Source organism: Lagenorhynchus albirostris, chromosome 5, assembly GCF_949774975.1.
Source record: "Lagenorhynchus albirostris chromosome 5, mLagAlb1.1, whole genome shotgun sequence".
NCBI lineage: Eukaryota > Metazoa > Chordata > Mammalia > Artiodactyla > Delphinidae > Lagenorhynchus > Lagenorhynchus albirostris.
The window spans coordinates 33,214,708-33,765,782 of NC_083099.1; the positions used below are offsets into that span (position 1 = coordinate 33,214,708).

The 551,075-nt window shown below is 37.9% G+C and overlaps 6 protein-coding genes, 2 long non-coding RNA genes and 2 pseudogenes across 24 annotated transcripts in view; 3 read left to right on the forward strand and 7 right to left on the reverse strand.

Annotated features, from left to right (window-relative positions):
- The window catches only part of LOC132520440 (uncharacterized), a 7,671-nt gene extending 1,013 nt beyond the window's left edge, over positions 1-6,658 (reverse strand). Inside the window, exons 1-2 of the long non-coding RNA XR_009540548.1 lie at positions 6,260-6,658; positions 1-565 (exon numbers count right to left, since the gene is read on the reverse strand). The exon at positions 1-565 is cut by the window's left edge and continues 1,013 nt beyond it. This is a non-coding gene — a long non-coding RNA (uncharacterized LOC132520440). The remainder of the gene's footprint in view (positions 566-6,259) is intronic.
- Positions 6,659-22,644: 15,986 nt separating this feature from the next.
- Positions 22,645-109,598, reverse strand: LOC132520441 (uncharacterized). Its single transcript, XR_009540549.1, has 3 exons — positions 109,509-109,598; positions 30,061-30,193; positions 22,645-22,689 (listed from the first exon to the last, which is right to left on the reverse strand). It is a non-coding gene; the product is annotated as an uncharacterized LOC132520441 (long non-coding RNA).
- LOC132520439 (calmodulin-like) lies at positions 24,370-24,903 on the forward strand (annotated as a pseudogene).
- Positions 109,599-109,840: 242 nt separating the features above from the next.
- NPHP3 (nephrocystin 3) lies at positions 109,841-167,997 on the forward strand. Of its 3 annotated transcripts, none has more exons than XM_060149829.1 (28): positions 109,841-110,233; positions 112,339-112,464; positions 113,040-113,190; positions 114,907-115,059; positions 116,440-116,573; positions 117,983-118,143; positions 120,385-120,541; positions 123,334-123,408; positions 124,729-124,902; positions 126,845-126,948; positions 127,926-128,040; positions 128,295-128,438; positions 128,917-129,014; positions 130,069-130,171; positions 130,594-130,676; positions 132,098-132,236; positions 134,653-134,817; positions 141,418-141,512; positions 142,093-142,215; positions 150,844-151,033; positions 151,186-151,427; positions 152,434-152,509; positions 153,724-153,851; positions 154,735-154,975; positions 157,802-157,927; positions 158,513-158,628; positions 159,215-159,391; positions 167,805-167,997. In XM_060149829.1, the coding sequence occupies exons 1-28, from the start codon at positions 109,841-109,843 to the stop codon at positions 167,833-167,835; spliced, it is 4,020 nt and encodes a 1,339-aa protein (XP_060005812.1). In that variant the 3' UTR covers positions 167,836-167,997. The 3 variants fall into 3 exon arrangements, with proteins under 3 accessions (XP_060005812.1, XP_060005811.1, XP_060005813.1); XM_060149828.1 differs by lacking the exon at positions 167,805-167,997 and adding an exon at positions 159,584-161,626; XM_060149830.1 differs by lacking the exon at positions 167,805-167,997 and having other exon boundaries at positions 159,215-161,626.
- On the reverse strand, positions 163,017-185,763 carry UBA5 (ubiquitin like modifier activating enzyme 5). 7 transcript variants are annotated; one of them, XM_060149833.1, is made up of 13 exons: positions 185,325-185,763; positions 184,999-185,228; positions 178,745-178,790; positions 178,205-178,294; positions 174,523-174,632; positions 173,589-173,675; positions 172,835-172,919; positions 171,951-172,055; positions 171,634-171,761; positions 167,515-167,650; positions 166,067-166,142; positions 165,595-165,701; positions 163,017-165,074 (listed from the first exon to the last, which is right to left on the reverse strand). In XM_060149833.1, the coding sequence occupies exons 1-13, from the start codon at positions 185,379-185,381 to the stop codon at positions 164,991-164,993; spliced, it is 1,341 nt and encodes a 446-aa protein (XP_060005816.1). In that variant the 5' UTR covers positions 185,382-185,763; the 3' UTR covers positions 163,017-164,990. The 7 variants fall into 7 exon arrangements, with proteins under 7 accessions (XP_060005816.1, XP_060005818.1, XP_060005817.1 ...); XM_060149835.1 differs by lacking the exon at positions 184,999-185,228; XM_060149834.1 differs by lacking the exon at positions 178,205-178,294 and having other exon boundaries at positions 178,760-178,790.
- An 88-nt stretch (positions 185,764-185,851) lies between these two features.
- On the forward strand, positions 185,852-275,032 carry ACAD11 (acyl-CoA dehydrogenase family member 11). 3 transcript variants are annotated; one of them, XR_009540658.1, is made up of 21 exons: positions 185,852-186,101; positions 192,851-192,950; positions 200,858-200,983; positions 201,923-202,084; positions 203,695-203,859; positions 219,071-219,212; positions 219,792-219,913; positions 221,801-221,907; positions 223,236-223,362; positions 229,189-229,266; positions 229,901-230,039; positions 234,240-234,347; positions 236,320-236,418; positions 250,050-250,116; positions 250,744-250,829; positions 253,833-253,904; positions 254,801-254,955; positions 271,066-271,182; positions 272,079-272,188; positions 273,077-273,266; positions 274,421-275,032. XR_009540658.1 is itself a non-coding variant. In XM_060149831.1 (20 exons), exons 1-20 carry the CDS (start codon positions 185,953-185,955, stop codon positions 273,189-273,191), a joined length of 2,346 nt encoding a protein of 781 aa, XP_060005814.1. In that variant the 5' UTR covers positions 185,852-185,952; the 3' UTR covers positions 273,192-273,283. The 3 variants fall into 3 exon arrangements, 2 of the variants coding, with proteins under 2 accessions (XP_060005814.1, XP_060005815.1); XM_060149831.1 differs by lacking the exon at positions 274,421-275,032 and having other exon boundaries at positions 273,077-273,283; XM_060149832.1 differs by lacking the exons at positions 192,851-192,950; positions 274,421-275,032 and having other exon boundaries at positions 185,981-186,101; positions 273,077-273,283.
- ACKR4 (atypical chemokine receptor 4) lies at positions 237,446-241,431 on the reverse strand. The gene is made up of 2 exons (XM_060149842.1): positions 241,262-241,431; positions 237,446-238,858 (listed from the first exon to the last, which is right to left on the reverse strand). Exon 2 carries the CDS (start codon positions 238,847-238,849, stop codon positions 237,797-237,799), a length of 1,053 nt encoding a protein of 350 aa, XP_060005825.1. The 5' UTR covers positions 238,850-238,858; positions 241,262-241,431; the 3' UTR covers positions 237,446-237,796.
- A 19,711-nt stretch (positions 275,033-294,743) lies between the features above and the next one.
- DNAJC13 (DnaJ heat shock protein family (Hsp40) member C13) lies at positions 294,744-418,930 on the reverse strand. Its single transcript, XM_060149843.1, has 56 exons — positions 418,911-418,930; positions 402,241-402,321; positions 388,498-388,573; positions 387,550-387,699; positions 386,769-386,810; positions 383,893-384,093; positions 381,386-381,592; positions 381,199-381,294; positions 380,736-380,827; positions 379,240-379,406; positions 379,052-379,131; positions 378,800-378,969; positions 378,249-378,348; positions 376,017-376,124; positions 375,153-375,308; positions 374,352-374,408; positions 372,177-372,298; positions 369,794-369,869; positions 369,394-369,489; positions 368,483-368,626; positions 363,448-363,530; positions 361,882-362,035; positions 359,102-359,205; positions 358,857-359,016; positions 357,522-357,584; positions 356,346-356,447; positions 354,779-354,883; positions 352,927-353,129; positions 351,748-351,832; positions 348,947-349,101; positions 347,854-347,899; positions 345,787-345,941; positions 344,198-344,399; positions 341,975-342,090; positions 341,294-341,372; positions 339,750-339,885; positions 336,946-337,130; positions 336,439-336,513; positions 335,118-335,237; positions 333,125-333,304; positions 332,037-332,204; positions 329,930-330,043; positions 320,803-320,919; positions 319,487-319,664; positions 318,050-318,141; positions 316,332-316,431; positions 314,086-314,160; positions 313,736-313,848; positions 308,691-308,860; positions 308,486-308,528; positions 307,936-308,109; positions 306,195-306,374; positions 305,620-305,760; positions 303,838-303,981; positions 301,264-301,363; positions 294,744-295,595 (listed from the first exon to the last, which is right to left on the reverse strand). The coding sequence occupies exons 2-56, from the start codon at positions 402,306-402,308 to the stop codon at positions 295,489-295,491; spliced, it is 6,732 nt and encodes a 2,243-aa protein (XP_060005826.1). The 5' UTR covers positions 402,309-402,321; positions 418,911-418,930; the 3' UTR covers positions 294,744-295,488.
- A 53,485-nt stretch (positions 418,931-472,415) lies between these two features.
- Positions 472,416-473,662, reverse strand: LOC132520201 (protein SEC13 homolog; annotated as a pseudogene).
- A 2,758-nt stretch (positions 473,663-476,420) lies between these two features.
- On the reverse strand, positions 476,421-530,481 carry ACP3 (acid phosphatase 3). 7 transcript variants are annotated; one of them, XM_060149849.1, is made up of 13 exons: positions 527,365-527,384; positions 516,589-516,669; positions 514,758-514,802; positions 508,425-508,520; positions 508,019-508,105; positions 507,425-507,577; positions 503,037-503,135; positions 500,322-500,414; positions 498,863-498,996; positions 494,084-494,165; positions 492,026-492,129; positions 488,140-488,306; positions 476,421-477,106 (listed from the first exon to the last, which is right to left on the reverse strand). In XM_060149849.1, exons 5-13 carry the CDS (start codon positions 508,097-508,099, stop codon positions 476,898-476,900), a joined length of 1,122 nt encoding a protein of 373 aa, XP_060005832.1. In that variant the 5' UTR covers positions 508,100-508,105; positions 508,425-508,520; positions 514,758-514,802; positions 516,589-516,669; positions 527,365-527,384; the 3' UTR covers positions 476,421-476,897. The 7 variants fall into 7 exon arrangements, with proteins under 7 accessions (XP_060005832.1, XP_060005827.1, XP_060005833.1 ...); XM_060149844.1 differs by lacking the exons at positions 514,758-514,802; positions 516,589-516,669 and adding an exon at positions 530,451-530,481 and having other exon boundaries at positions 527,365-527,515; XM_060149850.1 differs by lacking the exon at positions 516,589-516,669 and having other exon boundaries at positions 527,365-527,433.
- Positions 530,482-551,075: the final 20,594 nt, after the last annotated feature.

Consider the following 551,075-nt stretch of genomic DNA (forward strand, 5'->3'; position numbering starts at 1 on the left):
ATTTTTCTTCAAAGACCTTATTACTCCTCAACATTAAATAAGTAAATAAACAGACATGTTTGTTCATTCACTTACTGCCCATGTTCCCCATTTAGAATGTAAGTTCCATTAGAGCAAGGTTTTTTTTTTTTAGTCTATTTTGCATATGGCTGAACTTCCAGTGCCCAGAGTAGTTTCTGGCATATAATTGTCACATAAATGGTCAGAATAACATACACCTGTCGATGAATGAATAAACAAACAAAGGAACAATTAGACCATAGTTGATTCACAGCCAAGCACCACCTGTGCTGAAGGCAGAAGACACATGGAGGGCTTTAGAGAATGCCCACATCTGCCTGGCCAGCTCCTGGGTACACAAGTTGCTCTGGAAATTCTCCTGAGTGCAACGTGATGGCAGTTAGACTTGAGGGTCTTGGGTCACTCTTGTCTTCACCCCAGGGGACACAGCATTGCTCCATGAAAAGCATAAGCTTTAGTACCCAGAGACTGGTGTTAAAGCCCACGAACTGTTTGGATGATTCTGGACAAGTTACTTAATCACATTGAGTCTTGGTTTCCTTATCTGTAAAACAAAAACAATATCAGTTATTTTTCATAACAGATGCAATAAAGATTAAATGAGGTAACATATGGAAACAATGATCTGTAAATTATAAAGGGGTAAGGGGTAAATAAAAATAAAGGTTGTAATTATATAAGAAAACAACCTGGATTTGAGCCTACTTAGTAATTAAAGCAGAGTCACATATCCAGTGTAATTGATGGGTACCTGATTAGTCACATAAATGGCCAAAATGACTGGTTGGTTATTGCTGTGAGACTTAACTGGCCTAAAAAGGGAGGCAACTGGGAAATTTTTTAGTACCCACAAGTGGTGGGTACTCTACATTCATTATTTCATTTTATCCTAATAAAAATTCATGAGAGGTAAGTATTACAGAAGTCACATTAAAGTGATAAGTGAGGTTCAGAGAGTTTAAGTAACTTGCCAAAACTCCCTTGGTCAGGTAACTAGGAATTACAAGGCCATTTCCAAATCACCAAGTCATGTTCTTGGACTTTAAAAATTAAAACTCCCTACCAGTGATTTTTAAATGTGTTAAAGACAGGTTGTCCATATAAAATGTAGATGAAAGGGATATTACAGAAGAATATGAAATATTTCATCAAAATTCATAGAAAATGAGAAAAGCCTGATACAAAAGGATACATACTCTTTGATTCCATTGAGATGAAATTCTAGAACAGACAAAAGCTGTGGTGATAAAATCAAAATAGTGATTAATTCATGTGTGTTGGGTGTGGGGGGCAGGGATTGATTGGGAAGGGGCTATGGGAACTTAATAGGGAGACAGAAATCTCTTTCACCTTGATAATGGGTTATATGGTGTATATATTTGTCAAAACTCATCAAACTGTATACTTAAGACCTGTGCATTTCACCGGACATAAATTGTTGTCTTAGTGTGTTCTGGCTTCTTTAATACTGGTAGCTTATAAACTACTGAAATTTATTTCTCACGTTTCTGAAGGCTGGAAGTCCACAGTGCTAGCATAGTCGAGTTCTGATGAAGGTCTGCTTATGGGCGGCCGACTTCTGGTTATGTCCTCACATGGTGGAAGGGGCAAGGGAGCTCTCTCTGGGGTCTCTTTTATAAGGGTATTAATCTCATTCATAAGGGCTCTATGAATTTGAGGGGGGATACAAAATCATTCAGACCATAGCAATTGAATTTTTAAGGTTTAAAGTCATGGAAAATTGATTTTTTTAGGCTTGGAACCCGAGTGAAAGGTAAAGGCACTGTTTTAAGGACTTTTATTAAACCTCAGGAAAATCCAGTGATGTAGTTTGGAAATCTAACTCATCTCCAAGATGAAGAAGTTGAAACAATATACAGTAATTTTTATGGTCCACACAGTCAAGAGGGGTGGAGCTAGGATTCAAACCCTAGTGGGATGTAATTAACCCCCCACTACAGCTGTCTCTGAAGACGGCTTGTTATGACAACAATGAAGCTGGAAAAGGGAAGTTTGGGTTCATTTTTTCCAAATATATACCAAGTCTTTAGCCTCAGCATCATGTGGATAAACAGAATACATGAATACTTAGTAGCCAGTCCAGACCTTATTCAAAGAGGTGCCTTAGTAGGAAATTACAAGGAAAAATGATAATCTGTGACCCATAGGGATAGAAATGATTAGATTGTGTCTCTTATACTACAATACATCTTATTTGTTTCTTCATATTTTACCTTACTTAAAAATTTTAAAAAACATTTAATCCTATCTTCATAGGAATAAATAAGGTAAGCATATGGTTTTGAGTTGTAACAAAGAATGAACATTATATTGAATAGCCACCATAACCAAGATTAAAATCATTTCAAATGAACCCCATTTAAAACTAATGTGGAAGCTTTAGCCACATTGTATCATGTGGCCTATTTTCAATACACCTCCCTTTGTACAATAGCTTTAACGTGGGAGAAGAGGCAAGAATAAAAATGTCTCAGAATAGATAGGAGCCTTATGGAACATTATTCCCCTAAAGTCCCTTCCTTTAATGACTGAATTCACTACATCTTCCTTAGAAAGGCAAAATGGTAGGTAATTTCAATTCAAACAACCATGCAGAACATAGCCAACTTAGCAGTCACAAAAAAGAATTCAGAGGAAGCAGGGAAGATATTAACCACCATAACAAAACAACAGAAGATAAATAATAGAATCTCGCTTACCACACAGGTCTCTCACTATAGGGAATAAAACTTCCTTGATATTTTTCTCAAATGAGACATTAAACAGAAAGGCCTTGGAAGAGAGAAGCATTTATTTGGGTGAAAGAAACATAAAATAGTTACATGATATAAATAATGGTAATACTAAAGAACATAACTGGCTCATGCAAGCAAAAACTTTTGCAAAACCTCTAAACTACAGTGCAGAGGAGTTCAGGTTTGTTACAGGAGGCCTTAAAACAGTGCTGTCCACTAGAACTTTCTGTGATGGTAGAAATGTTCTTTACCTGTTCTGTCCAATGTGGTAGCTGCAAGCCACATGTGGCTAGTTGAGCACTTAAAATGTGGCTAGTGTGACTGAGGAACTGAAGTTTTAATTTTATTTAAGTTTAATTAATTTACATTTAAATAACCAAATGTGGCTAATGGTCATTGTATTGGACAGTATAGCATGGTTTCAAAGAAATAAACATTTGAGACTAAACCCCATCAGGGGTTTCAAAGAAATCCCTGATGACTCTGTCATTTCCCAAACTGACTTTTGAACGTTAATCAGTCTGTATGGTTTAAAGAGTTCAATTTGTTGTAGACACCTGCTGTTCCCAGGGGTGAAACTTATAGCCATGTCTGATGAAGGTTTGCCTCATAGTAATGAAATGGATTGTGACATTCAGAAACACTCTCACTCCTCACCTTGGCCCATGAGATTCCCAGAGTATGGCCTTACACAGAGTTGATGTAGTCCTTTACCTGATTCTTAGATTCTAAACCAAGAAAATAAAAAGGTCTCTGATGGGTTTCTTGGGAAGAAAATAAAATTGGTCTGACAGCCTGGCCTCTCTTCAGCAAGAGCTTGTTGCTGTTCTTAATAGATTTCTTCCATGTGGCCAGCTCTGCCACATGCTATAATGCTATAGCATTATAATCCTCTAACTTTCTATCCTCTACCAAATAAATTTAGTCCTTGGTAGAAACCACCCATGGAGTCTATGTGGTGAAATTCACTTCAACTAACCAAAGCATTAAGCTTTTGTTATGAAGATCACAAATTTAGCTAAAGATGGAATGCAGATTTCATTTAATCAACTGATAATAACTGCCTGGAGCAGTTATTAATAATAAATTAATAATATCCCTAATCTTACATATAGAAAACCCTTAAGACTTCACCAAGAAACTATTAGAACTAATAAATGAAAATCAACATACAGAACATACAGAAGTCAGTTCCATTTCTATACACTAACAAAGAACTATCTGAAAGAGAAATAAGGAAAATCACATTTACAAGAGCATCTAACAATAAAATACTTAAGAATAAATTTAACCAAGGAGGTGAAAACTCTGTACTCCTAAAGTTATAACACACTGATGAAAGAAATTGATGAAGAGGCAAGTAAATGGAAAAATACCCTATGCCCATACATCAGAATAATAATATTATTAAATATTATTATTAATAAAATGTCCACACTACCCAAAGACATCTATAGATTCAATGCAATCCCTATCAAAATTCCAATGACATTTTTCACAGAAATAGATACTTCAATCCTAAAATTTGTGTGGAACCACAAAAGTCCCCCAGTAGCCAAAACAATCATGAGAAAGAAGAACACAGCTGAAGGCATTACATTTTCTGTTTCAAACTATATTACAAAACTATGGTAATAAGAACAGTAAGTTAGTGGCATAAAAACAGACACCCAGACGAATCAAACAGAATCAAGAGTCCAGAAATAAACCCACACATATACCATCAACTAATATTTGACAAACCAAGAATATTCAATGGGGAAATTATATTCATATGGAGAAGAATGAATTTGGATTTGTATCTTACACAAATCAGAAATATTAACTCAAAATGGATTAAAAACTTACATAAACTTACCTGAAACCATAAAACTCCTGGAAGAAAACATAAGAAAAGCCTCCTTGGCATTGGCCCTGGCAATGATTTTTTGGATATGACACAAAAACCACAAGTAACAAAAGCAATAAACAACAAGTGGGACTACATCAAACTATAAAAAGCTTCTGCACAGCAAAGGAAACAATCAACAAATTGAAAGGGCAACCTACAGAATGGGAGAAAATATTTGTAAGCCTCTGAGAAGGGGTTAATATCATAATTACATGAGGAACCCATACAATTCAACAGCAATGAGACAAATAATCTGATTTTAAAATGGACAAAGACTTGAATAGACATTTTTCCAAACAAGACACACTAACGGCTAGCAGGTATATAAAAATGTACTCAACATCACTAATCACAGGGAAATGTAAATCAAAACCACAAAGAGATATCACCTCACAATTGTTAGATTGGTTATCATCAAAAAGCCAAGAGATAACAAGTGCTGTTGAGGATAAGGAGAAATCACTGTGCACTGCTCATAGGAATGTAAACTGGTACAGTTACTACAAAAAAAGTATGAAGTTTCCTCAAAAAATTAAAAATATAACTACTGTATGATCCAGAAATCTGACTTCTGGGTATATATTGGAAGGAAAAGAAATCACTATCTTGAAGAGATATCTTCAATCCTATGTTCATTGCAGCTTTAATTATAGCCAAGAAATGGAAACTACCTGTCTGTCAATGGATAGATAGATGCATAAAGAAAATGTTCTGTGTGTATATATATATGCGATGGAATATTATTCAGTCATAAAAGAAGGAAACCTTGACGTTTGCTGTAATGTGAATAACACTTGAGATCATTATGCTAAATAAAATAAGTCTAACAGAGAAAAACAAATACTGTATGATCCTTATACAGTATCCTTATAAATACTTATATGTGGAATCTAAAAAAGCTGAACTCATAGAAAAAGTAGATTGATGGTTGCTAGGAGTTGGGGGGTGGGGGAAATGGGGGTATATTGGTCAAAAGGTGTAAACTTTCAGTTACATGGTAAATAAGTTCTGGGGGGTTAATGTACAGCATGGTGATTACAGTTAACAATATTGTATACTTGAAAAAAACAATAATGTCCTGAGGTGCCTTGAAGTGCACTTAGGTTTAGTGGAAAATCATGCTGTAATCATTTAGTAATATTTTCCATGGGCTCACAAATGGGGACTTGTGGCTTCTGAGCTATCTGCCACCCCTATGTGAGCCAATGTAGTGATACACAGTTGAGGAAAACATAATCTAAACACATTTGCCACTAAATATCCAACAAGAGAGCATTATAGATATAACAGAGCACAGAGATAATATAGATCAATTGCAACGGGAACAATTGTGGCTGGCATCATGGAAGAGGTGGCATTTGAGCTGGATTTTGAAAGATGCATGGATTGTAGAGTGATAATGTGGAGGCATTACTGACAATAACAGACACAGGGATGCACAGCATGTCAGAGGAAGGGCAGATGTGTGACAAAGGTAGAAGGAGGTACACTGAAAGATACTGCTGAAAAGACAACATGGAGCCAAATCCATAAAGGCTTTGGATGTCATGCTACAGAACTTTTTTAAAAAATAAATTTATTTATTACTTACTTACTTATTTATTTTTGGCTGTGTTGGGTCTTCGTTGCTGTGCACAGGCTTTCTCTAGTTGCGACGAGTGGGGACTACTCTTTATTGCAGTGCGTGGGCTTCTCATTACGGTGGCTTCCCTTGTTGTGGAGCACGGGCTCTAGGCATGCAGACTTCAGCAGTTGCAGCACATGGGCTCAGTAGTTGTGGCTCACAGGCTCTAGAGTGCAGACTCAGTAGTTGTGGGGCACAGGCTTAGTTGCTCTGCAGCATGTGGGATCTTCCCGACCCAGGGCTCAAACCCATGTCACTGCATTAGAAGGTGGATTCTTATCCACTGTTCCACCAGGGAAGTCCCAGAACTTGTTTTGTAGTGATAGGTAACCAGCAAAAAATTTTGAGCAAAGCTGTAGCATGGTCAGATCTGTATTTAAGAAGACAAGTTAGACTGCCATGAGCAGGATGGGTAGGTGAAACAAGACATCAAATGTAGCAGGATATTCTATCAATTTTCTGGTAATATACGCTTCAAAAATTGAGTTCAGAGGCCTTCTTATAACCATGACTGCTGGTTGCCAACCCAACGACCATCTTCTCTTCTTTATTAGTTTATAAAATCTTACTGTTGTTCAGGCAGGAAAATGCACAAAGAAGTTGGGCCTTTCACCTTACTTCAGGAATTGAATCATTGTTGGTCCATAAGATTCATTGCTTTTTGCTAGAGATTTTTTTCAATAGGCACAGAAAAGGCATTCAACAAAATTCAGTGTATGTGCATGATAACTTTTGGAGGTGACGTATATGTTTATTACCTTGATTGTGGTTTCATAGGTGTATGCATATGTTCAAATTCATCAAATTTTATACATTAAACGTGTTTTTTTGTATACCAACTATATTTTAGTAAAGTTGTTTAGAAAAACTCTTGTCAAAGCAGGAATAGAAATGAGTTTCTCCCATCCAATAAAAGCTGTCAACAAAAATGTGTAACTAATGTTTTCCCTAATAGTGAAATACCGAACGCTTCCACCCCAAGATTGGGAGCAAGGCAAAGATGTCTGCTCTCACAACTTTTACTAAACATTGTCCTTAAGGTCTTAGTTGTTCACTAAAGCAAGAAAATAAGTAAAAAGCATAAAGTTTAGAAGGAAGAAGTAAAACTGTCTTTATTCACAGTCAACAGACTATATGTAAGAAATGTTTTAAATAATCTACTAAAAAACTGGTAGAACGAATAAATGAATTAACAAAGTCACAGAAAGAAACCAAGATCAATATACAAAAATCAATTGTATTTCTATATTTTAGAAATAAACATTTGGAAGATAGTCTTAAAAATACCATTTAAAGTATATAGCCAAAAGCATTGAAAGCAGGGATTCAAACAGATATTTGTACATCCATGCTCATGGCAGCGTTATTCACAATAGCCAAAAAGTGGAAGAAACCCAAGTATCCATTCCAATGATAAATGAATAGATAAATAAAATAGGACATATGCATACAATATAATATTATTCAGTCTTAAAAGGAAGGAAATTCTGACACATGTTACAACATGGATGAACCTTGAGGACATTATGCTAAGTGAGATAAGCCACTCACAAAAGGACAGATATTGTATGAGTCCACTTACAGGAGGGACCTAGAGGAGAAGTTACAGGACTCAAATTCATAGAGATAGACAGTACAATGGTGGTTTCCAAGAGCTGGGGGAAGGAGGAACTGGGGATTATTGTGTAAAGGGTACAAAGTTTCAGTTTGGGAAGATGAAAAGAGTTCTGGAGATGGATGGTAGCAATGGATGCACAACAGTGAGAACATACTTAATACCACAGACCTGTACCTTAAAAATAGTTAAAATGAAAAATTTTATGTTATGTATACTTTACCATAATTTTAAACTTCTTTAAAAATATCATTAACAGGTCTAAAGGAGGGCCTCTGGAGGCTGCAGTTCTGGAGTTTGGAGGTATCCAGTGTTCTGCTTATGCCTCTGGACTGTCTCCAGCTCAGCATTGCATCTCCTCATTCAGTTGTCTCACTATCCCCAGTGGTGTTCAAGGATTCACACTGATTTCCACAGTGCAGTGCTAACCATGGCAAGATGTGGCCGAATCGGGTCTGCTAATGACAGCCTGACCTCATGTGTCAAGGTCCTGAATGCTCTTCCTGCTACCTTGTGCGTTTATTGATTCTTTGGAGACACCTCATAGCTGCCATGTGGATGACAGGCTCTTGGTGTTCCAGCCAGGCATCAGGGCTGGGCCCCTGAGGTGGGAGAGCCAAGTAAAGGATATTGATCCACCAGAGACCTCCCAGCTCCACATAATATCAAATGGCGAAAAACTCCCAGAGATCTCCATCTCAACGCCAAGACCCAGCATCACTCAACGACCAGTAAGCTACAGTGCTGGACACCCTATGCCAAACAACTAGCAAGACAGGAACACAACCCCACCCATTAGCAGAGAGGCTGCCCAAAATCGTAATAGGGTGACAGACACCTCAAAACACACCACCTGACGTGGATCTTCACACCAGAAAGGAAAGATCCAGCCTCATCCACCAGAACATAGGCACTAGTCCCCTCCACCAGGAAGCCTATGAAACCCACTAAATCAACCTAAGCCACTGGGGGCAGACACTAAAAACAACGGTAACTATGAACTTGCAACCTGCGAGAAAGAGACCTGAAACACAGGAAGTTAAGCAAAATGAGGAGACAAAGAAAATCAGCAGATGAAGCAGCAAGGTAAAAACCCACCAGACCTAACAAATGAAGAGGAAATAGGCAGTCTACCTGAAAAAGAATTCAGAATAATGATAGTAAAGATGATCCAAAATCCTGGAAATAGAATAGAGAAAATACAAGAAACGTTAAACAAGAACCTAGAAAAACTAAACAGCAAACAAAAAATCATGAACAGCAAATAAACGAAATTAAAAATCCTCTGGAAGGGATCAATAGCAGAATAACTGAGGCAGAAAAACAGATAAGTGACCTGGAAGATAAAAGAGTGGAAATAACTACTGCAGAGCAGAATCAAGAAAAAAGAATGAAAACAATTGAGGACAGTCTCAGAGACTTCTGGGACAATACTAAACACACCAACATTCGAATTATAGGGGTCTCAGAAGAAGAAGAGAAAAAGAAAGGGACTGAGAAAATATTTGAAGAGATTATAGTTGAAAACTTCCCTAATATGGGAACGGAAATATTTAATCAAATCCAGGTAGCACAGAGAGTCCCATACAGGATAAATCTAAGGAGAAACTAACTGACACATATTAATCAAACTATCAAAAATTAAATACAAAAAAAATTTTAAAACAGCAAGGGAAAAACAACAAATAATATACAAGGGAATCCCCATAAGGTTAACAGCTGATCTTTCAGCAGAAACTCTGCAAGCAAGAAGGGAGTGGCAGGACATATTTAAAGTGATGAAAGGGAAAAACCTACAACCAAGATTACTCTATGCAGAAAGGATCTCATTCAGATTTGACAGAGAAATTAAAACCTTTACAGACAGGCAACAACTAAGAGAATTTAGCACCACCAAACCTGCTTTACAACAAATGCTAAGGGAACTTCTCTAGGCAGGAAAACAAGGGAAAGAAAAGCCCTAAAATAATAAACTCAAAACAATTAAGAAAATGATAATAGGAACAGACATATTGAAAATTACCTTCAATGTAAATGGATTAAATGCTCCAACCAAAAGACATAGACTGGCTGAATGGATACAAAACAAGACCCATATATATTCTTTCTACAAGAGACCCACTTCAGACCTAGGGACACATACAGACTGAAAGTGAAGGGATGGAAAAAGATATTCCATGCAAATGGAAAGCAAAAGAAAGCTAGAGTAGCAATTCTCATATCAGAAAAAATAGACTTTAAAACAAAGCCTATTACAAGAGACAAAGTAGGACACTACATAATGATCATAAAATACAAGAAGAAGATATAACAATTGTAAATATTTATGCACCCAACATAGGAGCACCTCAATCCATAAGGCAAATACTAACAGCCATAAAAGAGGAAATCGATAGTACCACAATTATAGTAGAGAACATTAACACACCACTTTCCCCATTGGACAGATCATCCAAAATGAAAATAAATAAGGAAACACAAGCTTTAAATGATACATTAAACAAGATGGACTTAATTGATATTTATAAGACATTCCATCCAAAAACAACAGAATACACATTTTTCTCAAGTGCTCATGGAACATTCTCCAGGATAGATCATATCTTGAGTCACAAATCAAGCATTGGTAAATTTATTAAAATTGAAATCATATCAAGTACCTTTTCTGACCACAATGCTATGAGACTAGATAACAATAACAGGAAAAAATATGTACCAAATACAAGCACATGGAGGATAAACAATACACTACTTAACAACCAAGAGATCACAGAAGAAATCAAAGAGGAAATCAAAAAATACCTTGAAACAAATGACAATGAAAACACGACAACCCAAGACCTATGGCATGCAGCAAAAGCAGTTCTAAGAGGGAAGTATATAGCAAAACAATCATACCTTAAGAAACATCTCAAATAAACAACCTAACCTTACACTTAAAGCAATTAGAGAAAGAACAAAAGAACCCCAAAGTTAGCAGAAGGAAAGAAATCATAAAGATCAGGTCAGAAATAAATGAAAAAGAAACGAGGGAAATGATAGCAAAGATCAATAACACTAAAAGCTGGTTCTTTGAGAAGACAAACAAAATTGAAAAACCATTAGCCAGATTCATCAAGAAAAAAAGGGAGAAGACTCAAATCAATAGAATTAGAAATGAAAAAGATTAAGTAACAACTGAAACTGCAGATATACAAAGGATCATGAGAGATTACTACAAGCAACTCTATGCCAATAAAATGGACAACCTGGAAGAAATGGACAAATTCCTGGAAATGCACAACCTTCTGAGACTGAATCAGGAAGAAATAGAAAATATGAATAGACCATTCACAAGCACTGAATTTGAAACTGTGATTAAAAATCTTCCAACAAATAAAAGCCCAGGACCAGATGGCTTCACAGGTGAATTCTATCAAACATTTAGAGAAGAACTAACACCTATCCTTCTCAAACTCTTCCAAACTATAGCAAAGGGAGGAACACTCCCAAACTCATTCTATGAGGCCACCATCACCCTGATACCAGCAGCAGGCAAAGATGTCACAAAAAAAGAAAACTACAGACCAATACCACTGATAAACATAGATGCAAAAATCCTCAACAAAATACTAGCAAACAGTATCCAACAGCACATTAAAAGGGTCATACACCATGATCAAGTGGGGTTTATCCCAGGAATGCAAGGATTCTTCAATATATGCAAATCAATCAATGTGATACACAATATTAAAAAACTGAAGGAGAAAAACCAAATGATCTTCTCAAGAGATGCAGAAAAAGCTTTTGACAAAATTCAACCCACATTTATGATAAAAACCCTCCAGAAAGTAGGCATAGAGGGAACTTTCCTTAACATAATAAAGGCCATATATGACACCCACAGCCAACATTGTCCTCAGTGGTGAAAAACTGAAACCATTTCCACTAAGATCAGGAACAAGACAAGGTTTCCCATTCTCACCACTATTATTCAACATAGTTTTGGAACTTTTAGCCACAGTAATTAGAGAAGAAAACGAAATACAAATCAGAAAAGAAAAAGTAAAGCTGTCACTGTTTGCATATGACATGATACTATACATAGAGAAACCTAAAGATGCTACCAGAAAACTACTAGAGCTAATCAATGAATTTGGTAAAGTAGCAGAATAAAAACTTAATGCACAGAAATCTCTTGCATTCCTATACACTAATGATGAAAAATCTGAGAGAGAAATTAAGAAAACACTCCCACTTACCATTGCAACTAAAAGAATAAAATATCTAGGAATAAAGCTACCTAAGGAGACAAAAACCTGTATGCAGAAAATTATAAGATACTGATGAAAGAAATTAAAGATGATACAAAGAGATAGAGAGATAATACCATGTTCTTGCATTGGAAGAATCAACATTGTGAAAATGACTCTACTACCCAAAGCAATTGACAGATTCAATGCAATCCCTATCAAACTACCACTGGCATTTTTAACAGAACTAAAACAAAGAACTTCACAATTTGTATGGAAACACAAAAGACCCTGCATAGCCAAAGCAATCTTGAGAAAGAAAAACAGAGCTGGAGGAATCAGGCTCCCTGACTTCAGACTATGCTACAAAGTTACAGTAATCAGGACAGTATGGCACTGGCACAGAAACAGAAATATAGAACAATGGAACAAGATAGAAAGCCCAGAGATAAACCCATGCACATATGGTCACCTTACCTTTGATAAAGGAGGCAAGAATATACAGTGGAGAAAAGACAGCCTCTTCAATAAGTGGTGCTGGGAAAACTGGACAGCTACATGTAAAAGAATGAAATTAGAACACTCCCTAACACCATACACAAAAATAAACTCAAATGGTTTAAAGACCTAAATGTAAGGTGAGAGACCATCAAACTCTTAGAGGAAAACATAGGCAGAACACTCTATGACATAAATCGTAGCAAGATCCTTTTTGAGCCCCCTCTAGAGAAATGGAAATAAAGACAAAAATAAACAAATGGCACCTAATGAAACTTAAAAGCTTTTGCACAGCAAAGGAAATCATAAACAAGACGAAAAGACAACCCTCAGAATGGGAGAAAATATTTGCAAATGAAGAAACTGACAAAGGATTAATCTCCAAAATTTACAAGCAGCCCATGCAGCTCAATATCAAAAAAACAAACAACCCAATCCAAAAATGGGCAGAAGACCTAAATAGATATTTCTCCAAAGAAGATATACAGATTGTCAACAAACACATGAAAGAATGCTCAACATCATTAATCATGAGAGAAATGCAAATCAAAACTACAATGTGATATCATCTCACACTGGTCAGAATGGCCATCATCAAAAAGTCTAGAAACAATTAATGCTGGAAAGGGTGTGGAGAAAAGGGAACCCTCATACACTGTTGGTGGGAATGTAAATTCATATAGCCACTCTGGAGAATAGTATGGAGGTTCCTTAAAAAACTAAAAATAAAACTACCATAGGCCCCAGCAATCCCACCGCTGGGCATATACCCTGAACAAACCGTAATTCATAAAGAGTCATGTACCACAATGTTCATTGCAGCTCTATTTACAATAACCAGAACATGGAATCAACTGAAGTGTCCATCAACATATGAATGGATAAAGAAGATGTGGCACATATATACAATGGAATATTACTCAGCCATAAAAAGAAATGAAGTCGAGTTATTTGTAGGGAGGTGGATGGACCTAGAGTCTGCCATATAGAGTGAAGTAAGTCAGAAAGAGATAAACAAATACCATGTCCTAACACATATACATGGAATCTAAAAAAAAAAAAAAAGGTCACGAAGAACCTAGGGGCAAGATGGGAATAAAGATGCAGACCTACTAGAGAATGGACTTGAGGACATGGGGAGGGGGACGGATAAGCTGGGACAAAGTGAGAGAGTGGTAGTGTATATATGGACATATATACACTATCAAATCTAAAATAGATGGCTAGTGGGAAGCAGTCACATAGCACAGGGAGATCAGCTCAGTGCTTTGCGACCAGCTGGAAGGGTGGGAGGGAGGGAGATGCAAGAGGGAGGAGATATGGGGATATATGTTTATGTATAACTGATTCACTTTGTTATAAAGCAGAAACTAACACACCATTGTAAAGCAATTATACTCCAATAAAAATGTTTAAAAATATCATTAACAGAAGGGCACAAACACACACACACATAATTTAACAAATGACATGCAAGTCCTATACACCAAAGCCCTATATGCAAAACATTGCTGAGCAAAATTATAGAAGGCCTAAGTAAATGGAGCAAAAAAAAAAAATGTTGGAAACTCATCCTACCTGATTTCAAGACTTATTATAAAGGTACCGTACTCAAGACAGTGTGGTATTGGTAAGGATAAATAGATTAGTAGAACAGATTAGAAAGCCCAGAAATGGACCACACATTTATAGTCAATTGATTGGAACAAAAGAGCTAAGGCAATTCAACTGGGAGAAAGAAAGTCTTTTTAATAAAGGGTGCTGGTACAACTGTAAAAGTACACGGAAAAATATTAACATGAGATGAATTATAAACCTAAATACAACAGTTTAAACTATAAAGTTTCTAGGAGACACACATATGGTCTGGGTGGTAGCCCAAGAATTTGCATTTCAGACAAGTTTCCCAGATGATGTGCAGGCTGCTGGCCCAGGGACCACATTTTAACATTGTTTTTTAACAGTGTGGAGCAAGAAAAAAAAGTGATAACATTTTTTTTTCACTCAACTCTTCCCCTTGAATAATTAGAAAGTAAAATAGTAACTTCTTAGGAATAAATTGAAACTATTAATAATTTAGGATTAAGTAGAAATGATAGAAGCTGTGAATAAACATCTTTTTCAGCCATGTTGAATTTAGGACTAGGAAATAACAGTTTTTTGAGAAGCCTAACTGGATACGGTATACCAAGAGAAATTTACTGCCTTAACCCAAAGAAAAATAGTCGTGCATATAATATTTACCCTTGCTTATGTGCCCAACACGAAGATAAGATATTCAAGTACATTTCAGCCTGGCAGCCCATTCTGCTAGGTCATGCTCCATGACGAAATGTCATTGCCATTTCCCTGGATTAGAAAAAAGCCTTCTGTATGGAGACTTCCCTAATGTTCTTCTGCGATTTGCCATTACAATCACTCTCCATGTCATGCTTCTTTTTGCTTTTTTTTTTTTTTTTTTTTTGCGGTACGCGGGCCTCTCACTGCTGTGGCCTCTCCCGCCGCGGAGCACAGGCTCCGGACGCGTAGGCCCAACGGCCATGGCCCACGGGCCCGGCCTCTCTGCGGCACGCGGGATCCTCCCAGACCGGGGCACGAACGCGCGCCACCTACATCGGCAGGCGGACCCTCAACCACTGGGCCACCAGGGAAGCCCTCTTTTTGCTATTTTCTTTGAAGTTTTAGCCAGGCAGTTTGCAGCTAGTACATATTCCTTAGAGCAGTAAACAAGCTTTAAACAAATAGGTAGCATCAAGGAATTTTGGAGCTTTATAAAGGGGACCTTACAGATGACGATCTTACAGAGAGGCAGAGAGAGTGCAAGGCTTTAGAGCATGGGCTATAGAGTTTGGCAGCTCTGAGTTAAAATCCTGCTCTACCATTTAACTAGGAAGGATTTCTAGAGCAGTTTCTTCAACCATTTAAGGTCTCAGTTTTCTCACATGTAAGAAGAGAAAATCTCTTGTGAAGATTAAATGGGACAATATGTAGAAAGTACTCAGCCCCTTGCTTGAGCCTAGTGTGAGTAACTATTGTAAGTATAATTGGTATAGTATCTTAAACCATATAAATGTGCATTTCTCCTTTGTATTTCCATATGAAGCATCTCCTTAGCCAGTATAAAGCATTAATCTGGGGAAGGGGATGGCCAGGGAGTATGGAGTAGAAAGGGAAAGAAAAGACAATTAGGAGATTTATTGCAGAAACATAAAGAAAATAATTAATATTCAGATTCTAGCAGGCAACAAAAATGTTTTTGAGCACAAACTGAGAGAGAGAGAGAGAGAGAGAGAGAGAGAGACGAAAACTGAGGTGCTGAGAATTTTATCTGAGAGACTGAGTGTTGACCTAAAGGGGCCACGTGGTAGGTTTCTTGCCAAACTGATTGCTGTCATGCCTCTCTTTGTATCCAAGCCCTTTGCACCATGACTTTGCATGCCTCCATCAGGTGAATGGTCCAGCAGACTAAACAACAAGTGCAAAGACACTGAGGCAAGAAGGAGCTTGACAGTGTTCAAGAAACACAGAGAAGGCCAGTGTGGTTGGAGTGCAGGAAGAGGGACTGGGGAATGATAGAAAGTGAAGTCAGAGAGAGGACAACACCAGATCATACACAGCCTTTGAGACTAGAAATCTCTGGCAACAGTAGAAGGAAAAGCCCAAATCACTGTGGCCTGCTTATACATGAGTACAGAAGGACCTATGGTTAAAATATCAAAATGCTTTCATTCCAGTTGGTAAATAGCCACTGTGCTGATCCCACCTAAAAGTCCCCTCAGCTCTGGCCAGCCATGCCCCTCCCCGAGGGCCATAAACCTTCCAGGATCCTGTAATTTAAGAATTCAGGGTAACTAAAAGCCTCTAACCCTGATCTAGTGCCATGACTACAGATGCGTAACATTATCCCCAGGCAAAAGGAAGAGCATTTCTTTATATATATCTTTATGAAGTTCAAAATAAACATGTATTCATTCACTTAGTAAATATTTATTAAGTACCAACTATGGGCCAGGAGGTATTAGAGGTGTCAGGGATGAGTGAGAGTAAACAGACCAGTTTCTGCCCTCACAAAGCTTAAAGTTTGTACTTTAGGCAAATTATTGCCTGTAGGGAGTAATTTTTAGGCAGTGGTTCTTAACCTAAACTACACAGCAGAATCACCAGAGGGTTTTTAAAAGTACTGATACCTAGGTCCCACCCCAAGAGGGTCTGATTTAATTCCTCTGAGTAGTGGCCAGGGCATTGGAAATTTCTAAAAGTCCGCCAGCTGATTCAATGTGCTACCAGGGCTGAGAACTTCTCTCCTAGAGATATGAGCCAACGTGGATGACAGAGTGGAACTGTGACATTTTAGTAAAATTTATGGTTGCAAACCTAGAGAGTTAAGTCTTCACTGCATTTTAATGCATAAAGATAAATCAAGATGGAAACATGATTCTTTCAAAGGTGTTTTTCAGAAAGTTCTGGAGGCCGTCTTTGTAGAATGGTGTCCTGACTAATGCTGCCTGGCAGTCTGACCCAATGTTAGGCAGGTCAACTCCACGTATTCTGCCAATACTCAGCAAAACTCTGGGCTTTGTGAAATAGAATTCCTGAGGAGAAGGACCTGTAAATGTGAACACTCCTATCCTTCTCTTCCCCCACCCATGACCTGTCTGCACGTCCCACCCAAAGCCAGCAGTCAGTCTGAGGAATGGGTGAACGCCCAGGACTCCATGCCATAGGTAAGGAATCCAGCCCTTGGGGTCAACAACCAAAACTTGAGATTGCTTTTCACACGGATTTATTACCTCTCCAAACCACTTTCCAGTTGCTTCCTTCAGCTGTCCATCAAGTGACAAATGTTTAGGATGAAACAGAATGAGAAACTCCTTGAAAAGATTTGACCCAAAGGAGAGTCGAGAGGAGCTATGGAAAGGGAAACATGCACCAAACGCTGGGCTGCAGCATAAAGATTTTTCTAGATTCATTAGGTCACAGAGAAGCATCAAAGCACATTCTAGGACAATGAATGTGCTCAGGGCTAGCTCTTGATTATTCTGTCCTAATGAAGGGGGACAATGATGTGAGTTTTCTGAAACAGCAGCTGATTTTAATGAGCGGTTTGGTTTTGACTCTGGAAATCACTACTAGGTAAATAAAAACGTACCCAGCATGTCTGACCATTTTTCAGCTGGGCAGCTTGGAATGTGGCCAAGAATGTAGAAAGAAAATGGCTAGCATTTCAAAATTCATCTGAGAAAACCCACAAAACAGAAGCATCTTAGTGGAAACAACAGAGCTCTGAATTATGATTTAGAAGGCAAGAATTCTTGTCTCTGGTCTATCGTGACCAGGTGTGTGACATGGGTAAGTAACTTCTCTTCTCTCTGTGCCTCAGTTTCCTCACTTTTAAAATAAGGGGACTAGACTTAAGTGATCTCCAGTAGAACAGATGGGTAAAATGGAATTTAATATCTGAGAGAGAGAGAGAAAAAATACTGATGTGTGAAGCATGAAGACCACTGTCAGGGAGTAGCCAAGTTTGTATTTGGAGCCCAAGACACTCGTAGGGGATGAGGGCAGGAGGGGATCAAGACGCTTACACTTTTTCTCAAAAATTATAACTAGTCAGGGCGAACTGGGGATTGCCCTGATCTATTCTTAGAGTCAGGGAAGGGCCACGAGAACCCTAGGTAAACTCACCACCAAGGAGAAAAGACAGGACCACCAGCCCAGCTTCTGCACCAACTTAGGAGTTCAAAAGTGTAGTGCACACTGGGACCAGACCCAACCTAGGATCAGGGAGCAGGCTTGAGTCCTGGGGAAGTGGCCATGTGAGTGAGGAGCTATAATGATGGGAATCCAAGCCAGGTTTGCCTGAAGCCCACCACTGGCTGAACTTACTCCTGAGGGCTGGGACCTTCTCTTTGGTCCTTTAAAGAAGAGCGGTGGCCAAAGCAAGCTACACTAGCGGCTTCCCCTAGAGCCACCAACCTCTGTGGAACGACAAGAGTCCCCAGTCTCAGTTGGGACTCCAGAAGTTGAAACAGAAATGACCAGGAGAGCCCTGGCCTATTAGAGGAAGGGGATCCCAGCAAAGGTCACTGTATTTCCTGTTCACTGGGCATGCGAGAGCTCCCATATTCAACTTTGGGACCCCACCTGAGTGGTGCCTTATTTGTATCCCAAACTATGAATTGGAGCACTCCAGTTATAGATCTGTAAGATCCCTTACAGCTCTAATATGATGTGGTTTTAGTGTACCCACACTAATATCACAAAGACTGACTTTATTTCAGAGTTTAGCATATAACTATCCCCTTAAGTTTGTAGACATTGGGACTCCTGTCTAAAAATAGGGAGAAATGGGTAAATTAGGGATCCATCTGTGACCATTACATAGCTTAAAATAAACACAAAAGGCGTATAACTGCTAATGATCCATGAATTCACTCCATATGCATGCATTAGAGATCATTAAAGTGAAAGCTGGGAATGCAAAAGATAATTATATAGTTTGAATATCTAAAAATTTTTCCTCATAGAGGGCATATTTGTATGTATGTGTAAAATATAAGTGTATTACCCCCAAATGGAAACTGAAACACATGCTTGCTTTAGTGGAAGGTGATCATTATATTAATTTCCTGTTTCAAATGGCCTTAGACAATAACCATCAGCTTTGTAAACATGCGGACCTCTTGATCCAGCAATTTCATATGTAGAAATTTAACCTGATGAAAATTTTCACCAGTATACAAAAACAAATATATATGAATGTTCATTGTCACAACATTGTTAACAACGAAAAAACTGAAAAGAATTGAAATATTCATTAATAAGGGATTAGTTAGATAAATTAGCAGGCATCCATATGCCAGGATACTCTGAAATTATTAAAAATAGTCAAATGTACTTTTATAGCAGAGAAATAATTTTATGTCAACTGAGGGAGCTGACATTTACAGTTTGTATGTTTACCCCATATCCATTCCCTGCCTCAAATCAAATCTACATTGAGGCTGAGGCCTTCCTTGTGTCAGGGAAGTTTGGTTACAAAGAGTGCTGATCACAAAAAGATAATTCCTCACACAGGTCAGAATGGCCATCATCAAAAATTCTACAAACAGTAAATGCTGGGGAGAGTGTGGAGAAAGGGAACCTTCCTGCACTGTTGGTGGGAATGTAAATTGGTGCAGCCACTATGGAGAACAGTATGAAGGTTCTTTAAAAAACTAAAAATAGAGCTACCATATGACCAAGCAATCCCACTCCTGGGCATATATCCAAAAAGATAGATGCAGCCCAATGTTCACTGCAGCACTATTTACAATAGCCAAGACATGGAAACAACCTAAATGTCCATCAACAGATGAATAAATAAAAAAGATGTAGTATATTTATACAATAGAATATTACTCTGCCATAAAAAAGAATGAAATAATGCCATTTTCAGCAACATGAATGGACATAGAGATTATCATACTAAGTGAAGTAAGCCAGACAGAGAAAGACAAATATCATATGGTATCACTTACATGTGGAATCTAAAAAAAAAAAAAACAAATGAACTTATATACAAAACAGAAATAGACTCACAGACATAACAAACTTATGGTTACTAAAGGGGAAAGGGGGGAAGGGAAAAATTAGGAGTTTGGGATTAACATAAGCACACTGTTATACATAAAATAGATAACCAACAAGGACCTACTGTATAGCACAGGGAACTATACTCAATATTTTATAATAACCTATAAGGGAAAAGAATATATATATATTTATATATACATATGTGAACTTGAATCACTTTGCTGTCCACCTGAAACTAACGTTGTAAATCAACTATACTTCAATAAAAAAAAACACAAAAAGATAATTCTTAGTGCTTAGCACCAATGACAAGAGACCCAGAGAAAGGTATTCTCACCATCCCACTGGCACATTTTTGAGAATGAAAGTGAGTGCTATTAATAATGACATGGAAATAACCCAGACTGTTCTGAGGAAACAGGGACACACTACCTGGACCTTTCCCTGAAAGTTAATTCATTTTCTTATAAACCAAAGACAAATGTCATCTTTTAGTAGATAAGGCCCTTGCTCTCATGGAGACTTAGGTGAGGGGAGATGGCAAATAATAAAGAAAACAAAATAATGAACAAGATAATCAGAGACTAATAAAGCTTTGAAGAAAAAAATTTTAATGGGTGAAGTGATGCAGGGTGGGGAGGTAGAGTGGTCAGGAAGACCTGCTTGAGAAGAAAAGATGTGGTGGGAGACCTTAATGTCCAGAGAGGGTTGGGCATGCCAAGATGTGGGCAGAGCACTCCTGATGGAAGACCAATGACCAGTGATGCCCGAGGCCTCTGATGTGTTGAAGGAACGCACCCTGTGAAAGCAGAATTTGTTGGAGGGTTAATCAAGGGGATGACATGATCTATATCACGGTCTAGGGGAAGGAATGAGAAAGAAGGAAACAGAGCCAAAGATACCTGATGGAGGGGGATGGATGATGTGTCTGGGGAGAAAATTAGTAAAGGCAGGAAAAGGGGGGTGGGTGGGAGCACAAGAAAGAACCATCCCAGCAACTGCTCCAGACTAGAGGTAGTATAGCTGGTGCTGATACTGGACAGTGCCAGGACTGGCTCACCTGAGGGGCTCAGGAGTTTTTCTAAAACTCCAGGGAGATCAGAGGGAGATAGCAAGAAAACCTCGGATTGGAGATGTGTAGCCTTGCCAAGAAAAGGCTAGTGCAGAGTTCACTCTTAATCTACAAACAGCAAATGCTGGAAAGGGTGTGGAGAAAAGTGAACCCTCCTGCACTACTGGTGGGAATGTAAATTATACAGCCACTATGGAGAACAGTATGGAGGTTCCTTAAAAAACTAAAAATAGAACTACCATATGATCCGGCAATTCCACTACTGGGCATATACCCAGAGAAAGCCATAATTCAAAAAGACACATGCACCCCAATGTTCATGCAGCACTATTTACAATAGGCAGGACATGGAAGCAACCAAAATGTCCATCGACAGATGAATGGATAAAGAAGATGTGGCACATATATACAATGGAATATTACTCAGCCAGAAAAAGGAACAAAATTGGGTCATTTGTAGAGACGTAGATGGACCTAGAGAAGTCATACAAAGTGAAGTAAGTCAGAAAGAGAAAAACAAATATCGTATATTAACACATATATGTGGAATCTAGAAAAATGGTACAGATGAAACAGTTTGCAAGGCAGAAATAGAGACACAGATGTAGAGAACAAATGTATGGACACCAAGGGGGAAAGTGGTGGTGGTGGTGGTGGGATGAACTGGGAGATTGGGATTGACATATATACACTAATATGTATAAAATGGATAACTAATAAGAACCTGCTGTATAAAAAAGAGAATAAAAAAGAAGAAAAGGAAGAGGGAGGGCGAAATGAGGAGTATGGGATTAACAGACACAAACTACTATATATAAAATAGATGAGCAACAAGGATTTACTGTATAACACAGGGAACAATATTCGATATCTTCTAGTATCCAGTAATGGAAAATAACATGAAAAAAAATATATATATAACTGAATCACTTTGCTGTACACCTGACCCTACACAATATAATACATCAACTATATTTCAATTTAAAAAATCTGTAACAAAGGATATATTAAAAATTTTAAAAACTCACACAACTGTACACCAAAAAGAGAGAATTGTACTGAATGTAAATTTAAAAATAAATTTTAAAAAGCTTTGGAGAAGAACCGTTTCTCACTAGGAATTCTGGTCTGAAGCATCGGTGCAAGGTCTCTGCCCAGAGCAACCTATGAGCAAATGAAACTAGACAGAGCACAAAGGAAAACAAAAGGTACTACAGACCCGCCTCTTTGCCCTGGAAGTGTACTTGCGGCATGTTTCTCCAGGCCTTCAGGCTTGGGTCTTGGACTGGAACTACACCACCAGCTTTCCTGGACCTCCAACTTGCAGAGGTATTTCTCGGCTTCCAAAATCAACTGTGTGGTTGACAGGGTCTTGTTGCTCCGGCCAGGTGTCAGGCCTGAGCCTCTGAGATGGGAGAGCCCAGATAAGGACATTGGACAACCAGAGACGTCTTGGTCCCACATAATATCATTCGGCAAGAGCTCTCCCAGAGATCTCCGTCTCAATGCTAAGACCCAGTCCACGCAATGACCAGCAAGCTCCAGTGTTGGACACCCCATGCCAAACAACTAGCAAGACAGGAACACAACCCCACCCATTAGCAGAGAGGCTCCCTAAAATCATAATAAGGCCACAGAGACCCCAAAACACACACCAGACATGGTCCTGCCCACCAGAAAGACAATATCAAGACTCACCCACGAGAACACAGGCACCAGTCTCCTCCACCAGGAAGCCTAAACAACCCACTGAACCAACCTTACCCACTGGAGGCAGATACCAAAAACAACAGGAACAACAAACCTGCAGCCTGTGAAAAGGAGACCCCAAACACAGTAAGTTAAGCAAAATGAGAAGACAGAGAAATACACAGCAGATGAAGGAGCAAAGTAAAAACACACCAGACCAAACAACTGAAGAGGAAATAGGCAGTCTACCTGAAAAAGAATTCAGAATAATGATAGTAAAAATGATCTAAAATCCTGGAAATAGAATAGAGAAAATACAAGAAACGTTTAACAAGGACCTAGAAGAACTAAAGAGCAAACAAACAATGATGAACAACACAATAAATGAAATAAAAAATTCTCTAGAAGGAATCAATAGCAGAATAACTGAGGCAGAAGAACGGATAAGAGACCTGGAAGATAAAATAGTGGAAATAACTACTGCAGAGCAGAATAAAGAAAAAAGAATGAAAAGAATTGAGGACACTCTCAGAGACCTCTGGGACAACATTAAATGCACCAGCATTTGAATTATAGGGGTCCCAGAAGAAGAAGAGGAAAAGAAAGGGACTGAGAAAATATCTGAAGAGATTATAGTTGAAAACTTCCCTAATATGGGAAAGGGAATAGTCAGTCAAGTCCAGGAAGCACAGAGAGTGCAATACAAGATAAAGCCAAGGAGAAATATGACAAGACACATATTAATTAAACTATCAAAAATTAAATACAAAGAAAAAATATTTAATACAGCAAGGGAAAAGCAACAAATAACATATAGGGGAATCCCCATAAGGTTAACAGCTGATCTTTCAGTAGCAACTCAGCAAGACAGAAGGGAGTGGCAGGATGTGTTTAAAGTGACGAAAGGGAAAGACCTACAACCAAGATTACTCTACCCAGAAAGGATCTCATTCAGATTTGACAGAGAAATTAAAACCTTTACAGACAAGCAAAAACCAAGAGAATACAGCACCACCAAACCAGCTTAACAACAAATGCTACAGGGAGTTCTCTAGGCAGGAAACACAAGAGAAGGAAAAGACCTACAATAACAAACCCAAAACAATTAAGAAAATGGTAATAGGAACATACATATAGATAATTACCTTAAATGTAAATGGATTAAATGCTCCAACCAAAAGACATAGACTGGCTGAATGGATACAAAAACAAGACCCATATATATTTTGGGTACAAGAGACCCACTTCAGATCTAGGGACACATACAGACTGAAAGTGAGGGGATGGAAAAAGATATTCCATGCAAATGGACATCAAAAGAAAGCTGGAGTCCAAGTGAAGCAAGTGAGCTGAGTGGTTGTGTAGTCGCGTCCCGGAGACCAGTAGCGCTTGCAGCATGGCTGAGTGACTGACTGAAGAGCAGATTACAGAATTCAAAGAAGCTTTTTCACTATTTGACAAGGATGGTTATGGAACTATAACAACAAAGGAATTGTGAACTGTAATGAGGTCTCATGGGTAGAATCTCACAGAAGCAGACTTACAGTACATGATTAATGAAGTGGATGCTGATGGTAATGGCACAATTGACTTCCCGGAATTTCTGACAATGATGGCAATAAAAATGAAAGATGCAGACAGTTAGGAAGAAATTAGGGAAGCATTCCATGTATCTGATAAGGATGGTAATATCTATATTAGTGCAGCAGAGCTCCGCCATGTGATGACAAACCTTGGAGAGAAGTTAAGAGGTGAAGAGGTTGATGAAATGATCAGGGAAGCAGATATTGATGGTGATAATCAAGTAAACTATGAAGAGTTTGTACAAATGATGACAGCAAAGTGAAGACATTGTACAGAGTGTGTTAAATTTCTTGTACAAAAACGTTTATTTGCCTTTTCTTTGTTTGTAACTTATCTGTAAAAGGTTTCACCCTACTGTCAAAAAAAATATGCATGTATTAGGACTTCATTCCTCCATGTTTTATTCTCTTATCTTACTGTCATTGTCCTGAAACCTTATATTTTAGAAAAATTAAACAAGTAACACGTTGCATGTGGCTTACTCTGGATATATCTAAGCCCTTCTGCACTTCTAAACTTAGACTGAGTTTGTCAAATGAGGGAACATGTGGGTTATGCCTTTTTTTTTAAGTTGTTTTCTTTAGGAACTGTCATCATGTTGTTCTTGAAGTGTGGAGTTGTAACTCTGTGTGGACTATGAACAGTCAACAGTATGTACTTAAAAGTAGCACTATTGCAAAATTGGTGTTTTATCCAGGACTCATACACTATCTTTTTGTACTGCTGGTCCTTTACCAGAAACAATTTCTTTTATTGTTACTTGCTTGTTGTTTTAGCCACTTAAAGAAAATCTGCTTATGGCACAATTTGCCTCAAATCGACTCCAAGATGTATATTTGTTTTCCAATAAAAATTACAATTTACCTACCAAAAAAAGAAAGAGAACTGGAGTCACAATTCTCATATCAGACAAAATAGACTTTAAAATAAAGACTATTAGAAGAGACAAAGAAATACACTACATAATGATCAAGGAATCAATCCAAGAAGAAGATAAAACAATTGCAAATATTTATGCACCCAACATAGGAGCACCTCAATACATAAGGCAAATGCTAAGAGCCATCAAAGGGGAAATCAACAGTAACACAATAATAGTAGGGAACTTTAACACCCCACTTTCACCAATGGAAAGATCATTCAAAGTGAAAATAAGTAAGGAAACACGAGCTTTAAATGACATATTAAACAAGATGGGCTTAATTGATATTTATATAGGACATTCCATCCAAAAACAATAGAATACACTTTGCTCTTAAGTGTCTATGGAGCATTCTCCAGGATAGATCATATCAAGCCTTGGTAAATTTAAGAAAATTGAAATTGTATCAAGTATCTTTTCCAACCACAATGCTATGAGACTGGATATTGATTACAGGGAAAAAACTGTAAAAGATACAAACACATGGAGGCTAGACAATGCACTACTAAATAACCAAGAGATCACTGAAGAAATCAAAAAATACCTAGAAACAAATGATAATGAAAACACGATGACCCAAAACCTATGGGATGCAACAAAAGCAGTTCTAAGAGGGAAGCTTATAGCAATACAATCCTACTTCAAGAAACATGAAAAATCTCAAACAAACCACCTAACCTTACACCTAAAGTAATTAGAGAAAGAAGAACAAAAAACCCCAAAGTTAACAGTAGGAAAGAAATCATAAACATGAGATCAGAAATAAATGAAAAAGAAATGAATGACACAATAGCAAAGATCAATAAAACTAAAAGCTGGTTCTTTGAGAAGATAAACAGTTTTGATAAACCATTAGCCAGAGTCATCAAGAACAAAAGGGAGGAGACTCAAATCAATAGAATTAGAAATGCAAAAAGAGGAGTAACAACTGACACTGCAGAAATACAAATGATCATGAGAGGATCAACTATATGCCAATAAAATGGACAACCTGGAAGAAATGGAACAATTCTTAGAAAAGCACAACCTTCCGAGACTGAACCAGGAAGAAATAGAAAATATAAACAGACCAATCACAAGCACTGAAATTGAAACTGTAATTAAAAATCTTCCAACAAACAAAAGCCCAGGACCAAATGGCTTCACAGGCGAATTCTATCAAACATTTAGAGAAGAGCTAACACATATCCTTCTCAAACACTTCCAAAACATAGCAGAATGAGGAACAATCCCAAACTCATTCAACGAGACCACCATCACCCTGATACCAAAACCAGACACAGATGTCACAAAGAAAGAAAACTACAGGCGAATATCACTGATGAACATAGATGCAAAAATCCTCAACAAAATACTAGCAAGCATGGGATGAAGTGAGACAGTGGCATGGACATATATACACTACCAAGTGTAAGAGAAGATAGCCACTGAGAAGCAGCTGCATAGCACAGGGAGATCAGCTTGGTGCTTTGTGTCCAACTAGAGGGGTGGGATAGGGAGGGTGGGAGGGAGATGAAAGAGGGAGGAGATATGGGGATATATGTATACATACAGCTGAGTCACTTTGTTATACAGCAGAAACTAACACACCATGGTAAAGCAATTATACTCCAATACAGATAGTTTTAAAAATAATACTAGGAAAAAGACTCCAACAGCACATTAAAACTATCATACAACATGATCAACTGGGATTTATCCCGGGAATGCAAGGATTCTTCAATATATGCAAATCAATCAATGTGATAAACCATATTAAAAAACTGAAGGATAAAAAACATATGATCATCTCAATAGATGCAGAAAAAGCTTTCAACAAAATTCAACACCCATTTATGATAAAAACCCTCCAGAAAGAAAGCATAGAGGGAACTTTCCTCAACATAATAAAGGCCATATATGGCAAAACCATAGCCAACATTGTTCTCAATGGTGAAAAAATGAAACCATTTCCACTAACATCAGGAACAAGACAAGGTTGCCCACTCTTACCAATATTATTCAACATAGTTTTGGAAGTTTTAGGCAGAGCAATCAGAGAAGAAAAAGAAATAACAGGAATCCAAATTGGAAAAGAAGATGTAAAGTTGTCACTGTTTGTAGATAACACGATACTATACATAGAGAATCCTAAAGAGGCTACCAGAAAACTACTAGAGCTAATCAATGAATTTGGTAAAGTAGAGGATACAAAATTAATGCACAGAAATCTCTTGCATTCCTATACACTAATGATGAAAAATCTGAAAGAGAAATTAAGGAAACACTCCCATTTATCACTGCAACAAAAAGAATAAAATACCTAGGAATAAACCTACCTAAGGAGACAAAAGACCTGTATGCAGAAAACTATAAGACACTGATGAGAGAAATTAAAGATGATACAAACAGATGGAGAGATATACCATGTTCTTGGATTGGAAGAATGAACTTTGTGAAAATGACTCTACTACCCAAAGCAATCTACAGATTCAATGCAATCCCTATCAAACTAAGGCATTTTTCACAGAACTAGGACAAAAAATTTCACAATTTGTACGGAAACACAAAGGACCCCGAATAGCCAAAGCAATCTTGAGAACAAAAAATGGAGCTGGAGGAATCAGGCTCCCTGACTTCAGACTATACTACAAAGCTACAGTAATCAATACAGTATGGTACTGGCACAGAAATATAGATCAATGGAACATGATAGAAAGCCCACAGATAAACCCATGCACGTATGGTCACCTTGTCATTGATAAAGAGGCAAGACTATATAATGGAGAAAAGACAGCCTCTTCAATAAGTGGTGCTGGGAAAACTGGACAGCTACATGTAAAAGAATGAAATTAGGACACTCCCTTACACCATGCACAAAAAAAAAAAACTCAAAATGGATTAAAGACCTAAATGTAAAGCCAGAAACTATCAAACTCTTAGAGGAAAACATAGAACACTCTATGACATATATCACAGCAAGATCCTTTTTGACCCACCTCCTAGAGAAATGGAAAAAAACCCAGAAATTAACAAATGGGATCTAATGAAACTTAATAGCTTTTGCACAGAAAAGGAAACCATAAACAAGATGAAAAGACAATGCTCAGAATGGGAGAAAATATTTGCAAATGAAGCAACTGACAAATGATTAATCTCCAAAATATACAAGCAGCTCATGCAGCTCAATATCAAAAAAACAAAAAACCCAATCCAAAATGGGCAGAAGACCTAAATAGACATTTGTCCAAAGAAGATATACAGAGCCAACAAACACATGAAAGGATGCTCAACACCACTAATCATTATAGAAATGCAAATGAAAGCTACAATAAGGTATTACCTCACACTGGTCAGAATGGCCATCATCAAAAAATCTACAAACAATAAATGCTGGAGAGGATGTGGGGAAAAGGGAACCCTCTTTGCACTGTTGGTGGGATGTAAACTGATACAGCCACTATGGAGAATAGTATGGAGGTTTCTTAAAAACTAAAAATAGAACTACCATTTGACCCAGCAATCCCCCTACTGGGCATATACCCTGAGAAAATCATAATTCAGAAAGAGTCATGTAGGGCGGAGGGGAAGATGGTGGAAGAGTAAGACGCAGAGATCACCTTCCTCCCCACAGATATACCAGAAATCCATCTACACGTGGAGCAACTCCTACAGAACACCTACTGAATGCTGGCAGAAGACCTCAGACCTCCCAAAAGGCAAGAAACTCCCCACGTACCTGGGTAGGGCAAAAGAAAAAAAGAAAAAACAGAGACATAAGAATAGGGACGGGACCTGCACCAGTGGGAGGGAGCTGTGAACGAGGAAAGGTTTCCACACACTAGGAAGCCCCTTCGCAGGCGGAGACTGCTGGAGGCGGAGGGGGGAGCTTCGGAGCCGCGGGGGTGAGCACAGCAACAGAGGTGCGGAGGGCAAAGCGGGGAGATTCCTGCACAGAGGATCGGTGCCGACCGGCACTCACCAGCCCAAGAGGCTTGTCTGCTCACCCGCTGGGGAGGGCGGGGCTGCAAGCTGAGGCTCGGGCTTTGGTTGGAGTGAAGGGAGAGGACTGGGGTTGGCTCCGTGAACACAGCCTGAAGGGGTTAGTGCACCACGGCTAGCCGGGAGGGAGTCTGGGAAAAGCTCTGGAGCTGCCGAAGAGGCAAGAGACTTTTTCTTCCCTCTTTGTTTCCTGGTGTGCGAGGAGAGGGGTTTAAGAGCGCTGCTTAAAGGAACTCCAGAGACGGGTGCGAGCCGCGGCTAAAAACGCGGACCCCAGAGACGGGCGGGAGATGCTAAGGCTGCTGCTGCCGCCACCAAGGGGCCTCTGTGCGAGCACAGGTCACTATCCACACCCCTCTTCCGGGGAGCCTGTGCAGCCCGCCATTGCCAGATTCCCAGGATCCACGGACAACTCCTCCGGGAGAACGCACGGCAGGCCTCAGGCTGGTGCAATGTCACGCTGGCCTCTGCCGCCGCAGGCTCACCCCGCTCTCCGCGCCCCTCCCTCCCCCCGGTCTGAGTGAGCCAGAGCCCCCGAATCAGCGGCTCCTTTAACCCCGTCCTGTCTGAGCAAAAAACAGACGCCCTCTGGCGACCTACACGCAGAGGCGGGGACAAATCCAAAGCTGAGTCCCTCTGAGCTGTGAGAACAAAGAAGAGAAAGGGAAATCTCTACCAGCAGCCTCAGAAACAGCGGATTAAAGCTCCAAAATCAACTTGATGTACCCTGCATCTGTGGAATACATGAATAGACAATTAATCATCCCAAATTGAGGAGGTGGACTTCGAGAGCAAGATTTATGATATTTTTACCCTTTTCCTCTTTTTGTGAGTGTGTATGTGTATGCTCCTGTGTGAGATTTTGTCTGTATAGCTTTGCTTCCACCATTTGTCCTAGGGTTCCATCTGTCCATTTTTTTAAAAAAATTTTTTCTTAATAAATAATTTTAATAACTTTATTATACTTTACCTTCTTTCTTTCTTTCTTTCTTTCTTTCTTTCTTTCTTTCTTTCTTTCTTACTTTCTTTCTTTCTTTCTTTCTTTCTATCTACTTCTACTAACTCTTTCTCTCTACTTTTTCTCCCTTTCATTCTGAGCCGTGTGGAGTCTCTTGTTGCTGCAGCCAGGAGTCACTGCTGTGCCTCTGAGGTGGGAGAGCCAACTTCAGGACATTGGTCAAAAAGAGAGCACCCAACTCCACATAATATCAAACGGCGAAAATCTCCCAGAGATCTCCATCTCAACACCAACACCCAGCTTCACTCAAAAACCAGCAAGCTACAGTGCTGGAAAACCTATGCCAAACAACTAGCAAAACAGGAACACAACCCCACCCATTAGCAGAGAGGCTGCCTAAAATCATAATAACTCCACAGACACCCCAAAACACAACACCAGACGTGGACCTGCCAACTAGAGAGACAAGATCCACCCTCATCCACCACAACACAGGCACTAGTCCCCTCCACCAGGAAGCCTACACAACCCACTGAACCAACCTTAGCCACTGGAGACAGACATCAAAAACAACGGGAACTATGAACCTGCAGCCTGCAAAAAGGAGACCCCAAACACAGTAAGATAAGCAAAATGAGAAGACAGAAAAACACACAGCAGATGAAGGAGCAAGATAAAAATGCACCAGATCTAACAAATGAAGAGGAAATAGGCAGTCTACCTGAAAAAGAATTCAGAATAATGATAGTCAGGATGATCCAAAATCTTGGAAATAGAAGAGACAAAATGCAAGAAACATTTAACAAGGACCTAGAAGAAGTAAAGATGAAACAAGCAACGATAAACAACACAATAAACGAAATTAAAAGTACTCTAGATAGGATCAATAGCAGAATACCTGAGGCAGAAGAACGGATAAGTGACCTGGAAGATAAAATAGTGGAAATAACTACTGCAGAGCAGAATAAAGAAAAAAGAATGAAAAGAGCTGAGGACAGTCTCAGAGACCTCTGGGACAACATTAAACGCACCAACATTCGGATTATAGGGGTTCCATAAGAAGAAGAGAAAAAGAAAGGGACTGAGAAAATATTTGAAGAGATTATAGTTGAAAACTTCCCTAATATGGGAAAGGAAATAGTTAATCAAATCCAGGAAGCACAGAGAGTCCCATACAGGATAAATCCAAGGAGAAACATGCCAAGACACATATTAATCAAACTGTCAAAAATTAAATACAAAAAAAGCATATTAAAAGCAGCAAGGGAAAAACAACAAATAACACACAAGGGAATCCCCATAAGGTTAACAGCTGATCTCTCAGCAGAAACCCTGCAAGCCAGAAGGGAATGGCAGGACATACTGAAAGTGGTGAAGGAGAAAAACCTGCAACCAAGATTACTTTACCCAGCAAGGATCTCATTCAGATTTGATGGAGAAATTAAAACCTTTACAGACAAGCAAAAGCGGAGAGAGTTCAGCACCACCAAACCAGCTTTACAACAAATGCTAAAGGAACTTCTCTAGACAAGAAACACAAGAGAAGGAAAAGACCTATAAAAACGAACCCAAAACAATTTGGAAAATGGGAATAGGAACATACATATCGATAATTACCTTAAATGTAAACGGACTAAATGCTCCCACCAAAAGACACAGATTGGCTGAATGGATACAAAAACAAGACCCTTATATATGCTGTCTACAAGAGACCCACTTCAGACCTAGAGACACATACAGACTGAAAGTAAGGGGATGGAAAAAGATATTCCATGCAAATGGAAAGCAAAAGAAAGCTGGAGTAGCAATTCTCATATCAGACAAAATAGACTTTAAAATAAAGACTATTAGAAGAGACAAAGAAGGACACTACATAATGATCAAGGGATCGATCCAAGAAGATGATATAACAATTGTAAATATGTATGCACCCAACATAGGAGCACCTCAATACATAAGGCAAATACTAACAGCCATAAAAGGGGAAATCAACAGTAACACATTCATAGTAGGAGACTTTAACACCCCACCTTCACCAATGGACAGATCATCCAAAATGAAAATAAATAAGGAAACACAAGCTTTAAATGATACATTAAACAAGATGGACTTAATAGATATTTATAGGACACTCCATCCAAAAACAACAGAATACACATTTTTCTCAAGTGCGTTTGGAACATTCTCCAGGATAGATCATATCTTGGGTCACAAATCAAGCCTTGTTAAATTTAAGAAAATTGAAATTGTATCAAGTATCTTTTCCAACCACAACGCCATGAGACTAGATATCATTTACAGGAAAAGATCTGTAAAAAATACAAACACATGCAGGATAAACAATACACTACTTAATAACGAAGTGATCACTGAAGAAATCAAAGAGGAAATTAAAAAATACCTAGAAACAAATGACAATGGACACACAACGACCCAAAACCTATGGGATGCAGCAAAAGCAGTTCTAAGGGGGAAGTTTATAGCAATACAAGCCCACCTTAAGAAGCAGGAAACATCTCAAATAAACAACCTAACCTTGCATCTCAAGCAATTAGAGAAAGAAGAACAAAAAAACCCCAAAGCTAGCAGAAGGAAAGAAATCATAAAAATCAGATCAGAAATAAATGAAAAAGAAATGAAGGAAACAACAGCAAAGATCAATAAAACTAAAAGCTGGTTCTTTGAGAAGATAAACAAAATAGATGAACCATTAGCCAGACACATCAAGAAAAAAAGGGAGAAGACTCAAATCAATAGAAATGAAAAAGGAGAAGTAACAACTGACTGCAGAAATAAAAAAGATCATGAGAGATTACTACAAGCAACTCTATGCCAATAAAATGGACAATCTGGAAGAAATGGACAAATTCTTAGAAATGCACAACCTGAAAAGACTGAATCAGGAAGAAATAGAAAATATGAACAGACCAATCACAAGCACTGAAATTGAAACTGTGATTAAAAATCTTCCAACAAACAAAAGCCCAGGACCAGATGGCTTCACAGGCGAATTCTATCAAACATTTAGAGAAGAGCTAACACCTATCCTTCTCAAACTCTTCCAAAATATAGCAGAGGGAGGAACACTCCCAAATTCCTTCTGCGAGGCCACCATCACCTTGATAACAAAACCAGACAAGGATGTCACAAAGAAAGAAAACTACAGGCCAATATCACTGATGAACATAGATGCAAAAATCCTCAACAAAATACTAGCAAACAGAACCCAACAGCACATTAAAAGGATCATACACCATGATCAAGTGGGGTTTATTCCAGGAATGCAAGGATTTTTCAATATACGCAAATCTATCAATGTGATAAACCATATTAACAAATTGAAGGAGAAAAACCATATGATCATCTCAATAGATGCAGAGAAAGCATTTTAAAAAATTCAACACCCATTTATGATAAAAACCCTGCAGAAACTAGGCATAGAGGGAACTTTCCTCAACATAATAAAGGCCATATATGAGAAGCCCACAGCCAACATCATCCTCAATGGTGAAAAACTGAAAGAATTTCCACTAAGATAAGGAACACGACAAGGTTGCCCACTCTCACCACTCTTATTCAACATAGTTTTGGAAGTTTTAGCCATAGCAATCAGAGAGGAAAAGGAATCCAAATTGGAAAAAAGAAGTAAAGCTGTCACTGTTTGCAGATGACATGATACTATACATAGAGAATCCTAAAGGTGCTACCAGAAAACTACTAGAGCCAATCAATGTATTTGGTAAAGTTGCAGGACACAAAATTAATGCACAGAAATCTCTTGCATTCCTATACACTAATGATGAAAAATCTGAACGTGAAAGCAAGAAAACACTCCCATTTACCACTGCAACAAAAAGAATAAAATATCTAGGAATAAACCTACCTAAGGAGACAAAAGACCTGTATGCAGAAAATTATAAGACACTGATGAAAGAAATTAAAGATGATACAAATAGATGGAGAGATATACCATGTTCTTGGATTGGAAGAATCAACGTTGTGAAAATGACTCTACTACCCAGAGCAATCTATAGATTCAATGCAATCCATATCAAACTACCACTGGCATTTTTCACAGAACTAGAGCAAAAAATTTCACAATTTGTATGGAAACACAAAAGACCCCGAATAGTCAAAGCAATTTGGAGAACGAAAAACAGAGCTGGAGGAATCAGGCTCCCTGACTTCAGACTATACTACAACGCTACAGTAATCAAGATAGTATGGTACAGGCACAAAAACAGAAAGGTAGATCAATGGAACAGTATAGAAAGCCCAGAGATAAACCCACGCACATATGGGCACCTTATCTTTGATAAAGGAGGCAGGAATGTACAGTGGAGAAAGGACAGCCTCTTCAATAAGCAGTGCTGGGAAACCTGGACAGGTACAAGTAAAAGTATGAGATTAGATCACTCCCTAACACCATACACAAAAATAAGCTCAAAATGGATTAAAGACCTAAATGTAAGGCCAGAAACTATCAAATTCTTAGAGGAAAACATAGGCAGACACCTCTATGACATAAATCACAGCAAGATCCTTTTGACCCACCTCCTAGAGAAATGGAAATAAAAACAAAAATAAACAAATGGCACCTAATGAAACTTCAAAGCTTTTGCACAGAAAAGGAATCCATAAACAAGACGAAAAGACAACCCTTAGAATGGGAGAAAATACTTGCAAATGAAGCAACTGACAAAGGATTAATTTCCAAAATTTACAAGCAGCACATGCAGCTCAATAACAAAAAAACAAACAACCCAATCCAAAAATGGGAAGAAGACCTAAATAGACATTTCTCCAAAGAAGATATACAGACTGCCAACAAACACATGAAAGAATGCTCAACATCATTAATCATGAGAGAAATGCAAATCAAAACTACAATGAGATATCATCTCACACCAGTCAGAATGGCCATCATCAAAAAATCTAGAAACAATAAATGCTGGAGAGGGTGTGGAGAAAAGGGAACACTGTTGCACTGCTGGTGGGAATGTGAATTGGTTCAGCCACTATGGACAACAGTATGGAGGTTCCTTAAAAAACTACAAATAGAACTACCATATGACCCAGCAATCCCACTACTGAGCATATACCCTGAGAAAACCAAAATTCAAAAAGAGTCATGTACCAAAATGTTCATTGCAGCTCTATTTACAATAGCCCGGAGATGGAAACAACCTAAGTGCCCATCATCAGATGAATGGATAAAGAAGTGGCACATATATACAATGGAATATTACTCAGCCATAAAAAGAAACAAAATTGAGCTATTTGTAATGAGGTGGATAGACCTAGAGTCTGTCATACAGAGTGAAGTTAGTCTGAAAGAGAAAGACAAATACCCTATGCTAACACATATATATGGAATTTAAGGGAAAAAATGTCATGAAGAACCTAGGGGTAAGACAGGAATAAAGACACAGACCTACTGGAGAACGGACTTGAGGTTATGGGGAGGGGGAAGGGTGAGCTGTGACAAAGCGAGAGAGAGGCGTGGACATATATACACTAACAAACGTAAGGTAGATAGCTAGTTGGAAGCAGCCGCATAACACAGGGAGATCAGCTCGGTGCTTTGTTACCACCTGGAGGGGTGGGATAGGGCGGGTGGGACGGAGGGAGACGCAAGAGGGAAGAGATATGGGAACATATGTACATATATAACTGATTCACTTTGTTACAAAGCAGAAAGTAACACACCATTTTAAAGCAATTATACCCGAATAAAGGTGTTAAGAAAAAAAAAGAGTCATGTACCACAATGTTCACTGCAGCACTATTTACAATAGCCAGGACATGGAAGCAACCTAAGTGTCTATCAACAGATGAATGGATAAAGGTGCGGCACATATATACAATGGAATATTACTCAGCCCGAAAAAGGAACGAAATTGCGTTATTTGAAGTGAGGTGGATGGACCGAGAATGTTTCACACACAGTGAATTCAGAAAGAGAAAAACAAATACCGTATCGTAACACATATATATGGAATTTATAAAAAAACAGTTCTGAGGAACCTAGGGGCAGGACAGGAATAAAGATGCAGACATAGATAATGGACTTGAGAACATGGGGAAGGGGAAGGCAAGTTGGGACGAAGTGAGAGAGTGGCACTGACTTATATACACTACCAAATGTAAAATAGATAGCTAGTGGGAAGCAGCCACATAGCACAGGGAGATCAGCTCAGTGCTTCGTGACCACCTAGAGGGGTGGGCTAGGGAGGGTGGGAGGGAGATGCAAGAGGGAGGAGATATGGGGATATATGTATATGTATAGTTGACTCACTTTGTTATACAGTAGAAACTAACACAACATTGTAAAGCAATTATACTCCAATAAAGATGTTAAAAAAATAAAATAAAATAAATAATAAACCATTCTCCCCCCCTAAAAAAAAAAAGGTACTACAAACAAAAGTGAGGTTTTGAAAATAGGGTTTATATCACATATTTACATTTGGATTTCTCTGACTACTCTTCAAGATTTAAATAGTCGTGAAGATGGCCTAGAAAAAGTCTTCCACTTCTGTATTTTTCTGCTACTTCTTTGTATTTCCTGCTATTATTTTTCAAGTAAATGATGATAACTTATTGAGGTAATAAAGTTTCTTTACTATAAAAAAAAGCTTTTGAAGAAAAGAAAAATAATTTACTTTTAATCATATTCATTACAATCACAATTTATCTCAGGCTTAGTCACTGGGAATTGAGCTGACTTGAAGCTCTAGGCAGAAGAGGTAATTTAGGTTGTTGGATTTTTCCTCTGTATGGATATGCTCCACAGTGATGAATACTTTGCAATTTGATCTTTTCTGGACTATGTGTCATGTTCCATTGGTCCATTTTGCCAATAACACACTGTCTTGATTTATAAAGACTTTATAAAAAACTTAGTTTTAGAGTAAGTCTTAAAGTCAGGCAGTGTGAGTTCTCCAACTTTGTTCTTTTTCAAAATTGTTTCACCTATTGTGCAATTTCATATTTTAAAAACTTATTTTAATATTTTGTGGAAACGTTTTTATATTTATTAAATATAGCTGCTTTGTTTACTTTTATCTGGAAAAAAAAGGAAAATAAAAGAATGAAGCGCTGTCAGTAAGGGATACTTTGGGCTGAAAGTGAATCTGTCATTTCTGTGCCTTAAACAAAGAGGGGGTTTATTTTTCCCTCACATAAGAAAAGTCTGAAGATAGGTGTCTGCTAGCATTGGTTCAGTGGCTCAACAGTGTCAGGGCCCACGTCTCTGTGGTTCTCTTGACCTCTCCCTCATGGTCACAAGATGGCAGCTACACCTACTGCCATCTTGTCCATTCACGGTAGAAAAATGTAACTTTTGTCTCCCTGTCCAGAATTCTGTCAAATGCCTCCTTTGGCTTCAAGAGAGGTTGGGTATGGTATTTTTGTCTTTCAGTCTGTGAAATAGACATAGACCAGAAAGAAGGGGTTTGATATGAGAGTCAGGAGTACCAACCTGAGGTGTTGGCCACCAAAGATTGAGGAGAGGTTTTAAAAAAGCTTTTCATTGAATTCTGCACCCCCAAAAAATATTAGCAAATAAAGCAGTGATTTAGAATCCAAATGAAGCCACATCACTTTCCTTCTCAGTGTTGCACAGGAACCACCTCAGAGCCTCCTGATCCTGCCTCTCATGAGCATTAACTCTCCCCCAGCACTCACATAGGCCTTGAGAGTCGGAGACACCAGCTAGAAAAACAAAGCTAGTGTATTGCTGAAGGACAAGAGTGACATTGTGACCAGGCTACAGCATAGCTCTCTTTAATAAACTTTCAACTAAAGAATGTTGGAATTCAATGCATGTCCATGAATTGCCTGTTTCAGTCCCTGAATGGGGAAAACTTGGCATTTCTTCTTTTCTCTCATTCAGTAAATATTTATAGGGCTCCTATGTGCCAGGCACTGGGTGTTTTTTATTCTTCTTCCTTTTATTATTGTTCCCTGTCCTGTTTTCTTGGATTATTATTCTCTCCAAGTGTCTATGGGGATACGTGTAAAAGTATACGACAATATGTCAAACCTGCAGAGTGCAGAGCACTGCTCACACCCCGGAGAAGGAAAGACTGAGAAGGCGTGAAGGAATCAGGATGCAAGAGAATACCTGTGAGGAATGGTGTTTCTTACAATACTCATGTGCTTATTCATGCATTTATTTGTTCACTAAATATTTATTGAGTCCATTTGCTAGATTCTGGAGATATTCTGGTGAATATACAGATAAGGTCTCTACCTTCATTGAGCTTAAACTTGTTGTGGGACAATATTTTTGAAATATGAACCAATGTTATTTCTCCCAATAGTTCACGTTTTCTTTCCCTCCTCCCAATCAAGTAGCTAGGCTATGCTCATTGCCTCAGTGGAGAGATGAAATAAGCAGAAAGCAGAGAATAAAAGGAGATTTCCTATACTTTAGGGGAATAGAAATGACATTAAGCATAAACAGTATGTTAGCATGAATGGACCACACCCATACAGACACCTCACTAGATGGCAAAGATTCATCTGAGCTGAAAGGGGGAAGAGAGATGGAGGGCAAGGGAATTGCCACAGAGGCCAGCAGGGAAAGGAAGGAGCACTCCAGACCTGAAAGGGCTGTGGATGAGCACAGCTGTATCTCAGCCCAGGGCCAGAGTGAGGAGAATTTGTGGGCACCAAGGAACCAGATGGCAACCAGGCTGCATTTACCCAACACAGAGGGAGAACCCACCACCCACACTGGGTCTATACAAACTATCCTTTCCCCAGGCATCCAAACTCCGTGCCCGCCTCTTCTTCCTGGGCACACAGTTATGCTCTATTTCCCAGCCTCCCTTGCAAAAAGATGATGTCATATCATGAAGCAGGGAGTTCTGGCCAATGGTCTTGAGAAGAAGTGATATACGTCATTTCCTATCCTGTCCATAAATACTTCCAATACAATCCCCATGCTCCCTCTTTCCTGTTCTGCCAGGTATAAATGACAGGTTACAAGGCCACAGGAAATGGCAAAGCCAAAAGGTGGAAGGAGCCTGGGTCCCCAAGTCCCTTCTTGGAAGAGTCCCTGAGTTTCTGGTCCCACTCTGACCAGAAACATCTGTGTTATGTGAACTGAAGTTAATTTTTCTTGTTAAGCCACTAAAATGTTGAAGTTTGTTACAGAAATTTTAGCCTACTCTGACAAATATTCCAAGCAACGCCCCCAGCTCAAGTAACACTTTCCTGTCCCTGGACTTAGTTCACTCCTTACCCAAGTTAGTCCATGAGGACAGGTACCTCACTGCAAAATACCAGGACACGGTAAGCACCCTCCCCCAAAAGAAGGTGGGGCCCTCACAATCTACCACGTGGTATGATGATGAGAAAGGGAAAGGTCCTGCTCTTTTACTTGTGAAGCTAAACAGAACCTGCTTAAGATTTTCCCTGAGCTAGAAGAATTATTAAGCACACAAGCATCACAGTGTAGAAGGGGAAAGAAATATGCAACAAGCAAGTGTAGAGTTATATGCTGAGCTCCATGGAAGAAAAATAAAAATAATCTGGAGAGAATAATAGGTGAGGATATAACTTATATTAGGGAGGGGGAATGAGTGAAGACTTCTCTGAAGAAGGAACAGTTGAACAAAAACCTAAAGGGGGAATCACAGCCAAGCAGGTTAACAGCCAAGGGAATAGCATTCCAGGCAAAAGGAACAGAATGTGCAAAGGCCCTGAGAAAGGAAAGAGGTTGGCTTATGTGAGGATCTGAAATATGCTAGTATAGCTGTGACACAGAGAAAAGAGTATGATATGGGGATGGAGAAATAGGCAGAGGCAAATTCATATTGCCCCATGTAGACTTGGCTCTTGATTTTGCATTTTATTACAAGAGCCTGGGAAGGTGTTGAAATATTTTAAGGAGGGATCATGGTCAGGACTGCACTTTTAAAATATCAAACTGGCCAAGATGGAGACTGGTTGGGAGGGAAGTAAAAGAGGAAGGAAAGAGCCAATGTAAGAGGCTATTTCAGCAATCCAGGCAAGAGATTAATGGTGTGTTGAATTAGAGGGATGGCAGCATGTATGTGGAGAGAATTGGATGAGTCTAAGATATACTTGGGAAGCTAAATAGAATGGAGCTCTTGCATTCAATATCTTTAAACTCTAGTGAGAGATGGGAGCAGGAATAAGTGGTACGAGACAGTTCTCAGCTGGGCGCTCTAAGGGTTGAGAGGATGTGGAAAATGACAGTAACAGCAGCTTCTCCCGTCTGAACCACCATAATTTGAGCAGGGTGGTTTGGAGGAGGTGGAGGCTGCAGGGAGAGCTGGGCTTGGAATCAGAAGGTTGTAGCCCAGTTGGGTAGGTGACTGTGTGCTCACTCAGCTGTGCTGTCATGCCAGAGGGATAGAGCCCAAATAGGTAAGCGACTCAGAAACCTAACAAATAAGGCCTCTGCCTGGACATGATCTAAACACTATGGAGGAGGGTGGCACTCAAAAAATTTCACCCTTTACCCATCCTTATTAGCTAATGATAATAATAATAAGAGGAAGAATAGCTAATATTATGGAGCTCTTTGTGCCAGGCCCTGTGCTAAGGAATGTGTTACATTCTCTCATTTCAGCTCACTAGAACTTTAGTAAGATAGCTATAATCATTACCACTGTTTACTAACACTAGTGCCTAGAAATTAGAACCTTGTCCAAGGCCATGTCTTTAGTAACTACAGTAGCAAATATTCAAACCCAGCTCTGTCTTGAATCCAGAGCCAGGCTTCTACCTGTATCATCTAACATGTTGAGAAGGATTCTGAAGATGCATTTGGGTTCAATGGGGCAAAGTCAGGTAGATGCAGTCTGGTCAGTCATGTATTTGCCACCTCTGTACTGAATACTTCCAAAATATATCAATCCTATTTAAATAAAAGTATAATAGGGCTTCCCTGGTGGCGCAGTGGTTGAGAGTCCACCTGCTGATGAAGGGGACGCGGGTTCGTGCCCCGGTCCGGGAAGATCCCACATGCCGCGGAGCAGCTGGGCCCGTGAGCCATGGCCGCTGAGCCTGCGCGTCCAGAGCCTGTGCTCCACAACGCGAGAGGCCACAACAATGAGAGTCCCGTGTACCGCAAAAAAAAAAAAAAAAAAAAAAGTATAATAGATGCTAGGATTAATAAATCTGTCTCTCCTAGCTGTCTTACTATAAAGTGAGTGCCTTATAACCATGCTGCCTTATTCTAAAAGATAAATCAATATGGATTTCATCCAACTTACAGTAACAAAAGAAAATTGTAATTATACTTTCTAACCTTATAGAATATCATATTCTAATATTTCTAATATGTCATTCTAATATGTCTAATGTCTGGTTATATTTTTCAGCCCAACTAACTAGAAAAAATATTGTTTGAAGAATCCAATACACAGAGGCCTCTAGACACCTTAACACAACAATTCTAAAAACATTATGAAATATTAAAAACCTACTTTGAGATCCTCTTCTCTTTAGAGCTCAACTGGAGAGTCACATCAGGCTAGAAAATGGTTCTGGGGCAAAGGCAAGCTTCGAGCTGTCAGGGAAAGGCTGCATTGAAACAGAACTGCATCGTCTCTAGGAACTCAATGTTAACTGATAAAAACCAACATTGTTGTTCCTGAATGCTCTCATGAGAAAAGAGCATTTTAAACTACTAATGTGGTTTTCTTCTCCTCACCCCCTTTCCTACCCCCAGGGGAGAAAATGTTTATTCTTCTAATATAATTTCTTTCTTCTTTATGTCACCAACTGCCTCGTGATAGTATTACACTTGACTTCTCTTATTGAGAAGTTGCCAACAACCAAAAGATAATTAGCTTAGTTTTTCAGACATATAAAAATGCCAGAGAGCAGACCATGCACATTTAATTGTAAATAGTGTCTGACTGCTCATATCTCAATGAAATTTTCTGGGGTTGTAAACAGTTTTGCATCTTAAAGAATGCTTTGTGCAATAGAATGTTTTGCTGAAAGGAGCTTGGTCCCTAACTTTTAGGGAATATAAGTGGGATAGGGCAGGGAATCAGCAGACATTCATGAAATGTCTACTTAGTCAGGCACATTGCTAAACTCTGAGGATACACAGAAGAGAATTGACAGTGTAATAAAGAAGGGAGAGAAGATCTGTACAACACCTCTTAGAGTGAGCAAAAGAGACTAGTATAGATATTAGAGTAGTTCTCGAAGTTGTGATCCCCAGACAAATATCATCAGCGAGGAGCTTGTTAGAAATGCAATTCTCGGGCCCTACATGAACCCTACCGTGAGGGTGGGCCTAGAAATCACCCTCCAGGTGATTTTAATGCACACTAATATCTGGTAACCACTGGTTTAGCAAAAGAGATGACAATAAAGTGTAATTGCTTAGATCTTGTATGGGTTACTAATATCTAACCAAGAAATAATGAACTTAGATGCTGGGGCCTTTCGGAGTGATGTAACCCAGCCCTTATGAGGCAGGTTTGAGGTTTCAGTCATGCCAACATCTAAGGCCATTGGGTGTCCCTCCAGCTTTGATTCTTGATACATTTCTGTATTAGTTTCCTATTGCTGATGTAACAGATTACCACAAATTTAGTGACATAAAACAACAAAATTTATTATCTTTCAGTTCTGGGGGTCAGAAGTCCAAATTCAGTCTCATTGGCCTGAAGTTGAGGTGTAGGCAGATCTGCTTCCTTCTGGAAGCTGGGGGAAAATCCATTTCCTTGTCTTTTCCAGCTTCAAGAGGCCACTTGCATTCCTTGCCTAATGGCCCTGCATCACCTTGACCACTGCTTCCCTCATCACATCTCCTCTGACTCTGTCCTTCCCACCGTCTTCTTTATAAGGACCCTTGTGATTATACTGGGCCACCCACATAATCCGAGATAGTCTCCCCATCTCAAGCTGTTTTACTTTAACCACATCTGCAACAACCCTTTGGCCACATGGGTGGCATACTCACAGGTTCCTGGGATTAGGACATGGACATCTTTGAAGGGCGTTATTCAGTCTCCCACGACTTCCCCTTCAGTGTTGTTGGGAGAGCAGGGAAGAGGGATGGGGCAGGAGGTATTGAGTTAAAGAGTTTATAGGTGGATAGGATTAATAAGTTAGTTCATGTTAAATAAATAAATAAATAAAGTCTGTGGGTTCTGGAAAAAAATAAGTTATTTCAGTTGTTAGGTTGTTTCACTCTGTTGGGTAGCCATTTCTCCAATAAAATCTCAGTCAAGCATGCGTGGCTGGGGGCACCCAAAAAAAGCAGAGTCAGTATGGTCAGCAAGGCCCAGCCCTCCTGAGCAGGCCTGCTTATCCCTGTGTTCACCTGTCTACTGGACATCACTTGGGCAGACCCAGAACTAAACTCTTCATTCCTCGTCCCTGTCCTGCCACACCCAAGCCAACCTGTTTTCCTCCATGAGTCCCCAACCCAGAAACCTACACCATATCTTAGGCTCCTCTTTCTCTTTCACTCCAAAACCCCCACCCCCACCCCAGCCACCCCACATCAAATCAGCCACTGAGTTCTATCAATCCCACCTCCCAGATATCTCTCTTCATCTTCCACCACCCTGACCAGGCTTGTCTCAAGGGGCTCACCATTCCTTACCCCAAGTTTTTGCAAGGGCCTCTTAACTGGTTCCCCTGGTTCTGGGAGTGCCACCTTTATCACCACTGCTGGGAGAGTATTTCCAAAACATAAATCTGTCACCCTTTTTCTCTGCTGCTTAAAACTCCCTAATGCCATCTTAGAATAAAGACCAACCCCTTAACAATGTGGTTAAGGCTCTTCAAGAGCACCCTTAACTTACCTGGTCAGCTTCATGTTAGCCATTCCCTCAACAAATTATTTACAGATCCCAGAATGTACCTTGACCCCTCACACCTCCTACCTTTTGGACAGGCTCTTTTCTTTGCTGGAACATCCTCATTCAATTCTGTACCTGGCTGGAGTGACAACTCTTTAAGCCTTCCTCTAGGCATATTGCCCTGGCCTCTTACATCTAACTTAGCACCCACTACTCACCCTGGAAGCACTTATTACCCTAAATTACAGTTGATGATTTAATTGTAATCATCTCTCAGACCATTAGACTGTGAGCTCCTTAAGTGTAAGGATTATTCCCAGGGCCCAGCACAGTGCAGGGCACACAGTAATTGTTCAATACATTTCTTAGTTGAATTGAGATATTACATTGGGAAATGCTAGCTAAGAAAACAAAAAGGAGTGGGAGTTAGGAGGAGAGTTAGGATAGAGTCCTAAGTGCCTAGTAACTGGAGCAGATCAGAAAATTTTAGGGGACACCCATTGGGACATATACCCATGAGGACATAAAGAATAAAAAGAAAAGACTTTCAACAATCTCAGCTGTTCCTGAGGATCAAATCCAGAGAATAGACAAGTAAGAAAGCCACCCATGCCATTCAACACAGCAGCTTCAAGTGGAATATAGAAGGTACAGAAGAAGGTGAGGGAAGATGGTCCGGCTTACAGGGTGTCAAGTACTTTACTGTGCTTGAACTTTACTGTGCATCACAATGTGGGGAGACCTTATTCAAAATGCATATCCTGGTTCAATCAGTCTGGAGGTGGGGGACCTCAGAATCTGCATTTTTATCAAGCGTTCTGACCAGTCACTTTGAGAAACACTTGAATATGTTGCAGTAAGATACTGACTATAAACTACATTCTAGAGAATGTTGAGATAAAAAAGGAAGAATATGGGCAGTATATAATTTGAGGGTGTTAGGTAAAAATGTCAGGAGGTGTGTATCAGTAACAGCCAACCACTAGGAAATGTGTGTGTGCACACACTTACACACACAGGGATTTGTTATGGGGATTTGACCTTACGGAATTATGGGATGTGCACAAGCAGTTTCTGCGAGGCTGTCTTTGCGTCTGGAGCTGGAGCATGAAGTCCACAGGGTAAATAGAAGGGAAGATGGATGGAAAGTGGAGGAGATCAAGAGCAGGCCAGAGCCCACAAACATGAGCTGGAGCCCCACAAGGATGGACTGAGACCCATGTCATTTCTCGCTGCCTCTGAGTGGTGTGGTATTGTCCCAACTTCACAACTTCAAAAGTTGGAACCTTCCTAATGGAGCTAAATTCATACACCTGGCCTAGGAATGGGAGCACGGAAGGAGGGTCCAGGGGAAGGTAGGGCAGTTGCAGACCAGGCTGCTGCCTCACGGCAACCACGGCAACCATGGCAACTGATAAGTGGCAATGTGTGCAAGCTACAAAATGGCTGCTGCTTCACTTCCACCCACCCAATCTCCCACAAGAATCTCTCTTTGGCCCAGCTAACTAAAAATACACAGGGAGGAGAATTCTGGGAAATGCAGTTCAGCTTAGTCAAGTTAACACATTACAAACCCACCACAAGGGTGTGTGTGTGTGTGTGTGTGTGTGTGTCTGCGTGTGTGTCTCTGTGTGTGTGTGTCTGTGTGTGTGAAGAAAGGACAGGGATCACCAGATGGAAAGGCTGGGGAGTCAATTAAGAGGGATAATTGATTGAGCAATAGCCCAGCAAAATAAGGAAGGCAAGGGGTCTGGGCTTTGATGTTTGAAAGGAGGGACATCCTTCCTCTATCATAAATAGAAAGAAGCAGGGTAACAGGAAAAGGGAGGGCAGGGCTGGAGTGGGGAGGAAGTGGGGTATCTTGCACCAAAGCACACTCGTTAGAAGAAAAGGAAAGGAGGCAGACAACTTGAGACCCCATGTGGGGAGCACGGCCCTTCTCAAAGATAAAGAACAACTTGTGTCACTTTCATTCTGAGGGTCCTCACATAAGAAAACTTTCAAGAGCAACCAACTCAAAGAAAATCTGAAGTCTTCTGGTTGTGGATACAGGATGAACTAATGTTCTTCCAAAACCCAAACTGTGACATAATTTTGAAATATGGTTATTAAGCACATCACTGTGAAGTTAAGGATGGTTACAGAGCTCACATCTTAGCATATGGTCTGCTTCTTCCTCGTTGAAGTTGTTGGCAGCATAGCTGCTCACAGCTTGGTGTGCTGTGCTAGCATCAGCATGAGAATTTAAGGAATGCCATGCCATGTCAGCCAGTCCATCTAAGATTTCTGGCAGAGAGAGGCCCCAAGGGGAACTTCATGGGCAAGGCAGAGCTCTTCTTTAAAACTTAAACCTACAAGTTAAGGATGTACCCAAACGCCAACAAAACTTCCCTAATCTGAGTCTATTGTGAATGAATGGCCTAATTCACCTTCAGCCAATTTATTGTCTTCACTTCTTCTTGGGGTAGTGATTTCTCTTAGTTGACTTTCTATGCAAAATGGAACAGTTCCTCTTTTTATTAACTTTAACTCTTCTGGTTTCAGGCTTCAAAGAAGCCCCCAGCTCTAATAGACAAAATTTGATGAGCAAGACCCATTCAAACCCTCCTTACTTGATTTTATGAACTTCTGGTCATGTCTCCTTGACCTTTTACTTTCTGGACTAGAAAATGTTTGTTTGTTTGTTTTTTTCTCCTGAAAAGAATCCATTTGGAGAAAAGAATTAGACTTGAATATAGATTATCTGGACTTCACTTGCAGTTTTCCTACTTGCTTGGGCAAATTAATCTCTGAATCAGTTTCTTCATCTTTAAATGGAGATATCAACAGGTACCTCACATGTTAATTATAAGGATTAAATGAGAAAATACAGGTGTTAGGGCATAAGCTAAAAAGAACCTAAAATATAGAGGCTTAAGTAAGACAGAAATCTGTTTCTTATGTAGTATTTGGAATTAGTGGCTGGTAGGTGTCTCTACATTCTCAATATACAGCTCTCATTTGTGGATGGGTTATCTCCCAGCCAGCAGTGTGGAGGACAGAGATAGTGGTGGGAAAGAGCTTCCTTTTTAAGGTGTGACCCAGAGACCACACACATCACGGTTATTTATACCCCACTGGCCAGAATGTAGTTATGTGGCCACATCTAACAGCTAGGGAGGCTGGGAAATGTCTCTATCTGGATGGACATATGCCCAGTTAAAATTGTGGGGAAGTGGTTTGTTATTAAAAGGAAGGATAGAATGGATATTGGGGGATAATGAGCAATTTATATCAGCTACCCTGTCACTATTACATAGATTTCTATTATGGTTTAAAAAAATATGACCTCCTATTTCTCATCCCCCTTCCTATGGACAAAGAATCCCATATAGCCTGCAACTTGAAAGAATAGAAGATGAGTTTTTTGGAGGCAGAGAACCATGTCCTACTCATCTCTACATCTTCAGAACCTAACACAGAATTATTCTTAATAAATGGTTATCAAAGTGAACAATCATAATCATTCCTAGAGCCCCCATCTGGGTTAAACCCTTTTTGTAACATGTGGATTGTAGACTTTCCAGCTGTAATGAGCTGTATATATGCCATATATATAACACTATTGGCTTCACCTACCATATGATCCAGTAGTTTGCATAGTGAAGCACTTAATATGTTCTTGGTGTGTTGTATTTTTGAGGAGAAAAGAGTAAAATCTAAAAAAAAAAAAAAAAAGCCTAGCTCCTAAAGCAAGGTCATGTTCTCTCAAGGTGACTATTTAAACCAAACATGAGGCCATTAACTTTAAAAATGTTTACTATTCATTTTCTTGGCAATCAGAGGAAACCTGACACAGAAACAGCCACTGGGAGCCATAGTCTGGTGTACTTAGCTATGTGATAATATCCTGTAAACCCCCTTTCTTCATAACTAGTCCCAGAATGGAATTGTTTTGCCTGAGGTTGGGGAAACCAACTGAAAGTTTTCACAGAATCTCAAATCTTAGATTCTGCCAGTTATGTGTAGTTGCATAAGGTGAGTAGTGTGGGGGAAAATTGACTTAGCTACATAGAGGAAGGAAATATACCTGGAAAACAGAAAAGAACTTAACATTATTGGGCATCTATCCCATATCTGACATTGTGCTAGAACGTTATTTAATTTAGTTCGGATAACAAGTTTAAATGAGATAGGCTTTGTTACATGAAGTTTAAGGTTAAAGAAGTTAAATAACTTATAAAAGATCACTGTTGCACATTGGGTTTCTAGGAAGCAGACACTGAGACAGAGGTTTGTGTTCAGCAAATTTATAGAGCGTATCCTCATGATTAATACCTAGAGAAGAAGGGAAGGAAGCAGGGTTGGACAGAGGGAGGATATGGGCTTCGATGCAGTCTCAGTGAGGCCTCAGCTGATCCCATGGGGAGCCCTAGAGCTGTGATGGCCCTTAAGAGTTGTTCCAAGTTGGGGTGAGGGGGCCAGGATTTTATACTCCATGACAACAAGTTGGATGCAATCTATAGCACTTGCAGCAGCAGGAGAAAATAAATTCTTCAGTCCTAAATAGGGATCCGAGCAACACAACTCAAATTCCGCTATAGTTAAACAGCTTGGAAGTAACAAAGTCAGAATACAAACACAGCTCTGACACCAAAGCCCATACACTTTTCTACTGTGCTTGCCCCGATAGGCAATCAGCTAGTTGGTTAGTTATACATTCTAACATTTTAGAAAATGGTAAACAGGAAAATAATTTGCATTCTGGTTCTGGAAATATGGACTTCGTGTCTTACATCATGAGATTTTTCCAAGTTTTATGTAAATAATTCAACCTTGGATCCACTGTTTTTTATGATTAACACCTTTAATAAGGTTATACACAAAAATTTCCTTACTTCTTAAACTAGATCCAACCAAAACAATAAGTATGCTAAAGACTTAACACATACCCTATCTAGGCTCATTCATTTGATAACTTCCAAATGCTTCATCTTAGAATTCTCTTAGAAATTGGGAATCACTGAGTAGCATAATTTGTGTCAGATGTGTGGCATTTGTTTCTAAATATATTTGATCACCTAAGGCCTAATGTTTAAGTTCAGATATTGGTTCAGAACTCCCAGAGGAAAAAGATGTACAAGGATTCAGAAAGACAGTAAAATGCATATGCCTCTCACCTTGACATGGAAGCCTGAAAAGTATAGCTAAAATTTATCAGCCATGTTCTTCAACTTGAAAGTTATCATGACTGAGCCAAAGTAAAACCCATGGTAGATAAAGCATTCATCCATTCTCTCTGTTTACAGAGAACCTATGCCATACAAGGATCAGTGTTAACTACTCTAAGCACCCTGGCCATGACTTAGCTCTTTCAGAGAAATTTGATCAGCTTTCCAGCTGCATCATAACAATATCTTTTTGCTGTCTTGTTTTAGAACAAACATTCTATGTAACAAGTGAAGCCAAATATCCTTGTCAAATGTTTTCATGTATATACAATTATATATAATGTTTCATATATATATATTACATATGTAATTATGTCTAATGTTTAGATGGTACAAAGTTCTGCAATTTGTGATTACGGAAATCAAAAGAACTGGCATTTTTGTTACAATCTCCCTTTCAAACTAGCATAAGAAAAAGCAAGTCATGTATTTCAAAGTATACACTGAAAAAGATTAAAATTAAGAACATCTGGAAAATTTTTCACTTGTATATGGCATTGTATTATAATTGGGTCCTGCCATCCTCCACAGTATCCCTACCCCAGACACTGAAATGTTTTCTTTCTTCTAGTACAGTGGTTCTCATAGTGAGGTCCCTGGACCTCCAGGCATCAGCATCACCTGGGAACTTTAGAAATGCAAATTATTGGGTCCCTCCACACTCTCCTAAATCTGCAACTTGGGAGGTGGGGCTGAGCAATATGTGTGTTAATAAGCCCTCCAGGTGATTCTGGTACATGCTCATTTCAGAACCATGGTTGTAAGATTACACATTAAACTATGTTTTTCAATTTCCACTCAATATATGTTTATTTGGAGTCATGTAATAAGTGCTATACATTATTCAACCTTTGTCACTGGCACTTGTGCATCATGTCTCATTATTTTAAATACATATTTACGTAACACTGCATATTATGTATGTTGGACACAATTGTGTTTTCACAAGCTCTCCAGGCAATTCTGATGCATGCTCAAGTCTGAGAGGCACTGCTCTAACTCATTATCCTTTAGTCCTGCCCTAAACAGAAACCTGGCATGATCCACAGCAATAAATATAAATGGTGTACTCATCTTTAAAGAACAAGAGGCAAGCAAAGATCTAAGAATTCTTGGCAGCAGAGAGCATAATTTTGCATTTCCAAGCAATGAAATGCATCAGCTAGAGTGGCAAATTCTGCATAAACATTTGGGTTTGAATCTCCATTCTTTAATCTCCTGGCTGTTGCTTCTCAGGAAATCATTTAATCTTTACAATAGTTTGTTTCCTTGGAGGGCTTTGCCTTGGGCATCTTTATGGTACCCTCCAGCTCTTATGTTATGATTCCAAGCACCTCAATCAATATGTATATTATCATTTTCAGAGATACCCATATTTTTCCATTTCATGCTGTTACTCAAAAGCATATCAAAACTCTTAGAACTCATGATAAGAATACAACCCAGTTAAAAAGTGGGCAAAGAATCTGAATAGATATTTATCCAAAGAAGATACACAAATGGCCAATAAGCATATGAAAAGATGCTCAACATTATTAGCCCAGGGAAATGCAACTCAAACCCACAATGAGATACCACTTCACACATGGCTGTTGGGAATGTAAAATGGTGTAGCACCTTTGGAAAACAGTTTAGCAGGTTCTCAAAAGACTAACAGACTTCCCATATGACCCAGCAATTCTAATCCTAGGTACATACCAAGAGAATTGAAAACATATGTCTATGCAAAAAGTTGTATGCAAATGTTTATAGTAGCATTATTCAGAATAGCCAAAAAGTGGAAACAATACAAACATCCATCGATGAATGGATAAATAAAATGTGATGTATCTATACAATGGAATATCCTCCAACAATAAAAAGGAATGAAGTAAGGATACATGTTACAGTATGGATGAAACTCAAAAATATTATATTAATTAAAAGAAGACAGTCACAAAAGACTACATATGATTTCATGCATATGACATTCCAGAATAGGCAAAACCATAAAAATCTGTAGATACAGAAAGAGTCGTGGCTACCTAGGGCTGGCAATGCTGAGGGGAAATGGGGGAGGGAGGTGACTGTTAATAAAAAAAAAAGTTCTGAAACTGATTGTAGTGCTGGTTGCACAGCCCTGTGAATATACTGAAAACCATTGAATTGTACTCTTTAAATGGGCGAGCTGTATGGTAGGTGAATTATATCTCAATAAATCTGTTACCAAAAAATAAAAGAATATTCTCTCCTGGTCAATTTCTCCCCTTGTCATATCAAATGGCCATCAGTGAGACTAAACTAATGTCTTTATGAGTATAATAGTCTGGAATGAAGTACCATCCTACTGTTATTTAAGTCACTATTGGAATACTCAAGCAATGTATTAGATGCAATGTAGATTGGTCAACTCATGATAATTCTATGTAACTTTTAGTCAAACCTAACTCCTAACAAAAGGCATTTACAAAGATAAATGCTAGAAGCCTTTTTTTTTATTATTATACTGTAAATGACCATTGCAAATTAATGGCACACTTTGAACTGGGCATAAACAGGACATCTACAGAATGAGCAAACATTTCTCAACTCTTTCTTTAATCCTTGAATTCATTCAGTGTGAATTCTAAAAGTGGATGTGAGGGGGTTACAAAAAGGAAACTTTCTTTCTTCTGAAGCTCACTGCCTTTTTAAGTTACACACACACAAATGGTGCTTTGAAAACTTCAGCTAAATTATGCACATGAAAATAAACAACAATCTAGAAAGCAAATTCCTAAAAGACTACATTGATGAGGCTAATCACAATAACAAATTGGGCTTACAGAGCATGCTGAATGTCTGTGGACAATTAGCCCTACCTGTTTTATTTGCTCAAGTTTCAGGTAGACCAAAAGACATTCCTTGTGAAAGTCTCCATGACTAATTTTTCCTTAATCAAATCAGGAATGCAAATTTCCTTTCCTAATAAATAACACGGAGCCAGAGGACATAATTTTCACTATCGAAAGGACTCTGGATACATGAGGACATTTCAGAAATCTGGGCCAAATGGTATTTTAAGACTTTAAGAGCTAATAAGAATCTGTGTTATGTTTAACTGCACATTACAGTGAAACAAAATCTTTAAGCTGTGAGAACATAAATAGTTGATTGCTGCTGGTTAATTATGGCCTAGCCTAGCAGACTGACAAAAAATCATATCTTCAGAGACTGCTGTTTGTATAATTGTTAACATTTGAGGGAATGAGGAGCTGCTTTAAAAAGCTGAAATTTATATAGATTCTATCCTTATGAAAATGTAAGCAGGCATACATTTTTGCATATAACTTCATCAACATACCCCAAGAGGGTTCCACGAAACCCCCTTTCGTGAGTTTAAGAACCCACGAAAACTTGAAAAAAGAACTAGAGATAGCACGACACACCCATGGCCATAATAAAAAAAACTTCGACAACACCAAATGTTAGCAAGGAAATGGAAAAACTGGAATTGTCACATACTTTGGGAAACCATTTGGCAGTTTCTTAAAAAGTTAAACATGCAACTACACTGTGATTCAACAATTCCACTCTTAAGTATTTACCCAAAAGAAATGAAAACATGCATCTATACAAAGTCTTATATGAGACTGTCCTTAGCCCATTCTTGATAGCTAAAAACTAGAAACAACCCAATGGCCATTGACAGGAGCATGGATAAATAAATTATGTTATATTCATACAATGGAATCCTATACAGAAAAATATAAAAGAATGTGCTACTTATATCCACAACAATGTGGCTAACTTTCAAAAACATTATCCTGAATGAAAGAAGCCAAGCACAAGAAAGTATGAAGTTCTAGAACAGGCAAAACTAACACACTGCAGTAGAAATCAGAACAATGGTGTTTCTTAAGGGTGTGATGGACTAGAAAGGGGTACATAGGATCTTTATGGGTGTTGGAAATGTTCTATATCTTGATGGAAGTATGGGTTACATAGGTGTATGCATTTGTCAAAATTGATTGAACTGTATATTTAAGATCTATGTGTTTCAATTAATGGAAAGTATACTTTAATAAAATATTTTTTAGAAACAGAGATGAATCAGGGATCTGTAAGTATAAGTAAGAGAATTCAGACTTTTTTACTACATATTTAGGCCAGTATTAGTAAAAGCACTGGAAGAGATAGTACTGGAGAAGCACTGGAGAGACAGTATTGCTTCTTTAAATTGATTGCTCTAGTAGAAATATGACTGTATTTTGTACAGTTTATTTAGCATTTTCCTACATCTTTCATTTGATTCTCATGGCAACTCCATGGGGGAGGTAGTATGATCACCCTCCCCATTGTGCAGATGATAAAATTGAGGTTCAGAGAGGTTGAGGGTTCTGTCCAAGGTCACACAGTCCACTTGCAGCAGAGCTAGGGCCAGAACCCCTATTTTCTAAAGGAGGTTTAGTGCTCATTTTACCTCTACATTTTTAGAGAGAAGAAAGTTATGATAGCCAGAGAAATAACTGAGTTAGATTCTAGAACATGGATATTACTTAGTGAATTAAAAATCCAATGAATTTGACACACATCGTTAAGAGGTTCTAGCCCCTTGTTTTTAGGGTTCAATAATACCTTGTTCACTGAAAAAGCATGGCTGGACCATGCCAACAACTCTCTGGGTTAGTGTGAGTTTCTCTGTTACTCACTATCAAGTTTCACTAATCATTTTAAGGAGACATGTAATTAAGAGGTACAGGTGAAGCAGGGAGGAGTCCAGGATACGGAGGGTGGTTCCCCAGGTCCTCTCTTCCTACATCAGACATGTACTCTTTAGCCCATGGCAGAGATGTGGGGGTTACCTTACACAACAGGGAGACTGTAGGTTATGAATCATCTCTATTTTTACCCAGATCATTATGACTTAAATGGAATCCTCCAGGGAGCCATGATTCATAACTCAAAGACTCTAAATTAGTCTTCCATAAGCAATCCTAATCCAGGATCAATTTTGCTAAAAGCGTTCCATAAATGGGGTGTCTCTTGCTAGTCAGTCTCATTAGTTTATTTACCAGGAGCCCGATTATCAGCATGTTCATAAAGAGATTACATTGGGTCACTTGTTTTCTTTATCTTCCAGGAGTGTCCTCCTAGTTACATGAGATAAAGGATGATAGGCTAGCTGCTTAATTTCTTCCCCCAGGACTGAAATCCAAGTGATACACCACAGACCACAGTCCAGTGCTGCCACCACTTATTTCTCGGAATCTCGTATCATAAGGAGGCTTTTCATGATGAGACTGGAGGGCACAGAGCTGGTGAGGCACATGTGAGCAGAGCCATCCCAAGGACCAGGTAACTAGGCCATGATGCTGGCAGTGATTTAGAGGAGTGAGTGATGGGGGGACTAGTGCTATATAAGTAAAACAATTAAATGTTGGAGCCCACATTTTTTTTAACATCTTTATGGAGTATAATTGCCTTACAATGGTATGTTAGTTTTCTGCTTTATAACAAAGTGAATCAGTTATACATATACATATGTTCCCATATTTCTTCCATCTTGCAACTCCCTCCCTCCCACCCTCCCTTTCCCCCACCCAGGTGGTCACAAAGCACCAAGCTGACCTCCCTGTGCTATGCGGCTGCTTCCCACCAGCTATCTATTTTACGTTTGGTAGTGTATATATGCCCATGCCACCCTCTCACTTTGTCACAGCTTACCCTTCCCCATCCCCATATCCTCAAGTCCATCTTCTAGTAGGTCTGTGCCTTTATTCCCGTCTTGCCCTTACGTTCTTCATGACCTTTTTTTTTTCTTAGATTCCATATATATTTGTTAGAATACGGTAATTGTTTTTCTCTTTCTGACTTACTTCACTCTGTATGACAGACTCTAGGTCCATCCACCTGACTACAAATAACTCAATTTCATTTCTTTTTATGGCTGAGTTATACTCCATTGTATATATGTGCCATATCTTGTTTATCCATTGATCTGTTGATGGACACTTTGGTTGCTTCCATGTCCTGGCTATTGTAAACAGAGCTGCAATGAACATTTTGGTACATGACTCTTTTTCAGTTATGGGTTTCTCAGGGTATATGCCCAGCAGTGGGATTGCTAGGTCGTATGGTAGTTCTATTTTTAGTTTTGTAAGGAACCTCCATACTGTTCTCCATAATGGCTGTATCAATTTACATTCCCACCAACAGTGCAACAGGGTTTCCTTTTGTCCAAACCCTCTCCAGCATTTATTGATTGTAAATTTTTTGATGATGGCCATTCTGACTGGAGTGAGATGATCTCTCATTGTAGTAATGATTTACAATTCTCTAATGATTAATGATGTTGAGCATTCTTTAATGTGTTTGTTGGCAATCTGTATATCTTCTTTGGAGAAATGTCTTTTTAGGTCATCTGCCCATTTTTGGATTGGGTTGTTTGTTTCTTTGATATTGAGCTGCATGAGCTGCTTGTAAATTTTGGAGATTAATCCTTTGTCAGTTGCTTCATTTGCAAGTATTTTCTCCCATTCTAAGGGTTGTCTTTTCGTCTTGTTTATGGATTCCTTTTCTGTGCAAAAGCTTTGAAGTTTCATTAGGCCCCATTTGTTTACTTTTGTTTTTATTTCCATTTCTCTAGGAGGTGGGTCAAAAAGGATCTTGCTGTGATTTATGTCATAGAGTGTTCTGCCTATGTTTTCCTCTAAGAGTATGATAGTGTCTGGCCTTACATTTAGGTCTTTAATCCATTCTGAGGTTTTTTTTGTGTATGGTGTTCGGGAGTGTTCTAATTTCATACGTTTACATGTAGCTGTCCAGTTTTCCCAGCACCACTTATTGAAGAGGCTGTCTTTTCTCCACTGTATATTCTCGTCGCCTTTATCAAAGATAAGGTGACCATATGTGCATGGGTTTATCTCTGGGCTTTCTATCTTGTTACAATGATCTATATTTCTGTTTCTGTGCCAGTGCCATACTGTCCTGATTACTGTAACTTTGTAGTATAGTCTGAAGTCAGGGAGCCTGATTCCTCCAGCTCTGTTTTTCTTTCTCAAGATTGCTATGGCTATGCAGGGTCTTTTGTGTTTCCATACAAATTGTGAAATTTTTTGTTCTAGTTCTGTGAAAAATGCCAGTGGTAGTTTGATAGGGATTGCATTGAATCTATAGATTGCTTTGGGTAGTAGAGTCATTTTCACAATGTTGATTCTTCCAGTCCAAGAACATGGTATATCTCTCCATCTATTTGTATCATCTTTAACTTCTTTCAACAGTGTCTTATAATTTTCTGCATACAGGTCTTTTGTCTCCCTAGGTAGGTTTATTCCTAGATATTTTATTCTTTTTGTTGCAATGGTAAATGGGAGTGTTTCCTTAATTTCTCTCTCAGATTTTTCATCATTAGTGTATAGGAATGCAAGAGATTTCTGTGCATTAATTTTGTATCCTGCTACTTTACCAAATTCACTGATTAGCTCTAGTAGTTTTCTGGTAGCATCTTTAGGATTCTCTATGTATAGGATCCTGTCATCTGCAAACAGTGACAGCTTTACTTCTTTTCCGATTTGGATTCCTTTTATTTCTTTTTCTTCTCTGATTGCTATTGCTAAAGCTTCCAAAACTATGTTGAATAATAGTGGTAAGAGTGGGCAACCTTTTCTTGTTCCTGACCTTAGTGGAACTGTTTAGTTTCTCACCATTGAGAATGATGTTGCTGTGGGCTTGTCATATATGGACTTTATTATGTTGAGGTAAGTTCCCTCTATGCCTACTTTCTGGAGGGTTTTTATCGTAAATCGGTGTTGAATTTTGTTGAAAACTTTTTCTGCATCTATTGAGATGATCATATGGTTTTGGTCCTTCAATCTGTTAATATGGTTTATCACATTGATTTCCGTATATTGAAGAACACTTGCATTCCTGAGACAAACCCCACTTGATCAGGGTGTATGATCCTTTTAATGTGCTGTTGGATTCTGTTTGCTAGTATTTTGTTGAGGATTTTTGCATCTATATTCATCAGTGTTACTGGCCTGTAGTTTTCTTTTCTTGTGACATTTTTGTTTGGTTTTGGTATGAGGGTAATGGTGGTGTCATAGAATGAGTTTGGGAGTGTTCCTCCCTCTGCTATATTTTGGAAGAGTTTGAGAAGGATAGGTTTTAGCTCTTCTCTAAATGTTTGACAGAATTCGCCTGTGAAGCCATCTGGTCCTGGGCTTTTGTTTGTTGGAAGATTTTTAATCACAGCTTAAGTTTCAGTGCTGTGATTGGTCTGTTTATATTTCTTCCTGATTCAGTCTCAGAAGGGTGTGCTTTTCTAAAATTTTGTTCATTTCTTCCAGGTTGTCCATTTTACTGGCATACAGTTGGTTGTAGTAATCTCTCATGATCCTCTGTATTTCTGCAGTGTCAGTTGTTACTTCTCCTTTTTCATTTCTAATTCTGTTGATTTCAGTCTCCTCCCTTTTATTTTTTTTTTGATGAGTCTGTCTAATGGTTTATCAATATTGTTTATCTTCTCAAAGAACCAACTTTTACTTTTATTGATCGTTGCTATCGTTTCCTCCATTTCTTTTTCATTTATTTCTGATCTGATCTTTATAATTTCTTTCCTTCTGCTAACTTTGGGGGCTTTTTTTTTGGCGGTACGTGGGCTTCTCACTGTTGTGGCCTCTCCTGTTGTGGAGCACACGCTCTGGACACGCAGGCTCAGTGGCCATGGCTCCCAGGCCCAGCCGCTCTGCGGCATGTGGGATCTTCCAGGACCGGGTCATGAACCTGTGTCCCCTGCATCGGCAGGCGGACTCTCAACCACTGCACCACCAGGGAAGCCCTCTTTGGGGGATTTTTTGATCTTCTTTCTCTAATTGCTGTAGGTGTAAGGTTAGGTTGTTTATTTGAGATTTTTCTTGTTTCTTAATGTAGGATTGTACTGCTATAAATTTTCCTCTTAGAACTGCTTTTACTGCATCCCATAGGTTTTAGGTTGTCGTGTTTTCATTTTCATTTGTTTCTAGGTATATTTTGATTTCCTCTGATTTCTTCAGTATCTCTTGGATATTAACTAGTGTATTGTTTAGCCTCCATCTGTTTGTATTTTTTACAGTTTTTTTTTCCTGTAATTGATATCTAGTCTCATAGCATTGTGGCTGGAAAAGATACTTGATACAATTTCAATTTTCTTAAATTTATGAAGGCTTGATTTGTGACCCAAGATATGAGCTATCCTGGAGAATGTTCCATGAGCACTTGTGAAGAAAGTGTATTTTTTTTTTGGATGGATTGTCCTATAAATATCAATTAAGTCCATCTTGCTTAATATGTCATTTATATCTCGTATTTCTTTATTTATTTTCATTCTGCATGATCTGCCCATTTGTGAAAGTGGGGTAATAAAGTCCCCTACTATAATTGTGTTACTGTCAATTTCCTCTTTTATGGCTGTTAGCATTTACCTTATGCATTGAGGTGCTCCTATGTTGGGTGCATAAATATTTATAATTGTTATATAATCTTGGATTGAACCCTTGATTATTATGTAGTGTTCTTCTTTGTCTCTTGTAATAGTCTTTATTTTAAAGTCTATTTTTAAAAAAAAATAATAAAGTCTATTTTGTCTGATATGAGATTTGCTACTCCAGCTTTCTTTTGATTTCCATTTTCATGGAATATCTTCTTCCATCCCATCACTTTCAGTCTGTATGTGTCCCTAGGTATGAAATGAGTCTCTTGTAGACAGCTTATATCTGGGTCCTGTTTTTGTATGCATTCAGCCAGTCTATGTCTTTTGGTTGGAGCATCTAATCCATTTACATTTAAGGTAATTATCGATATGTATGTTCTTTTCCCATTTTCTTAATTGTTTTGGATTTGTTATTGTAGGTCTTTTCCTTCTCTTGTGTTTCCTCCCTAGAGAAGTTCCTTTAGCATTTGTTGTAAGGCTGGTTTGGTGGTGCTGAATTCTCTTAGCTTTTGTTTGTCAGTAAAGGTTTTAATTTCTCCGTCGAACCTGAATGAGATCCTTGCTGGGTAATCTTGGTTGTAGGTTTTTTTCCCTTTCATCACTTTAAATATGTCCTGCCACTCCCTTCTGTCTTGCTGAGTTTCTGCTGGAAGATCAGCTGTTAACCTTATGGGGATTCCCTTGTATGTTATTTGTTGCTTTTTCCTTGCTGCTTTTAATACTTTTTATTTGTATTTAATTTTTGATAGTTTGATTAATATCTGTTTTGGCATGTTTCTCCTTGGATGTATCCTGTATGGGACTCTCTGAGCTTCCTGGACTTGATTGACTATTTTCTTTCCCATATCAGGGAAGTTTACAACTATAATCTCTTCAAATATTTTCTCAGCCCCTTTGTTTTTCACTTCTTTTTCTGGGACCCCTATCATTTGAATGTTGGTGCATTTAATGTTGTCCCAGAGGTCTCTGAGAGTGACCTCACTTCTTTTCATTCTTTTTTCTTTATTCTGCTCTGTGGTAGTTATTTCTACTATTTTATCTTCCAGGTCACTTATCCGTTCTTCTGCCTCAGGTATTCTGCTATTGATTCCTTCTAGAGTATTTTAATTTCATTTATTGTTTAATTCATCATTGGTTGTTTGCTCTTTAGTTCTTCTACGTCCTTGGTAATGTTTCTTGTATTTTCTCCATTCTATTTCCAAGATCTTGGGTCATCTTTACTATCATTACTGTGAACTCTTTTTCAGGTAGACTGCCCATTTCCTCTCCACTTGTTTCGTCTGGTGGGTTTTTACCTTGCTCCTTCATCTGCTGTGTGTTTCTGTCTTCCTATTTTGTTTAACTTACTGTGTTTGGAGTCTCCTTTTCACAGGTTGCAGGGTCATAGTTCCCATTGTTTTTGGTGTCTGTCCCCAGTGGCCAAGGTTGGTTCAGTGGGTTGTGTAGGCTTCCTGGTGGAGGGGACCAGTGCCTGTGTTCTGGTGGATGATGCTGGATCTTCTCTTTCTGGTGGGCAGGACCGAGTCCAGTCATGTGTTTTGGGTTGTCTGTGGCCTTATTTTGATTTTAGGCAGCCTCTCTGCTAATGGGTGGGGTTGTGTTTCTGTCTTGCTAGTTGTTTGGCATATGGTGTCCAGCACTGGAGGTTGCTGGTCATTGAGTGGCACTTGGTCTCAGCATTGAGACAGAGATCTCTGGGAGAGCTTTCGCCATTTGATATTATATGTGGCTGGGAGGTCTCTAGTGGACCAATGTCCTGAACTCGGCTGTCCCACCTCAGAGGCTCAGGCCTGACACTCGGCCAGAGCACTAACACCCTGTCAGCCATACGGCTCAGAAAGAAAGGGAGAAAGAACGAAAGAAAAGGAAGGAAGGAAGGAAGGAAGGAAGGAAGGAAGGAAGGAAGGATGGAAGGAAAGGAAGGAAGGAAGGAAGAAAGAAAGAAAGAAAGAAAGAAAGAAAGAAAGAAAGAAAGAAAGAAAGAAAGAAAGAAAGAAAGAAAGAAAGGAGGGAGGAAAGAAAGAAAGAGAAAGAAAGGAAGGAAGGAAGGAAAGAAAGATAGAAAGAAAAAAGATAACGTTATTAAAATATAAATTAAAAAAATTATTAAAAGTAAAAAAACTAAAAAATAATTTAAAAAAGAAAAAAAGGAAGAAGAGAGAACTAAACCAAAAAACCAATCCACCAATGATAACAAGCGCTAAAAACTATACTAAAAAACAAACAAACATAAACAGACAGAACCCTAGGACAAATGGTAAAAGCAAAGCTATACAGACAAAATCACACAAAGCAGCATACACATACACATTCACAAAAAGAGGAGAAGGAAATATATATATATATATTTTTTTTTTAAAAAGTAAGAGAGCAACCAAATCAATAAACTAATCTACCAATGATAATAAGCTCTAAATACTGAACTAAGATAAACATAAAACCAGAAACAAATCAGATGCAGAAAGCAAACCCCAAGTCTACAGTTGTTCCCAAAGTCCACCGCCTCAATTATGGGATGATTTGTTGTCTATTCAGGTATTCCACAGATGCAGGGTACATCAAGTTAACTGTGGAGATTTAATCCACTGCTCCTGAGGCTTCTGAGAGAAATTTCCCTTTCTCTTCTTTGTTCACAGAGCTCCTGGGGTTCAGCTTTGGATTTGGCCTTGCCTCTGCATGTAGGTCACCTGAGGGTGTCTGTTCCCTGCCCAGACAGGATGGAGTTAAATGAGCGGCTGATTAGGGGGCTCTGACTCACTCAGGCTTGGGGAAGGGAAGGGTACAGAATGTGGGGTGAGCCTGCAGCAGCAGAGGCCAGTGTGATGTTGCAACAGCCTGAGGTGTGCCGTGTGTTCTCCCAGGGAAGTTGTCTGTGGATCACGGGATCCTGGCAGTGGCGGGCTGCACAGGTGTGAATAGTGACCTGTGCTCGCACACAGGCTTCTTGGTGGCTGCAGCAGCAGCCTTAGCATCTCAATCCCATCTCTGGGGTCCGTGCTGATAGCCGTGGCTCGTGCCCATCTCTGGAGCTTGTTTAGGCAGCGCTCTGAATCCCCTCTCCTCGCACACCCCAAAACAATGGTCTCTTGCTTCTTTGGCAGCTCCAGACTTTTTCCTGGACTCCCTCCCAATTAGCTGTGGCACACTAGCCCCCTTCAGGCTGTGTTCGTGCAGCCAACCCCAGTTCTCTCTCTGGGGTCTGATCTCCGAAGCCTGTGCCTCAGCTCCCAGCCCCCACCCATCCTGGCGGGTAAGCAGACAAGCCTCTCAGGCTGGTGAGTGCTGCTTGGCACTGATCCTCTGTGTGGGAATCTCTCTGCTTTGCCCTCTGCTCCCCTGTTGCTGTGCTCTCCTCTGTGGTCCGAAGCTTCCCCCCCCACCCCCCATCTCTGCCAGTGAAGGGGCTTCTAGTGTGTGGAAACTTTTCCTCCTTTACAGCTCCCTCCCAGAGGTGCAGGTCCCATCCCTATTCTTTTGTCTCTGTTTTTTCTTTTTTCTTTGGCCCTACACAGGTACTTGGGGAGTTTCTTGCCTTTTGGGAAGTCTGAGGTCTTCTGCCAGCGTTCAGTAGGTGTTCTGTAGGAGTTGTTCCACATGTGGATGTATTTTTGCTGTATTTGTGGGGAGGAAGGTGATCTCCACGTCTTACTCCTCTGCCACCTTGAAGGTCCCCAGAGGCTCTTTAAATAAAAGATGATGCTGTTGAAAAGTGGGCATCCATGAAGTGGAGTGGAAAGTAGCACATTTAGATCTTTATCATACCACTTCCCTCTTGAGTCTGTCCTTTGAATCACAGACAACTTCTCAGCCAATCCACATTAACTCTGATCTTCATGAATGGGATGCAATACTTGATAGCCAAGTTCTTTTGGGGAGGAGGCAACACTACCAGCAAAAGCTTCTGCCCCTGTGAAGTGTGACCTGACCCAACCGGAAGAATGCTGCTACCAACAAAACATGCCCAATCAGTGTAACCTGGAGTCCACTTATTGAAGACTCACTACCACAAACTTATAACATTACCTTCATTTTACTGATGTGGAACTGAGGCTCAGAGAGGTTAAGTAACCTGCCCAAGTTCACAAAACAAGTGAGGAAAAGCCAAGATTTAAATACAAAATTGCTTGAGGCCTAATCTCAACTTCACCATTCCGCAACCCCTATATTCACCATGCTTATAAGGCTGGAGCTTGGACTCTGCAAACCAACATTTCAGTTTTTCCACGTGCTCACTTTGAGGCAATGCCAATTGGGGGCACTAGAGGGAGACTGCAAAGTTGGTGGAGGGAGAAAGGATGTGCTTTCTCCTGTTTGCTTCCTGTTACTCTAAGTGTCACCCCAGAAATGCCTCTTCACCCCAACATTAGCAGATTCTTCCTGTGGCAATAGCTGAATCTAGTTTGTAGTTTCTTTGACATGTAAAACTAGCCTCAGGAACACTTGCGCCAGCCATCCTGGGCCACCTCCTCAGAGGTCTAGGTCCCAGCCCCCAGGACCATCCTCTGAGTTTCCAAGTTTTAATAATTCTAACCTCTTCCATCTGTTTCCCCCAAACCTGGGGGGAGAGTGGCTGCATCCTGCAATTATTGTCTCTGATACCTCAGTGTTCTCTTTTTTACTTTTTCAATTATGTAGCTAACAATTCTTTAAATTTCACTCCCCACTCACGTCCTCCATTTGCCTCTATAAGGCAGAGTGGGACTGTCCCTTCCCCTTACTCAGATCCTACCAGACTAGCTTTCATTTTATTTAGGGTGTGGGGTCCTAGGAAGGAAATTGAAGTTTATTTAGTAGTGTCTGCTGGAACTTTTTGGTCACTGAGTATTCTTAATTTGATATATATTATTTTTCATCAACTCTATTGAAATATAATTTATGGAAAATAAACTGTATTACTTCAAAGGATACAATCTGATGCATTCTGACATATATATACACGGGAAACCATTGATACAATCAAGATTCACCCCCAGCCAAGGTTTCCTCATGCCCTTTTTCAGTCCCTCCCTCTACCCGGGACCCCAGACAACCAACCACTGATCTGCAATTAGCTTGCATTTTCTAGGATTTTATATAAATGGAATCATACTAGTATGCAGACTTTTGTGTCTGGCTTCTTTCACTCAACATAATGATTTTGAGATTCATTCATGTTGCTGCATTTATCAATCATTCAGTTCTTTTTATTGCTAAGTAATAATCTATTGCACAGATGTACCATAGTTTGTTTATCCATTCAAGTGTTGATTCACATGTGGGTAATTTCCAGTTTGGGGTTACTATAACTAAAGCTGCTACGGATATTTATGTATAAATCTTTGTATGGTAAATACCTAGGCACAAAGATATGTTATTTTTAAATTGAGGTGTAACATACATAAAGTGCACAAATCATAAATATGCAGACTGACAATTTCTTATATTTATATACACCAGTGTAACACCACCCAGATTGATTTAGAACATTTTCAACACACAGAATGTCCCTCTGTTGTCCTTGCAAGTCATCAGACTCCTGCAGAGGTCATCACTATTCTGACTTCTGTCTCCATTGATTGCTTTTTCTTGTTTTGGGACACCATATAAATGGAATTATAGAATATCTACACACCCTTTGTGTCTGGCTTCTCTTGCTCAGCATGTGTGTGAGATTCAGTCATGATGTTAAGCATAATTGAAGTTTATTCTTTTTATTGAAGTGCTGTGTTGCACTGTATGGATATACACTTATTTATTCCCTTGTTGATGGATATAGGGTTGTCCCCAGTTTTATTTCACTTATAAATATAGCTAATATGAACATCCTTGTACACACCCTTGGTGAACATATAATCTCATTTTTCTTGGCCCAGGAATGGAATTGTTGGATAATGGGGTAGGTTAATGTTTAGCTTTCCAAAGTGTTTTTATCAGTTTACACACCTACCACCAATATATGACAATTTCAATTACTCCATATCCTCATCAATATTTGGCATTGAGATCTTTTTAATTTTAGTCATTCTAGTAGATGTGTCATGCAATCTCATTGTGATTCTAATTTATATTTCCCTGATGAAAAATTATGTTGGGAACTTTTTCATGTACATATTGGTCATTTGGAATATACTCTTTTGTGAAGTGTCTATTCAAGGCTTCTTTGTCCATTGTAATTGGGCTATTTATCTTTTTATTATTGATTTATAGGAGTTCTTTACATATTCTGAATATAAAGCCTTTCTTAGATTCATGTACAACAAATACATATATCCTAGTCTGTGGCTTACATTTTCATTCTCTTCAGTGTATTTTGATGAACAGAACTTATTTTAATAGTTTAATGTAACAACTTTTATGACAAGTGCTATTTGTGTCCTCTTTACAAAATCTTTGCCTATCCCAAGGTCACTTAACATCAATTTAAGATCACTTAGCTACATAAAATTTCAGGGTTTCAAAGGCCAGGGCTCATGTACTGTGTGATAAATCTTGGGTCCTACCCCCTAGTAGACAGCCCTGACATCATACATGAGGGGTGAGTGGGAGCAAGAAGAGCAGTTTGGGGCAAGACAATGGAGACAGATCTCAGGAGAGATGGAAAGGTTATGAAGGGAGATGTGGAGATGTGGAAAGACAAGATGGAGAGAAGCAGAGAGAGGAAAAGAGAAAGAGGGTGAGGAGGGAAGGGATGTCTTCCCAGCCTGAGCAAAGTGTGCCTCTGTCTCAGGAATCCCAGCACTCCGGCAAAGCAGGGACCCACCAAGTGGGCAGGACTCGAGTCAGGGAAACATAAACAAGATCAGAAGTTCCTTCCCCAGACCTCCTAACCCTCCCTCCCCTCTCTGTGCTCAGGCTAATAAGCACTTACCCTTGAAAAACACTTTTTAAAACATCGGCTTATTTTGTTATAAGAAATCTTCATTTCCCAAGAATGTGCTGAGACATCATTACATTAAGGTGTATCTGAAGCCACAACTAGGTTTTGACCAATATCCAGAAATTAAACCTGACAAAATGTGTAGTAATCATAAATGTGGACTTTGAAGTTATATAAACCTAGGTGCCTTTATTTACCCACTCCTGTCCTTGGGCAATTTCATAAACTTCTGTGAGTCTCAGTTTCTTCATCTATTAAATAAGCATTTATTTATTCATTCATTAGCAAATATTTATTGAGTGCCTATTATGTGCTAGAGACTATTACTGTCCAATAAAAATTATTTACTCCCATGAAGATTGCCTTCTAAGGGGAAGCAGACAATAAACACGATGAAACAGCATAATGTATAGTACGTTATACAGCGATAAGTAGGGAACAACTGGAAGAATGGATTTGCTGTTACCTAGGATGGAGAAGGCTGCAGGGGGTGCCAGATGAGGGGAAATATCAGGGCCTTTGGGTACATTATGTTTTAGATGGCTAAGGAGATGTCAAGACACTTGGATATATAAGTTCAGGGAAGAAGTGCAGATTAGAGATACACGTTTGGAAGTCACTAATGAATAAGTAGTATTCAGAGCCATAAAACTGGAGGAGATCATCCAAGGAGTGATTGTAAAGAAAGAATATGAAAATGTTGCTCCACTCACAGGGTTGGTGGTGGTGGTAATGTATGTGTGTGTGTGTGTGTGTGTGTGTGTGTGTGTGTGTGTGTGTGTGTGTGTATGAGGTTTAGTTGGATTAATACTAAGTGCTTTATTTATTGAGTGCTTAATATGCACCAGATGCTGTGCCAAGAGTTTTATATCCCTTAAATCATTTAATTTTCTAGGAAGAAAGTGATATTATTTTCTCCATTTTAAAGATGATGTTACTGAGAAAGTTTATATTTGCCCAAAGTCATGGAATTAGTAAGTGATAAAATGGGGATTGGAACCCAGAACGCATGTCCTTAATCCATATACTTCATCTCACATAATCTAATATAAAAATCTAATACCCACTGGTCATTCTAATACGTTATAATCACTTAATTAAATGCCCCCTCCACTATATATCAGTTTGTGCCTTGGATGATAACTTGTCTGACCATTGTTTGAGATCCTCAGTTTCAAATGGGCATATTAATAATAATAATGACTCTTCTGCCCAACTAATAGAGCCACTGTGAGGGCCAAATGAGGTAATGTCTAAAGAATTATATCTCCATACCTGTTACAGAACATAATCGCTATCACTGCAAAATAAGCCTGAGTTTTGCAAATACAGGATCGGATCAAATTAGTTCTGTTCATAAAATATACACTCCAGGTGCACAGAAGCATTACACTTTAGACAAATGCTATTCTTTGCATGATATGTTTGATCTTGACTTGGGACTTCAGCAACTGGCAGCTCATAAACTGGAACATACACTGAAATATGTGCAGAAATAAAAACAGAAAATTTCCACAATGGCAAGAATTTTTTTAAATGGATGTTTTGAATTGTTTTTTTCAGTTACACTATTGGAATGTCTCAACATTAAATTATCTTTTTAAGTTTCTGGACTAATGTAAAAGCACTTTAGTTGGGTAAGAATTATTTGCTTCCCTGTTTCTTGATTTTAATATTAGGAAATATCTCCATACATAATACACATTCCCATAGCTAGAAGGAATTTGACCTAGGACCTCAAATGCCTGCTTCGTGCTTTTTTAAGGAGGTAAAAAATAGGTAGACAAAGTGTGGAATTTGAAGTCAGAAGACGAGCGTTAAGTTCTTTTTTAAAAAATTTATTTATTTTTTGGCTGCTTTGGGTCTTCGTTGCTGCGCATAGGCTTTCTCTAGCTGTGGCGAGTGGGGGCTACTCTTTGTTGCAGTGCGCAGGCTTCTCATTGCAGTGGCTTCTCTTATTGCAGAGCACAGGCTCTAGGTGCGCAGGCTCAGTAGTTGCAGCTCACAGGCTCTAGAGAGCAGGCTCAGTAGTTGTGGTGCACGGGCTTAGTTCCTCCGTGGCATGTGGGATTTTCCCGGACCATGGACTGAACCCATGTCCCCTGCATTGGCAGGCAGATTCTTAACCACTGCCCCACCAGGGAAGTCCCAAGCAATAAGTTCTAATATGCTAGCTAAACCTTTCCATGGCAAGTTTAAAATATTTTTTTCTTCTCTTCACAGTGCCTGCTCACAGATATGGCAGGATGTTAAGACTTGAGCAGAACATCTCCTTGATCTTGGGTTATTTCACTGACCACCAATAAGCAGAGTTTTGTTAGGAACTTTTCACTCAAAACAATATAAGATGGAAAATACAGAACTACAATTGACTAAACATCCACTGGTCCCCCAGTTATATGCTTATCGTTGTACCCCATACACTAAGGAGATAAAAAGAATAAATAAAAGTTGTGGTCCTTGCTCTCTAACAGCCACAATCTATGATCAAAACCACACATAGATGAAAAATAATTTTAAAGATTTATAAGTCAGATTTGAACAAAAATAAACAATATGAGAATGACCATGCTTCTTAGTATGTGGAGGAAACTCAAAATGAGGAAAAATTATTATAAAATCATCAGGAAAGAGTTCATGGAGGTTGATTGGAGATAGCTATATCCATCTGCACCATTTTATTTCCTACCAGACAATTTATTAGTTTCTGCAACCACAGGCCTTGGGTGATTTTGATTGACATTTCATTGCTCTGTGACTTGATTTCTTCATTTAACAAACAGAAAATCAAACTCCTCATTTCTTATATAAATCTCAGGGTGACAGCTGGAGAACATTGGGAAATACCTCATATTATTATTGCAGATATATTTGAGATAAAATGCAGATAAATTAAATTATATGTCATAGACACTTATAACTATGATAATTAAGAGATAGCCCAGTGAGTCAACTTACCTCTGCAGCCTAAACTTAAGATAGGTGAAAATAAAGATCTTATGACAAGGTAGATTCACATAGAATTGTGAATGAAGCTTACAAGTTTTTAAACATTTCAATCAGCATTTTTAATGTACCAGGAGTGGGATGTTGAGAAATAAATCAGTAAAGTGCTTCTAGCAAGGCAATAAGGGCTTTTTTTTTTGAAAATTAAGGTTTTTTTAAAAATCAGGTCAAAATTAATTAACTCGATTGCTGCCAGGAGCATCTGAACCATTTATTTTTCCTGTGTTAATTGGACAGCAGAGATTTCTCTGGTGAATTCCTTAGTGAAAGGTGTAGAAGAAATTCTTCCATCTAATTCAACCTGTGAGAAATGGTCCAGGAAATGTTTGTCAAATAAATAAATCAGTAAATGAATGAATTAATCAATCATTAAAAATAGACATTTATATGCTGAAAATTATCCTGCTCTTTTGAAGGAATGATCTGTAATTAGTACTGTTTTTGTCAAGTATTTTTCTGTTCTAAAATTAAAGTTACAGGGAGTGTGGCCAAGATGGCAGAGCAGGAAGACCCTGAGTTCACCTCTTCCTGCAAGCACACCAAAAATATAACCACTTAAAGAGCAAATATCTATGAGAATGACCTGACGACTAGCAGAAAAGGTTTTCCACAGTTAAAGATATAAAGAAGGAACTACCACAAGATTTGTAGGAGAAGTGAAGATGCAGTAGAGTCAAAACACACACTCCCAGGGAAGCAAATCACAAACAGAAGGATAATCACAATTGCAGGGGTTTTCCCAAAGGAGTGAGGGGTCCAAGCCCCACATTTGGCTCCCCAACTTGAGGGTCCTGCATGGGGAAGAAGAGTCCCTTGAATGGCTGGCTTTGAAGGCCAGTGGGGCTTGTATACATGAGAGCCACAGGGTGTAGAGAACAGAGATTCCACTTAGAAAGGGTGCATGAAAAATCTCATATGCTCCAAGACCCATGGCAGAGGCAGTGATTTGAAAGGAGCCTGAGGCAGACCCACCTGCTGATCTTGGAGAGCCTCCTGGAGAAGCAGGAGGCAATGAGAACTCCCCCTGGGGACACAGGTGCTGGCAGCAGCCATTTTGGGGATCTTGTCTACCATGAAGACACTGATACTGACAAGCACCATTTGGAGTGCTCTTGCTAGCCTAATAGTGCCCGGGGGGCTTACCTGCCCGCCAGCAGGCCAGCACCAGTCCTGGGACCCTCCGAGGCTGAGTAGACAGCTGCACAGGGACCTGGCTCCACGCACCAGCAGATGGCAGCCACTGCATAAGGCAGGGCCTGGCAGCCAATCAGGCCAAGTCAGTCCCACCTATCAGCTCACCCACAGCAGTCATCCCCACTACAACAGAAGGACCCACACCCACACAACTCACAAAGGAAGCACCCCTAGAGCATATAGCTTCTTTTTTTTTTTAAAGAAGATGTTGGGGGTAGAAGTTTATTTATTTATTTATTTTTGCTGTGTTGGGTCTTCGTTTCTGTGCAAGGGCTTTCTCTAGTTGTGGCAAGCGGGGGCCACTCTTCATCGCAGCGCGCAGGCCTCTCACTATCGCGGCCTCTCTTGTTGCTGAGCACAGGCTCCAGACGCGCAGGCTCAGTAGTTGTGGCTCACGGCTCTAGTTGCTCCGTGGCATGTGGGATCCTCCCAGACCAGGGCTCGAACCCGTGTCCCCTGCATTAGCAGGCAGATTCTCAACTGCTGTGCCACCAGGGAAGCCCATAGAGCATATAGCTTTGATGACCAAAGGGGAGTGTGCTGCTGGGCCCCATAAGATGTATCCTACATAAGGTCATTTCTCCAAGATCAGGGAAATGACCTACCTAATACATAGAAATAGGCACAGAGAATTAAGCACAATGAGGACAGAGAGGAACAAGTTCCAAATAGAGGAACAAGTTCCAAATGACGGAACAAGACAAAACCCCAGAAGAAGAACTAAGTGAAGTGGTGATAAGCAATATCTGATAAAGAGTTCAAGGTAATGATCATAAAGATGTTCAACAAACTCAGGAGAAGAATGGATGAACACAGTGAGAAGTTTAACAAAGAGTTCGAAAATATAAAGAAGAACCAAGCAAAACTAAAGGATACATAACTGAAATTTAAAAATACACTAGAATGAATTAATAGTAGTTCAGATAATACAGAGGAATGGATCAGCAGACTACAAGACAGAGAAATGGAAATCACTCAAGCTGAACAGAGAAAAAAGAAAAAAGAATTTTTTAAAATGAGAAGAGTTTAAGAGACCTCTTAGACAACATGAAGCATACTAACATTGCATTATAAGGATCCCAAAAGTAGAAGGAAAGGCAGAAATCTTATTTGAAGAGAAAATTGATGAAAACTTCCCTAGCGTGGAAAAGGAAACAGAAATGCAGGTCCAGGAAACAGAGTCCCAAACAAGATGAGCCCAGACAGGTCCACACCAAGTCATATTGTAATTACAATGGCAAAAATTAGAAATAAAGAGAGAATTTTAAAAGCAGCAAGAGAAAAGCAACTAGTGACATACAAGGGAACTCCCACAGGACTATCAACTAAGTGTTCAGCAGAAACTTTGCAGGCCAGAAGGGGATGGCACAATATTTTCAAAGTGATGAAGAGGAAAACCTACAACCAAGAATAGCCTACCTGGGAAATTTTATATATATATATATAAAATTTATATATATGTATATAATATATATGTAATATGCGTGTGTGTGTATATATACAGGCTGTTATATATGAAACTCATGGTAACCACAAACCAAAAATCTATAATACATACACACAAAAAATAGAGACAGGAATCCAAACATAACACTGAAGATAGGCACAAAATCACAAGAAAAGAGAGAAAAAGAAGAAGAAAGCAACAGAAAGAACTAAAACACAACCAGAAAACAAAATGGCATTAAGTATATACCTGGCAATAGTTACTTTAACTGTAATTGGACTAAATATTTCGATCAAAAGACAAAGAGTGGTGGAATGAATACAAAAGCAAGACCTATATATATGCTGCCTACAAGAGACTCACTTCAGATCTAAAGACACACAGAGACTGAAAGTGAGAGGATAGAAAAATATATTCCATGCAAATGAAAAGAAAGCTAGGGTATCAAACTTATATGAGACAAAATAGCTTTTAAAACAAAGACTGTAATGAGACAAAGAAGGACATTACAAAATGTAAAGGGATCAGTTCAAGAAGAAGATATGACAATTGTAAATATAAATGCACCAACATAGGAGCACCTAAATACAAAATGCAAATATTAACAGACATAAAGGGAGAAATTGACAGTAACACAATAATGGTAGGGGGATTTAACACCCCACTTACATCAATGGATAGATCATCCAGACAGAAAATCAATAAGGAAACAGTGGCCTTAAATGACACATTAGACCAGATGAACTTAATAGATATATACAAAGGCAAAATACACATTCTTTTCAAGTGCACATGGAACATTCTGCAGGATGGATTACATGCTAGTCCACAAAACAGGTCTCGATAAATTTAAGAAGACTGAAATCATATCAAGCATCTTTTCCAATCACAATGGTATGAGACTAGAAATCAACTACAAGGAAAAAAACTGCAAAAAACACAGACGCATGGAGGCTAAACAATGTGCTACTAAACAACCAATGGGTCACTGAAGAAATTAAAAAATACCTAGAGACAAATGAAAATGGAAATGCAGCAATCCAAAATCTATGGGATGCAGCAAAAGCAGTTCTAAGAGAAAAGTTCACAGCAATTCAAACCTACCTCAGGAAATAAGAAAAAAATCTCAAATAAATGATCTAACCTTACACCTAAAGGAAGTAGAAAAAGAAAAACAAACAAAACCCAAAGTTAGTAGAAGGAAAGAGATCATAAAAATCAGAGCAGAAATAAACAAAATAGAGACCAAAAAGAAAAAGACAAAGAAAAGATCAATGAAACTAAGATCTGGTTCTTTGAAAAGAAAAATAAAATTGATAAAACTTTATCCAAACTCATCAAGAAAAAAAGAGGGCCCAAATAAACAAACATAGAAATGAAAGAGAAGTTACAGCCAACATCACAGAAATACAAAGGATCACAAGAGATTACTACAAACCATTATATGCCAATAAAATGGACAACCTAGAAGAAATGGATAAATTCCTAGCAATGTACAATCTCCCAAGACTGAATCAGGAAGAAATAGAAAATCTGAACAGACTGATTACTAGTAAAGAAATTAAATCAATAATTTAAAAAAATCTCCCAACAAACAAAAGTCCAAGACCAGAGAGCTTCACAGGTAAATTAAACCAAATATTTAAGGAAGAGTTAATGACTATACTTTTCAAACTATTCCAAAAAATTGAAGAGGAAGGAATGCTTCCAAACTCATTCTATAAGGCCAACATTCACACTGATAACAAAACCAGGCAAAAACACCACAGAAAAAGAACATTATAGGCCAATATCCCTGATGAACATGGATGTAAAAATCTTCAACAAAATATTAGCAAAAAGGATCAAACACCATAATCAAGTGGAATTTATCCCAGGGATGCAAGGATTATTCAATATCTGCAAATCAATCAATGTGATACACCACATTAACAAACTGAAGAACAAAGATCATATGATCATCTCAATAGATGCAGAAAAAGCTCTTGACAAAATTGCACACCCATTCATGATAAAAGCTCAATAAAGGGAACATACCTCAACACAATAAAGGCCATATATGACAAGTCTACAGCCAACATCATATTCAGTGGTGAAAAGCTGAAAGCATTCCCTCTAAAATAAGGAACAGACAAAGATGCCCACTCATGACACTTTTATTCAACCTAGTATTGGAAATTCTAGCCACAGCAATCAGACAAGAAAAAGAAATTTTAAAAATCCAAATATAGGGACTTCCCTGGTGGAGCAGTGGTTAAGAATCTGCTTGCCAACGCAGGGGACACGGGTTTGAGCCCTGGTCCGGGAAGATCCCACATGCCGTGGAGCAATTAAGCCCATGAGCCACAACTACTGAGCCTGGGCTCTAGAGCCCACATGCCACAACTACTGAAGCCCGTGTGCCTAGAGCTCATGCTCTGCAACAAGAGAAGTCACTGTAATGAGAGGCTTGTGCACCGCAATGAAGAGCAACCCCCACTTGCTGCAACTAGAGAAAGCCTGCACCCAGCAACAAAGACCCAACACACACACACACACAAATAATTTGAACTGTAAAAGAAGTAAAACTGTCACTGTTTGCAGATGACATAATACTATATATAGAAAATCCTAAATACACCACCAAAAAAACTATTAGAACTAATATTATCAAAAAGATAACAAATAACAAGTGTTAGTCAGGATGTGGAAAAAAGGGAACTGTCATGCACTGTTGGTGGAGATGTAAATTGATGCAGCCTCTATGGAGAACAGCATGGAGGTTCCTCCAAAATTAAAAATAGAACTACCGTATGATCCAGCAATGACTCTTCTGGGTATTTTTCTTAAAAAAAAAAACAACAACCAAAAACCTAATTCAAAAAGATATATGCACCTTTATGCTCACTGCAGCATTATTCACAATAGCCAAGGTATGGAAGCAACCAAAGTATTCATCGATAGATGAGTGGACAAAGAAGATGTGGTATATGTATACAATTGAATTACTCAGCCATAAAAAAGAAGGAAATCTTGCCATTTGTGAAAACATGAGTGGATCTAGAGGGTATTATGCTAAGTGAAATTTGTCAGCCAGAGAAAGACAAATTCTGTATAATTTCACTTATATGTGGAATCTAAAAAACAAAACAAATGAACAGTCATAACATACAGAAAGAGAGTCATAAATACAGAGAACAAACTGGTGGTTGCTGGTGAGGGGAATGAATGAAATAGGTGAGGAAGATGAAGAGTTACAAACTTACAGTTGTAAAATAAATACGCCACAGGGATGAAATATACAGCATGCAAAATATAGTCAGTACACAGACCTACTAGAGATTGGACTTGAGGATATGGGGAAGGGGAAGGGTAAGCTGTGACAAAGCGCGAGAGAGGAAATACACAGCATGCAAAATATAGTCAGTACACAGACCTACTAGAGATTGGACTTGAGGATATGGGGAAGGGGAAGGGTAAGCTGTGACAAAGTGCGAGAGAGGCATGGACATATATACACTACCAAACGTAAGGTAGATAGCTAGTGGGAAGCAGCCGCACAGCACAGGGAGATCAGCTCAGTGCTTTGTGACCACCTGGAGGCGTGGGATAGGGAGGGTGGGAGGGAGGGAGACGCAAGAGGGAAGAGATATGGGAACATATGTATATGTATAACTGATTCACTTTGTTATAAAGCAGAAACTAACACACCATTGTAAAGCAATTATACTCCAATAAAGATGTAAAATATATATATATATAGTCAATAATATTGTAATAACTTTGTAAGGTGACAGATTTTGTATGGTAACTAGACTTATCATGGTGATCATTTTGTAATGTATAAAAATATGGATCACTATGTTGTACACCTGAAACTAATATTTTTAAGTCAGTTATACTTTAAAAAATAATTAATTAATAAAAATAAAATTGAAGTTACAGGATTCTAGAAATTCACTTTGAGGTAGTTACCTGAGGGACAAGTCCTCAAACAGAACTTAGGATTATAAGCAAGCTCAAAACCTGTCAATATTCTCAGATCTGCCCATAAGCTGAGAACTTCCTGACATGAAACCGAAATTTACCATGAGGTTTACTAAGTTGCTCTAGCTGAAAAAGAATGAAACAAGAAGTCTGTGCTGGAGGCAGCTGAGAAGCAAAAGAAAACTGAAAGGGCCCTTGGAATAGGGGGTTATCATTAAAGTCCTCTCAATTAGGCTTACACCCATACCTAGTAGATAAATAGAACAGACCTAGACACATGCTGGTGAATACGGCTCAGACAGGTTGGATACGTTGGAAAGAAATGGACCAGAGGTGAGGCTAGGACTTCCAGAAGTCATCTCTCCCTGTAGTAGCTCAAGGAAGAGTAAAGGAGATGATATTCCACCAGTGGGCTGGAGCTCAGGGCAGCTCCGTGTGGGGAGGAATAGATGGTCCTGTTGTAACAAAGGGGCCAGTGGAACTTCAAGGAGGAATTTAGGGCAGCCCAGGGCCAGGGAATGCAACTCTAGGATCTAAATCCAGGGTAAGTTCCTACTGAAAGTTTGTTAAAGATATTAAAATGTTCCCCAAGAGGCCAGATGCAGTAGTAGCCCAGAGTGGGGGAAGCCCTGGATGGACTCCAATACCCAAAATCTTACTTGACAGCTCCTCTCAGGGCCCTCAAATGACCTTCAAACTCAACATATCAGAAACAAAAAACTCATGAAAAACTTGTTTCCTGAAAGCCAGGTCTCAGCCCTGATGCCCCTTCCCTCACCCTCCATATCCAATTCCTTTTGTCTGACCATTTCTCTCCATCTCCATCACGATGCTAGTTCAAGCCACTCCCTTTGTGTGGATTTAGAAGTAACCTCCTAAAGAATATCTCCTGAACCACTTTTGTCTCTATAGTAATCTGTTCTCACCCGCTACCAGAGAGGGCATCTTTTCAAAATGCAGATCTAGTCATGTCATACCGTTGGTCAAAATGCTTTAAAGCATTCTCACTACTTTGAAGATAAAGGAGAAACTCCTTATGACAGTCTACAAAGCCCGGAATGCTCTGGCTTCTACCCACCTCTCTATAGCCTTTCTAGCTCCACACTGCCCTCAGCCATCTGTTCTGGCCATTTTGTCCTTCTTTAAGCCCTCTGCACTCACTAGATTCTGTCTAGCCAAAGGGCCTCTCATCTAGGAAGTCCACCTTATCCTTTCAGACTTTAGCTCAAACAGCTTCTCTCCAGGAAAGCTTTCTTGACCTCCCTGGCCAGGTTAACTCTCTCTTTTCTGGGTGACTTATACTGGGAATTGCTCTACAGTTGCAATTTAACACTGATTCACACAGTTTGTTTTTATTACTATTTCTCTGTAGATTCCCTAAGCTCCATGAGTGCAAGGTGAGGGTCTGTTTATTTCTCACCACTAGACCTCAAGCTCTCAGAAAACAGCAAACGGGCCAAGCATTGTTGAAAAACAAAAATGAATGAATGGCACAGAAATGTAAGCCAGAAAGAGCCAGGGACCACCTGAGTGTCTTTCTTCCTGTTTCTGATCTCCCTTATATGTGACCAGTAATGATTTTAAAACACAGTTTGTCACAAAATGCTCCCCTAGTCCAGGAACTCCTTGGTGAATGTCCTAAGACCTGACTGACGCAGAGCGAGATTCCTGGTTATAACTCCATCAAGGGACAAGGCTTTGGGCACTGTCAAGTCAGCATCTGTAAGTCTTGTTGATGAAATTAGGATTTTTCTTCTTGCAATGTAAGTGTAATTTTAATGGCAGGTCATCTTTGAGATGTATAGAGTATAAAAATTGTGAAACCTAGGACAATGGGAAAATATTCTCATAATAGTGTTTAACATGTTAGGCTAGAAATGAAAGAAAAGTTATTTTTAAAGACCTTATTAATGAGATAATCTAGAAGAATCATTGCTAGAAAAATAATTTTTAATCAAATGTAACATCTACATGTATTTTCTGACAGAGAAGAAACTCTCTTTCAAAGGCTTCCATATTAACAACTCATAAAAGATAGAACAAGTGAGGAATCATACTTTCTGATTGTTTAATTCACTTTTTTAAAAATTATATTAGCACTTTAATATCCATGCTTTTCAAGGTGGAAGTGAAAGGTATTAAATACTTGACATTGTGATTACTTCTTTTTTTTTTATGTTTCAGACCAAGACTCTCTACTTCTTCCATCAAAGTTCTCATATTTAATATATTATTTTCAAATAATCCACAGTAAATATCCATAATATGCTTCCTAGTATGACTCTAGTCATTTAAGAACTTTAGTTCTAAAGTCCACGTGTTTGTTTGTTGAATGAAAAGTCTGCTCTTAAGTGTTTTTAGAAATTCCAAAAGGTTCTGTTTTGAAGCACCAAACCTAATGAAAAATAAACATGCTTTTACAGGCAAAACACACATACTCATGCACATGTGCACATAGATAGATATACCTAACATAAAAGTTTTAGAATATCATCAGTAATACTAACAGAACTCACTTACTGAGTGAGTGTGCCAGCACTGGGTTGAACAATTTATAGATATTATCTCCTCCCACCCACTACAACTTTGTGAAGCAGACTATATTTCTGTTCCCATTTTATCATTTAAAAAATTCTGATAAAATACTAAGGCTATACTAAGAGTTAAAATATACTAAGAGTTAAAATACTAAGGCTATACTAAGAGTTAAACAAATTGCTTGAAGTCATAGCCATTAAAGGTGATAACCTTGGTTAAATAAAACGGTCTGAAATGGAACAATTAATACATAAACAAACTAAATTGTTTATTGTTAATCAATTTTTGGCAGGGTTGCTGAGGGTCTGACTTTCCCATACACACATCAGCATAACCTAAAATACCAAGGACTGAAAGAAGGCAATTACTACAGAACAAACAAGATGCTGATTAGTATATCATCCTTTCCATCCCAAATAAAAATGTCATTCATCTCACTCACATAATTCAAAAGCTAAAAAAATAACCCTGTAGAAAATACCAATTAGTAGTTTGCGGTGAATAAATGTTGACTTTGTCTCTGATTAATGCTCTGGAAATAATGAGAATTGGTTCCAATAAAGTGGTCTTTCCTTGTTGCTAAATTTCAAGGAGTGCAAATCAAAAGTTCAACATAAATAGACAAAATCTTCAGGAAACTGGGTGATAGTCACCATTCTGAATGACTATTGTCATCCTGTTTGTGTTTCTATTTCTCACAGGAGTTTTAGTTAAAATCTTAAACAGTCTCATGCTTGAAAATTTTGTCTTTCCTGATTTAACAAGAAGCCCCATGCAGGGGCAAAATTTGCAAAGTAATTACCATGGAGTGGTCACATTATTTCAATATTCGTCAGGGACCATCTTTATCCCTGTAGAACATATGTGTGCTCATTCTACTCTACTGCTCTGTGCCCCCAAGACCCTCAATGCTGTTCTTGATGCAGTCAACATCATTCTTTTAAGCATTATAAAGCATATTCCTTAAAAATAATTCTGTGGAATCTACTCTACTGAACTGAGACACATATCAAGTTAATGTCAAAGCTACATTGGCAATGCACTAGAATGTTAGAATAGAGTTCATTTCTTCACTCTAATCATTATTTAAGCAATCATATTTCTGATTTTATAATTCTCTTTTGGGAGTTGTGATACATATTTCAAAAATCCCCTGAGAACTGGAATATTTCTCTCTTGACCTAGAAAAGGGAAACTATAATAGGTTTTCAAAATGAAAACACCCAGTATTACCTTTGCCTAGTGTGCTACAAAAGGAACTCATTAGCATTCAGTCACTGAGGGACCTCTGGACCAGGTGTCAGGAACTGAATTCTAGATGCTGAGCACTCCGCCACTCACCTTTTCGACCTGCTAAGGGACTCATAGGTATTCTCCGTCCAGAACCAAGCTTATTCACCTCTGAAATGGGCTCACAGTAAAAACCCTACACCAACTCATTTATATCAGCTGCACAAAGAGTCATTGGTCCAAAAAACAAAAAATAGACACTTGATTCAATAAAATGTAAACTATAACTGCCAGTATTGGCACTGTAGTTTATTCTATGAGAATCTAATTAGAATACTTTAATGTTCTGTAGGAAAGTACAATGGGGGAAAATGGGCAACTTTGCTAAGTTAGCCTCACCGAGTTAAATCTATTGATGGTATTTTAATAATCCTGCATTTAATATCTTATTTCCTAATTAATTTTCAGAAAGATTCTCAAAAAACTTCAGATTTCCCTATTTTCCAATATGTCTATATGGATAGTTATGTGTGGAAGAAAGATGTTTTCAGGGAAAGTAACTAAATTAATAGCCTTTAGTTAGGTCCCTTTTAACTGATAACTAGTAGAACTATATTTTGTCCAAACAACAGTCCATCTAACTTAAAATAAATCTAGATAATAACAAGCTTTCTACACAGACAACAGAAAGGAGTTTACTCCACAAAGGCCAGTGGATTGGTTCCATTTGTCATGCTCTGCAGTGGTTAACAAGAGTGTAGACAGGATGTTTATCATTGTTAACACTAGAATTTTTTTTTTAACGTCATCATTTCAACCACTTACTTAGTTTGCCATAACAAAGCACTAGCTTAGTTTTATTGATCTTTGCTATCGTTTCCTTCATTTATTTCTGATCTGATCTTTATGATTTCTTTCCCTCTGCTAACACTGGGGTATTTTGTTCTTCTTTCTCTAATTGCTTGAGGTGCAAGGTTAGGTTGTTTATTCGAGATGTTTCCTGTTTCTTAAGGTAGGATTGTATTGCTACAAACTTCCCTCTTAGAACTCGTTTTGCTGTATCCCATAGGTTTTGGGTCATCGTGTCTCCACTGTCATTTGTTGCTAGGTATTTTTTGATTTCTTCAGTGATCACTTCATTATTAAGTAGTGTATTGTTTAGCCTCCATGTGTTTGTATATTTTACAGATCTTTTCCTGTAATTGATATCGAGTCTCATAGTGTTGTGGTCGGAAAAGATACTAGATACAATTTCAATTTTCTTAAATTTACCAAGGCTTGATTTGTGACCCAAGATATGATCTATCCTGGAGAATGTTCCAAACGCACTTGAGAAAAATGTGTATTCTGTTGTTTTTGGATGGAAAATGTCCTATAAATATCTATTAAGTCCATCTTGTTTAATGTATCATTTAAAGCTTGTGTTTCCTTACTTTCATTTTGGATGATCTGTCCATTGGTGAAGGTGGGGTGTTAAAGTCCCCTACTATGAATGTGTTACTGTCGATTTCCCCTTTTATGGCTGTTAGTATTTGCCTTATGTATTGAGGGGCTCCTATGTTGGATGCATAAATACTTACAATTGTTATATCTTCTTCTTGGATTGATCCATTGATCATTATGTAGTGTCCTTCTTTGTCTCTTCTAATAGTCTTTATTTTAAAGTCTATTTTGTCTGATATGAGAATTGTTACCCCAGTTTTCTTTTGGTTTCCATTTGCATGGAATATCTTTTTCCATCCCCTCACTTTCAGTCTGTATGTGTCCCTAGGACTGAAGTGGGTCTCTTGTAGACAGCAAATATATGGGTCTTGTTTTTGTATCCATTCAGCCAATCTGTGTCTTTTGGTGGGAGCATTTAATCCATTTACAATTAAGGTAATTATCGATATGTATGTTCCTATTCCCATTTTCTTAATTGTTTTGGATTTGTTATTGTAGGTCTTTTCCTTCTCTTGTGTTTCCTGACTAGAGAAGATCCTTTAGCAATTGTTGCAAAGCTGGTTTGGTGGTTCTGAACTCTTTCAGCTTTTGCTTGTCTGTAAAGGTTTTAATTTCTCCATCAAATCTGAATGAGATCCTTGCTGGGTAGAGTGATCTTGGTTGTAGGTTTCTCTCCTTCATCACTTTAAATATGTCCTGCCACTCCCTTCTGGCTTGCAGAGTTTCTGCTTAAAGATCAGCAGTTAACCTTATGGGGATTCCCTTGTGTGTTATTTGTTGTTTTTCCCTTGCTGCTTTTAATATGTTTTCTTTGTATTTAATTTTTGACAGTTTGATTAATATGTGTCTTGGCATGTTTCTCCTTGGATTTATCCTGTATGGGACTCTCTGTGCTTCCTGGACTTGATTAACTATTTCCTTTCCCATATTAGGGAAGTTTTCAACTATAATCTCTTCAAATATTTTCTCAGTCCCTTTCTTTTTCTCTTCTTCTTATGGAACCCCTATAATTAGAATGTTGGTGCGTTTAATGTTGTCCCAGAGGTCTCTGAGACTGTCCTCAGCTCTTTTCATTCTTTTTTCTTTATTCTGCTCTACAGTAGTTATTTCCACTATTTTATCTTCCAGGTCATTTATCCGTTCTTCTGCCTCAGTTATTCTGCTATTGATCCCATCTAGAGTACTTTTAATTTCGTTTATTGTGTTGTTTATCGTTGCTTGTTTCCTCTTTAGTTCTTCTAGGTCCTTGTTAAATGTTTCTTGCATTTTGTCTCTTCTATTTCTAAGATTTTGGATCATCTTTACTATCATTATTCTGATTTCTTTTTCAGGTAGACTGCCTATTTCCTCTTCATTTGTTAGGTCTGGTGCATTTTTATCTTGCTCCTTCATCTGCTGTGTGTTTTTCTGTCTTCTCATTTTGCTTATCTTACTGTGTTTGGGGTCTCCTTTTTTGCAGGCTGCAGGTTCGTAGTTTCCGTTGTTTTTGGTGTCTGTCTCCAGTGGCTAAAGTTGCTCCAGTGGGTTGTGTAGGCTTCCTGGTGGAGGGGACTAGTGCCTTTGTTCTTGTGGATGAGGCTGGATCTTGTCTTTCTGGTGGGCAGGTCCACGTCTGGTGTTGTGTTTTGGGGTGTCTGTGGACTTACTATGATTTTAGGCAGCCTCTCTGCCAATGGTGGGGTTGTGTTCCTCTCTTGCTTGTTGTTTGGCATAGGGTGTCCAGCACTGTAGCCTGCTGGTCGTTGAGTGAAGCTGGGTGTTGGTGTTGAGATGGAGATCTCTGGGAGATTTTCGCCACTTGATATTACGTGGAGCTGGGAGGTCTCTTGTGGACCAGTGTCCTGAAGTTGGCTCTCCCACCTCAGAGGCACAGCACTGACTCCTGGCTGCAGCGCCAAGAGCCTTTCATCCACACGGCATCTCGGACTGATCCGGTAGCTCCGGTAGCTAGAGATCCGGTAGCTCTCAAAGCACTAGCTTAATATGCAGCAGTGAGCTTTCCTTCTGATTTAAAAGCTGTATGCATCTCTGACAGTTATGAGCAATGCTTTTTATGGCTTTGTTTGCCTTTTTCTAAAATGAAATGACAATTCATTTTCCATAAATAAGCTGAACAGTCTTTGCAGCAGATATTTTTCCTTTGAAGTAAATTTAAAAGAGATTTTCAGATGTGTATATATATTTTTTCTTAAGTTGCAAATGGAAAACACCTCCAAAAGTTTTGCCTTATGACATCTGGTAGAAAGCCTTGTAAAGCTGGATCCACTCTACAGGCAAATGACAAACCCTCTGAAAGTCATAATTTACAATTCTTTTTGAACAGATAATTTTCCACATGTTAAGATTTGGTGGTTTCTTTCCTGTTATATTAGAAACACAATAATAAAGCCATTGCTTTAGAACAAGAAAGCCTGTTGACTCTTGAGCTAACAGATTTTATAAAAAGTACAAATTTTGAAGTGTCCTATTTTTCATTTGGAGGTAGCTATACTTTTTAAAATTTACTTGCTTACTTCCTATACTCAATGTAGAGCTATGGAAAATCTCCAGAGTAGAAGGCAAGAGACTTCAGGTTCTGGTCTGGGCCCTAGCATTAGTTTTTAAGAAACACTAGTTTTTGAGAAAAACAGTGAAACTCTTTGGGCCTCAGTTCTCACAACTATAAAACTAGGCAAGATAGTCTTCAAATCTTCCAGGTCTACAACTCTGTGACTCTATGATTTCATAACCCAAAGGAGGTAATTTGATATAAGTAAGATGGCTTGAGTCCATAAGGAATATTTGTGAATTCTAGTATTAATTACCAAGGGAAGTAACTGCCCATGGTAAGGTTTTAGAAAGCACAGCTGTGTCTGATAGTAAAGGGAATGTTTAGAAAGCATCCTATTAATTAAGGCTTTTCTTTCTTCCTCAATTTTCCTAGGGTATTGTATACATTGACAATTGAATCTGCTTTCAATGACATGTCTTTTCTTTTAAGGAACTGTTTTTATTAGATATAATAGATTTATTTTTATCATAAATATAAAATGATACATGTTATCTCCTACAAATATATAAAAAGAAAGTGGATCTCTAGCCAGCACACAATATGTAAGTTAAAATAGCTTATAGGCATAATACTTTGCATTTAATTATTCTATACTATCATCTAGGAGTCACATAAATTTTTAGTATTTACCATAGGTATGTGGATTATCTGTATTTTATACATAGGGAAACAGGCAGAGGATAAACATGGGACCTACTCTTGAATACATAGTAATCTCTGAGCAGGTCAAAGATGAAAGTCCTTACTCTCCCATCCCAGTGGAAGCTATTATGCTTAGCTCACCATTACTACCTTCCCCCTGCCTCTGGAATTTTATAATTCATACATTTCTAAATATCTTTATAGCACTGACAAAAAAATTGACTAGAACCACGAACAACATAAAAAATCATAAGCAAAAACCACAAGCAAAAACTGGCAATAATATGAGTATAAAATGAAATGAGACTAATACCTTTAATATGTAAATTTGTGGAACAAACAGGAAATAAAGGTAGGATCCCTATTGATAAATCATGGACATGTGAGCATATTATATGATCTGGCTTTCAAAAATGAGGAAAACAAGTTTAATAAATCCAATTTAAAAGTACAAACTCATTAATAATAAAAGAAATACAAATTGACACTATAAGAAATATCTTCTTTAACGTGCCAAAGGAAAAAATATTTACAGAGGGCTAATACTCATTGAGAGGATATGATGAGATCACTATTCTCATATGCTGCTAGAGGGAATTTAAGTTGTCACATTTACTGGAAAGCAATTTGGGGATACAATGTGTATTAAGTGTCTTAAAGATGTTCCATAGTTTTGGCCCAGTGATTCCCATTCTAGGAATGCACCCAAAAGAAATAATCTAAAATGCACATATATATGCAAAAACCCCACCATTTTCACTGCAAATATTATTTATAACAGAAAACAACCTAAATGTCCCAAAATAAAGGAATAGTTAAATAAATTATGGCACATCCATAGCATAGAAAGTTATACAGCACCTAATACCATTCATGAAGTACTTTCAGTGACATGTGAAAAGGTTGATGAAATAGAGGGGGAACAAATTGCAAAGCTATATACACAGTGTATCTAAAGTATGTTAATATTTATGGTAGATCATAGACCTAAACATAAAAATAAAACCATAAAGCCCTTCAAAGAAAAAATATGAGTATATTTTCATAACCTGAGAGTGGGCAAAGATTTCTTAGAATGTAGAAAGTGATAACCATAGAAGAAAAATTTGATAAATTAGATTTCATCAAAATTTAAAACTTGTGCTCATCAAAGGACAACATCAAGAAAAAGAATAGGCAAGCCACATACTTAACAGAAAATATCCACAAATCATGTCTGACAAAGGACTTATATCCAGAACATATAATGAATTACTATAACAACAACAACGACTACAGCATAATAATAATTTAAAAATAAGCATACTCACAGCAGACACTTCACAAAGGAAAATATACAAATGGTCAATAAGCACATAAAAAAAGTGTTCCACATCATTCATCATTACGGAAATACAAGCTAAAATCCCACTACACATCCACTAGAATGGCTAAAATACCAAAGACTAAAAATACCAAATGTTGGCAAGGATGCAAAGCAACCAGACTCTTACACATACCTAGTTGGAATGTAAAATTGATACAATCACTTTAGGAAAAGGTTTGGTAGTTTCTTATGAAATTAAACATACACATATTCTTTGACCCAGCAATTCTACTCCTAAGCATTTATCTGAGAGAAATCAAAACTTATATCCACAAAAAGGCTTGTACAAGAATGTAAATAGCAGCTCTCATCACAACAGCCAAAAACTGAAGTCAACTCAAGTGTCCATCACTATGGGAACAGATAAATTGTGATGTGTTCATGCAACAGAGTCCAATGAAAAGGAATTAACTACTTTTCATACAACAACATCGATGAGTCTCACAGATATAATGCTGAGCAAAAGAAACACAAAGACAACATACTGAGTCATTTCATGTATAGGAATTTCTTAAACAGGTAAAACAAATATAAGGTGTTACCATGTGATACTGCAATCCCAATCCTGGGCGTATATTCAGAGGAAACTCTAATTCGAAATGATACATGCACCCTAATGTTCATGGCAGCACTATTTACAATAGTCAAGAAATGGAAGCAAGTAAAACTCCATTGACAGATGAATGGATAAAGGAGGTGTGGTATATATACACAATGGGACATTAATCAGCCATAGAAAAGAGTGAAATAATGCCCTTTGCAGCAACATGGATGGACCTATAGATTATCATATTAAGTGAAGTAAGACAGAAAGACAAATATCATATGATATCACTTATATGTGGAATCTTAAAAACTGATATAAATGAACTTACTTACAAAACAAATAGACTCACAGACATAGAAAACAAACTTATGGTTACCAAAGCGGATAGCGGGAGCTGGGGGGAGAGATAAATTAGGAGTTTGGGATTAACATATACACACTACTATATATAAAATAGATAAACTACAAGGACCTACTATATAGCATAGGGAACTATATTCAATATCTTACAATGATATATAATGGAAAAGAATCTGAAAAAAATATTTTATATATATATATAATCACTTTGCTGTACACCTGAAACTAACACAACCTTGTAAATTAACTATACTTCAATTAAAAAAATAAATATAAGGTAAAGTAAAAAATATTGTCTCAAGAATGAGAAGAAGAGCAAATAGGGACGGTCTGGAAAGAGACATGAGGGGTTTTCTGGGTAGGTTAAAATGTTCTCTATCATGGTAAGATATGTGTATTGGTCTGATAGGACTGCCATAAGAAAGCACCACAGACTGGGAGGCTTAAACAACAGAAATTTATTTCTCACAATTCTAGGGACTGAAAATTCAAGATCAAGGTGCTGGAAGGTTTAGTTTCATTCTGAAGCCCCTTCCCTTGGCTTGTAGGTGGCCACTATCTCCCTGTGTGCTCACGTGGCCCTCTCTGGGTGCAGAGAGAGATCTCTGGTGTCTCTTCCTCTTCTTATAAGGACAGCAGTCCTATCAGATTAAGGACCCATCCTAATGACCTCACTTAACCTTATTATATGCCCTATCTCCAAATACAGGCACAGTGGGGGTTAGGGCTTAAAATTATGAACTTTAGGGGACATAATTCAGTCCATAAGAGAACAGTTACATGAGTAGATCCACATGCCAACATTGCACAGTTATGATTTGTCTTTTCAATGTTCATAAATTCTACCTCAAAAAAATTATAAATTGAGGGTTGGAGAGTGGATAAAGGAATAGATGAAACAATAATTACATGAAATAATAATTAGAATGTTGAACAATTTTGAACTTTGTTGATATGTACATAAGGATTCAGTATTCTACTTTGTGTAAATCATTCTATTTACTTTGTATATGTTTTACAGTTTTTATAATAAAAAGTCTAATAAACAAAGGAAAATGACGTGTCAATGGAAGATACTTTGTAGAGATGACAACTTTGTGTGACATTCTCCTGAGTTGAGCTCCATCTTAGGTATGTTTGTATTGTGTTTCTTGGGCAGGTCATCTTCTGGGCTTGATTCACTCATCTAGAGAATGCACTCATAATATAGACTTATTGAGTGTTCATTAGGTGCAAGGCACTATGGTGGGCTTACCTGACATTATCACCAAAGTCCTATTCAGTATTTAAATTCTATCACCATTTTATGTCATCAATGCAGATCACCCTCTCTTTTGCTACATATAATTCTCATGACTTTTAACCTTTATATCTTGTGTTTATTTTTCCTTCCTGTAGAGATAAGATTCAATAGGCCAGTGCAGCAGTCATCTTTCAGCAGATTTGTTTTCTACTGCAATCTTTTGGTCTAGTGAGATTTCTGGAAGATACATTCAAGAAAATAGGTGACACCCACAGCCAATATAATACTCAATGGTGAAAAGCTGAAAGCCTTCCCACTAAAATCTGGAACAAGACAAGGATGCCCACTCTCACCACTTCTATTCAACATAGTATTGGAGTCCTAGCCACAGCAATCAGACAAGACAAAGAAATAAAAGGTGTCCAAATTGGAAGGGAAGAGGTAAATGTGTCATTATGTGCAGATGACCTGATACTCTATATAGAAAATCCTAAAGACTCCACACAAAAACTACTAGAACTGATAAAAGAATTCAGCAAAGTAGCAGGATACAAGATTAACATACAGAAATTGGTTGCATTTCTCTACACTAAACAATGAAATATCAGAAAAGGAATGTAAAAAAAGTCCTTTTTAAAAAATTCTATACCATTTATCATATTTTTAATTAATTTTTATTGGAGTAGAGTTGATTTAAAACATTGTGTTAGTTTCTGCTGTACAGCAAAGTGAATCAGTTATATATATACACATATCTACTCTTTTTAAGAATCTATTCCCATATAGAGTATTGAGTAGAGTTCCCTGTTCTATACAGTAAAACAATCCCTTTAAAAATTGCATCCAGAAAATAAAAATATGTAGGAATAAACCTGACCAAGGAGGTGAAAGATTTATATGCTGAGAACTATAAAATATTAATTAAGGAAACTGAAGGTGATCCAAAGAAATGGAAAGATATCTCATGCTCTTGGATTGGAAGAATTAATATCGTTAAAATGGCCATATTACCCAAAGCAATCTACAGATTTAATGCAATCCCTATCAAATTACCCAGGACATTTTTCACAGAACTAGAACAAATAATTCTAAAATTTATATGGAACCATAAAGACCCAGAATTGTCAAAGCAACCCTGAGGGAAAACAACAAAGCAGGAGGCATAATCCTCCCAGATTCAGACAATACTACAAAGCTACAGTAATCAAAACAGCATGGTATTGGCACAGAGACAGACATGTGGATCAATGGAACAGAATAGACAGTGCTTAAATAAACCCACACACCTACTGTCAATTAATCTTTGACAAAGGAGGCAAGAATATACAATGGAGAAAAATTCTCTTTAGCAAATGGTATTGGGAAAGTTGGAAAATGCATATAAATCAATGAAGCTAGAACACATCCTCATGCCATACACAAAAATAAACTTGAAATGGCTTAAAGACTTAAATATAAGACAGGATACCATAAAACTCCTAGAAGAGAACATAGGCAAAATATTCTCTGACATAAATTGTAGCAATACTTTCTCAGGTCAGTCTTCCAAGGCAACAGAAATAAAAGCAATAATAAACAAATGGGACCTAATCAAATTTAGAAGCTTTTCTACAGTTAAAGGAAACCATAAACAAAATGAAAAGACAAATTACAGACTGGGAGAAAACATTTGCAAATGATGAGACTGACAAGGGTTTAATTTCCAAAATATACAAACAGCTCATACAACTCAATAACAAAAAACAACCAACCCAATCAATAAATGGGCAGAAGACTTAGATAGACATTTCTCCATAGAGATGTAGATGTACAGAATGGACATGTGGACACAGAGGGGGAAGGGGAGGGTGGGATGAATTGGGAGATTTGGTTTGACATAGATACACTACCATGTGTAAAATGGATGGCTAGTGGGAACCTGCTGTATAGCACAGAGAGTTCAGCTCGGTGTTCTGTGACAACCTAGATGGGTGGGATGGGGGGGTGGGAGGGAGGTCCAAGAGGGAGGGGATATAGGTATACATATAGCTGATTCACTTCATTGTACAGCAGAAACTAACACAACATTGTAGAGCAATTATACTCCAATAAAAAAAAAGAAGAAGACATACAGATGGCCAAGAGGCACTTTTAAAGATGCTCAAAATTGCTAATTATTATAGAAATGTAAATCAAAACTACAATGAGGTGCCACCTCACACCAGTCAGAATGGCCATCATCAAAAAGTCTATAAATAACAAATGCTGGATTGCGTGTGGAGAAAAGGGAACCCTCCTACACTGTTGGTGGGATGTAAGCTGGGGCAGCCACTATGGAAAACAGTATGGAGGTTCCTAAAAAATAACAACTAAAAATAGAGTTACCATATGATCCAGCAATCCCACTCTTGGGCATATATCCAGACAAAACTATAATTCAAAGAGACACATGCATCTCTATGCTCATTGCAGCCCTGTTTACGACAGTCAAGACATGGAAACAACCTAAATGTCCACCGACAGATGAATGGAAAAAGAAGATGTGGTACATATACCCAATGGAATGTTACTCAGCTAAGAGTGAAATAATGCCATTTGCAACAACATGGATGGAACTAGAGATTATCGTACTAAGTGAAGTCAAAAAGAGAAAGACAAATACCATATGATATCACTTATATGTGGAATCTAAAATATGACACAAAAGAATTTATCTATGAAACAGAAACAGACTCACAGACCTAGAGAACAGACTTGTGTTGACATGGGGGAGGGAAGGCAGGGAAGGGATGGATTGGGAGTTAGGGGTTAGCAGATGCAAACTATTATATATAGAATGGATAAACAACAAGGTCCTACCGTATAGCACAGGGAACTATATTCAATATCCTGTGATAAACCATAATGGAAAAGAATATAGAAAAGAATGTATGTGTATGTGTGTGTACATGTGTATAACTGAGTCACTCTGCTGTACAGCAGAAATTAACACAACATTGTAAATCAACTATACTTCAATTAAAAATATACAAAAAATAAAAATTAAAAAATAGTAGAATAACTAAAAAAGAAAATAGATGACAATATGGAGAATTTTATGAAAGGACTGAACTCTTTTCAAGGAATTAAACTAAAATTCTAATATAAATAAGCAAATATAGCTAAATGAATAAATATGAGAATTAAATAGATGATTCCAAAGGCAGATTAAAGTCAGTATAAGTGAGGATTAGTGAAATTGAAGATAGTTAGTATAAAACATCCAGACTGAAGTATGAGAATAAAATAATAGAAAATGTAGAAAACAGATAGGAGACATATAAGGTAAAGTGAAAATGTCAAACACACATTTAATCAAAGAACCAGAATAGGAAGAGAGAGATTTGGGCAAAAACATTATTTGAGTCAAAGAGATTGGCTAGGATTTGTAAAAATTATCAACCTAAGATATCAAGGCTTCAGCTCAAGAAACTAAAATCCCAACCAGGATGCAAAAATCATAGTCAAACTGCTGAAAATGAAAGATAAAGAAAGGATCAAAAAGCAGGTATGCAAGGCAGTGGTAGGGGGGACACTATCTTCAAGGTCTCAGTAATAAGACTTATAGCTGAATGTGAAACATAGTAATGAAAGCTAGAAATCAGTGGAATGACACATTTAAAATTAAACAAACCTGCCAGTCTAGAATTCTATATTCAGCAAAAACATCCTTCAAAAAAGAAAGTGAAATAAAGATGTTTTAACACAAACAGAAATGGAGAGTGTTTGTCACCAGCAGACTTTTCCTAAAAGAAGATTACTAAGGGAATTTTCAAGTGACCCAGATGGAAGCAGGAGAATGCAGCAAGGAATGAAGAGCAACAGAAAGGGTAAAAAGGGCATAAATATGAATAAGCATCAACTATATAAAAAGAATTGCGTCTTATAGGATTTTAAATATATATGTGAACATAATGCCTGACAACAAAAGCACAAAAGTTAAGGAGAGTACATAGTTTATGTTTTTAAATTCTTGCATTATATGAGAAATGCTAAAAGTTCTAATTCATAATAAACTCTAATAGACCACGGATACATGTTGAAATGTTTATAGCAACCATGAAAAGATTAATACATAAATGTATAACTAGCAAGCAAATACTGAGAGATGGAATAATATTTTTAAATACTTGAATCTAAATGAAGGTAAGATATAATTTTTTTCCTTTTAAATGGAAGTAGAACTCCAGAATCTGTTGGATCTAAGTCTTTGATTTATTTTGAGGAAAAAACTTTTTAAAAGAAGAGGAAAAAATAAAAAATTAAGTCATGAGTATTGACAATAAATATTGTCAATTTATATGTGGCTTCTGTAAGTATCGCATTTAAGTCCATGAAGTTACTAACGAAAAATTACCCAGGACAGGAACTTTGCCACAGAGTTCAATCATATATAGAAATTACTTCTAAGGAAAGAAAAGTAATTTCAAAAACATAGGTAGTTCTGGGGAAGCCAATTTACTCTAAGAAGTTGAAACATTCAAGATAATTTAATGTGGAGAAAACAGTGACAAAAATTACTTTTTAGGAGATGATGAGATGCCTGATATTTTATTTCTTAAGGTAAAGAAGGATATAATTTACTCAAAGGATGTTTGTTCATAATCCAAGGAAATAGTATTTGATAGATGTGGTTTTATCCTCTGAGATCTCACTGCAGCAATGTTCTGTGAAACCATATTAGAATTAAGAATTTTTATTCTTTTAGTAACTGGGTAAATCTCCCAATGTAGAGTTCAAAGAGGATATTTTTACATGAATATATTATCTTTATAGCAAAATCTTTTATTTTTGCTGTACGTGGGCCTCTCACTCTTGTGGTCTCTCCCGTTGCAGAACACAGGCTCCGGACGCGCAGGCCCAGCGGCCACGGCTCACCGGCCCAGCCGCTCCGCGGCACGTGGGATACTCCCAGACAGGGGCACGAACCCAAGTCCCCTGCATCGGCAGGCGGACTCTCAACCACTGCGCCACCAGGGAAGCCCTATAGCAAAATCTTTTAAAAGAATTAATTATATGTGTGTATGTACACGCACACGCACACACAGAGGCATGAGTGGAAGTAACTGACATCCACAGTTATTCTATAAACTGAAATTTCAAGATGACTTAAATTTCTTGATGAAGGGCCGACATCTTTCATAAGGAAATATATTAACTACTTACATATTACATATTACCTACTTTTTAAAAAATGGAAATTAAAAAAGTATTACATACTTTCCAATATACTTAAAACAACTAAAAATAACATATACTTTTATTGACAATTAAGGAATAATTATTATTGACATAAATTATTATACTATCTTACAATGTTCAAAGGGACAACAGGAATGCTAAACTCCTTTTTTAAAAATTCTACACTACCCCCTTTAAAAAAAAAATCCTCCTAATTTTTACAGTTTCCCTGCTTCCTCCTTGACTTCAGACCACAGTTCCTGTTTTCACTGCTGCAGTGTTCCTGCCCTGTAATCCACTGTAAATTTGGGAGCCAATATCTAACATAATAGTTCATAGGACCTTCATGGCAACCTCAGATCCTCTCCTGTGAATTAGGTGAATGTTGGCCACGGAAAGTGCAAGGACTTTTACAGACATCACTTTTCTCCTTTTCCATTTATGGCTTTTGGGTGGAATTTCCCATAGGTGAGGTTTCCCTATAAGTGAACTATATGGAAGTGACAGCTATATGTTCATTGACTTTTATTAATGATGCGTATAATGTCAGACCTACTTCCATCTGAACGTCACCTTTTAACTTATTCAGGAAATTGGTTCTATTTAGTTCCCAGATGCAAGTGGGTAGGGTGGGGTGGGAGGTGAGGGAACAAGGAGCTACCATCGACTGAGAAGGGATCATGTGAAATAAAGCTCAGTCACCCTGTGATACCAAATATAATTCTTATAGCCGGCCTATGACACACCTATTGACAACTCCATTTTACTATTAAGGAAAAAAAAAAGACTTGCAGAAAAAAGGCAAAGGTAAACTGACTTGCCAAAAATCACATTGCTAGAAAATAGCAGAGCTGAGATTAAAACCCTGGTATGTTTCAGTGCCTCCTTTTTTTCCCTTCCACTACACAAAAGCTTTGGAAAATCTCAGGGATTAACTGGAAAGGATGAATGCTGGAGAATGTTCTATGGTGAAAACATAGCTCCAACATTCTGAGCAATATTGTTGTGGCTCTAAAACTGCACAGAGATGAAAAAGATGGCATCAAAATCTAAAATCCTCTAAAGAAAAAGTGAACAATACTTTTTAATTTTTTAAGCATAAATTTCCTTTATTAAAATATAGTAGACATTCAGAAAAATGCAAAAATCATAAGTTTAAATCTCAGTTAATTTTTATAAAGTGAACAACTCATGTTACTACCTCCCAGATCAAAGAGTAGAACGTATGGCACCCTAGAAGGCCCAGGCTCTTTCTCACACACAAAGAAACTACTACTCTGACCTCTATCATCATAAATTATTTGTCTGCTTTGGAACATGCTATGAAATGACATCATGAAACATGAACTCTTTTGTGTCTGCTTATTTCACTCTACATTTGTGAAATGTAATTATGTTGTTGCCTGTTGAAGTAATTTATTCATTTTCATTATTGTGTAGTATTCCTCTGTGACTATACCACCACATATTCATCCACTTTACTGTTGATGAGAACTTGGATAGTTATGATACTACTTTTCACATTCTGGTACATGTCTTTTGGCAAACATATGTATGCATCTCTGCAAGGTTTGTGCCTAGGACCAGAATAGCTGGGATATGCAGCTTTAAGAGATACTAGGTGACAATTTTCCAAAGTGCTCATGTCAATTTACACTCCCTCAGAGTAGAAAAGTTACAGTTGCTCCAAATCCTTGTCCTTGCAGACACTTAAAATTGTCTGTCTTTTTCACATTTTTTCCCAGCTTTTTTGAGATATGATTGAAAATAGCATTGCATAAATTTAAGGTATACAAAGTGATAATTATATATATATATATATATATATATAGTGAAGTGATTACCACAATATGGTTAGTTTACACAACCATGAGCTCATATGTTACCATTCTTTTGTGTGTGTGGTGAGAACATTTAAGATCTACTCTCTTAGCAAATTTCAAGTATACAATATTTTAACTACAGTCATCATGCTATACATTAGATCCCCAGAACTTATTTATCTTATAACTGATATTTTGACCAATATCTCTCCATTTTCTCTACCTCCCCCACCTCTGGTAATCACTATTCTACCCTCTGCTTCTACGAATTCAACTTTTTTAGATTCCACACACAAGTGTAATCTAAAAGTGTCTTTCTGTGTCTGGCTTATTTCACTTAGCATAATGCCCTCCAGGTTCATACACATTACTGCAAATCGCAAAATTTCCTTCTTTCTTCGGGCTGAATAATACTCCATTGTGTATGTATACCACAGTTTATTTATGCATTCATCCATCAATGGACATTTAAGTTGTTCCCATGTCGTGGCTATTGTGAATAATGCTGGAGTGAATATAGGGTGCACATATCTCTTTGAGATAGTGATTTAATTTCCTTTGGATATATACCCAGAAGTGGGATTGCTGGATCATATAATTGTTCCATTTTTAATTTTTTGAGGAAGCTCCAGTGTTTTCTATAATGGTTGTATTGATTTATAGTCCCACCAACAGTGGGGCATAATTGTTCCCTTTTCTTCATACCTTCACCAACAACCATCTTTTGTCTTTTTAATAATAGCAATTCTCATAGGTGTGAGGTAGTATCTCATTGAGGTTTTGATTTGTATTTCCCTAATGATTAGTGATGTTGAATACCTTTTCGTGTACCTGTTGGTCATTTGTATGTCTTCTTCAGAAAAATGTCTATTCAGGTCCTTTGCCCATTTTTTAATTGGATTAATTTTTGCCATTGAGTTGTATGAGTTCTTTATATATTTTGGATATTAACCCTTTATAATTTCTCCCATTCCATAGTTCACCTTTCATCTTGTTGATTGTTTTCTGTTTGTTGTTGCTATACAGAAGCATTTTAACTTGATGTAACCCACTCATTTATTTTTGCTTCTGCTGCCAAGACCAATGTCAAGGAGCTTTTCCTCTATGTTTTCTTTGAGTCTTCTTTCCTTTTTTCTTAGCCCAACTAAAGTTTTATCAGTTATGTTTATGTTTTCAAAAACACAACTCAGTTTTGTTGATCTTTTCTATTGTTTTCCTATTCTCTGTTTCATTTACTTCTATGCTACTCTTTATCATTTCCTTCTGTAGGTGTCCTCTTCATAGTGTTTAACAGGCCACAAACATGAACAGGGGTGATATCTAAGATTTCATAACCTGAGGATGGATATATTCCTAGAAAATCCGAGTTAATATGCTGAGAGCATGGTTCCACAGAATACAAAATACAATGGTATTTGAGTTGTTTTTATTCTGCACTAAGCATAAATAGTATTCTGTGTGCTGAGCTGAAACAATATCACCTTGTCTAACATTGTTTCTTGAGAAAATATGGTTCAAATACTAAATACTATCCATATATTTCTTATGAAGAAATATAGTTCTTTCTTGCAACAACAGATCTCATCTGACTCCCCAGTGTCTGACTTAAGTCAGAAAAGGCATATCCTTTCTCAATTCTACAGAGTAGTGAAGAAGACTACATTGCTTCTCTGTAGGAGCTGGTTAAATCTGGCTCCTTGACTGCTTCCTGCCATGTGGGTCATAAGTGTAGGTAAGAAGTGATGTTACTAATGACAGTCTGAAGTGGACATTGGGTACCAGATTTGGAATGGGGGGTTCCATAAAAGAAATTAAGGTTACATTCAACTCTACAGCTGAATGTGAGTAGGGATGGGAGGAGTGGGGAGAACAGTCCTGAACTTCAGAAACAAAGGGACATGCCTCAGCAAGCAAGAAATAAATGGCTTCTTGCATCTCAGAGGCTGCTTCTTCCCCAGAAAAATAGGCCTATTTTATTTATTAAACAAATGTCCAAAATGTGCAGTATGCTTTAGAACCACAAGTAAATATCTTTGATAGCATATTCTTAACAAGACCCACTGCAGCTCTTTTCAATGCATGGCCTTCTATATACCCATACGTTTCCTTAGTCCAAGGCAAAATGGCCCAGGGCAACCCTATCTTTAGAGAACATACTTCATGAGGAATGGATACTCCATATTTAAAATATTCTTATCCAACTTCCCTTCCACTGCATCTGTGTATGTTGCCTGTGTTTCAGCCTTGTACTCACCTAGGCATTAAACCCCTCGCCTTCACCAATTTCTGCAAAAAAAAATAAAAATAAAAAAAATCAAAAAATCAAAAATCCAATCACAGCAAGTTTTTTGTGAGAGTGGAAGTTTATTGAAGATTTTGGACATTTTGGGGAAGTACTATACAACATTCCACCAACTCTCTACATTCTTCCTTCCCCTTTTTCCATGTCTTCAATCTCTTCCCCTTCCCAGTTCAAAGTAATTCAGTATGGCCCTCTATCAGTCAGGGCAGGCTGGGATGTGCTGTGGTACAAAACAACCCCCAAACCAGTCACTTAATACAAACATTTATATGGGAATGAGACCTTCATTGATGTGCTTTGAAAGTACCCACAGAGATAATCTGAGCCTAAGCTCTACGTTTATATCTTTTGTACCATGGATAGTTACTCGGATACTGAAAATATTACAATATGCCGAGGAGGACGTTATAGTTCCCTAAAAGGGGAACTGTATTTTGGTCTAATGGTTGCTAAATAAGAATTTACTTCAGAATCATGTGGGAACTTTTAAAAATTCAGATGCCTGGGCCCCATCCACAGATATTTTGATTCAGTAGATTTCATGTGCGGTCCAGGACTCTAAATTTTTAACAAGCTCCCCACGTACTTCTGAAAATTATCCAGGTTTGAAAACTACCCCTCTAGTACAGGGGTCATCAAACTACAGCCCTTAAGCTAAAGCAAACCCTGCCATCTGTTTTTGTAAATAAAGCTTAATAGGAATGCAGACATGCCCATTCATTTATATCTTGTGTATGGCTGTTTTGTGCTATAATGGCAGAGTTGAGTAACTGAGACAGAGACCATATGGCCCACAAAATGTAAAATATTTACTATCTGGTCCTTTACAGAAAAAGATTGCAAACCCTTACTCTTGTCTATTTCATGACTAATTTCCAGAGTCATGTGATTACTTGTGATGGGAATTAAGTAAGGCAATGCAGATGATCACTACTGAAAACAATAATACCTGGACTGAATTCTTTACAATCTTTATCTTCATATGAGAAAAATGATTGTTTTTTATATACAAATTACCAGCCAAATTTTTTCCTGAGTTATACTGTCCCCTAATGGTACAAATGTTAAATCACAGATGCTTAATCAGATTAGATGTTCCCCATTGTTAATCAATTCCTGAAATCAGTCACTATAGACTTTGTAGCAAGGGACTTCAGGAATCAGTTCAGGTGGTAGAACTGAGCAGGACTAAACGCGCTCAGAGAAGGTGGGCAATTTTAATGAGAATTAGAATCCCTTCCCTCTGTAAAATTCCTTTCTCTTCAAAGACTATTACTCTTTGCATATGCAATTAGATAGTCATTTATCCCAAGGTGATACATTTCTTGAGGACATTTCAGCCATTTGTGATGCCATGTCCATCTCCAAAATTGAAGCACAATACTATCAATATGGTCAAAATCACATGTGTACTCACTATGATGAACGGTGATGAAAGGAAAGAAAGCTTAAACAGGAATCTGGATGCATACACATAAATGCCAAGATGGTTACCAAGGCGGATTGCACCCATGTTGGCAATAATGAGTCAGCAGAGGATGAAACCACTGGTTTTCTCCTTGACTAATGATTAAAATCCTCTGAGTCGCTTTTAAAACATGATGATGGCCAATTCCTGACCCCCATCAGAATTACTTGGGACATCTCTTAAGGTGATGCTGGACCTTTGTAAGGTGGACCACACTTTGCGTAGGAATGAATTAGATCATCCCTAGCCACTAGCTACCATTTTCATACAAACTCAGTGGTTCTGAGACCTTAAAGTATGTAAGTATCACTTGGAAGCTAACTAAACATGCAAATTTGCAAGCTCCAGTGTCACAAATTAAAACTCAGTGCGGAGACGAGGGGAAGATGGCGGAAGAGTAAGACGCGGAGATCACCTTCCTCCCCACAGATACAACAGAAATACATCTACATGTGGAACAACTCCTACAGAACACCTACTGAACGCTGGCAGAAGACCTCAGACCTCCCAAAAGGCAAGAAAGTCCCCACGCACCTGGGTAGGTCAAAAGAAAAAAGAATAAACAGAGACAAAAAGGATAGGGACGGGACCTGCACCAGTGTGGAGGGAGCTGTGAAGGAGGAAAGGTTTCCACACACTAGGAGGCCCCTTCGCGGGCGGAGACTGTGGGTGGCGGAGGGGGAAGCTTCAGGGCCACGGAGAAGAGCGCAGCAACAGGGGTGTGGAGGGCAAAGTGGGGAGATTCCCGCACAGAGGATCGGTGCCTACTGGCACTCACCAGCCCGAGAGGCTTGTCTGCTCACCCGCCGGGGAGGGCGGGGCTCGGAGCCGAGGCTCGGGGGTTTCGGTCAGAGCGCAGGGAGAGGACTGGGGTTGGCGGCGTGAACACTGCCTGCAGGGGGTTAGTGAGGCACGGCTAGCCGGGAGGGAGTCCGGGAAAAGTCTGGACCTGCCGAAGAGGCAAGAGACTTTTTCTTCCCTCTTTGTTTCCTGTGCGTGAGGAGAAGGGATTAAGAGCGCTGCTTAAAGAAGCTCCAGAGACGGGCACCAGCCGCGGCTATCATCGCGGACCACAGAGACGGGCATAAGACTCTAAGGCTGTTGCGGCCGCCACCAAAGAAGCCTGTGTGCGAGCACAGGTCACTATTCACAACCCCCTTCCAGGGAGCCTGTGCAGCCCGCCACTGCCAGGGTACCGGGATCCAGGGACAACTTCCCCGGGAGAACGCACGGCGCGCCTCAGGCTGGTGGAACGTCACGACGGCCTCTGCCGCCGCAGGCTTGCCCCGCATCCGTGCCCCCCCTTCCCCCCCGCCTGAGTGAGCCAGAGTCCCCGAATCAGCGGCTCCTTTAACCCCGTCCTGTCTGAGCAAAAAACAAACGCCCTCCAGCGACCTACATACAGGCAGAGGCAGGGCCAAATCCAAAGCTGAGCCCCTGTGAGCTGTGAGAACAAAGAAGACAAAGGGAAATCACTCCCAGCAGCCTCAGAAACACCGGATTAAAGCTCCACAATCAACTTGATGTGCCCTGCATCTGTGGAATACATGAATAGACAACGAATCATCCCAAAATGAGGAGGTGGACTTCGAGAGCAAGATCTATGATTTTTTCCCCTTTTCCTCTTTTTGTGAATGTGTATGTGTATGCTTCTGTGTGAGATCTTGTCTGTATAGCTTTGCTTCCACCATTTGTCCTAGGGTTCTATCCGTCCATTGTTTTTTTTAAATTTTTTTTCTTAATAATTAATTTTAATAACTTTATTATACTGTACCTTCTTCCTTCCTTCCTTCCTTCCTTCCTTCCTTCCTTCCTTCCTTCCTTCCTTCCTTCATTCCCTCCCTCCCTCCCTCCCTCCTTTAGACAACGAATCATCCCAAATTGAGGAGGTGGACTTTGAGAGCAAGATTTATGATTTTTTCCCCTTTACCTCTTTTTGTGAGGGTGTATATGTATGCTTCTGTGTAAGATTTTGTCTGTATAGCTTTGCTTCCAACATTTGTCCTAAGATTCTATCCATCCCTTTTTTTCCTAAATAATTATTTTTTAATTCAAAAACTTTATTATATTTTATTTTACTGTATCTTCTTTCTTTGTCATTTTTCCTTCCTTCCCTCCTTCCTTCCTTCCTCCCTCCCTCCCTCCTTTCTTTCCTTCTTGCCTTCTTTCTTTCTTTCTTCCTTCCTTCCTTCCTTCCCTCCTTTCTTTCTTTCTTTCCTTCTTTCTTCCTTCATAGTTCTACTAATTCTCTCTACTTTTCCTCCCTCTTATTCTGAGCCATGTGGATGAAAGGCTCTTGATGCTCCAGCCAGGACTCAGTGATGTGCCTCTGAGGTGGGAGAGCCAACTTCAGGACACTGGTCCACAAGAGACCTCCCAGCTACACATAATATCAAATGGTAATAATCTCCCAGAGATCTCCATCTCAACACCAACACCCAGCTTCACTCAACGACCAGCAAGCTACAGTGCTGGAAAACCTATGCCAAACAACTAGCAAAACAGGAACACAACCCCACCCATTAGCAGAGAGGCTGCCTAAAATCATAATAACTCCACAGACACCCCAAAACACAACACCAGACGTGGACCTGCCAACTAGAGAGACAAGATCCACCCTCATCCACCACAACACAGGCACTAGTCCCCTCCACCAGGAAGCCTACACAACCTTAGCCACTGGAGACAGACATCAAAAACAACGGGAACTACGAACCTGCAGCCTGCAAAAAGGAGACCCCAAACACAGTAAGATAAGCAAAATGAGAAGACAGAAAAACACACAGCAGATGAAGGAGCAAGATAAAAATGCACCAGACCTAACAAATGAAGAGGAAATAGGCAGTCTACCTGAAAAAGAATTCAGAATAATGATAGTCAGGATGATCCAAAATCTTAGAAATAGAAGAGACAAAATGCAAGAAACATTTAACAAGGACCTAGAAGAACTAAAGAGGAAACAAGCAACGATAAACAACACAATAAACGAAATTAAAAGTACTCTAGATGGGATCAATAGCAGAATACCTGAGGCAGAAGAACGGATAAGTGACCTGGAAGATAAAATAGTGGAAATAACTACTGCAGAGCAGAATAAAGAAAAAAGAATGAAAAGAGCTGAGGACAGTCTCAGAGACCTCTGGGACAACATTAAACGCACCAACATTCGGATTATAGGGGTTCCATAAGAAGAAGAGAAAAAGAAAGGGACTGAGAAAATATTTGAAGAGATTATAGTTGAAAACTTCCCTAATATGGGAAAGGAAATAGTTAATCAAGTCCAGGAAGCACAGAGAGTCCCATACAGGATAAATCCAAGGAGAAACATGCCAAGACACATATTAATCAAACTGTCAAAAATTAAATACAAAAAAAGCATATTAAAAGCAGCAAGGGAAAAACAACAAATAACACACAAGGGAATCCCTATAAGGTTAACAGCTGATCTCTCAGCAGAAACCCTGCAAGCCAGAAGGGAATGGCAGGACATACTGAAAGTGGTGAAGGAGAAAAACCTGCAACCAAGATTACTTTACCCAGCAAGGATCTCATTCAGATTTGATGGAGAAATTAAAACCTTTACAGACAAGCAAAAGGTGAGAGAGTTCAGCACCACCAAACCAGCTTTACAACAAATGCTAAAGGAACTTCTCTAGACAAGAAACACAAGAGAAGGAAAAGACCTATAAAAACGAACCCAAAACAATTTGGAAAATGGGAATAGGAACATACATATCGATAATTACCTTAAATGTAAATGGACTAAATGCTCCCACCAAAAGACACAGATTGGCTGAATGGATACAAAAACAAGACCCTTGTATATGCTGTCTACAAGAGACCCACTTCAGACCTAGAGACACATACAGACTGAAAGTAAGGGGATGGAAAAAGATATTCCATGCAAATGGAAAGCAAAAGAAAGCTGGAGTAGCAATTCTCATATCAGACAAAACAGACTTTAAAATAAAGACTATTAGAAGAGACAAAGAAGGACACTATATAATGATCAAGGGATCGATCCAAGAAGAAGATATAACAATTGTAAGTATTTATGCACCCAACATAGGAGCCCCTCAATACATAAGGCAAATACTAACAGCCATAAAAGGGGAAATCGACAGTAACACATTCATAGTAGGGGACTTTAACACCCCACCTTCACCAATGGACAGATCATCCAAAATGAAAATAAATAAGGAAACACAAGCTTTAAATGATACATTAAACAAGATGGACTTAATAGATATTTATAGGACACTCCATCCAAAAACAACAGAATACACATTTTTCTCAAGTGCGTTTGGAACATTCTCCAGGATAGATCATATCTTGGGTCACAAATCAAGCCTTGTTAAATTTAAGAAAAAAGAAATTGTATCAAGTATCTTTTCCGACCACAACGCCATGAGACTAGATATCATTTACAGGAAAAGATCTGTAAAAAATGCAAACACATGCAGGATAAACAATACACTACTTAATAACGAAGTGATCACTGAAGAAATCAAAGAGGAAACTAAAAAATACCTAGAAACAAATGACAATGGACACACAATGACCCAAAACCTATGGGATGCAGCAAAAGCAGTTCTAAGGGGGAAGTTTATAGCAATACAAGCCCACCTTAAGAAGCAGGAAACATCTCGAATAAACAACCTAACCTTGCATCTCAAGCAATTAGAGAAAGAAGAACAAAAAAACCCCAAAGCTAGCAGAAGGAAAGAAATCATAAAAATCAGATCAGAAATAAATGAAAAAGAAATGAAGGAAACAACAGCAAAGATCAATAAAACTAAAAGCTGGTTCTTTGAGAAGATAAACAAAATAGATGAACCATTAGCCAGACACATCAAGAAAAAAAGGAAGAAAACTCAAATCAATAGAAATGAAAAAGGAGAAGTAACAACTGACACTGCAGAAATAAAAAAGATCATAAGAGATTACTACAAGCAACTCTATGCCAATAAAGTGGACAATCTGGAAGAAATGGACAAATTCTTAGAAATGCACAACCTGCCAAGACTGAATCAGGAAGAAATAGAAAATATGAACAGACCAATCACAAGCACTGAAATTGAAACTGTGATTAAAAATCTTCCAACAAACAAAAGCCCAGGACCAGATGGCTTCACAGGCGAATTCTATCAAACATTTAGAGAAGAGCTAACACCTATCCTTCTCAAACTTTTCCAAAATATAGGAGAGGGAGGAACACTCCCAAATTCCTTCTGCGAGGCCACCATCACCTTGATAACAAAACCAGACAAGGATGTTACAAAGAAAGAACTCTACAGGCCAATATCACTGATGAACATAGATGCAAAAATCCTCAACAAAATACTAGCAAACAGAATCCAACAGCACATTAAAAGGATCATACACCATGATCAAGTGGGGTTTATTCCAAGAATGCAAGGATTCTTTAATATACACAAATCTATCAATGTGATAAACCATATTAACAAACTGAAGGAGAAAAACCATATGATCATCTCAATAGATGCAGAGAAAGCTTTCGACAAAATTCAACACCCATTTATGATAAAAACCCTGCAGAAAGTAGGCATAGAGGGAACTTTCCTCAACATAATATAGGCCATATATGACAAGCCCACAGCCAACATCATGCTCAATGGTGAAAAACTGAAAGCATTTCCACTAAGATCAGGAACAAGACAAGGTTGCCCACTCTCACCACTCTTATTCAACATAGCTTTGGGAAGTTTTAGCCACAGCAATCAGAGAAGAAAAGGAAATAAAAGGAATCCAAATCGGAAAAGAAGAAGTAAAGCTGTCACTGTTTGCAGATGACATGATACTATACATAGAGAATCCTAAAGATGCTACCAGAAAACTACTAGAGCTAATCAATGAATTTGGTAAAGTAGCAGGATACAAAATGAACGCACAGAAATCTCTGGCATTCTTATATACTAATGATGAAAAATCTGAACGTGAAAGCAAGAAAACACTCCCATTTACCATTGCAACAAAAAGAATAAAATATCTAGGAATAAACCTACCTAAGAAGACAAAAGGCCAGTATGCAGAAAGTTATAAGACACTGATGAAAGAAATTAAAGATGATACAAATAGATGGAGAGATATACCATGTTCTTGGATTGGAAGAATCAACATTGTGAAAATGACTCTATTACCCAAAGCAATCTATAGATTCAATGCAATCCCTATCAAACTATCACTGGCATTTTTCACAGAACTAGAACAAAAAATTTCACAATTTATATGGAAACACAAAAGACCCCGAATAGCCAAAGCTATATTGAGAACAAAAAACGGAGCTGGAGGAATCAGGCTCCCTGACTTCATACTATACTAACAAGATACAGTAATCAGCACAGTATGGTACTGGCACAAAAACAGAAATATAGATCAATGGAACAGGATAGAAAGCCCAGAGATAAACCCACACACATATGGTCATCTTATCTTTGAAAAAGGAGGCAGGAATGTAAGTAGAGAAAGGACAGCCTCTTCAATAAGTGGTGCTGGGAAAACTGGACAGCTACATGTAAAAGTATGAGATTAGATCACTCCCTAACACCATACACAAAAATAAGCTCAAAATGGATTAAAGACCTAAATGTAAGGCCAGAAACTATCAAACTGTTAGAGGAAAACATAGGCAGAAGACTCTATGACATAAATCACAGCAAGATCCTTTCTGACCCACCTCCTAGAGAAATGGAAATAAAAACAAAAATAAACAAATGGGACCTAATGAAACTTCAAAGCTTTTGCACAGCAAAGGAAACCATAAACAAGACCAAAAGACAGCCCTGAGAATGGGAGAAAATATTTGCACATGAAGCAACTGACAAAGGATTAATCTCCAAAATTTACAAGCAGCTCTTGCAGCTCAATAACAAAAAAACAAACAACCCAATCCAAAAATGGGCAGAAGACCTAAATAGACATTTCTCCAAAGAAGATATACAGACTGCCAACAAACACATGAAAGAATGCTCAACATCATTAATCATTAGAGAAATGCAAATCAAAACTACAATGAGATATCATCTCACACCAGTCAGAATGGCCATCATCAAAAAATCTAGAAACAATAAATGCTGGAGAGGGTGAGGAGAAAAGGGAACACTCTTGCACTGCTGGTGGGAATGTGAACTGGTTCAGCCACTGTGGAGAACATTATGGAGGTTCCTTAAAAAACTACAAATAGAACTACCATATGACCCAGCAATCCCACTACTGGGCATATACCCTGAGAAAACCATAATTCAAAAAGAGGCATGTACCAAAATGTTCATTGCAGCTCTATTTACAATAGCCCGGAGATGGAAACAACCTAAGTGCCCATCATCGGATGAATGGATAAAGAAGATGTGGCACATATATACAATGGAATATTACTCAGCCATAAAAAGAGACGAAATTGAGCTATTTGTAATGAGGTGGATAGACCTAGAGTCTGTCATACAGAGTGAAGTAAGTCAGAAAGAGAAAGACAAATACCGTATGCTAACACATATATATGGAATTTAAGAAAAAAAATGTCATGAAGAACCTAGGGGTAAGACAGGAATAAAGACGCAGACCTACTAGAGAATGGACTTGAGGTTACGGGGAGGGGGAAGGGTGAGCTGTGACAGGGCGAGAGAGAGTCATGGACATATACACACTAACGAACGTAGTAAGGTAGATAGCTAGTGGGAAGCAGACGCATGGCACAGGGATATTGGCTCGGTGCTTTGTGACCCCCTGGAGGGGTGGGATAGGGAGGGTGGGAGGGAGGGAGACGCAAGAGGGAAGACATATGGGAACATATATATATGTATAACTGATTCACTTTGTTATAAAGCAGAAACTAACACACCATTGTAAAGCAATTATACCGCAATAAAGATGTTAAAAAAAAAAAAAAAGAGGCATGTACCAAAATGTTCATTGCAGCTCTATGTACAATAGCCAGGAGATGGAAACAACCTAAGTGCCCATCATTGGATGAATGGATAAAGAAGATGTGGCACATGTATACAATGGAATATTACTCAGCCATAAAAAGAGACGAAATTGAGCTATTTGTAATGAGGTGGATAGACCTAGAGTCTGTCATACAGAGTGAAGTAAGTCAGAAAGAGAAAGACAAATACCGTATGCTAACACATATATATGGAATTTAAGAAAAAAAATGTCATGAAGAACCTAGGGGTAAGACAGGAATAAAGATACAGACCTACTGGAGAACGGACTTGAGGATATGGGGAGAGGGAAGGGTGAGCTGTGACAGGGCGAGAGAGAGGCATGGACATATACGCACTAACAAACGTAAGGTAGATAGCTAGTGGGAAGCAGCTGCATGCACAGGGATATCAGCTCGGTGCTTTGTGACCCCCTGGAGGGGTGGGATAGGGAGGGTTGGAGGGAGGGAGACGCAAGAGTGAAGAGGTATGAGAACATATGTATATGTATAAGTGATTCACTTTGTTATAAAGCAGAAACTGGCACACCATTGTAAAGCAATTATACTCCAATAAAGATGTTAAAAAAAAAAAGTCACTTAGTGGTACCCAGTGAGCAAATAGTTTGGCCTGAGGAGTCCAAGATGGCTTCATTTCACATGCCTTGGCTGGAAGGCTAGGCCAGCTGGGACTGTTGCCTGGAATGCCTACACACAACTTCTCCAGTCTGGCAGCCTTGGCAGTAGGTCTCCTTACATGGCAGCTCAAGGTTCCTAGAGAGAGTGTTCCAAAATACAGAAAGTGGAACAGAGTCATTTCTGCCATAGTCTACTGGTCAAAAAAGTTCCAGTGCCCAACCAGATTCAAGGGGAGGAGCCATAAACAGGCTGAAGTCATGGCTGTGTGACCCTTTGAAAAATCTCAAGTGCAGCTGTATAGAAACCTGAACTCAAAAGGAGTTCATGCTTGGTTTATTGTTGTCTTGAAATTCTTTATAATTTTTGAACAAAGGGCACTACATTTTCATTTTGAACTGGGTCCCACAAATTATGTAGCCTGTCCTCATCATAAACCTCACCTTTCAATGGATAGAGTATTAAAAATTTTGTAGCCATCTTTAACGGGCCATAAGCTGCCTGCCAGAGACTTCATTCCGCACCATAGTTCTGTATTCAAAATTATCCTTTCAAAATGAAGACTGATGTTTGTGGGTTAAATTCACCATAAAGAAGGGAAACAAATTATGAGGTTGGAAACTGGAACAAATTCTGTGATAAGTTTAGGATTAATAAATATGTTGGAAACCAACAACACTGAGTATCTGCTGGCACCCTGTAACTGGTCACCTCTGGGCTCACTCACTCAGTTATGTCACTTAGGCATTAACCAACAGTTATCCAAGATCAGTATGTGTGCTGAATTTATCCATATTGTCCTTGATGAGAAAGACAGCCAGTAATCACTATATAGAAAGGAGTCTCCATGGTCTCAGCAAACCTGGATTTGTTTTGGGGGGGTATCTGCAAAACTATGTAAAGGTTATTAGGGAAGGCAGTGACAACTCCTATGCTTTTTGAGAACCCCAGCCACATCTGACATCTCTTTGGGTCATCAGTCATTTGCACTGCATTATGTTCTCAGCAGGAGATCAATATGATTGCTGGTGATGAATCTAAGCAACAAATGGCATCATAACAATAACAACTACCAAAAACCAAGATGAATAGAATGGGGACACAATTAATGGAGAACAAGGTCAGGAAAAGTTACGTACAGTATTTTGCACAAAGGCAAAGATTATTGAATTGAAAATATTGATATGATAAACTCTTGAAAGGTATTATTATCCAGGGAAAGTTTCTTAGAGAAAGAAGCTAGACTTTGAAAGAAATGAGGGTTGGCAGAGTACTGAAAGGAAATAGAAACTACATTGGTATGAGGACAAGAAGAAAATCAGCCCAACTAGGGTGGAAGAACGTGGGTAGACGGATGTTACTGGATAAATTAGAGGTAAGGAAAGGAGAGTCATTGCTCCAGGGCACTGGTCCTAGGCTTCGGAATCTGAATTTACTCCACAAGTTATGGGAAGTTACTGTAGTTTGCTATTGGTTTGGAGGGAATGAGTGATGGCTTTTTATTTTAGTATGCAAGTATAATAGTGGAAGTCTCCAGCTGATGCACATTCCAAAGGAGGTGGCAGAAACCTAGTGAATGATTCCCTGAACCACTGATCCACATTGAGGGTACAAGTATTAGAAGCTGGTGATCAGAAAGGACTTTAAAAGAGAGGAGTTCTTGAGATACTTGATGGTGGGAATGTTTCCCCTTATCTCAGGAGACTATTTGAAGAAGTTAATATGTATCTCTTGGAGTTTGAAGAACACAGTGGCCTGGTATCTGATTCCCTCCTGAAGAAAATTTATAGGGTAAAAGAAAGGATGACTAGCTACTTTGATGGAGGTAGTGAGAACTGGCCTGCATTCCCAGAATTCTTTGAGGTGAAAATGTGTTTCCTGTTGTGGTAGATGTTGTGATGCCTGAAAGACTTGTTCCTCCAGCCACTGGAAGTGATGCCAGCAGACAGTCCTCAACTGTCAGTCTCCTAGGGGATTGCTTTGGCTGAAGAAAGCTGATGACTGTCTGGTATGGGGGTACAAAGTCCCAGCCCCCCACCCCAATTTAGAACAACTCTGCAGAGCTATCCCAGGATCAGAACTCCCTGTAGATTGGCTAAGGTATCTGTCGAGGCTGCAGCAAAGCTCAGCTTCTCCCGCTAACCAATTTTGCTTCTTTCCCTTCCTTTCTACAGGTGTTGATCCCAAGGACACTCCCAAATAAACATCTTGCATGGTTATCTCCATTTCAGAATCTGTTTCCCAGGAAACCTGACCTGTAACACCTGTAGATCAGATATGGACCCCACCAGTAAGTCAACTAGCATGAATTATCTTGGGTCTGCCCAAGTGGGACCCTGTAGGGAGGAATAAACATCAGTGGACAGGATCCTTAAAGTATCACTGAATTCCTTACAGCTGGAGAAGCAGTGAGCACCAGCTGGAATATAGCTGCACCAGCCCAGGTCAAGAAAACTGAAGATTAAAGATTTCCAGTTATGAGGGGGAGAGAGTCTTTGAAGAACTTGCAAAACTATCTCTGAGAAGAGCCAGTTTTAACCATTTGCCAAGTCCAAAGAGCACAAACATCCAGTTCACAGCAGTGTCAATCAAATAAAGCCTTTCCCTCCCCTCTCCTGTCCTCCTTCCCAGGGCTCCAAACCTGGAGAGGTTAGAAACCCGGCGGAGGGGCAAGAACACAAGGTACCATAAGAGAGAAGACGCCAACCCCACACTTTTCTTGACTTAAAAGTTTAAAACTGTTTTCCCATCTCTCTCCATTTTTCATGATATCCCTCAAATACTGTCATAGTCTATCCTTTCCTTTACTTGGTGAGATGCCCCATATTCCTGTGAAGTGTTGTCTGCAGTGTCCCTTGTTGCAAAAAGTCAAAACCTCACCTTGTCCGTAGGCCCTGACGTAGCGCTGTGGTGGAACTGCGCGACCGCCAAGCTGCTCACTCCGCCCAGCTGCTCACTCCGCCCCGCTGCTCACTCCGCCCACGCGCGCTCCGCTCTCACTCCCAGCCCAGCCCTGCTGCCCCGCCCCATCCGTTCCGCTCCTCTGGCCCCGCCTAGCCACCCTGACCCGCCCCATCCCTGTCATCCGCCCACTAGCCCTCCCCTTCTCGATGCGCTCGCCCCGCCCCTTCCTGCTGTCCCGCCCCGTCTCACTCGTCTGGTCCCGCCCCCTCCTGGTAACCTGGTGGCAAGGAGCGGCGGCCGCCGGCGCCATGGGGACTGCCTCGTCGCTCGTGAGCCCCGCCGGCGGGGAGGTGATCGAGGACACGTACGGGGCGGGCGGCGGCGAGGCCTGCGAGATCCCGGTGGAGGTGAAGCCCAAGGCCCGCCTGCTGCGCAGCTCGTTCCGCCGGGGCGCGGGGGCGGGGGCGGGGGCCGGGCCGGGTTCACTGCCCCGCGGGGCGGGCGGCGGCGGGCTGCTGGGGGCCAGCTTCAAGTCCACTGGCTCGTCGGTGCCCGAGCTGGAGTACGCGGCGGCCGAGTACGAGCGGCTGAAAAAGGAGTACGAGATCTTCCGGGTCAGCAAGAACCAGGAGTTGTTATCCATGGGCCGCCGCGAGGCCAAGCTGGACACGGAGAACAAGCGGCTGCGGGCAGAGCTGCAGGTAACGCTGGGCCCGGGCGCTCACCGGAGACGGCCGCGACACCCGGGAAACTGAGCCCCGGGGCCGCCTGCCCACCTCCCCGCAGCCTCTTGGCCGCATTGCCAGTTGGACCCCTGGACGCCTGACTGCTCTGCATTTTAATTTGAGGGGACGTACTGTCTTGGGGTCTAAACAGATTCCTTAACTAACCGCCCCCCCCCTTTTCTATTTCTGGTCCATTCATTCAGATGCCTTGAAGCAATTAGCCTGAAAGTGTCCTGAAGCAACAAATGCTAATCTCCAGAGAAGTAGGTCCACACGGGGCACACATATACACCAAAGACTTTGGTGACATCTGTTGAGGAAACTCATCAAACCCTTCCTAGGAGTTTTTAACCACGCCTCGCCCTCCCACCCCTCCACCCCCCCCCACAAATTTACATACCTCGGAGGTGGGGCTTCTGTCTCAGTTTCTTTTTTTTTTTAATTTTTTTAAAATTTATTTTTATTTATTCTTTTAAATATATTTTTAAATTTATTTATTCTTGTTTTTTTGGCTGCGTTGGGCCTTTCTTGCTAAGAGCGGGCTTTCTCTAGTCAGAGGCAAGGGTGGGGGCTACTGTTCATCACCGTGCGCAGGCTTCTCACTGCCGTGGCTGCTCTTGTTGTGAAGCACGGGCTCTAGGCACGCGGGCTTCAGTAGTTGTGGCACACGGGCTTCAGTAGTTGTGGCACACGGGCTTAGTTGTTCCGCAGCAGGTGGGATCTTCCTGGACCAGGGCTTGAACCCGTGTCCCCTGCACTGGCAGGTGGATTCTTAACCACTGCACCACCAGGAAGCCCCTATTTTTGTTTCTTTGTGAAGTTCCATAGCTATTGGATTTCAGTGATCTTGAAGTGAATTTTTCTGGCAGCCCCTGATTTTCACCACCTTAACTGCTGTGGTTGAAAATGTTCCCTAGGTATAGTCAAATTTCCTTAATCCACTTGATTAAATTACTCTAAAAACAATTATTACATGCCCTTCCTGTAATAGATCTATTTTAACTGATTATTAGGAAAGTTATTTTTTTGTGAGCAAAGGCGTGAGATTTTGTGTCATCAGTTTGGGGCCCCTCTGAGGGTTGTAGTTTGTTTACTCTATTTTTCTTTACTATGGAAGAGACTTCTGGACAGCCCAAGTGTTCCTGAGCTCATTACAGGAGGAATAGAATAAATACCTCAGACCTGATTTTTCTAGAAGGAAGAAGCCTTCTTCCTTCTAGACTAGTCCTTCTAGTCAATCCCTCTCCACCCCTACCCCACTCCCATTAGCTGTTGTCTAATTAGCACTGTTATCTGAGAATACATAAGCAGTTTTATCTGTTGTCTTACAGATTTTCCTATTGGGCAGTCTTAATGCACTTGCATATATGAAGTGGACTTATGCATTTCAGATATCTGATTTCATGCATCCAAGCCATTGTCTTGGATTCACTGCATATTGCAAAAGACTGAGGTGGAGGTAGAAAAGAAAGCCAGACCAACCAGGGTAGAGTGCACTAAGTGTTGACAAATGTCACAGTCCCAGGTTATTTCCTGTTACCAATCCTGATTCCTTATGTAACCCTTTTGATTCCTTTTTCACATATCTAGACATTTTTTAAAAACCTTCTGTATTTATTTAATCCATTCAGTCAGACATTTACTGGAAGCCTATCGTGTATCAGGCACTGCTAGTGCCTCTTGGGGCTAGCAAGAGGAGTAAGACATGGAGCCAAGGAGTGCACAGTCTCACAGAAGTAATTATCCTTCAGGTTAAGCCTTACAAGTTGTACTTTTTGTTCTCTTAAAGATGGGAAAGCTGAGGTGTAGTGAAGATTAAGAACTAGTGCAGTATTTCAAAGAAAAAGCATTAATTTCCATTGAAAGCTTAATGTCAAATATCTTCATTTATAGTTCAAGCATATTTGCGTTTTTTTTTTTCCATTATGTGTTTGAATAGAATGGCAATATGCAGTTCTTGATAACTGGTGAAAAAGTAAGTAGATTGTTAAAATTCTAAGATATTTAATATGTATATAAGATAATGTAAAATTTGGGAGGCATGCTATTTTTGTTATAAATAATGAGGTAAATTATTCCAGGCACTTCAGAAAACTTACCAGAAGATACTTCGGGAAAAGGAAAGTGCTTTAGAAGCAAAATATCAAGCAATGGAGAGAGCAGCTACATTTGAACATGACAGAGATAAAGTTAAGAGGCAATTTAAGGTAAATTTCATACATCTTTATCCCCAAAGTGATATGGAATAAAAGCAGTATATTTTAAAAGTTCATATAATACTGCGATGAATAGCCAGAAGTAAATGATGTAGGAGCCATGAAAGTTATAAGAACTAAACTAAAGCACTTTTTACATTTTTGAGTTGGACGAGGTAAACTTAAGGTAGTTTCAAAGAAAAGGTATAAAAGTGAACATTTTAATAGGGATATGGGGGGGAGCGGGAAAGGAAAGTGTTTCTATTAGGGGAAAGCATTTAGAATGTTTGGGGATGTTTTCTATGGATAAGCATTACTGGCATTAAATGGGAGGGGGACAAATTTGCTAAACATCAGGTAGCACACAAGGCAGCTCCACACTACAGACACACATCCTGCTGGAATTCCAGTGGGTTCCGGTTACAAAACAGTGATGTAGAGGTACTCAGATTATTCATCCTACAAAAGGGGAGATCAAGGACCAAATGAATATTGATTTTGTGAAAGAAAGAATTTTCTCTTAAAAGTTGCTGATACAATTTTTGATTATGGAAAACGGTTTCAAAATTAAAATCCTTCTTTTAAAGATTTTTAGGGAGACCAAGGAAAATGAAATTCAGGATTTATTGAGGGCCAAGCGAGAGTTGGAGAGTAAACTTCAGAGGCTACAGGTTCAGGGGATCCATGTATTTGATCCTGGAGAGTCTGATTCAGATGACAACTGTACAGATGTTACTGGTAAATTTATTTCCTATATATAATATTTTGAGATTTCAATATAGGTATAATGATTATAGAGCCAACTTTGAATCCTTTTACTTATAAGTAATTGCTGTTACAAATAGAGTTGCACTTTCTCTTTCTCAGTTGTTATGACAGCTCTTTTCTATGAAGTCCATGATGTAGAGGCTGAGGTTCCTTCTCTCTCATTGTTCTACCAACCTTAACCCATAGCTTTTCTCTCTCTGGTCTAAGCCCCTCTAAGTCCCAACATCACATCTACAATTTAGCCAGGGGGAGGGAGGGAATACCTTACTTTCCTTGAAAGCACAATCTGAAAGATATACAGATTACTCCTACTCAAACCCCATTGGCCAGAACTCTACCTAGGAAGATGGGAAAGTGTAATCATTAGCGGGAGAGCCATGTATCCACATAAAATTTGGGGTTGTGTCACTAAAGGAAGAAGGGAAGAATGGATGTTGGAGGACAGTAGTCTATGTCACATTATTTTTCCACATAATTGATATATTCTTTACAACTATCAGAATATCTGCATAATATTTCACTGAGTGGTTTCCAATGCAGTTTTGTGAAATACTTTTAAAGTTTTTGTTTTACAATTAAACATAGAAAGTGTTTTTTCTAGAAATAAAGAAAAACTTGGAATCATAGACTGAAAGGGTCCACTGTGTTCCAAGGAAATAATAATGAAGTGTGATTGATTTTGAGAAATATTCTATTTTAAATGTGGTGGAAAAATGCAGTCACTCTACCATTTATTTAAAAAACTATAATTATATTCTTACAAACTGATGTATTTTGGAGTGAAATATGGCAACTAGCATCCTGGGACTTTTATTACTAACTTTTGAGGAAAAAAAGTGAAGTGATTCTTAATGGCATTAGTCCTCGTGATTATTTCAGTATTGACATATGTTAAAATGTACAGGGTTTCAAAACTATTATATTCTAATTCTCTTAGCAAGTTAATAAAAACGAGTTAATATTTCCTCATAGGTCTTTCTTCCTATTTCGATATAAACATGAAGAAGGAATGCTTGAGGGAATGTCACTCATTATTTGTCACCCACAAATAATAATCTCAGTTTTGCCAGAGATTTAGCCCAAATACCAGTTTACTTATGTTTAGTCAAGGATGCCATGAATTATTATTTATTAAAAAAAAATCAACGTGTTCATAAGTACCTATTGATTCAGACAATGTTTTTTGCTCTGAGAGGTTAAAGAAAATGTGCTCTTTACATCCTTAGCTTACATCCTAATGAATTACCAATATTAATTACTGGTGTGCTAGTAATAGTCTTCCTTTGAAATTCTTTCCTTCACATTTTACACTGATACCTAAATCATATAGTTAGGAATGTTTTTTAGAATTTTTTTGTTGGGGGGTGTTTTTAACTCCTCTCTGTTATTATAATTCTTTTGGTTATTGTATTCCTAATTTCTTTTCATCTTTCTCTTTTTAATCCCCTTTTTAAGTTTGAGGTGATAACCAGAATTATGTTAACCACCACCTTAGAACTTGCCAGAAGTTGGTGGCAAAGTACTTTCAAAATCATTGTTTTGATTTCAAAATCAAACTTTGAATATCTGTTGTATTTATAATATTGTTGTATTTTTTGCATTAGAAATCCATTGAATATATATGATAAGTTTTTGAAATTCCAATATAGTTTGGTTTTCATCAGATGAAATCTCTTGCTTTTACAGCTGCTGGACCCCAGTGCGAGTATTGGACTGGTGGAGCCTTGGGAAGTGAGCCCTCCATAGGGAGTATGATTCAGCTTCAGCAGTCTTTCCGGGGCCCTGAGTTTGCCCTTAGTTCTATAGATATAGAAGGACCCTTTGCTAACGTCAACAGAGGTAACACACGCCATTTGCCAATTACCTTGGTTAATGGTAGTGACTGTTTGTGTACTATAATCTTATGCTGGGAAAACTGCCATCAGCAGAGCATGAGACTTGTGTTCTGGGTGTCTTCCACTGTCAAACCATCATGTACTCGTGCTTGTCACTGACCAGGAATGATGAAGTTACATAATTCACATCAGGATCAGTTGGTGCCTCCCGGCCAGACTGGCCAATAGGTTCTAATAACTGAATTTCTGGTCTGAGTTCTCGGATATTTTAGTTGAGCGGTGGGAGCCTAATGTAGATTAACGGAAAAACAGTAGTGTTTAGTCTTCCCTCTGCATCTTTGATGGTGTTGAAGGTTAGAGAAGTTGTGGAGTAGAGTACAAAACTTCAGTTATATAATACAGTATTCTTATTCATTATCTTTTATATAATTTGGTATCGAAAACAGCTCTTAAGATCTGTTCAGAATTTCAATACCACCTCAGATCTGAAATGTTATAAGTAGCTCCACTCTTTTCTTAAAACTTTGAAATATAGGGACTTCCCTGGTGGCACAGTGGTTGGGAGTCCACCTGCCAATGCAGGGGACACAGGTTTAAGCCCTGGTCCAGGAGGATCCCACCTGCTGTGGAGCAACTAAAGCCAGGGCTGCTGAGCCTGTGCTCTAGAGCCCGTGAGCCACAACTACTGAGCCCACGTGCTACAACTACTGAGGCCCACGCGCCTGGAGCCCATGCTCCATGACAGAGACAGGCCACTGCAGTGAGAAGCCCATGCACCACAACAAGGAGTGGCCCCTGCTCACCGCGACTAGAGAGAGCCTTGCGTAGTGGCCAAGACCCAATGCAGCCAAAGATAAATAAATGAATAAATAAAATTTTTTAAAAACCTGAAATTATTTATCTATTAGCAAAATGAAAATTATTTTTTTAATTATGCATTTTGAATTAGTCAAATATGTCTTAAAATATTCATTCTCACTAACTATCTTTTGGTTATTTTTTGTACCATTCTTGAACTTTCTTTTTGACTCAATGTATTTCAAAAATAATAAGTAGATAAAACTATAGGCCAGCCTGGGAATGTAGGCTCTCCTCAAGTAGCAAACTAATTGAACAGCCCATGTTGCCTAGTTCCCTGACATTTGACTGGAGCCATGGGTACCCCAGCAAAGACCACTGGTGACATTGATTGCTTTATGCCCCAGGATAGAATTTGAGGTTAGAGAACTGATTGCCTTCTGATACCTTATTCTAGAAGCTTTGTCGGTATTACAAGTGAGATCAGATGATGCCTGTTGTTTTCTTTCAGACTTTTGGGGAATCATCTTGTCAAATGTTTTCTAGTAATTATTTTTCGGGAACTTACGAGAAATTTTATTTTCAGATGACTGGGATATTGCTGTAGCTAGTTTATTACAAGTTACCCCCTTGTTTTCACATTCTCTGTGGAGTAACACTGTCAGATGTTACCTCATTTATACAGATGAAACCCAGCCCGAAATGGATCTTTTCCTTAAGGTGAGGGCATTTATAAATTCTGTATTCACTGATTTAAAATAAAGTTAATATTGTGTCCTGGTTATGATACTACTGATTGCCTGAACCAAGTAGTTTACTACTCACTAGATTATGTCTTAAAGAGTAGGAAGCATCTTGGGCTTTTCTTAAGAAAACGTCTTACTCAGTATTATCAGTATATTCAAATTAAGGCCTTAGAACTTTATGCTTTTGAAAACTTCATTACACGTTCTCCACAGTGTTTACGGCCCTTACTGATGGTGCCTGCTATAGTTAATACCTGCCAGCTCTATTCTTGAATCTGTTTCAGATTATGTCAAAATTTAATCCTTGTCATGGTTTTAAATTTTTCAAGGCAGCCATTGGGGTTAATCTAAGGCAGGGGTCAGCAAACTACAGCCTGTGGGCCAAATCTGGCCTGCAGTCTGTCTGTGTATGACCTAGAGCTAAGATTGGTTTTTACAGTTTTAAACGGTTGAAAAAAATCAAAAGAAGAAGAATATTTTGACATGAAAATTATATGAAATTCAAATTTTGGTGTCTTATAAATAAAGTTATATTGGAACACAGCCACGTGCAATGTATTGTCTCAGGTTGCTTCTCACTAATGGCAGAATAAATTATGATGGAGACTAAATGGACCACAAAAACCTCTGCCAGAACAGCCAAGTTCTTAAGCTGTTATTAATTTGCCATCTGGCCCTTTACAGAAAAGTTTACCAACTACTGTTCTAACTGAATTTTAAATAAATATGCATGTCACATGCTATACCTGCTATATTAACATCATCCAGATTGTTGATTAATAAGTTCATTTAGCTTTCCTTTTTGATAATACTCAGTTTTGGTAAAAAGACAAAGTATTTTGAAAACCAAAGCTTCTACTCATTGAGTATAGGCTCTTCCCAAACACATGTTGAGGGAATTACTAACTTATTGCATAATAATCATCATCATACTAAGTGCCTTAATTTGTTATAGACCAACATATTTTTATATCTGTTTGCTTTAGTGTTCTAATATATCACGGCGGACACTTTTTACTATATAAATCTATGGATTTACATTTTTCACCCTATAACAATAAACAAAAGTCATTTATAATAATAATAATAAATAACTACCAAAGCAAAATAGTCTAATACTTTACTCCTGTTGTTTTAGGTTTATTATGAGATAAATCATTTTCTGAGCTAGGAAACAGTAAAGTTGCTAAGCTATTACTATTTTTATTTTATAGAGAAACTTGCCTTTTCTCTTAAAGATTTTCTTTACGATGTGATCATATAATTTTTAAAGTTTTAAATCAGAGAATATACAACATAACCGTTTTGATTTTAAGTAGTATGAAGCTGACTAGATCTTTAGTTAAATAAGCTGTGCTTTCTTATGTTTTAATTTGTTTTTAGGACTATTCACCTAAACTTAAAAGAATGTGTGAGACAATGGGATATTTTTTCCATGCTGTGTATTTTCCAATTGATATTGAAAATCAGTACCTCACTGTAAGAAAATGGGAAATTGAGAAGAGTTCATTAGTTATCTTATTCATTCATTTAACCTTACCAAGGTAAGCTGAAAATTCTATAATTTATTATAGAAGTTAAACTCATAAATAGAAATTGAGATTACCAGATGAACTTGAAAGATAAGTTCTAATTGCATTCTTACAATCAAAAACAATCCATGAAATTCAGTAAATTCTATGACTTTTAATATGTGAATAAAATAAAAAATTAAAAGTTTCACGCTGTTAGGCTTGTTAATAGGTTATAAGATTAACATCGTTAATGTAAAGATCATTTTAATCAGACGTCAGCAACCTATGGCCCTCAGGTCAAATCCAGTCAGCCACCTGTTTTTATAAATAAAGTTTTATTGGAGCCCAAGTATGGTCATTCATTTATGTATTGTCTACAGCTGCTTTCACACTACAACAGCAGAGTTGAGTATTTCAGCAGAGACTGTATGGCCCACAAAGCCTGAAATGTTTACTAGCTGACCCTTTACAGAAGAAGGTGGTGACCCCTGATTTCAATAATCAGCATTAACCTTCATTATTTTCTTTCTTCAGATACAGATTCAGAGGCACTTGAACACTTGCATAGGTGTTAAATCATATTTTTAATTCTCTGAGGAGCTAACTACTTAAATCCAGTAAAGTGAGCAGTTTTCTTATAATGTGAAATATAATCACATCAATGAATCTAGTCTGCAAATGAAGCTTTTTTTTTTGTTACCAGTTAGATATATAGATAGAAGACAAAGTAAGATAGATAGGAGGTTAAATAAGAAGTTAATTTTTCTTTCTATATTTTCTATCTGATTGGATTTAATCCTTCCAAAGCATTTTTCTCTTTTTATTGAGGACCAACTCTGACTTTAACTGTGTTTGGAAGTGTTTGGAGCCCTAAGCTTTATGAGAGTTCCTGCAATATAACCTATCATTGATCCTTAAGACTCTACCCGGAGACCAGGTGGCCAAGGAGCTACGTGGTCAAGGAACCTTTTCCCAAAATAAGTTTAAGGATTCCTTCAACTTGATTTCCTTTAGTTGGAGTCCTTTACCTCCCCTTCCCTCTTTTATTTTCCTGTTTTGTTTTTATATTAAGAATATATCTGGGGCTTCCCTGGTGGTGCAGTGGTTGAGAGTCCGCCTGCTGATGCAGGGGACACAGGTTCGTGCCCCGGTCCGGGAAGATCCCACGTGCCGCGGAGCAGCTAGGCCCGTGAGCCATGGCCGCTGAGCCTGCGTGTCCGGAGCCTGTGCTCCGCAACGGGAGAGGCCACAACAGTGAGAGGCCCGTGTACTGCAAAAAAAAAAAAAAAAAAGAATATATCCTGTTTTATTATTTAATATCTAGGTAGTATTTTATCTTAGGTGATAGTATATCTCACTTGTTGTTTTTCTCTTGTTAATGCTTTAATCCTTAAAACCATGTTGTTTTTTCTTTCTGTTTTCTTCTTTTTGCTTTTTTTCTCTGTTTCGTATTGGGGCTGGTATTTTAGCTTTTTACGCAAATTCTGAATCATATAATGGCTTTCCCCTGTATACACACAGTAATTTGCCTTTCTAGACAAACTTTCATTTAATGCTTTTTAGAAAGGGGAATTGTTTAGTTTTCCTTGTGGTGTAGAAAACACTAGTAGGTTATTTGAAGATTTTTCTGGAATTTAAATAGGAATGGTACAAACTGTAGTTACAGTACATTGAGCATAGTTAGAATTTTTTTTTAACCTTTACCACAGTCAAGATTTTAATAGCTATCTAACCTTCCCCATCTGCCTCTGGATCTTTCTTACAGTGTATCTGGGGTATAAGGATTCAGATCATTTATTGAATGAGTAGAGGCTAAAGGATTAGAGAAGAGAAAAATTTTGAAACCTTGAGGCTGATGATTTTTGTGTTTTAACTTGAAATTATATAATTGTGAATAGAATTAGGTTTTCCATTTATTTGCAAAGTCTCATGAGCATGGACCATTATTTTGAGCAATGTTTAACAGTATTTTTGAGAAGTTTTTTTTAAATTAGATTTTAAAATATTAAAATTATGTATGCTTTAAAATTTAATTTTTTTGTACCTACTCTCATTGTCTGCTAGTGAATATATTATACTTTAATATTGACACTAAGCTAGAACAGAGCTATAAAAACAACCATTTTTGGAAAGTTTCGCTTATTCTGCAGCGGGGCCTTTTCTGGCCACTTGTCATTGTAGTAAATCCCCCTTCTTGGCACTTAGGTTAATTGACTAACTGTGTGCTGCTACAGTGCAGCATAGCACAAGAAATACTGATTTCCAATCTAGCCTGTTATTGGAAGACTGTGAAGAAGCTTTTCTGAAAAACCCTGATGGCAAACCACGATTAATTTATCATCGTTTGGAAGATGGGAAAGTCAGTTCTGACTCTGTCCAGCACCTGATTGATCAAGTTTCTAACCTGAACAAGACCAACAAAGCCAAGGTAAAATTCATAGGTTTTTTTTAAGAACCTATGCTTGGCAGAGAGAGGCGCTGGCGTGTTTGGGGAGAGGAAGGAAGCCAGCGGGGCTGGAGCAGAACGAGTGAGGGGACATAAGTAGGAGCGGTCATCGGGGCCGATGCTGAAGAACCTTGTTTTTTTTACTTAGAGTGAGGTGGGGAGCCATTGAAGGATTTAACCAAAGAGGAAGAATTGACTGTGTTGAGAATCGACTGTGGTTTGGAGGGAAGGTAGTGGGATAGAGCAGAGGTGGAGAGCTGTTGCCGTCATCCAAATGAGAGATGCTGGTGGCTTAGACCAGGGTGGTGGTAGAGGATGTGATAAAAAGCAGTAGGGGGCTTCCCAGGTGGCACACTGGTTGAGAGTCCGCCTGCTGATGCAGGGGACACGGGTTCGTGCCCCAGTCCGGGAAGATCCCACATGCCACGGAGCGGCTGGGCCCGTGAGCCATGGCCGCTGAGCCTGCGCGTCCGGAACCTGTGCTCTGCAACGGGAGAGGCCACAACAGTGAGAGGCCCGCGTACCGCAAAAAAAATAAAAAATAAAGCAGTAGGATTCTGGATAAATTTTGACAGAGCCAATAGATTTCCTAACAGATTAGTTGTGGACTATGAGAGAAAGAGAGGCATCAACAGCAATATGTGCCTCAAAAGTGTATGATCTGTAGTGGATAAATCAGAATCTCTACTGTGCTTTTTTCCCAAGCACAGAGTCCTTCTATCTATTATTGACCAAGGATTAGTGTAAGGAGGAGCCTTTTCATGGTAACCTTTCCTGAAAGCATTGGGAAAAGCCAAAAACTGATGATGAGTAGAAGGATTTGATCATCCCTAGATGCGTGGTAGGATATATTTTAGAATAGAGATTACAGGCTTTGCATTACTAACTTGGTAAATGTTTAATGTAAATGTTTATAGTAAATGTTTATAGTTAGTGTTAAGAATACAATCAAAAACAACCCTAGGATTTTGACGAAGTTTCTGTTTCTCTATGCCTAGCCAGAAAATAAGATCAAATATGAATACAGGCATTTTTCTTGAGGCCAGCATAACATAGTGAAGAGTCTAAGACAAGAGTACATTTTTATTACAGTTAATCTCCAGAGCCATTTCATTCTTTGTTTGAATTATTTTAGTACCAGCCTAGTTCACTAGGTGCCACGACGAAAGATATTAATCTTTATCTTTTTTCTATTTATTCTATAAATATTGCTTTTAAAAATCAGTATACTAGAGGATGAATTTTTTTATATAGGAGTCAAATAAGATCCCTCTACTATGATTATAAATTTAAATGTAGCAAACTTCTTTGCTTTATTGGCATAAAGATGGATTTTGAAGGTTATGTGTATTGAATGGTACAGAATACATAAGATGAAATTAAAGTAGCTGTTTAACTCATGTGTGTGTGTCAATGTGTTGGCATGCATACGTGTGTATACACATGTGTACGTGTGTATATGTGTATATGTGTGTGTGTTTACAAAAAAAAAATGACCTTTATTCAGGACATCAAGAGAAGGGACACTCAGCAGAGTGATTAAAACAATAAAGGCTGGTGTTGGGCTTTTCCCAGCTTTGGAATGTTCATACCCACAAAGGTGAATTGATTAGCAAGGTATCCACAAGTTCTTACCTGAAGCAGAAGTGTGAGAATTCAGCCATTGGAATTTTCCTGAAAAAAGACCATTCCTTTCACCCTGGGCCAAGCCCCCCAGCCAAGCAGGGGAGGAACTGAGAGTGACAGTTGGGGCGGCGGTGGGGGGATTGCCTTGTCCTCTGTACCAGCTCCCCGACCTGTCCCCCAAGTGAAGGTCGTGGAGCTTCCCTCCGCCTTGGCACGTGGCTCCTCCCCCCACCACTCCTCTGGATCATTCCATAAGTAACCCACAGATTTGTTGAGCACCTACTGTGTGCCACGCCCCAGCCCACAGGGGAAAGCAGAGGGGGTCCCATTGTCTCCCACAAATGAAAGGTTGGTTCCCTCTGACCACTACAACCTGGGACCCCAACCCTTCCATATTTCCTCAGGTTACCCTGGTTACCCTTCCGAAACAAACAGGCAGAAAGCAAGCACTATTCAGGGAGGGCTTTTATATGAACCTATGTGTTCAGGTTATAGGACAAGAAGAAAAAAATAAAAACTATTTCCCCCAAGGCTGTGAGCTGAAAAGAATCAAGCCAAACTTAGGAACATTTTCCACACTCTCTGCTCCACATGATAAAGTTTATTTCTGTTTGCGTCCAAGTGCTGGCAGGGACAGAGGCTCCATGGCCTCACTATGCACCGTGGGGTCGCAGACGCTGCTACCAGGGCCCCAGCACACACCATCCACCTATCTGGTTCCTTAACAGGTTCCTGCTGTCACATGTCAAAATGGGCAGGTGTGTGCATCATCCAGACCAAAGTGGACTTTCAGTGGTGACACCAGGTTCTGGACAGAGTTTTGGTATCACCAACTCCAGTCACTTTCTCAGATGGACACATAAGCAAAACAGAAAGCATACTTTTTGTTTTATTTGCAACATTGTTCACACTAAATCCGTTGTGTGACCCTAGACGAGTTTTTTAACTTGCCTCAGTTTCTTCTCTTCTATGAAATGGAGAGAATAACAGTGCCTCCCTCGTAGGGTTGTGAGGGTAAATGAGCTAATATATGCAAAGTACTTAGAACAGTTCCTAACATATAAGCACTCTAAAAGTGTTTACCGCCCCCTCCTCCTCCTGTTAGTCTTGTTTTTTTCTTGTTGTTAAACTTCTTTTTTTCCCCCCAGATCATTGATCACTCAGGAGATCCTGCAGAAGGAGTCTATAAAACCTATATTTACGTAGAAAAGATTATTAAACAGGTAAATGTGCATTCCCTGTAAGATTTCTGCTCAAATATCTTAAGAGTGATTTCAATAAAATTGGGTTTTCCAGAGAAAATCCCGTATTTGGTTTTTTTTGAAAACAATACCGGGGTAAAGTGCCCTCTTTTCTGGCAAGAGTCCATCTGGTGGTATTATTGTGTTATTCCCAGTACCATGTATCTGTATCTCTCAGTTGTCTCACAAACGATTTGATGTTTTAATATCCGTTAAGTATAAAATGGATTACAAAAGTGGTAGGTAAAAAGGAAGTATATGAGGGATAATGTTCACCCTATTCAACAGAGAGTCTCCTTAGATTCTGTGTGCACCTTGAGTTTTTGTATATTAGAAAAATCTGTCTTGAATTTTTCTACCACATTATCCCCCTAGCAATAGAGAGGGGTGAAAACACACCTCTAGGTGTCTGAGATCATGGATCACAGAGGTGTCTCAAACTGAAAGTTTCTATGATGTCTCAGTATTATCTTGAAACTTTATGTGAATTATATATTCTGCTTGATGTTTACCTGTCCTTTTTTACTATTAAAAATCATTTAAAATTATGTATCAGCAAAAATTCTAATAATGATAAGAAAAAGAAAAATAATTCCCTATCTTCAAGTAAAATGGGCACCAGATGTTTAGCTTGTGTTTATCCCTACCTGCTGGCCCCTCCCTCAGGGTACCAGGGACCCTATTTGAGAAGTAAGGGATTAAATTGCTTTTTTAAATTAACTTGTGTTACAAGTATGCAGATTTGTTATCAGAGAAAAAGAGTGAGCCCCAAAATAAGATGAATTGAACAGAGTAAATGACATTAAGTGAAAATGGACATATTGACCAACTTTACCATTTGTAGGACAACATATTTTCAGTGATTAATATAAAGACTAGACATCATAGCAGAGATATTTGATATCAAGAAACCCCATCTTAGTAATTAAATGCTTGTAAAAATGTAAAGCAGCATATTTCTTAGACATTAGCACGGTCTTTAAAATTGTTCACCAGCCAGATATAACCAAAGATACTGTGTAACATTTTTCAGAAACCAGATTGCCTCTAACTTTATTTTTAATGAATGAGAGTGGTGTTTGTTTTTATTATTTTAATATTTCTTTACTTCTTTTCTTTATTTTTAAACTATTGCTTATTTTTATAGTTATAAATTGATCCCTGGAGGTACCATACAAAGGCCATAGGTTTGGGCTTGCCCTCCGAGGTAGGTGAGGGCCACGTTAGGCCTGTGTGCTGACAATACTGTACAAGGTCTTCACTTCCTTTGTTTGCTTTTGTGTGCTTGCTCTTGGTGTTCAGGACATCCTGGGCTTTGAAACTACAGACCTGGAAACTAAGGATTTGGGCAGTGAAGAGTCTATTCCAGAAGAAGATGATTTTGGTGATGTTCTGTGGGACATACATGATGAACAAGAGCAAATGGAAGCTTTTCAGCAGGCTTCAAATTCAGCCCATGAGTTGGGATTTGAGAAAGTAAGCATTTGGAGTATTGTTCCAACAAAGATCAGTTACTGCTTAAAGGCTGTATCATAATTGTGGTTTCACCTAATTATAGTCAAGGTTGAGGATTGTGTTAGTATCTGCCCTCATGGCTTAATTATCCATGTTGAGACATGTGCTTAGGTTTGTATCATATGAAAGATGTGTGAGATTCAAATATACTTACGAATATCAAACATGTTTAGTTACAGATTAGGATTTATCAACTACATGTTTATTATGCTACCATTTGCAATTCACCAGACCAAGTTTAGGATACCTAGGAAACTTGATAAAAATAGGAAGGCTCTCTATTGTTCCAATTCTTGGAGGAATCAAAATATCAAACATTCAGAAAACAAAGCAGAGTAGTTAATGCAGTAGGCAGGTCAGTCCTTCAGCATCCTTAAACATCTAAGCAAATAAACAAAACTAGAAGTGCACAAAGAATCTGTGTTCAAGTTCAAAAATACTTAATAATATTTTAAAATTAATATAAGAACTAATATCTTGAAGAATATTACAGTAGCTGTCACAGCTGTATTTTTATAGGATTTTTAATGACTTTCATAATTTAGACTGTCAATGTTTATGTCCTGGTTCCACCATTTCCTCACTATGGATTTTGATCAAGTTACTTAGCTCTAAACTTTGACTTTCTTGTCTGTAAAATGAGGATAATTAATAACACCTATCTCACATGGTTGTTTGGGGTTCTAAATCAGGTCATGCACATAAAGCACTTGGCACGGTACCTGGCATATGGTAAATGTTAAATTGTTGTCATTTTATAAGAGAGGAATTGCTATCACTATTTTATTATATAAATGAAGGACCTAAGGTCCAGATTATAGTTTGCCTAAGAGCATACAGGGTGTAGATTGCAGATGTGAGATTTTAACCTAGGTCTTCTGGCTCCAAATCCTATGCTTTCTTCTATGGCAAGGGGTCTTAATGTGGGAAACATGGGTCTATAAATGGGCTTTAGTTGGGACCACGAACTAAATTGTTAGGATTTACAAGGTCATAAATCAATTAAGCCCTTTTCTTATTGAGAAGTATCATTTCTATGAGAAATATTTGAATTCCTGGGGAATATGATATGACAAACAGAAAAATTGATAGAAAAACTATACCAAGTAATTATTTATTGTAGTTGCTGGAAATTTCTGCTACCCTAAAGCTCGCATAAACTACTTATTACACATTCTTTTGATTCCTCATCAGCTATCATTTAGACCACTGGTACACTTAATAAACATCCTAACCCCCAAGATGACTTTGGAAACTCCTTTATAACGACTGAGATATTTCAGTTTTCTGAGCATGTCCTTTTCAGCTCTGAACGAGGTTTTCCTATCTGGGGAAAGCCTAGGAAATAGGAGTTCTCAGACTTTGCATGGAACACATGCAGTTTCAGAAAGATCTCAGGTGTCCTAGCTTGGTTATCAGTAGCATGTTGGGAGACTCCAAGGCCCCAGACAAGACCCTCTCTTGTTTCTCTGGAAACTGAGACAGGACAGGTGTTCTTCTGGACAGGCGTTCTGACCAGGAGATGTAGGATGCCTGCTGGTGCCCTCAAGGCCACCTGTGGTACTTTCCATGGTTCAGGAACTTGGGGTAATGCAGTAGTCTCTCTGCAGCATTCTGCAGGACATCTGAATGGTGCAAAGCCCCATGGGGATCTGAAAGGTTGCCCCTCATCCATTAATACTATGGTAGGAGAAATTGGGGCCCATTCTTAGTTTTACTACTTTGGACATATTTAACCAGCCATAAAAATAAGCAGTTATGAGGGTGCTATTGATTAAAAGTAGATTTCATTTTTTCATGCAGCTTTTCTCCACTGATTTCAGAGGATAATCAGAAATTGACTCTATTTAGTGTTCTAAGAGGCATGTTCTTTTTCACAATTTAAATTCATTTTTATTTCTAGTATTACCAGCGCCTTAATGATCTAGTGGCAGCACCAGCACCAATTCCACCCCTTCTTGTATCTGGAGGACCAGGCTCTGGAAAGTCCCTTCTTTTATCAAAGTGGTATGATTCAGTGCAATTAAATTGTTATCGTTGTCATCATTTGAATTACTGAGCTCGTTCAACAAAATGAATTATTGGATGTCTACCTTGCTACAGGGCCTGTACTGAACATTAAAAAAGCAAAAAGAGTAATATAACAGACTCATGCCCTGAGATATATACAATTTGAAAGTTAGAGAGAAGATACAGAATGAGAAAGGAATAGGAAATGTGAGCATTTGTGATTGTGTACATAAATTATGTAGGTCAGAGCTAAGGGAGTGGTCACTGTGGCATGGAGTTAGGTGAATTATAGAGGGCATGTGCCTTTATTTTCAATTACTGGCTTCATCTTAAAAGTTTCATTGGGATTTTAAATATTTGAAACAAGACAAAGACTGACTATTTAGAGTGGAATAAATCATAAAGAATATCAAAATAAAGGATAATCTTTACTATGAATGCAAACTAGTTCTTCAAATTATGGACTAAGGTTCATATAAGCTAATAAACTCTTAGTTTTATTTTAGTTCATCATATTATTGAAAAACAAGGGGTAAGACCATTTCCTTTCACTTATAGTTATTATTTACATTGAGGAGTTGGTGTATGTTGTTTCCTTTTTATTGCCCTGTTATTCAGAGTTATGTTTGGAAATACTATTTTTGTACTTAACAAAGAAACTTCCTTTTTCCTTTAATAAAATACTTGTAATTAAAGGTTAATGCTCATTTTACTAATACTTTAACCTCAAATGTATAGTGTTTTGGTTTACGTTAGTAACACCAATTTGTAATTAAAATGAAGCTATAATTTTTAATGGTTTATTTAAAAGAATCTAAAAGTGGTGTAAAAATGGAAATTTCCCGTATTAATTCAAAATTGACTGACCATGTAATTACTAACAGGTAGCATTTGATGCTTAATGTATTGTGAATTCTTTTTTTGTTGACCGTAAAGGAGCTTCATCAGTCTTATAAAAGGTCTTTTTCTTTCAGGATTCAGTTACAACAGAAGAATTCCCCTAACACACTAATTCTTTCTCATTTTGTGGGGAGGCCCATGTCAACCAGCTCAGAGTCTTCCTTGATTATTAAACGACTGACTCTAAAGGTAGAAAAATATACCATCTTTTGGAGTTATCAGAAATTTTATTTAGATTCAGAAGTTGTCAGGCCTGAGTACCTGATGATAAACCAATTTTCAGTATTACACATTTGTTTTGGTTTTGCATAAGGTTAAAAATTATACTCAATGCAGCTGGGTCCTTTTGGTGACAATTTTGGTTTAAAATGCAGACAGAAATACTTCTCACCAGTTGTGATACAGTGTAGCTACTTTAATTTGCATGTGTTCTCACCTTGTAGTTGATGCAGCATTCTTGGTCAGTATCTGCTCTGACATTGGATCCTGCTAAGCTTCTGGAAGAATTTCCACATTGGCTGGAAAAACTCTCTGCCCGTCATCAAGGCAGCATCATCATCATTATTGATTCTATAGATCAAATTCAGGTATGTTTTCACTTTTTAACCTATTGATATACTCAGAAAGAGACAAAAATATTTGTAGTGACTATAGCAAACATTTAAATCATATGTTTGTGAGAAGAAAATGTTGATGTTGTTTCTTTTATTTCTGCTTAATTTCTAGAGAGGAAGCATGTAGATAAAATATATATATATGCCAGTAGTTGCTAGTATCTTATTGGGAAGGACAAACTGTATTTTCACAATTAGCAAATATTGTTCATTTTGACATGGTTTTAGGGCCTTGACATTTCCTTACATGCCCAGAATTCAGATCAGTGATAGTAGTGTTTTGCCACTTGTTCTTCTAATATTCTGAGATAAATCATCCAAAAAATAAGATTTTATCCTTAATAATAATGAGAAATTTAATGAGAATTTCAGTTTACTTGGGGATCTGTTATTGGGTTGCTTTTGAAATATTTTGAATTAATAGATGGAATTTTGTTTTTATATTTTTAAGCAAGTTGAAAAACACATGAAATGGCTGATAGATCCACTGCCAGTGAATGTAAGAGTAATTGTTTCTGTGAATGTGGAAACATGCCCTCCAGCATGGAGGTAAGTGCTAAATTTAATTCTTTCAGATTACATGAACTTTTTAAAGTATAAACAAAGAAAGGTTTTTGATATGTGTATTTCTCATATTTTTCATATGATGTCAGTGAGGATGGGGAGAAGTGGACAAATTCAAGAAAAGGATGCAATCTATAGGATTTGGTGGGAGGTTAGATCAGAGATGTGAGAAAGAAAGCTAGGATAGCTCCCAGGTTTCTGGCTTGAGAAATTAAGTAAACTATGGTTCCATGAACTGAGATGGGAAACACAAAGGATGGGCAGGTTTATGGAGCAAAGGTCATGACTTTTGTCTTTGGACATGGTTTGTTTGAGTTGCCGATTGTAGCTCCAATTGGTGATGTCTAGTAGGCAGTTAAATTTATGGGTGAGGAAAACGGGGAAGGCCGGGCTAGGAAAAATAGACCAGAGACCTGTGGTCCTGAAATGTAAGCTCACCTTAACAGTCCTCAAAAAGGGATGCAGTGGTTGAGTTCTGTAAGGCAGTGTTTCTTGACCTATTTTTGCCTCTCCACCCTAGGAGCCCGTTAGTGATTTTCTTCCTAATCACCTACCAAGAAGTGTTAATACCATACATATATCATATATCAATTCATGAATATAAATAAATATGTGTGTATATTTCTGCTTTATGCATAAAGAGAGTAAGATTTCCCCTCCCCAACAAACAATTTTCACCACGCCATTGAGAATGGATGTTGTAGGGTGTAAATTCTAATTGGATTACAAGTAATCTGTGGACGAAGACTGTCTGACACTATTCCTCACAGACACTAATACCTGTGTTGTTTTACTGATGGTATAGAACTGGAAATGTTATACACTTCGTGTATAAGCTATTTATAACAGTGTTTGTTGTGATTAATTGCTAAAAAATGAAATACTATTAATATGATTAACAGAGATTAATTTTGTTTATTTTATGAAGGCAGTATAAAAATTTAATTCTTGTAATGGACTTTGATTAGTCTTGTGGGTAGATTACAGCTTTGTTGTATTATTAAAAGAGAATTTCATTTTTCTTTTCTTTAAATAAAAGGTTGTGGCCTACACTTCATCTTGACCCTTTAAATCCTAAAGATGCAAAATCTATTATAATCGCAGAATGCCACTCTGTAGACATTAAACTGAGTAAAGAGCAGGTAAGTATTTTTAATTTTGCTGCTTTCTTTTACTCTCTATAGCTTTCCTTATAAAAACACCTTATATGAGACTTAAAATTCAATTTAGTACTCTATATGGTTCTAAGGAAAATTGGAACTTAGTAATAATTACTTTCTTAAATGCATTTACTCTTAAACTAATAACAGATATAGAAGAAGCAATAAAAAAAACTTTGGTCTTAAAGTTTACTATATTATATTAAGCAGTATTTTAAAAGCAAAAAAGCATTTGCATGTTGATGGCATCTGTGGTCCAGTACCACACGGCAGTGATGCCGCTGATGAGGTGGCAGGAACCGTGTTATTTCTGCAGGGATATTTGTTGATGGCTTGGTTGTAAAGACCGCTTAATTCCAGGGTGGTTTTGTATTTCTGTTTTGTTTTTTGGTAAACTGGTGCAGGAGAAGAAGCTAGAACGACACTGTCGTTCTGCTACAACCTGCAATGCCCTTTATGTCACTCTTTTCGGCAAAATGATTGCGTGGTAAGTGGTGGTTATTTTATGTCATCTTCAGCATGTTTGTGTTTGCTGCAGAACGCTTCTTCACCGTGTGAAACTGAAAACTGATCATTATGACAATCTCTTGGGCCACTAAGATTCTGTGTATTCTAACAGTGATACTAACAACCATGAGAATGTGACTTATGACTGAAGATTGCTGCTAGTCCTTGATTATCAGAACTTGTTGGATATATCTGTCTGGTTTTCATCACAATAACCTTCTCCTGACTGGAGGTTGCAAAAGAAGGCCATCTTTGGCCTCAATTTGGGGCCTACCCAGGAGTGCTCATTGTCGCCTCCTTGAGGCCCATAGCTTTGAGAAAGTGAGGAGACAACTAAGGCATAAAAATGTTATTTCAGGTGTCTTTCACTATCAGTAGGTAGGTATGTAGGTAGGAATTTTTAATTGTCTCTGTTCCCACGTCCTGATAAACCTTTCATCTTACAATTGGTCTTCTATTTTAGAAATCCATTCATAATTTGCCTTTAGATAAGCAGTAGAGAGTTTTACTACTTTTACTTCTTCTTCAGTACAGCCTCACCTACTCTGTCTGTTCGCAACCAGAGGTAAAAAGATCAACACTTGTTTTGGTATTCATCACAGTAGGTTGTAATCCTAGCACAACTCATATTCTAGACACTAAATCTAGTACTCTTGTCTCTTAATTCCACATTCTCACCTGAAGCACCAAATTTGAAACGAAAAAAATCTTCTGAAACTTTGAATTGTCCATGATATTTGATATTTTCGCTGTCCCCAGAGTTGTGGCGGTACATCTGTGAACATCAGTGGCTTGCATAAGTACAGTTCGAGAGTCATGCATTTCCTAATAGTTATTGAAATTATCTCTTTTAAGAGGGACTATGGAACCATTTTTTTGTTTTTTCCCTATTCTTTGCGTATCTTTGTATTTAAAAAGGAAACTACTGGTAAATATTGTGTAATATTTTAAAACAAACCCCATTTACTGATTTTCTTTAGCCTGATGTTTTCCAAATTCTGGTTCTATTTTTTTTAATTTAATTTGCATGGCTAACTAATAATACTTATTTATAATTATTTTCCTGCTTCCTGTATGTAGGCAGCATGCCTCTAGGTGATAAGAACCATGTCTTACTCATTTTTATGTTCCATAATGTATAGTAATTACTTGATACATAGTTAAGTCCCAGCATATGTTTATTGAATTGAATTAAATGGTAATACACTAAAATAACTGTGATGACTCTAGCAGCCCCATAAAACTAATGTTTTCCTGTGTCATGTTTTACTGAATTCCTGTTGTTATCAGTTAAACAGTACAAAACATAGAGTTAAAATAGAGCACTGTTTTTATTTACCCCAAGTTTTTCACAGATGTTGGCAGACTGTAAGAAATTAAATCTGTTCTCAATTCCAACAGTGCTGGGAGAGCAGGCAATTTAGATAAAATCCTTCTTCAGTGTTTCCAGTGTCAAGATACTGTTTCATTATATAGACTTGTTCTTCGATCTATCCAGGAGTCCATGACAAATGATATGGATAAAGAGCTAATGAAACAGGTAAAGTGTAATAAACTTATAAAGTGAAGATTATTTTGCCTTGTTTGTATTTGTGTGTGAATTGAAGTAAACAGTAAATCCGTGTAATGCTAAATATGTTTCGAGCATATACTATACCCACTACCATAGTGTGCTGTGGCCAGAAGTGATATCTCGGGGAATTTGCATTTTCCTGATTATCATGGAGAGTTTTCATCTTTTCATGCTTCTTGGTTATTCTTGTTTCCTCTTAGGTGAATTGCATGTTCAAGTCCTTTACCCATTTTTTAACAGAGTTGACTTTTTCTTGTTGATCTGTTAGGAGTTTTTAAATGTTCTACATATTGAATACAAATCCTTTGTTATAGAGTTTGCAACTCAGTGTCTTTTTCCTGTTCTTGTCTTTTAACTTTATGGCGTCATTATACAAAGTTTTATTTTAATGAAGTCAGATTTATCAACAGTTTCTTTCATGGCTTATGCCTGTTGTATCTTATTTTTTTTAATCCTTTGCTATCATAAAAGTATTCTTATATTTTTTTCCCTTCAAAATATTTTATAATTTTGTTCTTCATGTGTGAGTCCTTAACTCATATGATATATTTTTATTTATTGTGTGAGGTAGGAATCTACTTCTTTTTTTTTTTTTTTTTTTTTAGCTACATGACTTGCGGGATCTTAATTCCCTGACCAGGGATTGAACCTGGGCCATGGCAGGGAATTCCCAGGAACCTACTTCTCAGTCTTTTAAAATACAGCTAGTTAATTGTTCATTGTACTTAATACATCTTTTCTACTGATTTGGAATGCCATCTGTCAAATATCAAGCTCACATATAAACAAGAGTCTGTTTCTAGGCTCTTCTGTTCCAATTTACTATTCCTTGTCAATACCACTGTCTTAACTATTAGAACTTTAAAGTAAGCTTTGATATTTGGTTAGGCAAACCCCCTCTTAATATTTTCCATAGTTGTCTTGGCTAATTTCCCACATGTATTTTTAGAATTGGCTCAGCAAGTGCCATGGAAACTCAATATGCAATTTTTTTTTACATCTTTATTGGAGTATAATTGCTTTACAATGGTGTGTTAGTTTCTGCTTTATAACAAAGTGAATCAGTTATACATATACATATGTTCCCATATCTCTTCCCTCTTACATCTCCCTCCCTCCCACCCTCCCTATCCCATCCCTCTAGGTGGTCACAAAGCACAAAGCTGATCTCCCTGTGCTATACAGCTGCTTCCCACTAGCTATCTGTTTTACGTTTGGTAGTGTATATATGTCCAGGCCACTCTCTCGCTTTGTCACAGCTTACCCTTCCCCCTCCCCATATCGTCAAGTCCATTCTCTAGTAGGTCTGTGTCTTTATTCCTGTCAATATGCAATTTTAATTGTAGTTGGGTTGGATTTAGAGGCTAAGTTGGGGGAAATTATCATATAAGTCTTCTCCTTCATGGAAAGCTAAATAGCCCTCCATTTATTTAGTCATCTTCTTGAATGATGATTATCAATAACATTTTATCTTCTTCCCCATAAAAGTCTTAAACATCTTCTGTTAAAATTTGTTTCTAAGGACTTTATAGTTAAAATAACATTTTAAAATTGTTTGTTTCTGGTTATTCAATTTAATTTTTGGAAATTTACTAGCAACCTTGCAGAACTCTTATAGTTTTAACCTGGATTCATTTTTATGTCTATTTCTCAGGTTGGGGGTTCCCCTGGGTTTGACTTTTCATTCTGCCTCTAAGCCCACAGTCTTCTGTCTGTTCGCTGTTTCCCTCAGGCACTCCATCACTAAGGGGACAGCCTTTGAAAGGTCGCTGTGTTGGCAAGCATTCTATCATAGTTCCAGCTCCTTGCTTCACAGAGCTTAAAGGCTCCCCGTCCATCCTGACGGTGGGTGTGAAAACCCAAGCTAAGTTAAGAGACTGTTGCTTATCCTCTCTCCTCACTTCACCCAGGGACAGCAGCTCCAGCACTTAGCCCTCTAATTTTCAGTTTCCTATTTATTTGGGATACTTGGGGGATTTCCCTTTCTTTTCTGCAGGTTCAGTTGTGCTTTTGGAAATGTTTTGTTACATGTTATCTGACATTAACAGGCATTTGTAGTAGGAGGACTGTTTTCTTCCACCATCTTCCCAGAATCAGAACTCTGTCATTAGTTTTAATAATACATTTCCTGCAGTTTTAATTTTCACTAAACTTTTTCTATATGTGTGTTATCTTTGGTGTGCTAGACTTTATATGTACACTATCTTATTAGTGCCTTTTGGAAAGTGTGTTTTATTTTAAGAAATGTTTCTTAGTTTATTAAATCACTTGAATGATAAATTCAAATAAGTTAAAAAGTTTAAAAGAATTGTGGAAATTTTAATGGCTGTTAGTTACTAATAGAAGTGCTTTATAATCATTGTTAATTCTTTTTTCTCCCTAGATTCTCTGCCTTGTAAATGTTAGTCACAATGGTGTGAGTGAATCAGAATTGATGGAATTCTATCCTGAGCTATCCTGGGCTGTCTTGACCTCCCTTATTCACAGTTTACACAAAATGTGTTTGTTGACTTATGGTTGTGGTTTGCTCAAGTTTCAACATCTACAGGTAAATGTTATCTTAATAAGGTTTTTTCACTTATTGAAATGTCCACATATCATCGCATATGTATTATGCTATATAATACCACATCATTTCAAATATTTCAATTACAAGACAAAATTGAAATCTCAAATTTGGCATTACAAAAATTTTTTCCAGTGATTTTAGGTTAGATACCAAATTTGGCTAATATTATTCCTATGAAGTAAGTACCTTTGTGAAATGGCTATTACTTTAAAAGGTAGTTTTTTCAATTTTATATTTCATTGAATTGCTGGTATATTATATATGTTTTAAGAACTTGGGCTCTGTAAGTCACTCTGCCTCAATACACAGCCCAGCTCTTCACAGCTTAATGTAACCTTGGGCAAGTTCTCTGAGCCTTGGGCAGATGTTTGCAGCTTACCTCAGGGGTTGTAAAGATAATTAATTGAGGTGGTAAATAATTAATTGATCGTGGTAAGGTCCTAGACATGATGTCTAGCACATAGTAAATAATGACTAATATAACTTTTTTTTTTCCATATTCTAGTTTGCATCTGCTGATACCAAACTCCTGATCCTTCCCTCTCCCCACACCCTTCCCTTTGGAAACCACAAATCTGTTTTCTGTGTCTGTGAATCTGTTTCTGTTTCACAGATATGTTCATTTTTGTCATATTTTAGATTCCACATACAGTATTTGTCTTTCTCTTTCTGACTTACTTCACTTAGTATGATAATCACTAGGTCCATCCATGCTGCAAATGGCATTATTTCATTCTTTTTCATGAATGTCCATCTGTCAATGGACATTTAGATTTTTTCCATGTCTTGGCTATTGTAAATAGTGCTATTGTGAACATAGGGGTGTATATATCTTTTTGAATTATAGTTTTGTCTAGAAATATGCCTAGGAGTGAGATTGCTGGATCATATGATAATTCTATTTTCAGTTTTTTAAGGAACCTCCATACTGTTTTCTATAGTAGCTGCACCAACTTACATCCTCACCAACAGTGTAGGAGGGTTCCCTTTTCTCCACACCCTCCCCAGCATTTGTTATTTGTAGACTTTTTAATGACGGCCATCTGACTCGTGTGCGGTGGTACCTCATTGTAGTTTGATTTGCATTTCTCTCATAATTAACGATGATGAGATAATTTCACGTGCCTATTGGCTATCTGTATGTCTTCTTTGGAGAAATGTCTATTTAGGTCTTCCACCCATTTTTTGTTTCTGTTGCTTTTTTGTTATTGAGTTGTATGAGCTGTTTGTATATTTTGGAAATTAAGCCCTTGTTGGTCGCATCATTGGCAAATATTTTCTCCCAGTCTATAGGTTGTCTTTTTGGTTTTTTATGGTTTTCTTTGCTGTACAGAAGCTTGTAAGTTTGATTAGGTCCTGTTTGTGTATTTTTGCTTTTATTTCTATTGCCTTGGGAGACTGACTTAAGAAAACATTGGTACGATTTATGTCAGAGAATGTCTTGCCTATGTTCTCTTCCAGGAGTTTTATGGTACCATGTCTTTTATATTTAAATCTTTAAGCCATTTTGAGTTTATTTTTGTGTATGGTGTGAGGGTGTGTTCTAACTTCACTGACTTACATGTGGCTGTCCAACTTTTACAACACAACTTGCTGAAGAGACTGTCTTTTCCCCATTGTATGTTCTTGCCTCCTTTGTTGAAGATTAATTGACAGTGGGTGTCTGGGTTTATTTCTGGGCTCTCTATTCTGTTCCAATGATCCATATGTCTGTTTTTGTGCCAATACCATGTTTTTGATTGCTATAGCTTTGTAGTATTGTCTGATGTCTGGGAGGGTTTGTTCTTTTTCCTAAGAATTGCTTTGGCAATTCTGGGTCTTTTATGGTTCCATATACATTTTAGGATTACTTGTTCTAGTTCTTTGAAAAATGTCATGGGTAATTTGATTAGGATCACATTAAATCTGTAGATTGCTTTTGGTAGTATGGCCATTTTAACAATATTAATTCTTCCAATCCAAGAGCATGGGATATCTTTCCATTTCTTTGAATCATCTTCAGTTTCCTTTATTAATGTTTTGTAGTTCTCAGCATAAAAGTCTTTCACCTCCTGGGTCAGGGTTATTCCTCCATATTTTTTTTTTTTGGATGTGATTTTAAAAGGGATTGTTTTGTTTTTTTTACATTCCCTTTCTGGTGTTTCATTATTAGTATAAAGAAATGCAATGGATTTCTGTATGTTAATCTTGTATCCTGCTACCTTACTGAATTTGTTCATCAGTTCTAATAGTTTTTGTGTGGAGTCTTTAAGGTTTTCTATATATAGTATCATGTCATCTGCATATAATGACAATTTTAACTCTTCCCTACCAATTTGAATACTTTTACTTTTTTTCTTGTCTGACTTCTGTGGCTAGGACTTCCAATACTATGTTGAAGAGAAGTGGTGAGAGTGGTCACCCTTGTCTTCTTCCAGATTTTAGCGGGAAAGTGTTTATCTTTTCACCATTGAGTATTATATTGGCTGTTGGTTTGTCATAAATAACTTTTATTATGTTGAAATATGTTCCCTCTATACCCACTTTGGTAAGAGTTTTTATCATGATTGGATATTGAATTTTCTCAAATGCTTTTTCTGCATCTATTAAGATGATCATGTGATGTTTGTCTTTTCTTTTGTTGATGTGGTGTATCATATTGATTGATTTGCGTATGTTGAACCATCCTTGTGACCCTGGGATGAATCCAACTTGATTGTGGTATATGATCTTTTTTATGTGTTGTTGGATTCAGTTTGTTAACATTTTTGTTGAGAATTTTTGCATCTATATTCATCAAAGATATTGACCTGTAATTTTCTTTTTTAGTAGTGTCTTTGTCTGGTTTTCGTATCAGGGTGATGGTGGCTTCACAGAGTGTTTTTGGGAGTGTTCCTTCCTCTTCAGTCTTTTAGAAGAGTTTGAGAAGGATTGGTATAAGTTCTTCCTTGTACATTCAGTAGAATTCCCCTGTGAAGCCATCTGACCCAGGACTTTTGTTTGTAGGGAGTTTTTAAATTACGGATTCTATTTCACTTCTAGTTATCAGTCTGGTCAAGTTACCTATTTCTTCTTGATTCAGTTTTAATGGGTTGTATGTTTCTAGAAAGTTGTCCATTTCTTCTAGGTTGTTGAATTTGTGGTAATTGTTCATAGTATTCTCTTACGGCCTTGCACCAAAAAATATTAAACCCACACAGCCTACTCAGGGATGCTGCCATGTAAAAATAGCCCTCCAAGACCACAGTAGAAAATTGTTTCTCCTAAACTCATAGAGCAAGAGAAATATAAGTAAAATGAATCAGAGGAACCACTCCCAATTAAAAGATCAAGAGAATTCCTCTTACAGAACAAACAACGAAACAGACCTCTTCAGTCTAATAGACACTGAGTTCAAAAAAGAGGTAATGAAAATACTGAAGGAATTAAGAAGGACTATTGATAGAAATACAGATTACTGTAAAAAGGAACTAGAAACTATAAGGAAGAGCCAAGAAAAATTAGAAAATTCACTTGCTGAAATCAAAACTGAGCTTACGACAATGAATAGCAGAATGAATAATGCAGAAGAATGAATAAGTGATCTGGAAGATAGAATAATGGAAATCACCCTATCAGAACAGCAGACAGAAAGACAAATGAAAAAAAAATGAAAGCAATATAAGAGACCTATGGGATAATACAAAGCATGCCAATCTATGCATAATAGGGATCCCAGAAGTAGAAGAAAGAGAAAAGGGGATTGAAAATGTATTTGAAGAAATTATGGCTGAAAACTTCCCAAACCTAAAGAAGGAAACAGATACCCAGGTTCAGGAAGCACAGAGGGTCCCAAACAAGATAAACCCAAACAGACCTACACCAAGACATATTATAATAAAAATGGCAAAAGTTAAACATAAAGAGAGGATTCTAAAGGCAGCAAGAGAAAAACAAAGAGTTGATTACAAGGCAACCCCCATAAGGCTATCAGCTGATTTCTCTACAGGAGTGTTGCAAGCCAGAAGGGAGTGACAAGATATATTCAAAGTTCTGAAAGGGAAAAACCTGCAACCTAGGAAATTCCACCCACCAAGATTATCATTTAGAATAGAAGGAGAGATAAAAATTTTTCAGCCAAGCAAAAACTAAACCTATACTAAAGGAAATATTGAAAGATCTTATCTAAATAGAAAAGAAGTAAGAATCTAGGGAAGAGAAAACCACAATTGGAAAGTAAATCACTTAAATAAGCCAGTACACAGATTAAAAAAAACAATTTCACAGAATCACACATGAACCACAACAAACAGCAAAAGGACAAACGTGAAGATGTAAAAAAGGACATCAAAATCATAAAACATGGGAGAAGAGCATAAGAAAATGTAGATTTTTTTTTCTAGAATGTGTTTGAGCCTATGTAACTACCAGTGTAAGGCAAGTAGATATAGGAAGGGGTTAACATACTTGAAAAACAGGGTAACCATAAATCAAAAACATACAGTAGACTCACAAAAACCAAAAAGAAGAGAACTTAAGCATAATACAAAAGAAAATCATCAAACCATGAAAGGAAAAAGAAAAAGAAAGGGACAAAGAAGAAATATAAAATCAATGGGAAAACAAGGTTTAAAATGGCAATAAATACATATCTATCAATAATTACTTCAGCTGTCAATGGACTAGATGCTCCAGTCAAAAGACACAGTGGCAGTTTGGAGAAAAAAACAAGAGCTGACAATATGCTGCCTACAAGAGACCCATTTTAGGGCAAAGGACACACATAGATTGAAAATGAGGGGATGGAAAAAGATATTTCATGCAAATGGAAATGACAAGAAAGTGGGGTTGCAATACTCATATCAGACAAAATAGACTTTAAAACAAAGGCTATAAAGAAAGATAAAGAAGGACACTATATAATGATATAAGGATCAATACAAGGAGAGGATATTACACTCATCAACATATATGCACCCAATATAGGAGCACCCAGATACATAAAATAAATACTAACAGACATAACAGGAGAAATTGATGGGAATACAATAATGGTTGGAGATTTTAATACCCTACTCACATCAATGGACAGATCTTTGAGACAGAAAATCAATAAGGCAACAGAGATCCTAAATGATTCAATAGAACAGTTAGACTTAATTGATATTTTCAAGACATTACATCCCAAATAAAGCAGAATACACATTCTTTTCAAGTGCACATGGAACATTCTCTAGGATTGACCACATACTAGGGCACAAAACAAGTCTCAACAAATTTAAAAGTATAGAAATTATTTCAAGCATCTTTTCTGACCACAAATGTCATGAAACTAGAAATCAACCACAGAAAAATAAATGAGAAAAAAAACAATTACATGGAGACTAAGCAACATACTACTGAAAAACCAGTGGGTCAATGATGAAATCAAAGAAGAAATTTAAAAATACCTTGAGGCAAATGACAATGAAAACACAACCATACAAAATCTATGGGATGCAGCAAAAGCAGTTCTGAGAGGGAAGTTCATAGAGATAAGAAAAATCTCAAATAAACAACCTAACCCACCACATAAAAGAATTAGAAATAGAACAAACAAAACCTAAAGTCAGCAGAAGGAAGGAGATAATAAAGATCAGAGAGGAAATAAATAACATCAAGATTTAAAAAACAATAGAAAAAAATCAATAATACCAAGAACTGGTTCTTTGAAAGGGTAAACAAAATTGACAAACCTCGGGACTTCCCTGGTGGCATAGTGGTTAAGAATCCACCTGCCAATGCAGGGGACACAGGTTCAAGCCCTGGTCTGGGGAGATCCCACATGCCGAAGAGCAACTAAGCCCCTGTGCCACAGTGACTGAGGCTTCACTCTAGAGCCCATGAGCCACAACTACTGAGCCCACGTGCCACAACTACTGAAGCCTGTGCACCTAGAAGCCATGCTCTGCAACAAGAGAAGCCACCGCAGTGAGAAGCCTACACACTGCCACAAAGAGTAGCCCCCACTCACCACAACTAGAGAAAGCCCGCGTGCAGCAACTAACACCCAATGCAGCCAAAAATAAAATTAAAAAAAAAAATTTAAAACATTGGCAAACCTCTGGCCAGAGTCACCAAGAAGAAAAGAGAGAAGACCCAAATGAAACAAGAAATAGGAGAAATCACAACAGATACCACAGAAATACCAATATAATTCTTATCATCTGCAATGCCATGGTTGATTTATACATATAAACAAATGTAAATGAAGTCTTTCACTTGAGTATGCTGTGTTATATATGCAGGTGTGGAATGTTTGTAATTTCACAGGCTTGTCTTTCTCCTTTATCGTATATCACTTAAATATAATTTGCTCTTTTTAGTACTTTTGCAAAACACATTTCAGATTTTTAATGTATTCACCAGAAGTTTGAATTGAATTATATTTTGAGTTCTTACAGGAATTCTCATGTCAGTTTATCACATAAATATATACCAAATTTTAAAGTATTCTAATGCTCTTTCTATTATACAACTATAAAACTGAAATAATTATAAATTTCTTTTTACAAATTCATTGTTAGATTGTACAGTGACTTACAGAAAACAGACTGTAATGTTTTTTCTTTTTCTCCATAGGCTTGGGAAACAGTGAGACTAGAGTACATGGAAGGTCCCACCATTATTTCTTCATATAGGCAAAAGCTAACCAACTATTTCACCATGCAGCTAAGGTATTGTAAATGTCCATGTTGTTTTTCTGTAGCTTCTGCAACACGCTCTACCTCTGTGTCCTTATTTCTCTTTCTTGTGTAACTTAATGTATAAAAATTTCCTTATTATTTTAAAAGGTTAAGTCCTCTCCTATTCTGTTAATGCCAAAAGAACAAAAGATGATTATGTAAGTCAGTCTTTTAATATTATGCTGAAGATTTAAACTTAAGTGGTATCAATGCAGGATCATTTTATTATTTTTATTTTATTCTAGTTAAATAGTTTAAGTAGTTTAAAAATATGTGTGTGTCTGTTTATGCCTGTGTGTGTATATTTGTGTCTATTTATGTTTTTTTTAATAGTTCAATTTTAGGAAAATAAACTTTAGAGTTTGGTCAGTGGTCCTGAATATCACTTTGTTTTCATAGTTAGATTGGTCAAGTTTCTGATTTTGACCTAGTTTTCTCAGCATCAGATTATACTCAGAGTCAGGGATATATCTCAAATGTCTCTCTCCTACTTCAGCATTTGTCTGTAGCCTTTTAAAGTGATCTAATTGTAGCAATGTATTATTGAATGTTGTCCCTTCTCTTCTAATAGTCAGGACCGAGTGACTTGGAGGAGTGCAGATGAACTGCCTTGGCTATTCCAGCAGCAGGGAAGTAAACAGAAGCTGCACGATTGCCTTCTTAACCTCTTTGTGTCTCAAAACCTCTATAAAAGGTAAGAAACTTATTTGTAGGACACCTTTTCCCAGAAAAACAGATTTTAAACAGTTGTTCAGTGTAACAAAGAAAAATGGCATTCTTCATTTAAAAATTAGTCCAGTTTCAGTGGTAACTGAAGTATAAAACAGTGTGGGAGAAATTTTAATACAGTTTGCAAATTGCCACAACATCTACTTTTTCCAAGAGGTAAACAAGAAAGATAGAGTATTGCAGTTTTCATAAAATCAGACCTGGAATACTCTTGAGATAGCTTTGTATCTTAATCTTTCACTGAAGCAGGTTTAAATCCAGACCACCCAGAGAGGCGGTTCATGATGTCTGCCTCTCAGGGTATTCAGATATTTCAAAGTATAGCCTTCAAAACAGACTCTGGGCTCTACAGAGAATCTGACTAGTGTCAGAATTTAAAGAAAGGATTACCCTTTTTCATAAATGTCTTTTTTTTTTTTAATTTTTTATTTTGTCTTTTTGGCTGTGCCCTATGGCATGTGAGATCTTATTTCCCCGACTAGGGATTGAACCCTTGCCCACTGCGGTGGAAGCACTGAGTCTTAACCACTGGACGACCAGGGAAGTCCTTCGTAACTGTCTTATTGTCTCTCCTGGTGTGTTTGAATTTGCCTCCGGCAGAACCACCTTTTTCTGAGACAACCTTCTGATCTCTAAGCCCTACGAGGGGTTTTTTCTGTCTCACCTGGAAATTTACTCACTTTTCATAATTTATTTATTTTATTTTATTTACATCTTTATTGGAGTATAATTGGTTTAAAATGGTGTGTCAGTTTCTGCTTTATAACAAAGTGAATCAGTTATACATATACATATGTTCCCATATCTCTTCCCTCTTGCGTCTCCCTCCCTCCCACCCTCCCTATCCCACCCCTCTAGGTGGTCACAAAGCACCGAGCTGATCTCCCTGTGCTATGCGGCTGCTTCCCACTAGCTATCTATTTTACGTTTGGTAGTGTATATATGTCCATGCCACTCTCTCACTTCGTCACAGCTTACCCTTCCCCCTCCCCATATCCTCAAGTCCATTCTCTAGTAGGTCTGTCTCTTTATTCCTGTCTTACCCCTAGCTTCTTCATGACATTTTTTTTTTCTTAAATTCCATATATATATATTAGCATACGGTATTTGTCTTTCTCCTTCTGACTTACTTCACTCTGTATGACAGACTCTAGGTCCATCCACCTCATTATAAATAGCTCAATTTCGTTTCTTTATATGGCTGAGTAATATTCCATTGTATATATGTGCCACTTCTTCTTTATCCATTCATCTGATGATGGACACTTAGGTTGTTTCCATCTCCTGGCTATTGTAAATAGAACTGCAATGAACATTTTGGTACATGACTCTTTTTGAATTACGGTTTTCTCAGGGTATATGCCCAGTAATGGAATTGCTGGGTCATATGGTAGTTCTATTTGTAGTTTTTTAAGGAACCTCCATACTGTTCTCCATAGTGGCTATACCAATTCACATTCCCACCAGCAGTGCAAGAGTATTCCCTTTTCTCCAAACCTTCTCCAGCACTTATTGTTTCTAGATTTTTTGATGAGAGCCATTCTGACCGGTATGAGATGATATCTCATTGTAGTTTTGATTTGCATTTCTCTAATGATTAATGATGTTGAGCATTCTTTCATGTGTTTGTTGGCAGTCTGTATATCTTCTCTGGAGAAATGTCTATTTAGGTCTTCTGCCCATTTTCGGATTGGTTTGTTTGTTTTTTTGTTATTGAGCCGCATGAGCTGCTTGTAAATTTTGGAGGTTAATCCTTTGTCAGTTGCTTCATTTGCAAATATTTTCTCCCATTCTGAGGGTTGTCTTTTGCTCTTGTTTATGGTTTCCTTTGCTTTGCAAAAGCTTTGAAGTTTCATTAGGTCCCATTTGTTAATTTTTGTTTTTATTTCCATTTTTCTAGGAGGTGGGTCAAAAAGGATCTTGCTGTGATTTATGTCACCGAGTGTTCTGCCTATGTTTTCCTCTAAGAGTTTGATAGTTTCTGGCCTTACATTTAGGTCTTTAATCCATTTTGAGCTTATTTTTGTGTATGGTGTTAGGGAGTGATCTAATCTTATACTTTTACATGTACCTCTCCAGTTTTCCCAGTACCACTTATTGAAGAGACTGTCCTTTCTTCACTGTACATTCCTGCCTCCTTTATCAAAGATAAAGTGACCATATGTGCGTGGGTTTATCTCTGGGCTTTCTATCCTGTTCCATTGATCTGTCTTTCCGTTTTTATGCCAGTACCATACTGTCTTGATTACTGTAGCTTTGTAGTATAGTCTGAAGTCAGGGAGCCTGATTCCTCCAGCTCCGTTTTTCGTTCTCAAGATTGCTTTGGCTATTCGGGGTCTTTTGTGTTTCCATACAAATTGTGAAATTTTTTGTTCTAGTTCTGTGAAAAATGCCAGTGGTAGTTTGATAGGGATTGCATTGAATCTGTAGATTGCTTTCGGTTGTAGAGTCATTTTCATAATGTTGATTCTTCCAATCCAAGAACATGGTATATCTCTCCATCTATTTGTATCATCTTTAATTTCTTTCATCAGTGTCTTATAACTTTCTGCATACAGGTCTTCTGTCTCGTTAGGTAGGTTTATTCCTAGATATTTTATTCTTTTTGTTGCAGTGGTAAATGGGAGTGTTTTCTTGCTTTCACTTTCAGATTTTTCATCATTAGTGTATAGGAATGCAAGAGATTTCTGTGCATTAATTTTGTATTCTGCTACTTTACCAAATTCATTGATTAGCTCTAGTAGTTTTCTGGTAGCATCTTTAGGATTCTCTATGTATAGTGTCATGTCATCTGAAAACAGTGACAGCTTTACTGCTTCTTTTCCGATTTGGATTCCTTTTATTTCCTTTTCTTCTCTGATTGCTGTGGCTAAAACTTTAAAAACTATGTTGAATAAGAGTGGTGAGAGTGGTGAGAGTGGGCAACCTTGTCTTGTTCCTGATCTTAGTGGAAATGCTTTCAGTTTATCACCATTGAAGACGATGTTGGCTGTGGGCTTGTCATATATGGCCTTTATTATGTTGAGGAAAGTTCCCTCTATGCCTACTTTCTGCAGGGTTTTTATCATAAATGGGTGTTGAATTTTGTCGAAAGCTTTCTCTGCATCTATTGAGATGATCATATGGTTTTTCTCCTTCAATTTGTTAATATGGTGTATCACATTGATTGATTTGCATATATTGAAAAATCCTTGCATTCCTGGAATAAACCCCACTTGATCATGGTGTATGATCCTTTTGATGTGCTGTTGGATTCTGTTTGCTAGTATTTTGTTGAGGGTTTTTGCATCTATGTTCATCAGTGATATTAGCCTGTAGTTTTCTTTCTTTGTGACATCCTTGCCTGGTTTTGGTATCAAGGTGATGGTGGCCTCGTAGAATGAGTTTGGGAGTGTTCCTCCCTCTGCTATATTTTGGAAGAGTTTGAGAAGAATAGGTGTTAGCTCTTCTCCAAATGTTTGATAGAATTCGCCTGTGAAGCCATCTGGTCCTGGGCTTTTGTTTGTTGGAAGATTTTTAATCACAGTTTCAATTTCAGTGCTTGTGATTGGTCTGTTCATATTTTCTATTTCTTCCTGGTTCAGTCTCGGAAGGTTGTGCATTTCTACGAATTTGTCCATTTCTTCCAGGTTGTCCACTTTATTGGCATAGAGTTGCTTGTAGTAATCTCTCATGATCTTTTTTATTTCTGCAGTGTCAATTGTTACTTCTCCTTTTTCATTTCTAATTCTATTGATTTGAGTCTTCTCCCTTTTTTTGTTGATGAGTCTGGCTAATGGTTTATCAATTTTGTTTATCTTCTCAAAGAACCAGCTTTGAGTTTTATTGATCTTTGCTATCATTTCCTTCATTTCTTCATTTATTTCTGTTATGATTTCTTTCCTTCTGCTAGCTTTGGGGTTTTTTTGTTCTTCTTTCTCTGATTGCTTTAGGTGCAAGGTTAGGTTGTTTATTCGAGATGTTCCCTGTTTCTTAAGGTAGGATTGTATTGCTATAAACTTCCCTCTTAGAACTCGTTTTGCTGCATCCCATAGATTTTGGGTCGTCGTGTCTCCATTGTCATTTGTTTCTAGGTATTTTTTATTTCCTCTTTATTTCTTCAGTGATCACTTCGTTATTAAGTAGTGTATTGCTTTGCCTCTATGTGTTTGTATTTTTTACAGATCTTTTCCTGTAATTGATATCTAGTCTCATAGTGTTGTGGTCGGAAAAGATACTTGATACAATTTCAATTTTCTTAAATTTACCAAGGCTTGATTTGTGACCCAAGATATGATCTGTCCTGGAGAATGTTCCATGAGTACTTGAGAAAATTGTGCATTCTGTTGTTTTGGGATGGAATGTCCTATAAATATCAATTAAGTCCATCTTGTTTAATGTATCATTTAAAGCTTGTGTTTCCTTATTTATTTTCATTTTGGATGATCTGTCCATTGGTGAAGGTGGGGTGTTAAAGTCCCCTACTATGAATGTGTTACTGTCGATTTCCCCTTTTATGGCTGTTAGTATTTGCCTTATGTATTGAGGTGCTCCTATGTTGGGTGCATACATATTTACAATTGTTATATCTTCTTCTTGGATTGATCCCTTGATCATTATGTAGTGTCCTTCTTTGTCTCTTCTAATAGTCTTTATTTTAAAGTCTATTTTGTCTGATATGAGGACTGCTACTCCAGCTTTCTTTTGGTTTGCATTTGCATGGAATATCTTTTTCCAACCCCTTACTTTCAGTCTGTATGTGTCTCTAGGTCTGAAGTAGGTCTCTTGTAGGCCACATATATATGGGTCTTGTTTTTGTATCCATTCAGCCAATCTGTGTCTTTTGGTGGGAGCATTTAGTCCATTTACATTTAAGGTAATTATCGATATATATGTTCCTATTCCCATTTAATTAATTGTTTTGCGTTCATTATTGTAGGTCTTTTCCTTCTCTTGTGTTTCTTGCCTAGAGAAGTTCCTGTAGCATTTGCTATAAAGCTGGTTTGGTGGTGCTGAACTCTCTCAGCTTTTGCTTGTCTGTAAAGGTTTTAATTTCTCCATCAAATCTGAATGAGATCCTTGCTGGGTAGAGTAATCTTGGTTGCAGGTTTTTCCCCTTCATCACTTTAAATATGTCCTGCCAGTCCCTTCTGGCTTGCAGAGTTTCTGCTGAAACATCAGCTGTTAACCTTATGGGGATTCCCTTTTGTGTTATTTCTTGTTTTTCCCTTGCTGCTTTTAATATGTTTTCTTTGTATTTAATTTTTGACAGTTTCATTAGTATGTGTCTTGGCATATTTCTCCTTGGATTTATCCTGTATGGGACTCTCTGTGCTTCCTGGACTTGATTAACTATTTCCTTTCCCATATTAGGGAAGATTTCAACTATAATCTCTTCAAATATTTTCTCAGTCCCTTTCTTTTTCTCTTCTTCTTCTGGAACCCCTATAATTCGAATGTTGATGCGTTTAGTATTGTCCCAGAAGTCTCTGAGACTGTCCTCAGCTCTTTTCATTCTTTTTTCTTTATTCTGCTCTGCAGTAGTTATTTCCACTATTTTATCTTCCAGGTCACTTATCCGTTCTTCTGCTTCAGTTATTCTGCTGTTGATCCATCTAGAGCATTTTTAATTTCATTTATTGTGTTCATCATTGCTTGTTTCATCTTTAGTTCTCTTAGGTACTGGTTAAATGTTTCTTGCATTTTGTCTATTCTATTTCCAAGATTTTGGATCATCTTTACTATCATTATGCTGAATTCTTTTTCAGGTAGACTGCCTATTTCCTCTTCATTTGTTAGGTTTGGTGTGTTTTTACTTTGCTCCTTCATCTGTTGTGTGTTTTTCTGTCTTCTCATTTTGCTTATCTTACTGTGTTTGGGGTCTTACTGTGTTGGGAACCTGCAGGCTGCAGGTTCGTAGTTCCCGTTGTTTTTGGTGTCTGTCCCCAGTGGCTAAGGTTGGTTCAGTGGGTTGTGTAGGCTTCCTGGTGGAGGGGACTAATGCCTTTGTTCTTGTGGATGAGGCTGGATCTTGTCTTTCTGGTGGGCAGGTCCACATCTTGTGGTGTGTTTTGGGGTGTCTGTGGACTTACTATGATTTTAGGCAGCTTCTCTGCTAATGGGTGGGGTTGTGTTCCTGTTTTGCTAGTTGTTTGGCATAGGTTTTCCAGCACTGTAGCTTGCTGGTCGTTGAGTGAAGCTGGGTGCTGGTGTTCAGATGGAGATATCTGGGAGATTTTCACCGTTTGATATTATGTGGAGCTGGGAGGTCTCTTGTGGACCAGTGTCCTGAAGTTGGCTTTCCCACCTCAGAGGCACAGCACTGACTCCTGGCTGCAGCACCAAGAGCCTTTCATCCACACCACTCAGAATAAAAGGGAGAAAAAGAAGAGCAAAAGAAAGAAAGAGAGAGAGAGAGAGAGGGAGGGAGGGAGGGAGGGAGGGAGAGAGAGAGAGTGAGAGAGAGAAAGAAAGAAGCGAGGGATGGAGGGAGGGAAGGAAAGAAAGAAAGAAAGAAAAGAAAAGAAAGATAAAATAACAAAGTTATTAAAATAAAAAATAATTATTAAGAAAAAAAAATTTTTTAATAAAGAAAAAAACAAAAAAAACGGACGGATAGAACCCTAGGACAAATGGTGGAAGCAAAGCTATACAGACAAAATCTCACACAGAAACATACACATACACACTCACAAAAAGAGGAAAAGGGGAAATAATAATATATCTTGCTCTCAAAGTCCACCTCCTTAATTTGGGAAGATTTGTTGTCTATTCATGTATTCCACAGATGCAGGGTACATCAAGTTGATTGTGGAGCTTTAATCCGCTGCTTCTGAGGCTGCTGGGAGAGATTTCCCTTTCTCTTCTTTGTTCTCACAGCTCCAGGGGCTCAATTTTGGATTTGGCCCCGTCTCTGCGTGTAAGTCGCCGGAGGGCGTCTGTTCTTCGCTCAGACAGGACGGGGTTAAAGGAGCAGCTGCTTCTGGGACTGTGGCTCACTCAGGCCGTGGGGAGGGAGGGGTACGGAGTGCGGGGCTAGCCTGCGGCGGCAGAGGCCATCGTGATGTTGCACCAGTCTGAGGCGCGCCGTGTGTTTTCCCGGGGAAGTTGTCCCTGGATCCCGGGACCCTGGCAGTGGCGGGCTGCACAGGCTCCCCGGAAGGGGGTTATGGATAGTGACCTGTGCTCGCATACAGGCTTCCTGGTTTCGGCAGCAGCAGCCTTAGCGTCTCATGCCCGTCTCTGGGGTCCGTGATGTTAGCCGCGGCTCACACCCGTCTCTGAAGCTCCTTTAAGCAGAGCTCTTAATCCCCTCTCCTCCGCACCAGGAAACATAGAGGGAAGAAAAAGTCTCTTGCCTCTTCGGCAGGTCCAGACTTTTCCCGGACTCCCTCCCCGTGGTGCACTAACCCCCTGCAGGCAGTGTTCACGCCGCCAACCCCAGTCCTCTCCCTGCGCTCCGACCGAAGCCCGAGCCTCAGCTCCCAGCCCTGCCCGCCCCGGCTGGTGAGCAGACAAGCCTCTCGGTCTGGTGAGCGCCGGTCGGCACCGATCCTCTGTGCGGGAATCTCTCCGCTTTGCCCCCCGCACCCCTGTTGCTGTGCTCTCCTCCTTGGCTCCGAAGCTTTCCCCCTCCGCCACCCGCAGTGTCCGCCCGCGATGGGGCTTCCTAGTGTGTGGAACCTTTCCTCCTTCACAGCTCCCTCCCACTGGTGCAGGTCCCGTCCCTATCATTTTGTCTTTGTTTATTCTTTTTTCTTTTGCCCTTTCCAGGTACATGGGGACTTTCTTGCCTTTTGGGACGTCTGAGGACTTCTGCCAGCGTTCAGTAGGTGTTCTGTAGGAGTTGTTCCTCGTGTAGATGTATTTCTTGTGTATCTGTGGGGAGGAAGGTGATCTCCGCGTCTTACTCTTCCGCCATCTTCTCCTCATACCCACTTCTCATAATTTAGATGCATAATTTGTTTTACTTCTTAGTGAACGCTCTCAAATTTCTTTGTTTCACCTTATAGATTATTTCTGATCTCATCCCAGTTTTTCATGATTTCATTTGAAATCAGATTCATCCTTTAGTTTACCATCTCTCCCATCCTTCTTAATACCATCAATAGATGAATAAGCTTACTTTTATCATTCAATTCCTTGATGAAAATACAAAGCAGATATTCTGACAGTTTGCCTGTGTTTCATTAGTCTTCTGTTCTGATTTCTATCATTTAAAATAATTTTGGGGTGAACTCAGCAGTTGACTGCATATCATGAAATGTCTAAACAGGGTTATGATAGGTTTCCATTGGTGAGTAACCACAATGATATTAATGGTAACAGCCAACACTATGGAGTACTTGCTACAGGCCATAATCTCCTTACAGTAACACCTGAGGCAGGTGGTGTCAGTGTGCCTCTTCTGCAGATGAGGATGATGAGGTGTAAGAGAGCACACAGCTAGGCTGCTGTGGACTCAGATGGCAGTTCCAGTCTACACCCTTACTTCACTACACTGGACTAGCCTACTAATAAACTATCGATAGCTTGATATGAATTATGGCATCTTCACTCAATAGTGGGGTTTAAAGTTTCTTTTTCATTAAATTACTGTTATTTGTTGCAACAGAGGACACTTTGCTGAGTTGCTGAGTTACTGGCAGTTTGTTGGTAAAGACAAAAGCGCGATGGCAGCAGAATACTTTGATTCATTGAAGCAGTATGAGAAAAACTGTGAAGGCGAGGAGAGCATGATTTGCTTAGCTGACCTTTATGAAACCCTGGGGCGATTTCTCAAGGATCTAGGCCTTCTCAGTCAGGTAACTTCAACAGGGAGTTAGAGACTGTGTGGGTTTTCATGTTTACTCTTCTCTCCTTCCTAGGAGTTAATGCAGCTTTTATTTGTTGTGCTAATCAGATCTTACAGCATTTCACTCACTTTAATTGGCCTTTAACCTTTTTCTTCCCCCAGGCTGTGGTGCCTTTGCAGAGGTCTCTAGAAATTCGAGAAACAGCTTTAGATCCAGATCACCCACAAGTAGCTCAGTCCCTCCACCAACTAGCAAGTGTGTACGTGCAGTGGAAGAAGTTTGGCAATGCTGAACAACTATATAAACAGGCATTGGAAATCTCAGAAAATGCCTATGGTGCGGACCATCCACATATTGCTCGCGAACTTGAAGCACTTGCAACTTTGTACCAGAAACAAAATAAGTAAGATTTCAATTGGTAATTCTCTGGTTTTATGACAGGGAGTTACAGTTCTTAATGTACTTATGTGGGAGGCTTTGTTTTGTGGCTGTGTATTTTTCCATATCCCATATTTTCCTTATCCTATATTCTTTCGAATCCACCATGTTCAAATATTATTCTTGGTCTGGGGGGTGAACAGAATATTAGAACTACAAGATTCATCTCTATTTCAAGATGTGCAAAGGATAGAGCATGGACTTTGGAGTCATATAGTTAGGTTTGAAACCGGGCTTCTTCGCTAACTCTGTAATATTGAGTGTACTACTAATACAGGGGGCAGCAAACTGTTGCCCACATGCCAAGTCCAGAAGGTCCCCTGTTTGGGACGTAGAGTTGTAGTGTAACACAGCCACATTTTTTTCATTTACATGTTGTCTGTGGTCGCTTCCATGCTTCAACAGCAGTTTTGTATTTGCAACAGAGACCACGGGACCCACAAAGCCTGAAATGTTTACTATCTAGCCTTTTACAGAAGAAGTTTGCTGATCCCTAGTATAATAATCCCTCCGAATGATATCTCTTCCTCTATGTGAAATCATTTGTTTTGCTCAGTCAGAAATGATACATATTGGAATTTTTTCTTTTAACTTCTAGAAGTATTGTTTCACACAGATTTTGTGTGATTTTCACATTTCTATTTGACAAAAAAATAACCTGTGTGGAAGCTGATATAGCAAACTAAAGTTTTGGATTTTCATTTAGTTAGATCACCCTTTAGAGATTCAAAATGAGTTTAATCAGTTAAAAACAGTTAAATGTCAGCTACTTGGAGGACTAGATTTATTTTGTTAGATTTTGTTTTCTGAAAGTTTTTGTTAAAGATTTTTAATTCCATATGACTATCACTTCTAGAAATAATCCTGTATTTAATTAGCCAAAAAAACTTTACACTGGTGGTTTCATTTCACTGAAGTATGACACTTTGGACATATGTTTCTTTCGTTTGACTTTTTTTTTTTTTTTTAAGATATGAACAAGCTGAACATTTTAGAAAAAAATCTTTTAAAATTCGTCAGAAAGCTACAAGGAGAAAAGGCAACTTGGTAATGCAGATTTCTTCTGTGTTGTGTTTTGAACAAAAAGGAATTAGAACATCTCTGAATATCATAATGTAGATGCATAAACCTCACATATTTAAGAACTTTAGATTTTAAAGTGACTTCTACGGAAGTACTGATTAACATTTTCTTATTTATAATACATGTTTAAATATTAGTATCACTGAGAAGTACAAATTAGTAGACTTTTAAAAAGTGGAACTATGTATTGTGGTAATCATTTTACACTACATACATATCATCATGTTTTACACTTTAAACTTACACAATGTTATATGTCAATTATATCAATAAATCTGGGGATTTTTTTTAATTTTTAAAAAGTAGAACTATTCAGTTAATTTAAAGTTAATTAAGATTTTAGAAGATGGACTTAAAAGCTGTATCAATTCTTTAAAGGGTTGGAAAACAGAATAAAAAAAATTTAGTAAACACTTTATGTTAGATTCAAATGCCAAGAAATTATTACCCTTGAGTGCAAAAAATTTTTCATTTATCTAAGCTGCTAGTAAGATCTAAATATAGCATATTTGTTTGTTTTAACTTAAAATGCTATGTGCAATTTTTTAAATTGAAATATATTTGACATCTAACATTGTGTAAATTTAAGATGTACAACATGCTTATCTGATGCATTTATATATTGTAATATGATTATTACCATAGCGTTAGCTAACACCTCTATCACATCACATAATTATCATTTCTTTTTTGTGGTGGGAATAATTAAAATCTAGTCTCTTAGCAAGTTTGATGATTTTAATACAGTATTTTTGCTTGTATTCGCTATGCTGTACATTTGAGCTCCAGGACTTATTTGTCTTCTAGTTGCAAGTGCTATTTGCAATTTTAAGTACCCGATATTTAAATGTTTAGTAATAGGGTTAATAAATATATGCATGTTAATTGTTTCCTAATCTTTTTGAAGCACTTTGGGATTCAGTTCATTTTGCTAAAATAATCTCATAATTATTTTCACAAAATAGTTTTTTAATGAATTTAAGAATGTGATGCTACATGGAAGTATATATATTTTCATAAATCATTAGATTAATTCAGTATGATATTTAAAGTAATTGTAATCTACTTTAAAGGGAAAAAAAAGGAGAAAGGATTTTTTCAGAACCCTAGTATATTGCTTCAGAATCAAAGATTGCACTTACTTGGTGATTGTTGTGAATTTCTTGTGTTTGCTGCAGTATGGATTTGCCCTTTTACGTAGACGGGCCCTACAGTTAGAAGAGCTCACGTTAGGTAAGGATACACCTGACAATGCTCGGACCCTCAATGAACTGGGTGTGCTCTACTATCTTCAGAACAACCTGGAGTGAGTACCTTGGTGTTAATAATGAAAACAGGTATCCATTTTGTCTCTTAGATACAAAGCTGTTTTACATTAATATCAAGCTAAGCTGGAAAAAATTGATAGAAACCATGCCGAATTTCATGTATGGTATGTTATGAACATGGCCACACTTAACAAGGACCATGACATTTTCTCTACTGTTTCCTTTCACATTGTTTCTTTAGTAACTAAAAAGTTATTCTCTAGCTTCCCTAGTATGTTTTATATGTTTATGAAAAGTGAGTTTGTGTAGATATTGTACATAAGATCTCACATAAGAACAAACTTGGGACTAAAGAATGTAGATGGCTGCTAGTTTTATTCTTCAGTTTATTTGAGCATAAAGACTCACAAAGGCATTAATATGTATGACAAAGAGGTGTTTTTGGACTTCTTTGTATGTCAGAAAAATATAACAAATTTGACACTTTGGATACCAGAAAAACACAACAATATTTAGCCCACTTCACAAAGGGTTCTTTAATTAAAAATTATTTAGTACTACAAAGGGAGAAAGAAAGAATACCAAAATGTTTTGAGTTTGGCCTAGTAATTTTTAAAGATAAAAAAATTTGTTTTGGAAACTATTTATGGGTTTGTCTTTTAGAAATGAAGTGGAGAATTGAGACAATCGTCCAGATACTTTAGGCTTTCACACTATCAGGAAAGCATTTTTAGTTTTTGGAAAAGGGCAGGAAGAGATGAGGGGGTGGGAAAGAGGGGGAGAGGATTTTGAGCTGAATCCTTCATTTTAACTATCTTGGATTTAAGAATAAAAGTGCTTCAGTTCTCCACCTAACTATGGCTAGGGATTCTCACTTCTAGAGAATAAATTGTTTAAACCATTTGTGGCTTTTGTTCATAGAACAGCTGACCAGTTTCTGAAGCGTTCCTTGGAGATGAGGGAGCGAGTTCTAGGACCAGATCACCCTGACTGTGCCCAGTCTTTGAATAATCTGGCGGCTCTATGCAATGAAAAGAAACAGTATGATAAAGCAGAAGAACTTTATGAAAGAGCCTTAGACATTCGGAGACGAGCATTAGCTCCTGATCACCCTTCTTTGGCTTATACAGTGAAGCATCTTGCAGTCTTGTATAAGAAAATGGTAAGTAATCCTTGGCATGCCTACATGTGTTTTATAATATACCAATTAAGCCATAATTGCTATTAGCAAAATAATTTATCTTCTGATGGATAGACTATTCCTATGAGCTTTTAAATCATAGTGATTTAATTTTTAAACAAGTAGCTGAGTAGAACATTTAAAATATTACTTCATCAAAGAGACACAAACAGATGGAGAGATAAACCATGTACTTGGATGGGAAGAATCAATATTGTGAAAATGACTATACTATCCAAAGCAATCTACAGATTCAATGCAATCCCTATCAAATTACCAATGGCATTTTTCACAGAATTAGAACAAAAAATTTTACAATTTGTATGGAGACACAAAGGACCCCGAATAACCAAAGCAATCTTGAGAAAGAAAACCAGAGCTGGAGAAATAAGACTCCCTGACTTCAGACTATACTACAAAGCTACAGTAATCAGGACAGTATGATACTGGCACAAAAACAGACATATAGATCAATGGAACAGAATAGAAAACCCAGAGATAAACACACACACCTACGGTCACCTAATCTATGACAAAGGAGGCAAGAATATACAATGGAGAAAAGACAGCCTCTTCAATAAGTGGTGCTGGGAAAACTGGACAGCTACATGCAAAAGAATGAAATTAGAACACTCCCTTACACCATACACAAAAAGAAACTCAAAATAGATTAAACACCTAAATGTAAGGCCAGACACTATCAAACTCTTAGAGGAAAACATAGAACATTCTTTGACATAAATCGCAGCAAGATCTTTTATGATCCACCTCCTAGATTAATGAAAATAAAAACAAAAATAAGCAAATGGGACCTGATTAAACTTAAAAGCTTTTGCACAGCAAAGGAAACCTTAAAAAAACAAAAAGACAACCCTCAGAATGGGAGAAAATATTTGCAAACAAAGCAAATGACAAGGGATTAATCTCCAAAATACACAGATAGCTCATGCAGCTCAATAACAAAAAAACAAACAACCCAATCCAAAAATCGACAGAAGACCTAAATAGACATTTCTCCAAAGACATACAGATGGCCAACAAACACATGAAAAGATGCTCAACATCACTAAGTATTAGAGAAATGCATATCAAAACTACAATGAGGCATCACCTCACACAGGTCAGAATGGCCATCATCAAAAAATCTACAAACAACAAATGCTGGAGAGGGTATGGAGAAAAGGGAACCCTCTTGCACTGTTGGTGGGAATGTAAATTGATACAGCCACTATGGAGAACAGTATGGAGGTTCCTTAAAAAACTAAAAAGACAACTACCATATGACCCAGCAATCCCACTCCTGGGCATATCTCCAGAGCAAACCATAATTCAAAAGGAGGTATGCACCCCGATGTTCATTGCAACACTATACATTGCAGCACTATACTTTACAATAGCCAGGACACAGAAGTAACCTAAATGCCCATCGATAGAAGAATGGTAAAGAAGATGTGGTACATATATACAATGGAATATTACTCAGCCATAAAAAGGAATGAAATAGTGCCATTTGTAGAGATATGGATGGACCTAGAGATTGTCATACAGAGTGAAGTAAGTTGGAAAGAGAAAAATAAATATCGTATACTGCTTTTATGTGGAATCTAGAAAAATGGTACAGATGAACTTACTGGCAAAGCAGAAATAGAGGCACAGATGTAGAGAATAAACTTATGGTTACCAAGCGGGGAAGGGGAGGGTGGGACAAATTGGGAGATTGGGATTGACATATATACACTACTATGTATAAAATAGGTAACTAATGAGAACCTACTGTTTAGCAGCACAAGGAACCCTACTCAGTGATCTGTGGTGACCTAAATGGGAAGGAAGTCTAAAAAAGAGGGGATATATGTATAACTGATTCACTTTGCTGTACAGCAGAAATTAACACAACATTGTAAAGCAATTATACTCCAATAAAAATTAATTTTAAAAAATAAATAAAAATATTATTTCAGACTTAACTGGTTTAGTTTTTAAAAATACATTCTAAATACAAATGCATTTGTCAGCACTCTAATTAGAACTTATTCTTCTGTTACATTTCAGAAGTTCTAAAATTCAACCAGGATTAGGTTTGCTGTGTTAAGCTACCAGAAACATAACGAATCACCCAAATGTTAGGGCTGAAGGAGGAGTCTCTTGTAGCTGGTTAAATGACCATTTTAATTTCATTCTTTCTTTTCTTTGCTTGCAATTAAATGTAACCATTCTTTACCATAGGGTTCTAGCCTGAGTGATATTTGGAGTGTTTATAGCTGTTCTCAAAAAAAAAAAAAAAAAAAAAGAAAGAGAAGCAGAGAAGTCTGCTTTCATTTAGCACAGTTACAGAGTTAGATTGTATTTAGACTTTGTTTGTGGGAAACTTGCTGGTCCTCCTGGTACTGAAGTTGATGTCTTAGTATGAAGGATCCATAGTTGCTATTTCTGCCTAACTTTCAAGTAAAAAGGAAGAATAATCTGGAAAGGATTTGGTGGAAAACAAGTTCTTATTTTGATGCTATCTCTAAATTATGTACAGTAGCAAACATACTTTTTACTTCATCAGAAATAGTAATAATGGATGATCCTAAAGGACTTTCTGAGTTATCAAAGAAAATGTTTTCATATTCAGTGTAGCTGTACTTATATGTTCTATTTGATGTCAGTTGTCTATAAACTTAACCATTAAATTGGGAGGAAATGCTTCTGAACTTTTTTCCTCAAAATTACTTTTTCATAGAAAATTATATTTATGGAACAAGCTCTGATCAGAAAGTATTTATTGCTTTAATATTTTTGTTAGATTTCACTTTTGTTTTTTAGGGGAAACTTGACAAAGCTGTACCTTTGTATGAGCTGGCTGTTGAAATCCGGCAGAAATCCTTTGGCCCAAAGCACCCTAGTGTAGCTACTGCCTTGGTGAACTTAGCTGTTCTTTATAGCCAAATGGTAAGTTCCCACACTGTAATTCTTTATAAGTGAATGGTTTTAACGTATGAAATATAGGTAAACATGTATTAGATCTGGCACAGTAAAAATAATTAAAGGACATTTAGGTTATCTACTAATGTTCCCTTTAATACTTGAGAAATTATTGAAGTTATATTTGTAAGATAGTCCCTTCCTCTTAGTGTAAAACACTGAGTGTTTAGTTCATTGCATAGGCTTAGTTTTTTTAAATTCTGGAGACTCCCTACATCTCTATATCTAATATTGTTCTTAAGCTCTGTCATTTGCCTGTGATGAGTGAAAAACAGGTATGGTACCCTGTGGGCAAAAACAGGTTTGTGCTTATATAATTGGATTAATGTCATTGGCTACCAAGCCGAGTCTAAAACTGAAGTTTCTGACTTTTTATTATACTGCTTCTCCCATTATTATTCCTAAATTAATCTGTTTATCCACATCTTGTAGGAGGATATTAACTTTTTAAAAGTGCTTATTACCCAAGTAGGTCAGCTTAGTCTAGAATACCTTAATAGTAATTTCAGAAACGCAGTGTGTTCAAGTGACCATTGTTTCTTTTTTAATAAGAAAAAACACATTGAGGCCTTGCCGTTATATGAAAGAGCATTAAAGATTTATGAGGACAGCCTGGGTCGGATGCATCCTCGAGTTGGAGAAACATTAAAAAATTTAGCTGTGCTTAGGTAAGAATTTTTCACTTTCCTCATGCAGCCAAAACCCCTTTTAAAACATCTTTGATTCATCATAGAGCACCACAAAATATTTATTGCTGATATGCTTTTTCTTGTAGTGGGAGGGGTTGTTTGGGGTTGATCTATATACTTCAAGAGATACTGAAGTAATATCCAGAGTGGAATGAAGGTGACATGATCTGTTTTGTAGAGGAGTGTATCACGGCAAATAGAGAAGGACGGTTTACATTTGCAGCTAACTGGCTCTAGGGTAATCTGGGCAATTTGCTGTCCTCAAAGCTGATTTACCATTAAGTACATGTTGATTTTTGCATTATGTTTATCTCAGGATGCTAACTTCCCTTAGCAGTTTCACTGCATCCATTACAACATAGTCTTAATGGTGCCCCTATGAGACACTTAACAGCACAAGACAGAAAGGAGAAGAGTTTGGGTATTCTGTTTTATTGGTCTGCCTGAATGAATGCACTGGAAAAAATGAGCAATTATCAACAACTTGTTTTTCTGTATTCTATAATATCATCTAAAATTGTTAAAAGGTTATAATCTCATTTTGAGAATTTTTTTTGTCTCAAAGCTATGAAGAAGGGGATTTCGAAAAAGCTGCTGAACTATACAGAAGGGCAATGGAAATAAAAGAAGCAGAAACGTCTCTTTTGGGTGGAAAAGCTCCTTCCCGACATTCATCAAGTGGAGATACGGTTAGCTTAAAAACAACCCATTCTCCTAATGTTTTCCTTCATCAAGGACAAAGGTAATAGCAGCAACTACAATTCATTGCAAATGCAACTTAGGATAAAATAATTAAGAAACATTTGGAACATTAGAATTTAAAACTTATAAAAATAGTTTTTAAGAAAACTTATTTTTGTGTGATTTAACTGATATTTGTATGAAATTGTATTGGACTACATTGAAGTTTGAGTCATGATTGTTTTGATTTTAGTTCTTTAAAAGAATTAATTTTCCTATTGTGTGGGAACCAAGGATGTAGACACATTAGAATCCTAAGATGACATGAAGAGTTGATCATGGAGAGTAGACTGGTCTCTGTTCTACAAGAGCTGGCAAAGCAGCCAAGACAAGCGGTTCAAGAATTCCGTGATTCTTCTCCTCTCTCAAGTTACTTTAGCCTCATCATTCCTCATCTTGCTTTTCAGCAGCAGTCTGGCCCAGTTCTCTACCTCAAAGAAAAGTTTCAAGGAGTAAAGGGATAATGTTGACGGAAAGTATGAATTGTCTTCTGTAAAACGAACTAGTAATAGGAATCTCTGACTGCTACATTTTTTTTATTCTACCTTTTCATTCAGCAGATTGGGCCAAGCCCTCTGCTTTCCATGCTCTCTACACTGTATATTGTTTTTACTGTGTAGTATGTACCTGCACAATCTGAAGTCATTAATGCAGTAACAGGTCAAGCTCTTTGGCATTCTTTGACCTTTCCCAAAATATGGACATGACCTTCTTTCTTAAATGGCCTAAATCTATGTCTTCATTTATCTTAGACTCAAAGTAGTTGGCCATTTTATACTGAAAATTAAATATTTTTATAGATTTTATAAATATTGCCAATTTGGGATAATGTTTTGTACCATTTATGTATTTATATATAAATAAAATCTTCAATTTTAATACTTGTAAGATTCCAACATGTATTAATTGTAAAGGTGAAAGATGTAATAACCATATTTCACTGTTTTAGAATAAAAGTGGAATTTCAAGTTCTTTTTCCCACTCCAGTGTATATTGGGTTGGCCAAAAGTTTCGTTCGTTTTTTTCCGTAAGATGGATCTAATAGCACTTAGTTGTCTTTAACTTCATTCGTAACAATGTTGTTAAATTGTATGTGACAGCTATCATATCAGTGTGCATTTTAAAAAAGATTTATCAAAATTGGTGAATTTTTGTATAGCCATTTTAATATTGAAGATGGAAGAAAAAAGCAACATTTTCAGCACATTATGCTTTATTATTTCAAGAAAGGTAAAAACGCAACCAAAACGCAAAAAGGATTTGTGCAGTGTATGGAGAAGGTGCTGTGACTGTTTGAACGTGTCAAAGTAATTTGCAAAGTTTCATGCTGGAGATTTCTCGGTGGACTACGCTCCACGGTTGGGTAGACCAGTTGAAGTTGATAGGGATCAAATCGAGACATTAACTGAGAACAATCACATTATACCACGTGGGAGATAGCCGATATACTCAAAATATCCAAGTCAAGCACTGAAAATCATTTGCACCAGCTTGGTTATGTTAATTGCTTTGATGTTTAGGTTCCACATAAGTTAAGTGAAAAAAACCTTCCTGACCGTATTTTCGCATGTGATTCTCTACTTAAACGTAATGAAAACGTTCCATTTTTAAAACAAATTGTGACAAGCGATGAAAAGTGGATACTGTACAATAATGTGGAATGGAAGAGATTGTGGGGCAAGTGAAATGAACCACCACCAACCAAACCAAAGGCCAATTTTCATCCAAAGAAGGTGATGTTGTGTACATGGTGGGATTGGAAGGGAGTTCTCTATTATGAGCTCCTTCCAGAAAACCAAACAATTAATTCCAACAAGTACTGCTCCCAGTTAGACCAACTGAAAGCAGCACTCCATCAAAAGCGTCCAAAATTAGTCAACAGAAAACACATTATCTTCCATCAGAATAACGCAAGACTGCATGTTTCTTTGATGACCAGGCAAAAACTGTTATAGCTTGGCTGGGAAGTTCTGATTCACCCACCGTATTCGCCAGACGTTGCACCTTTGGATTTCCATTTATTTCAGTCTTTACAAAATTCTTGTAATGGAAAAAATTTCAATTCCCTGGAAGACTGTAGAAGGCACCTGGAATAGTTCTTTCCTCAAAAACATAAAAAGTTTTGGGAAGATGGAATTACGAAGTTGCCTGAAAAATGGCAGAAGGTAGTGGAACAAAAGGGTGAATACGTTCAATAAAGTTCTTGTTGAAAATGAAAAATGTGTCTTTTATTTATAATATAATAATACAAGAGGATTATATTTATATAATTAAGAAAAATGTTGAACATTACAAAAAAGACTAGAATGTTGTCAGTATTCACTGAGTAGTTTGCTCAACTTGAGCTTCAGTGACTCCGTAGGATTTTGGTTCATGTTCTCTAAGGCTTGGCTACTCAAGGTGGTCTGTGAACCAGGATCATCAGCGCCACATGAGAGCTAATTAATTCAGACAGCCTCTCCCCAGATTCATATGCACATATGTTTGAGAAACAGTGGTCTAATTCTAAGGCACGAGAGTGGTGACTTAAAAGAAATGAGGTAGGATCTTACAAAATGAGCATCATTCTTCCCCCTTCTGGGAGAAATTCAAGAGGGAAAAAAGAAGATAAATATAACCATAACACATCTTTCTGGTTATGGCCAGCTGTGAAAGGCACAAGTAATTGAATTCACAAATATACTAGCTGTGAAGGGCACAAAGTAATTGAATTCAAATATACCAGACATTGATTTTAGAATTAATCTTTTAGAGTTTAAAATTTGATTATTTAGTGGTATAAGAAATTTAACACACTATAAGTAATATATTAAATTTAAATGGCTTAAACTTTAGGAAATAATCTGAGATTAATATTTTAGAAGAATCCTGAAAAAAAGAAAAAATAGCAAAAGAATAATATGCATTTCTTTCTTTGTTCCTATAAAATTTGGACTTAAAAAATATACAAAAAGTGAAAACTTATATTATTCAAAGTGACTTTATGGTAAGTTTGTTGGGGGATGATGACTACTTCAAAAGGTTTAAGTTTAAATATAATTTAAGACTATATTTTTAAAAAAGGACTATATTTTGGTCTAATTATACTATCAACTCAAATGTTTTCATGTAGAATGCCTACTTAAAAAGATAAAAATAGCTGAGACAGTCATTTCTTTGTATTTGAGGTACTCAAATAGGATAATTATGTGCACATTAATATACACCTTTCACAATGAAAAATATAGCTTTCAGACATTTATAAATTGGAATTGGTAGGCTCCAAACTATGGTAGTTATAATTTTCATTCATTAATACTTTACAGAAAGAAAAATATTAAAAAAAATGTGATGGGGTGGTCAAAGCTTCATTAATATTGTTAAATGTTTATTACCTTTTTGGGTTGGTCAGTGTGTTTATAGGTATTCAGGGAGTAATTTTACATAAAGAAACGCATACTACATTACTTTTTTTTTTACTATTTACATAAAGGATTTGAGTAATACCACAAATTAACTTCCCACTAACAATTAACAAGGGATTAAAGTTGAACATATTGTTTGTTTTACTGTAATTTAGAGCCTTTGTGCTAAGGCAATTTTGGGAGTGTTTCCATCTTTCACACTAGAAACAATAGTGTTATAAATCTGGTCAAGCACTATGGGTTTATTTAGTAATGTAAAATCCAGTGATGATTAATTTTTCATAGCTGCCTACATATATACAAGTTTTCATGGCATACAGATTGTCAAGAGAGCTCTCTAGGTTACAAAAGATACTTGTTACCAGATTTTTTCTGCTAAAATAATAACTTTAATGGAAGATATAAGACAAAAAAATTAGATACGATTTGGTACAGTATAAGACACCAGCAGGGTACAGTGCCAAATTAAGAACAGATAAAAAAAAGGTCTTTAGAAGATAGCAGGTTCTAATATGTATATGTATAACTGTTTCAATTTGTGTACACCTGAAACTAACGCATATTGTAAATCAACTATACTCCAATAAAAATTTTTTTAAAAAAGGATAGTAGATTCTAGCTATTTATCAAACTATATAAACTTATAAGTAAAAGCCTTACCAAATTAGTGTACCAGAGGTACCAAATTAGTATACCAAAGGAATGGGACTTAGAAAGACTGCATTTCTTTTTTGAAATTCAAAGCATCTCTAGAAACTAGAAAAGTTATTTTACAGATGACTACACGAAAAATTTAAACAACAAATGACCTACTAAGGCAACGTAAATATGTTTCAAGGCTAGAAAAACTATCCCCATACTTTCCTGACATCACTCTAAACATAAGAATCGCAGTATGCTAAAATCTCAAAGCTAATATATTAAACATATTTGATATTTGGGGCTTTCTGAAATTATTTTTAGAATTTTACTTTACAAGTGGGAAATGCACTTTTAATTTTTTAATGACATTTTCCTCCTAGACATAGAATTTAGACATTTATATCTTTTCAGAGCAAAAAAGTCATCAAAATAGGAGACTAGCATAGTACCAGCCTACAGATAATGGTTACACATGCAGGTGTCTTTATTAGTCTCCAAACCATTAGGAATTTATTTCAAACAACGTTCTCTAAGTCTTCATTATTTGTATGCAAAATCCAGAGAAAACCAGTTTATCAAATTACGATTTAGTGGTCACAATCAGGGAAAATACACTCTTCCCTGTGAAGAAATACATGTCAGTCATTGCAGAGGCAATTTAGACCTCTTTTATTGTCTGTTAACCAGGACAAACCTTTGCCAATGTCTAATTACCCACGGAATCAAATTCAAATAAAATAAAGTATTAGAAGGTAGCCCATATGATGGGTATAATTTAGATGATCTTAGCCTAAATTTATCTTTTGCTCAATAAAGCACACTGACTCAGATATATGTTCCATAGATGATATGCTTTTTCTTAATCAGTGCAGAAATATAATTTGTACATCCTGAAAATATCTTTATCTGTCTATCCATGAAGAAAGCTTCCTCTTATTTGCCTCTGTCTTGTTTTGAATATATAATTCAGAGGTTTACAAACTTTTCCAATGACTGTATTTCAGCTTGTGTTTCATCAGGAAACATTTGAAAGGATGTTTTTATTTTATAGGTTTACTATTTGAAATTCATTGTTGCTCAAGTTAGTAGTAGTGGGCAGTTTTCCTGTAGAGAGCAATTCCAAACACAATAAGTAGATGCCTGCTGGCTCTTATCAATAGGTTGTACCTCTTGTCCTTTCCCTATATTTGACCACACACTATTCTGTTGTCCATGGCCTCAGGCAAATCAAATTGGTCCTTTCTTCCCACCCCTCCCAAGAGGCCAAAACAGTTCAATGGCTAAGTTTTAAATAAGATTTATAACTGCCTGCAATAATCCTTTGAAGTTTTCTTACTAGAATGAAACATGAGTTTTAGGAGAGTTTCTGATTTAGTTGAAGGTGGGGGGGAGTAACAAGCAATAGTCACAGCATTTTTAAACAGTATAACAATTCAGTGAAGATTATACATCAACTGATGTTGCCCTAAGTTTTCTCAGTTTTAAATGATTTTCTTTTTAATTGCTAGGGAACAGGTTTAGACACAGGAAATACAATACAGGCCAGTCCATTATTTACATGTTCTTCATCTTGGCCATGAGGTCTTCCAAGCTTTCACCAGAATCTTCCACTGTTACTTCAGGTACAGGATCTTCTTGCTATCCATAAATGAGGGAAACATGGTGAAAAAAATAACCAATTAAATAAAGTTCTTAATGCTTAGGAACATATAATCAGTAAGCCTTAACCATGTTCAACAAGTTTACAAAGTACAATTTCTTTAATAAATATGCCTTCTAATTTTTAGGATAGACAAGCAGTAATTTCAATGTTCTTGAGATCTCTACAGAAGTGGTATTTTTAAATGATATTGTGGCTAAAACTTATCAATATACAAAAAAAATGGTACTGTCATTTAATCAAAATCTATTTCACTTGATCCACAAGTGAGTGAGCAAAACTATTTTACATCTATGTTTTCAAACAGTTTAAACTGTGCTGTGCCTGTATTTCCATATTAACACTGAATAACTCTCTCTTTCACAAATCTTAATGCCTATAATGTAAAACACCTAAAATAGGAAATACTGCATTGGCATTATAAAATAGGTTGAAGATGAAAGAAAATAAATAGAAATTTTCTCTTATATTTACTTATGGTAAACATTTTAGATGTACCTTTTGCGGAACTGTATATGCCACTGTAATTCCTTCAGGTAAGTCAGGAATTGGACCTGAAGAATTTTTCAGTTCCTCTTCTGAAACCTCAGATACCAACTCAATACCTGTAAGGTTAAACTTGATCTTAAAACAGTTTTTAAGGAACTTAATGAGCAATAATCATTCAAAACTTGTATATCGGGCTTCCCTGGTGGCGCAGTGGTTGGGAGTCCGCCTGCCGATGCAGGGGACGTGGGTTTGTGCCCCGGTGTGGGAGGATCCCACGTGCCGCGGAGTGGCTGGGCCTGTGAGCCATGGCCACTGAGGCTGCGCGTCCGGAGCCTGTGCTCCGGCAGCGGGAGAGGCCACAACAGTGAGAGGCCCGCATACCGCAAAAAAAAAAAAAACTTGTATATCTTAATTATAATCAGTTTCCCTCCCATAAAAGATTGTTTTATGCTGCCATTTCAATTTATGAAACAATTCTTACCCCACTCATTGTCGTCATGTATTATTTCTTCCTCTTCTTGAACAACCTCCTGTGTGGGCAGTGCTGCTACCTTTTTCTGTAGAAATCAAACAGTATCAGTGGTTTTACTCATTTTCAGTTCTCTGAAACATCAGTCAGAATTGATCAGAACCAAGAATTCAGATAGGCTTTTTTCTAAGGAAGACATACAGATAGTTAGCAGACACATATCACTAATCATCAGGGAAATGCAAATCAAAACCAAAATGAGGTAACACCTGTCAGAATGACTATTATCAAAAAGACAACAAATAACAAGTGTTGGCGAGGATATGGAAAAAAGGGAAACCTTGTGCACTGTTGCTGGGACTGTAAATTGTTGCAGCCACTAAACAGTATGGAGGTGCTTCAAAATATTAAAAATACAACTACCATATGATCCAGCAATTTCACTTCTGGGTATTTTTTTTTAAGAAAACAAAAACACTAACTCAAAAGATATATGCAGGCTTCCCTGGTGGCGCAATGGTTGAGAGTCCACCTGCCGATGCGGGGGACACGGGTTCTTGCCCCGGTCTGGGAAGATCCCACATGCCGCAGAGCAGCTAGGCCCGTGAGCCATGGCCACTGAGCCTGCACATCCGGAGCCCCGCGTACCGCAAAAAACAAAAAAACAAAACAAAACAAAAAAAAGATATATGCACTCCAATGTTCACTGCAGCACTATTTACAACAGCCAAGACATGGAAGCAACCTAAGTGTCCATCAACAGATAAATGGATAAAGAAAATGTGGTACATATATACAATGGAATATTATTCAGCCATAAAAAAGAATCTTTACTATTTGTGACAACATGGATGGAACTAGAAGGTATTATGCTAAATGAAATAAATACCATATAATCTCACTTAAATGTGGGATCTAAAAACAAAACAAAATGAAAAGAGACTCACAGATACAGAAAACAAATGATGTTGCCATAGGGGAGGTGGGGAGTGAAACAGGTGAAGGGGATAAAGAGGTATAAACCTATAATTATATAATAAATAAGTCATGGATAAAATTTACAGCATAAGGAATATGGTCAATAATATTGTAATAACTTTGTATGGGGACTGATGATAACTGGACTTATCATGGTGCTTATTTCATAATGTATGCAAATGTCAAATCACTATGTGGTACACCTGAAACTAACATAATATTGTATCAATACATCAAGTATATTTTAGTTTAAAAAAATTAAAATTAAAAAAAAAATTTTTTTAATGAATTCAGACAGTTTTATCTTACCAAAAGCAAGAAAGGACTTTGAACAGAATTTTCATGTTAAATTATGGTGAATAAATTAAACCTTTAAAAATCCAGAATCCATTTACCTTGTATTCCAAATCTAAATATTTTTTTTTTAAGTTATTGTCCTATGCAATATGATCTCTCATGCATTGTGACACATTGACATATACCTTATATTCTTCCTGTTGCTTCCTACAATTTCTGTCATCACACTGAGGATTTGGCTTCATGGACATAGTAGGGAAAAAATCCTGCATTGCATTGTATCCAAGGTAAAAACTAACAGTACCAAAATTTAACAGAAACCTAGAAAAATAAATCAAAGTAGACTTAACTAAAGAAATAAAACCATAAAAGTATTAGAAAAAAAGTAACTGACTTTTTAAAAAATGACTTTAAAGAAGGTAATGATTTTTGTTAACAAGCAACCCAGAAAACAAATTTCTTATCTTGTTTACAGGGCCTGGCTTATAGTAGATTTTGTTGAATGAATGCAGTGAAGAAAGGCTACTCCATTTCATCAACCATAGAATGCACTATTATTTTTTGAACATGTAATAAAGATAAAATGCTGCCAATTAAACTATGACATGTCAACAACTTTAAGAAGCATATTAATTTCACAGAAGTTATGTGGCAGAAGTGTATCTTAAAAATCTCTGAGATATGGTACTAAATCTAATTTTTTAAAGTTGTTTATATATAACTTGCTGCAAAGTTTACAATCTTAAATTTGTATTAAATCTCAATAAAATGTTACAAAAGTATTCACCCATGTAATATTCACTACCAGATCAAAATATAGTTGGCACTCAGTATCTATGGGAGATTGGTTCCAGAACACCCCCCACCCACAGGATACCAAAATTAAGCCCCTTATATAAAGTGGTATAGTATTTGCATATAAACTGTGCACATCCTCCCATATATTTTAAATCATCTCTAGATTACTTATAATACCTAATACAATGTAAATGCTATGTAAATAGTTGTAAATACAATACAGATGCTATATAAATAGTTGGAAGCTTGTGGCAAATTCAAGTTTTGCTTTTGGAACTTTCTGGAATTTTTTTTTTTTAATATTTTCGATCCACAGTTGGTTGAATCCACAAATGCAGAACCCAAGGAAATGGTGGGCAGACTGTATAGTGCATTTCCAGTATGCCATAAAGCTCCCTGTGCTCCCCTTCCAGTCAAATCTGATTCCTTTTAGAAGCTTATAGAAAAGCTGAAAAATCATGTACAAAAGATAAAGAACAAAAGGAAAAAATCTGCGAATGCATGTTCTTAATATACAACAAGGAAAGACAAAAAAAACTGAGCAAAGGATGTGAGAAGACAATTCACAGAAAAATATAAGTGCTCAACACTTTTCACAACTGGAAATTAAAATGAGATACCCATTTTTCACCTATCAAATTGACAAAGATAAAGGAGTTTGATGAGTCTAACACCACATACAAAACTAAACTCAAAATGGATTAAAGACCTAAATGTAAAACTGGGTACTATAAAACTCCTAGAGAAAAACATAAGCAGAACACTCTTTGACATAAATCACAGAAATATTTTTTTGGATCTGTCTCCTAGAGTGATGGAAATAAAAACAAAAATAAACAAATGGGACCTAATTAAACTTAAAAGCTTTTGCACAGTGAAGGAAACCATAAAAAAAATTAAAAAACAACCTACGGACTAGGAGAAAATATTTGCAAACAATGCTACCAACAAGGGATTAATTTCCAAATATACAAACAGCTCATATAGCTCAATATCAAAAAAACAAACAACCCAATCAAAAAATGGGCAGAAGACCTAAACAGACATTTCTCCAAAGAAGACATGCAGATGGCCAATAGGCACATGAAAAAATGCTCAACATCATTAATCATTAGAGAAATGCAAATCAAAACCACAATAAGGTATCACGTCACACTGGTCAGAATGGCCTTCATCAAAAAGTCTACAAATAATAAATGCTGGAGAGGGTGTGGAGAAAAAGGACCCCTCCTACACTGTTGGTGAGAATGTATATTGGTGCAGCCACTATGCAGAACAGAAGTTCTTTAAAAAACTAAAAACAGAGTTATCATATGATGCAGCAATCCCACTCCTGGGCATCTATCCAGAGAAAACTCTAATTCAAAAAGATACATGCACCCCAATGTTCACAGCAGCACTATTTACAATAGCCAAGACATGGAAGCAACCTTGTCCATCAACAGATGAATGGATAAAGATGTGGTATATATATACAATGGAATATTACTCAGCCATAAAAAAGAATGAAATAATGCCATTTGCAGCAACATGGATGGACCTAGAGATTATCAGACTAAGTGAAGTCAGACAGAGAAAGACAAATATCATATGATATCACTTATATGTGGAATCTAAAAAATTGATACAAATGAACTTATTTACAAAACATAAACAGACTCAGACATAGAAAACAAAGGGGATAGTGGGAGGGGGCCGAGGAGGGAGGAGGATAAGTTAGGAGTTTGGGATATACACACTACTGTATATAAAATAGGTTAACAACAAGGACCTAATGTATAGCACAGGGAACTATACTCAGTATCTTGTAATAACCTATAATGGAAAAGAATCTGAAAAAGAATATATATCACTTTGCTGTACACCTGAAACTAACACAACACTGTAAATTAACTATACTTCAAAAAAAAAAGTTTGATGACACCCAACGTTACCAAAGATATGGCCAAACCAGGTACTCCCACACTGTCATGGAAATGTACCAACCTTTTGAAGGAGAAATTTAGTAATATCTGTCAAAGTAAGTATTGCATAAACTTAGAAATTCAAATTCCACTTCTAAAAATTCACACTGTACAAAAATCTACTCTACAAAGATATATGCAAGATGCTTTTTGCAGCACTGTTAATAATAGCAAAAGAATCTGTAAGTAGCCTAAATGTCCATCAATAGAGGGTTGGCTAGATATGGCACACTGGTAAGAGAATACTTTGTAGCCATGATTTTTTTTTCCCTTCTTCATAACATACTGTAAAATGTTGTGTTTAGATTAAGACCTACTGAAATTTGACAGGCTATTTGTCTCATCTGAAACAGCCCCAGACAGTTGCCTTGAGGGTTCTTATGTATTCTGGTATTTCTTTGCTGATGGCTGATAAATGATATTAGAGTGCCTCCCTGTAACATGTTGCAATTTGTTTTTTTTTTTTTTTTTGCGGTACGCGGGCCTCTTACCGCCGCGGCCTCTCCCGTTGCGGAGCAAGGCTCCGGACGCGCAGGCCCAGCGGCCACGGCCCACGGGCCCAGCCGCTCCACAGCACGTGGGATCCTCCCGGACCGGGACACGAACCCGTGTCCCCTGCATCGGCAGGCGGACCCTCAACCACTGCGCCACCAGGGAAGCCCTGCAGTTTGTTCTTATTATACTGGATGCTTAAGAAACATAACTAAGCTTATTAACATTGTAAAGTGAGGGAAAAAAATGGCCTGAGTCAAGGCACAACTAAAGCAGTTCTGCTTTTCATAAAGTATGAGTTGGTTCAAAAACTCTATGACAGGGCTTCCCTGGTGGCGCAGTGGTTGAGAGTCCTCCTGCTGATGCAGGGGACACAGGTTCGTGCCCCGGTCCGGGAAGATCCCACGTGCCGCGGAGCAGCTGGGCCCGTGAGCCATGGCCGCTGAGCCTGTGCGTCCAGAGCCTGTGCTTCGCAACGGGAGAGGCCACAACAGTGAGAGGCCCTCGTACCGCAAAAAACAAAAAACAAACAAAACAAAAAACCTCTATGACATTAATTTTAGCTTCAAAGAAACGTTTGTCTTTATTAGTTATAGTTCAGATGGTGCGGTTGCTGGGTATCTGTTTACGGATAGCAGAGATATAACCCTAGTTAATGTTTAATCACATTCATATTATTTTTGGAAATGTTAAACCAAGACAGTGGAAGCGAGTGTGTTTATGGGTCTTCACCCTTTGGCCAGATGTGCAGAAATTTAAATCATTTGGTTAATGCTTCATAAATAAATATACAATACCACTGTACCATTGAACAAGAACTATGCCAAATAGAGAGTAACACAAATATATGTGTGTTGATATATGTAATATTAATATATATTTAAATTAAATATATTTATATATAAAAGTATACACATATTATACATAAAATTTTTAAATATGTGTATTTAAAATTAAAAAAACAAATTAAATACTTAGCTAGTCATTCCAATATTTGAAATGTTTGTCAAAAGCAAACAAGACTATTCAGAAAAATTATCCTTCACTCACTTTAACACATTTTGTACCAAGATCCCAGCAACCACTCCCATAGTGGTAGGAAGACTGGCTGCACAAACACCTTCTCGTTTCAGAGTCTTCTCATCAATATTTGCAGCAACTACAAGCGGTGGAGCACACTACATGAAAAAGAATAAACGAAAATATATTTCAAAAGAAAGGGAAAAAAGTATAAGTTACTCCAAATAATATTCCATGAAATTCATTCAAAGTTTGGTCTTTTCTTCGAATTGTAAACATTTTCAATGCCCCTAGGAACTCCAGTACTTAACAGTGAAAAATAATAACCCAAAATGAATCATGCATACCGCAAAACAAGCAGATTCTCCAGGAATTATGAGCTGTATATGCCCTGAAACTGCATTTTCACTGACCCCAGACTCCATCCATGTTTGTCCAAGCTCATTACAAGCCTTAATAGAAATAGGTGAAAACACAAGAAAGAACATAAAAAAGCAAAAAGTAATTTACCATAAGTTCTTTTCATGAAAAACTGGAGTTTAAATGAATTACAAAGAGTTTTTAAAAATTAATTTTCAGAAACAAAGAAGAAAGTTGTAAATAATGGAATTCCTTAGCAATCGCCACTCTCCTTAAAAAAGAAACTGATAGCATTCAGGTAAGCAGTCAATATAAATATCTAATTAAATTGAACCATAGTTTATTGGATTTCTTATTAGATTAATGTAAAACTTCATTTTTCTAAAATAATTTCAGCAACAAAAAAATGCAAAATGTCATTTGCAAAGTTGAAAACACAGTAATTCAAAAGAAAAAGAATTCAGTTTTAGTTTTGAGAAATCATGTGTGTAGGGCAATTTATACACATTTATACATTTACTTAAAATAAATCAACAAAAGTAAAAACCAATGCCGACCAAGAATAAGACAGTATTATAAGATATTCATTCATTTTAAAAATTGTACATCAGAAATATCTGCTGTTTTAGTTTGCTCTATTGGCATAAGAGAGAGTAGGATACTGAAATATATGCCACACCAACAAGGCTAGATAGGTCACATTAGAATAAATTTCAAAAACAGGATGAGAGAACATTAAAAACAAACAAAACACATTATCAAAGGGTTTAAATGCAGAACTATTTTCAGAATGCGGAATATATACTGACAGAATATACAGGAAAATAGATAAATCCATGAATATAACACATTATACAATAGGAATACTCACTGTATTTATTGTCATTCGAGCTTCAAAATTGTCCACACAGCTAAGAACTAGGTCAACAGGTTTTCCTTCTTCTAATCCACCATTACTAGGCAAAGAAAATAAATTTTATTTGAAAAAAATCAGGACACAAAATACACTCTAATTAGACTTTATTTGTTCAGTCAATACATTTAGTCTTTCAGTAAATGTTTGAGTATAATTATAACATAGCATTTAATATTAAAGACCCAGTATACATCGAGTATTCACTATTACGAACATAATATCAATGATATTACAGTATTTCTTATACAAGATGTAAAAGGGTGTGAGAAATATAAAATCTGTTCACAAAAGTTACCATTTCCCTATCAGCTTTCACAGACTTTTACTCATATTTCACTACAAATGTAAATGTAATAAAGTTAACTGAATACAATCGAATATTTCAATGGTGTTAGTCTGCAGAAAACCACTTTCAGATAGAAGTATAATCTATAACACAGAACTCATAATTGAGGCCCCTTGTTATATCATAATAACAGGTTTTTTTAGATTTGTTTTTATTTTGTTGTTACTATAGTTTTTTGGACAATATATGTTTTTTACTGAGCTCCCAATACATAAAAATTACACAAAAAATTTAAAAACTATTTTAAAAACAAAATATATATCAACCTACCAACTCAGTGAATTAATTAATCATTGACAGATTTTCTAATAATACTTAAAATGAGCTGGACATTGTGCAAAATATTCATAAATAAAATTTTACCTTATTCTATTCATGAAATGTTCAAAGTTTTCTACTGTGGTTATATTGTAGTTGTGTACTTCAAAAAGAACATCAGGATTAATGTTCCTAAGAGGGAAAAACGGAATGATTATAAAAACTACTAGTAAAACAGTAAGAGAAAGCAAGATAAAGAACTAAAAGAGCTAAAAATCATTTAACAGATGTTAGAGAAATGGCATTCAAGCCACTCAAAGAAAATCCAAAGTCCTCTTCTACCTCTTTTGCCCCACTTCAAGGACCAGGTTCAAAACACGTAGACTGTCAGAAGGATTACAAAAATATTCCCACAATCTATGTGTTGGGAATTAAGCCTTTATTACCTCTGTTAGCTACAGTTCAGCCTGACAGAAGAGCTTCTTTGTTTCTTATCCAATTCAGTGCAAATATGTTTAGGACCACAAAGAACCGTCCTAGAGTAAGGGTTGGCAAAGTCTGGCTCTTGGGCCAAATCTGACTACCACCCTGCCACCTTTTTTTTTTTTGTAAGTTCTGCAAGCTAAGAATAGTTTCTACATTTTTAAATGGTTGCAAGAAAACAAAAAAGTCAAAAGAAGAACAATATTTCATGATGTGAAATTTTATATGAAATTTAAATTTCAGAGTCCATAAATAAAGTTTTTATTGGAGCAGTCGTGCTCATTCACTTTTATTGATATATTGCCTACAGCTACTACAACTGCATAGTTGAGCAGTTTTGACAAAAACCATATGGCTCTCAAAGCATAAAATATTTACTCTCAAAAAAGAGGCTGCCAACCCAGATCAAAGAGGTAAGAAAATTCTTTTTGTATAAGTGAAACCTGCATTTTTATAAAGGAAAATACAGGTGCATTTATATGTTAGTTTAACTCATACTAAATACACACAGGAAGATTTCACCAATTTCACTGCCTTCAACTGGTATTCCATTTACCTCAAAGTATGTTCTGCTGCTTGAACTTTACTTAATCCTGCTTGATGAGGCTGGAAGAAAAGTCTGTTCATATTGGCCAGTTCCACCTTGTCATAGTCAAAGAGTAGCAACTAAAATGAAAATAGTGGTATTCTGATGAAAAACGTACCAAAAAACAAACTAAAAGTAACAAACTAGTCAGCTTTCCACCTGATGGGTTTAACTGTTTGACAGTAATAATACTAATTCTGAAATACTAGGTGCCATATATTAACTCATTTAGTGACCATACAATATATAGGTACTCTTATCCTCGTTTTAGAAATAAGACAACTAGGGTACATGCCCAAAAGCCACTCAGCTAATATGTAGTAAAAATGGGATTCAAATTCAGGCATTCTCAATCCAGCATCTGTACCCTAAACACAACACTGTACTGCCTCTCTAAATGATTAGCTCAAAAATTAATGTTCATTCCATTTCATTGTAATTTTTACAAACTGCGCCAAAATCCTACTTCATTCCAATGTTTGGCTAAAAACCAAGAACCCATTAGATAAATGAAATTTTTAAATAAGATAAAAACAAATGCTGTAACTTAAAACCATAGTATAACACAATTCCTTTCATGAATAAGGCACTATATATACTCATGCCACGGCTAAAACATTATTCCAAACAGAATTATTAACCAATCAGTTAATTGTTGTTTCCTGCTATATATTTAGGCATGACAGCATTTGTCAAACACACTCACACAACTTTAAAATGGCCGAAAGGTCCATTTCTTATCAGTAAGAACAGGTTGAACCCAAGTATATCCACAGTTCCTTTTTTTTTTTAATTATCTAAAATTAAATTTTTATTGGATGAGACTAAGAGTAGATTAGACATTGCAGGGGAAAAAGAGGATCAATGAACTTGAAAGCAGAGCAATGCAATTTATCTAAAGTGATGGAAAAAAGAACCAAAAAAAACAAGAAACAAAAAACTGAGCCTCTAGACCTATGGAATAATTCAAAGCAGTGTAAAAATGATATACAGTTCCCGAAGTCTCTTCTTTATCTAAAATTCTGTGACTTTGTAATATAATTCTCAGCACCCTAAATCTAACAATAAAAACAAAAATGGGATTTTCTTCTTCTCAATTCAGAAACTAAAAAATGTTTACCCAGCCCATAAAAACAACACATAGGTAACTCTCAGTATTTTGCTAGAAAAGATATCACTTATACTCTCTATGAAACTTTCTAACCCTACCTAGAGTCTCCAAAATTTGGTTTACTTAACCTCAGTCAACAATATTTATTAGGTCAGGCCAAGTTTTAAATTTGAGTTTCGGCCTCATAGCTGGTTTATGAGTAAGTTGTAGGAAATCCTATATTTGGGGACAGGAGGTATGAGTAGTAACCGTGTCACTAACTAGATCTGCTTCTGGGTAAGTCACTTTCACTGTTTAGGACTGTATTCTCATCTGTAAAATAAGGCAGTTGACCTAGATCTGGTGATTCAGTGTGCCCCAGGAACACCAGAACTTTCAGGGATAAGAAGTGGGCTCTGGATCTCCAATCCTCCACTTCCCTACGCAACCCCATGAAACAGCTTCTTGTTTCTCTGTTTTACATATTGAAGAAAGAGTTCTGAAACTTACCTATGTAGATCCTTAGCTTACAAACTTGAGTTTACACTGGAACCACTGTATTTAAAAAATACAAATGTGTAGGTCTCAACCCCAGAGGTTCTAATTAACCTATTATGTGGTGCAGTCCGAACCTAAGAATTTTTTTAAACATACAAGGTGATTCTAATTACAGAAATATTTGCTAACTGTTCTAGACCCTTGTTACTCAAAATGGGGCCTGGGATAACCCCATCAGCATCACCTGAAGCTTGTTAGAAATACTGGAGTACTTCCACAACTTTAATATGCCTACGAATCACCTCGAGTTCTTGTTAAAATATAGATTCTGATTCAGCATGTCTTGGGTGGGGCCTAGGAATCTTCATTTATAACAAGCTCCCAGGTGATGCTGTTCTTAAAGCATGGTCCCCGGAACAACATCATCAGAACCACCTGGGAACCTGTTAGAAATGCACATTCTTAGGTCCACCTGAAACCTATAGAATCAAAACCACTGGGGTAGAGTCTGGCAATCTGTTTTAATAAGCCTTCCAAGTGATTCTAGTGCACACTCAAACCTGCGACCAGCAAATCTCCATGATCTCTACCACCCTTGATCAATCAGCCAAGGCATATATGTCAGGTATAAGCAATTACTGGCTAGCTTTTATAAACTTCTTGAAAGCCTTTAAAATGTTAAACATTTTTAGCATTTTGGTGTTGTCTTTTCTATATTGATAAATAAGTGCCAACTTTGAAACCACTTCCTTTTAAGAATTTGGGGCATGGAGTGGACCAACATATTAAAAAGCATTGATAAAGCAAACATTTTTCCACAAAGTTTAGCAAAATGATATACAATTGTGGAAAACTTATGTATTCAACCACTATCTATCTAACATCATGGACTCTGGCTTTACAAATCTAAGATTGGTAGGCTGATTTCTGGTACAAAGTTAACTTCTCCTTCCTACCCAATCAAATCAATTTTAGAAAATAGTATGGGACTTCCCTGGCAGTCCAGTGGTTAGGACTCAGCACTTTCACTGCCATGGCCCTGGGTGTTCAATCCCTGGTCAGGGAACTAAGATCCTGCAAGCCACACGGTACAGCCAAAAAAAAAAAATTTTAGAAAAAAGTAAAAAAAAAAAAAAAAAAAAAAAAAAAGTATGGGCTAAAAAAAATCTGGAGCATTCACCATTTCAAATTCAAGAGTAAGAAAGGTACATGCTTTCTAGTTTGTCTTATATAAAAACTGTATTTAAAAAAATTTTTTGGATGTTTCAATGTTTCACTACACACTTTATCAATTTAACAGCCTTCTTCCTAAACTTGTATGTCTAAAACACTTAAATCCCAACAGAAAAGTTCCTGAACAAAATCAGATAGTCCTTGTTTAATTAGTAATAATATTAGCTTCCTTTTGGGCGGGTTTATGTCTTAACCCCACCCACTGGGGTAGAAAAAACAACCTGAATAAATACACCACAAATCATGGACCTAGAGTCTGTCATGCAGAGTGAAGTAGGAAAGAGAAAAACAAATATCGTATATTAACGCATATATGTGGCATCTAGAAAAATGGTACAGATGAACCTATCTACAGGGCAGGAATAGAGACACAGACATAGAGAACAGACATGCGGACGCCGCAGGGGGCGTTAGGGAGGTGGGATGAATAGGGAGATTGGGATTGACCTATATACACTACCATGTGGAAAACTGCTAGTAGGAACCTGCTGTATAGCACTGGGAGCTCAGGTTGGTGCTCTGTGGTGATCTAGATGGGTGGGATGCGGGGGGATGGGGGGTAAGGGGGTGGGAGGGAGGTCCAAGAGGGAGGGGATATATGTATACATATACTGATTCACTTTGATGACACCAGAAACTAAAACAACATTGTAAAGCAACTATACCCCAATTTAAAAAACAAAAAAACCTGGGATAGAAAAAAATTAAATAAATAAATACACCACAAATCAATAAGCCATTAGTAAGGAGAAAAGAAATTCTAATTTGTACCTGATTTACTCCAGAAGTGATTGGGTTCCCTAAATGATAGACAAAGAGAGATGTTTTTACCTTACCAATGCCACATCTTGTCAGCATTTCAGCAGTCACACTGCCAACTCCACCAACACCTACTATTGCTACAGCAAAGGTACGGATTTTCTGTAAAATGCAAAATTATATATGTATTGGTTAATATTCTTCATCGGGGCTTCCCTGGTGGCACAGTGGTTAAGAATCTGCCTGCCAATGCAGGGGACACGGGTTCGAGCCCTGGTCCGGGAAGATCCCACATGCCGTGGAGCAACTAAGCCCATGCGCCACAACTACTGAGCTTGCGCTCTAGAGCCCACGAGCCACAACTACTGAAGCCCGCACACCTAGAGCCCGTGCTCTGCAACAAGAGAAGCCACCGCAGTGAGAAGCCTGCACACCGCAACAAAGAGTAGCCCCAGCTCGCCGCAACTAGAGAAAGCCTGCGCGCAGCAACAAAGACCCAATGCAGCCAAAAATAAATAAATAAATAAACAATAATGCTTCATCGGAAATGTCATCGGAAGTTATTTTCATTTACTGAAATCATCTTCAAAAACTTGGAAGGGTTTATCTTACCTCATAGTCACTTACAATTCCCATTCGTTTCAATGCCATCAGGCGGCTTAAAACAAAGGAAAGAAATATTTTAAGGCTTACAAACTTTTAATTAATAGTGATATAGGTAAACATACATCATCACAGAAAATAAACTGTGAGAGAAGAAACAGTGAGTGTGAGAGAGAGAGAAATCTTTCAGCTAATTTTTACCAGATGAAACTAAATTACTTCAGCACTGATGCCTGAATACCCTCCCTCCAAGATGTAGCCTGTGCAACAAGATTTTTTAAAAGTTCCTCATACATTCTAATGTGCAGTCAAGATTGAGACCTATTGACTCAAATGTTTCCAGAGAATGGGTCAAAGTGAAATTTCAACATTTTCCCATGCTTATTAGTATATGTAAATATTTAATGTTTAACTCATATTTAATGTTTAACATCAGAATAATCTCATGGCTGGAATTCCATTCACTTGTTGCCTCTGCCCACAATGGATAATGTCTACTTTCAGTAAGCACCTCTTATACCAAGGACTCTAAGAGGTATTTACCTAGTTACTGCTAGTCTGTTATCTTCTGCAGTATTTTAGGGTTTTTTTAAAATACATATACTTTAAAACTATACACATATACATACAATCCCCATTAGTTTACACTTTAAGAGTCAAATAGTTCTATTAGGCTTGTTAGGAAACTCAGCAGTGTTCTGGCCTGCACCCCCATTTTCCTCTCCTCACTCATTTTTAACTCTGTTACCAGGATATCTCTAAGTAACATGCTAACACTGTTATTTCTTGATTTTCAGGTTTAGGTACTATCTGAAGATTTCACTCTTTATCATTAAACACAAATATTTCCCATCTCACCAGCCTCTTGATATTGTTATATGGTCATTTTGGTTAGATGTTAATACTGTTCACAACTGGACAATGTAGTATATTAGAATTTACCCTTTCCTGTATGATCCCCACCCTTGAAGTTAATAATTGTGTTTGTTCTTATGTTTACTTTTCTATGTATTTTCACAAATTCAACCCCAGTTGTCTAAAATTCCTCTAGATACAGTCATATACATGAGGTGTTCTAGCAATTTCTTCTTAAAGATATACTAGAATCTTCTGACATGTCCCCATGTGCACATTTACTGCACATACAGCTCCCATCCTGCATTCTCCCTTCATCATATTACAAATTCTCTTCAATTCTTCATCCTGTATTAATCTCCTGCTTCTGGTACCTTAGAGCTCAAAGGTTCTAAAGTGTGGCCTATGGATCAGTGGCCTATGGAATTTGCTAGAAATATCATTTCTTGAGTCCCCACCCTATAATCACCAAGCGAATCAAACTTTGGATGTGGGGCCTAAACAATCTGTGTTTGAACAAGCTCCCCAAGTAATTGTGATGCACACTAAAGTTTGAGAGCCTCTGCTGTAGATTATTTCTTAATTTATTCTCTTGCTATGGATGGAAGAACATCTTCTCATAGCTTTGTAAAGGGTACAAGGAAGGTAAATTTTGAGAACATGTGTGTCTGAAAATGTTATTTACCAAACTTCTTAAAAATGTTTTATCAAAATTCTATTTTTAGAAATGTATTATAAAAATGACAAATTGAAGGGTACATAATCGTTGAAAGCTACACCTACACACACACACACACACACACACACACACACACACACTTAGTTGACAGTTTAACTTGGTATAGAATTCTGTTAGAAACATTTTCCTTCAAAATTTCTAAGGTGTTGGGGAGGGGGAAGGGTGAGCTGTGACAGGGCGAGAGAGAGTCATGGACATATACACACTAACAAACGTAAGGTAGATAGCTAGTGGGAAGCAGCCGCATGGCACAGTGATATTGGCTCCGTGCTTTGTGACAGCCTGGAGGGGTGGAATAGGGAGGGTGGGAGGGAGGGAGACGCAAGAGGGAAGACATATGGGAACATATGTTTATGTATGACTGATTCACTTTGTTATAAAGCAGAAACTAACACACCATTGTAAAGCAATTATACCCCAATAAAGATGTTAAAAAAAAAATTTCTAAGGTGTCTTCTAGCTTCTGAAATCTCATGATGTCCCTTAGAGTGAATCTATTCTCATCAATTGTGCTGAGTACTTGTTGGACTCTTTCAAATAGGAAACATGTTTTTTCAGTTCTGGGAAATTTCCTTGAATAACGTGATGATGTCCTTGTTTGGTTGGTTTGTTTTTCCTGGACTTTCTGAAACTTCTATTATTTGGAAGTCGGACCTCTTGGACTAGTCCTCTACTCTTAATTTCTTTCTCCTATTGTCCACCATTTTAGTTTTCTGCTCTGTTCTCTGGATTTCTTTCAACATTATTTTCCAAATCTTCTATTGAGATTTTCACTTTTGTTATCATTCTCCATTTGCAAGAATTCTTTTCAATTATCTGAATGATTTCTTTTTGTAGTAACTTGTCCTGTTTCATTTATATAACATCTTTCCTTTCTGAAGATACTAATAATAATATTTGGGTTGTGTTCCCCTTACATAGTCTATTCAAATAACTAATTTTATTTTCCTTCTTTCACATTAGGAGCTTCTCTCATCCTTTATTCTGCTCATATTTAAAAGCCAGACACTAATAAAGGCAAGGATGTGGGCATTGCTTGTTTGACTTTGGGCTTCACTGTAGGGTGATCAGTTGAGAAACCCACAATGTCAGTGTCTTTCAGTCTCTCTTCTTGGTGCTCTCAGATTCCCCAGAGAAGAACTTTCAATTTCCAGCCTGAAAAGTCTTTATGCCTGTAAGTTTGGGGGTGTTAAATGGAAGAACAAGGTTGGGAGTCCTAGCATTCAGTATGTAAACATTTAGTTAATCCCCTTTCTTCAGGTATGAAGACTTGCTTCAATTATTAATATAAATCCTCTATTTTACTCTCCAATGAGTAAATCTCTAGTCTTCTCTCCTGACAGAGAAGAGGCATTTGCCCAGCTACCCAAAGTGAAGTAGTGAACCTGGGTTGTTTCTTCAACAGATTTTCAGCCATATCTTTCTTAGCCCTACCTTAAGCCCTTCTAGAAATACTATGCCTATTCTTGAGCTTTTGGGGAATTCTGTGGTATAAACTGGGTTGCAGCCTTTAGAGTCAATTTCTTTGGATCCTTTAAATCAGTTATCAGTCATCCATCCCTTTTCTAGATTCTAAAACTGTCTAACTATAATCTTTTAAGTACAGGGACTCACCCATCCCCCAATTACTTATAGAAACCCTCTTTTTCAGTGGGGATTTATTCCTTTTTAAAAACTCCTTTACTTTCATTTTAGTGGGATTGGGTAGACAGTGATAATATATGCCTGTGATCAATCTGCCATCTTTACCTTGATGCTCTCTTTAATCTTTATATATAATGCTGAGAAGAATGCAACCTCCTTTTATGAATGGGGGAAAAGATTCAGGTTAATTAACTTGCCCAAGATTAGCTAAATGGCAAACAATTATTCAGAGCTGGGTTTTTGAGCCAGTATTTAAAACCAGGTTTTCTAATTTCAAAGCCTCTCCTCACCTCTTCATTTAGTCAACATGCTTCTAATTATATTACATACCACACAATTTTACAGTTACTTGTGTTGATCATTATTCTACAACCAGTGAATCTCCCAAACTAAAGCAAAAGGTCTTTGAGAGTCAGGGGCTTTATATTATATTTCTACTGTATCACCTGATGCAATTAAAATGATGTAAGAGACCTACAAATCCCTCTCCTATATTTTTTCTGATAACCATGTATCAATACTTTATCATATTTCTTACCACTCATATTGCAATCCCATGTTTACTTTTCTATCTATCTCACACTCATCTGGTAACCTCTGGAGAGAAATGACCATGTCTACTTTGTATTCCCAGTGTCTATGCATAATAATAAGTGGTAGATAACATTATCCAGCTGGAGATGAAAAGGTGCTCACTAAATATTTGCTGAATGAACAACAATTCAAAAACTTAAGGCTGACCTTTATCAAATTTCCATGTACTAGTGCAGAGCTTTGGGTGACAACTGCCATCTCCTAAGTAGCAGTTTTAATAAAGACAAATGGTGCAAATAATATAGAAAACACTAAATGTTTAAATTTGAGTTCTGAATGTTAGGTTTGTGGTCATTACAATGTCAAGGAATCATCTCACATTAAAATGATATCTGAAAGATGATTCTAAGTATATGATCGGACTTCCCAAATGATGCAGTGGTTAAGAATCCGCCTGCCAATGCAGGGGACATGGGTTCGAGCCCTGGTCTGGGAAGATCCCACATGCCACAGAGCAACTAAGCCCGTGCACCACAACTACTGAGCCTGAGGTCTAGAGCCCGCGAGCCACAACTACTGAGGCCCACGTGCCACAACTACTGAAGCCCACACACCTACAGCTTGTGCTCCACAACAAGAGAAGCCATCACAGCAATAAGAAGCCCGTGCACTGCAACGAAGAGTAGTCCCCGCTCAACTAGAGAAAGCCCGCGCACAGCAACAAAGACCCAACGCAGCCATAAATAAATAAACAAACTTATTTTAAAAAATAAATATATGATCCACATTGCTTTTCTTGGAGGAAATATTTCAAAATTTTCATTTATAAAATTGAAAAATGTTTAAGAATGCCAAATGGAATAGTTCCCACTCATTCTAATTAGAGATGTCAATTCATGCTTATTCAACCTCTAAAAATTTTGGATGGCTAACACCTCATATCTCAAAACTAAAAGAAAAAGAAATTTTTTTTAACATAGTAAGATAGGGCTTCCCAGGTGGCGCAGTGGTTGAGAGTCTGCCTGCCGATGCAGGGGACACGGGTTCGTGCCCCGGTCTGGGAGGATCCCACATGCCGCGCAGCAGCTGGGCCCGTGGGCCCGTGAGCCATGGCCGCTGAGCCTGCGCGTCTGGAGCCTGTGCTCCTGAACGGGAGAGGCCACAACAGTGAGAGGCCCGCGTACCGCCAAAAAAAAAACGTAGTAATATTAATGAGAGAAAAGCAAGAATCTGGCATGATTTCACTTAATTTGAGTTAAAATGAACTCTTTTGTAATTATGGAACAATTATAATTTTGGTCAGGTTTTTCTATTACAAATAAAATTGTAATTAACATCTTTGTGCCTAAATACTGGTCTGCATTTTAGGTTGTAAAAAAAAAAACACGCAAAAAAATAATAATAATAATAAAGGGCTTCTCTGGTGGCGCAGCGGTTGAGAGTCCGCCTGCCAATGCAGGGGACACGGGTTCGTGCCCCGGTCCGGGAAGATCCCACATGCCGCGGAGCGGCTGGGCCCGTGAGCCGTGGCCACAGAGCCTGCGCGTCCGGAGCCTGTGCTCCGCAACGGGAGAGGCCACAGCAGTGAGAGGCCCGCGTACAGCTAAAAAAAAAAAAAACAAAAAACCACGCACCCTAAGACTTCCACTGAGGCTTTATATGTCATAAATAAAACCCTTCTTTAAAATCCAAACTCTCCTGCTCTTCGAAGAGAAAGAGCAACAATATCTTTCCTGTTTCACCTACTCTAAAACTATCCAGTTTTTAGCCACACTACTTAATGGCTTATTTATTTTTACTGGGGAGACAGTTCCATGTGAACTTTGGAGTAAGACAAACCTAATGCCAGTCCAGGCCTTTTTAGCTACTGTTAGCTCTATGACCTGCGGCAGGTCACAGCAGCTCTCTAAGCCTCATTTTTCTCACTTATAAACTAGGGATAAAATAATAGTAGCAATCTCCTAGGGTTGTGGTGAAGAGGAAGAGTGACAGTGCACGCCCGCTGAATTAACAAATCTTAGGAAAAGAAGAAAGGAGAGGAGCAGACAGGCCTGGGGAAGTCCAATGGTTTTAGAGCTAATCCAGCTCTTTCCACCATGCCCCCAATTTAAGAAACACTGAGAAGACTTTATGAAGCTCCCAAGTTTATGCTTAGCGGGTTTTACATCTGGTGTCTTTTGAAAGTTTTTACTCTCAGTTTTACGCTGAGCGAGGAAGACTAATAGAAGCAGGGGCGGTAGTTAACTGAATACGTGTCCTCAGCAAGCACAGGAGCAGCACCATATGGCTGATTCAGTTGGCTTTTTTAAAAAAAGGAAGAACACGTTTCACCAGTACTAAGACTTGGTCTTGCCCGTTTGGTAACAGGACCCCAGAACAAGAAAAGGCAGGTGCGAGGCCGTGTGAGCTGGACAGCAGCGGGGAGCGCCTCACTCCTGACCACCTGAAGACGGTGACCTCGCCCCTCTCCCCGCCCCGCCACGCAGGTCACCTGTAGGGGTTGGAATCCACCACCTCGGGGCTCATCTTTTCGATGCGGGCCCGACCGCCTCCTCCATCGCCGCCCCCCAGGGCCCGGCGACTTCTCTCCTGGGCCAGTTCCCGCTCCAGCTCCTCGACCCGCTGCTGCAGCCGCTCCACAGACTCGGCCATGGCTGGGACCCCGGCCGCCAGCGCTCCCAGCCCCGGCCGTCGACGTCGCCGCCGCCCCACGCTGTTGGCCTGCTGGGCCCGCGAGGGTTATGTGAGGAGGCACCTTGCGGCGGCCTTCCTAGCCCACAACCCTGAGGAAGCCCTCCCAGCGCCTCCCGGACTGACCGTCTCCGCCGTACCCGCGAGCCTCTCAGCGCGCCGCTTCCGGTGCGTTGCAGTCATCGTTCCCCCTCAAGGAAAAACCAGCCCTTTCAGTTTCCCTCTTCGCCCGGGCCGAAGCAGGGTCCGAGTCATCAGTGTCCAGAGCCGGCGGCCTGCGATGTTGCCTTTCCAACCGGGCGGCCAGGAGGATCCCCAGGATCTTTTATTCCTGGGCTCGAGGTCCTGACGGGCCCTTTTCTGAAACGGACCCTATAGGTCTTCCGCCTACCGGTGCATTAAATTTGGAGGCGGAGGAGGCTTCGGCGATCATATTTACCCGTAGTGACTAAAGTGGTTTTGCTTTCTTTAGAATTGAGGCCTCCAACTCTGAGGCTGACTGAAACTTTTAAATCCAAACACACGAGGCCCTTCTGGCATTTCCTGACACAGCCCAAGTCCTGGGCCAGTGCTGCCCAGCGGCGGCACCTGGGTGGGGGGTGGGGGTGTGATTGGCTGGAGCCGCGGGCCCGCCTCCGCGCGGGCGTCTCGGACTAGCCCTAGGCTGTGGAGCGGCGCTCCGGTGCCAGAGGTATCCGAGCCGAGGAGACTTGTGGTTTCTCTGACTCTATGGTCTGAGGCGGCAGCACTGATCATGGAGACCGGTGCCTCCCGCGAGCCCGAGACGGCCGAAGTGCTGCCCCAGCACAAGTTCGACTGCAGGTCTCTGGAGGCCTACCTACACCAGCACTTGCCCGGCTTTGGGGCCGAGCCCGAGGCCAAGCTGACCGTTGCCCAATACAGGTATCGACGCCAGCCTTCTCCGCCAGCAAAAACAGATCTGTGCCTTGTGTTTTTCTTCCTCTGGCCTTGGTGTGTTCCCAGTTTCCCCCATCCTGTTTCTTTTTCCGCAATGACGCACTCTGAAGGCGAGAGCTGCCGTCACCCGTCCCTTGCATTACATTCTGAGTATTTCCAATTCAAGGGCAGTGATGGAAGCACGATAACATTCACGATTCCAACTACAAGAAGGAATCTTTGTTAACAACTATATTCATTGAGGCAATTAAGGTTGGAAGGTCTGTGGGATATAAAGAGGCCTTCGTTCAGCGTTTGTCCTATAACCTTTTTTTCTGAGAAGCGGATGTAATTTCGTTCACATTGGCATATTCTTGGAGGCTGAGTTAATGGTACCAGTTGGGGGGGTCCGAATTCTTATCCTAGATCTTCCATTTAACAAATCACAGCGCCACTTTGGGCTTTAGTTCTTTCTGAAGTAGGGGTATAGAACTGGATGACCGTTCTGAGAGCACTGTTCCCCACCGTGAATCTGGCTCTAGTCTGATCTTGTATAATAGAAAATAATTTTCAAATAGACTTTATTCTAAAGATAGTATTTTGATAAACAGAGCTATAGAAGCAGTCCTGGCTTCCAGAAAACTAGACGTGCCACTTACTGACTGGGAATTTAAATACTATGGTACATGAACTCTCTGAGAACTAGTTTCATAATCTGTAATAAATATCTGCCTGTTCTGCTTGATCCTGATAATTAAATGAAGTAATACAGGTGAAATGGCTTAACACTGTAACAGAACTGTATACCAGTGGCATTTATCACTGACATTTATGCCAAATTAAAAACAAAAAAATAAAAATAAAAGGCACCATGTCACAATAGATATTGTAGGATGAAGGAGAAGGTGGAATAAAATATGGCTGAGGTTTCTAGCCTAGAAGGCTTGTGTTATAAACTAACAGCTCAAAGTTCAAATTTGCTATGGGAATCTGAACAAGTTATTTAACTCTTTTGAGCATTGAATCCTCCTTTGGCAAAATGGGGATAGTCATATTTCTCTCCTAGAGTTGTTGGAGAATTATCTAACTGAGAGTTAATTCTGAATTAAGTTGAATGTTAAATAAACCAGAATTGTGCTTGATAAATGGAATTAGTTGTGGCGTAAATAGTATATATGTGTGGAACTATCTCCACAGAGAATACACATTTATTTCCAAAACACATGAAAAAGTTTATGAAAATTGAAGACATGTTAGGCCACAAAGGAAGTTTCAGAAATTCTAAGGCGTCATTCTTAAAAAAAAAAATTCAGACTATAAATGCCAAAAGTTTAGAAATCAAGAGAAGATAGCTAATAAATACATTTTAGAAACTAATTGAAATACAGATTAAAGAGCCAATAATCTACAGAAAATAATGGAGTTTATTAAAGTTCAGTATGCAAAAATCAATTGCATTTCTTGACTTTAGCAACAAAAATGTAAAATTATAATTTTCAGAAAGATAAAATTAATAAGAGAAACAAATATAAATTTCTCAAATATTAATCGAATAAAGTATGTGCAAGGAAATTTGTAAAGGAAATTATAAAACTGTATTAGGACCTTAAAAAGAACTAAGTAAATTGAGAGATGCCATGTTCACGAATAGGAGAATTCAGAATTGTACGTTTCTCTTTTTTCCCAACTGATCTATAGATTCAGTGCAATGACGATCAAAATCTTAATTTTTTCCCTAACTTGAAAAATTACTCCTAAATTTTATGTACAAGAGCAAAGAGCTAAGAATAAGCAAAAACACTCCTGAAGAAGAACAAAGTGGGAAATTTGAATTAAGATGGCACATTATTAGCACAGAATAGACAAACAGATCAATAAAATAGAGTCCACAAAAAGACCCGCATGTTTATAGAACTTTGACATATGACAGTGCTGGCACAGAGAATCAGTGTGTGTGGGGTTGGAGGGAGAAAAGATTTTTCAGTAAATTATACAGCAATAATTATTATCTGTATGAAAAAATTGAAAGTAGACCTGTCCCTTACTCTACCTCACACAGTTCCAGGTGGACTACAGACTGGAATGGTAAAGGCAAAACTATAAACATTTGGAAGACATATAGGAGAAGATCTTTATGACTTTGGAGTAGAGAATAAAATCTTTAAAAAGACAAAAGCACAAACCATGAAAGAAATGATTGATAAATTTTTAGTGAAAGAATCCTTAAAGTGAAAGAACAAAAGAAAATATTTTCAGTGTATATAATGGATAAAAGATTAATATCCAGAACATATAAAGAACTACAATAGCCCAACAGAAAAATGGGCAAAAGACTTGAAGATACTCAACCTCATTACACTGTAATAATTGGGGAAATGCAAATTAAAATTACAAGATACCATTTCACACCATCATATTCACTTTTTTTTTTTAATCTGACAATATCAAGCAGGATATGAGATAACAGGGACTCATCCACTATTGGTGAGGGTGTGAATTAGTATAACTGCCTTGGAAAACAATTTGGCACAGTCTTGTAAAGATGAAGATAGGAAGACAAAGCCCCATGACAAAGCAATTCTATTCCTAGTTTTATACTCCTGAGGAATTCTTGTACCAGGGTATCAGGAAATAATCTACAAAAATGTTCATTGCACTGTTTGTAATAGCAAAAATACAGGAATAAAACACGATGTTCATCAATAGTAGAATGGATGAATAAATTGTAGTATATTCATGTGATGCAACACCATACAGCAGTGAACATGATTCATCTGCATCTATACACAACAACACAATCAAAAACTGGACAAATAAGCAGTATATTGTTTAAAGAGATAAACTTCAAGGGAATGATATATTTAAAAATCAAGACAGTAGTTACTCTGAAGGGACAGGGAATTCCCTGGTGGTCCAGTGGTTAGGATGCAGCGCTTTCACTGCAGTGGCCAGGGTCAATCCCTGGTGGGGTAACTAAGACCCCTCAAGCAGCACGGCACAGCCAAAAAATTTAAAAATGAAGGGAGGAACACAAAGAGAGCTTCAGAGATACAGTAACTTTTTTCTTTCTTAAACTGGGTAGTGAGAACACTGGTGTTTGTTGTGTTATTCTTTATGCTTTACAAATTTTGTAAATATTTTTAATCTATGCAAAATTTATTTTTAGAATTTGCAAAAGTTAAATCATATTAGAAATAAAAATATTTAGATTTAAACAATAATGAAGACATTGTGTAACTTGATAGAACAAAACTTATGATTTCCAGCTATGTGCATAATATGTGCCTGGCACTGCTCCAACCACTGGGGATATAACAGACAAAAAAATCTTGCCTTTTTGGAACGTCCATTCTATTTGGAGAAGAGAGATGATAAATAAAATCACTTTCTAAATATTACAGTGTAGAAAAAGGTGATGTGTATCATGGTGAGAAACAAAGGAGAATAGGAAATGTTTAGGAGGAGGGAGAAGAAAGGCCTCAGTGAGAAGGTGGCATTCAGCAAAGAGAGATGGGGCTGTGAGCAATGGGGAAAGAGTATTCCAGACAGAGGGAACAGCAAGAGCAAGGGCTCTCCAGTGGGTGGAAAGACTACAGGCTAATGTGCCTGGAGTTGTGTAAGCAAGGGCAACAGGAATTCTGTTGGCTGTTATAAGGGTTTTGGCCTTTACGTTAGTCGAAATGATGAGAGATTAGGGATTTGGGGGCAGAGGAGGGAAGTGATTTGTCTTTTTTTTCTTTTTTTTTTTTTTTTGCAGTACGCGGGCCTCTCACTGTTATGGCCTCTCCCGTTGCGGAACACAGGCTCCGACGCGCAGGCTCAGCAGCCATGGCTCACGGGCCCAGCCGCTCCGCGGCATGTGGGATCTTCCCAGACAGGGGCACGAACCCGTGTCCCCTGCATCGGCAGGCGGACTCTCAACCACTGCGCCACCAGGGAAGCCCTGATTTGTCTTTTTAAACAGAATCTCTTTGCCTATTGTGTTCACTGAAGGAGGCAAATACAGGGAGACCAGTTTGGAGTGTATTGCAATGACCTAGTACAGACCAATTAGTGGTATGGACCAGGGTAGTAGTGTAGGATAGGTGCAAAGTGCTCATATTCTGGATTTATTTTGAAGAATTTACTGACTGATCAGATGTGGGGTGTGAAAGAAAAAGAAGAGGAGACAAATAGTGTTCCATTTTTGTCTTGGCAACTGGAAGGATGGAGTTATCATGAAATGAAGTAGAGATGACTGTAGACAATCAGACTGGAAGGCAAATATCAGGAACTCAGTTTTGCAATCTTAACTTTCAAGATGCCTTTTGGAGTGGATATGTATAGTAAGCAGGCAGGTATATGGGTCCAGAGGTCAGGGCAGAGATCTAAACTAGACATTTACATTTGGGAGTCATTGAGATAGAGAGGGTATTTAAAGCCATGAGATCTTACCTAGATGATGAGTCTACATGAAGATACAGAAGGTCTATGAACTTATTCCCAGGCATCCTAATATAAGAAGTTAAAGAATTAAGGCAGAACCTACAAAGGAGTCTCAGAAGGAGTGGCCAGAGAGATGGGGAGAACCATGGTCTGATACCATAGCAGTATTAGTGACCTTGAAAAAGTAATTTCAGTGGAAAGATAGGAATGAAAGCTTGATTGAAATGGGTTCAAGAGAAAATAGGAGGAGAGGAATTGGAGCAAGGAATATAAACAACTCTTGAATTTTTCTACAAAGGCGGAAATAAATGTCTTTCGTAGAGGGGGAAGTGGGGTCAAGAGAAGTCTTTAAAAAAAAAAAGGCAGCATGTTTATATGCTGATGGCAGTGATCCAGAACAGACAGAAAAATTTGTGTAGGTGAGAGGGCTAGAACGAAGTCCTTGAGTGGACAAGAGTAGGATGGGATCTAATTCACAAGAGAAGGGATTGTCCATAGATAGGAATGTAGACATTCTTCTACAGACTCTGTAGGGAAGAAGAGTATATGGGTACAGGTGCTTCTATGCAGTAGATATGGTAGTGTAAGCTTGTGGAAGTTCTCACCTGATTGCTCCTATTTTCTCTGTGAAATAGGAAACTAGGTAATCAGCTGAGAGTGAAGATGGTGGGAAAAGTGTTGGAGGTTTGAAGAAAGAGGAGGAATTGTAAAATAGTCATCCAAGAGCATGGGAGAATGAACAGGCCAAGGAAGTATATTATGATTGCTGGCAGCATTCACTTTGAGGTTCATAGTCATGAATTTGAAGCAAGAGTAGTTATTTTAGTAGATATTGTTGATACTTTGCCCAGATTCTCTTGGATTCCTTTTTACTGTTTCCATGCACACCCTGGTTTGGTGGCTTCTGCTTCCAGTAGCCAGCACCTATGGCTCTTTTATAGACTGTTCTTGCTTACTGGAGCCTCTTTTGCCCTGAATGTTGTAGTGCCTAAGATGGCTCTGGAATGGAGGTACGAGTGGGAATGAAAGAAAGGAAATTATGATCAGAGATAGAAATGCTTAAAAAATAGGATAATGCAGTGCTTGAGTTGTTGTTATTTATAAGGTATAGGGTGTGTCCCATAGAATGAGTGACAGTTCTCTTGGATATATACCTAGGAGTGAAATTGCTAGATCATATGGCAGCTGTACCTTCAATAAGAAGCTTTTAGTTTTCCTTTTATATTTCACCTGGGTCATTTACCATCATAAAACGCCAGTGCTTCATATATGACTGCCTTATCAAAAATGCATCCAATCAGACATTTGGCATTAAAAAATGTCTTTGTAAGGTTCATTGCAACTTGACTCTTTGGAGCATCACAAATAAATTGTCCCATGTCAAGACAGACAACACAGCTTGAAGTGGTCCCATTTCCTGACCATTGTGGCAATGATCTCCACTTCCCTATGCTAAAAGGCACCCCCCACCCAGGATTAGATGGTGCCAAGATGATTGCTGGGGAGGATGGGTCTGGCTTATCAGAGTTAGAAGTAGACACTGGACATACTGCTGCATTCAATCTGGACTGCTCTTGTTCTTTGCAGATGGAGGCTGGAGGCCTAGGGAGAAACTTCAGAAAAAAAAATGTTTTTAACTTTCCCCATTACCTGTTACCTCGGATTAATTCGTCTGTTTTTTTTAGTTTAAGGCCTCTCTTTCATGCTGTTGAATTATTTAAAAGCTGTGTAAATGAAGGTATAGATTGAATAAGTTTGGTAGCTGGAGTGTATTTCCTTAGTTCACGTGAGAATTTCTGTTCACAGGGCAGAGAAAGCCAGTGCCCTGGTGTCTGAGTCACCTGGGGCACTGTTGCACTTCCTGGCCCAGATATCCACTCTAGGACCTTGCTTATCAGAATTCCCACTTTAGAGAGCTGTACTTGGAGTCCTCTCTCCAATGGCAGATGACAGAATACCAATCCAGCTGTTCCAGCATCCTTTAATTAATTTTCTGACTGATCACCTACAATCTCTTCTCCCAGCCTTTCTTTGCTTAGATCTAGACATTGTTCTAGGTGCACTTCTGATGAAACTCATAATTTGCAAGTAGGAAGTGTGGTCTTCTCTTCTACCTGTGTAGGTTGTAGATTCTCCAGCTGCCACTGTGTTACCATCTGCTGTATATCATCCAAAAGCTCATGTTCTTAGCTGCTGATAGCACCCCTCTTGGCTTTCTAGCATTGAAATGGGTTCATTTTCATTTTGTGTTTTCTTTTGAAATTTCAGCAGGATTTGGGGAAAAGGAAAAATATATCTTTGTTATTGACCTTTTCTCTACTCTTATCTAGATCAGGACAGTCCAATCCAACCTTTTATCTCCAGAAGGGCTTTCAGGCATATGTACTCAGAAAAAAACCACCTGGTTCACTTCTTCCTAAAGCACATAAGGTATGGTATACAAACGCAATGATAAATTCCTTGTTGACTAATAAATGGATTTTATACACACAAAACAATTTAAATTGCTTTTAAAAATAATCTCAATTATTAGATATAGAAAATGCATTTTATTTCTTAGATGAAAATTTCACTTGAATTGTATCCCCCCCCTTTTAGTTTTTATTAAGGATTTGAGTTTGAAATCTGAGGCTGTGTTTAGGCTGTTAATTCTGAGCAATATCCAGTCCTCTTATGGATTTGATTCCTTCCTATACAATTAGCTAGAAATACAGTCACCCAGTAAATATTTTCACTGCTACTCATTTATAGATATTTTGTACTTTGGTTAAATTATGTTTTAAAAAGTACAGTATTATATCTTATAACAATATATACTCACTGAATACTTTAATATATTTGATATGACAATTCCCTGATCTTCTGGTGATAAAAAGAAATATTTAAATAATCATTTTTATAGTATTCTCTAAATTGACAGTGAGAATTATAAAAGATTTTTGTTGAAAACTGACTCTGTTTTCAGAAAAACAGATATCTATGGATTTTTAAAGAAGAGAACATTAAAAGCATAATGCATATTTTGAATATTATTATAATCATGTATAATAGGTGCTTCCTAGGCCCAGCTGACTAGAGATGGGCCATTGAAGCGTGGATTTAATATCACAGTAATGGAAAATGCAGATTCTGACCTTCTTAGTCCCGTATCATATTCCCAGAAAATGAAGTGACTTGGATGCTTAAGATAGAAAAATTTTGCTAACTTTTATTAAGCCTCAACACGGCATGGCTGAAGGAAAATCCCCACTTGTAGGGAGAGATTTATGCCCCAATAAACAACTGGGTTTGTCTCCTCTTGATAACGACCTAGATGTCTGGAAGACATCAGAACATAACATAATGCTTTCAGCCCAAGGATCTGGAGTACTTTTGTTTCAACTTCCTTCATTTTTTCCAAATCTGCATTGGAAAAAAGCAGTGTTCCCACACTGCCATCCACTTTATGACCAGCCTCCACCACTCTACCCCACCCCCCTTTCCCAGCACCAGGTGGTTATAAACACTTCTTTCTATAGCCATTGGCACCACTGGCTGCTCTTACCTTGGTTATGGGTTTAGTCACTTCCCTGCTGTAGTTATTGCAGCAGTAGCTGCTTTATCCCTGTTGTGAGAGTGAGCTGCATGGTTTCTTCTCCTTAGAAGTGGTCAGCTACCACTGCCTGAGTCTGGGGAAGTGGACTTTGCAGGTAGATGAGTTGGCATCAGAATTCTGCAGTAAGCTGTGTCCCTGGGTCCTGAGTGATAAGCCTGTACATCTGTCCTGGTTAAGGAAGCCCTTTTCTTCTCCTGTCTTATTTGGGCTCCTGCTTCAGAACCAGCTTGCTTCTCATTGCCTTCTTACCCAGTAGTTATCTTGAGCTCCATGGCAGCTCTGGGTACCGGGAAGGATCCCCACATCCCTGCCTTGGAAACAAGTTCCTCCATTGATCTCCCGAAGGAGTGGGTGCATTTCCTTTCTACCGGCACCCACTGGCCTTCCCCAGCATTCTGTACTTGACTGTGCCCAGAGTGTTGGAATAGAGAGCCCCCATGGGAAACTGGAGTTGGGGGCGTGGGGGGGCTGGGGAGCAAAAGCAAGAGTGAGCCAGCAAGCAGGGAACTGATAAGAAAAAAAAGGGATGTTTTTATGATGATACATGCGAAATATTGTGGTCAGGAAATGTCACCTTCATATTATCAGAGTTAGGAATAAGCCCCATGCATGTACCTATCCTTTTAGCCTAATTAAATGATCAATTTTTAGTGCTGGCCTAATTTATAATTGTAATAATCATACTAAGACTACTTTATTTTTTTAAAGCAATTATTTTTTTGAATTTTATTTATTTTTTTATACAGCATGTTCTTATTAGTCATCCATTTTATACACACCAGTATATACATATCAATCCCAATCTCCCAATTCATCATACCACCACCACCACCCACCGCTGTTTTCCCCCCTTGGTGTCCATACATTAGTTCTCTATATCTGTGTCTCTATTTCTGCCCTGCAAACCGGTTCATCTGTACCATTTTTCTACGTTCCACATATATGCGTTAATATATGATACTTATTTTTCTCTTTCTCACTTACTTCACTCTGTATGACAGTCTCCAGATTCATCCACATCTCTACAAATGACCCAATTTCATTCCTTTTTATGGCTGAGTAATATTTCATTGCATATATGTACCACATCTTCTTTATCCATTCGTCTGTCGATAGGCATTTAGGTTGCTTCCATGACCTGGCTGTTGTAAATACCACAGCAATGAACATTAGGATGCATGTGTCTTTTTGAATTATGGTTTTCTCCAGGTATATGCCCAGGAGTGGGATTGCTGGGTCATATGGTAATTCTCTTTTTAGTTTTTTAAGGAACCTCCATACTGTTCTCCATAGTGGCTGTATCAATTTACATTCCCACTAACAGTACAAGAGGGTTCCCTTTTCTTCACACCCGCTCCAGAATTTGTTGTTTGTAGATTTTCTGATGATGCCCATTCTAACTGGTGTGAGGTGATACCTCATTGTAGTTTTGATTTGCGTTTCTCTAATAATTAGTGATGTTGAGCAGCTTTTCATGTGCTTCTTGGCCATCTGTATGTCCTCTTTGGAGAAATGTCTATTTAGGTCTTCTGCCCATTTTTTGATTGGGTTGTTTGTTTTTATAATATTGAGCTGCATGAGCTGTTTATATATTTTGGAGATTAATCCTTTGTCCATTGATTCATTTGCAAATATTTTCTCCCATTCTGATGTTTGTCTTTTCGTCTTGTTTGCTTTGCTAAAGCTTTTAAGTTTCATTAGGTTCCATTTGTTTATTTTTGTTTTTATTTCCATTACTCTAGGAGGTGGATCAAAAAAGATCTTGCTGTGATTTATGTCAAAGAATGTTCTTCCTATGTTTTCCCCTAAGAGTTTTATAGTGTCTGGTCTTACATTTAGGTCTCTAATCCATTTTGAGTTTATTTTTGTGTATGGTGTTAGGGAGTGTTCTAATTTCATTCTTTTACACGTAGCTGTCCAGTTTTCCCAGCACCACTTATTGAAGAGATGGTCTTTTCTCCATAGTATATTCTTGCCTCCTTTGTCATAGATTAGTTGACCATAGGTGTATGGGTTTATCTCTGGGCTTTCTATCCTATTCCATTGATCTATATTTCTGTTTTTGTGCAAGTACCATATTGTGTTCATTACTGTAGCTTTGTAGTATAGTATGAAGTCAGGGAGACTGATTCCTCAAGCTCTGTTTCTTTCCCTCAAGACTGCTTTGGCTATTTGGGGTCTTTTGTGTCTCCATACAAATTTTAAGATTTTTTGTTCTAGTTCTGTAAAAAATGCCATTGGTAATTTGATAGGGATTGCACTGAATCTGTAGATTGCTTTGGGTAGTATAGTCATTTTCACAATGTTGATTCTTCCAATCCAAGAACATGGTATATCTCTCCATGGTATATCTGATGGTATCATCTTTAATTTCTTTCACAAGTGTCTTATAGTTTTCTGCCTACAGGTCTTTTGTCTCCCTAGGTAGGTTTATTCCTAGGTATTTTATTCTTTTTGTGCCAGTGGTAAATGGGAGTATTTCCTTAATTTCTCTTTCAGATTTTTCATCATTAGTGTATAGGAATGCAAGAGATTTCTGTGCATTAATTTTGTATCCTGCAACTTTACCAAATTCATTGATTAGCTCTAGTAGTTTTCTGGTGGCATCTTTAGAATTCGCTATGTATAGTATCATGTCATCTGCAAACAGTGACAGTTTAACTTCTTCTTTTGCAATTTGTATTCCTTTTATTTCTTTTTCTTCTCTGATTGCCATGGCTAGGACTTCCAAAACTATGTTGAATAATAGTGGTGAGAGTGAACATCCTTGTCTTTTTCCTGATCTTAGAGGAAATGCTTTCAGTTTCTCACCATTGATGTTTGCTGTCAGTTTCTCATATATGGCCTTTATTATGTTGAGATAGTTTCCCTCTATGCCCACTTTCTGGAGAGTTTTTATCATAAATGGGTGTTGAATTTTGTCAAAAGCTTTTACTGCATCTATTGAGATGATCATATGGTTTTTCTTCTTCTATTTGTTAATATGGTGTATCACATTGATTGATTTGCATATATTGAAGAATCCTTGCAACCCTGGGATAAATCCCTCTTGATCATGGTGTATGTACCTTTTAATGTGTTGTTGGATTCTGTTTGCTAGTATTTTGTTGAGGATTTTTGCATCTATGTTCATCAGTGATATTGGCCTGTAGTTTTCTTTCTTGGTGGCATCTTTGTCTGGTTTTGGTATCAGGGTGATGGTGGCCTCATAGAATGAGTTCCTCCCTCTGCTATAGTTTGGAAGGGTTTGAGAAGGAAAGGTGTTAGCTCTTCTCTAAATGTTTGACAGAATTCACTGTGAAGCCATCTGGTCCTGGACTTTTGTTTGTTGGAAGATTTTTAATCACAGTTTCAATTTCATTACTTGTGATTGGTCTGTTCATATTTTCTGTTTCTTCCTGGTTCAGTCTTGGAAGGTTATACCTTTCTAAGAATTTGTCCATTTCTTCCAGGTTGTCCATTTTATTGGCATAGAGTTGCTTGTAGTAGTCTCTTAGGATGTAGTAGTCTCTTAGTATTTCTGCGGTGTCTGTTGTAACTTCTCCTTTTTCATTTCTAATTTTATTGTTTTGAGTCCTCTCTCTCTTTCTCTTGATGAGTCTGGCTAATGGTTTATCAATTTTGTTTATCTTCTCAAAGAACCAGCTTTTAGTTTTATTGATCTTTGCTATTGTTTTCTTTGTTTCTATTTCATTTATTTCTGCTCTGATCTTTATGATTTCTTTCCTTCAGCTAACTTTGGGTTTTGTTTGTTCTTCTTTCTCTAGTTCCTTTAGGTGTAAGGTTAGATTGTTTACTTGAGTTTTTTCTTGTTTTTTGAGGTAGGCTTCTATTGCTATAAACTTCCCTCTTAGAACTGCTTTTGCTCCATCCCTTAGGTTTTGGATCGTCATGTTTTCATTGTCATTTGTCTCTAGGTACTTTTTGATTTCCTCTTAGATTTCCTTAGTGGTCTCCTAGTTATTTAGTAATGTATTGTTTAGCCTCCATGTGTTTGTGCTTTTTACGTTTTTCTCCCTGTAATTGATTTCTGATCTCATAGTGTTGTGGTCAGAAAAGATGCTTGATATGATTCCAATTTTCTTAAATTTACTGAGGCTTTATTTGTGACCCAAGATGTGATCTATCCTGGAGAATGTTCCGTGTGCACTTGAGAAGAAATTGTAATCTGCTTTTTTGGATGGAATGTTCTATAAATATCAATTAAATCTATCTGGACTGTTGTGTCATTTAAAGCTTGTGTTTCCTTATTAATTTTCTGTTTGGATGATCTGTCCATTGGTGTAAGTGAGGTGCTAAAGTCCCCCACTATTATTGTGTTACTGTCAATTTCCTCTTTTAGAGCTGTTTGCAGTTGCCTTATGTATTGAGGTGCATATATATTTATAATTGTTATATCTTCTTGGACTGATCCCTTAATCATTATGTAGTGTCCTTCCTTGTCTCTTGTAACATTCTTTATTTTAAAGTCTATTTTATCTGATATGAGTATTGTTACTCCAGCTTTCTTTTGATTTCCATTTGCATGGAATATCTTTTTCCATCCCCTCACTTTCAGTCTGTATGTGTCCCTAGGTCTGAAGTGGGTCTCTTGTAGACAGCATATATATGGGTCTTGTTTTTGTATCCATTCAGCAAGCCTGTGTCTTTTGGTTGGAGCATTTAATCTATTCACGTATAAGGAAATTATCGATATGTATGTTCGTATTACCATTTTCTTAAATTGTTTTGGGTTTGTTTTTGTAGGTCCTTTTCTTCTCTTGTGTGTCCCACTTAGAGAAGTTCCCTTAGCATTTGTTGTAGAGCTGGTTTGGTGGTGCAGAATTCTCTTAGCTTTTGCTTGTCTGTAAAGCTTTTGATTTCTCCATCGAATCTGGATGAGATCCTTGCCTGTTAGAATAATCTTGGTTGTAGGTTCTTCCCTTTCATCACTTTAAGTATATCATGCCACTCCCTTCTGTCTTGTAGTAGAGTTTCTGCTGAGAAATCAGCTGTTAACCTTATGGGAGTTCCCTTGTATGTTGTCACATTTCCCTTGCTGCTTTCAGTAATTTTTCTTTGTCTTTAATTTTTGCCAATTTGATTACTATATGTCTCAGTGTGTTTCTCCTTGGGTTTATCCTGTATGGGACTCACTGCGCTTCCTGGACTTGTGTGGCTATTTCCTTTCCCATGTTAGGGAAGTTTTCGACTATAATCTCTTCAAATATTTTCTCTGGTCCTTTCTCTCTCTCTTCTCCTTCTGGGATCCCTATAATGCGAATGTTGTTGCATTTAATGTTGTCTCAGATGTCTCTTAGGCTGTCTTCATTTCTTTTCATCCTCTTTTCTTTATTCTGTTCCACAGCAGTGAATTCCTCCATTCTGTCTTCCAGGTCACTTATCGGTTCTTCTGTCTGAGTTATTCTGCTATCGATTCCTTCTAGTGTATTTTTCATTTCAGTTATTGTGTTGTTCATCTCTCTTTGTTTGTTCATTAATTTTTCTAGATCTTTGTTAAACATTTCTTGCACCTTCTCAATCTTTGCCTCCATTCTTTTTCCGAGGTCCTGGATCATCTTCACTATCATTATTCTGAATTCTTTTTCTGGAGGGTTTCCTATCTCCACTTCATTTAGTTGTTTTTCTGGGGTTTTATCTTGTTCCTTCATCTGGTACATAGCCCTCTGCCTTTTCATCTTGTCTACCTTTCTGTGAATGTGGTTTTTGTTCTACAGGCTGCAGGATTGTAGTTCTTCTCGCTTCTGCTGTCTGCCCTCTGGTGGATGAGGCTATCTAAGAGGGTTGTGCAAGTTTCCTGATTGGAGGAACTGGTGATGGGTAGAGCTGGGTGTTTCTCTGGTGGGCAGAGCTCAGTAAAACTTTAATCCAGTTATCTGCTGATGGGTGGGACTGGGTTCCCTCCCGATTGGTTGTTTGGCCTGAGGCGACCCAACACTGGAGCCTACCCGGGCTCTTTGGTGGGGCTAATGGCAGACTCTGGGGGGACTCACGCCAAAGAATACTTCCCAGAACTTCTGTTGCCAGTGTCCTTGTCCTCACGGTGACACGCAGCCACCCCCCACCTCTGCAGGAGACCCTCTAGCACTATCAGGCTGGTCCAGTTTCCTATGGCGTCACAGCTCCTTCCCCTCGGTCCCAATGAGCACACTACTTTGTGTGTGCCCTTCAAGAGTGGAGTCTCTGTTTCCCCTGGTCCTGTCGAAGTCCTGCAGTCAAATCCCACTAGCCTTCAAAGTCTGATTCTCTAAGAGTTCCTCCTCCCGTTGCCATACCCCCAGATTGGGAAGCCTGACGTGGGGCTTAGAACCTTCACTCCAGTGGGTGGACTTCTGTGGTATAAGTGTTCTCCAGTTTGTGAGTCACCCACCCCACAGTTATGGGATTTGATTTTATCATGATTGCGCCCCTCCTACCATCTCATTGTGGCTTCCCCTTTGTCTTTGGATATGGGGTATCTTTTTTGGTGAGTTCCAGTGTCTTCCTGTCAATGATTGTTCAGCAGTTAGTCGTGATTCTGGTGTTCTTGTAAGAGGGAGTGATAGCACGTCCTTCTACTCTGCCATCTTGAACCAATCTCTCACACTAAGACTACTTTTAAGGAAAATACTAAGGAAATTATTATCCTCTGGGTTATTTGTTGATACTGTTTTAAAATTAATTTCTAACCTTAATGTTAGTTCACAAGTAATTATTAAATTTTCTGTATTTCTGATTTTTAATTATCTATCGTCCTATTTAGATTGATAGAGAATTTAAAGTCCAGAAAACTTTGTTTTCAATTGGATTCCCCGTTCCCAAACCTTTATTGTACTGCAGTGATGCTTGTGTCATTGGAACAGAATTTTATGTGATGGAACATGTACAGGTAAATTAACACTTAATTGTACTTTTTGTTGCTTTTATTTTTAATTGTGATATTAGATGGTAATAAGTGATAGTGTATTAGTCTACATTGTAGGTAGTTTGCTTTGGAAGGGCTTAAACTTTTTTCTTTTTCTTAAAACAACAGAAATTTATTCTCTCAGTTCTGGAGGCTAGAAGTTTGAAATCAAGGTGTCAGCAAGATTGGTTCTCTATGGAAGTTTTGATTTGTTTTTGTTTTTTAAATTTTTTAATTGAGATATAGTTGATGCACAATATTATTTAATTTTTTAATTGAGATATAGTTGATGCACAATATTATATAATTATATAATTGAGATTTTTTAATTGAGATATAGTTGATGCACAATATTATATAAGTTACAGGTGTATTACATAGTGATTCAGAATTTTTACAGTTATTATAAAATACTGGCTCTATTCCCTGTGTTGTATTAAACTTTCATTTTATTTTGAGCACACACAGTTTGAGCGGGTTGAAGTAAACTAGGAACAAATTTAGTAATTAGGGCGTATTGGCTTAGTCTTCCTCTAGGTGTCAGTAAAGAGCTATATGTAATGGCAATAACTAAACCGTCCAAATAGTAGGGGAAAAAACTACTCCAAATAGGACATTAATCCATTAAAAATAAATCCAAATTGTTTTAAGGGGTTTTTTTCGGTAAGATGTTACTTGAGATTAGTTTTTGTCCTTTAAGTTCATCTTGGTGTATCCTTGTATTTTCCCTTTGGCATGTACACTTTTATGTTAAACATGTTTCACAAATGACAGTTCTTCTAGCGCATTCTGCAAAGAATTGGTTTTGGTTGTAAGACTGTATCCTGATCTTTTTTGTAGGCAACAGGGGATGATGACACAGCAAATAATTGGTATGAAAAGATTTATTTTGTTTTATATTATCTGTTGTAATTGCTTCCATAGGGCCGAATCTTTCGTGATTTCACAATTCCTGAAGTTAGCCCAGCAGAACGCTCAGCCATATATGTGGCCATGATAGAAACCTTGGCTCAGTTACATTCCTTGAATATACAGTCACTGCAGCTGGAAGAATATGGTAGAGGTGCTGGGTACTGCAAAAGACAGGTAATGCATCCAAACAAAGTGCTCCTTTTCTCAAGTTGTTGGAAATAATATTAGTTAAAATAAAAACCTATTATTTTATACTTTTCTGAAACTTGGCTATAACTTTTAATATCAGCCATCAGATTGACTTGTTTTAAACATAAAATAATTTTGTATTTTTAGATCAGATTTTGTTCAGCAAAAGCTTCTATAACAGCATGTACATAAATGCAGATTTAAAGCTGTTTCTATCTCTTCACTTAATTTACCAATATATTTTCTATACAATTTTCCCTTTTTAAATTAGTTTAACAGATATTTATTAAGCATGAATGTATGTTTAATATGTGCTGAATACTGTGTTAAATATCAGGAAAATAGAAATAAGTTCTTCCCCTAAAGGAACTTATGGTCATTTTTGAAACATCTATACCTGAATCTCATTTACATGAGACTTGAAAATGGTATAAAAGAGTATGTAATCTGGCAGTAAATTGTTTGGTACTCATCATGAAAACTGTTCCATTCAGAGGATAGATATCAGTATGCCCTTGCTTAGGTTGGGGAAAGCTTCCTGGGAAAGATATGTCTTGTACTGTGTATTTAAGGAAGGATAAAATCTAGAGCAATAGGGAAGAGATGGTGAGCATTTCAAATCAAAGAAACAGCAAGACCAGATATGTATGGGGCTGTTTCCCTTTGTATGTCTTTTTGAGGGGGCAGAAGGGAGAGAAACGGGAACTAAGGTTTAGGGAATACTCATTACGTGCCAGCTCCCATGCTAGGTGAGTTGTTAGACCTAGTGTTTTTTAATCTTTGTAACAACCCTAATACATAGGTATTACTACCCCCATTTTGCAGATGAGGAAACTGAGGCTTGCAGGTATTAAGTAATATACAAATAAGTGGCTTAGACATAATTTCAACCCAACTCTCTGAGATTCCAAAGATGAATATCTTTACTGTACTAAATCGAACAGAGATACCTTAGAAAGTGGGGAGAGAGATATAAGTAGATAAATAATATTATTTCAGTTGATGGAGGACTTTGACAATAGGTTGTCTTATTTGCATTCAATTCTAAGAACAATTAAAAAAATCTTTGCATTTTTCATATCTGTAATATATTTTTGAAGATTCTTTAGAAAATTCTATGGGTAATAAGAAAGGGGATTAAAATGAAAAATAAAGATCTCCTTTCTTTTTCTAGTCCCTATATTACATTTTTCAGGGATTACTTGTTTCTTGTGACCCTTCCAGAAATTTTCTTTGTCTATTTTTTTGGTATGTACGTATGTGTGTTTGTGTGTGTTCTTTTTTTTTTTTCTCCTTCCACAAAATATTTGCTGAATAAAGACTAGAACCCACGTCTCTTGATTCCTAGGCCAGTATTTTTTTTCCTGATAAAAGTCTAGGTAAGTAAAATGAAAATAGATGGAAGAGAAACTTAAATGTTGACGTTTTCAGGCTGATATGAGTGTTTTAGGCTAATATGAGTATCACGGCATTTGTCCTGAGCATTTAACACTAAAACAAAATTTGATATAATTGAATTTTGTTTTAATTTTAGAATTGCTGAATCTTACATTCCACTTTCAGCTCTGTCATTTTTTTAATTTGTATATCTTTAGGTATCAACCTGGACAAAGCAATATCAAGCTGCAGCTCATCAGGACATCCCTGCCATGAACCAACTATCTGACTGGCTAATGAAAAACTTGCCAGATAATGACAATGAAGAAAATTTGATTCATGGAGATTTCAAACTAGATAACATAGTTTTCCACCCTAAAGAGGTATTGGAAGCCCTGTTTATAAAAAATTGAGTATGTCTGATTTGGGATACACGTACTAAGTAGATGTTCCCCCAGAGCACTGAAGGAGCCCACCCCATCCCCATTCCTCCCCTATATTCAAAACTAACATTACCACTCACAACTTTTAGAAATAAGTCCTGCAGATATTCTGGCATAGGTATCTGCCCACCTATAAAAGGCTGGGGTCTAATCACCTGATTTACTACTTTAAAAGGATTTGGGAATTTACATGCATGTTGCTGTTTTCTTCAAAGAAATTTTTCAGCTACTAAATATATTTAGCTTATCCACGTTCTTGCTCTTTCTTCTGGTTCATTTTCATTTTTTTCCCTATCTGATAAAGAATTTTTTATTTGATTATTATAAGCTCAGAGAGGACAGAATTCCAAAAGACTCTTTTGAGGCTTCAAAAGAATTTGTATGAGATTAATGTAACCTTGCCCTGTGTAAATGTACACAGTGTAATCTTTATAAAGAGTACAAACAAATCAGAGCTATAACCCTCCTCCACTGAGCATAGTGAGGCCTAGGATTGGAGGAGTGTGGTGGGAATGAAGAAAGTACTTCAGTTCTCCTCTCTTTACCTGTATGCCTTTGGACAAGACATTTATTTGGCCCTTAGTATTCTGATATTGATGTGAATGATTTACAGTTCCCTGAATCTTCCTTCTCAGGAGAAAATTTTCTGGGTTCATTAGTTTTCTCAGAATGCTAAGATGTTTTAGGGCAGGAAGAGCTGTTCTAAATTCATGTGCTAAGCTTCTGAGTTTCATGTTCTTTTCACACAGGAAGAGGACAGGAGGAAAATAACATTATATATTGCATTGCTGTCATAATTCAAAGTACTACTATATCAATTGAAAGTTCAAATGTAATATAAAGACATACGAGCACATGCACCATCAAGACAGAAAATTTTTCATAGAAAAGTCAGTTTGGGTATTTAAATTATGTATATGTAATTATATGTATGTGTGCGTATGTAACTTTTTGTTAATGGCATGGATGAGTTCTGAATTATAACTTAAATATAGAATAGGAAAATTAAATATTGCTAATTTATAACCTGGAAAAATTAGAAAAGCATATACCTTAAAACAGCAGGATCTGGTCTATATTTTATCTATTTCTTTGGTTCATTAATATTTTTGGAGCCTATCTTTGAATAAGTCAGCGTTCTTTATGTTTTCTATCAATATAACTACAGTACTTTTACATTCATTACTTAAGCAAGGAAGGAAAAATTCAGACCTAAATCTCCTTAGTTATGTGTTGTCTACCAAAATGTTTAAATATGCTGAAATTAAATATTAAATATGCTGAAAGTAACGGCAGGTAAGTTCCAAATAGTTATTCCCTTTTTATATTTAATCTCATGTTAGAAAAACGTTTCTTATAGGATTAAAGTTGCCAAACAGGAATCATCTAACTTAAGTTCTGTGGAGGCAATGCTAATTTGTTACATATATCATTATCTTTTATGTTTTAGGGTTATATAGTAGCTAGTAAAATGTCTTCTACTTTATACCCAGTAATCCCATAATTATTAGTTAAATCAAAGTTAATCAATTTCTGTCTCATATAAATATGTGTAGCTAATTTTTTATGGAAGTAACATACAGTTGACAAAGTACAAGTCAACTGGCATTTATTTATTACCAACTATGTGCTCTGAAACATGGGGTTAGAAGGAAAAACAGCTCTTAATGAGCTCAAAACACAGATGGAGAGAAAAGATACTCGGGTAACAGCAGAGAACAATATATACCCAAATGCTAAAGTATATCATACAATAAAACTAAGAGAGTAGTCAAAGAAGGAAAACGTTCCCACTGTGGACTGGCATTAAAAGCTATGAAACTTTAGAATTTAATTCTAGTCAATAGTTCCATCTCATTTTTTAAATTTCATAAATAAGTAGGAAATTAGACTATGTTTTTTCATGAAGGCACTTCACAAATTGGAAAATCAGTCCCTGGATGTGTATATATATGTGCTCCACTGTATATATTCCTAGGGATATGATTGAAAGCTTTTTATCTTTCCTTTGAGGGTAAGGATTATACCTTTAATTAATTTTTTTCTTACCTTTGTTTCTAGAGTCTATATGGTAGATGCTCAATAAATGAGGGCCTAGACTAAGAGCTCCTATAAAGCAGTAAATGCATCTTATTCATTTCTGCAGGTAGTTACATGTTTCTGAATGAATCTATGTTAAAAGAATTGATTTTAATTAATCACTAAGGTACTATTTCCATCTCATTTATTTATGCTTAATTTTTATTCTCTACCCCTTTCTGTGCCTCAGTTTTTATTGTAACTTTTTATTTGGAAATCATTGAAGACTCACAAGAAGTTGTAAAAATAGTAGAGGGGCCTGTGTATCCATCATCCAGATTCCCCAAAGAGATCTCACACAACTAGAGTATATTATCAAAGCCAGGAAATTGACATTGTGTGACTTGTGTGCCTTTTGGATTGGGAAAAAAAAATTTCAGGGTTCCCAAGGAGCTAAAATGAGGTAATTGATATGGAGCAACTAGCTGGTACCTGGCACAGCTGGTGCTCAACTTATTTCAGTTCTCTTCTTTTCCATTCTTTTCCCCTCTGTTTTTATATTCTGCTTTTCTAAGATTGCCTATCAAGCTCTATTCTTTAGAAAAAATTAGGGTAAAAGTAAATCTTTACTTTTAGTAGATATGTACTAAAACCTAAACAGTAGTTATAGGGGATGAAATTATAGGAGATTTATAAGTTGTACATTTCTGTAAGGTTTGAGGTTTTATTGTTCTTTTTTCCCCAAGACAACAGCATATTTTATTTTTGTTGTCAGAAAGCACAGCAATTAAGAAAGAAAACACGAACAATTTTAAATGATAAACCATCTAGGAATGTGTGTGGTAAGCCAGTAAAGAATTACTAAAGGGAATAACAAAACTAAAATATATCACTCAATTTCACAATCCCTAGTTATTTTCTAGTTACTGATATGTAAAGTATTTGAAGCATGTTTGAGCAAGTGTTTCAGTAGTACAAAATGCTTACTGCAATGTTTAAAAGAAATCCAGTTTTCCTGGAAAATATCGTTAATTTTCCAAATATAAATCTTACCCATCTGGCAGAGAAATGTTTAAGATTTTGGAGTTTAATGTACATATTACCATTTCAACTTGAAAAATAAATAAATAAAAATAAATAAATAAACCCTTAGATATTTTATCTGCATTCATTAATTAGTAGTCAGATGTATTTACGATAAATATAAGGACACTGTTTCTTCTGAAGTCATCTGCGTTGCAGTCTTTTATATGTCGTCTTATGAAAAAAAATTTGTTATGCAAAACAAAACTTGTGTTTTTAATGGATTTTTCTTTTTAATTCCCCCACTATTTCTAAGATGTCAGTGTAGTTAGAGAAAAGCTTAGTTATAAAACTTAATTTTATAGCTAGAAAAGACATGGGGATTAGGTTTTTTTCCAATCTTTTTACTTTTCAGATGTTTTTAAATACCCTTAATATGCTCTTTGGTCATAAAGCCAGGTTTTGAACTCAGACCTACTGACTTCCAATTCCATATGATTCCTTCCACACTGTACTGCTTCTCATCTCTGTTGGAACTGGTCAATGTTGGTAATCTAGAAACTGAAACCCTTGTCTTTGACCATAGCCTCACTACCTTCTACTTCTTTTGTTTCTTTATACCTCACCTGAGAGGCTACAAATTTGATTCCTCTTACTTTAGAATCCATGAACCCCTTATGACTTCATTTGACTTCTCACCTTGCCTGGCCCAGGTGGGCATGATCAATCATTTCAAGAACTACCTTCTTTATTATCAATGAATTAATAATTTTTTGACTGTGGATTTGTGTGCGAGTAATGTAAGAGTTATAGTTTCCTGACCTTATATTGTTATTCCAGAATCTTCTCACCTCTTGACTTTATATATAATCTCCAACCCTGATCTTGGTTCATTGTATTTTTGCTACAGAATGAAGTCGTAAAGTTACATTAACAGGGTCTGGGACATACCTATGCTGCATAATTTCATCTAGGTTGTAACTGCATCTCTTTGTAAAATCTGTGACATTTTTTTAAATGGCTTTTTCAAATCTTTTCTATTCTTCTCGAACTATCAAGTTGCCTTTTACATCTAGACTCCCACTCTCACATTTAGACTTGATTCGTTTTTGTCCTTTTAGTCACTTTTCAGCACAAGCTGCTTTCTAGGGATTACATACCCCTGGAAGTTCTCTTGATGTTGTTGAAGACATTTCAGTCCACTACACAATGTTTCCTTCATGCAGACTGATGGGTGACATTTTTCTTAAGCCATTGCCAAGAAAAATTGTTACTTTTTAAAAATTAAAGTATAGTCGATATATAGTATTATGTAAGTTACAGGTATACAGTATAGTGATTCACAATTTTTAAAGGTTATACTCCATTTATAGTTATTATAAAATATTGGCTATATTCTCTGTGTCCTTATAGCTTATTTTATACATAATAGTTTGTACCTCTTAATCCCCTACCTCTAAATTGCCCCTCCCCCCTTCCCTCTCCCCATTGGTAACCACTAGTTTGTTCTCTAAATCTATAAGTCTGTTTCTTTTTTGTTATATTCACTAGTTTATTTTTTACATTCCACATATAAGTGATATCATGCAGCATTTGTCTTTCTCTGTCCAACTTATTTCACTTAGCATAATACCATCCAAGTCCATGCACGTTGTTGCAAATGGCAAAATTTCCTTCTTTTTTATGCCTGAGTAGCATTCCATTGTGTGTGTGTGTGTGTGTGTGTGTGTGTATATATATATATATATATATATATATATATATATACACACACACACACACACAATTTTTTATATATATATATATATATATATATATATATATATAATGTCTTCTATATCCATTCGTCTGTTGATGGACACTTAGGTTGCTTCCATATCTTGACTATTGTAAATAATGCTGGTATGAACACTGGATACATGTAACTTTTCAAATTAGTGTTTTTGTTTTCTTCAGCTATATACCCAGGAGTGGAATTGCTGAGCCACATTATAGTTCTATTTTTAGTTTTTTGCAAAACCTCCATACTGTTTTGCACAGTGGCTGCACGAATTCACATTCCCACCAACATTGTATGAGGGTTCCCTTTTCTCCACATCCTCACTAGCATTTGCTATTTGTGTTCTGTTTGATGATGGCCATTGTGACAGGTGTGAGGTGATATCTCATTGTGGTTTTGATTTCAGTTCCCTAATGATTAGCGATGTTGAACATCTTTTCATGTGCCTGTTGGCCATCTGCATTTCCTCTTCAGAAAAAAGTCTATTCAGGTCTTATGCCCATTTTTTAATCAGGTTTTTTTTTTAATATTGAGTTGTATGAGCATTTATATATTTGGTATATTAACCCCTTATTGGTCATATCATTTGCAAATATTTTCTCCCATTCAGTAGGTTGTCTTCTTATTTTGTTGATGGTTTCCTTTGCTGTGCAAAAGCTTTTAAGTTTAATTAGGCCCCATTTGTTTATTTTTGCTTTTATTTCCTTTGCTTTAGGAGATAAATCTAAAAACATATGGCTACAATTTATATCAAAGAGTGTGGTCTGTTTTCCTCTAGGAGTTTCGTTTCTAGTCTTACATTTAGGTCTTTAATCCATTTTGAATTTATTTTTGTATGTAGTGTGAGAAAATGTTCTTATTTCATGCTTTTACATGTAGCTGTCCAGTTTTCTCAGCACCAGTTTTTGAAGAGACTATCTTCTCCATTATATATTCTTCCCTCATTTGTCATAGATTAATTGACCATAAGTGTGTGGATTTATTTCTGCATTCTCTGTTATATTCCATTGATCTTTGTGTCTGTTTTTGTGCCAGTACCATACTGTGTTAATGACTGTAGCTTTGTAGTATAGTCTGAAGTCAGGGAGCATGATTCCTCCACTTCTGTTCTTTCTCAAGATTGTTTTGGCTATTCGGGCTCTTTTGTGTTTCCATAAAAATTTAATTTTTTTGGACACACTGCACGGCTTGTGGGATCTTAGTTCCCCTACCAGGCATTGAACTCGGGCCCTTGGCAGTGAAAGCACAGAGTCCTAACCACTGGATCTCCAGGGAATTCCCTCCATATAAATTTAAGAATTATTTATTCTAGTTCTGTGAAAAATGCCATTGATATTTTGATAGGGATTGTATTGACTCTGTAGATTGCCTTGAGTAGTATGGTCATTTTAAGAATATTAATTCTTCCAGTCCAAGAACACAGTATATCTTTCCATCTGTTTGTGTCATCTTCATTTTCTTTTGTCAGTGTCTTATAGTTTTCCAACTGCAGGTCTTTTATCTCCTTAGGTAGGTTTATTCCTAGGTATTTTGTTCTTTTTGATGCAACTGTAAATGGGATTATTTCCTTAATTTCTTTTTCTGATAGTTCATTGTTAATGTATAGAAATGCAACAGATTTCTGTACATTAATTTTGTATCCTGCAACTTTACCAAATTCATTGATGAGCTCTAGAAGTTTTCTGGTGGTGTCTTTAGGATTTTCTATGTATAGTACCATGTGATCTACAGAGTGACAGTTTTACTTTTTCCTTTCAAATTTGGATTCCTTTTATTTCTTTTTCTTGTCTGACTGCTGTGATTAGGACTTCCAATACTATATTGAATAAAAATGGCAAGAGTGGGCATCCCTGTCTTGTACCTGATCTTAGAGGAAATCCTTTCAGCTTTTCACTGTTGAGTATGATGTTAACTGTGGGTTTGTCATGAATGACCTTCATTATGTTGAGATATGTTCCCTACTCTATGCCCACTTTCTTGAGAAAAATATCATAAATGGATGTTGAATTTTGTCAAAAGCTTTTCCTGCATCTATTGAGATGATCATATGATTTTTATTCTTCAGTTTATTAATGTGGTATATCACATTGAATAATTTGAAGATATTGAAAAGTCCTTCCATCCCTGGGGTAAATCCCACTTGATCATGGTATATGATCCTTTTAATGTGTTATTGTATTTGGTTTGCTAGTATTTGGTTGAGGATTTTTGCATCTATGTTCAGCAGTGGTATTGGCCTGTAATTTTCTTTTTCTGTCATATCTTTGTCTGGTTTTGATATCAGGGTGATGCTTGCCTTATAGAATGGGTTCAGAAGTGTTACTTCCTCTGCAACTTTTTGGAATAGTTTTAAAAGGATAGGCATTAACTCTTCTGTAAATGTTTGGTAGAATTCACCCATGAAGCCATCTGGTCCTGGACTTCTGTTTCTTGGGAGTTTTTAAATTACTGATTCAATTTCATTACTGGTAATTGATCTGTTTATATTTTGTATTTCTTCCTGGTTCAGTCTGGGAAGATTGTATCTTTCTAAAAATTTGTCTGTTTCTTCAAGGTTGTTGATTTTATTGGCATAGAGTTGTTCATTGTAGTCTCTCATGATTCTTTATATTTCTGTGATGTCAGTTGTAACTTCTCCTTTTTCATTTCTGATTTTATTGATTTGATCCCTCTCCATTTTTTTCTTGATAAGTCTGACTAAAGGTTTTATCAGTGTTGCTTATCTTCTTAGAGAACCAGCTTTTAGTTTCATTTATCTTTTCTATTGATTTTTTAGTCTCTATTTCATTTATTTCTGCTCTGATCTTTACTATTTCTTTTCTCCTACTGGGAGAAAAGACTTTTCTCCTACTTTTCTCCTACTCCTACTCCTATTGGGTTTTGTTTGTTCTTCTTTTTCTAGTTCCTTTAGGTGTAAGTTTAAGTTGTTTATTTGAGATTTTTCTTTTTTCTGAGGTAAGCTTGTATCACTATAAACTTCCCTCTTAGAACTGCTTTTGCTGCATCTCATAAATTTTGGATCATTGTGTTTTCATTTTCATTTGCCTTTAGGTAAGTTGTTATTTCCTTTTTGACTTCCTCAGTGTTCCATTTGTTGTTTAGTAGCATATTGTTTAGTCTCTTGTGTTTTTTGCAGTTTTTTTCTAGTAGTTTATTTCTAGTCTCATAGCGTTGTGGTCGGAAAAGATGCTTCATATGATTTCAGTTTTCTTAAATTTACTGAGGATTGTTTTGTGGCCTAGTATGTGATCTATCCTGGAGAATGGTCCATGTGCACTTGAAAAGAATGTGTATTCCGCTTTCAGATAGAATATTCTATATATATCAACTAATGTGTCATTTAAGGCTTATTGATTTTCTGTCTGGATGATCTGTCCATTCATGTAAGTGTGGTGTTAAAGTCCCCCACTAGTATTATGTTACTGTCGATATCTCCGTTTATGGCTGTTAATATTTGCTTTATGTATTTAAGTGCTCCTATGTTGCATGCATATGTATTTACAATTGTTATATATTCTTCTTGGATTGATCCCTTGATCATTATGTGTAGTGTCTTTGTCTCTTGTAACAGTCTTTGTTTTAAAGTCTATTTTGTCTGATATAACTTTTGCTACCCCAGCTTTCTTTTGATTTCCATTTGCATGGAATACCTTTTTCCATCCCCTCACTTTTGTCTTTGTGTGTCTTTAGATCTCAAGTGAGTTTCTTGTGTGCAGCATCTATACAGGTCTTATTTTTGTATCCATTCAGCCACTCTGTGTCTTTTGATTGGAGCATTTATTTCACTTACATTTGAGGTAATTAGTGATACCTAAGTTCTTATTGCCATTTTGTTAATTGTTTTGGAATTGTTTTGTGGGTCTTTTTTTTCCCCTTCTTTTGTTCTCTTGTCATGTGATGTGATGAGTATTTTTAGAGTTATGTTTGGATTCCTTTTTCTTTTTTGTATGTATATCTATTGTAGATTTTTGGTTTGTGGTTATGATGAAGTAGGTGGGTATACTTACATATATATATATATGATTGTTTTAAGTTGCTGACTGCTTAATTTCAAATGCATTTTAACAACCCTGCGTTTGTACTCTCTTCCTCTCATGATTACTGTTTTTGATATCATATTTTACATCTAATTGGTTGTGTATTCCTTACCTGCTTATTGTGGATATTAATGATTTTACTACTTTTGTCTTTTAATCTTCCTACTAGCTTTGTGCATGGATAATTTCCTACCTTTACTTATGTTTGCCTTTACCAATGAACTTTTTCATTTCATAATTTCCTTGTGCCTAGTTGTGGCCTTTTCTTTTTTGCTTAGAGAAGTTTCTTTAACATTTCTTGTAAACCTAGTTTGGTGATGCTGAACTCTTTTAGCTTTTGTCTGTCTGTAAAACTTTTGATCTCTTCATCAAATCTGAATAAGAGCCTTGCTGGGTAGAGTATTCCTGGTTGTAGGGTTTCCCTTTCATCACTTTATTCTTTTTTTTTTAATTTATTTCTTTAATTTATTTCTTTTTGGCTGTGTTGGGTCTTCTTTGCTGCGCACTGGCTTTCTCTAGTTGGGGCGAGTGGAAGTTACTCTTTGTTGTCATGTGTGGGCTTCTCATTTCGGTAGCTTCTCTTGTTGCAGAGCACGGGCTCTAGGCGTGTGGGCTTCAATAGTTGTGGCACGCGGGCTCAGTAGTTGTGGCTCGCAGGCTGTAGAGTGCAGGCTCAGTAGCTGTGGTGCACAGGCTTTGTTGCTTCATGGCATGTGGGATCTTCCAGGACCAGGGCTCAAACCTGTGTCCCCTGCATTGGCAGGTGGATTCTTAACCACTGCTCCACTAGGGAAGCCCTCCTTTCACCACTTTAAATGTATTGTACCACTCACTTCTGGCCTGTAGAGTTTCTGCTGAAAAGTCAGCTGATAACCTTATGGGAGTTCCCTTATATGTTATTTTTCGCTTTTCCCTTGTTGCTTTTAATAGTCTCTCTTTATCTTTGCTTTTTGCCATTTTAATTAAAGTGTGTCTTGGCATGTTCCTCTTTGGGTTAATCCTTTATGGGACTCTACACTTATGGGACTTGCATGTCTATTGCCTTTCCCAGGTTAGGGAAGTTTTTAGCTATTAAGTCTTCAAATATGTTCTCATCCCCTTTCTCTCTCTCTTCTCCTTGTAGGACCTCTATAATGCAAATGTTATTGTGCTTGATGTTGTCCCAGAGGTCTCTTAAACTGTCCTCATTTCTTTTCCTTATTTTTTCTTTTTTCTGTTCCACATCAGCAATTTCCACTACTCTGTCTTCCAGCTCACTGATCCATTCCTCTATATCATTTAGTCTACCATTGATTACTTCTAGTATATTTTTTCATGTCATTTATTGTATTCTTCATCTCTGTTCAGTTGTTCTGCATATTTTTTGACTCTTTGTTAAGAACTTCTAACTTCTCACTCTGTGCATCCATTCTTCTCCTGGGTTTTTTCATCATCTTTACCATCACTACCCTGAACTCTTTATTAAGTAGATGTCCTGTCTCCACTTCACTTAGTTCTTTTTCGGGGGTTTTGTCTTATTTCTTCATCTGGAGCATGTTCCTCTGCCACCTCATTTTGCCTAAGTTGCTGTTTGTATTTTTATGTATCTGCTAAGTTAGTTACATTTCCCAACCTTGGAGAAGTGACCTTCTGTAGCAGATGTCCTATGCATCCCAGCAGTGCACTTCTTTCTCATCTCCCAAGCTATATGCTCTAGGGGTTCCCCCTATGAGGGCTACCTGGAACCTTCTCTTGTGGCCAGCTGAATATGTGGGCAGTCTGGTAGGTTTGGTTAGCCTCCAGTCTGGTTGGTTGCTAGGCTCTGCCTTGTGTGGAGGCTGCCGGCTGCTGGTTGGCGGGGCTGGGTCACAAGGCTGCTGACTGAAGAACTAGCCCAGGGGGCCCCAGGGCTAGTGCTGGCTCACTGGTTGGCAGAGTCAGGGTCCAGAAAACTCCATGGTTGTTGCCCACCTTCCTCGTGGGTGAAGCCAGGTCCTGGGGTTACTTCCGGACTACTGGCAGGCAGATAAGGTCCTGGAGTTGGTTGCAGGGTCCAGGGATTCCAGAGATGGTATCAGATTGCTGCTGGTGGGGGGTGGGTTTCTGACACAGGGTCTGGGGTGTCCAGAAGCTTGAATTAGCCTGCTAGTGAGCAGGGCTGGGGCCAGGCTTGTCCCAGGGCCAGGGTCTCTGGCCTGTTGGTAGATGGGCTGTGTCTGCAGGCTGCTGGATTGTGGTTTTCTTGCATCTGGTCCCTGCCCACTGGTGGCTGGAACTAGGTCCTGGGCCCTCTGGTAGACAGGGCCACATCCAGAGGCAGCTGTGGGCTTAGGGGGTCTTAAGGCAGCCTGTCTGCTGATGGGTGGGGCTGTGTCCTTGCCAAGTTAGTTGCTTGGCTTGAGGCACCCCAGCACTGGTGACTGCAGGCTGTTGGGCCAGGGCAGGGCTGGGTCCTGGGGGTAATAAGCCAGAGGGAGGATTCCACAATGGTGCCTGCCAACACCAATGTCCACATGGTAGAAGGAGCTCCCAAGAATGGCTGCCACCAGTGTCTGTGGCCCCAGGGTGAGCTGCAGTTGCCTCCTGCCTCTCTGGGAGACTCTCCAAGATCAACAGGTAGGTCTGTCCCAGGCTCCTATCAAATTATGGCTTTTATTTTGGGTCCTGGAGTGTGTGAGATTTTTTGTGCACCCTTTAAGAGTGAAGTCTCTGTTTCCCCCAATCCTTTGGGACTCCCACAATTAAGCACCACTAGCCTTCAAAGCCAAATGCACTGGGGGCTCATCTTCCTGATGCAGGACCCCCAGAATGGGGAGCCCAACGTGGGGCTCAGACCTCTCACTCCTGTGGGAAAAACCTCTGCAGTGTAATTATTCTCCAGTTTGTGGGTCATCCACCTTGGGTTATGGGCCTTGACTATATTGTGAGTCCACCTGTCCTACCCACCCCATTGTGGTTCCTTCTTTATGTTTTTAGTTGTAGAAGATCTTTTCTGGTTGGTTCTGGTCTTTTTCATTGATGGTTGTTCTGCTTACAGTTGTTATTTTGGTGTGCTCCTGAGAGGAGGTGAACTCATGGTCTTTCTGCTCTGCTGTCTTGACTGATCTCCATGAAAATTGTCACTCTTGAGCAGCTGGGTTTTTTTGCTTTGTTTTGAAGTACAGTTGATTTGTAATATAATGTTAGTTTCAGTTTCGGGTGTAAAGCATTGTCATTCAGGGTTTTTGCAGATTATACTCCATTATAGGTCATTATAAGATAATGGGTATAATTCCCTGTGCAATACAATATATCCTTGTTGCTTATCTGTTTTATATATAGTAGTTTGTATCTGTTAATCCCATACCCCTAATTTGTCCCTGTCCCCTCCCCTTTCACCTTTGTAACCACAAGTTTGTTTTCTATATCTGTGAGTCTGTTTCTGTTTTGCCTATGCATTCATTTGTATTATATTTTAGATTCCACATGTAAATGATATCATACAGTATTTGTCTTTCTCTGTCTGACTTATTTCACTAAGCATAATATTCTCTAGGTCCATCCATGTTGCTGCAAATGGCAATATTTCATTCTTTATTACGGCTGAGTAATATTCCATTGTATATATACCACATCCTCTTAACCCAATCATCTGTTGATGGGCACTTGGAAGCAATCCAGGTGCAGCTGGTTTGTTTTTAATCTACATGCACTATAAACATTGTGACTGATTATGCTTCATACTTTATTTTGTCCATAGAAAACTCAGAGCAAATTCTGCTGTCAACGCTAAAAACTGTATATCAATATGACCTGTGACATTTAATTTTATGTAATGACCTACTCTTAGCTTTATCACTTTATTAAAAATTATTATATTTTTTCCTACCTCCTTCATCTATTGTCAGTCCTACTGTATTGCATGTGTTTCTTTTGTTTTGAAAAGGTAATATACATACATATTAATAAAATTCAAGGGACTTCCCTGGTGGAGCAGTGGTTAAGATTCAGCCTGCCAGTGCAGAGGACATGGGTTTGATCCCTGGTCCAGGAAGATCCCACGTGCCGTGGAGCAACTAAGCCCGTGCACCACAACTACTGAGCCTGTGCTCTAGAGCCTGTGAGCCACAACTACTGAGACTGTGCACCACAACTACTAAAGCCTGTGTGCTCTAGGGCCCGTGTGCCACAACTACTGAGCCCGCATGCCACAACTACTGAAGCCTGTGTGCCTAGAGCCCGCGCTCCACAACAAGAGAAGCCACTGTGATGAGAAGCCCACGCACCACAATGAAGAGTAGCCCCCGCTCACCACAACTAGAGAAAGGCCATGTGCAGAACGAAGACCCAACACAGCCAAAAATAAATTTAAAATTTTTTTAAAAATTCAATACGGCAAAAAGCATACCTAGAAAATAAAACTCAAGGTAGAAGATAATCAACAAAATGAAAAGCTTCAGTTGTGCTGAGGTTTCAAAAAAACTCTCAGAAATCATTTTAAGTTCTTTAGCAGCAAAATGAATTAGTAAATGTTCACCTCATCCACTAGAAGTTATGCTATGCTTTTTATAGCTCTGTACACAAACAGGAATAGACAGGATTCTAATAAAACATGGCTAATTAATTTATACTAATTGATAATTTGATGACCCATCAGCTTTTCTCACTGGCTATTGTTTTATAGCTTTGTGGGTAATTACTTTTAAAATGTTTCAGATTTCTTGAAACTTAACTCCAGGGAAAATGTTCAATTAAAAAAAGCTAAACATTTATAGCATAATTAAGTATATCATCTTCTTTTCTTTGGACGTCAAGAGCACAGAAACAAACAGAATGGTATAGAGAAAAATGCGTCCAATCCCTTTTTTAAGCAAATTTAACAAATCTAGCATATATAGTAACTTATAATTCAATATAACCACAACCATAAAAAGTCTTATGAAGTCAAATCATAGAGGAAGCAGTGATCAATTTTTCCCATAGTCATAATGGTAAATTTTTTATTGCCTGCTATATGCCAGGCTCTGTACTTATTCATTGAATAAATACATTTTGGCCACCTACTGTATGTCAGGTACTTCGCAGCTAGACACTGGTAAACAAAATGGACATGTTACCTGCTCTTATTTCATCTTCACACTAACTCTATGCAAGAGGTGTATGTTATGGCTGCAAAAATTGAGAATCAGAAAGGTTAACTAGCTTGTCCAGAATTACACAGCCAGTAAATGGTGGAGCTAGGACTTGAATACAGGTCTGTGATTCCAAAGACCACATTTTTCCTTTAAGCTACAATAATGTGTTCAAATGTATGAGAGAAGCAAGGGAGTGCAAGCACACACAAAGTTACATAAAGGCATGAAACCCAGTAACTTGCATTGCTTAAGTGAGCTTTGCTGTTTTATCTGGCTTAGATAACCTTCTCTAGATTATTGCAACAGCCTCCTCATTGCCTCCCCTACAGTCTATTCAAAACATAGCAGCTAGAGTGACCTTAAAATACAAATCCTATCATATCACTCCTCCCGTACAGAACCCTCCAATGGAGTGTCTCCTCCCATATTCCATCCCTTCTGCCTCAGTCCCTTGAAGTAACCATAGCCATTGCTATCAGTTTGGTGTATATTCTTTCAACTTTGTGTATTCATTTGTACCCTTTTTATTTAAACAAATAGGATCATACTATGCATATTATTTTACAAATTGCCTTTTCCCCTTGTATTTGCAGTTGAATGTCCTGTGTTCTTAACATAAAGCTATATAGTCCCTTGATACATATTGTTACAAAATAGAATGAGGAAAGCTTTCCGTGTTATTGGTTCCAAATTACACAACTCTTTTATCATGTTGCTATATAATGGTGGATTTTGTATTCATAAAACAAACAGCATCTTTTATAACAATTATAGTTTTATATCTATAGCATGAAATAACTTACTTTAAAAAATTACTATTGTCATAAGAGTGTAATATTTGTTATGTTGTAAGATTCATTACCAGAGAATAGATTCTTAAATTATAAGTAATTGTTAGAATTTCTTCTTTACTATAGTTACTCCCAGTTGAAACTTTTCAACTGCTTTTGCCTCCGTTCATTAGTAGACATGTTAAGGCTGTGTAAAGTAAAATGCAGAGCTGTTGGCCAGCAATGGAACAACGGGACTTGGCTCTATTTGATAAATGAAATGTGCCGCTGTGGGTAAAGACTGCAAACTACAGCCTCACATTTGCTTTTGATGGAAAATATGATTTTCATTATATTCTATTTCATTCATCTCCTTATTTTAGTTGTTTTGGATTTACTATATTAAAACCTTTTTATTTTTAATTACAGTCTCGAGTTGTAGCTGTACTAGATTGGGAGCTTTCAACCATTGGTCATCCTCTGTCAGACTTGGCTCATCTCTCTATGTTCTACTTTTGGCCAAGGACCATTCCATTGTTAAGTCAAAGTCCTCATTTGCAAGAAAACATAGGTATGAAAACAGTGTTGCCTAAACTGCTATTAATATAAAATTATATTCATTTTGCTTCATAATTAATAAAAAGATTATATTGCAATCTTAGATAAATAGCTTTTGTTTCTTGAAATGTTTTTAAATCATTTTATTCTATTGATTTTTTTGAATGTATCATTCCACTTCTAGTAATTTGTTACAAAATATAATCATTTGTATATAATGTTCTTTTGGAAATCAACATTTAGAGCATATTTTGTTATATGGATTATAATTATATGGATAATAATGTTTTAATTATAATATTATATTTTATTATATATAATTAATAATATAATACATTATTTATATTATATAATATAATTTATACTATATATAAGTAATATAAGTAATAATATATTATAAGATTATATTATATTATAGTTAATATTTTAATTATAATATTATAATTATATAGATTATAATGTGTTATATGGATTAATGTTTTGTTATATGGATTAATTTTATGTTCAGTTTTATATTTATATGCAATATGACATTTTAAAATATTCACCATGACATTCTTATTAAAGTTTATAGTATATACTGTTTTTATAGGGGTACCATCAATGGAAGAACTGATTTCAATATATTGCCGCTGCAGGGGAATTAATTCTAATCTTCCTAACTGGAATTTCTTTCTTGCCCTTTCATATTTTAAAATTGCTGGAATAGCACAGGTAATTAATTTTTTAACATGTGTTTCACCATTACTTATTGATGTACTGTTGACAATATTTTTGGTCTTTGGGGGTTTTATATTCCTTTTTTTTTTTTTTTTCTTTTTGGCCACATAATGGCTCAGCTTGTGGGATCTTAGTTCCCCTACCAAGGATTGAACCCGGACCTCTGGCACTGAAAGCACAGAGTCCTAATAACCATTGGACCACCAGGGTATTCTCTTATATTCTTATCTTTAGATCAATTTAGTTTCCATAATAACAAATACCAGACATGGATAAAACAGAAATCCAGAGTTTACAGAATAGGAATTTGGCAAGGGAAAAATTTGAGTAGCAAAATGTGGTATCACTTTTTGGTATAATAAACGAAAAAGATGGAAGAAGGGAGAGAGAAAGACATAATAACAAAAACAGAAAAAGCATGTGAGAATTGGTTATTTCCTGAATATCCAATATAAGAAAGAGTTAAACTTCTTATATGATATCTGATTCAGATTATAAAACCCTATTAATCAGGGCTGATGATGAAGGAATTATCATTGTATTTCCCAAAGCCAGCACAGTACCTAGCATACAGAGCCTCTTAATTATGTGTTTGAGTGAGTAGATAAGCTCACTCAAACACATAATTAATTGTCCATTTTCCATTTTCTAATAATGTGATAGTTATGTGATAAATTTTGAGAGAAAACTGAACATAAATTCAGTTTTTTAAATTTACAGTTTAGACAATTGCATTCTTCATTATACTAACTCAGCTCCCTTATACTTTGAGTCTTAGTTTTTTTAAGAAATTGAGATGCTTCATCTCTGGTAAGGGGTTAGGGCTTGGTGGAAGAACAAGTAAATAAGAGATTTTAGAAACAAAAAAGAATGGGAAAAGAAGGATTAACGAAAATTATGGTTATTTTTCCCTGTCCTCAGAGTTCATGCTGTCCTCCAATAACTGAAATGTCTAGGAAATAGTTGTCTTACATCTCATCCTGTAGTTTAGAATCATATTAATCATATTAGTTAATCATGTTGATTGGATGCATTCCTCAAAATAGGGTTTATGGTATGTTTCTATATCTGTCAATTTCCAAAGTGAGATAACAGATAGGCTTTGAATTTAAAATGTATTTTCATTTCAAATAAAAGCTTGACATGGTTTATGATTGAAATTAATATGTATGTCATAAACTGTGTAGTTAGTAGCCTTAGAGATGATCATGAACATTCCATTCTAACTAGAAATGTGAAATTGGAAATGACGGAAAGACTGCTGCAGTGTTTTATTGTACAAAGAATTATATAAAGAAATAAACTAATGAAATTCAGTTGATTGTGTTTGGGACAGGGAACAGGAGAGTATATTATGTTGGAAACACAGAACATGGAGAATTAACAAAGAAAAACAGATGAGCATTCAGCTAACACTGTTCAACGGAGAATAGTTTCACCTAAATTAGGGGTCCAAAAAATGAGATAAAATATTCTTAGAAGTCTCTCATTGCCTTCTCTTTGGTTTTATAGTTTTTAATTTTATTTTAGTTTCTTTAGATTTTTCTCCACTGTGTAGGGAGAGCAATGATCTTTAGAGGTGATACGACTTGCCAATTTGGTATCTTTAGTAACTGCTAAACTCATTTTAAAGTTTGGTTTGATTTCCAGTTATAATTCTGTTATGATGAGAGTATGTTAACCAAATGATACAAGTGTAAGTCTTTAACTTGGAGTGGTATAATTATGCCTGCATGTAAATTAATAGAACTGATAGTCTGATTTATATCTTAGTACCTTGTAAGTTTAGTGATTCACGTAGCTGGGAAACTGTGGAAAGACTGGATAGTTGAAGAATAGTTTTCCATGAATTTTAATCACTTTGTATTAATTTACTTATAGGGAGTATATAGTAGATATCTTCTGGGAAATAATGCATCTGAAAGTAGCTTTCAGTTTGCCAATATTGTGCAACCTCTGGCAGAAACTGGATTACAACTCTCAAAAAGGTAAGAAAATATAGATTCTGTGGCTAACTCAAATTAGAGCCTTTATTAGCTATGTGAAGGTCATAAACTTTAGGGGGATAGGGATTGTTTTTATTGCTTACAACACCAGAATTGCTGCTGCCAATCATGGTAAAAAATTTTTTAGTAAATCTCTTTTATGCTTGAAAATAAATTGACCTCAGATTTAAAGAAAATACCCATTTAATGATTAAAAGAGGTTTGTGGGGTTTTTTGCAATTTGAATGTATAAACCTTTAAGATATTGATAAAATTCTCAAATGTTTCCTTCTAATATTTAAGTTACTTACATATACCTGTTTAAAGTTATGTATTATATAAGATGATTTATTAAGTTTAGAAATGTTGCTCTCTTCCACCATGACATTGCATGAAACTGTATTCAGACATTTCATAAGAGTCTTTGAAATTCATATCTCCATTAGTGGAGCACTTTTGAGACATCTAATACACTTTCTCCAAACACACTGCCATCTAACAGGTGTGATGGAGGGGAGAAATAAATTAGGGGGTTGAGATTAACATATACACACTACTATATATAAAATAGATAATCAACAAGGACCTACCATATATCACAGGGAACTCTACTCAATACTCTGTAATAACCTATATGGGAAAAGAATCTGAAAAAGAATAGCTATATGTATATGTATAACTGAATCACTTTGCTGTATACCTGAAACATTGTAAATGTTGTAAATCAACTATCCTCCAATATAAAGCAAAATTTAAAAGAAACAAACAGAAAAAAACTGTGTGATATATAGCACTTACTGAATGCACGGATGATGCTGTCCCTGGAAATTCTGCCCAAGCCACAAGTATCCATGGCATATCATTAGGACAGTTGTGTTTTACAGTTCATCTCATACACGAATATTTGTAATCTCCACAACATGACAAATGATGATGCTGCTTTTCATAATGATCTTTAAAGGTCTTGTTTATAATGATATCCAGCAGTTGTATTTGTGAGGCATATACTAAGAGTAATTATTAAATTTGTATTCTATTTCTTTGCCTTCTTGTTTAGAGATTCTGATATGTGGCTTCAATAAAGATTTTAAACTCCCATTGATTGAGGTCATGCCAGGCTTATGTTTTCTCCAAAAAGTGCTTTAAGCACTAAAGTTTAATGTTTAAAATAAAGTGATTCTGCATTCCTTCCATAACATGAAAGACAAAAACTCCAAAATATGGAAACTTCTTCTGAGAGATGTTTTTGGGAAACTGGGGGAAGACATTACATTCTATTCAGAAATCTATAATAATGGTTTTGCACATCTTTGTAACTTTTTTTTATAAAGAACTTTCAGTACTGCACTTCCACAGACTGATACTACCAGACAATTGTTTGTACAGACTAGGACAGGCCACGAAGTTCTTACTAGGGTGAAGCAGTTCATGAAACAACACATCCTCCCAGCTGAAAAGGTAAGTATTCTATAAACAAACAGAATGTATTTGTGCTCCAAGACTATTGAAGAATTACTTCTGTTATCTCTGCTTCTAGGAGTACCATGGTATCATTTCTTTGCAGTCAATCCTTACCTAGATGCCCCTTCTCACCTTAGCACTGAACTGCTGCAGAACCTGATCCTGAGAAATTCCAAGCTTCTAAAATATGCCAAGGGAATGCCACAGATAAATCTGTGGAATTAAAATTAAGTTAGAGGGAATTAGCAGTTTACAAAGTTGAGATCTTTAAATATTTTAGAGTAAAATGCTACTTTGGGGGTCTTTTCCTAAGGCAGTGACTTTCAGCCTTTTTTTTCTTTAATGGGCCCCTTTGAAAATTGAGAACTGTAGGATAAACAAGAGAGGCATACCCAGAAAATTTTGTATATCATTTCAAGCTGTTCACAGATACTACCATCACTCCCCCCACAAGCTACTATTTTAAGGTGTTAAGTTTCAGTAAATTCACTGAGAGTAGACAAGTTATGTGACACATTCATTCATTCAGTTAACAAATAATTATTAGGTACCTAATAATGGGTTAGGCCATTGAAAGTAAAAGGAAGAATAAGAAGACAGGGCTTATGCTTCTACAGAGCTTTTACTTTAGCATGAAAGAAAGACATTAAGTAAGAGATGATAAATGCTGTGAAGAAAAGATAAAAATCATTATAAAAATTTATATATATAAAATATACTATATATAAAATAGATAATCAACAAGGACCTACTGTATAGCACATGGAACTCTACTCAGTACTCTGTAATAACCAATATGGGAAAGGAATCTGAAAAAGAGTATATATATATATGTATAACTGAATCACTTTGCTGCACACCTGAAACTGACACAACATTGTAAATCAACTATACTCCAGTATAAAATTAAAATATTTTTTAAAAACAAAATTCTGAACTTTTGGGTGTTAAAAAGAAAATGCAACACTTTGAGTTCAAGATGGCAGACTGAAATCAGCATTTACCTCCCCTCACACAAATAAAATCCTCTTGAATTAACAATAAAGAAATTTTTTTAAAAATGGAATTGGTAAAAGCACAAAAACAAAAGTACACATCGCAGGACTAAAGGTTTTGAAAAGAGAATGGAAAAGGATTTGGGAAGCAGAGTGGATCATACCAAAGAAAAAACCTTAACACATCTCAGAAGAATTTCTAAGTAAGAGAGGACTGACTGTAACTCAGGTGGTAACTTTTTTTTTTTTTACAATGGAGTCCCCTATGATTGCCTGTTGTGGAGAGCAAGAATGAGAAGAGGAAGAGAAATCAAGATGTTTGATTTAAGAATTAACCTGTAATAGGTGGCCTGCTTGAGTTGGTTTCTAACACTCCTGGGTAGCAATGGTGTTTGCCCCAGGAAAAAGGCTGCCAGAGTACTCTAAAAAAGCATATGATGTGTTTCAAAGAAGCCAGGGTTTCAAATGACAGTTTCTCTCCATTTTTTTTCTTTTTTTTTTTTTTGCTGTATGCGGGCCTCTCACTGTTGTGGCCTCTCCCATTGCGGAGCACAGGCTCCGGATGCGCGGGCTCAGTGGCCATGGCTCACGGGCCCAGCCGCTCCGCGGCATGTGGGATCTTCCCGGACCAGGGCACGAACCCGCGTCGCCTGCATCGGCAGGCGGACTCTCAACCACAGCGCCACCAGGGAAGACCCCTCCATTTTTTTTTTTCCAGTGGTGGGTTTGGTGTAGACCCCAGCTTTCCTATCAGCCTTCCTGATTTATTCAAAGGAGACTCAAATTGGGAGAGGAAACCAAGTAGCCATGTTCTTTCATTCATAAATGTAAATGAGCGATCCAGGGAAGCATGTAGCACAGAAGAGGTGTTACAAATTGGATTGTGATACATCTGAACCTCATATCATGCAGCTACTAAAATATTTACAAAGAATTTGTAATAAAGGAAAATGCTTTATGATAAAAAAAAAGCACTCTAGTTTTAAAGGAAAGATTATCAACATTTTGTGTGACAAGGAAAGCCATAATCATTTTGTGTCTGCAGATCTTTCAAATCTGGAATATATCTACATCTAATAATGTGAGCTTTTTCTTTCTTTAAAAACTTGTGCTAATATCCATAAAAACATTTTATCCTGTATAATGACTCTGGACTGTACTAATCCCTGTTTATGAACATATGCACTTGAAAAGTAATTAGCTTTTTCAAAATAGAAGGGGGGAAAGCCTATAAAATTCTAACCAATATGATTATAACTACATATATAAAAACTAAAACAGTCATATCTAGAAAATAAGATTGTATTATATAATACACTAACATCTTGATAGTACATATCTTTAGCTAGTAAGACTCTTGATGACTTTTTCTTAATACTTTATGTATTTTTCCAATTTTCTATAATGGGAAAAAATAAGGTCCGTTTATGCTATGCTAATGACCTTTTGAAACTCCTTGGATATCATAAAGTAAGAACATCAGAACCATCATCCATTTAAATGTTAAAAGGCAATTCTTCCTCAGGGGAGGAGGGGAAATTGGTTGAAGGTAGTCAAAACTACCTTTAACTTTCAGTTATACTAGGGATGTAATATACAACATGATAAATATAATTAACACTGCTGTATGTTATATATGAAATACGAGTTCTCATCACAAGAAAAATATTTTTTCTATTTCTTTAATTTTGTATCTATATGAGATGATGTATATTCACTAAACTTATTGTGATAATCATTTCATTATGTATGTAAGTCAAATTATTATGCCCTATACCTTAAACATATACAGTGCTATATGTCAATTATATCTTAATAAAACTGGAAGAAAGAAAGAAATTTTTAAAAAAGGGCAATTCTTGCTATTTAAAATGGATGAGGAGTCCTAATAAAATAGCATGTAAAACAGGAACTAGCAACATGACATATCTGAGAACACACTTTTAACATAATGATAACATTAGTCATATTTTCCTACTGAGTTTAATAATATACTAGTGAGGAACTGTTGCTTCTTTTTTTCTAACTGACTAAAGTAAAAAACATATTATATTGCAAAATTATTTGTAGGCTCCGGTTTAAGATTCTGAACCAACATAATACAAAGCAGTATCTCAATCAGTGAATGAGAAAGTTAGATGTTAAAGGTGATATTTGGGGAGAATTGATCAGGCACAAAGCATATTTTCTGCTTTCTTTTTTCATCAGTAAACTCTTGTTCGTACTTAAAGAATTAAAGAAAGCTTCTTTGTAATGAGATATTTTATTTTAATTCTGACTCCTACCATACCACAAATAGATTTTGCAAATCTCCAAATCGATAGACTTTAGAACAGGAAGTATTAAATAATACAAATTTTTAAATAATTATATAAATGGCATAATTTAATTTCTCAGAACTGTAGTGTCATAGAGAAGTAGTCACAGATGGGGAATTTGTACATGTATTACGTAACATATATCTTATCATACACAATTGCATTGACTGTTTCCATAGTAATGTGAGGGATGGAAATAATAAACAACCCTAAACAGGAAATCTTCCAACTTAACTGACTTCCTGACAGAATGACAAGTGCTATTCATCCTGGTGCCTGTGAAAGAGCCATCCTTTGTCTTCTTGAAGTTTTAACTAAATATAACTGTATTCTATAAAGCAGAAACTAACACACCATTGTAAAGCAATTATACTCCAATAAAGATGTAAAAAAAGAAAAAAAAGAAATCTACAAATGCACTATATCATCCATATCATTTTAGTTTATATATTTAAAAAATATATAGTTTATATATTCAATAAAAAAAATTTTAAATAGAAAAAATGTATATAACTGTAATCTAGACTAGCCATGCTTCAATAAAAGGAACATTTTAACATATTACTTATATGACTGTAAATTGGTGGAACAATTTTAGAAAATAATGTTCTAATTTGGAGTTTTGGCCAATGTTCATAGCCTTTAATTCAGTAATTCTACTAGCCTATGTGTAGAAAATAAGTACAGAGATGCTTTAATAGCAAAATATTGGAGAAGGCCCTTATAGTCCAATATTTTCGTTCATCTTGATTTAGTTGCACAAATTAGAGATTATTGTTATTATGTGGCTAGTTTTTAAATATCTATTTACTCATGTATTTATCATCTTATTTACTATTCCTTGTTACAACTCAGATGTTTCTTTTTGGATCAAGCTCCTTTAATGAGAATCTGCTAATAAAATTTACCTTTTTTTTTTCCTTTTATTTTCCTTTTTTTGCCTGAGAATAGGGAAGTAATGATTCTCTCTGTATCATCATATCTTTTAACCACTCATATTTTCCTTCTATTGAATTTCTGTGCTTCATTCAAGAAAGGAATAATTTCTTCAGATCCTTCTTTCAATTTATTATTATTATTTTTTTGGCTGTATCTAATCTACTTTTCAACCTTGCATAGAGCAGTGGGTCTCATTATTTGGATTGTGTCAGAATTGCCTAGAGAGCTAGTTAAGATTACAGAAATAGAAATACAAAAGTAGACTCACTGAAGTAGGATAGGGCCTGGGCTTTTGTGTTTTACCAAGTGATTCTGATGCCACCAAAGTTTGAGAACCACTGCCATTTAATTTTTAAGTTTAATTACTGTGGTTTTACTTTGCTTCAAGTTGCATTCGGTTCTTTTTCAAATTTGTCTGGCCAAGTTTGATAGTCCTTTGTCATCCTTTTAATTCTTTCCTTTATTTTTTAAATCTACTGGACACAAATACTTTATATTCTGTGTTTGATCATTATTCTATCTGTGGCCTTTGCAGGTGTGATTCTGTTTTGTTGAACTATTGTTTTTGTTAATTCTTGCTAATGGTGGCTTGTTACCTTGAGTGTTTAGTATTTTTTCATTCTGCACTCATGTTCTTTGGAATGGAATTTTATCTGCAGGGATTAGTTAAGACTTTTTATAAAAGCTCTTTTCCTCCAGAGTGAATTTGCTTTTGCTTCTGCCAGGTGCTTTCAAGCATTGTCACCAGGAACACTGTAAACTTAATTTTTGACTCAAAATTTTAGGGCCCCATAGGTCTGTGAATTAAGATCTCAAACTTGGGTGAAGACAGGCTCAGGTTAGAAATGTTTCTTTTTTCTCTTCCGTCCTGTGAATGGCCTTTATTCCCTTGGTCTACCACTGAGGGGTGGGTTTTTCGTTTTGCTTTCTATTTTTTTCCAGTTAAGTTTTGCTGATCAGGCATCCTGGCTTTGGTGGAGGGAAGTGGTGAGCTCTGATCCTCCCTCTTGCCTTGTGTGGGGCATTTGGTTTCACCTCCTGACCCCTGCCTATGTGGCCCACTGCAAACTAGGGCCCAGGCGAACATAGATCAGCCTACATCCGCCAGACAAAGTTGGTTCCAGTGCTCACTCACACCTGAAGAGTCAGGCTTTTGTATTCCTGGCCTCTGAGGAATTTCCTTATTTTCTTTCCAGCATAGCTATGTATTATTACTACATGTATTTTTAAAATTATTTTTAATATTTTACCCAGCATTTTTAGTTGTATTATCCTGGGAGGGGATTCTATGACCGTCTAGTATGCCACATTGCTGAAAATGGAACACTCAAATCTTGGTATAGGATTTTGAAAGTTAATCCTCTAATATAGAGGCAGCATAATTTTGTGAGGAGCAAACATCTAGAATTTTTTATACTTCTGTGTCTGGTCTTAGAAAGAAATTTTACTGATTCAGTAGCAGCTGAAAAAGCTTCTTCACCTAAACATGTTTACTTTGGATATTAGCAGTTTATGGCATTATTTACTTTTCTAACTTTAACTAATGAACTTTTTTCCTTTTATACTTTAAGGAGGTAATTGAGTTCTATGTTCAAAATGAAAATTCAGTAGACAAGTGGAAAAAACCTTTAGTGATTGATAAACTCAAGGTAAGAAAAATAAGAGAAACTTAAAAGTGGAGAATTTATATAGAGGCATTTTTTGAGACCTTTGTTTGTTGTTGCTTCTGTTGTTATATATGTAGAGGATAATTATATCAATTATAACTTTTTAAAAAGAAAGTTAAAAATAGAATCTGTAATATACAAATTAGGTTACATAGTGTGTTGTGTATGGTATGTGATGAAGACAGCCTCTTAACAGCTGTTCAAATTAAAAATACAATCAGCACTACTCACTTGAGACTGAAGTTGAGGCAGGGTATTTTTCCCACATGGGCTTAATTCAATTTCATGTTTTCAGATTTTAACACATGTTAGAAATTGAAATGGACAAATAGCATATTTGGCATAATTATGCTCAGATGTAGGAGATTTTATAATCACTGTGATTCAATAAGAAGTACTCAAGTAAGCAAATTTAGTTTTTCAGCCAAATCTAAGGAAGCTTAACTGTTAAGAAATTGTTGATTTATAATGAATTAATAACTACTTGCACTGTAGAATACAATGAAATAAATAATTTCATAAGTTCAAAAGGCATAAATAGCAGTATCTTTTAAAAATAAATAATTTTAGGTCATGATAAATTATGATAACTCTGGCATATTCATCACCTTGACAGGAAATGGCCAAAGCAGAAGGCCTCTGGAACTTGTTTTTGCCAGCTGTAAGCGGTCTCAGCCAAGTAGACTATGCCTTGATTGCTGAAGAAACAGGAAAATGCTTTTTTGCTCCAGATGTCTTTAACTGCCAAGCACCAGGTTACTACATTATTTAAAAACAGAACTTTTCTCAGATATTTTGAGCAGTGTTTAAAATTTCTCTATTTTATGACAAGGAAGTTTTTCTACACAAAGTCATTGATTTATAAATTTGTCTATAATTTTACTTTCAGTTACTTTTATTTAAATATTTTAAAAAATGGACCTAAAGTTCTCATTGGATTATTCTTTTATTAAACATCATTACATTAAGAGTATTAGTGAATAGAAGTCACCACCAAAGGGATTGGCCATATAAGGTTTCCAGTTTTCTAACAGTATTAAACATATCTATGGTTAGTTAGAATGGATAGAGTTTTAAATCTTTTGGTTAGCCTCACTATATCTCCATTTACTCACCAATTATTTATCAGTTGCCTACTATATGCCAAGCACTATTTTAGCAACTATCATGAAATAAAATACACAAAGATTCCTGCCTCATGGAGCTGGCATTCTAATAGAGAGAGACAAAAATAAACAATAGCTAGATTAAATAAGTAATTATATAAGTAAGTTTGAAGATGAAAAGTGCTTTGGGGAAAAAAACCCGGCAAGGTAGGGGAGCTCTGGACTGCTGAGGGACAGGTAATGTGTATAACAATTTAAGATGGAAGGCTCAGAATAGGCCTTGTTAGGAAAATGACATTCAGTAAAGACTTAAAGAAGGTGAGAGAGTTAATCATGCTGAGATCTGGGGGAAGAGTTTTCATAGCATAGAGAACATAAAATGCAAAGGCCCTAAAGCAAGAGTGTGACTGGTATATTTCAAGAATAGCCAAGGAGGTCAGTGTGGCTGGGAAAGAATAGCAAAAGATATCAGAGAGGAAAGGGCCTTATATGTTGGGACTTATAGGGCAGGTGAGTGCTTATACTTTCAGTGAAATGGGGATTTGAGCAGAGGAGTGACAAGATGTCACTTCAGTTTTAAAAGGATCCCTTTGGCTGCTATGTTGAGAATTAACAAAAGGAGAGAAGGAAGTAAGCAGGGAGTCTTGTTGTGATGGTCTTGGTGAGAGATGATGGGGATTTGTTCAAGGGAGTAGCAGTGGAGTGAGAAGTGGAAAGATTCTAAATATATTTTGAGGGCAGAGCCAAGAGGATTTCCTGATTGATTATGAGGTATTAATGGGGGAGTCAAGGATGCCTTCAAGGACTTTGGCATGAAAAATTGGAAGGATGAGGGAAGGAGGCCAACTTTTCTTTAAAAAGGTAATATGGAAGGAATAAACCAGGAATGTAGTCTTTAGAAGGTGTTTTCAAACCCAATTTGCAGAAGGAACCCCCTAAAAAGCTTTGAAAAAATCCGGATTCACAGGCTTCATCCCTGGAGATTCTGACTCAGTAGGTCTAGGGTAGACCCTTGATATGTCTTTTGTCTTTTTTCCCCAAAGTTACTGTGGTTATTTTTGATGCTTCCAGTCAAGGACTGGTATTTGATTTGTAGTGGAAGGATAATTGTATAATATCCTATAGTGTCCCTGCACAAGTTAGTCCTCGTTTTGCCTTTTGTGCTTATTGTATGGCCCTGGTACTGAAGCCTCCCAAAAAGAGTTAGTGAAGCGGGGAAGTGCCCAAAAGAGGTATGTTTGATGTCAGAGAAAACACAATCTAGTTGCTTCTCGAAGTGTTTCCACACTGGACTTTGACTCTCATTTCTCGGGAATTATTAAGATAATCCATAAACCTCTGATAATGGTTGAACTTGTCCCAGATATGGTTTTCTCTCTTCAAAACACTGATTTGTCTATTTACTGATGACTACATTTTAATCCAATAATGAGGCTACTGTAAAAGTAAATAAATCTATTCACAGAGTTTCTAAAGATTTTATCTCTTTATGTGTAGCTATTATATCATGTTACATAGGTAGCATAATTTTGTGGAAAGAGACTGGTAGTCTTTTGCTTAAAACTTTTTTTATTGCCACTCATAGTAAGATATATTTTATATTGTGACCCAATATGTAGTGTATGAAGCTGTATGTGTGTGTTCATGGATTGATTTATGGAAATGAGGAGGGGAGAGACATATATTACTGAAAAAAGGCTTCATGAAACAAGTTTCCCTTACTACATGAATTCATATATTTTCCACTGAGTCTAGTCTAATGTATTCTATTTTGATCTATTTTCATTTCTCAGAGAATGCTAGTCATATTCCATTGAATTAATTTTATGACAAACTAATGGGTCATAATATGAAAAATAATGCTATAGAAGGCATCCATTGCAGATGCAGCTCTGCCGCTATTTTTCCATTTGACCTATGAACTTTTCACTAGATGGTCATAGACTTTTTTCTAGTATTAAAATTTCATTAGTCTATCGGTTATAATATGATACCACCAAACTGCTGAAATTTTAAAATTGGCAAGGGAAATACATTTTCTTTGACCAAAGTATGATAAGCAACTGTCCTCAGCAAACAAGATGTATAAAACCATAGGTAGAAAACTAGGCATTTTCTCTTTGTAGTGGAGATATATTCATGAAGGCCTTTGGGCTATTGTGTTTTAGAGCACTGTGTTTTGCTTTATACAAAGCAGATAAAGAAGGGAATATGATTGATGTTGATTAAATACTTAAGAGTTTTCTTAAGTGTATATGAGATGAATTTCTACTCAAGATACCCAAATTATTTCCCAAATAGTTATAAAATATTATGGGACACATATGTAGTCTTCTGATTTGCCTTTTGTTTTGGTTTGGTTTTCTTGCCCATCAATAAGTCATACAATATTGTATATTGGAATGTTGAAAATAGTCATTTTAATTCTAAAGCCGTTACTAGAAAATTTGGAGGCCTTTAGGCTAATTTGGGGGAAATTTTTTTTTTTGTACAAGTAATTTATCTAGGCTTTTTTTTTTTTAACGAACCTATAAATGATAACTTTGGTTTGTCAGATTCTCAGAATAAACTAATTTTTGGAAAGTTTTTATTCAATATTTACCTCATTCAAACTACAAGAAACACTGGATTTAAAACAAGCAAAGAAAACAATGAACTTCATTAATTATAATTCAAGACTCATTTTCTCCCTCAGTTGAAAAGAATTTTAAGCTTGTGTTAATCTACTATGAATTGTGTGCATTTTAATATAACTTGGGCCCTGTTAGGAGTGCCTGAACAGAGTACAAACATGTTTTGAGAGACTTAACTTAGACTTAGCTCAATTTTCATAGGCATTTCAATAGCTGTCCTTAATATCATTGTAAGAGACGATATTGAAAAATTCTTCCTCAAAATCTTATAAGTAATCAGCATTCAAGAGAAAGGTTTTAGAGAGTATTTTTAGAAATTTGATGGGAATGAAAATCAGAGAAAGGCATCTAGAGCATTTTGCTCCACAGCAGACATGAAGCATTCTTTTTCACCTGAGAGTGATACTGCAGTGTATCATGTATTGCACAATGCCCTCTGAGGGCTGGAGAGGGTCTTTGAAGTTATCTATTGTCATTTTCTATCCAGGGCAGGGATTCCATGTTTAGCATCCTTGAGATATTACCTAGTACTTTTCTAGGTGGTATGGGATCACAAAAGTAAGAGCAGTGTTAGCGGTAAAAAGACAATAATTACTATGTGAGGTCAAAGGAAGGAGATATTTCTGATTGGGTAGCTGGAGAGTCTTCACAATGGAGATGGCTCAGAAGCAGAAGTTTACTTAGGAGTGACAGGTAGAATTTCACCAGAGAGAAGGCCTGGCCCAAGCAAACATGTGGAAGTTAAAAAGCACAAGGTATGTTTGAGGAACAGGAGTCTCAGTAATAAGTAATGTTAATTGTTCTCTAAGAGCATTGCAGTCACTCCAAGCAGAGTATATTTGCAAGATAGCAGGGAAAGGTTAGGCCAGTAAATTATTTCCCTCAGTCCTAATTGAGTTAAAACTCAGAGCCATGCTTCATTGGGATGAAGTAGACAAGTGTCTGTGATTCAGAACAAGTTGAATAAATAGGCACCAAATGCCATGTACTTGTAACTACTTATGACATACCTTCCTTGTAAATTGTATTTACTATTATGTTTAGTCTACGGCCATGCCACCCTGAATGCACCCAATCTCGTCTGTTATGTTTCAAAATATTTTTGTTAGTAAATATTTGCTCTAAAAAGATTCATGTCTGTTTTCTATATATAGTTTGGATTTCACATTGATAAATTTTTAAATGCAAAACAAGTGCTTTTCCTTATTACGTGTAGACACAGGGAACATGGAGGTGCTTCACCTATATGGAAGTGAGAAACAGAAGCAGCAGTGGCTTGAGCCTCTTCTTCAAGGGAGCATTGCCTCTTGCTTCTGTATGACAGGTAAGAGCAATTCAGTCACATTCTCCCATTGGGCAGCCACTCGTCCCAGTTATTATGGAGGAACTGAAGAAATGTGGGACGTGGCTCTGTGTTTCAGGCAAATTTGCCTGTGACCAGAAATGTGAACATGTTTGTTGGAGCCCAATTTTAATTTTTGGCATTTTTAAATGTGCAGAATAAAATTGTCCTCCCCTTTGGGAGGACACCAGATGATGTTTTCTGGTAGCCTGCTTTAGGCATTAGCAGCAGAGTAAACCTAGTTTTATAACCTTTTGACTTGCATCTAAAATTGCCATCTGTGGATGTTTAAGATCTTTTTTACCCTAGTGTATGAAATATTGATCTTTGTGATAATTTTATATTGACACTTAAAAACTACTCAACTCTTCCATAAACCCAGAAAAATAGAACTTTCACCAGTGTTGGTCATATAGCTCAAATTATAATCATGTAGGGTAATTAAACTAGGAGCATGTTAATAAAAATGGGTTTTGGTGCATTTGTACATAGGAAACAGTAATTAAGCACTCTTCAAAGGACAAAATCATTGTTCCATATTTGAGTTTAGAATTAAACTCAATTTCATCTGGCCATGATTTCGGCCAGATTTTATTGTCCTTCTCTAACATTGCATACATTTATAATAGCAAAACTGATCTCCAATTAAACCAGTAAGAGGCCTTTATTGAATACCTGCTGTATGCTGTGTTGTCTACAAAGCTCTAATTAATTACAAAATAGAGTACACACCTCCTTTTCTAAAGAAAGAGGGTCTCTAGTTTTAGAAAGAGAACACATAAAATATCTTAAGGATCCATTCAAAAGAGCAGCACATTAACAAGTGCAGATTACTATGATTGAGAGCTAGCCTCTAAGTTCTAAAATGCAATGCAGTAAAGCAGTCTTGTAAAAGTGTCCTATGGAAAACTTTCTGAAGACATTAAGTGTTGAGCAAGCTTTATAGAATGCAAAATAAATAGATTGGTGAAAGCATTCCTGATGGAATTTGCAGTTAGAAGTTGTTTAAGATACTACAGAAATAGAGTCACAGATGTCAAAAACAAATTTATGGTTACGAAGGGGGAAAGCGGGGGAGGGAGTGGGGAGATAAATAGGGAGATTGGTATTAACATATACACATTACTATGTATAAAACAGATAACTGCTGAGAACCTACTGTATAGCACAGGGAACTCTACTCAATACTCTGTAATGACCTATATGGGAAAAGAATCTGAGAAAGAGTGGATATATGATTCACTTTTCTGTACAGCAGAAACTAACACGACATTGTAAATCAACTACACTCCAATAAAAATTAATTTAAAAAAAAAAAGAAAAAAAAGAAGTTGTTTAAGATACTAAACCTATGGTGGGGAAATCTGGCTTGCAAATATGTAGTACAGATTTTCATTGTGGGAAGTAAAGAACGATTTTTTTTTTTTTCTGTACTTGGGCCTCTCGCTGTTGTGGCCTCTCCCGTTGCGGAGCACAGGCTCCGGACGCGCAGGCTCAGCGGCCATGACTCACGAGCCCAGCCGCTCCGCGGCATGTGAGATCTTCCCGGACCGGGGCACAAACCCGCGTCCCCTGCGTCGGCAGGCGGACTCTCAACCACTGCGCCACCAGGGAAGCCCAAGAACGATATTTTTAATGCACGTTTGATGATTGGAGAAAAGATTGAGTTGTATCCCAAGTCATATATCACTGAGGAGGCCAAGAACACAATTCAGATAGTTGATCTACCTTGAGTTGTTCTAAATACTTCATTTATTCATTTTTCCAATGCACATTTATTGAATACCTACTATGTGTAGGTTGTAAAAGAACCAGGGGGAATGGGGGAAGGGTAGGAAGATGAAAAAGACGAAGATGCCTCTGTCCTCAAAGAGTTCACATTTCTTTAACTAAGGGTCTTTTGTAAACTAATGGTGTCTGCCTGCCTGTAAATTCAGCCTTTGCTTATTTATAGAGCCCGATGTAGCTTCAAGTGATGCCACAAATATTGAATGTAGCATCCAGCAAGATGGAGATAGCTATATAATTAACGGCAAGAAATGGTGGTGCACTGGTGAGTATTCTATTGATTCTTCGTGCTAGATACTGTGCTAGAATAATAAGATACATAGTTATTCATTTCATGACCACAGTTCTTTAAATTCTGTCTTTGAAAGCATTTTCAAATTTAGAAATAGTTGATAAAAAGAAAAGTAATTTTAAAACAATGTCTTGATTGGGCAATGTTTATTTAAGAGCAGAAAACGTCTTTTTTTTTACAGTTTGTGAGAGAAAAAATTTATATTAGTGCACACTATTTTTGACCATTGTCATTTATATCAAAAATTTTAATAGGGGCATATTACATGGACTATAATAATTTATATATAATTGTTTTTAAAGAGATAAGCAGCCCATATTATTAAAAATAATTTATTGTGGTACATATTTTCATTGTTTAAAAATACAAGTATTTAAGTGAAAAATAAGAGTCTTGGGGCTTCCCTGGTGGCGCAGTGGTTGAGAGTCCGCCTGCCGATGCAGGGGACACGGGTTCGTGCCCCGGTCTGGGAAGATCCCACATGCCGCAGAGCGGCTGGGCCCGTGAGCCATGGCCGCTGAGCCTGCGCGTCCGGAGCCTGTGCTCCGCAACGGGAGAGGCCACAACAGTGAGAGGCCCGCATACCGCCAAAAAAAAAGAGTCTTTAGACATAGGAAAATATATTATTTAGTCAACCCTCAGTAATTGACTCACGTAAATGGATGAGCCCTTTAGGCAGTTATAAAAATTGAAACCTAGATAAATGTGATTGTCTGAGGATTGCTTCTAGAGTATAAATGATAAATCTAACAGGATAACCAGCTTATTACTAAAGAAAGTTGACATCATAAAAGCAAATTACATGTTTAGAAACTTACCAGTAATATATTACAATAGCCAGAAAAGCTTTTTGTTTTTGTTTTTGCTTTTTTTTTTTGATTGCCAATTGTTATTCTTTCTGGAGTTTTATGAAATCTCTTACAAATTAAGAAACAAGAAAAAGAAAAAGACATTGAATTTTGCTGCATAGTTATTCAAGTACTAAAATTATGCAGGGAAATTGTTCTTATATTAAAATTTAGATAATTTAAAATAATTATAAATGCCCCTTAATTTAAATTTCTTTAATAATCTGTTTTAGATGACCTAACTTATAGTGTTTTTCTTATGTATGACTGTTACTACTATTTTCCTATATTGTTAATTTTAATTTCCATGTTTTATGCATTTATTTTTTGTTTCCTCTTTTTCTTGGCTTCTACCTCACTCCCCTTCCCCACCCTAACCTCTTCTTCGTTATAAGTTGCCACCACAGTGTTTGAGATTTGAATTTCAGAGAAATGCAGATGTTTGATCTGAGAGAGAAACCTCATTCATGTGTATCAAAGCAAGAGACAGAGCAGTTTTATATTTAAATGCTGAAAGTACTGGTTGGCTCTGTAGCATCTTCAGAATCGAAAGGAATCTCCTCCACATTTTGTCTTTGTCTTCTCCAGGACCCATATTTCTTGGCAACTTTCATGATGTAGATTTTAAAAGAGTTTCCCATAAAAACATACAGGACCGGGTTGAGGCAGCTGTGAAAGAGTGCAATGCTCTCTGTGATTTGGATGGCAACATCCATACGTTTGCTCATGTCGCAGTTGGTGATCAGGGAGTAGATGATATCTATGGCTTGGCAGAACTTGACAATGTTATAAGGCAGCTGAGTGACAAGGAAAACTATGACCACTGTGAGCAGAATTTTGAGGGGCCGAGATTTTGTAGTGTTTGGCATCTTGATGAGCGTCTTTGCCGTGATGAAGTAGCACACTGCCATAATAAGAAAGGGTATTACAAATCCAATGCAGATTTCCAGCATTTGAATTGATGCTTTCATTGATGTTCCTAGGTGGTATGGAAAGATGGGAATGCACCTAGCCTTGTGATTCACTGTATAAAAAACCAGCTGAGGTATACTCAGCAAGATGGCAGCCATCCAGACACAGGAACAGATGAGCCAGCATTGTTTTTGCACTCCCGATTGACTGGGAGCTTTAGTTACTGCCCAATATCTGTCTATGCTGATACAAGCCAGAAACTGCATTCCAGAGACAAAGTTGACCGTGTACAAGGCTGAAGTGACTTTGCACATGATTTTCCCTAAAACCCACCCATGAACTGCATTAACTGCCCAAAAAGGCAGAGTGAATAGAAGGAGTAAATCTGCCACTGCCAAATTCAGGATGTACACATCTGTTTTGGTTCGCCTCTTTTTGTAATGGGCATAAATCGCCACTATTATAGAATTGCCTGCAAGTCCAATGATGAAAGCTATTGTGAAGAAGGCAGGCAGGAAAACTTTTGCAAATTTTCTGACCTCTTCTTTTATACAGATCACTTCATACTGACTATAGTCATGAGTGTCATTCATTTCATTTTCCTCATAATAGTAATCTGTTGACTGGTTGTGTTCCAAAGCCATGGCTCCAATCTAAATGGCAAAAAGAATACAGGATATTTATTTTAATATTTCTTAAGTGGAAACGCTTTTGATCTAGCATATGTTTTATTCTTTTATTAGAGAATAGATTGTTGCCATAACATATGTGAGCCTGAATCTGCCACTCTTTGAAACTCTTTAATGGAAGCCACGTTGGAATATATCCCCAAGAGTAGTTTTTCATCCCTTGTTTTTACAAGTTTGTGTACAGGAGCTGGGATTTACAGAGGGAAGATAAAAATAATACCCTGGGGAATTTTATTAATCATTAAACCCTGTAACTTTTATATATACAACTTTGTGATTCTTACACAGTATATTGACAATAAATTAAATTTTAAAATTAAAATAATTTTATTTATTTAAAATAAATATTATTTTTATATATTTATGAATTTATTTTAAAATAAGTTAAATATATTATCTCAGCATTTTACTTAATTTTACTGGTTGGCTTTTATAAAACAAAGTCTCCTCTAGTTAGCTTCCCTCCAAAACCTGTCACTACATGCTGATTGTAAACTACTATTTGGTAGCACTGTTGTTCCACTAGTCACCTAAGCCTTCAGCCTGTACCATCCTTGATTTATCTCTTATCTTCATCCCTGATCTCCAGTCAGCCCCTAAATTCTGATTTTACCTCCCAAATAGGTCTCAAATCTGTCTCTTCCTTTTAATCTGTGCTCCTTGACACATCCACACAATTCAACCATCATTATTACCTGGCCTATTACAGTATCTTCCCAAGTGGCATCCTACTGTTGTTCTTTTTTTTTTTTTTTTTTCCCGGTACGCTGGCCTCTCACTGTTGTGGCCTCTCCCGTTGCAGAGCACAGGCTCCGGACGCGCAGGCTCAGCGGCCATGGCTCACGGGCCCAGCCGCTCTGCGGCATGTGGGATCTTCCCGGACCGGGGCACAAACCCGTGTCCCCTATATCGGCAGGCGGACTCTCAACCACTGCGCCACCAGGGAAGCCCCGTCCTACTGTTCTTATTCCTCCTTACCACCTCCTTATCAAAACATTTTTCTTACTGCCATCAGAGTGCTCTCTCTCTAAAATGTCAATCCATCACTGCTGCTTATTAGCTCCTCACCTGAAAGACCCATCCCTTCATCTGAAAGATACAATCTAAGCTCCTTACCATGATACCCAAGGCTCCTTCCATAATGTTGTCCTACCCATGGTTCCTGCTACATCTCTCTACTGTGCACCCTGCACGGTAGACAGCAACAATATTGATTTGCCAGCGATTTTCTGGCACACACCATGCTACAGCACATGTCTACATCATTACTCATTCTGTTCTTTTATCTGATGGACTATTTCCTGCCCTTCCCTTGAAGGGCCAGTTCCTACCCAGTTAACTTAGATGTCACCTCTCCAGAAGACTTTCCCGATCCAATAACTGTATCTGCATATCTCTCAGAGAACTGACCCCATCCTATGGAAGACATGTTTCTCAGACTACCTTTTCCCTCTGTGCTCTAAGTTCCCTAAGACTATGACCTGTTGGATTTATGTTTATAATTAATACCCGAAGAGAGTGCCAGGCCCACTCTAGGTGCCCAGCAAATATTTGTCAAACTAAACGTTTTACCAATAGGTTTAAAGCTATTACTCTAGAATGGAAGGATGATACTGCAGGAATCTCATGTCTCTTCATTAAGTTATTCTACTGTACTGGCTATTAACACCCTGTAGTATTAAGATAAGCTTGCACAGAATTCACAAGTTTTAAAATATATATAATAATAACTTTCAGTGTTTTTATTATAGTGCTGAGTTTTGTTATACTTTTTCCTTAGCCCTTCTGTCTCCCTTTATCCTTAAAGTTTTTGAAAAGTTCCAATCTGGAAGACTACTTTAGTCTTCGTTTTCTTATATGTTAATTATTAATACGGTAGGAACTTTGTTCTTTCCTTCTCTTTTATCACACAAATCTTGAACCCAGTGATAAGGTATAATATGGCCAAACAGTATAAGATATTAAGGAAAGATATTTTAAAAGAATTAATCATGCTAAAAATATGAATAAATAAGCGTAGGAATGGAAACTATTTGCAGAAGTGATCCTTCTGGCAGAAACATAGAAACACATTTAAATGCCTTTGTAATTATCATAAGAATAAAAAAATTTAACAATAAAACAAAGCAGGAAAAAATGATATAGCAAAACCTATTATTAACAAAGTTTTATAGGCAAGTAATCGTATTAAAATAATATTTTCTTCTTGCTATGTTCATATTTTTGTTTTAAGGTTAACATGTATAACTTTTCAAATAGCTCTTTTCTGCACATGTAAACTTTTATGCATACATAAATATACCAAACCTTTGGGCTTAAAAAAAAATCATATACAAGTCTGAATGGAAGAAGAAAGAAAAAACCAACCTGTTTCTGTCAGCAGACAGGAGCAGTCTTGAGTGCAGAGAGTAAGATAGAATGACCTCTCTAACTCAGCATACTTTTATTTTCGTTTTATACCCCGCCTTTGTCTTACATCCAGTAAGGCTTTCAGGAAATTTAACCTTGTGAGCACTTGATCTTTTATTTTATGTATAACCATCCTGTGAACTCAAATCCAAGTTCTTAAGTGTCCTAGGTTACAAACTTGAAGGAATTCAATCTCGTTTCAAAAACTACAGACCTTTCGAAGTTTCCACTTAGCCAAAGGGAACAGGAACGTGCCTGCAGCTGAGGTACTGACTGCCAAACCAAAAGAATTCACCAGAGTGCCTCAAGGCAGCTAACAAGTATTTACTTGTAGGTAGCATCTAGAAAAATACTCTCTAAAATTATTTTGTCTAGGAAAGAAAACAAAAAATGATTGTAACCTAGAAAGTTATCTTTGTGAAGACTAAATTATCAAAAACTAAATTTTAAGTAATCATTAGGTATTTATAGTAGAATTTAAATCTTTATACCACATCATTTTGTATTTTTCTTAAACTATGAGACTCCCCTTGGCCTCACTGTACTCCTTATCTGTCCTTGACCCCAGAGTATGACTTTCCCCACAACTTTAAATTCTTGTTCCTTCCTGTAATCTTCTTCAATGGCCAGCTCCAAACTTTCAAAATCCTTCTGTCTGGAAAGGCTATCTCTGGCTATCTCCCCCTCCCCCTACTTCCAAACAAATGAAAGTTAGAGAAAGAAGATAAATGTATGCAGATTTAACCCTTGGCCTTGACTCTCCCTATATTTGCATAACAGTTCCCTTATTTACTTTCTCTAGGCTCAGTCTCCCCCTTCAGAAGTTATTTCAGACCAATGCCATTTTTTCTAAAAGCAACTGATCTAACTTTCCTGTTGATTCACAGAAAAGAGACTCTAGAGCACTGGGGCCTTCATCTTCCCACAGTATGTGTCTGGGGATACAGCCAACTTCTCCTCCTTGTTATCCACCAGTCTTTGAGAAGAGTTATTTGCATGCAGCTAAACCATCTCACCAAGAAAAAAATGCCTGACCAAATGTAATATAGATAGCAAGTGGGAAGCAGCCCCATAGCACAGGAAGATCAGCTCAGTGCTTTGTGACCACCTAGAGGGGTGGGATAGGGAGAGTGGGAGGGAGGGAGACGCAAGAGGGAAGAGATATGGGGATATATGTATATGTATTAGTGATTCACTTTGTTATACAGCAGAAACTAACACACCATTGTAAAGCAATTATACTCCAATAAAGATGTTTAAAAAATAAATAAATAAAATAAAACACTTCCAAATTGAAAAAAAGAAAAAAATGCCTGGATTTGTAGTGTTAGACATTTTCCATGGTGTAAACACTCCCACCATGGCCAATTTCAGCTACCAATGTGAAGTCACTGAGGGCAAAGTTGCTAAGAGATGAGCATATCAGCCTTCCTCAGCAGACTCTAGCACAATTCTTCCAAAAGAGGCGTCTCTTCTCCTTACCATGGCTGATCATTACTCTGATCTCTTGCTGCTTGCTGAGGGATACTGCTCTTAAATTTATCCCTGCCCTCTCTAGACTCTCTGGTCTTTTGCCTTCTCTTACCTCTTATTCTTCTTTATCTTATGTATTTTGGGAGCAGGAGGAAGCAAACAAGCAACCTTCCACTAAATTCTTAGAATGGCCTACCCTCCATCCCTCATTGCCTCTCTGACTTATTTCCTTCTCCTCCTCTTTGCTTGCTTATTCTGCCACACCAACCTCCTTGCTGTTTTGAAATGTGCTAGGCACATTCCTTCTTAGGGCTTTTGTACTGGCTCTTCTATCTGCCTGGACTGTGCTTCCTTTCAGTACTTGCAACGCTCACTCCCTCATGTCTTTCCAGTCTTTGTCCAATCACCACCTTCTCACTGAGGCAACCCCTGATTATTCTATTTAAAATACCCTTCACAAACAAAACAAATGAACAAACATAACAAAACAGAAACAGAGTTATAGATACAGAGAACAAACCGATGGTTGCCGACAGGTGGGAGGGGGATGGGGGAGGAAAGAAATAGGTAAGGGAGATTAAGAGATTACAAACTTTTTTTTTTTTTTTCCCTGTACGCGGGCCTCTCACAGGCTCCGCACGCACTCACGGGGCGCAGCCGCTCCGCGGCACGTGGGATCCTCCCAGACCAGGACACGAACCTGTGCACCCTGCATTGGCAGGCGGACTCTCAACCACTGCACCACCAGGGAAGCCCGAGATTACAAACTCTTAAAAAGAGATTACAGGGCTTCCCTGATGGTGCAGTGGCTAAGAATCTGCCTGCCAATGCAGGGAACACGGGTTCAAGCCCTGGTCTGGGATGATCCCACATGCCTCCGAGCAACTAAGCCCACATGCCACAACTACCGAGCCTGAGCTCTAGAGCCGGAGCTCCGCAACAAGAGAAGCCACAGCAATGAGAAGCCTGTGGGCACCGCAACGAAGAGTAGCCCCTGCTTGCCCGAAGACCCAAGGCAGCCAAAAATAAATAAATGTATAAAAACAAATACATCTTTGTTGATATGTATACATTTAATACATTATTCCATAGCATGCATCAAATTTAAAAAAAAAAAAAAGGATTACAAACTTCCAGTTGCAAAATAAATGAGTCATGGGGATGAAATATATAGTGTGAGGTATATAGCCAATAAGTAAGTAATATCTTTGTATGTTGACATATCATAACTAGATTTATCATAGTGGTCAGTTTAAAATGTTTAGAAATATCCAGTCACTGTGTCGTGTAACAGGAACTAACATAGTGTTGCAGGTCAATTGTACTTCAAAAACAAACAAACATAAAAAAAAGAGATCAGATATGTGGTTGCAAGAGGCAGGTGGAAGGGGAAGGGAATTGGATGAAGGTGGTCAAAAAAGGTACAAACTTCCAGTTATAAGATACACAAGTAGTAGGGATGTAATGTACAACATAATAAATAGAATTAACACTGTTGTATGTTATATATGGAAGGTGTTAAGAGAGTAAACCCTAAGAGTTCTCATCACAAGGAAGAAAATATTTTTCTATTTCTTTCATTTTGTATCTGTGTGAGATGATAGATGTTCACCAAACTTATTGTGATAATCATTTCATGATGTATGTAAGTCAAACTTATACAGAGCTGTATGTCAATTATATCTCAATAAAAGAGAGGGCAAAAATTAAATAAATAAATTAAACTAAATACCCTTCACCTGCCTATACTCCCAATCAACCTTACCCATAGCACTTTTCATGTGCTAATGTACCATATCATTTATATTGTGTTTGGTGTCTAATGTATCTCACCCTGTATTAGAATATAAGCTTCATCAGATTAGGGACTTTTATATAATTTTTCATATATAAATATATAGAATAGTGCCTGGCACATAGTACATACTCAATAAATATTTTGAATTAATAAATAATTCTACTTTCCCTTCTGATTATTGTCCCATTTTACTTGCCCTTGATGCTGTAGTTCTTTAATGACTAATTAAATTTATGAATGAATGAATCAATCAATCAACCAGTCAGTGCTTAAGTAACTTATCTTCCACAGACTTATAAATTTAGCAATGCAGTTGGAATTTTAGATCCAGATCTTTAGCCTTAGACGATTTCTACTTTTTCATACTATCCCTTATGCATATGTATAATTCCATGATGTCATCTATTATAGAATTTTGATACATATTTATAGATATTTAAAAGTATCTGTCCTTTTCCTTCATTTCCTCCCCCATGTACTTTCAACCACATACTTTCTTGTAAATAGGATTCCCTTCTTGTAAATCAGTTATAAAGCTATAATCTTTACATCTTTTCAATTCGGTCATTATTTTTGCTGACTCAAACACATACCCAGCCCTTGGGGCATAAAGGGTCTCAGGATCAAGCTTCCTCTGGTAGTATATAGTGAGTCACACCTGTGTATGAAACATGGTGAAACTAGCTCACTGACTGACCTTTTCCAGTATTTTCCTCCTCAACAGAACTAGAAGAGGTGTTAATAGGGAATACTTGACAACATTTGAAAGTCAATCATAAAGCTTGGAGGATAGGGAAAGGCATCACTTACCTTAGGCAACTTTTCAAAGTATTTACTTGATGCTTCTTTAGCACCTTTTTTTTTTGCACCTCTCTTCCACTTGTCTTCCACCATAAGTTTATTCCAACTGGCTTCTCACCATAAATTGTCTCTCACCCTTCCTCACCGGTCCTAACAGCAATGTCCCTTGTTCCTATAGAATCTCTCTCTCCACACCCATTTCTCATTTTCTTCTTGTAGTGCCATTTTTCTCAGTATTAGGTGCTTGGGAAGCAATCTGACTAAACTATATTTTACATTTTCACTGAAAATGTCTTCGATATTAAGATACAAATTGAGCATTATTTAATAATCTTATGATTACTCTTTAGTGTCCATACTACCTATTGAATTCATATTGTATATGAGTTTTTTATTTAGCATTTTTGCTTAAGCATTTTCATGTTATTCAAACTCACTATAAATGACATTTTTCGTAGCTAAATAATATTTTATGTGGATTACCATAATTTGACTTACCATTCAACTGCTATAGGACTTTGAATGTTTTCAGCATTTTGCTATTACAAATAATGTTATAGAGAGCATCTTTATAGATATGGTAGGAAACTGCACTTAATCTAATCTTACTGAGGGATGTTGAAGAATGGGACTAACCATGTATAACTATCCCTTTTCTTATTACACTAAAGATAGCATTCTGTAGAATAATCTTAGAGTTCTTTCAATTAAGTGCATTGAAAGCTTCCTTATTCTTTTTAGAAGGGTTCCATTATGTGGACATACCATATAATAGTCTCCTATTGATGGATATTGATTTATGCCCAATTCTTTGCAAGTATAAACAATACTACTACAGTTAATAATCTACATCTGTCAGTTCATTCAGAAACAGCTATACCTGTAGGATAAATCCCAGAAGTTGAATTGGTGGATCAAAGGATAAGCGAATCTGTAATTTTGATGGATATTACCAAATTGTACTACATAGGAATGGTATTACTTTGCACTTTCACCAATAATATATGGAAGTGTCTATTTCCCTAGAACGTTGCCAGTTGAATGTGTTATTCCACTACCATCTTGCTGTCTTAAATGACTTGTAACAGATTCAGTACCCTTCCCCTGCCCTTGCCAGCTATGTGTGAGATATTTTCCCTAAATTGTTTTTTGCTTTAATTTTGTTTCTTACTGTACAATAATTTTATACAGGTAAACCAGTCAATCTTTTTCCTTTGATTTCTTTTTTTTTTTTTTTTGGCTGCATGCAGGGATTGAAGCCGGGGCCTTGGCAGTAAGAGCTCAGAGTCCTAACCACTGGACTGCCAGGGAATTCCCACATTTATTTTTGAGGCTGAACATTTCTTTCCCATCCAGAGATTTCATAGATACTAAATTGTTTTTTCTTCTAGTTTTTTTAATGTCTTTTTAAAATAAATTTATTTATTTATTTATTTATTTTTGGTTGCATTGAGTCTTCGTTGCTGTGCACGGGCTTCTCACTGCGGTGGCTTCTCTTTTTATGACACATGGGCTCTAGGCGTGTGGGCTTCAGTAGTTGTGGTGCGTGGGATTCAGTAATTGTAGCTCATGGGCCTTAGAGCACAGGCTCAGTAGTTGTGGCGCACAGGCTTTGTTGCTCCGCAGCATGTGGGATCTTCCCGGACCAGGGTTTGAACCCGTGTACCATGCATTGGCAGGCGGATTCTTAACCACTGCACCAACGGGGAAGCCCTTTAATGTCTTGATTATTTAAATTTTTTTAAAATTTTCAATTCTGATCTATTTGGACCTGATTTTGATCCAACTATATTTTGTAATAGTGACAGCATGTAACATTTATTGAATACTTACTAAATGTAAACCTTCCTAGCAGTAGAGTAAGTGAATTTCAAAGGTTGTTTCCCCTATTAATAATAGCACATATTCCAAAGGCACACATGAGATTGTTTTTTTTTTAACTGAATGATAAATTTTTTCTTTTTTTTAACAAGTGGAAATTTCATTTTAAAATGTTACTTAACTCATATTGGTTTTTTATTCGTATTTGAATTAAAACTAAGTATTAATGCTAAGACCAAATGAAGTTTAAGTATTTCACCTTAGAAGTTCAATGTTGGTAGAAGAAATAACCTTGAGACTTTGTACATAGCTAACTGCACTTCACATTATATTATTGTTTATATCACTTTTTTTTATTGTTACAGACCATATCCATACCCAATAGTCATGTTTTTCTCTACCTGTCATCTTTCCTTGTGTTAGAGAATGATTTTGTTTGATAACCATGTGGTTGTAAGAGCCTGTGAAATTAAAACTCATCAGCAAATATCAGTAAAATGTCCTTTTCAGCCTGACTTAATCCTGGCACTTAAACAGTCTTGAAATACCACAGAGTCTGGATTAAAAACAAAATTATCTTATCTATGCCATCTGTTTTCATTCATGAAGGCCTGTGACACAGCAGATATATTTAGATGTTTTCTGGTCTATTCAGATTTCCTTTAATATATTTAATTTATGACATTTGGTATCCTGTTCATTAACTAAAATAACATGAGAGCAAAAACTCCCTTTAGAAGAAGGACATTTCTGTTGCTGCACCTGCCAAATTATGCTTGTAGCTAAGATGAGATGATATATTTGTGAGAGAGTTTTCCCATTTTCTGAAACATCAAGGTTAAATCAAAATATTTCAAAATTTACAGCTTATATATTCACCCTTACTTCCTCTACTTAATGACCCCAAAAAGGAGAGCCAATTTAGAAGTTTTATCTTTTAAGAATCTGAATTGTTTTCCATATTAGATTGAGCAAAGCAGAATTAAATAATTATTTGCCTTGTTTCTTGAGTTTCTTCAAAATTTACCTGATATCTGAAATCTGTTGGGCACTTACATAAAGCTGTGACAACAATTTTTTATGATAGAAAGAACAAGACAAGAAATACTATTGGGAAATATTAGAGAGAAATATAGAATTGGAAAAAGATGGCTTTTGGTTAGGGTTTGAGGGAATTGTAGAGAAGATTTTACTTTTGAAGGATTCAGCTTCTGTTTATCTAGAATTAAAATCCATGAAACCTTAAAAGATTTACCCAAAATGTTCTTGATTACCAGGATAGAAAGTAGACAAAGAAAAGATCTGTAATGAAAATGAACCCCAAGTCATACCATTATGTCCTAATCTGATTTTCAGAAGTACACCCACCAAGGAGACACTGTGTTATATGGGGCAAGTGGCCTGACTCTTCAGCCTAAGGGCCTCAAGTCTTCCTACGAGTAAAAGCTCAAAAACCCCAAGTAGAAAAATATCCAGTTGAAAAATTAAAAGTAAGCCTTTCTGGAAAAGACTCTTTTCTCAATAATTTCTAGCTAAGAATCAAAGCATGATTACATATTATTGCAGAGCCAGGACGAATCAAGGGTAAAAAAAATTCCCCCAGCCCAGTGTTTTCAGATAAGAAATTTCAGTTAAGATGCACAGTGTAATTTAAGTATTATCATCTACCATTTGAATCATCCTGATGTTCTGAAATCTTCTTTCAGATTTTATCTTTATATGATTTCACATCTCCTAAAACCACTTTTTATAAGAAGTTATGTGTTTAACTTAATCTGACCCAGTTGCTTGCAGTCTTATAATTAGAACACCAGTTAAATGGTAGTTTCCCTGAGGCACTAGGTGCTTAGACTGGTGAAAATGAAACTTACTTTTTGCAAGAAGGCCCCTTTGGGGAATTGCCATAGACCTTAAACTGTAGTTAAATAAAAGTTTACATTAAAATGAAAATAGCTTTATATTTTCAAATTTTAACCCTTAATAAATCAATGAATGAAAACCTAGGCTTACTGAAGGTGGAATCAGAGCCTCATATATGTGGACAGCTCCAAGTAAACCATCTTCAGCTACTCCATAGCATAACTAGGGCAAATGATGTAATCTGGGATGGGTACTGAAATCCTCAAATAGACTCACCCTCACCCAGCCCCATGGCTGGGGAAATTAGGTCTTTCTCAGTCACTGGTTGGGGAGTAAATATCATGAGTTTTAGTACTTCTTGTCCATATGTCAGAAAAGATGGTATCTAAACAGGAGGAAATATGCTAGAAGAAGTTCACAACCTTTCTAGCATGCTGATGTCTGAAATGGTATGAATGGGAGAGCTGTCATTTTGTCTTAAGGGCTGCAGTTCTTTCACGGCTTCTTTATTTATTTATTTTTATTTTCTTTTTGCGGTACACGGGCCTTTCACTGCTGTGGCCTTTCCCGCCGCGGAGCACAGGCTCCGGATGCGCAGGCCCAGCGGCCACGGCCCACAGGCCCAGCTGCTCCACGGCACATGGGATCCTCCCAGACCAGGGCACGAACCCGCGCCCCCTGCATCGGCAGGTGGACTCTCAACCACTGCGCCACCGGGGAAGTCCCTCATGGCTTCTTTGACTTCTGGTTATTTTCATGCAGCAGCTCTCATTGAGAAGTCCATTCTTGGCCTTGGCTAGTGATTTTTCTTGGGTGATATACAGTTTTGTACATAGCATTATTTTTTTTAATGAATTAAGGGTTTTCTTCCTGTATGTTTGTTTGTTTGTTTTCCCAGAGGTAAACTTAGAAAGATTAGAACTTTTACGGTGAAATGTCAGGCTAAAAATTTCTTTTTATGATGTATTGTTCTCATTTTCTCTCTGGTTTTAGGAGCTGGGAATCCAAAGTGCAAAATTGCAATTGTTATGGGAAAAAGTAACAATAACTGTGTAACCAGGTAATAAAACAATAGTGATTGAGAAATCTATGAGGAATAAGAGTAGGTCTTTCTCTGTATCCACTTAATTTACTTAAAACGCACCATTTGGGCTCACAAATCATAATAATATAAAATATATTATGACATTAAATGTCACATGTTTGTATTTCACAATTATTTTGCTAAAACATGTATTTAGAAAACGTTTTAGGGAGTGTTACTGTACATTCTTCACTGTGGAATTTCCTGTATTAAAAGTGTTGCTGAATCCTCAAAGCTGTTTGGATCAGATTATAAGATATATAAAATTTTTCAAAACTGTTTGTAAGTTAGACATTTAGATCCAAGGCAATAGTTTTGAAATGTTTAGTGTATTGAACATCAGTTGCCAGTTACCACTTTGAGCAATGAGAAGCCTCAGTTAAATAACTTTCACATATTTTAAAATCATCATTGTTCCAGATCACAGCCTGCATCTGAATGTACTTAATGTATGTTTTTTACACAGTTCCCATTCCAGACATCATTGCTTACATAATTACATGATAACAACAATGAAAAAATGACAGTTGAGACTCTGCCTAACATCTGTTTTATTTTTCCACTTAGCACACTTTTCCTAACATCTGTTTTTCTTTTGACCAGACACAAACAACACAGCATGATTCTTGTTCCCATCAACACACCTGGAGTAGAAGTAATAAGGCCCTTGTCTGTTTTTGGCTACCTGGGTAAGTACTCAGTCAACCTGTCCTTGTATTTGCAAGCAGGAGGACTAGAATATGCAGTAACACTGAAGGGACTAAATAGCATTTTTTTTAAAATATTTATTTATTTGGCTGCATCAGGTCTTAGTTGTGGCACACAGGATCTTCATTGCGGCATGTGGGATCTTTCGTTGCAGTGGTCAGGCTCTCTAGTTGTGGTGCGCAGGCTCTAGAGAGCGCAGGCTTAGTAGTTGCGGCACGTGGGCTTAGTTGCCCCGCAGCATGTGGGATCTTAGTTCCCTGACCAGGGATCAAACCCATGTCCCCTGCATTGGAAGGTGGATTCTTAACCACTGGACCACCAGGGAAGTCCCCAGATAGCATTTTAATGCACAAGATGGGTTTTTAGAAATTTTTTGACGCTTAATAAAAATACGAGTGGAGTTCAGAATAGAACAAATAAAAAGAGAGGTGGTGCAGCATTCTACCACGTTTTGTTTGCTTTTGGGAAAGGGCAGACTAGTATTCAAGGAATAATGACTCTGTCTGCCAGTCTTCTCTTCATCATCCAGGAGAATAGATTAATGAAATACACCTGGAAAATTAAATCTAGGTAACCCATAGTAACATTCATTTTTGTTTTCAAGTTTAGCTTTCTTAGTCAATCAACCTCAAGAGCTATTAATAAGCAATGGGTTTTGACTGATTTGAATGCAAAACTTTTCCTTCCTTCTGTCCTTGGGTGGAATTTCTAAGAAGCAAGGATACTTTTGCTCAGGCTCACGTTCACTGTTTCCTTGCCAATCAGGTTGCTCACTCAGCAAGTATTTGTTGAGTGCTGAGCACCGTTCCAGGTACTTAAAATACATTAGTGAACACAGTAGACCAAGATCTCTGCCCTTGTGGAGCTTACATGCTGGGGGAAGGAGACAGAGAATAAATACAAACATGTAAATAAGAAGTTATATAGCTGTCAGCCAGTGATAAATGTTATGAAAAAGTTTACTGAACTTCAGGTTTTGTGGTGATGCTGGCTTTCTGTTTATTGTTGAAAGTGGCTAATGAAAATACTCAAGTAGTGGATATAAGACTTGCAGTTTTATGGAACATTTGGCATCATCACTTTCTGTAGGCTGCAGCTGGAGAATGCACCCACAGGTTAAGTGTGTTGGCAAACATGAAAAGATGCCCAACACTGATTATTAGAGAAAAGCAAATCAAAACTACAATGAGGTATCACCTCACACTTGTCAGAATGGCCACCATCAAAATATCTACAAACAGTAAATGCTGGAGAGGGTGTGGAGCAAAGGGAACCCCTCCTGCACTGTCGGTGGGAATGTAAATTGATACAGCCACTATGGAGAACAGTATGGAGGTTGCTTAAAAAACTAAAACTACAACTACCATATGACACAGCAATCCCACTCCTGGGCATATACTCTGAGAAAACCATAATTCAAAAAGACACATGCACCCCAGTGTTCATTGCAGCACTATTTACAATAGCCAGGACATGGAAGCAACCTAAATTTCCATCAACAGATGAATGGATAAAAAAGATGTGGTACATATATACAATGGAATATTACTCAGCCATAAAAAGGAATGAAATTGGGTCATTTGTAGAGATGTGGATGGACCTAGAGAGTGTCATACAGAGTGAAGTAAGTCAGAAAAACAAATATTGTATATTAATGCATATATGTGGAATCTAGAAAAATGGTATAGATGATCTTATTTGCAAAGCAGAAATGGAGACACAGACATAGAGAACAAATGTATGGATACCAAGGGAGGGGGGAGGAGGGAGGGGGGAGGAATTGGGAGATTGGGATTGACACATATACACTATTGATACTATGTATAAAATAGACAACTAATGAGAACATATTGTATAGCCCAGGGAACTCTGCTTAATGCACGTGATAACCTAAGTGGCAAGGAAATCCAAAAAAGAGGGGATATGTGTAGCTGATTAATTTTGCTGTACAGTAGAAACTAATACAACATTGTAAAGCAATTATACTCCAATAAAAATTAACTAAAAAAAAAAGGATTGAATTATAAAGAAAAGAAAAGTGTTGGCAAGATGGGGATAAACAAGCTCACTGGAGCAAACTGTGCATGGGAAGTCACTGGGTTGCAGAGCAACAGCCTGAAAGACCACCAAAATGAGTTTATAATGTTGGTTGGCTACAGATACCCTCCATTGTAGAGCCTATGTTTGAAATTTCAGTATGACAATTTCACCAGCACCTCTCCAACTCCCTGTGCCAAGACCAAAGGAAACAGTGTGGACATAATTGATTATTAATATCTATTCTGACTGGGAAAGGGTGTGGAGTTAGCATGAGATTATCTGAAGAATTTGGCAGGGAGGAGGGGTGATATAAAGACAAAATGTGAATGTGTTCCCAATCTCAGTCACATGCCAGCATTTTCAAGAGGCAAACACACAGTGAACAAGCCTAGACTGGGAGCAAACATACCTGAAGGCCCAGCCTCAGCTTTGTCTCTAATGCTGAACCTGCTCTGTCCCTTCAAACAGGTTCTTCACATCATCAGGCATTGGTTTCCACAATGGTCAAATCAGAAATTTAAATTACTTTATTCACTTTCAATTTTTGAACCATTGGAACTTTTTTTTTCCGAGCAGAATTTTCTTTGGAAGCCCATATATAAAAAATTTCAAAGAAGAAGCAATAATAAAACAATAATAAAATAGTCTGATCGGAGCTGTGGAGCCGTCTTCCTTTTTCATAGCTCTACAACTTCAGAGAATGAGTTCAGAAACCTCTTGATGAAATGATATCTAAAATCTCTTAAAATTTCTAAAACAGTTGATAAGTTTTCTGGCCTACACAGTGCTGGGGGTTCAGGGCTCTGGTCTACCTAGGAATGTATGACATTATGGCCTTTAAATTCCACTATCTTTGAGTAATTATATTTCAATAGATTAATTATCTGTGACTGTTTTATGGTCAATTCATTTTGCTTTTGAAAATTTTATTCTCTATTTTATAGACAATTTCCATGGAGGACATTTTGAGATCCATTTTAATCAAGTGCGAGTTCCTGCCACCAATCTAATACTAGGTGAGATAAGTTTGGAAAAATGATTCTCTATTATTTTGTTTTAAAATATTTTCAGGTCTAAATCTGGAAAAGATACGAAGTATACCATAATTTAGATACTTTCGCCTCTTATTTACTCCATTTATAAAGGAAAATTTTTTCCTTTGGTGGATTTTCTTCATGGAATAATAAGGTTTTATTTAAGTATTTGATGTGGTGTCACATCAGTTGAAAACACAGCTAAATACAAAAATTATACAATTCAGAGCAACACACTTTTTCCTAAAATGTGATCTTCAAGCCTCTACTTGTTTTACTAAAACCTTAGTACTTTCTGAATTCAAGTCATATACACATTAGAAGCATAAATAACTTTGAATACTGTATGCCTAGAATGGCTCCATCCTCTTGCTTGTTGGAATCCTACTCAACCTTCAGGAAACACCTCTGATGCCACCTCTTTCAGGAAGGTTCTTGTATTCCTCATCTCATCCACTCAACAAGCCCCTGATCCTGCCAGGCCCTAAGGTTACCATGATGAAGAGACAGCATCTCCCTCCTTTGCCTTTCTTGTCCCTCTCCATATCCCTTATCCCTAGCATCCTTGCCCCTCTTCTAGGTTCTAAACTCGGGTCTGTGTCTTATCTACATTTGTAACCATTGCAGCACTAACAAAACAACTTATGCAGAGTAGGTACTCAAAAGACAGTTCTTAAATTTGATCCAAGTTTTTCATGATGGTGGTTTAAAATACATAGAAATCAAAGTTCCATAAAGGTATAGTGAACCTTATTACAGAACTGACTTTTTTCCTACTGGAATGCCATTTTTATTGAGGGCATCTCATTAGTTTCTCAGGATTTGTGTAAATAACAAAAGAAATAGGCTGTGGTCATGTTATCCTTTCTTTCTCACAGGTGAAGGTAGGGGATTTGAAATTGCCCAAGGCCGCCTTGGACCTGGCAGAATCCACCACTGTATGAGAACAATAGGTTTGGCTGAACGTGCTTTGCAGATCATGTGTGAACGGGCAAAACAAAGGGTGGCCTTTAAGAAGAAACTGTATTCACATGTAAGGATAATTACTTATTTGAATTTATTGTAGCCCAGTGTACTACACTAACCTTGAACCAAAACAGCATTACTTGGTCAGCAAGAGATTTCCTCTGCATAAACAAGGAGAAAATATGTTTTCCACAAAACATATTTATGTCTGAATTTAAATATAGTCTGACCAGAGGTAGTTATCTTTGTGAACGATTAAATAACTCTTTAAGTGCTTCAACACCTCAGCACACAGAGTGTGGACAATTCCTTCAACTTTCCCAGACTCTCGTTCTCTAGAGAACCTCGTACAGTAGCCTTCTGTACTAGTGTCTAGCCCTCTGTACTAGCCCTCTGTACATGTCCACTACTACTAGCCCTCCAGTAGTAGTGGACATGAGAGGGCTGTTGTAAGGAGGAAGAAAGCCTTGTCCTTTGGCTTTCTGGAAGGAATTAGGACAGATAAGTGGAGAGATATAGGAAAATAGCCTAAAACTCAGTGAAATAAGAGAGAGATAAAAATGGAATGGACTGCTTTAAAAAGAAGTGAGATTCCTGTCAATGGAGAAATGCAAGTAGAAATGGGATCAGCATTTGGTGGGATGTTCATGATATTTTGAATTCTCGTCTCTAAATTATGTACTACTGAGTCTGTTGTTTACAAAGTACAGTAAACAATATAGTTACATCTGGGCACTACAATCCAAATTAGACAATATTTATCAAGAGAAAAAGAGATGGTACTTCCCTGGTAGCGCAGTGGTTAAGAATCTGCATGCCAATGCAGGGGACACAAATTCGAACCCTGGTCCGGGAAGATCCCACATGCCATGGAGCAACTAAGCCCGTGTGCCACAACTACTGAGCCTGCGTTCTAGAGCCCACAAGCCACAGCTACTGAGCCTGTGAGCCACAACTACTGAAGCCCACGCACCTAGAGCCTGTGCTCTAAAACAAGAAAAGCCACTGCAATGAGAAGCCTGTGCGCTACAATGAAGAGTAGCCCCCACTCGCTGCAACTAGAGAAAAATCCGCACACAGCAACAAAGACCCAATGCAACTAAAAATAAATAATTGAATAAATTTATTTTTTTTTAAAAAGAGGAAAAGACGCTATCATTTCAGACTTCCTTCCTTATAAGAAATGTTGAAGGGAGCTTTTAAGCTGAAATAGAAAACTTTTTCAGAGAAATGAGATATCCAAATCATCTCCCCAAAAGCCCTTGTAAATTTTAAGGAGGCAAGAAAAATTATTATTAAATATTTAATACTTATGATTGCTAGCATGTAGTGTTAGGTCAAACTTGTAGTAATAAAATTGTGTTCTAGAGAACCTTGCTAGTCATGTTTGCCGGACATGTGTATTTTAGTACATTTTATAAGATTGTCACAAATGTACTTTACAACCCCTTGTAAGGTACATTTGTGACAATCATAAAAATTTTGCAGTATATTTTTTACCTTGAATTCCTATAGGCCATGTTTGCTTTTTTATGAAATATTATTCAGCATATCTATGATTTAGTTGTAACATTGTTCTTATGGAAAAATAACAGCCTGCTTTATGGCACATACCTAGGAATAATTTGTGGAAGAACCCCTTTAGTTAACTTTGAGAGCAAGTGTTCAGCTGTTAGATGGGCACTATTGGAAGAGGTAAGAAGATGTTAATGTTTGAGGCCATGGACACAACTCCACAATGCTGCTGGAGTAGGAGCTAAAGAGTTGCTCATGGCATCAACTGTCACTTCTTACACTTTTCTCTTTTCAAGATTGCCTGGGAGGAGCTTCAAGACGGCAGAAGAGTAAGACATGGAGGTCACCTTCCTCCCCACAGATATATCAGAAATACATCTACATGTGGAACAACTTCTACAGAACACCTACTAAATGCTGGCAGAAGACCTCAGACCTCCCAAAAGGCCAAAAACTCCCCACGTACCTGGGTAGGGCAAAAGAAAAAAGAAAAACAGAGACAAAAGAATAGGGACGGGACCTGCACCAGTGGGAGGGAGCTGTGAAGGAGGAAAGGTTTTCACACACTAGCAAGCCCCTTCGCGGGTGGAGACTGCAGGTGTCAGAAGAGGAATCTTCGGAGCCACAGAGGAGAGTGCAGCCACAGGGGTGCAGAGGGCAAAGCGGAGAGATTCCCGCACGGAGGATCAGTGCTGATCAGCACTCACCAGCCCGAGAGGTTTGACTGCTCACCCGCCAGGGCGGGCAGGGCTGGGAGCTGAGGCTCGGGCTTCGGAGGTCAGATCCCAGGGAGAGGACTGGGGTTCGCTGCGTGAACACAGCCTGAAGGGGCTAGTGCACCACAGCTAGCCAGGAGGGAGTCCAGGAAAAAGTCTGGAGCTGCCGAAGAGGCAAGAGACATTTTCTTGCCTCTTTGTTTCACGGTGCACGAGGAGAGGGGATTAAGACCACCGACTAAATGAGCTCCAGAAACAGGTGCATCAGCACAGACACCAGGGATGGGCATGAGATGCTAAGGCTGCTGCTGCCACCACCAAGAAGCCTGTGAGCAAGCACAGGTCACCATCCACACCTCCCCTCCCGGGAGCCTGTGCAGCCCGCCACTGCCAGGGTCCCGTAATCCAGGGACAACTTCCCAGGAGAACACATGGCGCACCTCAGGCTGTTGCAACGTCACACCAGCCTCTGCCGCCGCAGGCTCACCCCGTGTTCCGTACCCCTCCCTCCCCCCAGCCTGCGTGAGCCAGAGCCCCCTAATCAGCTGCCCCTTTAACCCCATCCTGTCTAAGCAAAGAACAGATGCCCTCAGGTGACCTACATGCAGAGGCGGGGCAAAATCCAAAGGTGAACCCCAGGAGCTGTGCGAACAAAGAAGAGAAAGGGAAATCTCTCCCAGCAGCCTCAGGAGCAGTGGATTAAATCTCCACAATCAACTTGATGTACCCTGCATCTCTGGAATTCCTGAATAGACAATGAATCATCCCAAAATTGAGGTGGTGGACTTTGGGAGCAATGATATATATATATTTTTTCCCCTTTTCTCTTTTTGGGAGTGTGTATGTATATGTTTCTGTGTGTGATTTTGTCTGTATATCTTTGCTTTTACCATTTGTCCTAGGGTTCTATCTGTCCGGGTTTTGGTTTTTTTTTTTTTTTCACTATAGTTTTTAGTGCTTGTTATCATTGGTGGCTCTGTTTTTAGGTTTGGTTGCTCTCTTCTTTCTTTTTTTTTTTTATTAAATTTTTTTTTATTTTCAATAATTATTTTTTATTTTATTATTTTATTTATTTATTTTCCTTTTTTCTCCCTTTTATTCTGAGCCATGTGGATGACAGGATCTTGCTGCTCCAACCGGGTGTCAGACCTGTGCCTCTGAGGTGGGAGAGCCGAATTCAGGACATTGGTCCACTAGAGACCTCCCAGCTCCATGTAATATCAAATGGTGAAAATCTCCCAGAGATCTCCATCTCAGCGCCAAGACCCAACTCCACTCAACAACCAGCAAGCTACAGTGTTGGACACCCTATGCCAAACAACTAGCAAGACAGGAACAAAACCGTACCAATTAGCAGAGAGGCTGCCTAAAATCATGATAAGGTCACAGACACCACAAAACACACCACCAGAGGCAGACCTGCCCACCAGAAAGACAAGATCCACCCTCATCCACCAGAACACAGCCAGTAGTCCCCTCCAACAGGAGCCTGACACAACCCACTGAACCAACCTTGGCCACTGGGGGCAGACAGCAAAAGCAACAGGAACTACGAACCTGCAGCCTGTGAAAAGGACACCCCCAAACCCAGTAAGTTAAGCAAAATGAGAAGACAGAGAAATACATAGCAGATTAAGGAGCAAGGTAAAAACCCACCAGACCAAACAAATGAAGAGGAAATAGGCAGTCTACCTGAAAAACAATTCAGAATAATGATAGTAAAGATGATCCAAAATCTTGGAAATGGAATGGAGAAAATACAAGAAACATTTAACAAGGATCTAGAAGAACCTAAGAGCAAACAATGATGAACAACACAATAAATGAAATTTAAAATTCTCTAGAAGGACTCAATAGCAGAATAACTGAGGCAAAAGAATGGATAAGTGACCTGGAAGATAATATAATGGAAATAACTACTGCAGAGCCAAATAAAGAAAAAAGAATGAAAAGAATTGAGGTCAGTCTCAGAGACCTCTGGGACAACATTAAACGCACCAACATTTGAATTATAGGGGTCCCAGAAGGAGAAGAGAAAAAGAAAGGGACTGAGAAAATATTTGAAGAGATTATAGTTGAAAATTCCCTAATATGGGAAAGGAAATAGTTAATCAAGTCCAGGAAGCACAGAGAGTCCCATACAGGATAAATCCAAGGAGAAATACGCCAGGACACATATTAATCAAACTGTCAAAAATTAAATACAAAGAAAGCATAATAAAAGCAGCAAGGGAAAAACAACAAATAACATACAATGGAATCCCCATAAGGTTAACAGCTGATACTTCAGCAGAAACTCTGCAAGCCAGAAGGGAGTGGCAGTACATATTTAAAGTGATAAAAGGGAAAAACCTACAACCAAGATTACTCTACCCAGCAAGGATCTCATTCAGATTCAAAGGAGAACCTTTACTGACAAGCAAAAGCTAACATAACTCAGCACCACCAAACCAGCTTTATAACAAATGCTACAGGAACTTCTCTAGGCAGGAAACTCAAGAGAAGGAAAAGACCTACAATAACAAACCCAAAACAATTAAGAAAATGGGAATAGGAACATATATATCAATAATTACTTTAAATGTAAATGGATTAAATGCTCCAACCAAAAGCCCTACACTGGCTGAAAGGATACAAAAACAAAACCCTTATATATGCTGTCTACAAGAGACCCACTTCAGATCTAGGGACACATACAGACTGAAAGTGAGGGGATGGAAAAAGGTATTACATGCAAATGAAAATCAACAGAAAGCTGGAGTAGCAATCCTCATATCAGACAAAATAGACTTTAAAATAAAGACTATTACAAGAGACAAAGAAAGACACTACATAATGATCAAGAGATCAATCCAAGAAGAAGATATAACAATTGTAAATATTTATGCACCCAACATAGGAGCACCTCAATACATAAGGCAAATACTAACAGCCATAAAAGAGGAAATCGACAGTAACACAATCATAGTAGGGGACTTTAACACCCCACTTTCACCAATGGACAGATCATCCAAGATTAAAATAAATAAGGAAACACAAGCTTTAAATGATACATTAAACAAGATGCACTTAATTGATATTTATAGGACATTCCATCCAAAAACAACAGAACACACTTTCTTCTCAGCTTCTCATGGAATTTTCTCCAGGATGGATCATATTTGGGTCACAAATCAAGCCTCAGGTAATTTAAGAAAATTGAAATCATATCAAGTATCTTTTCCTACTACAACATTATGAGACTAGATATCAATTACAGGAAAAAAGCTGTAAAAAATACAACACATGGAGGCTAAACAATACACTACTTAATAACCAAGAGATCACTGAAAAAATCAGACAGGAAATCAAAAAATACCTACAAACAAATGAAAATGAAAACAGATGACCCAAAACCTATGCAATGCAGCAAAAGCAGTTCTAAGAGGGAAGTTTATAGCAATACAATCCTATCTTCAAAAACAAGAAACACCTCAAATAAACAACCTAACCTTACACCTAAAGCAATTAGAGAAAGAAGAACAAAAAAACCCCAAAGTTAGCAGAAGGAAAGAAATCATAAATATCAGATCAGAAATAAATGAAAGAAACGATAGCAAAGATCAATAAAACTCAAAGCTGGTTCTTTGAGAAGATAAACAAAATTGATAAACCATTAGCCAGACTCATCAAGAAAAAGAGGGAGAGGACTCAAATCAATAAAATTAGAAATGAAAAAGGAGAAGTAACTGCTGACACTGCAGAGATACAAAGGATCATAAGCGATTACTACAATCAACTCTATGCCAAAAAATGGACAACCTGGAAGAAATGGACAAATTCTTAGAAAAGCACAACCTTCTGAGATTGAACCAGGAAGAAATAGAAAATATAAATAGAAAAATCACAAGCACTGAAATTTAAACTGTGATTAAAAGTCTTCCAACAAACAAAAACCCAGGATCAGATGGCTTCACAGGCGAATTCTATCAAAAATTTAGAGAAGAGCTAACACCTTTCTTTCTCAAACTCTTCCAAACTATAGCAGAGGGATGAACACTCCCAAACTCATTCTACGAGGCCACCATCACCCTGATACCAAAACCAGACAGATGTCACAAAGAAAGAAAACTACAGGCCAATATCACTGATGAACATAGATGCAAAAACCCTCAACAAAATACTAGCAAACAGACTTCAACAGCACATTAAAAGGATCATACACCATGATCAAGTGGGGTTTATCCCAGGAATGCAAGGATTCTTCAATATATGCAAATCATTCAATGTGATACACCATATTAACAAATTGAAGAAGAAAAACCATATGATAATCTCAATAGATGTAGAAAAAGCTTTTGAAAAAATTCAACACCCATTTATGATAAAAACCCTCCAGGAAGTAGGCATAGAGACAACTTACCTCAGCATAATAAAGGCCATATATAACAAACCCACAGCCGACATCATCCTCAATGGTGAAAAACTGAAACCGTTTACACTAAGATCAGGAACAAGACAAGGTTGCCCACTCTCACCACTATTATTCAACATTGTTTTGGAAGTTTTAGCCACAGCAATCAGAGAAGAAAAGGAAATAGAAGGAATCCAAATCGTAAAAGAAGTAAAGCTGTCACTGTTTGCAGATGACATGATGCTATACATAGAGAATCCTAAAGATGTTACCAGAAAATTACTAGAGCTAATCAATGAATCTGGTAAAGTAGCGGGATACAAAATGAATGCACGGAAATCTCTTGCATTCCTATACACTAATGATGAAAAAATCTGAAAGTGAAATTAAGGAAACACTTCCATTTACCATTGCAACAAAAAGAATAAAATACCTAGGAATAGGGCTTCCCTGGTTGCGCAGTGGTTGAGAATCCACCTGCCGATGCAGGGGACACAGGTTTGTGCCCCGGTCCAGGAAGATCCCACATGCTGCGGAGCAGCTAGGCCCATGAGCCATGGCCACTGAGCCTGCGCGTCCGGAGCCTGTGCTACACAATGGGAGAGGCCACAACAGTGAGAGGCCCATGTACCTAAAAAAAAAAAAAAACCTAGGAATAAACCTACCTAGGAGACAAAAGAGCTGTATGCAGAAAAATATAAGACACTGATGAAAGAAATTAAAGATGATACAAATAGATGGAGAGATATACCATGTTCTTGGATTGGAAGAATCAGCATTGTGAAAATGACTATACTACCCAAAGCAATCTACAGATTCAATGCAATCCCTATCAAACAGGCATTTTTCACAGAACTAGAACAAAAAATTTCACAATTTGTATGGAAACACAAAGGACCCTGAATAGCCAAAGCAATCTTGAGTAAGAAAAACGGAGCTGGAGGAATCAGGCTCCCTGACTTCAGATTATACTACAAAACTACAGTAATCAAGACAGTATGGTCTGGCACAAAAACAGAAACATAGATCAATGGAACAGGATCCAAAGCCCAGAGATAAACCCATGCACATATGGTCACCTTATTTTTGATAAATGAAGCAAGATTATTCAATGGAGAAAAGACAGCCTCTTCAATAAGTGGTGCTGGGAAAACTGGACAGCTACATGTAAAAGAATGAAATTAGGACACTCCTTAACACCACACACAAAGATAAACTCAAAATGGATTAAAGACCTAAATATAAGGCCAGACACTATAAAACTCTTAGAGGAAAACATAGGCAGAACACTCTATGACATAAATCACAGCAAGATCCTTTCTGACCCACCTCCTAGAAAAATGGAAATAAAAACAAAACTAAACAAATGGTACTTAATGAAACTTAAAAGCTTTTGCACAGCAAAGGAAATCGTAAGATGAAAAGACAACCCTCGGAATGGGAGAAAATATTTGGAAATGAAGCAACTGACAAAGGATTAACCTCCAATTTTAGAAGCAGCTCGTGCAACTCAGTATGAAAAAAACAACCCCATCCAAAAATTGGCAGAAGACCTAAATAGACATTTCTCCAAAGAAGACATACAGATGGCCAAGAAGCACGTTAAAAGCTGCTCAACATCACTAATTATTAGAGAAATGCAAATCAAAACTACAGTGAGGTATCACCTCACACCAGTTAGAATGGGCGTCATCAGAAAATCTAGAAACAGCAAATGCTGGAGAGGGTGTGGAGAAAAGGGAACCCTCTGGCCCTGTTGGTGGGAATGTAAATTGATGCAGCCACTATGGAGAACAGTATGGAGGTTCCTCAAAGAACTAAAAATAGAATTATCATATGATCCAGCATTCCCACTACTGGGCATATACCCAGAGGAAACCATAATTCGAAAAGACAGATGCATCCCAATGTTCGTTGCAGTACTGTTTACAGTAGGCAGGTAATGGAAACAACCTAAATGCCCATCGACAGACGAATGGATAAAGAAGATGTGGTACATATATACAATGGAATATTACTCTGCCATAAAAAGGAATGAAATTGGGTCATTTGTTGAGACGTGAATGGATCTAGAGACTGTCACACAGAGTGAAGTAAGTCAGAAAGAGAAAAACAAATATCGTGTATTAACACACATATGTGGAACCTAGAAAAATGGTACAGATGAACTGGTTTTCAGGGCAGAAATTGAGACACAGACGTACAGAACAAATGTATGGACATGAAGGCGGAAAGTGGCAGGGTTTGGGGGTGGAGGGGTGATGAATTTGGTGATTGGGATTGACATGTATACACTGATATGTATAAAATGGATGACTAATAAGAACCTGCTGTATAAAAAAATAAGTAAAATTCAAAAAAAAATAATACAGAGAGAAACCTTGTAACTTTGACCCAGTTTCCCCCAGTTGCAACATCTTATCAAATGTATCTGATAATACATTATCAGAACCAAGATATTGTCATCAATATAGTCAAGATACAGAACATTTCCATTACCACAGAGAGCCCTCATGTTGTCATTTTATAGCTGCACCCATTTCACTCTCACCCCTCCTTCCTCCTTAACTCCTGGCAACCACTAATCTGTTCTTCATCTTTATAATTTTGTCATTTCAGAAAAGAAATTATACAGTATTTAAACTTTTGGGGTTGTTTTCTTTCATTCAGCATAATTCTTTGGAGATTTATCCAGGTTATATGTATATGTATATGTATATGCTGAGTATATGTATATGTATATGTATATGCTGAGTAGTATTCCTTGGTGTGGATTATCACAGTTTAACTATTCACCTGTTGAGGGATATTTGGGTTTTTTTCAGTTTTGAGCTGTTACAAATAAAGCTGCTATAAACATTCAAGTATAGGTTTTAGCATAAACTTAAGTCTTTATTTCTCTGGTATAAATGCCTAAAAATGCAGTTGCTGGGTCATGTGGTAGTTGCATGTTTAGTTTTTTAAGAAACCACCAAACTGTCTTCCAGAATGACTATGCCATTTTTCATTCTCACCAGCTGTGTATGAGTGATCCAGTTTCTTAGTAGAACATTATGTATAATGTTGGCTGCAGATTTTTGGAGATGTTCTTTGTTAAGTTGAATTACCCTCTATAACTAGTTTTCTGAGAGTTTTTATCATGAATGAATGTTGAATTTTGTCAAATGATTTTTCTGCATTAATTTGTATGACCATGTGATTTTTTTTCAGTTTGTTAATATGATGGAGTACATTGATCGATTTTCAATACTAAACTACCTTTGCATCCTTAGAATAAACCCTACTTTGTCATTATGTATAATTCTTTTTATTTTTTTTGAAAGTTTTATTTATTTTTAAAATTTACTATTTATTTATTTATTTTGGCTGCTCCAGGTCTTAGTTGTGGCATGCATGATCTTTAGTTGCAGCATGTGGACTCTCTTAGTTGTGGCACGTGGGTTCTTAGTTGAAGCAGGCAGACTTCTTAGTTGTGGCATGCGAACTCTTAGTTGCTGCATGCATGCATGTGGGATCTAGTTCCCCGACCAGGGATTGATCATGGGCCCCCTGCATTGGGAGCACAGAGTCTAACCCACTGGCCCACCAGGGAAGTCCCGAGAGTTATGTTTTACTTGGTGGAAATTTTTAGGACTTCAAGCCTGAGAGACAGCATCTCAAGTAACCCTGAGAGAACTGTTCCTAGGAGGGAGCCAGGATATATAGGAGTTTTGCAACAAAGGGCAGGTAGTCTGAACATCAAAAGATTATTGTTAATTAAAGAAAACCAGATTGTCTAGATTTATGTTAATTCTTCTTTAGACATTTGGTAGAGTTCTCCAATGAAACCATTTGGGCCTGGAGATTTGGTCTGGGGGTAGTTTTTAATTTACAGTTCAGTTTCCTTAATAGTTATAGGGTTATTCACATTATCTATTTTATATTGAATGAATTGTGGTGGTTTGTATTTTTTGAGGAAGTGATCCATTTTGTCTAAGCTGTCAATTTTATGTGTTTAGAGTTGTTCATAATATTCTCCTGTTATCCTATTGATGTCTGCAGGGTCTTCAGTGATACCCTGTTTCATTACTGAAATTAGTTATTTGTACCTTCCTTTTCCTTTGTCTGTCTTGTTAGAGGTCTGTCAATTTTACTGGTCTTTTCAAAGAATATATATTATTAATATATAAAATTATACAATATAATAATTGATATGACTTAACATTAACAAGTTCTTTGTTTCGTTGATTTTCTCTTTTTTTGTTGTTTTGTTTTCAATTTTATTGATTTCTGCTATTTATCATATCTTTTCTTTTGCTTTCTTCAGAATTATTTTGCTCTTTTTTTCTAGGTTCTTGGTGCGGTAGCAAGGAGTATTGATGTGAGACATTTCCTCTTTTCTAATCTATGTGTTTAGTGCTGTAAATTTTCCTCTCAACACTGCTTTACCTGTATTCCACAAATTTTTATGTATTGTATTTTCATATTAATCCCATCAGTGTATTTTTCAATTTTCCTTGAGATTCTCTTTTTAAAATTTTTTAATTAATTAATTTGTTTATTTTAATGCTATTCTTTAAAAAAAAATTTTTGGTCTGTTTTCTCTCTGTGGTTCAGATTGGGCAATTGCTATTGTCCTGTCTTCCAGTTCATTGATTTGTCCCTTTGTTCCCTCCATTCTGCTGTTGAGCCCATCCACTGAGCTTTTTATTTAAATGGTTATATTTTTCAGTTACAAAATATCCATTTTTTTCTTCTTTATTTCTTCTTAGTAATTTCATTACTAAGACTTAAGTTCCTTTGCTGAGGCTTTCTGTTTTCTCATTAGTTTCAGTTGTGTTTCTATTTACTGATTGAAGCATTTTTATCATAGTTGCTTTAAAATCTTTGTCAGAAATTATAACATTTCTGTTATCTCAGAGTTGTCATCATCATAAATTTTGAGACTTCCTGGGTTTTGGCATGACAAATGATTTTTTTGTTAAAACTTAGACATTTTCATATTATGTTATGAGATTCTGGATCTTATTTAAACTTTCTATTTTAGCTGGGTTTCTCTGACACTGCTCTGTTAGAGGAAGGGGTTGCACCTCATTACTGCCAGGCAGAGGTAGGTAGAAGTACAGCTTCCCACTCAGCCTCCACTGATAGCTGAGGAAAGGGGTGCATTCTCATCACTGAGTGGTCCCCAATGACATCATAGAGGGGAGGGAACTTGTTCCTGGTGTTGCTCCTTACTTGACACTCTCTGTCTGATACCACCCTGGCAAGGGTGTTGAGGTACCTCATCTCAGCACTCACAAGGGTGGAAGTCTGTGCTGGCATGAGTAGGAGTGGGGCCAGTGCTTTTTTTTTTTAGTATTGGCTTGGGTAGAGTGGTTATTCTCTAAGTTTTCTGTCTTTCTAGCTGCCCCTTCCCAATCCTTCAGCTAAAGACAGTATTTGTTGAGGCTGTTCTTCGTTTGATTTTTGTCTGTGCTCCTTGGTATTTCCAGGTTGCTGGCTTCTTCAGCTCCAAGTCTGGGATATATGAGACAAAGAGGAAACGGAGGGAACTTACTACCATGTTGTTCTGTTCCCAAAGTCCCTGGCCAGTCTGGCTTCTTCTCTCTACCTTTCAGAGTCTTCTTGTGTTTGTTCTATGGATGATACCCAAGATTTTAGTTGTACTTTGCAGGAGGAATAGGGAAACATACATCTATTCCATCTTCCTGGAAATAGAAGTCTTTGGAAATACCAATTTCATAATTTGTGCAAGTATTCTATAAACCACAATGTGGAGTTCTCTGGGAAAACCTGAACTGGAGAATAGGGACTGGTGCTGAAGCTGAGGTAGAATCTGCTCCACTCTAGATCTGGGGCTTAGGAAACACACACTCAGGCATGTATACAGAGCACATAAATTTAGCAACTTAGATGAAATGGATCAATTCCTCAAAAGCCACAAAATACCAAAACTCACTGAATGTGAAATAGATAACCTGAATGGTTCTACAACTATTAAAGAAGCTGAATACACAGTTTAAAATATCCTGAGAAAAGAAATCTTCAGGCCCAAGTGGTTTCACTGGTAAATTCTGCTAAACAGTTAAAGAAGAAATAACACAAATTCTACACAATCTCTTCCAGAAAAACGAAGAGGAGGAAGCACGTGCCAACTCATTTATGAGACCAGAATTACACTAATCCAAAACCAGACAAGAACTACAGACCAGTATAGATGCAAAAACCTAGCAAATATAATCCAGCAATATGTAAAAAGGACAACCAAGTGAGGTTTATCCCAGGAATGCAAGGCTGATTCATATTCGAATATCAATCATTAAGAAAATTAATCATTGTAATGTGCCATATTAACAGCCTAGAAAAGAAAAACCACATGATCATATCGATTGATAGAAAAAGGCACTTGACAAAATTCAGCATCTATTCATGATAAAACTCTCAGCATACTAGAGATAGAAAGGAATTTATTTAACCTGAAACAGAGCATCTAAAAATTCTACAGCCAACATCATACTTAATAATGAAAGACTGAATGTTTTCATTCCCAAGATTGGGAACAAAGCAAGGATGTTTACTCTCACCACTGCTCTTTTTTTTTTTAACACTTTTAAAATGTTTATTTATTTATTTATTTATTTTTAGCTGTGTTGGGTCTTCATTGCTGCATGCAGGCTTTCTCTAGTTGGGGCGAGCAGGGGCTACTCTTCATTGCAGTGCACGGACTTCTCATTGCGGTGGCTTCTCTTGTTGTGGAGCATGGGCTCTAGGTGCGCAAGCTTCAGTAGTTGTGGCACATGGGCTCCGTAGTTGTGGCTCACAGGCTCTAGAGCATAAGCTCAGTAGTTTTGGCACACAGACTTAGTTGCTCAGCGTCATGTGGGATCTTCCCAGACCAGGGCTCGAACACATGTCCCCTGCATTGGCAGGTGGATTCTTAACCACTGTGCCGCCAGGGAAGTCCCATCACCACTGCTCTTTATCATCATAGAGGAAGTCTTAGCCATTGTGGTGAGACAAGAAAAAGAAATAAAGTGCATAGTTGGGGGAAAAAATAAATAAAGCTGCCCCTCTTTGTAAACATGATTGTGTAGAAAATCCTTAGAAATCTACCAAACAAATCAAAACAATCCTCCTAGAACTAATAATAAGTGACTTTAGCAAAGTCATAGGATTGAATCAACACATAAAATTAATTTTATTTCTGTATACTAGCAGTGAACAATCAGAAGCTGAAATTTTTTAAATACCATTTACAATAGACTAAGAAAGGAAATAGGTACAAATCTAACCAAACATGTATAGAATCTAGATGCTAAAAATTATAAAAGTGTAAAAGAAACCAAAAGGAGCCTAAATAAATACAGAGAAATACTGTCTTCATGGATTGGAAGGCTAACATAGTAAAGATGTCAGCTATTCTCAAATTGATCTATAGATTTAATGTAATTCCAATCAGAATCCCAGCAGAACATTTTTGTAGATATAAGCAAGTTGATCCTAGAATTTATATGGAAATACAGAGAAACTAAAATAATAAAACAGTTTGAAAAAGAAGAGTAAAGTTGGAGGAATCACAGTATCTGATTGAAGACTTACCATAAGCTACGACAATCAAGACAGTGTGGTATAAGGAGAGACACATAGGTCTTTGGAACAGAATAGCAGGTCTAGAAATAGACTCATAAAAACATGGGTCAATTGACTTTTTTATATAGGTGAAAATATCACGAAGATAAAAGTCTCCTGACCTGGTATTAGGCAAAATGTTCTTAGACATGCACCAAAAACATGACACATAAGGGAAAAATTGACAAATTGTACTTCATTAAAATTGAACACTTTGGCACTATGAAAGTCACTATTAAGAGAATGAAAAAAGCTATGGACTGGGAGAAAGTATTTGCAAATTTCCTATCTAACAAATGACTGAATAATGAACTCTAAGCCCAGCTCTCTAAGCCCACTTTAAAAATGGGCAAATGACTTGGAACAGACTTGCCACCAAACAGAATTTATAAATGGCAAATAAACACATCAAGAGGTGACCAATATCATCAGCAATTAGGGAAATGCAAATTAAAACCACCATGAGATATCTCACATTGTTAAAATGGCTAAAATTTTAAAATACTGATGATAGCAAGTGCTGATGGTTTGAAGAGTAACTGGAACTCATATACTGCTGGTGGGAATGCAAAATGGTACAGTCACTCTGGAAAACTGACGGCTTCTTACAAGTATTTACCACATGACCTAACAATTCCACTCCTGGTATTTGCTTTAAAAAAATAAAAAGGTATGTTCACACAGGAACCCATATACAGATATTTACAGAAGTTCTGTTAATAATTCACCAAAAACTGGAAACAACCCAACTGTCCTTCAACAGGTGAATGGAAAAACAAATCGTGTTACATCCCTACAATGGAATACTACTCAGTGATAAAGAGGAATGGACAGTTGATACACAGAACAATTCGGATGAAATTCAAAGGAATTATGCTGAGTGAAGGAAGCCGGCCTCTAAAGAATACATGCTAAATGATTCCATTTATATGACATTCTGGAAAAGGCAACAGTATAATAACTGAGAACCATTCAGTGGTTGCTAGAGGGCAGAAGTAGTGTTAAAAAGGGGCAGCATGAGGGAGTTTTTTGGGGGAGATGAAACTGTTCTGTATCTTGATTGTGGTTATACCAGTATACACATGTTAAAATTCATAGAACTGTTCACCAAAGAAAAAGTTCATGTTTACTAAATAAATAATAGTAATAACACAACAAAGGATGCTGGACCATTCTAACACTGAAATTATCTTAGGAATTATCTAGATTGTCTATAAGCAGGTCCACCACCTTACATTTAACCAAGTGTCAATGGTAGTGTGCAGTTAGCATTCAGAAGGGCCAGTAAGGAGTGTCTTGGCAATAAGAAAATTGCTCAGTTAGACCATCTTAACTTTAGACACCAGGATATCCAAAATAAATTATTTTTCTTAGCAAATAAAGTTTTTTCTAAAATCCACCAATGTTACCTGCAGCATTCCATGGGTATGTGGCTGGCTGGTTATTTCAAACAAATTAACTCTTCCATTTAAAATTATATAGAGGACTTCCCTGGTGGCGCAGTGGTTAAGAATCTGCCTGCCAATGCAGGGAACATGGGTTCGAGCCCTGGTCCGGGAAGATCCCACATGTCGTGGAGCAACTAATCCCATGTGCCACAACTACTGAGCCTGCGTGCCACAACTACTGAAGCCCGCATGCCTAGAGCCTGTGCTCTGCAACAAGAGAGGCCACCACAATGAGAAGCCCACGCACCACAACGAAGAGTAGCCCCCACTCACCGCAACTAGAGAAAGCCCGCATGCAGCAATTAAGACCCAACGCAGCCAAAGATTAAATAAATATATTTATTTAAAATATATAATAAAAATATATAGAGTAAGGCTTGAGAACAGTCCTTGGTGTAGAGGATGTTTTCACCAAACTACCAGTCTGTGTTACATGTGGACCTCAGACACCAGCTTATCTCCTCCTTCTTCTGCTGCCCTTTGCTCCCCTGCAGGAGGTGGTGGCTCACTGGATCTCTGAAAGCCGCATTGCCATTGAGGAGATCCGCTTGTTGACCTTGAAAGCTGCCCATAGCATTGATACTCTGGGCAGCTCTGGTGCTAAGAAGGAGGTGAGGCCCCTTGGACCACCATCTGCCAAGCCTTCTCCAAGAAGTTTGTCCCACTCTTTGGGCATTCCAGGTTTCATGGTGCCTTGAGGGCACTCAGAATATCAGAAGCTTCCATGTGATTTTGGTTTAAAAATTATAAATGTATAATTTATACATTTATACAATCACCCTTGCTAGTTTTCCTTTCACTGGGCTGCTTTAGGGAATGATTTTCAGGATGCAGAATATCTTCAGCTTTCTTGAGATGCAGCAAGAGAAGGCAGAGAAGGTAGGGAAATACCAAACTTCATACTGACTTGGAATTGTACCCTGTATGTTACTTTCTGCTAACCTCTTGACCTTGGGCAAAGTATGTGACCTGTCTGCCTATGGCCTAGGGTTCTAGCGAAGACTGACCAAGTTGATACAGAATGCAGAGCACTGTGCTGCCACATAGAAATGTTTCATAGAAGACACCTCTCGTCCCCTGCCTTCTTATGTTTCTGGCTTATTTGGAATAAGAACATGATCGTTTAATTATAAAAGCAATGAAATTGCCAAGGGAAAACTGATTATCGAAGACTTTTTAACTCTTTATGATCCCTAAGGTGATGAATGTCACTTATCAGTTGCCTGAAATCCTTTTAGAAACAAGACAATACAAGTAATAAATAAGTTAATAAAATGTGATTTGGAAGAGATATCTCTTTCCAGAAGGTCTGTGTTGACTGAAATATGTCCGTTAGCTGCATTAGTGGATCTTTGTTGGCTTTCATCAAAGATTGTGTTTCAGTGGTGTGTGTATGTGGGAAAGTTCCCTTGTTTCTTTTCACAAAGAAAATACAGATTATATCAAATTCTATCACATTGTGTATTGTCTAAGAAAGGAACATTCTTTTTATATCTTGTTTATGTAGATTGCAATGATTAAAGTGGCTGCTCCTCGGGCCGTCTGCAAAATTATTGACCAGGCCATCCAAGTGTGTGGAGGTGCCGGCGTTTCCCATGAATACCCTCTGGCTAACATGTGAGTAGATGTCATTTAATCACCATCTACATTTGATGGGCTTGGAGTTAAAAAAATCTACAGATGGCTTGATACTAACTGTTTATGAAGAAAATAAAAATAGATAACTTACTTTAAAGCATAATTGAAGGCTAACTGAGGCAATATAGGTATTTTACTATAGAGCTCAGTACCAATAAATAGTTTTATGATTACAATTGTCATTTCACTCATTCATGTTCACTTTTACACTGAGAAGATGCACTGAGGGTTCCTGAGCTGTAAATAACTCATGGGGGTTCACCCTGGAACAGGAAGGAGAGGAGGGGAGCACTTAGGACACTTTACCACCCACACCCAGAGGCCGTGGCCAGATTGCGGCAGTGCATGCCAGCCACCACCTCATGTCCACATGTGCTTTCTGGGATCAAGAAGGAATACTCTCCACTGCCCATCACCACTGGGCATGGTGCCACCTTCTCTCTCACACTGGAGATAAGAGTCTGGTGCCCCATCAGTTTCCCCCATCAATTTTTAATAAGAAAGAACTAAATATATAGTACTATATATTTATAGTATATAAATGTTATATATTCTTCATGGCCTGTGGATTACCTAAGATATCTCCTAGTTCTAGCAAATACTAGTACCTACAGCAAACCAAGACTGAGATTAAGCCCACTGCACTGTGCCATTTAAGATTCCACTCCCAAGGTGAGGACTTGAAAATGGCATTTCACAAGCCCTTGGGCTGACTTTCCTTGATTTTCCCTGTGCAATTTGTCTTATCACTGCCTTGGCGAGATTTCAAACACTAATAATCTTGGCTTAGAATCAGAGTGACTGATGTTAAAGCATCAGGTTCCTCTTTGCTAAGTCCTGCCATCCCTGCTCTTTGTGTTTTTGCAGGTATGCCCTAACGCGAACTTTGCGCTTAGCAGATGGGCCCGATGAAGTTCACCTCTCGGCAGTTGCAAAAATGGAGCTGTGGGACCAAGCCAGAAGCCTGAGGGCCAAGGTGTAGAATTCATCGGCTCCAGCATTTGTATCTCATTCAGCTTTTGCAGCAGTTTAAGCACAGGATTAATTACTCACTTTGGTAAAGTTTTGAGCATCTGTTTTAATCAATGGGTTTTGTCATTTCAAGGGTCACACTTAAAATTTTATAATTTCAAGGGTTTCAGTGAAAAATTTCATAGCTGTTGTCATTCAGTCTAACACCTAAGTGTATAGCATTTATTTTTTAAACACTTCTCTTGTAAAGAAATCATGAAATAAATTGGAGAACTAAAGCATAGCGTAAAAATATTTTCACTTCTTTACTTTCAGGAATTGTTCCACTTAAATAAATATTCAAGGAATATTTAATCACTACTTTGTAAAAAATATTGTGGGATCCCCTTTTTAACATTGGTTTTAGGGGCTGGTTTAACACTTTGTGGTAATGTTTGCACTGGAGAAGGATGGATGACTGATTGGGTCATTTTAGAGTTTGTATTGCTATAAGCCTCTTCATAATTCAACAGGAAGCATTTATACATAAAATCTGATTGTTACTAGAGGACATGGCATCTTATGAGAAAATATAATTAAGAAAAATTTTAATTATGTATAAAATGTTGATGCTAACAGTGGATAGTTTAACCTATAAGAAAGTTATGCAGTTTTGAGAGGAGATTAAAAACAGTGTTCTCTGAACACCATTCTGTTAATAGCAACACCCTAAGCCAACATCCTTGGGGCACTTTAAGTCAGCGCTGCCAAGGACTGCAGCCCAGGCCATGTTGTAAGTCTTGAGCACCTGAACTGTGGTCAGCATAACTGAGGAACTGAATTTTTGATTTTTTTAAATTTTAATTAATCCAAATATAGATTCTCAACTCAGTTACTGGAAAACTTTTAAGTATGCTTGGAATAACTTGGGTATGTGAATTGTCTTTTGCAAATGTAAATTGTATGAAATCTAAATACAGAGCAAGTATTTTGAATGAAAATTTAACATCCAAATTAAGAAAGTATACAATATATACCAGATTTTGAAGACTCAGTATGAAAAAAAAATTAAATGTCTCATTAATACTTTTCTAATATTGATTACATGCTGAAATGGTAATATTTTGGATATATTGAGTTAAATAAAATATATTATTTAAATTAATTTTACCTGTTTCTTGTTACATTTTTAGTTTGTGGAATTGGAATAGTTACTGGCAAATTTTTTTTTTTTTTTTTTTTTTTTTTTGTGGTATGCAGGCCTCTCACTGTTGTGGCCTCCCCCATTGCGGAGCACAGGCTCCGGAGGCACAGGCTCAGTGGCCATGGCTCACAGGCCCAGCCGCTCCACGGCATGTGGGATCCTCCCGGACCGGGGCACGAACCCGCGTCCCCTGAATCGGCAGGCGGACTCTCAACCACTGCGCCACCAGGAAAGCCCGGCAATTTTTTTTAAATTTTCAAATGAAAGTATTTTGAGTTTGGAAAGCTTTAAAACTGTTTTATTAGAAAGCATACACATCACATGAATCTATTGATGCGTAGAGATTATTTCAATCATTATTTAAATGTCATCTTGGAGTGGGGTTGGACCAGACATTTACAAAGCCCATGTCATGTGGGCTTTGTAAACATTTGCCTTTGAGCCTTAACCTCGCTGCACCTTGTATTTCTTTTTGTACGTTGGGATTAACTTTTAAACCTAGAAGACCCATATCTACTGAGGGCTTGTGTGGGAATCACTGAAGCCATATAGAAGCACTTTGATACTTGTGAACCACAATAAAGTACTTTATAAGGCATCCTTATTTAAAGTGGATAAAATCTTATAACCCAAGCTGGTCAACCTTATTATTAGTTTTAAAAGCTGTGACTTAGGAGAAATCAGGATTGTTTCTGAACAATTAGAATTAAAAGTTATATCTGGTAGTTGTAATTTTGTGATAATTTTTTTCCTCTTTGAGAAAAACTGGCTGTGTTGGTGGTTGATTCATTTCAGTTGATCTGTTTTTATCTATGTCTGTCACATCCACAGCCATCCCCCCAATGTGATCCATATTCACCTCTCTCACCTACCTTTAATTTATTCAGATAAAATCATGTTAAAAAAGAGTAGTAAAAGTTGTTGAAACGGAAAATTCCAGTCTCCAAAGGATAAAGTAAGATCAAGGGAACTATGCCTCAGTCACAGAGAGTGAATGACTGTAAACATGGGAGTGGCAGGGCCATTTCTGGGGTCTCCTCAGGTTGTCACTGCGGCTCACTCTGAGCAGTCCACCCAGGACAATCAGCCCGGTTTTGCCAGGAATTTGAACCCACACAGCTGTAAAATGAGAAGTAGCCCTTCAGGGTGACCCCACGCGGGAAGGCAGGAAGAAGGGGAGAGCTCACCAGTCAGGGCTTTACCCCAGATTTGCGGTGTGGGCAGCAGCAGGAGAGGAGGGGCTGTGACTGCCCGACAGGAAGTCACCATAAAGCTCTACACATAAGCAGTCACAGAAGGTGTAGCAGTGCTTATCCAAGGGAGCAGCCAGTTAAGGATCTCTGGGAGTTGACGTTCTAACCTTTTAAGAACACACAAGAGAAATTTCAGCTGATCATGGAAGAGCTGATTTCCTCATCAACCTGTTTACAAGGCTTCCCCCAGGTCCATGTCACTCCAGCTCTTCCCACAACTCTGATCTACTTACATGTTATAGGCATGTGTGCATTTTGTCGAAGAAAATTAAAGTGGGTGACAGCAGCAAAGACCAATAGTAGCATGTAGGTGATTCAATAGATAGGCTGCACAAGGCTTGCAGACAAATACATCTCCCATTTTTCTTGAATTAAGCTACAACAGTTGCTGGGAAATTCAGAACAAGGCACTTCTCACCCAGGCTTCTGAAGGATTTAAATTAGTAAAGTTCTTAAATAAAGGATATTATAAAAATGAAATGTATTTAAGAAAATGACTGCTATGAACAAATGCTTGATTTCAGTCAAGCCAGGTAGCCTCAGCCAGACCTCTCTTTTTCCCAGGCGCCTGATGAACCCTCCCCAACAAGCAGAGTGGAAGGGGTGCAGGCCAAGCAGTGGGCCTCCTGTTAGCACTTGGGACCAATGTTTGTCTGTTGCACCTATTTCCCCACTCTCCCTTTGCCTGGATTACTGTGGTAGTCTTCTAACTGGGCTTCAAATCTGTTCTCATAGCAGCCAGCCTGACCCTCTCAAAATGCTGCAGTGGCTTTCCATCTCACTAGGAATAAAACCCTAACCCTCACCTTGGCTGACAAGGATCCACTTGAGCTTGTCCCCAGTACCTCTCTGCGCTCACCCACCTGCCTCCCTACAAACAGCCTCTGGACTGTGCTTCCAAGAGACCACGACAGACCCCGACAGCTGGGCCTCGGAATCTTGGCTCTCACTCTTTTCTCTGCCTGGGAAGACCTACCCTGAGATTACCAGATGCCTGCTCCTAAGTCACCTTGTCGAAAGGTCCTTTCCTGAGCACTTGTTCTGAACCAGCACCACCTGCTGAAACTCTCCAGCCTCTTTACCTGCCATTCTTTTCACAGCACTTATCACTTGACATATCTACTTATTTATGGTCTGTCTTCTCACTAGAGTCCACTTTTTTTGTGTACTGGAACCATGCCTGGCTGGTATGCACTCAAAAAAAAGTATGAATGAATGAATTCATGTACATGGATGCTCTCCTTGTCCCTGATTTGCAGTTGGCTAGAGGGCAAATCATTTACTTATAGGTCTGCAAACAGAACAGAGCAGAAGCCTGAGCACCAGCCCATGAGCACAGTGGTTGGACAACAGACCAAGAGTGGGTTATGGGTAACTGGAGAAACACTAGGGCTGAAAAGGGATATTAGTGCCCCAGAAGTGGGGTGCGCACAGCAGTTTGGACAGATCAGTTGATGAAATAGGTGTTAATGAGTATTTTAACAATTCAGAGAATGCATGTTTACTTTTTAAAATTTTCTTGATGGGGAATGCAGCCTAAGCAGCCAGAGTGCTGTGATCAGCTCGAGGTACAGAGGGAAGTCAGAGTAACTAAGAAAAACAAAACCACATTCAGTGATTGTTAGAATTTTCCAAATAAACAATATTCTGGGAAGTGTCCTCAATTCAGGACAAAGAGCATTCAGGGTTTATGATCCTGACACAATATTTTTATTTCTTTTTTTGTTATCTCTTTCTCATTGTGATTATGTGATTATCATGAAGAAAATCACAAACATTCTAGTGTAATGTTTTGTGTGGTTGCGATAAGCTCTGTGAATCTGCTTTATCTTCACCCCAAAATATGTGAGGAAACAAAGGGTGAATGTCCTGAGCAGTGCCTCTCTGGGGCCCACCTGACAGGTGGAGAATTGCATGTGGCCAGAAGCTCCTTTGCCCGCTGCATGGATGGTTGTTACCAGCCGGTGGAAAGTCCCGTTTCACTCTTTTAAACAAGTGAAAGTGGAGGCTGCAGATGCCTCCTCGCCCCCCTGCCCTGGCCTCTGTGACTTCCGTTTCTACTGGTTTTTCCTTACTGCATACCAGCCACACCAGCCTTCTGCTATTCCTCGGATACCCCAGATTTTTTTTTAATTAGAAACGATATATATTGTTTCCTGTTAAAATAGGGCACTCTTATGAGAAACAAATGTGCAAAAAGAACATTCCTGTGTTTTCTCACTTATCCCAACAGACCTGGACTATTGATTCCAAACCGTCCTCACTCTGTACAGGGGAAGGCTCTCCACCTACTCCCAGGAAGTTAGGCTACTCTAGTTTTAACTTTGATTACTCGCATGCATGAAAAACATCAAAACCCAACTGTTAACAGGCTACCTGTCCCTAGGCACACAGGCCCAGTCCACTTGGATAGACAGACAGATGTGAGCCTCAAGTCCACAGCCCCCTGTGCAGGCCAGGATTAGAGGTACCCTGGTAGTCAAGTGGGTGCTGCTGGTTAGGGATCGAAGAAGACCCCAGCTCCTGGTCAGCTGGCTGAAAACATGCAGCCTCCAGTGAGAGGCTGAGATCCCTCCTTTTTTTTTTTTTTTAATAACTTTTATGTATTTGTTTATTTTTGGCTGCGTTGGGTCTTTGTTGCTGTGCATGGGCTTTCTCTAGTTGGGGCGAGTGGGGGCTACTCTTTGTTGTGGTGCGTGGGCTTCTCATTTTGGTGGCTTCTCTTGTTGCGGAGCATAGGCTCTAGGCATGTGGGCTTCAGTAGTTGTGGCACGCGGGCTCAGGAGTTGTAGCTCATGGGCTCTAGAGCGCAGGCTCAGTAGTTGTGGTGCACGGGCTTAGTTGCTCCGCGGCATGTGGGATCTTCCTGGACCAGGACTTGAACCCGTGTCCCCTGCATTGGCAGGCAGATTCTTAACCACTGTGCCACCAGGGAAGCCCTGAAGTCCCTTCTTAGCAAGGAATATATGGGTGAAGTAGGGCACCCATCTGGCCACAAAAGGTATCTGGTCTAGAAGCTCCGTAAATTCTCTTGTGATCCCTTAAACCGACAAAAGCGAATTCAAGTTTGAAAATGGCACATCAAGTTATACGAAGTAGAGAATGTCATTAAGGCAAGGGTCTCATCATGTCCTCACACAGACTCTGATCCCCCCCTCCCCCTCAGGACCACTGCTCCTTGCAGGCAACAGCTTCCAGCGTCCAGAAGCCTTGAGCAGCCTTCAGCATAACAAGTTGGGGTGGCCCAACCCCACATTCTCAAGGCTTGCTCCCTTCCTGTAAATGTAACATTCTAGGTGTTCCCTCTGTGATCACCCTATCTAAATGTCTCTGCCCTTCTAACACATACACACACATACGCACACACATGCACACATTCCTTACCCCCTTCCCTGGTTTGGCTTTCTCCTGAGAATGTCTGTCTTGTAACATACTATGTATCTTTCCTTTTTATTTGCCTTATGATCCCCCCATTTCCCAACAAGAAGTATACTTGTGTTTTTGTCTCATTGCTACACACTTAGTATCTAGAACAATGCCCAGGGAGTGATTAATAAGTCCTCACTAAACATCTGTTGACTGCCAGAGTACAGGGATCCCAGGAACTTTGCTTTCCTTCCCATCTGAAGTATGGTAGTATGCTGTTTACTCACTGGCCATGCAGATGCTTAAAAGAAGATGCTCTAAAGCCATGCTTATCAATCCCCTGAGGAGTTTGAGCTGCCCCAGCCCAGCCCCAATCCAGTGCTGGTGATGGTGACCTCAGTGGTAACTGATGCACCAGGGATTCTGGAGAAATGAGGACCTAGAGACTCATTCCTTGCAAATCCTGGTCAGATCTGTTTTAGGGTGTCTGGCTGAAAACCCTGGGAAGAGATTGGCTAACGTGTGCTAAAGGGAATCTGCTAGGTGGGCATGGAAGCAGAAGACCAAGAAAGGCTGGAGGGTCTCACCAGGAAAGGACACAGGGAGGGAGAGCGACCGACAAGCAGGGCTGATCTCCCTTGGCCTCCCCCGCCTTCAGTCTGCGCCTCGCCCGCTGCCTCACCCGATCAAGCTCTGAGGAGCTGCTGGTTGGCCAAGCTCAGCTCACAGGCCACTGGGGCCTGTCCTGGAACAGGGAAAGAAAAGAGAAATATAGTGCCTGCCACATGTGTGATTTTAAATTGTCTAGTGCCACATTTAAAGAAGTACAAAGAAATGTGAGAAATTAATTTTAACAATATATTTTATTTAACCTAATATATCCAAATATTATCAACACGTAATCAATATAAAAAATTACCAGTAAGATATTTTGCACTTTCCCCCCCAAAATCCAGAGTATATTTTACATTTACAACACATCTCAATTTGGAAGCTAACTTTTCAGTGGAAATACTTGAACTGTAAAAAGTTAACTGTCTGTGGGTTTCATATAATTTATAGTTGAAAAAGTAGATCCACATACTTGAATTGTTCCAAACACATTTATAACTTTTCAAAAACTGAATTGAGCATCAGTTTTTAAACTCGAAGAAATTAATTTAAATGAAATTAAAAATTTAGTTTCTCAGATACATTTCAAGTGTCCAGCAGTCACACGTGGCCAGTGGCTACTGTCCTGGCCAGGAGGTTCCTGAGACACCGACCCGCCAATCACACTCAGTGCAGGAAAGGCCTTGAGGCATTAGATATGGAGAACAGATGCTGAGCAGCCAAAACCACTGTTTACTACTGTAGCTAAGGGAAGGTAGTGTTTTTATATCTTCTATGCTTTTGTCTGGTGCAGGAAAAAGTTAACTCCAGTGCATTTCCTGTATTTCGAAAAAAACAAACAAACAAAACAAACTCAAATGACAGGAACTGCTAAGCATCTCTAGTTTACCAAGGGTCCTGTGGTAAACAATTCCTGAAGATCATGTGAGGGAAAATTGCTGTTTGTTGAGGGTAGTTGGGGTTTCCAAGTAGGAAAAAGGCTTGGCTCTAATACACGGAAACAGAAGGGTGTAAACTCAGTCTCTTGAGATCACACAGTTGATTTGTGAGCAGAGTCCTCCCCACTTGGTGGAAATTAATGATGATCTTGTCATGGGAAATGGAGACAATACTTTTTATAAAATTCAAGCTGTGATCATCAATTATTCTCTCCCAACCCATCCTCTGCAAATTGTTTATGATGAGGTTTTTGGCTTGAGGGAAGATCGCTCCCAAATGGATTACTTGCTGCATTTCATTCCATTTAGTCCATCACAACTCCTGTTATCTGTCTCCAAGATGCCAAACAAACTTTCTACTACTCAGGGACTAAGCCATGAATGCAGCTGGAGGGACGGCCCACTCATCAGGTGTGGATGTTCAGTGCCTACAAGGGCAGGCTCCCTTCTCCCAGTGCTGAGAGCACACAAGCCTCCATTCACAGCCAACTCTCACAGGTGACCTGAGGCCAGACCCACCCAGACCTATGGACCCTGGCGGTCTCTTTGACCATTTTGCCTGAAGTTAGATTTAAATTCCAAATCCATTTGAAACCTCTTTGCAAGAAGTCTCCTGCCAACCCATCAAGACAGCTGGACCAAATCCCAAAGGAGTAAATAATTTGACAGGCAAGCGCATAATATGTTGCGACCCTCACGTACTTAGTTAATGATTTTATTTGTTCTTTTTTAACCTCTCTTTTGCTGACAAAGTTTGAAAAGCCATCCAGAAGAAAAGAGAGGCAGAAGCCACCAGTCACAGAAGCTTTGCCATTTGCTCCAAGTGGAGCATGAGTGCTGAGGGAATTAAAATAGTTCCTTCCTATTCAGCGTTGCTGCCTCATGATTCTTTAAAGTATTAAATCAAAAGGACTTTGTATTTATATCTAGATGAAGCAACACGACATTAGACCAACTGGAATTGAGAGAACACCAGATTAACTTTAGAGCCGAGGCGGAGAACATCCTCGTCCCAGGCAATTCCCCCAGTCCTTCCTGAGTGCCCGTGGGGATGCACTTGCCCACAGACCCATGTTGTCCTTGCCCTCAGGAGGTCTTTCAGCCAGCTGACAACTCCCTTAACCTAAAACTCCCACCCATATCTACAAGAAAATGCCAGGTTTTCATCAATCACAATCTTGAGAAAATAAACTGGTACTTACGTGGAAAACGTTGGAAAATATTTTTAGAATTTCTAAGATCCCATTTCCACTGTAGAAAGTTGAGGACAGTGCACAAGATGAGTCTGAAGCAACTTCAGCTGAAGGACCTAGAAGCAGGAAGCAAAAGAGGATCACAGGTGGGATTTCTCCTCATTTGGGACCTCTAGTCCCAGCCCCAAACCTCAGGGGATCAGATTCTGAGCAGCTGGCACTGTTGAAAATATTGGGTTGGCCAAAAAGTTCGTTTGGTTTTTTCTGTAACATCTTATGGAAAAAACCCAAAAAAACTTTTTGGCCAACCCAATACCTAGATGTCAGAGGAGACCGCCCTGGAACAGGAATTTGTAATTTTGTAAACAGCCCACGCAGCACTGGCTCAGACCCAGTCCGGGGCTCTATTAATGCCAATTGGCAAAAGTTGCTGTTTGCTGTTACCATCAATTTTATACCACATGAATTTGGGTTTTTTTAATTGTGAAAAATGGATTTATACAAGCACAGTTCAATTCATTCACCAAGTACTCATTGAATGCTTGTTATGTTCTAGATATAATACTAAATTCTGGGGGATATAAGGTGGACAAGACAGACATAATCCCGGCACACACAAAACTTACTTCTTATGGGGAGATGGTCAGGTAAATACAATGATTTTATTAGTGGAGTCCATGATATCAGGGGGTCACTGGAGGTTCCCAGACCTTAAGAACAAGAGGTGTGGGAGAAATGTTCTGGGTGGAACAGTATACGGGAAGGTTTGGGGGAAAAGGCTGGCAAGCTCTAGAAACTGAGAAGTTCACTATTTTTGGAATGATACAGAGAAAGTAGGAGAGAGGATGCCAGAGAGAGAAGGAGCTGGAGTATGAAGGGCTGCAGGGCCAAAGACGAGCCACTGGACTTGGTCCTGAGAGCAGTGAGGAGTCACGGAAGGGCATTGAACATGGGATCAAAAAGGTCATACCTGGTTTTAGAACTGTTGCTCCATGAAAAATGTACTGGACTCAGACCATGTTAGAAGTCAGACACCAGGTAGGATCCTGTTGCCCTGAACCAAGGCAACTTGTTGGAAGGGTTCACAATGGGGAGACAGACTGGATATAGACCCTAGAGATATTTAAGGTGTAGAAGAAACAAAACGCAGTTAATTGAAAGCGACATGGTGAGAAAGAGGATGAAATCAAGGACAATGTTCATGGCTTGGTGTGGCAACTGGCTAGGATTGAATGTTCACTCTTTTATTTAATGGATTTTATAAGTTTTATTTTTCACTTTAAACGTTTGATGTAGCTGGGATATACGTGCATGTAAGTAAATGAGGTAGGGCCACTCTGTGGATCATTTCTTATACGGGGGTGGAGGGGAGGGTATCTATATGAGGGCTAGCCAGTTGCTTGATTAATCCAATTCTCCTCTCTCACCCCCCCACACACATGTCTAGTGGAAAGGCCATCTTTACCACATGCTGTCTATCATGTACTTGGACTGAGAGTTTGTTTGCTTCTGTTGACCTTTTGTTTACAGTGCCTATGCCACACAGTTTTAATTTTCTGTAGCTTTTTAATATATTTTAAAATCTGGTTGAGCAATTCGTTATCCAATTTCTTTCTTGTAGTTCTATAGTATTCTCACAAGTGAGCCATAAAATCATTTTGTTGGGATTTTGACTGAGATTGCATTGAGTTTACTTTAGGGACAACTGACACCTCTACAATATCGAATCATCCTCCCCAGGAATAAGACCTATTCCTACCTATTCCATAATTCCTCTATGTCCCTCAGTAGAGGGCTAGTCTTCATAGAAATCTTGCACATTTCATGTTAAAGTTATTCCTAAATATCTTGTTCCTTTAGTTGTTGTGGATAATATTTTTTCTATTGTATTTCCCACACTGTTTGAATGTACAAAATCTGCTTTTTTACCTTTTTAAAAAATTGAAGTATAGTTGATTTACAGTGTTGTGTTAGTTTCTGCTGTACAGCAAAGTGACTCAGTTATACATATATATATTCTATTTTCATATTCTTTTCCATTAGTTTATTATAAGATATTGAATATAGTTCCCTGTGCTTTACAGTAGGTCCTTGTTGATTATCTATTTTATAGATAGTAGTGTGTATAAGTTAATCCCAAATTTCTAATTTATACTTCCCCTGCCCCTTTCCCCCTCAGTAACTATAAGTTTGTTTTCTGTTTGTGAGTCTATTTCTCTTTTGCAAATAAGTTCATTTGTATCATATTTTAGATTCCATATATGTGATATTTTTATTTGTAAATAAGTTCATTTGTATCATATTTATGTATTTTAAGATTTTATTTTGATGTGAACCATTTTTAAAGTCTTTATTGAATTTCTTACAATACTGTTTCTGTTTTATGTTTTTGGGTTTTTTTTTTTTGGCTGTGAGGCATGTGGGATCTTAGCTCCCTGAGCAGGGATTGAACCCACACCCCCTGCCCAAATTGGAAGGCAAAGTCATAACCACTGGACCACTAGGGAAGTCCCTATCATATTTTAGGTTCCACATATAAGTGATATCACTTAGTGTGATAATCTCTAGGTCCAGCCATGTTGCTGCAAATGGCACTATTTCATTCTTCTCTATGGCTGAATAGTATGCCATTGTAGGTATAGATGTGTACCATATCTGCTTTATCCATTCACCTGTAGATGGACATTTAGGTTGCTTCTATGTCTTGGCTATTGTAAATAGTGCTGCTATGAACATTGGGGTGCATGTATCATTTTGAATTAGAGTTTTATCCAAATATATGCCTAGGAGTGGGACTGCCATATTGTATGATAGCTCCATTTTTTAGTTTTTTAAGGAATCTCCATACAATTCTCCACAGTGGCTGCACCAATTCACATTCCCACCAACAGTGCAAGAGGGTTCCCTTTTCTCCACACCCTCTCCAGCATGTATTGTTTATAGACTTTTTGATGATGGCCATTCTGACCAGTGTGAGGTGGTACCTCATTGTAGTTTTGATTTGCAATTCTCTAATAATTATCGATGTGGAGCATCTTTTCAAGTGTCTGTTGGCCATCTGTATGTCTTCTTTGGAGAAATGTCTATTTAGGTCTTCTGCCCATTTCTTGATTGGGTCATTTGTTTCTTTGATATTGAGTTGTATGAGCTGTTTTTATATTTTGGAAATTAATCCCTTGTCGGTTGCATCATTTGAAAATATTTTCTCCCAGTCCATAGGTTGTCTTTTCATTTTGTCTATGGTTTCCTTTGCTGTTCAAAAGCTTATAACTTTAAGTTCCATTTGTTTATTTTTGCTTTTATTTCTATTGCCTTAGGAGACTGACCTAAGAAAACATTGGTACAATTTATGTCAGATAATGTTTTGCCTATGAGTTTTATGGTGACATGTCGTATATTTAAGTCTTTCTAGGAGTTTTATGGTGACATGTCGTAAGCCATTTTGAGTTTATTTTTTTGTATGATGTGAGGGAGTGTTCTAACTTCATTGATTTACATAAGACTGTCCAGCTTTCCCAATACCACTTGCTGAAGAGACTGTCTTTTCTCTATTGTACAGTCTTGTCTCCTTTGTCTAAGATTGATTGACAGTAGGTGTGTGGGTTTATTTCTGGGGCTCTCTAGTCTGTTCCATTGATTCATATGTCTGTTTTTTTCCCAATACCACATTGTTTTGATTACTGTAGCTTTGTAACTGTCTGAAGTCTGAGAGTGTTTTGCCTTCAGCTTTGTTCATTTTCCTCAGGGTTGCTTTGCCAATTCTGGGTCTTTCGTGGTTCCATATAAATTTTACGATTATTTGTTCTAGTTCTGTGAAAAATGTCCTGGGTAATTTGATAGGGATTGCATTAAATCTGCAGATTGCATCTGTAGTATGGCCATTTTAACAATATTAATTCTTCCAGTCCAAGAGCATGGGATATCTTTCCATGCTTTCCATAAAAAAGCAGCTTTTTAAAAGTTTTGGTTTTACTGATTTTTAATTTCCCTTTAATATGTATTGAGTTGTTAATTTCGTTTTTATTTTTAATCAAAGGTGTACATGTCTGAGTTCAACAGTCAAATCACTGTTCAAAGCTAGTCATGAAAACATCAGTGGTTCCTCCTTCCCCCCCTTCCAACATGCTAACTTCCTATTCCCGTAGGCAAACACTTTAAAACTTTTAAGTTAATTGATAAACATGGCTATCTACTTCTAAATAATGCAAGTATGCTACTACTCATCTCCCAGTTTTTATTTTGAAAAATTTCAAACCTTCAGAAAAGTTGCAGGAAGAGTAAAATGAACAGCCAAATATCCTTATCTAGATCCACATTCCTTTCTCTTTCTCTCCCCCTCTCTCTCCCTCACTCTGTGCTATTTGACAGTTAGTTGCAGACATCATGTCATTTATCCATAAACAATGACCACACTTGGGGAATTTGATCTGGATAAAATACTATTATTCATATATAGTCTGGTATATTGCTAATCCTTGATTTTTTTCTAGTTTAGCCATTATTCAGTTGTCTTTCATCTTCTCCCCTACCAAACTTACACTCCCTCACACATCCTTCCTGCATTTCCATTCTCCCAATATAATCATGGTGGCATTATAATTATGTGAGTACCAGTCAGAATCTTACAGGTCATATGTACAATGTAATTTTGCTGTCCAATTCTTTTAAACTTTTCCTCAGGTACATCAACCTCCTTCCTCTTACAATGTTCAAACACGTAGGTTTTCTATCAGTTTCATCTTCTTGAAGAATTTGTTCCCTGAGCCTCTGGTCTGCTCTGGCCTGTTCCAGTCTGGTCATGCTCTAAGTCAGCTGCAAGCTGTTGCCTTACTTTAGGATCTCTTTTCACCACCATTTGGAGAATCCCACCTTGCTTTCTTGGCTACCCAACTTTGGTGGAAAACATCCTTCAGGAGCTTCTTACAAAACATTCATGGGAGGTAAATCTGAGACCCTGTGTATTTGGAAATGTCTTAATTTCCCCCCCTTCATTTAATTGGCAGTGTGACTGGATCTAGAATCCTAGGCTGGGAAATCATTTTCCTTTAGGCTTTTGAAGGCATCACCTCCTTGTCTTCTAACATTCAGTGTTATTGAGAAATCCAGGCTATTCTGATTCTTGTTCCTTTCTGAGAAATGTTCTCCCCTTCTCCTGCCACACCCTGGAAGCTTATAGGAACTTCATGTTTCCATATTGTAAAATTTCACAATGACATGAATGTGTCAGGGTTTATTTTCATCCACTGGGCTGGGCACTGGGAAAGTTTGACTTTTTGATTTTGTTCTCTGCTCATTTTAGTTAGCTCAGGATGCTATAACAAAATACCATATACTGAGTGGCTTAAACATACTTTATTTCTCACAGTTATGTAAGCTGGAAGTCCAAGATCAAGGCACGGACAGATTCAGCATCTGTTGAGGGCTGTTTCTGGTTTCCAAATGCTGCATTCTCACTATGTTTTCACTTGGCAGAAAAATCTTGAAAGAGCTCTCTGGGGTCCCTTTTATAACAGCACTAATCCCATTCATGAGGGCTCCACCCTAATTCCATCATCTTGAAGATTAGGATTTCAACATAAGAATTTGGCGGGAGGGGGGGTGGGGGGGGCGGGGGGGGCAGGGAACACATAGATTCAGTCCATAACATCTACTTTAAAAAACTAGTATCTGTTTCTGGATCTAGATTTTTTGGATAATGGGCCTCCTGGGCTGGGCCTCTTGCTTAACTTTTATTCCTGTTTTTCTATCTCCATCTTTTTACTCCGCTTCTTAAGGAAATTTCCTCAACTTTATCTCTCAAAGTCAACTTTGTCTCTCATTGTTTTTCATTTCTGCTATTTTAATTTTTTAAAATGTACAAGACCTGGTTTTAATTCTCTGAATAAAAGTATTTTTTAAGTGGCATCCTGCTGTATTGTGGATGCAATGTTTATCTCTGAGGGTATTAACTAACAACAGCTTACTTTTCCAATGTTTTCTTCTTCCTTCTTTGTTTTCTCCAAATTGCCTTTTTTCCCCCTGTTTTGGCCTCTTCCATGCTTCTACACTCCTGCCTGGAGGTGTGCATTTGTCAGTATTCAATGTAATAAGGTCTGACTGCAAAGGTTTTCTACCATGCCAAGCTGTTCTAGGACAGTCCTGGTCACATGAAGAGTGTGGTATCATCCAGCTCTGAGCAAATGATAAAGTTTTCTGCTCTAAACTCAAGGGGTGCATAAATACCCTGAACTCATCTTGTTTGTTTTAGAGCTAACAAGATTGTCTCTGGCCAATTCTTGCATTTAAAGCCAGAGGATATGCTCCATTTCTTGTCTTGGAATGCTGGGGCTGTTTGGAGTCCTGTACAATATTAGTGTGTTAAGGGTGGGGTTTGAGCTTAAGTATCTAAATTTAGGCACAACCAAATATTTGTAGAATTACTTCCATATGACCTTTTTTTCTGAAGATAAATGACTCATTTCTTCAAGGACTCAAGCCACACAACTTCATAAGCCTTTCCCTGAAATAAAGAGATTGAGGACATGGGGTTCCTCTTCTCCTGCTCACAGACATTGCCACACTTGACAGGGGCCAGGGAATGAGGCAAATATTCCCTCACAGATATTGAATTTTATTATATGCCATTGGAGAGTAACTGAAAATTGTCAAAAATTTATACACAGTAATCACATAACCTTGTTTTTGTTTTTGCGGTACGTGGGCCTCTCACTGTTGTGGCCTCTCCTGTTGCGGAGCACAGGCTCCGGACGTGCAGGCTTAGCGGCCATGGCTCACGGGCCCAGGCGTTCCGTGGCATGTGGGATTTTCCCAGACCAGGGCACGAACCCGTGTCCCCTGCAACGGCAGGTGGACTCTCAACCACTGCGCCACCAGAGAAGCCCCACATAACCTTGTTATGAAAGCCATACACCTTTTCAGTGTTGAAAAATATAGGCATACGGGACTTCCCTGGTGATCCAGTGATAAAGAATCCGTCTTCCAATGCAGGGGACACAGGTTCGATCCCTGGTCAGGGAACTAAGATCCCATATGCCATGCGGCAACTAAGCCCAGGCGCCACAACTACTGAGCTCTCACGCCTCAACTAGAGAGCCTGTGTGATGCAAACTACAGAGCCCTTGCGCCCTGGAACCCACACACCACAACTAGAGAGAGAAAACCCGTGTACCACAACTAGAAAGAAGCCCATGCGCCACAATGAAAGATTCCGTGTGCCACAACTGACCCGACGCAGCCAAAAATAAATAAATTAAATAAGTAATAAAAGAAATCTTTAAAAATATATAGGCATAAACATTAATTCTTTGTATGTATAACTGAGACTTTCCATTAACAGTTCTGAGGCCTTTATCTGCTCTTACAAAGTCATTTCCCTAAGCTGGGGCTTTGTAAAATGATGGAAATGTACACATTTTCTTTTGTAAGCCATATAGAAAAACAAACTTTTTAAACCGGCCACCCTATGTCCTGTATTCGTGGGGACCTGGAGCCCACAGTAACCCAGCCTCACCTTTCACTCCATGAATTTGGAAGTTATGGATGGTCCAGATGTGAAGTTCTTTGCTCTAAATGCTAGATGATATATTAAACAACGTATGCAGTAAACACTAGCAATAGGAAAGTGCTGATGAGCAGGATAGAGTCCTGGGTTCCCATGGTGGAGGATAGAAAGAGTCTGTTTCATGATAAGTCCAGTTATTTGTGAGACAACAGTATCAAAATTCCTAGAAGTCATCTAGCACTGGGGTTAGAGAGGGACTGAGTTCTCTTATATAAAATATGTGCCCTTATACATTTTTGCATAGACTGCTTATCTTTTTTGTTTTCTTTTTAAAATTTTATTTATTTTAATATTTATCTTTATTTATTTATTTGGTTGCACCAGGTCTTAGTTGCGGCTCGCCAGTTGCTTAGTTGTGGCATGCGAACTCTTAGGTGCAGCATGCATGTGGGATATAGTTCCCTGACCAGGGATCGAACCTGGGCCCCCTGCATTGGGAGTGCAGTCTTAACCACTGGGCCACCAGGGAAGTTCCGGCTCATATTATCTTTTATGAGATTCTTAACAGTGAAATATTACCTGACCAGACCAACCTAGGCATTTTATTTTATTATTATTATTTTTTCAACCTAGGCATTTTAGAGAAGAAATCTATGCCCAAGATCAGAATCCCAAGCAGGGCAGATTCTACCTGTTAAGGTAGTGTTTTCTCCCCCTTCACCACCTCACCATCTAGGAGGCTGGCACTGTCTAGGACGCGTTAGGTGTTTGTGTTGATTATCTCTGATCTACAGAACAGAGGGAGGTGTTAATGAGCCCCATTTGAAGACGAGAGGTCACACAGTGAGGGCCAGAACCGCAGCCTGGATGGCCCCAACTCCAGGGCCTATGCTGGTTCCAGGACAAATTGCTGCCTCTCTCTTGCTCTCAATTAAACAGACTGGGTGAGGCAAGACCACAGGGAGACACAGAATTCAACCCAAAGTCCACACAACCACTTGGGGTTGATGTGAATGAGGATGGACTACTTGGGATGAACACCTAGGTCCTTGGGCATCCATTAGTGATTCTGATATAATCTGGATACTCAAAATTTAACACATTAAAAAATCAACAAAACAAGAAACACACATTTGGTCCTAGGAGCCAACCAGTTACCTACTTCTAACCCAGTGCCCATTCCAAACTTCAGTGTGTGCTGTAGACCAGCCTTGGAGGTTTGCCTTCCCAACTTCCGGACAGGCTATCAGTTCTTTACAAAGGTACTGAAGCTGAATTTATACTAAAGTGCAACCAATGCTCAGGTGGCTCTGGTTCTGATCAGCTCTTGTCCTGCTAATCTATGAGCAAACTCTCCTCTCCCTTCTGCTACTGGTCCTCCAGCCAGCACCAGTGTATCAGTCAGCTCAGGCTGCCATAACAAAATACCAGACTTGGTGGCTAAACAACAGACATTTATTTCTCACAGTTCTGGAGGCTGGGGAATCTGAGATCAAGGTTCTGGCAAGGTAGGTTTCATCTGAGGCCTCTCTTTTTGGCTTATAAGCAGCTGCCATCTCAGTGTATGCTCTCATGACTTTTTTCTGTGCACACAAGGAGAGAGAGAGCAAGCTCTCTGGTGTCTCTTCTAATAAGGGCACTAACCCCATCATGAGGGCTGCACCCTCGTGACCTCATCTAACCCTAAACACCTGCCAAAGCCCTTACTTCCAGAGACACTGGGGGTTAGGGATTCAACATATGAGTTTGTGGGGGTGGGGCACAAATATTGTCCATAATGACAGCTTTGCTGAAGTCTTGTCCTCTTCCCTCTCTTCATGAAAGCAGCAGGAGTGCACCTGATGGTGAAACTACCCCATACTGCAACAGCAGTTCAGTCATTTAAAAATACAACTGACTTAATTAACTCATTAGACAGAAAGCACATTCATCCAACTCTGTGTAACCCCTATTTTCGATCTCATTTCAAGAGGACTGAATACCTTTGGGTCAAATCTAATCTGCAGATACTTTTGTATGGCCCACTTGGTTTTAAAAACTTTGAATGGGTTGCCCATGTTTTAAAAGCCAACTTCACATGGAAATCCAGACTTGATACTATCTTCCTGAGCATGGGAGCTTTTAGCACACTGCGACTGCTCTTCCCCCAGAAGGTCCCAGTGGAGCCAAGCAGAGGCTGCTCTCCAATGGGCACAGCTGCCATCCCTGTGCACCCACCCACCGGACCTTTGCAGGTCAAGGTTTTAGCTCTGGTCTCTTCATAGTGGAATGGAAACTGGAGGCTGGTTGCTGTTGTCCAGGCATCCCTGCCTGCTAGAAATCAGCCTTCCAAGGAATTCTGTATTCTCTAGCTTTTTCTAATCCACCAACTCCAAACTCTGAATTCTACATTTCATTTTATAGTGAGACTCATTTGACTGTGTAAACAGTCTGTGTTTTAGTTTTAGTACAGAACTCTTCAATCAACTCAGTTGTTAAGCGTCCTCAGTTTGGGAGTAAATTTAAATCATTCTCTGGGTCTTGCCTCTTGGACCTTATCTGATGGTACACAGGCAACAGCTTAAGGGAAAAGATGTTTTAGTGTGTAGGAAACAGATGGTTTTGCTGACCAAAAATTATGGAATCTCTGATTTTGGAGCCAAGATAATGACTTTTTAGTTAGCAATTACATAACAACATGACTATTTTAAAAACTAACAAAAAATTACAAATCACTTTATTTTGACCTAAAGTGTCCTTGGAATTTGTTTTACCCTATTCCTGATCCCAAGTATGAAGACAATGAGAAAAATTGCTATTGATACAACAGCTCACCATTATTATCACTCTTCTTAGGCCTCACAGTTCCCAACACCCTCTCACAGCCGTATTTAATCCTCACAACAGCCCTGGGAAGGATGGGTTAAGAATGATCATTATTTTATAGATAAGGGAACAAATGCAAGGGAGCCTTTGCATTCCTTGCTCACAGCCCCTCTGGCCACTAAAAGGGAAGTGCTTATACCATATAGGGGGCCATGCATTCCAAGCAGGTAGTTAAATTTCTAGTCAACAGTTTGCCAGAAACAGACTGAGTTTATCTGCAATACTTTTTGCAAATTGCTCTTCCCCAAATCCTAGTAAAGTTTAGGCATTTAGAGACATTTCATCACATAACAGACAATATGCCTTAGGAAAGGGATCACAGAATTTCTGGACTGAAAAGGGTTCTGGAGCTGATTATCTAGTGACAATCCTCGGGCTTACATGACTTCCAAGAGTGGTCTCTTGCCCGTTTCCCGTGTTCGTCCCCTGCGTTGCTCCTTAGATGGGCTGTGTGTTACTAGTGTCTTTCAGTTTTGCCACCTCTCACCACCCTCCCCCACCAACAAACACACCAAATTGATCTCAGCTCACTGCTATTTTAAAACACAGCTCTCATTCCTGAACCACATCTGGGCCTGCATGCCGATGCCTCAGCTTGGCACTCAGGACACTGCCCAACTGGCCCCTCCCTAGGCCTCAGGTTCGGTTCTCTCTGGACCCCTATATGCCACCCACACCATACCGCCCCACCCCTCCAGATATCCTATACTTACTTTCCTGTTACCCTGCTCATGCTGTCTCACTTTTCTCTCTCAGGGCAAATTTCCCCACGCATAAATCTCAGATAAAACCTCCACTCCAAAAGAGGACAGAGGACCAAGCTGAATTACACCAGGACTGTGTGATCAGCAACTTCCAACTGTAGGAAAACCAACAAGTCAAATGGCCACAGGGACTTTGACAGACAAGTGGTGGGGAAAAGAAAGGGATGGAGGGGCAGCCAGATTGAAAGAGACTCAAAGACACATTTAAAAAAGAAAAAAAGCAAGACCAAACTCTGGTGTCTAGCAATGTACATGTGGGTGATGAACTACGAAGTCACACAAGGAAGTGTTGGACAAGTGGTCACTTTTGAAGGGAGGGGCTATGATTCTGATGAGGGCACATGTTGGGGCTTCTGGAGAGGCTGGCAAAGTTCTTGACCTGCCTGGGAGGTCAAGAGTGATTCACTAATTTGTTCAGTGAGATTTTCTATACCTGTTTTAGTTTACAATAAAAAATGTTTAAAAATGAAAAACAGGGGCTTCCCTGGTGGTCCAGTGGTTAAGACTCTGTGCTTCCACTGCACGGGGCATGGGTTTGATCCCTCGTCGGGGAAGTTCCACATGCCGTGAGGTGTGGCCAAAAGAAAAAAAGAAAGTAATAACTCAAATATTAAAAAAAAAAAAGAAAAACAAACTCAGTCTTCCTAGTCACATACACCTATTTGAGATTATCGCTATCTCAGGATAGTGGCTCAGAAAACAGACTATGGTGTCAAGTAAAAGTAGTTTTAATTTCTTACTCTGTTACTTACTAGTTGTGTGACTTTCGGTAAGTTGCTTTGCCTCTCTGAACCTCATGTTCTTCACCTGGAAGATGGGAATTATATCAGCAACAAGCCCATAGGTTTGCTGAGTATTAATTGAAGTCATGCACATACGACACTTTATAAAATGCTTGGCATAATGTTCAATAAAGATGAGTTGGTGGTGGTGTAATGAAATGGGAGATTGGGATTGACATATATACACCAATACGTATAAAATGGATAACTAATAAGAACCTGCTGTATAAAAAATAAATAAAATTCAAATATAAAAAAAAAGATGAACTGTTATTGGTATTCAAACATCAGTGACTTGCAGATTTATTTAAATGGGCCTTTACTGTAAATATTCACAATATTTACATTCTTTTAGTATTTAAAGAAAATATATTGTTGTATTGATTTATGCTCTTCTAAAACACCTACTCCTAAATTAGCTGTTAGAATCTCTTTTAGTGAACATATTTTTATAACTAAATATTGCCTCTTAGAAACTAAAAACCTAGGTATATGTTAAAATACTTACATGGGTACATTACTCCATAATCTTTAAGTTGAGAGATGGATAAATCTGATGGAAAATTTTGAATTAACAATTTATGATATGAATTAAGTGTCCATTCCAGCTCTTCTTACACATCAACTGTGGAATTAACTTGGTTCTTGCTTTCAAAGGCAACTTGGAGGGTTGGATATTTCCTTATTCTTTAAGAAGTGTTTGTATATATTTTACATGTTTATATTTTCTTGTAGTCTGTGATCACACTAGAAGACCTCAGTGCTGAAATCTGTGTTATGTGAAATCTCCTCTCACTCTTTAAATTTCTTTCCCCTTAAAAATATTGGAATTAATGTGTCACATGCATTAAACTATTTATTAACAGCCTGACCCATTCCTGAATATTGTATGGAAAATAAATGAGATGCTGTCTGTGTCTTGAAATTTAGATGTGGTTGAAATACTAATGAAGGGATTTAGGAATGAACATAATATGTCAATGTAGCTGTATGAGATACTAGAAATGTGAGGCAAAGTCTGTTTACTGCTACTACTACAAAATCTGTCTTAGAAATAAAGATATACAAGGTCTTCAAAGGGAAAAATGAAACGAGAACAAATATATCTCATTAACAAAGCAGTCAATTCCCTTTATTTTTAAAATTTTATGTACACATAAGAATGATCTGTATAATGTACATTCAATATAGAAAGCTTTATATATTTGATAATGTATAGAACATTTCACAATTACACTAATCTCTTACATAACATCTTGACATCCATTTTTAAATTTTTTTGCACAACTCCTTTTTCATTCAATTTGGTAAAGCCAGTTATACATACCGACGTATGCTGTGAGCTCTCAGAAGGTTAATAATTGAGGAGAGGATACCAGCGAACAGGTGCAAGGACAAAACCTAATAGGTAGGAGAACAGCCACACTGACTCGATGCAGGAGAGGGAAATGCCCTTCTTAGGGGTGACTTAGATTTCCCAATTTCTGTAGACTGCAGTTCAACCCCACAGTCACACTAGTTCAAAAAAACATTATAAAAACTAGGAAGAAAGTTTTGTCTTTTTGATTCACAGTCTTGTAAACAGATATAAAGGAACAAAATGTGCTTACATACATCAAGAAAAAAAATTCTTATGTACCTGCTTAGGTTGATCCACAGAGTGCTTTCTTATAACGTGATACAATTAGAATCACTGACTTTTTTCCTAAATAAAAATATACTTATAGAAAAAGGAATAACACTGTCATGAAACCAGGAGAAAGGCAGTTAAGAGTTTTCTTCAACGTATCAGCTGGAGGAATGTGGACGGGGCACTGGCCTTTCAGCGTTTATTGTCTCTCAAGAAAGTTTCAAGTCTGATAGCCAAGGTCGCCTGCCTCATGGTCTACGGGAGGCGGCAGGTTAGACATGACTGATGACGATGTCCCTGCAGTAAGGTAGCCAGCAACTCCAGGTCCTGCAAGAGAGAAAGGAAAAATACACACCTTCTAAAGAGCAGAGTCATGTGAGAACACTGACCTTTACAAAAATGTCAGAACCAGGTCAAGCACCCCATCACAAGGAACTGATACAATCTATTAGGATTACCTAAGCATACAACGAAAACTTTAAAACAGCTACACAGCACCATTTTCATGGTTTGCCTTTACTATACGACAAAGTTAAAAATCATTTCAAAATTTATGCTGGACAGTAACAGTGGTGTGGAAATATGGAAAAAAATTTCCCTTCTCACATCTGGGAAGTTCAATCTTTCAAAAAATCCTGGACGCTGAAGGATACAGCTAACGTCAAATGAGAAAAAAATAGGAACAGAGGAAAGAAACTCTGTACTTGGGTCAGTCCATTCGAAAGTCATACGTGATGAATTCCCAACAAAAAACACTTCTATCCACATTCGAGATAACCTGTTTTCATTTGGTGCAAAGAAATGCTACTATAACAAGTAACACCAAATGAACAAGGGTTGCTACACCAAGGTCTCTTAAAAAGAAAACGCAAGCTCTGGACATCGCTCATAGGTAAAAATAAGAGTGCTATGGAAAAGGTATCAATATTTTAGTTTTACATGTCTTGATTCTAACAATCTCTAGTGCACAAAAATGCCATTATCTATGCCAGCATTTATGAAGATGTGGCCTATGAGCATATAATGGCTTTAGCCCTCTAGTTTATCATGAACTGCAGAGACATTTAATTACACCTCAGAATCACTGCACAACTGTACAGAGTACTTGCAAGAGACACCGTACTGTAGCATAATACTGCATATTGAACAATACTTTTAGCTGAGATCATAGGAAACAAGGCAAACAGCTAAGGAACATTGAAGGGTTAGGACTAGAAAAGCAGTGGAAGCGGCATGCATTTAGCAAAATGGTTCTCTACCTGCTTCAGAGAGCTACACAGAAGTTAGCAAGCTGCCTGGCAGAGCGGATCTAAAGCCCGCTCCTGAGGTGAAGGGGACTGCTGCCAGTTAGAAGGGAAGGAGAGACACCTGAGGGGAAAAAAAGAAACATAAGCAGCAAGGGAAGTCATAAGGAAGTGCAAACAGCAGAGCAGTTTGATGAAGGCTAAGGTATAACAGGGACTGAAGCAGGACAAAAGGGGGACAATTCAGATTCATCTTGTTTTTAACCTCATGAGCATTTGTACTGAGGGCGTGAAGAAAGCAGACACTGTGTATGCAGCACGTGGTTACACAGTGGCCAGAGACAACTCAGCTCATGTGAGGTGCCGCTTGCCACCTGGAGTGCCCGGGAACTTAGAAAACCTAGAAAAAGGATTTTCCCTTTTCTAAGGCAAGGTGGGCCTGCATCTATCAACCCCTGCTTTCCACCAATCAGGACACCAGGCCTTCCACAGACTGCTCAGGAAAGAGACCATACCCCCCTGACAGCGGTTCAGAGCAATAGCGCCACACGGTTACATCACTTCCCACCAACCTGCCACTCTGAACTTCAGGCAGCAGCAAGATTGCTAGGGAACACACCAAGGATGCAACCCTTAAGAATAAACCCCTAAACACTCCAGATTGGTACAGTTCCTGAGCACTTCTGATGTGGGCTCAACTTAGTTCACATCAAATGAATAGATTATGAGACCAAATCATGAATGCTACATATAGAGAAAGGACTAAGGATGTGGTTCTCAGACTACACGCTGAGGCACCCAGGGGCAAATTCACATGGGCTATTTTAAATTTGAGAGACAAGTGACATCTGTTGGATACCATACAAACAACTACTTGCAAGTTGTTTGGATATAACTACTTAATAAACTTAATTATTAAGCATTTCTTTTGGCCTAAGGGTAGATCAAGAAAAAAAATGACTAAGATAGGGCTTCCCTGGTGGCGCAGTGGTTGAGAGTCTGCCTGCCGATGCAGGGGACACGGGTTCGTGCCTGGGTCCAGGAAGATCCCACATGCCACGGAGTGGCTGGGCCCGTGAGCCATGGCCGCTGAGCCTGCGTGTCCGGAGCCTGTGCTCCGCAATGGGAGAGGCCACAACAGTGAGAGGCCCGCGTAGCGCAAAAAAAAAAAAAAAAAAGATAGTAAGGCACTGTGAACTGAGAAATTTTGGGAACCTCTGGGCTAAAATCTAAATTGTGAATGATGGGCCTAGAAGGATTATTCAGAAGAGACCAAATTCTAGCCCCACCATTTGCCTCTTTAGGAAAGACAAGTCAATTCCTGGTATTTCTCTAAATGAAGTCTGAGATACTCTCTCCCTCACACTCCTGGCCTCTTCCAGACACGTCTGGTTTCTAGGGGCTGGAAGCTACAGTCTGCTAGGATATGACACTGTGTTCTCCAGAGAAACATGGCAGGAAAGAGTAGGGGCTGCCAGAAACGGGGCACATGGCACACTGTGTAAGGCAGCTGGACTCTTTAAGAGGGATGTGAAAACCAAGAATCCCACAGAACGGAATTGGCTGCCATGATGGAGTAGTGGAAGGAGCACGGCCTTTGGTGAAAATGAACATGGGATTCTCAGTGGGGGGAAGAAAAAAGAAGCCCTGTCTTAGCAGCAATGTCCTACAATAAACCGACACTGACCTTAGGGAATCTTTCTTAACATGGCTCCCACTGTGTAGTCTTGGACATGTGTAAAAAGAAAACCAAAAGGTAATAAAAACCAACTCTGCAAAGAACTAATGGACCAGTTTGATGAGAGGCCCAAGAAATGCACCCTTGCTCCCTTTGATGACCTTAGGAAAACAAGATAACTATTTCACATGCCTCTAATTAAAATAGAAGTAAATAAGTATATAGTACGGAGTTCATCTCCAAGTCTAGCTCCTAAAAGCATCTTTGCCTTGGCCCACTACTCTTTCTTTCCCTGTTGTTCCTTCTTTCTCTATTGATTTTCTAGGTGAGGAAATCTGAGGATTTTCACTGCTGAAATTATTTTTATAGGGCTTTGAGCTTGTTAGCACCAAGCTCTTCTAAAACAAAATAAATGGCTAAGTAACCCAAGGCCCTACACAATGAGCAGTTACAGCTTAACTGCACCATGGGTAAAGTCCCATTGAGGCACTTTTAGATGAACATTTATCATAAAACAAAACAATATGCCAGGCTAGAGGGTCAGTCTCATCCCAATTTATCAACATTGAGTAATCCTACCTAGGACATTTTAATTTTTACCCCAAATCCTGAACATGTGACTGAGTGACATTTGCTCAGCAGCCAAGAAGAAGAAAATTATAAATGTGATTAGTCATTCCCATCTTATTTTGAAATAGTAATTAGCTTTCTCTCATCTCTCCCCATCTCCTAAACAAAATCGACTTATTGGAAGAAAAGGCTGGTGACGACTTATGTTCTCACAGCACCTTATTTCATTTGCAAATTGATTAGACAGAGGCTGGTACAAACTGAATCTTCTCAAGACTGAAGGCAGGGTGGGGTAAATTTAAAATTCCAATTCAACACAACACTGTATACATTCCATGGAGTTCCACATAACAGAATTTTATCATTATTAGAAGTACTAGCCTCTTTTATCAAACAATGACACACAATTCAATGGAAAAGCTCAAACACAAAATAGAAAACATTTGACAACCCAAGAGATAAATATACATCGGTTCAACCGGTAGTACTTTCACAACAAAAGAACATCCCAGACTGATGATGTGCTAAGAACTGGACAATTTGGGGGCCAACACAGCTCATTGTCCAACATCAACTGATGTGCCCTTGGGCTTCAACAATGACCTTCAGAATGGCCACAGTAAAACTCCAGGCCCTTTCCAGGCTGGGATTTATACCACCTACCCCTCGATGGCTTTATATGGAACTTGCTGCCCCCTGAGCCAGACCAAGGCTGTGAAGAAATTTATAAACCCCAGCCTTTTTATTTCCCTAACCTTCTGCAGCCCATCAAAGCTGCTTCTCATAACTCATTCAGAAGCCACGCCAGGGATCCAAGTAAAAGGAAAGGCACAGACAGAAACCTTTTGGCTCCCTGAACTTTTCCTATAGTTATCAGGGAATCTGGGTGGGGGTGAGGACCAAGTGATTTCTAAAGGAACTGTAGGTCTCTGAAGATAAATTCTTCTCTCTTCTGTATTCTAACGACAGACCTTTTGACCCACAGCTGTTAGTACATCAAGGATCACCTGCAGTCTTTTATTCCATCCAGTCAAGTCAGTGAATGCAATGAATGTGAAGTACACTCAAGAACAAAAAGAATTAGAAGAGGGCTTCCTGTCCCTGCTTGTAATCTACATCTTCCTATTCTTCAAGGTAAAATTTTAAATAAGTTTACTCTCAGCCAGAAAAAATACAGCAGATTTTCCAATCATACCATTCTTACATACAAAGTAATGAATATAATACCATGAAAAGGTGGTATTGTGTAAACTTTTTGGGAAAAGAGTCTAAAGAGGTAAAGTTTTTAGTGTGTCTATAAGAACATACTCCTACTTAGAAGCTACAGCTTTACCCCGAATTTGAAAGAGATATGGAAGAGACTAAGACTATATTCTAGGTATTTCTCTCCATAGACATCATAGGGCAGGGGATGGGAAAGGTAGAAGGGAAACCCATGGCACTCTACTCTTAATGTACACACATGTACCACATGTTCATAAACTCTATAAGTCTGATTATAAATTTTAGTGGATTAATATTAAAGAGGTCACAGTGGAGGAAAAAACAGTAATGTCACAACCACGTCTAAAATTAAAACCATGTAAAACTTTCTCCAAAGTCCTCACTTCTGAATATTTAAGATTTGGTCTTCAGGATTTATAAATTTCTATACTAGTGATCAAGATTATTAAAACAGTTACACTGGTGTGAGAAATGCTGGGTAATTAATTTTTTCTCTCAATTTACCTACATCATCTCTGGTTAGAGGAGGACGCAGGGCTGACATTTTTAAAATATTATAATTTCAGGCAGACTGCAAGAACCACTTAATATTCCTAAGGTTAATTTCAAACTAAAAACTTTTATACCAAAAAAAAAAAAAACTTTTATACCAAAGACCATATTTCATTTTCAGACTTACTAAAATAAGTCTGTCAAATGGACAAATGTCCCAAGCTTCTGAAGTGTTTTATCTTCTGATCCCTAGGCAGTAAAACATCCTTTCCTTTATGATACCCACATATTTCCTCCCACGAAAAGATAAACCCTAAATATTTAGTAAAACTTCAGATTAATCACTGGTAACTTTGAAGAAAAAATATTTCACATGTGAGTATGCATATTTGGAATTTCAACCTAGTATTCTGACAGAATGGAACGATGCTGTCATGTTTCTGATACTGATATTTCTGAGTAGATATTTCTCTACTCTTTTGTTACATGTTCAAGATAAACATTTTAATACAGCCATACTCCAAATACAACATATGACACCATGGATTTACTGGATCAAAACTAAGCAGAGTCCGCGTTGCAGTCAGCACACATTCAACACCACAGCAGTTCGCATGCTGTCTGGGCTAGAACCAGAGGTCCACTGCATGCCCACAGCATCTCCAAGACAGGTAGCTAGGAACCTAGGAAAACCCTCTAAATGCCATTTTTAGTCTAGACAGGGCAAAAGAAAGGTCCAAGTGGCTTCTGCCATGTGTCTTAGGGAAGAGAATTGGGTGTGGTTTACCTGTGAGGTATCCTGCTGTTTGTGACTCAGAAATAAACAAGTCATGTTTCTGATCTTTGAAGGCACTCCAGACTGAAGAACGAGACAGGATTTCATTCACCTAGGGAAGTAAAACAAACTCTTTGAATTTAAACAAACTAAGTGCTAGATGTTGGTAGATGAAATTAAAGAGAAAAAGCAAACTTCCAAGACAAAAGGAAGAGGCCAGCTGAGGAAAGAACCAAAGATGAACCAAGACCTCACATTCATCAGACACTCTACACCAGGCACATCTCATTAAGCCAGACGCAAAGAAGTCCCTAAATAAGTCTTCCCTCTAAACTTGGACTCTACTATTTGAACTTACTGACTTGTATGTAATTTTGGCATGAAGATGTTCTTGTGATAGTAACAACGGGCTGACAGTGTGGTGTGGGTTCATGAAGTATTCCCGAGGAAGGGGTTTGGGGAGGAGCTACTGCAAAACTCAAGCTACAACTTTTTTTTTTTTTTTTTAACATCTATTTATTTATTTGGCTGCACCGGGTCTTAGTTGCGACACATGGGATCTTCATTGTGGCATTAAGGCTCTTAGTTGCGGCATTCAGGTTCTCTGACCAGGGATCAAATTCGGGCCCCCTGCACTGGGAGTGTGGAGTCTTAACTGCTGGACCTCCAGGGAAGTCCCTCAAGCTACAATGTAAAGCACTTTTTCAAACTATGGATGTGGCCTGTTAGAAGTTTAAGAAATCTATTAAGACAGTTGTGATCAACATGCTTGAGAAAATAAAATAGATTAATATAGAAAGCATCAGAGTATCACATGTAAAGTGGGCAAAATTGTTCTGTGATATATATACACATATGAGTATAAATAACATGTGTGTAAATGTGTATTGGACTAAGATGGAAGACATGTTTCTTTCTGTGACATAGATTAAAACAAAGTTTAGGAAATTCCAATGTAGAGGATATCTTTTGCATATCAAAGTTCAGATCAAAGTTCAGATCACTGGGTTGCACAGTGGACACAAAGATGAGAAAGACTTTCTCTGTCCCTGAAGTGCCTACAGTTTAGTAGGGGAGACAGACAATGCCAGATAACTTAGTGGTAAGCATTAAAGTAGAGATATACACAGGGACTGTGTGAGTCCAAAAGCCTCTTTGTCCCAATCTTGGGGAGAAGCAATGGTGGAAGTGATTAGTTGTGAAGGTGCTGAAGTTCCTATTTTGGAAACTATCATAATTCTTTCCTTCCCTTGGGAGTGGAAGGTGGGGGTCAAGGTTGCTCTGCTAATTGTCATCAACAGGAATCTGGAGGGGAGGACAATTGCCGGTGCATGGTACACAGGAGTGCCTTTGCTTGGCATTCAGAACGCCCACAGGTAACTTTATTCAACATATAGTTAATGACTCCAGCAGCACATGCTGTCTCTCTTCTTTATTATCACCTTAAATAGTTCAAATGATAATACTGCTAGGAGGGACAACAGCATAAAAAATGTTTCTTTATTTGGAACACACAAACACAGTGGATTCACTAAAGGAGAGCTTTAAGTCAATTTAAACCTACAGAAGAACATTAGTAGGTAGAAATAGTCCAAACATCTATGAACGGATGAATGGGTAAACAAATCGTGGCATATACACACAATGGAACATTATTTAGCCTTAAAAAGGAATGAAGTGTTGAAACACACTATAACGCAGATTAACCTTGAAAACATGCTAAGTGACAGAAGCCAGACACAAAAGGTCACATATTGTATGATTCCATTTATGTGAAATGTCCAGAATTGGTGAATTCCTAGAAAACAGAGTGGTGACTGCCAGAAGCTGAGGGGAAGAAGAAATGGGAAATAACTGCTTAATTGGTACAGAGTTTTGGGAACTAGATAAAGTGGTGGTTATACAACATTGTTAATGCACTAAATACCAGTGAATTGTTCAATTTAAAATGGTTAATTTTGTTATGTAAATTTCACCTCACCTTAAAAAAAGAGAGCGTTACTAGATAGGGCTATATAATAATACTGAATAAGGAACTCCTCAGAAGCAACATTAAGAATAAAACCAATGAGGAAAATTAAATTACTGAACTGGTTTGAACTCAGCATATGCATGCGGCTGAAACACATTAATAGAATCTAAGTTACAACAAAAAGGAAGCCAACACTTTGTAAGTGCTAATAACGGAAGGAGATGAAACTAAAATGATGTTCTGTATCTTTTAAAATGGTATTATGGGATGGTTAATGAATGCGGTTATCACTACTCCACAGTAACTCCTAGAACTGAAAGTTAATCTTAACCGGCAACTAAATGCTCAGTATTCTTCTATGTTGAAGAATGTGCAACATGTTACCACTATCCAGAGAAAGAATCCTTCCAGTGACTATTTGAGTATATAGTTTGTGTTTTATGAGGCAGCTATGCTAGTCCATCCCTGGTTTTGGGATCTGCTCCAGTTACGGTCAAGAACCACACCTGTAGGTGGAACCTGAGCTGAGGTGCATAGATCACCAATGGCCAAGACACCTGGCTTTGAAAATGCCTTGTAATCGGCAGATCAAAGTTACCTCTGTGTAGACTCACCTGTTCTCCATGCTGCAGGCTTCGAGTCATTGCCTTGAGAGCTTTAACAATCTGAGCCTTTGTGGCTGCTGGGCTGTCCAGATTTTCAAGGCCAATGCCTTCAAGTAATTTTAAGAGGTATGGGACCAAATCTGCTTTCAGGGCCTAGAAGAGAATATTAAGTATACATATGTGTGTACATGTGTGTATATATGTGTCTGTGTGTCTATATATATAGAGAGAGACACAAACACAAATATATACGCTTTAAAAAATGTAAGCCATCCACTGAGGAAATAATTTCACCCCCAGAACCATATCTGGAAGAGGACACTCTGCTTTATTTTATTTTAATGCCAGATGCAGAATTTTGGGGGTTAGGGTATCTAATAATAATGACATTTTTACTTAATGAGATTTTATTCTGTTCCATCAACTATTTTAAATGCTATATGCTGATTATTTTACTTAATCCTCCCAACACCTAATGATGTAGGCATAACTATAATATTGCCGATGGAAAAATCAACGCATGGAGGGTAAAACATGTTGACAGTCACAGAGCGAGATAGTAATGGAATCTGTGTCTGGACCTATAAAGTACAGAACCTGAGCTTCAGCGAGTATACTGGTCTGCTTCCTCTAAGGACATGTACTGATGGGCAACAATATTGGCAGTATATTAGTTTTCACATTTTCTTAAAACATCAACCTTTGCATTCACCATACGTTTTCTATCAGCCTAATAAAAGCTAAGTAATACTCTGCTACCACACAATTTTCACTGCCCACTCTGAGATTCAAAGGAAAGAGGTGGAAGTAACTAAGTCAGTCTACCTCTTTTTTACAGATATTATTCTTGGAACAACCCTGTGAGAAGTCATAACTTTATTTTACAGATGAGTAATCTGAGTACTGTAAGGGTAAATATCATGCCTGAGGTCACAGAGCCATCAAGTGGTAGAACTAACTCATGTTCTTTCCAATACAACAACCCTCCTAGCCAATTATAAGTTTGAACCTCAGAGCATCCAATTATTTCCTTGAAATGTACTCAGTACTTCTAACCTGACTGAACAAGGAACAGAGATGGAAGTGGGGGTGGATGGGGAGAGAAGATGTGAGAGGAAAAGGGGCTGGGAAATAGGAGGGCCAGATAATAAGGATGCAAGGGCCTTGTATTCAGGCTAAGGATGTCAAATGTCACTTTGTCATCTGGCAGGTAATGGGAAACCACTGAAGGATTTTTAAGTGAAGAATGAGTTACACTTTTAAGAGTTGTATTTTAGAAAGATCACTTTCTCAATGGCTTCTAAATTTATTATATGTTTTTTTGTTCCCTTGATGTCTGCAACATTGGTACCCACTAAGTCTTCTTTTCATTAGATGGGTAGTCTCTTTGAAAAGGACTATAAAAACATTGGCATGTTTTTTGAACATGACTTAAAAGAAACAAAGGAATGAATAAACAGAATGAATCTTTCCAAAAAGGATAAAATAAATTTTACAAAGCAAGTTAAGGATAAATGCTTAGTAAATAACCAAAATTTAAAATTCAGACATCACAAAAGTACCTTGATATTGGTAGGATTTTGGGTAGCTGGCCCACCTTTTCTGTGTATATATATACATGTGCCTGTGTGTGTGTGTGTGTGTGTGTATAAAATATAAAATTACACATGCACAAATTCACAAGTTACCTCTCTGCCAAGTCAGGGAAACCAAAATCAGTGCTAAGTAAGTGAAAATCTATTTGTTTGGTATGTTGCCTTCCCTAAAATAGAAATCTAGAAAGTCACTTACTTGTGCCACTAATTCACTCTGCTCCTTCTGAAACATTCGGTTAATTGCTTCACAGGCTAGACCAACAGTATCTGGTCTCTTTTTCATTCCATTTATCAGTGGGCCAATCGTCTCCAAAGATGCCATGGCTCGAACACACAGCTAAGTGCCCAAAAAGAGAAGGTTACTTGTAGACTAGCAATATTTTATGTAACAAGGTAAATACCACAATAATATATGAAAAACCTACATTCAGTTCAAGTTTTTTTTTTCTTTTGGGCCGCGCCACGCCAAAAATCCCTTAGTTCCCCGACCAGGGATTGAACCCATGTTCCCTGCAGTGGAAGCGCCAAGTCTTAACCACTGGACCACCAGGGAAGTCCCTTCAGCTCAAGTTTAATAATGAACTAAGTCAAATTCAGTCTCCTATTAATCAGATCATTTAAACCAGTTTAAGAATTGTTACAATACCATGAGGCTCGTATGGATTAAGGCACATGGTAGGAAAGGGATTTATACTTCAATGTACATTAGTCAGGAAGAGGGAGCACAGATAAATTCTAGAACTATAAGCTACTAAATGGATTCATCAATACCTCGTTTTCAGACAGGGCATGAATAACTCGAATGGCACTCTTAGGAATGGCATTGTTCCTATGATTCATCGCCTGGATAACTTTGGGAAGATGGCCCAATGGTGGGACCTGATCAGCCAGCTGAGGCTGTGCATTGAAGAGGCATACTGTTGCCATTGTCAAAGTTTCCAGAGTTTCTCCCTGGAGAGGGTATAAAACAAACAAACAAGCAAACTGTAAAATACTGATGAAGTCCTAAACATCCTTAGTAATTATTTGGTGTTACTAAGGGCCCACAAGTTCTAAGTGCTGATACTTAAAAGTGATCCCTAAATCCTAAAAGAACAACAAACTTCCCCATCTTGACAAAGGCATGAATTTAAAAGACTTTAAGAATGTGATACATTAATCTAAGCAGCCTTTCTCTGGGCATTTCTATTCCACATCTCATTTCTACTGCAGATAAAAGAGATGTCTATTAAGAAATCATCTCTCAAAAGATATTACTAGAAATTTTCAGATAATGTTATAGAAATGCCAATATCAAAGAACATCAATAATTCAGGAGAATGAAGAACTAGCGAAAATGTTTTCCCCAGTTCTATTAAAAATCCTACTAATTAACATGTCTGGCTGCCATAATGCACTTTCTATTGTGGAAAATGGATTGCAAAAACCTGTAGCTTATACCATTATATGCAAACATATATATCCATAACATAACATGTCTTAAATAAACATGGAAGCTGGGATGCACCGAAAAAGAAAGCAATGTAGAAGGAAAATGTTATACGTTTTTCTGTTTCCAAGTTTCTCCTTTCTGAGGATTTCATTTTTTAAGCAAACTATATATGTAGTAAAAATCCTAGTAAAGAGAAAATGTGACTATAGAAAGAGACATATGTAAATATCTAACGTAATGTTAATTTTTTTTTGAACTCTTGCAAAGCTAATGATAGTAACTAATGATTTCTAAGTACTTGACATTATACTAAGTACTCCACATTTATCAAAACTCATGAAAACTTCAGCCTTAGGGGCAGATGCTGTTACCTTTCTATGAGGTAACTGAGGCAGAATCAGGAGGCATTACTCCAGGTCACAGAGCTAGTCACTGGTGGGGCTGGTACTGGGGTCCAGGACCATCTAACACCACAGATCGGGCTCTTAATCACCTCTATAGCCAGCTTGTTTAATTAATTATGTACCTCAATTATTTTCAATATATGAGTTCAAATAACAAAACCTTATATTACATCAGGGTTTATGACTTGCCAAGCCAAGACCAAGTCTACTTTCCTACTCACTCCTGCTTTCCTGCTAGCCTCTGGCTTTGAGCATAGGTACAGGGTTCACCCATGTAGTTAAGACTCCCCTGTCAATTTTTTTAAGTAGGGTCATTCCTGCCATCTATGGCAAGCTAAGTGAAGAACATGCCCTAGCAGGACACACTTCCATTTAGGTTTCTACACTGCACATTTAGGTTTCTCCTTAAAACCATACAATCACTGGAAATGGGACGGAAGAAACCTTTCAGAGCTACTATAATTGTTAGAAATAGCATCCTCTCAATATACATAACTCCAACTTTTACCAAGAAGTTTCACTTTTGACAAGGCATATGTGAATTTAAGGGTGGCTGCTACATTGAAAGAGGTAGCCAATTCTTAATGTATGGTCAATGAGGATGGTGTTTTAACAGAAACACTATCAACATGTTTAGCAAACTATACGAAATGTCTGGCTGACAGCTAAAGCTTACATGAGGATTGTTCTTCTCCAGGAGCTCAGTTAACTTTTCTAGCAGTGCAATAAGAAATTCTCTAGGCTTTCTTAGAACCCAAGCTGGCTGTGCAATAAAGATTCTCAAGAAAACTCCTCCAACAGCAAGTTCACCTTCTGCTTCTGCAAACACCACAGCAAAATCCTCAGGCAACTTTAAATAGAGAAAGAATAGTCAAGTCACTTACTCATCATTAGTTGTACATTAAGCAAGAAATAAAAACCCTATTAAAGAAATCGTTATGAAATTAACTAGTCCTTAAATAGTCATTATATAATCAAATAAAAATTATTGTTTTATTTTCTCTTAACAAAATTCAGAAAAAGTCCTTTGATTAAGTTACTTACTCTGAAAGTGAGTATTCCTACTTTTATGTTTAAAACCTTATTTTCAAGGGGAAGACCTAAGTTTCTTAATGACAAAGTATCTAAAAGGTTGGCATTAAACTCACTCATCAGGAATTTAAAAAAACAACAAAAATTTACAGTAAAATGTAGAATTCCTTCCTCTGAATAAAAGTATACTTTACCTTCCAGTTTACATCAGGGTTGTCTTGCTGATTTTTAAAGTGCCTTGGGAAAAAAAAGGGGGAAAGGACATCAAACTTCAGTCACAAGACACACTTTCATGCACGTAGAGTAAGCCTTAGAGAGGTGACAGACAACGTGAGGCATGCCTGCCTGCCCGGTGACCCCATCTGAAGGCCCTAAGTTACTGCGTGTCTCTTGACTTACTCAAGCACCATTTCTCTAACTGTCATGGACACTTTATCTCTGGAGCTGTCATTCCAAATTAACTCAGGATTTTCATGAGTTCCTTCAAAAATATGGACGGCAGCTTCAGGGTTGTCTCTCATGGCATCCATAAAAACGCTCGGGAGAAATTTCATCAATGTAATTCGAACCTAGATGAGGAGGTTTGAGAAAGAAAAAAGACCTATTGGAAACATCTCAGTATTTGGTCTGCTTTACATTTCTCTAAGATAGAATGTTGCTGTAATTTGTGTTATGGCTGATATGGGCCACAACTATCATCCAAAAATTCTGGATTGAGAGAACAGATAAACCTTGGTTTATGCAAAGGTAACAAGACTCACTACGACCTGCTACTACTTACCTATCCAGGTTCATTTCCTCTCTCCTCCTCAAATTTAAGAAACATTAAGAAATTCAGCACCAGTGGTGTGTGAAGTTCCCAGAGCACACCACTCTGCCAGATCCTGCCCTGCACATGCTGTTCCCTCTTCCCAGAAGGCCCTTAGCTGCCCTGTCCCTCCACCCCTCCCACACCCCACACCCTCACAAATTTTTCTCATGCTACCTTTGTGTCGTACAAGTATTTTTTAGTGCATTTATTTTGCTATATTATGTTTTACATTATACTGTGCCTTTTTCCAGAAAGGATTTAAAAAACAGCTTAAAAAATATATCCAACACACACATACACACAAACTGAAAATTAGTCTGAGGCATAAGGACAAAGGGAAAATGAAGGTTGGAAAGATAAGTTTTTCCCTCAGGTCCTCACATAGTTTTCCCTCCTTTGTGTCATTCAAGTCTGTGTTCAAATCTCATCTCATAGAAAACTTCCCTGGTCAAGTCTGTCTTGCTGTCGCTGTATTTTCAGCCCCTGTCACAAGCACATACTTGAATGAATATCTCATTCAGTGTATACTCTGAGTATACTCATTCAGATTCTTACTTCAATGAATGAGACTAATAGGAAGTCAGTACACAAAGGAAACATCAAAAGCTCTGTAAAATTGCAAGCAATATATTACAAATTTAGCCCTGAACTCCTAGCAGCCAATGAACTAAAGGAAACAGTGTCAGTTACATGATAGAGAGCATCCACAAAACAGGATGTGTGTCACTTTTCTGGGTCAAATGGATCTAAGACATAAATACAAGAGTTAAAACTATAAAACTCTTGGGAAAAAATACAGGCATAGATCTTTGTAAACTTGGATTAGATAATGGCTTCTTATATATGACATTAAAAGCACAAGCTACAACAACAACAAAGATAGTATGGACTTCAGCAAAGTTAAAAAAAGACACCATCAGTAAAGTGGAAAGACATCCACAAAATGGGAGAAAATATTTGAAATCATACATCTGATAAGGGACTGGTATCCAAAATATATAAAGGACAATTACAACTCAATAGTAAAAAGACAACCCAATTTAAAAATGAGCAAAGGATGTGAACAGACATTTCTCTAGAAGAGAGGTACAAATGGCCACTTAAGCACATGAAAAGACATTTAACATCATTAGGCACCAGGAAAATGCAAACGAAAACCCTGAGATAACACTTCATACCCACTAGGATGACTATACTCAACAAAGATATATTGGGTGGGCCAAAAAGTGCCTTCGGTTTTTTAAGTAAAAATAAAAGACACATTTTTCATTTTCACCAAGAACTTTATCGAACAACATATTCACCCTTTTATTCAACTACCTTCTGCCATTTTTCAGGCAACTTCATAATTCCATCTTCCCAAAACTTATCTTTTTGAGCAAATAACTGTTCCAGGTACCTTTTTCAGTCTTCCAGGGAAATGAAATTTTTTCCATTAAGAGAACTTTGTAAAGACTGAAATAAATGGAAATCCTAAGGTGTAATGTCTGGTGCATATGGCAGATAAATCAGAACTTCCCAGCCAAGCTGTAACAGTTTTTGCTGGGTTGTCAAAGACACATGTGGTCTTACGTTATCCTGATGGAAGATTATGTGTTTTCTGTTGACTAATTCTGGACGCTTTTCATGGAGTACTGCTTTCAGTTGGTCTAACTGGGAGCAGTACTTGTTGGAATTAATTGTTTGGTTTTCTGGAAGGAGCTCATAATAGAGAACTCCCTTCCAATTCCACCATATACACAACATCACCTTCTTTGGATGAAGACCGGCCTTTGGTGTGGTTGCTGGTGGTTCATTTTGCTTGCCCCACAATCTCTTCCATTCCACACTGTTGTACAGTATCCACTTTTTGTTGCCCGTCACAACTTGTTTTAAAAACGAAACGTTTTCATTACGTTTCAATAGAGAATTGCATGAGAAAATATGGTAAAGAGGGCTTTTTTTTTTTCTTTCCTTGCGGTACGCGGGCCTCTCACTGCTGTGGCCTCTCCCGCTGTGGAGCACAGGCTCCGGACGCGCAGGCCCAGCAGCCATGGCCCACTGGCCCAGCCGCTCCGCGGCATGTGGGATCTTCCCGGACCGGGGCACGAGCCCACGTCCCCTGCATTGGCAGGCAGACTCTCAACCACTGCGCCACCAGGGAAGCCCCAAGAAGGCTTTTCTTGCTTAACTTAATGTGGAATCCAAGCATCAAAGCAATTCACATAACCAAGCTGGTGCAAATGATTTTCAGTGCTTGATTTGGATATTTTGAGTATGTTGGCTATCTCCTGCGTGGTATAACATTGATTGTTCTCAATTATTGTTTCGATTTGATCGCTATCAACTTCAACTGGTCTACCTGACCGTGGAGCATCGTTCAGCGAGAAATCTCCAGCACAAAACTTCTGAAACCATTTTTGACACATTCCAGCAGTCACAGCACCTTCTCCATACACTGCAAAAATCTTTTTGTGCGTTTCAGTTGCATTTTTACCTTTCTTGAAATAATAAAGCATAATATGCCAAAAATGTTCAATATTAAAATGGCTACACAAAAATTAACCAATATTGATTAAGTCTTTTTTTAAATGCACGTTGATATGACAGCTGTCACATTCAATCTAACAAAATTGTTTTGAATGAAGTTAAAGACAGCTAAGTGCTACTAGAGCCATCTTACGGAAAAAACTGAACGAACCTTTTGGCCCACGCAGTATAACAAGTGTCAGAGAAGAGGTGGAGAAATCAGAATCCTCACACATCACTGGTGGGAATGTAAAATGGTGCAGCCACTGTGGAAAACAGTCTGATAATTCCTTGAAAAGTTTAAAATAGTGTTACCATATGATCCAGAAATTCTACTCTCAGGGAAATAAAATACATATCCACACAAAAACTTGTATACATGTGTTCACAGTAGCCTCACTCAGAATAGCCAAAAAGCAATAATCCACATGTCCATTTTCAAATGATAAATGGAAAAACAAAATGTGGTATATGTATACAATGGAATATTATTTGGCAATAAAAAGGAAGGAAGTACTGACACATGCTACAACATGGAGGAATCTTGAAAACATTATGCTAAGTGACAGAAGCCAGACACAGAAGACACATATGATTCCATTTACGTGAAATGCTCAGAATAGGCAAATCTAGAGACAGAAAGTAGGTTAGTGGTTGCCAGGTGCTAAGGGGAAGGTGAATGGGAAGTGACTGCTAAAGGGAATGGGTTTTTTTCCTGGGTTGATGAAAATGTTTCTAAAATTGATTGTTGTTGCCCAAACCAATGAACTGTATACTTCATATGTGTGACTTGTATGGCATGTCAATTATATCTCAATAAAGTTGTTACCAAAAAGGAAAATAAGTTTACTGACCCCAGTTCTAGAATCTCTTGCTGCAAATTATTCAATTAAGGAGCTGACACTTGTATTTTTCCTATACAGAAAATTTAAGTGTAAATATATTCACCTTGGTAAAATCTGTCCCTCATGTATTTCAAAGGTCAAAAAATTACTGAAGCGCTCAAAAATCAATTCTAGTACATATTTATTTTAAATATCTAAAACATTATTTAAAACATGTAATATTAGACATTATAATTATGTGCTACCCAACTCTAGCTTTAAGAAAACTCAATATTAAATATCAATATTCATGGACTTCCCTGGCAGTCCAGTGGTTAAGATTCTGCCTTCCAATGCAGAGGGCACGGGTTAGATCCCTGGTCGGGGAACTAAGATCCCAAATGCCGCGCATGGTGTGGCCAAAAATTTTTTTTAAAAAATCAGTGTTCATGATTTTATGGACCCTTGCTATAGGTATCCAAATGCAATCGCCCTTATCCCATCAACCCTGTTGATGACAGATTATTAACCATATTCCCAAAGTAAAACTGTTCCAGGTCCTGTGACAGATTCTCAGGAGATCAGACAAGGAAAAAAAAAAAACAACTGAATCTAATGTGTTTTACTGATGTAAAGTAAAACCTAACACTCTGGAAGTGGAGGCTCAGGAGCCTTCATTTCATATCTGGGCTGGCTTCAGTGAGCATTACTTCATGTGAAACTGATTTAATAACAGAAGAAGGGGACTTTGATTACACCTGTGTCTGAATGCAATTCTATTTAGAAGTGCTGTTCTAACAGGTTCCTGCTCTGCAAATTGGACCATGGTTCCAGAGATCATCTTGTTAGCTCCAGATTCTTAATGGGAGATCTCCCTGCAGAGAGGGGAAGCAAAGGTGCCGTTACACTCACGTGCTATATGGCTTTAACTAATACAGGTGTGGGGTGTATCTCCTTCACAAGCTACCTCCACAGGCCAATCCTCGAAGTGTGAAAGTCTAACCTAACGTATCATCCGTCATAACTTAAATATACTTTTGTTCTTCCTTCAAGGGAGATGAACAGTTTTATCACCATAATTCAAATACTCTCTTAAGACTTCTCAATTCTAGTGCAGGCTTTGCCGACTATAATTTTTCTCTAACTAGTAATATATAGGAATAATTTCAGGTATGTCGATCTTCCAACTTTCACATTAAGTTATTTCCTCACCATCTCAGACTTTGGTAACGCTCATGAAATCCGTTATCAAAGTTACAGAGCTTTAGTAATTTCTTTCTAAGAACCCATTTTGTGCTCACCTTTGGACCTATTAGTTTATCTGCTGTCATTTTAGCAAAAAGTTCAGCTGTCTGGGCTCGAACCTGTGGATGTGTTGAATTGCAGAACATGTCTAGTAAATAAATCAAAGCTCCTGTGAAGGAAAGAAAGAATTAGTGTTTATACTCTAAATAAAAAAAATGACTTTTCCAATCATAGAATCATAGTAGAATTCATTTTCAACCTTGTTTCAACTCAATGCAGTTTGTTTTTTTTTTAAACTGTAAGCCTTCCAAAGCATTCTTCTAGTTTATCAGACTATACAAAGCAGCTCAAAATAAGCCTCACCATTACTGAGCATGACTGGATGAGAAAGCACTCCATACATTACCTTTTGCCATTGCTTCTTTGATTATTTTTGTACTTGATGTCAAAGCATAAAGAGTTTCCAGAACAAGCTGACGACCTACAAAGTAAAAGACATTTCAAAGAATGTATCATCACATTAGCTTACATTTACTGGGCACCAGTGCCAGGCACTGAACTAGGTGTTCTACACAGGGTATTATACTTACATCTTCACAATAACCAGCAAGACAGGAATTGTGGCCTCCATGAGTGAGGAAGCTGAGACCCAGTTTGACCAACCCATGGATTCATAGCTAGTGAGAGATATAGCTCACTATACCACTGAGGTATATAGAAGTTTATAGAAGTCTGACTTCCAAAATCCACACTCATAACCACTATGCCATACTGTCTTGCTACCTCACTGTTCACTGTGCAAACAAAATCTTCTCACCTCCTGACACCCTGAGAACACTCTATTCAGGGATCTACAATTTTTATGTGGTGCTAGTATCTTAGAGAAATGAGTAGGAAGTAGCAGTTGCAAGACACTGTTCCAATCTAAGACACAATAGCATCCTTCTGCACATAGTCTGTGCGCTTCTCACCCTTGTCATTGAAGTAGACTCAGCTACTGGACTTTTCTAAAGTCAAAATGGCAACAACAGACAGGTGACCAAAGGAGTAAAGAGTTGGCAAAGAGGGTGAAGGCTGCCAAGTATTAGGCTGAGACTAAAACAACAAAGGATGGTAGCCAGACTGAGCTAAGTTAACAGGCAGGAGAAAAAACACTCAAAAGCAGATTTTTAAGAGAAGCAACAGTACTTCATTGAAAACCTACCACTGTTCTAACCATAGTTTCAAAGGAAAACAAGTCTTTGTAGGGGTTAGAGGAAGTTAACATTTTATGTTTTTAATGTCCCTTAGCAAACAGTTAAAGATAATTTAGTCTAAAATATAAATGATAGCAGAGTAGGCTGAGATATCTAGATGTCAGCTATTTTACCGGTAAGATTAAAATAATGACTGGACTATATAAATCCGATATGAATATAAAATAACTTTCAAGTTATGACTTCTGTAACATTCTTCACTTCATCAATCAGTTTAATTTTGCATTGTTTGAAGCCTCGTAAAGCTGTTAAAAACTAAAAAAAAAGAAAAACCAACTAAGGTTGTAGGGATGATAAAAATAATCTGTGAATGACTTTTAAAAGTTGTCATTTTAAAGAGCTATTTCAAACGTCGTTTATTAAAGAAAACAAAAATATTCAATGGAAACTGAACTCCACTCAACTCACTGACCCTAACACGTGCAAGGCACTGGGGCATAAAATGAATGCGACAGGTTGCTGCTCTCAAGGAGGTGAACAGGTGTGAAGTCAAGATTAACATGACTTCCAAGGGGCTAGCAAAGCCAACTGAGCAATGTCTGCTGACAGTTAAGTGGCAAAGTTGGACTTAGTATCGCCAATTGCCTTTGAAAAGCAATCTCAAGGTTGATCCTAGCACTTATGCTAGAAGACTGTACAGTTTGTAAGGAGTCTATATTATTTCAGGCTGTATTCAAGAAATCAGGTTGGTGTATTTTAAAAAACTGATACCATTTGGTGGTAACAGTCGCTATCAGCATCAAATCAGTAAAGGACAAATAATGCAGGATTGAACTTTAAGCTAACACAAGGTGATTTTTATCTTAAGCATTTTTTCCTATCATCCAAGATCAACTGTGTGTGTGTGTTTTTTTTTAATAAACCATGGAATATTAGTCAATTCTCAATTACTCATGTGTAGCTTATACTCAACAAATTGAAAATCCTAGATTATTTTCCTTTTGCTTTTCGATCTCTCTTACCTCTTTCAACTTTTGATATGAGAAATGCAAAATAATTAGCTTATGTAAAAACATAATTAGAAAGACACATCTAATATAAAGAAGACCACTTAGGGCTTCCCTGGTGGTGCAGTGGTTGAGAGTCCGCCTGCCGATGCAGGGGACACAGGTTCATGCCCCAGTCCGGGAGGATCCCACATGCTGCAGAGTGGCTGGGCCCATGAGCCATGGCCGCTGAGCCTGCGTATCCGGAGCCTGTGCTCCGCAACGGGAGAGGCCACAACGGTGAGAGGCCCACGTACCACAAAAAAAAAAAAAAAAAAGAATACCACTTAAAATATTCCAAAACAAAACACGGATAACACTGTGTCAGAGGTTTTGTATCATCTGTGTAACTGCTCCCCTCAATGGGTTGACTGTACTGTTGTTTCAAAAATTCCAGTGAATATACGTACTTGATGGCAAAGAATGTAGAAGAGCCAATAAATTGGACAAAACCATTGATTCAGCAATATTGTTGACACAGTCTTGGTTAGACGTCACTATATTCACAACCTGAAAATTAATAAATAGGATGTTAAGAGTTCTGGAAATAATTTTGGACCTAAACAAATTAAGTCAAATTAGTCAGACCTAAATAAACTAAAGGCTTTACCAAAGTGAGAAAAATGTTTGGAGGACAATATATTTAATTTTTAGGCAAGGGTTTAATTTTAAAAGATTGGCCTGTTCTTTTGAGAATAAAAACTGTTTATGCTAATGCATATATTATATACATTAGCCTTCTATTAATTTAGAGGTAAGAATTAAATATAATCATCTAAACAAATATTTTAGCACCCATTCACAATCTTGAGGCTTATAAGAAGGCTTCAATTCTACACCAGTTCATGCTCTAGAACTATGGTGTACACTGTAGTGCTTTCCAATTGTAGATTTGGGGTGGCAAGTGATTAGGAAGATAATCATCTTTACTACTGGGACTTTTTCTTTTAGAGGGAGATAGTAAATGTCTTCAGTGCCCAGCACAACAGATTAGGTCTATCTTTCCATTATACAGAAATATGCATGTTTTTCTTTCAAAGAGGATGACCTTTTAAGTCTAACTTATTATATACATTGATCTAAAGATCAATGTCACTTAACTTGAACTATGTGGTCAGCATCTCAAAGCAAAATATCCTAGATTTAATAATGCTTATTTAAAGAGTTACAAGATACTTGAAGGAATTAAGTGGAGAAGCATGCTTTTCAATTTAAAGAACATGCTTGTTAAGGTTTTTGAACAATTTAACATTTATTATTTTATTAAACATCTTTTTTAAACCAAACTGCAATCTAAGAACACTTAATCATTCATAAAGTACTCATTAACCTGTTACCACAGTGTTGAATTTGGTGTTCTTCATAATAAATCGTGTGTTATAATAGGCAGGATCATCTGAAAAAATACCCTGGGAGCTCACTCTGGGTTGCCTGGACAAGGAGCCCCCTGTGACCAGGGTCTTCCTGCTTCTCCCAGAGGAAAAGGCTCCACCCAAACAGCTTCCTGTGGGACCAATGATTTCATTCTCCTGAAGGAGGGGCCTCCAACCACTCTTGGACCGTCAAGGCCCACAGGTTCTGGGCAGCTGCCTTTCCTAGACAGCTCCTGTAAACAGCGTAACATACCAGGTGTCTGCCTGTCACCCTCACTGGAAAGGTTGCTTTTGTACCAGACCATAAGAAGGGAGAGCAACTTAGGGGGAGGGAACACAAACCCACAGTGTGCAGCCAGCACAGTGCCCTGGTCTCAACATGTCTCTCTGTGGGGACACTGAGAGATCTGGGAAATCCTGCCTCCTTTTCTTGTTGATCTGTGGCTTCCAAGCTTCCCAAGTAAAGCCCATTCTTTAACTCACGCCACATGACACTGTACAAATGCATCCCAAGTTCTAATGCATGACAGACGATGACCACAGAGGGAAAGTACCTTGAACACTGTACAATACTTGCTCTTCAAAATGAGCATATTAATTCAAATTTTAAAAACATATTCACTTGGCTTAATAGGAAAAATGAAAAAAACCATATGCAAACTTCCATTCAACTTTAGATGATGATTAATCAAGGATCAAACCATGTATAGTAAGTTGTAGGAAAGACAACATGCTTTAGTACAAAATTCTTTTACCTCTAAAGCCAACTGCTGGACTTGACCAGCTCCATGGACTCGAAGAAGAGAAAATATTAACTTAAAGTGCCCAATGCATTCACTTTCAGAGCCTAGGAAGTAAAAATAAAATGTTTAATTTTTATTTCCAAGAGATGTTCTAAATTATCCACCTTTAGGAAACTGATATACATTTTGTTTACTGTCAATTATAAGTCTCTGGTAAACTTTTCTTAACATTTGTGACACAAAGTGAGTGAAGTATCACAAGGAGCAGTAAATCTTAAGAAGTTAAATGATATTAGACTATCTTAGGTTTCTTTTGTCGTCTTTTCCATCCCCACCCCTAGTTAACCCACAGGCTAAAAACAAGAAATTTATCAAACACACAATCCAAATACAACTCAAAAATTAAGTGTAAGGTGGTATTTTTACTCTTTACCTCAAGACCGTAGAGCTACAGTAATTAGAGTCAGCCTAATTACATTTGGGGAGAGTGTGACATCATCTGGCTTTTAATTAAGACTGAGTTAGAACCCTGCCACTTGAGAACTACATTATAAACAAGAAGGTGCCAAATCAATAGCCAGCTTTACTGCAATTCCTTTGTATCTAATATGTCAACTCCAAACAATAAGAAATGAAGTTTTCTTCAGATTTTATAATACTGCCTTTAAAAACATCCCCATGTATATATACCATGGGAATGACTTATTTTCTTAAATATTTAATTATTGTTGGTTATTTTATTTGAATAATGTATTACTGTAATAGATAGTGAAAAGAGCAAAGAACTACATGAAAGATAATATTAAGTGTTAATAAAAAAGATTTGAGGTCTTCATGTAACTTAAACTGAATATATATTGTTTTAGGTTTTATATTCTATACTTGTTATCAAAGTTAGAATTGGAAGAAGCTTTCAGATTTTCACCCATCCATCTCCCTGAAGTCAGGCAAGAGTGATAATGTTCTTGGAAATGTCCTTCTTAAAGATGTTTTAAAAATGACAATTCTCACTTTACTATTTCAGTTTTTATACACCAAAAACTTCAGGCAGTTTTTCAAAAACATGGCATTGTGTTAGGGACCAGAAGACACAAAAATGAGATCACCTAATAAATAAATCTAATTTAAGCCCTTATATTGATACTTAGTATGTCAATTTATGTCATCAATGTGATATTTTACACTAGCAAGCTACTCTGCCTTTTCAACTCATTGAAAGTCATATGCTCTTAAAGATACGAATTATTCTAAGCATGGTGACCTGACCTCTCTTTCCAGACTATTATTTAGAGGTAAAAATATTATGGGGTCAATTCCTCTTAATGTTATACAAAGTATAACATTATAACCAAGTACAATTTTTCCTGCATTTCCCTGGTAAAATTGAGAACTGGAATTTTTGGGCTCTTCCATTGTAGGATCTTATTCATCAAGGGTATAGTCACACACCTGGATTATATTTTATAACATTTCTCAGAGCCTCCAAAGCCATTTCCACTCTTGGCAAGCGGTCTCCATGTTGCTCTGACTCCACTTTTGCAGAATGAGTGATAGCCATGAATGTGTGGAGGTACTGGGCTTGGGAGCCTATATAATCCAAGAGACTTGCAGCAAATGTTTTTGGAACCTAAGTTGAGTGGAAAAATATTTAAAAACGAGTGTGCCCTTAGAAATAACCTATAACAAAGACTCCACAGCAGAGAAAACAACAACAAAATACTTCAAGCCATGAAAGTGATTAAATTATACATACACATGAATATACCTATGGATTAAGTGGGGAAAGGGGGAGAAAGGGGACAAAACCCAATTGCATTAGGAAGTGTTTAACATTTTTGTCCAAATCCATTAGAGATTTGATATACTCCCATCAGTATCTCAGTATAATAATTCTGAGATGCGTATGTCTTCCCTTTACCAAGGTATTGATAGTATGATATGTAACTTCTACAATTTGGTTATAGTTTTATATTTAAAAATTATATATATTTAGATTATAAATTCAAAAGACAGTTTTCAAAGACATTTCACAAATCACTGAACTCATTCTGCTTAGCAGCTATTTATAGATATTATTCTGTGATAAATAGTAAATGTTACAGTTTAGTAAATTCTTTTTTTTCCAAGAGCAAACTCTTTGCTTTAGAGAAATAGCCTCACTTCTTTCTTCCTTACAAACCAATCAACCAACAAATTCTCTTTGCCACCCCTCCAAAATAACTGCAACAAAAATTTCCTACATGATTTCCAAGCACTACGGAAGGAAAAGAAGATCATTTGCTTCCAGAAGTGATTTGGGATCATCACAAGAGATGACCTGGTGTGACCCCAGTCATCTTCTAAAACTTCTCTTTGCTTTCCACCTCTATTTTCTTATTTTCTTCTAAAAATGGGACAGAGACAGACTACTGTCTGGTGGTCTGATATTCAACATGATGGAATGAGTAAGTAAATGGCCTTACACTTCCATGAGAGAACAGTAAAGCTGAAGGCATATATACATGGTACAGTGGGGTAGCATTATGCATATAATATCAGAAACAGCTGGGAAAGGAATAAATTCTTATTCATGAATCCACAAAATTAAATTCTTTAACATTCAAAATAAAGAGGATCATAAGTTATCAATGGTCACATACCCAAGTTAGTATAAAGCATTTGGCAAAAAACAGGTATTATTTCAATATATTCAGTGTGAATAAACTAGTAGCTTTCAATAACAAATGATCAAAGGTGTCAGACAAAATTTAAAATAGAGAGCTTACCTCGAGTGGGAAAGTAGGGACTTCATTATAGACCCTAACAAAAATCTCCCCTACAATAAGTTCTTTGGCATGATCACTGTAGACAAATTCTGATCCATAGGTTTTGTCACAGTCACCCTTTTTAAAAAAGAAAACAGATTGTGAGAGGTAAATTGGAATCATTAGTGTCTGGTTTATTAATCTATCCATATTCAGAGTTTAATAACTTAGCAGATAAATAACTTGAAAGATCCATTCATTTTCCAGAGGGAAAAATGTGGTGGGATACACATCACAGCACTCAATGCAATTTTAACGTTTGTAATCAGTAATATAGACTCTGGAAAAGGCATAGAATTACGTTATTTCTTAATCCAAAGATCAATATTGTAACTCATTTTAATATTTCAAAAGATCACTGAGGTCAGCCAATGAAGTGTTCATAAGCAAGTATGACACGTGGCTCTTCTCTATCCGCTCAGCAAACATTTGGCCCAGTCAGATATAGGGTGATAGAGCTAAGAAATGAACACATTTGGACTGGTTTTAAAAAGTAATACATTAAGTGAAAAGTGCTGGAAAACAGGGTCTCTGAATAAAAAGGCAAGGTAATAGTAGAGGGGTTGACAAATCAAGAAGAATTTCCATTTAAGGACAAAGAAAAAGATAGGAAAGAGGAATGGGAAAAAAATAGCCCCAAGAAGATTTAGGTGGAAATCACTCAAAATTTAGGTTGGACTAAAATAATATGTAAAAGTGTATAGTAAGTTGTAAAGGGCTAATAAATGAAGAAAGAATGATGTTCTCTCCTGGTAAAAGAATAGATGAGGCCCCCACGGTGAGCCACAGCCACCCCCACCTCTGCAGCAGACCCTCCAACACTAGCAGGCTGTCAGACATGGCAAAGATGTGGAGGTCATCCCACTGCAGGTCTTTGAGGGTGACAAGATTAAGTCTGTGGTTTCCCTGGTGACTCAGGGAGACAACACTTTACAGGATCCCGACTTATGCTGCTCCATGCGAAGCTGCCTTAGAATCGCCTTCAAAGACCCCTTGTCTCCATCTGTGGGCTCGAGGGTTATCATTCCATTTTGCGTGGATCTGTCTTTGTGAAGAGAAGATTGCAAGAAAGCACTACAGGAGCTGCACTGGTGACCCAGGACCTCCCCCTGCTTTGCTTGTGCCTCATGATTATTTGTATCCTTGAAATTATTAGAAAACCTTGAAACTAGATACATCAGAAATACATTTACACATAGAACTGCTCCTATAGAACACCTACTGAACGCTGGCAGAAGACCTCAGACCTCCCAAAAGGCAAGACTCCCCACGTACCTGGGTAGGGCAAAAGAAAAAAGAATAAACAGAGACAAAAGAATAGGGATGGGACCTGCACCCGTGGGAGAGAGCTGTGAAGGAGGAAAGGTTTCCACACACTAGCAAGCCCCTTCGCGGGTGGGGAGTGCGGGTGGCGGGGGCGGGGGGAGCTTCGGAAACGCAGAGGAGAGCACAGCAAGAAGGGTGCGGAGGGCAAAGCGGAAAGATTCCCGCACAGAGGATCGGTGCCGACCGGCACTCACCAGCCCAAGAGGCTTGTCTGCTCACCCGCCGGGGAAGGCAGGGCTGCGAGCTGAGGCTCGGGCTTTGGTCAGAGCACAGGGAGAGGACTGGGGTTGGCAGCGTGAACACAGCCTGAAGGGGTTAGTGCACCACGACTAGCCGGGAAGGGAGTTCGGGAAAAAGTCTGGAGCTGCCGAAGAGGCAAGAGACTTTTCCTTCCCTCTTTGTTTCCTGGTGAGCGAGGAGAGGGGATTAAGAGCGCTGCTTAAAGGAGCTCCAGAGAAGGGCGTGAGCCGTGGCTATCAGCGCGGACCCCAGAGCCGGGCATAAGACGCTAAGGCCGCTGCTGCCTCCACCAAGAAGCCTGTGTGCGAGCACAGGTCACTATCCACACCTCTCCTCCTGGGAGCCTGTGCAGCCTGCCACTGCCAGGGTCCCGTGATCCAGGGACAACTTCCCCGGGAGAACGCACGGCGCGCCTCAGGCTGGTGCAACATCCCACTGGCCTCTGCCGCCAAAGACTCACCCCGCATCCGTAACCCTCCCTCCCCCAGGCCGGAGTGAGCCAGAGCCCCCGAATCAGCTGCTCCTTTAACCTCATCCTGTCTGAGCGAACAACAGACGCCCTCTGACGACCTACACGCAGAGGCGGGGCCAAATCCAAAGCTGAACCCCAGGAGCTGTGCGAACAAAGAAGAGAAAGGGATATTTCTCCCAGCAGCCTCAGGAGCAGTGGATTAAATCTCCAAAATAAACCTGATGTACCCTGCATCGGTAGAATACCTGAATAGACAACGAATCATCCCAAATTGAGGAGGTGGACTTTGAGAGCAAGACATATTATTTTTTCCCCTTTTCCTCTTTTTGTGAGTGTGTATGTGTATGCTTCTGTGTGAGATTCGGTCTGTATAGCTTTGCTTTCACCATTTGTCCTAGGGTTCTGTCCGCCCATTTTTTTTTTTAATTAAAAAAATTTTTTTCTTAATAATTATTTTTTATTTTAATAACTTTTATTTTATGTTACTTTATTTTATCTTCTTCCTTTCATTCTTTCTTTCTTTTCTTTCTTTCTTTCTTTTTACTTACTTACTTACTTTTTCCCCCTTTTATTCTGAGCTGTGTGGATGAAAGGCTCTTGGTGCTGCAGCCAGGAGTCAGTTCTGTGCCTCTGACGTGGGAGAGCCAACTTCAGGACACTGGTCCACAAGAGACCTCCCAGCTCCTTGTAATATCAAACTGCGAAAATCACCCAGAGATCTCCATCTCAACAACAACACCCAGCTTCACTCAACGACCAGCAAGCTACAGTGCTGGACACACTATGCCAAACAACTACCAAGACAGGAACACAAATGGACCCATTAGCAGAGAGGCTGCCTAAAACCATAATAAGGCCACGAACACCCCAAAACACACCACAAGGAGTGGACCTGCCCAACAGAAAGACAAGATCCAGCCTCATACACCAGAACATGGAAACAAGTCCCCTCCACGAGGAAGCCTACACAACACACTGAACCAACTTTAGCCACTGGGGACAGATACCAAAAACAACGGGAACTATGAACCTGCAGCCTGCAAAAAAGGAGACCGGAAACACAGTAAGATAAGCAAAATGAGAAGACAGAAGAACACACAGCAGATGAAGAAGCAAGATAAAAACCCACCAGACTTAACAAATGAAGAGGAAATAGGCAGTCTACCTGAAAAAGAATTCAGAGTAAGGATAGCAAAGATGATCCAAAATCCTGGAAACAGAATAGAGAAAATGCAAGACATATTTAACAAGGAATTAGAAGAACTAAAGATGAAACAAGCAACGATGAACAACACAATAAATGAAATTAAAAATACCCTAGATGGGATCAATAGCAGAATAGCTGAGGCAGAAGAACGGATGAGTGACCTGGAAGATAAAATAGTGGAAATAACTACTGCAGAGCAGAATAAAGAAAAAAGAATGAAAAGAACTGAGGACAATCTCAGAGACCTCTGGGACAACATTAAACGCACCAACATTCGAATTATAGGGGTTCCAGAAGAAGAAGAGAAAAAGAAAGGGACTGAGAAAATATTTGACGAGATTATAGTTGAAAACTTCCCTAATATGGGAAAGGAAATAGTTAATCAAGTCCAGGAAGCACAGACAGTCCCATACAGGATAAATCCAAGGAGAAACACGCCAAGACACAGATTAATCAAACTATCAAAAATTAAATACAAAGAAAACATATTAAAAGAAGCAAGGGAAAAACAACAAATAACACACAAGGGAATCCCCATAAGGTTAACAGCTGATCCTTCAGCGAAACTCTGCAAGCCAGAAGGGACTGGCAGGACATATTTAAAGTGAAGAAGGAGAAAAACCTACAACCAAGATTACTTTACCCAGCAAGGATCTCATTCAGATTTGATGGAGAAATTAAAACCTTTACAGACAAGCAAAAGCTGAGAGAGTTCAGCACCACCAAACCAGCTTTACAACAAATGCTAAAGGAACTTCTCGAGGCAAGAAACACAAGAGAAGGAGAAGACCTACAATAACAAACCCAAAACAATTAAGAAAATGATAATAGGAAAATACATATTGATAATTACCTTAAATGTAAATGGATTAAATGCTCCCACCAAAAGACACAGACTGGCTGAATGGATACAAGAACAAGACCCATATATATGCTGTCTACAAGAGACACACTTCAGACGTAGAGACACATACAGACTGAAAGTGAGGGGATGGAAAAAGATATTCCGTGCAAATGGAAATCAAAAGAAAGCTGGAGTAGCAATTCTCATATCAGACAAAACAGACTTTAAAATAAAGACTATTACAAGAGACAAAGAAGGACACTATATAATGATCAAGGGATCAATCCAAGAAGAAGATATAACAATATTTATGCACCCAACATAGGAGCACCTCAATACATAAGGCAAATACTAACAGCCATAAAAGGGGAAATCGACAGTAACACATTCATAGTAGGGGACTTTAACACCCCACTTTCACCAATGGACAGATCATCCAAAATGAAAATAAATTAGGAAACACAAGCTTTAAATGATACATTAAACAAGATGGACTTAATTGATATTTATAGGACATTCCATCTAAAAACAACAGAATACACATTTTTCTCAAGTGCTCATGGAACATTCTTCAAGACAGATCATACGTTGGGTTGCAAATCAAGCCTTGGTAAATTTAAGAAAATTGAAATTGTATCAAGTATCTTTTCCAACCACAACGCTATGAGACTAGATATCAATTACAGGAAAAGATCTGTAAAAAATACAAACACAAGGAGGCTAAACAATACACTACTTAATAACGAACTGATCAGTGAAGAAATCAAAGAGGAAATCAAAAAACACCTAGAAACAAATGACAACAGAGACACGATGACCCAAAACCTATGGGATGCAGCAAAAGCAGTTCTAAGGGGGAAGTTTATAGCAATACAATCCTACCTTAAGAAATAGGAAATATCTCGAATAAACAATCTAACCTTGCACCTAAAGCAATTGGAGAAAGAAGAACGAAAACACCCCAAAGTTAGCAGAAGGAGAAAGAAATCATAAAGATCAGATCAGAAATTAATGAAAAAGAAATGAAAGAAACGATAGCAAAAATCAATAAAACTCAAAGCTGGTTCTTTGAGAAGATAAACAAAATTTATAAACCATTAGCCAGACTCATCAAGAAAAAAAGGGAGAAGACTCAAATCAATAGAATTAGAAATGAAAAAGGAGAAGTAACAACTGACACTGCAGAAATAAAAAAGATCATGAGAGATTACTACAAGCAACTGTATGCCAATAAAATGGACAACCTGGAAGACATGGACAAATTCTTAGAAATGCTCAACCTGCCAAGACTGAATCAGGAAGAAATAGAAAATATGAACAGACCAATCACAAGCACTGAAATTGAAACTGTGATTAAAAATCTTCCAACAAACAAAAGCCCAGAACCAGGTGGCTTCACAGGCGAATTCTATCAAACATTTAGAGAAGAGCTAACACCTATCCTTCTCAAACTCTTCCAAAATATAGCAGAGGGAGGAACACTCCCAAACTCATTCTACGAGGCCACCATCACCCTGATACCAAAACCAGACAAGGATGCCACAATGAAAGAAAACTACAGGCCAATATCACTGATGAACATAGATACAAAAATCCTCAACAAAATACTAGCAAACAGAATCCAACAGCACATTAAAAAGATCATACACCATGATCAAGTGGGGTTTATTCCAGGAATGCAAGGATTCTTCAATATACGCAAATCAATCAACATGATACACCATATTAACAAAATGAAGGAGAAAAACCATATGATCTCAATAGATGCAGAGAAAGCTTTTGACAGAATTCAACACCCACTTATGATAAAAACCCTGAAGAAAGTAGGCATAGAGGGAACTTTCCTCAACATAATAAAGGCCATATATGACAAACCCACAGCCAACATCGTCCTCAATGGTGAAAAACTGAAACCATTTCCACTAAGATCAGGAACAAGACCAGGTTGCCCAATCTCACCATGCTTATTCAACATAGTTTTGGAAGTTTTAGCCAGAGCAATCAGAGAAGAAAAGGAAATAAAAGGAATCCAAATTGGAAAAGAAGAAGTAAAGCTGTCACTGTTTGCAGATGACATGATACTACACATAGAGAATCCTAAAGATGCTACCAGAGACCAACTAGAGCTAATCAATGAATTTGGTAAAGTAGCAGGATACAAAAATCAATGCACAGAAATCTCTGGCATTCCTATACACTAATGATGAAAAATCTGAAAGTGATATTAAGAAAACACTCCCATTTACCACTGCAACCAAAAGAATAAAATACCTAGGAATAAACCTACCTAAAGGGGACAAAAGAGCTGTATGCAGAAAATTATAAAACACTGATGAAAGAAGTTAAAGATGATACAAACAGATGAAGAGATATACCATGTTCTTGGATTGGAAGAATCCAATTGTGAAAATGACTGTACTACCCAAAGTAATCTACAGATTCAATGCAATCCCTATCAAACTACCACTGGCATTTTTCACAGAACTAGAACAAACAATTTCACAATTTGTATGGAAACACAAAAGACCCTGAATAGCCAAAGCAATCTTGAGAACGAAAAATGCAGCTGGAGGAATCAGGCTCCCTGACTTCAGACTATACTACAAAGCTACAGTAATCGAGATGTATGGTACTGGCATAAAACCGGAAAGACAGATCAATGGAACAGGATAGACAGCCCAGAGATAAACCCACGCACATATGGTCACCTTATCTTTGATAAAGGAGGCAGGAATGTACAGTGGAGAAAGGACAGCCTCTTCAATAAGTGGTGCTGGGAAAACTGGACTTGTACATGTAAAAGTATGAGGTTAGAACACTCCTTAACACCATACACAAAAATAAGCTCAAAATGGATTAAAGACCTAAATGTAAGGCCAGAAACTATCAAACTCTTAGAGGAAAACATAGGCAGAACACTCTATGACATAAATCACAGCAAGATCCTTTTTGACCCACCTCCTAGAGAAATGGAAATAAAAATAAACAAATGGGACCTAATGAAACTTAAAAGCTTTTGCACAGCAAAGGAAACCATAAACAAGAGCAAAAGACAACCCTCAGAATGGGAGAAAATATTTGCAAATGAAGCAACTGACAAAGGATTAATCTCCAAAATTTACAAGCAGCTCATGCGGCTCAATAACAAAAAAACAAACAAACAAATCCGAAAATGGGCAGAAGACCTAAACAGACATTTCTCCAAAGAAGATATACAGATTGCCAACAAACACATGAAAGAATGCTCAACATCATTAATCATTAGAGAAATGCAAATCAAAACTACAATGAGATATCATCTCACACCAGTCAGAATGGCCATTATCAAAAAATCTAGAAACAATAAATGCTGGAGAGTGTGTGGAGAAAAGGGAACACTCTAGCACTGCTGGTGGGAATGTGAATTGGTACAGCCACTATGGAGATCAGTATGGAGGTTCCTTAAAAAACTACAAATAGCTTCCCTGGTGGCGCAGTGGTTGAGAGTCCGCCTGCCGATGCAGGGGACACGGGTTCGTGCCCCGGTCCGGGAAGATCCTGCATGCCGTGGGGTGGCTAGGCCCGTGAGCCATGGCCACTGGGCCTGTGCGTCCGGAACCTGTGCTCCGCAGCAGGAGAGGCCACAGCAGTGAGAGGCCCGCGTACCGCAGAAAACCCCCAAAACTACAAATAGAACTACCATATGACCCAGCAATCCCACTACTGGGCATATACCCTGAGAAAACCATAATTTAAAAAGAGTCATGTACCAAAATGTTCATTGCAGCTCTATTTACAATAGCCAGGAGATGGAAGCAACCTAAGTGTCCATTATGGGATGAATGGATAAAGAAGATGTAGCACATATATACAATGGAATATTACTCAGCCATAAAAAGAAACAAAATTGAGTTATTTGTAGTGAGGTGGATGGACCTAGAGTCTGTCATACAGAGTGAAGTAAGTCAGAAAGAGAAAGACAAATACCGTATGCTAACACATATATATGGAATTTAAGAAAAAAAAATGTCATGAAGAACCTAGGGGTAAGACAGGAATAAAGGCAGACCTACTAGAGAATGGACTTAAGGATATGGCGAGGGGGAAGGGTAAGCTGTGACAAAGTGAGAGAGAGGCATGGACATATATACACTACCAAACATAAGGTAGATAGCTAGTGGGAAGCAGCCGCATAGCACAGGGAGATCAGCTTCGTGCTTTGTGACCGCCTGGAGGGGTGGGATAGGGAGGGTGGGAGACGCAAGAGGGAAGAGATATGGGAACATGTATATGTATAACTGATTCACTTTGTTATAAAGCAGAAACTAACACACCATTGTAAAGCAATTATACTCCAATAATGATGTTAAAAAAAAAAAAGAATAGATGATACATAGAAATCTGAGACTTGTTCTCCCTAGCTCTGTAATTCTCAAAACTTCTATCAATGAAGAGCTCTGAGTGACTATCATGAAATGAATTCAAAACTAAATTTTGAATAATTCAGGACACCCAGTGATGGTTACTCTTTAATGAAGTCCAAACCCCAAAACACAACTTCTAAACAATCAAGACTCAACCATCTAATGTATGTGTTATCCAGGCCTTCTCCTTATCTCCCATTCTACTTACTGTCTTTTGTTTTTCTCATGGCTTAATAGTTTCTCCTCTAGAAGGTGGCAGGATAGGAGAAATTATTCAATTTTGATACCAGAAAGCAATTTTAATTTACTGGGGAAAAGAGGCTAAAGAGAACAATTAAAACAGAGCTTCTGGGCACAAAAACTGGTTAAAATAGAAGACAGCTATATGTAAATGGTAACTAAAAACACAACAAAAAATCCTAATGTATATTAAATATAATAAGAATGCTATTATTAAATGGGCCAAATATTAGGTAGCAAAACCTATAGGCTTGATCAACACCCAATAGAGAAATAATGGGTTTCTGTTTCGTCAATACTAAGTTATATTTCCAGAGATTCCATTAGAGTAAGTAATTTATAAAACAATAACATACTTTTTTAATCATGTTTTCTTGTTGGGATTCAAGAAATTCAAGTAGCTCTGCTCTTGTAGAATTGTTCCATATCAAATAGGGGTTCTCTGTGTTACTGTTAAGCATCTTCAAAATCTAGGAGAAAGAACATTACTGTTTTATAATATTTAGGAAATATATTGAAATTACCATTCATTAAAATTGTCTATGACATGCCAAGCACCGTAATAGGTGCCTTAAGTATAACAGATCTCAGTAATTCTACCAAGTATGTTAATATTTTCCATTTTGCAGATGAGAAAAATCAAGACTGAGAAAGATCAAACTATTTGCCCCAGGTCTCACAACCCTTAAGTGGTGAAACTGGGATTCAAATTTGAGTCTGTTTTGACTTCACATTCTTAACATTTGCTCTGCTTTGTGAAAATTACATATGATATCCTGTGTTAAAGCATTTTATAAACTCAGTAAATGTAAGCTTAAAAAGAATCATACCATACTGCCTTTACATACATATATTTGAAAACAAAATCTAAGTCTTTATGAAGCATACTCCTAGGAAGGGAAGTAAAATTTATGGGCAGAGACTCAGTTCTGGTTTTCTTGGCCAAACCTTGTAGTTCTGCAGACATAGCTTATGCCTGCTTAGCCATCCAGGGTGCTTTCCCTTTGTTTAGCTCTCCTCAATTTTAAGTGTACACATAGACATTTAACTCTCCTTTAAATGTTTTTTGTTGTTGTTTTTTGGCTGTGCCTTGTGGCTTGTGGGATATCAGTTCCCTGACTAGGGGTTGAACCCGGGCCCTCGGCAGTGAAAGAGCAGAGTCCTAACCATTGGGATACCAGGAATTCTCTAAATGTTTTAATAAGAACTTTTTACACTTTACATTTACAGAGCTCTGTGCTAGGAGGAAAGCAGTGGGTTATTACCTCCATCTTACAAAAAGACATCCAACCCTTGTTTTCAAAACATGAACTACCAGTTAAGTAAAATAACTGAAAAAATTTATCATGAAGAAAATTTTAAAACTCTGAGAAGTGGCAGTTTAAAATAAGTATTTTATTAAATCCAGATGGAGTCCAGGCCAAAATTTTGAAGTGTTACTTTTTTTTTTTTCTTTCCTGTAGTAGTTAATCAACAACTTGTTAGTATTTCTGGAAAGAATGTTTTCAGTCAGCAAAATACTTCACACTGGTGAACACAAAGTCCGGAAAAAGAACCAAGATCAAAATTGGCATCTAAAGCACTTCTCTCTTACTCAGGGGATCTGAAAGGCAGTGTCTTGCACCAGAAAACAGACTCAATCAGATTAGATTAAAAAAACAAATAAGCTGTTTATAAATTCTAAAAATATTTTACATTTGGAACACTGAGGCCTTTTTTCTTCTAAAACTATTAGATGATTATCAGAGAAAATGAAATAAAACAGCCTACAATTCTACAATTCAGGGATAACTACAGTTAACATATTGATACAGATCCATCCATTCAATTTTTTAATACCAAAAATGGGATTTAACCTTTTCACTTAAAATACTTTAAACATCTTCTAATGTCTTCCCATATACCTTTACAATTTGAGGCTTCAAGATATTCTATTTAATGGATTTCTATAGGTCAATTCTCTAATGCTTAGATTGTTTCTCAATGATTCTCACAGAAGAGGTTGGGCGATCTGCCACGATCATACTTATTTTTGTCATGAATGCATATGTGTGTATATACTGACTTTTAGGATTTCCATGCTGAGTGTAAGCAAGTTATAGCTTATAACAAACAGCTAAAAATAGAATCTGGGTCTCCTGACTCCCAGTCCTCTGTCCATTCCAAGTTCACTCTCTTGTCCTGTTCCTTTCTGATTCAATATTATCAAGAATTATGGGGAGCTCTACAGCTGAGAAACATGAAGTTAATCTACCCTTACAGAGAGACTGGACTTGTAGAGCTGATATGATAACATCAGCATCAAGCCACAACAACAAACCAAATTTCTTAGTTGAGAGAACAAGCATGTGAACATTTTCAATTTTTAGGTTTCCGAGAGCAATCAACATTGTTATATTCCTCTACTATCTAAAGAATCTTGCAGTATTTATCAAAAACCCAGGCTACTTCTGAAGCACATACCTCAGTAGCACTAACTACAGCAAGTTTTCTAGCAACATAGGGGGTCAGCATGCCAGCTACACTTTTCCTTATGGTTGGATTTTCTGGTGTTGCTTGTTCTTCAGGCAGATACCCTCCAAGGCGACTCAGAGCACGGACACTCAGTTTGGCAAGACTGTTGGCTACTTCCTGTTATAAAAAAATTAAGACATTAAGATATTAAAATAGATCTGTTATCTTACACAGGCAACAGTACCTTTATGGAATCAAAACAGTATGGAACATATTAAGGAACAGAAAGCAAAAAAAAAGAAACAAAAAAGTCCCCAACACTGACATCAGAGCTTATTCTTTTATTTATATGAAAGACCATCAGAATCTATGTACTCATTTATACCTAATACGGTATGTTGTAGATAACTGGAAGAAGCACATTGGGGGATAGGGTGGGGAATAGGGATGGGTAGGTAGATCTGATCGCTACAGGCACATATCACAATGAGTAATGAATGACAGTGAACAGGAAAGGACAGAAAAAAATATCTGTAAAAATCACGTAAGTTCTCAAGTGTTTAGGGGAGCTAGCCCCAACAGCACTGTTAGGATCTCCCTGAGATACACAACCATAATTTTGCAAAAATAAAGGTGACTCTGAGTACTCAAGAAAAGATTAAGTTATGTGCAGAATATGCTATTGCAAATTCCCTTGCCTTGAATCCTTCCGGGTAAGTGGTTAAGATAAAAAGTTTTGGGGCTTAGGGTTTCCCTGGTGGCGCAGTGGTTGACAGTCCGCCTGCCGATGCAGGGGACATGGGTTCGTGCTCTGGTCCGGGAAGATCCCACATGCTGCGAAGCGGCTGGGCCTGTGAGCCATGGCCGCTGAGCCTGCGCGTCCGGAGCCTGTGCTCCGCAACGGGAGAGGCCAGAACAGTGAGAGGGCCCGCGTACCATAACAACAACAACAAAAAAAAAGTTTGGGGGCTTAAAGAGCAATAAACTTAATAATCTTGAAAAACAGTTTATGCCTTTGAGGCTTTGAGCTAGGGCTTTGCTTTGCATTAACCTACGGTATGGGTTCAAATTCAATGTTTAAGTAGTGTTAAGGTTACCTGCTGGTTTGTTTCTTCACTTTTCTGAATACCACTCTCCTCTAGTGTGTAGTCATAATTAAACAGATAACCAAGCAGATGCCACAAAATTCCAGCTTGCAATAGGTGTGTCTGTAGCCAGAAATCCACAGCAAAAGAGCTGACACATTCTACCCCAAGAGCTGCCACTCGTGGAATACTCTGAGAATAAGAATAATGGAATTAATTACAGGATTAAAAAAAAAGCTCCCAAGAGAAACAGGCTGCCAATGTATGTCAAGCTAGCTAACTTACTGTGTGTTTACCTCCTCTTATATTTTCAATACCAGTTTATATCTGAATCCTATATCTTTTAAAGCCTAAAATTAAAAGTAACCCTGTGAAAAGACACAGAATTCCTATTTTTAGAAAATTAATTAATTTTTAAATTGAAGTATAGTTGATTGACAATATTGTGTTAGTTTCAGGTGTAGAGCATAGAGATTTGATTTTTTGCAGATTATATTCCATTATAGGTTATTACAAAATACTGCGTATAAATCCTTATGCTATACAGTAGATCCTTATTATCTATTTTATGTATAGTAGTTTTATTTGTTAATCCCATACTCCTAATTTGTCCCTTCTCACCTCTCTCTCCCTTTTCTCTTTGGTAACCATAAGTTTATTTTCTATGTCTGAGTCTGTTTCTGTTTTGTATATACATTCATTTGTATTATGTTTTAGATTCCAAATATAAGTGATATACAGTGTTTGTCTTTCTCTGACTTATTATATTAAGCTAATATTCTCAAGGTCCATTCATGTTGCTGCAAATGGCAGCATTCTTTTTTATGGCTGAATAACATTCTGTTGCATGTGTGTGTGTGTGTATACACATCTTAAGCCAATTGTCTGTTGATGGGCACCTGGGCTGTTTCCATATCTTGGCTATTGTAAATAGTGCTATGAACGTTGGGTACATGTATCTTTTCAAATTAGTGTTTTCATTTTTCCAGATATGTACCCGGGAGTGGAACTGCTGGATAATATGGTAGCTCTATTTTCAGTTTTTTTAAGGAACCTCCATGCTGTTTTCCATAGTGGCTGTACTGTACCAATTTACATTCCCGTGAACAGTGTATGAGGGTTCTCTTTTTTCCACATCCTCTCCAGCATTTATTTGTAGACTTTTTGGTGATAGCCAGTCTCACTAATGTGAGGTGATAGCTCATTGTGGTTTTGATCTGTATCAGAATTACTATCTTTGAGGCTAGTTAGTGTCAAAGACTTGGGAATACAGTTTTCTTTGTTTCACTTCTTGTATTTTTAATTTTTAAAAATACTGATAAGGCATTAATAGCAACGCATGTGCTAGTGATCTTAAGTGTATCAATGATATCTTTAGTGCAGGTGTACAGATTTACTTCTTTATACCAGACTTTGCATTCTTATTAAACACTTCTAAGGACATCAAGTAAATATAGTTGAGGACATTATTTTCATCAGATTCCTTATTTCTAGATACCTTAGCCTGGGATCAGCACCCTAATCCTGTTTTATTCCAACACAACTGTCACTCTGCCCAGTTACCTGAGAAATCACTCTCCTTCCCAGCCACCTATCACATCACCCACAGACAACTTCCCTTGGCAGTACCAGACTGGGAGGAAACAGCAAGCTCTCAGATCCCTATAGCTTTTCCACCAGGCAATGACTCAACTCTTAAGTTTCAGGTTTTACGTGGTCCTTTACTTTCATTAGATTGATTTAGTCTAGTCTTCTCTCTTGCTTCCCTGCCTCTGTTCAAATATTCACATGAGACCAACTTCCCTCTAGATATGTCACTCTAGTCTTACTCTTTGTGGGCCAGCCCAGGAACAAAAGCCACCATTTACAGCAAGGCTTTAGTGAAAAATGTAATTTACTTGAAAATAATTTTAGGAAAACAACTAGTTAATAAATTGGGGACTGGCTACTTGACAAGAAAACCCACTGCTGACTGAATCCAGAAAGTGGTAAAGATGACCTCTACCTTGCCAAAATAGAGCACCCGACAGAGATCCCTGATGATGCCAGGCATTTCTGTGATCTTCTCTCGGCATTCTTCAAACTGAGCGGCCACACTATAGCATTTGCTTATGTGTCCACACACCTGCAGACAACATTGAGAGAAAAAAAAAGGTCACATGTGCATTCCTTATTTAAGACAGTGGAAATCAAATCAGCGGAGATTCGTGAATAATGCTTAATGGTATATATGACACTCCAAAATTAAACAGAACATTTCTATTGAATTATTAGTATTTCTGGTTAAGATTCCCTATAGATGCAGGGTTGGCAAACCATGGCCGCTAAGGCTAACAGGCCAAGTCAACCCTGTTCTTGTATGGCCAGAAAGCTAAGAATGGTTTTTACATTTTGAAAGAGTTGCAAAAATCACAAATAAAAATATGCAACAGACTGTACATAACTTGAAAGCCTCAAATATTTACTCTCTGGCCCTTTATAAAAAGAAGTTTGCCAACCTCTGGAATAAAGTATTTTTGTCCAGAATTCTAATAATGTACTGTACTTAAAAATAAGGATGAAACTCAAAAGCCTGTACTCGATTGTTTTATATTCTAAATTTTGCTGGCATAAACAAAAGGCCACATAAAAAGATGCATCTACAGTGATCTTAATGAACTCCTGATGGATTTTCTATTAAAGAATTCAACAGAAAAAAAGCCAATGAAAACACTAGGGATGGGAGAGGGAGGTAGAGAAGGAAATTAAGGAAGGGGATAGAAAATAAGTGAAATAAAAATGGCAAAATGACAAATGTTTGAAACTGGGTAAAAAAAAATTAAGCCAACAGATTACGTATGATTTAGCACAGTGGTTCTTAAAGTGTGATACACAGACCAACAGCATCAGTATCACTTGGCAATTTTGTTAGAAAAGCATATTCTCACGCCCCACCCCACACATACTGAATCAGAAACTCTGTGGGCAGGGGACCTGGGAGGCAGAGCTCAGCAACCCAGGTTTTTTGTTTGTTTGTTTGTTTGTTTGTTTTTGCTGTACGCGGGCCTCTCACTGCTGTGGCCTCTCCCGCTGCGGAGCACAGGCTCTGGACGCGCAGGCTCAGCAGCCATGGCCCACGGGCCCAGCTGCTCCGCGGCACGTGGGATCCTCCCGGACCGGGCACGAACCCGCATCCCCTGCATCGGCAGGTGGACTCCCAACCACTGCGCCACCAGGGAAGCCCGCAACCCAGGTTTTAATGAGCCCTCCAAGTGATTCTTACAGATGTTAAAGTCTGAACTACTAGTCTAGCGTAACTTTCTTGGAACCATATGTTTTAGTCTTACCTGTACAGACATGTCACTTGGTTTACTAGAATGATTCAAGACAGCCACACAGCGACTAAATGCCTCTTGTAACACCTGCAGAAAAAGAAGTCAGCCATCAACTCTCCATTTTGAGTTGGAGTCTGAAAAGCCTTTTCTGGTAGGGATAAAACATTAATAACCTTTTAATATCTGAAACTTGGCAAAGAAATATTTGCTCAATTAACATTTGTTAAATAAACAAGTAAACAAAGGACCCTGAAGTTTTTTTAAGCATCCCACTATGCTATTTTGCAAGTAATATTAAGCTCACCAATTTTGAATCCAATATTCTCCAATTCACGTTGTGAAATAAAGCTCCATTTATTTTAATTTTGGTATTATAATATACAGAATATTGTTATCTGTTGCAAAAAATTAAAGAAACTGTATCAACTGTATTTGTACTTGGTGAATTATTTATTGCTAAGAGACATACAGTTTGCCTAAACTAGCTTGAAGACAAGGACAAAGGTCATTCCATATTACCTCAATTCCATTCTCCCTTCTGAGCTCTTCAGCATTGAGGGCTGAGCAGTTAACAGTATGGAAAGCCAGCTCTGCAGCAGCAGGCAACAATGGTGATTCTTTTGAGAAAAGGAGGTCATCTGAAGTTTCCATTGTTATTGTCCTAATTAGCATGGGGTAGCCTGCATATTTATAAGGCTGTAAATCTGAAATAATCATGGTTCTAAGTTAATTTTGACACTACTTTCAATTATGTTGCCAAAAAAAAAGAGATTAAAATATGCAACATCTTAAATGTTTCCTAATTCTAGTTTATAAAAAGAAATTAAACCAAGTACAAATCCCTTGGATCTTTTCAACTAGCAAACTTGTTTGGTGGACTTTTCTAAAATGTTTCCACTAGAAAAAGAGTATTTTCTGGTAGATTAAAACTGAACTTTGTGTATAGTGGTTTTGATCCTTTGCAGAATATCTATGTTTTCTATGTTGTCCATGTGATCTTTATAACTTTTCACCTGATCACAGACAGCAAGACATAGCCAATGCACCAGAGACCCATACCTCTTTATAAAGAGATAGAAACATTTGATTTAAATGAGTGAATATTTTATATTCTGCTTTCTGAATAACAGGAGTACTTTCCTATTTTACCAGTTATCATAAAATAAATGTTTGAAAATACTGAATATAATTTGTTACTATGAATACAAAATAGAAAGTTAATTTATTAACTGTATTTGGCTAATTCCATATTTTGACAAGCAAATTTAAAAGTGAAATCTGAAATATACTGGTGCTCAATTCCTGTTCTTTTCATTCTTTTTTTTTAAACTAACCTATGAGGTGGAAATATGTAAATTAATTGGCTTTGACTTTATAAGTATCTCTGTCATCCCACTTGAAATCAGCATAAAGCTTTTTGCCTTTTGAAGATGACAAATAATCTGCTTTAAATTAACTCATTTCTAAGATGGCTTAAAAAAAAAAAAGCCCCTTGGAACTGGTCCCAGTAGTCCTAACACATACATACATAAGAAGAAGAGTGAATTAATGTTAAGTTCTATCAGATCAGGACCCCCATCCCAACTTACTGAGTATAAACCCCCTTTGGGAAAAGTGGAAGACAGCCTGAAAAAACATTCTGACCTTGATAATATACCAATGATGAGCTACAACTGCACCTTGTGGCTAATATAGATTTACCAGCCATCAAAAAACAACCAATGGTTTGAAAAAGACTTCTTTAAACTCATTCTGATTAGTGATAAATGCCATATAACTAAATGCTTTACAAATGTTTTCTGTTGAGTTCATATGCAAAAGTGAATCAATTAATCACTGTTCTCTAATGACCAAGCTGCTCAATCCCTACGCTGTCCCCTCCAATACTTAAACTGGAACCCTACTTGTCTTCAATTACCCAACACTCCTGCTTATCTCAGATCCCCACTGTCCTCTCTTTTCTCCCATCATCCTATAGAGCAAATGGGTCTCCCACTTTGTGTGTAAGACAAGTTTAGTTCCCAAGCCAATGGACACATGCCATATTGAACCCAACTCCCACCCTCAACAGAGTCTTAAAAATTCTCAACGTGCTCCTAGCTTTCTGGCTGCTACTAAATAGCCCTGAAAACATGCTGGAGATTTCCAATAACCTGTATCCTGAAATTGAAACAGAGCAGGACCCTATGGTCCTTGCCCTCCATGTCCTCCACCTGTGCAAAAACTTTAGCCAAAGAATAAGTTTAATCAGAGAAGTGAGGAAATACAGAAACAAAGGCAAACAGTCAAAGGAGACCAAATAATAGTTTAGTCATTAAGCAAAGTCAAGGACCTTTAGTTCCTCCTCAAAGGCTACAGATAATGTTCTGAGCCATATCCTGTGAGCTGTCTTATAGATACTGAAAACTCCTACCAGGTGGAAGAAGTTAACTACATGATGACCAGACTATAGCCATGACATAAGCTGCCACAATTCTGAGAAGTGGCCTCAAGGAAATGGGAACAAACTGACCCTGGAACTGAAGACTAACTGTACTTAAAGCAATCAAGATGACACTGGTCAGACCACCACATGACCAATTTTAAGATGACTGTCAGAGCTGACTGGACTGTTTCTGCATGTAGCCCCTTCCCTCAGCCTATAAAACCTCTTGCCCACTGGTTTGGGGTGGGGGGAATCAGCCTTTGAACAGGCAGCTGCCCTTCCTCCACCCCACCCCCGTTGATTACTGGCATCCAAAATAAAGCAAACTTTCCTTTCCACCAACCTTGCCTCTTTATTGGCTTTTGAATGGTGAGCAGCTGGATCCCACTTTTGGTTACAAAATCACACCTACTTTATCTATAAATTTTTCAAACTGTCCCACAGGATCAGAGGGTTTCGAAAGCTACCACAGGAAATGAGGTGTGAAGGGATATATAGGATCATTTGAAAAGTTTCTGTTGCTTTTTAAAAACCAGAACACTCTTGGTGTTTTCAGCCTTTAGAGGTTTATGGATAGGTACAGTCTTATAAAAGACATTTAATGATCCTTAAATGCCAGGTCCATTTTATATCTCAGTTAATATGTTTACTGCTAAATGGCTAAAGACAAAAACTAACCAAGTACCTCCAGAGAACAGAAATGTACTTTAGGACGGAACAATGAAATCTGGTTGGAAATGTAAACTACTCTAACTACAGAAAACTACTCTTTTACTATATCTAAAATGCAATTCTAAGAGTCTTTTGCAATAATAATTAGAAATAGGCTGCAGAAACAAGAAGCATGGTAGAATTAGCTGAAGGGTAAATCAAAATTTGAGAATAACACATGCCTTACCTTCTTTATGACGGTTGAAGAGGATGCTCTGTGTTTTCAGAATTAAAATTATATTCTCTGGATCTGGTCCATCTGTTATTTTTGCTGATTTGGTACATAAAAATTCATAGGCTTTATTTACCTTTTCAAACATATCCTGTATGTAACCAAAGACAATTAACTTTTGTTAACATCTCGAATTACAACTTAGAACACAGATGATTTGTATTTTGCCAGTAAATTCTTTGGTTACTATTTTGTTTTGTTTTTTACATAAAGGGATTCATTCCAACTGTAATATAGGTGGTATACTTTTAAGGTGAAACAATTTTTTTTTCCAAATACTTATTCAATGATCTCAGTACCATTTACTGAAAATTATTCTTCAGTAGCTTATACCATATATGTCATATTAAACTCATACACACCAGAGATAGTTTCTGAGTTGTTACAAAAATAGTTATGATAAGAACTACTGTTTTTTGAGCACTATGGCAGGCACTGTGCTAAATGCTTTACATACATTATCTCACTTAATCCTCAAAACAGTCTTGTGAGGTGTGTACCCTTATTAACCTCACCTTAAAGATGTTAGCTTGCCTAAAGTCACAAAGCCCATTGCTCACAGAGCTAAGACGCACACCCAGGTCTGACTCTATCTGTGCTCTTAAACTACTATACTATAATGTTCCTTATCTATATGTTGATCCTTGTGCCAGTATAATACTATTTTACTACTGCAGTTTTATAGAGTATTTTAATATCTGGTAGTTTAAGTTTAGCAACTTAATTCTAATTTCAAAATTTCTTCCTATATTGATTGTTTTCTTTCCCAGATGAATTTGAATTGCTTTAGATTTCTCAAAAAATGTCCCAGGCTTTTGATTAAAAATGCCTTAAACATATAAAAGTGACATTTTTTCAATGCTGTCTTCCTATTCAGGAATACTGCCTGTCTCTCATAAAAAACACTAGCCCTGAATCAGTGGAAATTACTCCAAGTTTCTAGCAACAAACTATGAGTACTGTTTTTATTGGTCCTTGTCTGATTTTATCTTTTATGAATCTCCACTGGCGCTGTAGTAGGAAGCTGGAAAAGACAAGATCAGGGAATGCTGGCAGCAGATGACTTTAAGTCTGAAGCAAATTTTCTACTTTTTCATTAAGAGTGATATGAAGTTGGATGTCATTAGAAAAAAATAAATTACCCAAAGCAATCTGGGTGGCAATGGCATCACTACAAATGAATTAAGTTCACCCATATCCTAATTTTCAGTTATTCATGTGACTGCCCATTAGAGTTAATTCTCAAACCGACATGGGTAAGGAAAGAGAATAAAACCCAAAAGTTACTAGTCACAGTGTAGTCCTTTTGATAAAATGAGAGAAGATCATTTATGCTGAAAACTTGGGCACGTGGGTCAGAGGTTAATTAAACATATACTGGACATATATTATGAGGCAGACACTGGCGCATAAGATGAGCGTATCTTTCCTCTGCCTGAAATAGTAATAAAGCAAAAGCAAGTCAACCCCAAAGCCCTAATTCCAAAGGCAGTACATACCCTCCCTTCTGGATTCTTATCAGGGTGGTACTTTTGTGCAAGTCTGAAGTAAGCTTTTCTAATCTTGCTCTCATCATGCCTACAAAATAGGAAAACTGTTTCATGAATTAAGTAAGGTGCAAGAAAATACTTACACAATCATCTAAAATCATCTAAAAGTGCTTAAGTAAGGTGCAAGAAAGTACTTACACAATCATCTAAAATGATATTTTAAGAATCTTACTTTTACTGTATATGATCATATAGTAGATATCAAATTAAACCCAGTAAGATTTAAATAAGATGATTCCTATGTGTTATCTTTACACATAAAAGATAAAACCTAAACATTCCCTATGCAAGGTTACCATATTCACTTCAAATTACAAAACCATATTTAGGTTTTGAAGAACTAAGAATTTTAAACTAACTTTTCAAATTGTCACTTCAAACTATAATTCTAAGTTATTTTAACTATCAGCCTTGTCAAAAATGAACAAATTCAGTCTATACTTAAAATGTCTTTTAAACTTTTTCTCTAACATATCTATTCTACTATAAAACTTCACTGATGATAAATTAAATCTGCATTCTTTCCTATACGTTTGTCATTTACGATCCTAGACACACTGTTGTCAAATCTCTTCCTCATGTATAACACAAACTGCAAGAAGGAGGAAGATGATACTGAAAATGACTCACGGTCCCTGTCCTTGAGGGAGATTAAGCACTTCATAAGCATCATCTATTGACATTGTAGGTGGCTTCTTTTCTACTTCCTTCTTCCAGGCATCAAGGGTATCTTTTAGAAGCTTAACCTTAAAGACAGAGAATTAAAATTTATATCTATTAAAGTAAAACTATTTCAGAATATAATTTTTAAATTACAGAATTGTTGTGCTGTATTTATTTCAACTGACATTTCTAGGCTAACCAATTAACAGCTTTCTAAAATACAAATAACCAAAATCACCTTCTAGCACTGTTAAATGGTCAGATAGCAAGGTATTTGTTATGGGGCTACATTTTTTAAAAAGTAATATTTTATTATTTATTTATTAATTTTATTTTTTTTTTTTAATTTATTTTTGGCCGTGTCAGGTCTTAGTTGCTGCACACAGGATCTTCGTTGAGGCATGCGGGATCCTTTGCTGCAGCACGCAGGCTTCTCTCTAGTTGTGGTGTGCGGGTTTCTCGCTTCTCTAGTTGTGACAGGCGGCTCCAGAGCACATGGGCTCCGTAGTTGTGGTGCGCGGGTTCCAGAGCACGTGAGCTCTACTTGAGGCGCGAGAGCTCAGTAGTTGTGGTGCCCGGGCTTAGTTGCCCCGTGGCATGTGGGATCTTAGTTCCCTGACCAGAGATTGAACTCGCGTCCCCTGCATTGTAAGGCAGATTCTTTTACCGCTGGACCACCAGGGAAGTCCCTAAAGTGATATTTTAATTCTCTGCCAATTTTTGTCTCTACTTTTTTTTTTTTTTTTTTTCAGTACACGGGCCTCTCACTGTTGTGGCCTCTCCCGTTGCAGAGCACAGGCTCCGGACGCGCAGGCTCAGCAGCCATGGCTCACGGGCCCAGCTGCTCCGCGGCATGTGGGATCTTCCCGGACCGGGGCACAAACCCGTGTCCCCTGCATCGGCAGATGGACTCTCAACCACTGCGCCACCAGGGAAGCCCTGTCTCTACTTTTAACTGTTAAAGAAACGTTCAGAAAGTACGGAAAACTTTGGAATTAGCATTCACTGTAGTAAGAGAGGAAGCAGTATATGATCGCATGCTTCTCAAGGTGATCTAACATAATTACTGGTATACTGGTATTCAAACAAACATAAGGGATAGTGAACACAAGGGAGTCTGGGTAGGGGTGAGAAGAAGAGGGCTAATATTTGCTGCATGCCTATGTGCCAAGAAGGTATGTGCTTTACAGACTGCAGATTTAATTCTTATATAAAATTTCAGTAATACATGAAAACATTGAGGTTCTGAGAGACAGCTGCATACTTCCCAGTTAATAAGTGATGGAGCTGGATTCAAACCTAGGTCTGACTAAAAAGCTCACACTTTTTCTGCTATCTCATGTTGAATCCGGAACAAGCAGCAGTGTCTACCTGCCTTCATTTGGTCATTGCACTGTAAAGAGGCAGTGCCTGGTGGTACAAATGGCAATTGTTCTTAAGTCTTCTGATGGTAAGGGTAATGGTAAAACCTCTGCTATAGTAACAGACCAACAGGGGCACCCAGGCCTACTTTATTCCAGGCTTTCACTAGGTATCCAGGGGCTCAAGTTGGACAGGTCCCAAGGGCACTGCGACAGCAGATACTACTATACAAATGTGCAAGTCACACTTACTGCCTCCAGTGTGTGCCAGGAATATGCTGTGTTTTTTTATATGAATTCTCACTTAATCTTACCAACCACCACATGAAACAGTTGCTATTGGTAGTAGTAGTACTATTACCATAACTGAGGCTTAGAGAAGTCAAGCGGTACACTGAATGTACATACAGAGCCATTAATGGCCAAACTGAAATTCAACCCCAGACTGCCTAACTCCAGCATCTGTGAGCTTAATGAATCTCCTATAAAGATGAGCTTCCACCAAGCTATTATAGTATGTAATTGTATTATATACATGAAATTGAGTTTGTTTTGTTTTTGTCACAAAAGATCAAGATTGTAAAGTCCTTTTATGCTCCCTGAAAAAACTCTTTCAGTTTGGGATTTACCCAAATGTACTGAACTACACTCAGAATTACACAGTGCTTAAGTAAGGAGGAATATTTAAGAAAGAATTACACAGTGCTTAAGTAAGGAGGAATATTTAAGAAAGCTATTATCCTTCTTATCACAGAAAGAAGAAATACCCAGAAGTGATTAGAGGTTTTTTTTATGGTTTAAGAAGGCAAAAATTAATCCGCTGACTTACCGGGTCTTTAATTGGCCAATCTGGAAACCGGAATGTATCACAAAGTTGTTTGAGGTAATAAATATTACAAAATAGTTCATTTTCTAGCTGTGGGTAGTTGATAACTGGGATGGGACAATATTGATAAAGTGCTCTTGTGTTACTCTGAAGACGAGGTGTGAAATCAGCAAGATGGGCAGCAATCTTCTCTATCATAAGGCGCCTACAATTAGAAAAGTCTCCAAGCATTATGAAGGCATTATTTTATTCTATTTTAAAGAAAAGGTTAAGACAGGTAATCATTCAAGGTAATTAAATGGATCTTCTTCAGAATAACTTAGTTATTGGCCTAAAATGAGAGCTTGTAAGAATGTTACTCAGAGTATTCTAAACTTACTATGTAAAAACACTCCATGGATATAAACTTATTTGTAATATGATCTATAAAGAAGACCATAGAGAAAAAGGCTGAAAATATCAGTCCTTCTTATTGAAAAATCAGTCATTAGAAAGTCAAATGGTATGGAATCTGCATGCATGAGGGCACAGCCACAGAATCAAGTTAGCTATCACCCCAAAGAAGCTCACTGCCTGGTCTTTATTTTAGTTAATGTAGCACAACCTGGGATCTGGCCCTCAGCTAAGCAGAAAATTGATTTGCTCAGTATACAGAGAGCTACATCTTTTAGATAAGAGACTCATACTAACCAATCTCTGGAGAAAAATATTATACAGAATAACTGTAATAAACGTATTCATGTTCCTATACATTTGTTCCCAATGAAAAATATGAATATTTTCAATATGAAATTTCAATTTTCAAATTGAAAATTTTCAATTTTCTATATGAATATTCATACAGAATATATTCAAATTGATGGCTAGCATATGCCAAGCCTGTAGGTCAACCTATCAGAGAAGCCAAATGATGACGAGCAGGTGGCATTATGAGTATGAGTCAGACAAAGAAGAGTGAGTAACTGACTCAGAAGATAAACTGCCATCCAGCTAAGAAGACCAAGGGGTTCTCCAGAGAGCCAGACTTGACACTGGAACCATTAACTGCCGAGTCTTTCCTGGACAGTGCCTGCCTGGACACTGACATCTGCTTCTGGGCCTCTCCTTTTTCTTGGTGGAAACAGGCTTTTCCTATGGCATTCTCCTGCTAACCTCCAGATTATGGTCAATATGTGCTGGCTAGGGAGCCCTCATTCTAAAATGATTGTGGGTATCTCTAGACTGATCCATTCCATGTGGGCATAGTTTTTAATTAGTGGGGTACAGTTCTATTTCCAAATACCCAGAAGGAGTGTCTTGATTTTATTCCTATATATCTCTTACATAGATATTAATTCATTGTCTAAAAGCACCAGTGGTAATAGGCTCCACCCTTATATAAAGCTCTATTAAGGTAACAGTAATTTTGTCAAATCATCTTAGAACAGAAAAAAGCTCAGGGCCTTGTCAACAGCAGTCACCTGATTTGGCACCAATGACTACTGTAGCTTTTAGATTATGTAACTAATGAAAGGAAATCTTTTCACAGAAGTCAAACCAGATGGGAAGAGGCAAAGATTCTGTGTATAAAATACAATCAGCTGGCTATTTACCTCATTTCACTGCTCCAGATTGCTTCTGGAGTATCAAATTCTCCTAGAAAAATCTCAGCAAACTTTTCAGCCTCGTAATTTTCTAAGTAACAAACCATTGCTTCTGGTAGAATGTGCCCAAGTATACTTCTCTGAAAAATATCTTGTCCTTTCGTCTTTAAAAAAAAAAAAAACAAAACGTAATCAGAAACACTAAAGTTATCTTTCAGTTTTCTAATAAATGAATTGGGGTTAGAGAACATTTTAAGAAAGGAGAATAACTGGAACATACTGCTTTTATGCTTTTGAAATTTAGATGGAAAAATGGCAAAATGAGAAGTGCAAGGTGTCTGGTATAAACTGGCTTGGCATGAACTCCAAGGTGGAACTACCCGCTCTAACCCTGCAGTAGCCTTAACCTCCTCATGGGTCAGGTGTTGCCAACATTATTTAGCACAATTAGCCTTTGACCATGTATAACAGTAATGAACAACACAAGGAAGACTCTGCAAAGATTTACATCAATTATTCTGTGTTACATCGTTGGCTGTAGTTCCCACCTGCACCTGCTTCTGTTTTCAAAAATAAGTCCAGAAAAATTGAGATCTTAAAGAGCCTATCCTCATGAAATGTGGCTAGAATTTAGATGGAGTATTTCTATACAAAGTAATTATAATTAACTGTACTAAGAACTCCATATTCTCTGACTGGCCAAATGAAGTCAGGGTAATGTTCATATTTATCATGCTAAAATTTTAAACTCATTTCTTTACCTGATGGAAAAAATTCCTAAAGACTATGAATACTTTTCTTATTTCCTTCTAGGCAAACTGAGGATGTTTTATTCTTCTAGGATCTGACAGAGAGACAGGGGGGAAAAAATCCAGACATGGTTTTACCACTTAGTGCAAAGACAAATTAGATGATGAATATTTTCAGGCTTTTTACTAATAAAAGCCATAAACTGACTATCTATTAAACTTTGGGGTGAAGAATTGCTTCTTCTTTAGAATACTATTATTTCATAATTCCTACATCTAGAGTTCTGCTATAAACAAATATTGTTTGGCTGTAATTCAAAATATTGTTAGGGAAAATGATGTATATAGTTTCTCATATTATAAAATTTGAAGAAAAAGATTACATATGCATAACTTCACAGAAAAAAGGAAAAAAAAGAATGATTAAAAGTGCCTAATGTTACATTAAGGTGGTAACAATAGGGGCAAATTTTTTAAAAACTTTATATTCTCATTTTCTATTTGCATAAAGCTATGGAAATCATACTTCCATGGGTATCCCTTTAGTATTATTAGATTGTAGACAGATAACTTTCTAGGGCTTTACTGGCCTCTCTATAAAACATGCAGTTTTGGTCTTGTGTCTGTTGTCAGACTGGTGTAACATTCCTTGGTTAGTCTCTTAAACAGTGGTCTAGTTTTGGTTTATTCTGCTCTCAAAATATGAAAATCAATGTTCCATGAAAAGCCTAACAAAATTTCAAACACAATTCAGTTATGTGTTTACAATAAATATCTCTGTAAAATGCAGGTATAAAGCTACATTTTGTCAGAGCTACCTGGATAAGTCTTATCTTTTTTTTGGATTCCTACTTTTCCTCCCCAGTAAAATGGCAATAATACTTGAGAGCACCTGAAGAATTAAGTAGCTTCAAAAAAGAAACTTAGCACTTCTAACATGTTGGGATATGAACAAAAAGAAGGTGGAAGTCTTACTGAATCTGAGCTGACTATATGAGACTCAGGTATATACTGAATTATTTATGAACATTACTAATGTAAATTTTACACTAAGGGAACAAATTATATTCATAGCAATGCCAGGTTATAATTCATATCTACAATTTAATTATTAATTCTAATAGGCAACATTTATTTTCATTTTAAAAATATTAGCGTAAACTTTCTATGTGCAAGGTACCACAAGGAATGCAAAAAATAAAACAATACCTGCCCTCAAGTGCTTATAAGGAAAGGAAGGAAGGAAAATTCACAGCTAAGTAAACTTTAGTGCCAAGACAGCTTCCCCAGTATTAAGTCACGTATTCAGAGGATTAATTTGCCTTACCTCCTCTGACTTGAAAGCCTGTTTGGTATGTGTGTACTTCAAAAATCTAGGAAAAAGAAAATTACTTATCAGGTATAGGAACTGATTTAGATTTAGTAACCTCAGTTTTCTAAGACTAGATTTTTTTTAAGTATAGTTGATTTATAATGTTGTGCCAGTCTCTGCTGTACAGCAAAGTGACTCATACACATATAGACATTCTTTTTTTTAATATTCTTTTCCATTATGTTTTATCAAAGGATATTGAATATAGTGCCCTGTGCTACACAGTATGACCTTGTTGTTTAAGACCACATCTTTTATACGTAAATAAGAGCCACAAAAGGCAACTTGTAAATCCATATTCCCAAACAGTTTAATTTCTAATTAAGGCAAGAACTTAAATGAATTAGAAAAAAATTTAAATTATGGTCATATTACAGTTATGTATTAATATTAAAAAATTACTCAATTTTAAGAAAAGAGCAAAATGTAAAACTGTATATAATATGAATATAGTTAAATCTGTACGATTAAAATACTAGATGATACAACTCTTATGTTAGATGTGGTAAAATGGTGTAATTCTGAATAATTTTTCCCCTATTCTTTTTTTTTTAATTTATTTATTTTTGGCCGCGTTGGGTCTTTGTTGCTGCGCGTGGGCTTTCTCTAGCTGTGGTGAGCAGGGGCTACTCTTTGTTGCGGTGCGCAGGCTTCTCATTGCAGTGGCTTCTCTTGTTGCAGAGCACGGGCTCTAGGCACACGGCTTCAGTAGTTGTGGCACGTGGGCTCACTAGTTGTAGCTCGTGGGCTCTACAGTGCAAGCTCAGTAGTTGTGGTGCACGGGCTTAGTTGCGCTGTGGCATGTGGGATCTTCCCAGACCAGGGCTCGAACCCATGTACCCTGCATTGGCAGGCAGATTCTTAACCACTGCGCCACCAGGTAAGTCCTCCCCTATTCTTCTAACTTTCAAATTTTCAGACATATATAAACAGCTCTTATAATGAAAAATTTAATAAATACAATGATATGCTCACAAAAAACTAATTTAATAAATCTGTCCATGTACAATTCAAGTAATTTCAAATAGATTATCACTAGAGTTCTTACCGAGCAACAGGAAGCACATTGGAACCTGTATACATCATGATAAAGAAAAATACTCCACTAAGATAAAGTCGAGGTAACTGTGGGTTATCTTGCATAATACGATATAACAAAACTGCAACCTTCTCAACAAGGATAGGGTCAAAGGTCAGCAGTAGCTAAAAAAACGAAATAAAATGTCTGGTTATTGGGCTGTAAAAAACTTGCAACATCACCATTCATCTTAGGTTTATGCATTTCATGTGCTGGGGTTACAGTTTCTCATAAGTAGTGTAACAAAATAAAAATCAGACTCAGTATGCTTGTCTACCAGGTTCTAAACAGATTTGAAAAATATTTTATAGCATTTAATGCAGAGATAGTAAAATATTAATAAAGAATTGATCAAAACTTATTCATAAAAAGTGCAAACATGCCTGAAGCTGCTTTGTCATGATTATAGATAAAATTATTTCCTGTGCGGGAATCTTCCTGAATGGATTTCTCTGTTAATGACAAAAGAAGAAAAAAAAAGTAGCTACCCTTTGGGTTAGTTTCAGGTCAGTTGATTTGAAAGGAAGCATCCTCTGAAGACTATCTGAGAACTCAAAAGAGCTGAGCAGAGAATAGCTTTCAGTGAAACAGCACTAAAAAACAGATCTACAAGTGCAGGTACAAGGCAAGAGGGTAACCAAATACCAGTAGTGCCACTACCAGAAAGTACCAATATATGTGGTTTACAGAAATCTGAGCTAGCAATACTGAAGGAACTATCTGGGATCACTGGAATGAATCTGGGCTAATAAAAAAAAAGCATACAGTATTGCTATGACTAAACACCTGATAAGATAAAACTTATTAAATTTCTTTAATAAAAGTGGCATTTCAATTTCCTATAAACACTTACTTCTGAAGAATTCCCAATTTGGAGTCAAATGCTACCAGTAAAAAATTACAATAACAAGAATAAGTACTAGCTCAGATTAGGGGTCAAAGTTCTGGATTCAGTGTATGAGACTGAATAGCCATATGTCTTTTAAGTAAGTAATTTAAATTTCTCTGTTTTTGGTGTCTTACCTATTCAACAAAGTATTTAGATTATACATAGTAAAACAGTACTATGATATACTTTACAAAAGAAAAACTGAGAAATAATAACACAGGATTTTCCCTAGTGTTAATGGTGTTTGTGTTTAAGATTCGATATCACTCTAACAAAAATACAGGAATTAACAGGCAACAACCTAGAATATTTGAAATTGTGACTATATCAGAAAACCTAGGACATTCATTCACTGTATCTTAGATGACTCCAAAAATTCTGAAGCTGTATCAGATGGTAAAACTGGTGATTGCTCTTACAGTCAAATAATGTACAGAAATCTGTACCAAGCAATGTAGATAGATAATGTTCCTAAAAACCGCTACAACTGCCTAACTGTGCTTAGCAAGAATAAGGCCTCCCAGAATATAGAAAATTAAGTGAAAACAAAAACAGCTTCTAAGAAATGTTTTTTTGAACTCAGTATAAAAAAATATGGGAGGCATATACTGTTAAAAGCAGCTAGGTTTATCACTAAATTTCTTCAATCTTCCTACTTGTTCAGTTACTATTAAAAATTTTTGTTAATTAAAATAGATCTTCCCCCCAAAGTTTCATGTTACACTGACCACACCTCTTAAAATCTGTTTTTCAGTCAATCCTCCCTGGCCTGAAATTCAACCTTGCTTCTTTCCTTTCAGTTTCATAAGTCTTGGGAAAATGTTTGGGAGAGACAGATTTTCTAGGCATGGTCCTTTCTCTACAGGAGAGAGGCCGGGATAGAGAACAAATCCCTCTCCTTGTACCACTTCACATATGCAGCTGCAGACACATGCAGGCCAGGGTGGTAGTGGCTTTCAATTAAGGCTCTGAAAAGAAATGCCCACAACAGAAAAGCGCACAAATGTTGAAATGCTGGTATGCTTAAATAACAGAAGTTGGGGAAAATTCTTTTAAAAGTTGATAAGGTACTGTCATATTCAGAAGCCTTTTTCATTACCAGTGACTTTCACTATTGGTGAGTGTAAAAATATACTGAGTAACTCTCCTCTCCCTTTTCACACCAATGTACAACTGAGAGATACAAATGGCACAAGTTACTGACATATTTTAAAGCCACACCATGTGTGGTTAATATAAAAAAATTAGATTTGACAGAATAATCTATAGACAGGAGAGAAACAGTGACCTGACATCTCTGCGACCTGACTTAGGGCTCATCTGGAGTTTAAGTAGCTTAATTCCCAAAGAGCAGAATAACAATAAGAAAGAAAGAAAAGATACTTAGTATATCCTACATCATTTCAACTCAATGCTTCGGATTAGTTGTTATCCATGATAACATACAACTGAGAAGACTCAAATACTCTGAGGCAAGCTGACAAGACTGCTGTAACTATTTCTTAAGATATAACCCACCATGCCCACATCTGTGGGATGCTGGTGTGCTTCCCAGTACCCCTAACAACACCAACATGTACCACAAACTGTCACCTTTCAGTTATTACAATGTTGTGATTTTAAGAACAGATAATAAATAAAACCTTATGAGAATAATTCTGGAGCATGGAAGCTTCCCATGTCTAGGCTCTTGGATACACAACCTTCCACAGTATATTCAGAATATCAACTCAATTAGGAGTAAGTGAGGTAAGTATAATTCAGGCCTTTTGAAAATGGAACATACTACAATAAGACAAAGACTGGGGCTCACAATAAACTTAAATAAGGGAAAATGATTCTTAAAATATTGTTCCTAGTTTATAACATAAAAGTAACTTACCTGAATAATATGGGGAAGGCAAGCATTGTCTGACAGCAGCCTTTTCACTCTAGGTAAAGGTCGAATGATGGCATTATCTTGATCCCTAGAAAAACATATTTTTATGGTCAACATTTAATATATTTATTAAGATTTGTATGTTCAGAGCATATGACATTCTACTAGGCATGAAGCATGTTACCTTACATTTTTGTTAATGAAGACTAAGCTCTCATACAGCTGGGAACATGATTAGGTATTTTGGTTTAAATCTATTTGGCTGCTTAATATGACTTCATTTCCTTCCAAAAGATTTCCTTGAAAAACAGTACCCTAGAACAGCCAGAGACTCTTATTTATTATTTAAACTTGGTGTTTTCCAACACACTGTCAGTGGATATTCCCCCCAAAGGGCATATCAAACTTTTTCAATAAATGTAAACCTTAATTTAACTACTCTCAGTATTTTCCAAGTGTAGCCTCAATTTTAATGCTACATTACTTCTAAATACTAATTGTATGTTTTTAAGCCTGATCTGAATTTTAAAGAGAACTGGAACTATAAAAGCCTCGAATGCTATAAAATTAACAATTACTCATTAAATTCCATCACAAAGTATCTTTACTATAGTAATAAAACAAGATGATATATATGCAAATTTTGACTGAAAAGTTTGAAAAATTGAAAAGTTCCATGCAAGGGTTATAATTATGACTATCACTGGATAACAAAGTCTCACCTTCACTAGTCAAGCGGGGCAAGATGTGGGCCTAGACTCATGTTCTTAAACCAGGAGAGGCTAACCTGACAGATCAGGAGCAGTCACTAGGCACTTACCACTGGTCTATGAATCACAGAGTGTTCATTTCAAAACTTTCATACCTGATTCAATGAATATGACAATTGTTACTGTTGCTAGAGAGCTGCTAGTAAGCCTCAATTCTGTAACATTATTTGAAGTTTCCCAGAGAAAGTTGCTTTTTAGCTTACTTTATCAATAAAATTTGCAAATTATTTTCTTATATCTTGCTTCAAAAAGCTCCAAAATCCAAAGCAGCATTCCCCCAAAGCCACAAATAGAAAACCTTTGCTCTAAGTCACTAGAACAATCCCATGCCTTAGCAAGCACCCATACAAATGGGGAGAACAAGATGTTTTAGAGTCCTTGTTAACCATGGAAATGTTCAATTACATTTTACCTGCTTGGAAAATATCCACACATTGTGATCAACATGTTCAATATAAGGGTAGCAAGGTCAGTTTCATTTAGTACAGCCTGTCCACTGGCTAACAGACACCACTTAAGCTGGGGTATTGCCTGAAGTGGTCGCCATCCATCCATGCCTTGAGCCCAGCACCTGGTTTTTGCATTTAACATTCCTTTGGTCCACAATTCTTGCATCTAAATGAATGGAAGGCATCACTATTACAAGCAGACCAAACAAAATGAAAAGGTTTGCTAATGTTTTCTATTTTACAGAAAATATAAACTGAACTATGAAATACACATACAAATTCACTATTAGAAAGCAAAAGACTTCTGTTGACAGGCCTTCAGGAACTCAAATTTGGCTGCTAATATCAGAAAATAACCATTTAGTTGGCCAAACTGCAGAGCATAAGGAACACTGGAAAGAATAAACACCATAGGCAGAGTATAAAGCAACCAAATTATATATAAGTGGAAGGCTGGTCTTCTATAAAACTATCTTTGACTAAATTCCGACTGAGCCTGGGAAGCCAAGAATTGGAAGCCAAGTTGGCAGGACCAAACATCACCAGGTGTTAATTAAGATGGAAATTGCCCTTGGAGTGTATAGGCAATTTTCAATGAATTTAAGACTGTATATTAAAACTTACCTGTTCATACCATAAAGAAGCATCATAGCTTAACATAATTATTATACAAAAGTCATTAAAAACCTGAGTGCTACTTCCATAACTTTTATTTTTAATTTTTAAAATTATTTTTAATTGAAGTATAGTTGTTTATAATGTGTTAATTTCTGCTATACTGCAAAGTGATTCAGTTATACATATATACTTTTTATATTCTTTTCCATTATGGTTTATCCCAGAACATTGAATATAGTTTCCTGTGCTATACAGTAGGACCTTGTTTATCCATTCTACATAAACTAGTTTGCATCTGATAATGCCAAACTCCCACTCCAACCCTCCCCTCATTCCCCCTCCCCATTGGCAATTACAAGTCTGTTTTCTATGCCTGTGAATCTGTTTCTGTTTCATAAGTAAGTTCATTTATATCATATTTTAGATTCCACATATAAGTGATATCATATGGTATCTTTCTCTTTCTGACTTACTTCACTTAGTATGAACTTCACTTAGTATGACAATCTCTAGTTGCATCCATGTTGCTGCAAATGGCATTATTTTGTTCTTTTTTATGGCTGAGTAATATTCCATTGTATATATGTACCACATCTACTTTATCCATTCAACTGTCGGTGGACATTTAGGTTGTTTCCATGTCTTGGCTATTGTGAATAGTGCTGCTATAAACATAGGGGTGCACATATCTATTTGAATTATAGTTTTGTCCAGATATATGCCCAGGAGTGGGATTGCTGGATCATATGGCAACTCTGTTTTTAGGTTTTTGAGGAACCTCCACACTGTTTTCCACAGTGGCTGTACCAGCTTACATTCCCACCAACAGTGCAGGAGTGTTCCCTTTTCTCCACACCCTCTCTAGCAAATGTTATTTGTAGACTTTTTAATGATGGCCGTTCTGACTGGTATGAAGTGGTATCTCATTGCAGTTTTGATTTGTATTTCTCTAATAATTAGCAGTGTCATAACAATAGCTTTTAAACAGTAAGATTTGAAGACATGATTTTGTGTGTATGTGTGTCTAGAAATACAAGTCATCTCGTCCTTTATGTGGAAATAGAATGGCAGAGTCCTTGGAGCTGATGACAGTAAATCAAATCATAGATTTAAAATATTCCACATCTCTATATGTGCTATCAGGAGGATATAAAAAATGACTAAGACTTCCATGAAAAGTTTCTCCCAAACACATACCTCATGAAATCCATATGGGCCACTCCTTTCTTTGTCTGCATTGCCAAAGTACCATTCCTTTTCACTCTCTCTTTTCATATCTGGAGCAGCTTCAATTACATTGCTCTAAGTTTTAAAAATATTTAGTTATTTTTCAAGGCAGAAATCTAAGGGGGCAGATGTCATAAAAAGTTACACAGTACTAATTTCTTGAGTTTATATTTCTTTAGAAATCCATCTAAAATTTTAAGTGACCCAATTTTAAGAGTTAAGGATTAGACGCCTAAACTAATAGTCCAAAAATGCTACTTCCTTATTATGCATTTGAAGTAAACAGTTTCCTAAATTCACTTGGCAATCTAAGCTAAACTCAAAGGCATCTATATTCCAGATGGTCATTAATAAATTCTCAGGACACTAAAATTTTAGTAGCAAAGAATACTGCAAATAGCTATATAATCAAACATATACCATTAACCAAAACCACAATGCTCAAAAATACTAAAGTTCTTTTGAAAGAAAAAAACTCATTCCAACTAAAAGTTTAAATAAATGCCTGAGATCGAAGAGTTAAAATGCTAACAGGAAAGTTTTTAGTGGTTTTAAACACTTACTTTCAATTTACTACCCTCATGACAGATAATTCTTATAATTTCATATACCGATGTTTATAAGAATCTAGGATAGAATTTTTATGTACTTAGTATATTTTATTAAAACATGATTTTAAATACCCTCATTACCATCAGCTTTTAGTTAGATTTATATAGACAGCTACAGGAAAGTGGTTAAGAGCACAGACTTCCGAGTTCTAACTCTGGCTCTGTCCTTTATTAGGTGACCCTGGACAACAAACTTAGTCTCTCTGTTCCTCACTTTCCTCATCTGTAAAATGGGAGGGCTGTTGTGGGGTTTAAAGAGTTAATATATTATGTGGACCAGAACAGTACCTGGTACACTATAATACGATGCAAGCATTATGATTACTATTATTTGTACCTGATAATAGAAAATGCCATGTCCTAATATTCAGATAGCACTTTTGTACACAATTCTGCCAAAACATGACACATCTCCTCAAACAAGGAGATTAAACAAAAATTTAACATTAACACCAATGAGCCAAGTATAGATCCCTTCTATAAGTTAGGTATCAGAAGAGGGCTTTAGGTAGAGACCTGCAGCTCTGTCCTCTTACTGGCTGGTTTCAATAAGGCCTCCAGATTCCTCAAGGCAAAGTATACTCTCAGTGGATGTCAATGCTGAATGTTCTAGTTACATAACTGATGGATTCAGTTTAAATCCTAAAGGACATATTGCCTCAAAATAAGCCACATTAGAGATGCAGTTACTTTAAAAGACAAAAGAGACATCAGAAAAATAAAACTGGATCATCATTGTCCATTTTGGTTATTTCACTTTTTGTGTGTGTGACTTAATCTCCCAGGCATTAGTACTATTATAGTTATCAGAGAAGGAGATTCACGGCCAGACACCCTGACATATTTTCAGATTTGTATGATTCTTTTAATCCTAAATTTGTACTCAAAGAATGTTAAACTTATAAAATCTAGATAAGCATACATACTTGCAGTGGTACTGTAGCTCGGTTTACATGGAGATGTGCAAGGGTAAGCAAGTCCACAAGGATTCTAATTCCATTTGAATCCATGAGGTCCTTAACATTTTTCTGAAAGACAGAAACATGTTTACATAATTTAAAATCTTTCTCTCCAATAGATATTACTACCTAAAAGGCTCTCAAAGAAGAGAATATTTGGAATCTCTTTGGAAAAACTGGCACATAGCTGGTATTACTCAGTATTTTCAGGATTTTGTGTTCAAGGAAGCATAAATGTAGATAAAAATTAAAAAGGCAAAACTATACTACAGAGAGATCATATAAATAATTTTTACTTGGGCTTCCCTGGTGGTGCAGTGGTTAAGAATCTGCCTGCCAATGCAGGGGATACGGGTTCAAGCCCTGGTCTGGGAAGATCTCACATGCTGTGGAGCAACTAAGCCCATGCGCCACAACTACTGAGTCTGCACTCTAGAGCCCGTGAGCCACAGCTACTGAGCCCACGTGCCACAACTACTGAAGTCCTCACGCCTATAGCCCATGCTCCCCAACAAGGGAAGCCACCACAATGAGAAGCCCACACACTGCAACGAAGAGTAGCCCCCGCTCGCCACAAACAGAGAAAGCCCATGCGCAGCAATGAAGACCCAATGCAGCCGAAAATTAATTAATTAATTAATTAAATTAAAAAAGAATTTTTACTTAAATATATTCTGAGCAAAACAAAATAAAATAAAAATAAACAAATTAAAGCCTGGCGGGAATAACATTGCATTTTTCCAATGTCTTTTTGTTAATAAATATTCTGTACTCAGAAGTAGAATCCAGTACACTAAAAAACTTTTTAAAGTTCCAGTTTGTTTTTGTAAGCAAGATAAAAACTGGTAATTTCTTAGAAGTTTGTAAGAGATTATAATTCAAATTAAATTTTCCTAGGGCTTACTCATTTTATTTCATTTAAAAACATCTGCATTATTTACTAAAAGTGAGAATAAAATTAAGCAAGTCAGTGTTGGTTTCAAAAATGAATATTTGGCAAAAACTTTTCCCTTCAAGAGTTGAGAGCAAAAGGAGAAGATAAGAACCATGTCTTGATAATTAAGTCAAACTGTAATCATTTACTTTGTTACATACATGTGACTTAACTTGGAAATAATAGCATATTTATGCAAAATACTGTACCTTATTAAGGATCAATTTGTTAAGGAAGAGGATCAACCTATCTCGTTCAAGTTTATCTGTGCACTATTGAAATAAATGAGAATTTAGTCAGAAGTAAATAGAAACAGAAATTAAGACATTACCATCACTGGACAAAATCAACCAACAGCCAAAAAGAAATAAAGTCATCTTGTAAACAAAGAAAATCAGAGAAAACTGTCAATTATTGCAATTCCTCAATGTCTTACATTCTCTGCAATTTGATAAACCTTATTTAATTTCCCTAGAAAGGCAGATATTTTAAGTCACAAACAGATTAATACATAGCTTTAAGAATGCACATAAAAATTGAAGTAAATGAAAGAATTAGCCCAAATGATACTCCCAAGTTAAGTAAAAATTCTAAAGAATTGGTAAGTGATGTTTCACATAAATCACATCATCATGAACACAAGAAGGAAAAAATGTAACTGCCTAAAATACACATGCTATGCCACAAGCACTCAGTTCACTGGAGTAAGAGTGAATTAGAATTCAATAGAGAAATCTCGTGTAACAGCAAAAAATAAGGGTTTTCATCTGGTTATTTCCTGGGTGTGTTTTGTAAACTTATTCAGAACCACTTTTCTAATCCACAAAGCATGACTGACAGTTAAGGCAATTATAGCAAGCACTGATGACCATTTTAAAAATTGGTGAAATGATTTTGTCAGTTCACTGAAATTTAAATTGTTAAATGTAAGAGGAATGTAAATACAAATGAAAGAGTAAAGTGTATACAGGTAAGGAACACTCAAATTTGAGCTGCATAATGGATGAATTGATCTGTTTGTTCTTCTCCCACCTTGCTGAAATGTTAAATGACAAACTTTATTAAATTGAAAAAAAAACAACCCCCCCACCAAAAAACTGTGCTAACTCAAGGTTCCCCTTCTTTATCGTTGTAGTCCTAAAAAGTTCTATTTTCACACTTTGAAGTTTAGTGTGCTAGCATCATTTAAGATTTTTCCAAAATGTCCACTGCAAAAGAACATTCAACTCTAAAAGTCACTATTTTCTTTTACACACCTGTCCAGCTCATCCATACTTAAATTAAAGATTGGCAAATAGGTCGCTAAAGATGTTCAAAAGCAGCAACTGAAAAAAATAAACCAACATGGACAAACGCTAACCCATTAGTCATTTTACTGTTCATCTAACTTTTATTTAAAGAAGTATAATGTAAATTACAGAAAAACTCATGTAGAAAGTTATGGCAGCAACGTGATCAAATAGAACTTAAATTTAGCTTTGAAAATTTAACATATACTCCAATGACACTATCAAGTAGCAGTTATTTTTTAATGATATCCTTACCCTCTCTAACATTCCAATGATATATCTTGTATCTGTAAAAGGTCCTATTTCTTCATGACATCTGCCATAAACAATAGCAAGGGCTTGTAAACATAAACACTTCATGTTTACTTTTGGGGTGAGCAGGAAACGATGATAAAGCTCATTGAAAAATTCATACCTAGATTAAAAAAAATGTTCACAATAGAATTAGCCATGAAACCAACGGTAAAAACAAACATAACAAGATATGAAGAGTAGCTTACGATCTCTTAATTGATCCACTGTCTTCACTCTCATCTTCCTCCAATAGTAATCTCAGGTAATAATCTCCTATTTTGATTTCCTCTGCCAAGCACTCATATTTAACCTTTATTAATAAAAGCAAATTACATTATTTTAGTTTACAATACTTTTATTGGCAATTTTCACATAATCACTTCTTAAATTCTTTCTGTTCAGAGTTTTTTTCTTTTCTTGATGAGACAGCCTTTAACAAAAAAGTTTGTCATTTCTTAAAATATCTGGTAATTCATTAGTTAAATGTCAAGAGTCAGAATTACACACTAATTTTATGAATGTAAAACTTGCTGATAAAAACTGTCACAAGACTATATGGTGTCCATGAAGACTTAAGGGAAGAAAACACTAAAAACACCATTAAAGGATAACGTGCTTCCTTCCCTTCTCAGCTGGCTACAATCAAGCAAGAAGTAAATGATCCCACACTACACACAGTTTGCCAAACTCACACAAGGCACTTCAGGTCTTCCCTGATCTCGCAACACATCAACTACGTTTTATGGTACATTTTTATACAGTATTCACTCTCTGTATGTACAATTACTCCAGGTTACACACTGGAAGTGATATGTGAGGGAGTAGCCCTTGATTGGGAACTGGGGTTTGTCTCAAGCAAAGATTTGCAAGCAGCTGTAAAAAGGAATTTCTTGACTAGATTATCAAAACTCTTTTTCCAAAGCCTAAAACAGCTGTTTACTAAAAATATAAACTATACAAAATCAAATATATATGTATATCCATTTCATTTTTTTCCTATAAATTCTGAGTTTTAATTTGTTCAACTCCATTTATTAAGAATATAAGGTATGTGCCATTTACTGTTCTAGTCATCAGGGATATAGCATTAAGCAAACGTAAAAAGTTCTATCCTTACAGACATAGCAGATAAAAAAGTAAAATACTTATGGTAGTTGGATGACAGTAAGTGCTGTGGAGTAAAATAAAGCGGGGAGCGGGGGAAGAGAGAGAGAGAGAAAGAGAGAGAGTGTAAGTGTGTGTGTATGAAGAGGGCTATATTTTTAAACAAGGTGGCCAGGTGTGTGTGTGTGTGTGTGTGTGTGTGTGTGTGTGAGAGAGAGAGAGAGAGAGAGAGAGAGAGAGAGAGAGAGAGAGAAGGGGAGGGAGGGAGAGAGGGAGGGAGGGAGGGAGGGAGGGAGGGCGAGAGAGAGAGAGAGAGAGAGAGAGAGAGAGAGAGAGAGAGAGAGAGAGAGAGAGAGAGAGAGAGAAGAGGGCTATATTTTTAAACAGGGTGGCCAGGGAAGGCCCACTCAGATGACAACCTTCGGGAAAAGACCTGAAGAAAATGAGGCTCTCTGTAGAAAAGAGTATTTTAGGCAGAAGGAACGTCAAGTAGAAAGACCTTGAATTAAGAACATGAATTTGGTGTTTTCAGGGAAGCCAGTGTGGCTACAGGCAATGGTGAGAATATTAGGAGATGAGATCAAAGAAACAATGGCTGGATTTTGGGGCTACAGATCTTGCCTTGTAAGTTATTTTAAAGACCCAGGCTTTTCACTAAGTGAGTTGGGAAGCAATAAGAGCACCAGGGAGGGCTTGGAGCAGAGAAGGACAAGATCTACTTACATTATAACAAGATCACACTGCTACTATGTTGATAACAGATTACAGAAAGGCAATGGTGGAAGCAGGGAAACTGCTACAATCCCATAGAGAGAAGAGGGCTGGGTTCTGGGTAAATTTTGAAGGTGTACTGAATAGGACTTGCTGACGAACCGAATTTGGGGCATAAGAAAAAAAGATGATGTCAAAGGTTTTGACTAGAAAATAAGGAATAGCCATTATCTAAGATCAGAAAGACTGAAAGTGAAGTAGGTTTGAGGGAAGAACCAGAGCAGAGTTTTACAGCGAAGTTCTAGAAGCTTATTAGATATCCAATTTATAAGGTAAAAGTATGAAGTCTAGGAAAGAAAGTCTAAGCAGGAGATAAAAATCTTGAAGCCATCAGCAAATAAAAAACATTTAAACCATGAGAATGGATGAGATAACTGAGGCAATAAATATAAATGAAAAGAAGCCCAAGAACTGGTCCTTCAGGGCCAACCAGCATTTAGCAGTTGGGGCAATAAGGAAAAATGAGCAAAGGAGGAGGAATGGACAGTGAAGGAGAAAATCCCAGAGAATACAGACTCCCAAAACCAAAGAAAAGAAAGTTTTCACAAAGAGGTGGGAATGAGCAAAAACAAATCATTAACATGTTTAAGAAATGCAGTTGGGTTAAACAGCAAAGCCGGCAGGGTCACAAACATGCTCAAATTTACACCTATAATAAAAATTTACACACACACACAAGATTATCTACACCAACATGTTTCTTGTTCTTACTTTGTCATTCTTCACATCAGTATTTTAATTAAGCAGCAAAAAAATGGCCACATTCAGAATCAAATTACCACAAAAAGTCTATTAAGCTAAAAGAAATAAGAACAGGCTATGTTTCAATAAAGAATTTAAAGGGGAAAAAAAGCAAGGAACAGATCTAGAATGCACAGGATCAAATTTATTGACTCCTACATGATTTTCACATACAAAGCTGAGGTACTAAACAAAATTAATTTTTCATTTGTCTCAGGCAAAGTGAAAGTTTTCTAATATTTCCTTCATAAAATTATGAGTGAAAGGTAAAGATATATGTCAAACAACTACAAATTAAAAAAAAAAGAAAAACTCCAAAACTAATACATGCTTCAAAAAAAACTACTATACTACGAAAATTAAAATTTACCTCAAATTCATGGTGGTTCCAGGAGATCACATTAGCACTACCAAGCTCTCTATCAATATTAAATGCTCTCATTTCAGATTCAAGACTATCTCTCAATTCTTCTCGTGTTTTGAAATTCCAAATTAAGTTTGACCTGGCATGGTCCTGACCAAACCTAGATATACATGTAATCAGAAAATAGTGGGAAGCAATAAACAGTTTTAAAAATCTATAAATCTCCCCTACTACAACTTATAATAAGTAACAGAACAGTGGAATTAATTAACTTTAGCAAGCATAGAAAGAAAATAAAATCTACTGTGTGAAGTAAGTATAGTAAAAGGTTAATGGTAGAATTTTAGTCACAGGTATACAGGTGCTCATTGTAAAATTCTTTCACCTTTTCTGTATGTTTAAAAGTTTTCATTATAAAATGGGGGAAAAAATGAAGCCAAACTATAAGACAAATCTGTGTGGATTTTAAAACAAGGAACTGATATTTCAATTTTAATATTTATTGCTAACATAAATTCCAGTCAGAAAAGAATTATAAACAGATATCAAGTTACATATTGGGGATAAGAATTTCTGGATAATTGAGTATGAAATGTGTGGGATGAGCAACATTCTAGATTAGAACCTTAAAAACTACCCAAGAAAAAATACTGCTAAACTGTCAAGCTCTGATTGATATTTTCAAAATACCTTCCTTTTATTCATGAAATTATTTAACTATCATAATAAATTTGAATTCAAGTCTAAACTGGGGTGGGTGGGCTTTACACCCATTCACTTTCAAACTGCAATCCTTCTAAAAAGTCTGATGCCAGAATTCCAAGGGAATTCTAGGGAGGACAACACAACTGAGGGATTCCAGAGGAAGAAAACCAAGGCATATTCTGAAGGCTGTATTATATATATACTACACTTTTAAAGTACTGTGGGAAGTTCCCAAAGCACATATTTTCCCTTATTAACCAAGGTATAATCAATAGGTCAGCTTCCAGACTGAGTATTGTGAGTTATCTCAAAAAAGTTTTTGCAAACTCTCCAAAATGTTCCAAAGTCCTTCTATGTGTGTATGACTGTGTGTGTGGGGAGGGTGTTGAGGTGGAGGGTGCTGGGGAGGTGGTGGGAGCAGTAGATGGGGAGGAAGGGTTACCATATTAGAAAGGCTGGAAAAGTATATCAGGTCAGCTAACTTGGATACCCATTTCCCACAAGTCTCCTTATGGTTTCATCATCCAACTCTTTAAAGACTCTATTTCCAACAAGGCTGAAAGAAGTTATAATACATAATATTTCTAAGCCATGATAAAGTGTTTTAAAGTAACCATCTCTAAGCCTTAATAAAATGCTAAAAGTACCTTTGGCTCGTCAGACTACCAACACTCTATAAAAGGTCTTAATTTTATGAAAGCATCACTAATCATACCAATCTTAACAGTTATAATTCTTGACCCTGAGAGCATAAAAATACCTGTAGCATAAAGCACTAGATTCAGGCAAAAACAAAAAAACAACTGTCCAAAAATTAAATCTGGCAATACCAAATTTAATTAATTGGAAGAGAGGCCTAAAGTTTACCTATAATAGAAGAGATCCCAGTTTGCTTCTATTTTTATTCTCTGTCTTCTCTTTCGAAGAACTACTGGCTTTTGATTTATATTCTGGAAAAGAAAAAAACTTCATAGTGCTCAATCTGGAGCTACCAAACAAGCTCAGTCAGAATATCATCACTTTGTAAGTGATGAGAAACATTTCCTTCATCAAATTTTGGCAGAGACAAAATTAATGAAACAAAATCTATAAAATATGAATACAGAATATTAGGTTATATCACAATATAATACTTTGCTAGCATATATTTCTATAGTGTAGCTGAAATATTTTCCGTGTAGCCTAAAGTTATTGTTTTAAATCCAAATTTTGTTAAAGTTTACAATGATGACTAATAAAATTTGTAACAGTCAAAAAGAGGTGACTTATTTTAAACATTTACATGCAGTTAATACAAAAATCATGGCAAAACAATAAACACAAAAGATTATAGGTTATTAAATTGCTACCAAAGCCAAGAGGAGCAAGTATAAATTGAAATAGCTAATGCACAAGAAATAAGTATCTACATTCAGACACATGTGAAGTGAGACTTTAATTTACTAGACAAAGAATATCAAAGACAACTCCACATGCAGGCAGTTTAATGCATTTCACACATGTAGCAGGGACTTAAACTCACCATATTGTTTCTGTCCTGAATTTAATTGTAAAAAAGGAAAAAAAAATTTAAATGAAATAAAAATAAGAGAGTGAGCCTACATCTGCTATGCTATCTCTATTATACAAATTCCACAAGGATGTCACCAGTATAAATCATCTTTAAGACAGAAAAAGGCCCACCTGCTTCTCTGAATTCTATGACTCAAATTTTAGGCAGTCATAAACCCATTTGAGAATTCAAAGAAAGCTATGGTCCTATTCCAGAGAAAGACACATACATAAGGTTTACAATGGAGGGGAAGATTTCAAAGATTTCTTGGAAGTCTATATATGGACTGGAGGTTAAGAATCTTTGCTCCGAGTAAAACGTGTAGATATTTCAGTCATGAAAATTCTAATCCTCAATGTGACAGAAGCGAAAAGTAGAAAGTAGTTATAGATTAAAACATGAAAGTCTGTAACTTCATTAAGGAAGTGGCAAATCATATAAAATAAAGCAAGAAAACAGACTAGATATCACAGAAAGAAAAAAGGTAAAGTAAATTTTAAAAAGTAAATGCTGTTTGAAATGTAAAACATTGATTAATTAAGGAAATATTCCCTACAAATTTTAATTCTGTACACTATCATGAAAACTAATGTTAGGTGACTTGAACAAAGTATATAAATAGTTCATATTTTTAGTTTTAATGACAAACCCTTCCTTAAAACTTCTAATCAAGTACTACTTTCTTCAATTTCCTCTGCCTTCAAGACAAAAAGCTGGGAGTCTAGAGTTATGAAAATGTAAACACTATACAGAAAAAGGACAACAAGCTCTCCATAAACTAAGCTGACTGATTTAGAGACTTAGGTTAAAAGCTCTAACTGGCTAAACAAATCCATAAACTGAAAATAACATAAATTAAAAAAAGCAATTTTATACACTAGCCAAAGGTTATTATTAATCCAACAAAGAACATTAGCTACAAATGGAACTGACTCCCTAAACATTCTGATTATATAAGAAATGCAGTTCATTTTAAGACTAACAGTTAATCTAGACAATGGTTAATTTTCAGACTTTAGCTAAAGCACAGGTTCATTAATTAGATATTTTGGTGTTAATATTTCTACGAATAAAATAGTCACAAAGATTATTCACTGTTTCATAAAGAAATTAATATTGAAAACAGTATCCTGGCAGAAATAATTGCTCAGCACTTTAGATAACACCTCATGTAAATGAAACCAACAGACCAATAAAACATTATTGATATTAAAAATACAGTTTTCCCTCTGAATTTTTTATCTTTAAATAACAGATGCTATCCACATTTCTAGCTAAAATAGCTTTGTGTTCAAGTGTATGCTGGATAAATGTTATATATGAAATCTGATGCAAAAAACTTATTTTCAGTATAATTATACCCAACAGCTTGAAACAACTGTTATTTCAGAAATGGGTTTAACTTCCTGAAGCCAAAAGCTTGTAATTTTTAACAACTGTGAAAATCATTCATTTCATATCTACAGACTTTCAATTTTCAAATGCTATAGCAATATTATCATGACAAGACATGCACTGTCTTTTATTATAGGTGCTTTTATTATTGACTTCCTTGTACATCAAAGCAACCCCAAAGGACAGAGAAGGGAGGTACTGTTAATTCTGATTTTATGAAAGAGGAAAGTGAAATTCTGAAAACCCATAACTTGCCATATGGGTTAGTAGTAAGTGACAGAACCAGGCTCAGATGTAGGTTAACCAATTCAAAGTTCAGTATTCTCTTTACTATCCTAGACCTCTGAAAGCCTGTTTAATGATTCTTTATAGTGCATATGTCACTCATACAAATTAGCATTAATTCATTATGCTCAACTTCTAAAGAACTCAATTTTGGTATCAATTTCAGATAGATACACAAGACAATAATATTTCTGTTCTGTTGCACCTGATGCCTTATGTTTAGATATTCTGGAAATTCAAAAGAAACATGTTTGTTTCAGAAAGTTACTTATATTACTTTCCTTGAATAAGAAAATAGCCACCATAAATAAAGAGATGGTTAAAGGGAAAGAATATAAGTGTGGTCAACAAAAACTGAGATCAAGTCGACTTTTACATGAAACCTTAAATCATTTTTTTTTAACATCTTTATTGGAGTATAATTGCTTTACAATGGTATGTTAGCTTCAGCTTCACAACAAAATGAACCAGTTATATACATACATATATTCCCATATCTCTTCCCGCTTGCGTCTCCCTCCCTCCCACCCTCCCTATCCCACCCCTCCAGGCGGTCACAAAGCACCGAGCTGATCTCCCTGTGCTATGCGGCTGCTTCCCACTAGCTATTTACCTTACGTTTGGTAGTGTATATATGTCCATGCCTCTTTATCGCTTTGTCACCGTTTACCCTTCCCCCTCCCCATAACCTCAAGTCCATTCTCTAGTAAGTCTGTGTCTTTATTCCTGTTTCACCCCTAGGTTTTTCATGACATTTTTTTTTAAATTCCATATATATGTGTTAGCATACGGTATTTGTCTCTCTCTTTCTGACTTACTTCACTCTGTATGACAGACTCTAGGTCTATCCACCTCATTACAAATAGCTCAATTTCGTCTCTTTTATGGCTGAGTAATATTCCATTGTATATATGTGCCACATCTTCTTTATCCATTCATCCGATGATGGACACTTAGGTTGTTTCCATCTCCGGGCTATTGTAAATAGAGCTGCAATGAACATTTTGGTACATGACTCTTTTTGAATTATGGTTTTCTCAGGGTATATGCCCAGTAGTGGGATTGCTGGGTCATATGGTAGTTCTATTTGTAGCTTTTTAAGGAACTTCCATACTGTTCTCCACAGTGGCTGTATCAATTTACATTCCCACCAACAGTGTAAGAGGGTTCCCTTTTCTCCACACCCTCTCCAGCATTTATTGTTTCTAGATATTTTGATGATGGCCATTCTGACTGGTGTGAGATGATATCTCATTGTAGTTTTGATTTGCATTTCTCTCATGATTAGTGATGTTGAGCATTCTTTCATGTGTTTGTTGGCACTCTGTATGTCTTCTTTGGAGAAATGTCTATTTAGGTCTTCTGCCCATTTTTGGATTGGGTTGTTTGTTTTTTTGTTATTAAGCTGCGTGAGCTGCTTATAAATTTTGGAGATCAATCCTTTGTCAGTTGCTTCATTTGCAAATATTTTCTCCCATTCTGAGGGTTGTCTTTTGGTCTTCTTTATGGTTTCCTTTGCTGCGCAAAAGCTTTTAAGTTTCATTAGGTCCCATTTGTTTACTCTTGTTTTTATTTCCATTTCTCTAGGAGGTGGGTCAAAAAGGACCTTGCTGTGATTTATGTCATAGAGTGTTCTGCCTATGTTTTCCTCTAAGAGTTTGATAGTTTCTGGCCTTACATTTAGGTCTTTAATCCATTTTGAGCTTATTTTTGTGTATGGTGTTAGGGAGTGATCTAATTTCATACCTTTACATGTAGCTGTCCAGTTTTCCCAGCACCACTTATTGAATAGGCTGTCCTTTCTCCACTGTACATTTCTGCCTCCTTTGTCAAAGATAAGGTGACCATATGTGCGTGGGTTTATCTCTGGGCTTTCTATCCTGTTCCATTGATCTATCTTTCTGTTTTTGTGCCAGTACCATGCCGTCTTGATAACTGTAGCTTTGTAGTATAGTCTGAAGTCTGGGAGCCTGATTCCTCCAGTTCCTTCTTTCGTTCTCAAAATTGCTTTGGCTATTCGGGGTCTTTTGTGTTTCCATACAAATTGCAAAATTTTTTGTTCTAGTTCTGTGAAAAATGCCAGTGGTAGTTTGATAGGGATTAAATCATTCTTAACCACTGCACATTCCATCCTAGATAGAAGGATGAATATTACTGGAATTAGGTTCTGCAGCACATACTACATGCTGAAAAATGAGACTAAAACTGTTTCAGATCTGATTTTGATTTGAGGAGCAATAATACTGAAATTTAAGTACATATAGTAAATTTAATTTTAACAATGTGAATCTTATTTTCAAAATACTTGTCTAGCTAGCTCTCAATAAAAAAGCTAAACAAGAAGGGCAACTTTATTTGTCTAGCTACAAAACAAAGTTCAGAGAAGGAAGGAAAAAGATACATATGAATTTAAAAGTCTGGAAACTGGAAGTTATGGGAAGAAACTTATGTAAGAAAGAGTGGAATTTTATATTAACTAACTAAAATCCTAACCACTGACTCATAAAACTATGAATTAAGAAAAATTTATATAAAAATATAATCAGAATTAAGTGACATTTCTTCAGGTGTTCGGTCAAAAGTATCTGTACCATTTTTGTGAACAGCAACAATTGAAGTAATCTAGGATATATGGAAGTGCTAGAAATTCGGAAGAAGACTTTATTTTACCTCTTTTTGTGCAATGCCCATTCTATCCCTCCAATGCATTAACACAAGATCCACTTTTTCTTTGGCAAATTTTTCAACTTCTTTAGCAGCTTTACCAGCTAGTCTTTGCCACTCTGGAACTTTATTAAATTTTCCATACTGATCCTATAAAATAACGTTGAATTCCATTACAGTCCTATAATTTCAAATTTATTTTAAAAATCTAATTAAAGCCAAGTTGCACTATTTTACATGATTAAATGAATACTGAAAAAAAATAGTGAAAGAACAAGGTGAAAATTTCTACAACAAATTATACATTTTGTCCAAGAAATCTTAAACTTTTCTACCTAGTTTTCAAGATGAATCCTTTTAGAGGGATGGCAAGATATAACTGGGAGATGGGTGCAGACAGAAGTGGGGTGAAGACAGGAAAAGAACACATATAAGACATTATTATAATAGCATATCTTGAAAGATGTTAAGTAATTTTCTCAAAGATAGCCCAACATTAATAATTAAGATAGCTCTGTAAAGAAAAAAAGCCCTACATAAATTATTTTTTTCAGTAACGTTTATCACCAACATTATCACCTTCACCAACATTTATCAATTACATATTATGTGCAAAATATCACCTTATACATTTAAAATTAAAAAAAAAATCCATTCGTGAATGTACCAATATGCTGAGTTAGAGGGAAAAAATACAAGATTATTATTATTCATAAAATTAGATTGTGGTGATAACTGCATAAATGTAATGATTATAGAATTGGACACTAAAAACAGGTTAAAATTTGGGGGATGTAAATTTTACCTCAATAAAGCTGTTAATAATAATAATTTTAAAAGAATACTACTATTTAACATGTGTTTCAGAAAAAAGTACTCTTTCATCCCGAAAAGATACTCAGGACAAGCATATTTACCATTGCTATTTTCACATTATCTCTAACATGCATCCGATCAGCATCCTTCTCAGGAACTGGATCTGAGATGTCCAAGTAAGCTAGCAAGCCTGGTGGCTAAAAACAACAATCAAAAACAAGATAAAAAAAAAATAAAAAAAAAAAACAAGATATAAAGTCCATTTTCAAAACAACTGCACACACACACAAAAAAAACCTAGCCTTCAAAACCCAAATAAATTAATACTATGATTTAGCTATTAAGCATAGCATTTATTATATGACAACTCCTTTGATAAATATCTTTTAGATTAAAAACAAACAGATAATCTAAAAAAACCCTTAACAGTATAAACAACTTATCAATGAAATTTTATTGGGCAAGAATATATACATTTCTCCAGTTATTCAACTGACTTACCAAAATGCGTTTCAACAAGTTTGTTGCAGTTACATTATCAGCTGTCCAGAGTCCCACTAAATGTCTACTCAGCTGTCTGAAAAAAGCAGACGTTGAGAAAGGTTTGCTTCTTTATCTCAGGTAGAACAAAAAGGAATTTTTAAGAACAAAATATAAGAAATAAGACTACAGTAAAACAAAAAAAAAGAACAAAAAAACATTCTATCACTCTGTAATAACCTATATGGGAAAAGAATCTAAAAAAGAGTGGATATATGTATAACTGATTCACTTTGCTGTTCACCTGAATCTAACACAACACTGTAAATCAACTATACTCCAATAAAAAGTTTTAAAAATCATTCTGATGTTAAATACTAAAAATTAATATTTTAATTTGGAGAGATGTATGAGATAGTTAATTCAAATACTACTAACGTTTTAGTATTTTCTCCAAACTAAAATGCTTCCTTGATGAACTCACTAACTTTCAATGGACCTGAACATGAAGAAGTAGGTTCTTACCACTTTTAAAGATAGGGAAACAATTAGACTTGATAATATAATTAAGTTTGTATAACAAATCCTGCTATAGTGACCAGAGCATTCTGGAATTCTTTGGAATTCTGAACATGAGCAAAAGTCAACTATGTTCTAATATATACTTTTTGACAAGGTCAGAGAGAGAAAATATTTTCAGTTTTGGAGTCTGAACAAAGACTTAAAGCACTTTTGAGCTAAAAGCACATTTCGGTTCAAAGTGAAAATCTAAGATTCACGTTGAAGCTGTAACTTAGCCATTTATTAATCTTAATCCCCACGATGATATCTGCTACACAGACTGGAAGCTCCTCACAAACAGGGTATATATTTTATTCACCACAGACCATTCTGTGCTTTGATAAGGATTCAACTGCCATTTGCAATAAGAATGAGCATGAAATCTGTGAGGGGAATAACCAAATAACCATCTACAGGCTTACGTATTTATATGTTATATTCCCAGAAGAAGAAAGTTCAATAGGAAAACCCAAATTGTGCTTTGTTCTGACACACAAACACACACACACACACACACACACAAAACTACTAAAACTGTTCACTCTTATGCCTATTTGGAAGCTAACATATTGAAGTAATGACACTTGTAATTTCCTTCACTGGCATTTGGTAGGTATCATACCAATGATTCCTAAAAAGGTTTTAATTAGGGATAAGAGATAACATTTTATAGCAGCAATTGGTAAAAGATAAAGCAATGCAAATGAAAAGTAGTATTTCTATAATTTGACAGCTTTTCAATATTGTGATTGATCACAGTAGGGAACGCAATTGATTATAATAAAAAGGAACACAAGAAGCAAAGGGCTAACATGAAGGGGTTTAATAGAATTAGACATCAAATAGTTTCTAGTGTAACGAAAGATGGTGCTTAGCATTGCTAATAAGGCAGTAGGCCAAGGAAATAACCTTCCTTTTATATTTTTTATCCTCACAAGCAACACAGAAGACTACTTTTGTGACTAACATTTACAAGTAAGGGATGCAGATAGCTTCTTATAATAGTATAAACAGCAGAAAACTATTGGCAGGGCAGCATACTACAACATCCAATAACCGAACACAGGTGATAAAAAAATGAAATTTATATTTCCATAACAAAGTAAGCCCTAAGTCAGCAATTTGTTATTTCAAAAGGTCAAAAAGAACATGATTAAAACATTTATTATATATATTTTTTTAACTAATATGAGTCATGAGTAATAATATGGTATGCTAAGGATATAGGAAAGGATCACATGTCAGAAATTATAAAGAAAATTAAAGGGGCTGGAATTCATATAGCCTGGAGTAAACAGATTTATGTGTTTCCTCATATTTGAAGGATTATCATTTAAAAAAAAAAGACTTGCCAAAGGGAAAACTGTTTAACTACAAGAGATTTAGGATAGGCTTAGATTAGGCTGGTTAGATATTAAAGTTTTCTTTATTCTTAGAGTACCTAACTGACCAAAATTATCTGAAAATTGTCTAGGTGGGTCATCTACATGCAAGATGGTCAGCAAGAAATAAAAGGAGAAAAACCCTGGGGACATGTGGCTCTAGTTCCATAAGCTACTAGGCACTCTTTTCCATGTTCCAGTCCCTTGACTATGGGTATAGAGCCTGATGAGCAGAGTGGGGGGAAAAAAGCAGTTTTATTTTTTTCCTCCCAAGTTATGCAGGGATAGGGACAATGATCATTTAGGTAAAATCCTTCCATAAGGAAAGGAAAAGAACTAGGTGAATCAAAAGAAAATGAAACATTTGTGTAATTCAAAGACTTATTCTGTTTGTTTTACATAATATCTGAACCCCTTCTCTAAACAGCAAGTTAACTTATAGCAAATTAAATTTAACCTACCTATTTGTAAGCATCCTTTGATCTGAGCTTATTGTGAACATCGCAGTATGCAAATGTCGAGGTAAGGCACCTTCACTTAGGGCAAGCTCCTGCATTTTTGTAGCAATTTCTTTGTCACCTTCCTTTGGAAAAAGGGCAAGATGATCCCTAAAGCAACAATCTAAAGCAAGCTATCCTGATTTTGTAAAACTAATTTTACATCTCTAGATAAAATTATTCAGTATACAATATAATAAAAATTAAAAATGCCACTTCAATTATCCAAAAATAACATAAGCAAACAGTAGTATAAGTCACTTTAAAAATATTATTTGCCTTTGGAATGAGGTTTAAATGTTCCCAGATAAATTTATCTTATGAATTATACTTTGCTTAATATTAAAATTAGGTTCATTCCCTTAGTATATATAATATCAGCCAATGAAGGGGAGAGGTGACTCACAGAAATCAGCAATTCCTACCAAAGACATCTGCAAACCTGGCTTGCTTTTGTTATTAAAGATATATTCATTTTCATGATGAATACAATTCTTTATCTTTTTTAAAGAATGATGTGATGTTGAGGTAGTTCTTTCTATTCTGATGTCACTCTGCTTATTTAGACCCACTTTGACAAAAGGGTAGGACAGATAGAACTATTAATCAAAGGTAATCATAGAATTATGAATTAAGCAAGCAGTGTGATATTTAAGACAACCTGTCAAAAAGTAAAAATGCTCACGTTATTGAAAAAAAGTACAAGTAAATAGAATAACTGAATATGCAGTAAGTATACAAATATACACAGTATGAATACGTACATATATCATTTTGACATAAATGAACATGTAGTATGTATATAAAATATACATAGTATGTATATGTACATATATAATTTTGAACATGGTCTAAGAGGAAATTTACCAAAATACTAATAGCAGTTGTCTCCGGATGGTAAAAATACAGGTGATTTATTTCTTTCTTGTTTTTTTCTGAACAACCCAATGTTTCTTAAAAGATCATATACTGCTTTTGCAATCAGAAAACAATAATTTAAGATACCTGCCAGGATTTCAGTGTAAATAAATAAAGCCTTCCTTACACAGACACTGGCTGTAGTCACTGGCTACGAATCTGATACATGTGGCTTGCACTGAAGTCAAAGTTGGTTTTTTGGTTATACCTGCCACTCATTAAATATTTCTGAATGAATGGCAATATATTAGTGGATCAAGGTCAGGAAGATACTTTTGTATGGTCTCACAGTCCTAACTGTCCTTGGTTACTTCAAGCTCTGTAAGTGAGAGATGTGGTACTTACTTTGGAAGCTAATATTGAGCATAGAACCCATTAGCTGGAGGGGGAAAATTAGTCTTTAGCTGCATGTATACACTAAAAATGCAAATAAACCTTGATGTTCCAATCAATCTAATGTCTATATATAATTTTTTTAATACCTGCTTATGAGTATACTAATTCTGTGCTTATTATTTAGCTACTTGTTATATTTATGAGCAATAATGGCAGAATTTTTTGATAAAAGGAGCAAACACTCTTACATTTTAACCAAATTATTACTAAGACAATAGAAGAATACAAGAATTCAAAAGCCATTAGATTGATATTGTAAATATCCAGTATGTAAGTTCACATTCATAGCCCCATCTCATCTTCCAGAAAACATATAAGGCTAAAGCAACTATCCTGGAGAAGCAATAGCTCATGTCCACCAAAAGTATGTCCTGATCTCTAGAGCTTAATTACATATGCAGGTTAACATGAGGAACTTTTTGTTACCATACTTATTTGATACTACTTGGCTACAAACTAACTCCATTAACAGATTTCCATATAAACTCAGTACCTAAAGTTTCAATACCATCACCACCACCATCCCCAAAAAAAGAGGAAGAGAGAAAAAATGCTAACTTTTCTTTTAAAGTAAACCAAACAAATAATGGAGGACCAGAAAGATTCATTTGCTCTAAATCCACTTAAGAACTTTAAATTCTTAGTTTATTATTGAGGATTGTTTCTGCAACTAGTTTAAAACTAATCTAAGGATTTAAAATTACTTTTCTTACCCAGAAAAACTGCATATTTTCCATAAAAGACTGAAAGGTAATTTTGTCAGCCCAAGTTAAAATAGCCAATCAACATTCAAGTAAGTTTAACATTTCAAAATTGTTCTCTCACCTCTATTATTGCCTTCATAACCAATCCAGCTCCCTTTATAATTGCCATGGAAGGATGCTTCAAAATAGGGAGAGAAAAGTATCATAGAATAAAAGAATCTTATCCCAACATATTTAGCTGTTGCTCTTAAGAGGGATACACAATTTTATGCAAGGTATAAAAGCCATAAAATTAGAAAAGGCTACATCTCAAAGTCAGTTCACAGTTTGGTTTAAAAATGTTAGGTATTCTTACAATATAGCTTCACACATACTTAAAGAGTTTATAGTAGTAGAAAACAGCTGGCACTTATTTGAATATATATTCTACTTACTGGAATGATATCAAATAACTATGGTATTAAAATAACAGAAATCAACATTTATAATATAAACATAAAATATAAATATCATATTCACACATGTACATAATAAATATTATGGTATTATATGAAATAAATATTTTCAATTGCTTACGAACAGCCCTGCTAAAGCTCATCTTATTATTTGGAAATTTTGTAGGGAACTACAAAAAACTACAAAAGGGAACTTTGGGTCTACCACAGAAAAAAAATGAGTTTTTCACTACTTCTAAGATGGAAAAGATGGGCAACAGTGTCAAATAGTGGTCAAAGGCTATCAGCAGAGCTCTATGTGAAACACAATGAAATTCATGGAATTAAATGTCCTAAAATGATAATGTACTTAGGCTATATTTATTTATATTACCACAGAAGCATACATGTACTATTTTAAAAACAAACTGACCCAAAAAGTGGTTCTCTTAGATTAGTTGTGATCTGATAAAAGTATAAGTTCTCACCTGAAAGAGTTTAAAAAGTGTTCTTCCATTGGATGCTACCATCTCCAAGAGCATATCAAACTGCTGCCCTTCTGTTGTCTCACTATATGGAGCACAGAGGGCAAAAGTAAGGAAGTCCAAGAGTGAACTAATAACTAGGGCACCAGTCCCATGATCCTGAAACAAAGTAACATATTGCCTTGGCTTAGTACAGAGAGCTTCACTTAAAACATAGCAGTAATGGGTTTCTTTCTGTTATTCTATATGTTAGAAGTAAACATTTAATTTCCCTACATGAGTTTCAAAGTACTCTTAACTTGAGTACTACTGGAAGCAGTACTTGTTTTACTAATGTATCAAATCCACAGTGCTTACCATATCTCAAAGGGAAAATAATTAAAATTCTGTCAAATTTCTAGAGAACCAAGACTCCTCAAACATATATAACTAAGGTTAATGTGTATTTGTATAATAAGCAATCTTGGACAACACTTGCAAAACTCTGGCAATTTGTTCATATTCCTTCTAGATGTTATATACTGCCTATCTCCAAAACTGTTACTAATGACTGAGGAACAAAGATTTGGCTCAGTTTTTTTTTAAGCAACTTATTTCATAATGACATTTTTAAAGAGAGAGAAAAAAAGCAAAAATCTGTGATATAACTGTAAAAATTTAAAGGTTTTGCAACTTATCCTTTCCAGATAAATGGATATAGTCCTAAAACAGATTATTTTATTATTAATGTCCAAGCTAAACCAATACTGACCAAAAGTTGAGGGCCACAATTTAAGAACAAAACAAAAAACTGTCCATGCTGTACTTACAGAATACCTTTCAATATGTATGGTATCTCTCATTAAGACAAATTTAATTATAACTTACCACATGGGAATTAAATTTCTCCAGTAAGTTTTCCAGAAACTTCTTTGAAGAGAGAAGAGAAGCTTTGTTTAGCTGTTCTTGTCTTAAGTCATAGTCATCATGCATGGGCTATTGATTAAAAACAGTGATAATTCATAAGCAGTGGCATCACACAAAAGTCATTTATAAAGAGTACTCATTGAACACTGAAAGAACTAAAAACCATAGCCTTTAAAATTTAAGGCAGAAAGGAATCTCGTGATAAGAGGGCAGAAGTGATAATTTCTCCTGGGTCTGATGAGACTTCGTGGATGATCTGCCTAACAAGTAACTGTAGATAGTACTGCACAAGGTAATTTTGAGAGAAAAAGTCACAGATCTCCTTCTTAAAAAGCAAATGACATCCATTCTTCCTCCCCCAAGTTTGTAATATAAATTTGAAATGATAAAACTTAGCATTTAAAAGTAAGTACTGAGCAGCTCCCTCGCTGCGATCTATTGAAAGTCAGCCCTCGACACAAGGGTTTGTGGGGAAAAAAAAAAAAAGGTAAAAAAAAAAAAGTAAGTACTAAAATTAGCAGTAAATACTTCCTGTCTCAAGATGATTGTCTTTTGACTGCTGGAATAAACTAAGAGCATCAAAAGGATTCCAGCATGATAGTTAAGAGTAAAGATCAAATCCTAATTCTGCTACTGACTATAACCAAGCTTAGATACAGTTAAATTATTTTAACTCTCTTAGTTTCATTTTCCTCAGCTACAAAGTGGGAATAACAGTACTTACCTCACTGGACTATTATGAAGTTCAAATGAGATAATTCATGTAAATACACAGCAAACACCTAATTTTTAATGAGGTCTCAATGTGTTTACTTCACACTACTGTTATTTTATGTTCTAGTTATTCCACTAATTCTTTTTATTATTATTATTTTAATATTAATTAATTAATTTATTTGGCTGCATCGGGTCTTAGTTACAGCATGCAGGATCTTAGTTGCAGCATGCGGGGTCTTAGTTGCAGCATGCGGGATCTTCGTTGCTGTGTGCAGGGTCTTCATTGCGGCATGCAGGATCTTTGGTTGCGGCATGCGAACTCTTAGTTGCGGCATGTGGGATCTAGTTCCCTGACCAGGGATCAACCCCAGACCCCCTGAATTGGGAGCACAAAGTCTTAACCACTGGATCACCAAAGAAGTCCCTCACTAATTCTTTAATGGAATTATTTGTAGTAAAAATAATAAAATCCACTTTGGGGAATAAATGCAAGGTTTTAAACAAGTGATTACTTATGTTTACTGTATACCACTAAGTCTGCCTAAAAACATTTAATATAAGGAATAAAGTCTCATATACTCTACACAAAATTGAGATAAATCAGAAACTTGAAAGTTATATTGAACAGCTGCTTTTCCCCCCCAACAAGCTGTCATCAAGTTAGATTTTTACCTCTCAAACAGCTTTCAAATGTGCCTTCTTTAGCCCATCCTACCTCAGCATCTCATGTCTCACATGATAATTTGCTCTACCCGCCTCTTAACTTGACCTCTAATCTACACTCCACATACCATCCATGAGCTTTCTAAAATTCAAACATGGTATGTTATCACTCCTGTTGAAAAATCCTTCAGTTGTTCCTTACTAAAGCATACAAATCTTGCTTCTCTGTCTGACACAAAAGGCTTTTTATGGCTGTCTCTGCATACATCTCTAGCTATAACTCCTAATCCCATGTGCCCCCATACATATGTTATGATCCAGTCATATTCAATTATTTGCTGCTTCCCAAATATGCTTTTGCACATGCTATTCCTTCTTCCTAGGAAAGTCTTCTCACAGCTAGAAAATACCTGCCTGCCTTTCAAAATTCAGATCAAGGTAATGTCTTCCAGAAAGACTGGCTTAGAATCTTTTATCTTCTCCTCATCACAAAACCAAAATTAAGTGCTGCTTTTTACGGATCCCATGGCTGCTACTACTTTATATTGTATACGTATGCCTACCTTACTAAACTGTTAGCAATTTCAAGGAAGTAACTTTGCCTTAACATCTTTGTATTTCTAGTACATAGCATGGTGCCTAGTTTATGCTAAACAAATGTTTATTTGAATAAGTAGATTGCTATGAGAGCAAGTTAGGAAATATAGAAACACTGAATTTAATTGGTACAATGAAAATCTGGATTTGTGGAAGTTTAAACCATCAGTCAACTTAAACAAAATCAGTTTACTTAAAAAAAACACTAGTACTTACACACATGAGGGCACAGAGCATATCAACGGCTGCGTGGATTACTCCATTGTTGCTTCTCTTGAGTGCTTTTACTACCTTCACTCCTAGACGCTCCCGAAACCTTGTAGAACAAAACAACAGCATATAGTAGCAATGCCTGAGCATTATTCTATTATTTTATTATTAAAATATAACATAAATCATCTTAAGTTTCTATTGCATTACTATAGCAATTACATATTCTGAATCCCATCTGTGGAACATATCAATTATCACAATAATTTTTTTCTTTCAAGGGGAAGAGTTTTTTTAAGGTTAATTAAAACTAAAAGGCATAAAATTTCCCATTCAAATTCACTAAAACAGAGTCAGTAATATCACGGGTGAATGGATAAATAAGTCAGAAATATCATTTCCATTCACCTTCCTTTTTTATTTCTCATGAATAGAAACTACTATATCACCATATTAAAAGGTATCAGGTTTTACTCAGATATAAAGAGGTAAACTGTTGATTATTTGCTATTTTGAGTTGTTCAAATTCTCTGAAGAAAAAAATTAAGGCAACTTACTTTGGAAGCTGAGTAAAGGCTAGAAAACCAGCTTTGGAAGCCACAAGCCTCCTCACAGCCTGGAACTGACTCTCAAGTTCTGCATTGGAAGCAACAACATCCCCCTCTTGGGACAATAATGCCGTTATGGCATTATTGATCAGTTTTTCTTTGTTTTCTGAGAAGAGACCCTAGGTAAGGAAGAATAGTTCAAAGAAGTTTCCATACCAAAAGTTAATGACAATGAACATACTATGATACAATTTATCTTACATCCTGCGTTACAGCATGGAGAACTCCACTATATGAAATATTAGCGTTGAACCTGAATACAGCATCTGCAAAGTTGCCATCTGTAAGGAGATGAAATGTTCAAAAAGATTTAGAGATCTGCATTATATTTCTTAAATTATTGTTAAGTAGATGGATGCAAATGAAATTACATTTAAATCAATACTTACTTGGAGGTGTAGCCAAGAATCTGAGATGAAGGCTCTCTACTTCTTCATCAACGGGCATGCTGAGTAACCCCCATCGTTGACCTTTATGAGTTGATGTCATTTTTACACAAACATCTCTGTTACCAGAGGCTCTTACTCCATCCAGCAAACTTGCTAATAAGGAATCTCTAAGCAAGGTTAAAAATAAAAAGGTTTTAGGATTGATAATTTAGGAAAATTTTGATTTAGAAGGGAGCATAGGCCCTTTAGCAGGCTACCTGCTCAGGGGGGCACTCTGGGTACAAGGGAAGCTAAAAAGAACAGTGGCATTAGGAGAGAACCTGACATTCCAATACTAGCTCTTCACTTTGCTGTTACATACCATGTATGAGTTACTAAAGGCATGGAGTGTTAACGTTTTCTTCTTGTTTTTTAATTTTAAGATTTTTAACTGTTTTGCTGAGGTATAACTTACAAATCACAAAATTCATTCAATTAAATCATACAGTCTGGTAATTTTTAGTAAATTTGTACAGTTGTGCAATCATTATCACAAACCAGTTTTTGTACACTTCCATCACCCCAAGGCAACCATTCATCTCCTTCTGTCTCTACAGTTTTACTTTTTCAAGAAACTTCGTCAAGAGAATGAAAAGACAAGCCACGTTTGGGAGAAAATATTTACAAAAGACATATCTGATAAACGATTATTACCCAAAATATACAAAGAACTCTTAAAATTCAACAACAAGAAAAACAATCCAATTAAAAAATGATCCAAAGTCCTTAACAGAGACCTCACCAAAGAAGATATACAGACAGCAAATAAACACATGAAAAGGTGCTCTACATCATATGACATCAGGAAAATGCTAATTAAAACAAGATACCACAACACCAGTATTAGAATGGCCAAAATCTGGAACACTGACACCACCAAATGCTGATGAGGATGTGGAACAACAGGAACTCTCATTCACTGCTGGTTGGAATGCAAAATGGTTGGAATGCACAATGGTACAGCCACTTTTGGAAGATAGTTTGGCAGTTCTTACAAAACTCAACATCCTCTTACCCTATGATCCAGTGATTACATTCCTTTGTATTCACCTAAAGGAGTTTAAAACTTACATCCACACAAAACCTGCACACAATTATAGCTGATTTACAATGCTGTGTTAGTTTCATTGAGTATATTTATATTAAAGTAACTTGCTGCCACTACCCAAACAATTTAAGAATGAAAGTGAAAGGTGCTATTTTTTAAATACTTTAAAAGTGTAAGTTTCAGAAATACACTTTATTTTTCATCCTTTCATTTAAAATCAAGTCACCATTTTTATACTCTTTAGAAACTTGAAAACTAAATGAAGGACATTTTACATATGCAACAAAATAGAGTTGTCTTTTCCTAAGTTACATAATTTTAATGTAACTTATGTAATGAAGCACTTTAATGAAGCACTTTGCCTTGCACATACTAGGATCTTAAAAGCTAGATGAATTTTAAAAAATACCTTTCTGTTGAAGAGTATTTCCGTATTTGGCCTTTTATAAATTCAATGGTAAAAAGTTGTGGGTTTTCTGAGTCACAAACCAATGCAAATACCTAAGGAAAATAAAACACAAGTTCCACGAAAGACATTTACTTTTACAGTATTTCATTAGAAAAACTACACATCGTTTAGCTGACAGAAGTCAATATTTAAAGATGTAACTTGTTTATAATATCAGACTTTAAGTGCCACTTAAAAGTCTCATTCAAATTTTCACACAATATCAAATAAAAAGTTTTCATTGTATACTTGGAAAATAAATTTTGCAATATTCATTGTTCTAAGATCAGTAAATACAATGAAGAATACAGATTCTTCCTGTTTCCTATTCTTCAGGTATTAAAAAATATTAAAATAGAAAGAAAATTATTCTAATTTATTAATAAGGAGAAATCTCATTTAAGCTAATATTGCTGAAACTTACTTCTCCTAAGGGCTTCAATGTTGCAATATTATAGGTTGCTGGATCACGTTCCACTAAACATGTTTCTGTAAGTGCTAGAATTCTTTTTATAGGTTCCTTCAAACAAAATTGATACATATTAAAAAATTATTGAAGAAAAATGTCAAAATCAGATGAACAAATTTTTACTTTTAACATATGGGCTTACCGAATGTCTAGGTGATATTTTTTGGACTACAAACTCTGCTAAAGATGTGATGGATTCATCAGTGCTGTATTTCCCAAAGCGAAGATTCAAATATTGCTCAAATTCTAAAGGTTCTTTTCTGATCCGCAATGAAATACCTATATAGTTGCCAGCATGATCTATTGCACTTTTGATAATTTCTTCTCTTTGTTCTGATGCAAATAAATGCTGCACAAATTTTGAAATTTAAAAAGTCAGCGTTGAAATAACTAAAATGTGACCTTAGTGAAATCAGCTCATAGGAAAGTGACTGAAGGGGCACTTCTAGCAAAAAAAGGTAGATCTTATCAGAAGTAAATAAGCAGTGTGTTGTGGCTGAAATACTATTATTAAATTAAAATCACAAAGTCTGAGATAGAGAGCCTGGCAAAATAATCACTGAATAGAAATTATCTCCTAACTTCTCAGAGTCTGGTTCTCATCACCGCGTGGAAAACAGCGCTCTGGGGCTTCCAGAAGAGGCCCCAGGGACCCCAGCTAAGTCCAGTCAGGGCGTGGGTACTATGTGGACAGGATTCCCAGTTTCAACTAAGGTAGCTCTGACTTCGTCTGTTTTTATATAGTGGACTTTCTTGTAAGATTACCTTGAATAATGTTTAAATGTTTACAAGTCATTGGCCTATGAGTATTACAAACCAACCTCTAGAGTGTATTACAAAGGTTAAGGATATATTGCTACTTGCATTTGGTACCTGGAGGCCAGAAATGCTTAATATCCCGTGAAGGGCAGGGCAGGAGAATCCCACACAAGAAAGACCTGTCCTGCCCAGAATGCCACTAACTACCCTGCTGAGAAACACTGGATCAGATCATGTTTTAAAACCTCATTTTATTCCCAGCAGCATATCTAGTCACTATGGATGCAGCAGGTACCAGATGAAGGTTTGCTGAATGGATCTGTCATGGTCTCATATTTGTAGTGAATGTCTCATTTTAGCTAGTGTCTTTTAAAAGGCAGACAGTATGCTTAGAAAGTGGATGATTAAAATTTAAAAGTGCTTAATGCCATCAAGCAATAAAAAATGTTGGCAATTCTTATCCTTAATGTTTACCTTATGCATTGTAAGGCTTGGTGAATTACTGTGATTCTGTTAAGGTCTGTGAGGCCATATTCCTGTAATTAGGTATGTTTTCCACCAAGGTGTTAATCATTATAAATTTCCACCACCCAGGGAAGAGAAAGACCTTTGGACAGCACTATGACAGCAGGCTTTAGGCTGCTTTAGTGTGGGAGAAGGAACTAATTTTCTCTTTGGGCCTTCACCTTTTGGGTCTAGACTCAGAGGTAACAAAATGTCTACATGTACATTCCTAGATGAGGGACACTAGGATGGTACCCATCATCTGGGTAAGCAGTGAAATCTAGGATGAGTAAAGGCCTGTAACTCTGAAGAGTTAACATATTTTGTAAGTCAGATTGTTCACCCCATCCACCATTTTTTTTTTTTTTTTTTTTTTTTTTGCGGTACGCGGGCCTCTCACTGTTGTGGCCTCTCCGGTTGCGGAGCACAGGCTCCGGACGCGCAGGCTCAGTGGCCATGGCTCACGGGCGCAGCCGCTCCGCGGCATGTGGGATCTTCCTGGACCGGGGCACGAACCTGTGTCCCCTGCATCGGCAGGCGGACTCTCAACCACTGCGCCATCAGGGAAGCCCCACCATTCTTTTTACTTCCCTTTTGCTACCCTCTAGCCTCTTGTATATCCAAAAGACTTGCCCTGGCTCTGTTACCCAGGGATGGATAATTTATCTACAGAACACTAAATCTTGGAGTAGTGTTCCCAGGACATTAAGGAAGCTATGGGAATTAAAATTCTCAAGAGAAAGGCTTCTTGAGAGTAAGTTCAGCTGAGCCTCTCCATGTGGACCCTCTTAATGCTCATCTTTGAGATGTGGGGTTTAATTAAGGCAGGACGTTTCTTATAAAAAAAGATGGTCATCTTCTACAGCTCAGCTTCTACTGCCAACATACAGGGCATTCTGCCGTATCCCAAAATTTACATATAATCAGAATTTCAAGACAAAAACATGCAATAAATTCCAAATTTGAAGTTTCAATGAATATTCAGATTACAAATAGCTGGGCGAAGGAAAGAAGACTATTAAAAAAAAGATTTTAAAATACCTTTTCAAAGAAAGCTTAGAAACTTTCAGGTAAGACATTAATAATAATGAAAATAAAACTGTAACTACCATTTATTGAATATTAAGCCACACACTGTGCTAAGCATTTTACATAGATTATCTGATTCAATCCAAAACACAAAAACCTATTAACATACCTATTACTCTCCTAATTTTATAGAGCTGCAAATTGGGATTCAAGCTCAGGTCTCTTTGATACCAAAGCCTGCACTCATAATACATATCATACTTCCTCCCTGAGGACTCAGGAAATTTCAAAATTAACTCTGCTGTCCTTCAAACGGTCATGTCCCTTTTAAAATGGCTTTTTAAAAACACTACTTACCAATCTACTAAATCCGCCATAAAGTATACAAAACCCTCCTTGATAATCAGAGAGATCTACAAAGCCTTCAATATTTCTATAGTCATAGGAACAGAGGACTCTGTTGGTCGCAGGATTAATTTGGTCAAAGCCTCCTGGTGTTACTTCCAAAATGACAGGTTTTCTTATATCACTCCAGTGATGCTTATAGCAGTTATATCTCTAGAGAGAAAGATAATAATACTTTTAGATTCATATTTAAGTTTACCATAAAACACAGTTATATTTAACTTATCAGTCACTACTGAAACAACCAAAAACTATAAATATGTAGAGATACTATCCAAATTGTTAAAATCATTTTTATTTTAGACATTTGGAGGTTTATGTTTATTCAATTAAGAATGTTCATGCTAACTGAAGACAGTATGACCTTTTACAATTAACAAAGGTTTGGGTTACAATATTTTGTGAAACAATTTTAAGTCACCTTTATGCAAATCTATAAAAAAATTTTTTTAGGGAAATCCTAAATAGAAATGCTATTCTTCAAGAGTTCTATTGGAGAAAAGATTTCAACTTTTGTTAATGGATTTCTAAAAATTAGATTATAGTTGCTTTACAATGTTGTGTTAGTTTCTGCTGTACAACGACGTGAATCAGCTATATTTATACATATATCCCCTCCCTCTTGGATCTCCCCCCCCCACCCCATCCCACCCATCTAGGTCATCACAGAGCACTGAGCTGAGGTCCCTATGCTTCTTTTAACCAAGTTAGATATAGAAAAGAGCTAAGTCACATTTCAGGGCTGCTACAGTATTCAATTTAAACACCGTAGGCTTTTCCAATCACACCATTGGAAACATCTTTAGAAGTTTGATCTCATTAGCAAGTAAAATTCCATTTAGAGAACATTCCTTTGTAAATTAAAGTACCTAGGATCAGAAATAATTACAATGGTCAACATCCATTTACTACCCAGTTTTACTCTTAAAAAGAAAAAAATGTTTAATTGAGGCTGCTAACTAAAATGATGTGTATAGAATAATTTAAAATAAAGGCAAAATGAGGTAAAGAGAAAATAAGGATAACAAAATGTCAGATGTGTAGTGAACATTCCCTTGTCTACCCAAAAAGACCACAAAGTTTTCTACCCATCAATATGAAGAGGAACACATGGTCAGTTACATGATTCTTAAGGTAAAAATAAACTGGTTGCTGCTCAAGAGTACAACTATTTCTAATACTAAAATAAGAGAAAAATTCTCTTGCAGGTGTTCAGAAAAGACAGTAAGGCATTAGATAATAAACACCTCCGCTAATACTCCAACATTAAACCCAGCAATGAAGTTCACAGGATCATACCACATCAATCCCCTCAGCATTACTGATCTATGGCATCATGCACATTATGGTTTCATAAAAGGAATTCTGCTGAAAGACAAAAAGGCCTGCATTAACGCAAGAATATATCTAGAGCCTTGATTCCGAACTAAAGGATGGAGCAGTGCCACACCTTTCCAGCAGAAGTGGGGGTAGAAGGGAGGCCACAAAAAGTGGTGCTTTTCCCAACTATGCTGGTTTACATGCCCCACAGCCCACTCGCACAGGATACTCTCCATTCCTCCAGCTGATAATCAACTGTCAAGTAAAGAGATTTGCCAAGGGAAACAAATCACTGTCCTTCAGGACTGTGGAGGCCAAGACAGTCTTGAGAGACCTTGATTTAGAGTATATCCAGGGGCAATGAGAGGCCTGAGGCCAAATTCAACTTATGTAAAATTGCTGTCCTTCAGGCAATCTTCTAGGGATACTGTTTTCACCACAAAATTTTGAAAAGTATTAAGTTGCTGAAGTTAACGGATATAAAAGGAAGTTTATAAACAAAATCTCTAAGTATGCTTCTGGAAGCAGTTGTTTTCCAAACAGACGAGATATACAGAAAACTCACCCACTAACATAAAATAACTAAAATAAGCATACTAAATTATGATTTATATAAATCTGATTGTGCCTCATCATGTATAAGAAACAAGCAGCTCACCAAACACCATTAAGCTATTTTAAATGGCTCCTGGGCAACCAGTCAATTGCTTGAGTTGAGAGCAGTGAGGCTTTTGGGACACTAAAACAGGAATAGAACATCTATATACAGGATGCGTGAGGGCTTTTAAAAAAAACAGCGGAACAGTGCTGCCAGGATATGAGAGTTCAGATCCTGCCTTCTGCCAGAGGCTAGCGTTCTGGACAGTGCTATGAGTTTACACATTACTCTACATCCCCCCTATTTCAAGGGAGGGAAAAAAGTATCAACACCCATTTACCGTCCCCAGAAGACTCTGATTTAGTTTAAATGCTGCTGTAACGTGACTAGAGAAGGCCTGGAAAAGTTAAATTCTAATGAGCTTCCTGAAAGCTGTCAGTGCACCCTGCAAAGCTTCATTATTGGCCAGATCCAGTGCAAGAACATGTAATAAGACAGTTTCAATACATAAACATTCTTAAAACTTTAATACTTCTGAAATAGGAATCTCCTACACCAAACAACTATTGCATGGTCTAACAAGTATTATCAGCAGCGTGAAGCTTCTCTTGCTGTTTCAGAATACTGAATAAAGACTTCGTGAATGAAGCATTGTTTTTAATGCTGAGTTCTAGCTGAATATTTTTTCCCAACTATCAGCAGTAACAGTCATAAGTCTAATTATTCATATTTGAGTTTCCTGTTAAATTACACTCATCTCTCTATCACATGATATCAGGAGACATTAAAGTTGTTTCATTTTTTTCCCCTTTAACTTTGCCATAAAGGGAACACACAGTTCATGGAATGATTTCTAAAGCACAACATTTGAAATAATAAAGATAGATATTAATAAATGTTAAATACTTGCCCTTCCTGTGATTTTTCCTTCTGAAAAATCAGTTCTAAATCTCTGAAAGAGAAGATATAAGCATAGTTTATAAACACAGATTGGTAAGACAGACTCACATTTCAATTCAGTACTTTCTATCCAAAGTTAAAATCCTAACTTGGTAACCCTGATATTAAAAAATGTTATTAGGGACATCCCGGGTGGCACAGTGGTTAAGAATGTGCCTGCCAATGCAGGGGACACAGGTTCGAGCCCTGGTCCAGGATGATCCCACATGCCGCGGAGCAACTAAGCCCGTATGCCACAACTACTGAGCCCACGCGCCACAACTACTGAAGCCCGTGCACCTAAAGCCCGTGTTCCGCAACAAGAGAAGCCACTGCACTGCAGCAAAGAGTAGCCCCCACTCGCCGCAACTAGAAAAAGCCTGTGTGCAGCAACAAAGACCCAATGCAGCCAAAATAAATAAATAAATCTATTACAAAAAATGTTATTAAAGTTATAGTTTAAGGATATTCAATAAAGTGTGAAATTTTACTGAAAAACAGGATAGATTAATTAAACGTAAAACTGCTTTGTTCTGTATAATGTATTTAAAAACTATCAAATATAAAGGATTAACCAGCCTATCAGTAAGAAAAAAGTGAAAGTTTCACAGTGTCGAGTTAAGGGTCAATAAGAAAAAAATAAGCATAGTGGGAACAGGGACTCAGAACATTAATATTTGTAGTTTAATGTAACTGTTTCATTAAGAAAAAGAAGAGAGAAATTTAGTTTATTAACATGAAATGGTTCTTACCAATGCTTCTGTAAGAAGTTCTGTTCTGTGCTCTGTAGAAAATTTTAATGTTTCTGACTTTTTTCCACTGCCTTTACGAAATGTGAGGTTGAACTCTGTTCCTTGTCCTTTTCCAACAGGGCTGATGCTGCAAATGTCTCCATAAGGCCACTAACAAAAAGAAAGGAATTCTTTCAACTTGTGCTATACTTGGGGAAATGCAACACTTATTTTTACTACTTTAATTTCACAATCACTGATTAAATGAGAAAATTTTACAAAACAGTACTGAGGTCTAGAAACGGTTTTGTCTTACAATAATTCTATAAAACAAACTTTTAAAAGTTTTCAGTCATCAGAGACAATAAAGAAGTCCTATCCGTTTTCCAAATTCAATGATTGATGACATTAATCCAAAACAATTAAAATACATAGATGTGAAAAGAACTGGGGAATAGCATTTTATGATTACCTACAAATGTGTCAAAAACAGCAACAAAAAGAAGAATGTAAAACATACCTAATTTAGAATTAAAATAAACTAGAATATATTTATGTTTACTTACCCATATTCACATTAGTCTTGCCTTTATAAATAGTAACCTTACTTTCATTACAAGTATTTTCCAACCACTGCACTTGTGACTTATGTATGCCTGTATTACAGTAACAAGGCTACCTTTAAAATTATAAAGAATTTACGAATTTTACATTAAAAAGACTGCTGTAATCAATAGTAACATATTAAAATGTTATACCCCTTAGAGCCTAGAAATAAGCACACACATGCCCCCTTTATTTATGCTTGGTCCTGAGCACTTAGCATTATATAAGCATATTAATCTTTTTCAGATTTGACACTTCTACCCTAAAGTACTGATTTCAGACAGGGAGTCATGGGTCAGGTTTTAACCTGGCTTTTAAAATTCAAATGGAGTTCAAACACCTAATAGCTTCTAACATAATTACCTGATTTGTTACTTCTAGGGTATTGGGATTATATGTAGTAATCGCATGGGTTCCAACTGAAAAGACACGCTTATACCTACAAAGGAAGTACTTAAGTTTAGTCTTAAATAAAAGAAACATTTTATAACAAAATACATATAACACAAAAGGAACATTTCAATAAATAAATAGAAATGTGTTAACTGATTAACGTGACTAAATATATCTTCGTTTTATATTCTCACATTTTTAATGTTCTGAAATGCTACTGGTATTAAGACCCACCCATCACTCATTTTACTGTGAAAAAGTAAGATCCTTAAGTAGAAAAGTAAAACCTATGCAAGCAATCTTGTGCTGTTAGTATACATGAAGTTAGCAAATCACTGCCAGAGGATGCCAAAAGATTCTAAATGGGAAAATTTTATTAAAAAAAAAAAGACACTGTACACTACTAATTGTTTCAAAATATCCTTTCGACAAGAACATGATGCAAATGAAGGAAAAGCTATGGCCTACAACTGGTCTGTCACACTACTATTCTGGAATCTATATAATTTCTATTTAAGCAACTACCTATTACATTTAAGTGCTGCAATTTTATAGAAGTAGGAAGGCTACATCACAGACAAGCAATTTTCACTTCTCACTTCACTTCCTTCACTTAAAGCAACATATATGAAGGAGAAAAACCATCTGGGTATCAGTAATCCTTTAGAAGAGAGAGCAATTCATAATGATAAAAGTGGAAACTGAATTAGAAAAATTTATTTAAAACTGAAGAATTAGCTCTTTGGAAATAAAATAATAAAATAGGTCTAAGAAAATACAAAAACAAAATTAGGAATGAAAGAATTTATAACCATAGACACAGAAGAAAAAAAATGATGTTAAGTCTATGCTGATAAATTTGAAAATTACGAATAAATCAACCCCTATATAGAAGAATTTAAGAAAGCTGCAAACAATTACACCCTAAAAAAGTACCAAGGCTCAAACAAGGAGATGAAATCTTAAAGGAACAGGTAAATCCTATGCTTCTTAAATTGTTCCAAGAAACAGACTAAGGACAGCTTCTCAATTCTTTCAGTGATACTAAAATCTAGTAAGTCAATACAAAAAAGAAAAAAAATACACCAATCTATTTTTAAATAAATACTATCAATATGAATCAAATGGCATATTCAAATAGTAATACACCATGACCAAAGACAGTCATTTTAGGAAAACAGTTGAATATCAGAAGAATGTATTAATTGATAATATTTATTGAAATATCTATTTGTATTTTAATAAGAGATTTTTAAATGATCAAAAATGTATGTTAAAAACAATCAGATGCCTTTTTTTTTTTTTTTGCCGTACGCGAGCCTCTCACTGTTGTGGCCTCTCCCGTCACGGAGCACAGGCTCCAGACGCGCAGGCCCAGTGGCCATGGCTCACGGGCCCAGCTGCCCCGCGGCACGCGGGATTCTCCCAGACCGGGGCACGAACCCGCATCCCCTGCATCGGCAGGCAGACTCTCAACCACTGCGCCACCAGGGAAGCCCCCCAGATGCCTTTTTTATATGTATGGAAAAGACTGTGCTTTTCTGCTTTAAACTACTAATACAGTAAAAAGGCACCTTAATCCAGCAGCCACTAGCTGACTCAAGGGTCACACACTAGGAGTATTTCCATTAAGATCAAAAGAGCTCTCTTTCACATTTTAATTTCCCTATTATTTCTTCTAATCATAATATTATATAATAAAAATGATGAAATTCCCATTTTGGGGAAAAACGATAGATTGTATTAGTCTTCCATATTGCTATATTACAAATTTTTCTCCCTAATTTCATATGTCTAAAGTGGAATGGGAAACTAAAGAATGAGAGCCCTTCCTTTTAACATAAAAACATTCATTTGCTGCTTTCTAAAGTGGGGAGAAGTTGAAGGATTGGTGAAGTGGATGAGGATTTATCTAAACAGATAAAAAGTCTCAAAACTTCAGAAGCTTAATCAACTAATGGGAACAAAGAAAAACAAAGAAAATCTTATTAAAGCAATATTTGCCTCAGAAGATTACATAATGAAATCAAATGTATGACAGAAATATGAATTCACAAATTTTAACTTTCAGAATCATCTTGAGAGTCAAACATGACACTTTTTTTAAATTTTTATTGGAGTATAGTTGATTTACAATGTTGTTAGTTGCAGGTGTACAGCAAAGTGAATCAGTTATACATATACATATATCCACTTTTTTTTTTTTTTTTTTTTTTGCGGTACGCGGGGCCTCCCACTGTTGTGGCCTCTACCGTTGCGAAGCACAGACTCTGGATGCACAAGCCCAGCGGCCATAGCTCACGGGTCCAGCCGCTCCGTGGCACGCGGGATCCTCCCAGACCGGGGCACGAACCCGCATCCCCTGCATTGGCAGACGGACTCTCAACCACTGCGCCACCAGGGAAGCCCTATATCCACTTTTTTAAAGATTCTTTTCCCATATACGCCATTACAGAGTACTGAGTAGAATTCCCTGTGCTATACAATAGGTCCTTTTTAGTTATCTATTTTATATATAGTAGCGTGTACATGTCAATCCCAATCTTCCAATTTATCCCTCCCCCCCTTAACCCCTGGTAAACATGTTTGTTTTCTACATCTTTGACTCTATTTCTGTTTTGTACATGAGTTCATTTCAAACATGCCAATTTTTATAATCCTGAAATAAAACTACAGAACTTATTTATTTTACTCTGGGAGCAAAAGTCTAAGAATTAAATGCCTGAAATGTTCCAAATGTCAACTAATGTTGTCATATTCAAAATCTTAGAGGATCTCAGTTAAGAAAATATACTTTTCAATTCTATACTAATTTCCTCCACACAACGAAGCCCTTTCTAATTTCTAACATTTTTCTCATGTAACTTTTTCATCCTGATTTGTGCCGTGCAAAAGAACTTTCCAAAATGATGGAAACATTCTGTATCTACACTGTCCAATTAGGTAGCTCTATTGAGCACTTGAAATGTGGATAATGAGCAACTGAATTTTAAATTTTATTTAAACTTAAATAGCCATGCATGTTTAGTGGCTACCATATGGGAGAGAACACAATCTAGATCCTGCAGCAAAAGGATGCTGGAGTGAGGTGCTCATTAGGCCCAAAGTACTGTCATGACTAGTAAACTCAGAGCTATGTTTCAGATAAATACAGAGCTCTAAAAGCCTTCCTAAGAAGAGAGCTGTAAGAAAATTCTCAGGAGAATTCCCTTCCATTCCCCTTTCTTCCCCTTCCTTTCTTCTAAGAGCTCCCCATGCCTCTCTCCTCTAGAATGGCTGCTGGACTACTCTTTAACGTTAGGGCAAATACTTCTAGGTCATTTAAAACATTTATAAGCAGCCCTAAACCTTCAAAGAGTATCTAAAAAGTCCCTTGGAGATCAGATTTAGAGATTAAAATCTGAATGAGCTCACATGTATGGTATGTTAGTTACACCTGCAATTTAAGGTTTTTCTCTTAAATTTTACTTTCACCAAGTCACTGGTGTCTTAAGTCATAAAGAATAGACAAATACTCTATAAATTCAAGGAGGTACATGTATTCCTTATCTTTGAAACTCTAACTCCTAGCATAGTACCCAGCACTGCATAAAGCCAGGTACTCAATAAATGTTTATCCAATAGCTAAACAGACCAGTCCATGCATTCAGATCTATATGACCCATGAGTTTACTCTTGCTTTTAAAACACAATATAAATCAGATAGCAATTAACAGCACACCAATTTTTTTCTTCATAACTACTGTGACACCAGGAAAAGACTAAGTTCATATCTTTAGGAAGAAAATACATTTTATTCATTATCTGTAATGAGAAATTGCCATTTTAATTTTTTTTTAATATTTTTTATTGAAATATAGCTGATTTGCAATGTTGTGGGGTTTTCGTTTGTTCTTTTGGCTGCATCGGGTCTTCATTGCTGCACGAGGCCTTTCTCTAGTGGCGGCGAGCAGCGACTACTCTTCGTTGTGGTGCACGGGCTTCTCATTGCAGTGGCTTCTCGTGTTGTGGAGCACGGGCTCTAGGCATGCGGGCTTCAGTTGTTGTGGTGCGCGGGCTCAGTAGTTGTGGTGTGCCGGTTCAGTAGTTGTGGCTCGCGGGCTCTAGAGCACAGGCTCAGTAGTTGTGGCACACGGGCTTAGTTGCTCTGCAGCATGTGGGACCTTCCTGAACCAGGGCTCGAACCCGTGTCCCCTGCATTGGCAGGCGGATTCTTAACCACTGCACCACCAGGGAAGTCCATGAAATTGCCATTTTTAAATCATAATAATTTAATTTGCAGTTCTATGGGTCTGAGATGAATCTCTTGGCTAATTCTTAAAAATTATCATACTAAAAACAAGTTCTTATTACAAAATATACAGCTACATAAAATCAACTACAAAAGGAATAAAGAATAAAGTAGACAAAATGAGAAATATATGACAGATGATGCCATACACATGATGAAATGTGAAAGCAAACACCTTTGCCCCCAATGAAATTAATATTCATTAGTAAATATATAATATTCAATATATTTACTGCACTTGTTTACTTTTCTTCAGGAACTAAAGCCACACACATCATTAAATGCCTGTAGGGAGTAGGCATTTCTTCCACTCCTTAAGTTTTCTTAACTCACAGATTTATTCCAATGTGATAGCCTATTAAGAAATGATTTACATTACCCATTAACTATAAGGTTATTTAGAATCAGGAAACTAATGGTACTCAAATAAATTACAAAGTATTTGAGACAACTGCTTTCTGTGTTGGGTCATTTTGCTCCCATAGCAATCGGTGATAAAGAACTGGGTGATAAGAACAAAAGATGTGCTAACAATAGTGCTGATAAGAAAGATCATCTGACAGCAAAGCAAGACCGCTGAAGCAAAAACTGGGGATGTACTCCAGTTTTGGATCTTGATAAGTGATGTTCAGATTTTTTAACAGACAGATTAAATTTATATTAACTTATATGAAAACAAACACACTCCTGTATTAATTCCTGCAAATAAAAATGTTATGCCATTCTTAAACTTTCTAGTCCTTATGAATATTGCTTTCTTCTTTGAAACAATTTTTTATATCACGATTTTTTTCCATATGGCAAATTTTTTTGGGGGGGAGAGAAAAAACTAATATATTAGATCAGATATTGCGTATTAAGTATTATCATGGATTGATCCAATATTAAATGAGCATAGTGTGCTGGGTTGAACGGTGTGGCAGTGAATAAGAGTCCCTTAAAGACCTAGTTTCCTCTGGGCAGATATTTTGTTTGTTATTTAGTTAACTAATTCAGACATCTGAAATAAACCTCAAAGTAGTAATAGCTAAGATACCTGTCGGTCATTGTATGAAAGTTTATTTCGGATTTGAATTTCTTAACTAGCTTATATCAATTAGGCATGTACAATAGTATCAAGAGAAAGAGATATTACAAAAATATTGGCCACCATCACAATGTCATACCCTTCTGCACAAAAATTCATATTATTCAGTTCTCTCAAAATAGAGAAAATTAAACATTACTTTTTTGTAAGGTATAGAAAAAGCTTGTGTTTATTATAAAATAATGGTTCTCAAATTTCTTGGGATAATAAAACCTTTGTGTGTTACTTTTAAAGTTAAGATCCTCAATCCTTTCAGTGGACAGTCTATGCAACAGGTCTCAAATAAGCCAAACACATCTAATCAGAGTTGGAAGACAGCTTTTATGTTACCTCATCTAGTCCTTATAACATACAGCTCGAACCCTTATAGTACCTTGAGTAAAGTTGGCTACTTTTAGTAGTTGACGACTACCAGTACGAGAGAACCAACTAACCTATTTGTTTTCCAGTACTGCAGATATTGACTATTGTTCCTTAGTTCTAAGCCAATATATACTTCTCCACAAATTTCACCCTCTGGTCCAAGTTCTGTCTTTCAGCTTCATATGAAGCATACCTAATTTTTCTGCCAATCAGACTTTCAGTGCGAATTCTTTCCTAGGTTGAACACCTAGGTGCCTCAACCATTTAAAAGTAAGATCTGGGGGCTTCCCTGGTGGAGCGGTGGCTAAGAATCTGCCTGCCAATGCAGCGGACATGGGTTTGAGCCCTGGCCAGGGAAGATCCCACATGCCGCGGAGCAACTCAGCCCGTGCGCCACAACTACTGAGCCTGTGCTCTAGAGCCCGCGAGCCACTACTGAGCCCGTGTGCCACAACTATTGAAGCCCGTGTGCCTAGAGCCTGTGCTCCACAACAAGAAAAGCCACCACAATGAGAAGCCCACGCACAGCAACAAAGAGTAGCGCCTGTTGGCCGCAACTAGAGAAAGCCTGCGTGGAGCAACAAAGACCCAACGCAGCCAAAAATAAAATAAAATAAATAAACAAAAAGATTTGGACACCAATTTCTAGGAGCCTTTAGGATTCTCACAGAATCTAGAGTTTTTCCTTTTATTATTAAAAGCTTGAGAATCTAGTTACTTGCACTAAATTTTAGTCCATCAGATAACGTAACTAGGGATAACTGAAGTGCAAGTTTTCTCAAAGAGTTAAGAGATCAATGGTAAGCACTCTGACAGTTAAGCCCATCAGCTCTGGAGTCACACTGCCTGGGTTCAAATACTGCCTAAACTGTTCACTTACTGTGTATCCTCTGATAACTTGCTTAACCTCTCTAAGCTTCAGTTTCCGCATCTGAAAGATGTGGATAATATGCATACTTAGCTCATAATGTGAGAATTAAATAATCCATGTAAAGTGCTTGTCACTTAGTGTTTATAATCAATAAATGTTATTCTTATTGCTCTTATTCTGTTGACTGAATAATGGGCGGGAGGGTTCAACACTCCACTAGTCACTGAACTAATTATTATCAGTATTATTATGTTTCAAGTATCCACGACTGCTGAATTCATATTTAAAATACAGAACAAAATTAATTGATCATTCATCTCATTATATTACCGGGATACTCCATTCTGGTCAAACTCCACTTGAAAGATGAGTTTCACCTGAGAGGGCTCATTTACATTAGAAGTTGTATTCCTCAGAAAAGAGAAAAAAGAAATGTATAGGAAACATTCTGCGGTAACTCAGTGAGAAAATGTCCCACTTCTAATTAAAGGGCATCCCATGAAATGTAGTATTTTTTTTTTATTTTTTTTTTGCGGTACGCAGGCCTCTCACTGTTGTGGCCTCTCCCGTTGCGGAGCATAGGCTCCGGACACACAGGCTCAGCGGCCATGGCTCACGGGCCCGGCCGCTCCGCGGCATGTGGGATCTTCCTGGACCAGGGCACGAACCCGTGTCCCCTGCATTGGCAGGCAGACTCTCAACCACTGCGCCACCAGGGAAGCCCGAAACGTAGTATTTTAAGGACTTATTTTCTGTGATGCAGGGTCCATATTTTTTCCTGCTCACATGGAGCTTTCTTTTAAACAGGCTTTTTTAGAGCAGTTTTAGGTTCACAATAATATTAAGCAGAAGGTACAAAGATTCCCAGTATACTCCCTGTTCACACCTATGCACAGCCTCCCCCGTTATCAACAAGCCCCACCATAGTGATACATTTGTTAAAACTGGTGAACCTACACTGACACATCATTATCCAACAAAATCCACAGTTTACATTAGAGTTCACTCTTGGTGGCTTACATTCTATGGTTTGGACCAAAGTATAATGACATGTATCCACCATTACAGTATCATAGAGTAGTTTCACTGTCCTAAAAATCCTCTGAACTCTGCCTATTCATCCTTTCCTCCCTGCTAAACCTTGAAAGCCATGATCTTTCTACTGTCTCCAAAGTTTTGCCTTTTCCACAATGTCATATACTGCAGTTGGAATCATATAGCACGTGGCCTTTTCAGACGGGCTTCTTTCATTTAATATTATTATGCATTTAAATTTCCTCCATGTCTTTTCATGACTTAATGGTTCATTTTTTTTAGTGCTGAATAATATTCATTGTCTGCATGTACTACAGTTTACTCATTCACCTACTGAAAGACATCTTGGTTGTTTTCAAGTTTCAGTAATCATGAATAAAGCTGCTATCAACATCTGTGTGCAGGTTTCTGTGTGGGCATAAGTTTTCAACTCCTTTGGGTAAACTGAGTGTAACTGCTGGATCATATGGTAAGAGAACGTTGAGTGTTGTAGGAAACCACCAAACTATTTTCCAAAGCGGCTATACCATTTTGTATTTCCACCAGCAATAAATGTGATTTCCTGTTGCTTCACATCCTCACCAGCATTTCGAGTTGTCAGTGTTCTGGATTTTGGCCATTCTAGTAGATGTGTAGTGGTATCTCTACATTTGCATGCATTTCTCTGAATTATTTGCCATCTGTATATTTTCTTTCCTGTTTTTTTTTGGCTGCGCCGCACAGCATGTGGGATCTTAGTTCCCCGACCAGGGATCAAACCCGTGCCCCCTGCAGTAGAAGTGTGAAGTCCTAACCACTGGACCGCCAGGGAATTTCCTGAATATTTTCTTTGGTGAGGTCTCTGTTAAGATCTTTGGCTCATTTTTTAATTGAGTTGTTTGTCTTCTTATTGTTGAGTTTTAAGGATTCGTTGTATAACAGTGCTTTATAAAATATGTCTTTTGCAAATATTTTCTCCCAGCTTGTCTTTACATTCTCTTGATAGTGTCTTTCACAAAGCAGAAGTTTTCAACTTTAATGCAGTCCAACTTATCAATTCATTTTTTTCATGGCTAATGTATTTGGTGTTGTATCTAAAAAGTCATCACCAAACCCAAGGTCATCTAGATTTTCTCCAATGTTATCTTCTTGGAATTTTATAATTTTACATTTCACACTTAGGTCTGTGATCCATTTTGAGTTAATTTTGTGAAGGATGTAGAATCCATGCCTAGATTCATTTTGTTGCATGTGGATGTCCAGGTGTTCAAGTATCATTTGCTGGAAAGACTCTTTGCTCCTAAAACTAGCTTTTAATAGAGCATTGTGTGTAAAATATAAAATTCCTAGCAGATGTGATCCTATTGCATTTGAAAGATATTCAAATACCAGACTGCTTGATAATAAGCACAAAGAGATGTACAAAGAAAACACAAAGAGAATTCAGGATGGACGCATGTGAGGTTTAGAGGCTGGCAGGGTCAAGGGCTAAAATCAACAAAGCAGGGGAAAAAAACTCCAGGTTTCCTAGAGTTATCAGAGTTGGTGAGATGTGTAAATGCCAGGCAGCTAAAGAGAAGAGTCTCTCTTCTCTTGTAGGATTCTATTCCTACATTATAAGAAAGGTATGAGAAATTCACTAGCTTCCCTTTCCCTCAACTCTTCTCTCAATTTCCTGTATCTAGTCATTACACAGGCTGTCTATGAATGTAGTGGGCAACTGCCAATGAATTTCATAGACTGATTATGATATATCCCAATGTACTGCAGTTAAAATCCTGTTCAGATACTAAAATGCTACTTTTAAATTCAGAGCATTTGCTACAATTAATGTATGCAAATATTAAAGTGATCCACAGGTAGATTTTACATGTAATTTCCATCCAGAAAAAAATTAAGCATCTAATTTTCAACATTACTGTGAAGTTTTCCATAGTGAATCTGCATTTCTGCTTTAACTGAAATGTATGCATCTTCCTTCCTATCAGAAATGACTTGCCAGGTCAAAAAGGAAACTTTGTTCTTTCATGAAAGAAAAGTACTTTTTACCACTGAAATCTCCTCCCCCTTCCTGCTCCTTCCAGACAAAGATATAATTTAACTGTGTACTTTACAAGTGGGAAAATGACAAACACAGCATTTCTGCTAGCCAAGGGGTGAAGAGACCTTAATCATTAAAAACATGAGTAGCGGCTGCAATGTAAACATATGAAAACTATTACAAAGGTAAAATGAAATAGGTCACATGAATATCCCCAAGGGAAATATCTGGAAAGGTTATCTTTAATTTAGGTATATTAAGATAAAGAAAAATATTTGTCCATCTTTACTGTCACTATCAATAACATTTTCTAAAATGTTGGGGTTGAGTTGGAATCTCTTTAAAACTGAGGCCCTAAAACCCCAAAATCACACACAAAATTTGTTGCATATAGATGTGTTGCTAGAGAGAGGGTTCAAATAGCAACTCTGAAACAACAGAAAATTTTTAATATTGACCATTTACTTTTTTCATAAGACCAATGAGAAATACTTTAAACTTAGATTAGAATTGGCTACATAAAATAGGTAATATAATAAAAGATTCAGTGCCACATAATAATGTATATAACCTAATGAAATGATTCATTATCTGGAAAATGTAGTACCTTTCAAGAAGAAGTTAAAAGTTTCAAGGTGTGTACACTGAAAGCAACAAAATACTGTTGAAAGAAATTTTAAAAGATTTCAATGTTAAGACATCCTATGTTTGTGGATCAGAAGACTTAACATTCTTAAGGTGGCGATACTCCCCTAATTGATCTATAGATTCAATGCAATCCGTATCAAAATTCCAGTTGGCTTTTTTGTAAAATTGACTACTGACTCTAAGATTCATTTGGAAATGCAAGAGACCCAGAAAAGGCAACATAATTTGAAAATAAACAAAGTTGGAACCTGAAACTTTCTAGTTTTGAAACCTAGTACAAAGCTACAGTAATTAAGACAATATGGTTTTGGGAATTCCCTGGCAGTCCAGTGGTTAGGACTCAGCACTTTCACTGCCATGGGCCCAGGTTTGATCCCTGGTCCGGGGAACTAAAACCCCACAAGCCGTGTGGCACGGCCAAAAAAAAAAAAAAAAAAAGACAATATGGTTCTGCCATAACGGTAGGCAAGGCATATAGATCAATGGAATAGAACTGAGAATTCAGGAATAAACTTTTACGGTCAATTGATATTTGACAAGGTTGTCAAAACAGTTCAATGAGGAAAGAATAGTTTTTTCAACAAATGGTGCTGGGATAACTAGATATCCACATGCAAAAGAATAAAGCTGGATCCCTACTTCCCACTGCACACAAAAATTAACCCAAAATCAAAATTATAAAACTCTTAGAAGAAAACATAGGAATAAATCTTTGAGACCTTGGATTAGGTAATGGCTTCTTAGATGTGACACCAAAAGCACAAATGGCAATAGAAAAAAATAGATTGGATTCATCAAAATTTCATCAAAATTAAAACCTTTGTGCTTCAAAGCATACCCTCAAGAAAGTGAAAAGACAACCCACTGAGCAGGAGGGTTGCAAATCAAACCTCTATAAGGAAGTTGTATTCATAATACATAAAGAACTTATGCAACTCAACAACAGAAGAATAAACAACTCAATTAAAAACTGGGTAAATGATTTGAATAGACATTTCATGAAATATACAAAAAATGGCCAATAAGCACATGAAAAGATACTCAACATCTTAGTTATTAGGGAAATGCAAATCAAAACCACAATGAGATACCACTTCATATGCACTAGAATGGCTAAAATGAAAAGAAAGACAATAACAAGTGTTGGTAAGGATGTTGAGAAATTGGAATTCTCATACATTGATGAGAGGATTATAAAATGCCGCAGCCACTTTGGAAAACAGTTTGGCTATTCCTCAAAAAGTTAACCATAGAGTTACCATATAATTCTATGTAACTCCATATACTGGATTGGCCAAAAAGTTCGTTTGGGTGTTTGGTAAGATGTTACGGAAAAACCCCAATGAACTCTGGCCAACCCAATACCATCAATTCCACTCCTAGGTATATAGCCAAGAGAACTGGAAATATAGATTCACCCAAAAACTTGTATGTGTTATAGTAGCACTATTCTATTCATAATAGTAAAAACGTAGAAACACTATAAGTGTCCATCAACAGATGAATGGATAAACAAAATGTGGCAATATCCATACAATAGATTTGGCAATAAAAAGAAATGAAGTACTAACACATGCTACAACGTGGATAAACCTTGAAAACATGCTAAGTGAAAGAAGACAGTCAGAAAAGATCACGTATTGGATGAGCCCATTTATATGTGATGTCCTAAATAAGCAATACAGAGACAAAAAATAGATTAGTGGGTGCCAGATGCAGGGAAGAGGGGAGAGGGGAGGAATTGCTAATATATTTAGAGGAGTATTTTTGGGGGGTGAGGAAAGTGTTCTATAAATAGTTAGTGGTGATGGTTCACAACTCTACAAATATACTAAAAAAAGCACAGAATTGTACACTTAAAAAGAGTGAGTTTTATGTTAAGTAAATTATATCAATAAAGCTGTTATAAAAACAAAACAAAAAAGTTTCAAGGTGTGAATGATGGAGGTAAGGAATTGTGCTTGGAGCACAGAAATAGTTCTGCTCCAAATAATTACAAAAAAGGAAAGAAAAAAAAGGATTGTTTTAAGTCACAGTCATTACTAAGAACATTAAAAGTTTTTCCAGGTGATCACAGTTACTGATAAGCTCACGAAGCAAAAAGTATTACTGGAAGTTTGTTCTTTAGAATTAATTCAACAGTATGCTATAATTGTATTAAAAAACAAAAGCTATATTATGATGATTAGAGCAATTTAACTCTTGAGGAAAAAATAAAGATCATTTAAATATACAACTTTTTTTAAGGCTAAAAGAACTAAAGAGACTCATACTATTCTGGATGTGCCAATATTCTAACTTTGCTCTATGAAATTACCTGAAGAAAAAAATTTCAAGACAAGTATTCCACAGGATAACAATTAAGTAGCTCATACAACTGAGCTACTAAAAGGAAACAAAATTAAACACTCAAATCTTTCAAAATTATAGTCAGTTTCTTAATGCAAACCAGAAACACTACAGAATTCAGATGTTGCACCATTCTAAGAAGTTACAACACTATTACCTAAAAAATGGAAAGTTAAAAATAAGAACTACCCCAACCTCTCTCCTCATCCTCCAGAGGAAAAAAAAAAAAAGAATAAGAACTAAAGTTATTGGCTTTGTACACATGTCATGTTTTATCTGTCTGAGGTCTGATCTGGAATAATGTGGTTACCTATTTGTCAAAGTGTGGCACACTCATTTTACTTATTACTACTCAAAATGACCATAGACTAAATTTTTTTGTAATGGTCAAAAGGTGCCATTCACTGAATACTCAATGTATTTAAGGTATAATTTTAAAACCTTCACATACTCCATATCAATTCATTTAATCCTTATATCAGTCTGAGGGGTAGGAATTACTATCCATTTTACAAAAGGATACATAAGCATGTACACCTTGCTTTGACCACACAAGTTACTGAAAAATGTCATCATCCCCTCCCAAGGAAGAGACCAAACCCAATTTTTACATTTCATTACAGGTTTAAAAAAAGATTACAAAATGCAATATTGGCATATTTTCCCTGAGAGTCAAATGGAAATGAATATGTATTGATAACATAGGCTTATCTTTAAGCAACAGAGTTGTGAAGTTAACACTCCACTACTACATAACCTCATCGTTAATTGATAGCATTCAAGACAGTGGATAACTGATTTATATTCCTTTTAATTCCTACCAAATTCCTTCCCAAGACAGACAGAGAAAACCAGACATATCAAAAGAAAAAAGAACAATAATTTATTCTAAATGTAGCATTTGCATTTAAAATATGTACATATGCTTTTCAGAAGAGAAGGGCTGAATGACATTATTGAGTTGTGCAGTACTATTCAAGACACTAAAAAAGTAATGTTTAAAATACTTAATAGAGGCAGAGAAAAGTAAAGCCAACAGAAATACTTACTTTCCCCTCCATGAATGTTTTGTTGTGTAGAAACATGCTAAATCCTTATTTTCCCTAATTATGTTCATTTTGTGCTGAAACCTGAAAGATAAAAATATGGATAAATTTCATAATAGTGCTATTCTTAAGAGTTTTCCCTGAATCTCCCATACCATAATTTCATAGCCTGCCATATGGCACTGATTTTAAGACACCAATTTTTCTACACGACCATAAGGTTTTAAAGGATAGGGATGGTCTGTTCACCTCTCTATCACAGCCTTTAGCACAGCATATTGCCACAGCTCTCTTCCACTACACTGGGTTTCTTGAGGACAAGAATCGCCCTCTATCAACATCTCGATTGCAGAGAACCTAATTAAAAAAATGTTAAAGTAAATGAATCTTTAAATCTCACATTGCCAAACAATGTCTTAACACATGATGGGCACCCAAGGGTCAAACCAATTCTAATAGGTTTTTGTCTATTAGACAAAACACTTAGCTAAACACTTAGTTGCTAAGTGTCAGCCATCTTGCTGTCCCTGTCACTTTAAAGGGAACCTATTGTAAATAAGTAAGGTTTAATTTAATAGTCTCATTATAAAAGTAATTCAAGTACATAAAAAATTTTTAATGTTCATAAAGTAAAGCATCTTTCATCCTAGCATCCAAAGATAATCATTCTAGCTTCCCTTCTTCTATCTAGAAAAAATAACTTTTTAAACAAAATTGAGATTGTCATTCATACCACTTAACCTGTTTTTACAGAATATTAACCTTTTTCCACAGAATTATACTTTGAGAAAATAATTTTTAAGTCACATGGTATTCCATACTAGACCAATGCTACTCAAAGTGTAGTTGCAAACATCAAGATGAGTGCAGAAATTAAGTGTTTATAAATGTTTGTTACAGTTTGGCTAGTGAACTCTCTAGTTAAACAGGACAGTTGAAGATTGTTGAACTCCCTAACAGCCACAGGCAGAGGGACCATGTTATGTGCAATATTTCAAGATTAGTTTGTTGACTATAACCTTGAGGTGTAAAAAATCCAGAATCCATTTATCTCATGAAAAAATTTCAATTTAGCTAATTTTACACAATAATTGCATAAACTGGCTACTAATGAAAGACTGATGATAAATTTTGAAAATTCTGCATCATTTGCTTCACACTGAATAAAAGTTAAAAATGAATATGGTTATTTATTTCTTGTGTCACTTGGCTATTGCTTCCTACCCTTAATAATTAGAAATGCTCTCTAAAAAATACTGTAAGGTACATACCAAAGGGTCAATAATGCAAACTGGTTAGAAGTATGGTTAGAAGTATGGTTCACTTAGCTTTCTTTACATCTTTATATGTCTAAACTTTTTTTAGTCAACAAGTATTCTTTTCATAATTAGAATAAAACCATTTTTATCCAAAAACATTTTTATAACAGCTTTTTGAGACACAATTCACACACTATAAAATTCATCCTTTTAAAAGTGTACAATTCATGGGTTTTTAGCATATCCACAGAGTTCTACAACCAACACAGTTATTTTTATCACCCCAAAAAGAAACCCCTGCTAGGAGCCACTCCCCAATCCCCCTCACTCCCACCACCTGGCATCCACTAATCTACTTCCTGTCACTACGCACTTGCCTATTTTGGAATCCCATACAAATAGAATCAGACAATATGTGGCCTTTGTGACTGGCTTCTTTCACTTAGCATAACATTTTCAAAGTTTATGCATGTTGTGGCATGGATCAGTTTACTTCTATTGTATAGATGCAACACATTTTATCATCAGTTGATGGGCATTTGTGTTGTTTCTACTTTTTGGCTATTATCAATCATGCTATGAACAATCATTTTGTGTGAATGTTTTCATTTCTCTTGGATATGTATCTGAGAGGCAAACACATTTTTAAAGATACCTCTATTTTGACATTGCTTTCTTCATTCTTCTTGTTTTTCTATCAGCAAATTAGCAAGGGCCTCTGTACTCTATGTATTGTAGAACGCTCTTCCCCTAGATATCTACATGGCTAACACCTTCAGCTCCTTCAACTCTGTCCAAATGTCACCTTTACAATGAGGCCTAGGCTAACTATCTTGTTTTAAATTGTGATTACCCTCCTCATTCTACACTCTCTATCTTAACTCCTGCTCATATTTTCTCTAGGGTACCTTTCAGAGTCTAACGTGCAATTTAGTCTATTTATTATTTATCTAATCCTACTAGAATATCCAGAGAGGTATTTTTGTCTGTTATGCTCATTTTCTCTAGGCTCTCCAGAGCTGGCAAGAGTACCTAACAAAACAGGTGCTCAATGAGTATTTGAGTGAATGAATGAAATTCAGCAACCCCATGAGCAATTCTGATGGCCACTTCAAACTTGATATTCTAACAGGTACTCCCAAATAAGGTTTTGGCAAACCTTCCAGAAAAACATCATCAATTCATGCTCTGAGGAATAATAGGAGAACCACAAGTAACAGCAAGTTTAGAGAAACCATTATTGTTACCAGAGAGGAAATATCTCTTAACAGTCAATGACATCTTCCTACTAGTGTGCATGGAGACAGTTAAATATAGTCCTATCATTTGGTGTGCTGTTTTGTTTTTTCTGGATTGTATATCTGAAATGACACAGGCAGCCAACCAAGAATTACTACACCAGCACACATCATCCCTGCTTCCTGAATTACTTGTAGTAAACGATATTGCTGAAAAGAAACTTAGGTTGGATCTCTGAAAAGGTGCCAAAAAAGTGAAAAACTATAGGTCTACAGATGATATTTTCCCCTTACATACTGTAACTGAAGATTGGAAAAATGTAAGAAAAAGGAGGACAGAAAAGGTAAATGGCTGACATTGAAGAGTGGAGTTTGGATTCTGAGTCCACAATTTCTTACATCAGAATGACTGACTGAACCAAAGGCCTATCTAGAGAAAACTGACAAGAAAGAAAATGTGTTTGAGTGAAGACTGGCTGACCTCATCAAGGGACTTTAAAAGGAAAGTGAGAGAAAAAATAATATGAGTTTAAAATGACAGCCACAGAGAACTTATGGCATGACCCAGGAGTTAAGATCCCTAATAAATCAAAGGGGAGGGGGAAATCTCACAATAACAAAGCAAATTTAAGAATTAAAAAAAAAACCCTAAAGAATGATCTCATAAGTATCACTGGTTTGGGGGAATATGTAACTCAAACGGATTTTTTAGGAGGGGAATGAATTAAAACAAGTTTACATCAAGAAGGCTTATCTACAACTTTTTGGAGACCTATGAACTCGGGGGTGATGAAAATACTAGACTCCAGAGAGTTCCAAGGTTAGGATAAAGGGAGAGAAGATAAAACACATTAATATAAAATTAAACTACTAGAAGACATACAGATGGCCAACAGGTATATGAAAAGATATTCAATGTCACTATCAGGGAGATGCAACTCAAAACTACAAGATACTGCCTCACACCTGTTCAATGGCTATTATCAAAAAAATAAAAGACAACAAGTTTTGGTGAGGATGTACAGAAACTAGAACCCTTGTACACTGTTGATGGGAATGTAAAATGGTGCGCTACGGAAAACAGTATGGAAGTTGCTCAGAAAATTAAAAAATAGATTAGGGAATTGCCTGGCGGTCCAGTGGTTAGGACTCAGCGCTTTCAGTGCCGTGGGCCTGGGTTTGATCCCTGGTCAGGGAACTAGGATTCCACAAACCGCATGGCACGGCCAAAGAAAAAAAGAATTATCGTATAATCCAGCAATCAAACTTCTGAGTATTTATCCAAAAGAACTGAAATTAGGACCACTAAGAGACAGCATGGCCATATTCACTGCAACATTATTTATAAAAGCCAAGATGTGTAAACAACCTAAATGTCCATCAACAGATGAATGGATAAAGAAAATGTGGTATACACACACAATGAAATATTATTCAGTCTTAAAAAAGGATATCCTGCAATATTCAACACCACCAGTGAAACTTGAGGACATTATGCTAACTGAAATAAGCCAGTCACAGAAAGACAAATACTGCATCATTCCACTGACACAAGTTATCTATAATAGTCCGACTCACAGAAGCAGAAAGGTAGAATGGTGGTTGCCAGGGACCGGGGTGAGGGGGAAATGGGGAGTTGCTAATTAACAGGTATAAAGTTTCAGTTATGCAAGATGAGTAAGTTCTAAAGTCTGCTGTACAGTACTGTGCCTACAGTTAACAATAATGTATTGTACACTTAAAAATCTGTTAAGAGGGTAGATCTCATGTTAAGTGTTCTTACCCTCAAAAAATTAAATTTTTTTTTTTGGCTGCCTTGGGTCTTTGTTGCTGCGCATGGGCTTCCTCTAGTTGTGGCGAGCAGGAGCTACTCTTCATTCTGGTGCGCAGGCTTCTCTTGTTGTGGAGCACAGGCTCTAGGCACGCGGGCTCAGTAGCTGCAGCGCACGGGCTCTAGGCCATGTGGGCTTCAGCAGTTGCGGCTCGCAGGCTCTACAGCTCAGGCTCAGTAGTTGTGGCACATGGGCTTGGTTGCTCCGTGGCGTGTGGTATCTTCCTGAACCAGGGATTGAACCCATGTCCCCTGCACTGGCAGGTGGACTCTTAACCACTGTGCCACCAGGGAAGTCCCAAAAAATTAAATTTTAAAAATTTAAGAAGTATACCACTAGCTGGCCTGTCAGAAAAAAAATACTGTATTCCTGATGCAGATGACAATGCTAACAGAAAAATATAATGTAGGATTAAAGGATTCTCTGGACATCAATACAAGTTCCTATGGCCAAAATCAGCACACTTGATAACTACCTCTCATGTTTTAGGAAGCAACAAGTGATATTGCTATTCTGCATCCAATCCTGAATGACAACAATCCAAAAAAGGCTAAGGCTAGTAAAATGGAAGTGCTCTTTATGGAAGAAAATCACTCCTCTACCTGAAAAGCTCACCTTCAGCCATGTTATATTTAGGTAAGGATATACCAGAGAGATAATGAAGGCAGGAAATACTTACCTAAGTAGCCAAGTCAACCCCAGAAATGATGGGATAATTCAAAGCTAATGTTAGTGCCTGCGCAGCCTCAAAATGGAAATTAGGATAATGTTTTTCTATTCTGAATCCTCAGTAAAGATTATCCTAAAATTGGCGAGGGTAGGTGACCCTAACCAAAAAATTATGACATGTCCTGAAATTATGCAACTTTTATTAAGTATTCATCATGTGTTAATGATGACACTGGGCATTTACCACCCATTTATGTATCTCACTGTCCCCATAACAACACTAAGATACAGGAATGATGATCCCCATTTTATTGACAAGAAAACAGAATTAGAGAAATTAAACCACTTCTCTAAGGTCACAACAACTGGTAAGTGATTGGGCCAGGCTTTTGAACTCAACCTGCTTAACTCCACATTCTATGAACTTAAGCTTAACTATAATACCTTCCTTCAAATTTAGAAAATCAAAATAAATTCATTCTGACCATGTAATTACAGACTTATCATTGACAGCACATTCCTAGATTAATTCAGAACTAGTTCCAATTATTATCTTCACCTGGAAATATGATTAGGCAATTGTTGGAAACTTTGAAACTCACAATTTCAAGCAGTGAAACAAATTACAGTACTTAACACAGGGCAAAAGAAATAAAACAAAAAAGATGTTGCCAATGCTGAAATACTCTACTATGTAAAAATAAACATTTTAAATGTTTCCACCTATAGATAAACTTACATATTTTTAAAAAAACGAAGTGTTCAAAACAAATACATGACAACAGAAATCTGCTACCAATATGTGGTTTCAGGATACTTTTTAAGGAGAATTCAACAGAAATTGAACAATGAGCTTTTAAAACAATCAGATTAATGAGATAGGTTGGGACCTACTTCCCAATGGTGCAATATTAACCTCTCCATTTTCAAGTAAATCTATTTTATATGCTCAATAAAACCTCAACCACTTTGCGATAAAGTCATTTCATCTGATGAAGGTAATTGGTGTGGAAGGTAATTGGTGTGGAAACTGCATTAACATGGTCATTCAGACCATGAGGATATTTCTAGACACACAGATAATTCACTAGTGGATAATGGTAATGCACAGATACCAGAAAAATGCAGAAAAAATAAGACAAACATATTCTGAGCTTGACTATGTATCATTTAAAGTGACAGTTGGAACAACTTCAAAAGAACCATTGGAAAATGAGTAAAAGCAAGTCTAGAGGTCCCCCAAGTGCCGTGGTCAAGTGATAATTCAATCTGGGAAGACCCACTTGGAATACCTCCCTGTAGCACAGATAACTAGAGTTGCTATCGCACACACTAAACATTAACTAATGATAAGCACAAGAAGCTAGTGTTAATAAGACACAAGCTGAAGTAGTTTTAATAAGCTATCACCAAGATAAAAGTGGTGAGTTTTAAAAATATTACTTATGGTCAAAGACAAACTAGTGATAACTGCCATTTACTGGCTGCATGACCTTGAACAAAAGTTTCCTATCTTCTCAGAATCACAGTTTATCTATAAAATAGGGATGACAGTACCTGTCTCAAAAGGCCATGGTGAGGACCAAGTGAGATAACTTGAATAAACGGGTTAGTGTGATGTCTGGATCAGAATAAGCACTCAAAAATATACTTTTTTGTTAGCAATCATAATAATTACTACTGTACTTTAAATATACTAACCCAGATATGCAATAGTTCTTTGGAGCATTATTATTTCATTTTCAAGATTACCTACAGGCCCCTGTACTTTTTAAGGCATTATGGAGGGAAAGTTCTTATTAAATTACTTGATCCTAAATCTTTTATCTATTAACTTCAGCCCTTGTACTATTCAATGTATATCATCAATATGTGTCACATAGAACTTCTACTTTCAAAAAGTGTTCTATTGATTTAATCAGTATTGATAGTTTTTAATGTGCTCATTCAAAAATAACTATACCAATATATCATATTTCTTAAACTGGATGGAGTACGTCAGGGTATTATCATTATTATTATTTTATTCTTTACAATTTCTTTCCTAAAGTGTTTTTAAAAAGAAAAAATATAAAAGCCAAGATAACCATGATAGATGACATTTAAAAAAAATCATCTTAGGGGCTTCCCTGGTGGCGCAGTGGTTGACAGTCCACCTGCCGATGCAGGGGACACGGGTTCGTGTCCCGGTCCGGGAAGATCCCACATGCCGTGGAGCGGCTAGGCCCGTGAGCCATGGCCGCTGAGCCTGCGCGTCTGGAGCCTGTGCTCCGCAACGGGAGAGGCCACAACAGTGAGAGGCCCGCGTACCGCAAAAAAAAAAAAAATCATCTTAACTATAAGCTTCTCTTTATTTCAACTTTATTCCTACAAAATACTACTATTTTGCAAGTCAATCTTATTTACTACATTTAAAATATCTCCCACTTAGGCATTTAGAATTTCAGCTCTTAGAAATGCTTCTTTACCTGAAACCAACCTAATGTTTTAAAATTTATGTTTGATGCCTATAAGTTACAGCTTATGAAACTGTTGGAAAAAAAGTTTCCATAAAACTCCATAAAAATAATTTAATCCCCATTCAATTATCTCCTCTGTATAGTTCTTAAATAAGCTCTAAAAGTGGTTCTAGAACTGTTGCTTACAGGCAAAAACTCATAAGCAACCATAATTCGCATTAATAGCGATGAAAAATCTGCAGAATTTCTAGCATCAAGCAAAATAGCATAAGTCATTTATAGGTATATTCGATAAAAAACAACAAATTGTCCAGCTAAAAAAGTGTAAAAATTGTTGGATGAGATCTTGGTAGCAGCTGTATCATCAGCATTTGCCATCCTGCCAGTTGCTAAGGTGCTATTCAAATTAGCAAGAATTTATCTGTTCAAACTAATTACCGCTTAAATTTCATCTCCTTCCCTGCAGGACTGTCCCACTTCAAATTCTCAAAGACCTTTTTGATGAGAAAAACTCAAGTTTACATGCCCTTTGTAACTAAATCACATTGAAAGTATCTCTAATTTTTTTTTTAGTTTTATTTATTTTTGGCTGCGTTAGGTCTTCATTGCTGCGCAGGGGCTTTTCTCTAGTTGCGGCGAGCGGGGGCTACTCTTCATTGTGGTGTGCAGGCTCCTCATTGCGGTGGCTTCTCTTGTTGCAGTACGCGGGCTCTAGGGCATGCAGGCTTCAGTAGTTGTGACTCGCAGCCTCTAGAGCGCAGGCTCAGTAGTTGCGGCACACGGGCTTAGCTGCTCCGCGGCATGTGGGATCTTCCCGGACCAGGGCTCGAACCCATGTCCCCTGCATTGGCAGGCAGATTCTTAACCACTGCACCACCAGGGAAGTCCCTGTAATTCTGCTTCACTTAAACTCTAAAGTTGGCTTTACTTATTCTTATTCTGTATCCTAATATTATACCACCAACAGAGCTTTTCTGCAACTTCTCAGTTTGTTCTTTTGAGAGAACTGTACTAAGGGTTAAAAAGTCAAATTCAAGTTAACTGGCATTTTGGCTAGATTCACCTTTTTCAATGAGCTCCCTTGCTTCATGCTTTCAAACAACACTTAACGTTCTCACATTCTTTAATTTATTACTGGCAGCAAAACTGACAATCCATTTAAGATCATTTATGGATAAAATGAGAACAATCTTTTGGATGGTATGATTTTGACAAAAAATTGCAGGATTTGAGAGTCCAATGAGAGAAGACTACATCAAAATGACACTAAGAACAAAAAGCAGAATGAAGGGACTCAACACCACAAGCACCCAAGCAGATTACGGCCAGGCTATAAGCAAAAGAATTTGCACACATAGCAAAATTAAGTCTACGTGCATGGCTTGTGTTAAGTAAAAACTCAAACAGAGCACTTAGCCAGGGCTGAATGAGTATGCTCAGAAAAATAATACACTAGTGAATGAATGAAGGAATTGGCTTTAATCAAGGCTACTTGCCTTCAAAGCATACATTTTGCATGACCAACTGGAAATGATTTTTACACAAATATGACAACTTCCAGAGAGCAGATATTAACTTTCCAGCTTGACTCTATAAAATGAAAGAATAAACTCTTTCATCATTAACTCTGCTCTCAAATAATGAATTAAAAACATGAGGTTGTCTTGAAATGCATCAAAAAATAAGGTGAATAGAAAGATGGATAGATACGTGATAAATCAAGTATAGCAAGATATTAATGTGTAAATCTTGGAGGTGAATATAGGGGAGCCTAATGTAAATTTCTTTCAACTTGGCTATAGGTGAAAACTTTTAAATTGGGGGAAAACTACATTTGCCTTTATTTTCTGACCAAACTCTCCTACAAAAGAAACACTGCTTTTCTGCTACATTGTAAAACTACACCTGAAAATATGGTAGACATTCACATGATAGAAACTAATTTATGAACTTAATACTTCCTCATACATCTATATCCTACTGAAAATGCAGGAGGAAGGAGAACGATTGCTAAGTCAAAGGCTAATCCTTAGTAATGACGGAAGAGAGAATCCCTTATTACTGGCTTCTTAAAGACCTAGTGTTTTTTTTTTTTTTTTTAGGACTGATTACTTTTTTGTTGTTGTTGCGGTATGCGGGCCTCTCACTGTTGTGGCCTCTCCCGCTGCGGAGCACAGGCTCCGGACGCGCAGGCTCAGCGGCCATGGCTCACGGGCCCAGCCGCTCCGCGGCATGTGGGATCTTCCCCGACCGCGGTGCGAACCTGTGTCCCCTGCATCAGCAGGCGGACTCTCAACCACTGCGCCATCAGGGAAGCCCTTAAACACCTAGTTTTATTTGTAACTAGATTCAAAACCTAAGTGAATTATATCACTAGGTTAGTTCAGTTTCAAATAAAAGGTAAAAAATATAAATGGTTAACAGAACATTAATTTTTACCCACATTAAAAAGCTACAACTAGACTGTCTTAGAATGTGCTGTGTATGAAAGAAAACTGATATGAACCTTAACCATCTTTTTAAATTTTCATGTTTTAATATATAACTCAAGTATAGGCAAAAGCATTTCCTTCTAAATAAACAACAAATCAGTAATATGTAATGTGTATGACACCTACCATACAGAGATCTTTAAATAACTATAAAATAGATCACAAAGTAAGGTTTTAGTACACCCTATCTTAGCTTTCTTAACTTGCTGAAGAACCCGATAACTCCAGAAATAAATGTGGTAAGAAAGCCAGTGGTAACACCAAATTTCAGCTGACAATCACATCTCCAAATAATTGCCCAGAAGTTACAATATTGAAACCTCTGAATTGTCTGCCACATTAAAATAAACTTTCAAATACTTCTGCCACCATAGGGAAAAATAATCTAAGATCCCCTCATTCTCTTTAAAAAAATCCATTCCTCTCCAATTAGAAACTGAATATATATTCATGAAATAAAAGGGCAAGAGAAATTCAAAAGCAACCCCTAAATCTGAAGAAACACTTAGTATGATCTCAATGGGGGGAGAAGCAAGCATATATACCACAGCAGTTAATTTTGCTGGCTTTTTCTCTTCAATGTAAATCAGATATTGAAAAAGATACCTATCTCTTCATATTTTAGATTCAATATGAGGGAATAATTCTTATTTCTCACAAAATAGACGTCTATCTGTTGTAAAAAAGAAATTAATGTTTTTGCCAGGAAAGATGCATGGTTATTACTCTTCCCTTTCCAAAACTTAAAAATGCCTTAAAATATTCACCTGGAGAAAAACAAAAAAACAACTAAGAAATGTGTTCACTTAAGCAATTCTGTGAAATCAGTGGTACTGATCACTTACACATTTTTAGTTTGCACACATTCTTAAAACTTTCTAGACACAATTTCTATTTCATTTTATCTTTGAAGCTAACTTGGCTTATGCAAGAACAAAATGTACTAGTTCAATAAACTGTTCTTCAGCTCACAAACAGGCACTTAATAATCTTGCTCTAATATGCTAAATAGACCCTAATGGTAAAAAATTCCACATTTTAACTTGTTTTTCTTAACAATATAGTAAACGCATAATGGGGGACTAAATTTCCTAAGCATATAACAAATATAACTTGAAGAAAGTTTTACAGTAAGCATCTTAATACCCAAACCCTGTGCTCTTTATACTAGTAAAAGACAAAGAGTTTAAGTGGCTGCAATTTCCCTTTCTTTCACCCAATACAAAATAGCAACAACAGTAGGCTTCTAGTTTGGTTCTTTCCGAAAAATCGCTATTATTCCTAACTCTGCCATAGTGCTTCACAGTTTACAGAACACTTCCAAATCTACCAGTTATCTTAAAAAAAAAAAAGGAAAATTCTACTTTTAAAATTAAACCCAGTCCTATTAGTTTGGGGAGAGAAATGGCTTATAGAGAGAAATGGCTTATCTACTCTAAGATTTGATAAACATCCAAAATACATTCTGTACAAGTCTGAGGGAGAGAGAAACCCCACAGCACTAGTAAGAGAATTTAAATTTTAATATAATTAGTACAGAATTTATTACACATTAGAGAAAGTCTAATCATAACCTTATCAATCCTTCCATTATGTTTCACAACTATACTTGGCAAAATCAGAACATTAAAATAATTTAGATTGCTTTAGGGATTTTGTTTTCAATTTGTTCATCAAAAGGTCAAATTCTTATTGATCAACTGCAAAAAAGATATTACCAATGGGCATGTGCTAAATATGTGAACACAGCATAAGCAGTGTGGCCTACTTCTAAGGGCAACTTTATAGTTCTGAAACTATAAAAACCCCACTGATTTCAGACTTTATTTTAGAGATCACTCTTCCTCTTAAGTAGTCCATAAGAGTACAAGTAAAACTCAAATATGTAGGCTGCTGAATAAACTTAAGAGCATCTGAAAAGAACTACTAGCAAATTATGCTCAGCTTTATTGACTGAACCATACTTAAATGTAACTTTGCACAGGTAACTGTGTCTTAAGTTTGCAAAAATGATCACAACCATGTTGGCTTAAGTAACTTGCTACAAAGATATCCCCTAAATCAGTGATTCTCAAAGGAGTTCCCAGAACTAAGAATCACACCATATGACAAGAGACGTTACTGACTGGCATGTGCTAAGCATGTGTGAACACTGCTGAAGCAGAAAAACGTGCTGAAAACACTGATTAAAATTCTGAATTAAAGTAATGGTTGCAGGGGTGGAGGTGGGGGGGGATTGCTGATCCTTGAGACACTATGATTAGAAACACTACTAGGACTTACTCGATGGGGCTAGATACCCCTTAATGTATAAGACAGTCCCATAGATTGAAGAATTGTCCTCAAGTGACTTTCAAATATCCAAGTGGTCATTCACATAGATAAAAGCCTATTTATAGTTAACCCCAGAATTTAGTTTTATGTTAAAATACAAATCACAAAGTATGTTTTGCAGTTTAATATGCACATAATTTTCCAGGAATACATATATCATACAAACTGAGAGATTATACTTTGAATTCTCATGGCTTTTCAGAGTATCTATATTTTGTCTTCATTTTTTATATTTCTTATTGTTTTTTCTTTCAGTACTTTAAAGTTGTCACTCAGCTGTCTTCTTGCTTGCATGGTTTCTCTGCTGTAACTCTTACCTTTGTTCCTCTGTAATGCTTCTCTTTGGCTACCTTCAAGAGTTTCTCTTTGTCCTTTGCTTACATCAGCTTGAATTTGCTATGTCTAGGTGTGTTTTGTGTTGGTTTTTTAAGGGGCAGGTATTTATCCTGCTTGGTGTTCTCTAAGCTTCTTGCACCTGTGGTTTAATGTCTGACATTAATTTGGGGAAATTTTCTATTATTTCCTCAAATATTTCAATATTTCTTCTGCTCTGTTCTCTTCTGGGATTCCAACTATGCATGTATTTATAATAAATGTTTGATATTATCCCCAAGATCTTGTTCTTTTTTTGAACTCTTTTTTGTGTTTCAGTTGGATAATTTCTGACATCTACAAGTTCACTGATTCTTTCCTTGGTTGTGTCAAATCTATTGATGAGCCCAAAGGCATTCTGTAGCTCTTTACTATGTAATGAAACTTCTAACATTTCCTTTTGATTCTTTCTTATAGTTTCTGTCTCTCAGCTGAAATTACCCACCTGATCTTGTACATTGTCCACTTTTTGTTCATACCTTTAACATATTAATTATAGTCATTTTAAATTCCTTACCAGATAGTGGCATCTGCATTAATCAAAGAGTATTTCTGATTATTGCTCCTTCTCTTGGGAATTTTTTTTTGCCTTTTGTATGACTTGTAATTTTTTGTTGAAAGCTGGACATGTATAAGACAGTAGAGATAGAGGTAAATAATTTTTGTGACAGGAAATGGGCACACCTTTTCTTTGCTAGGTCTTTAGTGCTGGGTGTTAGGAGTTGGGCTGGGTTTATGATTTTGCTGTTGCTACGGTTATCCTCAGTGTACCACAGCCTTCGAATATCTGAAGAATAGCTTGTGCCTATGGTGGGGGGTGGTTTACTAAAGCAATGTCTATTTGATTCTTTGCCCTGAGCCTCTTTGCATAATCTTGTTCTTCACCTTGTAGTATTTTGCAGTTGCTTATTATTCACAGCTTCTTAGCTTGATGGCAGTGAGTTGGGGGTACAGTCTCTGTTGTTCTGATTAAGGTTTACTCTTAGACATACACTGTGTCTCTGAATCACAGGGGTGTGATCTTCCTGTTTCCCCAGGCTGCAGTTTGGGGCTCAGTGCCCCTCCCCCAGGAGAAGATTCTTTCCCCCTACTTTTGTCTTCCCCCAGCTCAATGAATGCTCACCAGCAGGGCCTGCTAGCAGAGATGCCCTTCCCTCCACAGATTAAGGCTTTTGTTCCATAGAACAGACAGAGGGGAAGACTCAGAGCACAGTTTTCTTGCCCCTCCAGAAAGTTCTGCTGCTCTTCTCCTCCTTTAGTCAGCACCACAGCAGACACTCCCCAGAGCTCAACCCAGTCTTTTCTAGGAGTACCCAGTGAGGTTTGTAGGTAAAGAGATTGGACGAAGGTGCACCCAGGCTTCCTTTTCTTGTCAGCTATTCTAGCTGAACGCTTCTTAACAGTGTCCAGCTGTGTCTACTGAAGGTGAATGTCAGTTCATACATACTCTTTCTCTCCTTAAACTTTGGGCCAGTGGTTTGCTCTGTGGCCTCAGCTTTTTAATAGGTTTCAAAAAAAAAAAAAGTCATGAATTTAAAGTTAGTCCAGTTCTTTTTTGTTCTAACAGTGGAAGCAAAGCTTCTTTTTGTCCCAGGGCCAAAGCCAGAAGGTGGTTATATTATTTATAAACTATTATTTCAGGATAGTAAAGGGGCTGTTACTAATTATTTGAAATAAAAAGTTGGCATTTATTGGGTTTGATAAAGTTGAGATACACTGACTTAAAGGATCTCTTTCAAAACAACTCCCCTTTAACCACTAATAAGTATTACAGTTAACATTTAGGCCTAAAACTACAGTATTAGTAGCAACAAAATTTTTGCTAGTTTATCTGCTTAGCCTTACTTCTATTTTACCAATTTTAAGTATTTCAATCAGAGAAAAAGGGGAAAGGTATGTGTGAAGGAAACCTCAAATTCACCTGTGTAAATAGAACTGGTTGAGGAATGGAGCCAAATTAGTTAAAACATTTTATTTCAACCAGAATTTAACAGCTACTGAGAACCTGACTCCACTACCAACCTTTTTACAAATTCAGTAATATAGCCAGTATTGTTTCGGTCCACCTAAGCAACCAGCTTCCATTTTGTGGATAAAGTTAATTCTTACAAATAAGAATTTATGCTTTCCATAATTCCATAACTTTCCCTCCCATACCATTCATATATTTTAGACTATTTACTACTGCCACTTTAGAAAAACAGGAATATCCATTACCTCCCAGTGGAATACAAATTGTGATATTTTCCATGAACTGCACTACAGCTTTACATTCCTCTCTCTTAACCTTCTGACTCCTCTTTTCCTCCCTTAATATGTTCTACTTCCTGTTTTCAAACAAGGAGTATAATGTAATATTTCTAAACAAGGATGGACTTATGTTCCATTGTGATATTAATCGCAAAAGCCAAGTTTGAGACATAGCTGCTTAAACTGTTTCACATTACATTTAAAATGTTAACAAGATCTTACGTTATATCCTAAATTAAGTCAAACAATAAAGCACTTTCTAAAGACTAGTGAAATCAAGTCTTTTGGGGATACCCAATTACTGACAAGTAATTTTCTAAATTTCCTTTTTTTTTTTTTAAAGGCAAGTTCTGTTTCATATTCCCGTAAACTCACAGAGTACTGGTAACATAACTACAAAACCTGACCACCGTGAGTAATTTCCTTAAACTCTGCTGACAGTACTTTCAAACCTAGAAATCTACCAGATCCATCAAGCAAGAAAGAAAACACAGTAAGACAATCCTCGGGACAGGTCCTGAAGAAATATTCTGAAATTTAACTTTTTACCCAAGACACTATATTCCAAGACGCTCAAAATAACCCTACAGTATAAAGTCCTTCACAGTGAGGCAACAGCATCAGGTAGAGGCCCTGAGAGAAATCAAGGTCGGGTCAAAGGGAAAAGCAGAGAGGGGAATTGAGAAATCATTACTTCAGGAAACCATCGCCACATCTGGGGAAGATTTCTAATTTTCTCCCCTAAGCAAATGATACAGGTAACAATCTCAAGACAAGAGTGGTTAACTTAACATCCTACAGTAAGGAGACAATTTAAGGGAATACACTCTTCTTATGTGCCCTAAGTCAAATCCGCGTTTAACAGCCTCTTCACTAAGCATCTAAGTCCTATTTCATCCATTCCAAAGGCCGCATTCAGAGGCAAAATCACAGCAGCGAAGGAAAGGCCCCTGTGAATAAGCTACCTTGCAAAAAGGAAAAGCTGTGGACGAAAACTTCATTTTGGATTAGGGAGGAACTAGAGAAGAAACCACGCGGGTGCTCCCCAATTCCTAACAAAACGAAACAAAGCTAAGCAAATAAAGTCTATGCAGGGCGTGGGAGGAAGGAGGGTCGCCCACCCAAGGAAACAAGAGTTCCCGGCCTCCAGCGGGAAGAGTGCTCAGACTAGGAAGCTGGAAGGGAATCCCGAGGGCGGAGCCCAGAAAGGAATAAGGGCTGTGTGGGGTAAGGATGTGCAGAGTGGAGTGGGGGACCGTGGTGGGTAGAAAACCAGAAAACGAGGCAAAAAGAGGGGAGGGGCTGAACAAGGCAGGGCCCTGGGCGACTGTCACTCAAAACCGCGGGGGGCGGGCGGGGTCGGAGGGCAGGAACCAGACCAGCAGTCTGGGGGGAGGGTAATCTGCTTTCCTTAACTGAAGGAAGTTGCGGCCCAGACACCACCCCTCCTTCTCCCTGCTGTTGGTCCCCCAAGTCCCCGCGGCGTGGCGAGGGGGTAAAGCAGAGCTCCAGAGTCCGGTGCCCGTAGTGATTTACCTTCGCGGGAGGCTGGAGAGGCTCCAGCCCGAGCTCCTCCCGCCGCCGGCTCAACGTCCAGAGTGGGATGAGGCGCTCTCCGGCCTCCTTCCCCTCGCCACTTCCCCTTTCCCCCGCGAGGGCCCTTTAGCTCTGCTCCCGCGGGGTCCTGATGCCGCGGCGGCGCTGCCTCCCCGCCCCCTCCGCCCCCTTCGCCCCCTCCGCCTCCTCCCTCTGCCTCTCAGAAGCTCACTCTGGAGGCCGCCATCTTCGCACAGGCTTTGAGCGACCGCGTTCCAATACGCCTGCGTCGCCCCCGCCCAGGCTGTCACAAGACCCGGTCAGCTGATTTCAATTCTTCCGCTTTCTGCTCCGCCCTCTCGCATCCAGCCCTCCGCGTCTTATTCGCCCACTTTCAATGAAATTCCGCGTTCCGCCCGCTACTCTGCTAGCTGCTTCGCCCGCCCTCCTCACTCAATGCAGTTAGACATGCGCAGAATGTCGAGGCCGGCAGTGGGATTTGGAGTCCGTGCAGCGCGGGAAGGGAACCCGTCTTTCAGCGTGTGGCTGAGTGCCGGCAGTGGTCGTGACGCGGCACGGGTTTTGCACTCCTAATCCCCTGAGGTCTTGTTTTAAAGCATTTACCTAGTCTTGACTTAAAGTGCCATGGAGTATCCTCGAGGCAGTCTATACCCGGTTAGGTGGATCGCGAGCCGGCAGTTTCACTTGCTGTTGACACTCCCAGAAGACAGCTGAAAAGGGTTTAAATATCGGTTGGTTTGGGAAGTCACGGAGACCAAAGCTTCGGAAATACCGACAGCCTTTTGCTGGTGGGAGTGCCAGAATAGTACTGATAGCTCCCTTTTATTGCTGATCACGTGTCAAGGGGTTTACTTAGTTAATCCTCAACTCTGTGAAGTAGGAATTATCTTTGTGTTGCAGATAAATTGAGGCCCCTCTCCACAGTAGTGGACCCAAGCAATCTCACTCTAGGACCTGTACCTTCGATGCTATCTCCCTGAACGTATATGGAAGCTGGGGGAGGGGAATCAGGTTACAGAAAAGAGGTGATAGTATGTGTTACCTGTGGGTAAGGGTTTAATTAAGTTCAGTCTCCACTCTCAGACCTGAAATCTAAAGACCACAGTTCAAAAATAATTTGAAGTTAATCCAGTTCTTTTTGGTTTTAACAGTGCAAACTTTAAAATTCTGCTGCAAACTTCAAAACATGGGTGGTGTAGGTGGCTGGCATGAATTCATTTTTTTAATGAGGGTTAAAGGTCTCTGGTAAGAGGTTTAATCCTCAGTAGAGCAATCCTGAAATAGTATAATATTTTCTTTGGCGGTCCTTGCACTGGTTGGCTCGTTTTTAGAGATGGCAATTGCAGGATGAAGAATGTAGACAATGGCTGTTACAGATTTTGTTTCGTGACTGTTTTGACCCTTTGCCCTACCTTGAGGTAGAAAAAGACTGCATTTATCCTTACAGTAGACTTTCCTGTATTCCATCAGTAAGATAAGGTACATCTAAGGGGTGGCACCAGGAATAGCTGGGTGTGGGAATACTGTTTCGGAAACAAACTTGGACCCGCTGGCTCCGGTGCATAGTAAAGCCAATGTACTGACACCAGGTTGTGGGGAAGGAAAGTGCAGTGTTTATTGTAGGTGTCAAATAAGGAGTGCAGGCCCCTAATGCTCAAAAGACCTGAACTCCCCTGTGGCTTTCAGGGAAAGGTTTTTAAAGGCAGGGTGAGGGAGAGGATTGTGGAGTGTGTGATCAGCTCAGGGACATTCTTCTGATTGTTTGGTGGTGAGGTAATCAGGAGTCAACATCATCAGCCTTCTGGTTCCAATCCATCTGGGGTCTGCATGCTTGTAGGCAGTGTACAGTTAACCTCTTCCACCTGGTGGGGGTTTCAGTATCTGCAAAACAGCTTAAAGGATATGTCTCAGAATATTATCTATAGCCCTTGAGAACGAACTAAAGGTCCTTGACTTTGTTTAATGGCTAAACTATTATTATTTTGTCTTGGTTGACTGTTTTCCTTTGTTTCTGCAGCTTCTCACTTCTTTGATTAAATTTATTCTTTGAAACTGTGGGAAGGCCTAGGAAGCTAAAGTTTTTTTTTCACAAACAAGAGGCAGGCGGAGGACTTGAAGGGGCGGGTAATCTGTCCCAGGAAGGCCCCATAGGGTCCTGCTTGGTTACAACAGGACCTGAAATACAGTATAAAGGGAGGAGAAGGAAAAAGAAATAGGAGGGCTGAGTTAAGGGGCCTTCTTTGGTTTATCCCAGGGAAACAGAAATTTGTGTTTATGTAGCATTTTATAGCTTACAAAGCCTTCCAGTAATCCCAGAAGTAGATATGGGACGTATTATTTTTATTTTATAGAGGAAACAAACCGAGAGAGTCTAAGAAACTTACCCAGGGTAACCTAACTCCTAAAGGTTGAGCCGAGATTTAGCTACAGGACTTGTAACATCAAGGCCAGTGAACTATTAAACCTCCACACTACCTCTCTGTTCAATATTTGGGAAAAATAAAATCCATACTTGGAGCTAGGAAGAGCCTTAGGCGTCATGAATTTCCCCTCCTCCCCCGCCTTGACCCACCCCTCCTAAATTCCACTAAAGTGGGATATTCCCTGGCTTCCAAGGCATTTTTTTCATTGCAGTTTTAGAAACCACTTTCTTTGTATTCAGCCAACTTGCCCTCTATTTCACGAGTAGTTTTATTTATTTATTTTTGCCTGTTCCTCTTCTGTGACACCCCTTTTAAGTGTTTGCCAATACAGCAAATCCTCGTATCTACCCCACTCTCCTCTGCTTATTATCTCTCTGCTTAACCACCCTGGCTGCACCCTCTGTCTTCAGAAGCCATATTCCTAGTGCTTTCCACTGTTGCTTACAGGATGTGGTTTCAAGCCTTTTCACAATTCCCCTGGTTGCTGTTAATTGATTTGCACATGTTAGTATCCTTCTCAAAACACTAGCACTATGTATATGTATAGCTGATTCACTTGGTTATACAGCAGAAATTAACACACCATTGTAAAACACACTCCAATAAAGATGTTAAAAAAAAAACCCAAAAAACACTAGCACTAAGCATGATTGTCAGGAAGGGTAGGAGGACTTGTCTCTTCTTTCCCTAGTCTTTGCCCGCCTTTTTATTTTTTTTATTTTATTATTTATTTATTTATTTATTTTGCGGTACGCGGGCCTCTCACTGTTGTGGCCTCTCCCGTTGTGGAGCACAGGCTCCGGCCGCTCCGCGGCATGTGGGATCTTCCTGGACCGGGGCACGAACCCGTGTCCCCTGCATCGGCAGGTGGACTCTCAACGACTGCGCCACCAGGGAAGCCCCCGCCTTTTTAAAAAGAGTGACAAATACAAGGCATGACCCTCAAATTTCTCTTTCTGGATTTATCTTTTTATTCAGAATCCGAGTTTGCATTAGCTTTTCTGATACTTTCATAGTGCACATATATCAAATTTACAAAGTATGTGATATATATTTACAACATTTCACAGCTTTTTAGATATCAATAGCTTTTATCAGTGGCATACGTTAGTATAAAAGACAGGAGAGGTTTAAGATTTTAGACGTAAGACAAACACCTGCGTGTCAAGCTCCCTATTGTTGTTAAATGGACCTGCCTAATTATATCAAAGCCCAGATCCTAAATGAATCCCTAAGAACTCTGCATAATTCAGCAGGATTTGAACTGTTTCAAGTATAGTAACCACTAACCCCATACTACCAAATACTTGAAATAAAGTTAAAATACCAGATTTAATATGAAAAAATCTAAAATATTGCATTAAAATTTTTATATTGATTACATGTTGAAAAAATATTTTAGATATATATTCAGTTAAATAAAAGACATTATTAAAATTAACTTCACTTGTTTCTTTTCTTTTTTTTTTTTTGCGGTAGGTGGGCCTCTCGCTGTTGCGGCCTCTCCCGTTGCGGAGCACAGGCTCCGGACGCGCATGCTCAGCGGCCATGGCTCACGGGCCCAGCCACTCTGCGGCACGTGGGATTCTCCCGGACCGGGGCACGAACTCGTGTCCCCTGCATCGGCAGGCGGACTCTCAACCACTGCGCCACCAGGGAAGCCCCCACTTGTTTCTTTTTTTAAAATGTAGCTACTAGAAAATGTAAGATTGTATATGTGGTTCCTGTTAAACTTCTCTTGGATGGTGCTGCTTAGAAGGTCTTGTGCAGACACATACTGTTAGAAAATACTTTCCAGTTGAGCTGGCAAGCTTGAAGTTCCCACAGAATCATTTTCTATTGGACTTCATTTTTTTGTTATTGTTTTAGAAAATTTTATTTTATTGAAGTATAGTTGATTTACAATGCTGTGTTAATTTCTGCTGTACTCAAAGTGATTCAGTTATGTGTGTGTGTGTGTGTATTCTTTTTCATATTCTTTTCCATTATGGTTTATTACAGGATATTGAAATAGTTCCCTGTGCTATACACTAGGACCTTGTTGTTTATCCATTCTACATATAATAGTTTGCATCTGCTAATCCGAAACTCCCAATCCATCCCTTCCTCACCCCCGCCCTTGACAACCACAACTTTGTTCTCTATATCTGTGAATTTGTTTCTGTTTCATTGATAATTTCATTTGTGTCATATTTTAGATTCCACATATAAGTTATATCATATGGTATTTGTCTTTCTCTTTCTGACTTACTTCACTTAGTATGATCTCTAGTGGACTTCATTTTAATTTCTTATGTGGTTGTTATTTGTCTCCTGTAGTTTGTCTCAACGTTTATCTCACCACATATATTTAGTTTTTGTGTTTCTCTATACCTTACTAATATATAGACTTGAAATTATTGACAACATTTGGCAAATTGACATGAGAATTCCTTGACATATATACATACGTATCTGTATATATGTATGTAGTTTCCAGAGCAGAATTTGCCACCCTAAAATATGTCCCTTGACATATTTATTGTTTTAAGCTGGTTATTTTCTGAGAAACAGCACACATTAGAAGTGCTCTAAAAACCAAGTAGGACTTGCACTTTTGTAAGAAACATTACATTTGTAAGGGAAATCTCCATTTGTAAGGGCATCTCCCTCTCTGACTCTGGAAGAGGAGGATGACCAAATCTCTAGAAACTCTTATCAATGGAATAGGCGATGACTTAAATCTGTAACAAAATCATCCTTGTTTACTGTGCTTTTCCTGCAACCTCTCTTAACTGACTCTCCTCATTCTCGACTTACTTTTATCTTTAGCTGAGGATGGTATTTAAGGTAAGGGCTTCAGCCATTTTGACAGGTTACTCAGTTTTCCTAGGTCTCTCCCATGTAAACATGTTATTAAACTCTGATATTCTCCTGTTAATTTGTCTCATGTCCATTTAATGCTTAGACCATCCAGAAGAATCTAGAAGGGTAGGGGAAAATTTCTTCCTCCCCAATACTTCCAATCAATTACAGGAAATTATTTAGTTCTGACTATATTATCAGAGTTGGATAAAGAGGGAAAATGAAATACCTTTTCTGTGGTTTAACAATTTGAAACTGTTATTGAAATATTAACTGATTAAGGAAAAGGCCTTTCTGTGTCCATCTCTCTTAATAAAATTAACCTTAACTGCTATTTTTGCAAAAAATGGTTACCGAACTTAACTTGGGTTCACTCACTGCTGTGCAATAAAGCCAATCTACTGACTCTGGGTTGTGGTGAAGGAAAGTACAGCCTTTATTGCAGGGTGCTAAGCAAGGAGCATGGGCAGCTAATGCTCAAAAGACCCAAACTTCCTAATGGTTTTCAGGGAAATGCTTTTAAAGGAAACATTTGTTATAGAGCTGCAGGGTGCATGACTTTCTTCTGGTTGGTTAGTGGTGAGGTAACAGTGTGACGTTTCAGGAGTCTTAATCATTGACCTGCTGGTTCCAACCAGTCTGGGGTCTACATGCTTGTGGTCAGCATGCAGTCACCATCCTCCACCTGTGTGGTGGTCTTAGTTTCTGCAGAAAAACTCAAAGATATGCATCTGATTGTTATGCATATTCCTTGGGGAGGAACTAGGATTCTGTTTTATTGCTGAACTATAGTTTAAGCTATCATTACTTTTCTTGCTTGGCTGATTTTCCTTTGTTTCTGCATTCCTTCACTTCTCTAATTAGTAACTGCTTTGGTCTGTTCTTTGGAACTCAGGGAAGAGCTAGGAGACAAAAGCCTTTTTCTACAAACAAGAAAGGGAGGACAGGGACAGGCTTTTGTACCCAGGAGGCCCCCTCAGGTTCCTGCTCAATTTCAATATGAGGATTTTCTAGTTCAGTATTCTTACTAGTTAATCCAAACACTTCCAGTATTACCAGATTCGAGAAAAATCTAGAGCCTTACATATTTTTTCCTATAGAGGGTTTTGAAGTGAACAAGTTTTCCAATCCATTGTGAAATTATTACATTCAGACGTTTTTAGCCATCAGCACTTGAAGGAAATAAAAGGTGGTAAAAAGAACTGAGGCAAGCCCCTTATCCTCTGTAAAAGATAATAAACAGAAATCTCAGTTAAATAGAGTTGGGAGACCAGAAGGGGGAGCTCTCTCACCCTGTGATGATAGCCAAGCTCAAGAGGAAGTAAGAGTCCTTTTTTTTCCTGGCAAGGACTCAGCCAATGAAAAGCCATGGACATGTTGCAGAAAGGGGGACCCCTTCCAGGGCCCGAGATGGGCTCTTGTCTAACACTCCGAAATGAATTGTCTGAAGAGATACACGTGCTGACAAAGCAAGAGACTCTATTGGGAAGGGGCACCTGGGTGGAGAGCAGGATGGTAAAGGAACCCAGGAGGACTGCTCTGCCATGTGACTCGCAGTCTTGGGTTTTATGGTGATGGGATTAGTTTCCGGGTTGTCTCTGGCCAATCATTCTGACTCAGGGTCCTTCCTGGTGGCACATGCATCACTCAGCCAAGATGAATTTCAGCGAGAAGGATTCTGGGAGGTTGATAGGACATATGGACTGGAGTCTCCTCTCTCCTTTTGACCTTTCCCGAATTCTTCTGGTTGGTGGTAGCTTGTTGGTTCCACGTTCCTTGCCAGAACCTCCTGTTGAAGATAACTCATGCAAGTGGTTGCTATCGGGCCTGGCCAGAGTGGGTGGTTTCAGACAGTGGTTTCCCTAACAGACACATTGTTTACTATAGCCCTCCCAACTTCTTTTTTCCCTGTATAAAAGCATTCTCCTTCCCTTGCTGTGTGGAGAACTTGCACATGGCTCACCATGGTTGCAGATCCAGAATTGCAATTCTCTACTGATCCCAAATAAGCCTGTCTTTGCTGGAGAAATACCTAGCAGTCCATTTATTTCAGGTCTACACCTCTTTGAGCCCCAGTTCCCTTATCTGTAAACTAGGGATATTGATACCCTCCTTGAGAGACAGTAGTGAGAGTTAAGTAACATATGCGGAACATTTGCTTACTCACCACTCAATAACTGTTAGTTTCCTCACCCTATGTAGCTAATCTCAGGGTTTCCAACTGATATGTATTATCCTTGTGCTTGAGTTTCTTTGGACTCACCAAGACAATGTAAAGAGACATTTAGACTATTCTATTACTCAGAAAAGGGGGGAAGTTTGTGTTCATTCTTGACAACCATATTTGAATATATATATCATGAAAAATTGTAAAATAGTTCATGCAAAAAAGATGTCATTATTTCTTTGCTTACAAGAGAACACAGAGAGAGTCAACTTGCTGAAGTCATATACATGAATGTTAACAATGCAAAAAATACCTAGATGCATACAGTTTTTTTGTCTGTACAACATAATATTTGAGAAATAAGGAGCCAAGATTTGACCACGAAGAAGTTTTTAGAATGCCAATGGCTCACTCATACCTAAATCAAGGTGAGAAAACATCCTCTAAAGTTAACTAGGTGCAACAGAAGCTTTTACTTCCCATGAATTTTGTCAAAGTTCATTGAAACGAGAAGGAAAGGATGTCTATTAGTTAATATTGGATAATAACTTATTCATATTATGTTCACCTAAGAACATAAAACTTAATTACTCAAATTCTTGCTGACTTTGACCATATAGAGATGATATGACTGCTATTTCATGTAAAACTTTATTTTTCTTGTAAGCAACTGTAAATGAGGTGGCAGCCACCTACTTAGCATGAAGGAAAATAAAACTAATATTGGAAGTAGTATTTCAAGCTCAACTAGTTAGCTTATTAAGTTACTGGTTCTCAAATCCATACTGTGGATTTGGCAAAAAGATAAATAGTAAATCAATGTAAAGCAAAATAAAAGGCAATTAATAAATACAATTTGGAAAAAAGCTTACTGATACAAAAGTAACTCACATATACTAGTCATTGCAGCCACCCAATTTCAAAAAATGTTATAGTTACTTTGAATCTATTATAGATCTGCCTGTCAGACAACCTTTGAAAGTAGAAAGAATACACTGTGCTAGGAAGTAACAATAGTTTAGTTACAGCAAGTAAGGTAGCAGTTTTTTCCTATTTGTATTCACTTCTGACAGTGTATTCACTCACTTGGGAGCATATATTTTTTCTTTTATCTTTGCTCTATCTTGCAAATGTTCAAATCTGAATTCTACCACTTGGTAGCTACTTAACCTTTGAATCTTAATTCCTTATCAATGAGATAAAGGTAATATACATATCAACTACAGTTGTTTTGAGAAGAATCAAAATATTCTATCTAATGATAGAAATATTATTAAATATTATTTAATATTATAAACGTATATAATAGAAGAGTAAAGCTCATAAACTCTCAAAAATGGGGTAAGGGAGAAGGAGATGGTCTAAATGAGCCAAATCTTTAACTTTCATAATAGGAGTAAATTAATACTATTTAAAAACCCTGAAAGAAGAGCAAAAGGAAACTAACTTTTTTTTTTTAAAACAGCTTTATTGGGGTATAATTGCTTTACAATGGTGTGTTAGTTTCTGCTTTATAACAAAGTGAATCAGTTATACATATACATATGTTCCCATATCTCTTCCCTCTTGCATCTCCCTCCCTCCCACCCTCCCTATCCCACCCCTCCAGGCAGTCACAAAGCACGGAGCCAATATCCCTTTGCCATGCGGCTGCTTCCCACTAGCTATCTACCTTACGTTTGTTGGAAACTAACTTTTATAGATCATTTAGTAAGTACCACTGATGTTCCAAAAGTGGTAACTTCCACTCTTCCTTATGTGGTTTTTATTCTCTTTCTCCTTAATTCTAAAAGCAAATAATGCAACATTTGGGGCAGTGCTGGATTGTACAGTAGGCAGTTTAAACAAGTATTTAGGGCACCAGCAAAGGAAAGATGCACGCCCCCACCCCCACCCCCGCCAAATTTAAAAAGAAAAAAAAAACCCTTGGAAAGGATTTGTTAGTCAATGTTTTATAAAAAAAAAAAAATCAAAATAATAATCATGGGGAAAATCAGAATTTTGTTGAGTTTTCTTGATTTTTTTCATGGGTGTAAAATTGAGGACCTCTAATCTCTAATGAGCTAAATCCAACTCTGAGTTGGGGAGATTTTTTTTTTTAATCTGTGGATACGTATTTGTTTATATAACTATGTGGAAAATAGAGGAGTTGAAGATAGGCATGAGAGGTCAGAGGAGAGTTACAAATGGAGGGCATTCCTGTGCATCAGGGGTTTACCATAAGCCCTGCCCTGTGCTACAACATACTGTTACCTGTTTTCTACAGATGAGGAAACTCCTCAAGTTTCAGAGAGCTTATAGGACCTGCCCAAAACCTCCCAATTAAGTAAGTGCTACTTAGAATTTAAATTGGAACCCACATCTGCCTGGTTCCAAAGCCCAGGACTTTCTAAAAGTAATCAATGACTGTTTTTACTTATAGGTGAAATGGTACACTTTGAGCAAATAGAATAGACAAGTTAGATTTTCTTTTGGTCCTTCCTCTGTATTCCTTAGGAAATTTAAGATGTTCTGCCATGACCAGAACACAAACTGTGTAGTGATTACTATTACTATCAGCAGGTGGAGGAAAAGATGCCTAAGGGGGGTCACAGGTGGTTTTAGGAGAATTACAATATGATTAACACTGATTTCCACCAGAGAGAAAATATATATAGTAATAGTTATTTAGAAGTATGAGAGTTAAGCTTTTCCTGAGAGTTATTAACATTTCCACACTGAGGAATTTCCAACATATAGTCTCATCTGTAGGCTTAGTTGTATCATTTATGGTCTGATAACAGAATCTTCCAAAAGTCATATGGATAGCTTGAATTAAAGAAGTCTTTGAAAATTCACCAGATCATTACGTTTAATGTCCTTCTTACCCCCTTTTTTTTTCTATATAACCTTAGAGACATATATTTTCTCTAATGTGGATTTCTTTAACCTATGTGACTGCATGTCAGTATTGATTACTGGAAAAGTATGTAACTATTAGAAAACTGTTTTTTTCTATATTTCCATATGTTAAACAATTTGAGATTTTTTTACAAATATTAAAATGAAATCATTTTTATTCCTGAATTTAAATCTCTGTCACCAACCAAACTGGTTCTAAAGCAACCAGGTTTTGCAAAAGTACCCCTGATGAATAATAATAATAGTGAAACATTCAAATAGAACAAACAAAATGTAGTAAATCATTATTTTTAGCACCTTCCCAAAAAAGTTATTAATTCATTTTAGGGTTTTCTATACTCTCTCAAATGACCAAGGAAAAGATATTCTAGTTAATTCAAAATTCTGATTAATTTTGTGCCAGTTTCAGAGAAATCTCATATCATATATCATCCTATCTTATGTCTATTGTTTATTGAGTAGTTACTTTGTGTACTGTGCTAAGGACTTTAATGCATCATCTCATTTAACTTTCATCACAACCATGTAAAGTAAGATGCTATCATTATCCCTATTTTATAGAAAAGGAGCCCAAGACTTTAGAGAAGTTATTTAGCTTTCCCAGCGTCTTTTCACCAGAAAGCCACAAAGACTTTAAAGGTCTCTTGGATTTTAAAGTCCATGCTCTAAACTGCTTACACATCATTTAACACACAAGCTCTACTAGCCATGATCACCTCCTTCCTTGCTCATTCAGAAGTTACTTCTGGTTATAATTCTACTAAAAATTTATATTAGCAATTTTTTAATGAAGGAAAAACAAATAGTGCAACTCTTTCACACTTTATAGAACATTTTCTCAGAATAATATAGAATGCCTATGACTATGTTTTTTATTCTTATCAACATCAATTTTATAAAACTATTTTTTAAATTAAAATTTGACCTAGGGCTTCCCTGGTGGCACAGTGGTTGAGAGTCCACCTGCCGATGCAGGGGACGCGGGTTCGTGCCCTGGTCCAGGAAGATCCCACATGCCGCGAAGCGGCTGGGCCTGTGAGACATGGCCGCTGAGCCTGCGCGTCCGGAGCCTGTGCCCCACAGCGGGAGAGGCCACAACAGTGAGAGGCCCGCGTACCAAAAAAAAAAAAAAATTACCTATAGATAAATTACCTCCTCAAAAAGATCAAGAGTCTGTAATTTCAAATTAACAGCAAATGTGATTTACCCTCATCTGCAGTTTCCCTCAGTTACAGCCCATTTGTAGCCTAAATTAGGAATAAAAGAAATGTAAAGTAAATAGTCTGTTTCTAGTGAAATCAAATAAATGACAAGAGGGAAGTGAAACTGCAAAATAACCCAAAATCAACTTAAATTAAGCTGCATATGGTTGGAGTAAAGAGGGAATTTTCATATTTTTCTTTTATAACGGTAAAATGGCAGTATTTTAGTGTCTGAGTTAATTTATCACATTATCAGTTGACTTGTGCCCAGAGTCCAAGTATACATGGTATATCAGGTAGATTAAGAAATCAGGTCCTAGAAGCTGTTGGTTCTTTCCTTTGCCTTCCTCAATTTCATTCCTTAACTCATTCACCTATTCTTCCATTTGGTAAAAGATGTCTTGGGAAAAGGGGAAAACCTAGTTCAACTTTGGGAACACTCACCCAATATTTTAAGAAGTGAGCAGGTGGATATACATGAGCAGTTAATGGTGGTGACCCATACAAAGGATGAGCAAGGATAGGTGGTTTTATCTCCAAACATGTTTAAGTGATCTCTCTCTCTCTTTTTTCCTCTCTCCAACTTTAATTTTTTCTTTTTTCTTCACTTTTTATCAGTCCCCCAACTTCAGTCAAGGGGACTTTTACATTAAAAATGACCAGAAGGCATTCTGTCATCAAGGGAGTTAAAGAGGACTCCTACATAGCTCACTACTTAGTCAACACTGATCACAAAAACACCCTAATTAATGTCACTCAAAAGAGTCCTCATTGACTTGAGGCATTTCAATTATGCAATTTCAGATTATTAGAGTCGTTTTTGTAGAAAAGGGCAGCCAACCATTCCTTGCTGCTGCTTTTTTCATAACTGTGGTCTTGAACATCTCTTCTACTGCAAGTTTCCTGGAAGATGGGGAATTCAGTACCACAAACCAGATGGGAGGGTGTGGTGACTTGAATGTCCCAAAAGAAAGCCTGACTCCCTCTAGCTCAGAATGCAACCATCATTATTAAAAGTCATCATTTTTAACTCATAGCCCTGGGGTCACTGAACCCCTCTAGCAACTTGTACTGTGAGAGCTGCTGTGAGGGCACCCTGAGACCCTAACACACCTCTGGATTGGAGGCTGCTTATCTGATTTTGCGTCAAAACTTTGACTGTGCTTGTTAGATAGAGTCAGTTACAGTTTTGTTTGTTTTTTTGGCTGCATTGGGTCTTTGTTGCTGTGCACAGGCTTTCTCTCTAGTTGCAGTGAGTGGGGGCTACTCTTCGTTGCAGTGCACGGGCTCCTCATTGCAGTGGCTTCTCTTGTTGTGGAGCACAGGCTCTAGGCACGTGGGCTTCAGTAGTTGTAGCACGTGGGCTCAGTAGTTGTGGCGCATGGGCTTAGTTGCTCCACAGTACGTGGGATCTTCCCAGATCGAACCCGTTGGCAGGAGGATTCTTAACCACTGTGCCACCAGGGAAGTCCTTCACTAACAGTTTTAAAAATCAATAAATCAAAATTCCCAAAAGAGTTATGAAGATCATAAAAGGATTTGTTGAGAATAGTTGAATGCACTCTGTTGAATGAGGTTAGAGATTTTACAAAACATTAATTTTTACCACAACACATGAAATAACAAAAAACATATGTAGTAGGAAGCTAATAATTCCAGTCCTGCCTTCCTGAGGAGCTAATTTGATACCAGCCCAAATAACCTTCAAAGTGCTCATTTCACTTCTCTCTCATGCTCCTTTCTGTTCTCCCTTTATCCTTTTTGTGACCCAGTACATGACACGAACAGAAGCTGTCTAGGCTGTAAACCAGGCTGTTACAGAATCTGGGCTGTTGATTCAGCATTTGGCTGAAGAATAGAAGGCTGTACAGTGAAAGCTTTGATTCCTTTTCTGTCAGGCCAGCAAACAATAGCAACACACTGGCTTTGCTGATAAAAAGAACAAAGAAAACAAACCAATAACTTTTGCTGACATTTCCAATTCTATTGCAAAAAGGGGAGGAATTTTCTCTCTTTTCCATCCTTTTCTGGCATCAGGAAGTTTTAAGACCAAGAACTTGGTCCATCTCTGAGTAAAGGCTTAAAAAGAAAATCCTTAAAAATAAATATGAAATTGAGGAGAGAGGAGGAAGAGAGGAGAGAGGGGGAAGATGGCGGAAGAGTAAGATGCGGAGATCACCTTCCTCCCCACAGATACATCAGAAATACATCTACAGGTGGAACAACTCCTACAGAACACCTACTGAACGCTGGCAGAAGACCTCAGACCTCCCAAAAGGCAAGAAACTCCCCACGTACCTGGGTAGGGCAAAAGGAAAAAGAATAAACAGAGACAGAAGAATAGGGATGGGACCTGCACCAGTGGGAGGGAGCTGTGAAGGAGGAAAGGTTTCCACACACCAGAAGCACCTTCGCGAGTGGAGACTGCGGGTGGCGGAATTGGGGGAAGCTTTGGGGCCATGGAGGAGAGCACAGCAACAGGGGTGCGGAGGGCAAAGCAGAGAGATTCCCGCACAGAGCATCACTGCCGACCGGCACTCACCAGCCCGAGAGGCTTGTCTGCTCATCCGCCGGGGCAGGCGGGGGCTGGGGGCTGAGGCTCGGGTTTTGGTGGGATCGCAGGGAGAGGACTGGCGGAGTGAACACAGCCTGAAGGGGTTAGTGCGCCACGGCTAGCGGGGAGGGAGTCTGGGAAAAACTGGAGCTGCTGAAGAGGCAAGAGACTTTTTCTTCCCTCTGTGTTTCCTGGTGCGCGAGGAGAGGGGATTAAGAGCGCTGCTTAAAGGAGCTCCAGAGACTGGCGCGAGCCGCGGCTAATAGCGCGGACCCCAGAGACGGGCATGAGACGCTAATGCTGCTGCTGCCGCCACCAAGAAGACTGTGTGCAAGCACAGGTCACTCTACACACCTCCCCTCCCAGGAGCCTGTGCAGCCCGCCACTGCCAGGGTCCCGTGACACAGGGACAAGTTCCCCGGGAGAATGCACGGCACGCCTCAGACTGGTGCAACGTCCAGCCAGCCTCTGCTGCCGCAGGCTCGCCCCGCACTCTGTGCCCCTCCCTCCCCCACAGCCTGAGTGAGCAAGAGCCCCCGAATCAGCGGCTCCTTTAACCCCGTCCTGTCTGAGCGAAGAACAGACTCCCTCCAGTGATCTACACGCAGAGGCGGGACCAAATCCAAAGCTGAACCCCAGGAGCTGTGCGAACAAAGAAGAGAAAGGGAAATCTCTCCCAGCAGCCTCAGGAGCAGCGGATTAAATCTCCACAATCAACTTGATGTACCCTGCATCTGTGGAATACCTGAATAGACAATGAATCATCCCAAATTGAGGAGGTGGACTTTGAGAGCAAGATTTATTATTTTTTCCCCTTTTCCTATTTTTGTGAGTGTGTATGTGTATGCTTCTGTGTGAGATTTTGTCTGTATAGCTTTGCTTTCACCATATGTCTTAGGGTTCTATACGTCTTTTTTTGTTTGTTTTTACTTGAAAAAAATTTTTTTCTTAATAATTATTTTAATAACTTTATTTTATTTTATTGTATCCTCTGTCTTCCTTTCTACTTTTTCTCCCTTTTATTCTGAGCCGTGTGGATGAAAGGCTCTTGGTGCTGCAGCCAGGAGTCAGTTCTGTGCCTCTGAGGTGAGAGAGCCAACTTCAGGACATTGGTCCACAAGAGACCTCCCACCTCCACATAATATCAAATGGCGAAAATCTCCCAGAGATCTCCATCTCAACACCAACACCCAGCTTCACTCAACGACCAGCAAGCTACAGTGCTGGACACCCTATGCCAAACAACTAGCAAGAGAGGAACACAAACGGACCCATTAGCAGAGAGGCTGCCTAAAATCATAATAAGGCCACAGACGCCCCAAAACACACGACCAGACGTGGACCTGACACCAGAAAGACAAGATCCAGCCTCATACACCAGAACACAGGCACTAGTCCCCTCCACCAGGAAACCTACACAACCCACTGAACCAACTTTAGCCACTGGGGACAGACACCAAAAACAACGGGAACTACAAACCTGCAGCCTGTGAAAAGGAGACCCCAAACACAGTAAGATAAGCAAAATGAGAAGACAGAAAAACACACAGCAGATGAAGGAGCAAGATAAAAACCCACCAGACCTAACAAATGAAGAGGAAATAGGCAGTCTACCTGAAAAAGAATTCAGAATAATGATTGCAAAGATGATCCAAAATCTTGGAAATAGAATAGAGAAAATGCAAGAAACATTTAACAAGGACCTAGAAGAAATAAAGATGAAACAAGCAATGATGAACAACAAAATAAATGAAATTCAAAATACTCTAGATGGGATCAATAGCAGAATAACTGAGGCAGAAGAACAGATAAGTGACCCAGAAGGGAAAATAGTGGAAATAACTACTGCAGAGCAGAATAAAGAAAAAAGAATGAAAAGAACTGAGGACAGTTTCAGAGACCTCTGGGACAACATTAAACGCACAAACATTCGGATTATAGGGGTCCCAGAAGAAGAAGAGAAAAAGAAAGGGACTGAGAAAATATTTGAAGAGATTATAGTTGAAAATTCCCTAATATGGGAAAGGAAATAGTTAATCAAGTCCAGGAAGCACAGAGAGTCCCATACAGGATAAATTCAAGGAGAAACATGCCAAGACACATATTAATCAAACTTTCAAAAATTAAATACAAAGAAAACATATTAAAAGCAGCAAGGGAAAAAAAACAAATAACACAAAAGAGAATCCCCATAAGGTTAACAGCTGATCTTTCAGCAGAAACTCTGCAATACAGAAGGGACTGGCAAGACATATTTAAAGTGATGAAGGAGAAAAACCTACAACCAAGATTACTTTACCCAGCAAGGATCTCATTCAGATTTGATGGAGAAATTAAAACCTTCACAGACAAGCAAAAGCTGAGAGAGTTCAGCACCAACAAACCAGCTTTCCAACAAATGCTAAAGGAACTTCTCTAGGCAAGAAACACAAGAGAAGGAAAAGACCTATAATAACAAACCCAAAACAATTAAGAAAATGGGAACAAGAACATACATATCGATAATTACCTTAAATGTAAATGGATTAAATGCTCCCACCAAAAGACACAGACTCGCTGAATGGATACAAGAACAAGACCCATATATATGCTGTCTACAAGAGACCCACTTCAGACCTAGGCACACATACAGACTGAAAGTGAGGGGATGGAAAAAGATATTCCATGCAAATGGAAACCAAAAGAAAACTGGAGTAGCAATTCTCATATCAGACAAAATAGACTTTAAAATAAAGACTATTAGAAGAGACAAAGAAAGACACTACATATAATGATCAAGGGATCGATCCAAGAAGAAGATATAACAATTGTAAATATTTATGCACCCAACATAGGAGCACCTCAATACATAAGGCAAATACTAACAGCCATAAAAGGGGAAATCGACAGTAACACATTCATAGTAGGGGACTTTAACACCCCACTTTCACCAATGGACAGATAATCCAAAATGAAAATAAATAAGGAAACACAAGCTTTAAATGATACATTAAACAAGATGCACTTAATTAATATTTATTGACATTCCATCCAAAAACAACAGAATAAACATTTTTCTCAAGTATTCATGGAACATTCTCCAGGATAGATCATATCTTGGGTCACAAATCAAGCCTTGGTAAATTTAAGAAAATTGAAATTGTATCAAGTATCTTTTCCGAACACAATGCTTGAGACTAGATATCAATTACAGGAAAAGATCTATAAAAAATACAAGCCCATGGAGGCTAAACAATACACTACTTAATAACAAAGTGATCACTGAATAAATCAAAGAGGAAATCAAAGAATACCTAGAAACAAATGACAATGGAGACATGACGACCTAAAACCTATGGGATGCAGCAAAAGCAGTTCTAAGAGGGAAGTTTATAGCAATACAATCCTCCCTTAAGAAACAGGAAACATCTCGAATAAACAAACTAACCTTGTACCTAAAGCAATTAGAGAAAGAAGAACAAAAACCCCAAAGTTAGCAGAAAAAAAGAAATCATAAAGATCAGATCAGAAATAAATGAAAAAGAAAGGACAGAAATGATAACAAAGATCAATAAAATTAAAAGGTGGCTCTTTGAGAAGATAAACAAAATTGATAAACTATTAGCCAGACTTCATCAAAAGAAAAAGGGAGAAGACTCAAATCAATAGAATTAGAAATGAAAAAGGAGAAGTAACAACTGACACTGCAGAAATACAAAAGATCATGAGAGATTACTACAAGCAACTGTATGCCAATAAAATGGACAACCTGGAAGACATGGACAAATTCTTAGAAATGTACAACCTGCCAAGACTGAATCAGGAAGAAATAGAAAATATGAACAGACCAATCACAAGCACTGCAATTGACACTGTGATTAAAAATCTTCCAACAAACAAAAGCCCAGGACCAGATGGCTTCACAGGCGAATTCTATCACACATTTAGAGAAGATCTAACACTTATCCTTCTCAAACTCTTCCAAAATATAGCAGAGGGAGGAACACTCCCAAACTCATTCTACGAGGCCACCATCACCCTGATACCAAAACCAGACAAGGATGTCACAATGAAAGAAAACTACAGGCCAAATATAACTGATGAACATAGATGAAAAATCCTCAACAAAATACTAGCAAACAGAATCCAACAGCACATTAAAAGGATCATACACCGTGATCAAGTGGGGTATATTCCAGGAATGCAAGGATTCTTCAATATACGCAAATCAATCAACGTGATACACCATATTAACAAATTGAAGGAGAAAAACCATATGATCATCTCAATAGATGCAGAGAAAGCTTTCGACAAAATTCAACACGCATTTATGATAAAAACCCTGCAGAAAGTAGGCATAGAAGGAACTTTCCTGAACATAATAAAGGCCATATATGACAAACCCACAGCCAACATCGTCCTCAGTGGTGAAAAACTGAAAACATTTCCACTAAGATCAGGAACAAGACAAGGTTGCCCACTCTCACCACTCTTTTTTTTTTTTTTTTTTGCGGTACGCGGGCCTCTCACTGTTGTGGCCTCTCCTGTTGCGGAGCACAGGCTCCGGACGCTCAGGCCCAGCAGTCATGGCTCACAGGCCCAGCCACTCCACAGCATGCGGGATCCTCCCAGACCAGGGCATGAACCCGTGTCCCCCACATCAGCAGGCAGACTCTCAACCACCATGCCACCAGGAAAGCCTTCTCACCACTCTTATTCAACATAGTTTTGGAAGTTTTAGCCACAGCAATCTGAGAAGAAAAGGAAATAAAAGGAATCCAAATTGGAAAAGAAGTAAAGCTGTCACTGTTTGCAGATGACATGATACTATACATAGAGAATCCTAAAGATGCTACCAGAAAACTACTAGAGCTAATCAATGAATTTGGTAAAGTAGCAGGATACAAAATTAATGCACAGAAATCTCTGGCATTCCTATACACTAATGATGAAAAATCTGAAAGTGAAATCAAGAAAACACTCCCATTTACCGTTGCAACAAAAAGGATAAAATATCTAGGAATAAACCTACCTAAGGAGACAAAAGACTTGTATGCAGAAAATTATAAGACACTGATGAAAGAAGTTAAAGATGATACAAATAGATGGAGACATATAAAATGGTCCTGGATTGGAAGAATCATATTGTGAAAATGACTCTACCACCCAAAGCAATCTACAAATTCAATGCAATCCCTATCAAACTACCACTGGCATTTTTCACAGAACTAGAACAAAATAATTTCACAATTTGTAGGGAACACAAAAGATCCCGAATCACCAAAGCAATCTTGATAACAAAAAATGGAGCTGGAGGAATCAGGCTCCCTGACTTCAGACTATGCTAGAAAGCTACAGTAATCAAGACAGTATGGTACTGACACAAAAACAGAAATATGGATCAATGGAACAGGATAGAAAGCCCAGAGATAAACCCACGCACATATGGTTACCTTATCTTTGATAAAGGAGGCAGGAATGTACAGTGGAGAAAGGACAGCCTCTTCAATAAGTGGTGCTGGGAAAACTGGACAGGTACATGTAAAAGTATGAGATTAGAACACTCCATAACACCATACACAAAAATAAGCTCAAAATGGATTAAAGACCTAAATGTAAGGCCAGAAACTATCAAACTCTTAGAGGAAAACATAGACGGAATACTCTATGACATAAATCACGGCAAGATCCTTTTTGACCCATCTCCTAGAGAAATGGAAATAAAAACAAAACTAAACAAATGGGACCTAATGAAACTGCAAAGCTTTTGCACAGCAAAGGAAACCATAAACAAGACCAAAAGACAGCCCTCAGAATGGGAGAAAATATTTGCAAATGAAGCAACTGACAAAGGATTAATCTCCAAAATTTACAAGCAGCTCATGCAGCTCAATAACAAAAAAACAAATAAACGAATCCGAAAATGGGCAGAAGAGCTAAATAGACATTTCTCCAAAGAAGATATACAGACTGCCAACAAACACATGAAAGAATGCTCAACATCATTAATCATTAGAGAAAGGCAAATCAAAACAACAATGAGATATCACCTCACACTGTTCAGAATGGCCATCATCAAAATATCTAGAAATAATAAATGCTGGAGAGGGTGTGCAGAAAAGGGAACACTCCTGCACTGGTGGTGGGAATGTGAATTGGTACAGCCACTATGAAAAACAGTATGGAGGTTCCTTAAAAAACTACAAATAGAACTACCATATGACCCAGCAATCTCACTACTGGGCATATACCCTGAGAAAAACATAATTCAAAAAGAGTCATGTACCAAAATGTTCATTGCAGCTCTATTTACAATAGCCATTAGATGGAAACAACCTAAGTGTCCATCGACAGATGAATGGATAAAGAAGATGTGGCACATATATACAATGGAATATTACTCAGCCATAAAAAGAAACGAAATTGAGTTATTTGTAGTGAGGTGGATGGACATAGAGTCTGTCATACAGCGTGAAGTAAGTCAGAAAGAGAAAGACAAATACCGTATGCTAACAAATATATATGGAATCTATGAAAAAAAATATCATGAAGAACCTAGGGGCAAGACGGGAATAAAGACACAGACCTACTAGAGAATGGACTTGAGGATATGGGGAGGGGGAAGGGTAAGCTGTGACAAAGTGAGAGAGTGGCATGGACATATATACCAAACGTAAAATAGATAGCTATTGGGAAGCAGCCACATAGCACAGGGAGATCAGCTCGGTGCTTTATAACCCCCTAGAGGGGTGGGATAGGGAGGGTGGGAGGGAGGGAGACGCAAGAGGGAAGAGATATGGGAACATATGTATATGTATAACTGATTCACTTTGTTATAAAGCAGAAACTAACACACCATTGTAAAGCAATTATACTCCAATAAAGATGTAAAAAAAAAAAGGTAAATAAATCAAATAAATAATCATCTTCCTTCCAGCTCTTCAGTTCCAACTCTGTTCTGCTCCAGACTCTCTTCTCTTCCCACTGTGTTCCACGTTGTTATCTGCTCAATATAATTACTCTCTTTATAAGCCAGACTATTTAGGGAGGAAAGATGTTTACTGCTTTGTAACCTTCCTGCTGCCATAAGCCGTGTCCTGGCTTACAGTTCAGAGCTGCCAGTGCTGAGAAAAGGCTTTCCGTGAATAAGTCACAATGCCCTCTCACAATACAGTCTACCGTTTTCTTGCTTATGTTTTGCTAAAGTATGAATGCTGCATATTTCATAAGCCCAGTTTTCTACAGGAGAGGGAGTTTGAGTGTAAAATCAAAGGGCAGAAATCTCTCTCAGGCTTTGGTACCATCTCTGGTAAACCTCCAATACTCTGGGCAAGAGATTTCCTCTAGAGAAGAAGGAGGTTGTCAATTTGCTCTTTGGGTAAAATATTTTGATAATCTCCTATAAAAGAAAGACACTATCAGATTGTAATACTTTATAATTTCTGAATTATGCCTGTTCTGAGCCAGTTCTGCCCTTATTAAGAGTAGAGGGCTATTAAACAGTTTGGTTTGGACAGATATTTTTTCTTATTGCTTGTCAGTGGGAGCTGTTATTTTTTGTTTCCTTTACCGTGTTTTTCTTTTTCTTTAGTGTCTCCTTATCATCTGTTGTCCCCATGCCCTCTCTTAGGAATTTCTGCTGTAATTTCCCTTCAATTGCAAGTTTCTTTAGACTTATTTTAAAAGGGAAATATAATAGTTTTCCTTAAATGCATGAGATCCAAAGAGAAAAAGGATTTTTCTTGTTAAAGAAATTACCAGCTAGGTAAATAGTAATATCACCTGTATTGAGGTTGTAAAACCTTGTCTGTCTCAAGCATTTTAGAATCATACAGTCATAGAATGTATTTTTTCTTTGTACATTTCTTTAAAATGTTAACATATTTCACATATGTTCACCTCTCAGTGCTCATTAAATCTGTCTGAGGTAGGGTGAGCCAAGCATTTCAAGTACTATGTTCACAGAGTGATCAAGGAATTCATCCTGGCAGCGGTCCTGCTGAAATCAGATGAGAACTTTGATGATAAAAATGATACTGACTGTCCCTTGTCCTTGATGAGTGAAGAACCCAGTCATAGTGTACACTTAAGAGAGGGGAGAGAGAGAGGGTTAGGCAAGTTACCCAGTCTCTCTGTGCCTCAGTTTCCTCATCTTAAAATGAATTTAAAAAAAAGGAATACATATTTCATAGAGTTATTGTGAAGGTCTCCATGCACATCTAAAGTACATGGAAAAGTACCTAGAACATAGCAAGAGTTCAGTGAATGCTGCTGCAACTACTAGTACTACTAATGAAATTATAATTTGTTTCATTGAGGCACCAGTGAGTCTGAGTCTAAACTCAGATCCCTAAAAAATATGACACTTACAAAACTGATAGGGACTTTTGTGATGGTCCAGTGGTTAAGACTTCCCACTCCCTATGCTGGGGGCCTGGGTTCGATCCCTGGTCAGGGAACTACATCCTGCATGCCTCAACTAAGAGTCTGCATGCAACTAAAAGATCCCTCATGTGGCAATGAAGATCCCATGTGCCACAACTAAGACCCGGCGCAGCCAAATAAATAAATAAATTTTTTTAAACTAATAGCGTTTAAATTTTTCTTTATTTTTTTAAAATCCCAGCCATTCTAGGATGTTATAAGAATCAGAACTAGAAATCATCAACCATTCCATGATTCTCAGTATCTTATATGCATACATAAATATATATACATGAAAATTTGATATATATGTATATATACATATATACACACACATATATGTATGTATAGTTGATTTTTACACAAATGGGCAAACCACACCTACAGTTCAGTATCTTATGTTTTTTATTAACAATATATCTTCAAGATTGGTCTATATAATTTGTCTCATTCATTGTAAAGGCTGAAAATTATTCCATTGTATAGATGAATCATAATTTAACTTCTCTCCTATTGATGGAAATGTAGGTTCTTTCCATTTTTTTGCTTTTTTGAAAACAAGGCTGGAATAAACATCCTTGGACATAGGTCATTTCAAATAAATGTGCAAGAATATCTCTTGACTTTCTTATTATTCAATTTGGTACAGTTCTTCCTCATTTTGCAGTAAATTGTAGCCTTCCTTATTGTTTAGAGTATTCCTACAGTTATTTTATTTTGTAATATGTATATACAGTATGTTAAATATATTATATATTATATTATATATGCCAAACATGTAGCAAAAATAAAGTACATAAACACATGGGTAATGTCTATAAAGATTTCCTATGAAAAGATTTCCAATTCTGATGTTGATTCTTTTAAGTTTCAACCCTGTAATCCAGGTGTTTAATCCCTTTAATGACTATAGCCTCCAGTCATGTTTTATCCTAGATCTGCAGGCTATCTTGGAGTTGGACTCATTGGCTATACCACTAGATCATCTCCTAGTAGTATTCCATTGTATGAATGTACCACGATTTATTTGTCCTTTTACTAGTTGATGGACATTTGGATTGTTTCCAGGTTTTGTTTTGTTTTGTTTTGTTTGGCTGCGTTGGGTCTTTGTTTCTGCGCGCAGGTTTTCTCTCTAGTTGCGGCCAGCAGTGGCTACTCTTCATTGTGGTGCAAGTGCTTCTATTTGCGGTGGCTTCTCTTGTTTCAGAGCACAGGCTCTAGGCACGTGGGCTTCAGTAGTTGTGGCTCACAAGCTCTAGAGTGCAGGCTCAGTAGTTGTGGTACACTGACCTAGTTGCTCCGTGGAATGTGGGATCTTCTCAGGCCAGGGATCAAATCCATATCCCCTGCATTGGCAGGCAGATTCTTAACCACTGCGCCACCAGTGAAGTCTCTTGTTTCCAGTTTTTGGTGATTTTGAATAATGTTGCTATGAACATTGATGTACAAAATTTGGGTTGGGTATCTTCATTTTTGGGGGGTAGATACCTAAATATGGAATTGCTCAGTTGTATGGTAAAGTGCCAAAGATTATTTTTAAAGTCAACTTTATTATTTGCATATAATTTAATGTATTATTATATATAACAGATATAATTTATACATACTACACATAAATTATTTTGTATTTCATTTTTGTAACTTCTCTGTTATTCTGGGCATTTTAAAGGTGTGGAACCCAGGCTTAGAGACAATACTCTGAAAAAGGAAGTGACCTATGATTCTGCATGTCCTCATGTTCTTAACAAAGCACATTTCTTCATGTACATTTAACTCACAGCTCATTACAGCACTTCTGCTTAAGTATCCTATTACACTTACCCACTGAAGTAGCTGTTACATCCATTTTTACACATTACCGAACCCATCACATGATTATGAACTCTAACATTGTTTCTCAGAGATTGTCTGAAAACAGTTAGGAATTATATAAACCTTATTGTTAATAATAGCTATTAGTTACTATTCACTGAGTGTTTACCAAGTGCCAGATACTTTGTTAGGTGCTTTGCATGAGTCAACTCATAATAATCTTTAACCAATTCTGTGAAATAAATAATGCTATCATCCCCATTTTACAGATGAGGAAACAGATTAGAGAGATTGTCCAAGTTTCGTTAGCTAGCAAGTAATTTTTAAAAATTAATTAATTAATTTGTTTTTATTTTGGCTGTGTTGGGTCTTTGCTGCTGTGCGGGGGCTTTCTCTAGTTGCAGCAAGCAGGGGCTACTCTGGCACGTGGCCTTCGATAGTTGTGGCTCATGGGCTCTAGAGCACAGGCTCAGTAGTTGTGGCACATGGGCTTAGTTGCTCCACGGCATGTGGGATCTTCCTGGGCCAAGGATCGAACCCATGTCCCCTGCATTAGCAGGTGGATTCTTAACCGCTGCACCACCAGGCAAACCCCAGCTAGCAAGTAATTTTCATTAACTACACCAAGAGCAGTGAAAAAACTTTGAAGAACATGACTCTTGACCAGCATGTCAGAAGGATTCATATTTTCTACTTGTCACTATGAAATGAAATGGAAATTTGCCCATTAAGTTAATCACTATAAGTAGCTTAATTAGGTAATACAGGACTACAGTTTGGATGCTTAAAGTAATAAAATACCCAGGTATTAGACATATATTAATAGGAACACTCATGTCTCCATTAAATGTTCCTTGTTTCATTTTTTGATCAGAGTTTAGTGACATAATCTGAGCAAGGAAAATGGGAGAAATTCTTTGTGATCGAAAGCATAACTAGATATAATCACCTAATTCTTGTCCTCTTAAAAATGAGCAAATACCTAAAGTCACATTAAGGCAGCTTGGGCTTTTGTTGATGAGGGTTAGATCAGTGTCTCTGGTAATGTACCTCTTTGCTCAGATATACCCTGAATGAAGCAATCTGTAAAGAGATCATAGACCAGCATGGGACTACTCCAGGTTAGCTCACCTGTATCAGGGAGACTTTTCAAACACTATTTGCTGAGATTCTTTAATAAAATGATCCCAATTCTTGATTTTTTTTAAAAAAAGATATGAATGGGAAAATGACAAAGTAAATATATCAAAATCAGTTAACATTTGCTGGTGGTACTACAAGAAATGTTTCTTAATTTCATTGTGCTTTTCTATATTTTCAAACATTTTTATCTTAAAGAAAAACAGCAAGAAATATTTTTTCAGAATACTGTCATTTTCTAGTTGCTGCATTCCTTAGGTAAAATTGGAGGGGGTGGGTAATGAGGGAGAAATCAACCCAAAGTCCCAATGGTCATCAGCCAATGGTATCATTTCATTTGGGTAATTGCTAGAATCTAGGATTGACATTGTTTTCACCACAAAGAAGAAAATACTTTTTAAGGTCAAGTAGTAGGGAGAAGGAATACTGAATTATACTTTAGTTTACCCAAATCCACTAGGCTTTCACAGTTGGTATCAAAAGTTTCAGTAATGTTCAGTCAGAATCAGGAACTTCCTCAGCCAGAGTGGATTAAAGAGAGGAAATGTCCACAGGTGCAATTTTTTTCCTTCTCAACCAAATCAAGTATCACCTGAGTATGTGTTAGAGCAGCACATTCTAGGCTCTTACCCTAGACCTACTAAATTAGAGTCTCTGTAGGTTGAGCCCAACAATATTGTGTAACAAGCCTTTCAGGTGATTCTGATGTACACTTAACTTTGAGAACTACTGGTCCACCACATGGTAGCAGTTTAGAGCATGAACTTTGGAGTCGCACTACATAGATGTGAATCTCATTTCTATCATTTACTAGCCCATTAAAGAAGCTGCATTTAGGCAAGTTATTAAACCTCTCTGTACCTCAGTTTTCTCGTCTGAAAAATGGGGCTAATAATATTCTTTTCATGTTTGCTGAAACTACAAAGCAGTTAATATTTATGAAGCCTTTGAAACAGTCTATGGCACATAATAAATACTCTGAAAGTATTTCCTATTGCTATTCTTCTAGGATTGTCAGAATATCCTACTTAATGTTACTGGAATCTACAAATCCCAGTAGGGGAGGAAACATTTATCTCACATCAAACAAGTATCATATTTATTTATGCATTCATTTATCAAACATTATTGAAAATTTACTAAGTTTAAGATATGATTTTATGTTCTGCACTTTTTTTTTCTTTTTTTGCGGTACGCGGGCCTCTCAGTGTTGTGGCCTCTCCCGTTGTGGAGCACAGGCTCCAGACGCGCAGGCTCAGCGGTTATGGCTCACGGGACCAGCGCTCCGTGGCATGTGGGATCTTCCCGGACCGGGGCACGAACCCGCGGCCCCTGCATCGGCAGGCGGACTCTCAACCACTGCGCCACCAGGGAAGCCCTATGTTCTGCACTTTTAAGGTACTAACTCATAATCTTAAAAGACACACTTAAGACGCATTATATTAGTCAGTAGACCAGATAATGATACTGGATCAGGATGGGAAGGATAGAAATGGTTAAAAAAAAAATCCTACATTAAAGGAAAGAGTATTGGTTTAAACAAAATAGAAAATATACATAATATCCCCCATCAGTGAGGATTCCCAGCTTTGTCTTAACTTCCTTCCGAATTGTAATACTATTTTCTAGGCGACAATGGTGGACTAACTAATGTGTATTCTAGTTTAGTTTTGTTTACCATGCTTAGTTAAAAGGAAGTGTACAACCCAATAAAGATATATTTGTATCCTTTATTCAACTCATTTTGCCCTTTCCATTTTATTTCCACTTTACTTTGCCTGGTAATCTTGGTTAATGGGTGGAAACTTTGCCTTTATGAATCAAAAGCTATCTCAAGTATTGGGTTGTAGGTTCTTTGTTTATTTGTTTGCCATTTCTACCCTATCCCACTCTGATCCAGCTACCATCATCTAGTTTCCTGACCAACATAATTAATTCTTTTTTTTAGCTTCTCAATTTATTATATACGTTTCTCTGTTGAACAAATTGATTTGATCTAATGTAATATTCTTTGTTAGAGCTCCAGAAACACAGTCCCAGAGTGTAGTATTTCACATAAGGTAGTCATACATCTATTTTCAAGTAAAATAGTTTAGACAGGCACTGGTATATACACAACACACACACACAGACACACACAAACCCACATACATGCACATCAGAAAATATCTGGAAAGATATACATAAAATGTCATGTGGTAGGAATATGGTATATTTTTCTTTTCTTTTCTTTTTAAGGATGTGTCTTTTCTTTCAAATTTATTTATTTATTTATGGCTGCATTGGGTCTTTGTTGCAGTGTGTGAGCTTTCTCTAGCTGTGGTGAGCGGGGGCTACTCTTCAACATAATTAATTCTTAAACATGGCTCCTAAGGTGATGAGTTAGTACTTAGAAGTATGCAGCATAATGTCTTAAGTCTAGTGTATTTCCAATAAATATTTGATGACTAAAAGTACAAATGAATGATATATGTGCTTGATATGATATGATACTCTTCTATTGGGATTATGTACATTGTTTCTGTCCTTTTACTTTTAATGTACGTATATCATTATATTTGAACTGAGTTTCTTATAGGTGGCATAAATTTAGGTCATGTTTGTTTTTTTAATCCATTCTGAAATTTCCTGTCTTTAAATTAGTATGTTCAGATCATTTACATTAATGTTATTGTTGATATGTTTGGATTTAGATTGATAGTACTCCAAATCCTGGTGTTCTTCCCCAATCTGCCTGTTGCTATTTACTTTCCAGAGTCTTCAAGTAGTTGTTCCATGCATTCTGTCCAGGTTTGGTAGTTACATTCAGTGAGAGAGAAGATATGAAATGTGCTTACTCCATCTTACCTATAAGTGGAACTCTGGGAATAATTATTTTTAGAGCTTCTCTGAATCTGAGGATCAGATCCCAAGTCTCTGACTGTCATGTTAAAGTTCTTATCAGATCACAGAATCTTGAAGTTGCTATTAATCCAATATACTTAAATAAGTATTTTCCTTTAGCAATTAAAAGAAAAATCCTAAGCACTACCAGAATGTGTGCTCATAAAGTGCTTTCCAGTTTGCTGCTGTAGCCTCAGAAGTTCCCCACAGTTCAGAGATCATTGGGGTGAGCATCCACAATGATGCAGACTTTTCTAAGACCAAACCAAAAAATCTCTAAGCTAGGAGATGGCTGATGTCACAAAATAATTATATCTATTAATTTTTTCAACAAATATTATGGGTCAGATCCTGTTCTAAGTGTTGGGGATGTAATAGTGAACAAGAAAATGGCCTTTACCTCTAGTGGGAGGTGGCGGGGAGAGGAAGAAAGTCAATAAACACATTGACAAATAAATGCATCGAATGGTTTGTTAATGGTAGTTCTCTGAAGAATAAAAACAGGATAATGGTCTAGAGAGTAATGGGACTGGAGAGAGGGGCAGAGTGACTACTTTACCCGGGTGGTTGGGAAAGGCTGTCTAGGAAATGACATTTGAGATCATTTGGGATCTGAATGTTGATAAGGAGGGAACCTGGGAAGGTTTGGGGGACAGAAGTTTCCAAGAAGAGAGAAATGAATTGCCTAGGCTTGGTCTACCCTTTTCTACATTCTCTTCTTCATTTCTGACCACAGAATTTAAATATAGATAAGGAAAATTTGTGTTATTTTTTCCTGCAGCAGCTGGAGACCTTATTGAACCTCAAACTATGCATAGGTAATAAAAGCCACCCCGGAATTTGATTGATACAACCCATTCCCTCAATAATATTTTTTGAAAGCCCAAGTTCTGGCCCTTAATTAAGGGCCTTAATTCCTTAATTAAGGAATTAAGAATGGTAAATTTTAGCTAGATATGATGTTTAGGATGAAGGAGATAGACCATTGGATTGTGGATAAAAAAATCCAGATTTGCAGTCTCATCCATTCATAAGAAACACCAAAACATATAATTTGCATTTTGAGTTATATTTTTAAACTATGAAAGTAAGCATGCAAAGACCACGTACAGACAATAGACGGCAGACTGTGTCTACAAACTAGTGGGTGGTTCTGTGCAACCTCACAAATATTTGGTACAGGAGATGGGCCCCAGCTTCTTGGATACAATGATTAGACCATTCAAAGGGTATATATCAAGGATATATACAAATTTTGAAAGAATTTGGAAGTTTCTATAGTCTGATACCACTGAAATTACTTCCTCACAGTAAATAGAGGCTCTGGGTCCTGAGAAATAATATTTTTCACTCTCTAGGTTGAAAGACAATAGGTAATATGCTCAAGCACTACAGTGGGAAAAGGCAGTAAAACCGTCAAAAATGGTACTTTCATAAATGGCATGATTTTGTGACATCAGTCATCTGCTAATCTAGAGATTTTGTTTGGTTTGGTCTTAGAAATGTCTGCATCACTGTGGATGCTCACCCCAAGCATCTCTGAACTGTGGGGAAATTCTGAGGCTGCAGCAGCAAACTGGGAAGAGCTTTATGAGCTGCCCATTCCAGAAGTGCTCGAGAATTATTTTTTTAATTGTTAAAGGAAAATATTTATTTAAATATGTTGATTTAATAGCAACTTTGAGATTTTGTGATCTGATAGGAACTTTTTAAACAAAATTTTATTGGAGTATAGCTGATTTACAATGTTGTGTTACTTTACTGTGTACAACAAAGTGAATCAGTTCTACATATACATATATCCACTCTCTTTTAGATTCTTTTCCCACATAGGTCATTACAGAGTATTGAATAGAGTTCCCTGTGCTACCTATTTTATATATAGTAGTGTGTATATGTCAATCCCAATCTCCCAACTTATCCCTCCCTCCCCCCTTTCCCCCTTGGTAACCACAAGTTTGTTCTCTACTGTGACTCTATTTCTGTTTTGCAAATAAGTTTATTTTTACCATTCCTTTAGATTTTACCATTCCTTTAGATATCACATGTAAGTGATATCATATGATATTTGTCTTTCTCTGTCTGACTTACTTCACTCAGTATGACAATCTCTAGGTCCATCCATGTTGCTGCAAGTGGCATTATTTTGTTCTTTTTTATGACTGAGTAATATTCCATTGTATGTATGTATGTACCACATCTTCTTTATTCATTCATCTGTCGATGGACATTTAGGTTGCTTCCACATCCTGGCTATTGTGAATAGTGCTGCAATGAACATTGGGGTGCATGTATCTTTTCAAATTATGGTTTTCTTGGGTATACGCCCAGAAGTGGGATTGCTGGGTCATATGGTAGCTCTGCTTTTAGCTTTTTAAGGAACCTCCATACTGTTCTCCATAGTGGTTGTACCAATTTACATTCCCACCACCAGTGCAAGAGGGTTCCTTTTTCTCTATACCCTCTCCAGCAGTTATTGTTTGTAGATATTCTGATGATGGCCATTCTGAGTAGCGTGAGGTGATATCTCATTGTAGTTTTGATTTGCATTTCTCTAATAATTAGTGATGTTTAGCATTGATAGGAACTTTAGCATGACAGTCAGAAACTTGGAATCTGATCCTCAGATTCAGAGAAGCTCTAAAAATAATTATTCCCAGAATTCCACATATATGTAGGATGGAGTAAGCACATTTCATATCTTCTCTTTCACTGAATATAACTACTAAACCTGGACAGAATGCATGGAACAACTACTTGAAGACTCTGGAAAGTAAATAGCAACAGGCAGATTGGGGAAGAACACCAGGATTTGGAGTACCATCAATCTAAATCCAAACATATCAACAATAACATTAATGTGAATGATCTGAATATACTAGTTTAAAAACAGGAATTGTGAAAATGGATTTAAAAAAACCATGATCTAAATTTATGCCATCTATAAGAAACTCAGTTCAAATATAGTGATATGCATACATTAAAAGTAAATGGATAGAAACAATATACCATGCAGACACTAGTCAAAGGAGAGCTGAGTGGCTATATTGATATCAGAGCTAGGGGGCTTGAGAGAAAATAAAATTACTGAGGATAAATACTGTTAATTCACCAAGAAGTCATAACAATTCTAACTGTGTATACAACAACAGAGCTTCAAAATACAGTAAACAAAAACTGATGGAGCTGAAAGTAGGAGAAATCCGTAATTAGAATTAGAGACATCAATACTCCTTTCTCAGTAGTATAGATAATAGATAAAAAATCAAGAATATAGAATAACTGAACAATACTATCAACCAACTGAACCTGACATTTGAAAAACACTTCACCTAACAATAGAAGAAATACATTCTTTTCAGTTCATATGGAACATCTACCAAGATAGACCATACCCAAAGTCATAAAGCAAACCTTAAAAAATTTAAAAGAATTCAAAATATACAAAGTGTGTATTTCAGAACATAATGGAATTAAACTAGAAATCAGTAAAAGAAATATAGCAGAAAAATATCCAAGCACTTGAAGTTAATCAACATACTTTTAATTAATCCATGTGTCAAAAAGGAAGTCTCAGGATAAATTATATAAAATATTTTGAATAAAATGAGAATGAATATAACATCAAAATTTGTGGGGTGCAACTAACATAGTGCTTAGAGGAAATTTTATAGCATTAAAATGCTATGTTAGAAAAGAAGAATGTAATCAAATCAATCGGTTGCTTTTACCTTAGAAAATAGAAAAAGAAGAGCAAACTAAACCAAAGGCAAGGTAGGAAGGAAAAATAAGAATAGAAATCATTAAAATTGAAAAACAGAAAATTAATAAAGAAAATCAAACTTAAAGCTGGTTTTGAGGTCAATAAAATTGATTAACTTCTAGCAAGACTGACAAAGAAAAACAGACAGAAGATGCAAATTACCAATATTAGATTGAAAGAGGAGAGATCCCTATAGACTCTGTAGATGTTAAAAGGATAATATAAGGAAATACTATGAACAATTCCACGCTCAGAAATTCAATACCTTAGATGAAATGGACCATTTTCTTAAAAATCATAAATTACGCAAACTCAACCATGATGAAATATGTAACTTGAATTGTTCTATAAATATTAAAGAAATTAAATTTGTAGTTTATAATCTTCCAAAAAGAAATTTCCTAGTCCAGATGCTTCCACAGGTGAATTCTAGGAATGTTTAAAGGAGAAATAGAGCACAGTTCTACACTTCTGTCAAATAGGAGAGGGAACACATTCAAGTCATTTTATGAGGCCAGAGTTACTCTGATACCAAAAGCAGGCAAAGGCACTATAAGAAAAGATAACTACAGATGAATATTTCTCATGAACATGGATGGAAAAATGTTCAACAAAAATTACCAAATTGAATTGAGGAATATATAAAAAGAATAATACAAGACACTAAGTGGAGTTTATCCCAGGATGAAAGGCTAACTCATTATTCAGAAATAAATCAATGTAATCTACCATATTAACTAATTAATTAATTACTAATTAATCTAAAGAAGAAAAACTTTATGAGAATATCAATTAATGCAGAAAATTATTTGAGAGAATCCAGCAACTATTCTGTATAAAAACTCCCAGCAAACTAGGAATAGAAGGGAATTTCCTCAACTTGCTAAAGAGTATCTATTTTTTTTTTAAATCTACAGCTAGTATCATACTTAATGGTAAAATGCTTTCTCCCTAAGCTCAAGAATAAGTCACAGTTGTCTTCTCACCACTCTTATTCAACATTGTATTGGAAATTTTAGCCGGTGCGATGAGGCAAGGAAAAGAAGAACACATACACGTTGAAAGGAAGAAACAATTATCCTGTTAGTTATCCTATTCTCACATAACATAATTTTCTATGTAGAAAATGTCAAGCAATCTACGGAACTCCCAGAACTAATAAATGTGTGGGACAAGGTCATGACCACTCAAAAACCAATCATATTTCTATATACTAACAATGTAAACTAGAAGGCAAAATATTTTTAAAATACAACTTACAGTAGCTCAAAAGATCTAATGCTTTGGTTTCAATCTAACAAAAGATATACAGGATCTGCCTGCTGAAAACTACAAAATGCAGATAAAACAAATGAAAGAAGGCCTAAGTAATGGAAAAATATACTGTATTCTTGAATTGCAAGACTCAACAAAGGAAAGATATAAATTCCTCCTAAATTGAAATATAGATTTAATGCAATGCCAATACAAACACAAGAAAGATTTTTTGGTAGATATTAGAAAAGCTGATTCTAACATTTATATGAAAAAGCAAAAAAAAAAAAAAAAAAAGGAAGTAAAGCAAGTTTTTAAAGGGAAGAATAAATTTGGAGCAATCCGTAGGAAAAAAACTGTACTCCAATGGAAAACCATGCATTGTCTATAACATATCTTTCCACTTTATCAGATTTTGATTCTAGGGGAACTATTTTACTCTGTAAGATAGAGAAGCATTCTCTTTCATCTGGTAGAGGTTCAAATGTCTTCTCTCACACCCTATGGAAAAACCAGTTTTGTTTCCATTTGCGACTCATTTCAATATTCCTTTACTCCAGTGTGCTCTTTTGACCTTCCCTTTGATTGATTTTAACATCCGTTTGGTTCCCTTACTAGCAAGTGAATTTCACATGTGTTCATTTTTATACCTGTATGAGAGTCATACTTTTACATTTTTTAATGTTTTAACATATACTACCTGATTTAAATACTCACTATAAAGCTACAGTAATTAAGACAGTGTGGTATTGTTGAAGGGATAGACACATATATCAATTATTCATCCATAGATTAAAAATATATATATCTTGAACTAAACCTCACGCAGTACACAAAAATTAATTCAAAATAGATCATAGAACTAAATGTAAAATGTTAAACTATAAAATTTTTAGAAAAAAATAAGAGATCTTGGATTTAGTGATGAATTCTTACACATGGAATCAAAAGTATGATTCTTAATGAAATAAAAAAATGATAAATTGAGCCTCATTACAATAAAAATCTTTTTCTTTGCAAATACACTGCTAGGAGAATGAAAATGTTTACAAATTACATATTGACAAAGAACTTCTATTCATGTTATATAAAGAACTCTCAAAAGTCAACAATAAGAAAGCAAACACCTAATTAAAAATCCACCAAAGACGTGAATGGACACTTCACCAAAGAGATAAAATGGGTAGCAAATAGGCACGTGAGAAAACATTCAATATAATTAGCTATTAGGGAAATGAAAATAATCAATGAGATAGCACTACATTTCTGAGTAGTTTTTTAAGAATTGCCAAGGCCACCAAGTGCTGGTGAGGATGTGAAGCAATCAGAACTCCATGGTAGGGACTTCACTGCTGGTCCAGTGGTTAAGAATCCATGCACCCAATGCAGGGGGCCCAGGTTTGATCCCTGCTCAGGGAGCTAGATCCCGCATGCCGCAACTTATGATCCCATGAGCCGCAACCAAGACCCAGTGCAGCCAACTAAATAAATATTAAAAAAGAAATGAAAACCTCCATGGTAATGCAAAATGGTACTGACATTCTGTAAAACTGTTTGATTGTTTCTTATAAAATTAAACATAAACTTCACTCATGGTAACTGCTTTAACAATTTAAAATGTATATCCACAAAAAATCCTATACACAAATGTTTATCATAGCTCTATTCATAATTGTCCACAATTGGAAATGACACAATTTCCTTCAGTGGGTGAGTAAGCTAAGTGTGGTAATCTATATTAACGAATACTACTTAGTAGTAACATATAACAAACTCTTGATACACATAACAATGTGGATGAATCTCAGAAGCATGCTGAATGCAAGAAGTTGGTCACAGAAGGTTACATACTGTGTGGTTTCATTTATATGACTGTCTTGAAAAGACAAAGATGAAGACCAGATTAGATGTCAGGGTTTATAGTTAGGGGGAGGTAGTGACTATTAAAAGATAGCTCAGAAGGTTAAGAAATGCATTAGAAGGCATTAGGGCTAATTTGACCATGATCCATTTCCCCTTTAAATCAGGGCGGCTGGGAAGAGACTATCAAAAACTGTGAAAGAAAAGTCTTGGTGTGAAGGGAAATGGTTCTAAAACCTCACCCCCAACTCCTACCACAACTATATTTGCACCCTAGGGGGAAAGCACCTCTGACTTTATCCCATAGATAGTCCAAATGGTGCTAAGAGAAACCCAGAAGGTGGGAGTGACAAGGAACAGAGAACCGGGGGAAGGAGACGAAAAACTCATCAACCAAAGGAATGCAAATTCAGCTGACAGAGTCTTGGTGCTCCAGCTGGGTGTCAGGCCTGAGCCTCTGAGGTGGGAGAGCCGAATTCAGGACATTGGACCACAGACACCTCCTGGCCCCATGTACTATCAATCGGTGAGAGCTTTCCCAGAGATCTTCATGTCCACGCTAACACCCAGCTCCACTCAACGACCAGCAAGCTCCAGTGTTGGACAACCCATGCCAAACAACTAGCAATACAGGAACAAAACCCTACCAATTAGCAGAGAGGCTGCCTAAAATCATGATAAGGTCACAGACACCCCAAAACACACCAACAGACATGGTTCTGACCACTAGAAAGACAAGATCGAGCCTTATCCACCAGAACACAGGCACCAGTTCCCTCCACCAGGAAGCCTACACAACCCACTGAACCAACATTACCCACTGGGGGCAGACACCAAAAACAACGGGAACTACAAACCTGCAGCCTGTGAAAAGGAGACCCCAAACACAGTAAGTTAAGCAAAATGAGAAGACAGAGAAATATGAAGCAGATAAAGGAGCAAAGTAAAAACCCACCAGATCAAATAAATGAAGAGGAAATAGGCAGTCTACCTGAAAAAGAATTCAGAGTAATGATAGTATAGATGATCTAAATCTTGGAAATAGAATGGAGAAAATACAAGAAACGTTTAACAACAACCTAGAAGAACTAAAGAGCAAACAGACAATGGTGAACAACACAATACATGAAATTAAAAATTCACTAGAAGGAATCAATAGCAGAATAACTGAGGCAGAAGAACGGAAGAGTGACCTGGAAGATAAATTACCATAGAGCAGAATCAAGAAAAAAGAATGAAAAGAATAGAGGACACTCACAGAGTCCTCTGGGACAATATTAAATGCACCAACATTTGAATTATAGGGGTCCCAGAAGACGAAGAGAAAAAGGAAGGGACTAAGAAAATATTTGAAGAGATTATAGTTGAAAACTTCCCTAATGTGGGAAAGGAAATAGTCAGTCAAGTCCAGGGAGTGCAGAGAGTCCCATACAGGATAAATCCAAGGAGAAACACGCCAAGACATATATTAATCAAACTATCAAAAATTAAATACAGAGAAAAAATATTAAAAGCAGCAAGGGAAAAGCAACAAATAACATATAATGGAATCCCCATAGGTTAACAGCTGAAATTTCAGTAGAAACTCTGCAAGCCAGAAGGGAGTGGCAGGACATATTGAAAGTGATGAAAGGGAAAAACCTACGACCAAGATTACTCTACCCAGCAAGGATCTGATTCAGAATTGACAGAGAAGTTAAAACCTTTACAGACAAGCAAAAGCTAACAGAATTCAGCGCCACCAAACCAGCTTTACAATAAATAGTAAAGGAACGTCTCTAGGGAGGAAACACAAGAGAAGGAAAAGGCCTACAATAACAAAGCCAAAACAATTAAGAAAATCGTAACAGAAACATACACATCAATAATTACCTTAAATGTAAATGGATTAAATGCTCCAACCAAAAGACGTAGACTGGCGGAATGGATACAAAAACAAGACCCATATATATGCTGTCTACAAGAGACCCACTTCAGACTTAGGGATACATACAAACTGCAAGTGAGGGGATGGAAAAAGATGCATTTCCATGCAAATGGAAATCAAAAGAAAGCTGGGGTAGCCATTCTCAAGACTATTACAAGAGACAAAGAAGGACACTACATAATGATCAAGGGATCAATCCAAGAAGAAGACATAACAATTGTAAATATTTATGAACCCAACATAAGAGCAGCTCCATACATAAGGCAGATGCTAACAGCCATAAAAGGGGAAATTGATAGTAACTCAATAATAATAGGGGACTTTAATACCCCACTTTCACCAAGGGACAGATCATCCAAAATGAAAAAAGAGGGAAACAGAAGCTTTAAATGATACAATAAACAAGATGGACTTCACTGATATTTATAGGACATTCCATCCAAAAACAACAGAATAGACTTTCTTCTCAAGTGCTCATGGAACATTCTCCAGGATAGATCATATCTTGAGTCACAAATCAAGCCATAGTAAATTTAAGAAAATTGAAATTTTATCAAGTATTTTTTCTGACCACAATGCTATGAAACTAGATACCAATTACAGGGAAATAACTGTAAAGAATACAGACACATGGAGGCTAAACAATACACTACTTGATAACCAAGAGATCACTGAAGAAATCAAAGAGGAAATCCACAAATACCTAGAAACAAATAACAATGGAGACACGACGACCCAAAACCTATGGGATGCAGCAAAAGCAGTTCTAAGAGGGAAGTTTATAGCAATAAAATCCTACTTCAAGAAACATGAAACATCTCAAATAAACAACCAAACCTTACACCGAAAGCAATTAGAGAAAGCAGAAAAAAGCCCCAAAGTTAGCAGAAAGAAAGAAATCATAAAGATCAGAGCAGAAATAAATGAAAACGGAAAGAAGGACGCAATAGTAAACATCAATAAAACCAAAAGCTCGTTCTATGAGAAGATAAACAGTATTGATAAACCATTAGCCAGACTCATCAAGAAAAAAAGGGAGAAGACTCTAATCTATAGAACTAGAAATTAAAAAGGAGAAATAACAACTGACACTGCAGAAGTACAAAGGATCATGAGAGATTACTACAAGAAACTATATGCCAATAAAATGTACAACCTGAAGGAAATGGACAAATTCTTACAAAAGCACAACCTTCAAGACTGAACCAGGAAGAAATAGAAAATATGAAAAGACCAATCACAAGCACTGAAATTGAAACTGTGATTAAAAATCTTCCAACCAACAAAAGCCCAGGAACAGATGGCTTCACAGGCGAATTTTATAAAACATTTAGAGAAGAGCTAACACCTATCCTCCTCAAACTCTTCCAAAATATAGTAGAGGGAGGAACACTCACATACTCATTCTAAAAGGCCGCCATCACCCTGATACCAAAACCAGACAAAGATGTCACAAAAAAAGAAAACTACAGGCCAATATCACTGATGAACATAGATGCAAAAATCCTCAACAAAATAATAGCAAAGAGAATCCAACAGCACATTTAAAAGGATCATACACCGTGATCAAGTGGGGTTTATCCCAGGAATGCAAGGATTCTTCAATATATACAAATCAATCAGTGTGATACACCATATTAACAAATTGAAGAATAAAAACCATATGATCATCTCAATAGATGCAGAGAAAGCTTTTGACAAAATTCAACACCCGTTTCTGATAAAAAACCCTCCAGAAAGTAGGCATAGAGGGAACTTACCTCAACATAATAAAGGCCATATATGACAAACCCACAGTCATCATTGTTCTCAATGGTGAAAAACTGAAAACATTTCCACTAAGATCAGGAAAAAGACAAGGTTGCCCACTCTCACCACTCTTATTCAACATAGTTTTGGAAGTTTTAGCCAGAGCAATCAGAGAAGAAAAGGAAATAGAAGGAATCCAAATCGGGAAAGAAGTAAAACTGTCACGTTTGCAGATGACATGATACTATACATAGAGAATCCTAAAGATGCTACCAGAAAACTACTAGAGCTAATCGATGAATTGGTAAAGTAGAAGGATACAAAATTAATGCACAGAAATCTCTTGCATTCCTACACACTAATGATGAAAAATCTGAAATAGAAATTAAGGAAACACTCCCATTTACCATTGCAACAAAAAGAATAAAATACCTAGGAATAAACCTATCCAAGGAGACAGAAGACCTGTATGCAGAAAACTATAAGACACTGATGAGAGAAATTAAAGATGATACAAACAGATAGAGAGATATACCATGTTCTTGTTTTGGAAGAATCAACATTGTGAAAATGACTCTACTACCCAAAGCAATCTACAGATTCAATGCAGTCCCTATCAAACTACCACTGGCATTTTTCACAGAACTAGAACAAAAAATTTCACAATTTGTATGGAAACGCAAAAGACCCCGAATAGCCAAAGCAATCTTGAGAAAGAAAACCGGAGCTGGAGCAATCAAGCTCCCTGACCTCAGACTATACTGCAAGGCTACAGTAATCAAGACATTATAGTACTGACACAAAAACAGAAATATAGATTAATGGAACACAATAGGAAGTCAGAGATAAACCCACACACCTATGGTCACCTAATCTATCACAAAGGAGGCCAGAATGTACAATGGGCCAAAGACAGTCTCTTCAGTAAATGGTGCAGGAAAACTGGACAGCTACATGTAAAAGAATGAAATTAGAACTTTCTCTAACACCATACATAAAAGTAAACTCAAAATGGATTAAAGACCTAAATGTAAGAATAGATAGTATAAAACTTAGAGGAAAACATAGGCAGAACACTCTCTGACATCAATCAGAGCAAGATCTTTTTTGATCCACCTCCTAGAGTAATGAAAATGAAAACAAAAATAAACAAATGGGGCCTATTGAAACTTAAAAGCTTTTGCACAGCAAAAGAAACCATAAACTAGATGAAAAGACAACCCTCAGAATGGGAGAAAATATTTGCAAGTGAAGCAACTGACAAAGGATTAATCTCCAAAATATACAAGCAGCTCAATATCAAAAAACAAATAACCCAATCCAAAAATGGGCAGAAGACCTAAATAGAAACTTCTCCAAAGAAGATATACAGATTGCCAACAAACACATGAAAGGATGCTCAACATCACTAATCATTAGAGAAATGCAATTCAAAACTACAATGAGGTATCACCTCCCACCGGTCAGAATGACCATCATCAAAAAATCTATGAACAATAAATGCTGGAGAGGGTGTGGAGAAAAGGGAACCCTCTTGCACTGTTGGTGGGAATGTAAATTGATACAGCCACTATGGAAAACAGTATGGAGGTTCCTTAAAAAAATAGAAATAGAACTACCATATGACCCAGCAATCCCACTACTGGGCATATACCCTGAGAAAACCATAATTCAAAAAGAGTCATGTACCACAGTGTTCATTGCAGCACTATTTACAATAGCCAGGACATGGAAGCAACCTAAGTGTCCATTGACAGATGAATGGATAAAGAAGATGTGGCACATATGTACAATGGTATATTACTCAGCCATAAAAAGAAATGAAATTGAGTTATTTGTAGTGAGGTGGATGGACCTAGAGTCTGTCATACAGAGTGAAGTAAGTCAGAAAGAGTACCGTATGCTAACGCAAATATATAGAATCTAAAAAAAAAAAAAGGTTCTGAAGAACCTATGGGCAGGACAGGAATAAAGACGCAGACGTAGAGAATAGACTTGAGGACACAGGGAGGGGGAAGGGTAAGCTGGGACGAAGTGAGAGATTGATATTTACATATATACACTACCAAATGTAAAATAGATAGTAGGAAGCAGCCGCATAGCACAGGGAGATCAGCTCCATGCTTTGTGTCCACCTATAGCGGTGGGATAGGGAGTGTTGGAAGGAGATGCAAGAGGGAGGGGGTATGGGGATATATGTATACGTATAGCTGATTCACTTTGTTATACAGCAGAAGCTATCACAACATTGTCAAGCAATTGTACTCCAATAAGGATGTTTAAAAAAAAAGATAGCCCAAGTGATTTTTCTGGGGGTCTGGAATAATTTTGTGTCCTGATTATGGTGGTGGATACATGGATTTATACATGTGTTAAAACCTATATGACTGTATACCAAAAGGAAAAGGGCAATAACATTTTTCAAAAATAACATAAATAATATTATGTTATTATAATATATAATTATATATTATAATATTATTATAATATTATTCTCCATAATAATGTCCCTTCCCTTTGAAAAGTCCTTAAATAAAAGAAGGAAGTTGGCCCAATCGAAAACTGTGCAGAAGACCTAAATAGACGTCTCTCCAAAGAAGATATACAGGTGGCCACTAGACACATGAAAAGATGCTAACATTGCTAATTATTAGAGAAATGGAACTCGAAACTACAATGAGGTCTTGCTTGAATTCAGCTCCAATGAGTACTTTCACATCAATTTAATTACCCATTTATTGGGTCATATTTTGTATTTGGGCATCTGATCCAGCTTAAAAATCAAAGTCTAAAATCTCAGTTACTGACTAGATTGATCCTTCTAGCTCTTTCCTGCCCAAACTCCATTTAGCCTCATAAAAACCTCTGGTACACTTGATCTCTCCATTTCCCTTTTGAGTTGGCTCTGCACTCTTCCCACTTCTCTTCTTTGCTTGTCCAGCTTAAAGTTCATGATTAATCATTTGACTTTTTTAAACACCAGCCCCTCTTTTTTCTTCTTTCATATTTAAAATGTTTCTTGGGTGGGCTTCTTCTTCCCTTGACCAGTGACCTTCAGTTCTGTCCAGTCCCCCTCCCTTTTCCTTTTTACATTCTTCATTTTTACTTCCTTATGCCCCATTAATTCATCCCTCACTGATTCTTTTTATCCTGCCAAGTCAATATATTGCTTTCAGGAGGGTCGTTAAGGTTGGTTCAACTCCAAAATTTAATGCACACAAAATTTCTTAATTTCCTGAATAGTTCTGCTGCATTTCAAACTGTAGATTATTCAAAAGGTTTCCATTCAGAAGAGATTTGTATTTTCTTTTCTGTGCATTGTGCTTTGCTAGTTTTTCTATTGGATTCTTGGCCACCTTCTTCTAATTTCTAAGAGCTACTTAACTGTAAATGGAAGGTAAAAAGCCCACTATCATAAATGTTGCCATTATCCCTTCAGATTTGTCATTTGTTAACTTCGTTTATGCCATCTTTTTCTGTGCTCTAATTTTTAATACATATGTAGTTTTATTTATTAATCTCATAAATTATCATTTCTAATTTTAAAAAGCTTGAAATTCAGCTTTTCCTATTCCAAAATTGTACATACATATGTACACATACATACATTTATCTATATAATCTTACATGATTTCTTGGTATACTCTAAATGATTTCATTTAGAAATATAAAATATTATTTATCTGAAAATTATTTTTGGTTGAAGTTCTGGTATATTCTTTCTAAATAGCTAGACAGACAGGGAGGCATAACTCTCCCAGACTTCAGACAATACTACAAAGCTACAGTAATCAAAACAGCATGGTATTGGCGCAAAAACAGACATAAGGGTCAATGGAACAGAGTAGAGAGCCCAGAAATAAACCCACACACCTACAGTCAATTAATCAACAAAGGATGCAAGAATATACAATGGAGAAAAAGTCTCTTCAGCAAGTGATATTGGGAAAGCTGGACAACTGCGTATAAATCAATGAGGTTAGAATACTCCCTCATGACATACACAAAAATAATTTCAAAATGGCTTAAAGAGCTAAATATAAGACAGGACACCATAAAACTCCTAGGTGAAACATTCTCTGACATAAATTGTAGCAATGTTTTCTTAGGTCAGTCTCCCAAGGCAAAAGAAATAAAAGGAAAAATAAACTAATGGAACCTAATCAAATTTATAAGCTTTTGCACAGCAAAGGAAAACATAAACAAAATGAAATGGCAACCTGCAAACTGGGAGAAAATATTTAGAAACTATGGGATCGACAAGGGATTAATTTCTAAAATATAGAAACAGCTCATACTCAATAACAATAAAAACAAAAAACCTAATCAAAAAATGGGCAGAAAACCTAAATAGACATCTCTCCAAAGGAGACATGCAGATGGACAACAGGCATGTGAAAAGATGCTCCACATCACTAATTATTAGAGAAATGCAAATCAATACAATGAGGTATACCATCACACCAGTCAAAATGGCCATCATTAAAAAGTCCACAAACAATAAATGCTGGAGAGTGTGTGTAGAAGAGGGAACCCTTCTACACTGTTGGTGGAAATATAAGTTGGTGCAGAGACCATGGAGAACAGTATGGAGGTTCCTTAAAAAACTAAAAATAGAATTACCGTATGATCCAGCAACCACACTCCTGGACATACATCTGGAGAAGACTCTAATTCAAAATAATAATGCACCCCAATGTTCATAGCAGGACTGTTTATAATAGCCAAGGCATGGAAGCAACCTAAATGTCCATGGAAAGATGAATGGATAAAGAAGATGTGAGATACACACACACACACACACACACACACACACACACACACACACACACACACACTGGAATACTACTAAGCCATAAAAAAGAATGAAATAATGTCATTTGCAGCAACATGGATGGACCTAGAGATTATCACACTAAATGAAGTAAGTCTGACAGAGAAAAGCAAATATCATATGATGTCACTTACATGTGGAATCTAAAACAGGAAAAGAATATATATATATATATATATATATATATATATATAAACCTATCACTTTGGTGTGCACTGGAAATTAACAAAACATTGTAAATCAACTCTACTTCAGTAAAAGGAAATGTTTGGGGCTTCCCTGGTGGTGCATGTGTCTTTTTGAAATATGGTTTTCTTTGGGTATATGCCCAGTACTGGGATTGCTGGGTCATATGGTAATTCTATTTTTAGTTTTTTAAGGAACCTCCATACTGTTCTCCATAGTGGCTGTAGTAATTTACGTTCTTCCTTTTCTTCAGACCCTCTTCAGCATTTATAGTTTATAGATTTTTTTATGATGGCCATTCTGACTGGTGTGAGGTGATATCTCATTGTAATTTTGATTTGCATTTTGCTAATAATTAGTGATGTTGATCATCTTTTCATGCGCTTTTTGGCCATCTGAATGTCTTCTTTGGAGAAATGTCTATTTTATATCTTCTTTCCATTTTATGATTGGGTTTTTTTTTATATTGAACTGTGTGAGCTGTTTGTATATTTTACTTTGGGTTTTTTAAAATTCATTTTTATTGGAATATAGTTGCTTTACAATGTGGGGTTAGTTTCTGCCATACAACAAAGTGAATCAGCTATATGTATTTTGCCTCTTTTGGATTTCCTTCCCATTTAGGTCACCATAGAGCATTAGGTAGAGGTCCCTGTGCTGTACAGTAGGTTCTCATTAGTTATCTCAAACTCTTCCAAAAATTTGCAGAGGGAGGAACACTCCCAAGCTCATTCTACGAGGCCACCGTCACCCTGATACCAAAACCAGACAAAGGTATCAGGAAAAAAGAAAATTAAAGGCAATATCACTGAAGAACATAGAGGCAAAAATGCTTAACAAAATGTTTGTATATTTTGGAGATTAATCCCTTGTGGGTCACTTCATTTGCAAATATTTTCTCCTAATCTGTGGGTTGTCTTTTTGTTTTGTTTATGGTTTCCTTTGCTGTGCAAAAACTTTTAAGTTTCATCAGGTCTCATTTGTTTTTTTGTTTGTTTTCATTTTCATTACTCTAGGAGGTGGATCAAAAAAGATCTTGCTGTGATTGATGTCAGAGAGTGTTCTGCCTATGTTTTCCTCTAAGAGTTTTATAGTATGCAGTCTTACATTTAGGTCTCTAATCCATTTTAAGTTTACTTTTGTGTATGGTGTTAGAGAATGTTCTAATTTCATTCTTCTACATGAAGCTGTCCAGTTTTCCCAGCACCACTTATTGAAGAAACTGTCTTTGCTCCATTGTATATTCTGACCTCCTTTGTGATAGATTAGGTGACCATAGGTGTGTGGGTTTATCTATGGACTTTCTATCCTGTTCCATTGATTTATATTTCTGTTTTTGTGCCAGTACCATACAGTTTTGATTAGTGTAGGCTTTGTAGTGTAGTCTGAGGTCAGGGAGCCTGATTCCTCCAGCTCCGGTTTCCTTTCTCAAGACTGCTTTGGCTATTTGGGGTCTTTTGCGTTTCCATACAAATTGTAAAATTTTTGTTTTTATTCTGTGAAAAATGCTATTGGTAATTTGGTACGGATTACATTGAATGTGTAGATTACTTGTGTAGTATAGTCATTTTTACAATGTTGATTCTTCCAACCCAAGGACATGGTATATCTCTCCATCTGTTTGTGTCATCTTTGATTTCTTTCATCAGTGTCTTACAGTTTTCTGAGTACAGGTTTTTTACCTCCTTAGGTAGGTTTATTCCTAGGTGTTTTATTCTTTTTGATGTGATGATAAGTGGGATTGTTTCCTTAACTCCTCTTTGTGATCTTTCATTGTTAGTGTATAGGAATGCAAGAGATTTCTGTGCATTAATTTTGTATCCTCAACTTTACCAAATTCATTGATGAGCTCTAATAATTTTCTGGTAGCATCTTTAGGATTTTCTATGTATAGTATCATGTCATCTGCAAACAGTGACAGTTTTAGTCTTTTCCAATTTGGATTCCTTTTATTTCTTTTTCTTCTCTGATTGCCGTGGCTAGGACTTCCAAAACTATGTTGAATAAAAGTGGCGAGAGTGGACATCCTTGTCTTGTTCCAGATCTTAGAGGAAATGCTTTCAGTTTTTTCACCATTGACAATGATGTTTGCTGTGTGTTTGTCATATATGCCCTTTATCAGATTCAGGTATGTTACTTCTATGCCCACTTTCTGGAGAGGTTTTATCACAAATGGGTGTTGAATTTTGTCACAAGCTTTTTCTGTATCTATTGTGATGATCATATGGTTTTTATTCTTCAATTTGTTGATGTGGTGTATCACACTGATTTGTTTGCAGATATTGAAAAATCCTCACATCCCTGTGATAAATCCCACTTGATCATGGTGTATGATCCTTTTAATGTATTGTTGGATTCAAATTGCTAGGATTTTGTTGAGGATTTTTGCATCTATGTTCATCAGTGATATTGGCCTGTAGTTTCCTTTTTTTGTGATATCTTTGTCTGGTTTTGGTATCAGGGTGATGGCGGCCTTATAGAACGAGCTTGTGAGTGTTCCTTCCTCTGCAACATTTTGGAAGAGTTTCAGAAGGATAGGCATTAACTCTTCTCTAAATGTTTGATACAACTTGGCTGTGAAGCCATCTGGTCCTGGACTTTTGTTTGTTGGAAGATTTTTAAATCACAGTTTCAGTTTCATTACTTGTGATTGTTCATATTTTCTATGTCTTCCTGGTTCAGTCTTGGAAGGTTGTAGCTTTCTAAGAATTTTTCCTTATGTTCTAGGTTGTCCATTTTATTGACATATAATTGCTTGTAGTAGTCTCTTGTGATCCTTTGTATTTCTGTGGTGTCCATTGTAACTTCTCCTTTTTTTTTCATTTCTAAATTTATTGACTCGAGTCTGCTCCCTTTTTTTCTTGATGAGTCTGGCTAAAGGTTTATCAATTTTGTTTACCTTCTCAAACAACAAGTTTTTAGTTTCATTGATCTTTGCTATTGTTTTTTTCATCTCTATTTCATCTATTGCTGCTCTTTATGATTTCTTTCCTTCTACTAACTTTAGGTTCTGTTTGTTCTTCTTTCTCTAGTTGCTTTAGGGGTAAGGTCAGGTTTTATTATTTGAGAGTTTTCTTGTTTCTTGAGGTAACATTGTATAGCTATAAACTTCCCTCTTAGAACTACTTTTGCTGCATCCCATAGGTTTTGGATCATTGTGTTTTCTTTCTTTTTTTTTATTTAATTTTATTTATTTTTTTATACAACAGGTTCTTGTTAGTCATCAAGTTTATACACATCAGTGTATACATGTCAAACCCAATTGCCCAATTCATCACACCACCACCACCACCCCCTGCAGATTCCCCCCTTGGTGTCCATACGTATGTTCTGTACATCTGTGTCTCAATTTCTACCCTGAACACCAGTTCATCTGTACCATTTTTCTAGGTTCCACATGTATGTGTTAATATACGTTATTTGTTTTTCTCTTTCTGACTTACTTCACTCTGCATGACAGTCTCTAGATTCATCCACGTCTCAACAAATGACCCAATTTCGTTACTTTTCATGGCTGAGTAATATTCCATGGTATATATGTACCAGATCTTCTTTATCCATTGGTCTGTTGATGAGCTTTAAGGTTGTTTCCATGACATGGCTATTGTAAATACTGGTGCAATGAACATTGGGGTGCATGTGTCGTTTTGAATTATGGTTTTCTCTGGGTATATGCCCAGTAGTAGGATTGCTGGATCATATGGTAAGTCTACTTTTAGTTTTTTAAGGAACCTCCATACTGTTCTCCATAGTGGCTGCATTAATTTACATTCCCACCAACAGGACCAGAGGGTTCCCTTTTCTCCACACCCTCTCCAGCATTTTTTGTTTGTAGATTTTCTGATGATGCCCATTCTAACTGGTGTGAGGTGATACCTCATTGTAGTTTTGATTTGCATTTCTCTAATAATTATTGATGTTGAGCAGCTTTTCATGTGCTTCTTGACCATCTGTGTGTCTTCTTTGAAGAAATGTCTATTTAGGTTTTCTGCCCATTTTTGATAGGGTTGTTTGGTTTTTTTAATATTGAGCTGCATGGGCTGTTTATATATTTTGGAGATTAATCCTTTGTCCATTGATTTGTTTGCAAATATTTTCTCCCATTCTGAGGGTTGTCTTTTCATATTTTTTATGGTTTCCCTTGCTGTACAAAATCTTTGAAGTTTCATTAGTCCCATTTGTTTATTTTTGTTTTTATTTCCATTACTCTAGGAGGTGGATCAAAAAAGATCTTGCTGTGATTTATGTCAAAGAGTCTTCTTCCTATGTTTTCCTCTAAGGGTTTTATAGTGTCCAGTCTTACATTGAGGTGTCTAATCCATTTTTAGTTTATTTTTGTGTATGGTGTTAGGGAGTGTTCTAATTTCATTCTCTTACATGTAGCTGTCCAGTTTTCCCAGCACCACTTATTGAAGAGACTGTTTTTCTCCATTGTATATCCTTGCCTCCTTGGTCATATATTTGTTGACCATAGGTGCATGGGTTTATCTCTGGGCTTTCTATCTTGTTCCATTGATCTGTTTCTGTTTTTGTGCCAGTACCATATTGTCTTGATTACTGTAGCTTTGTAGTATAGTCTGAAGTCAGGGAGTCTGATTCCTCCAGCTCTGTTTTTTCTCCTGAAGTCTGCTTTGGCTATTCAGGGTCTTTTGTGTCTCCATACAAATTTTAAGATTTTTTTGTTCTAGTTGTGTAAAAAAAAAATTGCCATTGGTAATTTGACAGGGATTGCACTGAATCTGTAGATTGCTTTGGGTAGTATAGTCATTTTCATAATGTTGATTCTTCCAATCCAAGAACATGGTATATCCCTCCATCTGTTGGTATCATTTAATTTCTTTCATCAGTGTTGGGTACATATATATTTATTATTGTTATATCTTTTTTTTTTTTTTTTGGTACGTGGGCCTCTCACTGTTGTGGCCTCTCCCATTGTGGAGAACAGGCTCTGGACGTGCAGGCTCAGTGGCCATGGCTCACGGGACCAGCCGCTCCGTGGCATGTGGGATCTTCCTGGACTGGGGCACGAACCCGTGTCCCCTGCATTGGCAGGTGGACTCTCATCCACTGCACCACCAGGGAAGCCCATATCTTCTTCTTGCATTGATCCCTTGATCATTATGTAGTATCCTTCCTTGTCACTTGTAACAGTATTTATTTTAATATCTATTTTGTCTGATATGAGTATTGCTACTCCAGTTTTCTTTTTTTCTTTCTTTTCTTTCTTTTCTATTCCCTCACTTTCAGTCTGTATGTGTCCCTACGTCTAAAGTGGGTCTCTTGTAGACAGCATGTATATGGGTCTTGTTTTTGTATCCATTCTGCCCGTCTGTGTGTTTTGGTTGGAGCATTTAATCCATCCATATTGAAGGAAATTATCGTTATGTATGTTCCTATTACCATTTTCTTAATTTCTTTGGGTTTGTTTTTGTAGGTCTTTCTTCTTCTCTTCCTCTTTTGTTCTCTTCTCTTGTGGTTTGATGAACATCTTTTTTTTTTTTTCGATGAACATCTTTAGTTTTGCTTCTGGTTTGCTTTTTCTTTTGTATGTATATATCTATTGTAGGTTTTTGGTTTGCTGCTCCCATGAGGTTTTGATATAGCAGTCTATATATGTACAAGTTTGTTTTAAGTTGCTGGTCTCTTTCCCACGTAGTGAAGTTCCTTTAGCATTTGTTGTAAAGCTGATTTGGTGTTGCTGGATTCTTTTAGCTTTTGCTTGTCTAAAACTTTTGATTTCTCTGTCAAATCTGTATAGAGCCTTACTGGGTATTCTTGGTTGTAGATTTTTCCCTTTCATCACTGGAAATATATCAATCACTCCCTTTTGGCATGCAGACTTTCTGCTGAAAAATCATCTGATAACCTTATGGGGATTCTGTTGTATGTTATTTGTTGCTTTTCCCTTGTGGTTTTTAATATTTTTTCTTTGTCTTTAATTTTTGTCAGTTTGATTAATATGTGTTTTCATGTGTTCCTCCTTGGATTCAGCCTGTATGGGACTCTACATTTCCTGGACTTGAGTGAGTGTTTCCTTTCTCATGTTAGGGAAGTTTTTGGCTATAATATCTTCAAATATTTTCTCAGGCCCTTTCTTTATCTCTTCTCCTTCTGGGACCCCTATAGTACAAATGTTGGCGTGTTTAATGTTGTCCCAGAGTTCTCTGAGGCTGTCTTCATTTCTTTTCATTCTTTTTTGTTTATTCTGTTCTGAGGCAGTGATTTCCACCATTCTGTCTTCCAGGTCACGTATCCATTCTTCTGCCTCAGATATTCTGCTATTGATTCCTTCTAGTGTATTTTTCATTTCAGCTATTGTATTCTTCATCTCTGTTTGTTTTTCTTTAAATCTTCTAGCTCATTGTTAAACATTTCTTGTATGTTCTCAATCTGGGCTCCTATCTTTTTCTGAGATTTTGGATTTTTTTTTTTTTTTTTTTGTGGTACGCAGGCCTCTCACTGTTGTGGCCTCTCCCGTTGCAGAGCACAGGCTCCAGACACGCAGGCTCAGCAGCCACAGCTCACGGGCCCAGCTGCTCTGCAGCACATGGGATCTTCCCGGACCAGGGCACGAACCCGTGTCCCCTGCATCGGCAGGTGGACTCTCAACCACTGCACCACCAGGGAAGCCCTTTGTGTCATTTTTACTATCATTACTGTGAATTGTTTTTCAGGTACATTGTCTGTCTCCTCTTCATTTAGTGTTCTTATGGGTTTTTATCTTGTTCTTGTGGGGTTTTATCTTGTTCCTTCATATTTCTCTGTTATCTCATGTGTCTAACTTTCTGTGTTTCTGATATTCTTTCCACAGGCTGCAGGATCATAGTTCCTCTTGCTTTGGATGTCTGCTCCTGGTAGTTGAGGTTGGTCCAGGAATTTATGCAGGCTTCCTGGTGGGAGGGACTTGTGCCTGCCCTCTGGTGTGTGGACCTGGGCCTTGTCCCTCTGATGGGAAAGGCCCTGTCAAAGAGTGTGTTTTGAGGTGGCTGTGAGCTCAGTATGACTTTAGGCAGCCTGTCTCCTGATTGGTGTGGCTGTGTTCCTGTCTTGTTGTTTGGCCTGAGGCTTTCCACCACTGAGGCCTACAGGTTGTTGGGTGGAGTCAGGTCTTGGTGCTGAAATGGGGACCTCTGGAAGAGCTCATGCTGATCAATATTCCCTGGGGCTTCTGCTACCAGTGTCCTTGAGCCCACAGTGAACTAGAGTCCACCTTCGCCTCCCCAGGAGATCCACCAAGACTCCTATGTAGGTGTCACCCAAGGTCCTATGGAGGTACTTCTTTGTGCTGGGTCCCAGTTCATGTGAGGCCTTGTGTGCACCCTCGCAGAGTTGAGTCTCTGTTTCCCCTAGCCCTGTGGAGCTCCTGCACCCAAGCCCTGCTGGACTTCAAGGCTTAATGCTCTGGGGGTTCTTCTTCTCAATGCCAGACACTTAGACTGTCTTGGCGGGCTATTTTTATGTGAACATCCCTGTATAGCCTGAGTAGGTTTAATATTTTTTGGTGCAAGGGCTATTTTTAGTACAGATGTCTGCCACCTCTTTCCTCAGTGTATGCTGGTCATTATCCCCTTGTTAGGAGGTGTAACTGATGTTATGGTGACCAGAGCCTGCACTGGATATTGAACAGGGCATCCCCTTTGCTCTGTGGTTGTCACTGCCCTGACAGAGGTGGGGTCTGTTCCTTAGTTGTCGTAGTATAGGCCCCAAGATCTGTTCCTTAGCTGTGTTTCTGATCTGTGGTGCAAGGTAGGCAGGATTGGAGCACTCCCACTGGGAGGGAAGCCACTCAGTATTCCTCTTCTGGAGCTGTTCACCTGTAGGTGTGCTCTGTCATGTCACCTTTCACCCATTGTGTGAGCTCTCAGATTACACTACTGTTGGCCCCACTCTTGGCCTCACCTTAACCATAGGTATGCTGGCAATTGGCCCTGGTGTCTCTCAGACATCGTTTTCACCATGCCACCAGCATAGATCCACTAAAGTCAGGTCCCAGGATTGCAGTAATCATGGATTTGGACCTGCTGTGGGCGCTATGTGAGCAGCTCAGACTGTGGCCTGACCTAACACCCATATGTATGTGCCCACGAAGTCTACAGCTGCTAAAGCTAGACCTGTCTTGGCTGGGAGCATTCGTTGTCCATTCAGATGTTCTGTAGGTGCTGAGTTTACAAAGCCAGTCGTGGGAGTGTCAATTTGCTGTTTGTGCAGCTGTGAGGAGAGATGTCAGCTTTTCTTCCTTAGCTACATGGCCCCTGGGGCTCAGCTGTGGTTTCAGCCCCACCTCTGCATGTGGGTCACCAACAGGGGTCTGCTCCAGAGGCTTCCCTGTAGTACATGAGTCCACCCCAGTGAGGAGGGGGCATGGAGGTTGTGGCAGCCAGGGTTGCGAGAGTGCTCCCCATGGGGGGGACTGGGTACAGAGGAGGAGGTGGTGGCCACTGGGGTCACGGGAGCCCTGGTGGGGACGGGTCCCGTGGGAGAGCTGGTGGCTTCAGGAGGGAGAAACTAGCCATTTTCTTAACCATATCTCTTATTCACTGAAACCAACTTTACCATATATTAATTTTCTATATGCATGTATGCATGTTTCTGGAATTTATATTCTTTCCCCTCATTGATCTCTCTATTCATGAACTATACAAAACTGATTTAACTCCTGAAGAGCTATAAAAATCACCAAGTTAATATATATACCTATTTTTGTGCCTTTAGTAGATATATTATTATTTTTAGAAATAATATAGAAAAATCTTTTATTTTCTTAGTCATTCACAAAATAACTTTTGCATCTCTTTGACTTTCCATGAAGTAAGAAGCAATATATGATAGAAATTTAGATGCTTCTCTGTGCCTTGCTTTCCTTATACTGGGAAATTAGATGAATTAATTCATGTTTATCTCTTAGAGTGGGCATATAATAAGTACCCAGTGTTAGCTATTATTTTTAAAAATGAGTAAATTAGGACTCCTATATTTCTCTCTACCTCTTTTACCACTATCCTCATGCCCTTCTGCCAACTTTTGTGAGGTTTTATCATCTCTTCTGTAACCATAATTAATCCTTTCATGGTGTGTCCATTGGTTGAGTCTAAAATTGAAAATATCAATACACATTGTTTCCATTATTGTGATTTGTTAATATTGATTTCAAAGTGTCTTTAATTTAATTTTTAATCATGTGTCTTCATCAAGTCACTAATATTATCTATCTTCCTAAACATATTCTATTCGTGGTAAGGGATGCAAGGTAATTATTGTAGATACATTTCCCAGAACCCTCTGAATTTTTATTTCAATCTGGACCAGGTGCTCTCTGGGATAGATGCCAACCTGTCATCCTGACTTCTTGTCCTGGATTAGAGTCAGTTATCTTGGATCTCCAGTCTTTACCTTTCTTGAATTTTATTCTTGTTTTGGCTAAAGAATATCTTCAAAAGTAATTTTCTTAAAAGCATGCATGAGGAATAAGCCTACTGAATTTTTACAAGTCTGAAAGTGACTTAATTTTCCCTCTCATTTGATTGACATGTTTATTGGATATATAATATTAAGTTCATAATTATTTTTTTTCTCAGAATTGAAGCTATAGCATCCAGGCATTTTTGTTTTTGTTGTTTATAAGCAATATGAATTTATTTAAATACTTTGGAAACACCCCCGTGCCCCCACAAATGATGCCTGCACCTAAAAGTTACATAAAAATGACCCAAAATATTTTAAAATAATAGATTTGAGGGTCATTTGTAGTTTTTCCCTCTTAACAAGAGTGCATTCAGCTGGACAGTATATTACAAACCATATCAAATCATGTTAAGGCAGATGATGAATCTGGTTGCATTTGTTATGACTCCCAGGAGCAAGTGATATTGTGGGAGTTGGGCATTCTTCCTCCCAGGTGTGTGGTCAGTTGGCCCAGGAAAGGGCAGTCCTGGAGGCAGCAGGTAGAGAGCCAGGCCCTGCCTGTCTTGTCACTGCTCATTCTCAGTCACTTTTCTGTGACTGAAGTGGATATGGAACCCTGGCCCTTGTTGGCATCACTGATGCACACCCACTGCCAGTTGACTGACTCCTTCCACAGGGTCACGTTATTGTCTCTGCCTGAGATAGTCAGGACGTTGGCTGTGATGGACAAGCTCACATGCCATACAACATCATTGAACTTGTGCAACAGTTTGGGAGACCATGTATTGCCCGTGGCATCATCACAGGTACAACTGAACACTCGACCATCCTGGGAGCAGCTGGCAATGGTGCTGGTAGGCAGGCCAATGGAGCTGGCCCAGGCCATGTCTCAAACCCAGTCACTGTGTGCTTTCAACTTCTGCTCTTCCTTCCACTGGCTGTCCTCCTCCTCCTTCCACAGTTTGATGAGGTTGTCACAGCCACCTGATGCATATTTCTTGACGTAGTTGGACTTCTGCCCAGATGGCTGGTCTATGAAGCTTCCAGGCATGACAGCAGGGGCCCAGCTCACTGCTTTGAAGCCAGTAGTGTGAGCGTTATTGATCTTCTTCACTTCCCACTGGCCCAACATGGAATAGGTCAGTAGGGAGATGGCCCCACTGAAGCTCCCATAGGCCAGGATCAGGCCCCTGATACCCAACTGAATGTGCTGTAAAAATATCTGTGATTTTTATTGGTAACAAAATCACAGGTATTGCTATAACTCCTGTAGTTTGTGCCTACATTCAGAATGGATAGAAATGCTAAAGTTTAGAGATTAGAGAAAATAAAAATATGATTTATTTCCTTCCAAGTTCACAGACCTCCTAAATTTTATCCATGGACTTTTATTGATGAACCCGTGAGTTAGAGTAAAAGCTTTTTGAGGTGTGGAAGACTGTATGTTCCAAAGATGACAGCAATAATATTTCCCACCCCCTCATGCTCTTTCACTATATGACCTTGATACTCTCCCATCAGCAGGTAGAATATTTTTCCACCCCCTTGAATCTGGGTGAGCCCATGACACTTTTGAACAACAGCATATGTTAGAAGTGATGCTATACCAGTCTGAGCATAACTCTTAACTGAGCTGTCCACTTCTGCTTCCTTCCTCATAGAAGCAAGACACCATGTAAGACGTGCAGTTATCCTAGATCACCATGCTGCAAAAAGCCCAAGCTATATGAAGAGGCACTGGAGGATAAAATACCATATGGAGGAAAAAGGTGACCAAGAAACACAAGTATCAGACCCCCAAGTGAAGAAGCCATCTTGGAAATGGGTCCTTTAGTTCTTGCCACCCTACTTGCTGCCACATGGATCAGAGGTGAACTGTCCCTCTAGGCTCTTCCAGGATTCCTGACACATAAAATTGTGGGCAAAATAAATTGCCTGTTTTAAGCCACTGAATTTTGGGGTAGTTAGTTTGGCAGTGATAGGTAATGGGCAATCATGTATCCTTCACATTGATTAGCAAACTGACAGGCATAAATGAGGGGCTCAGGAATGGTTGACAAATTGAGACTTGCGTGGCATTTTGGTGTCAGTAGGAACCACAGGGAGTAATATAATGTGATGAAAGTATATTGTCTAATAGATGGCCTATGGTTCGAAGGTACCTCAGCCCCCTTTCCAAGACCTCAGATTAGCCAAATCCTTCCCAAATGCTGACTCCTCGATTGGTCTCCAAAGGTTACAGTCTCTTCATAGAAGAGTATATATAGGATGATTAAAGAGCACATAATGAAAATGCACGTTAGAATGGTGTAGTTGTACTGGAAGCAATCTCTGTGCATCTGAAAACTTGGTCTGGGTCTGGAAACAGACCTCAAGGGGCACTATTGTATCATGGCTATGAGCACAGGCTCTGAAGTCAGTGTGTTATGGCGGAAATCTGGGTCAGCCGTAGAGCCTGCTCTGTGACTAGGACATGCAAGTCTTTCTGTGTCTCAGTTTACACATCTGTAAAATGTATATAAAACAGTATCCTCCTCATAGGTGTATAGTGAGATTCAAATGAGTTAATACATTTGGTTGGCACATATAGCTCCCACTGAAAACCAAATGGACCTCTCTTGAATACTTTCAGTGACTCTTTAATTATTTAGGTGGTTCCTAAATTATTTAGGTGGTTCCTAAATGCCACATGTGGTTTTTAGATACTGCACATATCAACTTTTTATGATAACGGTAGTCTATATTTAGTTTAATCTATATTAGAAAATTTATAGCCAGCATTTCTGAGTTCATATATAGGATAGGATAACATTATAAAATATATTAAGCCATAAATGGTATAGCTAAGGCCCAAATGGTAAAGATGAAACTGAAATGCTTGAAATTGGCATGTGGGAGCTGCAAATCTGGGAGTCTGCAAAGGAGAGAGGAACAGAGAAATGAAGTCATTTATTCATGTGCAATGAACCAGCATCAAATGCCATCAATTCTTTGCCTCAGTCTATTTTATTTCACATTTGACCACTCTATAATGGGCACACTATTTAAAGCCTAGATCTGCCTTCCAAAAGAGCAATGTATCTTTAATGGGGAAAGCTGTAATATTTTCATTTCAGCATGTTTCCCTGGAAAATATCATTAATTGTGGTCTACAGAACACTGGTCTACAAAATTATTGTGTTAATTTGGTAAAAGTAAGTTTTCATTAGATGGACTAATTTTATTTTCATGAGCTCTGGTGTTTGGAAACCTGTCCCTGTCCCTATCTTTTAGTTGCTATCCATTGCAGGGGAGATAGTTTGCATCTTGAATTCAACCAATTTAACTAACTGCTTAAAAAATACCCACAACTTTCTAGAGGAACATACTAGAATCCAGATCCTCTATAACATATCATTTACAATGTTTAAAACACAATCCAAAATTATTCTATATACAAAGAAACAGGAAAATGTAACCTAAAAAGGCAATGAATTAAGACTGATCGTGAGAGAACCAAGATGGTGCAATTAGCAAAAGAGAATTTTAAAGCAGTTATTAAAGATGTTTGTCAGGAAAATAGATATACAAAACTAGGAAACCAACACCAGCCATCCCTACTAATCTACAAAGTTCTTCATTTGTGGATTACGATTCACAAGAATTTGAGACAAACCTGGAGCATGAAAGAGAAGGTCCAAGATTAATAAATTCAAACAACTGAGCCCAGAGAAAACAGAGATAATTTAGGGAGCAGAGGAGAACTTGAAAAAATTCTAAGTAGCATTCTTGAAGACATTCAAGAATAGATTGCATTCCTAAAATAAGAAGGGGCCACAATGAAAAATGAACAATCAATGAATAGGGAAAAATTCTTGGAAATAAAAAGAAATAATTGTTGCTGAAGACCAAGTTGGTGTTCTGGAAAATGAAATTTCTTAGAATGCAGAAAAATAAGACAAAAATCTGGAAAATGTGAGAGAAAATTGAGGCATGGAGAATACCAAGAAATTCAAGTTCTACACAGAGTTTCCTTGATATCAGACTTCTTGTCAGCAGACCTGTATGCTAGAAGACAACAGAATACTGAATTCAAATTCTGAGGGAAATGATTTTTCAATAGGAAAATTTATACCCAGCTGACTGATAGGTAAGCGGGAGGGCATTATATAGACATATTAGAACCAGAAAACTTAGAGCCCATGCACCCATAAAAAAAAAAAAACAAACTTCAAGGAAGGGGAAAAAGAATACAAGAAAGAGGACTCCATGGGTTATAAGAGCAGTAAAACATGTAAAAATTTCATAAAATAAAAGTAATTCATAAAATTCATGCTAATCGCTAGGAGAACTAAAACCAGACATTCTTGACAACATTGCCTCTGATGATTGGAAGTATATAAGAAGACCTTTTATTTTGTATTTTATACTCTTCTTTATTATCTGCATTTATTTTTGTTTTGGATACAATTACTTGTAATAAAAATTTAATAAAACTTTAAAAAGTCACCCCCTCCCTTTGCAATATAGCAGTACTTATTTTCTACATGTGTTGTCAAATTCCTTCTTCAAACATTTAATAAGAAGAAAAATTAGTGTGCATGTTTGCATTAAACCTACTTAAGAGTTAAAAAAGAGATTTATTTATACCTTCTGATTGAGTCCTATTTCTTAAGAATCATCCTATATCATACTACTTCTAGTCTAATTTTTCCCATTATCCAGTCTTCTTTAATCTATGTCTTTGTCACCCCTTGTAAGCTTTTGCTCTTTGAAGGCAAAAGGCTGATTGGAATTTGACTTCTTATTTTTCTCTGGACATTTGTGCCAGAGAATATGACTATCCTTTGCAGAACAGTTTCCTTCCAGCTGAATGAGAAGCCCGCACCAGGATGACCTGGTGTTCATTCATCAGTCAGTCTGGCAGCTGTCCCTGGGTCACTGTGAGTTCAGACTCTTCTCTAGGCAGGCTCAAAAGATGGGGTGATGCCCACAAGGTGAAAACCTGTCCTTTGAATGCTGCATCACTGAGGAATGCTGCAGCACAGGGGATTGGCCTGGCATGTCCGCCCTTATTCAGCCATCTGTTCAGATGTTTCCAGAGAGTCTCTCTGTCAGCAGGGCCTGTGGCGGATGAGGATAAACAGCAGCACGATTAGGACACCAGACACCAGGCAAAAGACAATGGCAAGGATGATCCTTACAACTGTGAGAAAATACGAAGAACATTATTGTAAAGTAATGGATTAGGAAAACATGAAGATAATAAAATTAACTGATTAGGAAAATATGAAGATCACATATCATTGCTGATTTCTGCCTTCATGTAAAATTTCAGTGCCATTTCTGAAACAGCCATGAAATCAGCATAGTGTGGTGAAAAGAGCACTGGACTAAGAAATAGGAAATGACCTAGGTTCCAGTTCCAGCATGACTTTTGACCTTTGGGCCTCAGCTCTTCCACTATAAAGTAAAGGTAATTGACTGAAGTATTTCTAAGGTCCTCTTTCAGCAATAACTTCATGCATTTTTCTACAGTTAAAATTATTGGGCCTCCCTGGTGGCTCAGTGGTTAGGAATCCACCTGCCAATGTAGGGGACATGGGTTCGAGCCCTGGTCCGGGAAGATCCCACATGCCACAGAGCAACAAAGCCCGTGTGCCACAACTACTGAGTCTGCATTCTAGAGCCCGTGAGCCACAACTACTGAGCCTATGTGCCACAGCTACTGAAGCCCACATGTCTAGAGCCCGTGCTCTGCAACAAGAGAAGCCACCACAATGAGAAACTTTTGCATGGTAATGAAGAGTAGCGCCCGATCACCGCAACTAGAGAAAGCCCATGTGCAGCAACAAAGACCTGATGCAGACTTATTTATAAATAAATAAGTAAATAAATAAATAAATAATTTACTTATTTAAAAATAAATAAATTTATTTTTAAAAAGTATCAATTGTTCATGGTGTCAGGGTCAAAGGGAATTCTGAATACTGCCATCAGTAATTGGGTCTAAAATAAATGGAATATCAATACTCTTTGAATTTAATTTTCAGTAAATATCTTTTAGAGAAGAAACCTGAGCACATGTTGACTATGGTAAGAATTTTTAGGATAACTGTGTACTATTGCTATTTTGTACCTTTATTTACACATATCCCTTTGATAGCTGACCAGTCATGAAGCAGATATATGGGGTTGTTTTTTATGAGATGCTATTCATTATTTCATCTGGAAAGATACTTCTCCCGCCCAACACACACCCTAGTCCACTATAGTATATACATCATAAATATCTGCTTGCACTATCTCTAAATGTATGTCTGATTTTCATTGTAAAAATATGGGATTGCTAGTTGGTTTAGGCAATAGGAGAGGAAACATATTTCTGATCCTGGCAGCCCTGTCTACAGAATCCTACTGCTACATGGAACACAGTTGAAAATCACATATTTAGCTTAACCTTATCATTGTAGAGATGAAAAAAATGAGAAGCAGAGAGATTAGATAATTTGGCTAAGATTAAGCAGATAATTGCATTTGGGTTGAAATACATTGGGTCTTGTAAGTCTCATGAGTTTAAAACCATCTATTCACTAATGACTGCCAAATTTAAATCTTCCCCAAACTCAAGGCTCAGATATCCAACTGTTTATTCAACTCATTCCCTGGGACATCTAATAGGCACTTCAATCTCAACAAGTCCAAAACTGAGCTCCTAGACCCCTTGCTCCCCACCACCCTCCCCTGCCAAATCTGTTCTTCCCACAGCCTCCCCCATCTCAGTTGATGGAAACTTCCTACTTCTAGAATCTCAGCCCCCAAATCTTGTAGTCTCCCTTGATTCCTCCCTTTCTCTCACATCCTATACCTAATCTCTCAGGAAATCCTGTTGGTTCTACCAAAAACTATATCCAGAAACCAATGATTCAGCCACCAGTCTGGTTTGAACCACCATCATTTTTTTTTTATGTGGACCATTTTTAAAGTCTTTATTGAATTTGTTACAATACTGCTTCTGTTTTATGTTTTGGTTTTTTTGGTCACAAGTCATGTGGGATCTTAGCTCCCCAACCTGGGATTGAACCCACATACCCTGCATTGGAAGGTGTAGCCTTAACCACTGGACCACCAGGGAAATCCCCAACCACCATCATCTTTTTATGGGATCAGTACCATGCCCTCCTACTTGTTCCTAGCTTCTATCCTTTCTCCCTACAATCTATTTTCAACACAGTAGCCAAATGGCTTCAAGTCAAATCATGCCACTCCTCTACTTAAAACAAAGTCTGCAATGAATGCTCATCTCACTAAGAATGAAAGCCAAAATCCTGATAACAGTTTACGAGGCTCTATATCATCTTGCCTTATTAACCTCTTGGATTTCCTCTCCTACACGCTCCCTTCACTTACTCTCTTTTGGCCACACAGGCCTTCTTGTTCCTCAAACACGCCAGGCATTCTCCCCCTTACCACCTTTGCTATAGTTGTTACCATTGTCTAGATGCTCTTCTCACAAATCCCTGCACCAGGTAACTCCACCACCTTCCTTGCTCAAATCTTATCTTCTCAACGAGGGCTTTCTATTTAAAAATGTAACCTATATGTCCTCTCCCCACACCTATCCCCACTTAACACTTGTGATCCTCACCTTCCAAAATACTTATTTATTATGTTTATTATTTATTATCCATCTCTCCTTCCCTCTAACAGAATGTATGCTTCATGAAGGGAGGAACATTTGTCTTTTTTGTTCATGAACATACCCCAAGCGCTTAGAACAGTACCTCACACAAAGCAGGAGCTCAGTAAATATTTGTGGAAAGAATTAATGATCTAGAACTCATAGGTTCTCAATTCTTAGTTCAGTGTTTTTCTCATGATGTCAGGATGCCTCTTGGTGCCGTGAGAAGGTGAATATTAATCAAATTAGATCTTGGTGGACCAGTGCCATTAGCACCGCAGATGGAGTTAATGTAAAGTTGGAGGGAAATAAACAGAATTGAGGAAGAAAGGAAAGGACTAAATGAAAATGAGGGAAGAAGGCAAGAGACTAATGATTCTTTAAAATTAATGGCCATGGCTGACTTTCTATATTTGGAAATTTATTTTCAATTTTTTTTTGGTCTATGTTGTAATATGCTTTCCGAATCTTTTTTCTTCCTTTTCTCCTTCCTAGATATGCAGTGAGCACACACCATATGGCAGGCCAGCTGTGTGTTGGGTTCTGGGGTTTCATGATCCTTGCTCGTGAGGAGATAAATATCTAATGCGAGAACCAGATAGATAATTATGAGGTGATGTGATAAATAGTAAAGTAGAGGTGTAAAAGATATGCCATTGGAACAGAGAGAAAGTTGAAATGAACAAAAAGTGTTCATTTGGAAGAGAGTTTGGAAAGTCTTCTGAGAAAATGATAAGATTTGAGCTGGCCTTTGAGGTAAATAAACTTTTGTCATGAGACAGAATGAATTGCACGAGAGTGTCTTTGGGCAATAATGAGCAATTGCCTGTGCCTGGAATATAGGTTGTGGCAAGGTGAGACCAGATATGTAGGTTGAGGCTCAGGTTTTAGAAGGTCTGGTTTGTCATGGGGCAAATGGAAATCATCAGCAATTATTACACATGGAAGTGACATGACCCAGCAAAACTGGAAAAAGAAAAGATGGTGGAGATATTCTCGGCCTGATAGCTATTAAAATGCCTTTGACAAGATACTGAGGGCTCAACACTGGAAGTGTGGCCCTGAGAATGCAGATGAGGGAATTCAAGAGATGCTGCTAAAGTATAATTGAAAGGCTTTGTCATGGACTAAATATACTGGTAAAGGAGATGTTGTGGTCAAGGCCACCCCATAGGTTCCAGGTTGGGTGAATGAGAAGATGATTAAGCTGTGAAGTGAGATTGAAAGCACATTAGAAAGGATCCATTTGGAGTAGAGGAGATAATAAAATTTGTTTCAAATGTAGGATTGAGATGGGTTATTATCCTGGTAGAGATGATCAGTAGGCAGCTGGAAAAAAACAGGTCTAGAATTCTATATATAGATATGAAAATAAGGATTAGAGAAGTAGAAGATAGAGTCCTGGGTAATACTGATGCATGGTGACTGGAATAAGAAAACAAGGGACACCATCATTTAGGGAGTTGATAGAAGTTACCAATCCAACAGAAACTCAACAAAATTCTGAGAACAAAGAGAAGACTCAGAAGAGGTTTTTTCTCTCTCTCTCTTTCCTTCTCCTTCATGCTTATTTTTAAAAATTATATGCTCCCTTGTACTGTAAAAGATTTTGTGAGTTTGTTTAGAGGAATGTCCTGGAATCTGAGAAAAGAGAGTGATTAATTGTATCTTATTTCAAAGAGGTCTAATGTGGGTAATGACTGACAAGATGTCCTACTACATGGGGAAAGCTGCTGAAGGCAGTGTGAATTGGTACTACTTTTTGGAAAACTATTTTGGCAATATGTGTCAAAAGCCTCTTCCTGGTGCCATTAATCCCCAAGTCCAGTCTACTCTACTTTTCTCTCTTTGAATATTTTTGCTTTTCTCCTTCACTTTTACCAATTTTTTTGATTATTTCAACAGCTTCCCAACTGTTCTTCCCCCACCCACTTTTCTTCAATCCATTCTCCCACTAGACCCAAAGAGGTCTGTCTAAAACAAGAGGCCAGTCACATCATCTATCCGCTGCCTAAAATCTTTTAATGACCAGAACTACTCAACTTGACCTACGAGACACTTAATGCCTGCCTCTCTAGCATCTTTGCATTCTCACTAGAGATACTTTTTCCAGTACCTAAAATGCCCCATGCTGTCTTTAGCCTCTTGGCCTTTATGTATTTTCCCTGTTTGTCTATAACATTCTCCTCTCTCATTTCCACTCACCTAGTTAATTCCTTGTCTCCTTCAGGTTTGTGTTTAAACATCTCCCACTTTGAAAAGACTTTTCTGACCCCTTAGAATTAGGCTAGTTGCCTCTGCTATATGTTTTTATAGTTATCTGTGTGTTCTTCATTATAGTACTCACCATGCTGGATTGTTTGAGCTTGTCAAATTCTCTATCTCTCTGTCCTCCTTGCCTGCCTCCCCACATCTGTAACAAAGTCTACAAGTCACATAGGGAGATTTTGCTGGTCTTGCTGCTGTTTCCTTATCAAACTTAATGCCTGGAGAGTGTTATAGGCTTGAATCTCGACACTACCACTCATGGTTCTTTTGTGACGTTCAGTTTTCTTCCCTATAAAATGGGGATGTGTGATTTTGACAGGAAAAGGGAAAGAGGCCACTGAATTAGGCATGGATGACTTTCAAAAGGGAAGTTTCAAAAAAGAGATGAAGGAAGGATGAATATCATTTTACAGAATAGTTCAGGAGTGAGAAGGAGAGGAGGAAATAGAGTTGGAGAATGTAAATTTTTAGTTTGAGAAAATTGGGATTGACGAGAATGAGATGGAGCAGGCACTTGAAGGTGCTCTTGATAAGAGACTTGAATATTTTCTTAGCAGAGGGGACAGAGCCAGAGCAGAGGAAGAAAATGAAGCTAACTAGGAGATTCATCGAGGTCCAAGGAGACTGTAGAGGTGGGATCATATGCCTGAGGAGAGGAATTAAGTTATTCAAGGAGGAGCATGTTTTCCTGAGGGACAGCAGGAAAGACAGGTGAAAGCTACTGAGATATTTTGAGGCAGTGACAGGAGAACTGAAAGAGTTTTCAGTGGATTATTTTGATCTTCTCAGGACACTTCATGAGAATTAAAGAAAAGATGGAATTAGAAGTTTGGGAAAATCAACAAGACCTTCCTGTAGAAAACAGGGAAAGAGTCCAGTAGGGGTGAATACATTTATCATGCTGTGTTGAAAGATCCAGCTGAGGTTGGACTAGAAATGTCCACATTCATAGTTTGAAATGGTGATAGTTGGTTTCATTTAGCTACACTCATCAGATCAGAATGAAGAAGCTGTGTGGTTGATTTGATCTAGGGGTGGGTATCAGTGAAGCAGTCAGTGTATGGGGAAGGCCATTATTATGACTGTCAGAATTGCCTAGGTTGAGGGCAGGAGTGGGGGTGATGAGTGAGTTGGGGTTTACCAAAGCAAGTTACCAATGTCACTAATGAATGATGAGACATCTCCTGGGAAATTCATGACAATAACAAGGATGTGAAAAAGGTATAGTAATCAGATGGTCTCATCTCTGAGGAAGTAGGGGTGCTGGAAGGGATATTATTGAACAGGGGCTTTAAATAGAAATGGGAGAACAGGAGAATGCCAAAGTGACTATGCTGGAAACAGAGGCCAAAGACACAGACACAGTGGTATAAATATACAGATATATAGTCAATGAGTGGGTCTTCACAGTGCAGTTACATTCAAGGCTCATTCATAGCTTCTGTCCCCCATTTATTGAACAATTGACATCCAGGCTTCTGACATCCGGGCCCAGCCATGAGGAAATCAGGCTAGGTATGGAGGGTGGAACATTTGTTCAATTAGCAAATATTGATTAAAGGCACCAGGTTCTCAGCATTGCCTACTGGCTGAAGATTCAAGGAGGAAAAAAGTATGGATCCTGCCTGTAAGAAGCTCATGGTTAAATCTTGGGCATGTGTTTATGTGCTATAGATTCTCAGCTTTACAAAGATTATGAGGGGAAACTGGAACCTCCTAACAGTAAATCTCCTTCCTACCAAATAACTGGAGTTGGAGATTGAGGTAGGGTTGGGAGAATGCAAGTGAAGAAAGTCTGACTATGTTAGTAAAATTTTGGAATTAAAGAAGCATTTTCTAAAACAAGAATTTTATTACTTTCAAGTAACATAGTATGAAACTTAGACTTATGAATTTCCCAGCAAAACCTCTGGTTAATTTAATTGATATGAGAATGAAGTTAATTGGGCCTACCAGCACTAGGTGAAAACACTGCTCATAGGTATAAGGAGAATTTCATGGATGGAAATACCCTAAGGAGCAGGGTGGTCAGGCATTCTGTATATACAGGATATGTCCTGTTAATGGTTTTGTACTGCTTCCTCTACTGGCTTTCTCAGGGCACTGTTAGTGTCTCAAATTCAGCTTTTTTTCAATAAATTATAAAAATTCAGCAGTTAGAGCTATTTATCAAATTTATCTGGGCATCCTGTACTTTTATTTGCTATATTTGGTGGCCCTACTAAAGAGTCATTCAACCCCTACCACCTTCCATTCTTCAGCCTGCTCTGTAGAGTCTCTGCCAAGGCAAGTGGGCATCCACCCCAATGGACATTTCTGGTCCCAGGGATTTCCCAGCATTGAACACAATCTGTCTTCCTGAAATGTTTACCTGCTGCCTCTCACATCACTCTTTGAGACCATATAGAACAAATCGAATCCTTTTTTCCTTAAAGAAGTTCAAATATTGAGTTCACTTTGTTGGAGACCACTTTGTGTTACAAACTTCCTATGAACTAAAACCAGTGGTGTGCTGGTAAACTGGATTTAAAAAAAAAAACCCAAAACAAAAAACAAAACTCTAATTTGTGGGATATGCTGTTTTCTGTAGTGAAAATACTCCTATATGACAGCATGACCAATTTCAAACTGCCAAAGTGAAGTCATTGATCTCAGAGTTGGGAAGTGATACATACTTTCTACACTTGAGATCTGTATGAACTAGATCCAGCACACCAATCCCTAAGTTTTCTTTTTATTAACATATTCTTCTGCTTAATTATATTTCACTCTACTTGGACATTGGATTGTTGATGTTGGTCTTTTGAGGAAAAGAATTCTACAATCATACTGCAGGTAGATTTGTTAAGAAGAGGTGACAGATGGCTTTGGAGAATGAAGGAGAGAGTGATAACCAGATAACTCCCAGATTACTGGGTATTGCTACTAATCGAGATAGAAAGAGTAGGTTCAGGGAGGAAAGGTAACTAATTTATACCATCATGAGCAAATATTTATTGAGCACTAATCCATGCCAGGCACAGGCACTTCTAGGTGCTGAGAACCAATACAAGAGAGAATACCACAAATAAAAATCCTTGCTCCTGTGGAGATGACATTTTATCCCATTAAAATTGGCCCCTTGAAGGAAACCTGTGGAAATCTCTTTGGATCCTGAATCTTCTGCCAAGTAACTCCTCTATCCTTTCCAACTTCAAGCCACTAGTACATTTGATAAAGGCCTTTTGAGCACCTTGTACCACACCATTAGAAGAAACCTCCTTCCAAATTGATTCCGTATGCTGTCAACCCTTGTAGGAAGCCTTCCCTGATGCTTCTTGCATCCTCCTTCCCTCCAAATCCAGGTAACTCTATTCCCATAGCAACCCCTGGAGTCATTAGACGTAACCTTGTAATATGTATCTCTTTACTTCCCCACTACATTGTAAATTTCCAGAGGTTGCTTTCTTAGCCAGTTCCATCTTAAATAGATGAAGCAGAGCTATCCATCAGCTTAGCCTTTATCTGAAGTAGCAAAGTCCAAACTAAATACACTTTTAATTTAGAACATTCATTTAAACCAAAGTCACTTTACTTTACATTAATATTTTCCCTCTTATTACATTAAAATAAAACCCCAAACAAAAATATAGCCCCTAAAATCTGTCCTTCAGGAATTTAATTCTAAGTACATACACACAGTTTTTTAAAAAAAAATTATAAAAGTAGTGCTTTTGAACTTCCTAAAATGACTTTATTCATTATTTTTCATTTGGCTTACATGCATGAAGGAGAAATGATAATTAAATGATGGCCCCAAGGCCAAATATTTACTTGGAAAAGAAAGAACACAAACACATCAATTGATGTCATATGTCAGTCATCCCATGACCAACTAGGAGAGAGAATGGCTTTGGTCTAGACTCTGGCATCCAGTAGAAATCATCTCTAGAAACTGTTTCATCTTTATTCCTGCTGGTAATGTAGCATGGTGTTCTCTAGGCAAGTTACATCTGCACCTGGCAAATCTACAGGACTCTAAAGGGGGTTATTTGAATATTTCTTCGTTTATAGTAAGTGGTTTCAGTAGGACCTGTGAGTTTGCTTAGGTTTTCTGAAGATACCAGAATCGAAGCCTTATACATTCCTTTTGTCCTCAGAACAGATATCACACCCACACTTTCAACATTCCAATAAGTTTTTTTATTTTAATATTTTATTTCTTTTTTTAAAACATCTTTATTGGAGTATAATTGCTTTACAATGGTGTGTTAGTTTCTGCTTTATAACAAGGTGAATCAGTTATACATATATACATGTTCCCATATCTCTTCCCTCTTGCATCTCCCTCTCTCCCACCCTCCATATACCACTCCTCTAGGTGGTCACAAAGCACCAAGCTGATCTCCCTGTGCTATGCGGTTGCTTCCCACTAGCCATTCTGACTGGTGTGAGAGGATATCTCATTGTAGTTTTGATTTGCATTTCTCTAATGATTAATGATGTTGAGCATTCTTTCATGTGTTTGTTGGCCATCTGTATATCTTCTTTAGAGAAATGTCTATTTAGGTCTTCTGCCCATTTTTGGATTGGGTTGTTTGTTTTTTTGTTATTGAGCCACATGAGCTGCTTGTAAATTTTGGAGATTAATCTTTTGTCAGTTTCTTCATTTGCAAATATTTTCTCCCATTCTGAGGGTTGTACTTTGGTCTTATTTATGGTTTCCTTCACTGTGCAAAAGCTTTTACGTTTCATTAGGTCCCATTTGTTTAGTTTTGTTTTTATTTCCATTTCTCTAGGAGGTGAGTCAAAAAGGATCTTGCTGTGATTTATATCATAGAGTGTTCTGCCTATGTTTTCCTCTAATAGTTTATAGTTTTTGGCCTTACATTTAGGTCTTTAATCCATTTTGAGTTTATTTTTGTGTATGGTGTTAGGGAGTGTTCTAATTTCATACTTTTACATGTACCTGTACAGTTTTCCCAGCACCACTTACTGAAGAGGCTGTCTTTTCTCCACTGTATATTCTTGCCTCCTTTATCAAAGATAAGGTTACCATATGTGCGTGGGTTTATCTCTGGGCTTTCTATACTGTTCCATTGATCTATATTTCTGTTTTTGTGCCAGTACCATACTGTCTTGTTTCCTGGAGCTTTGTAGTATAGTCTGAAGTCAGGGAGCCTGATTCTTCTAGCTATATTTTTCGTTCTCAAGATTGCTTTGGCTATTCGGGGTCTTTTTTGTTTCCATACAAATTGTGAAATCTTTTGTTTTAGTTCTGTGAAAAATGCCAGTGGTAGTTTGATAGGGACTGCATTGAACCTGTAGATTGCTTTGGGTAGTAGAGTCATTTTCACAATGTTGATTCTTCCTATCCAAGATCATGGTATATCTCTCCATCTATTTGTATCATCTTTAATTTCTTTCATCAGTGCCTTATAATTTTCTGCATACAGGTCTTTTGTCTCCTTAGGTAGGTTTATTCCTAAATACTCAATAGATTTTTCCTGGGAGATATTCAGAACGTTCTTACATTTCTTTTTTTTTAATTTATTTATTTTATTAATTTATTTTTGTCCACCTTGGGTTTTCATTGCTGCGCGCGGGCTTCCTCTAGTTGCGGAGAGGGGGGCTACTCTTCATTATGGTGCATGGGCTTCTCATTGCTGTGGCTTCTCCCGTTGTGGAGCATGGGCTCTAAGCAAGTGGGCTTCAGTAGCTGTGGCACGTGAGCTCAGTAGTTGTGGCACGTGGGCTGTAGAGTGCAGGTTCAGTAGCTGTGGTGCACGGGCTTAGTTGCTCAGTGGCACGTGGGATCTTCCTGGGCCAGGGCCTGAACCCATGTCCCCTGCATTGGCAGGTAGACTCCCAACCACTGCACCACCAGGGAAGCCCCCATTCTTACATTTCTAATTTTGTTCCAGTTTGATATGTGTTCCCCGAATTGCAATTCTTTGATCCCAAGTAAATGTTTTCTGCTTCATTACTGCCTCCTGGGTTTATGTAGGTTGACAAGGTTTATGGCAAGTAGGAGCAGGGCCAGGTAAAGAGGTAGGAGTTGCCTGAAGTTGAGGTCTCTGAAACATACAATTATCACCCCAAACCTATTTCCCCCAAAGATGGGGTTGAAGCCAGTTTATATTCTCAAAGCACCAACCGTCTGGAGAAAGGGTATTCTGCCCTCTCTGCAGAGCTCTGTGTGCACCCTAATCCATAGCGTCCTCAGTACCTTCATGGTTGCTCATGGCACACTCTGTGGACCAGTCTTGGGAGATCACAGGGGCAACCAGCTCAGCAAACTTTGTCAGAGGGCAGCTGGGGGTGCAGCCAGGCAGCGTGAGGGGATGTGGTTCATGCTGCGTCTCATTCCGATAGTACATCTCTATGAAGTACTCCCTGGTGAAGGAAGGTAGAGGAACAGGAGGAAAGACCTCTGTTAGTTCTGTGTTGTTGAACTTCCATTGAATTTCTTTCTACTTAGCCTGTACCATGTCAGCTGAAGGACTAGTGGAAGAATTTATGGGAAAGAGTAGATATTAGCCAATTTAGCTGTGGGAAGAGGGGGACTGGGGCAGGTGGGCCAGATTGGGAGGGTGGAAATGGGAGGGCTGGTTTGTTAGATGACCAGGGGCATGCGAGGCAGGGACCGGGATGCTTAGTCAGAGAAGGAGCTGAGGGGCAATGGTTGGGGGAGTTGGGGGTGATTTGGTGAACCTTCAAGTAAGAAGTGGGGCGCAGGTGGGTTGTTGGGTTTTCTTTCTCCTATTCTCTCTCTTTCATGCTTCACATTTGCTCTTTCCTTTTCTTTTTCCTCTCTCAATATTTCTTTCAGTCTTCCCCCTGAATGAATGTATCTTCCCTCTCCTTAACCAGGCCAGAAACATGGAACTGAATAATATATAACATATGTGCTTGAATATACAGCAAGACTTATAAAAATGATACCTCAGAAGGAGGGGGTGGGTGTGTATTCAAGTCCTTACATTTGCTCGTGTTGAGGAGGGCTCTCTCACCACTTTATTTAAAAAAAAAATACACTGTTTAGGGAAGGACCACTGGCCCAAACCAACCTTGTAAAGCTAGTACAAGCTGCCTATGGAAGTCATTTGCCAAAGAGACAGGAGAGAAATTCAAGTATAGTAACCTCACAACTGCAACTTTTGGATGTTGTTATAAACAAGCCTTTCAAATAAATCACTTTAAGAAACCATATAAACAGTAGTAACCACAAATATTCATTTATATGTTTCTAAAAACTTCCCTAATATTATATGAATGAGCACTTATATCTTGGAATAACTTTTTCAATGACAGTATCCTTTATATCATGATAATATGTCAAAGATGACTAACAGTCAATCAAAATTCATGATTCTCTTTACATAGAATAAAGTTACAGCTGAGAAGTGAGTACGCTTCCCAGACTCCCTTGCAGTCAGGAGGCACCAAGTGACTAATTTTAGCTAGTATCGTAGAATGTAAGTAGAAGTGACATATGCCCCTTCGGGGCTGAGGTGCTTGCTAAGCAGATTGTCTTCTCCACCCTCTCATTCTTTCCTACAAGCTCTCTGCAGGTGAGCACAGCACTCTTGAAGACTGTAGGTCCAAAAGATGGAATCCTGGGTCCCCAAATCACCATGTGTGAATCACACCATGAATGAGTCACTTCCTATTGGCCAGGAACATCTGCATTGGACTGTTAGATGAATGAGAATGAAATCTCCATTGAGTTAAGCTTCTGAGACTTGAGGTTCATCTGTACAGCAGCCAAAATTACCCTTATTAATTAATATATTTGGAAAACATTTTTAGGGGACTCAAAATTGGCTCCGGTGGTAAAGACACAAGTAAAGGTGCATACAAAGAGTTTGAATAAAAGTGTTTCATAAAATATGAAAGTGAGAAGAAGCACTATTTAACTTAGTGAATTATTTTATATAGTATATGATTTTAAGTTTATGTACGTAACCAAAAATGGAATAGTTTTAGAATATATTTAGCTATCTTTTGTGTGTGTGTGTGTGTGTGTTACGCGGGCCTCTCACTGTTGTGGCCTCTCCCGTTGCGGAGCACAGGCTCTGGACGCGCAGGCTCAGCGGCCACGGCTCACGGGCCCAGCCGCTCCGCGGCATGTGGGATCTTCCCGAACCGGGGCACGAACCCGTGTCCCCTGCATCAGCAGGCGGACTCTCAACCACTGCGCCACCAGGGAAGCCCTATTTAGCTATCTTATCTACAAACTTAAAAGTTTGTATGTTTAAGGTGGATAAAAATCTAAAAATTCTCTTTTTCTCTCTTTATTTTCTCATAGGGATAAAGTGGAATCACCTTACACAGAGGATCCCCTAATTTGCTGGTATATACATATGCCTATATTTGTTAACTTGGGTTCTCCTTGTTCCTAATCTATAAGCAAGCAAGTTTAACTTTTGATACTCCTCTGGAGTGTTAAAAAAAATCTTAATATAACAACAAACTTGACTTCTGCCTGTGAGTGACAGTTGGTTACTTTTTTTTCTGTTGTTCAGTGTCTCTTAGTTGAAAAATACCCCACACTTAATTCATAATATGGATTTATTCAAGGTGGTGAGAGAATGATTCAGTGGGACAAAATGCTTCAGTGACCTAAATAAAAGCAGGCTCAGGACTACCGGGTACAGAAATCAGAGAGGAGGGAGGCTCGAGGAAAGTGGGTAGTTTCTTTTGTCTTATCCCGAAGAGACAGAGCCTACTCCTAGAGCTGATCCTGGAATTTTCACTGGATTTATTAACTCTGTGCCTGAAGCCAGTATTGACAGAGCACTTGTCCACAGTCTTCTCATTCCCATTTTCAGCTCTGTTTGGATTTTCTCCATGTTATGGGATTTGTCTCTCCATGCTGACTCTAGATATTTGAGAGCAAAACTTGCTAAGACCACATTTCAGTTCTATTTCTTTGTGCTTGGCACCCAGTTAGAGGTTCAACAAAGGATGAACTTACCTTACCCTAACTGTGCAGAACTCACTTTCTTTGTAAGCAGTGAAGATCTTGGTAGAGAATAGGTCTCTGTGTTGCTATTTTCCTACTCTACAAATTCAGGTGGCCAGAAACCTATAGCCAGGACTACAATTTGCAAAAAGAAATGCAGGGTGCCTTGTTTAAAAATTATTAAGAATTTCAGAATGGCGACACTGGGTCATTAAACCAAGCACGGGCTCTTCTGAGCACAGGGCCCTGTGTAATTGTAGTCAAGATCGTCCTGACTGCAGCTATGGTGAATGCCGTAAGGGGAGAGCAAAATGCACCTCCCCAGCTAATCCTGAAACAAAAATTTGGGGTCCCTGCCCTAACTTAGCCCCTGCCTTGTTCTTATTCCATCAATAATATTCAAGAGGTCTCTTCCTCCCAACGAGAATGCCGGTGTCACAGCAGGTACAAATTTTTGGTATGACCTTGGCTATAGTGACCAACTCTTCCTGGTTTGCCCAGGGCTTTCCTGGTTTTAACAATGAAACTTACATGTTCTGGGAACCTCTCCAGTTCCGGGTAAACTAGGACACTTGGTCTTTCTAAACTTGGCCTTTCTAGTGGGCTTGAGCCAAGCCTTGGTCAGCTGGGGAGGGCCACACCAGATTGCAAAGTGGTGAACACTGAGCAGAGGTTGTACTTTAAGAATCCTACCTGATGGATATGTATTGCCAGAAGCTGCATGGATATGTTTGACATCTTTAATTGAAAGAACATTATTTATAACCATCAACAAACTTAATTTTTCTCTTGGCATCTTTTACCAGCCTGTGTTTTCCAAGAGAACAGTGTAATGTCCTCATCCTTCTTAGAATACCTTAATCTTTTTTAAAAAATGTAATTTCTGTCACTTAGGGTGGTTCTTTCAAATTTTTCGTCTACTGTGTCTGTACATTATTTCCCAATAAAGGTCGTCATGAAAACAAAGAAAACGGAAGTCATGACTAAGCAAAGATAGTGTTACTCACCACCATTCTTCCCTCTGAATATAAAACCAAACCAACCAGACAGACAGACAAAACAACTCTTAAGTCAGTAACAACAATAATGATAACAAAACCTAGGATCCAGTGATATTAATTTTGAAAAACACCTCTTAGACACTTACCCCTTCTCAAAGTACAATTCCGTCAAGTGGCAGGACGCATGGGGAGGAAGGATTCCGTTGTAAACATCTAGCGCCATCTGTAGGGCACTCACAGTAGTGTCATGCTACAGAGATTTGAAACAAACATTTTTGATCTTTATCTCTGGTTCAAATTTACAGTCAACAGACTTGTATCAAGCATTTGTAGAGCACCATGATGGTTTCTGATTCAATTAAATTGTCCATACCTCCAATGACTTAAGAAGTAGAGAGGTAAAGGACAAATTTTGATTGTGCATCTACTGGGTGCTAGGCAGTGAGATTTACATACATATAATTATTTCCTTTCAAAAGATGAAGAAACTGAAACCCAAAGGAATTAAGTTACTTGGGTGGAATTCCCTGGCTTTCCAGTGGTTAGGACTGTGCACTTTCACTGCTGAGGGCCCGGGTTCAATCCCTGGTAGGGGAACTAAGATCCTACAAACCTCATCGCATGTCCAAAAAAAAAAAAAAAGAAAAGAAAAAAAAAAAAGAAATTTAGTAACTGGCTTTATGTCATATATCTCCAAAGTGAAAGAAAGTAAAATCCGAGCCAAGCCTTCTGATTTTGTCCTATGCCTTCCCCAGTAGAACATCTCTCTCTTTTAGCCTGTTTCATTGATTTTCATTAAATTTTAAAATAATTTGGCATATATTAATGCTAGATTATATATTTTTTTACAGATTAGCATCATCTGTGATTTTAAAGTTGGGGAAGAATATATGAAGTTACAAATGTTTAGACAGAATAAAATGTAAGGAAGTAGAGTGTGTAGCTTAAAAAGAATCGTTAAAGGTTTATCTCAGAATAGCTGGAAGGCAAGAGACTGGTTTTCAGCCCCAGTTTTGCCACCTATTAGTTATCTAATCTTAAGAAATCCTCAATTTTCATATCTACAAAATGGGCATAACATTTGGTTGCCTAAACTCTATGGCAGCATATACATACTCAAAGGGGTTAGAACTGATTTACTAGAGAAAAAGAAAAAAAAAGGAGTGACAGATTTATGACTTGCCAAAAGTCACACAAGTTAGAACTGGAAACCAGATTAGAAACTAGAAACCCTGAAAGAATCAATTAACTTCAGGCCTGCCTTTATCAAAGAAGCACTGCATTCTGTTCCCTCCATGAGCTCGTTCTCTAGTCTATACCATTTAGAACCCCAGATGATAGACTCCCTGTATCTTTAATAATCTCTTCCATCTTCTTGCAGAATGAAACCATGGCTTTCTCCAGCCAGACCACATCTAAGAAATCCTCTGTCCTGCAGAAGTGGATGGGAGACCGACTTATCCCTCCCTGTCCTGTTTCCCTGCTCATCCCAGACTCAAGGGACACCCATTTCAGTGCATAGTACATCTCTAGACTTCTCCCCCAACAATGCCTCTTTCCCTGGCTCCTGCTCCGAGATGGATGCCTTCTCCAAGATCTCTCTCTCTTTCCTTTCTACACCCAACTGTAGCTCTGACTTCAAGTTGTAGATTTCCTTCCCTTTCCTTCTTATATCCCCTTTACTATCTGAAGTTTCCTCTTGGATGCAGCTGGCATTTCAAACCCAACTGCCTAATGGTATATTCATCTGACCCATGACCACCTCTATTAATGGTTCCACCCTCCTTCCAGTCATTGAGACTTGAAACATTTACCTTCATCTGTGGCTTAGCTTCCAGATCATTGCCCTCCGCCCACATTCCAATTCATCACCAAGTCTGTACACTCAGCTTTCCTTGTAATTCTCCTATCACTTTCCCTCTCCTGTTTCTGTTCTGGTTTTGGTTTGGAACAGAAGTGATGTTTCCCTTCTCTGAGGCACCAAAGCACTGGCTTGTATGACACTGCGATTCTGCTTTGCATGGTATTTATGTGCTTACTTTTCTTCTTGTCAGTATTGAACTGTAAATTCCTTGAGAGCCAGAATTATGTATTTAATTTTAAAGAATTTGAACAGGGAAATGATGATGAAGAAGATGAAGGCCCCTCCTGAAAGAACTCACACACTTGAATAAACAGATGCTGAATGGGAACAAAATACTTACTGCAGAATATATAATGAGTTTTCTGTGGTTCAATGGCTGAGTTGCACTCTTCATGTGATAGAGGATTTCTTTGACCAGGACACCTTAAAGAAGATAGATCAACAATTGAGCTGAACCAAATATGGGCTTATATTTTAGTTCATAAGCTTTTTGCTCATTCATACAGAGATTCTCTCTGCCAGGATTCTTAAGACTTAAGAAGAGAGGGCAAGAACTCATTTTGGTGGAGCATCTGCTGTGTGCTAATAGTGTGATTTGTATACATTATTTCACTGAATCCTGACTTCTATCCCCATTTATAAGTGAGGAAGCTGAGGCTCAGAGCCTTTAAGTGACTCACTCAGCTGGGGAAGGAGAGCTGGATTGGCATGTTAAACCAGATTTTGTTAAAACTCAAGTTAGGAGGTTGATGAACTTGGAATTTCAGACAGGTTTTTACAGATAGTTGTTAGCCATTGCTCTTGTCCAGGGCAGGTCTGAAATCACAGGGTGGCATGCACCTCTCTGTCTTCATCCCTCTGGCAGCCACACCTGTGAGAGGCCAGGGGAGAAAGCAGCTCTCTGGATGTCTGCAAGGGTGCAGACTGTCTTCTGTGGACCATTGCTCCAGGTTACTCTGGGTGTCACTATTAGGGGGGCAGCCAGCACTTTTAGTTTTCATCTGAGGGCTCCATCTGTCATCAATAGAGGAAAGCTTTTGCCCTTTGCATTTGTTGCTCCTGAGGTGGTAAAAGGCACACAGACACAGCACAGAGTTTCCATCCCATCAGCAGACACTGGGGCTGAGGATACCTCGTGGTGCAGGTGCTGTCCTGAGGACGTGCTGCCCCAGGGGCTTCCACACCATCCACCGAGGACTCCTTGTGTCTCTGTTGGTCATCTCTCTACAGTGCATGTGGTGTCCTCACTTAAGGATGACCAGTTTTCTTTTGTAATGAGCAGGGCATTGATGTTAACAAAAGATTATGATCCCAGACTCTGTGGCCCACTCAGCAAATCACGCACTGAGCAGCTACGATGGGTGAATCAGACATGGTCCCTGTCCTCAAAAAGCTCATAAAACAGTGAGAAGAGACTGTCTATTGGTCTGTGTACCAATAAGCACAATAAAAGAGGGAGGTGATCTGCTCTTTCCGTGGGTGCTAGGGCTTCCTTGACTAGGAATAGAGGGAACTATAGGCTGCACTTCCCACAGGTCTGCACCTTTCTGCTTCAGGGAAGGTTGCCTTCTGGGAGCCCTTCAGAGCTTAGGCTTGATCTTCGGGCCACGATGGAACTAAACTCTGTGGCCGAGTTTCTGGGAGTCATGACAGCCACCTTCAATCAGCAACTTGTCCCTTGTCAGCAGGTGCCTTTGCAGCAGCTTTCAGTGTTGATGACGGAATAGATCAGCTCTTGGTTCTGGGGTGCTTGTGCAACTTGTCCCAGGAGAAAATAGGGGTAACTATCATAATAATCCACAGGCTCTGGCATGCCAATAGTCATGGTGTTTTCTTGTTTGTTTGTTTGGTTGGTTTTTTTTTTTTGCGGTATGTGGGCCACTGTTGTGGCCTCCCCCATTGCGGAGCACAGGCTCCAGACACGCAGGCTCAGCGGCCATGGCTCACGGGCCCAGCTCCTCCGTGGCATGTGGGATCTTCCTGGACCGGGGCACGAACCCGTGTCCCCTGCATCGGCAGGCGGACTCTCAACCACTGCTTCACCAGGGAAGCCTACTAGTCATGTTTTATAGGAGGGGAAGCTGAGGCTCAGAGAGGTTCAGCAACTTGTCCAAGATCATACAACTTGTAAGTAGAGGGGATGAGTTTCACTGAACTCAGCATGTCCAGCTTCAAAACCTTGGTCTTAATTATTAGGCCTCACTGTAGCTAGCTTCTAAGTTCCCTGGTGCATCATTTATTAAATCTGCATACATTAGACAGAATATTATTGATTTGAAGACATAAACTTCACTTCTGTCACTATTGGGCTATATCAGGAGTTGGCAAACTTGTTCTATAAAGGGCCAGTAGTACATGCTTTAGGCTCCGTGGGCCAGGTGTTCTGTCACAACCATTCATTCTCAAGTGGAAGCACAAAAGCAGCCAAAGATACTACCTAAATGCATGAGTGTGGCTGAGCTTCAACAGCATTTTATTTACAAAAAATAGGCAGCAGCCTGGATTTGGCCTGCAGGCTGTTGCCTGCCGACATCTGATCTATAGCAAGAAGCAATTTGCATTAACACAAACAGGACCAGCCATATATTCCTAAATTAGCCTTAGGAATTAGCCTAGAGATTTTCTTGTGTGTATGGGGGTGTGTTGTGGGGGAAGGCAATGGGAGCAGGATATTACTGAACAGTGTCACCCTTGAAACCAAGTGATGGAACAGAAGTTTTGGCAAAGGTAAGAAGATGCCAGTCAAAGTCCTGATGTTCCCTTGTGACTCTGTCTCCCAGACTGTACGTGCTTTCTCTGCAGGGTTGGGTTCAGGTGCTTCATAACAAGCGTGTAGTTGACAAATCTCTCTTGCCTTGCCAGATCTGAACAATATGCTGAGCTTGTGTCTTGGCAGGAATCACTAAGGAAACAATTTCCTGGCTTATCAATAGCACTGGGCTTCCCCTAGAAAATAGGACAGGTGTATGCATATGAGTGCCAGTCCTTATAGAGTCCAAGACCCAGAGACCACCTTAGGGAAGGACTCTGATAGACAAATCTAGTTTAGTGAACTCATCAGATGGGGAAACTGAGACCCAGAGAGGGGAAGTGACTTCCTCAAAATGCAATCTCTAGTAGCCAAGGGAAAAAAGTAAAGGAAATATGAAGCAAGCTGCTGGGAAAACCCCCATCTTATATTCGGATACAGGCCCCTGCATTTATTAACAGATTCTAGTCAACCCCTACCTGGCTTTCCCTGCCCTTTTCTTCACCATCTCCTACATCTAGAGAAGTGCTTCTGAAACTTTATTGTACATGTGAGGTATCTAGGGATTTCATTAAAATGCAGATTCAGATTCAGCTAGTCTGGGGTGGGGCCTAGGATTCTGCATTTCTTTCTAGGGGCTTGGCGATGCTGACGTTGCTGGCCCATGGACTGCATCTTTAGTAGTGAGGGGATGAATTCCTGAGCCCATCATGACTAGGTTGGGGAAATGAAGAATCTTGTCTCTACCATCTGATGCATTTGGCCACCATACTGCTTGTTCCTGCTGGTTCAGGAATGAGATCTGGTGCTTATGTGGCCAATGAGGCCCAACTTTCACCCTCTGCATCCTTTGTTGTTTGGTACGTAGGATTGAGTTGGGTCTTGGGCTCTGTTCCTACACACAGTCTGTGTCCTGCCTGCTAATTTTTCCTAAGACACCAGATTCCATCTATGACTCATCTCTGGATGCTCTCCCATCCCCAGGGTCTGGGTCTTGTGGTTCATGTCCTCAGCACAGAGTTAGGACTTGTACATTCTCATCAAGTCTCTCTCTGCACTGTGCAACCAGGGCTCTGTAACAGCAGGTCTGCAACACTATTACATCATTCATGACCACTGCCCTAAATTATTTGTCCCAAGGTAATTTGTTCACCTCATATGAAATTACTCCCAACCATACTGACTTCATACCTCATTAGCTGTTCTAGTTACAGCTTACTTCACTCTTTATATAAGCTTTTGTAGCTATAATTGACTCCTCTCCTGGCTGGTGACTTGAATTCTTTCTCTAGCTCTGCAGCCCTGAGTGAACATCCTCCCAGTCTGCTCCAACCCCCAGGATGCTTTGTCTCTGTATTCTCCTGGGGGTCTGCTGAACTTGTCCAACCTCATGGTGAATAGTGTCTGGCAATTGTTGGAGTCCTGATGTGATTGTACTGTTTTCTTCAAAGTCTCTAGAGTATATGACTCAGAACATCTCCTGTGACTTAAATTTTCTTCATTGTTATGACAGCCTGGTATAATAGACGTCTTTCTCTCCATCTTTAGTTTTAATGTCTACATTAACAACACAGGTTCAGACCTGTCATATCCTCAGGGGTCTTGGCCTGCCACTCAGCTGCCCTCAGAGCCTCAGCATTTATCCCCATCCTGCCTGATCTTGGCTTCTTTCTTCGACCCATCTATCCTGATTACAAGGGCTGGGCTCCTTCATTATGATTAGATGTCCTGTTCTACAGAGGGCCAAATCCAGCTGAGAAGAGGCATCACTGAGAAGCAAACATCTTTCAACACCAATGGAAAAATTTAAGCTGTGTCATAAGCTTGTCATTTGCAATAGGTATTAATCTACAGGGCATAATTAGCCTGCAAAGTAAACTGTATTGACTTTAACAGTGGCTACCGCCAAGGGTTTTAGGAAAACAGGCCACTTTTGCTACACCTCCCACTTGAAAAATTCACCCTATAGGCCACCAGACACAATTGATTTTTATGTGTCTCAGATATAAAATCCATGATTCTTTGATCTGGAAAGGATGAAAAGTATCATTTAGCTTTAGCCCAAAGCTTCTGTTTTCCAGACGGGAAAACTAAGGCTCAGAGTGGGTAATATTAATGATCATAAAAACACATAATGTTTGATAGTGTATTATGTATCAGGTGCTATTTGTGGTAAGCCTTTGGAATACATACATTCATTTTAATCCTTACTACTAAAGAAGTGGGTATTATTATTATCCCCAATTTGCAGAATGGAAACTGGTACAGGGGTGATTACGTGTCTAATTCAAGGTCACATAACTTGGTGGGACCAAGACTCAGACCCAGATCACTTAACCACAATGCTTCTCTCATTTTTAAAATACTTACCCCCCCTGCAGTCTAGATTTCTCTTTCTGCCTGTGAATTCCATAGAGGGACAGGAGGGACAATTCTGATATTTCTTTCAACTTAGTCATGGTGTCCTCTGTGGCCCAGGAGGGTAAAGTGAAATTGTGAACGCCCTGTAGCAAAGACAAAGGAAGAAAATGTATATTTTTATTTCTGACTGTCCTCTGTATTGACTTTTTAATCCCCCTTCCCCCACAAAAAGTACTGAGTCCAGCCTTTCTTGGGAGAGAGGGAGACTTCATGAAAGAGGAGACCAAAGTGAAGTAGCCTACAGAAGAATTAAGTGAGAGAGAAGTAAAAAAAAAAAAAAAAAAAGTAATGTGGCCACAACTTGGAATAGCTCAGATCAAACTGTAGTAAGGGAAAAAAAAACCCAAGACTTGAACCAGAAAGTGGGTTATTGTTTTTATTGAAGACTCTTTTATAAGACTAACAAATCTTCCTTGAAACAGATGCTGATGATAAAGTGAAAATATTGGGAATGTCGCGTGTGCTTGGGTCAATGAACTCTAACATAGAGGGGTGCAAACTGTGTCATTTGCTATCAAGATGGAACTATGAAAGTAATTCTCGTCCCCAGACACTCACAATGACCTCAAAATCAGAGGTGTATAGGAGTCTTGTGGCTGGTCAGAATTTTGCCCCAAGATTCAGTGAACTGGCTGGGAAAACAGGATTATAGAGTTTTCCTTTTGGCCAGCAGGTGGAGAATGGTGATTGAGAAAAACATCATGAAGCCCTGAAAAAATAGTAATTTATCTAACTAAAAAGCTTATTTCACATGCATTGTATAGCAAAAGAGAAATTCTTTCCTGATAAAGCAATTTTAATAGCCTGGCTTAAAGTTAGCTTGCTTATTTCTACATACAGAAATCAGGTAATTTTTTTTCTTCTTCTTTTTGTACAACACTATTGCTATTTTCATTAAAGTCTATTTAATGAAGTGGAGCCCAGCGTTCCTGAGTGACTGAAAAATAAGTTAAGTGGTAAGGCACAGAAAAAGCAATTTTGCCTAAATTTTCTTTTTTTTTTTAAGATTTTTTTTTGATGTGAACCAGTTTTAAAGTCTTTATTGAATTTCTTACAATATTACTTCTGTTTTATGTTTTGGTTTTTTGGCCATGAGTCATGTGGGATCTTACTTCTCCAACCAGGGATAAAACCCACACTTCCTGCATTGGAAGGCAAAGTCTTAACCACTGGACCACCAGGGAAGTCACTGCTTATAATTTTCTAAAGGGTGTATACATAAATAAGAGAGAGAAGAAGTCAGAATTTTCAAGTTAATATAAAGAAGTCTTGACTTATGTTTCAATGTCAAAGGAAGTCTAAATAATACATCTGTATAAAAGCAAAAGAAAATGTATTCATCTGTTTCAAAATAGGCATAAATCATAAAATCAGATGGTAAGTTAATCTTTGATATTTTTTCTTTTACCTCACAAAATAAAGGGTCGTAGACTTTACTCCAAATTCCAAAAAGGTCCTGGTCATGGTATCCTGTAAATTTTGGCAAGATTTCTATAAAATCCTGAAACACACACAGAGGGAAAAAATTTTTACACCAGGGTTTCTCGACTTGGGCATTATTGATATTTGGGCTGGATAATTCTTTGCTGTGGGGCTGCCCTGTGCACTGTAGGATGCTCAGCAGCATCCCTGGCCTCTACCCACTAGATGCCACATCATCCCTAGTCCCTCAGTTGCAACAACCCAAAATGTCTCCAGACATTGACAAAGGGTCCCTGTGAGGCAAACTTGCCCCCATTGAGAACTGCTGTTCTTCACATGAAAGTGCACCAGTAATACTGGCTAAGTGCACCAAAGATTTTTACAAATGCTAATTGATCATTTCTTATTATTACATTAAAAATGTGGGCACCTGCTGGCTTACTGCCACATGTTCCTGGTTTGTCCTGGAATCAGACTGAAGTGCACTGCATCAAATTCATCTTGGAAGTAGGTGAAGTATAACTCACATGTAAATGAGTGGAAGGTGAGAAGGGAAAGCATGTCTCAGACCAAAGCACCCCAGGAAGACACAACAGAAACTGGGTCTGGTATCTGGCTATAAATGTGGGATTTGGATGGGATGCAAACATTTCTCTAGGTTCTGTATTATTTTTGGATTGTCATGGTAATGAGACCCATTGGTCAGCTGTCTGCATGATGAATTGGTAGCAATTTCTGGGAAGCCTTTGGAAGATACTGTTTGTCTGATGAATAAATTTTCTAGGAAAATATAATTTGCTAATATTAACCCAAATAGATTTCCATAAAATAAACAGAAATAATTATTAAAGAGCCCACAACCTCCCCCAACAAAACAGAACAAAACAAAACAAAAGCTCCATGGCCAGGTAATTTTATTGGGAAATTCTACCAAGCTTTGTGCTATTTTAACTGACCTGGAGCATAATAAAAGAAAGAAAACTTCCAAAAAATTTGTATAAGCATTGATACTGACAAAGACTGACCAGAAAAGAAAACTATTGTCCAAAGTTACTTTGAATATCAGTGTAAAAAGTCTAGGTAAAATATTAACAGATAATTCAATATCATACTAAAACAAGGGGGGCTTGAATCTAGACATGTAAAGATAGTTCAATAATAGTAAATCTATAAATATAATTAATCTTATTAATTGATCCAAGAGAAAAATAACTTGATTTTACTAAAAATGTTGAAAAGACCTTTAAAAAAATTAAACACCAATAATGACAAAAACACTCAAGAAAATAGGAAAGATAGCTAATTCCTTAACTTGATAAAAGTATGTCTATTTGGTCCAAAAGCCAGAATGCTTAATAGGGAAATACTTCTAAAATCAGGAGTAAGACAAGGATACTCACTACCAATACTATTATGTAATAATGGACTGTAAGTACTGGCCAGTACAAATAGGCAAAATAAATCAGAGGTATAAATATTGGAAAAGTAGATGTAAGCCATGATTTTTTTGCAGATCTTATAAGCCTGGAACAAACTTAACAAAAAATATAAAGACCTATATGAAGAAAACCTTAAAACAATCTTGACGATAAGAACAAATAGGAAAATGTATAATGTTCTTGGAAAGGAAGACTCAACAAATTTGCAACAAAGTTGCAAATTCTCCCTAAGTTAATTTATATATTTAATATAACCCCAACAGAAACACTGAAAAGTTAAATGAAAACATACCCATGAAAACTCAGAAAAAGTAGAGAATGAGGGAGAGAATATGTAATATGCTTTAAATATTAAAGCATATAAAATTTGTAATAATTATAACTGTGGTTTTGGCTAATAAAATGAAAGAATAATTAAAAAGAAAAAAATTCTAGAAATAGACCTTATACATATGGGAATTTTAATATGTAACAGCTCAAATTAGTGGGGAAAAGATGAACTACTCAATAAACAGTGATAGAGCAATTAGGTAATATTCTGGAAAAAACTTCAGCAGGATACATACCTCACATGTAACACCAGTATAAACTGTAAATGGGTCCAATATGTAAATGTAAAAATGAAGCTATAGTAGAATTATAAGAAAGCATTGCAGACTTCCTTTATAACCAAGGAGTGGCTAAGGCTTTTCTAAATATGACTACAAATATACAAACCATAGATGGCTATATCAGCACACTTACAACCATGTGGCAAAAACGCTGTAAACAAATCAATAGGCAAACAATAAAAAGAGGGCCATTTGTATCCCAGGAAAAAAAAAAGTTAAGAGAGAAAAAGCTCCTAAAACTTTATAAAAAGAAGAAAACCAATAACCCAAAAGAAAAATGGTGAAGGGATATGAACAGAATAGGAAATACAAATGGCTTTTAACTAGACGAAGATACCCAAAGCTCACTCATCGTAAGAGAAAAGTACTACAGCACAGTGTTCTATAATAGTAATGATACTGATCTTTCTTGTCTCATTCCTGATTTTGGAGGGAATGCTTCTAGTGATACCATCTTTCACTTACAGATTGGCAAATATCCTCATAGTTGTCTACACACTGTTCGGAAGGCTGTGGAGAAACAGGCACTCTTATGTATTTCTGATGGCAGTAGAAATTGGTATAACCTGATTGAAGGGTAATTTGATAATATTCAAATTGTCCCAGAATTTCCACTATTTCTGCATACCACTAAATAACACATTTTTTAACCTTATAAGGATGCAGCCTCTTTTGGAATTCCTCTGATTTCAAAGTCTTCCTCTCAAGTTCTTGAAAACGAGAGCAGTTCCTGAAAGGCAGGTATAGCAACTGAGGAAAAAGAGAAATCGTAAATTTTGTATTAGTCAAAAGAACTAAAGAAGCTGCAGCCATTAGGTATAAAGTGACCTGAGTAAAAGATTCAAATGTGTTTTGAGCTGAATGGAATTCTAAAATTGAGCAAAAAGAGATCAATGATCGTCTGGTCTTAAATAGTAGGATATATACCCAGAACTCAAAATCTATCTTTTTCATTTCATGAACTTGCCTAAATAGAACTGTGCTATTGGTAAATATTCACACTTCCCGGTTTTTCCTGTGAAATGATAACAATTATCTTGCTTCCTTCCAGAACTCTTTCATTTCTAGCACTAGATGTACATCTATGTGCATGCGTGCACACACATACACACACACAAACACAAACACAAGTACAGAGAAGTGAATTAGAGGTTCCAGAAAGAATCTTAAGAGATCGATTCACTGAAATACGTTTTTGCAAAGTTGCAGACTGTTAAAATAAGGGAACATGATAAACACATAGAAAAATATACTTGAAAACCTATTATGAGGACAAAATAATCATCCAAAAATGAGTTTAAATTTGACAATCTTTTGTAGTTTTAATTATAATCTATAGGCTGGTGACTCCCAAGTTCATTTTGTTGCTCTTACTTTCCATCTGAGCTAGTCTTGTATTTTCAGCCTTTGGTGGATATCACCAGTTGGATGTTCTCTTCATCCTCAAATTTGACATGTACAAACCTGAACTCCACTTCTTCATTTTTAACAATTTCCTTTTTGTAATCTCTCTACTTTTGCCAATGACGAAATTTATCATCCTGCTTCATAGACTAATCACTTTTGCCTGTCTACTTTCAAAACACAGTTGACCTTGAACAATGCAGAGGTTATGGCGGTTAACCCACACACAGTTGAAAATCTGAGTGTAGCTTCACAGTCTGCATCCACTGTTCTGCATCTGGAGGAGTCGACCAACTGGGGATCATGTAGTACTGTAGTACGAATTTATTGAAAAAATTCACATATAAGTGGACCCGTGTAGTTGAAACCCTCGTTGATCAAGAGACAACTGTATATCCAAAATAGACCCCTTTTCTTTACTTTCATTGTCCCCTCCCAGTCCAGACCACCATAATCTGTGTTTCAACTACTGTAAGAGCTTCCTATGTGATCAATTTGCATCACAATTCATCCTCCACACAGCAACTACACTAATCCTTTGTATTTTATTTTTGTAAATGCTAGTATCAGTATTTTAAAACCATCAATCAGATCATGCCATTCTGTAGTTTATAACTTTCACTGGCTTTCCATTTTACTAGGAATAAAATCCAAACTCATGCCCTAGTGACCTTTTTGTCCTGCCTTCCTACTGCTGCCCCCTCACTCACTCCTCTCCAGCAACACTGGGGGCCTTCTTGCTGTCCCCTGAACACACAGGCTGGGGGTCTCTGTGTCCCCTGCCTGAGACACTCCCCCCACTCCAGCTCTTCTAGACATCCTGCCCAGCCACTATCACATTACCTTGTTTTATTGCCTTCAAGGAACTCACTGCCATTTGAAATTATTGTATTTATTTTCTTCTTTATCATCCTATCATTCCTATAAAATATAAACTCGAGGATATCCAGAGTCTTGTCTATCTTGTTCACTGCTGAGCTGTCAAAGCCTAGAACAGGGTCTGGCATATTAGTACCTACTCAAAAACCATTTTATTTTTGTAGGTTGCTTCCTTGTCACCTTCTTCTGTGTCGCCTTGTCTTACCTCGCCTTCCTTCCCCTGATGTCTTTACCATCTAATTTCAGGCCTTCACGTCCTCACTCCTGCATGACTTCAACAGTTGTTTTCAGAGAGCTCAGTATTTTCCCTCCAAGCCACTGTCAGACAAATGCCCCAAAGCACTGCTCATTGTGTGCGTGCACAGTACTGAGGGAGGTACACAGTTTTTCTATGTCCCCTGCTTTACATCTAAATTTCCCACCCTGGCTTTCACAATTTTCCACAGGAGAAATGACACTGTTGAGGGCAAAAGCACAGAACTATTAATTTAAAGGTCTAGGTTTTAATGAATTACTTAACCTTTCTAGACTTTCGTTTTCTCATCTCACATATTGAAAGAATCAGGCTGAAAATGGAATAATCACCTAACCGTCTGTCCAGAATTTTGCAGGTTACAAAGTCATTTCCTTTTCTTAACTGAGGTGGTTTTCACAAATCCCTGTGAAGAATTTAGGTGGGTACTGTTGTTCCCATTTTACAGAAAAGGAAACTGAGGTGCAGGGAAGTTACTCAAGGTCAAGTATCTGAAGTGGTAGGTGGCTCTCAGACTCAGGTTTTCCCAGCTCTAAATTCAGCCCTCCCTCTACATCACGCTGCCTTTGTCTCAAGATTCCTTCTGGCTATTAAATTTGGATTCTCTAACCTGTGCCCGACACACTTATTCAGTGTTATTTTCATTCTTTCTAAATATGAACTCTGAACATAGACGGACAAGCACTCTACCTTGACTCAAAGCTAAGGTTTTGGGCTGCGCTGCTCTCCTTTCCTACCCTCCTCCAAGATCTGGTTCAAGTTCTCACTCTGTCCATGAAGGCTTGAATGACTGCCCTTTGGTAGCTCCGAGTATGTCTTATTCTCTGAATTCCTCCAGCATGTGCAGCTTGTTCTTGAAATCATTGCCCTCCACTTGCATTGTATTCTACACACTTCACAAGTGTGAATATTTTTTCATCAAATGGATTATAAATTAAGGAAGAAAACTGGCCTCATATTTCTCTTCTATTTCTGTATAGCAGTTAGCAAAATTCTAGGAATAACTTTGGTTGATTGATTGATTTTGTTAAATTTTCTAGTTGATGTTAGAGAGAATTGTTTTCATCTTAGTAGGTAGCAGGAAGCCACAGGTAGACAATCTTACTTGTTTCTTTCTCCCTCTTCCTCACTCTCCCTGTTTTTCTTCCTCTTCTAATAGCACCTGCATTCTCTTTACTATGTAATTTAATCATTATCTTTCAAGATTAAAGGTTAAACAGCTACCCTGGTCTATATTGGCTAAATTTGGTGCTTCCTTCCAGTCTTTGTAGAAAAGGCTGTGGTGAAAGTGAAATTTTTTCTTTTTGGAAGAAAATATTCACAAGCTCCTAAGAACACTGATAATCATAATGATTCCTTCTGATTCTTTGATGGAAAGAGGCATAAATAAATCATCCTATCTTTTCAGGAAACAGCAGAAAATTTGACTGGAGTAGATTTACCTAGAGTGAGGTTGACCGGGTTAAGCTCTTTCTACAAAGCAAGTGGGAAAAATTCTTAAGTCACCAGTTTTGGCAATTAAGTCAAATTTCTTGGTAACCCACCCCAGAGCTCTCTGAGCAACATTCAAGTCTGGTAGTCATGCTAAGCCTCAGTCATAAAGAGAGGAGATGGTCATGTTATAATGTGACTGCAGGGGAATTAGGAAGGGTTCCTTGTCCCAAACTATTTCCTTCACACAGTCCTAAATTCCACATCTGGAAGATTAGTTAGACTTATTTATTACTATTTTAAAAAATAACAGTACCTCTGAAAAGATAAAAGAGTTCTTGGTCAGTCCCACCTAGTGTAAATAAATTTGAGAGTTTCTCTCAAACAACCTCATTTAGGCAACTTGGTTTATGGTACTTGTTCTCAGACTTGGCTGTCCACTAGAATCATCTAGGGAGATTTTTTAAAAATATTGATGCCTGGGTCCCACCTTCAGAGATTCTGATTTATTATGGCATGTGCCCGGGGCATCAGGATTTTAAAAAATTTCCAGGTGATTCTAACAGGCAGCTAACTTTGAGAACCACTAGTTTACACTAAAGGAAACTGCTCTGGAATGAGATCAGCCTGGTTCTAGTCTCAGTAGTGATGTTTATCAGCTGTGTGACTTTGGATCTATTTTGTTTGACTTCTCGAGCACTTTTTTCCCTGGCTGGAAAAGAAGGACAATAATATTGTCCATTCAAGATTGTTATGAAAGGTAAATATGATGACACATATAGCGTGTTGGGCACTAATTACATAATCAGATCTTTCTTTTTTACCCTGCCTAGGAATGGGGATTGCCAAAAGTTGAAAGACTAGCAAAACAAAGTGGATAATAAAGCTCTAAAGAGAAATTCTGTTCCTACTCCCTTCTGTTAGGACTTTCTATGTCCTTTGCACCTTTATTTAGGAAAGAATTAAGACTGCACAGCCCATGAAGTGTCCAGACTCCCAACTCCACAAGTCCTGAGCAGCCTGCCTTCCTTCTTCCAGAACCAATGAAATCCCCGTTTTCCATAATACTGACCCGATCTTCAGAAACCGGGACTGTGTGCACTGGGATGGGCTGCCAGGGTAGGCTGGGATTCCAGACGCTGATACCTTCTGGGGGAAATAGGGCTGCAAGGTTTGTCATAGCACTCATCAAAGCCCGGTCAATATCCGTGCTTCGAACAAACACCTAGAGTGGGAAAATCAAAGGAGAATCCAATAGAGAGGAACTGCGGGTTTTTTTTTTTTCCTGTGGAGCTAATAGTGTATTTCAGAAAGGGCAGAACACCTACACCAAAATATTAGCAGACACTGTGGTAGCATCATGATCATAATACCTATTATGGAAGAGATAATATTATGAGCATGCCATGGCATAAAGCAACCTGGTATGCCAACAGCTGAATTGACAAAAGAGACCAATCAAGTGGTGGCTACTTGCCAAGCCTAAGTATTTACTGTAGGTGTCCATGTTGAACTTACTTATATTCATACATTTTTTTTAAGGAGTACATTTGTAAACAAGACATCTGACTTTTATAAGTTCCTTGAGAAACAGGGAATTTTTACAAATACATTATGCTAAACTATTTCAAGGGGCAAGGTTCCCACTATTAGCTTCCCAACTTACCTGTTCATGTTTATAGGACTTGTTCAAGAATTTTTCATATCGTTTCCTTATATATTGTCCAAGTTCATAATGCTGCTCCATGCCCAGCTATGGGAACAAATAAAAGCAAAAATTAGTGAAAGTAAGTTCTGTGAAGCTATGTGTCGATCAAAACAGGCAATTCTATACAATTTTCCTACAGTTACTAGTCACTAGGGGTGACTTGATCATGATCAGAAATTGTTGAGGCTAAGCATTAGTGCTTCTCTTTCCACAATCAAAACACATTTTACACTTTTTAGATCCCAGGTAACTGTGCAAAACTCTTTCCCAGATATGAGTAAAGTAGTTATATGGTTTCAATAATGTAACAATCCCACAGAGTTTCCCATGAGACTCATCAGTAACTTGGTGAAATCCAACCAACCTGAGTGAGTTGGCCAAATCCTTGTGGCCATGAGGATTCCTTAATGGGGTCATTAGGAAAGGTTTCGATGGGACTTCGGTCTCCATGCCTAAAAACCTGAAAATAGATTTGAGGTAGTAATGTTACAAACTTAACTTAGGTGTTTTGCCTCTGCTCATAATGATAGATTTTTCTTCTAAACCTCTGGTTCTCCACCTTGGCTATTCATTGGAATCACCTGGAGAGTTTAAAAAAAATTCTGAGGACTGGATCCCACCCCTTGTGATTCTAGTTTAATTAGTTTGGGATGCATCAGGGCATTAGGATTTTAAAGACCTCCCCAAGTAAATCTCAGGTTAAGAACTGCTGTTCTAAGTTCAGTAACACGTTCTAAAGGCTCATCATCTTGTTATTCACATTACATGAAACACAGGAAAACTGTTAGTGAACTGTTATTGTTTCAGGTAATGTGAATAACAAGATGATGAGCCATTAGGAGTCAGGCGACCCACACATGGAGACCGGTTTACACATCAGACAGGACAAGAAGGAACACAAAGCTTAGCAAAACTCTGATGAGAAGTATTCCTTCCTGAATTATGATTACAGTAATAATAGTGTTAACATTTTGACATATCATAATAGTGGCTTTAAAATGCTACATACAATTTGTGACCATCTTGAGCCAATGATTTATTAGTTTTTAGGAGGTTAGAGATAAAGGACTTGCCAGTGGAAGATTAAAAAATCTAATTTTCAACAATTTAAGATCCTACTGAATTTGTATGCATGTCATCATGCTTTTTTTTTAACACCTTTATTAGAGTATAATTGTTTTACAATGCTGTGTTAGTTTCTGCTTTATAACAAAGTGATTCAGCTATACATATACATATATCCCCATATCTCCTCACTCTTACATTTCCCTCCCACCCTCCCTATCCCACCCCTCTCGGTGGTCACAAAGAACCTAGCTGATCTCCCTGTGCTATGCGGCTGCTTCCCACTAGCTTTCGGTTTTACATTTGGTAGTGTATATATGTCCATGCCACTCTCGCACTTGGTCCCAGCTTACCCTTCCCCCTCCCCATGTCCTCAAGTCCATTCTCTACATCTGCATCTTTATTCCTGTCCTGCCCATAGGTTCTTCAGAACCTTTTTTTCTTTAGATTCTATATATATATGTGTTAGCATACGGTATTTGTTTTTCTCTTTCTGACTTACTTCACTCTGTATGACACCTCACTCAGTTTCGTTTCTTTTTATGGCTGAGTAATATTCCATTGTATATATGTGCCACATCTTCTTTATCCATTCATCTGTCGATGCATACTTAGGTAGCTTCCATGTCCTGGCTATTGTAAATAGAGCTGCAATGAACATTGTGGTACAAGACTCTTTTTGAATTATGGTTTTCTCAGGGTATATGCCCAGTAGTAGGATTGCCAGGTCACATGGTAGTTCTATTTGTAGTTTTTTAAGGAGCCTCCATACTGTTCTCCACAGTAGCTGTATCAATTTACATTCCTACCAACAGTGAAAGAGGGTTCCCTTTTCTCCACACCCTCTCCAGCATTTATTGTTGGTAGTTTTTTTTTTTTTTTTTGCGCGGTATGCGGGCCTGTCACTGTTGTGGCCTCTCCCGTTGCAGAGCACAGGCTCTGGACGCTCAGGCTCAGCGGCCATGGCTCACGGGTCCAACCACTCCACGGCATGTAGGATCTTCCCGGACCAGGGCACAAACTCGTGTCCCCTGCATCGGCAGGCGGACTCTCAACCACTGCGCCACCAGGGAAGACCTATTGGTAGATTTTTTGATGATGGCCATTTCAGACTGGTGTGAGGTGATACCTCATTGTAGTTTTGATTTGCATTGCTCTAATGACTAGTGATGTTGAGCATCCTTTCATGATTTTTTGGCAATTTGTGTATCTTCCTTGGAGGAGTATCTGTTTAGGTCTTCTGCCCATTTTTGGATTGGGTTGTTTGTTCTTTTCATATTGAGCTGCATGAGCTGCTTGTAAATTTTGGAAATTAATCCTTTGTAAGTTGTTTCATTTGCAAATATTTTCTCCCATTCTGAGGCTTGTCTTTTCATCTTGTTTATGGTTTCCTTTGTTGTGCAAAAGCTTTTAAGTTTCATTAGGTCCCATATGTTTATTTTTGTTTTTCTTTCCATTTCTCTAGGAGGTGGGTCAAAAAGGATCTTGCTGTGATTTATGTCATAGGGTGTTCTGCCTATGTTTTCCTCTTAAGAGTTTTAGCATGTCTGGCCTTACATTTAGGTCTTTAATCAATTTGAGTTTACCCCAGGAATGCAAGGATTCTTCAATATATGCAAATCAATCAACATGATAGACCATATTGACAAACTGAAGGAGAAAAACCATATGATCATCTCAATAGATGCAGAGAAAGCTTTTGGCTTGTCCTCACGGTGAGCCTCAGCCGCCCCCCCCACCTCTGCAGGAGACCCTCCAACACTAGCAGTTTCCTTTACACAAGTTGGAAAGATGACTACTCCCCAAATTACAGCTAAAACCATATGACAGCTTGCTCAATCATCTTCAGTCTCCATTGCCTACCAATATACATCAGAAATACATCTACACATGGAACAACTCCTACAGAACACCTACTGAAAGCTGGCAGAAGACCTCAGACCTTCCAAAAGGCAAGAAACTCCCCACATACCTGGGTAGGGCCAAAGAAAAAAGAATAAACAGAGACAAAAGAATAGGGATGGGACTTGCACAAGTGGGAGGGAGCTGTGAAGGAGGAAAGGTTTACACACTGCGAAGGCCCTTCACGGGCGGAGACTGCGGGTGGTGGAGGGGGGGAGTTTCAGAGCTGCGGAGTAGAGCACAGCAACAGGGGTGCGGAGGGCAAAGCAGAGAGATTCCCGCACAGAGGATCAGTGCCGACTGGCACTCACCAGCCCGAGAGGCTTGTCTGCTCACCAGCCGGGGCAGGCGGGGCTGGGAGCTGAGGCTTGGGCTTCAGTCGGAGCGCAAGGAGAGGACTGGCAGCGTGAACGCAGCCTGAAGGGGTTAGTGCACCACGGCTAGCTGGGAGGGAGTCCGGGGAAAAGTCTGGACCTACCGAAGAGGCAAGAGACTTTTTCTTCCCTCTTCGTTTCCTGGTGAGTGAGGAGAGGGGATTAAGAGCGCTGCTTAAAGGAGCTCCAGAGACGGTTGCGAGCCGCGGCTAACAGTGCGGACCACAGAGACGTGCATGAGACGCTAAGGCTGCTGCTGCCGCCACCAAGAAGCCTGTGTGCGAGCACAGGTCACTCTCCACACCTCCCTTCCAGGGACCCTGTGCAGCCCGCCACGCCAGGGTCCCAGGATCCAGGGACAACCTCCCCGGGAGAACGCACTGCGCGCCTCAAGCTGGTGCAACGTCCCTCAGGCCTCTGCCGCCGGAGGCTCGCCCCGCATCCGCACCCCTCCCTCCCCCAGGCCTGAGTAAGCCAGAGCCCCCGAATCAGCGGCTCCTTTAACCCCGTCCTGTCTGAGCGAAGAACAGACGCCCTCCGGTGACCTACACGCAGAGGCGGGACCAAATCCAAAGCTGAACCCCGGGAGCAGTGCGAACAAAGAAGAGAAAGGGAAATCTCTCCCAGCAGCCTCAGGAGCAGCAGATTAAAGCTCCACAATCAACTTGATGTACCCTGCAACTGTGGAATACCTGAATAGACAACGAATCACACCAAATTGAGGAGGTGGACTTTGAGAGCAACATTTATTATTTTTTCCCCTTTTTGTGAGTATGTATATGCTTCTGTGTGAGATTTTGTCTGTATAGCTTTGCTTTCACCTTTTGTTCTAGGGTTCTATCCCTCCATTTTGTTTGTTTGTTTTTTTACTTTAAAAAATTATTTTTCTTAATAAATATATTTTAATAACTTTATTTTATCTTACCTTATTTTATTTTATCCTCTTTCTTTCTTTCTACATTTTCTCCCTTTTATTCTGAACCATGTGGATGAAAGGCTCTTGGTGCTACAGCCAGGAGTGAGTGCTGTGCCTCTGAGGTGGGAGAGCCAACAGCAGGACACTAGTCGACAAGAAACCTCCCAGCTCCATATAATATCAAACGGCAAAAATCTCACAGAGATCTCCATCTCAACAACAACACCCAGCTTCACTCAATGACCAGCAAGCTACAGTGCCGGACACCCTATGCCAAACAACTAGCAAGACAGGAACACAACCCTACCCATTACCAGAGAGACTGCCTAAAATCATAAGTCCACAGACACCCCAACACACACCAGCAGATGTGGACCTGCCCACCAGAAAGACAAGATGCAGCCTCATCCACCAGAACACACAGGCACTAGTCCCCTCCACCAGGAAGTCTACACAACCCACTGAACAAACTTTAGCCACTAGGCACAGACACAAAAAACAACGGGAACTACGAACCTGCAGCCTGCAAAAAGGAGACCCCAAACACAGTAAGATAAGCAAAATGAGAAGAAAGGAAAACACAGAGCAGATGAAGGAGCAAGATAAGAACCCACCAGACCTAACAACTGAAGAGGAAATAGGCAGTCTACCTGAAAAAGAATTCAGAATAATGATAGTAAAGATGATCCAAAATCTTGGAAATAGAATAGAGAAAATGCAAGAAACATTTAACAAGGACCTAGAAGAACTAAAGGTGAAACAAGCAACGATGAACAACACAATAAATGAAATTAAAAATACTCTAGATGGGATCAATAGCAGAATAACTGAGGCAGAAGAACAGATAAGTGACCTGGAAGATAAAATAGTGGAAATAAGTACTGCAGAGCAGAATAAAGAAAAAAGAATGAAAAGAACTGAGGACAGTCTCAGAGAACTCTGGGACAATATTAAACGCACCAACATTTGAATTATAGCGGTTCCAGAGAGAGAAAAAGAAAGGGACTGAGAAAATATTTGAAGAGATTATAGTTGAAAACTTCCCTAATGTGGGAAAGGAAATAGTTAATCAAGTCCAGGAAGCACTGAGAGTCCCATACAAGATAAATCCAAGGAGAAACAAGCCAAGACACATATTAATCAAACTGTCAAAAATTAAATACAAGGAAAACATATTAAAAGATATTAAGACATACTAAAAGAGCAAGGGAAAAACAACAAATAACACAAAAGAGAATCCCCATAAGGTTAACAGCTCATCTTTCAGCAGAAACTCTGTAAGCCAGAAGGCAGTGGCAGGACATATTTAAAGTGATGAAGGAGAAAAACCTACAAAGAAGATTACTCTACCCAGCAAGGATCTCATTCAGATTTGATGGAGAAATTAAAACCTTTACAGACAAGCAAAAGCTGAGAGAGTTCAGCACCACAAAACCAGCTTTACAACAAATGCTAAAGGAACTTCTCTAGGCAAGAAACACAAGAGAAGGAGAAGACCTACAATAACAAACCCAAAACAATTAAGAAAATGGGAATAGTAACATACATATTGATAATTACCTTAAATGTAAATGGATTAAATGCTCCCACCAAAAGACACAGACTGGCTGAATGGATACAAAAACAAGACCCATATATATGCTGTCTACAAGAGACACACTTCAGACCTAGAGACACATACAGACTGAAAGTGAGGGGATGGAAAAGGATATTCCATGCAAATGGAAACCAAAATAAAGCTGGAGTAACAATTCTCATATCAGACAAAATAGACTTTAAAATAAAGACTATTACAAGAGACAAAGAAGGACACTACATAATGATCAAGGGATTAATACAAGAAGAAGATAAAACAATTGTAAATATTTAAGCACCCAACGTAGAAGCACCTCAATACATAAGGCAAATACTAACAGCCATAAAAGGGGAAATCGACAGTAACACATTCATAGTAGGGGACTTTAACACCCCAGTTTCACCCATGGACAGATGATCCAAAATGACAATAAATAAGGAAACACAAGCCTTAAATGATACATTAAACAAAATGGACTTAATTGATATATATAGGACATTCCATCCAAAAAGAACAGAATACACATTTTTCTCAAGTATTCATGGAACATTCTCCAGGATAGATCATATCTTGGGTCACACATCAAGCCTTGGTAAATTTAAGAAAATTGAAATTGTATCAAGTATCTTTTCCGACCACAACACTATGAGACTAGATATCAATTACAGGAAAAGATCTGTAAAAAATACAAACACATGGAGGTTAAACAATACACTACTTAATAACGAAGTGGTCACTGAAGAAATCAAAGAGGAAATCAAAAAATACCTAGAAACAAATGCCAATGGAGACAAGATGACCCAAAACCTATGGGATGCAGCAAAAGCAGTTCTAAGAGGGAAGTTTATAGCAATACAATCTTACCTTAAGAAACAGGAAACATCTCGAATAAACAGCCTAAGCATGCACCTAAAGCAATTAGAGAAAGAAGAACAATAAAAAAACCCCCAAAGTTAGCAGAAGGAATGAAATCGTAAAGATCAGATCAGAAATAAATGAAAAAGAAATGAAGGAAACGGTAGGAAAGATAAATAAAACTCAAAGCTGGTTCTTTGAGAAGATAAACAAAATTGATAAACCATTAGCCAGACTCATCAAGAAAAAAAGGGAGCAGACTCAAGTATATAGAATTAGAAATTAAAAAGGAGAAGTAAAACCTGACACTGCAGAAATACAAGAGATCATGTGAGATAACTACAAGCAACTCTATGCCAATAAGATGGACAACCTGGAAGAAATGGACAAATTCTTAGAAATGCACAACCTGCCAAAATTGCCTCACGAAGAAATAGAAAATATGAACAGACCAATCACAAGCACTGCAATTGAAACTGTGATTAAAAATCTTCCAACAAACAAAAGCCCAGGACCAGATGGCTTCACAGGCGAATTCTATCAAACATTTGGAGAAGAGCTAACACCTATCCTTCTCAAAAATCTTCCAAAATATAGAAGAGGGAGGAACACTACCAAACTCATTCTACGATGCCACTATTACCCTGATAGCAAAACCAGACAAAGATGTCACAAAGAAAGAAAACTACAGGCCAATATCACTGATGAACATAGATGCAAAAATCCTCAACAAAATACTAGCAAACAGAATCCAACAGCACATTAAAAGGATCATACACCATGATCAAGTGCGATTTATTCCAGGAATGCAAGGATTCTTCAATATACGCAAATCAGTCAATGTGATACACCATATTAACAAATTGAAGGAGAAAAACCATATGGTCATCTCATAGATGCAGAGAAAGCTTTCGACTAAATTCAACACCCATTTATGAAAAAAACCCTCCAGAAAGTAGGCATAGAGGGAAATTTCCTCAACATAATAAAGGCCATATATGACAAACCCACAGCCAACATCGTCCTCAATGGTGAGAAACTGAAAGCACTTCCACTAAGATCAGGAGCAAGACAAGGTTGCCCACTCTCACCACTCTTATTCAACATAGTTTTGGAAGTTTTAGCCACAGCAATCAGAGAAGAAAAGGAAATAAAAGGAGTCCAAATCAGAAAAGAATAAGTAAAGCTGTCACTGTTTGCAGATGACATGATACTATACATAGAGAATCCTAAAGGTGCTACCAGAAAACTACTAGAGCTAATCAATGATTTTGGTAAAGTAGCAGGATACAAAATTAATGCACAGAAATCTCTTGCATTCCTATACACTAATGATGAAAAATATGAAAGAAAATTTAAGGAGACACTCCCGTTTACCATTGCAACAAAAAGAATAAAATACCTAGGAATAAACCTACCTAAGGAGACAAAAGACCTTTATGCAGAAAACTATAAGACACTAATGAAAGAAATTAAAGATGTTACAAACAGGTGGAGGGATATACCATGTTCTTGCTTTGGAAGAATCAACAATGTGAAAATGGCTATACTACCCAAAGCAATCTACAGATTCAGTGCAATCCCTGTCAAACTACCAATGGCATTTTTCAGAGAACTAGAACAAAATATTTCACAATTTGTATGGAAACACAAAAGACCCCGAATGGCCAAAGCAATCTTGCAAAAGAAAAACAGAGCTGGAGCAATCAGAGTCCTGGACATCAGACTATCCTACAAAGCTACAGTAATCAAGACAGTATGGTACTGGCACAAAAAGATAAATATAGATCAATGGAACAGGATAGAAAGCCCAGAGATAAACCCATGTCCATATGATCACCTTATTTTTGATAAAGGAGGCAAGGATCTACAATGGAGAAAGGCAGTCTTTTCAATAATTGGTGCTGGGAAAACTGGACAGCTACATGTAAAAGAATGAAATTAGAACACTCCCTAATACCATACACAACAATAAACATTGTACTTTTTTGATTGCACATTTAATCTTTGGGAAGAGTAGTCTATACTTTTGCAACCTTGGTTTTTTGATTCTACTATGCTTTCTGAATAGAATACCAAAGCAAACACAAAGCTATTTTATAAGCAAAAGATAAGGAAAGAAAAAATAAATACAAGATGATGTCTGCACTGATGTCAGCAAAAATTTTTAATACAGCGGAGGGCTGCATAACACCTTGGATTTTCTGAAATTTCCTGCACTTGTCACTCTTATTACCTGGCTAAATTTCTCCATTGGAAAGAAAGCCAATAGGCTGCTCTTTTTAAATCCTGTTAAATAGTTCAGCAGACACAGAAGTGTCCTTAGAACCATCTCAGACTTTAGTCATCTTTGAGATGGGATTCCAGGAAAATGAGGGAGGCTTCTAAAACCTGGATGATGTCTCTGGTGTCTGAATAAAACTTATCTTTTGTCCCCCTGAACTGGTGAGAAATTGAAATCTCAGTAGAACAGGCTATGGCAAACAGAGGGACAATGGTGTGGTGAATCTTAAGAAACTATTTTGGTCAGGTAAGGAATTATTGTTATAAATAGTCACCTCATGGCTGGAAGAAAGGCTGCATACTCTCTGATGAGCACGTACAGTTACTAGTCACTAGGGGTGACTTGATCAGGAATTGTCGAGGCTAATCATTAGTGCTTCTGTTTCTACAATCAAAACACTTTTTACACTTTTTGGATCCCAGATCTGAGCAACTAAAGTTATTATATGGTTTCATTGAATTATAAAGCCCACATTATTTAGTTTCCAGGGTTTCTCAACCTCAGCACTGTTGACATTTTGGCTGTGGGGGCTGTCCTGTGCATTGTAGGATGTTTAGCAGTATCCAAGGCCTTTGCCCCATAGATGCCAGTAGAATTCCGCAGTTGTGACAATCGAAAAGTCTCCAGACATTGCCAAATGTCCCCTAGGGGGCAAAACCACCCCTAGTTGAGAGCCACTGAGTTAGCCAAAGAGAAGTTGAATGAGAGACATTGTAGTAAAATAATTTACAACACTTCCTACCAGCCTATAACCACAATAACCCCTCAATACTTTTTGAAGGCTTGCTTTGTCCTAGAAGCTGTGCTAAGTGTTTCTCATACATTTAATCCTCTTATCAATTATACAAAGCAGTTAGTATCATTATCTTCATTTCACAAGCCAGGAAACTGACTTAAGTGACCTGCCCAAGGTCACACAGTATATAAGTGGTAGAGCAGAGGTGAAAACACAAGCTGTGTGAATCCGACACCATCTTCTGAACCCATGCAGAGGCTCGCTTCTCTCTGCTCAAACATACCCCTCAGTGTCCCACTAGTGGATGATCTGGAATCTGGGGCTTTTTTATGAACTAAGATTGGAAGCTGTGTGTGTGTGTGTGTGTGTGTGTGTGTGTGGCGGGGGGAGGGTTATGTTGCATCAGAGGAAACCAAAACCTTGATGTAAGAAGCATCCCCAAATATTATTTAAAAGATAAAACTGAGGTTATGCAACTAAATGACAGCATGGCCTGGGGAGAAAAACAAGTGCCGTCCCCTTAGAGGAATGTTTTAAAGAGCAGAGCTGGAACAAAACCATGGGACATGGGCAAGCTTTCCTGCTCTGTTTTTACAGGTCGTTTCCATAGGTTTTCATGGTTTCTGAGGTAGTGGCTCAAACATGCTATGAACTCTATGGAAGGGGCGTTCCACAGAAACACTTAATAAACCATCTCCCACCTCCAGTGCTAGAAATCAAAATGTGTGTGTGTGCTCACACACCTGTGCCTTCAAGCACACGTAGGTAGTATTCTTGAGCTTCTGAAATATCTCCAGTTTACCTGGAGCCTTTGGACTATGCCCAGGCATTTTTTTAAGTCTGTGCAGGGCAATCTTCTTAACTGCTTTCCTGCCATATTTATAACCTCTGTTCTCAGTCCAGCAATCACACTCCAACAAATCCTTTAGAAATCTAAGACTATATTATTAGCAGTAAGACTATTTGCAGTACTGGTGGTAATTGCAAAAGGAAGACATCCAAAATAATAACAACCCCTTATGTTTGTGCTACCCTTCATGGTTTTGTACAACCTGCCATCTCTTTTAATTCTTACAACTCTGTGAGGACAGGTCAGCACTATTGCTGCACTGAAAAAATAAGGAAACGGAGGCTCAGAGAGATAGAGTTAGCCGTGCAGATCTCCTACTTCCCATGAATGCTAGCCCATTGTTTTCCCCACCACATCACATTCACTTCACCCTTTTAAATCACAGGTAACTTTTTAGAAAGAACCACGGTTTTGTACCCATGTGACTGATCCTGCTCCCTCGAGCTTGCTAACCAGCTTTGGTGCACTGTGTAGGATGTGGAGACCCTGATGACTGCAGGACATGATGTCCAGTCCCCCTTCCCTGGCAGCAGTCAAGTGCTCTTTTAAAAATGTTAATCAGAATAGTCTCTTGATTGCTTAGAACTCTCTAATGTTCTCTCATTCTTTTACATTTTTCTTTTGCAGAAAATTAGAAAGATATAAAAAAAATAGAGATTTTTATAATGAGCCCCTATGAATTCACCATTTGCTCCAACAATGATCAACTCATGTGTGGCCAGTCTTGTTTAATTTATTCCCTCTCACTGTCAGATATTATATCATTTCCCATTACTCTTTGCATAAAATCCAAAGTCCTTACAGTGGCTTACTAGACCCTACCTAATATAGCCCTGCCCAACCACCATGTTCTCCCCTTACATTCTTGCTAAGCACACTTAGCCAAAGGACCCTCTGCTGTTCTATCCAATACATTGTGTTCCAGCCTCAGAGCCTTCATGTTCCATATGCCTGGGATGTCCTGCTTCTGCATCTCCTGGCACTTTCACTCGGTCACTGAATTCAGGTCTGTCCTGAAAAGGCAACCTCTGCAGAGAGGTGTCTCTTGACCACCCAGTATCAAGTAATGCCTGCTCCATCTCTTTCTCATCACGTGGTTTCATTTTTTTTCCTTGATATTTTCTTTTTCTTTTTTAAATTGTGTGTGTGCATGTGTTTTTAAGTATCTGGCTTCCTCTCCTCATAAACTTTTTTTTTTTTTTTTTGCGTTACGCGGGCCTCTCACTGTTGTGGCCTCTCCCATTGCGGAGCACAGGCTCTGGACGCGCAGGCTCAGCGGCCATGGCTCACGGGCCCAGCCGCTCTGCGGCATGTGGGATCTTTCCAGACCGGGGCACTAACCCGTGTCCCCTGCATCGGCAGGCAGACTCTCAACCACTGCGCCACCAGGGAAGCCCCCCATAAACTTCTTGAAAGCAGAATCTTTGCCATCATGGACACCGCTTTATCCCCAAAACAGTGTCAGACACACAGTAAGTACACACACAATGTGCTTTGTTTTAATGAATGAATCAATCTTGGGTTGGGTCCAGCTACCTCTAGGTACATAATGGCTTTCTTTTCAATCTTCTCATTTCACAAGGGCTTTGAGTTTTCATCCCTACTTATCATCAAGGTGTGCTGTGTGTGCTCCTTTTTTCCTCCTTTATTTCACTCTCTTATCTTTCCCTTTATCCCCTGCATTTGTGACTTTGCTTCTAGAACAATGAGTCTGCTTCTAGATTAGATGGGAGTCCAATAAACCATCATGGTGTCCTTCCAGGTTTGGAATTCAAGACACATCACTCAACTTTGGGATGATTCTGGAAATTCTAAAAGGGACCTTCGCTCATGGCATTAAACTCCACTCCTTATTTTGTTAGGTATGCTCATGAAAAATCTCTTGATGCACAAACCTTGCCATGAATTAAAGTTTATTTTATTTTCTTCTTTTAGGAACTGAGAAATAACTCTGTTAGTAAAGAGAATTAAAAAGTGAAAGAGTTGGGTAGAAATGAATGAGTCAAGTAAATGAATGCCACTTCAGAGGTAAGAAGGGAAGCTGACTAGCTGTGAAAGGACTCAGGGTAGGAATATGCCCTGCACTCACCATGAGGAAGGCCGAAAGGCCTGGCACGCTAATGAGAGGTATCCAGGGCATAGGAGAATACAGAGGCCTGCAGGAGAGGGGAGGGATGAAACTATGTGGTATATTGAGTGGAACTGCATGACATCTCAGAAAAGCTCTGGGCTTGAGTCGGTTAGACCTGAGACCAACACCGTGCCAGATGATCCTGGGAAAATGATTTAACTTAAACTTTTGCATGTGTCGACTTCCCTCACTGTAAAATGAGAAAATCATTATCTCCTATGCAGGAGGATCACGAGAATTAAATGTGTAATATATGCAAAGCCATCATCATAGTACTGAACACATAGGATGCACTCAGTACATGAGATTTGTTATTATGTGTGTTACTGTTACTATTATTATTATTTTTTTTTTTTTGGCAATATGCAGACCTCTCACTGTTGTGGCCTCTCCCGTTGTGGAGCACAGGCTCCGGATGCACAGGCTCAGCGGCCATGGCTCATGGGCCCAGCAGCTCCGTGGTACGTGGGATCCTCCCGGACCAGGGCACGAACCCGTATACCCTGCATCGGCAGGCGGACTCTCAACAACTGTGCCACCAGGGAAGCCCCTGTTACTATAATTTTGGTTGTTGTTATTATAAATATTATTCAGGCCTTAACTTAGATACTTGCTGTATTCCATTCCTGCTGCCAAAAATGGGCAGCATATTAGGGCAAATAAGAACTACCCGTTGAGCAAAGGGAAATATTTCTCCTTCAGGAAATATTTCTATTAATTTCTAATCATCTCTCCCCCAGTTTTATTTCCCTGACTGAAAAGAAAAACTAATTCTTCCTTTGGATTTAGGGTGCTTTGAAAGCTTTCAAGAGCCCATGGTGGCAAGCTGGCTGACTGAAATGACATGAGCCCAATATAATGTCCCTGATCAGTTCACCACATTGAAAATTTGCAAAATGCATTGGCATAAAGGTGGGAGAGGCCTGTGAATGTAAACTGAAGTGACCTTCTACCTGTCCCAGTAGAAACCCTCAGTGCACAGTGGTCTGTCCAGCAAATGTCTCTGAAAGACCTGTAGGTCCCCATGGATGGCTTCACTGCTCTTTGGCCCTGGCGATTAGGGAGCCACAATGCAGGGGAGAGAGATGGAAGGGCTGTTTGTGAGCTGAGGCAAGAACCCTGGGTTTTGTTTTCCAGGGAAGAGTTTTATCTGGTACGGCTTCTATAAGCCAGTCCACAAGTTGGAGATGTGCCACCAGAGAGTTACAGCACCAAGTATACCACAGCTCCTTTCCATTACTGTTATGTAATAACAAGACAGTGTCACATGCCTTACTGTGTCATTAGGAGGATTCAAAATACAAAATACAAAGAGCCTGGCATCTAGTGGATGCTTACAGTATGGTAGCTGTAACTGTAATTCTTATTTTAATAGAAGTGAAAAAGAGGTTTATAGGACTTGAGAAGTTTCTGTCTGTGTTCAAAGGTACTGTTCAAACAACAATGAAGATGAAGACAAATAAAAGGGCAATCAATAATCTATTCTAGCCAAAAGTTAAGAAGGACCAGTAAATCAACCAATTAGTAAGTCAAACAATGGTTGAAATGAATAAAATCTGTTTAACTTCTTGTCACATTTTAAATATATATATATTTTTCCAGATTTTATTGTGCCAGGGGCCAAAAGCTGGGAAGAAAACTCATCAATTTTAAATGAAAAAAGACATGAAAATACTTCATCCTTTGAGAATAAGAAGAATGAATAGAAAAAATTGACATTTTAATTAACTGGTTATGTGAACATTATAAACAACACACGAGATAATTGTGTGACTGTATATAGTCAACACAACACAATGGTTACAATGTTTTAGGCATTTACCATATAGGCTTCTAAGTACTTTTGTGTATTAAATCAGTTAAGCCTCACAATAACTCCATGAAGCACTATTATCCCCATTTTACTGATGAGGAAACTGAGACACAGGTAGGTTAAGTTACTCATCCAAAGTCACAGAGCTTGGAAAAGGTTGAGCTGGCATTCAAACCCTGGTGGTCTGATTCATGAACCTGTACTTTAACCACTGTGCTGTATGGTGTTGTGTAATACATAATATTATAAATTTCTTTGGTATTTATAGCCCTTATTTCATTTCTTCTTCTTTTATTTATTTATTTATTTTTGGTGGTGCCACGTACCTTGCAGGATCTTAGTTCCTCAACCAGGGATTGAACCCTAGGGCCCCAGCAGAGAAAGTACTGAGTACCAACCACTGGACCCCCAGGGAATTCCCTCTCATATTTCTTTTTAAGAAGTTCAAATGTTAAATGCCTTTCATGTACCCTATCTCATGGCTTCATCATTTTTCCAACAGAAAACAGGGTTATTTTGACTTCTTTCTCTTCCTTAATATCCACAGTCAACCCACAGGGATTCTTCTGCCCTCACAATTTTTAAAAGAAACTCTTTTTTTCTTTTCCAATTCTACTGCTTTCTGATCCAACTCAGGTCTTCACTGTGCTTTTCCTGACCTGTGGTAGTATCCCCTCTCTATTCTCCCCTCCAGCTTCTCCCCTCCTCAAGCCGTACTTACATACAGATGTGTGTCTCCCCCAAGACAAAATACATTAGAATTCACAAGTGGGGGAGACTTGAGTACAAACAAGGTAAGCTGTTAGCCTGTGGTTCTAGAGGACATGATAACTATCTAATACCTTAAGTTTTCTTTGCTGAAAAATAATGAAGGATCAACTAGAGCCTTAAGGACATTAAGTAAAATAAGCCAGTCACAAAAAGACAAGTACTGTATGATTCCACTTACACAAGGTATGTGAAGTAGTCAAATTCATAGAGTCAGGAAGTAGAATGGTGCTTGTGGGGGCTGAGGGGGAGGAGGCTGGGGAATTGCTGTTTAATAGATATGAAGTTTCAGTTTTGCAAGATGAAGGGAATTCTGGAGATGGATAGTTTTAATGGTAGCACAACAATGTGAATACACCTAATGCAATTGAACTGTACACTTAAAATGGTTAAAATGGAAAATTTTATGTCCTGCATATTTTACCACCATTTAAAAAATGTATAATTAAGTCTCACCTAGATTTTATCCAAAAAGTTGGAAAGTTTCTGTTTTAGACAGGTGACTAACAGCAGCACCTTACATTTGTATCATGGTTCACACTTACATATGTATATCATGCCATTTGAACCTAAAGACAACTTTGTGAAATAGAAATTATAGTTATGATCATTATCCCCAACTTTAAGTTTAGGAAATTTGAGGCTCAGATGGATTAAATGACCTGTTCTCAATCCTATACCTGGTAAATGATGCTAGAACTTGAATTAATGAAAGTTCGGTATTTTCCTAGGTATGGCTTTGAACTTTTATTTTAACACATAGCATTAGAAAATTGGTAACAGTATTAGACTGCCAGCCTGAGCAGTAAATTGTCATTCTGTTGCTTTCCTTGGAGGATTGAGGAGAAACCCAGAAGGTCTGCCATCCCTGAAAGTGTGTGGTGGCCAGAACAATTTGAGTTTACCTAACCACAGTATGGAAGTTACCCATCCCAGTATAGAGATGATGTGCTGAAGATTTGGAGGCTATTTGCATCAAGGATATTCTATTACTTGAGCAGAAATTTTGCATGGTTAACCACGAAGAATGAGACTTTGTGACATCATCCCTTTCTTTGTAAAACCCAGGTAGAATGAGAAGGAATTATTCTCTTTGAGATCACCTGAACTTGTGGTTTTTCCTGGCTTAGGGGAGAGAGAATGCTTTAAAATGGCATTTCCCCATTTATGGGTGGAATAATAATGTATGGGATTACTTTTTAAAAGTCCATTAAGAGTGCATCAGCATATAGATGAAACAAGGTTGGCCATGAGTGATAATTACTGAAGCTGGTTGATGGGTACCTTGAGACTCACCATGTTTATTATTCTCTCTATAAATTATAAAACAGCAATTCTCTAAGGGTTTTCTATGAGACGTTATGGAAAAAAAGAGGAGGTGTATTCTGTAGTCAAAATTTAGGAAATATAATTTACTAGATCCTTTCCTTGAAAGCCACAGTAAATATTAGACTATTAAAGACTCTGAAAAGTTCTGCCTTTAAGAGACCTTTAAAAACATTTTAACCCACGTTTTCTTCTCCAATCTGATTTGACTATTGAAACACCTGTTAACAACTTGTCAAACTAGCATTCCAATGGGTGCACACTGGTGAACCTCTTTCAAAAGAGCATGTGGTGACTGTGTTCATGAGAGAGAACAAGAACCGGACAGTTTCCTGCTCTTTCTGCCAAGAACAGTTTTTCAGAACCGGGGAAACTTTGTTTTCTTTTTTGTATCACGGTAGAAAAGCAAGGAAACCACTTGCTGACTATGAGTGAAGCCAATACACAGGATGGAGAAGCCTCAGCTTCATGTGCTGGGTTAGGCACACGCAGCAGGAACAGAATGTGTCTAGTGATTAAGGGCAGGCTTCTGGGATCATACAGCCTGGGTTCAAATCCTAGCTGTGTGACCATGAGCAAGTTGCTTAATCTCTTTGTGCCTCAATTCCTTCATCTATAAAACAGGGTTAATAGGGTTAATAAGGTTTTTACAAAAATGTTATAGAATGGTTTCCAGATTTAGCAAACAAAAATGCAGCATGCCCAAATGTTGCATGGAAACATACACATACTAAAAATTTATTTGCTGTTTATCTGAAGTTCAAATTTAACTGGGCATCCTGTGTTTTCTGGTAACCTTATTTTATAGGGCTGTTGGGAGGATACTGTAACATAATCTATTGAAATTTCAGAACAGTGCCTGGCACATAGTAAAAAATTAAGTAACTATTGGTTATTGTCATTAATATTATCACTTTAATCAGAGGTACTTTCTTTTATTCTTGTTCTCCTAATAATTTTCTAGGGAATTTCCTCGGTATATAATTAAACCATTTATAGTCAGATATTCGCTTTAATCAGTAAAAAGAAGACAGTGGTATCTTCCAGCCAAGAAAGTTGCCCTTAATCTACCACTAATGGAAGAAATTTGAGGTAGGAAAAATTGTTAACATTAGTCATGTGTGGTAATTGTTAAATTTTTTTAGCTCCTAGAGAGTTACCTTTGTAAGGTTTTTCTTAGGTAATAACAACTTAGTATTAACTTGTAGTCCCTGAACACATGCTAACTGAGAGTGTAGAGGGAGAAAGGAAACCCACAACAGTTTGGTAGCTAAGGGAAGTCAGCCTGATGTTGTAAAACATGGAGGAAAGAATGGACCAGATGCTGTTAGCTGAGAGTTCACTGTAATATCCCAAAAAGGATTTCCCTTCAACCAGCTTGTCATGGTGTTGACAGTACAATTCCTGCAGAGTCCCTACACTTGCTTAATGCACATGTTTGCAAGGAACACACTGATATAAGTAAAAGTGTAACTTACATGGATTTCCCTATATAAAGTACACAGTGTTCTACAGCTTTTTTTTTTTTCCAACACAGAAGCCTGACAGCTGGTGAATCATTCATAAATAAATTGATGATATATTTCTCTGGTCTCTCTCTCTCTCTCTCTCTCTCTCTCATTGCTGGTCTCTCTCTTTCTCTCATTGTTGACTCATAGTAAAGATTTATTGGACTAAAAATCATGATTTGCATAAACATATGGTTATGAAATTTTTCTTTAGAAGGTAAAGAAAGGAGTCCTGAGTACAGCAAGCTAAGAAAAATAAAAACTTCGTGTTTAATTTTTAAGTAAAAGTTGACTTCCCTTGAAATTATAAAAATAAATTTTGGATATTCTTTCAGAAAGAAAATGTACTTATCAGCATACTTTCACTCTACCAAATGAAAAAATGTGATGAAGAAAAAGAGATCAAGAAAGCCTGCAAATTTCAAGGAGAGAGTCAGAGGCAGAGACAGACAGTGAGTAAAACAGAAAAAAGAGAAATAGAGAAACAGAGAGAATCAAAGACCAGGCAGAAAGTGAGAGATATAAAGGAATTAATTCCAAGACAGTAAAGTAGTAAATCCCCTTTACTTTGCAATCTCTCTCCCTATCTATTTTTTAAGGCGATGCCAACAGTATATTTTCTTTCCTTGACAACATACAGTAGCTGCCCCATCCCCCCTTTCCTAACTTGTCACACAAACCATGGGTTGGGAAAAACATGATTTTAATGGTCAACCAAATCTATGCTTCAGGAAGTCATCCTACAACTCGAGTTTAGTTTTACTTTAATGCTTCAAAGACTGCTTATAAATATATCAGGAAAAAGGGAAAGGGCTACTTAATTTAGAAAATGACTGTTTTTTGGCTTGCCAACACATAGTCATTAAATTGAATGAAGCCAGTTTAGCTTCTGGTGCTAAACAGACCTAGAGGAGGTGTCTCCTGGCCTCGAGTAGCTATCAAAAGGGATCTACATTCAAGGCATTGTAAAGTAAGTGAATAGATAAATAACATTCGTAAAGTAAAAAATAACCAAACCAAACGGGCTTTTGTCAGGACATGTTCGCTCTTCATTATGAGGAAGTTGCAAAACTTGCATATTCAGCTTTCTGAGTTTGGTCTTCAGGAGACTACACTAGGGTAAAATGAAACCTGACACTTGATTTTCAGACCCTGCTGGTAACAATTTTATAGGAAAAGCAATGAGGAAAGTCTACTCACCAACGTCACAAACCTCAGCTCCTTGGCTCCTACACCTCGGTCCAGCCAGAAGGAAAGCAGGAGGCTAAGGCGAAGGCTTGCTGCCCTGGCCACAAGGAGGGTGGCAGCTCTCATTCTGGGGTGAGCTGCTTCTGGCTGGAGTTGGGACGTGCTGCTTCCAGGGCAAAAGCCATTAGAGGGGAAGCTATTTAACCAAGGGATTGAAAGGGAAGTGGGAGGAGCCAAGACTCGTGAATAGTAAAATCTCCAGGTGGCTTGGGGTGGGGTTTGGCCTGTGTCTGGTCAGATCATTTTTGGACTGGGTGTTAGAGCTTATGGTCTTCTGGATTTAAGTTAGAACACTAAGGCCCAGAAAGGGGAGAGCTGTTGCTCAAGGTCACAGAGCACATTACTAGATATTTCTTTTTTAGTTTATCTTTATCCTTTGTTTAGATGGAGTCTGATACAATGTTTGTTTTGTGGCTGTCACTTGGGAAAGGGATAGACCCTAAGTTTGGACACCTCAGGCCAGTGATTCCTAATTTTTTTGGCAATCCAGAAATATAGGGAGAGAAGTATGAAAGGAACTGCAGATAATAACATATATTGGGCGTATTCTCCAAGCCAAACATGGCGTCCTTTTCTAAACTCTCATGTAGCCTATTTTTAAGTAGAAGAAAAATAAGAGCAACTTTATTTTGAGAATTTTTAGTCACACTTTGAGATATTTGGGGCTCATCTGAGGTATCTCAAAATTAGGATTACAATTACCTTACCTAACCTGACACAGTTAACAAACAACAACAACCACACACTAACCTACAGCCCTGTACTATTAGTCACCAACTCTGGCCGGGAGTCTTACAGTCTGGGCAAGTTACACCCTTGCTTCTCCAGCCGTGATCTAATCAAGGATGTTACAAAAGAGGATAATCCGGACTGAGAAAATTTAGATTTCCATTTTCTCCCGACCTGTCAGCCCCATATAGGCTAAAACAGGATTTTTTGTGCAAAGCTGCCTGTCGGGATGCTCCCACCTCATCAGAAGAGGGAACAACCCATTCTCTGGTACACTGCACTTGGGAGACCTCTGTTGTTATGTGATCACAGGGTGTCCTAGAATGTGGTATGTAGGAGAGCTGTTGCTTTTTCCAGTGTGGGGAAATATGTGTGGAGAAGGAATGCATGTATGGTTGGGGTTTGATATTTAAGGGGACTTGTGACCCTCTATTTACCATCACATTCTCCACCTGCCAGTCCCCACTGTCATTTTTAATGGGTGAGATATTGAGGAGAAGAGTGTAGGGAAAAGGGGATGAAAACTAAGAGGTTGTCCAGGGCAGAGATGAAGTCACCACTTGGATTCCTGTTACATGTACCAGGCAACCTGAGAACGGAAGCTCCACCACCTACTTACCATCCACACAGGCTTAGTTCTGAACCAGGTGCTTTAAATTGTGTCAGATACTTGATTCTGTGCAATGTCTTATTTTCTCAAGAATCAGCCGGCTCCTTGTTCTCCTATCTTCTTCCTTGTCTCACCCTTTGATTGATACCTGGCAGTATTCTGGCTATAGCTTTAGTGCTTCCTGATAATGGTTCTAACCTATCTGTGCCATCTTGTGCTAGGTTGGATAAACCTTACTTCTGACACAGACCCTACTTTTTCTGTGTCACATCTTCTGAACTTATTTTAGCCTTCCAAGTATGAACAACAATAACAGCAACAGCTTTTTATAGAGAGTGCCAGAAAAATGTTACTTGAATTGAACACATAAGTGAATGGCTTTTACTTCTACTCTATTTCAGTCATCATCCTAACTTCTACTTTGATCATCAAATTATAAAGGGAGACAGAGATCATTAATGTAGTTCTGAATACCATGAAGTTGAGGCTGAAAAGTCCTCTAAATTCATATGGATCTCATTTTAGGATCTTCTTTGGTCTCTTGAACCTTGAATTCATAAGGCCTTTGTAAAGACCTAAAATGTCATCGGGAATGAATATATGAATATGATATTATCGAAAGTGAGACTTGAAAAAATAGTGGGGTGTACTTATTGACATCCCAATGAACATGGCAATAATTTTAGTGTCAATAAGTAGCAGAACTTACTAGTGAAATCACTTTTGTCCCTTGTGGTACTCCTTTTGTCATATGTAAAGTGTTCAACCTCTAATTGGCCCAGTGTTAGGAAGTTCCATAAGCGGAGCAGGTTGGGCTCATCAGAAAGCAAACTTCCAGGTGGAGATTTGCATGGGGGAAATTTATCAGGGAGTGCTCTCAGGATCAAAAACAGTACGTGGAGGAGAAATAAACAGGACTGGGAAGAGAGAGAGGGCCTCAGTTGACGCTGCTAGTAATTCTGAAGCTGTGATGGCCTTTTGGAGTTGTCCTGAAGTGGGGAAAGTAGCCAGGCCTTTAATCCCTGCATTAGCCAGTCATGGGAGGCAGGCTGTTCCTGGCAGGGAGTGTGACAGTGGGTTAAAATGACTCTCTTCGGGAGGAGATTCTAGATGGCGGAAGAGTAAGACGTGGAGATCAACTTCCTCCCCACAAATACATCAGAACTACATCTACATGTGGAACAACCCCTACAGAACACCTACTGAATGCTGGCATAAGACCTCAGACCTCCCAAAAGGCAAGAAACTCCCCACGTACCTGGGTAGGGCAAAAGAAAAAAACAGAGACAAAAAATAGGGATGGGACCTGCACCAGTGGAGGGAGCTGTGAACGAGGAAAGTTTTCCACACACTAGGAAGCCCCTTCACTGGCGGAGATGGGGGGTGGCGGAGGGGGGAAGCTTTGGAGCCACGGAGGAGAGCGCAGCAACAGGGGTGTGGAAGGCAAAGCGGAGAGATTTCAGCACAGAGGAATCGGTGCCAACCAGCACTCACCAGCCCGAGAGGCTTGTCTGCTCACCCACCGGGGCGGGTGGGGGCTGGGAGCTGAGGCTCAAGCTTTGGTCGGGTCCCAGGCAGAGGACTGGGGTTGGCTGCATGAATGAACACAGCCTGAAGGGAGCCAGTGCACCACAGCTAGCCAGGAGGGAGTCCAGGGAAAAGTCTGGAACTGCCTAAGAGGCAAGAGACGTTTTCTTACCTCTTTATTTCATGGTGCGTGAGGAGAGGGAATTAAGGGCACCGCCTAAACGAGCTCCAGAGACGGGCGCGAGCCGGGGCTATCAGCGAGGTCCCCAGAGACGGGCATGAGACACTAAGGCTGCTGCAGCCACCAAGAAGCCTGTGTGCAAGCACAAGTCACTATCCACACCTCCCCTCCCAGCAGCCTGTGCAGCCTGCCACTGCCAGGGTCCCATGATCCAGGGACAACTTCCCTGGGAGAACACATAGCCCACCTCAGGCTGTTGAAAGGTCATGCTGGCTTCTGCCGCCACAGACTCGCCCTGCATTCAGTGCCGCTCCCTTCCCCGCCCCACCAGTCAGAGTGATCCAGAGACCCCTAATCAGCTGCTTCTTTAATGCCGTCTTGTCTGGACCGGAACAGACACCCTCAGGCGACCTACACTCAGAGGTGGGGCCAAATCCAAAGCTGAACCCAAGGAGCGGAGCGAACAAAGAAGAGAAAGGGAAATCTCTCCAAGCAGCCTCAGCAGCAGCGGATTAAATCTCCACAATCAACTTGATGTACCTTGCATCTGCGGAATATCTGAATAGACAACAAATCATCCCCAATTGAGGCAGTGGACTTTGAGAACAATGATATTTTTTTTCCTTTTTCTCTTTTTGTGACTGTTTATGTGTATGCTTCTGTGTTTGATTTTGTCTGTATAGCTTTGCTTTTACCATTTGTCCTACGGTTCTGTCTGTCCGTTTTTTGTTTTAGTATAGTTTTTAGCACTTGTTATCATTGGCGAATTTGGTTTTTGGTTTGGTTGCTCTCTTCTTTCTTTTTTTTAATTACTTAAAATTTTATTTTTAATAATTATTTTTTATTTTAATAAATTTATTTTATTTTATTGTTTTCTTTCTTTCTTCTTTTCTCTCTTTTATTCTGAGCAGTGTGGATGACAGGCTCTTGGTGCTCTGGCTGGGCATCAGGCCTGTGCCTCTGAGGTGGGAGAGCCGAGTTCAGGACTGTGGTCCACCAGAGACCTCCCAGCTCCACATAATATCAAATCGCGAAAATCTCCCAAACATCTCCATCTAAACTCCAAGACCCAGCTTCACTCAATGACCAGCAAGCTACAGTGCTGGACACCCAATGCCAAACAAGTAGCCAGACAGGAACACAAACCCACCCATTAGCAGAGAGGCTACCTAAAATTATAATAAGGTCAGAGACACCACAAAACATACCACCGGACATGGTACTGCACACCAGAAAGACAAGATACAGCCTCATCCACCAGAACATGAGCACTAGTCCCCTCAACCAGGAAACCTACACAACCCACTGAACCCACCTTAGCCTCTGGAGACAGACACCAAAAACAATGGGAACTACGAACCCGCAGCCTGCAAAAAGGAAACATCAGACACAGTAAGTTAAGCAAACTGAGAAGGCATAGAAACACAGAGCAGATCAAGGAGCAAGGTAAACACCCACCAGACCAAACAAATGAAGAAGAAATAGTCTACCTGAAAAAGAATTCAGAGTAATGATAGTAAAGATGATCCAAAATCTTGGAAACATAATGGAGAAAATACAAGAAAAGTTTAACAACAACCTAAAGAACTAAAGAGAAAACAAACAATGAATAACACAACAAATGAAACTAAAAATACTCTAGAAGAAATCAATAGCAGAAAAACCAGGGCAGAAGAATGGATAAGTGACCTGGAAGATAAAAATGTGGAAATAACGGGCTTCCCCGGTGGCGCAGTGGTTGGGAGTCCACCTGCCAATGCAGGGGATGCGGGTTTGTGCCCTGGTCTGGGAGAATCCCACATGCCACAGAGCGGCTGGGCCCGTGAACCATGGCCGCTGGGCCTGCATGTCCAGAGCCTGTGCTCTGCAGTGGGAGAGGCCACAAAAGTGAGAGGCCCGTGTACTGCAAAAAACAAACAAACAAAAAGAGTGGAAATAAATACTGCAGAGCAGAATGAATAAAAATGAAAAGAATTGAGGACACATTCAGAGCCATCTGGGACAACATAAAATGCACCAACGTTCAAATTATAGGGGTCACAGAAGAAGAAGAGAAAAAGAAAGGGACGATGATTACCTTAAATATAAATGGATTAAATGCTCCAACAAAAAGACATAGACTGGCTGAATGTGAAAAAAAACAAGACCCATATATATGCTGTCTACAAGAGACCCACTTCAGACCTAGGGACACATACAGACTGAAAGTGAGGGGATGAAAAAAGATATTCCATGCAAATGGAAATTTAAAAAAGGATGGAGTAGCAATTCTCATATCAGACAAAATTGACTTTAAAACAAAGACTATTACAAGAGACAAAGAAAGACATACATAATGATCAAGGGATCAATCCAAGAAGAAGATAAAACAATTGTAAATATTTATGCACCCAACATAGGAGCACCTCAATACATAAGGCAAATACTAACAGCCATAAAAGGGGAAATTGACAGTAACATCATCATAGTAGGGGACTTTAACACCCCACTTTCACCAATGGACAGATCAACCAAAATGAAAATAAATAAGGAAACACAAGTTTTAAATGATACATTAAACAAGATGGACTTAATTGATATTTATAGGACATTCCATCCAAAAATAAAAGACTGCACATTCTTCTCAAGTGCTCATAGAACATTCTCTAGGATAGATCATATTGTGGGATGTCAATTACAGGAAAAAAGTGTGTAAGATATACAAACACATGGAGGCTAAACAACACACTACTTAATAATGAAGAAATCACTGAAGAAACCAAAGAGGAACTCAAAAAATACCTAGAATCAAATGACAATGAAAACACAATGACCCAAAACCTATGCAATGCAGCAAAAGCAGTTTTAGGAGGGAACTTTATAGCGATACAATCCTACCTCAAGAAAAAAGAATCCTCTCAAATAAACAACCTAACATTACACCTAAAGCAATTAGAGAAAGAAGAACAAAAAAACCCCAAAGTTAGCAGAAGGAAAGAAATCATAAAAATCAGATCAGAAATAAATGAAAAAGAAATGAAGGAAACAATAGCAAAGATCAATGAAACTAAAAGCTGGTTCTCTGAGAATATAAACAAAATTGATAAACCATTAGCCAGACTTATCAGGATAAAATGAGAGAAGACTCAGATCAATAGAATTAGAAATGAAAAAGGAGAAGTAATAACTGACACTGCAGAAACACAAAGGATAATGAGAGATTACTATAAGCAACTCTATGGCAATAAAATGGACAACCTGGAAGAAATGGACAAATTCTTAGAAGTACACAACATTCCCAGACTGAACCAGGATGAAGTAGAAAATATGAGCAGACCAATCACAAGCACTGAAATTGAAACTGTGATTAAAAACCTTCCAACCAACAAAAGCCCAGGACCAGATGGCTTCATAGGCGAATTCCATGAAACATTTACGGGAGAGCTAACATCTATCTTGTTCAAACTCTTCCAATACATAGCAGAGGGAGGAACACTCTCAAACTCATTCTGTGAAGCCACCATCACTCTCATACCAAAACCAGAAAAAGATGTCAGAAAGAAAGGCCTACTACAGGCCAGTATCACTGATGAACATAGATGCAAAAACCCTCAACAAAATAGTAGCAAACAAAATCCAACAATACATTAAAAGGATCATACATTATGATGAAGTGGGGATTATCCCAGGAATGCAAGGGTTCTTCAATATATGCAAATCAATCAATGTGATACACCATATTAACAAACTGAAGGATAAAAACCATATGATCATCTCAATAGATGCAGAGAAAGCTTTTGACAAAATTCAACACCCGTTTCTGATAAAAAAAAACCTCCAGAAAGTAGGCATACAGGGAGCTTACCTCAACATAATAAAGGCCATATATGACAAACCCACAGCCAACATCGTGCTCAATGGTGAAACACTGAAACGATTTACACTAAGATCAGGAACAAGACAAGGTTGTCCACTCTCACCACTATTATTCTGCATTGTTTTGAAAGTTTTAGCCACAACGATCAAGAGAAGAGAAAGAAAGAAATAAAAGAAATCCAAATCGGAAAATAAGAAGTAAACTGTCACTGTTCGGAGATGACATGATACTATATATAGAAAATCCTAAAGATGTTACCAGAAAATTACTAGAGATAATCAATGAACTTGCTAAAGTAACAGGATACAAAATTAATGCACAGAAATCTCTTGCATTCCTGAACACTAATGATGAAAAATCTGAAAGTGAAATTAAGGGAACACTCCCATGTACCATTGCAACAAAAAGAATAAATACCTAGGAATAAACTTACCTAAGGAGACAAAAGACCTGTATGCAGAAAACTGTAAGAAACTGATGAAAGAAATTAAAGATGATACAAATAGATGGAGAGAAAACCATGTTCTTGGATTGGAAGAATCAACATTGTAAAAATGACTATACTATCCAAAGCAATCTATTGATTCAGTTCAATCCCTCTCAAACTACCCCTGGCATTTTTCACAGAACTAGAACAAAAAATTTCACAATTTATATGGAAACACAAAAGACACCAAATAGCCAAAGCAATCTTGAGAACGAAAAACGGAGCTGGAGGAATCAGACTCCATGACTTCAGACTATACTAGAGAGCGACAGTAATCAAGACAGTATGGTACTGGCACAAAAACAGACATATAGATCAATGGAAAAGGATAGAGAGCCCAGAAGTAAACCCACGCACATATGGTCACGTTATTTTTGATAAATGAGACAATGATATATAATGGAGAAAAGACAGCCTCTTCAAGTGGCTCTGGGAAATTGGACGGCTACATGTAAAAGAATGAAATTAGAACACTCCCTAACACCATACGCAAAAATAAACTCAAAATGGATTAAAGAACTAAATTTCAAGCCAGAGGCTATAAAACTCTTTGAGGAAAAAATAGGCAGAACACTCTATGACATAAATCACAGCAAGATCCTTTTTGACCCACCTGTTAAAGAAATGGAAATATAAACAAAACTAAACAAATTGGACCTAATGAAACAATAGATTTTGCGCAGCAAAGGAAACCATAAAGAAGACGAAAGACAACCCTCAGAATGGGAGAAAATATTTACAAATAAAGCAACTGACAAAGGATTAATCTCCAAAATTCACAAGGAGCTCATGCAGCTCAATGTCATAAAAAAAAAAAAAACCAAAACCAGAAATGGGCAGAAGACCTAAATAGACATTTCTCCGAAGAAGATATAGAGATTGTCAACAAACACATGAAAGAATGCTCAACATCATTAATCATTAGAGAAATGCAAGTCAAAACTACAATGAGATATAATCTCACACCAGTCAGAATGGCCATCATAACAAAATATACAAACAATAAATGCTGGAGAGGGTGTGGAGAAAAGGGAACCCTCTTGCACTGTTGGTGGGAATGTAAATTGATACAGCCACTATGGAGAACAGTATGGACGTTCCTTAGAAAACTGAAAAAAACTACCATGTGACCCAGCAATCCCACTGCTTGGCATACACCGTGCAAAAACCATAATCCAAAAAGTCATGTACCACAGTGTTCACTGCAGCTCTATTTACAATAACCAGGGCATGGAAGAAACCTGAGTGTCCATCAACAAATGAATGGATAAAGAAGATGTGGCACATATATACAATGGAATATTAGCCATAAAAAGAAACGAAATTGAGTTATTTGTACTGAGGTGGATGGACTTACAGTGTGTCATACAGAGTGAAGTACGTCAGAAAGACAAAAACAAATACTGTATGGTAATACATATATATGGAATCTAAAAAAGAAAAAACAGTCATGAAGAACTTAGGGGCAGGATGGGAATAAAGAAGAAGACTTACTAGAGAATGCACTTGACGACACGGGGAGGGGAAAGGGTAAGCTGGGACAAAGTGAGAGAGTGGCATGGACATATATACACTACCAAATGTAAAACATAGCCAGTGGGAAGCAGCCGCATAGCACAGGGAGATCAGCTCAGTGCTTTGTGACCACCCAGAGGGGTAGGACAGGGAGTGTGGGAGGGAGGCGCAAGAGCGAAGAGATATGGGGATATATGTATATGTATAGCTGATTCACTTTGTTATAAAGTACAGACTAACTCACCTTTGTAAAGCAATTATACTCCAATAAAGATGTTAAAGAAAATAAAAGGTATCAATGTGCACATTTCAGAGACTTAAGAAAAACAAAAAACCTCTCTTCTCCAGTGGCAGTTCTCAAAGGAATTGACAGCTGAGTGATGTCAGACAACAAATTCCCGAGAGCTGGGGCAAATTAACTCTGTAGGTCATGAAGGGATATCTGGATGGTGTCGCATACAATCCATTACAATGAACAAATATTTGTAGGGAAAAAAAATTCACGATCCTTGGTAGATAAAGAGCTATAAAATCACCAAGTGAGCCTCTGATAGCAAGAGTCTGGGTTGGAGTGGAGATCCATCAATAGGTATATTATTTGTTCCCAGGTAGGACTGCTGTGTTAAAACTCTCTGACTTGCTACATCCTTACGATTCTATTATTTCGTTCTCAGTGCCTTATGGAATGTTGGGCATGCAATAATATTGACTGATGATATTGATATAAAGGGAAATATTTGTAATCGAGCCTTGTTAAAATGTTAGCTTATTTGAGGCAAAATTTTATATAAGATTTGTTTAGAGTAAAAGTTCACCCCTCAACTGATCATTTTGTGGTCTTGTGTGTGTATATGTCTGTTGGACCTTGTCATAAAATAACTTTTTTTTTTACATCTTTATTGGAGTATAATTGCTTTACAATGGTGTGTTAGTTTCTGCTTTATAACAAAGTGAATCAGTTATACATATACATATGTTCCCATATCTCTTCCCTCTTGCGTCTGTCTCCCTCCCAACCTCCGTATCCCACCCATCCGTGTGGTCACAAAGGACGGAGCTGATCTCCCTGTGCTATGCGGCTGCTTCCCACTAGCTAGCTATTTTACGTTTGGTAGTGTATATATGTCCATGCCACTCTCTCACTTTGTCACAGCATACCCTTCCCCCTCACCATATGCTCAAGTCCATTCTCTAGTAGGTCTGTGTCTTTATTCCCGTCTTACCCCTAGGTTCTTCATGACATTTTTTTCTTATATTCCATATATACGTGTTAGCATACGGTGTCTTTCTCTTTCTGACTTACTTCACTTTGTATGACAGACTCTAGGTCCATCCACCTCACTATAAATAACTCAATTTCATTTCTTTTTATGGTTGAGTAATATTCCATGTATATATGTGGTCACATCTTCTTTATCCATTCATCCAATGATGGACACTTCTCTGGGCTATTGTAAATAGAGCTGCAATGAACATTTTGGTACATGACTCTTTTTGAATTATGGTTTCCTCAGAGTATATGCCCAAGAGTGGGATTGCTGGGTCATATGGTAGTTCTATTTGTAGCTTTTTAAGGAACCTCCAAGCTGTTCTCCATAGTGGTTGTACCAATTCACTTTCCCACCAGCAGTGTAAGAGTGTTCCCTTTTCTCCACACCCTCTCCAGCATTTATTGTTTGTATATTTTGTTATGATGGCCATTTGACTGGTGTGAGATGATATCTCTTTGTAGTTTTGACTTGCATTTCTCTAATGATTAATGATGTTCAGCATTCTTTCATGTATTTGTTGACAATCTCTATATCTTCTTTGGAGAAATGTCAATTTAGGCGTTCTGTCCACTTTTGGATTGGGTTGTTTTTTTTTTTTTGTTATTGAGCTGCATGAGCTGCTTATAAATTTTAGCAATTAATCCTTTGTCAGTTGCTTCATTTGCAAATATTTTCTCCCATTCTGAGGGTTGTCTTTTAGTCTTGTTTAAGGTTTCCTTTGCTGTGCAAAAGCTTTTAAGTTTCATTAGGTCCCATTTGTTTTTTTTTTTTAATTTCCATTTCTCTAGGAAGTGGGTCAAAAAGGATCTTGCTGTGATTTATGTCGCAGAGTGTTCTGCCTATGTTTTCCTCCAAGAGTTTGACAGTTTCTGGCTTTACATTGAGGTCTTTAATCCATTATGACCCTATTTTTGTGTATGGTTCTAGGGAGTGATCTAATCTCATACTTTTCCATGTACCTGTCCAGTTTTCCCTGCACCACTTTCTCCACTGTACATTCCTGTCTCTTTTATCAAAGATAAGGTGACCATATGTGCGTGGGTTTATCTTTGGGCTTTCTATCCTGTTCCCTGGATCTATCTTTCTGTTTTTTGTGCCAGTACCATACTGTCTTGATTACTGTAGCTTTGTAGTATAGTCTGAAGTCAGGGAGCCTGATTCCTCCAGCTCCATTTTTCGTTCACAAGATTGCTTTGGCTATTTGGGGTCTTTTGTGTTTCAATACAAATTGTGAAATTCTTTTGTTCTAGTTCTGTGAAAAATGCCAGTGGTAGTTGAGTAGGTATTGCATTGAATCTGTAGATTGCTTTGGGTAGTACAGTCATTTTCACAATGTTGATTCTTCCAATCCAAGAACATGGTATACCTCTCCATCTATTTGTATCATCTTTAACTTTGTTCACCAGTGTCTTATAATTTTCTGCATAGAAATCTTTTGTCTCCTTAGGTAGGTTTATTCCTAGATATTTTATTCTTTTTGTTGCAATGGTAAATGGGAGTGTTTTCTTGATTTCATTTTCAGATTTTTCATCATTAGTGTATAGGAATGCCAGAGACTTCTGTGGTATCCTGCTACTTTACCCAATTCATTGATTAGCTCTAGTAGTTTTCTGGTAGCATCTTTAGGATTCTCTATGTATAGTATCATGCCATCTGCAAACAATGACAGGTTTACTTCTTTTTCGATTTGGATTCCTTTTATTTCCTTTTCTTCTCTGATTGCTGTGGCTAAAACTTCCAAAACTATGTTGAATAAGAGTGGTGAGAGTGGGCAACCTTGTCTTGCTCCTGATCTTAGTGGAAATGGTTTCAGTTTTTCACCATTGAGGACAATGTTGGCTGTGGGTTTGTCATATATGGCCTTTATTATGTTCAGGAAAGTTTCCTCTATGCCTACTTTCTGGAGGGTTTTTTATCATAAATGGGTGTTGAGTTTTGTCGAAAGCTTTCTCTGCATCTATTGAGATGATCATATGGATTTTTCTCTTCCAGTTTTTTGTATGGTGTATCACATTGATTGATTTGTGTATATTGAAGAATCCTTGCATTCCTGGAATAAACCCCACTTGATCATGGTGTATCATCCTTTTCATGTGCTGTTGGATTCTGTTTGCTAGTATTTTGTTGAGGATTTTTGCCTCTATGTTTATCAGTGATATTGGCCTGTAGTTTTCTTTCTTGGTGACATCCTTGTCTGGTTTTGCTATCAGGGTCATGGTGGCCTCGTAGAATGAGTTTGGGAGTGTTCCTCCCTCTTCTATATTTTGGAAGAGTTTGAGAAGGATAGGTGTTAGCTCTTCTCTAAATGTTTGATAGAATTCGCCTGTGAAGCCATCTGGTCCTTGGCTTTTGTTTGTTGGAAGATTTTTAATCACAGTTTCAATTGCAGTGCTTGTGATTGGTCTGCTCATATTTTCTATTTCTTCGTGAGGCAATTTTGGCAGGTTGTGCATTTCCAAGAATTTGTCCATTTCTTCCAGGTTGTCCATCTTATTGGCATAGAGTTGCTTGTAGTTATCTCTCATGATCTCTTGTATTTCTGGAGTGTCAGTTTTTACTTCTCCTTTTTAATTTCTAATTCTATATACTTGAGTCTTCTCCCTTTTTTTCTTGATGAGTCTGGCTAATGGTTTATCAATTTTGTTTATGTTATCAAAGAACCAGCTTTTAGAGTTATTGATCTTTGCTATCTTTTCCTTCATTTCTTTTTCATTTATTTCTGATCTGATCTTTATGATTTCTTTCCCTCTGCTAACTTTGGGGTTATTTTGTTCTTCTTTCTCTAGTTGTTTTAGTTGTTAAGTTAGGTTGTTTATTTGAGATGATTCTTTTTTCTTGAGGTAGGATTGTATTGCTATAAACTTCCCTTTAGAATGGCTCTTGCTGCGTCCCATAGCTTTGGGTCATCGTGTTTTCATTGTCATTTATTTCTAGGTAGTGTTGGATTTCCTCTTTGATTTCTTCCGTGATCTCTTGGTTATTATGTTGTGTATGTTTTAGCCTCTCTGTGTTTGTATTTGTTACAAATTTTTTCCTGTAATTGATATCTAGTGTCATAGCATTGTGGTTGGAAAAGATACTTGATATGATTTCAATTTCCTTAAATTTACCAAGGCTTGATTTGTGACCCACGATATGATCTATCCTGGAGCATGTTCCATAGGCACTTGAGAGAAGGTGTACTCTGCTGCTTTTGGGTGGAATGTCCTATAAATATCAAGTCCATGATGTTTAATGTATCATCTAAAGCTTGTGTTTTCTTCTGTATTTTAATTTTGGATGATCTGTCCATTGGTGAAAGTGAGATGTTAAAGTATCTTTGATTTGTTATGTCGATTTTCGATATGATTGTGTTATTGTCAATTTTCCCTTTTGTGCCTGTTAGCATTTGCCTTATGTATTGAGGTGCTCCTATGTTTGGTGCATAAATATTTACAATTGTTGTACCTTCTTCTTGGATTGATACCTTGATCGTTATGTAGTGACCTTCCTTGTCTCCTATAATAGTCTTTGTTTAAAGTTTATTTTGTTTGATATGAGAATTGCTACTCCAGCTTTCTTTTGATTTCCATTTGCATGGCATATCTTTTTCCATCCCCTCACTTTCAGTCTGTATGTGTCCCTAGGTCTGAAGTGGGTCTCTTGTACACAGCATATATATGGGTCTTGTTCTTGTATCCATTCAGCCAGTCTGTGTCTTTTGGTGGGAGCATTTAATCCATTTACATTTAAGGTAATTATCAATATGTATGTTCCTATTACGATTTTCTTAATTGTTTTGTGTGTATTATTGTAAGTCTTTTCCTTCTCTTGTGTTTCCTGCCTCGAGAAGTTCCTTGAGCATTTGTTGTAAAGCTGGGTTGATGGTGCTGAATTCTCTTAGCTTTTGCTTGTCTGTAAAGATTTTAATTTCTCTGTCGAATGTGAATGAGATCCTTGCTGGGTCGAGTAATCTTGGTTGTAGGTTTTTCCCTTTCATCACTTTAAATATGTCCTGCCACGCCCACTGGCTTGCAGAGTTTCTGCTGAAAGATCAGTTGTTAACCTTATGGGGATTCTCTTGTATATTATGTGTTGTTTTTCCCTTGCTGCTTTTAATATTTTGATAGTTTGATTAATATGTGTCGTGGCATGTTTCTCCTTGGATTTATCCTGTATGGGACTCTCTGCTCTTCCTGGAGTTGATTAATTCCTTCCTTTCCCATATTAGGGAAGTTTTCAACTATAATCTCTTCAAATATTTTCTCAGTCCCTTCTTTTCCTCTTCTTCTTCTGGGACCCCTATATTTCAAATGTTGGTGCTTTTAATATTGTCCCAGAGGTCGCTGAGACTGTCCTCAATTATTTTCATCTTTTTTTCTTTATTCTGCTCTGTGGTAGTTATTTCCACTATTTTATCTTCCAAGTCACTTATCCATTCTTTGGCCTCAGTTATTCTTTTGATTCCTTCTAGAGAATTTTTTTTTCTATTTTTATTCTTGCTTTTTTTTTTCTTTCCAGAGAATTTTAAATTTCATTTGCTGTGTTGTTCGTCATTGTTTGTTTGCTTTTTTGTTCTTTTAGGTCCTTGTTTAACGTTTCTTGTATTTTCTCCATTCTATTTCTAAGATTTTGGATCATCTTTACTATCATTATTCTGAATTCTTTTTAGGTAGATTGCCTATTTCCTCTTCATTTGTTTGGTCTGGTGGGTGTTTACCTTGCTCCTTCATGTGCTGTGTGATTCTCTGTTCTCATTTTGCTTATCTTACTGTGTTTGGGGTCTCCTTTTCACAGGCTGCCAGTTCATAGTTCCCATTGTTTTTGGTGTCTGCCTGCAATGGCTAAGGTTGGCTCAGTGGGTTGCGTAGGCTTCCTGGTTGAGGGGAGTACTGCCTGTGTTCTGATGGATGAGGCTGGATCTTGCTTTTCTTGTGGTTAGGTCTGCGTCTGGTGGTGTGTTATAGGATTTCTGTAACCTTATCATGATTTTAGGCAGCCTCTCTGCTAATGGGTCCGTTTGTGTTCCTGTCTTGCTAGTTGTTTGGCATAGGGTGTCCAGCACTGTAGCTTGCTGGTCGTTGAGTGGAGCTGGGTCTTGGCGTTCAGATGGAGATCTCTGGGATGTTTACATCGTTTGATAAGTACGTGGAGCTGGGAGGTCTCTGGTGGACCGATGTCCTGAACCTGGCTATCCCACCTCAGAGGCACAGGCCTGACACCTGGCCAGAGCACTAAGGCCCTGTCTGCCACATGGCTCAGAATAAAAGGGGAAAAATATATATATATATAAAATAAAGTTATTAAAATAGAAAATAAAAATAATTATTAAAAATAAAAAAATTTTAAAGTAATTTTTAAAAATTTTAAAAAGGAAAGAAAGAAAGAAGGGAGTAACCAAACCAAAAAACAAATCCACCAATGATAAGAAGTGTTAGTAACTATACTGAAAAAAAAAAAAAGGACAGACGGCACCCTAGGACAAATGGTAAAAGCAAAGCTATACAGACAAAATCACCCAAAGAAGCATATACATACACACAGAAAGAGATAAAGGAATAATATATATATGTTGTTGCTCCCAGAGTCCATTGCCTCGGTTTTTGGATGATTCATTCATTGTCTATTCAGGTATTCCACTGATGCAGGGTAAATCAAGTTGATTTTGAAAATTTAATCTGCTGCTCCTGAGACTGCTGGGAGAGATTTCCCTTTCTCTCCTTTGTTTGCAGAGCTCAGTTCTTGATTTGGCCTCGCCTCTGTGTGTAGGTCACCTAAGGGTCTCTGTTCTTCGATCAGACAGGACGGGGTTAAAGTGGCAGCTGATTAGGGGGCTCTGGCTCACTCAGGCCAGGGGGAGGGATTGTTACGGACTGCAGGGCGAGCCTGTGGCAGCAGAGGCCAGCGTGACATTGCAACAGCCTGAGGCACACAGTGTGTTCTTCTGGAGAAATTGTCATTGTCCCACAGTGTTGCGCTGCACAGGCTCCCAGGAGGGGAGGTGTGGATAGTGACCTATGCTTGCACACAGGCTTCTTGGTGGCTGCAGCAGCAGACTTAGCATTTCATACCTGTCACTGGTGTCCGCGCTGATAGCCACGGCTCATGCCTATCTCTGGAGGTCATTTAGGCGGTGCTCTGAATCCCCTTTCCACACGCATCCCAAAACAATGATCTCTTCCTTAGGCAGGTCAGAGGTTTTCCCGGTCTCCCTCCCGGTTAGCTGTGGCTACTAGTCTACTTCAGGCTGTGTTCATGCAGCCAACCCTAGTCCTCTCCCTGGGATCTGACCTCCGAAGCTTGAGCCTCAATTCCCACCCCCCACCCGCCCCGGTAGGTGAGCAGACAAGCCTCTTGGGCCGGTGACTCCTAGTCGGCACTGATCCTCTGTGAGGCAATCTCTCCGCTTTGCCCTCTGCACCCCTGTTGCTGCGCTCTCCTCTGTGGCTCCAAAGCTTCCCCCTTGCCACCCCCATCTCCGCCAATGAAGGGGCTTCCTAGTGTGTGGAAACTTTTCCTCCTTCACAGGTCCCTCCCCCTGGTGCAGGTCCCATCCCTATTCTTTTGTCTCTGTTTTTTCTTTTTTCTTTTGGCCTACCCAGGTCCGTGGGGTGTTTCTTGCCTTTTGGGAAGTCTGAGGTGTTCTGCCAGCATTCAGTAGGTGTTCTTTAGGAGTTGTTCCATATATAGATATATTTCAGATGTATTTGTGGGGAGGAAGTTGATCTCCACGTCTTACACTTCAGCCATTTTGAAGGTCTCCCCTAACAAAGATTTTGAAGCAAAAAAAAAAAAAAAGCTCCAACTAGCAACTGCCCATGAACACACTTGAAACAGATGAAAAATGGAAAGCCTCAGCAAGGAAATCAGAAGTCTCAGCAGAAGACACCACAGTGGCCAGGATGGGTCACAGAGCCTTCCCTACCAGGAAGGGGGGAAACCAATCTTGTCTCTTTTTGAAGACTTCTCTTTCTTCTTGGGGTCTCCATTCCAAGGAATCAGGAAGCTTACATTGAGTCCAATCATCTTGGTGGATAGGTGTGACTTTCTTTTCCAAGCTGGTGCGACCTTGTGTAGGCCTTTTCCCCCTGCTTCTCTGTGGTTTCTTTATGTTTGATCTTGGACATCCCTTATAACTCCATTTAACTTAGTTATTAAGTTCTTAAATTAAAAGTGGATGGACACGGGGGACCTGGGTTGACAGGAAGTCTTGGAGACAGTTCTAAGAGGACGAAATTCTTAAAGAGAAAGAGAGAATAGGCTTGCATCCCAGAAGCCTACTGGGAAGGAAGTGGATAGGCTCAGGAGAGGTTAGAAGAAGGAAATGCTTTTTGTAAGTGCTGAAAATCTCACTGTCTCATTGTTAGTGGCCTTATGTAGAGTTCCATCTTCCACATTTGTCTGGGACTGATGGGCTCTCTCCTTCTAGACAAAAATGTAACAAGGGAATGGAAGATGTCACTACCAAGTGGGTCCTCTAACCACCATGCTCAGGAAAAGAGCATGGAAGGCTTCCTATACCCAGAAGCAAATTTTTGGATGCCAATCATCTTGAATATTGGCTAAGGAAGATAACCTTCCTCTGACCCAGGGTAGGACTGGCTGGAGGCTGAGGCAGCGGGATAGACTAGGGAAATTTAGGGCTGATTAGAAGGAAGCACAATGAACGACATAGGGCAGAAAGAGCAGATGTGGCCAGGAGTGGTAAGCATCTGGTTTGGATTGCAAAGGATCACCTTTTAGACACTTCCTCCTCCAACCTCCAGAGCTTCAATTAAACCATCTGACTCATGATGTGAAAACCCACATAATTCAGCTGCACCATCAACAGCAGCAGCAGAGACCACTGGTTCTGCAGGACCACTGCTGATGCAGTTTATATTCTTTTGGTCTCTAACTAATGAGAAAACAAAAAGTCTCAACAGGTATTATTTAAATCCCTGTGGAGACTCTCTCATTGTCTAAGGCAATGGTTCTTAAAGTGTGGTCCCTGGACCAGCAGTGTTAGCATTACCCGAGAAATGGTTAGAAATGCAAATTTTCGAGACCCAGCACCAATCTACTGTATTAGACACTCTGAATCTTAACTCTGAGTCTTATAAGTGCTCAACACCTAGCAATTGAACACATATCACCCCCAAAGTTCTGTAATCCCTATGCCCCTTAGCTTTAACCAGGTTACCCTTTTAGAATTTTTAGGAATTTTGGGGGGGCATATTTCACCCCTCTCACGTAGCATACAAAGGAATAAATTGAACAACCTCAGTGTTTCTTTCCTCACCTATTTTTAGAGCTCTTAACACATAAAATGAAAATAAAAGACTTTTTTATTAAAGAAAATCCATAGCAAATTGGAAAGCAGCAGATGCCACATTAAGATCAACATCTTGCAAACGGTATATCCTTATGGGATCACAGATACTTTGTCAAATTCATGGAAAGAGAAGAAAACAGGGTAGAGAGGAGTAGCAGCACCACCTGCTGCTCAGCCTGTGTACATTCCTAGCAGGTGCCCTCATTACTCATCCTTGATAAGGGTGCTTCTCACCCTGAGCACAAGGACTCTCCCAGCACACCTGCCTCTGACTTCCTTGTGTTCCATCATCTTCTGTTGCCCCAAGTACTGGTCATATTTTCTCTCCATTTGTAAAGCCCTTCACCTCAGTGCCCCTTCACCAGTGCCCCAAGTACTGGTCATATTTTCTCTCCATTTCCTCCTTCTTTTGTGGGATTGCCAGTACCTTCCTGTCTATGCTGGGCCAAGGTAGAACACATCTTGGCCCTTCCTACCTCTACTGGCCACCTGAAGACATGTCCCCCGCCTACTACCTTAATTGTGGTTCTCATAAGAGAGAGGTATCTTCACTCACCACTTACATATTCTCTTTTAGCTGAAGAAGGACTCAATTCTAATAACGCCTTTCAGGTTGCTAGATTTACCAAATAGAAATATTTGAATTTCAAATAAACAATGAAATATTTTTTGTAGTGTAGGTATGTCCCATGTAATACTTGGGACATACTTATACTAAAAAAGTATTCATTGTTTATCTGAAATTCAAATTTAACTACGTGTCTTAAATTTTACCTGGCAAGCTTACTTCCAGGGAACAGGGGTTCCCATTTCATTTGCTTAACTCAGGAGTGTCACTTCCTATCAGAAAGGAACAAAAATAAGGACAGGCTTACCTGCACACTAGCCACATATTGCCACATACTGATTAAATATTGAAATGACAATATTTTTCATATATAGGATTAAAATGTATTATGCAAATTAATTTCACCTGTTTCTTTTACTTTTTAAATGTGGCTGTAGGAAAATCTAAAATTTTATATGGAGCTCACATTTGCAGTTCACATTACATTTCCAATGAACAGCTCTGGCTTAGAGTCAAAGCCATGTCAGGGAGACCTAATAATTACCATCAGGCCAGAAGCCAGGTGCCAGCCTGCCCAGAAGGAGTTAGATTCTCCTCATTAGAAGCATGTATGGCTGAAACGGTTGGGGATGTACAGAATCCTTGAGCGTAGTTTATGTGCACAAAGTTGTAGTTTTCATTGTTTTTCTTTTCTATTCTGACCAAACCTTGGTGGTTTTTGAGTGATTCCAGAACAAATAGGATTAGGATTGATGTTTCCTATTAAGTATATTTGCAGTTGAATTATGACATTAGATTGAGACACAGTGGGAGGAGGCAAGATGGGGCTGATTAAAGATGGTTAGTTGGGAAATGTTCTGGTTCCTGGAAGCTGTGCTGAGTTGTTCTTGTTTACTCTTTCTTCTTTTGGTTTTATGGTTGCAAATTGGTGGTGGCAGGACAGCTCTAATTATATTTGCTAGAGGCAAATGAAAATTTCATCAGCCAATCTCTGTGAGTCTCTTCACTTCTGAAAACTATTTACAGAACTGGGTTCCTGGAAGTGGCACTTTTTTTAAAAAATAACACAATATTTTAGGGTCCCAAAGTTTAGATCTAGGACTTAAATTCTCTTTGATCTCCCACTTTCTTCCTCCCCCAACTGCCTAAGCTCCTTCTGAAGTTCTTGGGAAGTAAAGAAACAGTAGTGAGAGCAAAGCAAATAAAAATTCTAGACCTTATGGAGAGCAAGGGTTTGGTCTATGGTCAAACAACTTGACCTTTACCAAGTTCCATTTGAAATCTATAGGTCAACCATGTCAAACTGAAGAATCAGCTCTCAGCTGCAGGATCCACCATCTGTCCATTTCCACTTTTTCTTCTTAATCTCACTACCCACTGCCCAGTTTTCCACACTGCCCTCCACAGGCCTTGTTACCTGGTTCTATGATATGCTATCCAAGGTCTCAGGCCAGTGGGAAGGAGTTGCTGTCACATTTAGCAGCTGGCAATCTAGTGAATCTAGTGGTTATTTCATCTAATCCTGTAGACCTCCCCCAAACATAGGTCTTCTTGTTTGCATTGCTGTCATTATTTTGAAGACTTTGTAGTACATGTGTGACATGTATTACTTACTGTAAGAGGAGCTGATAGCACTGGTGTAGGGGCTATGTGCCAGATTCAATTTTGAGAGAAGAACATCTCACTTTCCTTGAAGTCTTGATATCTCAGACCCAAAGGAGACTGAGACTGTGTAGAAGGGATGGTGGGTGCTGACAAGGAAATTTGAAAGTGCGAGAAAGTATTGCTACTAGCTGCTCTCTTTCCCTCATGGGGAATCCTAGCTTGTCTAGAGGAGTCTGAGGCAATGGCATCTGGCGTGGAGTTCTGTAAAGTGAAGCTGGTGATTTGCCAGAAACTCACCATCTACTGGTCATTGGTCCTTGTCCTGGATGAAATGGAAACTGGAGATGTAATGTAACTTTCTAAATATAGGTGCCAGGATAAATAAAAACAAAACAAAAAATTCAGAAGTCTCAGGCTCAGCCCATCATCCCATATTGCCAAGTGTCAACTATTAGACTCTTCCTTTGCCTTATTTACTGCCTACTCATAATCATGTTACTCATGATTATGTTTCTGTGCTATCGTGGGTTTCATCCATAAAGCAGTGCATTTTAACATGTAAAATCAGAGCCAGTAAGGGGAGGGACAAGGTCTGGATCTTAGCTTCATATGTTGTGATGGTGGTTGGAGATAGTCAGCAAGACAGGAAAGGAACAGGACCCAATGGCACTGCAAACTCCAGTCCTGCTTGAAGCATGAAGTGGTGGGATGCCCCAGCAGCTACAACAGTGACTACAAATATAGATAGGTGGCTCCGGTTATGTACTGCAGTAAATTAAACCATCCCAAAGTGTGTGTCAAATTCTGTGTGTCAGGAATTTGGAAGGAGCATGATGGAGATGGCTTGTCTCTGTCTACATTGTCTGGGGCCTCAGCTGGGAGGATTTGACGTCTGAGGATGACTTGACAGCTAGAGCTAGAATGACTTAAAGACTTGATCACTCACATCTTGTAGTTAGACTTTAGCTGGGACTGTTGGCCTGAATACCTACACGTGACCTTTCCATATGGCAGCTTGGGCTTCCTCACAGCATGGTGGCTGGGATCCAAAAGCAAGAATACCAAGAGAAGCAGGTGGAAGCTGCATATCCCTTTCTGACCTAACCTTGGGAGTAACACATCATTACTTCTGCCATACTCTCCTGGATACCTCTACTCTCCTTTAGAAGTTTCAAGTCCCTGGTCAGAATCATGTAGCGGGGACACAGATACCACTTTTCCATGGGAGGAGTGATAAAGAGATTTGGGGTCATGTTTTAAAACACAATATCCTCTGACCACAATTGTTTACATTCCTCCCATGTGCAAAATATATTTACTCCTCCCAAGTCCCTACAGAAGTCTCACCCCATTATGAAATCAGGTTCAGCCTCAAGGTCTAAGTGCAAATGAGGTTCCCTGGGTCTGGTTCCTCAAATCCGGCTCCTTGAGTACTAATCTTCTCAATCTGAAGACCTGTGAACTGAAGAGATTATCTGTCCCACTGTAGTGGGATAGGCATGGGGTAACTGCAATTGACACTCCCATTCCAAAAGAGAGAAAACAGGTTGCACACAGCAGCCACTGAAATTCTCAAATTCTGAAATCCAGCAATTCTGCAATCCAACAAGGCACATTTGACTAGTTTCTTATCAGGGCTCAATACTACTATCTGGGAATATTAATTCCGTGGCCCTTGACTCTGCTCTCTGGGCTCTTAGTTTTACCCTCAGAGTTACGTTTCCTTGTCCTCAAGAAATAGACTCATAGGTAATGCAAGGAGTTTGGAGAAGGGAGGCAGCTGACACCTGGGCTACTTGTCCATAGGGAGCAGAGCTTTGGCCCCTGGGTTTGGTTTTGGAGCAGGGATCTGGCCGTTCCTGGGTATAGAGACTGGAGATACAGTGAGCCATTCAGCCCTGGTCCTTCTTCATGGGACTAGATAGAAATTAGTGTCCAACATCCCTCACACAAAGTGAGGTAGAGTGGAGGATCCAGGTCAATGGCAGAATATTATTGTAAGACAAAGAGTGAAGCTATTTCAATCCATATGAAGTAGGTTAAATCAGCAAAAACTTTATGCTTGCTTTTTTCCCCAAACTTAATTTGCTTCCTAAAAGTTAATCAGGGCCCTTTGAGAGCTGTATTCTTCACAGTAATATTAAAATAATGCATTAACTTGCTGTTTCCAGGTGACACAGTAAAGGAGATTTAACCTGAAGTAGTTTTCCTTCAGGGCTACTAGGATATTTTAATTACCTCCTTACAGTTTATATTTCACATACTCCTAAATAGTATCAAGGCAGGATACTTAAAAGAAAACCAAGATTATCAAAATAAAAATAAAAGATCAAAAACTATGTAAACTGTATGCTAAAAATTAGAATTAATTTATCATTAGTGATTAAATTTGCTCTGAGCTTCATTCCAGAAAAAGCTTTAACACAGCTATGTCTGACATATCTTTGAAAATGTACAAACAGCTATTTACTTCCAGTTCCTTTAAAGATGAAATTTCTCTTAGTGTATTTAGAGCATTGTTTAGAAGTTTATTCTGAATAGAATGTTTGAAGTTAGAGAGGTCTTGAGAGGTCATCAATTTCGGTTCTTTCTGTCTACAGATGAAGGTTGGAAGATCTAAAGAGATTCAGGGCTTTGCTCATAGGTCAGACTGATGGAGCAGAGCTGGGGTTGACTGCTAGCTCCATATTCTTCCCCTTATACCATAGAGGAGAAGTTCTTACCTCTGAAGTTTTCAGAGTTACTTCTAAATAAAGTTTAACGAGAAAAAAATTAAAACTATATATTTGCAGTAAGAAATTATGATTTGTTATACACTGGTCTTATTTCAGATATAAAGGGACTCTAAAGAAACATGAACCAGCATGGCTGGACAGTGGTGAGTACCAGGGGACTGAGGTAGTGGAATCAAGAGAGAGCAATAAGGGTGAGATTGTGCAGGGAGGCCCCAAGGAAGCCAGAAGTTATTCTTCCAGTCACTGCCTTGCAGGGACGCTCCAGAGAAAATGAGAGATTGAGTCT

Bases quoted from the DNA above. Each gene is read 5' to 3' on its own strand.
- NPHP3 (XM_060149828.1), top strand. From the start codon at position 109,841: ATGGGGACTGCCTCGTCGCTCGTGAGCCCCGCCGGCGGGGAGGTGATC. The intron at 112,465-113,039 runs GTAAATTTCATA...CTTCTTTTAAAG, and splicing joins AAGTTAAGAGGCAATTTAAG to ATTTTTAGGGAGACCAAGGA. The intron at 130,172-130,593 runs GTAAGTATTTTT...AAACTGGTGCAG, and splicing joins TTAAACTGAGTAAAGAGCAG to GAGAAGAAGCTAGAACGACA.
- UBA5 (XM_060149833.1), bottom strand. From the start codon at position 185,381: ATGACTGCAACGCACCGGAAGCGGCGCGCTGAGAGGCTCGCGGGTACG. The intron at 173,676-174,522 runs GTAAATGGAATA...TTTCCCTCTTAG, and splicing joins GCAGCAGAACATACTTTGAG to GAACATTAATCCTGATGTTC. The intron at 171,762-171,950 runs GTATGCATGATT...TTTTTCATGTAG, and splicing joins GAGAATCTGCTTGTTTTGCG to TGTGCTCCACCGCTTGTAGT.
- ACKR4 (XM_060149842.1), bottom strand. From the start codon at position 238,849: ATGGCTTTGGAACACAACCAGTCAACAGATTACTATTATGAGGAAAAT.
- DNAJC13 (XM_060149843.1), bottom strand. From the start codon at position 402,308: ATGAACATAATTAGGGAAAATAAGGATTTAGCATGTTTCTACACAACA. The intron at 308,861-313,735 runs GTGAGCACAAAA...CTCCTCATCTAG, and splicing joins ATAAACTAATAGGTCCAAAG to GTTCGAATTACATTGATGAA. The intron at 295,596-301,263 runs GTAAACCACACC...TCTCTCTTGCAG, and splicing joins AACAGCAGGATACCTCACAG to GACCTGGAGTTGCTGGCTAC.
- ACAD11 (XM_060149831.1), top strand. From the start codon at position 185,953: ATGGAGACCGGTGCCTCCCGCGAGCCCGAGACGGCCGAAGTGCTGCCC. The intron at 219,213-219,791 runs GTATGAAAACAG...CTGTTTTTATAG, and splicing joins TCATTTGCAAGAAAACATAG to GGGTACCATCAATGGAAGAA. The intron at 250,117-250,743 runs GTAATAAAACAA...TCTTTTGACCAG, and splicing joins AACAATAACTGTGTAACCAG to ACACAAACAACACAGCATGA.
- ACP3 (XM_060149844.1), bottom strand. From the start codon at position 527,478: ATGAGAGCTGCCACCCTCCTTGTGGCCAGGGCAGCAAGCCTTCGCCTT. The intron at 500,415-503,036 runs GTTAAAAAATGT...TGTGTGTTTCAG, and splicing joins AGAGGCTGCATCCTTATAAG to GATTTTATAGAAATCTTGCC. The intron at 492,130-494,083 runs GTAAGTATTTTG...AAATCTCTGTAG, and splicing joins AACTCATTATATATTCTGCA to CATGACACTACTGTGAGTGC.